Source organism: Eretmochelys imbricata, chromosome 4 (genome assembly GCF_965152235.1).
Source record: "Eretmochelys imbricata isolate rEreImb1 chromosome 4, rEreImb1.hap1, whole genome shotgun sequence".
Classification (NCBI taxonomy): domain Eukaryota; kingdom Metazoa; phylum Chordata; order Testudines; family Cheloniidae; genus Eretmochelys; species Eretmochelys imbricata.
Window position 1 is genome coordinate 89,108,235 of NC_135575.1, and position 576,716 is coordinate 89,684,950.

Sequence of the window (576,716 nt, forward strand, 5' to 3'; positions counted from 1 at the left end):
TCAATATGAAATTTCAAGTAATATTTTGGGGTCACACATTCTTATTGTTTGCGGGTTTTTTTAATTTAAAAAAAAAAAAACGGAGGTAGCTCTCTCCTTCCTAGTGGTTGCACCAGCTAGACAGAGCGTGCTCTATGAAAAAGAAAAGAAGTACTTGTGGCACCTTCGAGACTAACCAATTTATTTGAGCATAAGCTTTTGTGAGCTACAGCTAATGAAAGCTTATGCTCAAATAAATTGGTTAGTCTCTAAGGTGCCACAAGTACTTCTTTTCTTTTTGCGAATACAGACTAACATGGCTGCTACTCTGAAACCTGTCACTATGAAAAAGACTATTTATGACAGGGATGTCCTGGGAATCCTCCATAGAGACATTCAGGAAACTTTTATGAAGGTACTCTGCAATCCATTGTATAAGGTTTCTGGGGCTGGATGCCTCATTTCTTCCACCAGAGTAGGACACTATCCCATACCACTCCAGTATTAATTCAGCTGGCATCATCACTGTTCACAGCACAGCAGCATAAGGACCCAGTCTGTACTCAGACACTCGCACCAGCCGTCTCTTGCTGCCTCTGTTACTCTCAGTAGTGATATATCAGCTAGGCTGACCTATGGGAGGTTGGTGGTAGTTTTCATTTCAATTGCTCGAACTGCAAACAGTAATGTCTGTGAGCGCCCCCCCCCCCGGGTTTTGTGATTTTCCACCCCTTCCCCCATGCTTTACAAAACATGACCGCAGTTTGGGTGGCAGGGGTTAGCATTGACAACAGAAAGTACAAACCTTGGGTGCCAGAGAGCAGCAGTGGAGATGAGGGGGATGTGGGTGGTGGGAGAAAATGTTGCACCGCCCACCCCGCATTTGCAAAGGCTTGCAGTTTAGGAGTGTGTCCCCAAATGATGGTCCCCAACCTCCAGACTATGTCCATGTTACAAAGGAGAGGTGGCATGGTACCCTGGCCACTTCTGGTTCTGCTGCAGGTTGCCCACCAACGCTGCATATGGTCCCATGCGCCTTCCTCTAGGCCCATACTCACCACGGCTGGAACAGCAAACCAGTTCAATGAATACCTTGTATAAATGAAAATCTTCTGCTTTACACTGTGTGGATTCAGGAGAGTGATTTTATATAGCATCTTCAGCTCTTCCTCCACATGGGCAGATAGGCTCTCCCAGATAAGATGATCCACCAGTGCTTGCATCACCATAGAAAAGTATCACTTTCTGTTGGTGTACTCTTTGGCAAGGTGGTCTGGTGCCAAGATTGGTTGGGCAATAGATGGCACGCACATCCCTGTTAGGGAACCACACTGCAGGAAAACAATTCAGTATGTCCTGCACATTGCCCAGAGTCACAACTCTTCTGAGCAAAAGGCGATTAATGCCCCTGCATACTTGGATGACAGCAACCCCCACAGTGGATTTACCAACTCCAAATTTATTCCCCACTGACCAGTAGCAGTCTGGCATCGCAAATTTCCACACAGCAATTGCCACTCAGTTCTCTGCTTTCAGAGCAGGTCTCATGTTATTGTCGCTGCACTTCAGGGCTGGGGCAAGCATCACACGCAGTTCCTGACAAGTGGCCTTGTGGATACAAAATTCTGCAGCCACTGCTCATCATCCCATACATGCATAATGATGTGATCCCACCAGTCAGTACTTGTTTCTTGGGGCCAGAACCAGCACTCCACTATGGCAGTTGTGCAGCAGGTGAACAACAGCAACCAGGAATTGTTTTGTTCCATGGCTTCCAGCAGTGCAAATTGAAGGACATTGCAATGTTCCTTGTGGCGGTTCCTCTTGAGGTTCTGAAAATACTGTAGGATTAGGCATGTGCGTGTTTGCAATGCTCACCACAATAGTGCATTTGAGTGGGCTCCATGCTTCTCTGGAGATAGCATATGCATGGCTATACCAGCCTTTTGAACAAAGGCACAAAATTCTATGGCTGCAGATGAAGTCAGGGACATTAAACCATGTTCCCAGTCACCCCAGTGAGAATGTTTTGGTCCCTCGGGACATTGCAATGCCTTCCCATACCCCTCTGAGGGGAGTTGTACTGTGAGATATCTACCCACAGTGCTCTGCTCTCTGCATCAATGCAAGAGCTGCTAGTGGAGACACGCTGCACCAACACAAGGGGTGTGAGTGCACATGCACAGCTGACTTAATTACTGTGGTGGCCGGATGTCGACTAATATTTTAGTGTAGACATGCCCATTGTGATCATCTTGTCTGACCTTCTGTATAGAATAGACCATAGAACTTCCCCAAAACAATGTACAGAGATCTTTGAGAAGAGCATCCAATCTTGATTTAAAAAGTGTCTGTGACAGAGAATCCTCCATGACCCATGGTAAATTATTCAAATGGTTAATTACTCTCAGTTAAAAATCTGTGCCTTATTTCCAGTCTGAAAGGTTGCATGGTATTATATACAGAACTAATTGAGTTTTCAAATAAAACCTAAACTGCTTAGAGTTACAACTCCAGGTACTGTATGTCCTGTAGCAGCAGGAGATTATTATCCTGTGACAAATTCCATTCTAAATTAAATTCTCTTCAATATAGCAGCAGTAGGGGCCAAATTTCCACATGGAAAATGTGGTTGCATTGGGCATTTCTTCCCCATTAATTTGATTGATTGACTTGTTTACTTTTTGCCAAGCTTTAGGTAATAAATTTCTAATGTAACATCAGATGAAAAATAGGCTCAGCCACATATACTGCAATGCAAGATCTGTCAGGCATAGCTGAAAAGGAGGCAGTAGCTTAAATTTGCCTTTAATTTTTTTTTTAAAATGGTTGTTCAGATTTTGTAACATAGAAAATAAAGTTACAGGCTGGTGCACTTTAGAAGAGCATTGGGCCAATTTAAAAAAAAAAAAAAAGTTGGATACCAGGTTACGCTTCATGTACACATTGCGTTCTGGCTCATGAATCACTGCAAGGGAACACTGTCACAGTGTAAAGACCATTACAGCAGTGCTCAGCTCACCAAATTATCAACTCCAACAACAGCTACAGCTTTACACAATAAAAAAACAAACTACTAGTAAGTAGGAAGAAGCAAAGCAAAACTAAGGGATTTATTCTCTCCTGGAAGCCTGTTTATGACTCCTACTAACTTCAGTGAGTTTTGTGCCTACTCAATAAAGATCACACTATTGCTACCAGCTGCTTGGATGTGCTAGCAAGGGGAGAAGATAGTGTGGGGAACCATTCTCCACAGTGCATTCACCTATGCAGTGAATGGTTTTAGGGCCTGGAGCAATTTCCACTGAAAACAATTGAATGCAGCCCATTGGACTTCAGTGGGTTTGGATCAGGCTCTTAATGTGATTTCCTTTGCAAAGGGGTTGCGGGGGGGGGGGAGAAAACCATCAAGATGGTACCAACAGCATTGCTGACTAGTCCAGAATCAGTTGGGGGGGGGGGTGTGTGTGTGTGTGTGTGTGTGTCCTCATACCACATACAAGGTACAAATGGATTTAGCTGCACTTTATGGGAGTTAGCAAAGATGAAGTAAGAGCCACCTCTCACATTCCCCCCCACCCCGCCCCAGGTTTATGCAGGCACGGTCATTCCAGGCACCACCTATCTGGGTGTCTTGCCCTGTCCCCCAGCCCTAGGGTGGCTCAGACTATGCAATTAGTACTACACCCTTAAGTGTATACACAAATCTATAGGAGTTGGACAGATCATGGCTATGTACAAAGAGCAGTGATATGATTTCTGACAACATAAGTTAGTAATGAAGTAAAAAATAATTGATTTAGCAGGTGATTTGATTTGAAGGCAAGTGAAGATCATTAGATCATGTAGACTGAACTCCTCTGTATCACAGGACATTCAGTTTTACCCAGCTATCGCTATATTGAGCCCTTTGAGTTTAGGGAGACAAAAGCATCTTATGAGACTAATCTCCTATGTACCACACACATTTGCCAGTTTTGCTTGGATGTATTCCTGGAGGTTTCATCACATGACAATCTTTTAATTAAAGACTATAAAGACTGTGATTCTGGAAAGTTCTGACAAGATGCCATCATTTGTGGACAGTGGCATCTTTATGATGCCTGGTTCAGTGACTTTAAGTCTGTGCAGATCTGTAATTTGACTGGTGTCTTCTTTACCACCACCGTGCCTAGGCTGTACTGGCTTCTACAGGTGTTATCATACCGCTGCTCTATAGACTTTTGAGCTCCTTGCATAATCGATGATCCAGTGCCACTGGAATTTACCTTCCTGGTAAGCACACACATTCCATGGCGGAATCTACTTCCAGTTGCAGTGTTCCTTCAAGACACCCATTGTCTTTGGAAACACCCCCCTGTGCTTTGAAAATGGTGTCCATTGTCCTTGGGACTCCCCCTTTTGCTTCTTGCACTACAGCTACTTCATTCTGATGCTGAACCGTGCTTGGATCCATGAGTCGTATGGCAATATCCTCCAAGAGTGGTCTGTGGCGCTTACCACTTGCCACCTGCAACTTCAGTTGGTGCTGCCTATTATTTTTCAGGTTAGTTACTATGAGGTTACTATGGGCTGGATTATGCTTTCCTTGTGCATTAAAGTGTGTCTTCTTTTTATTGGGTGTGTTAGAATACAGTTCACCCCAAGGAATCACATTGCAGGAGGCCCTACTATCCAACTGAAATCACACAATATGATGATTGGAGTTAGCCAACACTCTGAGCACGGCATACATACCCAGTATTAGCGAGGGGGTGGGGGGGAGGAGATGTGCAACATGGTAATGGATTCATCCCTATTGTAAGCAGGGTCTGAATGAATTCTCCCCTGACAGCTAGCTGGGAGGGGGAGAGACTTCAGAAGAAAACTATATTTACATGAACACATCTACTCTACTTAGACATCCAACAGATAAAGTTGATTATTTTGAGCAACACTGCTGTGGATGGTGTTGGGTTACAAATCACTTTAGTACTGAATGCAGGAGTAGTGAAATGCTGTTATGAATGAAGGGAGCAGAACTGTGCTTAACCTGTCCAAAATGAGGGGTCACCCTCAGCTGAAGAGACCTCATTAAGCCAGGGGCTCAAATGCCAGGGCCCTGTGAAAGTAAGAGGGGCAGGGACAAGTGTCCCAGCCAGGATGTGTGAACTCTCCCTGGGGTCCTCAGACTGGTTTAACCTGTTCATCCTCACTATTCAAAGAAAGAGCTAAATAGGCTTAATGAGGAGCATCTGTTATTTTAAATGCTTAATCAGAGCTGAAATCACTCGTGGTGGGACCATGTGTCTGCCCAGTCTGCTAAGAGCTAAAAATAACTCAGAGAATGGCCGCCGGCACGGCCAGCAGAACAAGCGGGCAGCCAGTGCAAGTGCTCAAAGGGCAGAGCAAGCAAGGTGCCTTCTTCCCCGGGTGGGAGGTGAACTCACACAGATGTGCCTCGGAACCCTGAGTCCTCACTAATGAAGGACAACCACTCTGAGTGGAGTATGGTAAGGGAGGAGAGAGGGATACAGAAAAGGAACTTTTGGTTGTAGAACTTAAGAACATGAGGCAGAAGGTCACTCAGTTTTATGTTCATGAATCCTGCTCGTGGATTCATCTAATGTCAGGTGACCTCCCTCCTTTCATTAAAAGCTTCTTTTCTATACTCAGACTCTGTGTTTGCGAGAAGGGAAGTATTGCCCCTCAGAGGCACCTGGGGTGGTGTGTAATTTTCCCAGGTTACAGGATTGGGGCTCGAGCCTTTTCTGTGTTGTATCGATGGAAAGGAACCCCTAGAGACTGAACCCAGCCCTGGTTGCTGCTGGCTGCACCTGGCAGAGGTGTTGCACTATTAACATTACTACATGTATCGAGGCTGGTGTTGTCCCTTGTTTCTTCCTTGTCCCAACAGCCTGAACCTGGACTCAAGAAGAGAGTCATGTTGGTATCACAACTGTCTCATGTGTCCATTCCCCCTTCTGAACAAACCTAATTGTTTGTGGGACTTTCCCCTGCTCTTGCACATGCCGCTAAAATGGTTCAGCGTATAGTTTATTAGTGACCTATACCGACACAAGTGTAGCCCTCTTGGTCTTTATTCAGGGAAATTAACACAATCCATCTTTCCTCAATTATCTATTCGTTCCTTTAATTGTTGAGATTGTCAGTGTTCAGACTTCTTGTTAGAGATGGTCAGAACTTTTTTGTTAAGGTAATTAATTCTTTTTTTAAAAAATGGCATTTTTCAAACATTTAGAAAAAAAGGTAGATTGACAAAGACTCCCATGGAAAAAAGTATTTCAAAACAAAACAAGTTCTTTTAGGAAGCTTTGACATTTGGTTTTCGAATTTCCTTTCAGAGGTCGCACTTTCATATTTTTATTGTTTCATGACATTTCAGTGGTAGTGCACAACAGCAATACTACAGACATGCCATAAATATAATAGTTGAAATATTCTAATTTTTATCGTTAAGGGGAGCCGCTACTGATTGAAATCTCATCTCCTGTTTGTGTTGTGATTAAATCGTGAAACTGACATAGTATTTGCTACTGCTGACATACCATGAAATATAAAAATAGAACTAATGAGATGTACTGATGCCTTAAATTTTTGGTTTCAATTCAAAATAAAATGTCAAAATATAGAAGTTTCTCATGAACTGACAATTCCAAGTTGAGACCAGCTCTGCTAGTCTGTTTCTCTTTTTGCTTCTCACAGACTATGCCGAGTCATAAGTTCTAATGCCTGGCCTGCGGTCCCACCCCTTTGTTAGCATCACTGCCCCAACAACTCCTCAATCAGAATTTTCAAAGAATCCAGTGAACACACAAAAATCTAGGAACAGTCATCTTCCAGTGCTCACCTCTCTGATCTCACAATTCCTTGCTGCATCTTAAGTACAGTTTAGATCTCTCTTGCTGAAAACTTCTCTTTCCTGTTCATTCTATGCTCTACCCTGGGCTGACAGATCTGACAAAATAAGAGAAAGCTGAAACTAGCAGGGGAAACATACATAAAAGTGATAGGAGAATTGAGAGAGACAGGCTGTTATAAGCAGCTATGCAGTTATTAGGATTATAGTTAGTTAATGGGCAGGGAAGAAATGCAGGGAACATAATTAAGTTAGAGTTATGAAACTGGCTTGTTAGTACTTCATGAGGGAAATGGTTATATCCCCCAATGTTCTATCAGGCTCTTTCCAACAGTCTAAGTGATAGGTTAAGTTGAGTAGGACACAGGACTCTGCTACAAGTTTTAAAGAAATTATCTATATTTTGTCATATTATGCCCTATAGCAATTAAGGTCTGCTTTGCAGAAAAAGTCATTTTTAAAACGAAAACTTTCAGCCATTTTAATGAGACAACTACAGATCTATCAATATGTCCTTGGCAATTATTAAGGAACAGATATAAAACTAGAGTTGGGCCGTTTGTGTTGCTATTAAAAGCTGACTTTCATTAGCATTAGTGGCTCAGAAAGTGGACACGGCCAAGGGAATTAAAATACGAGAAACAAATCGCTAAAAACTATTACTCGAAATTAGATACATCCTGTAGATCTGAATGAAATATTGACGCATTCAACAGTCATTTGTAGGACCTGCTGATGGTTCTCATTTTCTAAATTTACGTGTTCTGTAACTTTAGAAACTTTTGCATACATACACAAATGAACAGTCTTAGGTCGACTGTCAGTTTACACAGGTCCCACAGTACCAGAAAATAGCCAGAGCCGAATAATGCTCAAACCATAACCCCACATCTTAGTTACACTCTTTGATATGCCTGTTATGCTGAGGGCAAAGAGAAGAGGTATGTAGCAGTCATGCCATCTGGGGAAGCCCCTTTTGTTAGGGTTATTTCATGGTGGAAGGATCTGCTCCATTTAAGACCCCTTTAGATCACCAAAGAGGGGCATAAAGAGGCCATACCGCAATGAAATATTGGCCCTAGAGAAGCCTATTCTATTTCTATATCATTGTAAATGAGCAGCATCTCCACTGAAGTCAAATAGAGTTACACAAGATTAAGGCTTGATTCTCTTATCACAGCAACTTTCATCTCAAAATGCTGTACCTGGGCCCTTCAGAATCCATCTACACAGGGTGACCAGACTCCTGTTTTTAAAGGGACAGTCCCATATTTAAGCCCCCCTGCAGGTGTCCTGATGTTTTCTTAAAAACAGGCAAATTGTCCCATATTTTCTGTCTCCCTCCCACCCATCAGTACTTGCAGGTCCTGCTGTTGGCCGGATCCTGACTCACCCGCTGCCCACCCACCAGCAGTGAGTGGTGTCCAGTGGCCGATAATGGGAGTGGGTGTGGTGGCAAGGCAACGCTGCAGTGCATGGGGGTGACTGCGCCCCATGCTGGTCCATCAGTGCAGCTCCTGCTGCGTGCTGGCTGTCGGCCAGCAGGGCCCCATCCCGTTTCCAGACAGCATGGGCTGCGAGCTGTGGTGGCTGGCGAGTGTGGGCGGGCACTAGGCAGGGGCTGGTTTCATGTTGCATCTGCTGCCCACACATTGGCCCTTTACGTTCTCACCCTCTTACTGTCCTCTCCCTGCTTTGCCCCTTCACACACACACCCAGCCCCACTGCTCTCCACATCCCCCCGCAGCAGGGTGCATCCTGATCCCAGCGCTTTGCAGAGAACCAACCCCCTGTCAGAGCATTCAGCTCACCAATAGCCTGGCTGGCAGGCTCCTTCCTTCCCCCACTCCTGGGGTGCTAGTCCAGCTAGAGGCAAAGCCCAAGACCCTCTGTCCTGGAGTGCGGGCCAGGAGGAACCAAGTCCTGTGTGTGCCAAATCCCTGCACAGCGCTGACACAGGAAAGACTCTCCACCCCTCAGCTAAACTCTGTAGTCGGCGGGGGGTGGGGTGGGAGAGAAAGCAATTTCCAGCCTGTTCGCATCCCAACGCTGCAGGCTCCACAGCAGTCCCCCGGCCAGGGACTTAGCTGAGCATCCTCTTTGCCCTCTCCGGGTTCTGTTTCCAGGGAGCGCAGGGCTTCTCCGTGCCCTAGGCACTCTCCCTTGCTGAGCCACTTCTCTGGCAGGGTTAAGCCTTAAGGATACACTTATCCCCCCTCCCACTTCCTGCCACCTGACTTCCCCCCTCAGAACTCCCGACCCATTCAACCCCCCCACAGCTCCTTGTCCCCTGACCGTCCCCTCTTGGGACCCCCCCCACCCATCCAACCCCCCCCGCTTCCTGTCCCCTGACTGCCCCAACCCCTATGAACACCCCCACCCCCTAACAAGCCCCCCAGAACCCCAACCCATTCAACCCCCCCACTCCTTGTCCCCTGACCACCCCCTCCCCAGATCCCCATCCCTAACTGCCCCCCCAGGACCCCACTCCCTATCTAACCCCCGTGCTCCCTGTCACCCCCTCCTGGGACCCCCCAGGACCTCACCGCCTATCCAACACCCCCTGCTCCCTGTCTCCTGACCACCTCTGCCCCATCCAACTGTAGGGTGACCAGATGTCCCGATTTTATAGGGACAATCCCAATTTTTGGTTGTTATTACCCCCTGCCCCACCTCCGTCTCGATTTTTCACATTTGCTGTCTGGTCACCCTATCCAAATGCCCCCTGTCTGCCCCCCGGGACCTGCTGCCCCTTATCCAACCCTCCCCCCACCATACTGCTCAAAGCGGCAGGACTGGCTTATTGGAAAGCCTGGGAGGTGGGTGGGCGCAAGCCGCACTGCCCGCACGGCAGCAGTACTGTGTGGGAGGGGCCAGGGACTAGTTCCCCTGCTGGGAGCTCAGGGGCTGGGCAGGACGGTCCTGTAGGCCAGATGTGGCCCACGGGCCGTAGTTTGCCCACCTCTGCGTTAAGAGGACATGCATGCCAATGGCCCATTCCTTTCATTCTGTTGCTTACTTCAGAAAGGGATAGCAAGAGGAAAAAAGTAATCATGTTTCACTTGTGCTTATGCTGTCAAAGTGTTTTTGCTTTTTAGTAGACATCACATTCTCTAGGAAGTGACTGATGACTGGGAAACAGAAGTTACTATGTTTAAACATTATACTATTACTATTAAAATTTGTAGTACAATTCTTTTGCATCCCACAATAGTCACTCATTACACTCTGTGAAGAAAATTTTGGGGAGTTTTCAGAAGTCAGAGTTTAAGGCCAGAAGGGACCACCAGATTATCTAGTCTGACCTCCTGCATAATCACAGGCCCCCCAAACCATCCAGAACCTGAATGCTAAACCCTATAACCAGAATATTACAGGTGACAGGACACTAAATTGCTACATGCCACAGGCAGAGAATAGGTGTGACTGACATGCACCAATGTCTCAAGGATCCTGCGATGATAGGGGAATGATTAAAGTGAGATATACCCAGATAATCCCAGCAAGTGACTGACCTGCACCCACATCCTGCACTGGAAAGGAAACTCCCCTTTCCCCCGCCACCCCATTAGTCTCACCAGGGATAAAGTTCCTTCCCTACCCACATATGGCAAATCAGATCCTGAGCACGTGAGCAAGAGCCAGCCAGCCAAGCACCTATGAGAGAAAGAATGTTTGGTGCCACCTTAGAGCCCTGGTTCACCCAGCCCTGGCTCGAGATGGGACATTGGGCAATCTGGCGCTTCAGAAGGAGGAAAAAAAAATGAAAAAAGCCATACCTCCACAACACACTTTTTGGGGGGAGGGGTCCAGACCCCTGCAAGTGAGCAACTAAAGCATGAGATTACGAACATGAAATCTAAATGAATTAGTAAATTCCATTTTCAGAAGTGGTCTCGACCTTTAAGAGGCTAAGGGCCAGGTTTTCAAGGGTATTTGGGCACCTAAAGAACAGATATAAAAATCTCACTATAAAAAAAGCACATAAATGCCTAAGTAGGTTAAGGCTCCTAATCGTCATAAAACTTAACAAGTTCAGGGTGAGATCCTCAGGAGGTATTTAGACACCAAACTCAAATGCCTAGCTCCCCTTAAAATCAATAGGAATCTCTGAGGTTTTGGGCCTAGGTACCTAACCTGCTCTAGGCAGGGTTGAAAATCCCATTAAATGCCTTTATGGAACTTTAGATACCTACAAACCGTTGAAAGCCTGGCCCTAAATCTCAATGAAATTAAAAAAGAGGAACTGCAAAAAGAAAGCAGGCATGGAACAAAGATGTTCTTGTACTTTGGCTCCTGGCCTACATGACTATCCTACATGAAAGAACAAAGAAGTTCAGCATGCCGTTGCTTAAAGGACAGCTTTGTGTCACAGTGATGTTGAATAGGACTGTCTTGATTGTATTGGTTACCCATATTATATAACTAAAAAAATATATATTTCTGTGAATACATCAGCATGTATAGAGCACAACTTTATAAACACAGGTAATCTACCCTCTCCTGCTTGGTACTGAGTTTCTTTAGGAATGCAGTTTTGAGATTTGTCAGTAAGGCATACAAAAATGTGACTCTCACAGCTAATTAAGCAGATATCTGATCTGTGTAATCAAGTATCATGGTTACCATCATCCTCCTCATTCTATTTTGTTGTTGTTTATACCCACTTGTTGAATCTCTCTTAACCAATTTGTAACCCCTTTGAGCTGGGGACATCTCTTATTGTGTTTGTAGATGGCCTATCTCAGAGGGGCACTAATTCTGTCTGATGTGACCAAAATACTGAATAGTAAAACAAGGGGATAAATACTGGGGAACAAGTTTAAGTCTCTGCCTATTGAACAGTTCAGCATGTTCTCACCGTAACAGCCACTAGATTATGAAATGAGAAACAGATCACCCCAAACAGAAACAAACACGTGGCCAAAGAGTTACTTCCAATAGGTTTCAGAGTAACAGCCGTGTTAGTCTGTATTCGCAAAAAGAAAAGGAGTCCTTGTGGCACCTTATTCGCAAAAAGAAAAGGAGTCCTTGTGAGCTGTAGCTCACGAAAGCTCATGCTCAAATAAATTGGTTAGTCTCTAAGGTGCCACAAGGACTCCTTTTCTTTTTACTTCCAATAGTCATTGACCTTTCACATTTTTTCTCTTGCCTGTAGCTATCACCCTCTGTAGGGGAAATTGGATAAAGATTTGATTTCCATTTGATATTGCACTGATTTACATAAAGTAACCTGCTCTTCTGGACTCTCTTTGAACCAATAAGCTATTTTCTGTGAACGTAAGAGGTATGAACAATCTTTTAAAGCAAAAAAGAGCCATGACTTCTTTAAAGAGGAGTAAGATTTGTTCTTTTTCAGGAAACCCCTGCAAACAGAACTAGACCATGGCAAACTTAAGGTGGGGGATTGTACATGAAAAAGTTTCTATTCAGAATACAAAAATGAGAGTGTGGCTATAATAAAACATGCTAAAGAGCCATTTATATTCATGTTCTCAGATAATGAGCAGAGCCTAAACTGCAGAGAGCAGCCAGCCAGAAATTTCAGCAGGTAGGAGCAGCTACAGAATCAGCTAAAGCAGGGACCTTTGCATATACAGAAAACTTTCTCCAGTTCTGACTAGACATGCCAGTTGTCTTTTTACTTCAAATATCCCCCTCCTTCAGAGTCCCTTCACCTCAGCTTCACTCTGCACCCATCCTTCTTATAGTCTTCTCCCCTGCCTTGGCCATCTCACTCCCCCCTCCCCCTTTACCTCAGTGACCCCTCTCCCTTACCTTTTCTTCCCGTTTAGCTGATCCCCTCCTAACTAGCCCCCGCCCCCCTCCAAAAAAGTAATGGAATTGACAGGAGTGTTTACAGACATGGTTAGCTATCACTATAGATTACCACAAGGAATCAATCCCTGCACCCCCTCTCCATTCTTAACATTACTACATCTGTGCAGAGGGAGTCAACATTTATCTTAAGAGCTTGTCTACATGGTGACTTGGCCTGTCCACAGCCTGCTGCAGGCTTTTACCATGGAGCTGCAGACCTCTTAATTTAATTGTGGTAAGGAAAGTTACCAACTGACACTTCATGGGATTCTCGCTTTTCTCTACATATCTGAGTTTTAACAGAGTATCAAAGGGATTGGAAACCTTCAGTGGAAGGAAATATGTAGAACTAAGTTACTTAAAGTACCTGATGAAGAGCAATAGAGGCTAGTTAAGTTTATAGTTAGGGCTCAATGGCTCAAAATAAGGTAATTTATAATCTAAGAAAAATCATTTAAGTATAAGTTGCAAGAGTGTTTTGATTTTCAAGAGAGCAAATTTGAAATAAGGCCATGATGAGATGAAGAAAAAGTAATGAAGAGAGCACAGAGAGAACAGGTGTTTGAAAAGAACTCAGTTTATGTATAAGACTTTGTCAAGAATATACTGCAGGAGTAAATTAAAAACAATTATATGATGCAATCAATGGCAAAAGTCACATGTACTATGATAATTATCAGAAGTCTGATTCTAGGGTTCCCTGTATCTTGTGTAATTTTGACACCAATGCAAACTGTATACAAAGTGTTACCATTCTGAGCTGGAATTGTTTTACACTGACTTTGTATGAACCTTGTATTGATGTAAGCTATACAGGTGCAAACAACAGAGAATCAAGACTCGTATGTAGAGGACTGGTGAGTAGAGAAGGATGCATCCTGAAATATCTAACTCACTGACAGCTTATGTATAGTATACAGATACCCATAGTACAGTACATATTTGACACACAACAGAAGCAGAGTTTTAGATATTTATTGGCCTCAATGTATATCCCCAGACACACACATTCAAAGTGAAATCCCCAACAGCAGTATTTCTTCTGGGTATGTCTATACTGCCTCAGAGGTGTGATTGCAGTATGGTTAGACATACCCACACTAGTATATCTAAACATAGTGTAGACATGGCAACACATGCTTCAGCACAGACTACCAACACAACTATGTACCCAGTGCCCTTCCTGTGGAAATTCATGCTGTTGCTTCTACATTGCTATTTTTAGACATGTGAGGGTAAAAGCTGATTGCAGTACAGACATCTTCCATATAAGCTAAGGTGAACAGCTGCTCAGTTCAATACAAGGAAAAACAGCACTTTTTCTTGCAGACAGCTGATGGTTAATGAAATTATATGATCAAAAAGATGATAAAAATACAAGAAAATGATAGGAAACTCATAAAATGGAGTTTAACTATTGATAAGAATCTTTTTCTGCTCCTCCAGCTTGCTATGTGCTTCACAGCCAACAGTAAGAAGTTCAAAAGTTATATTTTTAAAACTCCACTATTAAGAGACACTTCGGCAATGAGTATGCCTCTCCCACACTCTCAGTAGATTATATGTTGTGTTCATATGCTATTTATATTCCTAGATTAGATAGTCATTCTAAGAAGACTGCTGTGTTACTTGCTATCAGTCACATCACTATCAGTTGGTCTGATTATTTCTTTTCCACAAGTTTGCTTATAAATTTCTCAGAGGAAAAACATGCCCAGTTATGTTATCCCTTACGTTCTCCTGTAATGGAATTGTTTATCAGATTGTTCTCTTTATATGTCAGCATTAGTCACATTCCCGTCTCCTGTTCATATAAATCTCAGTTGATCAAGTTATAACTTTACATCTTACATAAGTGACGCTATCCAGAAACACAGTTCTTCCTGGTTTGGAGTACATTAGACAACTTGCAAGCTATGGACACTCTAAATACACTTGGTTTTTAAGTTAGCAATTCATATAGCAAATCAAAGTAACAGTCAGATGCTCAGCTACTGTAAATTAGCCTATCTCCCTGTAATTCTAGTTACTACAATGGGGCTTTGCTACTTTATGCCAGCTGAGGATCTGGATATAATTACAGAAGCCAGCTAGTTTCAGAGTAGCAGCTGTGTTAGTCTGTATCCACAAAAAGAAAAGGAGGACTCGTGGCACCTTAGAGACTAACCAATTTATTTGAGCATAAGCTTTCGTGAGCTACAGCTCACTGCATTTTGCAATAAGTACTTGGGATTTTCTTGCAATAGTGACTTCAATTGTCCTGAACAGCAGGTAAACCACTTTTTACTCCGAAGCCTAAAATGACAACAACGGAAAATCCCATTACAAGCAAGGCATTCCTCTGGGTGTGCAGCAGAATGAAGTTAGAGTGCATGTAGAACTCCAACCTAGATTACGTCATGTATTTTAAAATATTTTATTAATAAAATAACGCTGTGATTCATGAACCAGGAGCTTACTAAACCTTAAACAAATGCAACAACAAAAATAAGAACTTAATTCATTAGCAATATGGAACACAGGAATATTCACCTAGATACCAGTATATTTCAAAGTAATTACTTCATTAGGAAATAACATGAATTCATGCACAGAATTCAGGAATCAGCAGTTAAGAAATATCAGCCATAGTCCCATCGTGTGCTAGGTATGTACTTGAGGACAGCCAAGTCCAACTGGGTAAATCCCACCTTGAGGATATTCATTTGAATTTTACAGTAGCATGTTGAAAGAGTTAATGTGGTTAATTAGAGATGAGTTCCCAACAGTTAACTTCTTAATTAGAAGCATGGGCTAAATAGGACATTATTTTACTTTTTGCCATCATGGTAATATTATACTACAGTGTCAAGTGGTACTAGATCTTGCACCACTGGAGAAGATTACTGATCTCATTTAACCATTCAATAGACCTTGTTAAATTAAAGTATAGAAATGACTGTCTGCTTTTTCCAAGGACATTATGATACAACTACGGCCTACATGAAAGATAAAGAGTACATGACTGCCTGAAGAAACTTCTTCAAAGTTTTGTTGCTTGGATGAGATCAGCAACTATACAGATGATTAGACAATTGCTTGACTATGTGTTTGTCTTAACATGACTAATAAGTCCCCTAACAAAGCTAAACAATGTAATCTCTTTTTATTATTTACAAAACCCCATAGATGAACATAACACTTACAAAATAATGAGACATTACTTAGGGATCTGTTCCTGCCTGCATCACTAGTTAGTATCGTGGCCTTCACGAACTCTTACCAGCAGTGCCTTTATACCACACCACATTAGCTACTCTCTTTGTTCTAAAGACAATATACATATCACTGACTACCACAGGATTAACTCGTGGTGCCTCCTGCTAGCCATCCTAGGGATTAGCTCCACCAGCCTCCCTCCGATGGTGTTTCCCTCCTATCTTACCTCATTATTCTGCTCTGGTCACTCCCAGATCTGCAACTTCCTCTTCAGGGCTTGGCCCTCCAGCCAGGTCACTAAAGTCCTCCCTTCCAGGGAATTCAAGAGCTTTCCAGATCCTGCTGTCTGGGTGGCATCTCCAATGCCCTATGCCACTACCCAGTGACTGGTAGGGGAACCCAGCCCTGCTCTCTATATTGGGTTCCAGCCCAGGGACCTGGTAACATGCAACCTAGGCCTATATCATCTTAGTTCTTACTACTATTTTCCTGGGCTTCTTCCTATTTTACTAGGTTGTCCCATCTCTGGGTTTGTCCGCACCTTAATTCCCTCCACTCAAGGAGTGACTCCACTCTGCCTTCCTACAGCCCCTGCCTGTAGCAGGCTATTTAGCTGTATACTGGGCCTCACCTGTTCCTGAGCCTATTCCTAATTAGTGGTCAACTCTCTGGCTCCTCCTCCAGGTGCACCCAGGGAAGTTAATTGGCCTCCCTGGCCACCTTAACCCTTTCCAAGCCAGTGTAGGGTGGACATTTCATTATGCTGACACTTAAAGCATAAAGCTTTAAAAGCATGTTTTAAACACTTAAAGCATGTTTGATTAAAAATCATTTATTGATTTATCAAATAAATTCAAAATAGAACATTTAGATGACAACATTAGTATAAACTGTAACGTGTCTATTTCAAGAGAGCAATGACTATAAAACCTTAGCATTAAGGCTTGATCTCAAACACTTGGGAGCATAAGTAAGTGAGTAATCCTCACTGTATTCATGAGGCACAAGCGCAAAGTTGGTATGTCAGGACTTTTCTATAAATTCCAGAACAGTTACTCATATTGTAAATGCTTCTAAGATTAATTCAAAAAGAAAGAACAAAGTAAACTGAATTTGCACCCTTGGTAGCAGTCTCAGCAACAACAAAAGCTTACCTCCAGAAAGCAGGAAGGAAGGACAGAGGTTCTCTTGTGTTCACTTCAATAAATTTGAGATAGAGACCACTGAGAGGGTATGATAATGAATATGGATGTTCCTGACAACAATTGCTTGAGTCTGAATACAAGGAGTGTGAATCACCTCTTCACCTGGAAGTTAGTGCTGACTCTGGATCAGGTTCAGGACCAGGTGCACTTCCTTGATGTTGCCCTTTCTATACTAGTTTCCAGGAAATCACACTAACATCTTTAACAAGTTAACTCACTTTTAAATAATAAATCTGCATTTCAGTACAGACACAGTATGTCTAACTCTTGCATTTATTTAGCCCACTGCATTAAGTTTTTCTAGTCACAGTTCAGTGACCTAATTATCTCAAATGGGGAAAGTAAATTTCTACATAAAGAAACTGTTAATATCAGTTTTGAGAAGAGGGACATGTTTTTTATCTTTGGAAGACTACAAAAAATATTCACTTAAAGCCCTGACTGAAAACTAGGATTTTACTTTAGTCAGGGTATTTCTTGAATTTGGATTATTTTCTCCTGATTGTAAAAAAGGTTATTTTTCCAGCACCATCAATGGGCTTAATCTGTATAGAAGAGGAGAATTTTGGGATCTGCCCCAACAAGCTTAAGCAATAAATTTCTAGATCTGGGTGCCAAGTATTAAGGGTAAAACCTTGCCCCCTTGAAGTCAATGGGAGTTTTATCATTGACTTCCATGAGGCTCAGATTTCACAGTATTTAATGCCATATTTTGGTATGCAAATAAAATGGTTTGGTTTTCAAAGATGCCTCCTGCACCTACAGCTTCAGTAGCAATTGTGGGTGCTCAAAACCTCTGAAAACCATAATACATATTTAGCTAAGTGAATACAGTCATGTGAGCAGACCCCTGCATATGCCTGGAACTTAGGTTAATTAGATGGAAGCATTTCTTGGTCACACTTTGTATTAAGTGTGTGCATTTATAAGTAGTTTATAAAGACTAATACATTATTTGTGTTTTAATAAGTGATCAATCAAGTGTTACTGGTTATTTATGTAATTCAACAGATCAGTAAGTTGCTTATAACCATGGCTTATTCCTATCTATAAACCCTTTTACCCATATAGTTAAAACAACTTCTGGTCATGTATTAATCACTTATTAACCCTTTATAAATGGAACCTTAAGACTGATCCATTTATTTTAAAAGTGGTTTACCTGCATGAAATTATATGATTTTGCTAATGTTATCTCTTTGTTATTAGTACATTGGGCTGAAGTGTTCTATTGAGTACCCACATCACAAGATGGGCAGCTCTTCATTCCTTCTAAGGCTGATGTTTTAGCTGTTTCTTCTGCACAATTTTTCTTTCGACATTCAGGATTTTTTCCTTCTTTTTATTAAAATCCCAAACCTGCAGAATTACATAAATAGTGCTGTACCAAGACAGACTTTTTAATATAAAGGCTAACCTTCTATCAGACAAGTACAAGTAGATTCACAAGAGGATTTAGGCCCGTTAACTGCCACTTTAGGCACCTAAATTCCAGATTCAATTCCCTCCCCCCACTCAGCTGCTGCCAAACCCTGTAGGTGCCTAAACTCACACGGAGCCTAAGATTTTGCAGTGAGTTTTCTAGGCACTTAAGTTTCTGCCTGAATGCATGCACACTTCGGCCCCACAGCAATGCATGAACCAGGAAAATATAGGTGTTCTGCTGCCTAACTCCCTAGCAGGGCCTGATCCAGTAAGCATGCTCAGAGCTCACCTACCAGATTGGGTCCTCATAGGACAGCTCACACAAAATGACTCGGGGAGCTGGGGTCAGAGGGGGACCTCCCACAAACTTTTAGCCCACTGGTTAGCGTATTCACCTGGGATGTGGGAGGGGAAAAAGGGGATTTGAAGAGGATTCTGACACCTCTCAGGTAAGTGCCCAAGCCACTGGTTTATAGGATGTTCTGATGTGGGGACTCACTCAGTCTCTTTTGTTGAACCTGTTCCATTGTGCATAAATAATTTTTAAAAAGAGTCATTGAGCAGGTAAGCTGGATCCTGGGTCTTACGCATTCCAGGTGAGTGCTCCTACCACTGGATTACAGTCTCCATCTCCCCACCCCGCCCCATATCTGTCATTTATCCACAGTGCAACAGTTTCAACAAAAGAAACAGAAGCCCCCACATCAGAATACCCCATAGCCCAGCTGCCAAAATGAACAAGGTGATTGAGATCCAGTGCATATGCTAACAGGTGCCCCTGTCCTAACATCAGACCTGAATCTGGGAATTCCATTGATTTTTTTTTAATCCTGATTGAGACAGGAATGATGTGCAGATAAGAATAGTCTGAATGCTTACACAAACCACAAGGGCAATCAACTCTGCATATCTCACACAGGAGCAGTCCAGAAACGAGTAAAACCGTGTCAGACTTGAGGAGAGATTGCATATAGCAGATGACTGGCTTTTGCCAGCCTGAAGACTGAACCGGGGAACATTTGCCCTAAAAGGAAGAGAAGCTGAGAGAATGTTGCTGCCCTTAGGCTGGATTCAATACTTTTATCATTTTAGTTACAGTTGAGAGTATTCCAGCCAACACAGTGTATTTTATGGATGTAGCGAAAGAGCTGGAAGGGGAAGCTTTTGTCATTCCCATGAGGCTACAGAGCCTGTGAAAGTCACAATTAGATATTAGCTAGTTAAATATGAATGTTGAATCAGTTTTAGTTAATAAGGGAAAGAACAGAGGCAAAGCTCACTGACATGAAGTTACATAAATGCCTTAAAGTTCATGGTTTAGATAAGAGTCAGGCAAAAGACTGTAAATGGTCTTTTCAGAAGAGTAATACAGAGCTATGAATTGTGCTTCAGCCAAGAGTTAAAGCTTGAAGTGCATGAAGGGCAGTATAATATGAATAAGTAATAATTTTCTATGGTATCTTGGCTATTACTACTGATTATGTATTGTATTTCAGGAGTGCCTCAAGGCCCCAACAAATACCTTCTCACCCAGTAGAGGTCAACTCTCCAGAAAGGAGTCAAGTTATGCTGGTGGGCCAGTGTCAGGAGCACTATTATTGCTCATGCTATATTTCTGTGAATGAAAAGACCACAATTTCCAAGGCTGCTAATCTGGCACCTTTCAAGAGCACTACATTTAATTTTTAGATAGAAACAAAGGTTTGACAGTAACAGATCTTTGGATTAAGTCCCTACTCCAATGATACTGCAACCTAAAGTAAAAATGCTGAAATATGCAAAGATAATATGTGTTAGTCTGCTCATAAAATGTATAATCTGGGTTCATATTTTTTTCACTGTACAGTTTGGACTACAGATAACCTGATAGAGGCACCAAGGGCTGAATGGTCTCTGAACCGCTCTCACACCTAAAGTGGTGTAAAGTGGTTGTACCTGTCCATTGGATAACAGAAGACTTGATTCACTAGGGGTGTCAATCTGGCCCCAATTCAGCAATGTGTACATTCAGCTTAAGTCCATGATTAAGTCTGTCCTTATTCAGCAAAGCACTTAAACACATCCTTAATTGCAGCACATCTTTTGATCTGTATTACTCACCTGTCTCTTAGGGGTGGTAGAGGTTAAGAGTACTCAATGCTTGTAAAGTTCTTTGAAATCCTTGCATTAAAAAAAAATATTACACACCATAAACCTGATCCAAAGCCCACTAAAGTCAATCAAAAGTCAATAGAAGTCTTTTAATTATGCATCATATATGAAAAGCATTAATAATTGACGTGTGTCCATATTAAAGTTAACCAATTTATTTGAGCATAAGCTTTCGTGAGCTACAGCTCACTTCATCGGATGCATAAAGTGGAAAATGCAGTGAGGATGTTTTATACACACAGACCATGAAAAAATGGGTGTTTATCACTTCAAAAGGTTTTCTGTCCCCCCACCCCACTCTCCTGCTGGTAATAGCTTATCTAAAGTGATCACTCTCCTTACAATGTGTATATGATAATCAAGGTGGGCCATTTCCAGCACAAATCCAGGGTTTAACAAGAACGTCTGAGGAACGGGGTGGGGGGGGCCATGTTAAACCCTGGATTTGTGCTGGAAATGGCCCACCTTGATTATCATATACACTGTAAGGAGAGTGATCACTTTAGATAAACTATTACCAGCAGGAGAGTGGGGTGGGGGGACAGAAAACCTTTTGAAGTGATAAACACCCATTTTTTCATGGTCTGTGTGTATAAAACATCCTCACTGTATTTTCCACTTTATGCATCCGATGAAGTGAGCTGTAGCTCACGAAAGCTTATGCTCAAATAAATTGGTTAGTCTCTAAGGTGCCACAAGTACTCCTTTTCTTTTTGCGAATACAGACTAACACGGCTGCTACTCTGAGACCTGTCATATTAAAGTTATATATGGAATTTCCTAATTCACAGAGAGTTGGATGCAATGCAGAGGAAGTTCTGCATTAGACTTCATCTTCACAGTTAAATATAAATTGATCACAGAATTAAATACTAGTGGTTGCTTAGGTGCAAGTGCTCATAACCTAGTTATATCTATGCGCAAATAAAGATTCCAAGCTCATAATGAACATACTCTGATATATACTTGGTGCTTTTGATGGTCCAATTTCACAAAGCTGAAAACAATGAGCCAAATCAGTTGGGAGAAAGTTTAAACAGAAAAATGTGAGTTGATAATTGGGAACTATTTAAGAACATTTTGCTAGATACCCAAAAAGCCACAATCATGAACGGTCACACTGGTTCAAAGCCAATTTGGCTTAGAAGGGAAGTGAAAGCAGCTATAAAAAAAATCAAAACAATAACGGGTAGAAGCTGCTGGTATTAAATGAATCAGAAGCTAGGAATTGTATAAAAAACAGGAAACAGAAGAACACATGGTGAAATTTATGGCCAGCAGCATTAAGGACAAGACATTTTAGCATATTGGAAACAAAAGGAATCCCCCAAAGTGATATCAGTCCATTACTAGAAGAAAATGGTAGAATTGTCAATAATAACAGATGTGTTCAATAAATATTTGTTCTGTATTTGAAAAAGCCAAATGTAGGCATATCATATGAAGTACCTCCCATTCCAACAGTAACTAAAGAGGATGTTAAACAGCTAAACTAAACAACTACTAACCTAGACATTTAATAGCAAGTCCAGATAACTCAAACCCAAGAGCTTTAGAAGAGACATCCTGGATAATTATAGACCTGTCAGCCCAACATCTCTCCGGCAACATAAGGGAGCAGCTGATATAGGACTCAATAAAAAATAAAGGAGGGTAATATAATTAATGCCCATCAATATGGGTTTATGGAAACTGGATCCTGTTAGGCTAACTTGATAGCTTTTTTATGAGATTAGAAATTTGGTTGACAAAAGGTAACAGCATTGATACAATATACTTAGATTTCGGCAAGGCATTTGACTTGTGAGCTTTTGATTAAGAAATTAGAACAATACAAAGTCAACATGGTACACATACAATAGATTAAAAACTAGTTAATACATAGGCTTCAAAATGTAATGGTAAATGGGGAATCATTGAATGGGTGAGTTTCTAGTGGGGTCCTGCAGGGATGGGTACTTGGCCCTGTGCTATTCAACATTTTTTATCAGTGAGCTCAAAGAAAAAAAAATCATTGCTCATAAAGTCTACAGGTGACAAAAAAATTGAGGGAGACAAATTAAATCACAGGGGACAAGTCACTGATCTTGGTAAGCTAGGCATAAGCAAAACATAGGCAATTTAATACAGCCAAATGTAATATATGTCTGGATACAAAGAATGTAGGCCTTCCTTACAGTATGTGGGAGTATCCTGGAAAGCAACAACTCTCAGAAGGACTCAAGGGTCATGCTGGATAATCAGCCAAATATGAGATCCCAGTGTGATGCTGTGGCCAAAAGGGCTAATATAATCCTTGGATGTATAAACAGGGCAATATGAAGAAGGAGCAGGGAGGTTATATTTCATACTGGTGTGACCACTGCTGTAATACTGTGACAAGTTCTGGTGTCCACAATTCAAGAAAGACATTAATAAGTTAGAGATGGTTCAGAGAAGAGCCACAGGAACTATTAAAGGATTGGAAAACATGTGATAATGAAAGACTCAATCTGTTTAGTTTCACTAATGTAGCAAACAAAGGTATAACAAGATCAAATGGTGGGGATTTGAAGATAGACAAATTCAGGCTAGAAATAAGGTGGGTTTTTGTTTGTTTTTGTTTTTTACAAGACAGGGAGGGTAATTAACCACTGGAACAATTTAACAAGGGTTGCTATGGATTCTCCAACACTGGCAATTTTTAAAAACACTGGATGTTCTTCCACAAAATATCTTCTAGTTCAAACAGGAAATAATTCCAAGACATTCTATGGCCTGTGCTATACAAGAAGTCAGACAAGCTGATCACAACGATCCCTTTAGGCCCTGGAATCTAGAGGATATGGTTAGACTTCATCTTATAGACATACTTGCTTCACCTTTATTAAGTGATTGGTCATGTAGCCAGGATTTGTTTTAAAACAACATTTTCCATCTATTAGTTCTCTATGACCTTGACCATAAAAAAATACGAAAAAAAAATAGTAGTTACTAATGAAATTTCAACTGCTCCTTACAGTGACTGAGATACCACTGTGCTTCTCTAAGTGTTGAATAGGATAATAGTTTTATCTGTATGCCACTGCTGATTTTATTTAATGGAGATTGTCATCTATTATAGACCCTTTACTGCTGTGATCTCATATTTAGCATAATGTTTCCATTTCTAAAATTAATTGGCATTCTTTCAAACTTTTTAACAAGATTTTTATTCAAGCATTGAATTGTTTCCAGTATTCAGCTGAGAAGCTGGGTAACATTTTATGATTTATTACTGAAAAAGTGACATTGACTTTATCCTTTCAAGTGTAATCCTTTTAAGCCATCTTGGTTTTAATGGCAGCTGTTTGCTTAGATTTACAGAACAATTTGCAGAGACATGGAATATGTTAGCTGGAAAAAAGTGGTCTCAAATGACATGTTCAGGACCTTTACAGTAATGTGATATTATAGACTGTTGTAACATAATCAGTCCCTCAAGAATCTAGAGTTTTGTCCTAAATAATCATGTTTTCTGTCTCTATTAGATGGGCTAAGGAGATGGAGTTCAGATGCAGCCTAATTTATTGTAACGTTCAAGTCTAAGGTTAAGTCAGTACAAGCTTTGAGTGGCAAATTCTTGCAAGTTTGCAAATCTTGTGAGATTATCTCAGGGTGGATATTGTATGAGACTAGACTAAATTTTGGCTGCATTGAAGATGGAGTTGGAATCTAGGCATCAACTCCTTTTGGATACAACTTAAAGTAAAAACAGATTTAGCTTCAGAAATTATAAACTCATCTTCTACTTCACGCCTTCTTGACCCTATAGTCTAAAATTCAAAGGGGTTCAGAAGTGAAGCTCCAGTTTGTCCATATATAACAGGAACCTCATCTTAGAGAACTTGATAAAGAAGCTGTGTTGACATTGCTTAGTGATTTTTAGAAATCATAAATGCTATAGAGCACAGGTTCTCAAACTTCATTGCACCATGATCCTCTTCTGATAACAAAAAACAACTCCAGGAGGAGGGACCAGAGCCTAAGCTTGGCCAAATCCCCCTGCCCGGGGAGTGGCAGGCAAAGACAAAGCCCAAGCCCCACTGCCCTGGATGGGACCAAAGCCAAAGCCCAACGGCTTCAGCCCCAGGCAGGGGCCTGTAACCTGAGCTGCGCCACCCAGGACTGAAGCCCTCTGGTTTTGACCCTGGGCCCCAGCAAATGTACGCCAGTCCTGGCAACCCCATTAAAATGGGGTCGCAACCCACTTTGGGGTCCTGACCCACAGTTTGAGAACTAAATCCTTTAAAATTGTAGATTTTCCTCATTGATCATAATTTTCTGGATTAACTTTTGGAGCCTCTAAATAACAAGAAATACTTAACGTACAGTCTGGAGAAAAGTGATCAAATAAATAATGTGGATAGTGCTGTATTGAAACAACCTTTTGAGGTTTGTTATTATCTTTCTAAGTATTTTGGACCAACTGATATATTCACTTTATTCCATATTGTGTGAAAAATGATAGTATTTTTTCTTTAGCAATATGTTTACTATGAATGCTGTATAATGCTTTAATTGTTATATTAAAATTTAATATCTTTTCTTTATTATAGTACTATAGTGATAAGCCAAAGTCCTATATACAGACCACAACTGCAAAGAAACATGTAAGTTTGGTCATTAACTTCAGTGAGGCCAGATTTTCACCCTGCAACAGTAAAAATTTGACAAATTTATTTTAATCCTTAAAACTTAAAAGCACTTCAGCATAGTCAGGATACAGTTCTGTTGTTCAGACTTTCATTCTTAAAGGCTAGACTTTCTGATGCTTCATTTGGTTTTGGTGGTCACCACTGGCCAACATTTATCACATGGTAGTGTTGACATACCACAGTATTTCCCTGATATTAGCTCCTTCCTATTCTAATTATAGTATCTCAGGTGATGTTGTGTGACATCTTTATAGTGTTGCCATAGTAACGGTGACCACCGCTATCAGTGGTAACTGCCAAATATACTAGTTCCTTCTCTGCATGCACAGTGCTGTCAATATAGTCCCTAAATTAGATACTCTAATGGGAGCTTGAGCAAAAGATTTGCTCCTCCATGAACAAGAAACTGAAGGAGAGAAAAAAAGAGGGCACCTCAGTGTCCACTCCATTTTTATGCAATTGTAATGCCACTGACTTTAGTGGCCAGTAAGGGCCTGTGTAGAGAGGCGGAAGGGACTTGCCTTGTTATCAACATGGTCACCAAGTTATTGCCTGGTGAGCCAGGATGACCTGACCACCACAGAAATGGTGTGGGGAGGAAAACAGAGACTGTTACTGTTCTTAAAAAGGTGTATCAATATTTATTTACTTTATCAAAGTTTTACACACATTTTATTTTTAGTCTCAGAGTCTCTACATTCAGCGTGCTCAGTAGTTCTCAAGTGCAATTAAAGTCTTTTTTTTTTCCTTTCAAGAACACATACTTCAAAGTTTTTAAAAGGGGGCAGTCCCAGCCTCCTTATGTACCTTCCTTCTAAGGGTCTGGCATGTTCCCTGCTTATGTACCTTCCTTCTAAAGGTCTGGCATGTTCTCCAATACTCTGTTCCACTCTGCTCCTGGGCTCCACTCAAGCCTTCTCCACACTCCCAGCTTTCACCAGGCCATCTTTCAAGAGGAAACAGTACACCTTTCCAGGAGTTGGCTCCCTCCCTCTGGAATGAGTTGAATCTGCATTATACTGGTCCCAAATGCCTCTCACTCCCAGCAGTCTGAGGGGATTGTGGTTGATTAGTGCCAGCTGGACCATGTACAGCTGTTTGCTCACCCCCCTACCCCCATCTGACAGTTTGTTCTATTGCAAAAATATTAGCTTACAGTAGAGGTACACCAATACCAGTAATTTAGATATGAATTTCTCCGAAGTTTAAAGACAGTTGGAACTTTGGATTTCAAGCCACGCCCTATACTTTTTGCTCCAGGCTGGATCTCAAGCTGTAAGAGGTTAAATTTCACATTTCTGATCAACATTCAGAAAAAGTTACATGAGGTTTTTCCCCTCTGGTCCTTATTTTTAAAGTGTTCAATAGGCTAGGCTAGGATCTAAATACATCCTGGGGCCACCCTGAGCTCCAATATTCTCAGTGAATTGTGATTAAACACTTCATCTGACAGAACCTAGGGCAAAACTGAAAGGCTTTCTAGGAGGATGATCCCTCCAGTTAGATATTAGGCTGAGCCTGAAACCCAGGAAAGAATTCTCTGTAGTAACTCAGATCCCACCCCTCTAACATCCCATCATAGGCCATAGGGCTTCCCTTGAAAAGAAGGCTGCTGGACAGATTGCAGCATTTCATTCATAGTCAGCATCAAACAGAAAACAAAAACCCAAAATGAACCCTATAAAAAATTCTAGGGGGTCACATGATTCCAACCAGATTGAACTAATGCTTCCATTAAGTCTTGTATTTATCACCTAGCCATTAAGGCACTAGATAATTTAACATATCTATGAATTTCTAATGTAAGTTTAGATTAGAATCAATTATTTCAAATGAGTCCTTGAGGATTATAATTCCACATGTCTTTTACCAGACTTTGTGTTATTCAATGGAATTCATTGTACAAGGCTTGAAAGCCCCTGTAGGACAGATGGGATTTTAGGGTTCCAGGATTCAGGTCAGAGATTGGTTGGAAAGGACAGAACTACAATGGTCAAAACCTTACAAATACAAAGTCTGCAGAAAGTTCTTGAGAGCAGGTTTCAGAGTAACAGCCGTGTTAATCTGTATTCGCAAAAAGAAAAAGGAGTACTTGTGGCACCTTAGAGACTAACCAATTTATTTGAGCATGAGCTTTCGTGAGCTACAGCTCACTTCATCAGATGCATACCGTGGAAACTGCATCTGATGAAGTGAGCTGTAGCTCACGAAAGCTCATGCTCAAATAAATTGGTTAGTCTCTAAGGTGCCACAAGTACTCCTTTTCTTTTTTCTTGAGAGCAGCTGACATTGTACGGTTTCCACCACTAGAGGCCAAAATCTTATGAAAATTACATTTCTGTGCCGTTGAATCCCAACATTGATTTCCAATACCTAATTTAGAATTGAGCACCACCTGCATAATTTTACCCCTAGTTTATATCTGTGGATCCCACCTGCTAATATAGTGTGGTCCATTCCATGACTCCTTAGTTGAGGCCAGTATTTAGGGAGAGCCTGAGTGAGAGACAAGGCACAACAGGCTTAATTAGCTTCTTTGGGAGACAAAGAACTGCAGAATCTGCTCTGCATCCAGCAGCCTTCATAAAGGATCACTTTTCTATTCAGCACAATGTTCTGTCTTTTGTCTGTTGCACGAAAAGTCTATAGCCAAAGAAAGGAACCAGTTATAAAGGACTGGAAAGCCTTTCTGCACAAAACAGTTTTGCTCAGCTTTCAGAGTATGTTTCACAGATAACAGCATTACCAACCAGGAATGCCAACAGAGAATCTCCATTTAAGTGTCAGCTAATATTTCCATTCAGTTCAACATCTGGTAAGAGTAAATATAGTTTCTAGTCACAGGTAGGATTTTTTTTTAAATCAAGCAAGCCTAAAGCTTACACTAATGGGTTAGGTGGCAAGTCAGGCCCTCTGAAAGTTATACATTAGTAGTAGTTTTAAAATGAATTTAACCTTAATGGAAGAAGAGAGACTATTCATGGTCCATTTCTAATGTAAAAAAATCAATCATTTTCTCAAACTTGAAAGAAATACCATGTTTTCTTCTCAATAGTGCTAATCCTGACAGTTGCTCCTGGCCATGTTTCTCTCGGATGATTCTGAAAGGTACAAAGACATGAAAAAAATTTCTCATATGAAAGAGTACTCATGGGTATTACGATGACAGAGTATGAAGAGAAGAGTGTGGGTTTTGAAGAATGCTAGACAGTTTTCAAAGCGACCAACTTTTTCTTTTCTTAGAATTATTTTGTCAAAGATGCTTAGCTTGGCTGTCACTTCTGCTTTACTAATGCCATATGTTTCACTGCCTGAATCTACAGACCCATCTGTGATATTGGTGGTGAATTTAGGATGTCAAGTGCATACAGATCATTCCTTCTATGCAATTTTAATCCTGTTCAATAAAATAAGTTGTAGCTGTAAGATGTGAACTTTGAGTTAACTGATCTAGCAATTAGATTGGAGGGCAACCCTTTGCGATGGCAAGTGCATCTCTTTCAATCCAATTTGTGATTGTGAGAAGAAAAATGGATTTTTCATGTCATCATGAAAGCGTTTGATCTAATAGCTGCAATGGTTTCACAAGACCACAGAATTAGATCATTTAGTGCAGCCTACTAACTCTAATACATTTTCTTGTATTGGCCAAGTTTAGCCTTAAGTGCCGGTGGATAATCAAATTTCCATTGATTAATATAAACCAAAGTATATATTTGAGGATATCATTCAGTTAAGTGTTGTGTGGGCTGCATTTTGTGCAAGTTCAGACTACGTTAAAAAGCCCAGGTACAGAAACTGAAAGCCAGCCTATATTGACTCTGGAGGCTTTTCCTGTCCAACATTGTATTACCTTCAGATACTGTATTTTATCCCCAGTTGAAATAATTTAACAACTCTGTCAGATGTCACCAACAGGATTCAAAGTAGCAGCCTTCCTACAAACATCATCCTGGAGTAAACTTTCGAATATGGCATGATTCCTAGCAGTCTATCAGTGAAGACTGATCTAATAACCAGCAGCTCTCCCCCACCTCTCTAACATCTGGCACAGAATTGCTGTATGCAGAGATTCAAGATATTTGGATAGCTATGCAGCCATAGCCATCTGATTTCATCAGAATAAAAACTCTCTCTCTTGTAAGATCCTTCTGAATTGGCAGCACCTTCAAATACTGAAGACTATATTCAAGGAAAATAGAGTCTTAAAGGAGCAGTCCATTCCACCTGCAGAAAGCATGAATAATCAGGCTTTACCTGAGTTAAGGGTGTGAGAAGGTGGGATTGGAACAGTGAAATGTACCCTCAAGGCAAGGGCACAGACATAAGGCTGCAGCTCATCCCCCCATAATGGCAACTCTATCTTGTAGGTTAGAATAGTGGCCTTTGCTCACCTGGTGGTAGAGGACAGGTAATAGCATACAGGTAATAGTCTACCTGTGGATCTGGAGGCTCATCCAGATGTTTCCCTGAACTTGATATATGATTTATCCTGTTTCTTAAAATAAAGTTCTGTGGAAGGTTTGCTTTGTATCTCATTCTGTTAGTCTCAGAAAAACTCTTTCATTGGCATTATAGTAAGTTCTAAGAGGACATTGAATTGCTGTCCCTATACTGCACAAAAAAAGCATACATCGGCAAACAGTGTTTAAATGCAACAGATTTCTAGCAACTTGCCAGCCTTACTCTGAGTTAGTTTGAGATGAAACATTTTCACAGATGCTGATACAAATATGAGTCTAGTATTGGGAGAACTGAGTGCTTGTGGTGAACTTGAATGGCAACACCTGTACTGCACCAACTAAAAAAAAATAAAAACCAGGCCTTAGCAAATAGTTCTAAGTAGTGCAGTTTTTCCACGAACTTGCTGTGGCATGTTCAGGGGTACTGATCTGAAAAGAAATTGCTTTCCAAATAACTCAGAAGAAGTTACTACTAGTAGTTCAGTAGTAGAACCCTTGTTTCCCAGAAACACACCAAGGTTTGATTACTGGACAACAAACAGCCTTGCCATGGGGGAGACAGGGAAGCTACTCTCCTGATGGCAGTTTGCTTTTTTCCTTGCTTTTTTGTAACTATTAAAAACTTTAAAAAAACCCAACATAATAAAGTCTGCATATTTTTCCTATAGAACATTTATTCACCATATTCATTATCTCCAAATGCTATAATGGAGGTTGAGAAACCTATTCCACTGCCTAATGCTGGATTGTATTATAATTAAGAATATTTATTCTAGGAGATCTTTCTGTCAGCTCAGCTCTAAATTTTTATTAATAATTTAGGCAAGACTGGCACCAGAGATAAGGGAAAGTTGGGCCTAGTTTGCAAGAAGTTCATGCAAACCTTTTTTGTGTCTTGATTTGGACACTTTCCAAAATTCAAAGTGAAATTCATCAGGAATCATCACATCGTCTCTGATTTTGTGTCATACTATGTGAGGTCACTAAGTTCCATGTGGTTTCCATGCCATACTTGCTGGAGCCCTAGAAGACTCAGTCAGTTCACCCCCACATGACTGCTAATGTGGGGCTTGAACCTTAAAGAAACATGTAAGCTTATGATTTGGAAACCAAAAGCTGTTAGTCTTGGAACTTATCCATGCCCCACTGAAATCAATTCTACTTCAGTAGGAGAAGGGTTAAGCCCTTACACAGCGGTACTTGAAATACACTTTCTTTGGAAAGACCTTGAGATACAGGCAAACTTACCTTAAAAAACAGAAAGACTTTCATCCCAAATCTTGCTCCTAAGTAGAATACTAGCTAAATAACTGAAACACGTAAACTAGACCCCACACAGAAGGCTGTGTCATCAGGATGAAACAAGAGACAGGAAGATGGTTACTGCACATATTGATTATTACATATTTCACTTTAGAACAAAATAAAATTACTCAAGGGAGAAATCTAGTAAACAAGAATACAGGAGGAACATAGGAAATCAATTTCTCATAACTGGGGTTAAATCCTTCCTCAGGAAACTTTCAGGGAAACCTAATTAGAAACATGATTGAAGTAGCAGAGCCAGGATCCCAAAGATAAGCAATGATGTTTCCAGAATTCAAATCTGGATTCCTCGATTTGCATAAATCTGTTCCCCGAATAAGCACATTATAGGAACCCAAAGGGTAGATTTTTTTATCATCTTCAGATCTGGAACTACAAGTAGTTCTCACAACTTCACTTTAAAAAGTACTTAAAGGGCAATATTCTGCCATCAATTAACAGGAAAAATTCCCCATGGATTTCAAATTCTGCACATGGAATGATGAGGGATATGTCCCTTTGCTCATTGAGCCAACCATAATTAGAGATTTACTCTTACCCAAGTAGTCAGTAGTCTAGACACAGGAACAAACTTTTTCATAAGGTAGGTTATTATTAGTAATGGACTCAAATCACAAACCTCAGATCCAGAATCAGATCAATAATAATGCTAACAAACAGGCCCTGTGCCTTTGCTTAGTCTGTTCTGCAGTGATACATGTTGTTTTAAAATTGCTACTCTGACGGTTTTTCTCAGGGCTTCTGTGACTTTTAATTAAGCAAGTCTAATGAATTCAGTGAATTTCTTCCAAATTCAACATGCTTGGCACCCACTGATTTTGCCTAACTTTGCTCAAAATTAGTGCATCGGTGCTGGAACTAAGGGTACTAGGGGTGCTGCCGCACCCCTGGCTTGAAGTGGTTTCCATTTTATAAAGCATTTACAGTTTGGTTAAATAGTGCTCAGAACTCCCACTATACAAATTGCCCCAGCACCCTGCATTAGTGAAAAGAAATGTTTCTCATTCTCAGGCTGCCGTTTGTAGCTGGGTCCCTCACTAAGGTGTTTCTTACATCTGAGTTGAAGCTAAATCGTTGTTTCTTCCCGATTGGGCAAATGACATACAAACCAAAAGGACTATGGCCATACTTTCAGAAGTGTTAAATAATTTTGGGTCACCAGCTTGTGGGGGCCCAACTGGAGAGACACCTTGGGCCTGATTTTCAAAGGTGTTGAGCAGTAAAGGTAGGTGAATATTTTTTGGAAAATAGTTTATTGACCAAAAAAATGTATTTTGGGGTCAACTAAAACTGTTAATTGGGATCAAATTTTGCAATCAGTTTTCACAGTAAAAAAAAGGGTGGGAGGGTGATTTCCAAAAAATGTCACATTGTTTCATTATGACATTTTCAAGATGAAATGTTTTGACTTTTTATTTTGAAATGAGGTTTCATTTGAAATTTAGCTAAACTTAACACACACACATAAAGGTAAAACACATGTGAAAATGAATGAAACATTTTATTACATGTGAAACAAAATGTTTCCTTTCAGATCAAACACAATGTTTTGTTTGACCCAAAACATTTTTTTTTTTTGGTTTGGTTTTTCTTTTGGCAAGAAAAAAATTAAATTGTCGTTTTGGGTCAATCCAAAATGAAAACTTGGGGGGATTTTTCAGTTCAGAACCAAAAAAAAAAAATCAATTATATGACCAGATCTACTGAGTACCTCCTTCTACCATGGTCTTCAGTTGGAATGGTGAATGGTCAGAACTTCTGAATACCGAGCCAAACGGGTCTCAGGCTGGGCATCCCAAAAATCAAGGCATCTAAATTCAATGGCCACTTTGGAACATTTGGTTAAAATTATATTATTATGTTCAAATTGAAACACCAAATCTCTCTCTTTTTTTTAAACTTTATAGGTCAAATCTCGAAGTCCTTAACCTATGAGAAATTCTTCTCTGTTCAGGAGTGAACAAAAATTGTGTATATATTCTCTGATCCTAAATTTATAGAGTATTCTTGATCATTAAACCAGGAAGCAGAATGACTTCCTAACAATTATGAAGAACAGAATCCCTACTCCAGTAATACACCAGCTTCAGATCGGTCATGAGTGATCTATCTCTGCCATGCAAAACGTCACTCCATCTTCGATAGGTATAGGATCCTATATCTTCAAAGTCACTTTCTTAAACCAAACTTTTCAGCCTGCTCATTGACACCTTTTCTCACTTTATTTTCTTTCCCTTCACCTGTTCTTCTCCTTTCAATTTGAATTAAGGGAACTATCCGTAGTTCACTTGAGAACAAAAATAGATACAGGGAAGATAACATTTTTTTTTTTTTACACAAGTTTTGAAATGGCAAGTTAGTTAGTTTAGAAAAGGCCAGTTCATTTCTCCTTATCAGACAGCATGAGGGAAAATTTTAAAACATGGTTGACTTCGTGAACAACATTAAAATGGCTGGCAAATGCGAAATAGAAAAAGTAATGCGAAAAGGCTAACACAGAGCACAGTGAGCAATCTGCCCAAAATGAATGCAGCTCTTTTGACTGACTGATATCTACGGTACATTAGGCAAAAAACACGGTCTGTCACTTTATAGGTTTCTTGCCGAGCTATCTCTAAACTGTTGCCAGGTGTACTCAAGACATTGCTCAGTTGACAACACTTCTTCCTACACATTGCACAGTGTGCAGCCAACCCCAACCAATAACATTTTCCTCCAGTATATGACAAACATCCTCAGCAGAATGGATAAGCCATCTGAACTCAAATATTGGATAACATATTTGAATCCTCAGTGATGTCTGACTGTACAAGCCAACTTCCAAGTGATGCGTTCACATAATTTTAATGCTTTAACCTTACTATACAGCATCTCGACTCTGAGTTCCAGTAGTTCTGATTTTAGGTAGTTCATCATCTTTGTACCACAGAGAAACTTTGGAGTAGCATTATACACTATATTCATGTTATTACTGTTTACTGTGTCAAATCAATGTCAGTGTCACACACTTTCAAACCCTCATGAGGGAATCTCCACTCAAGTGTCAGTTTGTTTGAAAACTTGTCATTTCTGACTTATTTTGTTATTGTCCCATCAGCATTTCAACATTGAAAGAATGTAGCCTTATAAATATTGTGCTAGCTAAGGGCTCATGACCATAGTATCTTAAAGCCTCTTCTCCTGCCAACTTTTTCTTGATCACCAGGAATGCACAGTTTGTAATTTCAAACATGAAAAATAATTCTACTTACAACACTAGTCCTTTTGGGCATTTATTTATTTTACATAGGATAAGCACTGGGTATATAGATTCCTTGGTTTACTCCTAGAAGAGCTGATGTACAAATTGAGTTTAGCTGGAAAAATCAATGCATTGCATATTATCAGAGTAGTTTGAGAAACGAAGTATAAGAAGATTGCATAGATGGCTGAAAGGTAAGATGGGCTGTGATTGCAGACTCTGTTCAACTGTATGATGTTTAGATGTGCTAGGAAATAATTACTGTAAAAGTCATGACCATTTTTTAAAAAATGGGTCAACATTATACATGATCATCTCAGATTTTGGAACTGCGGGAGCTTTTCATGTTGTAGTAGGATAATTTCGGCCACTTACAACATCCAAAGGGGGCAAACCCTCTGTCCTGTCTGCAATTCAAATACACCAGCTTGGTATCAGGTGGCTCGATGAGGGCCTTACAGGAAGGAATCCTCCCTTCAGATCACAGCGTGGCCGCAGAGATATTCAGTGTCACTGCCTCAGGGATACAGTACTGCCTCTGTAGGAAAGATTTGCCAGTGGATTGACATCATCATAGGGCTGAAGTGTCCTGGAGGGACTCTCCTATAGAAATGATTCTGACTAAGCACATCCTGGTCCTCTGATTATAGTGACTTTCAACCAGGAAATCAGATGAATCCTATTCATCCCCCAACCCTAGTGCATGTAATTTCTTAAAGAAGTAAAAATTATGGGTGTGATTTTGCACCATGCCAGGATGCATAGCCTGCAGCGGGTGGGGTTAAGGTAGCTTAAAGTCACCTTTGTACCTTCCTGATCCTGGGCTGCTCAATTCTTGAATGGCCTCTGGAGTAACACAGACAGTTCTGTGCTAAGTTATAGCAGCCTCCCAGGCTGCCCTTTGGGCTGCAGCACTGCCAGCTATCTCCACAGCAGTGCATGATGCAGCCCTGTTCTGATGCACCCAGCCTGCTCCCAAGTCCTACATTCAACAAGCCCCCTATGACTAGCAATGGGATCCCCGGGGGGCAACCTCATGACTCACATCCCCACTGCCTGGAACAGAGGAATCCTACCCTGGCTGGAATTGGGGCTTTTAAATATTTACACCAGGTGGTCGCTTTTACCAGTCAGAAGGGGCAAGAGCGGGGGTGACAATCTCACCTCAGATATTACTATCCCCATGCTTTGACTGGCTGAGACAACTCTGTTTCAGTACAGTTTTAAAGTATGTCCTCCTAGTGTGTGATCCAACTTCCATTGCAATCAGTGGGAACATTCCCAATAAGAGCAGTAGCAGTCTCATAGGCTCTAGGCCTCATTGTTACACTGAATGTATTTTGTCTGATTTCCTAGTCAGGTAAACATGCTTTATCTAGTTAATCGTATCTCTTGTTGGAATGAAAATAGTCTCATGCACCTACAAACTCTTGTCCAGAATGCAAAGCTGTGGTATAGTGAAAATGAAATTGCAGCTTGTGTTAGTCTTTAATAACAGGCAGAGCCGGTTCTAAGGGTGGTCATCCTAAGCACAACCTTCTTTTGCTTCACTGATTGGCTGGCTGTGGGTTTGGATATCAGTTGGGGTGGGAGTGTGGCTGAGCCACAGCGGGAGGCTAGGAGTGCCAAAATCATTTTCCACCCTGGCCACCAAAAAGCTTGCTCCTGATAACAGGGTTTTAATGTTAGTTACATGCATACATCTTTCTTGAAAGTGGAGAAATTTACCTCAGATTTTTTTTAAATGGCTATAGTGTATTATCTGAAATAAAACTTTAGTGCAAAAATAAAAAATTAAAAATGTCTTTGATAACAGTCCTACCATTCTCCACTATCTTGAGAGGAATGGATTAAAAGCAGGGACCTGATTCTTCTCTGTGACACCAGTGCAAATCTATTTGAATTCCACTGGATTTTCATCTGAACGTGCATTCATAGAATATCAGGGTTGGAAGGGACCTCAGGAGGTCATCTAGTCCAACCCCCTACTCAAAGCAGGACCAATCCCCAATTAAATCATCCCAGCCAGGGCTTTGTCAAGCCTGACCTTAAAAACTTCCAAGGAAGGAGATTCCACCACCGCCCTAGGTAACGCATTCCAGTGTTTCACTACCCTCCTAGTGAAAAAGTTTTTCCTAATATCCAACCTAAATCTCCCCCACTGCAACCTAAGACCATTACTCCTTGTCCTGTCATCCGCTACCACTGAGAATAGTCTAGATCCATCCTCTTTGGAACTCCCTTTCAGGTAGTTTTAAGCAGATATCAAATCTCCCCTCATTCTTCTCTTCCGCAGACTAAACAATCCCAGTTCCCTCAGCCTCTCCTTGTAAGTCATGTGCTCCAGTCCCCTAATCATTTTTGTTGCCCTCCGCTGGACTCTCTCCAATTTTTCCACATCCTTCTTGTAGTGTGGGGCCCAAAACTGGACACAGTACTCCAGATGAGGCCTCACCAATGTCGAATAGAGGGGAATGATCACGTCCCTTGATCTGCTGGCAATGCCCCTACTTATACATCCCAAAATGCCACAGGCCTTCTTGGCAACAAGGGCACACTATTGGTTCATATCCAGCTTCTCGTCCACTGTAACCCCTAGGTCCTTTTCCACAGAACTGCTGCCTAGCCATTCGGTCCCTAGTCTGTAGTGGTGCATTGGATTCTTCCTTCCTAAGTGCAGGACTCTGCACTTGTCCTTGTTGAACCTCATCAGATTTCTTTTGGCCCAATCCTCCAATTTGTCTAGGTCCCTCTGTATCCTATCTCTACCCTCCAGCGTACTTACCACTCCTCCCAGTTTAGTGTCATCTGCAAACTTGCTGAGGGTGCAATCCACACCATCCTCCAGATTATTAATGAAGATATTGAACAAAACCGGCCCCAGGACCGACCCTTGGGGCACTCCGCTTAATACTGGCTACCAACTAGACATGGAGCCATTGATCACTACCCACTGAGCCTGACAATCTAGCCAATTTTCTACCCACCTTATAGTGCATTCATCCAGCCCATACTTCTTTAACTTGCTGACAAGAATACTCTGGGAGACCGTGTCAAAAGCTTCTTTTTGTATTTAAGATCAGCAAGGATTTCACTGTTAAGCCAAGCTGGCCGCCTGCCATATTTACTATTCTTTCTACACATCGGGATGGTTTGCCCCTGTAACGTCAATAAGGATCTTTAAAATACAGCCAGCTCTCCTGGACTCCTTTCCCCCTCATGTTATTCTCCCAGGGGATCCTGCCCATCAGTTCCCTGAGGGAGTCAAAGTCTGCTTTTCTGAAGTCCAGGGTCCGCATTCTGCTGCTTTCCTTTCCTCCTTGTGTCAGGATCCTGAACTCGACCATCTCATGGTCACTGCCTCCCAGGTTCCCATCCACTTTTGCTTCCCCTACTAATTCTTCCCAGGTTGTGAGCAGCAGGTCAAGAAGAGCTCTGCCCCTAGTTGGTTCCTCCAGCACCTGCACCAGGAAATTGTCCCCTACACTTTCCAAAAACTTCCTGGATTGTCTGTGCACCGCTGTATTGCTCTCCCAGCAGATATCAGGGTGATTGAAGTCTCCCATGAGAACCAGGGTGTGCGATCTAGTAGCTTCTACAAGTTGCCAGAAGAAAGCCTTGTCCACCTCATCCCCCGGTCCAGTGGTCTATAGTAGACTCCCACCACGACATCACCCTTGTTGCTCACACTTCTAAACTTAATCCAGAGACACTCAGGTTTTTCTGCAGTTTCATACTTGAGCTCTGAGCAGCCATACTGCTCTCTTACATACAGTGCAACTCCCCCACCTTTTCTGCCCTGCCTGTCCTTCCTGAACAGCTTATATCCATCCATGACAGTACTCCAGTCATGGGAGTTATCCCACCAAGTCTCTGTTATTCCAATCACATCATAATTCCTTCACTTTGCCAGGACTTCCAGTTCTCCCTGCTTGTTTCCCAGGCTTTGTGCATTTGTGTGTAGGCACTTGAGATAACCTGCTGATCGCCCCTCTTTCTCAGTATGAGGCAGGAGCCCTCCTCTCTCACACGCTCCTGCTCATGCTTCCTCCCGGTATCCCACGTACCTCAGGGCTTTGGTCTCCTACCCTCAGTGAACCTAGTTTAAAGCCCTCCTCACTAGGTTAGCCAGCCCGCTCGCAAAGATGCTCTTCCCTCGCTTCGTTAGGTGGAGCTCGTCTCTGCCTAGCACTCCTCCTTCTTGGAACACCATCCCATGGTCAAAGAATCCAAAGCCTTCTCTCCGACACCACCTGCGTAGCCATTCGTTGACTTCCACGATTCGACGGTCTCTACCCCGGCCTTTTCCTTCCATGAGGAGGACAGACAAGAACACCACTTGCACCTCAAACTCCTTTATTTTTCTTCCCAGAGCCATGGAGTCCGCAGTGATCCGCTCAAGGTCATTCTTGGCAGTATCATTGGTGCCCACGTGGAGAAGCAGGAAGGGGTAGCGATCCAAGGGCTTGATGAGTCTCGGCAGTCTCTCCGTCACATTGCGAATCTTAGCTCCTGGCAAGCAGCAGACTTCTCGGTTTTCCCGGTCGGGGCGGCAGATAGATGACTCAGTCCCTCTGAGGAGAAAGTCCCCAACCACCACCACCCGCCTCCTTCTCTTGGGAGTGGTGGTCGTGGAACCCCCAACCCCAGGACAGCGCATCTCATGCCTTCCAACTGGCGGAGTCTCCTTCTGCTCCCTTCCCTCAGACGTATCATCTGGTCCACTCTCCGAGTTGGTACCTGTGGAGAGAACATGAAAATGGTTACTTACCTTAACTCATTAGTGTAACTCAGAGCAGAACTTGGTCCAAAGACTTTATAAACTAAAATTATTTCCATGCCAGCATAAATTCACCTGCATCTTTTAAGCAAGCAATTTATAATGTAACCAATTAAACTACCGCCGCTCATTGGGGGTGGTTTAATTATCCTGGTGAGAGCTCTCTCCCACAGAGAGGCTAAACAGGAGACCTTACAGCAGTGCAGCTGCAGTGGTACAGCTGTACTGCTGTAAGGTCCATAGTGTAGACATAACCTAATACAAATGGAACCATCCCTTTTTGTAACAAAAAATAAAAAAAGTCTGGATAGCTCATGAGACAAATTCTAAATTCAGATGGGCCAGGAACCCCACTCCTGTAACATACACAGAAATGGACTACTGAGCGTATTTTAGCTCTGGTCCTTCCAATTCCAATTTCAGACCCAAATCAGGATGTCCGAGGCCTCAGGTAAAGTCATTTATGTCAAAATTTTCCACTAATAATGGGTGCACCTGTTTTGAGGTGTCAACTTGACATGCACAGTGCCTGACTTCAGTTGGAGCTGAAGGTGCTTAAACACCTCTGGGAAATCGAGTCCCCAGAAAACTGAAGTAACCCAAATGAGTGGACAAATTCTGAAGATTTTTACTCTCAACACATTGCCTCAATTCCCCCATTGTAAAATGGGGAGAATATTGACATATCTTACAAGGATGCTGTTGATTAGTTAATGATGCTACAGCATCTTAAAGATGAAAACCTCTAAGCAGTATTTCATTATTTTCATTACCAGCTCTCTTTTCTATACATTGCCATGGCTAGAAGTATTTGCTAACAGAGACAGATCCCAGCAATGAAGTTCACAGGTGGTTAGGGCCTTATTCTAGTTCTCTAGCTCTTAAGGGTACTTATTGTCTTCAAAGGTTTGGAATGGATTGATGATTGATTGATGTCACTAATGTTTATATAGATAAGAACAAATGTCCCTTCAGTTTATCTGCTGAAGAACTCTATTAGAATTCTTAATCAGCCCAGTATCTGAGGATTATCTTTAGCTTTGTTTTTTATGTTTGTTGTTTTTAAAAAGTTTTTTTTTTTGAGCATCTGAATTACTATGGTTTCAATCTCAGAAAAAGAACCTAAAAAAGAACAACCTATCATTCTTGACATCTTTGACTTAGAATGGTATTTGAAATGTGTGCATTATATAAAAGAAACATTTTATCCTTGTTGTGCTTTTTTTGCTTCATTATTCCTCAGACAATGATGGTACTTATTTGAATTATGATACTAGTTCTAATGGTAATCTCTAAGGTGCTGATACTTCACTGTATCTGACAAGGAATGAGATCAAATAATGTTGTAGAATGTCTCATCCCAACAGTGACAACAGAATTGTAATGTACTGAAAGGGTTAAAATATTCATTGGATTATAAATCTTTTTAACAGCGTGAAAGTAATGCTTGTGCCTTTTCCCCTAACTCTATATCATCTTTTCAAAGATTTACATTTGACAACTCATTTCCAATATAAATTTGTTTTTCAGTACACAGTCACATCACAGTACACAGAAAACTTGTGACATTTTCGAAGACCATTCCAAAATGGTAGTTGATTCAGTGAAATCAACTCAGTTTTACTGAGTGGGATTTCACCAACCTAGGCAAGCATGAATATATAATTTCAAAAAAAAGCTGCTCGTATCAAATACGTAGAAATCATAAGGCATTATTGATCCATTTTGGAATATTATTGCAGTACTAGTATTGAGAAAAGGGTCATTTTTGATATATCTGTTTTACTAAGAGCTTTTTTGTGTTCTACAAGTTCCAGTTTTTAAACTCATATTGTAACATTCTGTAAGTGGCCTCTTAATATTTTAAATGTCTATTGAGCTTCAGTCTTAGAACATGAATCACTAGAATGGCCAGGAGCTTCTTAAATACAACAGTAAACCACAACCTGTAGGTTGATAAAAGGTCTCATTTTTAATGTTGGTGCTACTTTTTAACTTAAAATTCTTTTTTATAACATGACCATATGCAGAGCTTCTATACAATTCTTTAATTCTATGCCATAAACCAAAGTTGCAGAGAAGGGTCAATAGGACCTTTCCCACTGACTTCAGTGGGAGGAAAAGCCTGTCAAAATTGCATTCCGAGACAATATACATGGTCAAGAGACATAGCATAAAAGAATACAATTTTGAGGAGTACCCTCTACCCTTGAAGATACATTTTATTCTCATTGTTTCAATGGCCATTTTTGCTTTCCAAGATTTGATTGGCTTTCACTTATCCATAAGAAAGAGATCATCTGTTTTATCATAAATGCAAAACATCATGGCTTTCACAACCAGTGTTATCACCAACACACACCGGTATAGACAGCATAAGCCAAGCTGACTGTATATACATTTGTGCATTATTCTGATTTTATATATAAGAAGCTTATGAACAGAAGTATTGTGGGGAGTTATCTAGAAGATCTAAAAACTTCCCTAGAGTATAGTTATATTAGGCCAGAGTATGACAGAAATACAACAAGCCTGTGCATACAGCCTGGCTTCTAGAATCACTTGATGAGGTTAGGCACTCAACTTTCATATGTACATTTCTAGTCCTTACAGCTAGGAAACTTTGGAAACTGTTTAATCATTGTATTGACTTCTGCCTGAGTGTTCGGAGAGCCTGGAACAACAACTCAGACAGTTCATCCGACTGGATTGTTAACTCTGAAACTTATTGCTCAGGAAAGACCACAACCACACTACCTGTTGTATGATGAGTGGAACTAGAGACAGAGGGTCAGGTTTCAGGTGCGACTTAGTTTGGTGATCACCAGAGATCCAGGAATGGAAACTGGGGGTAAGCTGACAACATAGAAACCCAGGCTTTTCAGCTTGTGACATTGGCCTCTCTATGAATTTTCAATGAAAGTCTGTTTCCTATAACATGGCCTGCCTGCCACTTATTGCTAATGAAACATCATCCTGTTATGATTCTACACAGCCCGCAACACTTGCAGCTCTCTATATAATTGGCTGCAGACTAAACGCTCCCATGTCCAAGACAGGCCCAGCGTGTCGAACAAGGAATGTTGGTGAACCCTCTCACCAGACTAGAAGACAGCTTGTCAAAGTGGCCCCTATTCACTGCCAAGGATGGGCAATCATGGCACAGGGGCAGGACCATGCTCCAGGGTGGATTGCCTTACAGGCCAAATTAAGTCTGTATTAAACTCATCTGTTAATTTTCTAATCCACCATTAGATTTCTATTTGCTGTACAAATGGGAGTTTCTTAATTATTGTAAAATCAAAACTGTTTGTGCAGAATACTCTCTTCTTAAGATATAGGACAAGTACCCCAGAGATCTTAATAAACATCAGTCTAAATGCACAAGTACCCTCCCCCTGCACACTTCTGCCTCAAGATATCAAGCTACCTCACACAGCTAATGAAACAGGTACACTCCTTCATTCTTACCAGTAGAGGAAAGTGTAGTGCTGACTTCCCCTGCATGTAGCCAGCATCAAACACCATTTAGTCTCTATCCATACTGGGTTCCTGTCTGTCCCCTCCTGACCATCTCACTGTGCAGGTATATGAGGAGAGGAGAAATGCTGCCAACTCACATGATTTCAATGCATGTCTCATGATATTTGGTGGTATTTTTTAAACAACCTGCTCCTTACATAGAATCTCAGCTTTCTTTAACCCCTTCCCCCAGTTTTCTAACACAGCATAGTTGCAGAGAAGAGTGTGAAAATGTGACCTGAGTAAATCCTAAAGGTTCAAAACTAAAAAGAAAATCAACCCCCCAACTTATTAAAAAAAAAAAAAACACAACAAAACTCATGATATTTAAGCTACTCTCATTATTTTGGGAGAGGAAGTGCAGAGAGGGCTGACCCATGATTTTTAGCATTGGCAATGGATGAAACACCAAAGACCATTGCCCCTAGCCTCACATAGTCCTCATCCCCTGCAATGGCAGGATCCTGCATGGAGTGAAGGATAAGAAAGAGACATGAATGACTGAGTGGGTTGTAAAGGAGATGAATGGCTGGGAGGGGATGGGGAGCTCAATGACAGAAGCATTAAGGAGCTATCCAGTTTGGGGACTGTAAGAGGGACTGTCAAGGTTCCTCCCCCACTCTGAACTCTAGGGTACAGATGTGGGGACCTGCATGAAAACCTCCTAAGCTTACTTTTACCAGCTTAGGTTAAAACTTCCCCAAGGCACAAATTAATTTTATCTTTTGTCCTTGGAATAACCACTGCCACCACCAAACTCTAACTGGGTTTACTGGGAAACATAGTTTGGACAAGTCTTTCCCCCCAAAATCCTCCCATCCCTTGCACCCCACTTCCTGGGAAAGGTTTGGTAAAAATCCTCACCAATTTGCATAGGTGACTACTGACCCAAACCTTTGGATCTGAGAACAATGAAAAAGCATTCCATTTTCTTACAAGAAGACTTTTAATAGAAATAGAAGTAGATAGAAGTAAAGGAATCACCCCTGTAAAATCAGGATGATAGATACCTTACAGGGTAATTAGATTCAAAATATAGAGAATCCCTCTAGGCAAAACCTTAAGTTACAAAAAAGACACACAGACAGAAATAGTCATTCTATTCAGCACAATTCTTTTCTCAGCCATTTAAAGAAATCATAATCTAATGCATACCTAGTTAGATTACTTACTAAAAGTTCTAAGACTCCATTCCTGTTCTATCCCTGGCAAAGCAGCATACCAACAGACACAGACCCTTTGTTTCTCTCCCTCCTCCCAGCTTTTGAAAGTATCTTGTCTCCACATTGGCCATTTTGGTCAGGTGCCAGCGAGGTTACCTTTAGCTTCTTAATCCTTCACAGGTGAGAGGATTTTTCTTCTGGCCAGGAGGGATTTTAAAGGGGTTTCCCCTTCCCTTTACATTTATGACAGGGACAAAAACCTTTTATGTGCTATAGGGAACTCGGGGATCCTGAAGTGAGGCAGGGAAGGTGGAGGTGCAGAAAAGCAGACAATAAGTTAATTATTATTATTTTACAGAAAGTTAGGGGAGCAAAATATTGACAAACACTATATGCAAGCATTCTTTGATGTTAAGGATCACCAGGAGACAGGAGTTTGCCTGATGCGGCTGGGGGTGGAGACACAGCAATAGAGGGGAGAGCCGGCAGAGCTAGTTGCACTTGGGAAGTAGGGCCAAGGAGACCAGCATTCCTGGATCTAGGGATGGGAATATATTACTTGATTTTGTGCTGTGGTTTGGTTTGTGGATTCTATCTATCTATACACACACACACACACACACACACACAAATGTATCTTGCGTCTGATCGGAGATGTTAGGGAGCTCTTGCAGGCAGCGTGGTTTAGGAATCAAATTCTCTTCTAGCCTCTAAGTCTCAGTTGACTTAATGGAGTTACACTAGCAGAGAATATGGCCTTTGGTGCATATTCTAACAGAACCTAGGTCATTATATACAGGCTATTCTAACACACATTCCACTTAAATACCAGAAGGGTATTTACTCTTAATTTTCTTTGTCAAAACATATTTGTTTTGCTTTTAAATACATGGAATTACACATGATATTTTACAATGTTGGGGAGAAGGACTAAAGGACTCCCCTTTTATTTCCCCCCACCAACACACCCATATGGCTACATGCAGATCCGTAGAGCCTCCTTACTCGTGTTTCAATGGCTATGGGCCTAGGCATAAGCGTCTCTCAGGAGAAATTCAAGTTAGTCCTACCTGATTATGATTATTTTTAGTTTATGTACCATGTACTGATTCTCATTTGAGATTTCTCATTAAAGTAAAGTTCATAGATGGGATCAATACAAATCAAATGATATCAAACAAGCCATTCTTTTCTTTAAACTGTGTGCATGGCATTCAGCTTAACTAAAAATGAAGTCTTTGGCAGTGGAAAGAATTACCATTTTAATTAAAATGGCTTCTCTGTTAGCAAAATGAAGGGGTGAACCTCAAAAGGTTAGATTCCATTTGCAAAGGCTCAGATCTGATCTCCCAGGCTCAGATTAAGTAAGAATAGAATAAACCTTGCACTATACTTGCAGAGCAATTTTCAAATAGGAAGCTATTCCTAGCCCCTGACTAGTACACAACCTTAGTGAATTCAATTCCAAATCACTGTAGAGAAGTTTCTTTTAAGCTTTTTATAAACTGTTGCTGTATAGTGGCAAGTTTTGTATAAGAACTGTTGTTATATTTACTGGGATCCTGAGAGAGGGTTGAAATCTTCCACATTCCTCATCCTCATTATTATGGCTCTAGAATAATCTGAGCAGAAGCAGCTAAAGTCATAATCATGAATTTGGTGATAGAGATCACTGTATATTTTTATCAGGTTATGATGTTGGGTGAAGGACAGGAGGTATGTTTTGAAGGTTACTTGATGTGAAAAGTTAACTGAGGTTTACAGTTTGCCTTATCAATAATGCATGTGCTGTGTGACCTCCATCTATTAAAAGTTTGCTCCACATTTTGTGAAACAGTAATTTCAGGTGTTTGTTAGTTGATGGGTTTCTAGGGCACATTTTACATATAAAAGAATCTCTTTCATTTTTTTCTTTCCACTCTTCAACATAATGAGGCAACACAGTTAGCAACCAAATTTAAACAGCTGAGAATTCATCTAACATTCCCCCCGCTCCCATTCTATAGTGTTTTGATTCTACTGCAGTGGTGTTGAATGATGATACAAAGAGCACAATGCAAAGGTTTCCACTTCAGATACTCCACTGTACTATGCTGTACATTAGATGCACTTCAGTTTTAATTATTTGATAAGGATAAAAAAATCCAAATGCCCCTAAAGAACGGAAGCCAATTCCCATTGACTTTCAGTACAAAATCAATGGGACTTAAGGCTATAACATTAACCATTACTTCATCAGTGCACAATGGTCTGTGAAGGGGAGGGTTTAATGTAGTTGATCATTCTAGATATATGTCCAAGTACCCCATCTGAATACAGCTTTACACCTCTAAAACAGCAGCATATATAACAAACTGATACAGAACCTAGTACCATATTATTCTGGTCAAAAAGACTGGTGTGCAGGAAATTCTATAATGTATCCCCATGTTCAAAGGATCACAAAGTTTTCTTAAGTAGGTTGGCTTGTTTCTAAATATAAAACTTTTTGGTTGGAAATTTTTATAGGCCCTTTATAAGCTACAGAGGGTGCAGTGGGAAAAGAAAGCTCTTCTGATCTACTGAATATAAATGAAATATTTCTACCCCTTCCTAGGGAGATGAATGTGTGGTTACGATCAGTCATATAAGATAGTTTAACCACTTTCTGGGGATATGACTGTGGGGCTTCTATAAGTCAGATGAGACACTGGTGGTCACGATGTTGTATTTATATTCCCTGGGTCAAAAGAGCTGTCTTTCTACAATCACTCTCATTCTGAACTCATCATCTGTCATATTTTTAAAAAATGCCTCAAAGTATTTCATAACTTCTGGGTTAGCACCAGTAGCCAGGCAAATCAAGTGTATTAGTTCTGTGTGACAGAAATTTAGGTGTCTCTAGCTGATCACTAAGCTGCTGTAATATATCATTTGCATAAAGGATGCTGTTGTAATTTCTGAGAGTTAATAGGTGAGAAAATGAGTAAAATCAAGTGGTTAATAGTGGGCTGCAGTTAAAATCTAGCCTGAGTATTTTATATAGTAGCTGAATATTTGCTTTTCTTAATTACCTTAGAATGGTATTTGGAATGTGTGCAACATATAAAAGAAAAAGAAATATTTTATCCCTGTTGTGCTTTATTTGCTTCATTATTCCTCAGACAATGATGGTAATTATTTGAATCATGATACTAGTTTTACTGGCAATCTCTAAGGTGCTGATATTTCACCAGATCTGATGAGGAATGAGATATAATCATGTTTTAGAATATCTCCTCCCAAAAGTGATAACAGAATTGTGATATACTGAAAGGGTTAAAAATATCCATTTGGATTATAAATCTTTTTAACAGCCCAGAAAGTAATGCTTGTGCCTTTTCCCCTAACCCTATGTCATCTTTTCAAAGATTTACATTTGACAACTCATTTCCAATATAGATTCGTTTTTCAGTACACTGTCACGTCACAAGTTTCCTGTGTACGGTGATATTTTCAAAGACCATTCCAAAATGGTAGTTGGTCAGTGAAACCAACTTAGTTTTATTGAGCGGGATTTCACCAACCTAGACAAGCATGAATATATAATACTTTCAAAGATACCTGCTCATATCAAATATATAAAAATCATAAGATATTATAGATACATTTTTGAACATTATTGCACTACTAGCATTAAGACAGGGTCATCTTTTTGATATATCTGTTTTACTAATAGCTTTTGTGTGTTCTACAAGTTCCAGTTTTTAAAAGCATACTATAACATTCTATAAGTGGCCTCTTAATATTTAAAATGTCTGTTGACTAGCTGATATGCCTGAACTGGTAGTCTTAGTCCACTTCCCCATGGACAATTATCCACATTACAAAAGTCGAGGTCACAATTTTCAGCAGATGGCAGCCTCATTGGAAATCTCAACACAAAAAACAAGCAACATATGGATTTAAAGTTTAAAATATTCTCCCCCAATCCCTAGTGTTTTCTTTCTGTAATACTTTTTGCCAACACACACCTTAAATTTTGCCTGCTACTTCCTCCATATTTTGATCAAATGCCAGGCTCTCAGGGAATATGATAAGCAAATGATTTTATGCATGCAACACAAGGGCGAATAAAGGGGCAAATCCTGGATGGAATTGGAATGAAAATGCAAAAGAACAAGAAAATCAAGCTCAGTGCCTCAGGATTCTGGTCTATTTTCTAACCAAATCATAAAAGAAAAATATCAACCCACAAGGAATTAACTTACCATGACAATGAAATTAAATGTGGTAAGGGCACCTGATTGTCAAGGAACAAAATAGTCGCCACAAATAGTGACTCTTAATCACTTAAAGAATTAAAAGTTTGGGAAATGCAGTCTCTCAGGTTGGAAAGAGGACATAAGTCAGCATGTTTTGAAATCTTTAAGACCAGGAAGCAGTCCAGATATAGGAGTCATTATACTCAAGACAGAGTTATGCTGCAGCTCAACAAATCCTAAATAGCCCAGAACTATTTATTTTCCTGCTCTCTGAGAGACTTTTGCAATACTCTATAAGAGTCTGTGCCAATTTGTTAGAGAAGGGAATCGTTTTGTTTATACGCCCTCAAGAAAAGGAGCTATTTTGTTCACTAAATATTTGCAGACTAGGGCTTGCTTTTATGGTGCATGAGTCCACAACAGAGGGGTGTAAATGTTAGTGCAAACTAACATGCTGATGTGAACCCTGCAGATGCACACACCAAAAGTTCCCTAGTGTGCATTAATTAGAACTGTTTGAAATGGGACTAGTTAGTGTGTAACGTTATAGCAGACACTAGAATTTACACTCATCTGGTGCAGACTAACGCACTATGTAGACAAGCTCTTATTGCAGTTTGGGACATGTTATTTCTGGTCTCCCAAATGGTAAGGTCCCAAAGTAGTAACAATCCCCATGCACATGGTTTCAGAAATGGAATCGCTATACTGTACCAGCCATAGAGCCTCACCACTCATTGTGGAGGACAATGAGAAAAAATGGCTGGTGACATCATAGAAATGTAGGTGGGGAAGGGACCTCAAGAGATTATCCACTTTATCCCCCTGCACTGAGATAGGATCAAATATACCTAGAACATCTCTGACAGGTGTTTTTCAACCTGTTCTTAAAAGCCTCCAATGATGGAGATTTCACAGTCTCCCCTGGTAAACTATTTCCAGTGCTTACCTAACCTATAGTTAGAAAGGTTTTCCTAATATTTAACCTAAATCTTCCTTGCTGCAGATTAAGCCACTACTTCTTGTCCTACCTTTACCAGACCTGGTAAACAACTGATCACCATCTTCTTTGTAACAACACTTAACATATTTGAAGACTGAAGGTCCCCGATAAGTCTTTTTTCCCCTCAAGACTAAATGTACTCAGGTTTTTTAACCTACCCACAAAGGTCAGGTTTTATCCCTTTTGTTGCTCTCATCTGGACTCTCTCCAATTCGTCACATCTTTCTTAAATTGTGGTTCCCAAAACTGGACACAATACTCCAACTGAGGCCTTACAATTACATCCCATGACTTACATACAATATTGCTGTTAATTACTCAAAATTATATTAGGCTTTTCGCAACTGCATCATAGTATTGGCTCATGTTCAATTTGTGATCCAGTATAACACCAAATCCTTTTCAGCGCTACTGCTGCCTAGCCAGTTATTACCCATTTTATATTTAAATGTTGATTTTTGATTCCTATGTATAGTACTTTGCACTTGTCTTTACTGAATTTTTCTTCTTGATTTCAGACCAATCTTCCAATTAATCAAAGTAATTTAGAATTCTAATCCCGTCCTCCAAATCCTTGAAATACCTCACAGCTTGGTGACAGGTTTCAGAGTAACAGCCGTGTTAGTCTGTATTCGCAAAAAGAAAAGGAGTACTTGTGGCACCTTAGAGACTAACCAATTTATTTGAGCATGAGCTTTCGTGAGCTACAGCTCACTTCATCAGATGCATACCGTGGAAACTGCAGCAGACTTTATATATACACAGAGAATATGAAACAATACCTCCTCCCACCCCACTGTCCTGCTGGTAATAGCTTATCTAAAGTAATCTTCAGGTTAGGCCATTTCCAGCACAAATCCAGGTTTTCTCACCCTCCACCCCCCCACACAAATTCACTCTCCTGCTGGTGATAGCCCATCCAAAGTGACAACTCTTTACACAATGTGCATGATAATGAAGTTAGGCCATTTCCTGCACAAATCCAGGTTCTCTCACTCCCTCACCCCCCTCCAAAAACCCACCCCCATACACACACAAACTCACTCTCCTGCTGGTAATAGCTCATCCAAAACTGACCACTCTCCAAGTTTAAATCCAAGTTAAACCAGAACATCTGGGGGGGGGGTAGGAAAAAACAAGAGGAAATAGGCTACCTTGCATAATGACTTAGCCACTCCCAGTCTCTATTTAAGCCTAAATTAATAGTATCCAATTTGCAAATGAATTCCAATTCAGCAGTTTCTCGCTGGAGTCTGGATTTGAAGTTTTTTTGTTTTAAGATAGCGACCTTCATGTCTGTGATTGCGTGACCAGAGAGATTGAAGTGTTCTCCGACTGGTTTATGAATGTTATAATTCTTGACATCTGATTTGTGTCCATTTATTCTTTTACGTAGAGACTGTCCAGTTTGACCAATGTACATGGCAGAGGGGCATTGCTGGCACATGATGGCATAAATCACATTGGTGGATGTGCAGGTGAACGAGCCTCTGATAGTGTGGCTGATGTTATTAGGCCCTGTGATGGTGTCCCCTGAATAGATATGTGGGCACAATTGGCAACGGGCTTTGTTGCAAGGATAAGTTCCTGGGTTAGTGGTTCTGTTGTGTGGTATGTGGTTGTTGGTGAGTATTTGCTTCAGGTTGCGGGGCTGTCTGTAGGCAAGGACTGGCCTGTCTCCCAAGATTTGTGAGAGTGTTGGGTCATCCTTTAGGATAGGTTGTAGATCCTTAATAATGCGTTGGAGGGGTTTTAGTTGGGGGCTGAAGGTGACGGCTAGTGGCGTTCTGTTATTTTCTTTGTTAGGCCTGTCCTGTAGTAGGTAACTTCTGGGAACGCTTCTGGCTCTATCAATCTGTTTCTTCACTTCCACAGGTGGGTATTGTAGTTGTAAGAAAGCTTGACAGAGATCTTGTAGGTGTTTGTCTCTGTCTGAGGGGTTGGAGCAAATGCGGTTGTATCGCAGAGCTTGGCTGTAGACGATGGATCGTGTGGTGTAGTCAGGGTGAAAGCTGGAGGCATGCAGGTAGGAATAGCGGTCAGTAGGTTTCCGGTATAGGGTGGTGTTTATGTGACCATTGTTTATTAGCACTGTAGTGTCCAGGAAGTGGATCTCTTGTGTGGACTGGACCAGGGTGAGGTTGGTGGTGGGATGGAAATTGTTGAAATCATGGTGGAATTCCTCAAGGGCTTCTTTTCCATGGGTCCAGATGATGAAGATGTCATCAATATAGCGCAAGTAGAGTAGGGGCTTTAGGGGACGAGAGCTGAGGAAGCGTTGTTCTAAATCAGCCATAAAAATGTTGGCATTCTGTGGGGCCATGCGGGTACCCATAGCAGTGCCGCTGATCTGAAGGTATACATTGTCCCCAAATGTGAAATAGTTATGGGTAAGGACAAAGTCACAAAGTTCAGCCACCAGGTTAGCCGTGACATTATCGGGGATAGTGTTCCTGATGGCTTGTAGTCCATCTTTGTGTGGAATGTTGGTGTAGAGGGCTTCTACATCCATAGTGGCCAGGATGGTGTTATCAGGAAGATCACCGATGGATTGAAGTTTCCTCAGGAAGTCAGTGGTGTCTCGAAGGTAGCTGTGAGTGCTGGTAGCATAGGGCCTGAGGAGGGAGTCTACATAGCCAGACAATCCTGCTGTCAGGGTGCCAATGCCTGAAATGATGGGGCGCCCAGGAGTTCCAGATTTATGGATCTTGGGTAGTAGATAGAATATCCCAGGTCGGGGTTCCAGGGGTGTGTCTGTGCGGATTTGATCTTGTGCTTTTCCAGGAAGTTTCTTGAGCAAATGCTATAGTTGCTTTTGGTAACTCTCAGTGGGATCATAGGGTAATGGCTTGTAGAAACTCGTGTTGGAGAGCTGCCGAGCAGCCTCTTGTTCATATTCCGACCTATTCATGATGACAACAGCACCTGATTTGTCTGATTTGGACACAAATCAGATGTCAAGAATTATAACATTCATAAACCAGTCGGAGAACACTTCAATCTTTCTGGTCACGCAATCACAGACATGAAGGTCGCTATCTTAAAACAAAAAAACTTCAAATCCAGACTCCAGCGAGAAACTGCTGAATTGGAATTCATTTGCAAATTGGATACTATTAATTTAGGCTTAAATAGAGACTGGGAGTGGCTAAGTCATTATGCAAGGTAGCCTATTTCCTCTTGTTTTTTCCTACCCCCCCCCCCCCAGATGTTCTGGTTTAACTTGGATTTAAACTTGGAGAGTGGTCAGTTTTGGATGAGCTATTACCAGCAGGAGAGTGAGTTTGTGTGTGTATGGGGGTGGGTTTTTGGAGGGGGTTGAGGGAGTGAGAGAACCTGGATTTGTGCAGGAAATGGCCTAACTTCATTATCATGCACATTGTGTAAAGAGTTGTCACTTTGGATGGGCTATCACCAGCAGGAGAGTGAATTTGTGTGGCGGGGTGGAGGGTGAGAAAACCTGGATTTGTGCTGGAAATGGCCTAACCTGAAGATTACTTTAGATAAGCTATTACCAGCAGGACAGTGGGGTGGGAGGAGGTATTGTTTCATATTCTCTGTGTATATATAAAGTCTGCTGCAGTTTCCACGGTATGCATCTGATGAAGTGAGCTGTAGCTCACGAAAGCTCATGCTCAAATAAATTGGTTAGTCTCTAAGGTGCCACAAGTACTCCTTTTCTTTTCACAGCTTGGTGTCACCCACAAATTTTATAAGCACACTCCTCACTCTATTATCCAAGCCTTTAATAAAAATATTGACTAGTACCAGAAACATGGCAGACCACCCTAGATATGTTATCCCAGTTTGACAGTGAACCATTCATAACTACAGTTTAGGTATGTTTCTTCAACCTGTTGTGCACTCACCTAACAATAATTTCATCTAGATCATGTTTTGCTAGTTTGCTTATGAGAATGTCATGTAGGACTGTGTCAAAAGCCTTACTAATAGCAAAATCCATCAAGTCTACTACTTGCTCCCTATCCATTAGGCCAGTAACATTGTCAAAGATGGAAATTAGGTTGGTTTGGCATGATTTATTCTTGAAAAATATTCATTGGCTATTATGTATCACCCTATTATCCTTTAGGTGCTTACAGATTGATACTTTTCTCCAGTATCTCCAGGTCCACTTTGTTCCCCTTTTTAAATGTAAGCAGTGTCAGGATGAGCTCCACCCTGAATTCTGGTGGTGAGGTGTGGCAAGTTGTGGAAAAGAACTTCAGGGGCCGATCTCATTTGAATAGGCACACCCACCCCGCCTAGAATGAGGCCATAGCTGCCCAGATGGTCACTTTGGCTGCTGTGGGATCCCCAGTGTCTCTGTTATTGGGGCAGGAAGAATAAATTGTTATTACGCTGATTATGGGAACTGTGCTTGGAACTGTACTTGGCCTTTTGTTATGATGGAGGGACTCACCATCAACTAAGTAGCACTCGCTAGGCAAGTCTCATGGGTTTTAAAACTCTGTGAATGGAGAGACGCTGGGGACAAGTATTAATACTTGGTGGCATGGGCTCCTGGGTGAGGGCCTTACATGCTAATTGCACTTTCTCCTCTCTCCACTGTGGAATATCAGAGCTAATTTTGATTCAATTAGGAGTCTAGTTACAGGCTGCTGAGCTTGCTTTGGGCTAATGGTGCACCAGCACTGAGGCTCCCCTACTACAAGCTGAATTCACCTAAGAGCTGAAATCACTGAGTGTTGTGTTAAGTAGCGGGGGAGCCTGAAGATATATTGTGGAGCAGTTTGCGGGATGGCTGGAGTGCCTTGTGGACAGGCTGGTGGAGCAGTGCGTGGGACGGCAGGAGCTGCTTGTGGGCTGCGGAGCAGAGCTGAGGGAAGGAGTTCGTGGGGCGGCTGGCGGAGCGGAGCGGAGTGGAGGCCTATGGGGCTGTGGGGCAGTCAGCTTCAGATCATGTAAGGTGCCTCTTACCCCCATCCCATCTCCACCCAGGTTGGGAGGTAAAGCTCCACAGATAAACTTTCGAACTCTGGGGCTGCCCTGACCAGGGACAGAGACTTTTGGGTCATTGGACTTTTGGGACTTTGGGTGATTTGGGGTTGCCGGACTCAAGAACCAAAGGGAAAGGGGCATGCCCCAATTTGCTTGGGGTGGGTTTTTTGCTCAAGGGTTGTGTTATGAATCCTGCTGGTGGTGTTTCCCCAACATAATGCCACATTGTTTCTCTCTGTTATTAAAAGGCTTTTTGCTACACTCAGACTATGTGCTTGCGAGAGGGGAAGTATTGCCTCTTGGAGGCGCCCAGCGGGGGTGGTATATATTTGTCCCAGGTCACTGGATGGGGGCTCAAGCCGGTTTGCATTGTGTTATTGGAATGGATCCCCTAGATATTGAACCCGGCCCTTGTTGCTGCCAACTCTGACGGGCAGAAGGGTTACATAAAGATAAGTACTATGTTTGTCCTTCTCCAGTACTCTGGGACCTCACCTGTCTTCCATGAGTTCTCAAAGATAATTGCTAATGTTTCCCAGATTGCTTCAGCTATTTCCTTAAATTCCTAGAATGAATGGCTGCTTTGTTACTGCCTGACTTGACTGCTAACCTGCTTTGCAACTCCCTGACCAGTAACCTGATTGGCCACGCAAAGTCTAGCTGCTTTATCCAGTGTTCTCTAATTGACCAACCTGGGGACTTGAAGACATCAAACTTATCTAAATAGTATATAACCTACTCTTTCCCTATTCTGGCTTGTGTTCTCCCCCACCCCCCTTTGTTAATATTAATTGTGTTAAACTTCAGGTCATAATTAACCTTGTTAGTGATGACTGAAGCAAAATAGGCTTTAAACATCTGACCTTTCTTAGTGTCATCTGTTATTAGCTCTCCTTGCCTTTTAAGTAGTGGATCTACACTTTCCTTTGTCTTTCTCTTACTCCTAATGTATTTATAGAATCTCTTCTTATTGCCTTTTATGTCCCTTGCTGCTAGGTGTAACTCATTTTGTGCCTTAGCCTTTCTGATTTTGTTCCTATATAGTAGTGCTATTCTTTTATACTTGTTCTTATTAATTTGTCCAAGTTTCCACTTTTTGTAGGATTCCTTTTTGATTTTCAAGTCATTAAAGAGCTCCTGATGCAACCACAGCGAGCTCTTGCTATTCTTCCTATCTTTCCTCCCATAAGGACAATTTACTGTTGTGTCTTTAATATTGCCTCTGAGAAACGGCCAGTGCTCCTGAACTTCTCTTTCCCTTAAATGTTCTTCCCAGGGGACCTTACCTACCAGTCCTCTGAGTTTGTGAAAGTCTGCTTTTTTGAATTCCATTGACCTTAATCTGCTGCTCGGACTCCTTCCTTTCCCCAGAATCATGAAATTGTACATTTCATGATCACTTTCACCCAAGTTGCCTTCTGCCTTGAAATTTGCAACCAATTCCTCTTTCAGAAACCCAGTTGCTGGAGCAGAAGCAACAGATTGCATCACAATGGTACCAGATGCTGCTGCTACTCCAAAACAGAATGGTTGCTTTGTTACCACCTGACTTGACTGCTAACCTGCTTTGTAACTCCCTGACCAGTAACCTGACTGGCCACGCAAAGTCTAGCTGCTTTATCCAGTGTTCTCTAGTTGACCAACCTGGGGTTAGATGATGACCCAGAGATATATGCTGCTATTCAAGAGGTGGCTATGGTTGACCTTTTCCCACATGATTACCATTGTGCTTCTCCTTTTGCGAAGTGGCCAAGTACATGAAACCTACAGAACAATGGATACCACTGCTTTGATAATCTAAATGCTGCTAAACTCTTCCACCATCCATGGATATAATAGGGGGTCAGGTTATCCACACAATATTTCTGGAGTGAAAAGAATTCAAACTCCATTATTTTAGTACATAGTGGCCCCATACCATACCCCACCAGAATAACTAGTACACGAACTGCATGTTGTCTTGAATAGGGAGTTAATGGGAGTTTTGGGGGAGCTTCGTCAGACAGAGCAGTTCATTGGCAGATACCTAAGAACCCAGAGATATTTAACACCCACTTTAGAACTTGGAAAAGAAGGAGTTACAGTACAATTGTAAACAGGAAAAGCCAGAAGACTTTGATTCCCAAGAGAATAAGTGGAGCAGAGGCTAAGATGGAGACTGAAACTCAACCTCAAACCTCTTTGGTCACTAAAAGCTAATTCCTCCTTAAGAAAACTAGGTGCTGTAGCAGAAGCAGCATATTGTATCACTATATAATCTATCCTAAACTATATATCCTGAGACATATTCCTTCCAAGAGCCTCAAGCATTGTAATGAAACAGAAATCTTCTTTATAGAGTTTAGTGAAGATGCTGGATAGGCAGGCCAGCTTCCCCCATTTTAAAATAGAACTGGCTTTAAAATTCTGAATAACTCAGAATAACCATATATGCTGGACAGTGGCAGGACCAATTACTGATATACTGAAAGATAATGAAGCAAGTCCATACCATTTCATTAGCTGGACATTTCTGAGAGAGGGAAAGGTCAGGACAGTGATCTTGTCTTTCAGCCAGATCTCCAAAATGAAGTGCTAAATCTAGACTGCAATGCTCAGGCCTGGAATGCCAGTTCAGTACCAAGAGCATAACACAAGCTCCTTTGGGACCATGCCTATTAGTGGTGACCCTGAAAGTGTAGAGTATTGGGCCTTTTGAGAAAAGTTAGTTTTCATTGTGTGTTAGTTGTTATAGTCTTTGGTACACTAGGTATCAAGAGACCAGAATGTATCCTTACATCCCATATCAGCCAGTATAGAGGCTTCAGAACTGCTCAAGGTTTTTGCTCACATTGTATCACTCCAAAAAGAATACAAGCTTTATCCAAATAGGTGGTTTGCTTTCTATGGAATATAAAATCAATTCAAACCTGCTAATGCAGGACATAGACTCATAGATTTTAAAGCTAGAAAGGACCATCATGATCATCTAGTCTGACCTCCTGCATGTTGCAGGTCTAAGAACCTCACCCACCCACTCCTATAATAAACTCTGTAATAGTAACTCTGGCTGGGTTACTGAAGTTCTCAAATCATTATTTAAAGACTTCAAGTTAAGAGAATCCACCATTTACACTAGTTTAAATCTTCAAGTGACTCATTCCCTATACTAGAGAAGAAGGGGAAAAAAACAAAACAAAACACCACACAATCCAGCGGAAAAATCTGACCCAGGGGAAAAATTCCCTTGAAAGCCTGGCCCTAAATCTCAATGAAAGAGGAATTGCAAACTTAATGAAAGAGAAACTTAACAAAGAGGAACTGCAAAAAGAAAGCAGGCATGGAACAGAGATGTTCTTTACTTTGGCTCCTAGCCCACATGACTATCCTACATAAAGGAACAAAGAAGTTTATTATGCTGTCATAAATATAAAGGGAAGGGTAAACACCTTTAAAATCCCTCCTGGCCAGAAGAAAAACCCTTTCACCTGTAAAGGGTTAAGAAGCTAGGATAACCTTGCCGGCACCTGAACAAAATGACCAATGAGGAGACAAGATACTTTCAAAGCTGGAGGGGGGGAGAAACAAAGGCTCTCTCGGTCTGTGTGATGCTTTTTCCGGGAACAGAAAAGGAATGGAGTCTTAGAACTTGGTAAGTAATCTAGTTAGATATGCTAGATTTTGTTATATTATGTTATATTTTGTTTAAATGGCTGATAAAATAAGCTGTGCTGAATGGAATGTATATTCCTCTTTTTGTGTCTTTTTGTAACTTAAGATTTTGCCTAGAGGGATTCTCTGTGTTTTGAATCTGATTACCTTGTAAGGTATTTACCATCCTGATTTTACAGAGGGGATTATTTTAATTTTTCTTCAATTAAAATTCTTCTTTTAAGAACCTGATTGCTTTTTCCATTGTTCTTAAGATCCAAGGGTTTGGGTCTGTGTTCACCTATGCAAATTGGTGAGGATTTTTATCAAACCTTCCCCAGGAAAGGGGGTATAGGGTTTGGGAGGATTTTTGGGGGAAAGACGTTTCCAAGCGGGCTCTTTCCCTGTTATATATTTGTTAGACGCTTGGTGGTGGCAGCAATAAATTGCAAGGGCAAAAGGTAAAATAGTTTGTACCTTGGGGAAGTTTTAAACCTAAGCTGGTAAAAATAAGCTTAGGGGGGTTTTCATGCAGGTCCCCACATCTGTACCCTAGAGTTCAGAGTGGGGAAGGAACCTTGACACATGCCGTTACTTAAAGGACAGCTTTGTGTCACAGTGACGTTGGAGCATGACTGTTTTGATTGTATCTGTTACCCATATTATATAATTATAGCACAACAAATATTTCTGTGAATACAGTAGCATGGACAGAGCACAACTTTATAAACACAGGTAATGTACCCCTCTCCTGCTTGATATCAAGTTTTTTTTAGGAATTGAGTTTTGAGGTTTGTCAGTAAGACATACAAAAATGTGACACACACAGCTAATTAAGCACATAGCTGACCCATGTAAGCAAGTATCATTTTTACCATCATCCTCCACATTCTGGTTTTTGTTGTTGTTCCCCCTTGCAGCTCCATAGCCTGATGGGGGAACAGGGAAGTAGCCACAGTGCACTGTATTCTAACTATTCAGGGACGTGAGGCTGGATCTTAAGGACCATTGGAGCTCTGGCATAAATTAGAGCTTCCTTGTGGCTATTCAATCTTATACAATAGGCTTCCTGACATCTCCAGAATCTTAGACATGCAAAGCTAACATGAAACCCTCCTCTTTCTTTTTCTTCAGCTGTAACTCCAGAGATGCGCTTGTTTTGCAAACAGGCACAGTGCCTCCAAAAGTCCTGTGGAGGGCAGTAGAAATTTCTCAGACAAGACATATATTTGCCAAAAAAGGCATATCTGGGTTTATTGAAACATTTTGTGAATATGGATGAAGTTAGCTAAATTGAATAAGGAAAAAAAAACCAACAACTAAAACATTCCAAAATAGTAAAAATGAAGCATGTTGACGTTTTAAAACTGAAGCATTTGACTTTTCAGTTCTAAATTACTTTGTTTTGAATTTTACTTCAGATTTATTAAAAAAAAACATTTAGAAAAAGGTAAAAAACCTCAAGCTTAAGCTGAATGTTTTGGTTTGAATAAAATGCTTCATTCTACCTCAAATGACTTTTTTGATTTACTGAAAAAATCTTGAAAATTCTGGATACAGGTTGACTCCGTTTATTTTTGAATTTTTGGTTCAGCCATGGACTGAAAAACACTGGTTATTTGCACAATTCTAGAGAACAAGTAATGCACCACCCTGGAAGAACACACTTTATGTGCATCATTCTACCGAATGCAAAGGCCTTTTCATTCTGTTTTGAGAGTACCCCACAGTAGGCACTAGTTAGGCAGGAGAGACCCTTACACTCCCTGAATGCAAGGATTGCACTGTGCCCAACTCTTGTTTTTGGGTGCAAGGTACAGGAGGATCCTTGCACTTCCAATTCCCCTACCCTACTTAACTGTGCGTGTGTGGGGGGAGGGGGTTACTGGATGGTTTTACATAATATTCTGGGAAACTGTATGTGTATCTTTGTATATATTTATTTACAATGGTACGTCATTGTTCTTCTGGACTTTTAGCATACACATATAAAGGGAGGGTTTTTTTCCCTGCTCATCAAAATTAATATACCTTGCAATACTATTGCTGTCTGAATAAGAGTTTAGGGCATACTTTATACTGAGACAAAATATATTCAAATAAAATTGATGTTATTTAGATTTTGAGTGGAATTTTGCAACTAACCACGACAACTTCCAGATCTTGAGTTGGAATCTGCTGCTATTGAATTGAATGGGAGTTTTTTACAGTTCATTGTGAGTAGGATCCAGTCCTTTTCCATTATAAATAAAGAGCATATCATGTATTGTGGGGGGAAGGGCATATTCATGCATGTTAATAAGCACATTAAACATTCGTAAGCTTTACAATTTAAATGTAGATGGAGGAGTTTATATATACAGTATAATCCACACACACATATATAGAATGTATATTATAGACACAAACACGGAAGGCTATTTGAAAAAAAACTGCTACATCTTTTTGACCTTCCTTGCATATTTTCCAAATGTGTATTCCTTAGTTGACAGGAGAAAAGTTATTATAATTTGAAATCTTAGTGAAAAATATTGTTTTAAAACTCAAAAGGAGACTCTCCCAGGAGCCAGACTAGATATTGTGAAGAATTTAGCTACAGGACAAATGTTTCCTATTTTCAATTTTTACAGCTCATACCTCTCCCAGGATGTTCTTAATACACTAATTTATAATCCAAATGATCTTTCTTATGGATGGTTTTACCCAAGATGTGCTTCTTAGACCTGAGAGGTCACAGAAGGGAATCTTGTCAGAAGTAAAGCTTGCCCAGAATTTTCAATTACTATTAAGCTCACTGCAGCATGGCAACGTTCTCAAGAATTTGTGGCCTTCATATCTAAGTCACCCTCTCCACTCCCATACAGTTAATGTTATAATATGCTTTGGGCTGATATTTAGCCTCAGAATAATACAGAACCAGCATATATGAAATCGCTTCAGATCTTGAATATGCTTCATATTTTAAAATTGATGGATCAAGAAGCAGCAAATATTGGGGTACAAAAATCTCAGGTTATGGGGAGATCCAAAGGCACACCAGCTCCCCACTGAATAATGGAAAAAGAGCCAAATGGTAGTGAGAGCATTTCAATGCATATTCAGACACCTCCAGCCAATTGCTAAAATCGGGCTAAATGGGACTATTTTGCTCTACTTTTCAGAGACAACATACCCAGGTATAACCAGTACAATAAATCCTTTATGCCAACAAAACATTCATTAAAGTCAATGGGTGCTTTGCCTACAAAAGGACTTCCCTGTTTGGGGAAAGTGACAGCCACACTGAAGCACTTTTGTAGTGTTTACTAAAGAGATTACAGTAATAAAGATTACAGAGGGATTCTGGAATCAGGTCCTTTTTGAGATAAATGTTTGTCTTCTGGGGAGGGGAATGGCCAAGCCTCAGGAGACCTTTGTAACACTCCCAGCTCTGCCACAAACTCCCTGAATGATCTTGAGCAAGTCGCTTAGGTTAAAATTTTCAAAAGCGCCTAAGTCCTCTTTGAGATGGGACTAATCAAAGCATGTTAACAGTTCATTAATGCACATCAGCAGGGTCCACATGGACAGTTATTGAGTGGCAGGCCAGTGTGGGCTAGATTTCCACCTCAGCTTGCCGCAAACTAAATGTTTGTGTAGACAAGCCCATAGTCTCCTAGATTTCTTAGGGAACAGGGAGCCACAAAGAGATACATTTAAGTGTATAATTTTCAAATGCACCTATCTGTAAAGTAAGGGGAATAAAATAATTCCCTGTTTCATAGGGGTACTTGAGAAGTTTGCATGCTACTGTGATGAGCACCATAGAAAAGTCCATATATAAAATTGCTGCCTACTGTATTTATGCTGTATTGACCAGATTTATAGGAGTGCTCAGCACTCACAAATAGAAACAATGGTAGATGTTAGGTATGATTAATTGGGGCTATGTCTGAACAACTTATGAAGTCTGGTATTATGAAATCATATAATGAAAAATGCTGTATTCTGAGTCCCTATGTGTATGTGGAGCCACCAGCACTGTCAGGAAGGTACGCACCACACAGGTGCAATATAAGGTGCTTAGGACTATCCAGGTGCAAACGTGTGGGTCAGTGGATGAACTGTGTCCTTAGAAGACCAGTTTATCTGACTTCTCTAAAGGTAGAAGTAGTGGAAAGTTCAACTCCAGGAGCAGAACAAACGAGGCCATGTGACCAGGAGGGGTTTAAATAAGGAAACACACAGAAATAGGGGGAGCCACTCATGAAGAAGAAGTTTTGGGCAGGAGAGATCAAGGATATAGAAGCAGTGTAAGGGAGAAAGACCAACCATCATGTAACAGATACCCTGCTTGCTTGCTTGCCTGCCTTCCTGGACCCATATGTTCCCCAAGCTCTCACCAGGGAAGGGTGAGGTATAAAGTGAAGACATTTCATTTTCAGATGTTTGTTTTGTATGATCTGTACAGGCCTGTGCTTTATACGATTAAGTATAAAGAGCATAAAGGTGTTAGACTGTGCAAAGTTGTGTATATACGTTTAGCGCTTCACAGCTACTGTGTGCTCCTGAGAGAGATAAACTGCAAACCAGAAGCTTCACACTTCTGGAGTGGAGTTCTGGGAAATAGGGCGTGTTTAGGTAATTGAGGTATATTGGGAATCAGCATGGGTCCTGGGACTTAGGGCAAGTGGCCTGAGGAGTCCCATTTCTGAGAAGGGGTAACAGACTGAGTGTGAGTGCCCAGGAAATGTGCCCAAGGAGCCAAGGAAAGAGCCAGTATTGCAGCCTGCCAAGGATCTAGAAGGTTAATACATCCCAGGGATTCCAGGGCACAGAGGCTTGGAGTCCCCTCACACCAGTCCTAGTGGCTGGCCAGCAGGGAGAGCTTACTAGGACCTGTGATGCTAGCCACTATTGCTTTTGAAAATCTGCCTACTTCATCTAGGTACCTAAATGGGTGTAAGTGCTGATTTCTTATGAAAATATGACTGTATGCTTCGCTTCTGCTATCCTGGAAATAGCATCCAGGAAAGTGAACCACGGATAAGTTTTTGGGAGAGAATTATCTAAAATAACTGATCTTTTTCAATTCCATTGATTATCCCAGTAATAATGTGAATGTGGGTGAAGGGGAGAGATCTCATCTATGAATGATCCTTGTGATTAGTGACTAACACTTGCAAGCCAAGAGCATGTCTTCTCAGCATCTCAGAACAATCACAGTGTTCAATCATTTGGGAAGGGGAGGATAGCATGGTCCCTATGGGTGACAGGGAAGTGTAACACAAACACATTCAGAGTGATGATAAAGTATGCACTTTTTCATCCTATTTTGTCTCTTGAGAAAAAGTCTAAGTAAATTCATAGCTACGAGAAATATGAAGTGCCCTCAGGCACTGGAGATACCAAGAGAGTCTCTCTCTCTCACACACACACACACAATCCAGCAGAACATTATTTTTTAAAATCCCTTTTCAGATTTTTTTTTCTGGACTCACCTTTTTGACTCTGGAGAGAAACCAAACTGCAGTTTTCTGGGATTAACTGTTTAGGAGAGATTCCACACAGTGGTCTAGTAGTTAGGTGTCTGTGGACAGCAGGACATCATTCTAAAAATCTCTCTCAGCTATTTTAGCTTTACTTTCTGTGCAAAACAAACAATGAGAAAATGAATGTTCTCCCCCCAAATCATAACAAGTAAAACATTTAAAAATTCACTTAATTGCTTGAGTCTCAAAAAGATAAGCTACGTCTCTTAAGTAGCTCTTCTGTAATTTTGTGGATATATACCATACAGTCATACATCATAGAGTCTAGAACCAACCAACACTCAGTGAGCATCCTCAGATAAAATGCTAGCATTTGAAGGAGTGGCAGAATTCTGGGGAAGTTTATAACTCTTCATGTTTAATGAATTTCCATTTGCACACCCAACCCCCAACAAAATCAACATATGTAGCAGCATTAAAGACCAAATCTTGTACCCTTCCACAAAAACTGAGTAAATGAGCTTGCTATAAGGGATCTCCATAAGGATTGAGTCCCTTCCAGGATGCAGATTACTAATTGAGCATTAGCTGTGATATTCATGAGTTAGATATATGTGAGGAGAGAAAGCACTCAGCTCATTTTGAGTCAACTCAGGTTTTTGGAAACATGTAGCTAACATGGAAATTAGGAACACAGGATTCAATTGTCTATTTTGGGTACAATGCTACCCCCCTAACCTCAACAACCTAATATGTCTCTCTCATAAATTTATATTTATAATATCAGGTATTACATTATTCTATCGTCATTTATTATGTTTCAATAATGCCTATTATATCAAGTTCTTCTCTTACTGACAGATTTTTTTTAGTTCAATTAGTTTTGCTTTTAAACTTTTTAACCATGTGCCTAATTTTATTCAATTATTTACTTCGAGACCCATTTCATTTAAAAACTGAGAGCATCCGCTGCTACAGTATAAAGGACAAACCTTTAATTACAGAAGAGATACAAATCCCCAATATTTAGAACCATCACTAACTGGCAGAAGTAGATTCTTCCAAAGCTCTTCCACTGACATTTACCCTTCCTCTGAAGCATTTGGCAGTGGTCTCAGACTAAGAGGCCACTGGTCTAGATGGTCTGATCAGGTTCTTTGTTTCTAATTTATGTTTTTGACAGGAGCTCAGATAATATTTGACCATGTTTTGTACTTTGAGATTCCTCTGAGACCAAAAATTAAAAGTGAATCCTATGTAAACAAAATGAAAAGACTCCCAAAAACCTCTGTGAAACAAAGTTATGCAGTTCCAATTTATAAAAACTGAGTGAGATGTATTGTTGTCATACTACATTATTGTCTTAAGTTATTGTACTATAGCAGGGATCAGGAACCTTTGGCACATGGCCCTCCACGGTAAGCCCCCTGGCAGGCCGGGCCGGTTTCTTTACCTGCCGCGTCCACAGGTTCGGCCAATCACGGCTCCCACTGGCCGTGGTTCGCCGCTCCAGGCCAATGGGGACTGCAGGAAGCGGCGCGGGCCTAGGGATGTTTAGACAATACAATTATTTAATATGACTCAATTTTCTAAAGACAATAATATGCCTGAAATAAGGGACCACAGTCAAAGTATAATTATTATCTCAGGAAGAAAGTTTCATAGACTCATCCTGTTTACTGGTCCATGCTTATTTTGTCACCTTACACTTACTGAATCTAAACACATCAATTTAAATTTCAAACAATTATTTTCATAAAACCATTTAAAAGTACATAATATTGACTAGAGCAGTGGTTCTCAAAGCTGGTCCGCCCCTTGTTCAGGGAAAGCCCCTGGCGGGCCGGACCGGTTTGTTTACCTGCCGCGTCTGCAGGTTCGGCCGATCGCGGCTCCCACTGGCCGCGGTTCACTGCTCCAGAACAATGGGGGCTACGGGAAGGGCGGCCAGCAAGTCCCTTGTCCCGAGCTGCTTCCTGCAGCCCCCATTGGCCTGGAGCGGTGAACCACGGCCAGTGGGAGCCGCGATCAGCTGAACCTGCGGATAGGACAGGTAAACAAACCAGTCCGGCCCGCCAGGGGCTTTCCCTGAACAAGCGGCAGACTGGCTTTGAGAAGCACTGGACTAGAGTACATGTACATATCATTATGTAGAATGACATTTCTGATATTGATTTTCACTAAGAAAACTGAAAAAGAGCCTCCCTGTAGCATTTCTAATTTGCATAAAAAGATATTTTTAGTCAGTTTCCAGTATTGCAAATAAGTAAATGTGAGCACTATTCTACCATTTATTTTTGAGGTAATCCAGGGTGTTCTGCACTGTTAAAATCAATATTTACTTTTCTTCATTTATAAGCTGATTCAGTTTAATACATAAATATAACTGATATACAGTCTTAATTATATGCCAATCTATAAATATGCTTTTAACTAGTATTGAACTAAACATAATGCATAAATTATTCTGGTATATAAAGGAAGATGATCTTTTCCCCACTAAAACAAGTATACCTGGTGGCTGGATTGTGAGAAAATGCAAAATAAGACTTCTATGTGCAATATATCTATATGCCTGTGTCTCCCTGCTGAGCTATCTGCAGAGCATTGCCAGTTGTCAGATTCATGATGAGGAAAATAACTGAGAAAAATACAAAGCAGTTTAAATGTTGTTTGTTTTTATAGAGTCCACATTAGATCACCTCAACTTTCACATTTTCTTCCCCCCTTTCAAAGTCTATCTAGCGTGTAGAACATCAGTGAGAAAAAACACCTGGTGTGACAATGAGTCACTTATTTGCTCATTAAATTGTGACCATTGGACCTACCTTTGTTTGGCAGTGAGGTGAGGGCTGATCTGGCCGAAGGTGCTTGAGATGCTGAAATTATCCTGGCCTGTACAAATGCAAGAGTGGTCACAGGGTGACCTGGGAAAAAGAGCTAGGTCACCGGGATTGGGGATAAGGAGTTGCACCACTCTACGACACAAAAGAACTGTAAAGCCTTGATCAACCAGCTGTGGAGTTGTGATAAATATAAAGGGAAGGGTAAACACCTTTAAATCCCTCCTGGCCAGAAGAAAAACCCTTTCACCTGTGAAGGGTTAAGAAGCTAACACAATCTCGCTGGCACCTGACCAAAATGACCAGTGAGGAGACAAGATACTTTCAAAGCTGGAGGGGGTGGGAAACAAAGGGTTCTCTCTGTCTGTGCATTGTTTTGCCAGGACCAGAGCAGGAATGCAGGTCAGAGCTCCTGTAAAAAGTCAGTAAGCAATCTAGTTAGAAATGCGTTAGATTCTGTTTTGTTTAAATGGCTGATAAAATAAGTTGTGCTGAATGGAATGTATAGTCCTGTCTTTGTGTCTTTTTGTAACTTAAGGTTTAGCCTAGAGGGATTCTCTGTGTTTTGAATCTGATTACCCTGTAAGGTATTTACCATCCTGATTTTACAGAGGGGATTCTTTTACTTTTTCTTTAATTAAAATTCTTCTTTTAAGAACCTGATTGCTTTTTCATTGTTCTTAAGATCCAAGGGTTTGTGTCTGTGTTCACCCATGCAAATTGGTGAGGATTTTTATCAAGCCTTCCCCAGGAAAAGGGGTGTAGGGCTTGGGGGGATTTTTCGGGGAAAGACGTTTCCAAGTGGGCTCTTTCCCCATTATATATTTGTTAGACGCTTGGTGGTGGCAGCAAAAAAGTCCAGGGACCAAAGGTAAAATAGTTTGTACCTTGGGGAAGTTTTAACCTAAGCTGGTAAAAATAAGCTTAGGGGGCTTTTCATGCAGGTTCCCACATCTGTACCCTGGAGTTCAGAGTCGGGAAGGAACCTTGACAGGAGTAAAGTCATCTACCTACTTGCCCTGACTGCCCCAACATGAGTGGTGCACTGAGGATGGAAAGGGGCATACCTAGAATGCACTGAGAGTGTAGCCTGAGGATCTTGGGAATTTAAGTAATAATACAATCACATTTTCCCCTCTGTAGCAAGAGCAACAACCGGTCCCAAAAATTGGGACCATAATGTTCCAGAAGATCACTAAGTACACAGTGCTAATGTGTGCACAGCATAATGTGGCTAAGTGCCAAGAACATTTCCTAAACTGTTTGACTTCCAAAGTTTTACTCTTCTTTGTTTTGTTTAAAATAAAGTTATAAATTAGTTTAATGTTGTAGAGGAACAACAAGAGCCTGCTTCCCATAAATTCAGAAAACATTTATTACCACTCATTAGTATGCAACATTTGGTGTTCCTGTGTTTTAGAACAAACAATAAGAATTTGACATTCAAACTCCTTGATATATTGGCATAAATGGTGAAGTCAACAGGAGCTGCAGGTGATCAACACTTCATAAACTCAGGTCCCTAAGGCTTCTCAGGTTGGGCATCCATAAACCAAGGCTCCCAAAATTAGTTGATCTTTTAGAAATATATGGCTAAGTAAAATGCATAAGGCTACTGGAAGTCAGATATGGAACCAGAGTACGTGCTCTCTCTGCTTAGGCAACCACATGTTCTCTCCCTTCCTTCACATGCTCTCTCTACCTCTCAAAAAAAGGCAAACACAATAGGATTTTATAAGTTGAAGGTATCACATGTAAACTAGGGACAGAATTATTTTAGGGGTAAATTTAGCCAGTCTTCTATATAATGAAAAACTAGAGTTGGTTTTACCCTTATATAACCTAAGGTAAATGAACAAATTTTAATCAATGTGTCCTAAAAAAACTCACCACCTCAAATCAAACATGGTAAAATTAAAAACAAAGGGGTTATAATGAAAGGCCTAATGAAATGTCAGACACGGTTACTATTAAGTAACTATTGTAATTCACCTTTGTGCATATGATCACTTACTGTTTGTCTTGTTTCATCAGCTAAAATCCTGGCTGCACATCTGTGCAGAGACAGAACATCTACAAGGTTTTCCTGTTCACAGGTTTGGGGAGAGTATATTAAGCTTCATTATAGCTTAAAAGTTTCATTGGCTTTGTGTTTCAGATTGTTCAGCAGATGATGCTCAAACACAAGATTTTTCTTTGGAGCTCAATAATCCTCCAATATTGATTTTGTTCACTTCCCCATTTTCCAATATGAATGTGTTATAAATCTCCTTGGCTTGTTGTCCACAGCACTGTAGTGTGATGGGTAACAGTGTTCTGCTTTAGTGTCTCTCACAGTTGCATTCATACGTATTTTCAACGGGTAGGACCACCACATTTATCTGTTTTCTGATTTTCACTTTATTGCTTAGAAAGGTACACTGAATCCATCTCCTGGAAATATCCTTAATCATGCTTCTGCCATTATGCAATATTGATTATGCAAACCCGGAAACTCCTTGTTAATCAGAAATCTTTATTCCATCTTCTTTTGTGTATCTCATGTTACTGGCAGTGTTGTGCTATAAAAGCCTATCCCTATTCTTGCAGAAGTGTATATCTATATTCTTTAATATAAGGGAAACATGTGGGTTAAACATTTCCATGATGATCTTAAAATATCAATAAGGATATTTTATTGTCTCCTTTCAAAAGATACTAAAGGGTAATTTTTACCTTTCTAAGATTAAACTCACTGTACTGTGACAGCCTCCCAGCTCATTACTGGGTGCCTCCCTCCACTCTGAATGAGCTAGAGTAGAAGGATTGAGCCAGTGGAGAGCACTGTGTTAGCTAGTTTAACATACATAGGCCACTGAGGACCATTACACCATCCTCCTTAGCACAGAGCCACCGTAATTCCTGGAATACAAGAAGAAGTAGTAACATGCGTGACCTCTCGAGCTCCCTTCAGGACCTCCATTTCTATGATTCTATGCTGAAAATAAAGAACATCTTGACTGAGAGATAGGGGCTGAATGTGAGCAATAGCAACAGTTTGGAGGCCAGAAATTCAGGAGTTAGCTCTGAGGAGAAAACTGAGCAACCAGCTGCCTGAGATTGGCTCTCAACTTTTATTCCCCATGTAGGAAGCCAGCCTGTTAGCAAGGAGTCAGCAGCTGCAGATAGCCATGTGGGATAACTACATTGATGAATGCACCCCTTTGTGACTACAGACAGAACTGAGTTGTGGCTGGTGTAGCACACAGGCCACATTGCTCTACACCCCTTTGGGAGAGGGAAGAAGGCAGCCAGGTAGTGGGCTGTACACAGTATGATTACTGTTACACCCCTGTACTAGACAACCCCGGGGTACCGAGTTAGGAATGCTTTGATCTTTTGTTGTATCTGGTGAAGGCCTTTTGCTGGGGAATTTGCATCCTTTATTTTCTGGCAGCCCTAGTAAAATAATGCTGTTACTTACTCAAAATGGGTGAGTGTTAACGGGGAGCTACCCACTAGAGCCTAGGGCTTTGAGCATCTACAGCACTTGCTTCCAAGCTCCTGTGTGTCAAAGTTTCTCAGACAAATGTTTACAGCAGATTTGCAGTATAGTGAAGGGTGCTGTTTGTTTTGAGACTAGAGAGTGCATGAAGCAGAAAACTGCAGTGCGCAAAAATCAGAAGGTTAATTTAAAGAAGAGTGTTTGGCTCAAGGGTGTATTAGGTAGTCTACTGAGGTCTCCATGTTTCTGACCCAAATTTCAGAAAAGGAAAAATGGCTCAGTATGCATGCTATTGATTTTATTAAATATTGCAAGCAAAAAAAAAATTCCTTATCAAATCAATTAAGGGTTAAACAAAATAATGTCAGTTAAAACAAGTTACAGCAATATTGGTGTTTAATTTTAGTTAAATAATTAAATTACCATATCAGATAATCACTTCAGAATCCTAAAGCAGGGAGTTCAAGGAGATAGCAGTCAATTTAGTTAAAACCAGCAAAGAACTTTTACTCACAGCGGTGACACAATCCTAGCTGAACAAATAGTTTCATATAGCAGCCAAAATGGCTCATGTCTATACTAGGATCTTTAAAAAGCCAATTGAAGGTTGAGAGGCACCTCACTACCACTTGCCCTTAGCATGAGGAAATCTTGTCTGTGGCTGGAGGAGTTGGGAAGCTGACCCGCAGCAGGCACAGACAACAGAAGGCTTCCAGCGAGGCCTTTCCGGTCCATTATCACTTGATAGGTTTGTGATTGGCACCTTCCAACCCTCAAGTCCTCCATCTCCTTGGAGCCTCCATCTCCTTGGTCCACTGGACACTCACAGTGTTCATTGCTTACAGTGACGCAATACACCCCAGCTTATCAGTTTCACTTCAGATAAATGCTCCACTTAGCACAAAGGTCTGAGATTTGTTTGTAATAAAAATCAAATACAAGTTTAACAAAAGCACAGAGACTCAAGTAGGAGCATTGGAAACAAATGTTACATATAAAATATCATAGCACAAATTCTAGAGCCCAGGCTTAAATAAAAATATATTCATGTCTAATAAAGTATTGTTCACCCAAAGTCTTTGCTGCATTAGTCAGGCTGGTTGTGACCCTTCTTTCATGAGACATGCATGCTGTCAGTTTCCCTCTTGGAACGCCAAGATATAACTGACCAAACATTTGTCTTTATTCACAAAGAAGGCAAGCCCCTGCTGTTTGTTTCATCCTGTAGTTTGTCTTATAGATTTTGTAAAACTCTTCAAACTTGGCTCAGTGTGCAAATAGATGTATATTGTATGCTTCTCACTTTATAAATGGCCAGACAGGGAGATAAATTATATCTAGCTCCTGTACCTCAGATATTCCTTTCAGACATCACCTCCTGGTGACTAGCCTTAACTCCAAGATCTCAAAAGTTTCATTTTCAGTCTAGGTACATAACTCCTTAAATATTATCTGTGCTTATATGTTGCAGGCATTATGACCACCAGTGAGCTAATGGTTCTCAGTAGAGATCTCACATGCCACACTTTGATGAGCTGTCATGCTTTTATCTGAGCCTCAGATCCCTATACAAACCAGCCCTTGTGGCCTCTGCCAGTTGTCATCAGATAGTCCTTGGGTCACAATATTTCCTCCTGGAGGTTTGCTGTAGTAGTTAGTTTCCTTCCCTCCCCCCCTCCGCCCCCACGTAAGCAAAAGTGTAAGCTTGACTAGGTACTTAGATAAGAAAGTCAGAGCTGCTTCTTCACTTAACACTGACAATTTTATTTATTATTTATGGAGAACTAGCACAAACACGTACAGAAACAAGGTAATAATTCTAAGGGAATTTCAGGTTAGTTGGGAATATTCTTAGGTGCCTTTCCTGGGTGATCTTAACAGGATCTCATACACTCTACAAGCATCCAACCACACACATACCAGAAATAGTAAGAATTAGAGATGTCTTCCCCCCACAAAAGGGGAAATACTTAAGGTTAAAAAAAAAAGTTCAGACTTCTTCAGTTCTTGTCATCTTCTGCTCACATGATATAAGGACCTGTGCTGCAGTCCTGAACCAGACACTGGCTTCTAGCACTTCATGCTTCTCGCCAGCAGGCTCTGACCAGCAGATTCTGGAACTGGGTCACTTGATTGCTCTGTTCTGATCATTCCCTTTGAGGCATCTTGCAATGGCCACTGTTGGAGGACAGGATATTGAGCTGGGTGGACCACTGATCTGACCCAGTATGGCTGTTCTTGTGTCTTCAGGTACAAGAAAGACTGTTCATGGCTAGGTAGCAGGTGTCATTTTTTCCTGTCCTAGGGTAATCAAGTCCAGGGCCTTGGAAGCTCAGTATTCTTTTGATGTTTGGTACCCTGAAGAGGTATTCTACTGGATGATTCTTCCTTACTCTGCCTTGCAACACTTCCTTTCAAGACCGTGGCCCAAACAGGAGCACTATATCCTGGCTAGACAGTGTAGTCCAGGCACATCAAAGTGGCCACATTCTGGCCTAGGGTTAGTTAGGAAAGTTCCTCTTTACCAGAGGTGTTCTGAAAATACCCATCACAAACAAAAGGTGCTCCTCAAAAAGAGTCAATATCTTGGAGAAGTTATACCAGTCTATACCTCTGGGAGAGATGATCGTATTGTGCAATACAATATAAGTATCCTGTGTAGACTGAACTAAATCCTCTTAAAATTAATTGCCCCATCAAGCCATCTCCTACCCCCACTTTTCCACACACATCCATTCTGAACAGAAAAAAAAATTAAATAAGTCTCAGGACAGCTCTCAAACAGGAATTAAGAAACTGACTGAATATGCATGAAAATTTATACACTTAAAAGAAGCTTTCTGGATGGAGGTTCACAAGGTCTTTACTGGGTAAGATTTCACAACCCAATTGTGTAAAAAGTCAGGGCTAGAGTTTTCACTGCTTCTCTTCAGAGGTGGGCAAACACGAAACTGACACATCAGTTTCACTTAGTAGGTGTCAGGGCTTCCAGGAGCATGCAGACTTCGCTAGACAGGGGACTGCAGGCTTTCCAGACTCTTGAGCCAGCCAGCTTCCCAGGATGCCCAGCTCGTACAACCTATCAAGTAGCTTCCCTAAGAGTCAGGCAGCCTGGGCAGCCAGCTGTCCTGGGAGCCTGGAAGCCCTGGGCAGTCTGAATGGCAGGGCTGCCTCAGAACTAGACCCAGAAAGTCTGTCCCAGGACTTCTAGGCTCCAAACCTGGAAGCCCTGGGGACGCCAGCAGCCTACAAGTTTAGCTGGCAGGAAACCAACAGGTTTCTGCTGGACCCAGCCTGTGGTTCAATGAAAATTCAAACCCAACACATTTCTGACAACTGGCATTTTTTCCAGTCAGAAAATTCCCTACCAGCTCATGTTATGGCTTCTTATCCCTTCTAGAAGCACAAAACTGTATTAAAACGTCAATATAAAATGGTTTGTTTAAACTTTAATTAAGTTTATTTGCATATTAGGCTATTTCTCTCTCTCAAGTACACAGAAATGAGGTGCCTGAGCTTTGGTAGCACTTCACAGCAATCCTCACATAACCCTCAGTAACTTCTTATTCTAGGAGGATGCAGTGTGTATGGCTGGTGCATTCCTGCTGCCAAAACCCCCTGCTGCTTCCACTTAAGTAGAAAAGTCCCAGCAACTACTCTGTGCTGAGAAATTTACATGAGAGTTGCTGCATAACCCCCTTCTAGCCAACTGTCTGATTACTGTATTTGAGACAATAGAAGATTCTGATCAAATCAAATCTGGGTTCAGAAAAAGTCAGTTCCTCAATTCTCAATCATTCTCTCCCTTCCCAAATCAAAATGAAATTGAAGGAAGAGGCTGCAAACATGAGGGAGGAATGCCAGCCAACAAAAAAAAAAATCTCTTTAATTGTAATAGTACATTCGTTAATTAACAATAGCAGTGTTTTTACAAGTTTGATCTTCCTCCCCCCTCATCATATTCGATTTTTTCCCTTTTTGTTTTAATTTGTCAAACCAAGCAATTAATCTGCTTGGTTTTGCACAGTAATACATTAACAATAAACTTTAAAGATTCAATTAAACTCAAACGAATTAACCCACACAAGGAAGCAGGAAGGAGGTAATTCTTCTGGATCTTACATACAGATTTAGGCTCTAGCTTTCATCTGATCTGACAATGTCAGGCCAGAGGCTTCTTTTCATTGAAATATTCGTGACCTTGCATTTTCCAGGAGTACCACCTAGCAGCCTACCAGGATGTACTGGGTAATGAGGAAAATCATTCCCACAATACAGTTGCATTAACTAATGTTGAATGCTTTCTACAGTTTGTAGAGTTACATTCCAGCTGTTATGTATATCCCTGTTGTAATTATAATACTTAACATTTATGTAATACTTTAACTAAAAAGAATAAAGTGATAATAGCAAATTCCAGTGAGCTAATGCCAATAATGTGATCTTCACTGGAAATTTGCACTTGACAATTTATCCCAGTATGCATAAGCATGAGATCCACTGAGAAATACTTGCATAAAACTCTACACACCATTCTTTCACCCAACAGCTAATCCAGCTCCCCCTCACTGTTTTTAAAATGTAAATATAATTTTGGCCTTTATTGTCCTCTCATAGAAGTGAGATTCCAGATTACAATAGAATGAAAATAAAATGATGCATCATGTACTTAACAGTATATTTATCCTTCATCACTGCCTTTCAATGGTAAAGCATCAACTACTGAAAGTTTATTTAAAAGATTAATTGATTACATGGCTTATCCCTCAGCCTGCATTGAAGGTTGATCTCACAGTGGACTTCATTAAAAACTCATTTTTCTTTAGTTTACTACACCCAATATATCTGAAGCGTTCTAGATATTTCCATGTTCCAAAGTGTTATAACCAGTAATAAAAGATGGGCACAATGTGTATATTTTGTACTCAGATACTGGGGGCGGGGGGGAACCCAACAAATAGTATCCATTTAAAAAAAATCATAATCTACCAGGATTCTTGAATTTGTTTTCAAAGTCTTCCCTATCTCTTCACCTGATGTTTTTGTTTTAGCACCAACTATAACAGAACACAAGGTGTTATGGAACAAATATCAATACCCTTGTGACAAGGTAAAAAAGCATGCCCCAGTGCATAAAGGATTGGCCCAAAACCCAGTCACAAGGGTAATCATGGTCAGGATATAAAGGTAGAGGGGATGTAGCCATAACAGGGCATCTTGCAACAGGTCTCTTACTGTTCTAAGGGACTTGTTTTATGGATCAATACAAGAAAGTCCAGACAAAAGGGATTGAGTCTATCACTGATAAGAGCATTATTCATCTTCCCCAACTGGGGGTTCTGCCCACTGGCATGCAAGCTTGTGTCAAAAACTACAGCCATACTTAGTAGTAACAAATGATAACTTACTTAAAGGCTATGTCTATTTGGCTTTTATGTTTCTGTTGCAGTCAATGGAAGTTTTACAATTGACATAAGTGGAATGAAGATTTGGCCCTGAGCAAAGAGAGCTTCTCTCATTAGGGTATCCCAGGGTTAGGTTTTAGGACCTCTTGTTTGTGATATAATAATAGCCTGGCACCCACCTCTCACAAGCACCCCTTCTACATGGGTGCATCTGTTGTATTTAAACAGTCCCAGCCCTGGTAGTGGGCCATACCCACAGGGCTTCCTCTCTGGAGGCAATGGTTTCACCCTTTCTGTGACCTTCTGGTCCCAGATGGACCAATAGGTAGTTTCAGATCCCCTTCTGGTGGTTTATCACTGTCCAGGCCCATCCACTACTTCAGGTCCCAACCCAGGGATCCTAAGAATAGCAGCCACACACCACTATGTCCCATTAACAAAACTGCTTTCAGTTCCCTGGGCCACTTCCCTGCAACAGCAGCCTTCACCAAAAAGCTTCACCCTTACCTCAGGACTCTTATGTTCAGTTCCAGCAGTCAGCTAGGAACTCTTCCTAACCCCTACCAGCCCTGAGCTGTCCATAGTGCTGCCGTTCCCTTTAGTCAGCCAGAAGCACCATCTGCACTCCTTTAACTCCAGCAGAAACTGACTCTGGTTTGCACTGCAGCTCCCTTTGTACTAGCCTGCAACCCTCTGATTGACTAGCCCGTTGCAGCTTCCTCCTGATTGGCTGCTTCCTGTGCAGTTTCTCTAGGCTGCTTGGAGGATTTAGCTGCACTGCTCCTTTCCTGGGATGGGTGTGGCAGAATCCTGAGGGCTATAGCAGGGGACCTCTGGGCCTAGTCCACCCCATCACATTGATGTAGAAATAATTTCAATCAGAAAGTCAATATAAGGCACACCCAGGGTTTTGATGCCAAAATTAGACATACAGCAATTCCATGTTATATTCATGGTGGGTGCAATTCCCTGTGTAGAGAGCCAGGACAAAACCTGTGCATCTCATGGCAGTGATCTGCATAAGGGCAAAAATTTTACCCCAAATGCACTAATCTTCAAAGAAACTTGATCCAACATAAGGGGAAAGGCAATAGAGGTCATTATTTAAACCCAGAAAAGGTAAAGATGAAAAGACATCTTATCTGTCTCTTTATTATTGTGGTATGGCCCCCTCTAGTATATATACAAGTATCTTGTCCAGTACATTTTTATGTTTAAAATTACGAGATTTCTCTTGGGACAGGTCATAGCTTTTACTGTTAGAAAATATTGACTGGTATATATAACAGAAAAAGAAGGCAAACTATACACACTGATGAGGAGCATCAATCTCCCTATCTCAAAAATGGAATCAGCTCCAAAAAGGAAGAACTGAGTCTGAGGAACAGAAAGAGAGAGAGAGAGAATTTTATTGCATATACACACATGTAACAAGATGTACACACCTCTCACTACCCTGATCACTTTGCATGCATATTGTGTTTTCCTTTCTCTTTTTCTTTTAGGAGAGAGATTTTCAAAGGCACAAAAGGCAGTTTTGAGCCTAGCTCCCAATGAAAAATCAGTAGGAATCGGGTGTTTAACTCCCATCAGTGCATTTGAATATTTTGCCTTTGGTTTCCAACCTCTTCAGGACAGGGACTATTTATTTCCTGAGTGTTTGGAAAGCACCTAGCACACTGTAGCTCTTACCACTATGACATCACCCATCACACACAATTATTTTATTCCATGTGTTGCATTTATATTCCTTTGCATCACATTAAAAACTCTGCCAACTCCTCACACCTTTGTTCTTGGAATCCATTATCTTATACTTATTTATTGATATCTGGCCAAGCTAAACATACATAATTCTTTTCATCTCTCCTTCAGCCTCTTCTCTCAGTCTGTTTATTTTTCTCCATATTCTGTTAAATATGTTGACATTAGTTGAGCACGAAATGGGAAGACTTCAAGTTGATCTAATGGATTATTCTAAATTGGGAATTGGTCTGACAAAGTAAGGTAAGATAAACTGCTTGGAGTGACATAGTTTTCCCATTGAGGCAAGTGGTAGAAATCATTTTAAGAGATGGCTAGACACTTTTATATAGAGCGAGAGGATTGAAGGAGACATTGACATATCAGAGGGGAAGGGCTAAGATAAACTTAAAAGAAACAGACATGTGGGACCAACTTGGCTTTTCCAGTACAAGCAATTATTTATGCTCTTATGACACCATTTACTTTAACCACATTCATGCCATATTTTATATGGAGGGAAAGAGGCTTGCTCATACAAATCAAATCCCATTTAAGTAAAAGCAGCATGGAACTGCATCCAGGGATCAGGGCAGGTTAAATAGGACATGTCTGAAATTTAATATTTGAAAAACAAGCTATGCTAGCCAGAGATACAGCAGTTTTAATGTGTTTGATAAATCACTGTCACTGCTACAATGGGACTGACATTGCAGGTGTAGTAATAGAAGCCCAAAGGAAACACAGGAAATTGAAGATGAATGATATCGAACAATACCTTTAATGGAAAACAACATGGGCAGAAATGCCCTATGTAGCTATAGTTCTTTATCACAACATCTTTTAAAATGTTGCATTCATTCAGTAGTAATTTTGAAACTGATCATAGATATGTGACTGCATTGTGATGACTCTCTGGAGTTTAAATACTACTGCATGTAAGATATAGTGTGTTTTATTAAAGTTATTTGTGTATTCTCTTTCCCAAACCTAACCAGAAAATAGACTAAATTAAAATGAAGTGGTACAAATTATTGAAGTCGTTATTGAGCCAGATGTGTGTCAGGATCTCTTCTCTGGTTCCATGAAGTGTTTTGTGCACCTATAGTTATGTGTAAATAATAAATGGTAATAGAGTTGTAATATGCTCTACAGACCAAATTTTCTAAAGTAGTTATCCAATTTACTAACTTATGTCTATTTCTCCATGCACATATGATAACCATATGTGAAAACGATAAGCATACAGTTATATTACAGTAGGACCTAGCGGTCCCCAACAACATCAGTGCCCCCTGGTACCACGTGCTGTATGCACATATGGTAAGATGCAGACTCTGCTTCAAAGAATTTACTATCTAGACACGTCAGACAAATAAAGTAGTATTATCACCATTTTGCAAAGTGAGAACTGGCACACAGAGTGATTAAGTGACTTGTTCAAGGTCCCACAGTAAGTCTGTGGTATCGTCAGAACTGAACACAGATCTCCTGAGTTGCAATCCAGTGCCTTGACCACAACTGATGCATATTTGCATACTACTGTTAGGCCAAAGGAAACTGCATTCAAATTTTTGTTCCTAAAAATGCTACATTGTACCCTTTCTCCAGGTCTTGCCTTTCATATCATATATTCATGCAATTATAGAAATATAGGGCTAGAAGGGATCTCAAGACATCATCTAATTATTTTATGATAAACCTAACTGACTCTACAATCTATAAATAACAATTGCCTGTCTGGTTTGTAGTGTACAGGGTGTTTTCCTTCAAGCTTTTATGCGGGTTTTTTTCCTCAAGTGTCATAGCATTTTAGTCTCACTTATATAATGGAATCTCAGTAAATGTGTAACCGATAACATAAAAAGGGTATCTAATTAAAACTCCATGTTTGGAAATGCATGTTCAGCTAAATTGTCTGTAATTTTTAACTATGTTCTATGTGTACACGTTTATATTCAAAACGATTATGTGTGCATATGCACACAGTCTTTCATTCCTTTTTTTGTGTTGGGATTGCAAAGGAGTACATTACTGTTAAGACTGCCTTCTCCTTTTCGCTAGGGCTACTTTTGATTTTGAAATGGCATAATGCCTGTGCTTCGAGATCAGGCCTTTTAAGTATTGGAAGCACACTGGGTGCTAATGGGCTTAGTTTCAGGTAACGCTAATTATCTTCCTTAATGGGTTACAGTGCTTTGCCTCTACTAAATTATTTTTAAGTTAAATGTGGTGCAACTCCCGGAAGACTACAGAAATAAAGGGAAAATAGAAGAAATAATATGGACTCTTCATCCCAGTCTTCATTGTAGCTTCTCTTCCACAATGGAATCACATCACTGTAGGGTATGATCCTGCCCATTAAAGTCAATATGAGAATGCCATTGACTACAATGGAGGCAGGGCTGGAACCTCAGTTGTTATTCTTGGTGTCTGGTCATGATATTAATTCATTAATGTTACAATATGGAAGTACCTTTTAGGATGAATTAAATATGACATTCACAGTAAACTGCAAAGGGCCAGTACAATCTTTATGCATCATTTAAGTTCCATTTTTACTCAAGTGACTTGAGAATTATGTGAAACGTAGCCCTGGCATTGGCCACTCTATACACTGGTAATTGTCACCCTTGTAACTTACTGTGACTCCTGTAATGCATTAACTCACCCTCAGGTGCTCTTTAACACCTGCAATATTAACGGATGTTGAAATAAGTTTGGTTTTAATCAAGAGAGTCTAAAATATACATTTCTAGAGTGAAGGTAAACAAATAAACAGGTTTCAAACAAATGGTAACAGCTTCCCCAAAAGACACTTTACATTTTGTTCTCTTTCTTTAAGAGAATTGGTGGATACAATTTTTAACATTTGACATTAGAATATGGTCATTCAAAAAAGTAAAAATACATACAGTCTCAAAGACTGTTATGCACCACTGCTCCAAAATAGAACCCAATTTTATATACTTGTATTTTAAGTGATTCGGAGAGTTAAATACACTACATTTTCCCCATCTCTTGAAGAACTTTGAGGCCATCATTGGCAAAAACATTCCACACAACAAGGTGAATATAATTTTTCCATACTAGGAACAGGCCACATTTATTGTGCATAATTTTAGGGAATACCCCTTTGTGTTGCATGTTCTACTGATCTTGAGAGTATATGCTAAGAGATGTTTAAATTTACCCAACAGAGTACATAAAAATTACCATCTTCACTACAGTTTTATACTATTGAGTGAAGTTTGAGTCAGCATTAGAACAAAATGTACTGACTTAGTAGACTTTAAAATAAAATCAATTCAAAAGAAAATTGCCTGGCAAATTCTGTGCTGGTGTAATTCCATTAAAGCCAGTCCTCTTGTAAATATGTGTCTTTCAGGGGAGCAGAGAATTTGGCTTAGAGCCTTAACAAGACATTCTTATAATGTCTAAGAGTTCAAGTCTAGGGGTTTGAAACAGCAGTTTCCAAGATGAGTTAATTAAAAAAAAATCTTATTCAACATATCAGGATTGTAAATTCTGGACACAGAACTACCATTGATTTGGATCCAACTCTCAAAAATATTTAGAAGCTTAAAAATATTAATTGCGCTATCCTGGATTGCTAAGAAACAGCTCTCAAATAGTCTAGATTTTTAACTACTAACGAGCACATGAACAATAAATCTGATACCAAATGCATGATTGTGATAGCTAATGCCAAACTGAGGAACAGCTTCATCTAATGGAAATGTAAACAGAAGATCTAATTGGTCCAAAGGTTCTCCTGGTGTCATTAAAGATGTAATAAAGAATGTATGCAATAATGACCTCACCAAGACTAAATCCAGGGCAGAATTGCATGCCCCAGTCCTAGATAAATATGCAATCACCATGTTCATATTATTGTCACTGGTTTTCTTCCCTTCAGTTTTTGTCATCAAGAATAGTATGAGCAAGTCTCAGCTGATGTTCATAACTGGTTGTATTTTTGACATTTCTAAATTTCTAAATTCTGAAGGTTGATAATATCAACAGATACAATGAAAATGGTTATTTTATGGAACAGGAAAACACCAGATGGTATTTGATATTATGTTACCTGGTTAATGTTTAAGCGATCTGAAAATATAACACACTGTATAAGAATCATAGAATCATAGAATATCAGAGTTGGAAGGGACCTCAGGAGGTCATCTAGTCCAACCCCCTGCTCAAAAGCAGGACCCATACCCAATTAAATCATCCCAGCCAGGGCTTTGTCAAGCCTGACCTTAAAAACTTCTAAGGAAGGAGATTCCACCACCTCCCTAGGCAACGCATTCCAGTGTTTCACCACCCTCCTAGTGAAAAAGTTTTTCCTAATATCCAACCTGAACCTCCCCCACTGCAACTTGAGACCATTACTCCTTGTCCTGTCCTCTTCCACCACTGAGAATAGTCTAGAACCATCCTCTCTGGAACTACCTCTCAGGTAGTTGAAAGCAGCTATCAAATCCCCCCTCATTCTTCTCTTCTGCAGACTAAACAATCCCAGTTCCCTCAGCCTCTCCTCATAAGTCATGTGTTCCAGACCCCTAATCATTTTTGTTGCCCTTCGCTGGACTCTCTCCAATTTATCCACATCCTTCTTGTAGTGTGGGGCCCAAAACTGGACACAGTACTCCAGATGAGGCCTCACCAATGTCGAATAGAGGGGGACGATCACGTCCCTCGATCTGCTCGCTATGCCCCTACTTATACATCCCAAAATGCCATTGGCCTTCTTGGCAACAAGGGCACACTGCTGGCTCATATCCAGCTTCTCGTCCACTGTCACCCCAGGTCCTTTTCCGCAGAACTGCTGCCTAGCCATTCGGTCCCTAGTCTGTAGCTGTGCATTGGGTTCTTCTGTCCTAAGTGCAGGACCCTGCACTTATCCTTATTGAACCTCATCAGATTTCTTTTGGCCCAATCCTCCAATTTGTCTAGGTCCCTCTGTATCCTATCCCTGCCCTCCAGCGTATCTACTATTCCTCCCAGTTTAGTATCATCCGCAAATTTGCTGAGAGTGCAATCCACACCATCCTCCAGATCATTTATGAAGATATTGAACAAAACCGACCCCAGGACCGACCCCTGGGGCACTCCACTTGACACCGGCTGCCAACTAGACATGGAGCCATTGATCACTACCCGTTGAGCCCGACAATCTAGCCAACTTTCTACCCACCTTACGGTGCATTCATCCAGCCCATACTTCCTTAACTTGCTGACAAGAATACTGTGGGAGACCGTGTCAAAAGCTTTGCTAAAGTCAAGATACAATACATCCACTGCTTTCCCTTCATCCACAGAACCAGTAATCTCATCATAGAAGGCGATTAGATTAGTCAGGCATGACCTTCCCTTGGTGAATCCATGCTGACTGTTCTGGATTACTTTCCTCTCATGTAAGTGCTTCAGGATTGATTCTTTGAGGACCTGCTCCATGATTTTTCCGGGGACTGAAGTGAGGCTTACTGGCCTGTAGTTCCCAGGATCCTCCTTCTTCCCTTTTTTAAAGATTGGCACTACATTAGCCTTTTTCCAGTCATCGGGGACTTCCCCCGTTCGCCACAAGTTTTCAAAGATAATGGCCAATGGCTCTGCAATCACAGCCGCCAGTTCCTTTAGCACTCTCGGATGCAACTCATCCGGCCCCATGGACTTGTGCACGTCCAGCTTTTCTAAATAGTCCCTAACCACCTCTTTCTCCACAGAGGGCTGGCCATCTATTCCCCATGTTCTGATGCCCAGCACAGCAGCCTGGGAGCTGACCTTGTTAGTGAAGACAGAGGCAAAAAAAGCATTGAGTACATTAGCTTTTTCCACATCCTCCATCACTAGAGATATAGGTTTATTAGTAAGGACCTCTTGGTTCTGTCAATTGGCTCAATTTATTACACCCTTCTTCAGTTAGTATAACTTATTCTTGTTATTTGTAATATATATTTTTTAATCTAGATTTGTTTGCAATTATAAATGAGTAAACAAAAGATTATATCTTCCCTTCTGTTTTTATCCATTTGGCTATCCATTGCCTGTCTTACCTCTAATGCTTTTAGATTTGAGTGCATGAAAATTTCACACTCTTCTCTCTCTCCTCCCAGGGAGTAGCTGGGGCTTTTATTCCTCATCCACTCTTCTCTTCTTCCTGCAATTTAGGGACTAGCTATAGCCATCACCTCCCTCTAAATCTCACAGTCTGATGTTGCTAGCTGGAGAATTTACTGTCCAAGAGCATTCATTCCCCCTTTCTTCTCTTCCCCAGAGGTGAGCTCCTTATCCTTACAGAAGGCCAGGGCCCTTCTCTTCTGGCGGCAAGGTCCCTATATACCTTCTCCTATGTACAATCCCTACTTCCATAAGGACAGGTTTCAGAGTAACAGCCGTGTTAGTCTGAAGGATGACCCAACACTCTCACAAATCTTGGGAGACAGGCCAGTGCTTGCCTACAGACAGCCCCCCAACCTGAAGCAAATACTCACCAGCAACCACATACCACACAACAGAACCACTAACCCAGGAACCTATCCTTGCAACAAAGCCCGTTGCCAACTGTGCCCACATATCTATTCAGGGGACACCATCACAGGGCCTAATAACATCAGCCACACTATCAGAGGCTCGTTCACCTGCACATCCACCAATGTGATATATGCCATCATGTGCCAGCAATGCCCCTCTGCCATGTACATTGGTCAAACTGGACAGTCTCTATGTAAAAGAATAAATGGACACAAATCAGATGTCAAGAATTATAACATTCATAAACCAGTCGGAGAACACTTCAATCTCTCTGGTCATGCGATTACAGACATGAAAGTTGCGATATTACAACAAAAAGACTTCAAAACCAGACTCCAGCGAGAGACTGTTGAATTGGAATTCATTTGCAAATTGGATACAATTAACTTAGGCTTGAATAGAGACTGGGAGTGGCTAAGTCATTATGCAAGGTAACCTATTTCCCCTTGTTTTTTCCTACCCCACCCCGCCCAGATGTTCTTGTTAAACCCTGAATTTGTGCTGGAAATGACCCACCTTGATTATCATACACATTGTAAGGAGAGTGGTCACTTTAGATAAGCTATTACCAACAGGAGAGTGGCTTTGTGTGCATGTGTGTGTGTGGGAGGAAACCTGGATTTGTGCTGGAAATGGCCCAACTTGATTATCATACACATTGTAAGGAGAATGAGCACTTTAGATAAGCTATTACTAGCAGGAGAGTGGGGTGAGGGGAGAGAAAACCTTTTGTAGTGGTAAACACCCATTTTTTCATGCTTTGTGTGTATAAAAATATCTTCTATACTTTCCACAGTATGCATCCGATGAAGTGAGCTGTAGCTCACGAAAGCTTATGCTCAAATTAATTGGTTAGTCTCTAAGGTGCCACAAGTACTCCTTTTCCTTTTACTTCCACAAGGCGTGAGGATCCATTACTCCTCCTGCTGGGAGAAGAAAAGCTGTATGGATGGGAAAAGTTAGCTGCTAGCTGCATTAGCTCTCCCCGTAGTGCCCACAGTGGTGAGATGGGAAGAGAAAGAAGTAGGAATTGACAGCTAGTTACATGCTGGGGTGAGCAAGCAGATAGACTGAGTTAGCCAAGGGAGCAGCTAGATCAAGAGGTCGGAGGAGGGACTACTTGGTGCATAAAGTTATTCATGTACTGAAGTTTTTGCAGGACTAGGGGTTGAATTGGCACTTCATATTTGCATGTGTTCACATGCCTCTGTGTATCTCATTCTCTTGCTGTGTCAAATCGGAGTGATTAAATGTACAAAAATATAGACTGGTTGATATTTGACATTTATTTTATCCATCATACCAAACCAAATGTTCAGTTAACAGTTTGCCTGCTCTGGAACTGCAATATCACTGGATCTTTGGCGCTCTTGCCCAATAAACTATACAACTCACCAAACATAGACATTTACATGCCTTTCTCTCCCTTCAAAATTGATCTTGAGGGTGGCTGTTCTAAGGATTGACTATCATTGCTTGGCTTTCTTGTGTATTACACAGTCTCTTGTCATTTAAACGGAATACTATTTCCTCTTTGGTTTAAACTTTGGAAAGCCAGGTATAGCACAGCTCTTAATAGTAAATATAAGAAAGAGCTTCTGATATTAGTGAAGTCTGAGGCCTCTTTATCCACAGATTCCAGCTAAGAAAGAGCTGCTCCCCTATGAGTACTAAAAGGCAGTTTTTATTTAAATGGTCCCTGATCCTGAAAACCATCAGGCTGGATTTTTATAGTTTACATAAAAAGTCCTTAACAGAGATGCTGCCAAAAGCTCAGTCTCTAGCCAAAGGCCATAAAACCAATTTAATCTATTGGATTTGTCACTTACAATGATTTTTAAATGCTCAGTCTATGATGCAAGAGAAATGTACAGCAACAGGTGGTCCTGATCACAACTAGGCTTTCCCCACTACCAGCCTCAGTCACTGCCACCAGTACAAAGTTCCCAGCTGTGGTGTAGCTTGTATGTTGTTCATTGACCAAAACAGGAAAAGTCAACTGTTAGTGAACTTTGAAGATACTCAGCTCAGAGGAATATTTCTTAAAGCAAAGAGAGCTCTCTTCTCTTGCACACGTATTCTCTCTCCTCAGATTAAATTCTTGAAGAAATATGAAAAGAAAGCATTCTGTACTAAGCAAAACAATTATTTAGGTAAGTGGAAGTTTTTCATCTGTTCTTTCCTTATAAAATGAAATTTAAAATATACCTCAGAGTGCGAGAGAACAAAGAGGGGCTGTACCCTAGGCATTTGGTAAGATGAGAAATAACCTTAAGGCTATATTGTGGCTTTTCCAACTACTGCTGTGTTGGAGGCATAGCGTGAGGGGCTATATTCCTTGAGTATCAGTTGCCAGAGGCATTCTGCCTGCAGAGAACAGAGTGTATGTGCAACCTTTTCTGTCTCTCCTGGACAATACTAAGTGTAAGAAATCTTTGAAAAGTTAAAGAAAATTCATACAAATCCCTGTGGCATCACCATTTGAAAATCGGAACGTTCTCTAAATCACTTAAATGCCAAGACTTAAAATAGGGCTACTGCAAACTTTATACCTGGAACAACATTGGCAATGTCCTGAAAACTATTTTTTCCTGATAGAAATCTAGTGTGCCAAGCTTGAGCTAGTAGTCCATTGTACGAACTCTGGTCAACCTTGAGTTCTTCGGGAGCTAAACTTTCATTTAACAGGTTCCAGTGTTTAGCATTTAAGGCTACGAAGAAAATATTCTGAATTTTGTTTTATTACAAATACTTCAGGATCAGGCCCTACTGTGGTAGCTGCTGTACACATTGAATCCAGAACTGTGACTGAATATAATGCTATCTGATCAAGTAACAAAACAACAGCTTTATTAAAAATGAACTAAATGTGACAAGAGATTCACAATGTGGCATGAACTGAATCCAAAGGATGACAATTTTAATGGCCTGTATTGTGCTGGCGGACAGACCATGTAATTATAACAGTCACTTCTGGCCTTAAAATATCGATCTATCTATATATCTATGAACTTAAGAAATGTCAAAATTGTCAATTATTTTATTGCTGATTATTTTAGCAGAAGTATTAAATACTCTGGAATTGTGTGGAGAACTTGAGTAGAACACCACTACATTTTGCTTTCCCCAATCTGACCTCTGGAAGAAAAGCCTGACATAAAATCATCTGTGGAAAAAACATACACAGCGTTAAAAACTCCCCACGAACATTCTCTTGGGAAATGCTGCCCATAGACATTTGAATGTGTGTGTAAGTATTCTGTTTGCTCTGAAAATCATAAGGGCTCAGATTCATTTTCCACAGCATTGTAAGAGCAGAGCAATGGGAAGCAGCTGCATTCTTGGCACAGAATATGTAATAAGAGAAAATAACTCCAATCTAGTGCTTAATACTCACCTGTCACTAATTGCCTGTTTGAGAATCATAACACTATCATAGTTTAGGTGAAGCACAGAAAATAAATAGTTATTTTATCTATTCTGTCAAAATTTAAAATAATCCTAAATGAGCTGTACTGAGAGATTACATTCCAAAATATCCACTGAAGCAAGAAATATAATTCTATGGAATTCTAATTGTTTCCTCAAGAGACTAAAAAAAAAAAAAGAAAGCTGAATGAGTATGTTTAGGCAAACCAAAGGCACTGAGACAAATAAAATTTGTTTGCTCTTCACTCACTAGAATCTGACCATCATTGTGTTTATGTTACATAAACTGAGACATGACATTAGAGAAGTTATTTCTGAAGACACCATTTTACACTAGATACCTGCCAAAAACAGGAGTCTGGTCATACAGCCAAACTCAGATTTAAATACTGCCACAATTAGGAGATAAATCTGCAATTTTCTGTTAAAGTTCAAAGCTCGGAACAAACAAGACACATTCCAATGACTCTGTGTCATTGCAAATGCCCCTTTAAGGAAAAAGCCTTCTAAAGATAACAGAGGAGAGTGGCGTGTATGGTGTACAGTGATTTATTATGGACAGTTGAGTCAGAGGTTGAGGAAGATAATAGTGAGCTTAGGTCCTTGTCTGGGACAAACATGTAATTGGGTACTAGTCAGTAAGATACCCATACTACAGTATGTTAGTTGCAAAGAGAACAGTATGTGAGTGAGAAGAGTGGGATCAGAGAGAAGGGATGTTGTACAGTTAGTGACCCATGAGCAACATAATCAAGAAATACAAGAGCTCTCCACACTCTGGCCAAGGGGTCCTTAATTTGCATAATGACTATACGGTTATCAGTAACTGTACAGTATGCAAATGCCTGTATTTTCAGTGGCTAAATTAGAGTAGTCAGAGCATAATCAGTATAAGCTTATTTCTTAACAAATGATGCACCAATGGTGTAAAGAGAAGATTGTACTGATATAACAGTGGAATAGCTTTTTTAACGAGAGCCTGTCTCCATATGGTCATCTCCATTTAAGTAGAAAGGGTGTCTACTTAAAGTTACTGGACCTCGCGAGGTTCAATTGGATTAAATAATTCCTGGCCAAGGGTTGGACTGCACATTTTGCTACTAGTGAAGAGCAGTCTAAATCTGATCACTTTCAGAATAGGCTTCACAACTCACTTTTTAAATAAAGTTTTCCCACCATAAGAAAGAAAATCAATTTATATATCTAAAGCAGAATATCCTAGAACCTACAAAGTGTGAAGAGCAGAAAATTCCATTACATCTACTCTGTACCTTGCTATGTGGTTCTAATTTACCTGTCCGCACTTAGATACTATGGTCACAGGCACTAAAGAAAGCCATAAAACAGAAGTAGACTACAAAAATAAGGATCTAATTCTGCTTCTATTATTTCATTTGGGATTAGTAGGTTTTGTCAGGATGAACAGTCTGCTCAAATATAACTACAGTTATGGTATTATATTGCACTAATAATTACTTCTGGAATCACTCTACATATGAAGAAACAAAACAACCCCGAATTACCACTACAAAGCTGTATACAATTCAAAGTTCTCTCTGCAAAATTTTCAGAATGAAAACAGGTTCCTTTCCCCATGCCCAGCATCAGATGAAGTGAGCTGTAGCTCACGAAAGCTTATGCTCTAATAAATTGGTTAGTCTCTAAGGTGCCACTAGTACTCCTTTTTTTTTTTTAGTATTGAGTGAGTAATTTATAGATTTGAAACACTGGATCTGTGACATTTTTCCTTTGTGAAAAATGGCAATATTTTCCATTTTCCTGGGAGAGTAGTGACACTTGGCCCACTACTTTTATTCAGCATGAAGATGGTTCCCAAGAAAACAGAAAAGCGAGAATGTTTTCCCCTTGGGATTATACACCGTACCATTTTACAATGCCTCTTCCCAACATGTATATAAAGAGGTAGATTTGCCTCTCTCCGTCACATGCACTGATTAAGGAATAAAGAGGGGCAACTTGAACATTCCATATCTGAGGGTTGTGGGGGTCAGTGTGGCCTCTTGTGCAGGCTAGGAAAATCCTCCAGGCTGTCTTAACTTGCACCTTTCTTCAAAGACTCCCTATACAGCTTTCAAAAAGTGCAGATCTGCCCTAGCTATAGACCTTTCCCATCCCCAAATTCGGCCACTTCCCTCCTTCTACCCACCCATGCTCTGTCCTCTGTGGCCTGGACTCCTGGAAAGGCCCCCTGTACTAGGGGAATTCCCAGAGGGACTTTATACCTACCTTTGGGCATGACCCATTTGCACCAGCCTAGGTGGTGTAAAGGGGCTATAATGTAATGATTATTTGGGCCCCTGGTTCTTTCTGAACAAAATATGCATGTCACTTCCAAAGCTAATGAGGTAAATTCAGCCTTAATATAAGCAGGTGCCATTCCTGCTGACTTCAGTGGGCGTTTGGTCCACTCACATTAGGCTGAATATGGTCCATTGTTTGGCATTCACCCCCACTTCAAAGGGGGAACTGTAATTTGGTGGCGGGGAGGGGAGAAGGAGAAAGTGTGCGAAAACAGAGCTAGTAACTTACCATGACATTCTGAAATAAGAAAATCAGTAAAACAGGAGCTTGAAAGGAGGAACTAAACTGACTCACTGCTATTTATTGAAAGAGAAATTAAGCTGAATGTTTTCTAACTGTCTGGTGAGATAGGGAATGTCGCTCAGCATCCCAGCGAATGGTCTCCCTGGTTCAGAGTTACAGTGCACTGAGACTCACAGCTCTACCATCCACCAGTAATCCTTGCAGACTAGGTAAATTTTACTGAACACTTATTTAATTAAAAAGTCCAGAAAGGAAGCATTCCAGTGACTGTGGTCCAGTGCACAATAGCAGTGTCTTTAGTAGACCACTAGCCAGGATCTCTTTCTGTTTCAAAGAGGAAGGACTCAAGGAGAAGGGCAATGCAAGCAATCCTCTGAGAACCTGTTTCTGAAAGTTTTCTCTAGCTCTGTACCATCAGAGCCTAAATGCCTAGATCTTGCACCGCTTTTTCACCAGCTGTAAAGAGATTTACTTATGGAAAAACTGCCTTGCATCATTAAAAAAACCCATCCATTTTCACTGGTATCATAAATTGTCTGAATTTTGCACCACTGTAAACTCCATTCTCTCTCTCAAACGACATTGCAAAAAATTATGTGAAATATTTTGTTAAATCCCAGACAAGTTATAACCATTTCTGAATCTGTGTTATGAGAAAAAGAAAACTAAAGCCGTAATTGGACCGACATTTTAATTGACTGATGGGCAGTATTTCCTCCTTCCCCGCTTTCTTTGGCTTGGTAATGTGTCGTGCTGCTTTCCCTTCACAGCTGTAAACTCAAAATACAAAATTATCTCATTTGCAACAATCTGCCTGAACTTTCATTTTCTACCTTATCGGTCAGTCAGAGGATACAGAAAGTGAAATATCTCCCTGGGGTTTAGATGGCCAGTTTTAATCACCTGTCAATGGCAGCAGCTGAACAAGGAACATGAGCAAAAACTTGGTTCAAAACATACAATCAAAAGATCTAAGAAAAGTCAGGTTTCTCTGATTTCAGGTATATTAAAGTTCAGCATGGATCCAAGAATGTTCAGGACAGAAGGCAGAAACCTAATCTGGTGGACCAGCCCTAGTTGTTGGAACCAGAGTGGGAGGCCAGGCGTAAGAGCAGAAGTCAGGAAACAAGCAAGGAAGGGGCAAGGCAGGAGAAGGCTGGAGCAAGGCTGGAAACAAGGCAGGCACAGGAATGATCATAGCTGCACTTGTAAGCATCGAGCATCTGCTGGCCTGGTGCTGCTGCTGGGCTTAAGAGCAGGCACGGTGACACCTTTCACCTAACCAGGGGTCTAATCAATCAGGGTGTTCAGCTATAATCCCCGGCTCAGCTGCGGGCCCAGATGCCTGACACCTAAGTGGTCACATACTTACAAACCTTTAAGCCCAAAACAGGATAGTTGGAGAAGACAGTCTACTGTCAAATGTACCTATCTGTAGAAGGTCCTCTTAAACAAAATTCACTTTGTGAATGGTTTTTCAATACGCACCTTAAATACAAGCAACACTATATATGGAATACAGGGTGATATAAGACTGAAATCCAGTAAAATGGAGGATACATTTTTATGTGTAACTAAGGCTTTGTCTCCACTACAAAATGCTTGGCTGGTATAGCTATACTGGCAGAGCCCCCTGGCATAGACTCAGCTTATGCCAACAGAAGTAGTTTCTGTCAGCATAGTAATGCCACCTCTCCAAACGACATTAGCTATGCTGCCAGAAACATTGTTCTGTTAACATAGCTGTGCCTACACTGAGGGTTTTTCCAGGATAGCTATGTCAGCTGGGGGTATAGTTTTTTCCACATGTCTGGCCAGCATAGCTATAGTGTAGGCATAGCCTCCTATTGACAATTCCAGGAAAATAGGGAGATCAAATACGTCAGGGCACGGGTTCAATACTCACTAAAGAAGGTGTGCCTCCTACTGAATCGTTATTACCACTTCCCAGAGCTCTAGTATTTTCCCTCCAAACCCATTCCATTTAGATTAATAATGGTATCAGCCAGATTTGTTGACAATATTTGGTTGATTATGTGAACAATTTTCCTGTGTTTTCTGAGTACAGACAACAGCAAGTCTCTACTCCGTGCAAGCACCTCTACCCTCCCCCTATGTCTGCCGCTCTCTTAGGGTCCAACCCTATAAACACATGAGCATTCCCACTGACTCCTATACAGATGCATTTGGAGAGTCAAACCCCTTTGCTGCCTGTGCACCTCTGAAAATGCAATTCTCATAGCTGAAGAAATCCAGAGATCCTTTCCTAGAGGAGCTATAACTTTACAAGCTTCCATTCAGGGCAGAAAATGAATTTCAACGTAAGAGCCACTTTAATGAATACCGACAATGCAATAAAAACCTTTTGTATGGCTGGTGTGTTCCAGGCAACTTGACAAGGAAACCAATAAAGGTTGTTCTGAATCATAGTTCTTATTTCTTTGCAGAATAAAGAGGATACAAATTAAGAGACTGAAGATTCATGGGTTAAACATCTCAATGTATCATCCTCAAGAAACTTCTCTTCTCTTCAAGTAGCAATTAGTATTTTCCCCTGTTTTAATGTCTCTGCATGAATCAGTAGAAATTATATTACTACTGCATTTTCTTCTTGTGATATGGAAGAAGTAAGCAGTGGTAAGAGAGTGATTGACAAAGCACCAAAAAGATTTTTCAGCATGGCTCAGATAAGCCCTCAATAACATCTTGTGTCAACGGATCTCAAGATAATTTATGAAGTGTACACAGAGGTTTTGCTTCATTTACCACTGAAGTGCAAACACCTCTGGGATAGAACACAGAAGTTGTTTAACAGTGCACAGCATGATGACTCCATGGACTGCAGACTGCAGACAAATATACTTAAGTCAGTGAGACTACTCACAAGCTTAAAGGCAAGCATGTGCTTAAGTATTTGCATGATCGGTATTTAAGTGCAATCATTGAGGATAACCCATAACGAATCATGCTCTAAAATTCTCCTACACTTCCACCCCTTCCCTGTTTTCAGATTCAGAGGGTGGGGGAGGGAATGAGCCTGAAATGTGACCTGAATGAAAGGCATCAGATTCAGGCTACTTTGCAAGGAGGAACTGAATGCCTGGATATATCTACACAGCACATTATGCCCAGGCTTTGACTCAGGTTTAAGCCCAAGGCCTCCTTCCATCCACACAGAAATTAGTTTGACTTGGGCCAGGAACCCGAAGGTTGGGTCAGAGCCAAGGTACTTTGCAGTGTGGCCACAGCTCAAGTCCAGGTCACCTTGGAGTGTGGAGTGTCTGCCAACGCTATCCCACAATCCCCTAGCGTGGTGCTTCCCAGACCTTCGGTTCCAAAATTTGCCACTCACTTTCCAGGAGCCAGAAGCAAGGCCCTAGTTCATAATGCAGCTATGTGGCATTTAACCCTTCATTTGCATCTCAACTGGAAACAAAACAATCACTGCTGATGTGTATTAACTATGCCCAGCATAAAGGAGAAGTCCTGCATCAAGCGCGCTGCTAGCTGGCCAGAGGAGCAGAGCCAGATCCCGGTTAACCTCTGATGCAAGGCAAGCAAGGCAGTCAGCTTCAGCAAGAGCATGAGAAATGATGTCTACAAAATGGTATCTGAGTGGCTGGCAGCACTGGGGATCTACCGAACAGCAGAACAATACAGAGAGTGGATCAAGCGGCCAAAGACACAGTACCATAGAGTCAAGGATGCTAAAGGCACCTATGGGAACTCCCCTGTCTACCAGCCTCTTTTATGAGGAATTTGGTTGTATACTGAGAACTGTAGTGAACACTGAGCCCGACAGTGGTGCATGACACCCTGATGAGTGGGGATGGCACCCTTATAACCCGCTTCCCTCCTCACATCAGAGGACAGCCATCTGCCAGATGAAGGGCAATTAGTAACCCTGGTGCTAAGCCTGGTCACTGAAGAGGCTATGCCACCGGAGCAGCTACAGTACATCCTGGTTCCATATTCAGACGACCTATCTGGGGACAGCCCTGGGGAGCAGCCTCATGAAGAAAAAGTGCAGGAGCCAGAGCCTAGTTAATTTCTACTGCAAAGTTTGTTATTAGCATATAGATGGGAGGGATTTCTGGCTTATCAGCCTATTAAGTTACTGTCACAAACCAGGATTTGTGAGTGCTTCCTTTCAGGGCAGAACTCATGCCATTGCTCCCCAGTGCCACATGGGATTCAAAATGGACACAGCAAAAGAGGAAAAAACGTTAAACAAGCAGTCATCATTACATTTTTACTAGTTACTCACTGATTGTTAGAAGTATGTTTTGGGGCTCCACAATTCATAGCTTCACATACCCCTCCCATGTAATACAACATCATGCCTGCCCTACCCTGGACTGCCTGCAAACTGAGTAAAAAAAAACCAGGCTGTTACTGTTCCATTGCTGGCTTTAATGTAGGAGTCCAAACTGCAGCTGAGGGCGTCACTTTGTCTGGGTTAGAAGTCCCAATGGCTGGCAATGAGTTGGGTTTATGCATGGATGCAGGGTGCTTGTAAGGAGGCTGGCTGCAATCTCCATGCTAATTCAGCGTCTTCTTGATTTTACCACAAATTTTCACCCATTGCTGACTGATGATGGGCTATTCGTGCGGTACTTCTCCTTAGGCTGCCACCTTGACATGGTGGAGAAGCTTGCATTTACTTAAGACCCTAAGAGTGATGCCGTCTGGAGTCCTGTACTCCTGGTAGGGTCACCCATGGCGGTAAGATCGAAAGTGAGGTGCCAGACAAAGAGTAGCACAGCACAGCATAGCACAACCCCGTATAAGACCTCAATCGCAGAACAAGCGGATGAAGCTACATCCATTCCAAAAACAGATAAGATAATCCTCTTAGGGGACTTTAACACAAGAGTTGGCCGAGATTCTAAAGTATGGAGTAGCGCCATTGGGAAGGAAGGAGTGGGCAAGACCAATTCCAATGGCATCCTTCTACTCAGCAAATGTGCAGAGCACGACTTTGTGATCACAAACACAATCTTCAGACAAACCAACAAGTACGAAACAACTTGGCAATCCCCCCTGCTCAAAACAGTGGCACCTCCTAGACTATGTCATTGTAAGAACACAGGATATAAGAGATACCCAAATCACCCATGTCATGAGAGGAGCCAATGATTGCTGGACTGACCACCGCCTGATAAGGTCAGTCATGTCCATCAGGATTGCACCGAAACATAGAAAGCAATCCAAATCAGGCAGATGGCAATACAGCATACAAAGACTTCAGTTCTCAGTGCATCAAGAGAACTTCCAAACACTTCTCAGTGAAAAACTGGCCATATGCACACCTGGAAATGACAACACAAGTGTCGAAGAAGACTGGGAAGCCCTAAAATAGACCATCCATGAGGTCTGCTAGGAATCCATTGGCCTTGCTACCCACCGCCATCAGGGCTTGTTTGACAACAACAACAACGAGATTACAGCCCTTTTGGACCAGAAGAGAAAAGTTTTCTGCGACCGGCAAAACCAACCACTATCCAGTCAGAAGCAGAGCCTTTCCATCAGCCCAGAGCTGAAGTTCAAAGGAGGATCTGAGAAATCAGAAACAAATGGTGGGAGGACAAAGCAAAAGAAATCCAAACATTCCCTGATAGACATGATATGCGAAGATTTTTTTGTGAGACCAAGACCCTGTATGGACCAAGCTCATATGGCCTCACACCTCTGAGATCCAGAAATGGTAGAACCCTTCTTAAAGATAACAAATCCATCAAATAGCACTGGAAGAAATGCTACCAAAAGCTTCTAAATCGAGAATTGACTGTAACTGATGACACCATTGACTCCATCCCTCAGCACCGAATCTGGGAAACTCTTGCCAACCCAACACCACCTGAGGAAGTCTGCAAACCAATTACACAAATGAAGAACAATAAAGCACAAGGTTCTGATGGCATACCAGCTGAAATACTAAAAGTGGGGGGAGAAACACTGACTAACAAGTTTCCCTTGCTGCTCCTTAAAAACTGGCACACCAAAGAAATCCCTGATGACTTACATAATGCTCATATTGTCACCATTTTCAAAAAGGGAGATAGGGCCGACTGTGGCAACTATCGAGGCATTGCCTTCCTCTCCATCGCTGCGAAGATGCTTGCTAGACTCTTACTGAATCGCGTGCTCCCTCTTGCAGAGGAAGTACTTCCAGAGGCCCAGTGCGGCTTCAGACCATCATGAGGCACAACTGGCATGATTTTCACAGCCAGGCAGATCCAGGAAAAGTGTTAAGAACACCAGCAGGAACTGTGTATGACCTTTATCGATCTCACCAAAGCCTTTGACTCTGTCAACCATGACGCTTTGTGGAAAGTCATGTCAAAGTCGGTCTGCCCAAGCAAATTTATCATGATTGTAAGACTCCTCCATGACCAGATGATTGCCTCCATCCTGTGCAGTGGCTCTACCTCTGAGCCCTTTGTCATCCTAACTGGTGTAAAACAAGGCTGTGCACTGGTGCCTCCATTTTCTCAGCAGCTATGAAAACACTAACCCAAGACCATCTACCACAGGGCATTGGCATCCAATATCAGATTGACGGCAACCTCTTCAACCTTTCTCATCTCCGTGCCAGAACTAAAGTAATATTGGCAACAATAACTGAACTCCAGTATGCAGATGATTGTGCTGTAGTTGCACACTCAAAGGAGGATCTTCAAATAGCCCTCAGTTGCTTCTGTGAAGCTCACAAAAGCCTAGGGCTAACTCTGAACAAGGGCAAAACAAAAGTTCTCCACCAGCCAGTCCCCAGTCAATCATCAAACCCAGCAAGGAAGATCTACATCGACAAAGAAGAACTGGAAAATATAGAATACTTTGCGTATCATGGCAGTCATCTCTCACAGAGGGCAGACAGACGTCGAGATTCAGCACAGAAATTCGCTGCGCCAGCCTTGCCTTGTTCAACAATCACAACATGAGAACACATACTAGACTTTTAGTTTATAAAGCGGCGGTAACCCCAACTCTCCTCTATAGCTGTGAGACTTGGGTGACCTATAGAAAACACCTGAAAAACCTGGAACGCCAGCACCAGCACTTTCTTCAGATGATCCTCAACACAAACCGGGAGGATCATCGCAGTAATGTCATTATCCTCACAGAGGCCAACATCTAAAGTGTTGAGGCCCTGATTATCCAGCACCAGCTGAGGTGGATAGGGGACGGTGTGCACATACCTGATGTACACTTTCCACAACAACTGCTGTATTCCCAACTCACCAAAGGAGAAAGGAAATAAGGAAGCCAAAAGAAATGCTTTAAAGACACCCTCAAGATAAACATCAAGAGATGTGGCATTGACACCACACGCTGGGAGATAGTGCCCCAGGATATGGCTAACTGGTGAAGACTTGTTAGAGAGGGAACGTCCACTTTTGAGGAAAATCACCTTGCCCTGGTTGCAGAAAAATGCCATGAAAGAAAGGAAAGACAACAATCACGTAGCAATCATGGCCCAACCCTGTCTTCCAACACCACCTGCAATGTCTGCCAATGAGCCTGTGGCTCAGGGATTGGACTCCTCAGTCACTGAAGAACCCATGAAAAATAAAACCTGTAAAAGAGATCATCTTTGACCGCGAGGGATCACCAATGAGCCATGCAGTAGGAATTCTGGATGACCTGTTATGTATCTGGGCATATTCAGGCCACTTCTGTAACTCACATGTGCCCTTCATTGCATGATGTGCTGGTTGATCACTAGATGACAAAAGTAGTTTCTCAACAAACACAGATAGCTGTCCTCTGTTAGCCTGGGACATAGAATCATAGAATCATAGAATATCAGGGTTGGAAGGGACCCCTGAAGGTCATCTAATCCAACCCCCTGCTCGAAGCAGGACCAATTCCCAGTTAAATCATCCCAGCCAGGGCTTTGTCAAGCCTGACGTTAAAAACCTCTAAGGAAGGAGATTCTACCACCTCCCTAGGTAACGCATTCCAGTGTTTCACTACCCTCTTAGTGAAAAAGTTTTTCCTAATATCCAATCTAAACCTCCCCCACTGCAACTTGAGACCATTACTCCTCGTTCTGTCATCTGCTACCATTGAGAACAGTCTAGAGCCATCCTCTTTGGAACCCCCTTTCAGGTAGTTGAAAGCAGCTATCAAATCCCCCCTCATTCTTCTCTTCTGCAGGCTAAACAATCCCAGCTCCCTCAGCCTCTCCTCATAAGTCATGTGTTCTAGACCCCTAATCATTTTTGTTGCCCTTCGCTGGACTCTCTCCAATTTATCCACATCCTTCTTGTAGTGTGGGGCCCAAAACTGGACACAGTACTCCAGATGAGGCCTCACCAATGTCGAATAGAAGACAGAAGATGATGCTTCCAAATTGGGCATCTCCAAAATACCAATGTTCTCCAGAGCTTGTCCTGAATGACAGGACTGAAAAAAAAAAACCCATAGGTGGTGACTAGACCACTCATGAGTTTCCTCTCCAAAAAGGAGAAGGGAGTATAGGCTATGTCTACACTAGCAGCTACATGTCCACATCTAAACCCCAGAATCACATGTCTGAAAATGAGTACAGGGTGAATAAGCTAGCATTTCTGAGAGGTGTGGGTAAGTACATTTCTTGGGCTGTGCCAGTGTGCAGGGGCGCAGCAAGCCACAATAGTGTGGACTGCATTAAGGACACTGGCACCCAATTAGTTTTGAGTGCAGTGCTAATGGGATTTTAAATGTACATTCCACCACTGCCAAATGCACATTCCACCACCATCCTATAGCTGCTGAGTGTGTAGTTTTCCAGATCCTCTGAAATCAGGGCATTGTTTCATAAGCCATGGCAACAGGGATTAAGTGGGCTCCCTTAGAATAACAACAGGGAGTGACTCCATTTATAACAATGTCATTCAGTAGGAATAATGTCCCAGATTGTTCATGAAGGTAAAGTCCTGATCTCTGGAACCCCCTGACATCCTGCCTCTGCATGCCATATTAGCATCCACATTTCTGCCCCTGGGGTTGACTGCAGCCTGCATAATGATGCAGTAGTATCCTTTACAGTTCAAGTACTCTTATGCTCTTTATAGAGGGCAAACTATAGGTGCAGAAGTTCCATCAATGGCACTGGTGGAGTTTGGGAACCAGCAGTTATTTTAGGAACATTTGTAATGCCCACCACCTTGGGTTCATCACCATCCTGATTACCTCACAAACCTCTGCAACAACCACCCATACAGCTGATTTGTCAACTCCGAACTGGTTAGACATGGACCTATAGCAATCTGGTGTAGCCAGCTTCCAGATGGCCATAGTGACCTGCTTCTAGACAGGTATGGATCCCTCATGTCGGTGTCCTAGAACTGGAGGTAGGGGAAAGTTGATCACAAACCTCCAGGAAGGGGTCTGCTTCTTCAAGCAAAAGTTCTGGACCTATGCTGGTCATCACATCGCATCACATCACAAAAGGTCTGCATGACAATGTGATCCTACCAGTCTGTGCTTGTAGCCTGCTCCAGAAGCAATGGTCTACACAGGGAAATCTGTAGCTAAGGCAAAAACAGGCATGAGTAGCATCAGCTGGGTTGCAGACATGTCAGTATCCTCCTCTGAGAGGTGCCTTCAGCAGTTCAAAAACTACCACCAAAATGTCCACCAGCATCTTATAGACTCGCTACCTGGGTCCCAAAATAGGACTGAGAGGATGAGGTAGAGAAGCTCTTCCTCCAGTTCTGACTTGGGTTTGCGTACTGTGGTATGGACATGCCAGCATAGTTGTGAAGCCACAGTTTTCATTGGCATCTGGATGCTCAAAATGTGGGTTTGGAAACCTGAGTCCACAAGCCCAGGTCCCATTGTGTACTGTGTAGACATACCCATACAAAGAACACCCTTTCAGCAAGTCTTCTGTGTTCATACCAAAATAAGCTCTAGCTCAAGCACTGCAGCCGATGTTAAGCGTAGAATGAGGAGAACCACAGTGCTCTCTTAGATTGCAACCATTTCAAACAACAAGCACGGATGAGCTTCCATTGACTTCAATTGGACCAGCATTTCACCCCATATCTTCATGTACTGGTACAATGCCTCACTCTGATCCTGACTGGACTCTAACTGAATATCAACAAATAATAAATGTAAAGTAAAGCACTAAGAGTGAGCAAAAAAATGAGCGATCAGTGTTATTTTATTATGTTACTAAGAAAACATCCCTTACCTGATGAAAGATAAATTGAGAAGTTGCTACTGTGCAGTCTGAATGTCCTTTATCAAAGGGAAGGAAGCTCAGAGAGTAAAGTATCCTGGTACCATGTCTTAATCTCTACAACAATTGCACAGGGGCAGGGATGCAAAATCATGCTCTGAAGTGTCCCTAGCCTCTATTTGCCAGAAGCTGGGAATAGGCGACAAAGGATGAATCACTTGATGATTATCTATTCTGTTCATTCCCTCTGAAGCATCTGGTATTGGGCATTGTTGCAAGACAGGATATTGGGCTAGATGAACCATTGGTCTGACCCAGTATGGCTGTTCTTACATTCTTAAGGTAGTACTTTAAGAACATGTGGATAAATTAGCTTATATAGGCTGAATTTAAAATGAAAAGGAGTACTTGTGGCACCTTAGAGACTAACAAATTTATTTGAGCATGAGCTTTCGTGAGAGCTTATGCTCAAATAAATTGGTTAGTCTCTAAGGTGCCACAAGTACTCCTTTTCTTTTTGTGAATACAGACTAACACAGCTGCTACTCTGAAACCTGAATTTAAAATGTTATCAAAATAAGCAGGTTTTTTAGAATCAGATTTGAGAACTGAAGCTTTTATGCTTTTTGAAGCTCTTCATGCACTGAATAACATTTTGTTTTGGAGAAGAAAAAGTTAAGTTTGTTTGGATATTTTTACTGTAAAGGATGTATAAATATACAAACTTGTTAGCCTGGAAAGTGATATTCCTGACCACCAGAATTCAATCAAGAATTTTTTTTAAGACTCCTATAACCAAAGGTCTGTCCAGAGGTTTGAATTAATTTTGCTGAGTGTTCCTGGAACCAAACAAATATTTATATGATCTGATTCTGTATTTTAGTAGAATTTTTCTAAGACATTCCCCCCCACCACCCTCCCCCCCCAAAAAATTGGGCATGATTTAATTTGGTGAAAGATTTTATCATTTTTAATGTTGTTTTGCAGCAGGTCTTATTCCATTCTGGGAAGCCAGAGACGACTTAGGAAGAGCGCCTACGAATAATGCTGTAGGTCTGGTAGCAATACTTCCATGCATAGACTCAAGTTTGAGTTAATTTCTCCCATTTCATTTATCATAGTAATAAGTTCCAGTGGGATCTGACTTCAATACATGAACCTCACATTTCTCCCAATCACATGACATCTTTCAGTTCCTGTATGCAAAGCCCATGCACATTCTTCTAAGACAAAGTTTCCTGCCTTTCATATGCTTTAAGTTGCCTTGCTGTGCACATTCAGCTTAGATTTACTTGAGGTATAATTCTTGGGAAAGGAATGATATCTGAGAAAATACAGGTGGATGAGGTTACTTTTAGGGCATATTAGCAATTTAGGTGTGAAATCCTTGTTAAATAATATAAACATCTTAGCAATGTTAATCTTGTTACAAGTGGAGCTAGTTGGAAAATAATGCCAATTCATCAAACCCCAACATTTCACATAACCACATCCATTATTTTTTGTCAAATGACAGGCAGCATTCAGATTCTGAAATTTGGCCAGCTCTAGTTACAAATTAGCATCTGCAGCATAAAGAAGGTCGGCCCGTTGGCCCTTAAAGGAATCAGGGAACGCTTTGCTCCTGCTGACTGTCATGTGATCGAAAAAAAATAACTGATTGTTGCAGAAATATTAACCTGTCCTCAGTGAGAACTAACTTAGAAAGGGGCTTTGAAAGTACTGGTAGAAAGGCTACTACTATTCATGACTTCTCTTATCACATACCGCTTTGTCCTTTCCTGTAGCCCAAGAACAGTCCCTTTGCTCTGCATTTTCCCTGACTTCTACAAGGTAAAAATCGAACTACTTCCTGTCTTGTCCTCTTGCCTCAAAACAAAAACATGACAATACAAAAAACTGAGAGTATATACTGTAGTCTACTGTACAGCGATGCAAAATTGACAGGGGTATTTCGAAATTATGTGCATTTGCTAACCAGAAAGCCATAAAATTTTAGAGGGTGTCATGGCTACAGGGCACACTGAGCCTTAGACCATGTAAGATGGTGGACACCTCCTGGGCACTCTCTTGTGGCCTCTGGGTGGCCCTGCAAGCAGCCCTTTGCTTCAACTTTCCTCTTCTGGATCCCAAGTAACGGCATGCAAGCTTTCTGAACATAAATACCCTATTGTGGGGTTAATTTATTACAAAAGTATCACAAGTGTAATCCAGAATTCCCTACTATAGTCCAAAGAGTGCAGTCAGTCTTTCACATCCTAACAGTCCATCAAAATACCCTCAGTATGGCTCCTATGTCTCTCACCACACATGAGAGGTCCTGAGGTGCTTCTCTGCCTGTTTACTTTTCTGGAATTTTCCCAGCTCTTGCCTGGAGACATCAATGGGCTCACCCCTCCATCATTTTCCAGCTTTCAGCCCTCTCTGGTCATCTCTCTCTGGCCTGAGGAAGTTTCTATGTGACTCCTCCCCCCACCCCCCTCCGGCCAACTGCCTTCTGCTTTCAGCAGACTGATCTGGCTCCACTACTCAAATAGGGAATGCTCACAACTCCTTCCTTCAAGAGCACCCCTCCACCCCCAAGCTCTCAGCCCAGTTCTTTTCTTCTCATAGAATCATAGAAGATTAGGGTTGGAAGAGACCTCAGGAGGTCATCTAGTCCAAAAACCTGCTCAAAGCAGGAGCAACACCAACTAAATCATCCCAGCCAGGGCTTTGTCAAGCCAGGCCTTAAAAACCTCTAAGGATGGAGATTCCACCACCTCCCTAGGTAACCCATTACTGTGCTTCATCACACTCCTAGTGAAATAGTGTTTCCTAATATCCAACCTAGACCGCCCCCACTGAAACTTGACACCATTGCTCCTTCTTCTGTCATCTGCCACCACTGAGAACAGCTGAGCTCCATCATCTTTGGAACCCCCCTTCAGGTAGTTGAAGGCTGCTATCAAATAGCACTCTTCTCTTCTGCAGACTAAATAAGCCAGTTCCCTCAGCCTCTCCTCATAAGTCATGTGTCCCAGCCACCTAATAATTTTTGTTGCCCTCCACTGGACTCCCTCCAATTTGTCCACATTCTTTCCGTAGTGGGGGGCCCAAAACTGGATGCAATACTCCAGATGTGGCCTCACCAGTACCTAATAGATGGGAATAATCACTTCCCTTAATCTGCTGGCAATGCTCCTACTAATGCAGCCCAATATGCCATTAACCTTCTTGGCAACAAGGGCACACTGTTGACTCATATCAAGCTTCTCATCCACTGTAACCCCTAAGTCCTTTTCTGCCGAACTGCCACTTAGCCAGTCGGTCCCCAGCCTGTAGCGGTGCATGGGATTCTCCTATCTTTCTGCACTTGTCCTTGTTGAACCTCATCAGAATTCTTTTGGCTCAGTCCCTACCCTCCAGCGTATCTACTTCTCCCCCCAGGTTAGTGTCATCCACAAACTTCCTGATAGTGCAATCCATTCCATCATCCAGATCATTAATAAAGATGTTGAACAAAACCGGCCCCAGGACCAACCCCTGGGACACTCCGCTTGATACTGGCTGCCAACGAGACATCGAGCTGTTGATCACTACCCGTTGAGTCCAACAATCTAGCCAGCTTTCTATCCACCTTATAATCCATTCATCCAATCCATACTTCTTTAACTTGCCGGCAAGAATACTGTGGGAGACCATATCAAAAGCTTTGCTAAAGTCAAGATATATCATGTCCACCACTTTCCCCATATCCACAGAGCCAGTTATCTCATCATAGAAGGCAATCAGGTTGGTCAGGCATGACTTGCCCTTGGTGAATCCATGTTGACTGTTCCTGATCACCTTCCTCTCCTCCTTCAAAATGGATTCCTTGAGGACCTACTCCATGATTTTTCCAGGAATTGAGGTGAGGCTGACTGGTCTGTAGTTCCCTGGATTCTCCTTCTTCCCTTTTTAAAAGATGGGCACTATATTTGTCTTTTTCCAGTCATCCGGGACCTCCCCTGATTGCCACATTTTCAAAGATAATGGCCAATGGCTCTGCAATCACATCAGCCAACTCCTTCAGTGTGCTTGGATGCATTAGATCTGGACCTATAGACTTGTGCACATCCAGCTTTTCTAAATAGTCCTTAACATGTTCTTTCACAACTGAGGGTTGCTCACCTCCTCCCCATACTGTGCTGCCCCATACTATACTGCCCAGTCTGGGAGCTGACCTTGTCTGTGAAGACTGAGGCAAAAAAAGCATTGAGTACTTCAACTTTTTCCACATTATCTGTCACTAGGTTGCTTCCCCCATTCAGTAAGGGTCCCACACTTTCCTCCACCTTGTTGTTGCTAAGATACCTGTAGAAACACTTCCTGTTACCCTTCACAACCTTGCTAGCTGCAACTCCAAATGTGCTTTGGCCTTCCTGATTATACTCCTGCATGCTCGAGCAATATTTTTATACTCCTCTCTTTTGACTCTGGACTCATAGAATATCAGGGTTGGAAAGGACCTCAGGAGGTCATCTAGTCCACCCCCCTGCTCAAAAGCAGGACCACTCCCCAATATTTGCCCCACATCCCTAAATGGCCCCTTCCAGGACTGAACTCACAACCCTGGGTTTAGCAGGCCAATGCTCAAACCACTGAGCTATCCCTCTCCCCTTTGCTTTTGATTGTCTATTATTTCTAAATCCCAGGGGAAGCCCTGCTCTCCTCATTATACCAAACTAGGATGCCCCTGGACTTGGACAGGAGAGCTGAGCCTGATTTTATTTAAGGGGCCAGCTACTCTGTTACAGACCCCTTTTAAAACCTCTCCAGAGCACCCAACTTGGTGACAGGCCTGACTGCCTGCACCTCACTCTGGGTGGAACCCCACAGTCCAAACACTCTCAGACAGGATCTTCTGGCCCTGAGGATTCCACCCCTGTTAACAACACAGGTCCAACTCATTTTTTGGTACCCGTAAGAATTTCCCTTTGGGAACCAGTGACAGCATAATTTTGCAATGATACAGAAACAGCATCTTCAAAACAAAGCATTATTTCTTCATTCCCCAAAGGTACAAAGCATTTAGGAAAATGGATTAACAGTGGAAGGCCTAGACACATTCTTCCTTATCTAAGCTTAACGTCTCTATCCCTAGCTCTGGGAGGTCCAGCTTATTCACATTTCTGAGTAGGAGGAGCCAGCCTGTTCCACTCAGAGCATGCACTGTGTGTTGGCAGCGTCCATTAGCTCACAGCACACTCAAACTCTCTTCCTTCCCAAAGCCAGCATTTTTTTAGGCTAAGAATTCCCTTTGATGCTAGGCTCAGCCTTGGGAAGACTAAACCATTCAAGCCTAGATGGAGCCAGATAGAAGATACTCCCCAATAAAATGTTGTTGTTTCCTCCAGGATTCCTATCTTTGTCATTGTTTCATTTACAATTGCTCCCTTAACAGCCTGCTTTGATTTAACTCGGGCAGTCAGGAAGGTTAATATCCAACAGATAATCTGAAGGGCATGTGATAGCTACAAAAATTATATACAATTCCTTTTTCCATATCTAGGATCTTTCAGAGTGACTATTGGATAGAGAGAGCATGGAACAGTCCAGATATTACAGGCCAAATCCAACTGTGTGTAACTATTTCCAAAAAAGGAACTATGCCAGGAATGAATATGGCCCAGCAAATACAAACCAAGTGAAATGACTAGCTACAGACTCTGAATTTAACCACTAGAGTGACTTTTACAGTACTTGGGACATATTCTGGACTCATCTTTTCGGGTGCACAGAACAAAATGCAATACGCCACAATAAAGAATTAAAATGTTCTCTGAGTCCCAAAGTCCTGGCATGTTGCGGTTCAAATACAAGACAGAACAAGGCTTTAAGCAAGCAAGCAGGCTGGTCTGCCGACGGCTGGTCTCCTGTCAGCTTTCCACCCTCTCTTTTATTCTTTCTCTCCCCCCGTGCATTACATACTCCAACAGATAAAAGGAATACACTGGCTTTGTTTAATATTCTTATTTACCAATATCTATCTACCGCATTCCTTGCTCTCGGGCCTTGAGCCCAGTCCTGGGAGGCTTCCCACGGTTCATGTCATCTGGGCGAGATTCCAAGGTTCATGCCCTTGAGAGGAGCCGTGTGTGCACTGCTCCTACACAACACTCCGGGTGTGCCCTGAATGTTGCCAAGTGCATGAACCCTGCATGAATGCTACACTGGCATTTGTAGAATTTCAATCCATGAAACATCTTTCCTTTATTTTAAGAAAAGGGCAAATTTGCTTGCAGAGTTGCATCCCATTTTGTGATTATGAGATGAGTGCCAAGCTATCCATATGCTCTATCATACTTCAATACAGTATGTGTTAGAGGTGCACCGTCTCAGAGTCCTCACTCTCCAGCAAACATATGTCACGCATTCAGAATTAAATCTCAGAATGTGTATTTCACTTACCTTCTAATACTCTTAATAACTCAGCCTTCACTTTCACACTGTACTCAAACTGCAGATCAAATTTTCTAGTCCCTCCTTGCCACTCGTAGAGGTAGGAGAGTTTGATGTCTTGAGTCATATGGGTGCGCTGTTACACTAACATTCTCAGTGCTCTATGGGTTCTCCTGGCAGTTCATTTAAAGGTAGAAGAGGAAACGGATTGGGTTGCAGGGGCTGTTCAATAGTGTAGCTACATTTCCCCTACTGGCAGCTAGCACTGATGCTACACACTTCTTCAAGAGCAGCTACTTTGATTAACTCTCCTCCCTGTGACATTGGAGAAGAGCAATAGTGGCAAAGATAGTAAGTCCATCTGGGTTGAAGACCTTGTCAGACCTGTCCCACGCAAGATGCTAAGGCTATTAACTTTCTCTTTTGTAATGTTTCTTGTTTCATTAGGTGAGCTTCATCTTAATTAAACACTAATGGTTAATGGCAGTGGTATAGCCCAAAGGGAATTACTGAGGTATGAAATACACATAGAAAAAATGATGGGGAGTTAAGTGATAGAGCTATGTAATATAATATTATATGTGCTTAACATGCCTGTGAAAATCTTTTGCTAAATACTTGTTTTATGGCAACAGTCATAAAAAAAATGAAAGCTTAAAAGTTTACCTATATTTAGACTCCTAAATAAGTGGCCTGATTTTCAGAAGACCTAAGCACTCAGCAACTTCTATTGTAATAATGAGTTACATGTAGAGCCAGTAACTCTCATATAAATATCATGTGATGGGGAAAGATATTATAAGGTGGAGCCTTTACTGGAACTAATCACTTTCAGGGCTTTCATAGATGAAGCGTCCAAACTACTGGCATTCAACCTATAAGTGGTGCTGCAGTGCAACAATAAAGGGAGAATAGTCTTATTCTTCCCACAAATAAGCAAGCATCTCCAGCTGTGGAGGCAATTGAACTCTAAAGTGATTAACCTCAACTCTACTCATCATTCTAAGGAGGATTTGACGGGGATGCAATTTTCTTTTGAGCTTGTCGCATTCAGTTTTGCACCTCACTAAAACAGAGCATTCACTTCACAGGCAGTAGCACACTGCACACCCACACTTTAAAATTTCATGAATGAACCCTTTTGCAAGGATTCTGGCAGTGTCTCTGACACATTAGTAATTTCAATGATGTCAGTCAAAAAAAGGAAATACAAGTGATGTCTTCCACTTTTATACTGAAATTGACAACTTGAAAAGCTGCTACCCATGTGTTTTGAATTTCAGGACCATGCCATATTTTACTTTGAAAAAATAACAACATGAATAAAAAGCAGCCAATAATTTCATTTTTAAATATAATTTTCAAAGCTGAGATCATGGTTCAAGTTTAAGATAGACAATATTCTTTTTCTCTTAATTAGTTCCATATTTAAAAAAAAAACACACAACACAGTTGTCATTTTCCAAATATGAAGTTACTACAGTGATTATTCTTTACATATCACTTCTTGGCTTTTTAGTAATCAACCATTTATTAAAGAGAATATGGCCCTGAAACTGTAAGTCGTCCACTTGGAAAAATTTGCCGCACTAATTTCCTATCAAATACCTCAGCAACACCCCTATGATCAGGGTCCTGAATGAGTTACTTTGCAAATTAACAGGGAAAAGCATTTGTCTTTTCATAAATATATTGTGGTAATTTATGATTTTCTTCATAAAACATCAGTATATTTGATGTTTTCAGCTCAAATGATACAAACAAATCTAGATATAATACTGAGAATCTGTAACTTGCATATATTTCCATGGCAATTGCACCTCATTTATCTGAACCAGGCCAGACTGTTTCATGCTGTTATTCTCATAGTGCTGTTGGTTCTGTACAGTAGTTGAAATAAGTGAAACAGGATCCATATCTCTAACAGCATAGAATAAATAAAAACTGGTATTCTGGAGGTCAAGAAGTAGCCTTATTACTATTTTGATCACCTTCTCCAGAAGGTCATAAACTTCTATGAACTCAGAACTTGTCTTGTCCGTGCCATACCACTCTAGAACAGGACTCTTGATTTAATTGTGTATTTGCTATAAAGAACCTATATCATGGACTCCATGGTGGACTCCATGGTGGATTCTCTGGAACTTAAAGTCTTTAAATCATGATTTGAGGACTTCAGTAACTCAGCCAGAGGCTATGGGTCTATTATAGGAGTGGGTGGATGAGGTTCCGTGGTCTGCAATGTGCAGGTGGTCCGACTAGATGATCTTCTAGTCTTAAAGTCTATGGGAGTTTGGGTGAGAAAAAAGTGCAGGTTATGTGCCCAGAGCTCTTCAGAACTTTACTAGAATGAGTAAATTACTAAAGAAACCATAGTCTATAGTAGACACACCAAATACTTTACTTTACATCTGAAAAGATTAATTTAAGATGTCATCATTGCTATAATAAGCCAGGGTTATTTATTATCACTACATTTGATAGGACTATACTCCCACATATGTAGGAGACATACATCAGATCTAAAAACCAAGTTAATTCATTTTCTTCTCTCCCAAAATGCTCAAACTTAGATCATTCCCACACAAAAGTGAATTAATGTCCCTTCTACAGACAGTAATCAGATTTGCTTCAATTTTCAGTTAGCATTGTGTTGAAGGTAAACAGAATTATTAACACTACAAAACATTTTTACATGAATATTAAAGAGAAAATGATGAATGCTAAAAGTAAGGAACACAATAGAGATGAGACAGTATCAGTTATGAATAACAGTTTCAGGATGCATTGTTTCTGTATCTAGTTATATCCATTATATTGGATTAGATCAGAGTGAATGCAATGCTCTGGCAACATATGAAGAAAAATGATACACAACAAACACAGAAAGAATTAGTATTTAATGGTTGGTCAAATCAGGAAAATAATCATAGGAACTAGTCCACAGATTTCCAATGTGTTGCTATTATGTTTTTGTAAAGAAGGCATAGACTGTTATGGATGCAAAGTAAAGTGAGGTCAAAGTTTTCCTTGAGTTTCTTAGGTATTGCAGATAAATAAGAAGAATCAACTTAGGAAATATTAATAATACTTTATTTGTACATAGTGCCTTTCATCTCAAAGTGCATAATAAAGTAGGTGTTATCTCTATTTTACAGATGAGGTACAATGACCTTTAATAGCTTCCAAAGTCATAAAGCAATCAGTAGCAGAGCTGGAAATACAACTCAGGTTTCTAAGAGACATTACCCTGATGTAAACCCTCATTCAGAAAGGTGCATCACTTAAAGCATATGAATGGTCCCACTGAAGTCAATGCAACAATTTGCTTAAAAATACTCACACACATAAATGTCTGTAGGATTAGGGCCTAGAACATCTGTATGCTTCCATGTTATATTAGAACTATTTTATCTTTGGAATTTAGTTTATTAGATGTTGTGACACATTTTATACTGAGTTTGAAAACCTATAATTACATTATTTTTGAGATAAAGAGAGATTTTTTTAAAAAAAAATGGTTTATTATAGGCCTAAATTACACATTTACTAGAAAAAACATTTTCCCATTCAACTCTATTGATGATTACATAGAATATGGCATATCCCTATAAAAAGGATGAGATGTCATTTGAATATTTCAATATTTTTGATGTTTTCATAGGAAATAATTGTTAATAGCAAAAAACAAACAAACAAACAAAAACCCCATAGGCTGTATGGATTTTTCTTTTTGTGCATACAGGATGACCAAAAAGCCACTGACATTGTCTGAAGATGTAGGCAATATATTCCTATTGCCAGTTGTGAGAGATTAAAAATACACCTCACTTCATCTTACTGCAGAAACTGTTTCCTGATGCCAGCAAATTGCTAACCACCACCACCACCACTACGCTTCCATATTTTGAGAATGAATAAAAAAGAACGAGGACTTTCTGGGAACCAGACACTTGTGCTGGGCTGAGATTCCTGAAAGAAGAACTTGCCCATATGCTGTTTAACCATCTCTGTTCTATGATTGGTGTATATATGTCAATAAAACAAAAGTTGTATTTAGGACATGTCTACACTACAAATTTTGGTCAATACAAGGTATGGCACCATATAGCTGCCGAAGTTAGTATATTGCTTAGGCACATGCATACTTGGCTGCTTACATCAGTGCTGCACATACTCACTAGGAGTGCTTGTGTCAATGTAAAGTGCAGTGCTCCCTTAGTAGATATCCCAGTGTACCCTGTGCCACCATCTAGTGCAATGTCTTTTGGGAAATTTTTGCAGCATGCTGCGGGGTAGATGAGTGTCACACAGGGATCTCTGGGACCGAGGGGGTCAAGTTCCCAGCATGCATCTTTCTCCATCCGATAATGACATCAATATCCCATAATGTTTGTATTTTTTTAATCCCACAAACCCATGTGGCACTTTTTGCTGCCATGATCTCTGACAGAAGCATGGAGCCTGTAGAGCACTGCATTCGTCTCATGTACATTGCAAATACATGATGCATGGTTCTCCAGTATTTGCAGAAACTGTGAGGGAAAAGCAACAATGAGGGACGTGATTCCTTCAAGGACAGTTTGCTGAGGGACATAGGGAAAACTAATTCAAGGTTGTTGGTGGCATTCACAGAGCAGCTGCAGATGGTGGAACGCCACTTCTGGGCCTGCGACATTAGCACTAACTGGCAGGATTGTCTTGTAACGCAGGTTTGGGATCAAGAGCCACGGCCGCAGAACTTTAAGGCGTGAAAGGCCACATTCCTAGATCTGTGTGCCAAGCTCACCCCAGGGACCGAGATACGCATTGATAGTGGGGAACCAAGTGGTGACAGAACTGTGGGAGCTTGCAACGGCAAATTGTTACCCGTCAATGGCACTGCCATGTTTTAGAGAGCATGGTGTAGGCCCCGATGAGTTCTTTGATATCTACTGAGTCCGATGAGTGAGCGACAGTCCCCTCCACATGTAGGGCACACCCATGCACTAACAGTGCTCTGAATCAGAGAGCAGATTCTTTCCTCCTCTGATTCCAGTCATCACAAACCTTGATCCAGTCTGTCTCGCAATGCCTCACTCCATCTACAGGTTGACTCCTCCAACCAGAGCAGCATTCTGCCCTCCTTTCCCAATCAGCCACAGAGATTGCAAAGGATACTAAGTCATCTTTACAAGCATCCTGAAATCTGTGCAATGATCTGCCTCTCTTTCTAGACTCTTCATGAGCTTCAGAGTACAGCACAGTCTTTGGGACCCTGTGATCCAGCATTCGTTTGACATATCCATATCAGACTTGGCTGAGTCTTTTCTAACTAATCAACACTCCCATGAATGACATACCAGTACAATTTAACACTTCCATATTGTCATCTTGTCTTGCCATCTTATTCAAAGAATTGTACGGAAGTATCTGATATGAAAGCACTTTAGTCTTTTGATATGTTTGGCATAAGTCATCCATGTTTCTGAGCCATATGGAAGAGTGGATGAAACACAAGTCTCATAAAGATGGGTTTTCACTTTAGTTGACAATTTGTTATTGTTCCAGGCTCTGTCTTGCAAAAGACCAAAGTTCCTGGCTGCTTTGCTGATTTTACTAGTGAGTTTAGCATCAAGATCTACATTGCTGGTAATAGTAGAGCCAAGGTAGCAAAATTGGTCAACAACATCCAGACAAATACCATCTAATGTGATATCTGCAACTGGTTCTGAAGAGCCCATGGTGCATAGTAATAGTCTTCTTCAAGCTTATTGCTAGCCCAAAGATTTTGCATGAATCAGATAATTTGGTAATAAGATGTTGTAGGGCATCATCATCATGCTTTAGATTGCTACCAGTCAGTGAGAAATCCCACAGTGGGGGCCATTGTCATGAGAATATGTAGGGCCATTAATCATCTCTTGCTACTCAGTACTGTGACTCCCAGCAAACTGCATAGATAGTGGATGGATTTGCAGCAATTAGATTCCCAAACTGTGAAGGAGCAATAGATGGCACACGTGTCTCTATTTTAGCACAAGCCCACCTTGCCACAGAGTACACCAACAGAAAGGGCTACTTTTCTATGATGATGCAAGTGTAGGTGGATTACCACGAACACTTCACTGATAGCAATGTGGGCTTGCCAGGTAACATGCATGATGCTCACATCTTTAAGAACACAGGACCATTCAGAAAGCTGCAAGGCAGGGTATTCTTTCCTGACTAGTGGTTACCATTGCCGCTATTGAAATGCTAACAGTGACTCCGTGGGACTTAGCCTACCTCTTGCTCTCCTGGCTTATGAAGCCATACACTGGCTATCTTGACAGCACCAAGGAGAGATTCATCTACCAGCTCAGCAGGCACAGAATGACAGCTGAATACATTTTTTGGCAGATTTAAAGAATGGATGTAGGTGAAAAAAATATCCCAATAGTTACAGCTGCCTGTTGAGTCCTGCATAACATCTGTGAGGCAAAAGGGGAAAAGCCGCCACAAGGGTGGAGGGCAGAGGTGGATTGTCTATCAGCAGACTTTGAACAGCCAGACACAAAGGACATTACAAGAGCTCAGCATGGAGCTATGTAGTTGAGGGAGGCTTTGAAAGAGCACCTTAATGGTCAGCTACATTATTGAACTGTTCTGGACTGCTGTTGTCTGGAAGGTTTGGGGGCTGTTAGAAATTGTGTAGTGCTTGCTGTATATTTATAAATATTACACAATGTCTTTTACTGAAGGTATGAATTATGCAGTGTTGGCTGAACATTTATAAATATTAGACTGTTTTACTGAAGCTATAAATTATGTAGCACTTGCTTTACATTTATACACATGACTGAAAGTTTTCTGGAATCTGTGAATTCTGTGGTGCTGTACATTTACAAATACTGGGTGCTTTTGTTTACTGTTAAGCATTTTGCAATGAGTTATGAACTAATACATAATTTTATTTTCAAAAAATAGAAATTGATTGAGTGGCAAAAACAATGCAGAGAAACCATTTGCAAAAAAAAAAGGCAATCCAATACAGATTTTCAACATAAATTAATGGGACAAAACTTTAAAATTGGAAAAGCAGCAATCTTTTCTGATCTCCTTTGGTGCAAAAATGTAGTATGTTTTGGCTACATATACATTAACTTATGAGAGCCAAGATTGCTGTATGTGAAACTGTGGTTTTCCTGGCTGTTCCTTGGCCAGGAGTAGTAGGGGGCAAGATGCAGCCCATGATGCCACATGGCATGTTAGGGGACATAGGGAGATGCAACCATGGAGCTCTCCAAAGGCTGGTAAGTCTGTGATTGTTTGACTTGTAGGTCAACCAGGGTCTGTAGCATTTATGTTGGTTGCCTGAGAAGCCCCATTATGTCCTGGTGCATCTCCCTCTTCCTATCCTTTTCCTGTTGGGATTCCTGGGCCTCTCTCCTCTTTGCTCTGTCTTTCTCCATGCCCCCAGCCATAGCGGTCCTTCTGCCCTTTTCTTCATGGTGCAGTGCAGCACTGGCTTGCAGGATCCCACTGAACATTCCTTAATCCTCTTCTTTCTCCTCCCCATCAGGGGCAGGCATTCTGTGGGAGTGGAGGAATCACACTCAGGGCTGCCAAGGCAGCAGTTCTTGATATAAAAAGACTGATGTACAATTGGATTTACAATCACAACAGATAGGGAAAGATACGTTTCAAGCTCCCTCCCCTTATTCCCATACAAACTTTTAGTCAGACATGCTTAGTTGCACTTCAGTTTTGGAGCACCTTTGCAGAAGACTGCTTTCCAGCCCCATAGTAAGCATAGTGCACCAGAGTTGAAGAAGAGAAAGGAATTTTTGTTTCACGAAACAGTAAAATGTTGGTCCCTAATCTATGGGTATGAGTATAGGGCAGTAGCACTGAATATTGGCACAATTTTCCACAGGAGGTGGTGATTTTAGCTGATAGCTTACTCCTGGCAACAAAGGCTCAAACAGCATAGCTGCTACTGGCATCATGAAGCTACCTGGTCTCCTATGGCTCTAGCCAGTTGACTGCGGTGTTGCCTGCTGAAGTCATTGCAGAGTGGTGTGGGAAATTGTCTTACTGGGGAGGAAGCACTAAGGCAGTCTGTGGAACTCTGTGCCTCAAAGAAGCACCCTGGCACCCCCATATTCACCATGGTGATATGATTATGATATGTTCAGAACAAAGTATGCCTCATGAGGTATCATTTTAAAAGTCTTAATCTGTTGGACATTAATGTCCTGTTGGATGGTATATGCTATCATTGTATGTGGAGTTATGAAGTTTTGCTATGTGTGTGTCACTGAAATATGTTGTGAGGTAGGGAACCCCCACAACAAGCCTTTCAGATACAACAACGGAGAAGCCAGACAGAGTTGATAGCCCATTAAGAAGAATCCATACTCCCAAGGACTATCACAGGATCTGTGTACAATGAAGACTTCTCAGGGGGAGCACATAGACAATGGACACTGCTCGACTCATGTCATAGTAAAAGATCTTTCCAGCAAGCTGGAAGCATCTATAAAAGAGGGGAAGTGGCATCATCACTTGGCCTCACTCCCCTCACAACTCAACACCTGGAAACACGTCTGGAGGACAAAGACTTTGAATGGGGGAGATGGTCCCAGGCTGGAAAGGAGAATCCCAGCCTGTGTATTGAGGAATGATATCATCAGGGTGAGACACTGCTAGGTTCAAATCCTGTTTAGTTTATGGAACTCAGATTGTGATTTTACTTTTATTTCTTAGATAACCAACTTTGATCTGTACGCTTATTACTGATAATCACTTAAAATCTATCTTTCTGTACTTAATAAAGCTGATTTATATTTTACCTAAAAACAGTGTGTTTTGCTTGAAGTACTTGGGGAATCTGCTCAGTGTGCAAAAGCTGGTGCATGTCCTCTCCACATTGAGGGAGAGGCAGACTGGGTAATAAGCTTACAGTGGTCAGGCTTCTGACCCGGGCAAGATGACATAGCTCTGGGTGTGACGGGGTTGACCCCCCCCCCTTTCTGGGGTGCCACCGGATGTGCTGGGGTCCCACTGAGCCCACCTGTCCTACCAGCCTGCCCCCTGAAACTACTGTGTCAGGCTCTCAAGCCCCCTTCCAGCACACACACAGGTATGGACACACCCAGCTGTAGAATCACACAGAATCTGCTATTAGCTCACTGTGGGAGGGCTCAGACAGGGGAATGCCAAGCTATCCTCTGGAGCGCAAACCCAATATTATATTGTCTTGCACTGTATAGAGAGATCTGTACCACGAAAGCTCATAAAAATCGCCCTCTCCCTCAATGTGGAGGGAGATATGCATAGCTTTTTGCTCCCCTCTTCCACCCCAGATATGAATTGCACAAACTGGGTTTTGGAATAAACAAAAAGTAAGTTTATTAACTATAAAAGGGAAATTTTAAGTGATTATAAGGGATAGCGATTATAAGTGATAATGGAACAAAGCAGATTACTGAGCAACAAAAACTCTAGAGACACCATCCTGGGACCGAATCACATCAGCCACCATTAGGGCTCATTCACCTGCACATCTACTAATGTGATATATGCCATCATGTGCCAGCAATGCCCCTCTGCCATGCACATTGGACAAACCAGACAGTCTACGTAAAAGAATAGATGGACACAAATCAGACATCAGGAATGGTAACATACAAAAGCCAGTAGGAGAACACTTCAATCTCCCTGGACATTCAATAACAGATTTAAAAGTAGCCAGTAGTAGACTTCAAAGAGAAACTGCAGAGCTACAATTCATTTGCAAACTTAACACCATTAATTTGGGCTTGAATAGGGACTGGGAGTGGCTGGCTCACTACAAAAGCAATTTTCCTTCTCTTGGTATTGACACCTACTCATCAATTATTGGGAGTGGACCACATCCACCCTGACTGAATTGGCCTTGATATCACTAGTTCTCCACTTGTAAGGTAACTCCCTTCTCTTCATGTGCCAGTATATCTATGCCTGTATCTGTAATTTTCACTCCATGCATCTGAAGTGGTTTTTTTTACTCATGAAAGCTTATGCCCATATAAATCTCTTAGTCTTTAAGGTGCCATCGGACTCCTCATTGTTTTTAAGGTTTATTTACAACATCCACAGGAAGGAACTCCAGGAAGATGAGAGATCAGCATCTTCAAAGACCCATTCTATTGTCTTTCCTAATGGCCGATTCAAACTGATTGCCTATTGTCTGGTGGGTGTTCCCCAAACACACACACAGTTGTAATTATTACATAGTCAATTTTCATAACTTCAGATACAGAACTGATACATGCATACAAATTGGATAATCACACTCATCAAATCCTAACTTTTCCAATGATACCTTATGTCATAAATATAAAGGGAAGGGTAACCACCTTTCTGTATACAAAACTATAAAATCCCTCCAGGCCAGAGGCAAAAGCCCTTCACCTGTAAAGGGTTAAGAAGCTAAGATAACCTCGCTGGAACCTGACCAAAATGACCAATGAGGAGACAAGATACTTTCAAAGCTGGAGGGGGTAGGAACAAAGGGTCTGTCTGTCTGTCTGTGTGATGCTTTTGCCGGGACCAGATCAGGAATGCTCTTCAGAACTTCTGTTAAGTTAGTAAGTAATCTAGCTAGAAAGGTGTTAGATTTCCTTTTGTTAAATGGCTGGTAAAATAGGTTGTGCTGAATGGAATGTATATTCCTGTTTTTGGGTCTTTTTGTAACTTAAGGTTTTGCCTAGAGGGATTCTCTATGTTTTGAATCTGATTACCCTGTAAGGTATTTACCATCCTGATTTTACAGAGGTGATTCTTTTACTTTTTCTTTAATTAAAAGTCTTCTTTTAAGAACCTGATTGCTTTTTCCTTGTTCTTAAGATCCAAGGGTTTGGGTCTGTGTTCACCTATGCAAATTGGTGAGGATTTTTATTAAGCCTTCCCCAGGAAAGGGGGTGTAGGGCTTGGGGGGATATTTTTGGGGGAAGATGTCGCCAAGGGGGTTCTGTGACCCCTGGGCAGTGAAGTTCACCACAGTGACCAGAGAGGTTACTGTCATAGTTAATGGGCATTGTGGGACAGCCTCTGGAGGACTGTTAGTGTTGACATAGGTCACACAAGTGTTTGCACTCACAGTGAATCAACTTTAGAAGGTTGATCATGGCTCACCACTGTTTAGGGAGGTGATTTTATTTAGTTGCTGTAACGGGGCACTTTGAGTATAGACACATGCACAAAAAGGTCAATGCAGCACTTATGTCAACATAACTTTGTAGTTTAGGCCAAGCGTCAGAGTATACCTAGAGTCCCTGTCACTGATTTATCTTCCCCTGTGAAGCTGACCTGTGAGGCCCAACACTTGCAACAGCTCATAAAAGGGGTGGGGCTGGTGTCAAAACAGGACACTGGTGTCAGAAGAACAACAGTATAAAACCAGAGTGATAGTATGGTACCAACTTGCACTCAGTTTGAAAAGAAACCATTGCACAGTGCAGCTGAATGAACACTAAATCTAGAGAGACAAACACGCTTAGCTGCGTAGGAATGTATGCAGCACAACCTGGAGAATCTTAGCTGTAACTAAGTGAAGTACTATTTGAATACTTCTGCCTTTCGACCCCGGTGCACTTTTAAGTGCACAAAATTTTCCCCACAAAATTCCCACAGAAGTTGAAGTGGAGCAGCTATGGGCAATGGCCCTGCAGCCATTTTGATATGCTGCAGTCTTCTTAGCATCGTTTTACAGAGACTGTATTCAGAAATGTTGCACTAGCCTGGCACACACGTACCACAGATAGGCAGGCTAGCAGCTGTGGCAGGTACTCCTGGGGATGGAGGTGCAGGGGCTATATATGGTAATGAGATTTAATTTTTTGTTCCCCTTTTTATGTGGATTTGCATTATGCATGTTAGGTGGTTTGTCCTCTGCAAGGCAAGTGGGCCCTGGGCCAGCCAACCCCTGTTCCAAGACATGCCCTTTCAGGGTAGGTGTTCCATGAAAAGATCAGCTGTCAAGCTGGGAATGGGGAGTGGATGTTTTACTCAGATGATTATAATGCTCAGAAGGTAAAAAGGCTGTGGAGATCAGTAGGAGGAGCTTAGAGTCTGGAGAGACTTGGTGGGAGACTCCCCGGAGCAGAACCTGAACCCTAGCAAGGGTGAGCTAGAGAAACTGGTAAGGATTACAACATAGGCCCAGGAAGGAAGGCTGAGTAGCCTTGTCCCAAAGGTAAAGAAGTTTGAGCCCAGGAAGGAGGGCAGCTAGTATAGGGAGAGGCACTGGGAAGGACAACCAGGACAGGTTGTGGCTATGGAGGACAGACAGCCCCATTATTACATAGGGCCAGGAACCCTAATAGAGGTTGCAGTAATGTCCTGCAGTTAAGGGGAGGAAGAAAGGACTAACTGGAGCCCAGGGGGACTGGAAGTTGAGGCTGCGAAGAGAAGGGCCAAAGGCTGCTGTGTGCCTGACATAGGTCCAGGTTGGAAATTTAATGTTTTCTTTGGACCCCAAATACCCGCAGAGCAGTGGACTTTTATGACTTCACCAGAGGGCCCAATTACCCCAGCAACTGAACTGTGCTGAAGGATGAGAGTCATTGAAAAGCCAGGATTTTTGTGTGTGTGTATGTATGTATATGTCATAGGGAAGGGGAAAATGACTCTAGCCAGAGCTAACTCAATAATATATTCTTAATTGTAGTCCCCAGTAGATCTTTCAGGACTATCAACTCAAAGAAAAACAACTTTAACAATCTCTATAAATTTACCCACACCCAAAGCACCTAACCTGTATGTTTCTTGCATTCCTGACTTAATAATAAATAACAATAACCATGTCTTCTTGCCACTCACCCCCTCCCTCTGAAATTTTTGCCAGCATGTGTCACTGATGTGTAATAACTCATCCTGAACTGTTCCATTCTCTTACTGCATGCCTTAAGGGAGGATCACATAATGGCAAAGAAAATGTGTCAAGTGCTGCGGCCACTGTGAGATCTAATCCAACAAACTCATTATGCCTTTTATAAAAAAAAATCATTCGCACAGGGTGTTATTCTGCATCCAAAAAAAAAAAAAAAAGGGGGGGGGGTGGCAGACAACACTCTTGGGTTAGTTATATGGCTATTTAACTATGAACACCACAGTGAAGAAAATGCAAGAAGCTGTTCTTCATCAGCTATCGCTAATCCTAAACAGACCCTCTATTAGCTCTGACAATTGTGAAAATATTCTCTGACAGGACTAGAAATGTTTTTATTTCCCCCATTGAGTGAAAATGCCAGTCAGACCCTTAAGTGCAAATATATATTAACACTATACTTTGCAGAGCTTAGAGTACTGGCTAGTACTCTAACTGCCAACCATCAAGCTTTCCTGTGAGTAAATATCATGCAGTTTAGGACATGATTTTTTTTGGAGACAAATGCTACAGGAAGGGTAACAAAAATATTTATGAATAGATTACAGAATGCATATAGTATAACCAGACTGAATTTTAGCTATTCCATTCAGCTATTCAGCTATTGCCTGAAGCTTTCCCCAGTAATGACTTACCTAGAAGCTTTTTTCCCCTCTAGAGCAAGATCCCTTAAACAGAATCTTAACTGTTAAAGCTTTTCAGATTGTGAACTTCTGAGAAACTTCTTCATTCTTGTTGTACATTTTGAAATCTATTTTCAAATGAAAGGGGAAAATGCAAAAGCCAATGTGGACCAGAGAAATGTTCCCTATTTAGTTCAGGTGATCTGAGCAGCAGCACCTTCAGAACAGACAGTATCTAGTAATTATTAAGGATACTAACCAGAAAAAAACCCACAAGTTTTATTTTTATACTATGTTATATAGTATACATATGCATGAACACATGTACACACACACACTTTATTTGTTATTATATACACACACATAAAATTGAAGAGAATAAGTGTAGTACAATAATTTTGAAAATATTAACATTATTTTAAATACACTTGCAGCAATGCACAAAGAAAAACCAACATATTTTTGGAGAAAGAAACTGTAATGACCCAACCTCCTTTTGAAATATTAACAATTAACTTTGTGCAAGTGGCCAGTCAGGGGTAAAGTGAGGACATGGACTTAATTTTCAGCATAGGTAGCCCCGAAATAAAACCACTCTTTGAAGGCTTGTTTACCTGTGGATATTGGTTTTAGTTTATCTCATAATGATCAAGGCAGGCAAAAGACAGAGCTAATTAGCATTTTTCCTGTGGATAATAATTTGTCATATCTAATTCTTCTCAGGGAAACGACAATCACTTCTGAGCCTGTATAGCTATCCCGCCACCCCACCCCAGCCGATCCCATCCCCCCCCAAAATGGAAAGCTAAAAGGAGAATTACCTACATGCAATTCTTCTCTGAAGGGTGTCAGCTGTAATAAATCACCCCTTTTGGAGCTGTGATCTTAGTGTGATACTGGCAGGAACCCCCAGAGCTCACAATTTTAAATTTGTTGGTAGAGCCTACAGCTGCCCCTGTTGCAGAACCATTGCAACCCCTACTGCTTCCAACTATCAGTTTCTTTGCTACAGAGAAAACCTATTTCCTTTAAGATGGAAAACATACATTGCTAAAAGAAAAAAAAAACAACAACCCTCAGCTCGCAGTGAACTGGGTGGGCAAGAGGTATAGCCTATAAAGATGAAGAATTACAGACAAGACAGTTTCTTTTCTCTAATGGGGCCAATTGTGAAAGATCACTCACTACTCATGGAGATTCAAAAACTACAGGAATGTCTTTATAAAAAACGATGAGGGAAAAACGACTCCAAAAGCCACAGGCACACTGCAAGATAGAAACTTGTGATATTTTAAAGTTTTTATAATGGCAAAGGCCCTGATTCTGTAACGGACTCTGGACAGACATCTGCAACCATCTGGAACTCCCATGAAATCCATCTAAGCCAAACCTGAATTCTTAATAAAAGGACGAGTCCAAGTAATAATGCTAGGAAAACTGAATATAAAATGCCATGTGGTTTTCCTGAAAATTTCTTTGGCAGGAACTAACTTGAAACAAACCTCTGTAGAAACCAACTTTCCTTGGAAACATGTCTCATGACTGTGAAATTGCAGACTTGCCAAAAGGAGGCAACAACAGAACCATTCACACATTTAGGTACTGATGGCTGGATTTTTAAAGGAATTTAGGTAACTAAAGATGCAGATAGGTACTTTTGAAAATCTCACAAGTTGCCTATCTGCATCTTTAGGCACCTCAATACTTTTAAAAAGCAAGCCATTAGTCTGCAAACACTTAAATGTTTGCCTAAACTTGAGTAGTCCCATTGACTTCAAGATCAGCATGATCTATTTACTACGTGGCTTTCCAGTAAGCCTGCTTAATCTGAGGCTTTTGACTGGAGTCTCAGATATAAGAGTTACTAAAAAATCTCAGAATGTTTACGAACATTATGGTCATGGTGGTGGGGACTGCAATTATTCCAGTTACGACAGTGGCATTTCCTTAAATAGAACAGGAATAGAGTGATGGAGCTTTTCCAGGTAGGCCACCAAAACGATTACTTTAGTCCCTCTGCTGTTATTTACTTAAAATGGATGATATTGAATATTATTTTATCTGTTTAAAATAGGTGTGTGTTTTTTTCCAGTGGCTGAGAGAAGCTCAAGATGGTAGTGGTGGCGTTAGCCATGAGCAAAAATGTCTTGTTATTCAATTTCTTATTGCAAGCAGGTAGGAGTCATAGTGGAAATAAGTAGGTGGTGGTATTCTTCCAACCTCCACCCACGAAGTAAACTGTACCCACAAGACATATGGCTCACAGTAGATTGTGCAGACATTTAAGACATTGTCATACATGCTCTCGCTGCTTGGTTCCCCCTCATCTGTGTACAAATAGATCTATAGGCTCCACTGAGCTCCTTATGCTTGGCTTCTCACCAGTAACACTTATATATCCAGCTTTGTTTCTTTGGTCCCTTTTTGAGGGCCTCATGCCCTAATGAGCGGTATTAGCCATCTTCTGTTTGACTCTTCCTTGACCTGGGCATGCGATGGAGAAGAGTGTTGGCATCTCACAAGCTTATGCTCTTGGGCTGCCAAAACAAGCTGGCATTCACCATTGATTGTGAAGATTTTCATAAAGTGATTCTCCTTCTCCTTTCCTGCATGCTTTGCTGAGCACTGAAATAAGTGTTGATGTTTAAAGTATTTATTATCACTTGTCTCCTGAATTAGCTTCCTCTGCAATGAATAGGGTAGCTCACACCTCTCTGTTTACTGTTTCAAATTTCTGCAGATGCAAACAGACATCACTGTATCATCAAGGCTCAAAAACGTGAGTCCAATGTATCTCAGAAACCATGACATCTAGGCCCAGATATTTAGATGCCTATACACGCCGACTACATGTGGTGTTCTCATCCAGTATACCAGATGCCCTGACCACAACTGTGTGTGTGAAAACAGACAATCTCTATGCTTTCAAATGAACGCAAACAGAAAATTGATAAAAGACAAAAATACACAATCACCTGTGGGAAAACACTTTTCACAGAGCAATCATTCCATATCAGACTCTTAGTCCCTCTCCTCAAAGGAAACCTGCACAACACCTTCAAGAGAGGAGCTTGGGAACTTAAATTAGTAACTCTGCGGTACATGAAAAATCATGGGCTTACTAGAGAAAATAATTTTATGGTTCATTATAATGATTTGTAATACACCCTACTGCCTGCTAATCTTAGTTATCCCCTTCATTTAAAGTTGTCTCCTACAGCATGTGTGAAACGCTTATGTTTAAACTGTCCCACTTTGTATTTAGCTCAGGCATTCTTGTTACCTTGACAAACCTTAAGAAGAGCTCTGTAAAATTCAAAAGCTTGTACCTTCCACCAACAGAAGTTGCTCTGATAAAAGCTACTCCCTCACCTATCCTGTCTCTCAGATAGTTAAAGATATGTAAACATTGTTGTGCTGAGCATTGCAACAGTTAACTGTTTGAAGAGTCTAAATCTCATTTTCAAAAGGGATTTAGTCATTTAGGAGTCAAAATTTGATTGACAGTCAATTTGCAGTGTTGTTTTAGCTATGTTGGTCTCAGGATATTAGGTGGGTGAGATAATATCTATTATTAGACCAACTCCTGTTGGCTTTTGAGCTACACAGAGCTCTTCTTCTGGTCTTGAGAGTCAATGGGATTTAGGCTCCTAAGGGCTAGATTAAAGAGAAACTTAGGCATGGCAAGGCTCAGCATCACATCCAACTTTTAGGCACCTTGAAAGTCACTGGGATTCACAAAGCCCGAGTTTGGTGCCCAGCCTCCCTATACAATAAATGGGGAGCGAGAAGTGCCTCAGAATGGCATTCACAAAAGCCAGTATGCTAGGCTGCTCCCCACCAAAGCATGCCAATGGGAGATGCCAAGATGAGGGGTTATTCTAAGCCCTGCCCTCTCTCACTGACATATGTGCCTAAGTCTGGGCTGAAGAGAGGTGCCTGTCTTTGGTTGGGTTTCTCAGCTGGAAACCCTTTATTGAGGTTAGACACCTGCACAGTTTTTACAAGAAGCTGGGTGAGGACGACCTCCTTCATAACTTGTAGCCCTGTGGGTACAAGGGAACTCACCTGTGATGTAGCAGACCCCTGGTTGAACCCTCTGCCCGAGAAAGAATCATGGGGCCAGAGAAAGCACACTTATGAGAATGACTTGGTAGCCTGGTGGTAAGAGCACTCCCGAGAGGTGGGAGACCCAGGATCCAGTCTTCCTGTTCCAATGACTTTTTAAAATTATTTAGCCACAGTGGTTCAGCTTCAACAGAGAGATAAGGGAGCCCCACATCAGAATATCCCATAACCAAGTGGCTACTGCATTTCCCTGAGAGACGGAGATACCTGTTCAAATCCCTTCTTTTCAGGTGGAGGGGGGACTTGAACTAGGGTGTTTCTCCCATCCCAACTGAGTACCCTAATCACTAGGCTAAAAAGGAGGTCATCCTCCCAGCAGCCACTTTGTGTAAGCTCACCAATAGGGGCCCAATCCAGTGGGTGAGTGCTGAGCATGCTTACCAGATCAGGTCTCCTGAATTAGGGGAGGGACATCTATCTTCCTGCAGTTTGTGCATTGCTCTGAGGCTTAGCCCTCCAGACACCTGGTGTGGGGTTGCAGTGCACATGTCCACAGGCAGAAGCCTAGGTACCTGGGGAATTTGAGTACAAAGGTTTGGGCACTGAAAGAGCTTGGGCATCTACAGTACTCGGCAGCAGTTCAGTGGGGCGGGGAGTTGTGATTCCCAGTGCGGCCTGATTCCACAATTTAGGTGCCTAAAGTGACATCTAGAGGCCTAATTTCTTTTGTGAATCCAGCCCAAAGTGCCTATGCCACTTTTGAAAAGGAGATTTAGGCTCCAAAATCAGTTCAGCATTCCAATGCTGAACACAACAATGCCTAAATACCTTTAAAAATCTGGGCCCTAGAAACTAAAATTATGTTTTGTTTTGAATGAAAGATTAGCTTCCATAGAATAAGAAGCCAGCATTTCAAGAGATGCAGGAATGCTATGCTGGCTACAAGCAAGTATGCTCTTTAGGTAAAGGAAGGAGACCTGCTGGAGTATGCATACTACAAACTTGTCCAGTTTATGCTCTTATCAATTACGGTACAGAATACAATGCTCACCAGTCTCTTACCTTAGGAGAGGAAATAGTTTCCAGTGTTTTAGGTCTCTTTTAGAATCAGGGTACAGGGGAAAAAAACAACACTCAGTGCTGAGAGAAGCCATCTTGAATCATTTGAGTGAACATCAGGGTGGCTGATTTATAGCCTTATATAGTACCACATGGTGGCAGCTATTAAGTACTGTATTACAATAACCTATTGTAATGGATAGAGAAAGTCAAATGTTAGTTTGAATATTTTTTTTTCAGTTATGCTTTCTCACCTTGTCTCTTTACAGGTGAATAGCGTCCTGCTTATTTCCAGAGTAGGTTAAGTGAGTATATTATTTTAACAGTTTGACAACAACAACAAAAAAAGAAGAAAAGAACAGCGGGGAGGGGGACTCATAAGAATTAACAGAGAAACACAGATAGGGCTGATTGGCTGAAACCAAAGGAAGGTAGCACCAGAACTCAAAGTTGGTTTCCAGTGCCAAGGTTAAAAGATATAGACTAGAATTTAGCAAGGGTGAAATCATCTATCAAAACCTAGGTTCTTGTGCAGGTGTAACTCAGTAGCAGTATCTTCAAATTGCAATTTGACAGAATTTAAAAAAAAAGGAATTTAAGAAAAAAATGCAATATTTTGTTATAGAGCACTATGCTGTTTCGGCTCTGACTTTTCTAACTGCAGCTCACATTGCCCATGCTACAGCCTCAGAAGCACAGTCCTATTTCATATTGGGGCACAGGGTCTTTTAAGAGCTGGCATGATACTGTAGGAAAAATATTGCTTGATTAGGGAAGAATTCTAACTATGGAAGAAATTTAGTATGCATCTCTAGCACCACCTTAATCTTAAAAGGCCATGATTCTCCATTGCCTTACACCTTGTGGTGCAATCATTTACACTTGGCCAAAGTGGTTGTAAAATTCTACATTCTGATTTGGTAGTCTTTTTACACTCGCTTATATTCTCCAAAGGGGTTTTAAGTTGGGTAAATGTAACTTACACCCACTTTAAGGCCCCTTTACAAGCAGATCTTCTGATCCCTTCCCAGGTGCTGTTTTATTATCTGTACAGGGGTGAAGATGTACTTCCATCCTTTGTAAATAAGCTACAATAGTCTGCAAGCATTTTGTAAAGATATGAATCAGATATCAGCTATAAAGGTGACATCTGAAGTTGTCAGTGCTGTACCTGTGTCAGAAGTCTAAGATACAAGGATGTGGGTATACATCCCAATCACCAGATTTGTCTAAGGTCCACAGCACATTCCTCAAGAACAGGGATTCTCAACCTGGGGAGCAGGAGTGTGAACAGGTGTCACAGGGTTGTGACCGTCCCCCAACCATTCCCACATTGCTAAAGGGAAGGAGAGGCCTGTTTATATGGGAAGAGAGTTTCCATATGGAAAAGGCTGAACACCACTGTGCCAGAACACAGGATGATTGTTACTAGAGACACAGTTTAAACTTTCATAAGATAGAAAATAAGATTTCCAAACTTGACAAGGAACTTTCTTCATTTTAAGATATCAGGACAGACCTAGAATAAAAATCTTTGCTCTTTCATGATGTGGGATTAATTTGATAGCTTTCTATAGCAAGAAAATTTGGAAGTCCTGCAACATCTTTTCCTCATTGTTGTTGATCTGTAAGCATTATCACTAACCAGGACATCTCTATTGATCAAAATCTGGAGCCTTACTTTACAGTCCTCAGGACCCATCTGAGGTGACAAGGGACCATTGTCTATCTCCTTCAGGAAGATCCTATGAGACAGAAACTGGCTGACCGGCTATTTGCTCTGGAGCCTCATAGATTATGGCTGTAACATTTGGGGGTTTAGGGCCTTTTGTTTCTGTCACAATGGTGGAGGACCTTGAATGTAGTGAGTACTGAGATTTACTGGTAATATTCCAATGGTTTGATCCTTCAGTCTGAACTGAATAGATGTAGCATCACTCTTAACCTTTTGGTCAAAATCCTCGCTGTTCTTGAGTAAACCAATTCCAGGAAACATGTCTCTTAGAAATTTCAGTGCACAAGGGGACAAAAAAGCCTACACAATTTAGAAACTTGTTCAACATTTATTTTCTTTATTGTACAAGTGGTATTAATAAATGATAATACACTCTATGTGATCAAATAACAGTTTGAACTGTTGGTTTCTCCAACAGCAGGGCTGTTGTTTTTTTGTGGGGTGGGAAGGTTCTAAAGTGCATCTCAGGACAACTTTATAACACTTTACCAAAAAAGACCCCAGCCATCTCCTTTTGGCTTTTTAATAAACTGTCAACAAGGTGGCAATACAACCACAAGATACAATATAATTAACGTTCTTTAAATTCTGTACCACTAAATATACTGTATGCATAACAGTTTGCCACATCTTCCGTTAAGATATTTAACATTTACTATAGAAGTTTCTATAAATTAAATGAAGCATTCTTTATGTAAGGTATAAAAACACCAATTCTTTTCTCTACAAGAATACTGTCACTTATCACAAAACAACAACAACAACAACAACAAAACAAACAAAAAACCCCCACAGATGAACCAACACAGGAATCTTGAATAAATGTAATATAGCTGAGGCGATAATATCAGTAATAGCTTATCTTCGTAGTAAACATTAGCCTTATGCGTATCCCTCTTGAATTCATTTAATTAAGAAGCTGAAAAGAAAAGGAAAATATGATTAAATGCTGAAAAATGCATAGGAAACGTGGTATCAAAAAATTATTTTAGAAGAATCAACAAGGACTTTAAAACTTAAATTCATTAATGGGGGCAGAGATAGCAAGGCCTCAAAATTACATAGGGTGAGAAGCATGAATATGATATGATAAGAACCTGGAAGACAATGAATACTTTTAAAGGGGATATGGTTAGAGCCATGGGAAGGAAAAGATGAATTTAGCAGTGACAGTTTGGACAGACTAGATGGGAAACAGGTGAGAACAAATTTCAGAGTAGCAGCCGTGTTAGTCTGTATTCACAAAAAGAAAAGGAGTACTTGTGGCACCTTAGAGACTAACAGCTCACAAAAGCTTATGCTCAGATAAATTTGTTAGTCTCTAAGGTACCACAAGCACTCCTTTTCTTTTAGGTGAGAACAAGTGGGTGAGGTGAGATAGGACAAGGTTACAGTAGCAAGACGAGAAATTATCCTAATTTTTGTGGGAGCGAAGCTCCATTGTTTCAGTGCTGACAGAGGAAGACACCTGCTATCCAGAACTTATCAACACTGAAAGAATGGAGCTTTGCTCCCACAAAATTTAGGAGCTTCACATGAAGGGAACGTATCTGCAATGAATTCCACTTCTGGGTGGCTTAGGAGCCCCAATGAGGCTGAGTTGTCTCTCAAGCAGTGATCTATCTATGCTGCTTCTTCCTGTACAGCAAATAAAATAATGATGGACAAGCTGAGGATTTGGATGGTGGCCGAAAAATGGCAGTTTGTATATTGAGTATTCCTGAGAGTTAGCCAGATTTGAGGTATGTAGCCTATTTTGCAGAATGACACAAGCTTGAACACGAATCTCAGTAAATATTATTTAGAAATAGATTTACCAGTTCATAAATTCCAAGTAAATCCATTTAATTGCGAAAAAAGTCAAGCTAGTAATAACTATTGACTAAAACCCCTGAACATAAAAGCATCTAGTCCGTCATAAACAGATTATACCCTTACTTTTAACCCTTTGTCCGTCTGAACAAATATTCCTTCTGTTAAGTACTGTCTTACAAAAAACATGTGACATAACATTGCCTGCCTTACTAACAGTTGATTATTTGACTCCCCCAAAATAATCCTACTTAACTTCCTTCAGCTTGTGTTGAGCTATTGAAACAACTGTGTGGAAATGTAGCGAGGGAGAGCATATAGGATTCATGTACTGAAATGAGCTTATGCAATGTCAAAGGACATTTTTAATTACCATAATGCTCATATTTTCTGAGTGTACTCAAGGAATTTTTCAGCTACATGGTATTTCACCATTTGTCTTTATTTTGGTTGCATGAACTGGTATTCTCCAAGCAATCACCAACAGTTCATGTTTGATTTTATTTCATAATATACATATTACAAATCTGAGGTGTGGTCTCTGGTATGACTTTTTTATATTTATAATGACATGCCGCAGATTAGTTCCTCTTGTCTGTTGCTCAGTGCTGATGGGGTTATCCTTCCCTTCTTAGTTTCTTTATCTTTTCTCCTAGGTTTACTTATTTTAATAGCACTTGAATATAATGGCTACTAAGGATAACACACTGACAATAAAACATTATTTTACAATAGTAACCACCATATAAAAACATAAATTAAAAGACAGTACTGACGGACGTCCAGAGACTTAAAAAAATATTTGTCACAATTTTTGCAGTTGTAGAAAACATCTAAAATCAAGCGATAAAAAGGAAAAGAAATCAGGAATCTCATGAAGAGTCTGAATTTGAAGGGACAGTTAAAGACTTCCAAGTGAAGGTTAATGGATTAGCTGTTTTTGAGCCTGAAGACCTTTATTTATGCCCCAAACAGGTAAAGTAAAGGAAGAGGCAGAGCCAGTTATTATATAAGGGCTTGATTCAAACCCCATACATATCAATGGGCTTTGGATCAGTACATTTTTGATCAGGCTTTCAATGTGCCTCAACCCTATCCTAAAGAAACCAGTGCTAGGATTGTTAAACCTCCTCACCTTCTGCAGCTGAGACTGCTCATGCAGGGGCTAATTAGAGCCAAGTGTCACAGTAATGCTTTGTGACCTGAACATCACAGTGCAATGGACTGTACCTCCTTCTAAAAATAATTAGCTGAATTGAACAACACATTAATCAATGCTTATCACCAAGTCACAGAGCTTACAAATTAGTTCTTCTGTTTCTTTTCTTGGGAAAAACTAAACTGTTGTCAGAAATGTTATTCTATAGGAACACTGAGTAAACATTTGCTTAATTGATTATCACAACTGTTTTATTAAGGAGCTACTGTCTCTTTGTTTATGTGGTTTTAGTAGTTTAAAGTGGCACTATCAACTTGAAATGTATTAATTATGGGAGTTTAAAATAGTTTCTGTTGGTATGTTTGCCCCTTCCAAATTTTTGTAAGTTTATAATTGCATTCTTCTCTTTATTTAAAAATGTATGTGCCCAGCCTGCTAATAGGTAACAGAACCTCCCAAATAAATGGGGAATGGGAGAAGAGTAGGTACTGACTTAAAAATGGTAGATGAAACAATTTCAGACAAGTGTAAACTTAATGTTCTAACTAATCTGTCATCTTGTTGTCAACTTTATTTACTCTCACAAAAATGCACAGGTGACAGTGATGATAAAAAATGGCAACTGTTTTCAAAGAAGTGGAATATAGTTGATTTCCGATGATGACGGTGAGGGATAGGCAGCTGAAGAGCCTGCTGACAGTGGATGGTATCTATCAGTTGATCAATCAGAGTACCAGCACTGGAATACCTTCATGGGGACTATGACAGAACTCCAGCATGTGTACTTGTGCAACCCTGGTTGGGAACATGCAGTCACATACATGTATATACAGTAACTCCTCACTTAATGTTGTAGTTATGTTCCTGAAAAATGGGACTTTAAGCGAAACGATGTGAAGCGAATCCAATTTCCCCATTAACACCCCCTATTTACATGAATTCTTATGGGGAAATTGGATTCGCTTCACATCGTTTCGCTTAAAGTCACATTTTACCCCAATATATATATATACACACACAGTATAAGTTTTAAACAAACAATTTTATACTGTACACAGCAATGATGATTGTGAAGCTTGGTTGAGGTGGTGAAGTCAGAGGGTGGGATATTTCCCAGGGAATGCCTTACTGCTAAATGATGAACTAGCACTCGGCTGAGCCCTCAAGGGTTAACTTGTTGTTAATGTAGCTTCACACTCTACAAGGCAGCACGAATGGAGGGAGGGGAGACAGCATGGCAGACAGAGACACACTCTGTGTGTGTGTGTGTGTTGCGCATTTCCCCTTTAAGTACGCTGACCCACTCTTAAGTACACTGCCTTGTTAAGTTAATTAGCAAGCTGAGACCACAGCTGCTGCCAGGAAGCCCCCTCCATCCTGAGCCCTGTCATGTGTCCCCCTGCTCTATGGAGACGGGGTAAGTGGGGTGCAGGAGCAAAGGGAAGGGGGACACCCTGACATTAGCCCACACCCCTCCCTTGCCCCTTCACCCCCCGCACAGGAAGCAGGAGGCTTGGGGAGCAGCTCCAAAGCAGAGGGCAGGAGCAGCACATGGCAGTGGGGGGAGGCTTAGCTGAACTGCCGGCAATTGATAGCCTGCTGGGCGGCTGCAGCACAGGGAACTTAGGGGAGCGCGGAGCTGATATGGGGGCTGCCGGTCCATCCTGGTTCCAAGCCCCCACCAGCGAGCTGCAATGGGCTGTTCTTCCTGCAAGCAGTGGACAAAGCAGGTGGGTGCCAAATGACCTTAGAAGGGAGCATTGCACAACTTTAAACGAGCATGTTCCCTAATTGATCAGCAATATAACAACAGAGCAACATTAACCGGGAAAACTTTAAGTGAGGAGTTAGCCGTGTTAGTCTGTATCCACAAAAACAACAAGGAGTCTGGTGGCACCTTAAAGACTAACAGATTTATTTGAGCATAAGCTTTCGTGGATAAAAACTCCATTTTTAATTGAGGAGTTACTGTACTCTGCTTCTGACTGTGGGTTTCATATCACAGCCCCCCCAAACTTATCCCTTCATCATCCAAACTCCTATTCTTCATTGCTCTTCTTGAAGACAAATATAAAAGAGATTTGCAGTTTCTCAGCCCTTGCTGAGTCACTAATTTAATCACTCTGCTTATTAAGGCCTAACTTTTACTCTAAGCCCCCTGCAAATACATAATTGTTCAAAGACCAGACCTGGCATTAAATTGCTCCCAAGGGGAGCGGAACTTAATGATAATGAGCCCCTATACCTGACAAAGATTACTTCCTCTGCCATGCTTGTTGGCATATTGGAGGGCAAAGGACCCACCACATGCACACTCATATATACAGTAGATTGATAGCAGCCACATGAAGGCTGCTTTTCTCTCTGTGCCTCTACTTACACCCTTCCTCCCCTAAGTTGCAGAGCTAGACTCATGGCAATTTAGCCATTATTCATTAATTTACTTTCTGTCTTGCATGTGTTTCTGCTCATACAGTGTCTCTCAAACTTTCCAGACTACTGTACCCCATTCAGGAGTCTGATTTGTCTTGCATACCCCAATTTGCACCTCACTTAAAAACTACTTGCTTACATAAGAACGGCCATACTGGGTCAGACCAAAGGTCCATCCGGCCCACTATCCTGTCTTCTGACAGTGGCCAATGCCAGGTGCCCCAGAGGGAATGAACAGAACAGGTAATCATCAAGTGATCCATCCCGTCGCCTAGTCCCAGCTTCTGGCAAACAGAGGCTAGGGCCACTATCCGTTCCCATCTTGGCTCATAGCCATTGATGGATGTATCCTCCATGAATTTATCTAGTTCTTTTTTTAACTCTGTTATAGTTCTGGCCTTCACAACATCCTCTGGCAAGGAGTTCCACAGGTTGACTGGGCGCTGTGTGAAAAAATACTTCCTTTTGTTTGTTTTAAACCTGCTGCCTATTAATTTCATTTGGTGGCCCCTAGTTCTTCTGTTATGAGGAGTAAATAACACTTCCTTATTTATTTTCTTCACACCAATCATGATTTTATAGACCTGTATCATATCCCCCCCCTTAGTCGTCTCTTTTCCAAGCTGAAAAGTCCCAGTCTTATTATGGCCATTCCATACCCCTAATCATTTTTGTTGCCCTTTTCTGAACCTTTTCCAATGCCAATATATCTTTTTTTAGATGGGGTGACTACATCTGCAGGCAGTATTAGAAAAATCAGACATAAAAATATAAGTGTCACACCACACTATTACTGAAAAATTGCTGACTTTATCATTTTTACCATATAATTATAAAATAAATCAACTGGAATATAAATATTGTACTTACATTTCAGTGTATAGTATATAGGGTGGTATAAACAAGTCATTTTCTGTATGAAATTTTAGTTTGTATTGACTTCGCTAGTGCTTTTTATGTAGCTTGTTGTAAAACTAGGCAAATATCTAGATGAGTTGATGTATCCCCTGTAAGACCACCATGTACCCTAGGGGTTCACATATCCCTGGTTGAGAACCATTGCTCAAATACACACATAAAAGCCTCTAGCATCTGCTCATGAGGACAAAGACTATGAAGAACACGAATGATCAGAGAGCAGAGGGAGGTCTTTTGGCTCAGTCTATGCCTTCATAGACTTTTTCTTTAATTAATTGGTGAATGTAGATCAGAAATATTGACAGAATTAGGCTAATAGTTCTGAACAAACAGCCATATTGAAGAATTGAGAAGGAAAAACAGTATGAAGAGGCTTAATTTTATGCTTTCTTCATAAAGTGGGGTAAAATAGGCTAGATATCTAAATACATGGCTTGAGAGGTGGTTTTAAAGGATTTAAAATTGTTGGACCCAAGAGCATTCTGAGGGACTGTATTGATGAAACCAAGTAGGGATATTGGTTTGATATCAACAAACCGAGGACTGGTAGTGTTAAAGAAAAAGGGAACTGTGAAGAATTTGTCTGCATGGAGAATGAGCAAGTAGACAATAGTCTCAAAAAAATTTGGTAGCTCATTTCGGGAAAGCACCCAACGGCTTTCGGAATCTTATCAAAACCTCTTGAGACTGAAAAATTGGGCAGGAGGTCTCACAAGAGAAAAAGACTCCTTCACAAGAATCTTGGGACTTCCTGCTTTTGGGTTTGACCAAAAATACTGTGAAAACAGCGGTTATCCATTCGGCTTCCAGCTTGATACAGGAAGTGCAAAGATGCACAAAAGCATTTAAAAATAGAGAAGCCAAACTTTGAACCAAAAATATGTTCATTAAGGTTCAATGTGACTTTGGGGTAAAGGGTGGTTTTGTCTGTATTGTAAGCAAACCTATTTGCTCATCTCCAGCCCATATGGAGAAAAGAGGGAATCATAATGTTTTGGTGGAGAGGCAGATGCATATGTACTGGTAATAGAGCTTAAACAGTGTAAAAGTGGAATTTATAGGAGTTACTCTAGGTCCACATTCATGAACAACATGTTATTTGACTACTTATGGACAACAACAAATAGCACTGCAAAGCAAAGTACAGCAGGAAGCCCATCCACAGGGTAAACTGGAAAACGGTTTATTTTGTGCTATATTGTGCATGTAACTGAAAGCTGACTGGTAAGTAGAAGTAAATTTGGAATTTCATTGCAAAGGAGAAGTCTTCTATAAGAGGGACTGTCAGGAATGGAAAGGAGGCAGCATTGGTGAAAGAGAATTCATCAGAAACAGAAGAGGGCATTTGGAGAGAAAATAACATCAAAAAAATCTGTATGGACCTTCAACAAGAAAACTTGCATTGAAGCTAGAGAGAGACCCACGGCAGTAACTGAAAGTACGTTCTTTAAATTGCATTGCCTTAAAGCATACGAGAAAATCACAGAATGCACTTGTCATCTTATTACTCTGTTTATTATTATTACCCATATTCTTTACTGTGCTTATTTTGCTCTGCACAGACTAAATGAATAATTCCCCATGTGACTGAAATACAGTAGCTCATATAGTTTCACTCTCTTGCAGTGGGAACATACCAGTTTAAATATTTTTGCAAGCAAGCTACAAAACAATGTTCTCACATAAGAGAGCAGCTTATAAATGCTTTCTGGGTAGGGCAGGAGGGAAAATGTTCAAGATCACTACAAAAGAAAATAACCCATTATTTCAACGTTAAATGCCAGCAATTCAAAAACTGTTATTTCAGCAAAATGGAGAAATCCCAACATTCTTCTGCTAGAACGGTGGACTTGCAAAGGCATGAGAAGTCCCCTCTGTGGAAAAATGACTGACGCTGGAAGAAGCCGTTCAGTACATATTTAAGCAAACTTTTGTTCTTCTTTTATTATTGTTATATTTAAGAAATCTTTATGTTAACCCCAATCATGAGCATATCTTGTGATTGGCATTTGGTCCCAGTTTGCCTATTGCCACATTATTTTTCATTGGGTAAAAATGTATTGAAAACAAGAGTAAAATTTTTTAAAAAATTCATTATGGCAGAGACTGGAGCAGCTTCAGAAGAGAACACTACGTACATTACTCTGTACTGTAAAGTCAGAAATTAATTTATCACACAAATAATGGAGCTCACAGAGGGTGAACAATATGCAAATGTGCTGTATCACTTATTTTTTCTGCGGTGAAAAGAAAACCAAACACACACACACACACACACACTCAGAGCTTCTGCCCTCCCGCCATTTTCATTCGTTCTATGCATTTATTTTTTGTCACCAAAGGGATCAACAGCTGAAGTAACAATGGCAGAGGCAATACAGGAGTGAGGGGGCAGCGAGCAGCAGCATTCCTACCATATTGTTTTATGTACTTTTATAAAAGGAAATAACCTCCTTTCTCCAGTCCTTGGCTCTTGATTTATCTTCATTTGATTTCATCTTGATAGATCTTCACCTCATTGAGGTCAGTGATGGCAGGAGAGAGGATGAATGCAAGGAGACATGTAATTTCTTAAATCCTTTATTGATGCACTCTTCTTCAGTAAAGATTTATATTATTGTTCAGTGACAAACAGCACACAAGTAATTTAGTATTTGTAACTTTCTCTGAAGAGGGAGGATGGTGGATTTGTGATGTTGCTTGTAGCTCTGTTTATACAGCATGAAAGTAATTTCAAACATTACTTTTTAAATGCATGCAAATATGAGCTGAAAAAGAAACCCAAACAGCCACCACCCTACTTTTTTTCAAGACTGTCCAATGTTATAATTAAAATATATCATTACTAGGTTTCATTTTTAGGGCCAAATTCTCAGCTGATGCAAACAGGCATAGCTCCCTCTGGCCCTTCATGTTCATGGCACAAGTGAGATTTACCAGCCCAAAGAAAACAAAAGGTAACAACCATTTACCATGTACCCACCAGCTGCACAATGTGAAGAACTCAAAGAAGTAATGGGATATTTTATTACTCAAATACAAACTGGAGATTATTCAACAGAAGTCAGGTTAGGTAAGGATTTCCTTCTACTGCATAACATGTACATCAATACAAAAAAGAAACGATATTCTATGTGATACTATACAAAGCAGAACAGAAGAAAGGATGAAAAGCAAAAGATAGGAAATGAGCACTGAGAACACTGAGAAAGAACACTGTAAAAAAGAATTACCTGGTACCACTGTGAATAACACATTTGGTATTTTTTATATATTTATCATCATGTGGATAAATTTGGAGGATTAGCGGTAAAAGGAAAACAATTTATAAGGCTACTAAAATACCAGGGGAGGGAGATAAAGAATACAGACCAACAAAAAAAAAAAAAAAGAAAAAAGAAAAGGGAGAGTAAATAAGTACTACAGAATTTTTTTCCTAAATACAGTATATAAATGAAATAAAGGTGGCTAACAAGGGAAATTAATTATTTAAATATAAAAGGATCTTTATGTTCTGTCCTTAGTGTTCTGTGAGTGCACACACACACAACCACTAATGAGAATTACATGCATGACTTGAGAAGAAAATTTAACCTTAAAATTTAACAAGACCCATGCAAACAGGGAAGCAAGATAGTATGACCACTGAGGATTACTGTAGAAGACAAGTTGATATCAATCACCTCTTTATTCACAAATGAGAAGGTAAGACTCCATTGGCTAGGGTCAAATTTCGCCAGTGGGGCAGAGAGAAATGTTAGAAAGGTTTGACATTGCATTGGAGCAGATAGGCAAAAAGTAAATAAACATTGACAGAGTAGCAAGCGAAATCTCAAGGTGCAAAAGGAGTAACAGACTTTAGAGATAATATTCATTAATTCTCCAATGTAAGGATCACACCAAAGGACTGAATGGTGACTAATTTGTTCCAGTTATCTGTAAAATAACACAGAAGAATCTAGACATACAAGTCTGTAAGCCTTGCTTCACTTCACCAGGAGGGGAGATATTAGAATGCTAATAAAAAAGAACTAAGTAGTTAGAATGGAATATTAGTAAGCACTGTCTAATTTAGTTGTGGCTTCATAAAAAAGAGCGTGCCTTGCGAATCTGCTTGAATTTTTAAAGAACATTACTGATTAGGTAGGAATCAAAGAGGTTGTAATGGTGTATCTTAAGGCAAAATCTGGTCCATGAGTCTACTGATTGCATTACGGTAATAACTTGCTGTAGCCATACCTCATGATGATGTGATAAACTTACACATTTCAATATTATACTTGATCCCCTATGATATCTTTGTTCTATTCCTATGTTAAAGTGTGGATGAAAAATAAATCTTTTCTTACATATGCTGTGTATGTCCATTTAAACTTCTCGGATTTTGAAAGAAAGGTCTGATGGATTATACAGTTTTCTTCTGTTTCTTAATGTTTTTATTCTCATCTTGGACAATGTACTGGTGAAGGGTGGGTCTGGAATCTTCACAGGCTTTTGATTTGTACCAAATAAAACTGGCTAGAAGAGATATGGAGTCTTCCTGAAAACCTGCTGAGTGGACAACTAGATATTTGGGAGCCATCTAGCACTGAGCACAAGTAGAAATCTTGTAAAGTAGAGAATCTGCTCCAGTGGCTATTCAGGTATTATTGAATGGGAAATAGATTAATGTGAAAGATGTTAACCAAAATATTTATACTATTTTCAGAAGAAAATGATAGTAAGCACAAAAAAGGAGGGAGAAGATGTGTTTCAGATTCTTTGTGCTGATTCAAAGGTATAGGAAGGCTGAATGGGATGAAACTGAGCAAATGAAAAATTAGGCTTAACACCAAGGAAAAAATTACTAAAAGTGAGGTGTACTTGGCTGTGAAATACTTTCAACATGATAAATGACAGATACCCCATGATTTGCATCAATGAAAATGAGGGTGGACTAAATAAGCAAGAATATTCTTACTATTAATTATATGAATTCCAATATGCATTAAGTTCATTTGTCAACAATGAATTCCATCTGCCATTATGCTGCCCTTTTACCTAGCTTTGTTAGTTCCCCATGAAGTTCTCACAATTTTCTCAGTCATCTGCAAACTTTACTACCATTATTCTCTTTTCTGAATCATTAATACTTTAAAAACAATCCTAATATCAAATCTTGAGCTTCTTACTTTCGCCATGCTGAAAAAACTGTTTATTTTCTTTTGCAGAAGTCTTCCTGGCTTATTCATGTCATTATGTTAATCTAGTTGTTTAGTAATTTCATTTTTAAATATAGTTTCAACCCGTTTTCCTGGTACTGAAATAAGGCTTGCCGGTCTGTAATTCCAAGGATTTACTCCTATGTCCTTTCAAAAGGTAGGTATTATATTTGCTACTCTCCAGCCCTCTGATATAATAGCCAATTTTCATGTTAGGCTGCTGAAAGAGTGATGCTATTGGATTTAAAATCTCCATATGAACTACTGAATAATTCTTTCATTAATTTATTTTTAATTTCTCTTCTAAAGTATCTGTCTAAACAATTTTCATTGCTTCGTAATAGTGTATTCCAATTCACAAACAGGGATAGAAGCTTTCTGAAATGGACTAAACTAGTTTTAAGAGGACACACTAAACTCTACGAATATGATTCACAGAATAACCTCAGCCAACAAGGCAATAATGCAAAAAATTAGTTTTACTGTTATCGCAAAACTATTAGAAAGTATTTTTTATTTCTCTCTGGCTGAAAACATCCATGTTAGGTGCTTTACCATAAGAAAGGATTTTATGGCTAGAATGGATTGTTAGAATAGTGTGACAGGCATAGTTTCACAACCATGAAGACCTTGCTGTGGTACATGTGTGTATATATATATAACAAATTAAACTGCAAAAGTAATTTGTGGAAAAAGTACAAATATTCCCTAAATCATCCAGTCACATGGTCTGTATATCATAAAGTGGCAGAAAAAAATTCTCTTGATTTGTAGCTGTCTTCCAAAAGAGATTGTAAAAAGGCTCTTAAGAACATCTAGAACTGTGATATTTCATCTTGCAAATTATTGTTTATATCTCACAAAAATTGTTCCAGGCACTTTAGAGACAAGTGAGTAAACAAGGTCCCTATGAAAAGGGCATACAATGTTAATAGACATAGATACAAGGATAGAATATACCACAAAGTAAATGATTCAGCAGTGATGTTCAGCACACACATTTTGTTAGTTCCAAGAGCTATTTAGATAGTATTTAATATTTTAGTAATATTTGTTCCACCACATTCACTGCCAGCAAGAAACTGAGCTACTGTCTCCTACCTAGCCTTTACTGAAGGGTTTCTTCTAGAGATACTGGATAAATACATGCACCCCACCAACAGAAGGTAGGGAGGGTGACAATACAAACAATGTCTACTCTCCCTTACAGAGGTGAATGCCCTCACTGGTTCAGCTGACCTGCTGGAGTTTGCAAGCTGTTCCTCTTCTGCTAGCAAAGGTGAATCAAGCAAGTTATTCGCAAACATTCTTAGAGGGGAGGAATAGGGCTTGTCGGTCTGTTGGGAACAGAGTGTTTTGGGGAAGAACTTAAAGATGCAGAAGGTAGAGAGAGGAACATCGTAAACTAGGAAAGGAAAGTAATATTTTACTAGTGGTCTACTTTGGATCTGATTATCGTAATTCTTTGAAGATCAAGGTACGGTCGTTTCAAAACAAATATAAACGAGCACACAAACATCACTTTTTAAAAATGTCATAGTGTATTAACTGTCAGGGTTTGTGGACAAATAAATTTAGATAAGGCTGCAGGTATAGCAGCACCAATGGATGAGCATTTTTAATTGTATTGCTGTGTAGCAGGAAAGATGCACGTGGTATCTAACTAAGGGCTTGTCTTCACTACTGGGAGATCAACGCTGCTGTAATCGATGCAGTGGGTGTGGATTTAGCAGGTCTCGTGAAGACCTGGTAAATCGACAGCAGAGCATTCTCCGGTCGACTCCAGTACTCCAGCTCCCCGAAAAGAGTAATGTAAGTTGACCAGAGCATCTCCCATCGACGCAGCACAGTGAAGACACTGTGGTAAGTCGACCTAACCTACATCGACTTCAGCTATGTTATTCACATAGCTAGAGTAGTGTAACTTAGGTTGATTTACCTGGGTAGTGTAGACAAGCCTAACTCAGCAGAAAGGAGGTATAAAAACAGGCAAGACCACAGGAAATACAAGGCTGCCAGAGTATCTTCTCATTTGGGGTTTATCTCATGACACGATCTATGATGTTCAAAACCCTGAATAGTATTGGCTCTAGCTATCTAAAAGATCACATCTCCTGTGATGATGACCGCACGACAGATTTGTTCCATTGCAAAAATAAAACTGTCAATAAACAAGGAAGGCTTGTATCTGTCAGATGTATCTTCCACAAGAGCTAACCCATGGCAGTGGAACTCACTGTTTGTTGCCATAAGAACTTTCACCACCATGACCATGTTCAGAAATAAATGAAAAACCATTTTTTTATTTTTCCCACAAAAATGGTCTCCATCACATCACCATCCTCATACTTTATTTTTAAAAATAACTAAGCTAGTTCCTGTTGGTAGGGCTGGAAAAGAGAGTGGGTTTTATTTTTTTCTTCTTGTGGAAGGAGCTAAGATATCCCAGTGATAGAAGACAACATAAAAAAAAAGCCAAGAGAGTGCTAGTTATATATAGTCACATAGAACACTAGATCCAAGTCTAACACACAAAATGCCATGCTTTTTTGCTTTTGCAAAATGTAGCCAGATTCTAGGACACGTTGCAGATGTTTTTGAGATGATGGCAGAGAAGAATTAAATCAAAAACATTGGAGAAGAGAACAAGCCAAGCTCTCGCCTCTGACTGTTCTTGAATCAGATTCCAGTTCCATTCAATATAATGTCTTGTTAAAGGATAGAATGGATGTAACATTATGGTCTACTGAAATATACTACAACAATGAGAAAACTCATCATCTCACTTGTGCTGAGGGAGTGAGCAAAAGTAAAATAAAATAAAAGGCATAATGTCAGAAGAGTTTCAACTTTTTTTCCTCTTGTTTCATGGAAATGTTGCTGATGAGATTTTAATCACATTTAACTTGCGGGAAGTTTACAAAGTAGGAAGAAGTCTTGTTCCTTCTATGTATCATTTATAGTGATTTGCCAATGAATGTGAAGAAAGAACAAATGTAATAAAATGAATTATCTTTACTGAAATACTACGTAGGCATGTTAATAAAACTTAAAATCTTTTAGATTGAGATACCAAACATATTTTACATTTGCCAATATACAGTAATCAACGATTTTAAGCATGTAATTTAGATTAGTATGCATCCTTCCATGTTCTGAAGGGGGGTTTGAAAGAGGATGGAGCTAGGCTCTTTTCAGTGGGGCAGATGACAGAACGAGCAATGGTCTCAACTTGCAGTGGGGGAAGTCTAGGTTGGACATTAGAAAAAACTATTTCACTTGGAGGGTGATGAAACATGGAATGGGTTAGCTAGGGAGGTGGTGGAATCTCCATCCTGAGAGGTTTTTAAGCCCTGGCTTGACAAAGCCCTGGCTGGGATGATTTAGTTGGGGTTAGTCCTGCTTTCAGCAGGGGTTGGACTAGATGACCTCCTGAGGTCTCTTCCAACCCTAATCTTCTATGATTCTATGTTTTGTGTAGCAGGTAACAGCAGTTTAGGCTGCTCTACTTCAGAGTATGGTCATCCCTGTCCATGTGCACCTCTGGTTGGTAGTGCCTGATTAGGGCTTCTGCTCAGGGTAACAAGTGAAGGCCAATGACAAACTCAGCAGATGAGGGCCAAGTTCCCCAAACGCAGTGAAGGTGAATGAGCCATGACTATGGATCACATAGTGTAGAAGAGCCAGATATTCAGAATGGTTTTTCGTGCTCCCAGGAACCAATGGCATCTGATGGACTAGTTCCTAGGAAGTGGGATGGTGTCCCCCACATATAAAATTCCTCTATGTCTCCCATGCCTCAAGAAGACAGTGTGAAATGAAGGGGGGGAAAGCCACAACAGACTGTGACAATAGCACCAATATTAAAGTCCCCGCTATTATTGACTGCAGGAGGAGAGGCATGCTCCGCATGCATAGGACAAGTGTAACCCAAACCTCTTATAGGGAAGGTGCAGCCCCAATGATCCCAACTTCCTGGAAGTCCAAACCAGATTTTAGAGACACGTTCTCTGTCACCACATGGAACATATTAACCCTGAATGGCATTGGGTACATGACAGTTCATCAAAGAATTTATCTGTTAAAAGACAGTAATCGTCAGAATCAAAGAGCCCTGTGTACCATAACGACATCAAGTTACTGTAGAAGGCGAAACCATCTTCCATGCTGGTTGTCCACACCTAGCTCAAGGTATGGCACTTATTATTAGACAGCAGCTAGTATAGACTTTAACCACATAGAACCCCATCTCTCTGGGCTTACTCTATGTTTGGCTCCAACATCTTTGTGGACATTTATCTGTCATTATGGCCTATAAGCCAACAGAAAATGCATCATCTGTGAAAAGAACACATTCTACCACCAGCTAGTAGCAAATATCCAGTTAATTCCACCACATGACAGACTACTAGTGCATAGAGTATATAATGCCATAAGTTGCTGTGATTGAGCTGGGGAAGTATGAAAGGCCTTCCAAAAGTTACGGAATGGACCACGCTGCTTGACCTGATGGCATTCCAATCCAGGTGCTCAGAGATGCCTTGGAACCCAGTGAGCATCAGCCTGCATCAACGGTTCTTAGAAGTGTGGCCATCACACAAAGTACCAGCAGAATGGAAAGATGGCATCTAGTGGCCTTGTACAAAGGCAAAGGATATCACTCTAAGTGTTGCAACTACAGGCCAATCTCATTGTTACTGGTCTCTGGAAAGGTCTTTTATCATGCTCTGCTTGGTAGGATGCAGCCACTCCTTAACAGACATCACCCACAACAATCAGGGTTCATTGCTGGGTGATTGGCAATGGATGCTGTCCTTACCCTCCGGCTTCTGGCTGAGCTTCACCAAAAATGTAAACACTCACTTGACATGATATACATCTACATCAGATTGACTTTTGATTTGGTTGACAGATCGGATTTTGGTTCACACTGAAAGGAGTTGGCATTCCAGATATTCTAATCTACTGCACAATCTTCACATTGGTACTAGCGAGAGAGTGTGTGTTGGTTCACAGATTCACCACATTTCTATACAATCTCAGCTGTGTGGCAGGAATGCATCTTTACCCTGCCTATTCTGTCATGCTATTGACAGGATCCTTGGACTTGCTGCACCACACACTGGAATCAAGATTGGTCAAGAAGTGTTCTCAGACCAAGTCTATGCGGACGATGCTGCCCTGCTTGTGGAAAAGTCAGAATTTCAGCACTGTCCTCCAAGGTCTCCAAGATGTTGTCCACATTGTGGGGTTGAATGTCTCATGGTGGAAGACCAAGGTACAGAACCTTGCAGATGGGCCACCAAAATCCCTGGTGCAAGTGGGGGTAAGTACCATGGGTAGTGCTGACAAGTTCCACTACCTAGGCTGCAAGAAGAGTTTAAACGGTCACAACAAACCAGACATTCATTGATTAATATTTCTCACTGCTTCCTGCATGAAGTCCATGCTTATGGAAGCAAAAATGTCTATGCTGAGACAAAGTTCAGGATCTATCAAACCTGTGTACTACCCATATTGCTATAAAGGTCAGAAACCTGGACCCTCTTACAAGCAAACTTCGAGCAGTTAGAGACATTCCATGTTCACTGTCAGTGCCAAATCCTGAGCATAAAATGTTTTGACTTTGTGCAAAATGTCATAATCCTCACAGAGCTCTGACCTTCATTCAGGTGCTCATTCTATTCAAAAGTGTTACTGCACACTATTCTGCCATGTCACCAGCATGGACAAAAAAACCCTGGCCCACCATGCTCTCAAACTTCCTATTCATGCACACCCCGACTCTACTTGATGCCTACTGCGATTCCTGGCTACACAGGACTGAGCCAGATCTGCGAACTTCACTACACTATGTCTGATGCCACCATCAACCATGGTCACTCTGTCTGGTGCAATGGTTCTCAGTAGACTATGCATGTTGACACAACTTTCATGTTATTAAAGTAAAAAAAAATTAATAATCTGAAAATCAATTGAGGTGATATGTACACATTGTCTATTGAAAAACAGTGACAGCTGTGCTATGTTCACATTTCAGTGAAGATTTCACAGCAAAAAAGTTGTTTCTACACTTATTTCTAGCATGTATGTTCTTAACCACCCACTCTTGTATATTTAGAAGCCTTCATATAAATGCAGCACTAGCTATATTTTCCTGTCCCAAAGGTGGGGAAAAATTCTAACCCATTTGAGTTTGTGTATTCAGATCTGAAGTATTTGTGGTTTTAGTTCATATGGTATGTGAAGTTTCTTATGGAATGTTTTGACAGGGTGATTTATCCATTATAATGAATAAGGGTATTGCTTCTCAGTGCAGTAGAGAGAGCTTGTTTGAGAGCTGGTCTGAGATGTGGAATGAACTTCCACGGCTACTACTGATCATCACAGAGCTCATCATCTTCTACTCCAGGTGCATTATCTTTCATGGGCCCACTACAAAGAAATTCAGTCACTCACAAACACATCCTTTGACCTGTAAAGTGCAGCACAGCCGCTAAGACAATGGGTCAGCTACTTTTTTACATGTATCCAAACATCACTCTCTTCTTACTCATAGCTTGCTCCTGCTCCCATAGATATCAATGGCAAAATCCTTATTAACATCAAGGACAGCAGGATCAAGCCAATCTTTTGAACTTTTAAAAATACCTGGTACCGATTACAATATATAAATGGATTTAATAACATAAAAGATTACCTGTATGGATAGCCATGGTATTTGGAGCGGAATATCGACAGCAGGAAGCTGAAGAAGAAAACCACGAGACCCAGTCCTACCAGGCATATTACTGGAAAAAATATTAACTGTGTTTACTATCATATAAAAACATGGAAAAGATTAACATCTAATGTCTATACTAAGATTATTATTTATGTCAATCACTTACAAAGAAATTTGGCATAGTTCAGTACTCAAGTTTTGATATATTGCCTTATGATGTCCAGTATCTTCTAACAGGGCATCAAAACACTCATGGAAATTATTTATTTGTGGTTATTAAAAAAACCCTACTTATCAGTATAAGTGTATTATTGAGGCAAAAAGAACAGTAGTTTGCAGCTTGTGGATACAAACAGCTTGCTGGAGACTGTGGATATAGAAATCTTTGTAAATTATACATTTCAGGCAATGTAATCTCAGGTACTTGTTTGCCCTTTCTGGAAAATAAATTACACTTAGAATATCCTTTGAGTAATAGTACCACGTTCACATCATAACCTAATGTTAAAGTAAGTAGTAATGAAGGCAGTACAGGAGTTGCCTCATTTAGTTCTTATGTGGTTGAGAAGACTTTTATAGTCTTAGACCTGGTTTACATTTAAAACTTAGGTCAACATGGCTACCCCATTCTGCGGTGTGAAAAATGTGTCCGTCTGCACTATGGTGTTATGGCAGCACAGATAAAGTGACATAGCTATACTGCTGTCATAAATACAAAGGGAAGGGTAAACCCCTTTGAAATCCCTCCTGGCCAGGGGAAAGCTCCTCTCATCTGTAAGAAGGTTTAAGAAGGGTTAAGAAGCTAAAGGTAACCTCACTGGCACCTGACCAAAATGACCAATGAGGAGACAAGATACTTTCAAAAGCTGGGAGGAGGGAGAGAAACAAAGGGTCTGTGTGTCTGTCTATATTCTGTCTTTGCCGGGAATAGACCAGGAATGGAGTCTTGGAACTTTTAGTAAGTAATCTAGCTAGGTACGTGTTAGATTATGATTTCTTTAAATGGCTGAGAAAAGAACTGTGCTGAATAGAATAACTATTTCTGTCTGTGTATCTTTTTTGTAACTTAAGGTTTTGCCTAGAGGGGTTCTCTATGTTTTGAATCTAATTACCCTGTAAGGTATCTACCATCCTGATTTTACAGGAGGGATTTCTTTATTTCTATTTACTTCTATTTTTATTAAAAGTCTTCTTGTAAGAAAACTGAATGCTTTTTCATTGTTCTCAGATCCAAGGGTTTGGGTCTGTGGTCACCTCTGCAAATTGGTGAAGCTTTTTACCAAACCTTGTCCAGGAAGTGGGGTGCAAGGTTTTGGGAAGTATTTTAGGGGGAAAGACGTATCCAAACAGCTCTTCCCCAGTAACCGGTATTAGTTTGGTGGTGGTAGCAGCCAATCCAAGGACAAAGGGTGGAATATTTTGTACCTTAGGGAAGTTTTGACCTAAGCTGGTAAAGATAAGCTTAGGAGGTTTTTCATGCAGGTCCCCACATCTGTACCCTAGAGTTCAGAGTGGGGGAGGAACCTTGACAGCTGCTATAGTACCTGTAGTGAAGATATGGTCTAAGTCAGGTTCACGCAGAAAGATTGGAGGATTTGTGTAAGCAACCACCAAAGAGATTCCATTAGTAATATAGGTTTTTAAAAAAATCTGAATGAACAGAGTTTTATAACCTCAGTATAAACCGCTGTGTTCTCTTAATAGCCAACGCAGCACACCCTTATTTATATCAAACAGTCATGTGCCACAATATCTATTAAATACATTGAAAATTACTTTCATTATCCCCCCCAAAAATCAGTTCAACTCATTCAATATTCCCTTGATATCTGGGATAATCAAGAATGTCCTGTGTAAATTGGAATCTGAACTATCAGGGTTGTGTGGAAAAAAATCACATTATTCCTATTGAAATAAATGGGAGAAACCAATTGTTTTAGTTCATCTGGAAGACAAGAGGCAGAGAAAGGAATAAAAGTGAGAGAGAATAAATACCTTACTAAACTCAGGACAGGTCTAAACTACAAATTTGCATTGGTGCAGCTGCACCGCTGTAGCGCGTATGGTGAAGCTGCTCTAAGCTGACGGGAGAGAGCTCTCCCATTGGCTTAATAACTCCACCTCTGCCAGAGGTTGTAGTTATGGTGCTGTCTACACAGAGAGTCACAGTAGGTATAACTATGTTGCTCAGAGGGGTGGATTTTTCACACCTCTGAGGGTTGTCATTGTACCGCAGTAAGTATGCAGTATAGACACCAAGCCACAGAGTCATAAGTAGAGCAGTTGGAGAAAAAAAATCATTTTAAAATAGTTTAAAGAAGAACAAAAACATTTAGCAATTCCTCTTTGAGCAAAAAGAAGTGGTTAAAGGTATCTCTCTCTGATAAGTTCTAAAACTCTGGTGGTCAGACTATCAATTTGATTGCAGCATATGTCTTTAAGTGTTGAAGAGAAATATGAAAAATAATCAGTTATTTAACTTGGATTATAAACATAATTTGCAACACTGCTACTGTAGAGACAGCATCATACCTTAACAATCATGTTAGTTGCCTAGAATATAGGTTCTGATCCAACTCCAGTTGAAGTCAATGTAAAGATTCCTATTGACTTCAACAAAAGTAGGATCAGATGCTTGGAGAGAAATAATTGGAGGAACACCAAGGGACTAATCTGGTACCACTGAAGTCAAAGGGCATTTTGCCAATGACTTCCATGGGAGTAGGATCAAGTTCTAAATGCTGTAAGTGGTCACATTGTGCGGGTCTGGCAAGGGGCCAACTCAGCCGCAGGAATTCCTGGAGAAATTCTTCCTGACTCAACATTTACATGAGAAACTGAAAAAAATGAGGGCCTGATATTGAAAGGTGGTGATCACCAAAAACTGAAGGCAGTGGGAGATGCAAACACTCAGCACTTCTCAGAGTCAAGCTCTAAACATGTAGAATTTCAGTATCTCAATTAAATTATGACTTAAGCTTATTGCCATATTATATGTATCATATTAGGCTGTGATACAGAAGAATCTCTTTTTGAAGGACATTGAAAGACATCTACCAATGTTGTCACCGATAAGAGCTGATGAAAGGACAGTATACCTGTCCCCTTCAAGTCCTCATGCCTGGGGTGGAGCTCTGTGAGAGTATTGGCATTTCCACAGTTCAGTAATTTTATAAAATTAAATCATTATCTGTTAATAATACACACATCACAGGATTGCATCACAAGATAATTAGCCTCCTTTTTTAATAAAAAAAAAAGGTTGGTAAGTGCCAGTTCAATAAATATGATGAGACTGTCAATTGAATGGACTTGACTAACCCTAATAGGAATTTTAACTTTTTCCAAAAAACAGTTTAGCAATTATGCTATAATAAATATATAGTTTGGTATGTTACAATTGACATGGCAGCTCTTTAAATGGCAGATGACAGCTGGCAACTTTCATTATTTCCTCATTTCCTTTTAAACCAGAAAACAACATGTTAGGACATTTTCAGACACTGCCTCTCCCTACCACGTAAGGGCCAGATTTTGCCATCCTTATCAGATTGAGTAAAACTTTGTTCTGTGAGCATTAACATTTATTTCAATGGAAATGCTTGTAAAGTAAGGTACTATTCATCATGAGTAAGAAAGGCAGAATCTGGCACTCGTGTAATACAGACTCACAAATCCAAGAAATAAGATCAGAGAGCTACAGTCAAATTTAAATCAAGCAACCGTCTATTTTGACACTGATGGTAAGTTAGGGACTGAGGATAAATTTTTCAAAATTATCTTAGCAGCCTATGTCCTATTGAAGGAGATCTGAGAATCACTGTAGACAGCTTGATGAAAAGGGAGGATAGTGCAAAGACCTCCCTTTATACTGGGGGATGAGGAAATACCTTCAATAAAACCCTCTTCCCCTTTCCTGTGAAGGAACACATAGAAGAGCTATGGAACCAAGAGCTCAGAGGGACTGAACCTTCTGGTATAGAGTGCTCTCATGAGATAGGTCCCTGAACAGGGATGAGGAGAGTTGGTGGGTGGGTGGGCAGGAGAGGAAGTCAAGTGTGTAGCCCATCTCTACAATGTTCAATACCTACTGGTCTGAGGTGACCAGAAATGACAGAAATGCCATACAGAGGAGATGATACAGGGCTGGGTAGCAAGTGGCATGCTGTCTCACAGACTCATAGACTTCAAGGTCAGAAGGGACCATTATGATCATCTAGTCTGACCTCCTGCACAATGTAGGCCACAGAATCTCACCCACCCACTCCTGTAACAAGACCCTGACCTATGTCTGAGCTATTGAAGTCCTCAACTCGTGGTTTAAAGACTTCAAGGTGCAGAGAATCCTCCAGCAAGTGACCTGGGCCCCATGCTGCAGAGGAAGGCGAAAAACCCCCATGACTTCTGCCAATCTGCCCTGGAGGAAAATTTTTTCCCAACCCGAAATATGGTGATCAGCTAAACCCTGAGCATGTGGGCAAGAATCACCAGCCAGACACCTAGGAAAGAATTCTCTGTAGTAACTCAGATCCCACCCTATCTAGTGTCCCATCACAGGCCATTGGGCATATTTACTGCTAATAGTCAAAGATCAATTAATTGCCAAAATTAGGCTATTCCATCATACCATCCCCTCCATAAACTTATCAAGCTTAGTCTTGAAGCCAGATATGTCTTTTGCCGCCACTGCTCCCCTTGGAAGACTATTCCAGAACTTCACTCCTCTGATGGTTAGAAACATTCGTCCTGATGGCCAGTTTATATCCATTTGTTCTTGTGTCCACATTGGTACTAAGCTTAAATAATTCCTTTCCCTCCCTGATATTTATCCCTCTGATATATTTATAGAGAGCAATCATATCACCCTCAGCCTTCTTTTGGTTAGGCTAAACAAGCAAAGCTCCTTGAGTCTCCTTTCATAAGACAGGTTTTCCATTCCTCGGATCATCCTAGTAGCTGTTCTCTGTACCCGTTCCAGTTTGAATTCATCTTTCTTAAACATGGGAGACCAGAACTGCACACAATATTCCAGATGAGGTCTCACCAGTGCCTTGTATAACGGTACTAAAACCTCCTTATCTCTACTGGAAATACCTCACCTGATGCATCCCAAGACCGCATTAGCTTTTTTCATGCCCATATCACACTGGCGGCTCATAATCATCCTGTGACCAACCAATACTCTGAGGACCTTCTCCTTCTCTGTTACTTCCAAGTGATCCACCCCCAGTTTATAACAAAAAATCTTGTTATTAATCCCTAAATACATGACCTTGAACTTTTCACTATTAAATTTCATCCTATTACTATTACTCCAGTTTACAAGGTCATCCAGATCTTCCTGTATGACATCCCGATCCCTCTCTGTATTGGCAATACCTCCTAGCTTCATGTCATCTGCAACATGTGTTATTTGCACATTTCCACTTTTTCTGCCAAAGTCAGTAATAAAAAGATTAAATAAGATTGGTCCCAAAACCGATCCCTGAGGAACTCCACTAGTAACCTCCTTCCAGCCTGACAGTTCACCTTTCAGTATGACCCGTTGTACTCTCCCCTTTAACCGGTTCCTTATCCACCTTTCAATTTTCATATTGATCCCCACCTTTTCCAATTTAGCTAATAATTCCCCATGTGGAACCATATCAAATGCCTTACTGAAATCAAGGTAAATTAGATCCACTGTCTTTGGGAGTGGAATCAAATCTGCTGCCTGGTTGTAGAGAATGAGGGACAGTGGGATGTAGTGGCCAATCCTGAGGGCCTTCTCCCTGAAGCCTTCCGCCCCTTTCTGGCATACTGGAGTGGTCTATATTGTGGTCTATAGTAGAGGGCCTGCTTATCTGCTGTGACAAAGTTCCTGCTCTACCTTGGTGGGTCTTGCGCTTATTGGCGGATCTGCTCGCCTTGGAGCTTCACGGCAGCTCTCAGCTTGGCCGTTTTTCTGAATTCACAGTCCAGACTGACTCCTCCTGTGTCTGACCAGGAGTTGGGAGGATTGGGGGGAACCCCGGGCCCGCCCTCTACTCCGGGTTCCAGCCCAGGGCCCTGTGGAATGCAGCTGTCTAGAGTCCCTCCTGGAACAGCTCTGCGACAGCTACAACTCCCTGGGCTACTTCCCCATGGCCTCCTCCCAACACCTTCTTTATCCTCACCATAGGTCCTTCCTCCTGGTGTCTGATAATGTTGTACACCTCAGTCCTCCAACAGTCCGCGTTCTCACTCTCAGCTCCTAGTGCCTCTTGCTCCCAACTCCTCACACGCACACCACAAACTGATGTGAGCTTCTTTTTAAAACCCAGGTGCTCTGATTAGTCTGCCTTAATTGATTCTAGCAGCTTCTTGATTGCCTGCAGGTGTTCTAATCAGCCTGTCTTAATTGTCTCCAGAAGGTTCCTGATTGTTCTGGAACCTTCCCTGTTACCTTATCCAGGGAAAAGGGACCTACTTAGCCTGGGGCTAATATATCTGCCTTCTATTACTCTCCTATAGCCACCTGGCCCGACCCTGTCACAATGCAGAGACCTGAAGTGCTGTCTGGGGTGATGGCTGATGGCTGTCTGGGGTGGGGCTGCAGAACCCCAAGGACTTGAGTGTGGCCTTACAGTCCTCCAGTGATTTCATGGCCTCATCCATCTAATCATGAAACAAAGAGGAACCTTCAAAGTGCAGATCCTTGACTGTGGTCAGCAGATCCTGGATGCTATGTGCACAGCATCTAAGGCCACCTGGAGGACTGTTTTAGACACCAGCTTCCCTTCAAACACCAAAGTCCAGAATTCACCCTTGAATTCTCATGGGGAACTATCCACAAAGCACCCCACGACACTCCATATTTTGCCAGGATGGCCTGGTTGTTGAATATCCTCATTTTGGGGCTTGAGGTGAGAATATGATTTCCATGCCCTTCTGCTCCTCATCCCTTGTCATCAATTTCTGTTGGCCCTGATGGGTTTTCACTTGCTGCTGTCACAACTAATTAGTCCAGTACTGGGTTTGAGAAAAATTGCTCGTAGCCCATAGTTCATATCTGGTACCACCTGTTGGACTGCTTTGAAGTTGGAGCTACAAATACAGAATTTGCCATAAGACCTTCACTGGCTCCAGCAGTCTCTCATTAATGCTTATCACTATGCAACCTGGTACCAATGAGTGCAATATATCAAGCAGCATATGAGGCACTTTTCTGCGCCTTTTCTATAGGGATCTCTAAATTTGCCACTACTGACAATATACATCCTGGAAGACCATATGGTCCTCCAGTACAGGTGATGCCTAGTGCAGCAACTGGAAGTTTTGTCTGGTACCTGCTGAGAGATTTCTGACTCCTGTGATTGCAGTTCCTACAGTTCCTCTTCTGGACCATGCAGAGGGGATGGTGCTCTCCCATCCACAGGGAAGTTGACCTGAACCTACAGTGTGCTAGGGACGGTAGGCCCAAGACAAACTGAGGCACCCATGGCATCCACACCTTAAAGTGAAATGGCACCAGAGGCCATGGAGGCTGGGTCATGGTTCTGGTATGGATCAGTACTGGCATCACAATCTTCTTGAAGCTGAGCTCCCCTACCCAGAGGAGGTGGTGTGTGTGTGTGTGAGAGAGAGAGAGAGATCCAGCTGAACCCCTGGGTATGGTTGGGGATGACTGTGGGCTGTCCCCCAAGTCCAAGGATGACAGGTATCACTCTTCCTGGGGCAGGGGAGCTCTCACTGACATTGGCGATACCAGCACCAAGCCTGTGGATGGCCTTCTGTGCCTCTTCTCTCCTGAGGACCTCTGTTCGGCATCCAGTCAATCCCAATGTTTTCTCCGCGCCAAGGCCAACTTAGAGAGTGCCTCATTTTGAAGATGCATGGGGCACAGACCTTGAGGCCTGGGAACTGGAGTCTGAGTTCAGTCACATGGACTTCTCCATAAGGGATGCCCTCAAGCAAGACTCCCTCAAACACTGGTTCCATTTTGAGAAATAACTTGCAGATCAAACATATACCCAGAATATGCCCCTCACCAAGGCAAAGTAGACACCTTGTTTGGCCATCATTGAGAGGCATGATGACCTTGCAAATGAGGCAGTGCTTGAAGCTTAGGGACTCGTGGTCTGCCATGCAGAACTGAAGGTGGTACTAGTCCTATTGATGACCTGTGGTCCCATTGGTCCTGAGGACGAGCTAGCTAAAGAGATAAGTAACTCTGAAAGGACCTGCTGCGACATACATCATGGCAGTAAGAAGGAACTGAGTGTGAGGCAGCTCTACCCTTTATACGCTCATTGAATGCATGAGGAAGCAAAGGATGCATACTCTGTCCCCAGTCACAGCTAACTAGAAAGTTCTCTGATGCATCTGCACTGGATGTTCACTCATCAGCAGCTGTGGAATTATATGGACTATCACTCGAACCACCACCAGAGTTATCATCATTAATGACTGTACATTTTTGAAGGGATGCTAAATCTTAGGCTTCAGGTCTTAAACAGTCTCTAACCTTAAGCGATTAGGATGAGAACTATTTTGGAAGATTATCCCACATCTGCTTACTGCAAAGCACTGAAACATCTGGTACTGGCCAATGTTGGAGACAGGTTATTATACTGAACTAGATGAGTCTGATCCAGTATAAAATTCCTATTTTCCAATGAAAGTAAATGGGGACTCAAGATTCTAAATGCCTAAATCATTTTTGAAAACAGGACTTAGGTGCTTTTGCAACTGCTACCTTAAGTCTCACTGACTTGCAATAGGACTTAGGCTCCTATATTAATTAGGTGCTTTTGAAAATGTTACCCTTTGGCTCCTAAGTCACTTACGACTTGTCTATACATAAAAATGTCACTGCTTTAACTATACCCTTATAGTTAGAGCAGTGCAACTCACGTAGTGTGGATGCAATTATATAAGTATATAAGTATAAAAATGTTTTATACTGGCATAGGTATTTCCATATGAGAAGATCATAAGGCTATATGGGTATAAAGTACCTTTATGCTGCTATAAATGTGTCCATACTAGGAGTCGGACTTGTATTATTTTCTAAAATAAATCACACCACTAACTGAAATAGTTATACTAGTACAAAAACTGCGTGCAGACCAGGCCTTAGGCACTTTTGAAAACTTTAACCTGCGTGGCAATTCTAACCTTTGTGTTTTCACAAAATGCCTACAATAAGTAAAATTCAGAGATCCTACAAATTATACTAAATGACTTACTTCTCCTTTTTCCAACATCCCCTTTGGAAGTAGCAGCTTCATTCAGAAGAACCATTCCCATGGTGATAGCAGCATCTATACAGTTGTTGTTAAGGAAACAGCAGAAATATGGATGCCTCAGAAATCCATAGTGCATCTGTAAACTAAGGTTTTCATTTTATATAAACCAAAAATATCAAAAATGCTCTATTCCATAAATAGATTGCAAATTTATTCAAAACTGTAGGGAGACAAATATTTAGATGTAGTGATCATTTCCATTGTGTAAGCTGCATTTAGTAATCTACTTTGTGTGTTATTAAAGTTAGCAACATGTAGCTTTACATAAAACTCATAAAACATTTTAGAACAGAAGTAAGATTTGAAAGATTTAAAAGGGATCAGGTTGGAGCAATGATGTTTTGTATTTATGTAATTATAAAAAAAACATAAGCCAAACTATGTGAAATTGAGAAAGCAAAGTAATTTTGCCAGTGCAGAATGAATACTGGCAGAAAACACATGCAGTGCACATACATATAATTCTGTTAATTCATTGATTAATTGATACAAACTGAAGCAGTTGACTACATGCAGCACACCCTCTTCAGTGCTTTCAGAGGTACAGGATCTCTATGCTGAAATACTGGTTAATATTTTGTTCATCTTAGAAAAATCTCAATCAAGAAAGTTTTTTGTCACTTGCATTTTTATTGTCTAATTACAAGCTTTACAAGTGCAAACAAGTGCATAATGATAAAACAATTTAACTAATTTAGTATGATCCTCAGCCATTCACTTAATTGTTTGAAACTATCAATGAAAAGGAATTACTACTGTACTTAACATCTGTTCTGAACGGGAGGCATGCATGAATGCTATATTGAAAGATGGAGTGCACAATACATTCTGGAAGTTGTATTTGTAATCAGCCATTTAAAGAAATAAGAAAGTCACTGGTACACTATGTACCTAAAGATATTTTTTGGCCAATATTATTTTTGCTGTAAAAAGCTTTGGTTAACTTACTTCAACAGTATATTAGTATGTTACAATCTCGTTTATGTTTTTATTCCAAATACAGTTGAGAGTATTTTAACATCTGTTGCCCACACAGTAGCATAACACGCCTCCATCCATCTCCAGCTCTCCTCTCCTCTGAGCCCTGGCTTGTCTTGGTGCTCTATAATTGCTTCTACAAGTACCTCTTATTGAAGAGATCACTTCTACAGAGGACTTCATTAGAATATCAGTGTTTTGCAATTCTATCCACTCACTTTTCAAAATAACCTCTTGTGCTGGTACTATGCTCCTGGGAATGACAGCGAGGAGCTTGCCATCACCTCTGAAGTTACTATACTGATTTGGATAGCAAAAAGCATAACTTGCTTACATGTGTCTGGAGGGGCAACCCAATGTTAAAAGATACTTACTTCTCTAATGAGCAAGAAACAGAATATAAAACCAAAGGTAACTCTCTAATACAGTTTGTAAAAAAACAATTTTATTAGTGTTACTATTCCAGGTTTAGATGTGGGAGAAGACAGACCAACTATAAAATTAAAGAGAGGAGAAATTGTTACAGACTTATGGGATAAATGTACAGCAGACATTTCAAACATGCCACATCTATGAACATCACCTGTATCTAATAACATACCATAAAGAGCTCTAAAAGACTCCCCGGAGCCATCTATCCCTTACTGCAGTGGGTCTCAACCAGAAGTATATGCACCTCTGGTGGTATGCAGAGGTCTTTCAGGGGGTAGCAACTCATCTAGATCAGTGTTTCTCAACGTGGAGGTTGCAGCCCTTAGGGGGTCCTGGGATGGGTTTAAGGAGATCGCAGGGCCAACATTACAGGGTAGCAAGCAAGGCAACTGCCCGTGGCCCCATGCCACAGGGAGCCCCACAAAGCTAAGTTACATAGTTCAGGCCTGAAGCCTGGGGTTGAGACTTCAGACAAGGCTCACTAGTGAAAAACAAGCTCAAGTATCACACTGAAATGTAAGCACAATATATATATTCCAATCAATGTATTTTATAATTATATGGTAAAAATGAGAAAGTAAGCAATTTTTCAGTAATAGTGTGCTGTGATACTTTTGTATTTTTATGTCTAATTTTGTAAGCAAGTAGTTTTTAAGGGAGGTGAAACTTGGGGCATGCGAGACAAATCAGACTCCTGAAAGTGATACAGTAATCTGGAAAGGTTAAGAACCACTGCCCTATTGATTCCATTGAATGCAGACCCTGGTATTCTTCATACTTGCCTAAGTTTTATTTCTCAAAAATAAACCATGTCTGAAGTTTTAGGTACAATACCCTATTTCAAGGGACTTAAGCACATTCTTAAGTACTTCACTGAATAAGCATGTGATTGTCTACATGCTTAAAGTGAAGCACATGCTTAAGTGTTTTGCAAAGTTCCAATTATCAACAATGGAAGAAGGGTTAATGGAAGTTGGAACTGAAAAATATTGTACGAGCCTCTACTGTATCTGTGATAATAAGCAGAAAGAACTGTAGAAATGCAAATAGCATCTGATGGGGAAAAAAAGAAATTCTAACAAACCATCAGGATTAATTCATGTCATATTTTATTATGACGACACTATATTGCTATTTGGAGATACAGCGATGGGATAAAACACTACATCTCACTTAGCTCTCTATTAAGTTTGCTCATATGAAGTGGTCAACTGCTTTCAGAAACAATCAGTAAAGTGGAATTAAATTTCTGTTAAGAAAAGAAATAATATTGCCAACACATAATCTCATTATGTAGATAAAGGAATTGTATTAAAGTATTAAAAGCTGCACATATTAAATACTGCAAAGTTTTCCAAATTTCAGCTTAACAAGCTTTCCCTAAGGGTGCAGAATCTGGGCTGTTTCAAAGTGAACCCTACTCGAATTATTGCTTAGCTTCTTATCTAATAACCATTACTCTATCTAAATACAAATAGCAAAAATTAAGTTGAATTCATGTTCCAGATTTGATTGAAGCTGGAAAAAGCAAGGATATTCACAGATAAGACTGTTCTGACCTTAACTCACCTCTTCGTGCACAAGAAACAGGCAAAGAGCTTGAAGTAGTGTGAAATCTTACATTCCATACAGGCTGCAACAGGAGTGTGATAAGTAGCTGCCATTATTCAGAATTCCTTACTGTTTAATATCAGACAGCGTTACGAAGTTTTCTTCCTATTTCTTAAAAGAACAGATGTGAAAATGTCAAAAAAAAGATCAAAATAAAACTCTTCTGATCTAGTCCTTGAGTCTTTTGGGCCCAGTGCTTCAGCTGCTGAAAGTTTTGATTTCTTATACTGATACTGAAACAGTTCTTTGGAAATGATGTAGTGTCAACTTTTAGCTCTAGTTTTGTGCATGTACTTGCTACTCACGTTCATCCATTTGCTGAAGGTGTGTGCATTAAAAGCAGTATAAGCCATACAGTTAGAAGTTTATTTTCCTCTCCATCACATTTTGGGACTGATCCTGCTTCACTGAAGTCTTGCTTACAACACTCCTGCTAATACATCCCAGAATGGTGTTCACTTTTTTTGCAACAGCATTACACTGTTGACTCATATCTAGCTTGTGGTCTACTATGACCACCAGATCCCTTTCTGCAGTACTCCTTCCTAGACAGTCATTTCCCAGTTTGTATGAGTGCAACTGATTGTTCCTTCCCAAATGGAGTACTTTGCATTTGTCCTTATTGAATTTCATCCTGTTTACTTCAGACCATTTCTCCATTTTGTCCAGATCATTTTGAATTTTGATCCTGCACTTGCAACCCTTCCCAGCTTGGCATCATCCACAAACTTTATAAGTGTACTTATTGCCATTTTCTAAATCATTGATTTGAAGATATTGAACAGAACTGGACCCAGAACTGATCCCTGCGGGACCCCACTTGTTATGCCCTTCCAGCATGACTCTGAACAATGGATAACTGCTCTCTGGGAATGGTTTTCCAACCAGTTCTGCACCCACCTTACAGTAGTTCCATCTAGACTGCATTTCCATAGTTTATTCATGAAAGGTCATGCGAGACAATATCAAAAGCTTTACTAAAATCAAGATATACCATGTCTACCGCTTCTCCCCATTCACAAGTCTTGTTACCTTGTTAAAGAAAGCTATCAGGTTGGTTTGACACGATTTGTTTTTGACAAATCTATGCTGACTGTTACATATCACCTTATTATCTTCTAGATGTTTGCAAACGGATTGCTTAATTATTTGCTCCATTATCTTTCTGGGTAAAGTAGTTAGACTGACTGGTCTGTAATTCCTGGGTTGTCCTTATTTCCCTTTTAATAGATGGGCACTATATTTGCCTTTTTCCAGTTTTCTGGAATCTCTCCCGTCTTCCCTGACTTTTCAAAGACAATTGCTAATGGCTCAGATATTTCTTCAGTCAGCTCCTTGAGTAATCTTGGATGCATTTCATCAGGCCCTGGTGACTTCAAGACATCTAATTTTTCCAAGTAATTTGTAACTTGTTCTTTCCCTATTTTAGCCTCTTCTCATCCTACCTCATTGTCACTGGCATTCGTTACGTCAGATGTCCAATCACTACCAACCTTCTTGGTGAAAACCAAAACAAAGAAGTCATTAAGCACATCTGCCATTTCCACATTTTTTGTTATTTCCCACCCCTCATTGAGTAACGGGCCTATCCTGTCCTTGGTCTTCCTCTTGCTTTAATATATTTGCAGAATGTTTTCTTGTTACCCTTTATGTCTCTAGCTAGGTTGATCTCATTTTGTGCCTTGGCCTTTCAAATTTTGTCCCTACATACTTACGTTATTTGTTTATATTCATCCTTTGTAATTTAATGTAGTTTCCACTTTTTGTAGGACTCTTTTTTGATTTTTAGATGGTTGAAAATATCCTGGTTAAGTTAGGGTGGTCTCTTGACATACTTCCTATCTTTCCTACGCAGTGGGATGGTTTCCTCTCGTGCCCCTAATAGTGTCTCTTTGAAAAACTGCCATCTTCACTTGTTTTTTCCCCTTAGACTTGTTTCCCATGGGATCTTACCTACCAACTCCCTGAATTTGCTAAAGTCTGCCTTCTTGAAATCCATTGTCTTTACTTTGCTGTTCTCCCTTCTACCATTACTGAGAATCATGAACTATATCATTTCATGATCACTTTCACCCAAGCTGCCTTCCACTTTCAAATTCTGAACCAGTTCCTCCATATTTCTAAAGCAGAGTATGGAATGAACCAAGAAAGATTAAACAAAAAGGGCTGGAGACAAAGATGCCACTGGTGTTTCTGCTCCAGTCTTCTTTTTACAAATGAAATGACTGGTGGTGTTTCTGTCCTTGTACTATTAGGTCTGTTAAGGGGTGATACCTGCTTAACCAAATACAGCGTACACTGAGAGACCCAGCAGTGCTTTTAGTATCTTTAACTTTAGCTTGGTCAGAAAAACAAATAAAGGGTTGAGGGGGGGACAATTTTTTCCAGGAGCCCCAAGGAGAGTCTGTCTAGGTTCCAGAAAGTTGGACCAGGGGATTCAGCCAATGAATAAATGAGTCATGGCCAAAACAAAAAAAATACTGTAGTTTTTTCATGTGGCCCACCAACCTCCCACCACAAAACAAAGTCTTACATAGTCACTACTAACAAACAAAAACTGAAAAAGAATTACAGTGCCCATCAGCAAGTACTCTTTCTAGAACAGAAGTTCCAGTTTCCTTGTCTCCTTTTACTTTTATTCCATTTTTCTACAGTTAGGAAAAACAGTTATTGATAGGAGAATCTCACTTTTGTGCAAAGCAGAATGCTCTTTGGGTGAGGTAATGTCAAGAGAGTTCTTTTGCTGTGGATCTTTAGCCAGCCTTATTTGTTGATTTTTTTCAGCCTCACATCATTGCTTTTTAAGCTTCACTTGCATTGTTACCTTTTTGCTTCAGCTGTTGCTTTTTAGCTGCAGTCAATATTGTTGAATTTAGGCTTCACATGGCTGGCTTTTAGCTTCAATGACAGTAGCTTCACATCATCACATTTTAGCATTGGGCACATCATTTACTTTAACTCCACGATGATGAGTGAAAAATTCAATCATACTGAATTGTGGTTTCAGTGATATCACTGGCTTCATAACACAGAATATTAGCTTCTGTCATTATTTTCAGCCCTTATTTCCAACATTATTTTCTAGGTCATCTTGCTTTTAAAAAAAAAAAATATGCCACAAAAGGAGAATGTCAATTCTAACTAGGAAAACACTTCTCTACAATATAATTTCCTTCTAACACAATAGAATTTAAGTTTTTGTAATCATTTATCGATCTCTTGGACAGTTTTCCATCACAAGCTGCTTAGATTTTCTTGGTTTTTTTAAAATCTTCTTTACAGTGCATCGCAGAAATGTAGCATTCAGCTAATTTTGCTAGAATATACAGACTGATATGCCTAGCAATAGTTCCAAATTCCAATTTTCACAGTTTGGGATAAATATACCTCTGCATAGTGTTTTGTTTTGTTGGGGGATTTTTTGGTGTAAAATCCAGTGTAATCTTTTCCTCTACACATTTCTAATTTAAAATGGTTTAAATTTTACATATTTTTAAAGATCCTGATACCCATTTTTCCCAGTGGATAGAATCTGCTCACAGCAACTAACAAGACATTGTTCAGTAAGTACAGTGAAAAATGGTACTGAAAAGTTTCATACTGGAGGAGAAATAGCTTTCTATTGGGATAACAATAATAAGCAGGTTCACCTACAAAATCCAGGGGAAAAAGATTAATTCAAATAGTAAGGGTTTGTATTTGAACAGACACCCCAAAATAAGGATGTCAAGTAAAAAATATCTGGAGTATAGAAATAATATGGGACAGCATCCACAAATGCCTTGGAGTGTACAGAGACCATTAACCTTTTTAGTAATAAGCTTTAGATAGTTTCTATCATCATGCTCTAATAGACAATGCCATAACCATTAATTTCACCCAAACTGCGCAAGAGAAGGAGAACAGGATGGGTCAGAGCAGTGGTTCCCAAACTTGTTCTGCCGCTCGTGCAGGGAAAGCCCCTGGCGGGCCGAGCTGGTTTGTTTACCTGCCCCGTCTGCAGGTTCTGCCAATCGCGGCTCCCAGTGGCCGCGGTTCGCCGCTCCAGGCCAATGGGAGCTGCTGGAAGCGTCGCGGGCCGAGGGACATACTGGCCGCCACTCCTGTTCTATTCCTGTTCTATCTCCTGTTCTATCCCCGGCAAAAGCAGCATACAGACAGAAACAGACCCTTTGTTTTTCTCCCTCCTCCCAGCTTTTGAAAGTGTCTTGTCTCCTCATTGGTCATTTTGGTCAGGTGCCAGCAAGGTTACCTTTAGCTTCTTAACCCTTTACAGGTGAGAGGATTTTTCCTCTGGCCAGGAGGGATTTTAAAGGGGTTTACCCTTCCCTTTATATTTATGACACATGGACACACAGGTAACTTACACCAAATGGCATTCTTAAATTTGTCACTCTTCAGAAAATTGTGAAAACAGGCATCTTTGCAAGCTTCTGTTACATGTATTTAGTGTTACTAAATGGTTACAATACTGAGTGACAGCATCCAAGAAACAGGAAGTGCTAAACAGAAAGCACACAAAGTGACTCACTAGGGCTAGTTTAAACTAAATCAACCAACATGTGGGTAACTACACAAAACAAGCAACTAGTTTGCTTGAACATAGCTGGTCTCTCCAAATACTTCTTGATAATCAAAGTTTTGTTGGGAAAGACAACTGAACAGTTATCATCAGGCTTAGATGGCTCCATGAATACCCGGTTTTATTCAGGTTTTAGAGTGGTAGCTGTGTTATTCTGTATCAGCAAAAACGGCAAGGAGTCCTTGTGGCACCTTAGAGACTAATACATTTATTTGGGCATAAGCTTTCGTGGGCTAAAACCCACTTCATCAGCAGCTAAAAGTTAACAACATTCTGAGATTCAAGTTCATTGTTTAAAATATTTTAGTCACCTGGAAAACCAAAGGTTTTTATTTTGAATAAGTATATAATAAAGAAAGAGGTTCTTGCAGTACATTGCTGTGGCAAATATTCTTATTTCAGGTTTCAGAGTAACAGCCGTGTTAGTCTGTATTCGCAAAAAGAAAAGGAGTACTTGTGGCACCTTAGAGACTAACCAATTTATTTGAGCATGAGCTTTCGTGAGCTACAGCTCACTTCATCAGATGCATCTGATGAAGTGAGCTGTAGCTCACGAAAGCTCATGCTCAAATAAATTGGTTAGTCTCTAAGGTGCCACAAGTACTCCTATTCTTATTTCAGTATGCGTGGGATTTTTGGTGGTAATAACAAATACCTTTTAACTGTTATTTTAATATGTTTTTTCTTTAAAAAAAACCCCCCAAAACCCAATATTAGAATGACTTCAAATGTAAGATTACAATATTTTAGGCACCATTACTGGTTTTGTAAAGGGCAATGTTTGTTTCACAATATTGAAAAGATTATTGCTAACAAATTGTGAAGAGCAATTAGCTTACAGTATTTATTATTGGATTTTGTAATTATAGAATACATTTAAGAAGTATTAAATGACAATTGAAGTGGCATAAGTCTACAAATCTGGAAGATAACCCCTTGTACACAGACAAACTACCAGCCACAAACCTCAGAAGACCTGGGTGATAAATCTGGTTATGGTCACAATCAAGTTAATTTGGCAGGTTCAGTAAGCCTGTTTCTCCACTTTGTCATACTCATTTTTAAACCTGTGTAATTCTATTGAAGTTAATTGAGTTACACAGGTGGAAGACCATGTAATGTGTTTGAGGGATTCACATGTAGTTCTTAGTGGACATAAATCTACATCACAAAATCACTGCCTCAATTATCAATAGTTCTTCCAGTACATAAATGTTGCATACTGGGATTGACGTGTATCAGCAGATTTTGTAGAGAATGCAAGAAGTGATCTTCTTGTAATATGACTATTATCTGTCTAGTATGCCTTACATCTGAAGAGATCTAGCCTCTTCCAATCCTTGTCATATGGGGTTGTCCTGGAATGATGCTGTTTTCCCTTCGCATTTACTGCATTAACCACGAGGGAATTTTGGACAAGGTGTGAGAGAAAAGTCCATATCTTTTGTAGGGACATAGTACTTCTTATCAGCCCACTTACATGTCAGAGGTATTGAGGCCGGGATCAGCCAGACCACCTTGGATGGGTCTAATATGGACGTGTTGACCAGGAATGCGATTTTAGACAATGTGGACGTATGCAATATGTCCAGAAGCTTGTGGTTCTCACACTTCCTCCAATGGGATCTGTAGAGACTGTTATTCTTCTAAACAGGTCTTGAAATTGTTTAAAGTCATTAGCAGACCTGGGTGGTGGTAGCATGATTGCCTCATCGGGTGAAGATGAGGAGATGTTGGTTGGTGGTTTGACTTCTTCCTCCGGACCTTCATCGTGTTCCTCAAAAGGTTCTACCTCAGATTTGGGAGGCCTGTTTACAGAGGAGGACTGAAAAAGTCTGAGTTCCTCTGAATAATGGGCAGTTTGGGAAACTGCTGCCTGTATGTGGCCCAGGATCTCAATAGGGTGAGTGTGGGGGCATAGACATAGGGTGGCATCCATGGGTGCCCTACCAAGGTCCTGGGTTTGTTCTGGTCTCCTGGTACTGAGGGTATGCCTAATGTTTATGTTGTGCAGCTCCTGGTATGGGGGGGGGTTGCTTGGTGTAACTGAGTAAGACTTTTTATCCTCTTCCTCCTCCTCACTTAAGAAGTGGTGGGGGGGAGGGGTAGATAGTGATGGGGAGTGGCGGAGTATCAGTTGCATCTGGGGAAAAGGCATGTACTGCTGGTAACTCAGTACGGAGGAGGTGCAACTCCAGGGTTTCAGAGACAAGCAGGTGTCTCAGAAACCTGAACTTCTGTGGTACCAGCATCATCTGTACCATGGGCAGCCCCTGCATTAGTGCCGTGAAAGGTCTAGGAATCAGTGCAGATGTTGTCAGCGTCGACTGTGCAGAGTTCAGTCTGCATTCTCCCGAATGGCCAGAAGCTGGCGCTGAAGTCTTCACTGGTGCTGAAGCCCTCAGTGCCATATGTTTAGTCAGAGCGGCAGGTGCTGATTTTTGAGGCTTTGGGGCTCTCTTTGCCAGTATTGTCTGACAGTACTGTCATATGTGGTCCTGCCCTCTTAGGGCCCCTGTGCTTACCAGTACAGTAGTGCTGGGGTACTGGAGGTCCCAGGGCAGTCACCAGAGCTAAAACTCATTGCAAAAGATGTGAAAGCTACAGACCTTGGGGGGAACCCTTTTCTCTCCTTGGTGGGTGAGCTCAGGATCCGTTTCTTCACATCTTTACAAAAGTCTTTGGCATTTTACAGCACGCAACAAGTCCAGGGCAGGAGATGACTGTGCCAGCAGTGACCGCTACCCAGGAGAGGCACTGGGGCCAGGGTTTGAGTCTGGCCATAGTGCACTCTCCATCATTAAAATTTTTAACTTCAGGTCACAGTGTTTGGATCTGTGCCTTTAAGTTGAAGCAACTGGCGCACTTCTGTGGTACATGCTCCTCTCCCATGCATCAAATGAATCATGAGTGACTGTCACTTACGGGGATGGCCTCACGGCAGGTGAGGCACCTCTTAAACCCAGGGGATCCAAGCATAACCTGCATAAGGGGAACTTCCATGTAGGGAAAAATGTAGAAAAATTACTATTCTAACCTAAGGAGTAACAGGGAGCAAAGAAAAAAAGAAGTTTCCAGGAGGGGAATGAAAATTAAAGAAATGGAAATGGCTATCAACTATATACTTTAAATGGAAATGCTTAGACTGCTAAGGGCACTAAGACTTTCCTATGAAGGGCTCTGCTAAAGATTCTGTCCCACACAAAGGGTGGCTGAGAAGGAACTCAGGGTGATTGGACCACACAGCGCTATATAGCTGTTGCTTGTGACATGAGACAGGGAGAAGCACATGTATGACTCAACGGGCACTGCTAGCAGAGATCTCCGATCCTAGATGCAGGGATGTAAGCACACCTGAAGTGGAGCACCCATAGGGGGGGCGCTACTCGAAGAATTTATTATTAAAACTTGAAAAGGCTCAGAAATTTAAAAAAAATTTGTGAATTTACATGATTTTATTACTTTCAACTTTCTAGCTATACTATTGCTACTGTCTCTGACATCAGGCACACAGGGACAGGATAGACAGATGATGACTGGAGTAAGAAATTGGAAAAGAACAAATTAAAAATTTGACCCTCTTGTAAAAAATATAGAAGGACAATTCTTTGGACTTAGAAGGTTTAGTGCAAGATTTGCAGAACCCATTAAATGAAAAGTTTTCTTCAGCTTTATTTTTGGTATTACAGTAATACTGGGTAAAATTGGATTTCTTTTAACATGGGTGTGTTATGATGGTTCCCTTTATTCTGAAGCCCCCCTTGTAATTGGTTAAAGGTTATATATATACACCCACCCTCCCACCCACCCACCCTTTATAAAGAAGATATGCACAACACTAACAAGAAATAACCTACAGTGCTGTTAACAATGGTGGAAACCCACACTAGGGTCTTGTAGTTCAAAGGCAAAAGAAACCTGGCAGAGCTGTTCATTTATTGTATGACTATGGGTAAGACACTTGACCTCCTTGTGCTTCAGTCAACTCAGCTGGAAAATTGAAAAAGCAGGATCTCAGTGAAAAGCAGATGCTACATCTGAGCCAAGATATTCGGAGGAAATACATTACAAATAATAAATATATAAAAAATCAGGTCAGTGTTTCACAATAATTAGTTACTCAACTATCCCTTTTAATTTTTTATAAGAACGGTTATTCGATGCACTCTTCCAAACTAGTTTGAGAAATTACAAAGAATCTATAAAAATGTCACTACTAATGCTGTTGAATGAAATCATTAATATGGTAATCATGAGTTTGCTGAGAGTGACTTATCCATTTTCTGTGCAGTCAGAGAATCTCCATTTCAGTGGCCCTAGTTAAAGAGTTTTCATTTATTTTTTATTTGTATTGCAGTACTGCCTAGAGGTCCTAAATAGAGGGCCATTGTGCTACATGCTGTACAAACATTCAGTAAGACACAGTCCCTGCCCTGAAGAGTTTGCACTCAAATTTAAGAATATTAAAAAAGGAGAATGTGGGGAAGGGAAATATGGGTAACAGTAATAAGATTGCACACAGCAATCTCTTTTAAGCATTCTGGTAGTGCTGGGATTTGAAGGAAGAGAAGGACAGTGACTTTACAGATCAGTTCAAGAACAGCATTTCAGGTGTAAGGTTATTATGGAAGAAAGCATGAAGAAGCTTGTTGGATAAGGGCCTAACCAGGCTACTTCAATTTAAATATGAAATAAAATGTAATTAATAAAGCTACCAGGAAAACCAAAACGAAAAAAAATATTTGAACTTTGTCCATTGTATACTCCCTTAAAAATGTAATTAAATTCAAATGATGCTGGAGAGAAAAAAGACAAAAGGAACTGTTAATTATATGACATAAGAAAGATTTAATCTAACAACCCAGAAAAATCAACTGTTACCTCTTTAAAGTGACATATTATTTATATGGAATATTTATATAAACAAACATACATGACCCTTTGTAGTTCACTGCAATATCTATTCCTGTGAGGCACTGAATGAAAAACAACAAAAGGATAATTTTACTGTAAAGTGCATGGTGGGTAAAAACTACTTCTCTCTGTAACCCTGTACAGCTTTTCTCAATTCCCAACTTCTCCCTCCCCAGTCTAACTCTTACTCTGTCATTCATTCCTTTACTGCCTCTCCTCCAGTTCCATACCAATTCACTCTTTGGTGAATGAGGGATTCAGCAGTTGATTCCATCATCCTAGCCTGTTCCCTCTCGGCTCAGAGCCCCCCAAAGCCCTATTACCTCATCCAATTCAACGCCTCCCCCAACCCTCAGAAACAACTCCCCCACACTTCTATTCAGCGAGATTGAGAACACTCTTTTTCCTACCTGATCTCTCTAGCTCAAAACAGCCCTGCCAGCTCTGAATCCTCTTCCGTGTAACAATCTCAGCCTCTGTACAACTCCTTCAGCTGACTGTGCAAGACCACTTTCACTTGTGAAAATTGCCAGTCAAGCTGAAAACAAATTTTGAAAAACCAGAAACTGTAAACCCTCCACCCCCCAAAAAAAGGTTGAGGACAGAGTGTTACCCGACATCATGCACAAGAAGTATGTAGGTAAGGTATTAATGCAATCTCTGATGAACGAAAATACTTTGGCAGCAGCAGAATGGGAGAGATTTTTCTCCAGTCTCATAGGTACATGGAAAAAAGCTTTAGTCAAACATAAAAAATCTATCCTATATTCCCAAATCTTTTCTCAGAGTGCGCTCTCTAGCAGTTTACATTCTGACAGAATATTGAATCATTGCAGAAACAGACTGATCCTAAACAATGAAGGCAGAATAGAGTTTTGGTGTTTTTAAATGAACTTGCCAAGTACTAACATTAAAAATACTGGTTGTTTAACTTTTAGAAGTTATACATTTTAATTATCCAAGCACTTATTTACTAACATTTAAGCCAGTTTGAAATATTCCAGTTTTACTGATTTAGATGGGATGGGAGTCATACTACTTATGATATGTATTGTCCAAAATTCATCTGAGTGTAGTTTCTTTGATGCACCTTTTAAAACAATTCTCCCTCAAATTTTGATATCGCCTCTGGATTTGTAAATGACAAATCAGTATCTTATAAATTTCAATACCCTTCCCTTACATTTTCTGGTTAGTGTAGCTTGTTATCATACCAACTATGAAATTATTGCTAACTCTCAGACTATTTTGTAATTCGCTCCTACAGCTTTCCTCCCCCTGCAGCATGCAAGTCACATAAACATACACATCCCTCTGAAAGAGGTGTTTGTGTGTCATTCCTATGGTTCCGTAAGCACTGAGCTGAAGAATTTTATTACTAGTTGTAATTTTTTAACTTTCAAATACAAAACTCAGACACATTGCCTGAAGCGAATGGTACTTAGGCTAGTTGTGACTAATGGTTTGTAATTCTATACTCACTAACTCCTACTTTTCGAACACGTTTCCTCATTTTCAGACTGGTGTATCATTCTACTAATTTCTTTTTTCCCCCAGTACAAAAATATTGATTTACAGCACACACACACTCTCTACCTCTCTTCAATGTCTATCTCCTTATCCCTTTTCTGTGCCCCCATTTGTACAACTTTATCTCTATAATGAATACATTATGAATAAATTAATGTTCACATTTTATCATCAAATGTGCGCACGAGTCCTGCTGAAGTCAATGGGAGCCAAGTGTGCATTCAAATGCAGCCTTTGACCGTAAGGTTTTTTGCCTTGTTTAGCCAATGCAGAACATTTTGCAACAATACTGAATCCTTTATCAGCACTGACTTTGGTTAAAAATGCTAACAATATATTGTCCTTTAAACTATAGTAGCCAGTGAAGTCATAAGGAGAGCACATGATATGGAGAAAAGTATTGCACCAAATATAGTATCAACCATCAAGCAGTTTAAATAATTAAATTGCATATTGTGATGATCAAATGCTCAGAATAAGGTTACAGAGCTACTGTGCATCTCAATGACTCCTAATGGTGCTCAGAATCCTTCTTGAAGGACAACACTATGAAATATTTTGAGACCCAAGTAGTGGGAAAGTGGAGAGATAGGAAGAGACATCATGAGAGAGACTCCTTTAACTAAATAGTTGGCAGAAAGACTGAAGAATCCACGTGGTACTTCATAAAATTTTGGTGGATAATTTGGCAACTAGACAGTTAGAGAATGTGCATTAATTTGTAATCATTGTACAAACTTGGGGCCATATCACACAATTGTTGAGCAGAAGTCTTTACTGAACTCAGTTAAGAGTTCCACCTAACAACTGATGCTATGATATAGCTTTGCGTTTTTAGTCCTATTTCGTCTCCATTACATTCTTTCCCTCTCATTCTCTTAGTACTATGGTGATGAGTGTAATATAAAAACCTATATTGAATACAATCAATCATACTACTACAAAAGTTCAACTTCATTATACTATTCCCACTCTCTGTGGTGGCCATATTCTGATACCCTTATTCATGTCAAATAGTACCTTACTCCACAAGCATGCAACTCAACATATATCAGAGTCTGGCCCTCAATGATTACATTTTCACTAGCTGTATGGACTCATAGAAAGGGGCCTTAAAATAATCCCTTTTGCAAGAAGAGTTCCCTCTCCCCAAAGAAGAACTCCATGCACTTCAATAGAATTAATTCTGCTGGAGCAGAAATGTCTTAAAAAGACTGATTTTTTTCCTTTCTATCCGATAAGCTTCCTTTTTCTTTTTTAATCATTTTGTCTAACATCCACCTACACAGCACTATGCTGTCACATTACATTCTGACTTGACATACCAAGTTACCAAATTAAAAAGACTTCTACTCCTCCTTAGTTGCATGTATTTAAACTTAAATGTATTTAAGTTTAGGATAAATAATGAAAAAAAAAAAGACTATCAGGTTCCTAGTTATTGCAAAATTCATATAATAGTGACCTTAAATTTATCTCTTGCTGTGCAACGAAGAAATTTGCTTAATATTGGAAAAACCTTTTGATAATGAAAATATGTTTGCATCTTTTAAAGACTTAATTTGCATTATGAGGATTATTATTGCACAAGCAAAGTATTAAAGTGACAAATTACCTTATCTTAAATGTTGCAGCTCCAAAAAACTGAAACAAGAAGTATTAAAAATATCTTCAGGTAAAAATGTGCTTTGATTTTTGACATAAAAGACAAAGCAGCACTTAGAAATATGTTTGTTTGTCACAGAGTGGAAATCCAACTGTTCTCTTGTTCACAAAGGACAATCCTGGCCTTCTCTTCCTCTCTCCTTATACAAGAGTTCAGTAAAATGTATATTAGAAGGCTGCTAAAGAGAGAAAGAAGGAAGAAAATGCTGGGTATCAGATGGATTTGCAGGGTTCCTAGGCACTGAGGAATGGGTTGATCTTCAAGCTGGGGAAGAGTATGAAACTTTTTGCTAGTATTACCTTGTTTTGATTTGTGCTCATAAAGATTCCTTCCTGCTGAACTGACATTACTGTGTTACTATATTTTGCAACCTTAATAATGTTCTTTGAACACATGTTTTTATAGAATTTAGATAAAATGAATATATGGTGTAGTATGATGCAGATATTTTACAAGCATGAGCTTGAGGTGGCCCTATTACTCACAAGTGGCAAAGCCACTCGTGAATTATGATTGTCATTATTATTGCAGTAGTGCTAAAAGAAGACATGGTCCCTTGCAATGAAAAGTTTGACCTCAGAGGACAGGGAAGAATAATCTGTCCATGAAAGCATGCATGTAGGAAACCAATGCCAAGTCTTTCTCCCTCAGGTATTTCTAGAATCCCCATTGCCATACTAGCTGCCTGCCAAATCAACAGGCAGAAGAGCATGACCATATAGAACATGGGTCCTGAGAACAGCCCTTAGCAATTCCTGTTCTGGAATGGCCCATCTGCAGCTTTTGGAAGCAGCTAGGTTAGGTACCACTAACATTTGCCAAATTCCTGATGTTGATTGTTGCTTTTTTATTCAGTTTTTATATTTTGGCACAATACATAATATTTAGTTCTCATTCCCTAAACCAGGGAGAAAAGGCTAAATCCATGCATTCTACTGACAACCTACAGTCTATTCCCACAGGATGGAGTTAGTCTCCTTGGATAGTGGGAATGGAGGACTGGTTTATGGCATATTTTTTGCTCCTGGCTTAAAACTAAAGTGTTATATGAACCATCACATTTGGAAAAGGATTATTATGGAATTCCATAAGTCTGAGGCTAGTCTTCACTACAGGAAGATCGGTGCTGCTGCAGTTGATGCAGGAGGGATTGATTTAGCAGGTCTAGTGAAGACCTGCTAAATAGATGGCAGAGTGCTCTCTGGTCAAACCCAGTACTTCAGCTCTCAGAGAAGAGTAAGGAAAGTCAACCAAAGAGCATCTCCCGTCAGTGCAATGCAGTGAAGACACTGTGGTACGTTGAATAACGTAGCTGGAGTAGTGTAACTTAGGTCAACCTACCCCAGTAGTGAAGACAAGCCCAGACATTCCTCACACCTTTCCTGCCCCCTACACAGTCTCTGTAAATAATCTGCAATGCCCATTCTCTTAAACCACTTTCATTTTAAGATCAATTAGAATAGTTTCTGGAAAGAGTTTAAATATGCCCTTTCCATGTGCAAATAAACAACTTTAACTAAATTATTTATTAACCATTTTTTCTAAATCTGTTTTAAATTCTCTTAAAGACTATTAAAAATAATAGTAGGGACAGGGCCATATAGACATTCATGGTGACAGACTGAAAAGATCTCAGCATAGGTGTCCTACTTTGATGGCTGACCTAGATAGACCACCACACCAAATCCTGTTTTGGTGAGCTACACCACCAGGTAGAAAGTAATTTTCGACTGTGTAAAGTGAGGCCCTATACTCAACAGCATTTCTTTGTTTGTCTGTAACACAATAATGTTGGAACGCTGCATCTGATGAATTCCAAAATTTCAGGATGTTCTAGGCATCAGTGGCCAAGGAATGTATGCATGCAATGCGTTTTGCCTACGGAAACAATGTAGAATGTGACAGTGACACCACAGCCCTTTGATTTAAACAAATAACTGTGATTAAGTTACATGAGCAATCAACAGAACCGGTTGCAACTATGAACAAAACAGAATTATCTTCAGCAATTCATATTTCACAGTTTTCTAACAGTCACATATGAAATATTGAATACAACCAAGTACAAAATTACCTACCCTACCCTGTGTTTAAAAACTATACCAAACTCCTCCTCATATCTATTCAACTAACTTTCTCTTCACTTCCCACATCAAATTTAAGATCCTTGTCCTGACCTTCAAGGTCCTGAATAACTTAGCTCCTGCCTAATTTTCTGAATGTCTCTATTCATTCACTGCTATCTGCCCACTTAGCTAATCATAAGGGTTGGGTTGAGTAATCCCTTAGGGATAGACCCAAACTCACCTTTGTGTCTTCTTTAATGCAATACTCTAAGGACTGGAATTGTCTTCCTGACCTGATCAATCATACCTGCTCTCTCTCCTCCTGTTAATCCTTCCTTAAAGTACACTTCTTCCAAAAGATCTATGAACTCTACTCCTCCCAACAGAGAAAAATAAATATTAGAAAACCTAAACAAACTATGGCATTAACATGGCACATGCTAAACTTAACTGATCAATCACATTGTACTTGGATTCATCCCATCACTTGTATATGCATTGTGCAATCAGTTCAATCTTAAAAACACTTACATGAAGTCAACAGGACTACACATGCGAGTCAAGTTATTCATGTGTAAATTTTGCAGGAATAAGCCCTTGGATTGAAAACTGTTCAAAGCAGGGACATTGTATTATGTCTGTAAATCATCTAGCAAACTGCTGGTTCCAAACAGATTACTTTAATATCTATTTATTAATAAATACAGGTTTCAGTCTAGATAAATCTATTTCATGTACATTGGTACTTAACAGTTTATCGTGTGGCATGTGTTCACTTTTCTGCAGGTACGTCTCAATTTCTCTGCTGATTTATTGATCACTGTTTTACTACTCAGGGAAGTCTAAATACATATATAATCCCACATAAAACAAACAATTATTTTTGTAAATTACATGCAGGAGCTTGCAGGAATGATCATCCAACTGATGATCATGACAAATATCTTTACATTATATAAAGCTTCGTTCTCAATTGTGCATGATAACAAGCTACTGTTGCTCCTGGGAAGGAAATCAGGATTTTGTCAATTTAATGAGAAGTGATGTTGAAAAAATATAGTATATTATCACAGAAGATTAAAAGTGATCTCAACCTAAAATTATTCTAACTCGCATTCAGCACTGATTTTCTTCTGCAAATATGTATCTTTAGATATTATGCATTAAAAGAAAGACAACTGTCGTTACCAGTCTACGGCAGGGAACGATCTCTAATCAAGTATGAATTTTGGCAAGTTTTTCCTTTCAGTTTTTCCCATGCAATAAAAAGAAAAAAAAATACACTGTGTCCAATTCTTCTCCCCCTTTTTATCAGCTTTACTCCACTGAATTCAGTAGAGTTACTCCTGGTTTACACTGATGAGAGAGGAGCATCAGGCTTATATTGTAGAGAAACCTGATAGTTTGAAATGCCACAATGAGTAGAAGGACAGGAGCTTGTAATCTTGCAGCAGCAAGCTTTGAAACTGTAGCTCATCCCAATACATTAACTGGGCGTATTCCAGCGTAAGGAAACGTTTTCAGACTCATACTTGTGCTAGTTATATGAAAATGTCTAGTTATATGAAAATGAAAATTCTTCAACAAAAATCTTCAAAAACAGACTCCAACGAGAGACTGCTGAATTGGAATTAATTTGCAAACTGGATACAATTAACTTAGGCTTGAATAAAGACAGGGAGTGGATGTGTCATTACACAAAGTAAAACTATTTCCCCATGTTTATTTCCCCCTCACACACTGTTCCTCACACGTTCTTGTCAACCGCTGGAAATGGCCCACCTTGATTATCACTACAAAAGGTTCCCCCCGCTCTCCTGCTGGTAATAGCGCACCTTACCTGATCACTCTTGTTACAGTGTGTATGGTAACACCCATTGTTTCATGTTGTCTGTGTATATAAAATCTCCCCACTGTATTTTCCACTACGTGCATCCGATGAAGTGAGCTGTAACTCACGAAAGCTTATGCTCAAATAAATTTGTTAGTCTCTAAGGTGCCACAAGTATTCCTTTTCTTTTTGTGGATACAGACTAACACAGCTGCTACTCTGAAACCAGCTATTTCCTTATCCTTCTATATCAGGGGTAGGCAACCATTGGCACTCACTGTGCCCTGGTCCTGGCCACTGGTCCGGGGGGCTCTGCATTTTAATTTAATTTTAAATGAAGCTTCTTAAACATTTTAAAAAAACCTAATTTACTTTACATACAACAATAGTTTAGTTATATATTATAGACTTATAGAAAGAGACCTTCTAAAAATGTTAAAATGTATTAATGGCACGTGAAACCTTAAATTAGAGTGAATAAATGAAGACTTGGGACACCACTTCTGAAAGGTTGCCAACCCCTGTTCTATATTATAAAGTAAAATATAGTGAAAAGAAGCAGCCAAGAGAGACATATATAGCATTAGCATAATACTTTCCTTTAAAATCTAATGCACCTTTTAAAGTTTTAATGATAAAGTGAATACATCACTGTTTATCAATCTAGCATATTTTTTTAAACTCATCTTTGCTATGAACACCTCCTGACTAAAAAAATAATAACGAAGCAATGGAGCAATTACTAAGTACTGCCAACATAAAGAGAAGGAAACATTGATTCTTTCATGTGTAACTGTTGAAGTCTTTATAAGAACCTAAGAACAGCCATACTGGGTCAGACCAAAGGTCCATCTAGCCCAGTATCCTGTCTTCCAACAGTGGCCAATGCCAGGTGCCCCAGAGGGAATGAACAGAGTAGGTAATCATCAACTGATCCATTCCCTGTTGCTCATTCCCAGCTTCTGGCAAACCAAGGCTCGGGACACCATCTCTGCCCATCCTGGCTAATAGCCACTGATGGACCTATCCTCCATGAATTTATCTAGTTCTATTTTGAACCCTGTTATACTCTTGGTCTTCACAACATCCTCTGGCAAAGAGTTCCACAGGTTGACTGTGCATTGTGTGAAGAAATACTTCCTTTTGTCTGTAAGACTTTATAGTATTTGTGAAATTTCTTTGCATCCAAATTCTCTGCTTGATAGTACTGAGCTGTGAAATGAAACCTTAGATAATTCTTGTTGCAAGAGACAATGAATAGTTTCACTGAAACTATTCATTCTGTCAGCCAGGTATAGTGACTTTCTATTTTATAGACTGTACCAGAAAACAGAAAGATATCACAGCTTGACTCATAAGACAGACAAGTGCATTATGACATGCAAACACAAGGTTCCTATTTATTGTGATGCATGTTGACTTTGCTAACACTTTTTCCCTTCCAAAACTCAGACACACATTGGAAATTTTTCATACTTGTATGAAGGATGTGGAATCTTCACAAAAAAAATACACCCAAACCTGCAGAAATTTTATTATATCAGATATAAAATCTGTTTTCTTTGTATATTTTTAATAGGTATTTACATAAATAGTAATGCAGTAGGAGGCAGGGGCTGGGTCTCTCTCTGTCTTCAAGAAGTACCTAGCACATTTAGGGTACTACCACAATCTAAATACAGAAAGCCAGAGAAGCTCTATTTCCATTACACTGCTGCCTGAGACAGGGCTCCACAGAAATAACAGGCTTCTCTGCATGCTGGGAGATGCTGTAATGTTAGGGAGGGGCAGTGAGCCTGATCTAGAGCACTATGAGTTTGTCTACACAGCAGCTGGGAGGTGTAATTTCCAGTGTGGGAGGACATACACATGCTAGCTCTGCTCAAGCCAGTACCTAAGAATAGTGTGGTTGCGGTGGCCTGGGCGGTACCTGCCCCAACACGTACCCAGGGGTTAGGTGGGACTGTACTCAGGCAGCTAGCCCAAACCACCCCCCATGACACTGCAGCCACACTGCTATTTTTAGGCACTAGCTTGAGCAGAGCTGTCTGTCTTCCCGCACTGGAAATTACACCTCCCAGCTGCACATCAATCTGACTGAAACCTTCATTCCCAGACAACGTGAGGGTCAGTGGTTCAGTATTGCCAACACCACAGTCAAAAATCATGAACATTCCTACAGCAGCCCTGACTGGCTGCTCTTCCCCAGGAGATGGGGAAATCAGAGGGGGATCTTCCTTGCACAGGGCTCAGTCATACAGGGACTGGAGTGTCTCGAGTCATTGTGAGACTGACTCCAGAAGGGGCCAAAATCACATAACTCACAATGAAAGAGTTGAGAATGCTGATGGCTTGTGGTTGCCGGGCATCACAAACCCTCTGAAACTCCATGCCCTGGCAGAACAAGGATAGGATGTTTTTCGCAACAGGGTATAGCTCCCTCTATGAGGCTCCTGAAATGCTACCTAGAACACTTACATTTGTCTTGTAGATTGCAGGGCTTCCTTATCACTGTTGTGGTGGCACAGGGAGCCTGCTAGAGCTGTGCTCTACTAGGGAGAGCAGAGGGAGAAACTCTTGCTGCTGCAGTAACTCAGCTCAGGAGAGGAAGAGGGGAGCTACAAGCTGAAATAAAGTAGATATTGAACAACAGCAACAACAACTTATGAAAAAGTGGTGAGAAGCAACTGAACTCAGTGCTTAAGTTGTGCCAGACTACTCTGGAATGCCAACATGGCATATCGGTACATCTGCTGGTCACAGGCCAGGCTCCTTTGCCTCCCTGGCTGCAGAGCATCCTCCAAGTTGGGAAGTTCCAGGCACTGGCACACGGTGCTCAGTGGCAGGTCAGTGAAGAGAAACTGGAGCCAGGAACAGGCTGGGGAACATGGAGGCAGGAACCACCAGGAGCTAAGGGCACAGCTAGAGACAGGTGATGTTAGGAGCCAGGTAATGGGGTCACCTGAATAGTATAGAGCCCCATGGGCAGCAGAAGCTGGACACAGACAGGGACGAGATGGAATCTGAGGGGAGTCACCACCTCATCTCCTGGTCCTCCCCCAGTACCCTATCTTTCGCTCAGCTCCTCCCATGATCCTCTGTTCCCTTCTGCTCCCTCCTGAGGCATTCCATTCCATTCCATTCCATTCCACACACTATTTTTAAGGACTCCAGCACTGCTGAACTTCCATCTTGTTCCATCACTAGAGACAGAATTTCTGGTGGCCTGAGTTGAAGGGCAAGGCTCAGTCCTGGAGCCTCCAACAACAACATTAGACCACCTCCAAATTCCACAGGTGAGAGGCATCACCTATTTGTTATGAATGAGGAGAGAAGCTGTGAAGCAGAAAAAACTTTTGATTTGATCTGCTGGGAGAGCAATACAGTAGTGCACAGACAATCCAGGAAGTTTTTGGAGAGTGTTGGGGACACCTTCCTGGTGCAACTACTGGAGGAACTAACCAGGGGCCATTCTCCTCTTGACCTGCTGCTTACAAACGGGGAAGAATTGGTAGGGGAAATAGAAGTGGGTGGCAACCTGGGCAGCAGTGACCATGAGATGGTTGAGTTCAGGATCATCACAAAAGGAAGAAAGGAGAGTAGCAAAATACGGACCCTGGACTTCAGAAAAGCTTACACAAAAAAGAAGCTTACAAGTAGTGGCAACTTGGACAGATGACCAGGGAGGAGTATAAAAATATTGCTCGAGCATGCAGGGGTGTAATTAGGAAGGCGAAAACACAACTGGAGTTGCAGCTAGCAAGGGATGTGGAAGGGTAACAAGAAAGGTTTCTAAAGGTATGTTAGCAACAAGAAGGTGGTCAGGGAAAGTGTGGGACCCTTACTGAATGGGGGAGGCAACCTAGTGACAGATGATGTGGAAAAAGCTGAAGTACTCAATGCTTTTTTTGTCTCAGTCTTTACAGACAAGGACAGCCCCCTCACTGCTGTCTTGGGCAACACAGTATGGGGAGTAGGTGAGCAGCCCTCAGCGGTGAAAGAACAGGTTAAGGACTATTTAGAAAAGCTGGACATGCACAAGTCCATGGGTCCAGAGCTAATGAATTCAAGGGTGCTGAGGGAATTGGCTGATGGGATTGCAGAACCATTGGCCATTATCTTTGAAAACTCGTGGCAATCGGGGGAGGTCCCTGACGATTGTAAAACAGCAAATATAGTGCCCATCTTTAAAAAAGGGAAGAAGGAGAACGCGGGGAACTACAGACCGGTCAGCCTCACCTTAGTCCCTGGAAAAATCATGGAGTAGGTCCTCAAGGAAACCATTTTGAAGCACTTGGAGGAGAGGAAGGTGATCAGGAACAGTCAACATGGATTCACCAAGGGCAAGTCATGCCTGACCAACCTGATTGCCTTCTATGATGAGATAACTGGCTCTGTGGATATGAGGGAAGCAATGGACGTGATATATCTTGACTTCAGAAAAGCTTTTGATATCGTCTCCCACAGTATTTTTGCCAGCAAGTTAAAAAAGTATGGATTGGATGAATGGACTATAAGGTGGATAGAAAGCTGGCTAGATTGTTGGGCTCAATGGGGAGTGATCAACGGCTCCATGTCTAGTTGGCAGCCGGTATCATGCGGAGTGCTCCAAGAGTCGGTCCTGGGGCCGGTTTTGTTTAACATCTTTATTAATGATCTGGATGATGGGATGGATTGCACCCTCAGCAAGTTTGCAGATGACACTAAGATGGAGGGAGAGGTAGATATGCTTGAGGATAGGGATAGGGTCCAGAGTGACCTAGGCAAATTGGAGGATTGGGCCAAAAGAAATCTGATGAGGTTCAACAAGGTCATGTGCAGAGTCCTGCACTTAGGACGGAAGAATCCGATGCACTGCTATAGGCTGGGGACCGAATGGCTAAGCGACAGTTCTGCAGAAAGGGACCTGGGGATTACAGCAGATGAGAAGCTGGATATGAGTGAGCAGTGTGCCCTTGTTGCCAAGAAGGAACATTGGGCTGTATTAGTAGGAGCTAATTAGTAGGAGTTTGAGGGAAGTGATTATTCCCCTCTATTCGGCAGTGGTGAGGCCAAATCTGGAGTACTGCGGCCAGTTTGGGGCCCCCACTACAGAAAGGATGTGGACAATTGGGAGAGAGTCCGGTGGAGGGCAACGAAAATGATCAGGGGGCTGGGGCATATGACTTATGAGGAGAGGCTGAGGGAACTGGCTTATTTAGTCTGCAGAAGAGAAGAGTGAGGGGGGATTTGATAGCAGCCTTCAACTACCTTAAGTGGGGGTTCCAAAGATGATGGAGCTCGGCTGTTCTCAGTGGTGGCAGATGACAGAAGGAGCAATGGTGTCAAGTTGCAGTGGGGGAGGTCTAGGTTGGATATTAGGAAACACTATTTCACTAGGAGGGTGGTGAAGCCCTGGAATGGGTTACCTAGGGAGGTGGTGGAATCTCCATCCTTAGAGGTTTTTAAGGCCTGGCTTGACAAAGCCCTGGCTGGGATGATTTAGTTGGGGTTGGTCCTGCTTTGAGCAGGGGGTTGGAGTAGATGACCTCCTGAGGTTTCTTCCAACACTAATCTTCAATGCGCACATTTCAAGTACATTTATCGATCTTTAAACCTTTTGAAAACCTTATATTAAAAACAAAAACGCCAAATTTAGAAATTAAGAACACATAAAAATACTTTCATCTATTCAAAAGTATATATTCTCAGCTTGATGCATACTTATCTGATGCAAAGACCAATGGAGTTCACTGGAAGTCTCCCATTGACTTCAGTGTGCATAAGATCAGGACCTGGGGGCTAAATCTGCCCTTGACCATCTGCTGGGCATATAAGACCTAATAGGCAGAAAAACTGATGTGGTTTCACTGCATGGAGTGGGGAGCCCAGACAGTGGATCACTATGTAGGGGCATGAAGTATGCTTGTGGGGGACCACCCATAGGTGCTGGAACTAGTGGTGCTGCCATACTCTCTGGTATGAAGCAGTAACAACAACCCAAATACATGATTTCCAATTTCAGCGCTATAAAAATTGTTCGAGCACCACTGAACAATCATGAAGAGGGCTTTGGAATCTGTAGGACAGGGCTATGGATCAACATCAGTGTGGATCCACTTACTGAACCCTCAAAATTTGGGAGGGAGAAAAGTGATTACCAAACCCTAAGGTTTTGGGCTGCTGTTCCACAGTCTGAGGAATATGATTTGTTTCTCTTGCACTTCCCCATGCGACCCAGGTGAGAAAGGTAACTGGTTAGTCATGTGTTATAGTTTTCATTGAGTGAGCATAATTTATTATCAGAAAAAGGGTTTAGAGAAATCACAAGTTTATCTTTACAGAAACTTTCACGCAGGTCTTCATCTAACTCCCACTCAAGTTCCTCAGAGTCTTCCCCTTGACATTAATGGGAACTGTAGTGGCCCATTTATCCATTGAAGAAGTCAGTGAAAACAAGGAACCATCTAGACAGGTGTGTCTTTTCCATAGAAAGAGCTCTGAAAGGATAATCTCTTTTCATAGATTTTTTTTCTATTTTTCCAAACTAGAAAATACATATATTCTTCTCAACATTTAACAGAGCTGAAAGCTGAGACAAAATAGTTTTAAAATTAAGAGACAACACAAAGAGAAAAGAAACGAAAAAATTCTGCTGATTTAAAGATTGAAAAGAAAGGAAAAATATAAAATAGTACTGTATCAGGCAGATTTTTAGAGTTGGCAGTTAAATAGATACATAGTAGGAGACAGCAGCTCCAGCATTCCCCAACAGTAAACAGCAACAACACTCACTAGGTATCTGCTTAATCATAAAGTAAATAAAGTGAAAATGCAATACCTGTTCAAAGCTTCAATGATATTCACTGTCACAGCAATTTCATATAATAGCATATTCTGATTTAGCTAGCCTTGTTCTAGCCATCGGTTTCTGAAGGATACTCAGTAGTAGTATAATATGTGATTCTGCAACAAATTGAGCCTGACTGCTCCCATGTATGTAACTCTGCAAAATGAGAGTAAGAAACAAAAATAAATCATCATTATTAAGGCTGCGAAAAATGTTGAAAATGACATGATTTAGTATGTGTATGTGAAAATTAAAATAAAACCTGTCTTGCAAACAGTGTATAAATAGTGTAGTGCCCGCAGAAGACATATACTTCTAAAGTTAAATTTTCATAAACCATTGTTAAAAGCAAACCATCTGAAAAGCACAGCTAATGCAAAGGTCCACCATATATAAAAACTGCTGTACTTGATTGGCCACCCATGAATCGGAAACCCCACATATTTTGAAATTTAATGTACAGGCTTCATCCACCTGAGCAATTCCAAGTTCTTCATTCCATTGCAATTTAAATGATGGGAGGGATGAGTAATAGACAGCACTTAGCAACTACTTGTTGACTGGGGAGGGGATGGGTTCAGGGATGTGTTTGAACATGGCTTTAACAGATATTCAAGTGTCAAGTGAAAAAACAGGAGGCTTGAGAAAGGAAGTTGAACTTTGCCAAAATGTGAACAGATGATCACACAATCACCATTTCATAGGCTACAAAATGCACAGAATCTGCAACCCACTGGAGATGCTGCCACTTCTATACCTCATCACAAGATATTTTAATTTTCCACATGACTGACCTCACGTACACAGCCATCTGCACTCACTTTTCAGAAGCACTGAAGTGCCGCACATCCCTTCAGTTAAACTATGTCTCCCAATATCATCTTCCCTGAAAACAATGTGTCCTCATACTCCTTAGCATATACAAAAGAATTGTACTGAACCATTGGAAAAAAAAATCTGCATCCTTTCCCAGACTGAGAGTGGGCATCGTATTTAGCATCTACTCTCACATTTGGAGGGTGAAGAAGAGGGGAGGGAAATCATCCTTGCTGAGAAAGGCAACTTGCACTTGTTCTCTCACGGCACAGCAACTGAATAACATTGACATGTGCTCCAATGTGGTCATGATATTCTCCCTTTGGATTTGGCTTATTTACTTTAGTTCCCCCACCCCGCAAAAAGAAAAGAAAAGAAAGAAAAGAAAAGAAACGAAACCTTGAATCAAACTTGGAAGGTTAAAGTTTTCCATCCATTTTTGTTTGTTCATATTGAGACAAGTTTCTCTGTATAGTGTTTGGGCTGTCTCTTTTCTCTATCTTGTATTTAAAATACTTACAATAAATAAAATAAGATACATATATTAGATATAGAAAGACATTTTAAAGAGCAAATCTACTCAAAATGTGATGTTTTTGATATTTAGTCCAATAATGACTTGAAAATAGCCTATTTTGTGGACGTATGTTTAAACAAAGTGACTCATTGAAAATGTTTAGTATATTTTCAGTACAAACTAGCCATTGTTACAAACTTGCATACAAAGCAAAAGTTGAGGGACAGTGAAAAACCACAAACTGCAAAACAAACAAACAAAAAAGTGCTATAGCCACAGCTTGTCATATTACTTTTTTGAAAGAATGACCCATAAAAAGTCAAACACACATTTTTAAAACACCAGGGTGAAATCCTGGCCCCACTGAAGATGCCAAGGGGAGCCAGGCTTACCCCTCATATTTTATAGTTTTCACTTAAAAAAAAATTTCTGAGTGTACACTATTGACGTTAGGGCCCAAAATGATTCGAACTCGAAAGAAAAATGAAAGATGCTGCTGCTTCAAGCCACAAAAAATGCCTTTATTCAAACTGACTAAATTTTGGCTGATTTTATTATCATAAAACTCACAGCCCATGTTACTCAGTGGATGGATACATGCTATTCTTTAAAATACATTATATATGTTCAAATACTCAATTTTGCTTTAGTTTGGTTAAGAAGTTAATATTTATCAGTGATTTCCCCCCACCCAAGTAAAAACCATTTTTTTCTAGCAATATAAAATGATTGATCTTAGAAAATTGGACTTCATGATTTTCTAATAAGGCATGACACAAGCCAATCTATATTCCATAGGTCTTTGACAAGCCAGCCAAGAAACTCTAACGAGCCAAGAAAGAGGATTGTCAAAGAAGGGAAGGCAATGCTAACATTTTTCAGTTAACTTGAGAATAGTTAATGATTAAGTTGAATTAAACTAAATTGATTCTTAAACCATCATTATTTGCTCTGCTGTGTTAAATAGCATAAAAGGGACATTTGTACTGCTCCTCACTTTGCTACTTACCTATGAGGCTGACTATAATTACAGATCCATGTTAACAGTTATTCCTGCTTAGCTATCCAGTGATAGTAGTGGCCTAACCTATAGCCCACATGACTGTATGCCGCCATGGGGACAAAGGGAGACTAGTTTGATCCCAGCTCTCTCTTCACTTGGGAAACCAAACACTGTCCCCAGGCACCTTCCAATAACAAAAAGGAAAACTAAAATGTAAAGTGCTTTTGAAAAATGGAGGAGAAAAGTAAGGTGTTCTGTGTGTATATGAATAAATCTCTGAGTTCTGACATTTGTGATTTTACAAACTTAGCAGACAAAAGTACACCAAATACATTCCTAATTTAGAAAGAAAATATCTGCAGTGGACTTTGATACACACAATTGTGGTCCCCTTCCTGCAGACAAACACTGAAGCACTTGTCATGACGGGACTGGACTAGATGACCTATCACTGTCCGTTCCAGTCCAACGATTCTAGTGCGCCTCTATTTACCTGAGCACTCTCCTGCAGCGGGATGTCTCCTCTGACGGCCTAACCATTCCCAATAAATGGTGAACGTCTCCTTCTTCTCATTAAAATTTTAGTAGAGTGTAGTAGACTAAGACTTAATTATGTTTACAAAATATACTATAGTATATTTACTAATACAGTATTCACTGTTTGTATCAAATCATTCAATCTAAACTACATCTCACAAATTAATATTTTTGGTTTCTTACACATAATAAAATCATTTTTATTTTAAGAAAAAGTGAAGATGGGCCAATTATATACCCTAAGTTTCACTTTAAAAAAAAAGAGAGAGAAAGAGAGTGTCCAGCAACACTTTTAATGTGAAGAAATGTACACATACCCTACTTTGACCCATCTCCAGGGTGAGCTAAATTTCAAGGAAAAAGGAACAGTGGGGATTCAAGGAAACAGTCTTCAAGAGATAGTGTTGTTAAACAATGGTGATGATGCTGATTTGTTGTCACATGAATACAAAGAAAACAAATCCCTTCTGTACATGTAAAATACTTGATATCAGAAGGGGTCAGTTTTACTGATATACTTTTAATTGTCCCTATTCCATTAATGCATTAAAATTGATTTTAACAAGTATGAGTAATGTGAAATGATCTTATCTTATGGAAGCAATCGGGCAGCTCATTTTTATCCTAAATAATACACTGCACTACTGACTTTTCCTCTTTCTGTATACCTATAGTAGCAGTTTAAATCCCCACAATACTATTTTATAGACTAAGACCTACAGTATATTTCCATATTTTTATTGTATGTTACTGAGACCCTATGATCAGAACCATTGTTTTGTCATGTCTAATTTGTTAATTCTAGCACTATATTTATTCTACCACCAGAACATATTTTAAATAAAAGAAAAAATATTATTCTCAAATCTTTCTGTTAATTTCCTACCAATGTGTCCTCTTATTTCATGTTCACATTTCTCTTCACATTTGACTGCACAATAGACAAAGCTATTTAATTTTTTTTTAACTTAATATGGTTACACGACCTTACAGTCTACTTATTGATGGGTTAGCACAGTCAGCCAGAGCCTTAGGAATAATGATGCAAGCATGAGCTCAATAAACAACAGAACTACATCTGTTTATTATTGCAATAGGGTAGAGAGGCAGCTCCCCGGCTGCTGCTGATTACAGTTACCAAACAGTTATGCTCTCTTCACAAGCAGGAAGCATACCCCCACCCTAATCTTCTCTATTGAGTTCCTTCCTAAAACAAGGTTCCTTTCCGTCCATGTGGGAAAAGCCACAGTCTTTAGGGGCTGTCTGTAGGAGCCAGCACAGTAAATATGTTACAAAGTACTGCTCAAATTACGTTGTGTGGTTTCTGATATCAGCAGGAAATATTAATTACAATTCTTCAGTATATTCAGTCAATGACATGGGATTATTTTACATGTAAATATCTAGACCTCAAACTTGCAAATTAACATTCATTTTTGTTAAGTGCCAACAAACATGTCTGGTGCTACAAAAGACTGAACACTGAGTTCCAAGCTCTGAAAATTTAGAGCCTGATTTTCCATTTTTTTTTTACACTCGGCAAACTGAGTGTAAAATTCTACTATTCTGATATAATAGAAGGTTTGAGTCCTTGACATTTACATCAATTTTGCACAGATGTGCAGACTACTTACAAGGCAGTAAAGAATCGGTTTCTTACAATCTAAACATAACAGACAAGATGCTGAAACGCTTATAGCAGCAAATGCGTAGAATTTTGGAGGGTTTTTTAAACCTGAACTTTTTAAAAAAACCTGAAAGGGTCTAGATAATTTAGGCCCAGTCTCCCTGAGAACTACCACCTCTCCAAATGATATAGCAGTGGTAGAGATCAGTTGAGGCATTGGAGCTGCTTGCCTACTGATATAATTGGGAGAGGGCTAGGGGGAAGTGCATTCTGAATTAGCTGCCCTTGGTTTTGGAACTGCCTTCCAACACTGGGTCATTAAGTCTCAAATGTGGTGACATTTAGGGCATGATGGAATATTTGCTTGTTATGACAGGTTTTCCTGGGGGAGGAGGAATGATTATGGATGGGAGGGAGGTAATGAGACAAGCCATGCTGCTTGTTGGGAAGGATTTAGAGCTCTGATTTTTAAAATATATTTATGTATTTTGTTAGAGTTTGTTGTTTACTGTATATAATATGCCTAGAACACAAAATACATGCAAATGACTTAATGACAAAAAACCAAACAAGTAAAATACCTGTGCTTAGATACCAAAGTGATGTGATTTAAAAAACACCTGAAATATATATTTTAGTTTATGACATCAACATAGATACAAATTATTAGCTATTTAATTTTAAATTAAGGATGATTATATGTCTGCAATAAACTCTACATATCATGGGTTTGATTAGTGATGGTGACAGAAGCCAGTATAATTACATATTGAGACTACAAATCCTTCCTACCCAGCTTGGCAGTCTTTTGGCCACTGTACAATTCTGACCTTTTCGTATTCAGTGCTCAGATACTACTTTAATTGGCATAGAAATGCCTAGAAAGATATTAGGGGCTAGATGAAATCCTGCTTGAATGAACAAGGAACTTGCTGTTTTCTTTTTTGTAGAAAGAACAGATTCTGGCTGCAATGGACAGAAGAAAACAGAAGACGAAGAATAGTAAGGAGAGTGGAGTGGATATAATAGTAGATGAGGAAGATTAAAAAGGGAAGCGTGAGTTTGCAATAGAAATAACTAGTTTGATTTTGGCTTTCAGGCAATGCATATATATAGGGGAAATGAATATTGTTTTGAAATAACTACAATTATTAGTCTTCTGATAGTCAAACTGAATGTGTCCTATGGGGGAAGTCTATTAAAAAGCCAGTCCAGATGCTAAAGCAACAGTTATCCTTGTATGGAATTTTGAAGTATATGTGGATAAGTTTTTATATTCACTGTGACTCTACGAATTTCTCTGTAAAGATAATAATGATATTATCAATAAAAGGTGATCAGGTTACATTTGTATGGGTAAAGTGGGATAATAAAATCAATACAAGTTACAAGAATGTGTAAGGTCAGGTGATGCAGGTGCGAAAGACCCAAGCTTGGTATATTGGTAGTGATTGTTAATTGTTTCACCAAGAACAGAACAGAACATGGCATCACATGAATTGGCCAGGAAACCAAATTGTGTATTCTGTAAATATAATGTAATATTGTTATATAATTAATTAATGCCTTAAGATGGAATGTTCCCAATTCATGCAAACAGATATACTGATATCTGGGTACAGTTTCATCAAATGCATACTGTATCTTAGAAGTTATATTTAATATGGGCAGCAAGGAAACACGTCACAAAAGAAGAGTATGTTTCAATATTTGTGTACACTTTCAGAGTATGAAAAAAATTCAGAGGCTAATCTCAATCTGAACTATGAAGGGGTAACCAATTCAAAGCTATTGCATGTGAAGCAATGGTGGTGGATACACAGCAATTTTAAAGGCCTAAAAATTGTACTTACAGAGTATGTCCCTAAAAAAGAAATTAAAAATTATGCATTAAAATAGGTAAGTGCCTTTTGCACACAAAAATGTTATTTCCTTTGCAGTTATATTTGTCTCTGTGCATGTTTTGAAGCCACAAATCATTTTATATTAAAAAAGTGCCAAGAACACTGAATTTATGTTTATTACTGTCAAACCAACAAAGAAAGGCCAATACTTTCACACATGGATGTCTAAAGTTATGTGCCAAACTCTATATTTAGGCACCTAGATTTTTTGCACGTTTTGACAACCCACATCCCATTTCAATAGAAGTTCTGGGTGCTCAATTCTTCTGAAAATCTAGCTACTTTGTTTTAGAAGACTACTTTTAGGCGCTCACTGAAAATTCTTACCTAAATAACTTAATTTACGTGGCTGTTTTTAAAATGTTGGTCTGAACAGAGTAGCACTAGTAGTATCTTTCAACAAATTATTAGGCAGTGCTGTGTTACTTTCATCCAATCAAGACAATATAATTTATTCCATAATGTTACATTATTCCATAACCTCACTGGTGTTTGCTGCACAGTGCTTCAAAGCTGAAAAGTATAAGCAGGTAAAATATAATGTGAGAACTTCAGCACCCTCAAATGTCAATGCAATAATGCAATAATTTTAAACAAGGACATTTTAGATAAACTCCAGGTACAAAAGTAAAAGATTGCATCCAGGGTCTTGCACTGATGTGTTCCTTTCCAAATCAAAGTTACTGTACAACAAGCAATAAGGGCCAGAGGCCCCCAGAGATGTCAGCAAAACTTAACTGAATATGAAAGGTCAATGCTTAAAAGTAGATCTCTTTCTTACAAATCCCTTCATCTTTTGCAGCATTGCCTCCTAAATGTTAACACTGATATGACTGGGGCAGAGCTTAAAGCCACCTTAGCCATGGTAACAAATAACTTACAAAATGAATCTGTTTTATTAGTCAGTTATCCAGAAGGTTTTGCACTTTAGCATTATCACCAAACTTGTACTTTTTATTTTCATGCATTACTAAAGTGATAGTTTAATACAAGTTAAATTAAGTTGTCACATTTTGTAAAAGAAATGTAATTTTTTTTATCTATAGCTATATACCTATATATAAACAGCACTATATTAGAGATAAATGCAAAGTCTTACTACTAATTATTCCTTTATAGATATGACCTATTATTCTATTTATTTTTTATCTTTTATATTTTATGTATAATTATGGTTTGTTTAAGGTGCAGTTCTACTCTGAAAAGTGCATCTAAAATGTTTACCTTTAGATTCTAAGTTTGTTTCAATTATTCTACATCAGATGTATTCAGTTTAAAAGAAAGTGTTTTATCTTCCTAATTTCCAACTCTGCAAACTAAATCTGAGAGTAAAGATAGAGTCTCTCTTTCTCACACATCAACACCAGTAAAGTATTCTGGAAGGTAAATCGTATCCTCAATTAATCTGTGCAAACTCTCTCTTCAAATTATGTCCTCAGTAACACCTGAGGGCTATAGGTTTGCACGGCTTTAACTGATTGCCTCTCTAACTGGAATTCAGTAAATAATAAAAAGCCAGCTTTTTCTGCTCTGCACCGCTTACCTAGATAAATTAGATAGATAATAGAACTTTCTTTTGCCATTTAAGTCAGACAACATTGCTCTGAACACATCTAAAGACAATATCTGATTAATAAAAAAGTTTTGTACATATTACTCAATTTTCAGACTACAACCGCACTTTGAAATGGTGGAAAGTGTCAGCATATGAGATTGGCCTATTACTTGGGGCAGGAATTATAATTACCAGTAGTATACCTATTGCCTAGACGTGACCAACCATTTTATCTATATTTGCATATAATCACAGTCAAGTCTCTCATCATCCCATAGGGGGAAATAAATTATAAGAACTTTCTTCACTAGAAGGCATAAATAGACCACTTAACATTTAATTTGAAAATATAACCAGATTCCTAAATTTCTAAAGGCAGTTTATAAAAATCACTGTATCAATATGCTGAAAATCTAGCATTCACAGTAGCAAGTGTGGTTTATTAAAGGCAATTTTTTAAATTCAGTAACAAAAATAGTTAATGTTTATTGCTTATGATGTATCAAGTAACAATATTATGATGGAATATCCTAAAAGATTGAATTGCCTTTCTTTTTGAGATTCACAATAGGTGCTTAAATGCATGGTATAAAATTCTTTATAGTCTTGAAGGAAATAGTCTTGAAGGAAGAGAAGAAACTTGTTCTCTGCTAGCAAACTATGGCCTAATTTTCCAGAAGAGAACATGTGAACCACCTGATTACTGCAAGAAAAACAGAGTTGTGTGTGCACACATTATTCATCTATAAATTGGGGTCAGGTGTTTGAACTGGCAACTTGAGCACACAAACTTACTGAAAGTTAGGCCTCTGTGCAGAACACAGGTGATATACTTGGCACTCGTGAAGAGAAGTGCCAGCTGTAGAATTCCATCTTTTCTTTTAATACAGCAGCACAGATTGCAGTATTTGGGGAGCGAATGGAATCTTTGAGGCAGCCTCAGAGATTACCAGAATTAATTTAGCAGAGTCTCTGACCACATACTGCTGTGGAGTCTCCCTGGATCCATCTCCTAAATCTGAATCTGAATAAAAAGGGGGCATTGGAAGCTTTGATACAGAACTGCCTCAGCCAGGGACTTTGACAGTAACAAATCAGAAAGCAGAGGGCTCTTAATCCATGTCTCCTGCCAACACTTTTACAGAAGAGGTAATGTCTTGTTTGAAGAACTAGAGTTTAGTACCACAGACTTCAGGCACCCAGAAAAGGAGATCCTCTATCTCTGGAGTCCTGACCTTTTCTGGGATGGAGCAGGGCTCTTCAATAGTGGAAATACCTGCTGAGTTTAGAAGGAAGCGGTGTCTATGCTGAAGTGGGTAGAGTTATGAAGAATTTAGTTTAAGGTACCTTTGTACTGCAGGCACAGGTGTCGCAGTATTTGATGTAAACCTAAATGTTAGGCTTCAGTTTTGGCCACAGAAATGATTGGTCTGACAAGAATATGGTTTTTGCCTGGCTCAGGTGACCTATCCAAAGGAGACTGTGGCATAGGCAAAAAGTATTGCGTGGTCTCAAATCTTCTGGGTTGGTGCAGTTAAGCATGAGGAAATGCTTTAAGGCTGAGGAAAAAGTAGCTAAAATATGCTACCTCATTTAAGGGAGGGTACCCACAGTGTTAAGTTAGATCTAATATAAAATATAGTTTGAAAAGCCATCAGATTATTGGTGGTAGGAGTGGCATTTTCCCTCTATTTGGTGAGAAGAATGCAACTTTGTATTATCTTTCTTTCTGTACCTTAGTCTTCTGAAGAGTGAGCTGCTCCAATGCACTCTACATGGTTCTATGCCTCAAGAGTACTTAAAATTTCAGCTGGTGCAGACTGTGGCTGCCTGCTTCTTAAAAATAGTACTTCTGACCTGCCACATATTATGCTTTTTTTTTCTGACATTTGTTCTGACTTTCAATTTGCTTCTGGAAAAAATGTAAAGTATAAGTGGCTTGGGCCTGTGTCCTTAGACTTCTCACTTAGGGCTGTCCTGAAAACAAGAAGTCCAGTTCATGAACAATTCTGAGGTTTTGGTATTTGTTTTTGATCCACATTGAGACAAAAACTGAGACCCTTTGAATTTTTTGTGAAAAGAGGCAGCACCAAAAACCCAACCCAGGTAAGCCAACTGGCACATAGCAGATCCCGGTTCAAGTCCCTGCTCTAGAATACAGACTTGAACCCGAGTATCCCATATCTCAAGCCTTGGCTCCACCTATTAGGATACAGAATCACTCTCTTAATTTTTCCTGTTAGAGCTAGACTACTTTGTATAAATAATTACAAGTTCATTGGACAGGAGAGACTAACTCTATAGACCAGTAATTACAGAACTCTGTAGGGGAGACCCAGAGCACAGACTTGAACCTGGCTCTTCCCTAGCACAGGTGAGTACGCTAATCAGTGGACTATTTACTATCTTATCTTTCACTCTTTTTCAATTGCATCCTGGACCTGAAAAAACTTCGAGAAGAAAGTTTAGTCAAAATTGACAGGTTTCAGAGTAACAGCCGTGTTAGTCTGTATTCGCAAAAAGAAAAGGAGTACGTGTGGCACCTTAGAGACTAACCAATTTATTTGAGCATGAGCTTTCGTGAGCTACAGCTCACTTCATCGGATGCATACCGTGGAAACTGCAGCAGACATTATATATACACAGAGGTCATGAAACAATACCTCCTCCCACCCCACTGTCCTGCTGGTAATAGCTTATCTAAAGTGATCATCAAGTTGGGCCATTTCCAGCACAAATCCAGGTTTTCTCACCCTCCACACCCCCCCACACAAACTCACTCTCCTGCTGGTAATAGCCCATCCAAAGTGACAACTCTCTTCACAATGTGCATGATAATCAAGGTGGGCCATTTCCTGCACAAATCCAGGTTCTCTCACCCCCTCACCCCCCTCCAAAAACCACACACACAAACTCACTCTCCTGCTGGTAATAGCTCATCCAAAGTGACCACTCTCCCTACAATGTGCATGGTAATCAAGGTGGGCCATGTCCAGCACAAATCCAGGCTTTCTCACTCCCCCCGCCTTATTTTTTTTTCCCTCCGGGGACACACACACACACACACAAACTCACTCTCCTGCTGGCAATAGCTCATCCAAAGTGGTCAGTTTGGATGAGCTATTGCCAGCAGGAGAGTGAGTTTGTGTGTGTGTGTGTGTGTGTCCCCAGGGGGGGGGGGGGAAAGGGGGGGTGTGAGAAAGCCTGGATTTGTGCTGGAAATGGCCCACCTTGATTTTTATGCACATTGTAGGGAGAGTGGTCACTTTGGATGAGCTATTACCAGCAGGATAGTGAGTTTGTGTGTGTGGTTTTTGGAGGGGGGTGAGGGGGTGAGAGAACCTGGATTTGTGCAGGTTTTCTCACCCCCTCACCCCCTCACCCCCCTCCAAAAACCACACACACAAACTCACTCTCCTGCTGGTAATAGCTCATCCAAAGTGACCACTCTCCCTACAATGTGCATGGTAATCAAGGTGGGCCATGTCCAGCACAAATCCAGGCTTTCTCACTCCCCCCGCCTTATTTTTTTTTCCCTCCGGGGACACACACACACACACACAAACTCACTCTCCTGCTGGCAATAGCTCATCCAAAGTGGTCAGTTTGGATGAGCTATTGCCAGCAGGAGAGTGAGTTTGTGTGTGTGTGTGTGTGTGTCCCCAGGGGGGGGGGGGAAAGGGGGGGTGTGAGAAAGCCTGGATTTGTGCTGGAAATGGCCCACCTTGATTTTTATGCACATTGTAGGGAGAGTGGTCACTTTGGATGAGCTATTACCAGCAGGATAGTGAGTTTGTGTGTGTGGTTTTTGGAGGGGGGTGAGGGGGTGAGAGAACCTGGATTTGTGCAGGAAATGGCCCACCTTGATTATCATGCACATTGTGAAGAGAGTTGTCACTTTGGATGGGCTATTACCAGCAGGAGAGTGAGTTTGTGTGTGGGGTGTGGAGGGTGAGAAAACCTGGATTTGTGCTGGAAATGGCCCAACTTGATGATCACTTTAGATAAGCTATTACCAGCAGGACAGTGGGGTGGGAGGAGATATTGTTTCATGATCTCTGTGTGTATATAATGTCTGCTGCAGTTTCCACGGTATGCATCCGATGAAGTGAGCTGTAGCTCACGAAAGCTCATGCTCAGATAAATTGGTTAGTCTCTAAGGTGCCACAAGTCCTCCTTTTCTTTTAGTCAAAATTGGTATGTTGCTGCAAAGAAAGTTTTGGTTTTGACAAACTGGCATTTTCCAAACAAAAATCATTGCATCAAAATATTCCTAACCTATTCTACCCTCACTCCTTATGACATTTCATAGCAGCTGCAATCTGGGGAAGTTCTCATACTTATTCCTTGCTGACTGAAAGAGGGGATTGGTGAAAAGTATTTTCAGTCAGGGGGCCTCAACTCTGTGATTTTCTTTCTCTCCCTTAAAAGCCCAATCAAACATTGCATGCTGCATATCTCCCCACCGCTCCACAAGCTCTCCTTGGGGATGTTGATTGATTGGGTGGATTGGCATATGGGGTGGATTGAGGAAAGAAGCTGTTATTTGCAGTCTCCTTTTGATGATACTGAACCAACTGAAATTTTTTTGGGGGGAGGGGTTGTTTTTAATCACGCACACGCAAAGTATTTAATGTGTCTGGAGTTCTAGACAAGTGATTTTAATAGGTAAATAGAAGTGAAAAATGAATCTTTGCCCCTCACCATAGTTTATGGAGGGAAGTGTGGCAGGCTGCGGGTGAAGACTGAATAAGGCCCACATCTGAACAGTTCTGAGCATTTTGGAGAACTGGTCCCTTTCAGATTTTAAAATTCTGCTATTCTGGGCATAAATCACTTTGAAATAATGGGAGCTGAGGATGTCAAGTGTCAGTGGCAAACATTTGTTCAGTGCATGTAAATTTCTACATAGCAGTGTTAAGTATTTATATGCTATTGCTAAACTTATTGAATATTTAGTAGTATTAGACTAGAGATGGCACATACATAGATGTCCTCAAAAGGATAATGAAGAATAGCCACAATGGAAAATATTTAGTTTCTCTAAATAATGCATATGCTTAAGATCTCTAGAGTGATAGTTGTCACGGTTCAGTAAAATACTTATATTAAATGTAGACTATGCTCCTTCCTTTCTCCCCATTAAACTATGTAAATAAAGAGAAACAATTTGAACCAAGGCCTCTAAGTTATATTTTAGTCCTTGAGGCAATTCAATTAGCAGCAAGGATAGCCCACATTAAAATTTAAACATGATTGCATATTTCAGTTGCCACAATTGTCTCCAGCATGGTTACCTGAATAAAGCAGCATGAAATTTATGCTTGAATTAGCCTGTGTGGGGGAATCAAACTATTCTAGGAGTGGGAGCACTAAATTCTACTCAACTTACTAACCTTTTATCATATGGGGTTATTTTAATGAATTACGTTCCAAATGATATTTCTCCTTTTAAAAAAAAAAGTGAGAAATATATTTGTTACAAATTTTACCATGCTGGAAACATTGAAATGGAGGAGACAAGGGAGGTGGGTAATATTTTTTACTGCAGCAACTTCTGTTGGTGAGAGAGACAAGCTTTCAAGCTACACAGAGCTCTTCTTCAGGTCAGACCTGAAAAACTCTGCATAGCTTGAAAGCTTGTCTCTCAGTATCCTGGGACCAACGTGGCTAGAACAACAAAGCTTTCAAATATGAAATGAAATCATATTTGAAAGCTACCAAAAGCAGAATATTGTAATATTATCAAGATTTTTATTTTCCATATTATACTGTATTTTCTTAATTACATTCTCAGCTATCAGAACTGATTATCTAATACTCAATTTATATGAAATTAAAAAAATGTACAGAATATTTAAAACAAATCTTGAATGCCAATGAGAAATTTTAAGCTACAAAGAGAAAGAAGGGCTAGGTTCTGTGAAAGTGGGGAAAGTCAACTATACACATGCTCAGATTTCTAGGAGCAAGAATTCTGGTGACTCTTCTTTTGGCAAAGCAGGCAGAGGGTTAGAATGGGAAGTTGTTTGGGTAGAGTGTCAATGGGGATAGCTTCTTAACCACAGACTAACCCATTTTTTGAAACAGTTTTTCAGTCTTAACTATACAGTTACTTTAGTGGAGGGTGTGACATTGTACCCCATAAGGCTTTATGGAAATATGCTTATGAATATATATATGACATAACTGGAATATGTTTAATGCTACGTATGCCATATAACATCTCTCTGCAAAAGTTATGATCTTCTGAATATATTCATCCTATTTGTATGCATGGATAATTTTTGTACTCGAGGTTATGAATATTGGTTGTGTATTTGCTTGATTTTAAGTAACCTTAGTAAAGCATTTGGTCAGCTTCTTGAGAAAGGAATGTGCAAATTAAGTGCCCAATCAAGAAACACTTAACAGACAAATTGGATACAATTAATTTAGGCTAGAATAAAGACTGGGAGTGGATGGGTCATTACACAAAGTAAAACTATTTCCCCATGTTTATTCCCAGCCCCCCCCCCCACTGTTCCTCAGACGTTCTTGTCATCTGCTGGAAATGACCCACCTTGATCATCACTACAAAAGGTTCCCCCCCGCCCTGCTCTCCTGCTGGTAATAGCTCACCTTACTTGATCACTCTCATTACAGTGTGTATGGTAACACCCATTGTTTCATGTTCTCTGTGTATATAAATCCCCCCACTGTATTTTCCACTGAATGCATCCGATGAAGTGAGCTGTACCTCACGAAAGCTTATGCTCTAATAAATTTGTTAGTCTCTAAGGTGCTACAAGTCCTCCTTTTCTTTCTGCAGATACAGACTAACACGACTGCTACTCTGAAACTTAACAGACAATGGATCTTGCAAGGCTCCAATCCACATAAGAAGTTTACTTGAGGATGTTCAAGGTAACGTGTGAACCATGGCGGCTACCTGTAAGTTCTGAGTCATGCATGTGACTCCAAAACTCCATCTTGTAGCTCGAATTCTACACAGGGGGAGGGAGGGGTATCTACCCACAAGAGAAAGTCTATTTAAACCCCTGGGAGACCCCTCCATTTTGTCTTCAGCTGGCTCAAGAGATAGCCTCTCCACCCCCAAAGGATACCTGAAAGAAACTGGAAAAAAGGACAGTAACCACAGGGGGTGTGAGTGATTGCTGGACCCAAACTAGAAGGAGACTAGTCTGTAAAAGGAAGCTTCCTGGAACACCTCTGAGGGTGAGGTTTTATCTGTATTCAGTTTTCTTACTACATTAGGCATAGACTTGCGTGTTCTCTTTTATTTTGCTAAGTAATTAACTTTGCTCTGTCTGTTACTACTTGGAACCACTTAAATCCTACTTTCTGTATTTAACAAAATCACTTTTTACTTATTATTTAGCCCAGAGTATGTATTAATACCCGGGGGGGGGGGAGAGAAGGAGAAACTAGCTGTGCATCTCTCTTTATCAGTGTTATAGAGGGTTGAACAATTTATGAGTTTACCCTGTATAAGCTTTATACAGGGTAAAATGGATTTATTTGGGGTTTGGACCCCACTGGGAGTTGGGCATCTGAGTGTTAAAGACAGGAACACTTCTTAAGCTGCTTTCAGTTAACCTTGCAGTTTATGGGACATGGTTCAGACCTGGATCTGTGTTTGTGGCTGGCAAGCGTGTCTGGCACAACCAGGCAGGGTTCTGGAGTCCCAAGCTGGCAGGGAAGGCAGGGGCAGAAGTAGTCTTGGCAGCCCAAGGGGGTTTCTGTGATCCAACCCGTCACAGAGGGGAAGAAAACGACTTTATGTGCTCAGCATAGAATTGCTTGAATTCAATGAGCTAAGGTCTGTCAGGCCTAACTTAGATTTTACACCACTGCCTTTATACAGTAACTCCTCACTTAAAGTCATCCCGGTTAACACTGTTTCATTATTAGGTTGCTGATCTATTAGAGAACATATTCATTTAAAGTCATGAAACATTCTGTTATAAGGTGTTTGGCTCGCCCTGCTCCACCTGCCGCCCGGTGTTCCTGCCAGAGAGTGGGGTCGGGGTGTGCGGGCTTGCCCTACTCCGCCCGCCTGGTGTTCCAGCCGGGGAATGGGGTCGGAGAGTGTGAGCTTGCCCCGTTCCACCCACCTGGCATTCCAGCTGGGGAGCAGGGTCGGGTTGTGGGGACTTATCCCACTCTGCCAGCCCGGCATTCCAGCCGGGCAGCAGGCAAGCCCCCAACCCGCCTCCCCGGCAAGAGCACCAGATGGGCAGAGTGGGGCAAGCCCCTGCAGCCTGACCCCACTCTGCCCACTTCAACCAAGCTTCACAATCATCATTGGTGAGTACAATATTAAATAGTTTGTTTAAAATTTATACTGTATATGTATATAATGTCTTTTGTCTGGTGAAAAAAAATTTTCCCTGGAACCTAACCCCCGCATTTACAGTAATTCTTATGGGGAAATCTTCATCATCTGGACCCATGAAAAAGAAGCCCTTAAGGGATTCCACCAGGATTTCAACGATTTTCATCCCACCATCGACCTCAGCCTGGACCAGTCCACACAAGAGATTCACTTCCTAGACACTACAGTGCAATTAAGTGATGGTCACATAAACACCACCCTATAACGGAAACCTACTGACCGCTATACTAACCTGTATGCCTCCAGCTTTCATCCAGACCACATCACACGATACACTGTCTACAGCCAAGCTCTACGATACAACCGCATTTGCGCCAATCCCTCAGACAGAGACAAACACTTATAGGATCTCTATCAAAAGTTCTTAAAACTACAATACCCACTTGGTGAAGTGAAGAAACAGATTGACAGAGCCGGAAAGGTACCCAGAAGTCACCTACTCTAGGACAGGCCCAACAAAGAAAATAACAGAATGCCACTAGCTGTCACCTACAGCCCCCAACTAAAATCTCTCCCAGTCCATCATCAAGGATCTACAACCTATCCTGAAGGACAATCCCTCACTCTCACAGACCTTGGGTGACAGGCCAGTCCTTGCTTACAGACAGCCCCCCAGCCTGAAGCAAATACTCACCAGCAACTACACACCGCACAACAAAAATACTAACCCAGGAACCAAACCCTGCAACAAATCCCGGTGCCAACTCCGTCCGCATATCTATTCAAGGGAATCCATAGTAAGGCCTAACCACATCAGACACACCATCAGGGGCTCGTTCACCTGCACATCTACCAATGTGATATATGCCATCATGTGCCAGCAATGTCCCTCTGCCATATACATTGGCCAAACCGGACAGTCTCTATGTAAAAGAATAAATGGACACAAATCTGACATCAAGAATTATAACATTCAAAAATGTAGGAGAACTCTTCAATCTCCCTGGACACTCAATAACAGACTGAAAAGTGGCAATTCTTCAACAAAAAACTTCAAAAACAGACTCCAATGATAAACTGCAGAACTGGAATTAATTTGCAAACTGGACACCATCAAATTAGGCCTGAATAAAGACTGGGGGTGGATGCGTCACTCCAAATCTAATTTTTTGCAGCTGATACTCACACCTTCTTGTTAACTGTTTGAAATGGGCCTCCTTGATTACATTGGCCTCATTAGTACTATAAAAGTGATTTCCACCTCTCCTTGTCAACTGTTGAGAAAAGCCCACTTCCACCTTAATTGAATTGGCTCATTAGCACAGACATCCCACTTGGTAAGGCAACTCCCATCTTTTCATATGCTGTGTATTTATACCTCTCCATGTATTTTCCACTCCATGCATCTGATCAAGTGGGTTTTAGCCCACAAAAGCTTATGCCCAAATAAAGGTATTAGTTTCTAAGGTGCCACAAGGACTCCTCGTTGTTTTTATTGTTGACTCATTCATTTTGTGATCTAAAATACGCCCCCAATTATTTTCAACAGTCCTATCACATAACCAGTTATTCCCCATTTTGTAGTTGTACATTTGATTTTTTTCCCTTCTTGAATGCAGTACTTTGCACTGGTCTTTATTGAATTTCATCTTGTTGAATTCAGACCAGTTCTCCAGTTCATCAAGGTCATTTTGAATTCCAATTCTGTCCTCCAAAGTGCTTGCAGCTTCTCCCAACTAGGTGTCAGCTGCAAATTTTATAAGCGTACTCTCTACTCCATTACACAAATCATGAATGAAAATATTGAGTGATACCAGACCCAGAACTGTCCCCTGAGGTTCTCCACAAGATACACCTCCCAGTCTGACAGCAAGCCATTGACCACTAATCTTTGGGTATGTTGGTGCACACCTGGGTAAAAAAGCCGTATAGTAATTTCATCTAGATCACATTTCCCTAGTTCGGTTATGAGAATGCCACAGGGGACTGGATCAAAAGATTTAGTAAAAGTCAAAATATATCACATCTACTGCTTCCCTCTTAGCCACTAGGCCAATAACTCTGTCAAAAAGAAATTAGGTTGGTTTGGCATTATTTGTTTTTAACAAATTCATGCTGGCTATTGCTTATAACCCAATTATCCTCTAAGTGCTTACAAATTAATTGTTTAATCATTTGTTCCAGTATCTTACCAGGTATCAAAGTTGGTTGATCACCCTATAATACCCTGGGTCTTCTTCATTCCCCTTTTTAAAGATTTCCTTTCTTCAGTGCACTGGTACCTCACCCATCCTCCATGAGTTTAAAATAATTGCTAATGGTTCCGAGATTGGTTCAGCTAGTTTCCTAAGTACTCCAGGATTAATTTAATCAGGCCATGCCAACTTGAACACATCTAATTTATCTAAAATAGTCCTTATTCTGTTTTCCCTATTTTGGTGTGCGTTCCTTCCCCCTTTTTGTTAATATTGTGTTGACCATAGTCTTTTTAGTGAAGACTAAAGCAAAATAACAGGTTTCAGAGTAACAGCCGTGTTAGTCTGTATTCGCAAAAAGAAAAGGAGTACTTGTGGCACCTTAGAGACTAACCAATTTATTTGAGCATGAGCTTTCGTGAGCTACAGCTCACTTCATCAGATGCATACCGTGGAAACTGCAGCAGACTTTATATATACACAGAGAATATGAAACAATACCTCCTCCCACCCCACTGTCCTGCTGGTAATAACTTATCTAAAGTAATCGTCAGGTTAGGCCATTTCCAGCACAAATCCAGGTTTTCTCACCCTCCACCCCCCCACACAAATTCACTCTCCTGCTGGTGATAGCCCATCCAAAGTGACAACTCTTTACACAATGTGCATGATAATGAAGTTAGGCCATTTCCTGCACAAATCCAGGTTCTCTCACTCCCTCACCCCCCTCCAAAAACCCACCCCCATACACACACAGACTCACTCTCCTGCTGGTAATAGCTCGTCCAAACTGACCACTCTCCAAGTTTAAATCCAAGTTAAACCAGAACATCTGGGGGGGGGGGTAGGAAAAAACAAGAGGAAATAGGCTACCTTGCATAATGACTTAGCCACTCCCAGTCTCTATTTAAGCCTAAATTAATAGTATCCAATTTGCAAATGAATTCCAATTCAGCAGTTTCTCGCTGGAGTCTGGATTTGAAGTTTTTTTGTTTTAAGATAGCGACCTTCATGTCTGTGATTGCGTGACCAGAGAGATTGAAGTGTTCTCCGACTGGTTTATGAATGTTATAATTCTTGACATCTGATTTGTGTCCATTTATTCTTTTACGTAGAGACTGTCCAGTTTGACCAATGTACATGGCAGAGGGGCATTGCTGGCACATGATGGCATAAATCACATTGGTGGATGTGCAGGTGAACGAGCCTCTGATAGTGTGGCTGATGTTATTAGGCCCTGTGATGGTGTCCCCTGAATAGATATGTGGGCACAATTGGCAACGGGCTTTGTTGCAAGGATAAGTTCCTGGGTTAGTGGTTCTGTTGTGTGGTATGTGGTTGTTGGTGAGTATTTGCTTCAGGTTGCGGGGCTGTCTGTAGGCAAGGACTGGCCTGTCTCCCAAGATTTGTGAGAGTGTTGGGTCATCCTTTAGGATAGGTTGTAGATCCTTAATAATGCGTTGGAGGGGTTTTAGTTGGGGGCTGAAGGTGACGGCTAGTGGCGTTCTGTTATTTTCTTTGTTAGGCCTGTCCTGTAGTAGGTAACTTCTGGGAACTCTTCTGGCTCTATCAATCTGTTTCTTTACTTCCGCAGGTGGGTATTGTAGTTGTAAGAAAGCTTGACAGAGATCTTGTAGGTGTTTGTCTCTGTCTGAGGGGTTGGAGCAAATGCGGTTGTTTCGCAGAGCTTGGCTGTAGACGATGGATCGTGTGGTGTGGTCAGGGTGAAAGCTGGAGGCATGCAGGTAGGAATAGCGGTCAGTAGGTTTCCGGTATAGGGTGGTGTTTATGTGACCATTGTTTATTAGCACTGTAGTGTCCAGGAAGTGGATCTCTTGTGTGGACTGGACCAGGCTGAGGTTGATGGTGGGATGGAAATTGTTGAAATCATGGTGGAATTCCTCAAGGGCTTCTTTTCCATGGGTCCAGATGATGAAGATGTCATCAATATAGCGCAAGTGGAGTAGGGGCTTTAGGGGACGAGAGCTGAGGAAGCGTTGTTCTAAATCAGCCATAAAAATGTTGGCATACTGTGGGGCCATGCGGGTACCCATGGCAGTGCCGCTGATCTGAAGGTATACATTGTCCCCAAATGTGAAATAGTTATGGGTAAGGACAAAGTCACAAAGTTCAGCCACCAGGTTAGCCGTGACATTATCGGGGATAGTGTTCCTGACGGCTTGTAGTCCATCTTTGTGTGGAATGTTGGTGTAGAGGGCTTCTACATCCATAGTGGCCAGGATGGTGTTGATCAGGAAGATCACCGATGGATTGAAGTTTCCTCAGGAAGTCAGTGGTGTCTCGAAGGTAGCTGGGAGTGCTGGTAGCGTAGGGCCTGAGGAGGGAGTCTACATAGAGGGCTTCTACATCCATAGTGGCCAGGATGGTGTTATCAGGAAGATCACCGATGGATTGAAGTTTCCTCAGGAAGTCAGTGGTGTCTCGAAGGTAGCTGGGAGTGCTGGTAGCGTAGGGCCTGAGGAGGGAGTCTACATAGCCAGACAATCCTGCTGTCAGGGTGCCAATGCCTGAAATGATGGGGCGCCCAGGAGTTCCAGGTTTATGGATCTTGGGTAGTAGATAGAATATCCCAGGTCGGGGTTCCAGGAGTGTGTCTGTGCGGATTTGATCTTGTGCTTTTTCAGGGAGTTTCTTGAGCATATGCTGTATTTGCTTTTGGTAACTCTCAGTGGGATCATAGGGTAATGGCTTGTAGAAACTCGTGTTGGAGAGCTGCCGAGCAGCCTCTTGTTCATATTCCGACCTATTCATGATGACAACAGCACCTCCTTTGTCTGCCTTTTTGATTATGATGTCAGAGTTGTTTCTGAGGCTGTGGATGGCATTGCGTTCCGCATGGCTGAGGTTATGGGGCAAGTGATGCTGCTTTTCCACAATTTCAGCCCGTGCACGTCGGCGGAAGCACTCTATGTAGAAGTCCAGTCTGCTGTTTTGACCTTCAGGAGGAGTCCACCTAGAATCCTTCTTTCTGTAGTGTTGGTAGGGAGACCTCTGTGGATTAGTATGTTGTTCAGAGGTATTTTGGAAATATTCCTTGAGACACACCCCTGGAACCCCGACCTGGGATATTCTATCTACTACCCAAGATCCATAAACCTGGAACTCCTGGGCGCCCCATCATTTCAGGCATTGGCACCCTGACAGCAGGATTGTCTGGCTATGTAGACTCCCTCCTCAGGCCCTACGCTACCAGCACTCCCAGCTACCTTCGAGACACCACTGACTTCCTGAGGAAACTTCAATCCATCGGTGATCTTCCTGATAACACCATCCTGGCCACTATGGATGTAGAAGCCCTCTACACCAACATTCCACACAAAGATGGACTACAAGCCGTCAGGAACACTATCCCCGATAATGTCACGGCTAACCTGGTGGCTGAACTTTGTGACTTTGTCCTTACCCATAACTATTTCACATTTGGGGACAATGTATACCTTCAGATCAGCGGCACTGCCATGGGTACCCGCATGGCCCCACAGTATGCCAACATTTTTATGGCTGATTTAGAACAACGCTTCCTCAGCTCTCGTCCCCTAAAGCCCCTACTCTACTTGCGCTATATTGATGACATCTTCATCATCTGGACCCATGGAAAAGAAGCCCTTGAGGAATTCCACCATGATTTCAACAATTTCCATCCCACCATCAACCTCAGCCTGGTCCAGTCCACACAAGAGATCCACTTCCTGGACACTACAGTGCTAATAAACAATGGTCACATAAACACCACCCTATACCTGAAACCTACTGACCGCTATTCCTACCTGCATGCCTCCAGCTTTCACCCTGACCACACCACACGATCCATCGTCTACAGCCAAGCTCTGCGATACAACCGCATTTGCTCCAACCCCTCAGACAGAGACAAACACCTACAAGATCTCTGTCAAGCTTTCTTACAACTACAATACCCACCTGCGGAAGTAAAGAAACAGATTGATAGAGCCAGAAGAGTTCCCAGAAGTTACCTACTACAGGACAGGCCTAACAAAGAAAATAACAGAACGCCACTAGCCGTCACCTTCAGCCCCCAACTAAAACCCCTCCAACGCATTATTAAGGATCTACAACCTATCCTAAAGGATGACCCAACACTCTCACAAATCTTGGGAGACAGGCCAGTCCTTGCCTACAGACAGCCCCGCAACCTGAAGCAAATACTCACCAACAACCACATACCACACAACAGAACCACTAACCCAGGAACTTATCCTTGCAACAAAGCCCGTTGCCAATTGTGCCCACATATCTATTCAGGGGACACCATCACAGGGCCTAATAACATCAGCCACACTATCAGAGACTCGTTCACCTGCACATCCACCAATGTGATTTATGCCATCATGTGCCAGCAATGCCCCTCTGCCATGTACATTGGTCAAACTGGACAGTCTCTACGTAAAAGAATAAATGGACACAAATCAGATGTCAAGAATTATAACATTCATAAACCAGTCGGAGAACACTTCAATCTCTCTGGTCACGCAATCACAGACATGAAGGTCGCTATCTTAAAACAAAAAAACTTCAAATCCAGACTCCAGCGAGAAACTGCTGAATTGGAATTCATTTGCAAATTGGATACTATTAATTTAGGCTTAAATAGAGACTGGGAGTGGCTAAGTCATTATGCAAGGTAGCCTATTTCCTCTTGTTTTTTCCTACCCCCCACCCCCAGATGTTCTGGTTTAACTTGGATTTAAACTTGGAGAGTGGTCAGTTTGGACGAGCTATTACCAGCAGGAGAGTGAGTCTGTGTGTGTATGGGGGTGGGTTTTTGGAGGGGGGTGAGGGAGTGAGAGAACCTGGATTTGTGCAGGAAATGGCCTAACTTCATTATCATGCACATTGTGTAAAGAGTTGTCACTTTGGATGGGCTATCACCAGCAGGAGAGTGAATTTGTGTGGGGGGGTGGAGGGTGAGAAAACCTGGATTTGTGCTGGAAATGGCCTAACCTGACGATTACTTTAGATAAGCTATTACCAGCAGGACAGTGGGGTGGGAGGAGGTATTGTTTCATATTCTCTGTGTATATATAAAGTCTGCTGCAGTTTCCACGGTATGCATCTGATGAAGTGAGCTGTAGCTCACGAAAGCTCATGCTCAAATAAATTGGTTAGTCTCTAAGGTGCCACAAGTACTCCTTTTCTTAAAGCAAAATAGGTATTAAACACCTCAGTCATCTTGCTGTTTTGTTTATCCAACTGGTTTAGGTGTCCCTAGAGACCTTCAGATAAATTTGATTCTACTGCAACGCTTTTAAAGTACCCAGGGCTAGGTCTTCACTCCTCCAGCTATAGTGGCACAGCTACAGCACTGCACTGCAGCTGTGGTGCTGTAGCGTAGATAAGTCCCACATAGACAGAAGGGGGTTTTCAGTCAATGTAATTAATCCACAGCACTAGCAGTCAAGCCGGCAAGATCAGATAAGCTGCAGTGATACTGCTGCAGAGCTGTGCTCGTGTGCTTCATCTTGTAATAATTTTATATTAAGCCATCTGATTAGTTTATCTGATGGACTGTGATGCACTGATTGTATTACTAACAGTTTAGAGCAGATCATGCAATATTCTGTCCAGCCGTCTGCTTTGCACATGGCTGTAGTGATTCATACATTCTGTAGATCTCACTATTAAGATGATATAATCAATAAGATGCCATTGGATCTTGGTGCATCCATGATGTTTTGTTTTTGTCTGGTAGGTAGAATAGGTATGTGATTTCTAATTGCTGCCTAATTCACTCAGCGAGTAGCAGAATTCCACTGCTAGTCTCCTTCCCAATCCCAGGCTATCCAGTGGTGTGCTGCTTGGTTACCACATTAATGCAGGGGTTGGAAATAAAGTCCCCCTGATTATCAGTTTATCTGACACCAGGGTGGATACAATGAGTTTGTCTAAGTCACTGTAGAACTTTTGTTTCTCGCTGTCAGCATTTGTCATGGAGGGAGTGTAAGCGATATGCTAGCATCGTCAGCGCTTGTGTGTCAATGGCAACAATAGAAACATAACATGAGCACTTGTTCCTTTAGGTAGACTTTTGAGTTTGGCAGCAATGGAGTCACTAATGGCAAAGCTAACACCACCAGATGGTTGTGGCTCTGTGGACTGGCAGCCTCACCAGTAGACCATGTACCTTTCACTGATCTCTGCGAGTTTCCCATTGTTGGTGAGTCTGGTTTCACTCAGTGAGGCAGTGTTGATCCTATACCTGGCCAGTACTTCTGCAACAAGTGCTGTGCCTCTCTCAGGTAGCCTGGTGGTAGGACTGTCACACAGAGTCCTAACATTCTCGCCTAACATTCTTAATTTATGGGATGAGCAGTTTAATGCTGACTAGGGCTGCTCGGATACCTAAGATGTTGCTGAATGGTGCTGCTACTTCCAAGTGACCAGTGTCATGAGCCACCTTCACGTAGGTCTGTGACTATGGTCACCAGCATCACCATGACTATTGCTTCACCACTCATCCATTACTGGAGGACCTTCCTCTATCATCAAAGCACATACATTGTTTGGTGGTGATGACCTGCACTGCAGTATTCATACACTCTCGCCTATTCTCTTGAACTCTGGGGACATGCATTCACAAGATGACTGGCATGGGTGAGGGTGAAGTCTGTAGATGTCGTTATGGAATCATTCTATGTATCTTCTATAGTAGTGGACAACTGCTGTGCCTACATCTGCTTATTATACCACTGTAGAAAGTAGCACTCATCTGCCACAAACTGCAGAGGTCTTTGCTACCATCCTGGTAGCTGGGGACATGGATAAATGAATGTCAAGGTGTATTCCACACACTGGTGCACCTTCTTATTGCACCTGTGGGGATCCATGCTAATCCAAGATCTCTTCCAGAATCAGCCTGGTCACAGGAGGGCCCAGTTACCAGGTGCTATCACTCAGAATGCTAAAGCAATTGCTTTATGGCAAAGTGAAAGTGGTCTTGCCAGTAGAGAGGCTATGCATCATCAGGAAGGACTTATGCACTCAACCTCCCTTTCACCTAAACATGGCTATCTGGCAGCCAGTGATGATAGTAGCAGAGTCACTCCATTTGTCACTGGTACTAGACACTTCACGCAGGTCTGTGCCATGGCACTAGCCAACCTACTGGCTTGAATACTAGTGCTAATGTAAATAGTGAGTGTGTGATTTTGTGATACTGTATATGAAGTTGCTTTCACCACCTTGGGTACAGCAAAGATCGCTGTATTTCTGGGTCATTCTTATAAAACCAGTTATGTTACTCACTAAAAAACAGGAGATGCACTGACAAATTCTTGCATTCCATGTAACTGTAGGCACAGTAACAACATAGAGGAATCTGTGGAATGACATTCAATCTAATTTTAGAGACATGCAGATCAATACTGGAATGCCAAGGCTGATAAAATCCAGGGCTAGACCAACTGTCATGACACCAAACACTTCTATGCTGCTTTGAAAGACGTATATGGTCCTACACACACCTACAATTACTTTGAAGAGTGCAGACAGTCTTACACTAAACACAGAGAGGAGAAACCCTTTAGAGGTGGTGACAGCATATCAGTGATTTTCTCAGCATATTGTCCAACATTGTAGACAAGGCACTAGTAAGAGTAATGGATCAGCCAATGTGCAATGACAACATGGACACAGCCCCATCCCTTGACAAAGTCAGCACTGTGATCAGTGCTATGAAGGAGTGTAGGGACCCGGGATCTGACGGTGTTTCTGTAGAAATAAAGTACGGAGGTGAAACCTTGCTGAAGTGACTGTATGGACTCAAATATGGAGTACTGAAGAATATGTACCACAAGATTTCAAAGATACCACCATTGTCACCATATACAAGAGGAGAGGGGAAGTCCTATTGTGGCAATTAATTGCGGTAGCTTATTTCTCCCCACCATTGGAAAGGTTCTGGCCAACGTACTCTTTGATCATCTGCTATGCAACATTATTAGTTGCATGTTATTGGAGTCACAATGTGATTTCAGGCCAACGCGAGGATCAGCAGATATCATATGTAGCTTGTCAGAAGCAGGTGAAATGCAGAGAACAGCAACATAACCTTAATACTGTCTTCATTGACCTGGTTAAAGCATTTGACACCATCAGTAGACTTGGTCTTCGGCAACTATTATGGAAGTTTGATTAACCAGAAAAATTCATCAGAACTGAGGTTATTTCGTAATGGAATGCTCAGATGAGTTTGTGTACATGATGTTCTGACGCATTTCCTATCATTAATGGTATTAAACAAGGCTGCATAATTTGTCCAATCCTGTTCAATCTCTTCTATGCAGTAATACTCAAAGATGCTACAAGAAACCTGAATGCCTGTATCAGGATACATTTCCTATTGTCTGTAAAATTATTTGGTTTGAATAGGTTGCGATCTTCCACAAAAGTCTTTTAGGCAACGAGTCATGACTTGCTGTATGCCAGTGCTGTGTGCCTCTAGACATACTCAAGTAGAGATACAGTTGACTAGGACAGATTCACAGAGTCTTCAGAAAGATATGGGATGACAATCTGAAAATGATAGAAGTCATGTATCAACCTGCACCAGAGAAACCCTACATGAAACCATCAGCAACACAAAGCTGAATGCTGCTACTCACTTCCGCTCTCTTGGCAATACATTGTCGAATGATGCTATTATAGACAAGGAGCTGACAAGTCACATCAACAAAGCCAGTTCATCATTTGGCAGACTATCAGTCAGAGTCTGGCAGCAACATGGTATTAAACTTCAAATGAAGCTAGGAGTCTATAAAGCGGTTGTGCTTTCCCATTTGTTGTATGGGTGCGAGACATGGACCTGCTACAGCCATCACATCAAGCTTTTAAATGAGTTCCTTTTATGACATCTGAATGCCATATTCCACATCAAATGGCAGGATACAATTACCAATAACGAGATTTGGAATGCAGTCACTCCATAGGAATTGAAGCCATGCTCTTTGGATACAGTTATATTAGGCTGGTCATGTGTTGAGGATGGAGAACACCAGAATGCTGAAGCAACTGCTTTATGGCGAAGTGAAAGTGGGTAACTGCATACTAGGCAGCCAGAAGAAGTGCTTCAAGGACACATTGAAGCATAACTTGAAGCATTGCGGCATTGATGACGACTACTGGTAGTGTCAGCAACAGACAGATCACATTGGTGAGCAGCAGTCAACGATGGGGTTACTCAGTTTGAGGTTAATCACTGTATGGATCTTGAGGCAGAGGACAAGATGTAAACAGCAGTAGATTTAGCAGGTACAGACTGTAATCTCTTCCTCAATATCAAGCTACATATGCATTCAATGTGGAAAGGACTGCCACTCATGCAGCAGCCTATTTAGCCACAGCTATACTCACAAGATGTAATACCACTCTCTGCATCATTTTCAGTTATGAAAGACAACAATTTAGGACAACAACTTTATAGTTAATCCATCTCTCCAAGAGGTGGTAGCTAGGTCAATGGAAAAATTATTCTGCCGATCTAGCTGTGTCTACAGGGGGTTTAGGGAGATCTAAATATGTTGTATGGGGTGCGAAAATTTTCACAGCCCTGAATGAATAGGTAGGTTGATCTATTTTTAAGTGTAGACCAAGTCTAAGATAGCAAGCAGTTTTTTACTAGAAGTGAAGTGATGGTTGTGGTGTTTGCCTACACAATTACACATTTAGTAAAATAGTAGCTCAAATACAGGTCCTGTGAATCAGAGTTTATTTTAATTAGATGTTTCTCTCACCTTGATTAATTACTGTGTAGTACTAAGAAAGAAAACACAATAAACTCTGAAAGAATCACCACTTTGTGAACTTAATTCCATTCAATACAAATGGACTCTGCAATCATTCATTAAGAACATAGCTCCGCCACCCATATTTATGTTGAGTAGTACCTTTCTCTACAAGTTGCTCCATTGCAACATGCTTACAACAATATCATTTTGTTGAATAAAGTATTAACAAGTATACAGTCATTAATCTGAAACACTTGAATAGCAGTGAAAAGACATTTACAATGTAGAATATACAGCCTAATGTTAGCAGCATTTGTTTAATATCAGAGGATTTTTGGTAGCTTTAAAATAAATGTCGCCATTTTTCCTTATACTTGGGAGAGGAAATAAGGGCCTGAACATAAGCCCATTTAAGCCAATGGCAGACTTTCAGTTGATTACAATAGGCTTTGGGTCAGGCATACCTGTAGAATTTCAAATGCCATTGGTAACAGCCAGCAAATGTCCATTTCTTAATGTTCACTATGACCAACTAAATCTCAACATTTACTACTACTAATTAGTTTATTACTTGAAATGGGAGAGATCAGGACAGATCTGTCATTTACCATGGGTAAAACAGGAATGACTAATTGTAGTCGGATCAGTCAACAATTATGAATTTGCAACATCTTTCCACCGAAAGACTGAGCACAACCCCTTTCTATTGGCGTAGTTCCAGCCAGTTCAGATTAAGTGCTTCTCTGTACATTGTGGCACTGAGGACTAGAGAGGTGTGAATTCTAAAACACACCAATGTATTGCACACTAATTAGCCTTTGTAGACCCTGCTGGACCGCACTACATTAACATGCACTAGGAAATGTTTAGTGCTTGCCAGGAGGGTCTATATGGGCTAGTTAGTGTGCAACATGGGGTGATTTAGAATTCACACCCGTCTAGTTTTCACTCCTGCACTGTACAGACAAGGCCTAAATGCCTACTTGAATTAAGGAGTAGGCTATTTGTGGGAGGGAGAAACAAAAAGAAAACGAAAACTAAGAAGGTTGAACAAAAATGTAGAAATTACGATGAATATCAATGTAACCAGGCTGTCTAGGGAGAGCCCCCTTGTGGCCCGTCAGGGCCTGAGTCACCTGTCTTACCCTTCACAGATTTGGTGATGTTGTGCAATAGACCTCTGACAATGGCACTACTGAGTCCCTACCCTTTCCAGGGTGGAAGAATCCAAAACAAACAAGGAAAACAATTTTGAAAATGGGGTCATCTGTAGATTTATTGGCAGGACCCTGCCCTTCTGCTTTGGACTTGTCTTCCTGTGGCTAGTCCCTTTTAGTCAGTCTTCCTGGGCCTCTTTGTCCCATCCTCCAAATAGCTCATCCAGATAGCAACCTGCCCCAGGCTCTTGACTAGAACCAGGCTTCCCTTGTTAAGGGAGTAGCAGAATTCTGATTGATCTGCCCTGCATTGTCCTAGTTTACCTCCCTTTAACCCCCCCTCTCCACACCTGTCATTGTGTAACCCTGCAGGTGTAACAGAGCAGGGTCAAGTGGGTCCACATGTTCTCCTTAGCCTCTACACTGGCAGTGAGGGGGCTATTCTGCCTCATTAACCCCCTCATTGCTAGTTTGGGGCCTATCCACCCCATCACAATCCTCTATAGAAATAAAAGGCCAAAAGTCAAATTAACATAGTAGCTTTTGTTAAAAAAGCTCACTATTTGATCTTCAGATCTGTATTTCCAGGATAAGCCCTCTTCTTTCTTCCTTCTCCCCCCAGAACTTTACAACTCAGTCATTAAAAAGCTTGTGATATATTGCCAGGAACAATTTTCTTTAAAAGGATATTAAATCTAGTCATTATAGAAGAGGAAATGTTCTGAGAGGATACTGAAATGAAACTGAATATAATGAGACCCTTAAAAGGAAAATTTGAGAATAAGGAACAGCATACTGACACCATGTTTTAGGACATAAGACTTGGAAATGCACACACTGCTATTCACAGAGTGTATTTCCTAATCATTTATGAAGGCAACTGTGGTGTAGTCACTTATTTAATTTCACTGTTTAAACACATTGGTTGATGCTTCCTAATGATTAGAGTATAAGAGATGGCATTTTCTCAAACATGCTGCATTACTAAACACTGTTGGCAATCTAACTACCAAATTTATAATAATGGCATTTCCAAAGTTCTTTTTGTCGTCGTAAGAATAAATTTAATGACCCACAAATGCTTATCTGTACAATTTTACAATACAAAACAGATCTGCATATGGTGCCAGGCACACCAAATATGTACAGACAGAAAAAAACCCACACCAGTGATTGTGTGTGTACACACACACCATGCGTTAGCAGGGCCAATTTCACAAAGCTGAAAACAGTTATAAGCCAAATTAGCTGGTTGGAAGAATTTAATCAGAAAAATGGGAATAATAATTGGGAGTTTTAGTAAAACATATTTAAACACATCTAGAAAGCCACAGTCCCACAACTGAGGAAGGAGGACATATTGATTAAAAAGTGGTGGAATTATCAATAATGCAGAAGTGTTCAATACATTTTTGTGTTCTATATTTGTGGGGAATAACAGATGTAGTCATATATATGATTGTGATAACATTCCCTCCATTCCACTAGTATCTCAGGAGAATGTTAAACAGCAGCTACTAAATTTAGAAATTTTCAAAGTCAGCAGGTTCAGATAACTTGCATCCAGGAGTTTTCGAAGAGCTGGCTGAGGAGCTTGCTGGATTGTTAATGGTGATTTTCGATATGTCTTGGAACACTGAGGAATTTCCAGAAGATTGATAGAAAGCTAGCATTGTGCTAATATTTAAAAAAGGTAAATCAGGATTACCTGGATAATTATAAGCCTATTACTCTGACATCAATTGTAGGCAAAATAGTACAGGATTTGATTAATAAAGAATTAAATGGAGGATAATATAATTAATGAGGGAGCCGTAAATAATGAAGAGGAAAGGTCACGGATACAGAGCAATCTGGATTGCTTGGAAAGCAAACAATATGTATTCTAATATGGCTAAATGTAAACATATGTATCCAAGAACAAAGAATTGCGGACATACTTACAGAATGATGGGCTCCACCCAGTGACTATGAAAGAGATGTGGAGGAAGTAGTGGATAATTTATTTAAACATGAGCTCCCAGTGTGACATTGTGGCCAAAGGGAATAATGTAATCTTTGGATGTAAAAATAGGGCAATCTCAAGGAAAAGTAGAGAGGTTATTTTATCTCTGCATTTGGCACTGGTGAGACTGCTACTAGAATACTATGGCCAGTTCTGGAGTCCACAGTTCAAGAAGGATGATGATAAATTAGAGCGGGTTTGGAGAAGAATCATGAGAGTGATTAAACAATTAGAAAGTGTGTTATAGTGATTGAGCTCTCTGAGTCTATCTATTTAGGTTAAAAAGAAGGTTAATGGGTGACTTGACTACAGTCAACAAGTATTTACATGGGAACACATTTAATAATAGGCTCTTCAATCAAGCACACAAAGTCAGAACATGATCTGGAAGTTGGAGCTAGGTAAATTCAGATTCTAAATAAGGCACACATGTTTAACAGAGAGTGTAGTTATTCATTGGAACTACTTGCCAAGGGTTGTGGTGGATTCTCTGTCACTGAGAACTTTTAAATCAAGATTGGATGTTTTTCTAAAAAGATATGCTCTAGGAAATATTTTGAGCAAGTTCTATGTCCTGTACTACACAGGAGGTCAGACTACATGATCACCATCGTCTCTTCTGGCCTTAGAATCTAAGAATCTGTTCCGGAACACACTACACACAACCCAGACATAATATTGCTATCAGCAAGACCATTTCCAGCCACATTTTAAGTTACCTGGGGGAAAAAAGAAAAAAAAAAACTTAAAGAAATCAGGACCATTAAACTGTCTCTCTTAAAAAAAAAAAAAAAATCCTATCCGTAATCAGCACTACCACCTATTTCCTCACATCCAGCTACTAGTTAAAGGCTGTCTAGAAATATTCAAAGTGCTAGTTCCATCACATCAGGAGGACCATAAAAATTACTGCCTAGGAGCTAACCTATAGAATATAGAAACATTTTTACATTTTGGAATAAAAATTGAATTTATCTGAAGCCAAATTAATTTGTTTTAAAGTTCTGTAGAGGTGTTAAGTATTCTCAACTGCTTCCTCATGTGAGAAACTTGACAGTTCTTACTATAGTACGTACAAGTTAAAAATTCATGGTTAACAGAATGAGAGAATTTATTCATCTACACATTATGGAACTGTAGTTCAGTGATAAGAAAGTCACGGACTAACATTTTAACTTCAACATTAGAAAGGCACGGGGGGGGGGGGGATCAGCTTGAACATATTTCACAGATACCAAAAGTCTCAAGATCCTGTATTAGTTCCTTCTGAGAAGTCTTATTTTGAGTTCTTTCTGGTCTGTTTTTACTGGGCAGTTTTCATTTCTGCCGGCACATAGCTATTTGTTCTGTTGATATTCAACAAGAATCCCAGTTCACAATTTAACTCCTCAAACCAGTGTTGTCTATTTGTCAAGCAGTGGAAGATTGTTGGGTCAGTTTTTCCTTTAGATAATAAATTGGACACAGATTTCTGGTATTTTCTAATGTATAATTTTTCAAAACATACACAAGTTCTATTTACCTTGAACAAAAAGTGGTCAAAACGGCACACAGGCATTTCAAGCCATTGGGTTCAGACCTCTTGCCAAGATCCTGCTCCTTTCTCTCTTACATTTGATCTCTGTCAGGTTATTCTGGAATTATAGTGTTTTCCCTAAAATATTTGCTAGTGTGATAGATTAATGTATCAGCATCAAATTCCACATCCTATGTTCATCAGGCAGTGCAGATTAGAATCACTGAAGAATAATGATGTTATGCTACTGGAAAGGGTTCGTTCCATATATTTCAGTATGTCTCAGTCTTATCCCTATCGTAATTCAACATTCATGACACCGGTTCATTGATTTCTATCTCTAGAATGTCTTTCAAATCAGATAAGTTACATTTGTTTTTGGCTTTTTTGTTAACAATTTAAATTTGCAACTGGAATTGGTCATGTAACCCATTTAAATGTACAACAATTTTATTTTAAGAAGGTGATTTGTAATTTATAAGTTAAAATATTACTACTGAAACTATATAGTCTTTTTGATGCAATATTTTGGATAAAGTTGATTTATCCTTTATGTGCTTCGAACTTTAATGAAGGTCTTCAATACATGACTTGCAAAAGATTGTTGTCTTCTATAATGGAAAAGCTTAATTGAACCACTGCTGTCTTAAATTATTGCCATGTTTGGCTGGCCTTAGAGAGTGTTTCAGGAAAGATTTTAAATCATGCTTACTTAAGATGAAGAACAGGAAGAGAAGCTGAATAATAGGTAAAATACTTATTCTTCAGTCTTAATTCTGCATTTCTGTAATTTCCATTGTGTGTTTAATTATTTTGATTGAGTAATTGCAATTTAAACTTTAAAATTTCCTAACTTCCCTAAAATCACAAAAATGTGTTCAGGTACTTTCCCCATAAGTTATTCATGAATTTAAGAGTGTAAACTGAAAGGAAATTTTAGACAATAAAATTGATTGTTTGTTTATTTATTTATTTAAATAAATCACTTGGCTTCCATGTGTACATTGGCTTAAAAATCTTGGCTATTTTTTTCCTAGGGTTGCCAGCTTTCAGCCAATGGGAGAAAAATGTAAATCCTGCAGCTATCCCTTCTCTGCTTACTCTCTGAAGTGACTCATGATCCCCTCCTCAACCTTGCTGGCCTCATCATATAATGGGATGCCAATGAGAGAAAGGGCAAAAAGGAAGCAAGGAATTTGCAGGAAGCCCTGGAGGAAGCTTCGGAAGACCAAGAGGAACAGGAGCATGTGATTCTACACCTCTACTTGGCAGACCCAGTTGAAGAAGCCTCCCAGGAGGAGGCTGAGGAGGAACCCAAACCACTGGAAGAAACAGAACCCAAGGCTGGTAAATTACAATACACCCCCATATTCTCTGGAAATATCCCCTCTTCCTCCAAAAATACATGCCTGACACCACCCTGCTCCACCCTGTTGTAGTCTCAGGAAAGACCTGGCTGTAAATCAATGATTTTATTAACATCCCATGAACAACTGTAAAGCATTTAGCAGAAGCCATAACAGATTACTAACTAGTAGTCACTGTGCCCCTGTGTGCATGCAGTTCTCAACCAGCACTCTGGCAGTGATAGTCCCTGGGCCGCACTGTGGACGGGGGAAAGGAAAGAAGGTTTCCGAAAGGGTGGAAAGAGAACGTTTTAATGACACTTGTACAAAGACCCAACATTACTCCTCTCCCTCCCCCCATATTTCCTTCCCCTTATGAATGTTTGCTGAGAGTAAGGGAGGTCAGGGTTCTTGGTTACTTGTGTACAGGCCTTCCTAGGTCTGGAAAGGGAATTGGGATGGCTGAGGAACGTCATAGCCATCCTTCCCCTCCATGACCATTTCAAATGTTCATTACCATTCCCAGACACGAGTGCCCTCTTCCCACACTGAGCCACTCAATAATGATTCATGAATTTCCCTTGCTTGCTTGGGACCAGGAGCTGTGTGCACATGGGTGGGATCTGGCTGCCTGTACAGGCTTTGAAAACCAGATCTGTCTTGTGCCCATTCATTCTGGAAGTATTTCCCCTTTAGCCTCACATATGTTGTGCAAGGCACAGCATGCCACAATAATGCAAACCATTTTGGCTACACTGGCATCCAGACATGTCTGCAAGCGTCGCCAATAAGCTTTCAGACAGCCCCATTTTTCAGCTACTAAGTCTATCATTGAATTCCCTTTTTCCTGAGTTGGTGATATCGGGGTACGGCTTCATGAGCCACAGTACGAGGGGGTATATGGGATTCCCAAAAATAACTGCGTACAGAAACACTGTACAGACCCACATCATGTCTTCCCCCTTGTAGTTTAATCCTGATCTTCTGAGTACCCTGGCATCATGGACCTTTCCTCAGTGTCCAGCGTTGGTGTTCATGAACAAATCTCTGTGGTCCACTAAACCTTGGAGAAAGAGTGAATAGTAACCTCATCGGTTTATTTATTCATTGCCCTTTTTCGATAGGCAAAATATTGGGATGTTTGTTCCAGCAATGGCCCCCACACAGTTTAGAAACCCCATCCTCTGAAATCCCACTATAATTTCAGGGATTTCAGTTTTGACAGCCAACAATGGGTAGACTACAGTACAGATAGCTTGACAAACTTACACAACCACTACCCTGACACTTGACTTCCGAAACCCAAACTGACCAGCAGCTATCAGGTGTTGCCAACTTCTAAAAGGAAATATCCACCCACTTCTGTACTGGTATGAGTTACAAAAACAAGTTTACTGGCACTGGGTGGTTGGTGCAAACAGCTCACACAATTCCATGAAGGTCCTCATTTGGAAATTCTTCAGTCACTGGTTGTCATTCCAGGTTTCCAAGACTATCTGGTGCCACTACACCAGGCTGGTTTTTTGGGCCAGAAGTGGCAGTCCATCCAGGGGCATACCATTTCAATCATGGCATTCAACACCTGGAACCTCAGTCAATTTTCAGTCATCCTCTCATTTGGAGTCTTGAATTTTTCCAGACCCATTCCATCTAGTAACCAGTAATGGACTGCATGAACATTTGTCCCGCGAGAGTACCAGGAGCAGAACCACATCATCATGGACTTGCTCCATGTCTTCAGTGCAGTTTGGCAGAAGGGAGAGATGACTGGGAGCGGTTGTCATGAAATGCATGAAGCAATATGCAGCAAGGCAGTTCCACGAGTGTCTCCTATGATGCAAAGGACTCTATGATACCATCAGTAGAATGACAGTGTTATCATCATATACCAAAAAGGGACAGTGTGGACATGGGTATACGCCTGTGTACAGAGTATATCTGTGCCCTGCACAGCATATATGGACACTTACTCTGGATACAAGGTACATGTGTTAGCAGTACACAGACAAATACCCGGGAAGCATGTAACTGTAGCTGTAGCCTTAGAGAAAATATCAAAAGCCCTGCCTGCATAACACTGGTATGAGACTAGCTTAACTGTGAGCCTACATAATTACAGAATAATTTATTTTATCTTCATTGACTATAATAAAATAAATAAAAACCATATGAACAGAACTACGGCCCTGATCCAAGAAAACATTTAAGCATCCATCCTAAATGGGGATGCTTTCTTCAATCAAGGAGAACAATCCATTTTCTTATCAGAATGAAAACATCAACATATTAATCAAATGCTATACTGGTCTTTTATGGGTAAATATTGTCCTATTCACTGCAAGGGCATGGGAATCTGAACGCAGCAAAACGAGTCTGATTTGGCCTGAACTCCTTACACGCTACAGAGCAGTGCTCCAGGAGGATTCCTTCCAAAACTGTTTGGGAGCAGAGAAGATGGATCCATAGTTTTGAAGAAGGCCATGAGGGCTGTCAAGGCTGAATCTCCACTCTGTCACTCTGAGTGCAGAAGGTGGGGACCTGCAAGGATTCTAAACATTAATACTTGCCACTCCAGGCTTGTATTACACTCCCAAGGTTACAGCTTTTCTCTGACCTTGAATTGGTAAATGCTGCCACCACCCAAATGCAAACAAACAAAAAAAACCCACCACCCTTTGAACCCAGGAAGGAGCACTTGGGAATTACTCCCTGTGGGGTATCCTCAGCCCTTTCACCCCCTTCCGGGGAAGAGCTGAGAAAGAAAACAAAGGAAATTAGCTGTGGCTACCAGCTAATCAAACAACATGCACAAACTTCTTAGGACACCAAAAATCCAATCCTGTTCTTAAAAAAGGTAAATTTTATTTGCTTTTGCTAGATTTTGAAAGAGCAATTCCAAAAATTAAGCACCCGAACTAGCTTTCTTGAGGGTTCATATTAAAGGTTACAAGCAAACAAAAGCATCTGGGGTTAGCACAGAGGAGATCCACAAGCCAAAATAAGAAATAAACCTGATAGCGTCTAACTAAACATTCCTTACCAAATTATTTCTTCTAGGTATGGAAAATACTATTTCATACCTGGTTCAAACCTTACACAGCATTCCTGCATATAGCATTGCTGCTCCGTCCCTGCAACCCAGAGAACAGACAGACAAAGCGAAAGTTTCTTTCCCAAATTTAAAAGTTCTAGCCTTCCTATTGGCTCTTTTGGTCAGGTGCACTTCTTTTCTTTTACCTGTGGGCTTATTAACTCCTTACAGGTAAAGCAATCAGAGAACAGACACCAAGAGGCATTTTACAGCTAACTGGCTGGCTGGGTGTTCATAAAAGGGGGCTACCCGCGCTCACTTCATTTATCACAAGGGCTTTTGAAACCCTGAGGATACAGTAATAGTAACAGAACAACCCCTGTGGGTTTTCTTCTGCTAATCCCATATAGTCATGCTAAGCATAGTGAATAGGATTGGGTATTTAATAGTCATGATAAATATGTCCAGGACTCAAACACTTAACTGATTTTAAATTAATCATGGTCTGTCTGTTCTCATTTAGTATTCAAAAATATTTTAAAGGCATTCTGAAATACTGCATGCATTATATGTGCCAAACCAAGAAATTAAAAGTACATTCTAGAAAAATAAAAAACAAACAAAGAAGATCTTATAGTCCAGTTTAAATGTGACCTATGCACATATAGTCAGCAATTAAATGATGAAGTTTGAATAGCTTACCTACAAAAGCTTAAAACTCATAGTACAATTATCATAAATCTTAGAATAACAGGGTAGGAAGGGACCTCAGGAGGTCATCTAGTCCAACCCCCTGCTCAAAGCAAGACCAATCCCCAATTTTTGCCCCAGATCTCTAAATGGCCCCCTCAAGGTTTGAACTCACAACCCTGGGTTTAGCAGGCCAATGCTCAAACCACTAAGCTATCCCTCCCCTCTAGTCTGCTTATTATTGTATTTTTATATTACACAGAAGAACTACATTGATTCCGTAAGCAAGTTTAAAATATAAACTACATTATATTTTACAGTACAACCTGGTAGAAGAAAGCTGACAGTTTAATACATTCTTCACCAAAACAAAGACACATTTAATGTTGATTTCTTTAAAAGAGTTAGAAATCTGTTTGAACAATGAAAGATTATTCATAAAAATATTTGTATATCATCAAAGTCGAAGTTCACACTTTACATGGACTGACAGCAACATTTGGGATTTATTTAGGACATATAAAATATTTATCTTTTTACTAAAAGCTGAACTGTATTAAAAACTACATTTCAGTATATGCAATGAGAAATTGGCTACACTATAAAAACACTGATAATAGTGTTATCTTTTCCGTTCCAGCAAATATAACCTCAAAGAGGAAGCTTCCTCTATTGACAATTCAAAGCCTTCTTGAGTATTCACATTATGACTCTGACATTTGCATGACTGATAAGAGACAAAGTCACAGAACAAGTTTGAAGGTTACTCTTTTAATTGCATCACTTGAAACCAGTATTTTTAATACAGTACTAGAGACCCTTGTCTGATTTTAATGGTCTGGGAAATAAACTCACTATTTTGGGGTAGAAATTAAAATGCATGTGCATGCAACCTCTGTTCCTATGAAACTGTTCTTTTCCTTTCTATAACTGACCTTATGATAATAAAACTATCAATAATAATAAGTCTGACCTTAAAAATCACATGGAAGCATTCTAATTAGGAAATATGTACACATTATTGTATTTGTGAAAGTTCTTTTAAAATATTAAACTTTATAAAAACTTATATATCTAATATCTTTAAAATGTAAAACTTCATTTTATTTTGTATTTTTACTAAACTTCCCAAAGAGTTTTACAAGATTTAAAAACAGTAGGAGTGAATGTGGAAAGCTGTAGGACATCATAACTAAATGAGCGGATAGTATTTTAAAACTACAGCAAAAATTACAGAAATGTAGGGCTGACAGGACCCTCTAGAGGTCATCTAGTCCACCTCTCCCCAACCCCAAGAGGTAGGAGCATGTATACCTAGATCATTCATGACAGGTGTTTATCTAATCTGTTCTTAAAACCTCCAATTACGGGGATTCCACAACTTCACTTGATTCTTAACCTGTTCCAGTACTTAACTATATCCTTATAATTAAAAACGTTTTCCTAATACTAAAACTAAGTCTCCCTCACTGCAGATTAACCCCATTACTTCTTATCCACCTTTGATCATTGTCCTCTTTATAACAGTCTTCAGCCTCTTTGAAGACTATTATCAGGACCCCACTAGGTCTTGTTTTCTCAAGACTAAAAATGCCCAGTTTTCCTCATAGGTCAGGTTTTCTAAACCTTTTATACTTTTTGGTGATCTCCTCTAGACTTTCTCAAATTTGTCCACATCTTTCCTTAAGTGTGGTGCCCAAAACTGGATACAATACTCCATCTGAAATCTTGCTAGTGCCAAGAAGAGCATAACAATTACCTCCCACGTCTTACATATGACATATTTAGGCACCTAGTGAGATTTTCAAATGCACTTAGAAGGTTAGGTGCTTTGTAAACTCCATTAGATGACTAGCTGCATCTTTGGGTGCCTAAAAACCTTTGAAACTCTGTCCTTAAAGTACTGGCTTGGGGTCAGAAAGAAAGTCCATGGGGGAAGTAGAACCCAGATCTTTCAGGGCTAGCACCCTATCCAGCAGACCACCTCTCTCTCTGCTGCATGCTGAAGGAAAAAAAAAAGAGGACTCATAGATGGGAGTAAAACCAAGGCAGTCAGTTCTCTGAGACTCCAGCAAATGGTCCTAGGATGGATGTCATAGTTGACAGCATGAAAAGCAGCACAGAGGTTAGAAAGGATGGAGGATGAGAGTCAGATGAGAGGAGATCACTTAATTCCCAAGGGGTGGCAGATTCAACGCTATGCTGGGTTGCAGAGCAATGGCTGTCATGCAGTTTTACATTTTAACTGAAAACCATTTTGTTCAGTCATTTTTTGTTCTGAGTTTGTGAAAGAAAGGACTGAGAAAGTGTTGTATGAGTATCAGATCTGTTTATGACTCAAATTCTTAGGGTATCAGCTGTATTCAGGCCAATTCCAGAACAAAGAATAGAAACTGCATCCACAGAGTCCATAAAGTCAACGATTATTGTCATGATTTGCATTATTCACTGGGCACCATTTGTGTGCTCAGCACTGTTCAGAATATGCCAGAAAATCCAGTCCCTGAGCCAATGCATATAAGATGTGTAACTCTGGATAAGATGGCTCAGATATTTAAGTATGATGTACACATTTTTTGACCAAACATGTTATCACATGTTTACTATAATGTTTATACCTGTGAGTGGAGGCACTGATGGCAATAGAAGTTTTAGTTGATTAAGGACGAGCAGATTTGTCCCTCCAACTTTCTTTCTAAAGGAAAAGCTGCCCAGAGCTCCTGTGTCTGTTTATTTTCCTTTCCTGCTTGTAGTGACCCTAATATACCTCAGAAGTCTCAGTCTTTTTCTCAACTTTAACATGTAGAATTATTGGGTTCTTAGTATTCTTGGTGTTTGGTTTTAAATATTCTCCTGTGAGAACTGCAACTCAGTCGCTGTAGTGTTGTGTTTAAGAGCCTTCTGGAAAGTAACTAGCCTTTAAACAGAAGTAAAAGCAGAGTTGCCAAATCTCATGATTTTGCCACGAGTCTCATGATAATAGTTTTGTTTAAAGCCCCAGCTCCTGGAGTCAAGTGGATAAGTGATGATTTCAGCCTTTGTTCTTAAAAGAAAAATGAAGTTTTTGTCCTAGTGGCTGTGGAGAAAGCTTCAAAATGTGAACCCAGTGCACCCTAAAGGCTCAAAAAGCAGAAGGCAAATAAAAAGAATTTCAAATCTGTTATTTTTACATAACCTAATGATTTTAAAGACAATCTCATGAATTTTTGTGACCCTGGCTCAGGATTTTTGAACATTTGGGATTGGCAACACTGTGAAAGTGACTTGAAAGTGTCAGTTTCACTCCTGTTTAAGGTTAGTTTCTAATCTATTATTTGTAGTGAGGAAACACCTCTAGAGCCCCAGGCAGGTGCAGTATAAACTCACGGGACCTTGCCCTAGTAGGATGTTTCCAAAATTAAATGATCTATTCCAAACTTGATGAACTGCAAAAAAGTGACAAAGTAATCTAGATTTTTCTACAATTGTTTCAATTGTTGTATTCAAAAGTTAGTAACAAAGAATATACATTAAAATTTTAAACCTAACCAGTGTTCTTAAGTGACTTGACACAAGCTGTGAGAACATGTTAGTGTTAGAGTTGAGTGGATCTAATATTTATTAAATCCTCTTTTTTATATATAGGAATTAGATATGGTGCTCCTGTCAGCTAATTTCTAAATTATTATATGCAAAAAAAACCTAGAGTTTTCAGGTGCCTAAATAGCCCTTGGAATCACAGTTAAAATTGCCCCCCCACCACCAAAATTTTAAATGGCACCCCTGTGCACTGGCCACTCTCAGGACAGACTCTGACCACAGAACCATGCCAGGCCCTGCAGACTCACCTTGCTACCACCATCTGGCTCTGGTGACTCTCCCTGCTCACCCTGCTTTTAGCCAGTGGTGAGCTGGTTCGCACCGGTTCGCTAGAACCTGTTGTTAAATTTAGAAGCCCTTTTAGAACCTGTTGTTCCACGAGGGACAAGCGGTTCTAAAAGGGCTTCTAAATTTAACCAGCCAAAGGTGGCGCCTTAGGCGCCGACTCCACAGGTGCTCCAGCCCTGGAGCACCCAAGGGGAAAATTTGGTGAGTGCAGAGCACCCACCGGCAGCTCCCAGCCCTGCCCCACCCCTGGCCCCAGCTCACCTCACCTCTGCTCCGCCTCCTCCCCTGAACGCGCCGCCCTGCTCTGCTTCTCCACCCCCCCAAGTGGCTTCCCGCTTAGGCTTCCCGCTTAGGCCCAGGGAGGCAGAGCGGAGGTGAGCTTGGGCGGGAGGGGCACAAGGAGGGCCACCCATGCTGCAGCAGGTAACCTGGCGGGGGGGGAGCACGCACGGGAAATGCTCCCCACCGCAGCTCACCTCCGCCACCCTCGGCCTGAGCGGAAAGCCGTGGCCTGCTTCTCAGCCCTCCCCCCGGCTTCCCGCCAAACAGCTGATTCACTGGAAGCTGGCGGGGGGAGCGGGCGGAGAAGCAGAGCGGGGCGGTGGGTTCAGGGGAGGAGGCGGAGTGGAGGTGAGCTGGGGCCGGGCAGGGAGCTGCCGTTGGGTGCTCTGAACCCACCAATTTTTCCCCATGGGTGCTCCAGCCCCGGAGCACCCAGGTAGTCGGTGCCTAAGGTGCCACTTTTGATGTGATCAGTGGGGGGAGCGGCCACTCCCCCTGCCCCCCCCAGCTACGCTCCCCCGCCCCTAGGAGCCAGAGAGACCTGCCGGATGCTTCCTGGGAGCTGCCCCAGGTAAGCATCACCGGGATGCCCCACCTCGCCCCCCAGCAGGTGCCTCTGGCTCTTAGGGGTGGGGTGGGCACCCACTACAGTGGCCCACGAGACCCTCCTGCCCGGCTCTGGGGGCAGTCGGGACAGCGGAGGGGGGTGGATGGGGCAGGAGTCCCGGGGGGTGGGGGTGGGCAACGACCCCCTCATGGGGTAAGGAGGGAACCCGTTGTTAAGACTTTGGCAGCTCATCACTGCTTCTAGCCCTAGCTACTCACCCACCTATGCCTCTCAGACCCTTCCCACCTGTAGTGTCTCCCAAGGCAACTGAACATCTGATATTTCAGAGAGTCGTGCAAGCCACGGAGGGAGAAGTTCTAAAATGCCAGGGCATTATTATATTCTGGATTTCAAGTGCTGAAGCAATGGTCTGGACCACTCAGACAGCTCTATACCCCTGCTTTAAAAGGGGTCGGGTTGCATAGTATTAAGCTGTACATGGTTGCTACTGACATTTTAAAGAAAGCCAAACCCATGACTAAGCACCTGGAACCAGAGTTTGTTGAAATTCTAAACTAGTTTACGACAGCAGTAGCTTTTACTGCAGATGTAGGGAGAATATATTATTCATTTCAGTTTATTCAACTAGTTCAGTTCAATGTTTAGTTCATTCAAAGTTAGGAAAGTGATTGGGAGCTGGAAAAGCAGAAAAGCTTGTTTTCCTCTTCCAATCAATGAATAAAAACTAGGTGCAAGGATAAGATCCACTACTTCAAAAATCTTGAAGGCCATGGTGACCAGAAACAATCAGCTCAATTTATTAACTACAGATTATATTTGATTTAATAAATCAGTTACATTTAATTGCAAAACATGTCTTTGATAAAGTTTTTTAGGTATTCAGCATATTTCAGGTAGTTTTGTGTAATAAAAGTACATGCTGGTTTATGCATTTTTAATTGAATTTGAATTTCCATCCAAACAGTGCTTGACAAAAATCACTTAAAAATTAATCATTTAGGAAATACGAAATGCATCATTCACTGATTTCTAACACAATAAAAAAGGTAAAATGTAAGAATCTCAATAAATGTAAGATATAAAATTCCTTAAATAAATGTGTATAGATATTATATAGTGCATCTTCCTGGTTAGAAAAAAAACCATCAAATATAGTATACAGGCTACATTTAGTTGCAAATCAACATTTTAATGATTAACAAGCAATGATAATTAACTTTTCTTTAGGAAAATAACTAAAAAGTAAAAATGCAAAATAAGATTAAAATCAATTATTTAAATTAGGATTTCCTGCTTTCTGTTTGAAATCATGATTAAAATCGGTAATGTAAACTGATCCACCCTGACAGGGAATACTTTATATTGAAAAGAGGAAAGTTTGCAAGGGGTTAATTATACTAATTGCAAAATATATCAATCAAGAGGGAGTATTTCAGATAAACTTACTGACTGAATTCCATTTATCTTTGGAATATTAATATTACTATTGCAGGTCCACAACTAATTTTGAAGGACAGTTCACCTATCTCTGCCTACATTTTAGGTTCACTTCCACTTTTTTTTTAATATCTACTATAATTTTATTATCTATTCTACAATCTAGGCAGGAATTAATCCTCTGTGGTTCAGATGTGCTTGGTAAGTTTGTCTGTGTAAGGTATTTGGCTGGCTGGTTTTTCCTTTGCTTTAAAGAGGTTTTGTATTTGTATTTTACTAAATGAAGTATAGATGCCTCTCAAAAGGGATTAAATAAAATAAAGAGAGGAAATACTAGAGTAAGATCTTGTAGGTTGATGTTTCAAAACTTTCAAAGTACTGATTTACTACTTTCCATAGCGATTCTCAGAAAAATGCTAGAGAGTTCAGATACTGAAATATTAAATGAGTTGCACAGCTTGAATTTAATTAAATTTTGTGCTGAAAATTTATGCTCAAACTGTGCAATTAATACTGGCAATGGCTGCATGATTTTCTTTTAACATAGAAGTTTTATAAAATTAGGTAAGTGCACATTCACAAGGTTTGATGGCTAAATCCGTACAATTCCCTATTGCACACCACAAAAGAAATTGGTGCACCAACTATAAAAAAAATGCCCAAATACTTCTGCTTATTCCCATAGCTAAATTTTCTACAATATGTTTACAAACAATTTAACTGCTGTGTTGCTAACTGTGTTCTGAGAACAAACTGTTTCACTTTCCCATTCCAGACACAAGCATCGATACTGTCTTAATAAAAGGAGGCATGGCACATAGACAAACACCTGTCAGGGATGTTCTAGATAATACTTAGTCTTGCCATGAGTGCAGGGGACTGGGCTAGATGACCTCTCAAGGTCCCTTCCAGTCCTACGATTCTATAGGTAATTGTGTGAGAACAAAATACAAACAAATAAGTTTCCATCTTGTCCCTATACCCTTCAAGTCCTTCCTTTGCCACACCAACTTGCTTCTAGGAAATACTGCTACTGTTATTTATACCACTGAGAGCTTTACAACAGAATTCATTCTCTAAGGGCACTTATTCTTTTACCTGACAGAGGTTACCGAGTCTTGGCCTATCAAGAACTATAGAATAGAGGTACCTTGGCTGACACTTTTGAAAGAAAAGAAAGAAAGAAGGAAAGAAGCAGTAGTTACCACAACTCCCCAGACAAAAATAAATATTTCTCTCCTATTCCATTAATCATGCTAATAATAGTCAAAGAGGTCTGGAGGATTAGTGAGTCCTAATTTCCTTTCATATATTAGAATTAGTTCCTCCCCATGAAGAGGGAGAAGAAACTGAATTGTTTGTTTTATCCACCTGGAATTTCATAGTCCTAGTCCTACATTTGTAACCTCTTTGGAGCAGGGACTCTCTGTTATGTGTTAGGTACTGTACAAACATAACGGTGTTCTAGCCCATAGGTGCTACTGTAATACAAATTAGTAGTGGTACTAAGAAAAGGGAAAATGAGTAGGTCAGCTTTTTGACTGAGTATATGCAAAGAATATACCACTTCTAACAACTGCGAAAGCCCTCATCAATACAAAAAGTTAACTTTGTGAGTGTTGCATAAGTAAGAAAATACTTAGTTTAATAAATATGATTCTGACTTTTGTTTGTTCATTTTTCCTGGAAGAGTTAACATAATTTAATTATCCTACACTAGTCCCACACAAATCCTGCATTCTTTGTGAATCCACAATTCCTAGTGCAATGATGATGGGTTTTGGGTATACAAGGGATGAGGAGTCAAATTTTCCCCTCACAGCAAGGTAAATTCAGAATAACTCTATTGTGGTCAACGGAGATATACCCAAGACATAAAGAGTAGTTGCTAAAATTAGCTCTAAATATCTTGTCACATTCTTAAAGAATCTTTTCCTCACAAAAGCAGAACAACTCATATGGAACCCTGTTTTGGATCTTTGGTATATTTGCCATTTCCAGCTAAAAACAAATACCTATAAAATATACAGCTTCAACATTTAACAAGCAAAAACTAATAGGACAGTTATTTTAAAAATGCTCACTTTTAACACAGGCATTGATAATGTTACAACTACATAATAATCTATACTGGCAAGTGAAGTCTCATTAACTATAACTCACAATGCAACTAATTTAACAATTTTCACTAACAGATGCGTAGCCATGTTTGCCTCTTTTACAGATCCAGACTAAGAGTCCTGTGGCACCTTATAGACTAACAGACGTATTGGAGCATAAGCTTTCCTGGGTGAATACCCACTTCGTCACATGCATCTGATGAAGTGGGTATTCACCCACGAAAGCTTATGCTCCAATACGTCTATAGGGTGCCACAGGACTCTTTGCCACTTTTAACTAGTCTCCTAATTTATCATATTAATGATCACAAACTAAGTATATTTTACAGAATTCCAATGGCTTAGGCTGAGTTTGTTTTAGAGACATAAACAAGCAGCAGAGTGTTTTAATAATAAAAAGAAAAGGAGTACTTGTGGCACCTTAGAGACTAACCAATTTATTTTAGCATGAGCTTTCGTGAGCTACAGCTCACTTCACGAAAGCTCATGCTAAAATAAATTGGTTAGTCTCTAAGGTGCCACAAGTACTCCTTTTCTTTTTGTGAATACAGACTAACACGGCTGTTACTCTGAAACCTGTTTTAATAATAAATGCCACACTGAGGTTATTAGACAAATGATTCAGTAAAATTTGTGTTCTTCCAACACTTCTGAAACAACATTAAATATATGCCAATAATGAACTTTACAATAACTATGATCTGAACAGCTTCTTATCCACTCCAGATTTCTAGCACACAACAAGCACTGTAATAAAGCAAAGCATCATTCTAATCAAAGGACCCTAGACATATATGACTTATATATACTTAAAATCTATTAGGAAAAGAAGAATCATAAAGAATCCAAAACCCAAGAAAATCAGGCTTTTTATTTATTCAGAGATTTTAATTATTAACATTAAATCTAGTCTCACCTTCATTTTTGCCAACAAAAAACATTAGAATCTGAAAAAAATATGAATATACATGTTCTGGATGTGATTTTCAAATGTTCTCATTGTTGGTCCCACTTTGCTCCCAATGAAACCAGATTAGATTTAAGCTAACACTAACGGTCTTTGAAAATCCAACTCTTACCTTTATAAAACTACAACACAGTATCTGCTGCTATAAAGTACTTATAACTGTAACAAGAAAAAAGTTACTTACCTGAACTGTAACTGTTGCTCTTTGAGATGTGGATGCAATGTATTCTACTCAAGTATGCTCACGCCCAGCATGCCAAAGACAGGGAACTTTCCTTAGCAGAACTTTCCATGCACCCTCATGCCTCCTTGTTGCCTCTCCCAGGGCTATTTAAGGGCAGCGCCATCCCAAACCCCCTTAGCTCCTTTGCATCAGAATCCAACATTGAAGAATCTGATGCAGAGGGAACAGATTGAGTTATGGAATACATATTTGCAACCACATCTGGAAGAAGAGTTACAGTTCAGGTAAGTAAGCATTTTTAATCCTCTGAGTGGTTGCAGATGTGTATTCCAACCCAGGCAACTCTCAAGCAGTCATGGAAGCAGGTAGGGAGCAGAGTCTACTTAAATGTGACTGCAAAATTGCCTTTTGAAAGTTTGCATCCCATGTAGACACCATCATAATAGCATAGTGTTTGGTAAGGATATGCATGGAAGACCAGGTAGCAGCCCTACAGATGTCCAACATGGAAATGTCACTGAGAAATGTGACTGAAACCACTTGAGCTTGTGTTGAATAAACCACCAGACTCTGTGGAGACATAGCCTGTACTACACCATATGCTGTCATAACACATCAAATAGTCCATCTGGAAATTTTCTGTGTGGAAACAGCCTGACCCCTTATCCATTCCAAACAGGAAACAAAAAGTCAAGGTGATTCACCAAATGTCTTAGTTCCTTCCAAAATAGAATGCCAAGAATCATCACACATCCAACATATGAAGGTGCTACTCATCTGCATTTGAGTGAGGCTTAGGGCTAAAGTGAAATTGTGAAAACACAAACAAAAATTTAGAGTGTTACCTTAAATCCAGATTGTCTTTGAAAAACTGTGTATATGAAAGCTCAGCAATTAGTGCCTACAGCTGACTTACTCTTCTTACAGGAGTTACTGCCATAAGAAAGGAGGGACAGAGAACAAAGTAGCAAATGGAGGTACCATGAGTGTACCCAGCACAGCGTTAAGGTCCCAGAAGGGAACAGCTTCTTTTACAGGTGGAAAGCGGACAGCACCTTTCAGAAATCTGACTGTGACATTGCACTCCATATGCTTTATGAAAATATGCTTATGAATGTGAATATGATGTAACTGGAATATGCTTTATGAAAAAGGTCTCTTGTAAGGTATCATTACAAAGCTTATAATCAACTAAGTGTGTTCATCCTATTTGTTTGCATGTATTATTTCTATATCTGAAGTTAAGATATAAACTTCTATTATTGATGTAAACATATTAAGTGGAAGCCATTAAGGAAGCTTCAGAATCAATGAACTGTAAATGGCTCTGTTTACTTGCAAACCTTCCTGTGTACCTGTGGGCCAGCCCAGGAAGAATGGAGGCTGGGGTCTCACTGGACATGTGACCATGTCACAGGATACTGGAATCCATCTTAAATCCGGTACTTGTCCATTTAGAAGGAGGGGTAGGGACCCAGAGAGACAAAAGATTCCCGCCTTGTGCCAAAGCTATAAAAGGGGGTGGAACAGAACAAAGGGGGCTGCCAGTCATGAGAAAACCCCTAGTTACCACCTGAGATGGCTGCTGGAGCTAACAAGGACTGTACCAGGGGAAAAGATTGGGCCCAAACTAAGAAGGAGTCTAGTCTGTGAAAGAAGCTTATTGGAACATCTCTGAGGGTGAGATATTACTTGTATTCAGTTTCTTAATGTATTAGGCTTAGACTTGTGTGTTTTTGCTTTATTTTGCTTGGTGACTTACTTTGTTCTGTCTGTTATTACTTGAAACCACTTAAATTCTACTTTTTATACTTAATAAAATCACTTTTATTTATTAATGAACCCAGAGTAAGTGATTAATACCTGGGGGAGCAAACAGCTGTGCATATCTCTCTATCAGTGTTATAGAGTGTGGACAATTTATGAGGTTTACTCTGTATAGAGCTTATACAAGGTAAACAGATTTATTTGAGGTTTGAATCCTGTTGGGAGCTGAGTGTCTGGGTGCTGGAGTCAGGAGTTCTTGCTGAGCTGTTTTCAATGAAAGCCTTCAGCTTTGGGGGCATGGCCCAGACCTTGGGTCTGTGTTGCAGCAGGCTAGCATATCTGGCTCAACAAGGCAGGGTTCTGGAGTCCCAAGCTGGCAGGGAAAACAGGCTGAGGTAATTTCAGCACATCAGGTGACAGTCTCAAGGGGGTCTCTGTGACTGAATCCATCACACTGACTACCACGGAGTCAGAAAAAATATATTTCCCTGGGATCAGAGAATGAAACACTGAGACCACCACTAAGTGGACCCTCTGTGAGCTGAGAGATGGTAATCTATAACAGGTAATCCAAAATGTCCTGAATGTGGGCTAGCTCCAGCTCAGTCCCCCAATCCAGTGACCAAACCGAAAAATGTTTCCACTTGACCAAATAGGTAGACGTTGTAGAGGTTTTCTATTGTTCATTATGACACATTGAACTCACTCTGACCATTGTTGTTCCTCCTCATTTAACCATGCAGCATCCAAACTGTGAGATGCAGACAGCTCAACACCAGATTCCATTTCTGACCATGGTGTTGTGTCAGGAAGGCAGCAAAGAGGGGAACAGGTTTGGGAGGCGGGACAGACAGACTGTGAAGTTCAGAGAACCAATATTGTCTCATCCATGCCAGCACAACAAGTATCGGTTTGGCCTGATCCAGCTTCAGTTTAAGAATAATCTGAGGGATAAGCAGGATGGGGAAAAGGCATATATTAGTGCTGAGTCCCAATTCAGATGGAAGGCTTCAACTGAAGAACCCAGACTGAAGCCTGCTTAAGAGCACAATTGACAGCACTTCTTGTCCTCTGCTGCAAACATGTCAGCAGTCAGAATATCCCATAGCCTGAAGATGGATCTCGGAATGCTGCTCTTCAAGGATCATTCGTAATTCTGTAAAAAATCCTGTTGAGGTGATCAGCCAGCTGATTCTGAGCACCCAGTAAGCAGGCAGTCTTGGGAATGATGCCTTTCTTGATGCCAAAAAATAACACAATTTTACTGTTTCCTGACAGACCTGATTGGAGCAGGCTCCTCCCAGCCTGTTCATATAGTACATTGCAGTGGTATTGTCAGTAAGTATGTGGACAGTTGTACCTTAGATCTGAGCCCCAAAGGCCTGGCATGTAAATTGCTCAAAGCTCCACAACATTGATATGTAACAAAGCTTCCTATTCTGCCCACAAGTCCTGAACTTTCAGTTTCTAGAGGAACTCCCCAACCTATTGTAGAGGCATCAGTAACTATAGTCCTGGATGGTGGAGAACGGGCTAAGGGAACATCCCTGGATACATTGTTTTGATCTGCCCACCACTCTAGCGACTCCAGGATTGCTGGGGCACGCAGACTAGGCAGTCCAAAGATCAACAATTCACAAGTTAGATCAATTTCAACCAACTTTGAAGAGGATAAATGTGTAATTTAGTATGCTGGACCACATAAATGTACACAGCCGTATGGCCTAGTAACTTCAGGCATATGCAAGCTGTAGTTGAATGGTAAGATTTGAAGGACAGATACAGGCAACAAATTGTTTGGTATTGCTCATGCAAGAGAATGGCCCTTGAACTCATAGATCCAATTAACTCAATTTTTAGTGTTGAAATTAATGCTGACTTTCTCTTGTTCAAAAATCAGACCCAGCTGATTGACAAGACCTAGCATGATCTGGATAGAGGACTTTGCCTTTGGATTCAGCCTTCACTAGGGAACCATCCAGGTAAGGTGGGACATGAATTCCCATTCTCCTGAAATATGCTGCCACTACAGTCATGCATTTGGTAAATACGTGTGAGGCTCAGGCGAGGCCAAAAGGGAGTCCTGTGTTCTGATGATGATGATCTGCCACTACAAATTTCAGAAACTTTGTGTGGCTTGGTAAAATTGCTATGTGGAAGCAATTACAATACAGATCAAATGCAGCAAACCAGTTGTTGTGATCCCATGAAGAGAATTGTATCTAGGGTCACCATGTGGAACCTCTCATATTTGATGTAGTTGTTCAAACCTCAGCAGTCAAGAATAGTTCTCTCTCTTCCCTTGGACTTGGAAAGTAAGAAAGTAGAGCAAGAATCTCTTCCCCAAAGCTGAAGGGGAACTTCGCCTATAGTTCCTGAAGCATGGATAGTCTGGATCTGCTGCAATAGTAGCGACTTGTGAGAGACGTCCCTGAAAAGGGATGGAGTAAGGGGTCAGGTGGACAGTAATTGAATTTTATAACCCAATCCCATAGTGCTTAGGATCTATTTGTCTGGATTATTGTTTTCCAAGTCCTGTAGAAGCAGGAGAGCCCGACCCCAAATGGCAGGCAAGTGGTCGGGAAGCTGATAACTGGTATGCTGTCCTTGAGTGGAAAGTCACCTTGCATGCTTACCAAAAGTGCATGGAGGCCAGGCTGGCTGGTTAAAGTTGGAATGAGAAGGCCTTCTCCTATGCAACCTCTGTCTCCTCCTGGAGAAGTCCTGCTGCTGTGATACAGCAGGGCCAGAGAGCAGCAGGAGAGTGGTCAATGCGAGGTATATAAACCCTAGGATGATCAAGGCCTTATTCCCTGTGGACTAGGGAAAGGTAATTGGAGGACATGGAGCCAATTAAGACTTAATAACACCCCCCTGCTTCACTCAGAAAGAGGGAGGGAAGGAGAGCTGACTAGAATTTGGAGGAGTATTGTTGTTAACCAGAGGACCAAAGTACCAGGGGAAGGGAAACCTTGCCCAAGCAGAGCAGAGGGACTCCCTGGCACAGAGGACTGAGGGAAACCCTACCCCAAGGGGAAAGAGGATAAGAAGCCACGAAGCTGAAGGGGCTGGGACCCGGAGTAAGGGGGCCGACCTGGGTCCCTTCCCCTTTCTCCTCCTCTCCCCCACTGGGGTACTACTGGAACCCTCGATGCCCAAGAATAGGAACAAGGGGTGGTACATCAAGGAAAAGTGTGGGACCCACTACAGGAGTGTCGGCCATTTGCACACTGCCTAGCAGTATAAGCTGTCTCTCTGGAATACTTGTTGACATTACAGTTGCTGCTGACTGCTGTAATGATGCCTCTTACCCATTGGGGTATTAACTCCTAATGAACATAAAGTGGCTTGAGCGTCCTTAAAAGAATGCAGTGTCTCATCAGATTTTTTAGAATACTGAAACTGACCATGAAAGGGCAAGTCTTCTGTAGTTTGTTGGATCTCAGGAGCTATGCTAAAGTTCTGTAACCAAAAAGATTTTCTCATTATTACAGCTGAGGCCATAATCCTGGAGAAAGCATCCACTACATCCAGTCCAGATTGCAGAGACATCTCACCTAATAGATGACCTTCCACCATGAATGCTCAAATTCTTTCCTAATGTCTTCTGAAAATGTATTAATAAATTCCGACATGACAATCCAATTTACAAAATTATATTTCAATAACAGCAACTGCTGATTAGCAATGCACATCTGTAGTGATGAGGGAGAAGAAGTTTTCCTTTTCATTACATCTAACCTCTTTGATTCTTTGTCTTCAGGCAAGATATCAACTTATATCTCCCTTGTCTCAACCTCTCATTTGTACCATTACTACATCAGCGTTAGGGACCAGATGTAAGTAGATGTACTTGAACCCTTGCGTAGGGACATAGTATCTGTAATGATCTTGGGGTTTATTAAATAAAAAAATAGTGAATGAAAAGGGAATAAAACTTTAAAAAAACAAACAAACTGGAGAGTGTCTCCGGTGAACTAACGCACACAGCCATGTGATGTTCCCAAACCCCCTCTACGGCACATTTCCAAATTCCTACACTCACAACACTATATATAAAAAAGTTGTTAACTATCTAATAACAAATACATTAAGTTCTCAACCCATCTAGTACATTTCTATAAACCCAATGTGTCAACTACCTAGAAAGGAGAGGTTATAAGCATATCACTCTGGAATGAGTCTTTACCAATCAGTTTCCTCAAATACCCCTTCTGGTGAATTCAGCTCTTTGGCTTGTGCTTTCAGAGTTTCTGCTGCCCTGCATATTTTGAGAGGTTTTTCTAAAGTTAAGTGTTAAGGGTCCTGTGAAATGAATTTCTTGAGCATTCTCTTTAGTGTCTGATTGAATATTTCCACTAGGCCATCCATCTGCAGATGGTACATGGATGTGCTTAATACTTTGGCTTTCAATATTTCCCAGACTTCTCTCATCAGCTGGGATGTAAAATTTGTTCCCTTGTTTGTGAGGATCTCTCTGGGAATCCCTATCTGCACAAAGACCTTCAGCAGCTCATTTGCGATAGTCATGGCATTTGTAGACCTGACTGGTATGGCTTCCAGGTAGCGGGTAGCATAGTTCTCAATAACAAGTGTATGTGGCTGGAGGCACTCTTCTCTGGGGGGACTATAAGGTTAAAATTCCTATTAATTCAAATTAGGTCTCCACCAAGGGAAAGGCTTCCAGTGGAGCTTGTGGGACTCTTTTAGGGGCCACTAATTGGCATTTGGGGCATGACTTCTTTAAGGATCGCTGGACAAAAGTATCGGGCCAGGATCCTTGTGCCTGTGTCTTGTCCTTCCTAAGATGTCCTCCACATCGGGTTGTGCATGCAACATATAGGAGTTTGCAACTATATACCTAGGGTACCAGTAGTTGCATCCATACTTCCTTTGTCTGCTTGTCCTGGTCTACGTGATACAAAAAGTGTGTCTTAAGGGCAAAATGGGGGTACTGCTGTGCCATCAGGGGATCTACCTCTTCATTGTCTATCACTGCTCTTTATTCAAAGGCCCTACTCAAAGTCTCATCATTTCTTTGCTCCATTTCGAGAATCCTGTTAGCTTCTCTGAGTCCAGTTGCATAAGGGGTATTTTGTTTGGGCCTGTGGAAGGCCCTTCTCTGGTGTCTTCTATATTGCCTATATTGACTACAGAATCTATGATCTGCATTGAGTCTATGCAGAGGATCAGCTCTCTCACCTCTCTCTCTGCTCTTTCCCTTCTATCAACTTTTCTCTCTGGGACTTTTTCCTTTTAGGCCAGGAGGTAAGTAGGTCAGGGTACTTAAAAGGAAACAGATCCCCTAATATTTCTCCTTGAGTGTCTTCCTCAAGCTCCTATGCTAAAGGAAGCTTCCATAAGAGTTCAGGGAAGTATGTCCAGTCTTTGCCTAATATCACAGAATAGGGGTGATTTGAAGATACATATTTTCATCTGAACTTGGTTCTCATCAACACTCAATTTTACTGTCATTCTGAGATACCATAAAATATCTCCATGAATGTATTTAATAGGTATTTCCCCTTTTGCAAGCTTCCCTGCCATTTCAATTATCTATTCCAAGATGCATGTCTTGTCATACCCAGAGTCAACAGGGGCTAGCATCTTTTGATTATTCACCTCTAATAGAACCATAAATTTCCTTGGACCTTTCTTTTGTGCCCTATTCTCTTCTGTCCAGACCTGCCTGAAATTACACTCCATGTTGCAAAACCTGGGTCCCTGTTGTCCATGGGAGAAAAAAGGAGACTGCAAGCCATAGAATTTAAGAGATGATGACTTCAAGGGAGTTTATAGCCTGGTCTAATTAGAGACTAATTGAAGGGGTCCAGTCAGAAGAAAGCTGGGACCCCTAGAGAGCCTGCACCAAGAGTAGCTGACAGGGCACCCGTCATGGGGTAGGTACACCTCATCACGGGGTATCAGATTGTGGGGGTTATCAAATGGGTATTTGATGGCCCAAGTGGCCTGGGTCTAGGTGACAGCCTGGTTGTGTTGCTATAATACATGGTTCATCAGCTGCTGGAAGTTGGCTGCGGCCCCATGCAGTCCGCACGGCATCATGAGAATTGGTATAAGCCAAAAGGGGTAGGGAAGGTCGTCTTCTCACGAGAGGCCAGTGTCAGGAGTATATGCCAGTACCCCTTGGTTAGATCTAATGTTGAGATGAACTCGGTACTACCCAGCAGCTTGAATTGGGAGATAGCGTTAACTTTTTTTGAAGTCAATACAAAATCTGATGGCCCCACTGGGCTTTGGGACCAGGACAATTGGACTCCCCCACTCCCTTTGAGATTCCTCTACCACTCCTAGGGCCAGTATCATTTCCAGTTCTTTCTGGACAGTTCTCTACGTCATCTTAGGGACTGGTCAGTGATTGTCTTATACCTTCTGACCTGGGATGGTGGCAAGATGATGGCTAATCTTGTTTGTCTGCCCCGGACAGGTCGACAACAAGGTATGGAAGGCCCGTATTAGCCACTGTACATGTTACCATTGCTCAGAGTTGAGCTCTTGTCCAGTCGCAACAGGCCTCGGATCAGAGGGCCCGTAGACTAGTGTCTCCAACTCAGATTCTGGTGGGTAAGTAGCAATCAGCAGGTTTTCCAGAGCTTTCCAGGCTTTCAGGAGATTCATGTATTAGGTTTGTACCTCTCTCTGCCGCCTGGGTAACTGGATCTCATAATCTAGGATCCTACCTGCGACATCATATCAAAGGGGTCTTGCTACTTGGCCAGTAAAGTGGATTCGGAGGAGAGCAACAGAAGTAGGATCTTGTCTCTGGGCTCAAAGTCCCTGTAGCTTAGTCCCTCGGTTGTACTGGAGCTCTTGCACTTGCTGTGCATGCAGCAGGTTGTCTAGGACAAATATCCTAAGCACCTGGAGGCGCTCCCACAGTAGTAATATGTAGCGGACTGACCTCATGACCCTAGTTCCTTGCTCCTCCCAGGTCTCCCTCAGGAGGTCTAGGATTCCCCTGGGCTACCTCCTGTAAAGAAGTTCAAATGGAGAGAAACCTGTAGACACTTGGGGGCCATTTCATACAGCGAAGAGCGGCATAGACAATAGTTTATTGCAGTGCTGTGGGTTGTCTTCCACTAATTCCACTGATGTCTTGAGGACATGAATGTGCAACAGGTGGCACAGCTTCACCATTAATTTTGATGAAACATTGGTCCCCTAGTTGGTTAGTATCTCCTGAGGTATTCCAAACCTGGCAAAGATCTTCAGGAGCTTGGTGGCAATGGTGGGGGCTGTGGCTGTTTGCAGAGGGATGGCCTTCGGGTATCGGGTCACATATTCTACAACCAAGAGAATATAACTGTATCCCGACCCATTTTTCTCCAAGGGCCCCACTAGGTTCATGCCAACACACTCAAAGGCACTCCAACCAAGTGGTATTGGGGTGCTCTAGGTATGCTTTGGTCCAACTCTCTGGCATTCTGGATAGTAGTCCTGGACTGCCCAGTGTATGCCAGGCCAAAAGAATCTTCGCAATACCCGTTGTGGACTTGTCTCCCTTCCTAGGTGTCCTGTGCAGGGCACTGAGTGGGCTAGGTGCAACAGGCTTCATCGAAACCTCTGCAGAACTAACAGTTGCCAGATGTCTTCTTGCATCTTGGGGCACTAGCTAGCCTGTAGAGGTGGTTGCCCCAGACCTTGAATCAAGTCCCCTTGGTAGCCACAGGCGGGTGCCCTCTGCTCAGTCCAGATCTACCACTTGCTCCCAAACCCAGCTTAGGGTCAGATCCTTCCTTGTTCCTTCAGGAAGTCCCCATTTATGTCCAGCCACTGCTGTCCATCCTCCTCCGGGCTCCCTGTTATGGGGCGGCTTCAAACCAGTGTCTCAGGCTAGTCAGAGGGACCTTCCCCTCAGTCACTGGGTCTTCAGTGGACCAGTAGCCCCTTCTTCTCTGGCTCCTTACATACTTACATTTATTGCTTCACTCTTGAAAGACCTCATGGAACCACCACCGGTCGTGCCCCAAGATCACAGGATAGGCCAGCTTTGGGGCCAGGCAGACTCAACATACTTCCTCACACCAGGCAGCCTCCAGCCATACCCTGGCAGTTGGGTATGGTTGCATATCCCCATATATGCATTGTAGGTGGACAGACGTTCCTGCCGGATCTGGAGATTCTACCAGGCCGGCTTGGACAAGTGTTTGGCTACATCCTGAGTCGACTGGGGCCATTACGGGGGTTCCATTCACTCGCACAGGGATCATGAGTTTATCTGGGCCCCGCTTCTTGGCCCGGTGTTACCCCAAGGCGGGTGGGGAGTGAGCGTGTGTGTGTGGAGAAAGAAGAAGCAGAAGGGGGGAAGAGGTGTCTGTGTGTGAAGAACAACTTAGAAAGGAAGAAACCAAAGCCAAGAAAAAACTTAAAGTGCAGGCAGCAACAACAAATTTAACAAACTAAAGAGAAGTGGAGCTTTGTGGGCCAAAGCATTTGGGAACCTGTACCCCTGATCCCTATTCTAGCTTTGAAAGGAGTGTGGGAGTTATTTGTTTTTGCAAATTAATATGGCTTTGGGCACCTTTATTTTTAGGAGGGATTTTTATTTAGATAGCATAAAAGTCCTACAAAATCTTCTGTGGTCACGCATTTTCTGATTAAGGCCTCCACAACTGCCATAGTGAGACCGAGGGTGCCAGCTATCCTTGCCAGCCATCCCAAGGCTGTGCTTGGTTTAACGGACCAACCGTTTTTCCTGAGGCTCTGACCTGGTCAGGGGAGAAGGGCCTGACTTCTGCCCATTCTTCCCCTCCTTGATTATCCTCTTCGGGACCAAACATTTTTTTACCATGGTGTTTATTACAGAGGCTATGGGTGGGGGATTTTGTAACTTTTTTAGTTTTTTAAGCAAGGGACCATATGGGGACTGCTTGGAAGGGCCCAACGGGAAAGGAAATTTATGGGATTTTTTTTTAATAAATATAATAAGTAGGATAATAATAGGGTGCTTTTTTGACCCATCTCTTTCCCCCCTCAAGCTACAATTTCCTCTAATCACAGCCACTATTCCCTTCTGCTCTCCCAGCATGGCTCTGAGAGCACAACTTGGTCTTTCAGAGTAACAGCCGTGTTAGTCTGTATTCGCAAAAAGAAAAGGAGTACTTGTGGCACCTTAGAGACTAACCAATTTATTTGAGCATAAGCTTTCGTGAGCTACAGCTCACTTCATCGGATGCATACTGTGGAAAGTACAGAAGATCTTTTTATACACACAAAGCATGAAAAAATGAGTGTTTACCACTACAAAAGGTTTTCTCTCCCCCCACCCCACTCTCCTGCTGGTAATAGCTTATCTAAAGTGATCACTCGCCTTGCAATGTGTATGATAATCAAGGTGGGCCATTTCCAGCACAAATCCAGGGTTTAACAAGAACGTCGGGGAGGGGGGGGTAGGAAAAAACAAGGGGAAATAGGTTACCTTGCATAATGACTTAGCCACTCCCAGTCTCTATTCAAGCCTAAGTTAATTGTATCCAATTTGCAAATGAATTCCAATTCACCAGTTTCTCGCTGGAGTCTGGATTTGAAGTTTTTTTGTTGTAATATAGCAACTTTCATGTCTGTAATCGTGTGACCAGAGAGATTGAAGTGTTCTCCGACTGGTTTATGAATGTTATAATTCTTGACATCTGATTTGTGTCCATTTATTCTTTTACGTAGAGACTGTCCAGTTTGACCAATGTACATGGCAGAGGGGCATTGCTGGCACATGATGGCATATATCACATTGGTGGATGTGCAGGTGAACGAGCCTCTGATAGTGTGGCTGATGTTATTAGGCCCTGTGATGGTGTCCCCTGAATAGATATGTGGGCACAGTTGGCAACGGGCTTTGTTGCAAGGATAAGTTCCTGGGTTAGTGGTTCTGTTGTGTGGTATGTGGTTGCTGGTGAGTATTTGCTTCAGGTTGGGGGGCTGTCTGTAGGAAAGGACTGGCCTGTCTCCCAGGATTTGTGAGAGTGTTGGGTCATCCTTCAGGATAGGTTGTAGATCCTTAATAATGCATTGGAGGGGTTTTAGTTGGGGGCTGAAGGTGACTGCTAGTGGTGTTCTGTTATTTTCTTTGTTAGGCCTGTCCTGTAGTAGATGACTTCTGGGAACTCTTCTGGCTCTATCAATCTGTTTCTTCACTTCCACAGGTGGGTATTGTAGTTGTAAGAATGCTTGATAGAGATCTTGTAGGTGTTTGTCTCTGTCTGAGGGGTTGGAGCAAATGCGGTTGTATCGCAGAGCTTGGCTGTAGACAATGGATCGTGTGGTGTGGTCAGGGTGAAAGCTGGAGGCATGTAGCTAGGAACAGCGGTCAGTAGGTTTCCAGTATAGGGTGGTGTTTATGTGACCATCGTTTATTAGCACTGTAGTGTCCAGGAAGTGGATCTCTTGTGTGGACTGGACCAGGCTGAGGTTGATGGTGGGATGGAAATTGTTGAAATCATGGTGGAATTCCTCAAGGGCTTCTTTTCCATGGGTCCAAATGATGAAGATGTCATCAATATAGCGCAAGTAGAGTAGGGGCGTTAGGGGACAAGAGCTGAGGAAGTGTTGTTCTAAGTCAGCCATAAAAATATTGGCATACTGTGGGGCCATGCGAGTACCCATAGCAGTGCCGCTGATTTGAAGGTATACATTGTCCCCAAATGTAAAATAGTTATGGGTAAGGACAAAGTCACAAAGTTCAGCCACCAACTTAGCCGTGACATTATTGGGGATAGTGTTCTTGATGGTTTGTAGTCCATCTTGTGTGGAATGTTGGTGTAGAGGGCTTCTACATCCATAGTGGCCAGGATGGTGTTATCAGAAAGATCACCAATGGACTGTAGTTTCCTCAGGAAGTCAGTGGTGTCTCGAAGGTAGCTGGGAGTGCTGGTAGCATAGGGACTGAGGAGGGAGTCTACATAGCCAGACAATCCTGCTGTCAGGGTGCCAATGCCTGAGATGATGGGGCGCCCAGGATTTCCAGATTTATGGATCTTAGGTAGTAGACAGAATATCCCAGGTCGAGGGTCCAGGGGTGTGTCTGTGCGGATTTGATCTTGTGCTTTTTCAGGGAGTTTCTTGAGCAAATGCTGTAGTTTCTTTTGGTAACTCTCAGTGGGATCAGAGGGTAATGGCTTGTAGAAAGTGGTGTTGGAGAGTTGCCGAGCAGCCTCTTGTTCATATTCCGACCTATTCATGATGACAACAGCACCTCCTTTGTCAGCCTTTTTTGATTATGATGTCAGAGGTGTTTCTGAGGCTGTGGATGGCATTGTGTTCTGCACGGCTGAGGTTTTGGGGCAAGGGATGCTGCTTTTCCACAATTTCAGCGCGTGCACGTCGGCAGAAGCACTCTATGTAGAAGTCCAGTCTGCTGTCTCGACCTTCAGGAGGAGTCCACCTAGAATCCTTCTTTTTGTAGTGTTGGTAGGGAGGTCTCTGTGGATTAGTATGTTGTTCAGAGGTGTGTTGGAAATATTCCTTGAGTTGGAGACGTCGAAAATAGGATTCTAGGTCACCACAGAACTGTATCATGTTCGTGGGGGTGGAGGGGCAGAAGGAGAGGCCCCGAGATAGGACAGCTGCTTCTGCTGGGCTAACAGTATAGTTGGATAGGTTAACAATATTGCTGGGTGGGTTGAGGGAACCACTGTTGTGGCCTCTTGTGGCATGTAGTAGTTTAGAAAGTTAGCGTCCTTTTTCTTTTGTAGAGAAGGTATTACCAGCAGGAGAGTGGGGTGGGGGGGAGAGAAAACCTTTTGTAGTGGTAAACACCCATTTTTTCATGCTTTGTGTGTATAAAAAGATCTTCTGTACTTTCCACAGTATGCATCTGAGTGAGCTGTAGCTCACGAAAGCTTATGCTCAAATAAATTGGTTAGTCTCTAAGGTGCCACAAGTACAACTTGGTCTTTGACATTCCCCATGATTTGCCTGGGTCTTATCCTGGGATTCCTTCAGCAAGGCTCTAACTTTCATCATCCCCAAACACAGTTACCCAAAGTCTGCGACAGTTTTGAGTCATTACCAGCTGGTTTTTCGGGGGTCCTCCTTCTGTCCAGCTGATGGGAAGTTTAGGTGTCAGCTTCTTTCCCTAAGAAAAGCTCCCTCGGACTGTTCCAAGGTGTTTACTTTTACTGAATTTTTATAGTTATTTTTTATAAAACATAACTTATAGTAACCCCTATTGGGTTACCAAATTTTAAATTGAAATAAATTGTTTATTTTTATTAGCAAAGAATTTTAGTTATAACAATAATAATAAATAAATAATAATAATAAAACATATATTGGAGCACTTGGAAGAAAAGTTGCTTTTTTATTTTTATGATTTCTTAATTTTTTTTATTAGCTAAGCTGAATTTGGATTTGCCTGTGAGAACCCTGACAATTATTTCTAGCCATGTGGCATTTTGCTTTTAATTAATTGTCGCTAAATACACCCAAAATGGCTACAGTTTAGTTTGGTCAAGTTCTAGTACATTGGAGGCCTGCCACCCACATTTGGCCATAGTTATAGTCCACGAAATGGCCATTTCATTGGAAATGGTCCTTCTGTATACTTGTAACATTGGTCCTCCAGCCTGTGGGTCTGACCTGGATAATGCTAGTCCACACAGTGGGCCTTCCCCCGCCCCTGCCTCAGAGTGGGGGGTGAATCAGCAGGGCACCTCCCACTGGGAGTTGTCGTGGTTGTGGATGGCCTCAGCTGGCTTCCGCGGTGCCCTACCTGAGTCTTGCATGGTCCCCACTCAGTTGGGCAACCCCTGTTTCCCAGGCTCCTCAGTTTACACGTCTGACCCCTCTGCAGTCAGATAATCTTCCATGAAGGAGACGGCTTCTGCAAGGGTTGCCAGGCAGTGCTGCTGCACCCTTTCCTTCCCTGCACTGGGTAGGATTTGAGTAAATTGCTCCAGCATCACCGTGTCTGCCACTTGGATGCAGGTCAGCATCTCTGGTTCCAGCCATCACCAACAGTAAGCCCGGAGTCACTGGGTTACTGCCCTAGGCCTGGTCCCAGGTGGGTACCGTTCATGGCAAAATTGTTGGTGGTACATCTCAGGACAGATGCCGGTCTAATCTAGAATGGCCACCTTCACTTTGTGGTATTCCAATGCCTCGGGGAGGTCTGGATTTCAGTAGGAAGTCTGCACTGGGTCAGTCAAATACAGGGTCGTGAGCATAGCCCAGTGTTCTGGCAGCCATTGGTGACCCATTTGAATGTCACAAAGAATGCCTCAGAGTCATCACTGGGCCGATCTTGGTGGGATGCACAGGGAGACATGCCAAAATGTTCTCTGCTTCTGGCTCTGTCGGGGTGCAGAAAGGTGGAGTGGTCAGCTGCTGCAGTGCCGCCATCTGCTGGACCAGGCGCTTTTGCTGCACCTGGTGATGGGCAACGAGTTCTTGCCCCATCTGCTGCTGCTGCTCATGCTATTTTGCCATTTGGAGCTGCTGCTGCATGTCTATCTGTTGTGGAAATTGGGTCTGGTGTTGCTGTTGCTGGTGGCTCTCCAACAGCCATTTCAAAATCCTTTCTGCCTCCATATCTGTCAGGCAGGAGGGTTGTTTTGTTGGCTGCTCTCCATTATCCAGACCCTGTTAGCAGGTCCCGGTTGATGCCCACATTCTCCTCCAGTTGTCGCAAACCCCATCATGGGGTGTCAGATTGTGGGGGGTTTCAAAAATGTGTTTTTGACAGCCGAAGTGGCCTGGGTCTAGGTGGCAGCCCTGCAGCTCAGGGCTGTATGGCCCAATGGCCAGAGTCAGTAAGGCTCTCCTTCTGCTCGGGGAAGCACAGCTTAGTGACCCAAGCCTCTGTAGTGGCCTTTCAGCTCAGATCAATACAGCCCAATGGACAGAGTCAGTAAGGCTGTCCTTCTGCAGTAAAGTTCACCCAACCAGGTGTTAGCTGTCCCTGATAGTGGGACAGCCAAGGTAGGGAGACCCGGCATCACCCTTCTCCACTGGGTATGGACCCAAAGCCCTAGGGAACTGGTGGTACTTCTATAATCAGCCTTGGTCAACCATTACAACTGTCCCATTCTCTGGGCTGCTTCCTACCCTTTCTTCAAATGCTAGTAGTCTTACGGCCTCTGCTGTCTCTCCTCCATCAGCCATTGGCTGGGATCCACTGGAGTCTCAACCCAGTTGGCTTCTGTGTCCTGGAGCTCCAGCAATGTCCTGGCAGAAGCCTGCGGCACACGTCTGCTCTCACCAGTGGCCAGCCCAGACTGAGCTGAGCTACTCCCTTTTGTACTCTGGTTCCAGTTGGAGCATACCCTGCAGGGGTGAAGGAACGTGGCTTTCTTGGCCTACAGAGTTTGATTAACTCCTGCTAAATCGGTGCAGGGTAGGCACACCCAATCACTGTGCCATATGGGGAGAAAGCTGCTACACTATGCCTGGCCACAAGGAGGTGTTCCTGTGGTGTATGAACCCCTTCACACGACTTTATATTGCAGTCCCATTATTGCTTTTTTGTTCAACAGTAGCTCTACCTCCAAATGAAATTGAATATGGTGTCTAGAGGCCTATCTTCACTCAACTTTTTTATTATCTTCTTGTCAGTGCTTGATGCTATTATTGGGTGATTTAAATTGGGTTACAATTGTTGTTACAGGTAGTAATTAAAATGTGGCCTTTTCCTTTGATTTAATAATGGCAGGTTACTTGTCTGAAATCAAGTCTTGGATGATATAGACTGTGCTTCATCTTCACCTGGCCAAAACTGCAATGCTCTTATTTCAAGAATACATCAGCATAGAGAAATAATAGTCCTGGCTTGTGCTTTTATGGCATATATCTTTTGACTGCTGATTGTTTTAAGAATGGAGGGATCATTTTGAACTATGAGCTCTCTTCATCCAGGCATATTTTTGTTACTGAAATCTTGGCTTTTTTCCTTTAAAATAGTATGGTGTATAAGATAAGGTGTTATTTCTCTGTGACTACAAGAATATTATTCAATCTTTCGTTACAAGTAGATTGTATTATTGAAATGCCCTTTACAATGACCACTTCTAGAAAATAAGAAAAAAGCAGCAGACTTCTTACACAGGTTAGTTTTACATTTTCTTCCTGTACTACATTACATATAATGGATGCCTATTTGTCAGTGTGCTGATTTCCTATATTAACCATTAAAACGTAGAGACATTGTTTTATGTTAGTTTAACATCTTACACACTGAATCTGATTTCTGAAGTTTTCTTGCTCCAGTCAGAATACAGGTTAAAACTGGAGTGTTGCAAAAGCTTTTACTAACAGTAACTTCATCATAAACTCACTACTTTGGTGGTCACTGAAAATTCATTTTATTGTACACAGACAGAACCAAAAATCCTCAACTTCTCATTTATAACAAAGCACAATATTTTATCACCAGTAAACTAATGTATATACCTGAACATATGCATTATTCCTGCAAGAAACTGTAATCCAAGAAAAACAGAAAAAGACCAACCAATTGCCAAAATCTAGGATTCAATGGGATCTGGAATTAAATAGACTACTCAGAGAGCATGACAATGGGAACTGATCCCTCTAGAAACTACTGGAATATAAATAATAATTGAACCTGAGCAAGGATTGCAAAATTGGATGCTAAATTTGCAAGTTAAGTTAACACCCTCTATAATCTTTATTTATGAATAAGGTAGCACAAGGCGTCCATATCAACCTAAAATTTATAACGTTACATTACAAACACTGTATGTGATGGGGTGTACCAGGTCCTTCAACACCCTCCAGAAGGCCCTGCGGTTCTACCACACCCTGCCCCCCAAAAAGGCAGTAGAGTGTGGTCCTCCAAGTGGCCTAGAGAGGCTGAAGAGGAGGCAGTCAATCAGGGGTTAGAAGGTCCATATAAAAGGAACTGCAGGGTTGGACAGCTTGGTTGCTGGCTGGAGTCAGAGGGGAAAGGATGTTGTTCCTGGCTAGGCAGAGCAGTCGCAGGCTGGGAGACTCCACAGGTACAGAGACTGGGGAGAAACTCTGCCTAAGCAGGGGAAGGACTGTGAAGCTCTCCAGGCACAGAGGCTAAGAGAGAGAGCCCTAACAAGAAGGGCCAGAGACTTGTTAGAAGTTCACCAGGTGAAGGCGCCTGTGAGAAAGAATCCTGAGCAAAAAGGGCAGGGATTGTTATGGACTAGCTGGGCAAGAATGTCTGGGAGAGACCCTGCTTAAACAGAGAACAGGCCAGGGACCCAAGAAGCTGTTGGGACAGAGTGGGAAGCAACGCAGGGAATGCTGTAATAGACAGTAGTGAAGGAAGCAGCAGATGGCTGCTGTCATAGGGTCCCTGGGTTGGGACCTGAAGTAGTGGGCGGGCGCGTGTCCTCCCACTAACCACAGGCACAGTGACCAAGGGCCAAGGAGGTGCTCGCGAGTTGCTCCTTGTTTACACTGCCAGAGGCAGGACTGATTTTATATTCTGATACTGTTATAATTAAATCTGGTGTACAGCTATGTGTTTAGAATGCAATGATGTTGAACTGTATTTTGTATGCTTCAAACATTTATCCACATATGTGGAAGGCAAAAAAGCAATATATTATAATTTACTTGGCTTGAAAGAAAAAGCCATTCTTTGAAATGGTTCAAAGAACCAGTTCAATTTATTTTAATTAGAATCCTATGAAAAAGCTATGTCACACAATACTTAAGAATACATTGTCACAAATAACATTTCACCCCTGCTTAGCTACCAATGAATGTAAGAGTCCGGATACTCTAAAAATATTGTGATGCATAGTACTTCATCCTTCATTGCCTAATAGTAAAAGTCTTCAAAAAACTGAATATTTTCACCTAATTTCAGGAACATACAGATTGCCAAATGCCATTGCTGGCATTCCTCTTTGAAAAGTGATAATTTAGATACTGTGCAAGAATAAAGATCAGTGGTTACAGAATTGTTGAAGATATACAGAAAGAAATGTTTGAATAAGGAACACTGTAGTTAAACATATATTTACATTTGATCCACTTTTGCAAGGGGTTATATTTTAGGGGTTTAATAAATGGATATAAATTGCAGCCCCAAGGCCAAATTTTATCCTAAGAACATAAGAACGGCCATAAAGGGTCAGACCAATGGTCCATCTAACCCAAATTCCCGTCTTCTGACAGAGGCTAGTATCTGGTGCTTCAGAGGGAATGACAAGAACAAGGAAATGTTATCCAGTCCCAGCTACTGGCAGCAGTAGGTTTAGGGACACCCAAAGCATGGGGTTGAATCCCTGACCACCTTGACAAATAGTCATAGATGAACCTATCCATGAACTCTTATGCTCTAAAAACTTTAACAAGCTTTTAAAATACATATGCCATACAGAATACCTACTGATAAACAATTCACAACAGCATCAACACATGTAAGAAAACTGCCACCTGACAATAAAATAAATCACTCGCTTTCCTTCCAGATCTCTCAATCCTCCCAACACATCCAAGGAAATTCATGGGCTTTACACTATGCTGTGAAGATCACAACTCCAGACTGATTCAGTACAAGGGTGGGCAGCCCAGTTCTGCACTACACTAAGGTTCCAAATAGTTTTAAGGTATAGTCTCATGTAGGGTATATTGAAGAAGACGAATTTTGAAGCAACAAGGATAATGGTATAAGTTGCTTCCAAACCAAAGAAAAGTCAAAATCTCCTGGACATATATAAATGAAATCAGTCCAGGCCATTCCTATTATCTGATTATCTAAAAGCAGCGTAAAATCTAAGATTGCCATGTTATAAAATCACATAATCACTGGCAAGTGCACACCCTTAATTGAGAGACCTGAAATAAACTCCACCATCTTTTACTGACCTTTAGACAGCTAATGCTCATCCATCGACCATTCTTAATCAGACACCAGTAAGACATGTGACGACACCATCTGATTCAGATAAAACAGTGACAGAACTGAAAGTCACACAGATCTGCATCCAATCCTAAAAAATATTATTGTGGCAAAAGTATAGAGGACTTTTGGAACACTGATGTAGAGAGCACTTGCCAAGATAAAAGACTAGAGTGAATGACCCCAAGGGACTCATTGGGAGTCTCTCAAAACAGAACTGAAAAGCACCACTGAAGGAAGTATCACAAAAAGACACCAAATCTATGGTTCTATTTTCTACAATAGACATTGCTGGTGAGGTTTCTCCACCCTCACATAAGACCAAATACTAGAATGAGCTGAAATTGGTGTGACTATTTAAAAAAAAAAAAAGGTACTACTCAACATGAGTAAGGGTCACACAAACAGGCCCTTAACATTTACTTTCATAAATATTCAGTAACACAACAGAAGTTTGAGAAAGTTTCTAATTACACATCACAACAATTAAGTGAGGGTAGTATTCTACATTATGATCACGGTCTTAAAGTCACTTAAAGTCCCTGAAAAATGTCATACAAAATAATGTGTACAGAATTAGAGTACTTTAGGGGAGGCAAGCTTAGTATTGTAAGGGTAATAGGTGAGCTAAAGACAGAGTTGTGATGATACTAAGGAAAGCTATTGGCAAGGTAAATAGTGTTTTTCACTGAAGCAGACGAAAGCTCTTTGTCTCTTTAAAGATAGGAATTTAAGAAGGAGAAATGAAGTTGTCATTTTAAATAATGACAAGTACAATGAATCTTCTGTGGTGACATGTGAGACAAGGAACAGATTACAAGTAGTTATGAACTGCAGTACTTTTCTCCAGTTCAGTTTGACATAACAGTAGCTGTCATGGACACCCATATTATACCATGCAGAGGAAGATATGAGAGTGCATTATAACTGACAAATATTCTAATTTATGCTACCTTCTGTTCTACAGAGAGAACCAATTGAATTAAAACCAGGGTGGATAAAAATCAATGATTTTTGTTTTAAAAAAAAATAAAAATCAGATTTTTTAAATTTAAATCAAATTTTTTTGTTAAAATGCTTTTTGAGGGGAAAAGAAAAATCTAAAGATAGTTTTAATTAAGATACATTATAGCTCAAAGATATCTCATCATGGAATAGGGATTATAAATTCTAATTCTATAGTATGAGACAATATATTCATGTAACGTTTAAGGAAACGTTTTAAAATGAGTTCCAATAGTTCATGGATTAGAGACCCAATCTTATGGGGTTCCACGGCTTCTGTATAGATTAGTTAGGTTAATCTTTCTATCTACCCAATGGGACTCAGAGCTCAGTCTAGAGGATACCATCAGAGATGCTTAGTTTTGCAGTTCTCAAACTGTGGATTTGTGTCTTCAAAGATAACATGCTTGTTAACAGCAAAAATGTTTTAAATAAATAAATAAATAAATAAATAATAGAGAGGGGAAAAAAAACAGACCTCAACTCTACTGTCCCTCTGCAAATTTGTGTACACAGAGTCAATCCCTTACCTCTCTCTAAAAGTGCAAAGTTTCAAAAAGTCCAATGAATAGAAGATTGTTGGGGGCGGAATAGATCTGGACAAGGAGAAGAAGTCTGGAGATAAATGTGAGAAGTGAGGGACATATGCTTGTTTTATTAAAATATTATATGTTTGCTGTTGAAGAAAAAAATCCAGAATACTTAATGTTGTTGTTGTAGTTAAATAAAACAATTCAAATGTCTGTTTTAGTTAAATAAAACAATTTAAATGGTCTTCTCCTAAAACAGCATAGCAAGAAAATCCTCCAAATATTAATGATTAACCTGTTGAATTGGAGATAGTTCACCTCCCAATGACTTCATAAATATCTGCTTGAATTACCTTTGGTAAATGAAATAACCAAACAATCATTCATTCTGATATAGCTCTAAAACTAATCTGAAAAGTTTTCAAAACAAATCACTGTTTTAAAATGTATAGTGTTTACCTTCTAAAAATGAAATCTACATCTATCTCTCAGTTGAAAGAATATGTATTAAGGTTATAACAACCAACAAGAATGCACTTTTATGTAGAAAACCATGTTTAAATAGAGTCTTTCTGACTAATGATTTAAATCACGATTTAAATCAATTTGATTTAAATCAAATCCACCCTGATTAAAACGGTTGGCAACATATGGAAATCAGAAGAGGGGTCTTTACAGTAAGCTACAGAAGATCCTCTTTGTTAACATCATGTCATCAGGGAACACATACTTTTGATTGCCAAGGTTCTGGAAAAGCTCAATTTTCCATTTACTTGCACATATCATATAAATAACAAATTTCTAATTAGATATTTAAATCAGTAAGATACAGTTATAAATTCTGTACATAATCTGACTCAGAGTCTGATGGTATTTAAAGAAAGTACATCCAGGACTCAGAAAACCATATTTTAATTTGAAGATTGTTAGAAGGCAGGTCACATGCAAAATATAAAATAGAGCGATTCTATGTAAGAAATGTACTGAAACAAGACTTCAAAAATATAATTTATAATGCTGTACACTTATTTCTCTGAGAAACAGCTTTGGTTTTGAAAACATAGGCCACAATCCTGCCACTCAAATAAGTAATAGTACAGTCTATTTTCATACCAAAATTTATTATTTGAATTATCTGATTCGCAGTAGCACCTAGGAGATGCAGTCATGCTTCCATTGCACTAGGCACTGTACAAATACATAATAAAAATTCATACCTGCCCTAAGATCTTACAATCAAAATATAAGACAAAAGACAACAAGTGGATACAAACAGATGGAGGAGCACAAGGAAGCAATGACATAATACTGGTCAGCATGACAGGAAGTGGTCTCAGCACACCAGCTGCCTACCCATTGTTCTTTGTAGGTGCCATGGCAAAGGAGAGAGTTTTAAGGATGGTGTCGTCATGCCTGGTCTGAATTACAGTTGAGAGGGCCTATCTCAGGTCAGACTGAAAAAACTGGGAAGACACCCCTATACTTGGTGGTATATTCTATAATTAGATTTAACCAGACAAATGTGCGCTCCTGGTCACTATGCTATCTTAAAAATGGAGCCACAGACAGTCCCCTTAGACACTCCAGTCTATATTGCCACCCAGACAAACCGGACTTCTGTGATGACAGGTTATTAAAACCAAAAATCACCACACATTAGGTTCTTCCAGTCCTAGGGGGCCAGTCACTTACCCAGGTCCATGGATGTTTAGGACCTTACTCCAAAGACAACACTGCAGTGAATCCTTTAGCAAACTAACTAAAGATGTATTAACTAAGAAAAAGAAATGAGAGTCACCAAAAAGTTAAAGCAAATACAATACATTACAGTTGGATCAAAGTATGTATTCCAAAATGATAGCAGGGATTTTAAATCTGCTAGCTTTATATACGTCTCTCTTGGTTGCCCAAATAGTTTCCAATGTCAGAATTCACCAGTCCAGAGATGGGGTAGGAAAGAGGTGATCAGTGGCCTTTGTTCTCCCTCTTTATATACTGACCCTTTTTGCAGGAAAAATCCTGTGTCATGGGGTCATGCAGTTCCATGGCACACATACGTTGCCATCAGTTCTTTATGCGAATTGCAAATTTGTGCTTGCACATTCTGTGTACGGGCCATTTGAGGGGTCTTTGTAGATGAGGCTCTTGTTTACAGTTCCTTTTTTATTCCTGAAGAGCTAACCTGTGGGCATTTCTGAGACTCACAACATGTTTGAGTAACAAACATATAGCAAAATCTTATAATTCCCCACACAATGTTGATACACACATTATAACCAGATACTAATACTCAGGAGATTATAACTTTCCCAATGAGACCTCACAATACATACTTTGTACAAGATTTACCACAGTTTTGTAACAGTGGTGACTGTTAGTGTAGATGGTCACCTTCCCCCTTAACATCAGAGAGAGATCTGAAGGACAATGAAGTAACTTTGTGGATGTTTAGTGGGCTTTTTACTTACAGCAGCTGTGCCAACACAGCTATGTTACAATCACAATGGAGAAATTATTTCTTCCCTCACTTTCCTTGCTTTTAAAACTCATGACAAATTTTGCTCAAAATCCCACCTCCACACCCTACTCTTTCCTGCCAAAGTCATCTTTGTCAGACAAGAAGCCTGGGAAATTTCAGCCTGAAAGGTGAAGATTCAGGAAGTTATGAAGGATTTAAAATGAGGTTAGAATGCAAGTGATTTTGTAAATTTATCTGATAACAGCTCTGTCTCTATCCCAAATCACATAGTTTTGGAAATATGAAATAAACATGGAAGTGATCAAACAAAGAATGAAACAGTCCTCATCAGCTGGACTCTTAAAGCAGCCTGCATTAAGAATTGCCTCAGCCAATGCTTACTCATGACAAAGGTAAAGTCTGAATATGCTTTCCCAGAGGTGTTTAAAGAAACAGGTAATTTGGTCCATCACAGATATTTTGCAATTTTTTAAAAATTGACTCTCATGGGCACCTATTAGTCATGGCTTAAAGTAATTCCAACTATCATGGAACCACATAAGTTAGATGGAGGGCTAGCCCAATGAAATGGCCCAGAGCCAGCAAACAATCCATGACTGAATCGATAAATATACAGAGAACTGCTGATCTGAAACAGCATGGAGTAAAGAAATATGTTTTTAAAAAGTTTTTATTCATTTGAATACTAACTACAAACTACACCATGCTACAATAATGAAATGGCAAATGGAAAACAAGAAGCAATGGTTCTCAGACCTGCTGCCTACAGGTACATACAAAGAAAGAGGCTGCTTGAGGCCACAGCCCTTCATATAAATCTGTCTCGGAATGATGGGATCTATAAGAAAACATGCTTGAAACAGAAACTGTCCTTGTCTTCCAATTGATTCTGAGGCACACACTCTCAACTATGAAGAGGGAATTGCATTTGAAGAGAGAATTATTGATGAGAAAGTCTGATTTTCTGTACATATACATTTTTGAGGTGGTATATATTATCCTTCCACCTAGGGGATTGTAATTTGCTAAACTACATACCACATCTAGGCCAGCCTATAATAATTAAAAATGATCACGTGATGTTGAAAGCTTTAGTTTGCACAAAGTAAAATGAAGTTGTCTATGTTAAAGGGTGTATCCTTGATAAATCTTTGGATTCAATGAATAAAATGAACAGGGCAAAATTGTTTCCATAACAAAAAATATTCATTTTATATCCCATGTCTTTGTGGTATTGTATACTCTTCTTAAGCAATCTGATAATGAGTGTTTTTTGATGTATTATACTGTTAAGTGGACCATTAGCACTTGACTGCCAGACTAGAGGACATCTAAATTGCGCCAAATAAACTTGCAAAACAATCCCAGCATCATACACCTCTAGTTATTGATTTTCCTTACATTATGTTGTACTATGTTAATATACATGTACATTTGATTTACTAAAACTTATTTAGTGTAAAAGTAAACAGAAGTCAGTTTTCAAAAATATATCAAACATTTGTATTTACAGCCTAGTAGGGTGCTAAGAAAGGGTAACTGTAGAAAAAGCTGTACAGATTCAAGAGGAGTTTGGTTGAATGAGGAAAGAAGGGCAGGAAAATGTATTCCATTATACTTATCTATAATGCAATCCTTGGGATTTAAAGCACCTATGTAGTAACTATCCCTTTTATCAGACCTAGACAAGTTTACAGCGAAGGGATGCCACTGATAATAATTTATGATGTAGTCTTCAAAATCCCGTATTTCATCTGGCAGCCTTTCCCATGAGTCAGAGTGAATACACGAGCACAGAAATCGAGCAGTTCCATCAAAATTGTAAAGGGGATAAACACCTATCATAGGTGGAAAGTAAAACGGGTGCCACTATTTACCATTGATAAGGACAGGCAAGTGAATGAAACAGAGAGATGGTTTTAAAACAGACTGTAACTTTATTAACTGAACTTGTACTCTCTGCCCCTCCATTTAATTGAGTCCAGCGGAGGGTTAAATGGCCTGCTACCATATAACCAGTAATTCAGGGTTGGTCCTCTTCAGCCTTGCCTCTAATACTCAGTTCATCTCTGAATCTGCTCACCCTTCCCCAACAAGGCGGTATGTGGGTACCTCAGTCTGCAAAGGCTTAAGATTTCCCCATTACTTCACAGGCAAAAAAAGGACCACTAGCCATATCCTTGGCCTCTTATACAGACTTCTCTCTGGAGCTGTCCCTTTCAGCCTTTATCTGCACAGAACATCAGATTCAAATTGAGATAAACCAAACATTTCTATATCTCTTTCTAACCTTAAAAATCACTATTCACACTCCTTTTCACCTGAAACTGTACCTCCATGATGCTGCAAGGAAGGAGAACAGCTTCCCCTCCCCCGACACCCTGCCAATTTGGCCCCAAGGGAAAAAAAGTCCCACCTGATCCCACAGATGGTCAGACCAACATCATCTGGGAAGTGCAGCTCAGCAATATCTCAGCCATCAGCAGTAAATATTTTTGGCTTCATAAACGTACAGTTGACATAAAGATAGAGCCCTGCAAATCCACGGATATCCATGTTTGCGGATTGTGGATCGGATGTGGATACTAATTTTGTATCCGTGCAGGGCTCTAAAGATAGAATGCTGTCTCTTTAAAAGTCTGGTGCAACTCAGGCTAAGCAGGACTTGTGAAAACATGCACTATGCATGAACCTGGATTCCAGCCACAAAAGCAGAGAATCCCTTCAATCATGTAGGGGATTTAAATCTCACATTAAAACTACTAACCCTTTATATGCCTTTTTAGGAGTGTGCATGCAACAACTGATACACACACACGCACACAGTTGGGTCATACTTATGCATCCAGTGTATTATACACACAAAAGTGAGAACAAATTTGGACACAACATTTAATAAATTTAGGATGTAACCTATCCATATCTCTCATGTGTCGAAGGATAATGTTGCTTACTCATTTTCGTAAACATAATCAAGATGTATAGATTAAAAATTGCAATAAAGTACCAAGTAGTGCTGTTATGAATTAACAAAGAGGCCACATAAATATCACAGGAAGCTACTGTATGTATTTGTTATGACTCCAAGTTAAAAAAGATATATAACTAAAGCCTTGAGGGTGTGACATTAAAAATGTATAATACCATTCTCTGAAAAAAAAACAGTAAAATATGCACAGGTATATCGAATATCACTAAACTTTTAGTTTAATATTTGATAAGTCCTATATCAGACTTCTGAAAATAATGATCTATCTATCTTATGCTCAAATAAATTGGTTAGTCTCTAAGGTGCCACAAGTACTCCTTTTCTTTTTGCGAATACAGACTAACACGGCTGTTACTCTGAAACCTATCTACCAGTTATGAACTGAAATTTGCTTTGACCTCTAATTACATTGGTCAATAGTTCACAAACTAGACCAGGAGTCTAGTAGCCTGTGTCCAAATCCTTCTTGACATCTCAGAAACTAAAATGTATGATTTGTGTTAAGCATTTTATAAAATCATAGTGAGACAGTCATGGCCTCAAAGAGCCTATAGTCTAAATAAAGAATATGGACAAAGGGTGAGAGGTGGGAGAGAGGCACAGAGAGATGAAGTGACTTGCCGAGGAGTAACACAACAGATCAACAACAGAGTTGGGAATAGAATCTAGGTCTCTTGACTCACATTCCAGCTTCCCAGATACTCAAGAAGGGACAGTCCCTGGTCTGAGGAGCTCACAGTATGAAGACAGTCAAAATGACAAAATTTATGGGAAGTGGAATAACATCGGCTTTTTTTTATACAAGTCAACTAGCTTTACTGTAGGAAGCACAGCAGAAATGAGTCTTTAAGAAGGGTTATATGCCCTCTTTCACCTTTCAATCACTCTGCAGGAAGACATTATACATTAAATACTTCAAGGCACTAATGAAAAATTCTAAGCCCTTCTAAACACAATGTTTTACTGACATTATTTATCACTTTATTGGATCTAGTTCTGCATAACAAAGCAGCAGACCGAATCACGTCATTTTATGTCATCAATCTCCTGCTATAATCCTGGTATTTTGTGGGTCAGTAATCAAATTCAAGCCATCACTTTCTGCTACTCCAATTAGGATATGAAGCATCAAAGGAAATAGAGAGGATTTATTCTTTTAGGCCTAAACAGGCAAGGTGAACTAGCAATGGGCAAACTTGAAAATGGTTAGAAGTTCCATTAAGTAGGAAAAAAGGTTGATGTTTGCCAAAGTTTTTGCAAGCCTTGTAAGCTTCTACTCCAATCACTTTTTGGCAGTGACAAATACTCAAAATGATGGAGAAAAACCTGGGCCATCTTTTCATCAACTGTTGGCACCTTCTCAAAGATGAAGTCAGGGGGCTTTGCTCCCCCTTCTCAGCAAATCACTGTGCATGTTGGGGAGTAGTTTGGAAATTTGTTTTCCCTCCCCTATGAGAAATTTTTTTCTGACAACAGTAACAGAGATACATAGCAGCAACAGTGGCAGCCCTCAGCTCATAAGAAGTTGACAGAGGAGCCCACCCCATAATGGGATACAATGAAAAGGCAAGTGTATGCGCAAAAAGGGGTTCTGTAAAGCCCTACTAAAGGGTTACAGGGATGTCGAGAAGCTGTAAAAAAAAAAAACGCAAACAAATTAGAACCTTGACAATCTCCTCTACTTTCTCCCTCTTGTTTTCAGCCTTCATGGTGGGGACAGAAGGTTTCTTGCCCAAATTCTTTAAAATTTAAATGGATTTCTCTGAGTTGAGCTTGCAGAAAAAGTGAAAATTCAGACTAGTTTACATTTTAATCTTATTACTTAGCACGTCCCTACAAAAAAGCGTAACATTTATTTATTTGTGATAAACAGGAGCTGCTTGGTGTTGAGTGCCTTTGAAAATCCTACCATTTTGCTTAGGTGCACAAATAGAAGCTCAGATGTTTTGAAGACAAGGCTATTTAGTTAGGTATCCAAATGGGAGCTGTTGGCTCCACAACAGGCAGTGTTCATGTTTCCTGAATTGTGATCCTGATCCATTTTCCCACTGCATTTTAGATTTTCAGAACTCTGTAGCAATCAAGTCAATTTAGATACTAATGCAAAAAATTCACTCACCACTTGTCCATTCTGAGGATTCTTATGAGCATATGGAGGTCCCCGGATATGATTCCACATTTGACCAGAAGTCATAGCAAACACAACACACTGAAAAATAGGAGAAAATATGAAATTTAGAAGACAAAGGTGTAAAGCCAGATAATTCTATATTTAATTCACTGGGCCTAATTTTCTTTTGGGCACTGAAACTGAATATGTTTGTTTCGCTGGGCATGTTAATTTTAAATTGATGACTCCTTACACGTCCAAACAAAACAGTTGCAACTATTAAAAGCTTAGGCTAGGATTTTCAGAAGTGTTCAGTGATGGCATAACTCTGCTTACAGTGAAGTCAATGGTAGAAACTCCCATTGACTCCAATGGGATCAGATTCAGACGAAAACCTAGAGCTTTAGAAAATTGCACATCTAATAGTTTTATACATATAATGTATAATATATATAATGATTGTACACAAAGAATGTGCATGTCGCTAGGAAAGCATCAGGTTCCTTGATCATGAGATGCTGTTCCAAGAAGGACTGCTGAGCAGAGATTGGGGCCAACTAGCCAGGAATGGGAAGAATCTCTCTGAAACAGACTGGCTAATCCAGTCAGGGAGGCATTAAATAAGTTTGATGGGAGCAGGAAAACAAAGCCCACAGGAAAGTCCAGACTATGGAGATCTGGGTGAAGAGTCAGAGTCTGGGGAAGGAACATGGACAATCCTAGTGGGAAAAGGAAAGACAATATGGAGGGGAATATTGTGGGGAAATCTAATGAACATCTTTGATGCTGTATACTAATGCAAGAAGTATGGGGAATAAACAGGAAGAACTAGAAATACTAGCAAATAATCAGAATTACAACATAATTGGCATCATAGATATTGGGTGGGATAATTCACATGGGTAAAATATTGGTATAGAAGGATATAACTTGTTCAGGAAGGACAGGCAGAGAATTAACGGAGGAGGTGTTGCCTTATATATCAAGGATATATACACCTGCACGAGATAGAAGTGGGAGGCAGACCTGTTGAAAGTCTCTGGGTAAGGAGAAAAGGGGTAAAAAACCAAGAGTGAGGTCATGTAGCGATCTACAATAGACCACCTAACCTAACGAAGACGAAGATGTAGATAAGGTTTTATTTAAACAACTAACAAAATCATCCAAAGCAGAGGACTTGGTGGTGATGGGGCAATTCAGCTACCCAGACATGTGTTGGGAAAATAAAATGGCAGGGCACAGATTATCTAACAAGTTCTTGGAATGTATTACAGACAACTTTTTATTACAGAAAGCGACTAGGTCACAGCCTGTCCTAGATTTGATTCTAACAAATAGGGAGACGACCCTGGCTTAACCAGGAGATTTTCAATCACTGAAACTCAAAAGAGAATCATATAAAAAGTGGAAACTAGGTCAAATTATGAAGGTTTGGTATTAAAAAAAAAACATGTGAATGTAGGAACAAAATTCGAAAAGTCAAGGCACAAAACAAGATTAAACTAACTAGAGGCATAACGGGTAACAAGAAAACATTTTACAAATACATTGGAAGCAAAAGGAAGACAGAGGAGGCCCATTACTCAATGAAAAAGGAAAGACAATAACAGAAAATGCAGCAATGGCCAAGTGTTAAATGCTCTTTTTGTGTCAGCTTTTCACCAAAAAGGTTAGCAGTGATCTGACTACTAAGGGTATATCTACAATACCCACCGGATCGGTGGGTCGTGATCGATCTATCGGTGATCGATTTATCGCATCTAGTGTAGACACAATAAATCGACCCCCGATCACTCTGCTGTCGAACCCTGTACTCCACCATGCCGAGAGGCAGAGCGGAGTCAATGGGGGAGCGGCGGCAGTCGATCTCACGCCGTGAGGACATTAGGTAAGTCAACCTAAGATACCCAACTTCAGCTACAAGAATAGCGTAGCTGAAATTGACGTATCTGAGGTTGATTCCCCCCCACCCCCCAGCCAGTGTAGACCAGGCCTAACATAGCGAACATCAGTGCAAATGGGGTAGGCTCTGAGACTAAACTAGGGAAAGAACAAGTTAAGAATTACTTGGACAACCTGGATGTCTTGAAGTCAGCAGGCCCTAATGAAATACACCCTAGAATACTTAAGCAACTGGATGAAGAGATCTCTTAGCCATTAGCGATTATCTTTGAAAACTTATGAAGGATGAGAGAGATCCCAGAGGGCTGGAAAGGGGCAAATATAGTATCTAGCTATAAGAGGGGAATAAGGATAACCCAGGGAATTACAGACAAGTCAAATTAACTTTGGTACCTGGAAAGATAATGGAGCAACTACTCAAACAATCAATTTGTAAGCACCTAGAAGATAATAAGGGGATAAGTAACAGTCAACATGGATTTGTCAAGAACAAATCATGTCAAACCAACCTAATATCCTTCTTTGACACCTAACAAGCCTTGTGGGTGGGGGGAATCAATACATGTGCTATATCTTGACTTTAGTAAGGCCTTTGATACTATCTCCCATGAGCAGTCTCATAAACAAACTTCGGAAATATAGCCTAGACAAACCTACTATAAAGCGAGTGCACAACTGGTTTGAAAACCACACTCCGAGAATAGTTATCAATGATTCACAGTCAACCTGAAGTGGCATAATGAGTGGAGTCCCACAGGGATCTGTCCTGGCTCTGGTTCTATTCAATATCTTCATAAATGCTTGGCATAATAGCAGAGAGTACACTTATAAAGTTTGTGGACAATACCAAGCTGGGAGGGGTTGCAAGCACTTTGGAGGACAGGATTAGACTTCAAAATGGTCATGACAAACTGGAGAAATGGTCCGAAATATATAGGATGAAATTCAATAAGGACAAATGCAAAGTACTCCACTTAGAAAGTAATAATTAATCACACAAATACAAAATGAGAAATAAATACATAGAAGGGAGTACTGCAGAAAAGGATCTGGGAGTTATTGTTGATCACAAACTAAATATGAGTCAATGATGTAATACTGCTGAAAAAAGTGCACATCATTCTCAGGTGTAGAAGCAGCAGGAGCAAGACACAAGTAGTAATTCTTCCACTCTACTCAGCACTGACAAGGCCTCAACTAGAGTATTGTATCCAGTTCTGGAAACCACACTTTGGGAAAGATGTGGACAAATAAAATGAAGTCCAGAGGAGAGCAACAAAAATGACTGAAGGTCTAGAAAACATGACCTTGAGGAAAGATTGAAAAAACCTGTGTTTGTTTAGTCTGGAGAAGAGAAGACTGAGTATGGACACGATAATAGTCTTCAAGTATGTAAAATATTGTTATAAAGAATAGAGTGATAAATTGTTCTCTTTAACCACTGAGGACAGGACAGAAGTAATGGGCTTAAATTTCAGCAAGAAAAATTTAGGTTAGATATTAGGACAAAATTCCTGACAGGGTAGTTAAGCGCTGTAACAAATTATCTAGGGAGGTTGTAGAATCTCCATCATTGGAGATTTTTAAGAACAGTTTAGACAAAACCCCAAGGGACTCGACTAGATGACTTATCAAGATCCCTTCCAATGCTACATTTCTATGATTCCATGTCAGCAGAAGGGGCTCATTGTAAATTTCTTAATACTCTTAGGCCCAGTCTACACTAAAAAATTATGTCAGTATAACTGTAGTGCTCAGGGTTGTGGAAATTCACACCTCTGAGCAAAGTAGTTATACTGTGTGACAGATTGTAACCTCTGGGGTAGTGTTTGGGAGCTGCGCCCCTTTAACCTCCGAGCTGGGCTGGCCTTTCCTACACTGCTCTTTTGGTGACTCACAGCCTCTTCAGGACCTGTAGTCACCCAACATGACAGCAGCTGGCATCGAACACCTAAACTGAGTGACCCAAGTGCCTTACTCAAAGACAGGCAGGAGACAACAGCCAATTTCCCAGCTCCTCTACCCTGCACCCTTGCTGGAGTAAAAAAAAAAATTATACTGTCTTACACTGCACAGGAATCTGTACAAAGTAAGCTCATTAATATATGGTTCACCTTCCCCTCAATGTGGGAAGGGTATGCAATAGCCTTTGCTCACAGAGCTGAGATTCTCCCCAGACACTTCACTTAAATGCACACTGTGTTGGATAAAACACAAAAACAAGTTTATTAACTACAAAAAAAAGACAGATTTTAAGTGATAAGTGATAGCAAACAGATCAAAGCAGATTGCCTAGTAAATAAACAAAAGAGCAAACTAAGCCTAAGATATTACGGAGACTGGATATGAATTAGCAATTTTTCACCCTGACTGACGATACAAGCAGGCTTGCACATTCTAAAAGCACAAGCTGTATTTGCTTTGCAGCTTGGGCTCCCCACCTCATTCCAAGTCCTTTTCTTTCAGAACTTCTCTCAGGTGTTGAGTTTTGGGGGAGTGAAGAACAACCAAAGATGTCCCTATATAAGCTGTTCCATATGGCGGGAACCCTTTGTTTCAAACTTGCTTCCCAGACCAGTTTATGGAAAAATACAGGTACCCAAAATGGAGTCCAGTGTCATGTAGTTGTTTACATGCCTTTGCAGAGTCATAGCAGCCATTACGTACAGGCTGTCTGAAGCATTCTTAGGAAGGCTTGCCAGGAAGGGATTAAGCTTCTTCTATGGCCTATTGGTTTTTTTTCCTAATGGCCCATTGCCCTGAATAGTCCTTCACAACCAGCCATCAAGGCTGGAAGCATTTTGCCTAGTGGGTGCCATGTTTGAAATACAGATACAACAGATACATAGTCAATATTTATAACTTCAGATACAAAAATGATACATGCATACATGTAGAATAGTCATATTCAGCAAATCATAACATTCCAATGGCACCTTACATGACTCATCTTGTACAAAATGCATCATAATTACGCCATAATCATATCATACTATTACTATGACGAATATGAGGTGTACTGTCACATACTGACCTAACTTCTAGTGTTGAAAGTGCTATGTCAATGGAAGGGCTTCTCCTGTTGACATAGCTGCTGCCTCTCAGGGAGATGGAGAACCTACACTGACAGGAGAAGCTCTCCCATCGGTGTGGGTACCGTCTTCACTAAGTGCTACAGCAGCACAGCTGCAACGTAATAGTGCTGTAAGTGTACATAAGCCCTTAGAAAAATATACAATTTTTCTTCAAGTCACCTCAGTCTCTTACCTAATACAACAGATTTTGAGGAAAGTGCTTAGCATACATGTTTGGTTCCTGGTTTATGCAATGCCATGAAAAGAGATACCACCACAAAAGTTCCTGAAAGAAAGCTCCATCCCTATTTTCAGAAATAATTAGTCTCCTATGGAACTTTGATTAACTTGCCTGTGACAAAGAACTATGGTGGAGTCTGCAGAAAAATGAAATCCCCCATAGGAAGGGACTTGTGAAGTTATGCTTGGAATCCAAGAAAAAAGTAATAACGTACATTACTTCTTGCTGAAGGCAATGCTTCAGAATCTACAGAATAAAAATCATTGTCATATCAGTAATCACTGACACTATATAAAAAGAGAAAAAGAAGATAATCCAAGGTGCAGTTCTGGACTACCAAGAAAACAGAGCAATAGAAAGGGAAAAATTCTAGTCTAAACATGTCTCCTATGTTCTCAGTATGGACATTCCACGCAGGACCTAAATATTGTGATAGACCCAGACCAGTTGAGTACAACAGAGTAACAGAAGGCAGATATACTGGCCACTGGATTAGCAGTTTTCTGTTCCCTGACTGACCAGAACAGGGGCTGCTCCAGTCTAATGAGAACACCTGACTCCAATTAACTTGCAAAGAGTCAGGTGAGGCCATTAAGTTAATGTGAACACCTGACTCTAATTAAGGTCCTTCTGATACTATAAAAGGGCTCACTCCAGTCAGGCTGAGGAGAGCCAGGGGAAAGGAAGTGCAGCTGAAGGGCTGAGTAATGAAGACACCCTCAAGCCATCGGTAAGGGTGAAGAAGAGAGAAGCAGGAGAGCTGTGGGCAAGTGGCCCAGGGAAACGTAGCAACTCTGGCAGTGAAAGGTCAGCTGCCAACAGCTGCAGCCATTAGGGTCCCTGGGCCGGAACACCACAACCCGCCACTACAGAAACACCTCCTGGGAGGGGAAGATAGGCCCCTGTCAGGACAGGAGGCTAAACTATTATGGAATGAGCCCGTAGGGACAACAAAGACTGAGGGAGTTCTCTCACCAACCTCCTTGCTGGCTTATGATGAAAAGGGCTCAGTAGACTGTAATCCTGGCTCTAGAGGAGAGAAGGGCTATGTGGAGGGTCACAGTGAGCCTCTGAGGCTAGCATGAAGCGCGGGACTCACAGGGACAAGTTTGGAGCTCTGCCACAATAGGTATAGCTTGGCTGAATGACAATGATTAAATAAGAGGACATAATAACATTCTACGAGAATTAAAGCAGCAAGCTCAACAAGGAATTCGATCCCCCCCCACTGACTTCAGTGGTGCTACTCACAGTACTTAAAGTTAAAAACATGCAGGATCAGGGCCTTAAAATAAAAGACTGGTTTAGGGGAGTCACACCAGAACATAATAGGTTCCTACGACACACATTAAGAATGTTTAGCAAAAATTTGGCTCTTACTTATTTTGGCTGAGTAATCTTAGGTATGTGAAAGACTTTTTCATATATTTTATCAAAATGTAGATATACATTGATATCAAATGAAAGTTTTTGGCCATTAGTGTAGAAAGAGATAAAGTCCTAACAGGACTTAATCCAGTTGCCGATGCTCAGCACCTCTCTATATCAGATGTTGAAGTAATGGGGGTAATATGCTTCTATGGCTGGAGAAAGAGAATCAACAGTTATTTTCATGTCTTGCTAATGCAACCTGCCAAGGGATTTCTATTGTGATTCCGCTGATGAGTCATGCAGGAGCTAGCAGATGTTTTTAAGCCATGAAGATAACAAGGAAGTTGAGATTGAAGATAAGAGCACAAAAGGGAGGCAAGAAAGACATAGGAGGACAGAATAATTAAATTTATATAGAGTAAAATAGTTTTATATTTTACATTTTTCTGAACAAATCTCTCAACTGAAAGCTATACCACAGATCTCTAGTGCTTATTAACTCTGTTATATAAATACAGACATATACCTCCTAACCATGTAGTAATTTCCAACAGAAAGAAGTCCATAAAGTAGTTTGTTCTTCAAGTGTAGACCAACTTATTCCCAGTAACTGAACTAAAATTTATTAATATTAATAAAATGCTGGTTCCTCCAAAAGGCCCCTCTCAATAATGAAATCTACATTTCAATGCACTATGATCTGGATCAACCATTCCCATGGCCGTCCTCCTAGCCTGCCCACTTTTCCCCTGGTATGCCCAGTTTCCACCCCCTCCCTCAGGGTATGTCTACACTATGAAATTAGGTCGAATTTATAGAAGTCGTTTTTTTAGAAATCGGTTTTATATATTCAAGTGTGTGTCCCCACAGAAAATGCTCTAAGTGCAGTAAGTGCATTAACTCAGCGGAGTGCTTCCACAGTACCGAGGCAAGTGTTGACTTCCGGAGTGTTGCACTGTGGGTAGCTATCCCACAGTTCCCGCAATCTCCGCTGCCCATTGGAATTCTGGGTTGAGATCCCAATGCCTGATGGGGCTAAAACATTGTCGCGGGTGGTTCTGGGTACCTATCGTCAGGACCCCGTTCCCTCCCTCCCTCCGTGAAAGCAGCAACAGACAATCGTTTCATGCCTTTTTTCCTTGAGTTACCTGTGAAGATGCCATACCACGGCAAGCATGGAGCCCGCTCAGGTAACCATCACCGTATATCTCCTGGGTGCTGGCAGACGTGGTACTGCATTGCTACACAGCAGCAGCAACCCCTTGCCTTGTGGCAGCAGATGGTGCAGTAGAACTGGTAGCCGTCATCGTCATGTCCGAGATGCTCCTGGCCAGGTCGGCCAGGAGCGCCTGGGCAGATATGGGTGCAGGGACTACATTAGAAGTGACTTGACCAGGTCATTCTCTTTAGTCCTGCAGTCAGTCCTATTGAACCATCTTATGGTGAGCAGGCGGGCGATACAGATTGCTAGCAGTCCTACTGTACCATCTTCTGCCAGGCAGGCAAGAGATGAGGATGGGTAGCAGTCCTACTGCACCACCTTCTGCCGAGCAGCCATGAGATGTGGATGGCTTGCAGTCCTTCTGCACCGTCTGCTGCCAGCCAAAGATGTAAAAGATAGATGGAGTGGATCAAAACAAGAAATAGACCAGATTTGTTTTGTACTCATTTGCTTCCCCACCTCCCCCGTCTAGGGGACTCATTCCTCTAGGTCACACTGCAGTCACTCACAGAGAAGGTGCAGTGAGGTAAATCTAGCCATGTATCAATCAAAGGCCAGACCAACCTGCTTGTTCCAATAAGAACAATTACTTAGGTGCACCAATTCTTATTGGAACCCTCCGTGAAGTCCTGCCTGAAATACTCATTGATGTAAAGCCACCCCCTTTGTTGATTTTAATTCCCTGTAAGCCAACCCTGTAAGCCATGTTATCAGTCGCCCCTCCCTCGGTCAGAGCAACGGCAGACAATCGTTCCGCGCCTTTTTTCTGTGCTGACGCCATACCAAGGCAAGCATGGAGGCCGCTCAGCTCATTTTGGCAATTAGGAGCACATTAAACACCACACGCATTATCCAGCAGTATATGCAGCACCAAAACCTGGCAGAGTGATACCGGGTGAGGAGGCGATGTCAGCACGGTCACGTGAGTGATCAGGACATGGACACAGATTTCTCTCAAAGCACGGGCCCTGCCAATGCATGCATCATGGTGCTAATGGGGCAGGTTCATGCTGTGGAACGCCGATTCTGGGCTCGGGAAACAAGCACAGACTGGTGGGACTGCATAGTGTTGCAGGTCTGGGACGATTCCCAGTGGCTGCGAAACTTTCGCATGCGTAAGGGCACTTTCATGGAACTTTGTGACTTGCTTTCCCCTGCCCTGAAGCGCATGAATACCAAGATGAGAGCAGCCCTCACAGTTGAGAAGCAAGTGGCGACAGCCCTGTGGAAGCTTGCAATGCCAGACAGCTACCAGTCAGTCGGGAATCAATTTGGAGTGGGCAAATCTACTGTGGGGGCTGCTGTGATGCAAGTAGCCCACGCAATCAAAGATCTGCTGATATCAAGGGTAGTGACCCTGGGAAATGTGCAGGTCATAGTGGATGGCTTTGCTGCAATGGGATTCCCTAACTGTGGTGGGGCCATAGACGGAATCCATATCCCTATCTTGGCACCAGAGCACCAAGCTGGCGAGTACATAAACCACAAGGGGTACTTTTCAATTGTGCTGCAAGCTCTGTTGGATCACAAGGGACGTTTCACCAGCATCAACGTGGGATGGCCGGGAAAGGTACATGACGCTCGCATCTTCAGGAACTCTGGTCTCTTTCAAATGCTGCAGGAAGGGACTTTATTTCCAGACCAGAAAATAGCTGTTGGGGATGTTGAAATGCCTATAGTTATCCTTGGGGACCCAGACTACCCCTTAATGCCATGGCTCATGAAGCCGTACACAGGCAGTTTGGACAGTAGTCAGGAGCTGTTCAACTACAGGTTGAGCAAGTGCAGAATGGTGGTAGAATGTGCATTTGGATGTTTAAAGGCGCGCTGGCGCAGTTTACTGACTCGCTTAGACCTAGGTGAAACCAATATTCCCACTGTTATTACTGCTTGCTGTGCGCTCCCAATATCTGTGAGAGTAAGGGGGAGACGTTTATGGCGGGGTGGGAGGTTGAGGCAAATCGCCTGGCTGCTGGTTACGTGCAGCCAGACACCAGGGCGGTTAGAAGAGCACAGGAGGGCGCAGTACGCATCAGAGAAGCTTTGAAAACCAGTTTCATGACTGGACAGGCTACGGTGTGAAAGTTCTGTTTGTTTCTCCTTGATTAACCCCCCCCCCCGCATCCCTTGGTTCACTCTACTTCCCTGTAAGCTAACCACCCTCCCCTCCTCCCTTCGATGACCGCTTGCAGAGGCAATAAAGTCATTGTTGCTTCACATTCATGCATTCTTTATTCATTCATCACACAAATAGGGGGATGACTACAAAGGTAGCCCAGGAGGGGTGATGGAGGACGGAAGGAAAATGCCACACAGCACTTCAAAAGTTTACAACTTTAAAATTTATTGAATGCCAGCCTTCTGTTTTTTGGGCAATCCTCTGTGGTGGAGTGGCTGGTTGGCCAGAGGCCCCCCCACTGCGTTCTTGGGCGTCTGGGTGAGGAGGCTATGGAACTTGGGGAGGAGGGCGGTTGGTTACACAGGGGCTATAGTGGCAGTCTGCGCTTCAGCTGCCTTTGCTGCAGCTCAACCATAGACTGGAGCATACTGGTTTGATCCTCCAGCAGCCTCAGCATTGAATCCTGCCTCCTCTCGTCACGCTGCCACCACATTTGACCTTCAGCCCTGTCTTCAGCCCGCCACTTACTCTCTTCAGCCCGCCACCTCTCCTTCCGGTCATTTTGTGCTTTCCTGCACTCTGACATTATTTGCCTCCACGCATTCGTCTGTGCTCTGTCACTGTGGGAGGACAGCATGAGCTCAGAGAACATTTCATCACGAGTGCGTTTTTTTTTCTTTCTAATCTTCACTAGCCTCTGGGAAGGAGAAGATCCTGTGATCATTGAAACACATGCAGCTGGTGGAGAAAGAAAAGGGACAGCGGTATTTAAAAAGACACATTTTATAAAACAGTGGCTACACTCTTTCAGGGTAAACCTTGCTGTTAACATTACATACATAGCACATGTGCTTTCGTTACAAGGTTGCATTTTGCCTCCCCCCACCGCGTGGCTACCCCCTCAACCCTCCCCCCTCCCCGTGGCTAACAACGGGGAACATTTCTGTTCAGCCACAGGCAAACAGCCAGCAGGAACGGGCACCTCTGAGTGTCCCCTGAAGAAAAGCACCCTATTTCAACCAGGTGACCATGAATGATATCTCACTCTCCTGAGGATAACACAGAGAGATAAAGAACGGATGTTGTTTGAACGCCAGCAAACATACACTGCAATGCTTTGTTGTACAATGATTCCCAAGTACGTGTTACTGGCATGGGGTGGTAAAGTGTCCTACCATGGAGGACTCAATAAGGCTGCCCTCCCCAGAAACCTTTTGCAAAGGCTTTGGGAGTACATCCAGGAGAGCCGCGAATGCCAGGGCAAATTAATCCTTTCACATGCTTGCTTTTAAACCATGTATAGTATTTTAAAAGGTACACTCACCGGAGGTCCCTTCTCTGCCTGCCAGGTCCAGGAGGCAGCCTTGGGTGGGTTCGGGGGTACTGGCTCCAGGTCCAGGGTGAGAAACAGTTCCTGGCTGTCGGGAAAACCGGTTTCTCCACTTGCATGCTGTGAGCTATCTACAACCTCCTCCTCCTCCTCCTCCTCATCTTCGTCCCCAAAACCTGCTTCCGTGTTCCCTCCATCTCCATTGAAGGAGTCAAACAACATGGCTGGGGTAGTGGTGGCTGAACCCCCTAAAATGGCATGCAGCTCATCATAGAAGCGGCATGTTTGGGGCTCTGACCCGGAGCGGCCGTTCGCCTCTCTGGTTTTCTGGTAGGCTTGCCTCAGCTCCTTAAGTTTCACGCGGCACTGCTTCGGGTCCCTGTTATGGCCTCTGTCCTTCATGCCCTGGGAGATTTTGACAAAGGTTTTGGCATTTCGAAAACTGGAACGGAGTTCTGATAGCACGGATTCCTCTCCCCATACAGTGATCGGATCCCGTACCTCCCGTTCAGTCCATGCTGGAGCTCTTTTGCGATTCTGGGACTCCATCATGGTCACCTCTGCTGATGAGCTCTGCATGGTCACCTACAGATTGCCACGCTGGCCAAACAGGAAATGAGATTCAAAAGTTCGCGGTTCTTTTCCTGTCTACCTGGCCAGCACATCTGAGTTGAGAGTGCTGTCCAGAGCGGTCACAATGGAGCACTTTGGGATAGCTCCTGGAGGCAAATACCGTCGAATTGTGTCCACAGTACCCCAAATTCGACCTAAAGTCCTAGTGTAGACCAGGGCTTAGTGTGTATCCAGGCCTTTAGAATACCCTCTATGGGGTCCAAATGAGGAAGAAGGTGGTGCATGCAGGATGGAGAAGAGTCACTCAAGGGGGATCCACTCCCTGAAGATTCCAATGGCAGAATGTGCATGTTTTGTTTCTTTTCACCTGTTTTATTTCCAGTTAAAATTAAAATTTATTCTTTCTTAATAAAAACTAATTTGACACAGTACTGGGTTTCATTTGAGACTGAATGATTCAAAATGTTTCTTTGTTACCCAGCAAGGACCGAATCTGACAAATAACCAGGTAAGATGACCCACAGTCTGGTACAGACTACGTAAAGTCTCACTTTACAGACAATTTCTCGTGAAAAAAGGATGCAAAGTCTACAAATATAAATCTTGGCAAAAAGCATTATTGAGTGGTCAAATCCAGAATTTTGAAATAATTAAGTCTTGTAGCCTTGAAATATGTACACAAAAATTAGGCAGCATGGGGCTATTATACAACATCAGAAACAATGCAATAAGGGTCATGAATCTCAGGAGCACATCTAGTAGAATTCTGTACAAGACTACCAGCTCTTCTTTCTGTATAGAATAAAATATCACTTTTCCTTCACATATAAATAGGAGCCACCTTTTGTCTTTCCAAGCAGGGAATTTTGGCTTGCACAGGAAAGCCATGGCAACTTAAAATTTGACTCCAGTGTTAGCATGTCTAGAATACTTGACAACACCCAGGATGCTTAATGTGCTTATCCTATTGAATAAGTAGTTTTAATCATTCATCTATAAATCTGAAGAAATGAGTGAAAAATCTGATAAACATAAAAGTAAGCATAAAATGAGATTTCACTGTGAAACTGCATCATAGAAATTTGAGATGGAAAAGACATTTAGATCATCTGGTCCCTTATCAATGTAGCTTTGTTTTCTACAGGATATTTTCTAGGGCTTTTTGTCCAGTCTAAAGATTTAAATGTCCCAAAAGTCAGGACTTCCACCACTTCCCTTAACTGACCATTCAATATTCGTATGGATCTCACTTTCAGTATTTTTTTCCTTGATATTCAAGCTCATTTTGCCCTTTATATTCATTTCATTACTGCCATAACCAATGTGTCACTAAATTCTCTTTATCATTGGCATTTATATGCTTCAAAACTTTGTAATATATACAAACAGAATACTATATTCCAAGCACACTCTTAATGTTTATACATATTATACATTTATATTTTATACTTCTGATTATGTAGCTCCAAATCACATTGGCCTCTTTTTGTTTCTATATGTCTGTACAATCTGGCAGATAGGTTTGTTTGAAAATCCTAAGGGTTTATCTAATTTGCTCCCACTATCATCTCTAGGTCTGTGCCAGAATTATAGCTTTCCAGGTTTCTCCCTCCCACTAAATAACACAGAAGTTTGTGATTTGTCTTACACATTTATATTTGTATTCTCGTCCATCTGTGGAACAATTTGTATGCAAAATGTCTGCCTCCTGTGCATCTTAGGAGCTCTGTCAAAATGGAATCATGACAGTTTGGCAAGAGGAGAAGGAGAACTCGTCAGGGTGGGCTGTTTTTCCCTTGAGTGCTATAAGAGCTGGTCAGCTGGTAATGTACCTACACTAAGCTCCAACAGACCTGGAACTCTGCTTTGGAAAATGTTTCCCAGGTGCAGCCTTAGGCCTAGCCCTACCCATTTTGGACTCTCAGGAGCCTCTCCTCCCCTACTTCTTTTCACTTACTGCTTGCTACATGACACTTAAGGAAGAAAAGAAGCTTAGACCCTAGTTGTGGCAGCAGACAGCTGAGACACTGGGGAGCTTTGCAGGCTGAGCTAGTTTGGTCTGTGATAGGAAGAAGGTTTGTAGCAGAAGCAGGCTGTTAGGGATTGTAAGGAGAGTTTCTCTTCTATTCTTGCCCCCCCCACACACATATTTTTGGGGTTTTGCCATATAATTTAGGCCTGATGTGACACTTTGTACAAGAGGCGTCGGCTACGTTTAACAAGTAGCACTGTAAAAAGTACCAGCTATCTATGAGGTTATTAAAAACTGCCATAGGCTTGAAAGACCAATTTCTGTGCCTTTTGAAGTTAATTAAAATTCTTGTGTGCTTACACAATGCAAAGTAAGTCACTAGAATCCCCTAGAAGGTTAAGAACAAACAGAATACTGGAGATATTGGTGCCATCAGTAGCACAGGAATAATAAAAATTAATGATGCATTCATGAACTTTGAGAAATACAAGTTTTAATAACATTTGTCTATTTTTAAAAGGTAATAATTTAAATCAAGGGGTGACTCAGATGCATCAAGGTATTATCTAATTTCTTCTATATTCAGTAATTTAGCAACTCATTTTACAACTATTCTTTTCCCAGAAAAGCCATCAGTTCTATTCAGCTCAAATTTGCCTCTGTGGCTTATGGAAGCTATAAAAGCTATACCGTTGCAAGGGCTGTACTCAATTTCTAAGTAGTAGTTAACCACTCATAAGTGGCCTAAGCAGAGGACAGACAGTTCAAGGCCAGAGAGCTGTGGTGCACAAGCAAAGGGCAGCTCATTTACAGTGTATGAGCTCTTCTACCAGCACTTCATAAGGTATGTCTACACTGCAATGTAAGATCGGGCTCACACTCAGGCTCAAGCTTTACCCCCCTTCCATCCACACACAAATCATGCTAACCCAGGGTTGGACCCAGGGTCCCAAGAACCCTGCAGGCAAGCAAGGTATATGCCCAGGTCAAGTCCTGCCCCAAGGTTCGAGCCCTATCACTGTGCAGCGAAGACAGCCCTGCTTGACTCAGTTCCTGGGAGTCCTGCAAAATGTATCCTACAATCCCATGGGCCAACTTCCTTTGTCCTCTTTATCCCCAGAATCTTAAATCTACTCTGTTGAAAAAGGAAGCAACCACTCTTAGTGTACTGCAGCCGCTCAGTGAGTCAGCATTAACCCCTCCATTGTCTTCTGACCACTGAGCTACAAACGCCATCAGAGAGCCTTCTGTGTTTGCAATGGAGATTGAACAGAAAAAGCCTTTTGCAAATTGTGCTGCTTCATGGTCATGAGAGCACAGCCCGATCTCTAGTGCAAGGCCAGCAAAACTGTGGACTTTACTAGGAGTACTAGAAATGACCATGCATACTAGCAACTAATGAAGCTGGAAGTTTTGCAAATTTACTGGACCGGTGACCAGTGTAGGGAGCAGATTAAGGGGCTCAAAACTGAGTACCAGAAAACCAGCAGAGGAACTGACGTGAGCCAGCAGCAGAGGATTCTGGGTCCATACCCGGAGGAGCTGATCTAACACCCCCCTCCCCAAGGAAAGACACAGATTTTTGCTAGGGTCATTGTAGTTTCTTAAACAACATGATATTATTATTCCTGTAGATAGATGCCTCTGTAACCACTTACAGTATATTGAGCTTCCTGGAAACAGTGAACTCTGTGAGTGTGTTTGGGGAAATGTGTTGCTTCATAAATCTAGTCCATTTCAGTTACAGATAGTCCATGCAGTCAAGAGGTGACAAAATCATTTGTTCCAAATATGAGTATGGTTTGAAATTTTGTCCAGCAATGTGCTGAGGGCGAGGAGGAGGAAGTCTTTGGATTTCAACATGTTTACATGTAGTCATAACAGGGTAAGCCATGTAGAAGCTAACACATCATCCTGTTGAATCCCTCATGACTTCTGACCCAATCCTGGGTGCTGACAGCTGAGTGCTGATAACTTTTGCTAAAGCAGGAACTCTAGATAGACAGTCATATTTTGGGGAAGGGCATATTTCCATGGGCCACCTTGGTAGCTGACCATACCACACCACTCATAGTTATGCTGTTTGGTCACTATACGTTTGAATTCTTCACCTGCATACCCTGCAGGTTTCCCACCAGCAGCTTCGAATAACATCTCCCTTTGCCAGTTGGGCATCACAAGCACCGTGATGTCCTCCAAAATGTGGAAGGCTTGAAATTGTACAAAAAGCTTTTGTAGCAGTGCCACGGACAGAAGTTTCTCCCAGCTCTGTTCCCCAAACCTAAGTAGTTTTGCAGTCTTCTAAAATAAAAAAAAGCAGCTTTGCATTTTTTAAACTTACCATTGTGCCTGCAATTCTTTCATTGCGATTAACCAGGCTGTGTCCAGGGAGCATCTGTGTTCTGTGGCATCCTTCTTACAATATATTAAAGTTCAGTTTGTAAAAGTATCATTTTATGTCCTTGAAATTCCACAAATATTTTTTTCTGTGTTGCTGAAGTAAGCTATTTGAGACAATAACCCTCTGTGTTTTGTCCTGTTCCAGGCCCCTCAACCTTTGCTGGCTGCAGTACCTCCTCAGCTTGCCCACTCTGTAGCAGAAATGGGCCATTGTAGCTTCATGGACTGTTCCAAGAGGAAGTGTTTCCATGATGAATTTATGGTTGAAGTTTTGGAGAGGGCCAACAAGCAGATCCAGTACCAAAGACAGAGGGACAGCATGCTGCAAGGCAACAGGAAAGCTCAGGTTGGCTGCACAGCGTGAGGACAGGGTTTCAGCATGGGAGCAGAAATTTACCTCATAGTTCTGGAAACAGGAATGGTGCGTAAGAGAGGGGGACAGAGCTCAGCAGAAAGACCTGTTTGAGTGGCTCAGATCACTAATGACTACACCAGTAACAGCTCCTGCTGCATCTCTCACAACACAGCTTGACTCCCCTGTGTGCTACCCTGTGTGGCAGTCCAGAAGCAGCTTGGAAGGCTCAATGGCTGGGTGGCCCATGCAATTGGGCCCCATGAGTGGCTGGGCAGGGCAGCTTTGCTCCCCATGCAGCCCTCCATATTGACCTCCCTCCTGCAGTGCCACATACATGGCAAATGGGGAAAAGAAGGGAAAGGAAAACAGGCAGAGCCAAGCGGTGCCTCCCCATATTGGGGTGTCACAAGCTAAAGGGGAGGATTCGTGACCTCCACACATGTCTCCTCTCTGCCCCGTCCTGGGCCTGCTGCTGGGGGGCACTTGACCCTGCATGCCTCCCTGACGCATTGTCTCTGAGAACAGTTGGCCTGGGGACATGCCATGGTAGGGGGCATGTGTCTTGTCCATGGTTTCACTGTTTTCACTTGTTCATGCACTTTGGGTTTTTATTTATTTATGTTTTTATTTTCTGTAAGGTTCCATTGTTACTGGGGTTTTGGTGTGGTAATGGCCTGCCTGGGAATGGGCGAACATTGTACTTTTCTCATACATATTTATAAATGAAGTTCTTTATTTAATCAAGAAAATGTATTTCTCTGACTGCTTCACATCATATGATGTGTATTCAAAATAATAAAGGTAAACACATGATCAGGAACAATTAGGAATCCTTACACAAAGCCTATCCCTCAATATATTTACCTATAGCAATTCATACTTTATTCACAGTAAGTATTGATGTAAGGAAGTGATTAACTTCCCAACCCTTATTTCGTAAGTGGCCATGCCATTCTTAAGTACATTGCATGGCACAAAAACTGCCACACACATCCCCAAGCACCCTACTCCTCCCCACAGTCACTGAGTTCCCAGACCCCCATAAACACATTCATAAAAGGTACTATTTCCCTTCTTCCATTGAGCCATGCAAGTCCATAATGAGGGAGCACAAAGCATCCCTGTCTCCTGTTGCTTGGGCGCATCCAGCTCCAGGTGTGTAGGTGCACTTTGTGGCTGAGCGTGTCCATTCAGAGGCCACTCACTGTCATAGGTCCATTCAGGGGGGAAATGGCTCACCTCTGGCTTCACAAACATTGTGAAGAACACAGCAAGCCATAGTGATTCAGACAGCACTGATGACACTGGCATCCAAATAGGTCTGTAAACATCTCAAATGGGATTTCAATCTGCCAAAAGCACATTCAACAATAATTCTGCACCTGTTGAGAGTGTAATTAAAACATCTTATGCCAGGGCCTCTAAAATCAGGGCACGGCTTTAAAACAAAGGCAAAAGGCGGAATGTGGGGTCCCCCAGAATAATGGTGGGGACAGTAACTTCATTTATGACAATGTCATTTGGTGGGAACAGTATCCCAGCTTGTCCATGTATGAAGACTCTTGATCAGAGGAAAACCCTGGCATTATGAACTTTTTCAGTGCAACCTACGGAGATGTTAATAAATTACACTCTGTGGTCCTCGAGGGCCTGCATAACAATGGAGTAGCACCCTTGCAGTTTCTGTGCTCCTTGAGGAGGGCAAACTATGGGCACACAAGTTCCATCAATGGTCCCAGAGCAGTTTGGAAACCCCATTCTCTCAAAGCCAGCAATTACTTCAGGCATATCTTTTATGTCTGCCACCTTGAGACACACCACACCTCCATGACCACTTTATCCACAGTTGACTTTCCAACACCAAACTGATCTGCAACAGCTTCCAGATGGCTATAGCATGGCTTATGGACTGGAAGGGGTGGCCTCATGCTTGTGTCTTTATGCTGAAGGGTCAGGACAAGCTGTTCAAAAATCTCCAGAAATTTAACTTTCTTCATGCAAAAGTTCTAGACACACTGTTGGTCATTCCAGGTGTGCGTGATGCTGGATCCCACCAGTCTATGTTTGTGGCCCTGCTCCAGAGCATGGTCTACATAAGGGGCATCGGAGACTGTACCAAGTATATTGAGAAGCATCATCCAGTTTCTGTATTTCTCTTCCTCTGCCTTCTCCTCCTCCTGCTCCCTCATAAGCTATGCCTGGTGGATCAGAAAATGCTGCTGAACTGTCCATCAGCATCTCGCAGAAGCTCTACCCATTCCCTGAGACAGGAAAGAACACACAAGCAAGATAATTCCAGAAAGTGCCTTCTCCATGTTTCCGGCTCTGGTAGCTGTCATTGCCAAAAAATGACTGCTCGACAGAATGTGTTGGAAGGCTGTTGAAATTTCCTGTAATGTGCAGAGTGGACACTCTGGTTTTCCCGCACTGCACCACAGTCAAAGGGATAGAGTGAACACATTTCAGGTGGGCGCTAGGGAGTCTGGGATATGACTCAGCTCTGAGTATTGCAGTGTGGATGCCAGAGCCCCAGGTTCAAGTTCAGGTTAGAAAATTCTTAATTTAGGGTTAAAACTCAGTGTAAACACTCAAGCCCTGGATTCTCATACCCAAGGTAAGTTGACTCAAGTTCCTCTGACCAATGGCTTACATTGCACTATAGACAACCTTAGTGGCTCTGAAAGTCCTTCAGTGTGCCAGGCAATGTTTTATTAAAAACTATGGTCATGTTTTATTTTTTGGCATTTGCTGGTTGTCACTGGAATTACTAATTTCTGTGTTGTTGTTTCCCCCACTCTCCCCTAACTGAAATGTTAAGGAAAAATCCTACTTATTTGTCCTTCTCCAATTAAAACAAAAAGATGTGAGAAAGAAAAGCAAAACATGGAGTGGTTGTAGGTGTATACAGTGATTAACAACAAACAAATCAAATCAAATATAATTGAGACTTCTGATAACAAGCCACTCAACTTCTACTGAGCCAGAACGTGCAAACACTATGTGCTAATAAACAAAATAAGGCACATATAATTATGTTCTACTGTTATTCTAAAATGATAGTGCTTCTTAAATTAAGACAAGACAAAGATTTTAGGCCAAATTCTGCTCCGATACACAAAGTGAAAATCCAGATGACCTTTGTAAGTGACAACAGAACATGTCCCTATGTCCTTCCATTATGAAGGATAATCCAGCACAGATGTAAAACAAAAATATGTATTTTTTCCTCTTTTTAGTTTTATACACTGGTGATCTGGATAACTCTGAATAGGCAAAGCCAGCATCTCAGACTACCTCCCTACTTACTGTTAGAAACCATACAAACCAGGAGATCACTTTCACACATCCCACCCCCTCCAGAGTAGGTTAAGAAAAAAGTTTAACTCCTTTAATGCAATTTTTCACACTGGAAAGATCTAACTAATGCAATACTTTTAAGTCTGTGTAGTATAAAAACGGCTTCAAAGAAGGATATGATTTGGTGTGAAGAATAATTTAAATGTTCTTAAAAAAAACCTCACACGCATCACAACAAAAGACCCAACAAATCACAAATTCACATGTCTCCTCTTTGAAGATACTACTGGATTGGAGAAAGCATTTTCAAAAGGCAGTATGAAAAACTATTAGCTATTTTTTTTATTTGAGCATAGTTGCAAAAACTAAGGTTTGAAATTAGCTCCATTCCTTCTTCAGCTCTGCATCAGTTTCAAAAAGGGCTGCCAATGGTGACTAGGCATAACTGTCAAATTTCCCATCTCAAGTGAGAGCCTTCTGCAGATGTTATATCTGTTGCCAGGTTGCCCCAAATAAATTAGCTTTTAAATGTCCTAAAGAGAAAAATGTGCACGAGACAGACTACTTTTGAAAGTGTTTACTAATTATTTATATGCTTCATAACTGCTTCAGCAGTTCTCTAAGGATGATTTAGGCATGACTCACCACATTTATCTAGACACTGTCTATTGCCATCTTAACATTCCCTTTTCAAGGCCTTTTATGAAAAAGTAGTTGACTATTTTAATATTAAGCACCAATTAAAAATACCAGGATGCATAACTACAATGCACTTTAAGATGTAGATATATCATTAGTATTTATATAGAACCTAAAGTGTGCTAGGCATTTACAGAACATAGACAAGAACTTGTACCTGCCCTAGAGAGCTTGCAACCCAAGGTCTTAGTCCTGCAAAAGGATCTGCTAATGTAGAAACTTATGTTCATGTGGAGTTCTATTGAAGTCAAAGGGATCCCAGGCAACTGTATGTATCTGTGCTGAAAGATCCCATTGCAGGATGGAGATTTATGTTTAGATACAGCATAGAACAAACAAACAAAACCAGTAAAAAGTAATTTGAATGGGATAAGGAAGAAGAGACTGAGCTGTCACCTCAATCATTTTTGTCTTCATCAATGTGTTAGCTACACATGTAAAACTGATTGTCATTAGATACAGTATTAGTGGTGTGCATTACTCAACTATATCCTGTCATATGTTGTTGCTTATATGTACGTAATTACATACTTGGCTTGACAAATTCACTCACCCAGGCAAGTCATAAGCCACGATGTTTTTCATGTTTGACTATCAAAATATGATTAAGAAAAATAAAATTTACAGTTCTTATGATTGCAAAGTTTACTTTGTAAGGCTGCTGTAAGGGGGGGAAGTGGTCCCCTTTACTCTTTTCCCCCCCTCAAGCCTATTCTACAAGGACTATGGGGAGGAGAGGGGTTTCTGGTACTCTTTCACATGCCTGGTATCCATCTTTGGTCCTCCTCTTCTGTGAATATATCCAATATTTGACTCTGCTACTGATCATAGCTTTGCCAAGCAGCAGCTGGATAAAATTAACCAGATTCTTGTCAGAGTCATGGCTGCCAAAAGGATTAGGAATATCAATAATAAAATTTAGAAAAGTCTTGTTCAATTCACTTTTTACTACTTAGCAAAGCTATCAATGGAAGGAGAATCATGGTAACTGTCTTTCTACAAAAAGAAAAGGAGTACTTGTGGCACCTTAGAGACTAACATATTTATTTGAGCATAAGCTTTTGTGAGCTACAGCTCACTTCATCGGAGCTGTAGCTCACGAAAGCTTATGCTCAAATAAATTTGTTAGTCTCTAAGGTGCCACAAATACTCCTTTTCTTTTTGTGAATAGAGACTAACACGGCTGCTACTCTGAAACCTGTCTTTCTACAGACTCAGGAAGATTGCAATGTTTACCATTTCACATTTGGATTTGATCCTGTCTCATGGGACTGAAATGACAAAAGCCCTTAGGGTTAAGCACAACTAGGAACCTGTCTATGATATAATTTATACCCATGTGAGTGAAGACTACTAAATCAGGATCAGAATTTAAGTGTGGACAATCACTAGTAGGATTACCATGTAGCCATTTCAAGAAACATTTTTTTCTTTAGACTTTTAAACTTCCTTAATCTTGTCCATTCTCTAAGAGCACCCAGGTTAAAAAATGGATTTTATTTATGTTTTGAAATACTAGCTTTCCATGGTACTGGACTAACTCTCTGTTTCAACTACAGACTTTCAACCATAATGACACAATAACTGCACATTTATGGAGTAAAACAAAACAAAAATTCAAGCTGGTGGTGTGTGTGTACAGAACACTGGCATAGGAAATTAGAATTAAATATATCACTGACTCCAGAAAGAGACTGTCTGACACAGTAAATTTAACATGGAAGCTGCCAAGCTGTCCTGCAATGGCTCAAGAGCATGCGTATCAACCTCAGGGAAGACTATTAAGAAGCAGAGCAAAAACCCCAAATTGGTTGTTAGTTTTATACTTATATTTCACCAACCAAATACCAAGTGTAAGGCCACTATAACGGCCTTAACGTGGAGTCACAGACAGCCCTCTTGGGTACTCCTATCTGTCTTGCCACCCAGGTAAGCCTACTTCTGTGACTTCGTAATAGATGGTCCCTTACACCACAAATCACAGCAATATTGAGGTTACTTCCAGTCCTAAGAGACTAGTCGCTTACCCCAGGTCAATTGCACCTTAGATCTCAGACCAAAGATAATGCTTGTAGCCAATCAAGTAGGAAAAGGAGTCAAGAGAGATAGTCACAGGGTTAAAGCAGGTAAACATATATACACAAATGAGTTACGATCTTAAGTTTCAAAAACTAATTGTAGCTTCTATAATAAGCAAACACTATATGTCCTTTAGGGCTAAACCAGCTTAGCAACTGAGGATCCCTTGTTTATGCCTAAAAACCTTCTTATTAGGGGTTTTTATTCCCTTCCCACCCCTCATCCCCACCCCCATGTGCTCTCAACTGTGAACTCTGCCGATGGGAGGAATTCACTTGTATGACTTCTCTTCATGGGGGAAAAAGAGCCAAACAACAAAGTCTTTTATTCTCTTTAATGTTTCACAGTAGTCTGTCTGGGTTGATAGGCCTTCCTCATTGGCCAGGACATAAAACCTTCTGTTGGAGACCAACTCTTTACACTAGTTAATATCTTTCTCTGATCTGGTGATTTACAGTCGCAGAGGCTTACAATACAGATGCTTAAATATTACCTTACAACGTGGATCACATATTTTATAAGTGAGATTAATGCATGCGGCAACTCACAAACATCCCATAAAGTTTAAACACTAAACACATTCTTATAATTTTAATACCTGCTTTAACAATACTAACATACATGTGAGCCAGACTGATTCCAGCTATGTATTTGTCCATGTTCAGTTGAGACATGAGAGATTTGGCATGAGCTGGTGCTTTGTCTGACAGTGTCACAGAAGCATTTAGTCCATTAAAAAGATTGCACATGCTTATGGTTCAAGTTCTAAACCGAAAAATAGTTATTGCATATTGCTGTCTTGTAAAACTTTCTGCCACGGTGTGAATTAGAATCTACTTTCTTAAAGACCTATTTTTGTTGTGCTGTTACAGTAGGCCAATAATTCAAGTACTCCTTGTTGAGGAATTTAATTAACTGCGATTGCAATTCGGCTGCAGTGCCTCAGAAATTTAGGCTCCCTGATTAGCATACCTAAAATAATTATTTTAATAAAAATGGTGGCAATATAGAAATAGCACACATGAAATTAGTACAAAATACAGTAAGCCCAATTTTCTTTGGTAGAAAAGGAGTTAGAATTGGGGACTGGAGCTTAGGATGCCTCAGATGAAATTCTGGCCCCACAGAAGTGAGCTGGAGTTTTGCCATTAACTTCAATGGAACCAGAATTTTACCCCTAGATTCTGTTCCCATTTCAGCCATTATCTCTCTTTACAATGAAGCACAAAGGGTTGTCCCGAGTTGAAAACGAGACCCCTTCAGTTACTACACCCTATTCCTTGCTAAAATATGTGGGGAGGGCTATAATCACTTTTTCCTTTTTAAGAATGTATGTATGTACATATTTATGGTTTTCTGTCCCCTGTTTCAGTAAAACAGACCTGTCTGGAAAGGGAACTTGAAGTTACTTATCAGCAACCATAATTCAAGGATGAGGCCTCTGTATATTCATACTTCTGGGATCGAGGAATTTGCACTGAGAATTTGCTTTAAGACCTTGCTACATCATCTCTATATAAATGAATACTACAAAGGTCCTCTAGTGACCTAATGTTCCAGAGATGCTGCGCAACTTCAGCTCCCATTTTTGACTGATTCAATGGAAGCTGCTGATGCTTAGTGACTCTGAAAATTAAGCAATAGGTGTCTGCCTCTCAAATTTTTCCCCTGCCAATATTTGTGCCACTGTTTGGGAAGGAAAGAAGTTAGACTTTTGGGAGAGCAGTTACCAACATGCTCTACTTATTGTTTTCCATCCTCACTTGCTGGGTCATAACTAAAATTGAGATTATAAACTATTTGTGGCAGAGACTCTTTTCTGCCAAGCCTCCTATAGCCTTTTGGGCACTATCAAATTATAAATCAATGAACCATAATAAAGCGTGAGAGGTAAAACAAAATTGTTTGTTAATTTCCTTGATGTCTTAGAATACGGTAATCTAAATCAGCTCACTGGTTCTGTTTCAGTTTTCTCTCAAAAGCTAATTTTATCTAAGCATCTAATTTTCTACTCTTTCTTATGTTGAAAACAGATTTTTTAAAGTAAGGAGTTATTCAGCTATTTGTAAACATAATTTTAGCCCTTTCTTCATTTATTAAGAGATCTTCTTTCTTTGGATCATTTTCTCATTCATATATTTATAAAAACCTTTTTATTCCCCTTAGCCTTATTATAAAGTTACTCATTCCATCTCCACATTAACTGCTAAAGCTTACCACCACGGCCTTGACATTTTTTTTTTAAAAGTTGCTGCAATACAATGGCAATAATGGCCACTTGAAACCTTTGCAATATTTTCGCTTAAAATATAACTCTACTAACCCAAGTTAAGAACATAAGAGCTGCTATACTGGGTCAAACCATGGTTCATCTTGCCCAGTATCTTGCCCATACAAGAGCTTAAGGGAAGCATACAAAACAGAGCATGAGGTACACAGGCTGATTTCAGAGATGGGTTACATACTACAATTAGTAGCTCTGCAATTTCAAATTGGAGTTCCTCCAGAACTCTTGGGTGAATACCATCTGGACACTGTGACTTATTAAAGTTTAATTTATCCATTTGTTCTAAAACCTCTTCTATTGACGCATCAATTTAGGACAGTACTTTAGATTTTTTGCCCAAAAAGAAATGCTCTAATGTGGGTGTCTCCCCCACACCCTCTGCAGTGAAGACCAATGCAAGTAATTCATTTAGCTGGTCTGTAATGACTTGCCTTCCTTGGGACCTCCTTTGTCATTAGTGGCCCCACTTCTTGCTTAACAGGCTTCCTGCTTCTGATATACTTTAAATATTTTTTGTTAGGTTTTGTTTCTTTAATAAGTTGCTTCTCATATTCTTTCTTGGCCTACCTTATTATACTTAACCTGCCAAAGTTTTTGCTCCTTCCTATTTTCGGCATTAGGATTTGACTTCCAAATTTTAAGGGACTCCTTTTTACCTCTAGCAGCCTCTATTTCTCTGCTGTTTAACTATTGTGACATTATTTTGGTACCCCTACTTGTTTCTGTAATTTAGTCTGGGTCACTGTTATGTTTTTTCAAGTGGTCTCCATACTGCCTGCAGGCATTTTACTCTTGTGACTGCTCCTTTTAATACCCGTGTAACTAGTGTCCTCATTTTTGTGTCATTTCCCTTTTTTTGAAGTTAAATGTTACTGTGCTGGGCAGGGTTTTGGTGTGTGTTTTACTCCCTCCAAAGACACTAAATTTAATTTGATTATGGTCACTATTACCAGACAGTTCAGCTATAGTTACATCATGTACCAGTTCCTGTGCTCCATTTACAACTAAATCATGAATTGCCTCTCTCCCCTTGGGGGTTCCAAGACTAGCAACTCCAAGAAGCAGTCGTTTATGGTGTCTAGAAATTTCTCTGTACCACACCCTAAGGTGACATATATTCAGTTAATATGAGGATCGTTGAAATCACCCATTATCATTGAGTTTTCTGGTTTTGTAGCCTATCTAACCTCCCTTAACATTTCACAATCATTGTCACCATCGTTGTCAGGTGATCAGTAGCATATTTCACCAACAACACTGGAGTTAATTATTATTAGCTAATGAATTTGTAAATATATACCTCCCAATTAACAATGTTTGCCACCCATCAGACTTAGCCCAGCTATTCATATTATCAGTCTATATTTAATATTGTCTCATTCTGACAAACATATTACTGTCATACTTTCTCAATTACTATGCAAGTGGCATTTACACCTTGTCATTGCATAAAAAAAATTTAAAACTAGTACAATAGTACTGAAATGTTAAAAAATATCAGTATTAAATGTTGGCATACCAGAGCCGCCATTGCCCAGCCAGTCTTGTTGTAGATGAACTCCAAGTTATTTCTTCGCAAGTACAGCAAGCCACCAACAAGTGACACTAAAAGAGCCAGTGCAATAGTGCCTGAATAGTTCGGAGGCCTGAATACCCTAATCTGCGGGGGGGGGAGAAAACGAAAGCATCAATTATTCTTCCACTTTGTGACAAACAGAAGTGATGCATTACACACACACACACACACAGTAGTAATCCGTCTACTACTGAATGCACAGTATTCTCTATGTACTTGTACAGAGAGTATGTATTGATGATAGGCAATATTGCTAACACTGTCACACAACTGGGACTCAATATATGACAGATTTGGGAGAACTCATCTCCTTTCCTTTTTCCAGCCCCCACTTAGCCCTCAGATGAGTGGAGGGCACTCGGGTCTCAGTAACTGCCTGGATCCAAGCTGGGAAGGGGAAGCACTGATGGCAGCCTTCCGAAATAGGTGGAAGTGATTAAGGGGAAAAAAGATCACCTGCACTGCATGAGTTATTGACGGGTATTCCCAGATTTAAGTGAATAAAGCTGTGGCCTAATTAAACCACATCCACTGCATCTTGTCTGTCTTCCTGCATGATAGGGACACAAGTATAGATGATAAGTAATATTGCTAGCACAAGATAAGATTTTATTTCTGAATATATTTTAAAATCTGAGAATAGTCCCTTTGCATATGACTGGACTGGGAACTTAAGCAGTATGTTTCTTTATTATTTTAGAAAGTTTTTGATTTCACCTTTAAGGAACAATTGTATATAATATTCAACTATATAAAAATAATTAAGTAAGTTTCCTCAACTTATTTGCAGATTATTATGTCTGTGCCAATATTTTGGCATAAAACACTTTTGAAACTTCAGACTTAAAAAACAAAGTAACATTGCAAATACACTTACATTTATCAACTAATTGTCACAATATTATCACTCATTTTGTGCTAGAATAAGACTGGATAAAAATGTAACTACCAAACCAAGACTGCAATGCAACATTCAAATTGCTGAAGTTACCACAGTGCGCTCAATATCACAGCTCATATTTGTATTTTAACCTATTTTTGTGGATTTCATTTGATAAATAAACATACATGAGGGGAAAAAACAGTTCTTGGTATCAGTTCCTCATAGAATAGACAGATAAGTTTGGATCTGTCTTAACTTTGTCAAATGACTTACATGAACATCCGTTCTGTCAGCTATCCATTTAGCTAGCTGCTCTGCTGCAAATCCTATTCTCTGCAGGTCGAAGGTGTCAGCTCTCTTGGGTTTACCTTTCGGAGGAAAATGCATGAATGTCGGAGCAGAGTTCATATTGAGCTACAAAAAACAGAAGGCACCACAATATTAAATAACTCAAACATGCTTTGTGCAACTGTTTGCCTTCTTCCTACCATAGACACTGGCAAGATACCATTAGTCAGAAAAATATTAGTGGCTTTCCAAAGTTTGAAATAACTATTTTCAAACATTTAAATATATTTTTCTATTACTGAAAAAGTGCTCAGAGCTAACATTCCTTCAGTTTCTTTGCTAGGGGTTTTTAGGGCACAGTAGTCATTTCATAAACCATATTTCAATTTTAAGCATTCCTTTGTTGGGTATTTTTCCTAATATGCTCATTTATGCTGTTATATAACTAGCAAAGCAGCATCTTTAAAAATATTGTTTGTATTACACAAAGTCACAAGACAAACTACATCCCAACCTTGAAAAAAACTTAAGCACATACTTAAGCACATACTTAAATGCTATGTGGATGTTAATGTGACTACTCACAGTGTGTGAAGTTATGCATACATGCAAATCTTTAGAGCACTGGGGTCTTAAATATTAATTCATCCTGTAAATGTTCCCAATATTGTCAATTTGAAAACAAACAGAAAATAGTGACAGGCCCCCCTGCTGGGCATTCTAAGTGAAAAAATGATTCCCAGCAAGATGAACAAATGCAATTTGCATTGCTTATTTGAACATGTGGTGCATGGACAGGGAAATATATTTTATTATATGAAACATCTCACAATATTTGGATTTCAGAAAATAATGCAATACATTTATCAAGTGATTTGAAATTAATTATAAAATCATTGAAAAAAATGGAAATGATTAAATATGAATGAAATTATTTGAGTTCTCTAATGACACAAGGGCAGTGACATTTTATTTACCTGCTGTGCTTGCTGCTCTCCAACAAAATCAATGTTATTAAATCACATAAATGCTTTAGTTAAACATCAAGTACAAGTTCAATGTATAATTTATGAAAAATAAACTAGATACTAAAATATTATTTTCTTCTAAATACAATATGCCCCATCCTTTAATGAACAACTGTTGAAAGAAAAATATTTGTGTGAACCGTGTTAAGAAGAATGTTGTAAAACTATTGAATTTAGTGGGATACTCAGATACAGAAATCTTCTGTCTGGTATTGTGGTAAACCCATGACAAACAGCTACAAAATGGGGGGGGAGGTAGTAATTAGTCCCAGGGGATTAAAAGGCCCCTCCCTATCCACTGAAGAGAGAGAATCAGGGGGCAATAAGGTTCAGCTGGAAAAGGGGTTGCTAGGGAACCAATTAGGGTCAGCTGACTCCATCTACTTGGGACCTTTTTAAACCCTCCCCTGGGTGGTAGGAGGGGAAGAGTGAGAGGAGTAGAGAAGTTACCAGTAGGGTGTTTACAGCAAGACACCAGACCCTTCCAGTAGGGAGGCTGCACTTGCTCCCCAGAAGAGAAGGAAAACAAGCACAAGGGACTGACTGAGGAGAGGAGTAGCAGGACCCTGTGCCACCTATAAGGATTTGCCTTGCCCTAAACCTGAGTCTCCAAGGCTAAAAAGAACTGAGCCTACTGAGGCGAATAAGGTATTTTGCCACAGTATATATTTTTTAGATTGCTGACAGCCTGGTTGCACCAGACTGTTTCTATATAATCAGAATGAAAGGTGAAATCAAATCAACTGACGTGCTTTTATGTCCTCTCTGAACCAGTACACAGCAACAGCTTAGCTATGAGTATTACAGTCAAGAATTAAATCTCCTGTGCTATTATAATTAGTTCAGATGTCCACTGTCTTGTTAATTTGCCTATATAAACTCTGATAAAACAAATAAAACCTACATGACAATATGCTCACTTGTTACTCTTGTTTTCACAGATATCCAAAATAGCTGGAGTTTTCAAAGACCATGAACAAAACACAATGTGGATATAAGCAAGTGTAAGTCCACTGATGTAAATGGAGTTTTATCTCTTTACACCAGAATGAACTGGGCCAAATGCATCTACTGAATATAAGTTGCTCCATGTGTGTGCAAAAATGCATATTTGAACTAAAAATAAAGTGCAAAATTTAGAGCATGTTATTTATATACAATGTGGTCCAACAGTTCTGTTGGAAAACCATCTAAGTTTACTGTGTATTGTTTTAAACACTGTAGATGTGCTTTTTTTGCTTCATAGTTTAATATCTCACAATTAACCAAAAGGGAGTAAAAATGGTGAGTAACTTCTGCTGCTTCTTGCTTTTATTAATTCATCTTCTAGTGCCAAGCAGGGGGCTAAGCTTCAAAGAGAAGAAAATATTTTTCTTTCTCAAATTATGATTCAAGTTGAACTTGAGCTGAGTACCCCAACCAAAAAGAAATTGCGGGACTAGCATATTTGCTAATAATTGGTTCTCCACACTGTAAAGTAACCATAGGTATTTACAACAATTCCCAAGAGTTCCAAGACTGATATTCTACAAAGATAAAAAGGGTATTAAATATTTAAAGTCTTCATGAAAGGTGATATTTGTTAAGTGCTTTTTTATGTCAGACTTCCCCATAGGTTCTCTTAACTACAAATGTGATTTTTCACTGCACTTCACATCATTTTGGAGTCCATTTGTTTTACAATGCCCAATGGAAGCAACTAATACATTAACAATGGCTTGATAAACTTGATATTACCATATTTGTTTTCGGTTGACTACATATGACATAGCAAAATTGGCCATTTTGCATTTTTGGTGTTTCTTGCTATAGCTATCTTGGGTGCATTATAGAAATTCCTGTGACTAACAGTATTCCAGACTCTCTCCCCACCAACCCCTGTAATTCTTTATTATCAAACAAAAAAAAATCACAGTACTTAAAATATGTGATATATATTAAACAATCTTAAAGACATCATTCAACACCTTTTACCTGTTGAAAAACATCTGCTCCTTCATCATAATCCACTATAGTGAAGAATAGTTTATTAGAAAAAGCAGATGAGTAGCGCCATGAGTTGGCCAGCACTTGATATTCTTCATTAGCTTGCCTGTAAGGGAAGAAGGCATAGATACCTATAATTTTTATCTGTATGTAATTGACTCCCAGTAACAATTCCATAACGAATTGTAACAACTGCAAACCAAACAGAGGGATTAACTAAAACTCCAGCAAACACATTCTCAATTCTCTACCAAAAAAGGTTTTGGCCAGTATGGCAAGGTGCTAGGGGGTTCTTGTTGTTGTTTTTGTTTTTCCAGAATTACAATTAATTTATAATGGGTGAGGTAATATTTTATTGGATCAGCTTCTTCTAGTGAGAGAAAAGCTTTCAAGCCACACCGAGCTGTTCTTCAGTTCTGGGAAAGGTACTCTGAGCGTCACAGCAAAATGGCTCAATAAAAGATGTTACATCACCCACATTGTCTCGCTAATATCCCGAGACCGACAGTTACAACTACATTGCATGCAGTTAATTTATAATAGCTATCTAAGCAACAAAACCCACATTCAAAATACGAATGAAAATGTGTTTTAACATTTTTAACATAAAAAGCTTTACAAACAGTGTCAGTTAAATGCTCCTATAGTTTATGCTGGAAAATATGGGCCCAAACCTGCAAACTGATTCTTGTAGAGACATCCTTGTGGCAATGCAGATCTAGTATCAGGATTTATATGCTCAAAACTGCTCCAAATAAGCATCAGTTCAGACTAGTAGAACACGGAGCAATATACCAAGGGTGCCCAAACTGTGGGGCGTGAGCCACATGCAGCTCTTTTACTGTTGCAGTGTGGCTCGCGTAGCTCCCTCCCCCACGCTCCACCTACCAGACTGGGGTGGGGAAGCTCAGGACTTCTGCCTTGCAGAGGGGTGGTGGGGTAGGGGCTTCTGCACAGTGGGGAGGGAGGTCTTGGGACTTCAGCTCTGTAGGGCACACCTGCGCCTCAGGGCTTCAGCACAAGTAAGGCTGAATCCCCGAGCCCCATGGGGCACCTCCAGCGGGGATGAAGCCCTGAGTCCTGGCAGGTGTGCCCCGGCTTTTGAATTTGTGAAGATTGTCATATGCAGCTTGGAGGGTCACTAAGTCTGGCCACCCCTGCTATATACCAATGCAACATTCCTCCCAGAACAAAGGATACATGGAAAGAGCTCTGCCAATACTACACTGAAAATTGTTGTGCCACGAAAGGAGTGGTTGTGTCAGATCTAAAGGGGGTGGGGTTGCCAATAACATCCTTGTTCAACATTTTTTCCTACAAAAAATATTTTAAAACCAACACACAAAGTACAGTTTTTGCAGTCTGTAGTAATTTCTGTCAGCATTAGAAAGTCACATTTTCCCTCCAGCAGGCTCCCTGCCCCCAAACCTCAAGGAAGAGCCAGAGGGAAAAATAATGCAGCATGACACTACATTAACTTTTGCATTCGCCCTCTTGGTACTCAGAAAATCACTTTAAAAGCAAGATTTGGGGGGAGAGGAGTTGAGGGGATGAGAGAGCAGCATTACCAGTGAAGAAGTTATCTGCATAGCCCTGAAGCCACACAGACTTGGGGGCAAAACAACTGTACAGTTTATTAGGGGGCATCTCAAAGTTACCGAGGGGATCTTTGTGGCAATTTCCACCCCACAGAGCTCCTTCTGTGGCTATTTATTTATATTACAGAGCCCCGTCCTTTATCTACCTGTCTTTTCAGATGGAGGGATACAGAAATAGTATGAACATATTTGTTTTTAAAACTTCTGTCTGAAGGTTGTTTTTGTAAAGCATGTTGCATGCACATTATGGCGTGGTATACAGGTATTAAAAGCAACTATTTGGCTACCCTTGCAACACTTGTCTACTTAGCACACAGCACTTCTGGAGCTGTGTGTACCAAGAGAAACAACATGCATGGTCAAATGCACCACTATAAAAATAAAAAGTGAAACTTGATCATCACTTTAAGTCAATCTCAGATGCAGTACAATGAAAACCTAACTTTTACCCTTGTCAACTATTTTTTAAAAAAGTATCTCATTTGGTAAACTAGATTTGAAAGTACAGAAAATGGTATTTCATACTGAAATAGGCTAACATGTTCATCGGCATCCTGAAGAGGGCAGTCAAGCAGCATCAAATGAATGCTGCAAATGCTTAAGTAATAACTGTAGGGCACTGTTGTGTTAAACCTGTTATATTAAAACCTTACCATTTTTATGATCAGAACAAGATGATGACAGCATTTCATCTTGATGCTATCATTCTCTTTATTCTATCCTTTCATATTTTTACAGATATTCATGTAAAATCATAATTACAAATTATAGTTATGCCCCTACTAGTTAATAATAGTTTCTTAATTTTTCCCCATCTTTGCATACTTTGCATCTTCAAATTAAACCATTTTCCAATTTATTTAATGGACATCTGTCTTTTCAGAAGAGAGCTTAGCTTCTGAGTTTTTGTTTGTTTTTATGTGTCTACTTGCATGTTTTGCAACAAAGTGGTTTTGGAATACAATTTTTAGAACTTACTGAAGGTAACTTAGCAAAGTATTCTGTAGGACTTCTCAAGAACAGCTTTTATAAAGACACTGAAAAGAGCATTCTATAAAGAGCAAAAGTGGGTAAAATTCAAATATTTGCACTTTAATATTGAAGCTAGCTCTTAATTCAAGTGGTGAGCAGGTGGCTGAAAAGATATACCTGTCTCTCTTTTGAAATCAATGGGACTACTCAGTATATGAAGTTACACATGCATGCAAGTCCTTGCAGGATCGGAGCCTAATTAAAGACAACACAGAAGTGGGCATAAAAAATAACTGAAAGGTCTGGAGAAGGAAGGATGAGACTAACAGTGATAGGTTCACACAATGTGTTACGTGGTCTAGCTATGTTCACAACCAGATATTATGTATTGTAATAAGAATGATATGATACTATCTCCATAATCCATCATGTCTCTCTACCTACTTGGATAGAAGTGATGCAATAAATTACATCTAACAGCCTTCTGAAGTGATTGGGAACTCCTATCTGGACTCTGATAAATACTAGGCAACACTGTTCCAGAAATGGTAGTTCTCTAGGGGATTGCATCTCAGGTGCAAAAAAAAAAAAAAAAAAAGAAATTTTTTTTTTTAATTGGAGTCCTACAACCGAAAAGGCTATAGATATAGTGCCATCATCTTCCAGCTAGCTGTGTGAGCTGCTATGAAGAGGTATGGGAGGAACTGTATTTGACTCTAATTGGAGACTTACTACCGAAAAGGCTATATAGTGCCATCATCTTCCAACTAGCTGTGTGAGCTGCTATGAAGAGGTATAGGAGGAACTGTATTTGATCTTGGCATGAAAGGACTGCATGATCAGACTAGAAATAGACCCTAATGCTGCTAGTTTGGCATTACTTTTTCATCAGGCTGAGCCAGAAAGGAGCATAGAGTATCTAAGAGCAGAAATAGTGTTACTGTTATTACCACCATTTAAGAGTTTAGGCAGAGGTGGTTGCACTGCAGTCCCAGCAATGACAGCAGTATTATCTACCAGTAAGAGAGGCAGAGACCAGGTTAGATGACATACTGCCATCTAAACATTCTTTACCTAGGATATTCGTATTTTGACAATAGTTATTGTTGGCAGCAGGTCGTACGAGCTGTTTCCTTTCCTGCATGACACATATTTATCATATATTAAATTATGGGTTTGATATTTCCAGAAAACCAGATTGACTAAATAAGCCAGCATCTATGCTTGGTTTTCTCTTCAGAGCCTATGAACAGCTGTAATTGCCAGCAGTTACAAGATACCATACAGCTCTTTATAAGAAGGCACATTTATTCTTAAGGTAAAAACACTACAGAGAAAATCTTACAAGCAATAATAAAAAAAAAAAAACTACACCCAAGCAAAAAGCTTACCCCCTTACAATACCCACAAGGCCTTAGCAGGGGTCAGTCTTTCAAACCCCACAAAGGCTTTTTCCCCCCTGTGGTTGCAAGTTTGTAACAACCTTAGCTCAGAACTAGCACAACCATGAATAACTCAGTCTTTCCTTTATGCAGATTGGGCCTTTTATCTTGGCCTCACATAACAAATGATCAGCAAAGGCCCGCTCCTCAGTGCATAGCTTCAAAAGGATTTTTTTTGTAACTGGAGGTGGGGAATTTGCATTCATCTCCTCCTACATATTTCCCAGGAAATCTACTTCATACATATCATCCCAAAAGTACATTCTTGTCTGGCACATTGTTCAATACTGTTTTGATCATGTAGGCCTTACATTACATTTCCCTCTTGGACAGGTTACATACAGTCCCAGCCCACAATAATACATAATATTTGCATTTAATACAATGAATTCCAAAATATATTTAAACCTAATAAGTTTTCTCAAGGATATTGCAGGAAATTGCCATATCTGTCACAAAGGGTTTTTATTAAACAGAATCAATTCAGCAAAGAATCACATTTGTATAGCTTGAGCACTATTTGGTTTTCTGAAGGTGAAAATAGGAGCAGAACTAGAGAAAATTAGGTTAGTATAATGCTCGAGTAAGGACTTGTCTCCAGTTAAGACACTACAGCAACATACCTGTAGTTCTTTGGGTTCTCCACCTCCCCAAGAGGCGATAGCTAGGTCAACAGAAGAGTTCTTCCATCAACCTAGCTCTGTCTACATAGGGATTTAGGTCATCTTAACTATGCCCCTCAGGGGATGTAGATTTTTAACGCCCTGACTGGCATAGATAAACCAATCTAATTTTCAACTGTAGAGCAAACCAAATGGAATAAAATTAAGAGAGCAAATGTACGCAGAACATTAGAAAAAAATCAGTAAGATCTATTAAGATGTGAAATGATCTGCCTAGGAAAGTGATGAAAGCATTATCACGTGGTACATTAAGTAGATTAAACAAAATACTAATAACTATACAATAGGCAACAACTTGCATTGGCAGGGGAATGGACTAACAGAAGGTCTAGAAGGTCTTTTCCATCTCTTTGTAATAAGATTTGTTCATTGCTACTCTTTACCAGTACAATTAGTTTGCTGTTTGTTACTTGAAATAATAATTTTCCTAATAATAAAAAGAAAAAAGTGTTTAAATATTTTAACTTCCTGCTTGCAACACAACAACAATTTATAACTAAGTTCTTTGGCCATGAGTCTGGGAAGATCAATAAACATATATGTAGACCCACACCTATCTTAACCAAATATGGTTAAGATGCATTGAAGTTTCTGCAACTCCATGTAGAAAATTTATCACATATATAATAAAAATACTACAAAGTGTAGAAAATTCAAACTCCATAATAGAATTTCCATACTCTTTCTACAGACTAGTCTTTGATCATCAGTGAAAGTCTGAACTCTGTCAGGTGTACTGGAATACTTAAAGCTGTCCAGTCCAGTCTAGATTTTGGTTTTCTGCCTTGAAGGGTTCCTCCTATGTAGCAAATGTTTCTTCAAGTGATTGCTCATATCAATTCTAATTAGGTGTGCGCGCGCCATGTGCACAGTCGTCGGAAAGTTTTCCCTTAGCAGCTCCTGTCGGGTCAGCTGTGGAGCCCCCCGGAGTGGCGCCTTCGTGGCGCTGCATATATGCCCCTGCTGACCCGGCCCCTCCTCAGTTCCTTCTTACCACCAGTGACTGTCGTTGGAACTGCAGTCGCTTGCTTAGCAAGTTGTAGTTTAGTTCTTAGTTAGTAGTAATAGTTAGTGTATATAGTGAGATAAGGGTTGGGAGTGGGGGCTTTTCCCCAATACCTAACCCCTGCACCTCGGCTTCTGGGCCATGCCACGAGCCCAAGGGTTCAAACACCATTTTCTGAAGGTGGAGATTTCCCCAGGTCAATCTGTTTGCCACCCAGGGCAACAGAAAGTGCCCGATGTTCTGCTCCTTTCAGAAGCATAGCACAGGCTCAACCACAGATGCATTCCTGCTACCCTGGGAAGGCCACCTGCTCTATGCCTTTCCCCTGATCCCTCTCATGCACAAGGTCCTACTCAAGGTCCATAGGAATGGGGCGGAGATAATTCTGGAAGCTCCAGCGTGGCCACTGCAACACTGTACACCGCCCTTCTGGAACTGTCGGTGGTCACCCCAATCACATTGCCACTCTTCCCTGACCTGATCACTCAGGACCACGGTCGTCTTTATCACCCCGACCTCCAATCCCTCCACCTCATGGCCTGGAAGCTTTACGGCTGAACCCCATAGAGCTTATGTGCTCGGAACAGGTAAGGAGGTCTTACTTGGCAGGAAAAAGCCCTCCACTAGAGCCACATATCTGGCAAAGTGGAAAAGGTTTAACTGCTGGTGTGACCAGCGTCATACACCCCCACTTCAGATGCCTATCCCTCTCATCCTAGAGTACCTTCTGCACCTGAAACAGCAAGGCCTGGAAGTATCATCCATAAAGGTACACCTCGCTGCTCTCTTGGCTTTCCACCTAGGAGCGTCTGGAAGCCTGTTCCTGCCTGGGACCTTAACGTGGTCCTCTCCAGACTAATGGGGCCCTCATTTGACCCACCGGTGACTTGCTCTACCTGTCATGGAAGGTAGCCTTCCTGGTCGCCATTACATCAGCAAGGAGGGTGTCTGACTTAAAGACCCTTACCTCAGACCCACCTTATACATTTTTCCACAAGGATAAGGTGCAACTCAGACCTCACCCCGCCTTTCTTCCTAAGGCCATGTCACGTTTCCATGCTGGCCAAGACATATTCCTGCCTGTTTTTTATCCTAAGGCTCATGCCAGTAGCCATGAGCAGAGGCTACACTCTGAATGTTCAGTGGGCGCTAGCATTCTACAGCGAGTGCACTAAGCTGTTCAGGAAGTCGAACCAGTTGTCCGTAGCAGAATGGATGAAAGGACTCCCAGTCTCATCTCAAAGAATATCTTCCTGGATCACGTCCTACACCCGCACGTGCTACGAGCTGGCCAACATACCAGCCCTAGCACTCTTGGCACTCCACAATGGCACAGGACTCATCGGCGGCGCTCCTGGCCCAGGTCCCGATACAAGAAATCTGCAGGGCAGCAACTTGGTCCTCGGTGCATACATTCACTTCTCATTACGCCATTATCCAGCATGACAGGGATGATGCAGCGTTCAGCATCCACCACCTAGGTAAGGCTTGGGAGTCTCCCAATTAATTGGAATCAATACGAGCAATCAATCAAAGAAGAAAAAAACGGTTACTCACCTTCTCATAACTATTGTTCTTCGAGATGTCTTGCTCATATCCATCCCAATACCCACCCTCCTATCCCTCTGTCGGAGTAGCCGACAAGAAGGAACTGAGGAGGGGCTGGGTCAGTAGGGGCATATATGCAGCGCCATGAAGGCGCCACTCCAGGGGGCTCCACAGTCAACCTGATGGGAGCTGCTAAGGGAAAACTTGCCGACCACTGTGCACGCAGTGCACACACATCTAATTGGAATCTATATGAGCAATCACTCGAAGAAGAAACATTAGCTACATATAGGAGGAACCCTTCAAGGCAGATAAGCAAAATCTAGACTGGACTGGACGGCTTTAAGCATTCCAGTACACCTGACAGAGTTCAGACTTTCACTCATGATGAAACACTAGAAGACTTTAAAAATATGAGAGTCAACTCCTACCACACAGACCTGTGACAATCATAGCCAGCAGAAGTATACCAGTTTCCTCTGCTAATGGAAATAATCCATACCTCCTTCAGAGAAGAAAAACTGACAATCTCTTTTTTAAAATGCATTAGCCTGCCCAATCCTGAAAAAGCCAGTACTTGATGCAGAAATCTCTCTTAAAACCATTCTATCTCAGACCTCCCAGTCCAAGACAAAATCTTGAGGAAAGTAGTGACAGCAAGCTTCAGTACATAGCATTTGCAAACATCCCTCCTGTATTCCATGCATTTGTCACCTCCAGACTGGATTGCTGTTACACACTATATCTGCATGTGAAGCAAGGCAGAGTCTCCAGCTCCTGTACTATGTTATAGTCCGCTTCCTCAGTGGGATGGGCTTCCACAATCACATTATCCCTCTGCTCTAATCCCTTCATTTTCTTCCAATCATTTATGGTGCCAGTTCAAAGTTTTAATCCTGCTTTTCAAGAATTTAAATAGATCAGGGTCCAGCCACACCATTAAAAAAAATTATTACAGTAGGGTCTATATATTGGGGCCCACTGCGTTAGGCACACATAGCAAGAAGTCTTATGCCCCAAAGAGCTTACAGTTTATATAGACACAGATGAAAGGTGAAGTGATTTGCCCAACATCACTCAGCAGATCAGTGAGTAGAGCCAGGACGAGAACCCAGGTATTTGGACTCCAAGGCTAGGCCTAGCCACTATACCACAGCAGCTCACCCTCACACTCTGTTGCCCCTGACCAGCACTACTCTATCTAGGGCGCTTCTTCAGTCAGCCCTCCTCCCATGCCTTCCAGGGAGAGACTCTCCTCTGCTCTGCTGAGCAGCCCTTTATATATGGCCCTCAGAGCCCTGACTGGTTGCTCCAGCGAGCCTTCCCCCTATTGGTGGGCTCAATAAGCCCTTTCCTAATTAGTGGGTTCTGCGCAGCATCCACGGTGCTCTTTTAACCCCTTCTTCTCCCTGTGTGGGGCAGCCACCCCACCACAGGCAGACTAAGGAAGAACTTTTGCTTCATGCAACAATCAATGACATTTAATGATTGTTCACCTATCAAAGTGTCATACACACAGCACAGGCAGGGGAGGACTATAAAATGTGCTTCATCAGCCGAAAGAAGTGTGGTATCACTCTGGCAATGAAATCCTCTTTGTTCTCTGCCATTTTCTTCTTTTCTCAGGTAGTGCATTTCCGCAGAACCTGGTAGAAACTGGTGAGCTAGGTCATGAGTTACTAGGGAGGGTTAACACTGCCCAGTCACACTCTTAGTCAAATCCCTAAGCATCTGCAAAAGGGGGCAGACTGTAGTCTGAGGAATTAATGTCTAAAAACAACTTTTTCCTTACTGCTTTTCTGAAGTGATTTGAGTGAGCAAAATGAATTTGAGGAATGAGACAATCAGTGTTCGGGCACAATGGAATTAGTGATTTGAAAGTTACACCTGAATAAATTGTGCACCACTGTGTGTATACAGAATTCTGCACATTTTGTTGTTTCCCTGCAGAAAAATGACTTTCTAACAGGAAAGCAAAGGGAAGCCACAAGAGCGATCACGCGCCCCTCCCCAGCAGCATGGGTGCATTATTTTGGGTGCCCCAAGCAGCTAGCAGAGAAGTAAATCATTGCCGGGGGGCAGGGCTTGGGATGCCCTGGCCCATGGTTCCTATCCTGTGTTGGGCTCAGCTGCTAGTCCTAGCAGGGCTGGGGCAAGGAGTGGCTGGGGCCGGGGCCAGGTCAGATCCACCCCCAGAAACTACCCCTAGCTGCAGGAAGCTCCGCACCCCACCCCACTTCCTGCCCCCATTGATCTTCAGCCGGGGTGGGAGAGGTTAGTGTACAGGGAGCTTCTCCTCCATCCACACAAACCCTGTGCATTTGGACCCTCCCATGCCCAGAGCTCCACGCCGAGCCTCACTCCCACGCATCCAGAACCCCACACTGAGCCCATCCACCCACCCAAAGGCCCAACCTGCTGAGCTACACCCCTGTATCCGGAGCCCCCCTTGCACCCAGACCTCCCCACCAAGACTCACCCCCTGCACCTGGAACCCCACTGATCCCCTCGCCCATCCATCTGCACCCTCACCCCTGCACCCAGCCCATACCCCACTGATCCCACACTCCCTACGTCCATGCAACCCCCATGCTACTCTCACACCCACCCCGACGAGCCCCACCCTCCCTGCACTTGGGCCACCCCAACAAGCCCCCTGCACCTGGACCCCCACCCCACTGACCCCCCCCAACCAGCTGCACCCAGATCCTCACCCCACCAAGACCTTCTCTCCCAGCACCCGAACCTCCCCACTGATCCCCCCCACACCCAGACTGCTCCTACTGAGCCTGACCCCCAGACCTCCCGCCGCTGAGCCCCAACCACCTTCACCTGGACGTCCTTGCAGAGTCCCATTCCCCCTGCATCCAGACCCCTCACTGAGCCGCCTGCACACAGATAGCCCCACACAGAAACCTCTCACCCCACACCTTGATCCCCGCACACTAAGCCCCTCCACACTTGGATCCTGCTGGGCTGAGCCTGCCTGCCCGCCCCATACCTGGATCAGGAACTAGGGCTGGATGTGCATGCAAAACTCAGTCCCTTTCACTTGCTATCTTGGTGTGCCTAGCACAGAGGGGCAGGGCCCCGGGGTGTTTCTGGGGTAGGGCCTGTCCTGCGCTCTGTCAGGGTCAGGTGCAATCTCACCACCGAGTCCATATCCTGAAGAGGATGGGGGCTGAAGGGTGATCTCTCACCTCTGTGCAGCCAGTGGCCTGTGCTCCCCACTGCCATGATGGAGCTTCCACATTTCTATATTGACAAATAAAGTATGTAGAATTTTGAAATATTGTGCACAGAATTTTTTTTTTGGCACAGAATTCCTTTAGGAACAGAAATTGCAGGGTACACTGGATTGCATACGTGTTCTTCAAGTTGTATCAAAGAGGACTGATCAGCCTGAGGATATGCTTTGATGAACTTGTGTGCCCAGATGTAGCAATTACATAAGTTAGTACAAATTGACAATTAGGAAATGCCTATAATTGATAAGGAAATCTTAAAGGTATCAGTGAAAAATCTATGGTGAGTAAGATTAAGGACAAGAAGAAGGAATTCTTTAAATATATCAGGAAAAAAGAAAGATCTAGCAATGGTATAGGTTCAATACTAAAAGAGTCTAGTAAAGTTGTCAATCATGATGTAGATAAGACAGAAGTATTAAAAGAAATCTGTTCAGTATTTGGAAAGAAGCAGGATGATGTATTCAAATATTACAGAGACAAGAAAATACATCCTATTCCCTCAGGAACTAGGGAGGATATTAAATAGCAACTATTAAACATAAGCATTTTTACACTGATAGAACCAGATGACGTGCACAGAAGAGCTATAAAAAGAATTGGAAGTCATGGAAGACGGAAGACATTCCAGAAGACTGGAAAAGGGCAAATATAATGCCAATCTATAACAAGGGAAATAAGGTCCATTCAGCCAAGTATCCTGTCTACCAACAGCGGCCAATGCCAGGTGTCCCAGAGGGAGTGGACTTAACAGGTAATCATCAAGTGATCTCTCTCCTGCCATCCATCTCCACTCTCTGACAAACAGAGGCTAGGGACACCATTCCTTGTCCACCCTGGCTAATAGCCATTAATGGACTTAACCTCCATGAATTTATCCAGTTCTCTTTTAAACCCTGTTATAGTTCTAGCCTTCACAACCTCCTCAGGCAAGGAGCTCCACAGGTTGACTGTGTGCTGAGTGAAGAAGAACTTGCTTTTATTTGTTTTCAACCTGCTGCCCATTAATTTCATTTGGTGGCCCCTAGTTCTTCTATTATGGGAACAAGTAAATAACTTTTCCTTATTCACTTTCTCCACACCACACATGATTTTATATACCTCTATCGTATCCCCCCTTAGTCTCCTCTTTTCCAAGCTGACAAGTCCTAGCCCCTTTAATCTCTCCTCATATGGGACCTGTTCCAAACCCCTAAACATTTTAGTTGCCCATTTCTGAACCTTTTCTAATGCCAGCCTATCTTTTTTGAGATGAGGGGACAGTATTCAAGATGTGGATGTACCATGGATTTATATAAGGGCAATAACATATTCTTCTTAAGCCATCAATTTGCAAACCTCTAGAAGATAATAAAGTGAAAGATAACAGTCAGCATGGATTTGTCAAGAACAAATCATGCCAAACCAACCTGATAGCTTTCTTTGACAGGGTAATAAGCCTTGTGGATGGGGGCAAAATCTTAGATGTGGTATATCTTGACTTTAGTAAAGCTTTTCATACTGTCTGCCTCACATGACCTTCTCATAAAGAGACTAGAGAAATGCAACCTAAATGGAGCTACTATAAAGTGGGTGCAAAACTAGTTGGAAAACCATTCCCAGAGTAGTTATCAGTGGGTCACAGTCATGCTGGAAGGGCATAATGAGTGGAGTCCCACAGGGATCAGTTCTCGGTCTGGTTCTGTTCAAATCTTCACAAAGATTTAGATAATAGCATAGAGAGTACACTTATAAAGTTTGCAGATGATACCAAGCTGGGAAGGGTTGGACGTGCTTTGGAGGATAGGTTTAAAATTCCAAATGATCTGAAAAAACTGGAGAAATGGTCTGAAGTAAATAGGATGAAACTCAATAAGGACAAATGCAAAGCACTCCATTTAGGAAGGAGCAATCAGTTGCACACATACAAAATGGGAAATGACTGCTTAAGAAGGAGTACTGTGGAAAGGGATCTGGGGGTCATAGTGGACCACAAGCTAAATATGAGTTAACAGTGTAACACCATTGCAAAAAGACTGAACATCATTCTGGGATGTATTAGCAGGAGTGTTGTAAGCAAGACACGAGAAGTAATTCTTCCACTCTACTCCGTGCTGGTTAGGCCTCAACAGGAGAATTTCCATTTTTGAGAGCTCATTCTTAATCTTTCCCTGTTTGCTGTAGAGGATGTTGATCAGGTGATTCCACAGTTTCTTTGAGAGTGTGTGGCACAAGCTGTCAGCATAGTCTGTGTGGTATGTAGATTGTAATGGATTTTTTACCTTCAGTCCTTTTGGTACAATGTCCATCTGTTTGCATTTGGAAAGGAAGATGATGTCTGTCTGTATCTGTACAAGTTTTTTCATGCAGTTGATAGATGTCCACTCCATACGACTAAATGCAGTGCCTTGCATAATGACAGGTTTCAGAGTAACAGCCGTGTTAGTCTGTATTCGCAAAAAGAAAAGGAGTACTTGTGGCACCTTGGAGACTAACCAATTTATTTGAGCATAAGCTTTCGTGAGCTACGGATGCATCCGATGAAGTGAGCTGTAGCGAGTAACACGGCTGTTACTCTGAAACAGGAGAATTGTGTCAGGTTCTGAGTGCTACATTTCAGGAAAGATGTGGACAAATTGGAGAAAGTCCAGAGAAGAGCAACAAAAATTATTAAAGATCTAAACAACATGACCGATGAGGGAAGATTGAAAAAACTGGGTTTCTTTAGTATGGAAAAGAGAAGACTAAGAGGGGACATGATAACCATTTTCAAGTACATAAAAGGTTGCCACAAGGAGGAGGGAGAAGAATTTTTCTTCTTAACCCTTGAGGATAGGACAAGAAGCAATGGGCTTAAATTGCAACAAGAGAGGTTTAGGTTGGACATTAGGAAAAACTTCCTAACTGTCAGGATGGTAAAGCACTGGAATAAATTGCATAGGAAGGTTGTGGAATCTCCATCATTGGAGATTTTAAAGAGCAGATTAGACAAACACCTGTCAGGAGTGGTCTAGATCAGTGTTTCCCAAACTTGGGATGCCACTTGTTCAGGGAAAGCCCCTGGTGGGCCGGGCCGGATTGTTTACCTGCCGTGTCCGCAGGTTCAGCTGATTGGAGCTCCCACTGGCTTTGGGAGGTACAGGCTGAGGGACGTACTGGCCGCCGCTTCCTGCAGCCCCCCGTGGTGAACCGCGGCCAGTGGGAGCCACGATTGGCCGAACCTGCGGAAGCAGCAAGTAAACAAGCTGGCCCAGCCCATCAGGGGCTTTCCCTGAACAAGCGGCATCCCAAGTTTGGGAAACACTGGTCTAGATAATAGATAGTCCTGCAATGGCAACATGATAATTTTTAAACTGTTTTTAAGATTTTAAATAGAAAACAGAGAAAAACTAGGGCTGGTCTATACTACTAAGTTAGATCAACTTAGCTATGTCACTCAGGGATGTGAAAAATTCACACCTCAGGAGAAATAGTAAAGCCAAACTAAGCCCAGGTGTAGACACCACTCCATAGAATTCTTCCATTGATGCAGCTACTACCTCTCAGAGAGGTGTATTTACTACAGCACCTGAAGACCCCTTTCAGTCGCTGTAGTAAGTGTCTATAGTATAGTACTGCATTTCTAGCGCTGACATATCTTTAGATGCCTTAATACTATGGTAGACATGATTGAGCAGATAGAGAAAAATACGGAGACACAGTAGATAAATCTAATGAGCACAAAGAGTGGACAGAAACAGCTTTATAATACCATAGTTTATGTGATGCAGAGAGTAGCCAATGCTACTTTTTAGAAAAAAAGAATGAATGTATAACTTTGCTAGAGATTATTAGTCATAATAGTAAAAAGTTAAATATTTCAGCATTGGTGCTACTTTATACTTGAAATATCACATTGATTTTTGGTGTGCATTCATTTTGAAAATGTTTTGATGAGTGACAGTTAACTTAAATCCTAGATAGAAGAGTATCTACAGAACATTACACATTAAGTTGCTTGAAGCAAAAATAGATTCTTCACAAAGTGTATACTGAGTAGCTAACAAAAAAGTAATTCATGCATTCAAATTCTGCACATACTTACAGTTCTCCTGCCCATTAATTAACCATTGATTTGAGAAATTTCAATTTTCTGATAATAGTTTTATGTGCCATATGATCAACTTCATTAAATTCATATTATTCCATGTGGCAGGACTGGATCTCAATTTTACACCTGCTTAAAACAATTTAACTAAAAGCAATATGTTGATTTTTTTCCTTCCAGGATTATTTTAAAGATTTACAATTGGTATATACTTAAATGCCTCGAGTGGCATATTGCAGGATGAAGTTTATAAGCATTTTTCCACCTCAGTAAACAATATAAAGTTGTAAATGAGATTATGTTTCTTAATAATGACAATGTTTATATTATTTTAAAGGCAGTACAAAAAGGCTCATACATGTACACAAAAAATAACATGAAGGAGTTAATTCCCTGCTATTTCATGTAATGAGGACTACACTGACCCTTTTAAGAGAGAACTTTGTACTTCTGCTATACCAGTGGTTCTCAAACTTTTGTACTGGTGACCCCTTTCACAAAGCAAGCCTCTGAGTGTGACCCCCCCTTATAAATTAAAAACACATTTTTATATATTTAACATAATTATAAATGCTGGAGGAAAAGCGGGGTTTGGGGTGGAGGCTGACAGCTCACGACCCCTCATGTAATAACCTCATGACCCCCTGAGGAGTCCCGACCCCCAGTTTAAGAACCCCTGTGCTATACCTTTGCCAATATTGGGGAGGAAACAAATATCACCAGATGGATTCTGATGTCCATCCCACACAAGACCTGAAGGAGTTAACGAGTCTAGGTGGGCCAATTAACCACCTAGGTTGCACCTGGAGGAGGAGCCAGGGAGTAATGAGGGCTAATTAAAGAGGAAGTTCAGCTATACAGGCTCTGGAGGTAGCTGAGAGTAAAAGAAGGGCTGCAGTCACCCTCAGAGTGAGAAAACACAAGGTACGAAGTAGCTCAGGGATACAGAAGGAAAGTTCAGGACTGTGCAAACCTTGACTGCTTATTGTAGGGTCCTGGGCTGGAACCCAGTGCAGAGGGTGGGCTTAGGGTTCCCCTACCAGTCACTGGAGAAATGGTACTGTTAAGGGGACAGTGAAAGAGAAGACTGCCTGGGACAGTGGGTCCAGAGAGACTTAGATGCACATGAAGGGGAAAGGAGTCCAGGAGAGCTGGCTGTATTTCAAGGAATCCCTGTTGAGGTTACAGGGACAAACCATCCCGATGTGTTGAAAGAATAGTAAATATGGCAGGCGACCAGCTTGGCTTAACGGGGAAATCCTAGCGGATCTTAAGCATAAAAAAGAAGCTTACAAGAAGTGGAAGGTTGGACATATGACCAGGGAAGAGTATAAAAATATTGCTCGGGCATTTAGGAATGAAATTAGGAGGGCCAAATCGCAACTGGAGCTGCAGCTAGCGAGAGGTGTTAAGAGTAACAAGAAGGGTTTCTTCAGGAATGTTGGCAACAAGAAGAAAGCCAAGGAAAGTGTGGGCCCCTTAATGAATGAGGGAGGCAACCTAGTGACAGAGGATGTGGAAAAAGCTAATGTACTCAATGCTTTTTTTGCCTCTGTCTTCACGAACAAGGTCAGCTCCCAGACTGCTGCGCTGGGCATCACAACATGGGGAATAGATGGCCAGCCCTCTGTGGAGAAAGAGGTGGTGAGGGACCATTTAGAAAAACTGGACGTGCACAAGTCCATGGGGGAGGACGAGTTGCATCCGAGAGTGCTAAAGGAACTGGCGGCTGTGATTGCAGAGCCATTGGCCATCATCTTTGAAAACTCGTGGCGAATGGGGGAAGTCCCAGATGACTGGAAAAAGGCTAATGTAGTGCCAATCTTTAAAAAAGGGAAGAAGGAGGATCCTGGGAACTACAGGCCAGTGAGCCTCACTTCAGTCCCCGGAAAAATCATGGAGCAGGTCCTCAAAGAATCAATCCTGAAGCACTTACATGAGAGGAAAATGATCAGGAACAGTCAGCATGGATTCACCAAGGGAAGGTCATGCCTGACTAATCTAATCGCCTTCTATGATGAGATTACTGGTTCTGTGGATGAAGGGAAAGCAGTGGATGTATTGTATCTTGACTTTAGCAAAGCTTTTGACACAGTCTCCCACAGTATTCTTGTCAGCAAGTTAAAGAAGTATGGGCTGGATGAATGCACTATAAGGTGGGTAGAAAGTTGGCTAGATTGTCGGGCTCAACGGGTAGTGATCAATGGCTCCATGTCTAGTTGGCAGCCGGTGTCAAGTGGAGTGCCCCAGGGGTCGGTCCTGGGGCCGGTTTTGATCAATATCTTCATAAATGATCTGGAGGATGGTGTGGATTGCATTCTCAGCAAATTTGCGGATGATACTAAACTGGGAGGAGTGGTAGATACGCTGGAGGGCAGGGATAGGATACAGAGGGACCTAGACAAATTGGAGGATTGGGCCAAAAGAAATCTGATGAGGTTCAATAAGGATAAGTGCAGGGTCCTGCACTTAGGACGGAAGAACCCAATGCACAGCTACAGACTAGGGATCGAATGGCTAGGCAGCAGTTCTGCGGAAAAGGACCTAGGTATTACAGTGGACGAGAAGCTGGATATGAGTCAACAGTGTGCCCTTGTTGTCAAGAAGGCCAATGGCATTTTGGGCTGTATAAGTAGGGGCATAGCGAGCAGATCGAGGGACGTGATCGTCCCCATTTATTTGACATTGGTGAGGCCTCATCTGGAGTACTGTGTCCAGTTTTGGGCCGCACACTACAAGAAGGATGTGGATAAATTGGAGAGAGTCCAGCGGAGGGCAACAAAAATGATTAGGGGTCTGGAACACATGACTTATGAGGAGAGGCTGAGGGAACTGGGATTGTTTAGTCTGCGGAAGAGAAGAATGAGGGGGGATTTGATATCTGCTTTCAACTACTTGAGAGGTAGTTCCAGAGGGGATGGTTCTAGACTATTCTCAGTGGTGGAAGAGGACAGGACAAGGAGTAATGGTCTCAAGTTGCAGTGGGGGAGGTTCAGGTTGGATATTAGGAAAAACTTTTTCACTAGGAGGGTGGTGAAACACTGGAATGCGTTGCCTAGGGAGGTGGTGGAATCTCCTTCCTTAGAAGTTTTTAAGGTCAGGCTTGGCAAAGCCCTGGCTGGGATGATTTAATTGGGGATGGGTCCTGCTTTTGAGCAGGGGGTTGGACTAGATGACCTCCTGAAGTCCCTTCCAACCCTGATATTCTATGATGCTATGATTCTATGATTTTCCAAGAAGGGGAAAGCCACAGTGACCTGGCCAGACGGCCAAGCCATGAAGCAGGTGCAGTTGAATCCCGAGAAAGAGAATGAGAGAGTGATGGAGTGCAACTGCATGAAGGGATGTCGGCTTGGCAGAGGTAATCCCCAGACCTGGCCAGAAGGAGGCGCTCCAGCAGTGAGTAGAGCACCCCAGGACATATAAGTAGAGTCCAAAACCCATATTAATGGATCCACTCTGGAGCTATTGGAATAAGGTGAAGGAGCCTTCCTTGACTTTGGACAAGACCTTGGGCAGGAGTGGAACTGCAGGGAAGGCGTACAACAGTCCTTTTGATGAGATTTGGTGGAAAGCATCTGTAGGAGAACCCAGGTTGTGGCCTGCTCAGGAACAAAAGAGGCAACATTTTCCGTTTGCTGTTTTTGCAAACAGGTCCACTTGGGGAGTTCCCCACTACTGGAAAATGGACTAGAAATGTCCAGGCAAAGACACCACTCATGGTGACCTGCGAACGACCTGCGAAGGCAGTCCACCAGAGTGTTTTGAACTCCCAGAATGTAAGCCACTTTCAGGGTGATGAAACTGGCAATCCAGAAATTCCAGAGGAGGATTGCATCCTGGCATTATTTTTCACTTGTCCCCGCCCCCTGTCTTGCTTGTTTAAACAGAATATGGCTGTTGTATTGTCTCTGAGCACCAACCAATTCCACTGCACTATGCAGAAGGAACGCCATGTAAGCTAAATGGATGGCCCGAAGCTAGACAGATAGATCCTGGGGTGACCAAAGTCATTGAGTCTGGTGGGAACCGAAGTGAGCTCCCAAATCTAAATCTGATGCCTCTGCAAATAGACTGAGTGATTGTTGTGGAGGGGCAAAGGGAATTCCCTCACAAATATTTTTAGATTCTATGCACCAGTCCAGGGAGGACAGGGCCTGAGATGGTACTTGAACCACCATGTCTGTTTGATGACAGGCTGGTGAATACACTGAGGCTAGCCATCCCTGTAGCTTTCTCAGGTGCAGTCTGGCATGCTGCACGATGTAAGTGCACACCACCATGTCTCTTAGATGCTTGAGGCAGTTCTGAACCATAATGACAGAGTGGACCTTCGGATCTAAAGCAATGAGTCACATTGTTTGGAACCGCCGCTCTGGCAAAAAAGCCCTGCCCTTTGTAGGGTCCAGGACTGCCCCAATGAATTCTATGACTTGAACAGGAGTCACAGTAGAGTTTTCTGTATTTAATAGAAGCCCCAGAACATCAAAAGTGGACAGAATAGTGGCTACGCTGGAAAGTACCTAGTACCTGGACAACCCTCTCACTAGCTAGTCAACCAGATAAGGGAACACATGGATTCCTGACATTCAAAGCAATGCTGCTAATACATTCATGCATTTAATGAATACGCAAGGAGCAGCTGACAGACCAAAAAGCAATACTGTGAATTCGTAGTGGGATCCATTGACCATGAATTTGAGAAAATTTCGGTGGATCTAGTCAATCACCATGTCAAAATAACAGGTTTCAGAGGAGCAGCCATGTTAGTCTGTATCCGCAAAAAGAAAAGGAGTACTTGTGGCACCTTAGAGACTAACAAATTTATTTGAGCATAAGCTTTCGTGAGCTACAGCTCACTTCATCAGATCCATGCATTGGAAAATACAGTGGGGAGATTTTATATACACAGAGAACATGAAACAATGGGTTACCATACACACTATAACGAGAGTGATCAGATAAGGTGCGCTATTACCATCAGGAGAGAAAAAAAAAACCCTTTTGTAGTGATAATCAAGGTGGGCCATTTCCAGCTGTTGACAAGAACGTGTGAGGTACAGTGGGGGGTGGGAAATAAACATGGGGAAATAGTTTAACTTTGTGTAATGACACTTCCACTCCCAGTCTTTATTCAAGCCTAATGTAATGGTGTCCAGTTTGCAAATTAATTCCAATTCAGCAGTCTCTCATTGGAGTCTGTTTTTGAAATTTTTTTGTTGAAGAACTGCCACTATTAGGTCTGTAATCGAGAGACCAGAGAGATTGAAGTGTTCTCCGACTGGTTTTTGAATGTTATAATTCTTGACGTCTGATTTGTGTCCATTTATTCAGTTATGTAGAGACTGTCCGGTTTGGCCAATGTACATGGCAGAGGGGCATTGCTGGCACATGATGGCATATATCACATTGGTAGATGTGCAGGTGAATGAGCCTCTGATAGTGTGGCTGATGTGATTAGGCCCTGTGATGGTGTCCCCTGAATAGATATGTGGACACAATTGGCAACGGGCTTTGTTGCAAGGACAGGTTCCTGGGTTAGTGGTTTTGTTGTGTGGTGTGTGGTTGCTGGTGAGTATTTGCTTCAGGTTGGGGGGCTGTCTGTAAGCAAGGACTGGCCTGTCTCCCAAGATCTGTGAGAGTGATGGATGATCCTTCAGGATAGGTTGTAAATCCTTGATGATGCGCTGGAGAGGTTTTAGTTGGGGGCTGAAGGTGATGGCTAGTGGCGTTCTGTTATTTTCTTTGTTGGGCCTGTCCTGTAGTAGGTAACTTCTGGGTAATCTTCTGGCTCTGTCAATCTGTTTCTTCACTTCAGCAGGCGAGTATTGTAGTTGTAAGAACGCTTGATAGAGATCTTGTAGGTGTTTGTCTCTGTCTGAGGGGTTGGAGCAAATGCGGTTGTATCGTAGAGCTTGGCTGTAGACAATGGATCGTGTGGTGTGGTCTGGATGAAAGCTGGATGCATGTAGGTAAGTATAGTGGTCAGTGGGTTTCTGGTATAGGGTGGTGTTTATGTGACCATTGCTTATTAGCACCGTAGTGTCCAGGAAGTGGATCTCTTGTGCAGACTGGTCCAGGCTGAGGTTGATGGTGGGATGGAAATTGTTGAAATCATGGTGGAATTCCTCAAGAGCTCCTATTCCATGGGTCCAGATGATGAAGATGTCATCAATGTAGCACAAGTAGAGTAGGGGCATTAGGGGACGAGAGCTGAGAAAGCGTTGTTCTAAGTCAGCCATAAAAATGTTGGCATTCTGTGGGGCCATGCGGGTACCCATAGCAGTGCCGCTGATTTGAAGGTATACATTCTCCCCAAATGTGAAATAGTTATGGGTGAGGACAAAGTCACAATGTTCAGCCACCAGGTTTGCCCTGACATTATTGGGGGTACTGTTCCTGACGGCTTCTAGTCCATCTTTGTGTGGACTGTTGATGTAGAGGGCTTCTACATCCATAGTGGCTAGGATGGTGTTTTCAGGAAGATCACCAATGGATTGTAGTTTCCTCAGGAAGTCACTGGTGTTTCGAAGATAGCTAGGAGTGCTTGTAACATAACTAGCTGTCAGCAAAAGGCCCCTGTTATTTGCAAACAATTTTCACCTGGGAGATGACTAACTCAATGCAACAAACACATGCTTTACAGGATATTTATTCATAAACAGTAACTCGTAAGGTATCTACAGAAAGCTCTCAATTTGTCAAGATTCTTAACCATTGTGAGATATATGTATGGGTAATATTTAATGTATTTATACTGAAAATATGCTTTATGGCCTTGGAGAAGAAATTAGTCACCAGGAGGTAATGTGCCTCGGAGATGACTCATTCAAGCAAGAGGGAACTGTCACCTCTCTCTAAATCCTCCAGTGAGGTAATGCAAGGTCCTATTGTCTACCCTTGCCACATCTCAGAACAGTCAATGGGAAACCATCAAAGACAACTGCAAATTATCTGAACCACTTGGCAAGAAAAATGGACATTATAGCTGGCAAGAGATTGCCCTGGCTATGAATAGAGACAAAATTCTGTTTCAGAATAACAAATGGTAGGTATCAGAGTGGTAGCCATGTTAGTCTGTATCAGCAAAAAGAACGAGGAGTACTTGTGGCACCTTAGAGACTAACAAATTTGTTTGGGCATAAGCTTTCGTGGACTAAAACCCACTTCATCGGATGCATGCAGTGGAAAATGCAGTCGGAAGATATATATAAACACAGAGAACATGAAAAAATGGGTGTTGCCATACCCACTATAACAACAGTGATCAGTTAAGGTGAGCTATTATCAGCAGGAGAAAAAAAACCTTTTGTAGTGATAAATCAGGATGGCCCAACAGTTGACAAGAAGGTGAGAGTAACAGTAGGGGGGGAATAAGCCTGGGGAAAAAGTTTTACTTTGTGTAATGACACATCCACTCCCAGTCTTTATTCAAGTCTAATTTAATGGTGTCCAGTTTGCAAATTAATTCCAATTCAGCAGTTTCTCATTAGAGTCTGTTTCTGAAGTTTTTTTGTTGAAGAATTGCCACTTTTAGGTCTGTAATCGAGTGACCAGGGAGGTCAAAGTGTTCTCTGACTGGTTTTTGAATGTTATAATTCTTGACATCTGATTTGTGTCCATTTAAATTTAAATCAGATGTCAAGAATTATAACATTCAAAAATGAGTCGGAGAAGTTTAGACGTATGAGCAACATGGGTGATGTCATGGTGGGAGACTGCTATAGACCACCAGACCAAGGGGATGAGGTGGATGAAACTTTCTTCTGACAACTAACAGAAGTTACTAGATCACAGACCCTGGTTCTCATGGGAGACTTCAATCACCCTGATATCTGCCGGGAGAGCAATAAAGCAGTGCACAGACAATCCAAGAAGTTTTTGGAAAGTGTAGGGAACAATTTCCTGGTGCAGGTGCTGGAGGAACCAACTAGGGGCAGAGCTCTTCTCAACCTCCTGCTCACAAACAGGGAAGAATTAGTAGGGGAAGCAAAAGTGGATGGGAACCTGGGAGGGAGTGACCATGAGATGGTCGAGTTCAGGACCCTGACACAAGGAAGAAAGGAGAGCAGCAGAATATGGACCCTGGACTTCAGGAAAGCAGACTTTGACTCCCTCAGGGAACTGATGGGCAGGATCCCCTGGGAGAATAACATGAGGGGGAAAGTAGTCCAGGAGAGCTGGCTGTATTTTAAAGAATCCGTATTGAAGTTACAGGGACAAACCATCCGATGTGTAGAAAGAATAGTAAATATGGCAGGCGACCAGCTTGGCTTAACAGTGAAATCCTTGCTGATCTTAAACACAAAAAAGAAGCTTACAAGAAGTGGAAGATTGGACAAATGACCAGGGAGGAGTACAAAAATATTACTCAGACATGCAGGAGTGAAATCAGGAAGGCCAAAGCACACTTGAAGTTGCAGCTAGCAAGAGATGTTAAGAGGAACAAGAAGAGTTTCTTCAGGTATGTTAGCAACAAGAAGAAAGTCAAGGAAAGTGTGGGCCCCTTACTGAATGAGGGAGGCAACCTAGTGAGAGAGGATGTGGAAAAAGCTCATGTACTCAATGATTTTTTTTTCCTCTGTCTTCATGAACAAGGTCAGCTCCCAGACTACTGCACTGGGCAGCACAGCATGGGGAGGAGGTGACTATCCCTCTGTGGAGAAAGAAGTGGTTTGGGACTATTTAGAAAAGCTGGATAAGCACAAGTCCATGGGGCCAGATGCGCTGCATCCGAGAGTGCTAAAGGAGTTGGCGGATGTGATTGCAGAGCCACTGGCCATTATCTCTGAAAACTCATGGTGACCGGGGGAAGTCCCAGACAACTGGAAAAAGGCTAATGTAGTGCCCATCTTTAAAAAAGGGAAGGAGGAGGATCCAAGGAACTACAGGCCAATCAGCCTCACCTCAGTCCCTGGAAAAATCATGGAGCAGGTCCTCAAGGAAACAATTTTAAAGCACTTGGAGGAGAGGAAGTTGATCAGGAAGAGTCAGCATGGATTCACCAAGGGCAAGTCATGCCTGACCAACCTAATTGCCTTCTTTAATGAGATAACTGGCTCTGTGGATATGAGGGAAGCAGTGGACGTGATATATCTTGACTTTAGAAAAGCTTTTGATACGGTCTCCCACAGTACTCTTGCCAGCAAGTTAAAGAAGTATGGGATGGATGAATGCACTAAAAGGTGGATAGAAAGCTGGCTACATTGTCGGGCTCAACGGGTAGTGATCAATAGCTCCATGTCTAGTTGGCAGCCGGTATCAAGTGGAGTGCCCCAAGGGTCGGTCCTCGGGCCGGTTTTGTTCAATATCTTCATTAATGATCTGGAGGATGGTGTGGATTGCACCCTCAGCAAGCTTACACATGACACTAAACTGGGAGGAGTGGTAGATACGCTGTAGGGTAGTGATAAGCTACAGAGGGACCTAGACAAATTAGAGGATTGGGCCAAAAGAAATCTGATGAGGTTCAACAAGGACAAGTGCAGAGTTCTGCACTTAGGACGGAAGAATCCCATGCTCCACTACAGATTAGGGACCGAATGGCTAGGCAGCAGTTCTGCAGAAAAGGACTTAGGGGTTACAGTGGACGAGAAGCTGAATATGAGTCAACAGTGTGCCCTTGTTGCCAAGAAGGCTAACGGCATTTTGGGATGTATAAGTAGGGACATTGCCAGCAGATCGAGGGACGTGATCATTCCCCTCTATTCGACATTGGTGAGGCCTCATCTGGAGTACTGTGTCCAGTTTTGGGCCCCACACTACAAGAAGGATGTGGATAAATTGGAGAGAGTCCAGCGGAGGGCAACAAAAATGATTAGGGGACTGGAACACATGACTTATGAGGAGAGGCTGAGGGAACTGGGATTGTTTAGTCTGCGGAAGAGAAGAATGAGGGGGGATTTGATAGCTGCTTTCAACTACCTGAAAGGGGGTTCCAAAGAGGATGGATCTAGACTGTTCTCGGTGGTAGCTGATGACAGAACAAGGAGTAATGGTCTCAAGTTGCAGTGGGGGAGGTTTAGGTTGGATATTCGGAAAAATGTTTTCACTAGGAGGGTGGTGAAGCACTGTAATGCGTTACCTAGGGACGTGGTGGAATCTCCTGCCTTTGAGGTTTTTAAGGTCAGGGTTGACAAAGCCCTGGCTGGGATGATTTAGTTGGGGACTGGTCCTGCTTTGAGCAGGGGGTTGGACTAGTTGACCTCCTGAGGTCCCTTGCAACCCTGATATTCTATGATTCTATGAACACTTTAATCTCCCTGGTCACTCAATTTCAGACCTAAAAGTCGCAATTCTTCAACAAAAAAACTTCAAAAACAGACTCCAACAAGAAACTGCTGAATTGGAATTAATTTACAAACTGGGCACCATTAAATTATGCTTGAATAAAGACTGGGAGTGGATGGGTCATTACACAAAGTAAAACTATTTCCCCAGGCTTATTTTTCCCCCTATTGTTACTCACACCTTCTTGTCAACTGTTGGAAATGGGCCATTCTGATTATCACTACAAAAGGTGTTTTTTCTCCTGCTGATAATAGCTCATCTTACCTGATCACGCTCGTTATAGTGGGTATGGCAACACCCATTTTTTCATGTTCTGTGTGTGTGTGTATATATATTCCTACTGCATTTTCCACTGCATGCATCCGATGAAGTGGGTTTTAGCCCAGGAAAGCTTATTCTCAAATAAATTTGTTAGTCTCTAAGGTGCCACAAGTACTCCTCATTCTTTTTAAAGGGTAGGTAGATGCAGTCTTAATCCATTCACTGAGGAAACCCCTAAAGGAGTGTGGGGCTTTCATTAATGTTTCCTGGCTCTTGTGAAACCAGCCAGCCCTGCAATAGACCGAACTTGGAGAGGGGGGCGGAATCTACTTTATTACATAGGAAAAGTAACTACTGGGAAGTGTAGACCCAGATTCATGTTTTGTGATTTTGTTTTGTATTGCAACCTGTTGTTTCCACTGCTCTCTCTTGTTTCTACTTTAATATTTATTCTTTCTTAAATAAACCTACTTTTGTTTTATCATTAGTGCTCACAAGTGCTGCACGGTTTACAGGAGTGGGGGTTTAAGGTAAAACTGGTAAATGAGGCTACCCTGCCCTTTTGGAGGCAGAGGATCTGGAATTTATCTGAGTAGCCAGTGTTAGGGGCTTGATATCACGGGGTAACGATTCAAAGGGATTTAGAAATGGGGGTGTATCTACTGTTAAACTGCAAGGCAAAGTTAGTGATGGCATAGCCCAGAGGAGAGCACTTGAGAGGCTGAAAGGCTGGTGGTGTTAGGGAGCTGACACCTCGCTATCACAAGAAAGACTCCCTCACGCTGAAGGCAGGGGGAAGCAAGGTGACTCACAGTCCTGGGTGCTCAAGAACCATCACAAAGGCTAACTGGCAACAGAAACTTACTGAGAATAAAAAAGATTGTTTTAAAGAAGGAAAAGAGAGCCTTACATCAATTATTAATTTAAGTAGAAGCTCTTAAATTGTGAAAATTAATAAAATAATTGACAAAATTCATAAGATATATCAGAGGTAGAAAATGTATCACAGGTAGAAATTATAAGATGTACCACAGAAGGAAGATACTATGGAAAGCACCCACAGGACAGAGAGGTATTTACCTATCTAAGCTAGAACAACAACACTTATACCGGACGTCAATTAAAACATAGTTAATTGAGCATTGTGGGGAAGAAGGGGGAAAGAAGAGCAGAAGAATTTGTTTCATAGGGTATAAATTACCTGCAAACAGAACATTGTCTCTGTGGCTGGAGAGCTGTGAACATTACAATCACAGAGTAGTTACGAGGTGGGGCCTTCACAAATCTTCTGAATTTGTCTCCATTCATGCGGATGACTGAGCGCCTTGAGCTCCATTCCATAAGCTGTTCCACCTTTTCCGCTAACAGATTCTGTAATCAAATACAAGGAGGAGGCATGTTAAATACAAGCACCATGGGGCTAAATTCTGCCCTTGTTTGAACATACCCAATAGAAGAATTTGACCCTCATTCGATCTATCTTTAACAGCAATTGAGTTAAAGATTTTTTACAAACATAATTTAATTTGGTTGAAAAAAATTAAACTGATTAAAGTAGACTTGTAAGTTACTACTTAAGGAAAACATTTTATTTCAAATTCTGGTGAGTACAACACTATTGTACAGGTATCTGTAGAGGAAGAGACACTTGTATGGCCTTCTTAGCATACAACACATGTCATCAATTTCCATTACAAGTAAGATTGTTTCACACAACTGCACAAAGAAAAAACTCATAGAGTATAGTATTATGTTATATTTGTTATGTAACAGTCAAGTCATAGCAGGGCAATCACGGTCATTCATATCTCAAATTAAAAGAAAAATGGAGCTGGAAGGGCCAGAAAAGCAGCTATATCTTTTCATAACACAATAATTAGTTTAAGTAAAAGCGTAAGAAAAAAAAAGAGAGGATTTCCTTACAAGTGTCTACAATATTTCCACTTCACTTAAGTTATACTTACTAATAAGCATTGGTATTTTATTGTAGACAGGATTGGTACTGTTGTAATAATTGGTCTTAAAAATTTACCCTAATTGTGAGCTCAACTGTAAAAAAGTATGTGAAAGTTCATGAGATGTTACAATAACCTACAATAACAAATGTTGACCGGAAAAGGTACAAAAAGGAGACAAAAAAGCTCAATTAATCAAACCACAAAGCCTAATGAGCTCATTTAAGAACTGTGTAAAGATCATACTTGGTAAACAACAAAAATGTGGAACCAGAAATCAGTGAACCAGAATTGGTCTGTCGGAAACTAGGCCTAATTGGTGGACAAAGTAATGAAGGGACGGGTTATTTCACCCATCGTTCCTTTGTGACTCCTTAAAAAAATACTTTGGGGAGAAAAACAGGCTATTGGAGCAAGCTTCGCCATCATAGCTACCACCCTCACAATCTCCTGAGACTCCAGGCCTTCATCATCCTGATCCTGAGAGATGTCCTATCCAGAACAGGCCAGAAAGGCATCCAGATGACATCACCACCTCCACTGGCTCCAGCTGAATCCCAAACATCACCTGGGAGGAAATGGGATCGGACTTTATCAACAACAGCTCCAGGCCATTGCAACTAACTTCTCTTTTCCCCCAAAAGGACAGTTATTGAGTTATTGCCATCTTTGAAACCACCTAAGAGACTGTCAAACAAGGGTTTTGTCCTATTAAAAACTCTCTCCAGCTAAAGGGAAAGGGAACAAGAAATACTGTTAAAATGAAAGCCTTATTTAATACTTTACATTTCAAATGCTTTAACTGTTTGTCCTCCTTTTCTTTATCTTTAATAAAAGGTTAAAACGATTTTAATGGTGTTTCCCATTGTACTAAGCAGGCTGAGGTTTCTGTACACTAAACCCTGAACCTTATTTAACACTATTTAATGTTGGACAGTGAGTAACTGGGTTATGCCATCTTTGGGACTCTATGTTCCATCTAAATTAATACAACAGTATCACAGCCTATTATTAAGTTTGCCCAACATTTCCTATAAGACCCCGTTTTCAGTTGCTTATAACTTTTCTAAACTTCACCATTCAGGCTGAAATTTCCCATTGCATGTGTCTGTCTCAGGCTGATGTCTTGGAAAAATTAGCCAAAACAGTTCAGCCGCTTCTGAGAATGAGCCTATGAACAAAACACATTTTCCCCCCATGTTGAAAAATTCTGGTGATCTCTTTTGAGAAGCTCTAGCATCTCCATGCTTTGGAGAAGGGATGTGAAATTTGGCAGGCAGTGACCTTTATGTCAAGAATGTGCATTTTACCAATCCTGTGAATAATTCACCTAAATTTAGCCAAATTATAAGCCTCTGAAAAATTAGAGTTTTCACATGCTCATTAGATTTATTAAAGATTTGCAGCTATACTCCCTGAAGAATCAGTTGGCATTGAGCTTGCTCCAGAACCTGACTGAGCATGATTTTCCCTGCAATTGCAGAGCTGTTGAAGAGTGGGCTGAGGCTGGGTATCAGAACTGAGTGAAGGCAGTCTGTCTCTCTCGTGTTCTCAATTTGCCTGTGCTGGCAGTGTGGAAGGGGAAACTTACCTAATTCAGAAGCAGAGGGGACAAGTGGCAGACCGAAAAGGCAGAGGCATAGATTAGGATAAGGATCCTGAGGCAAGACTAGGAGTGGAGGTTGGCAGGGGTGGGGAGAGAGAAATTAGGACTAGGAGATGGCGTGGTGGTGGGGCAACTGGGAGCCAGGATAGAGTGCAAAGATTGGGACTGCCAGGGCAAGGAGACAGGAAGGAGAACTGCATGGGGAGAGCAAGACTGAGATAAGATGAGGAGCTGAGGAAGTGGGGGAGACAGACTGGGAACCACTAGAGTGTGGGTGGGGAGGAAGAAATAGGGGAAGGGACAACAGATAAGATAAGAGCTGTAGTGTAGGAGGAGAACTTGGATTGGCTGATCAAAATATTGGACAAGAAATTCAGCGAAGGAGACTGACTAGGATTGGGAGCCAACGAGGAAGGGGGAATGTGGGGGGCAGGTGTGAGGGAGTATGACTGGAGATAGGAGCAGGGAGAAAAGCAGATCAGGTGAGAAGTGAGGAGAGTCAGTGAACTGGGCTTGAGATGGGAATTCTGAGGAGTGCAGACCGAGACTGGCTAGATGAGAAGAATAGAACAGAGTTGAGAACCCAAAGGATGGGGAAGAGGCAAGACGGGGACAGGAACAGATTGGAAAGGATGGAGCAAAAGAAGTCAAGCTTGGGGCAAATGATCAAAAAAGTCTGTGCCCAGTAGAGCACACTCCCCTCCAGAACCTGAAACAGAACCTAAATTCCCGAGTTTCACCATTCAGTAAATATTTGTGAAACCCACTAGTGAAGTATCTCATCTTGCATTATTGCTCCACGTAGAGGATGACAACCTACTATTGCCGTCAGTTACTCTGTTAGCTAAAGTGGCAATGTCTGTGCAGTGGATCTAAACATTCTAATCCTGCTGCTGAACCATGTTGGTGTCTATTTGATACCACATGGATTTATTTTTCTGTTTGTTTTTTTTTAAAAAAATCTAGGAAATTACACAAAAAGCTATGCTAAAAGTACATTATTAAGGTCCCAAAGTCAAGCACTCAAAAGTTAGGAAATGCCAGAAATAAGGATGTCTGTGAACCTTAATTCAGTCCCTGGTGTGAATGCATTATGAAACAATCTATTAAATTACATGATCACATACTAGTTTTTTCACAGAACCCCAACCTCTTTCAGTGTACAGGAAGGACCTGCTCTGGGGATCAGACACAATTGTGTAGTAAAGAAGGATGTTCATAGGACCCCTGCCTCATTTGTGGCATAAGTTGGAAGATGCGTAGTGAATGAGACAGGCAACACACTTCTCAGTGCACGAAGAGAAAAGATGGTCTAATGGTTAAGGAAGCTGAATGCTTTTCTGGGGAATTTGATTCTATCGCTGCCTCTGGCCACAGAGTTGCTGTGTGATGCTGGACAAATCACTTAACTCAATCTTTTCACAGTTGATCACTACTTGTGTGTTCCTCATTTTATGAGCACCTGACTTGATGCCTTAGTGTCTGATCTGCAGAAGTTCTGAACCCTGCAATTGAAGTCAATTGTTACTGTGCTTTGAACATGTAAAAGGTTACATAATGCTAAGTACTCTGAAAAATCAGGTCCTAAGTGTCTCAAATTAGGCACCCAAAATTAGTGGATACTTTTAAACAATCACTCTGTGCCTCATCCCCCACTGTAAAACAGAGATAACACCATCCCCTCATCTCACAGTGGTGTTGAAGATAAGTGAAGATTTGTGAAGCACTCAGATGCTACACAGATGAGCACCACAGAAAAGCCCATGAAGTACTTAATACTTAAAACCGTTCCAAAGTAGGGTTTGAATAGCGTGTTGTAAATAATGCCTTGGCCGATACACTGAACAAAGAGAAAACAAAATATTGAATAATTGCTCATTAATTGAGCACCATCCATCCTGTAAACTGATGGATAGAGGCCTGCGCAGATACACATTTATATCCGCGGATATAAATTGGTATCCATGGAACCGCAGTGGCAAAAGGAGTTAAACGTGGGGCCACCACTCCCAGGAGACAGCACCCCGCACCGGCAGTTCCTCTAGCATGGCTGTACCGCTCACAACCCTGCCCCCGTCCCTTCCATGCAGCTGTCTGTGTCTCCTGCTTGGGGGCAGTACGGCCATGCCAGAGGAGCTGCCGGCGCGGGGCGCTGCCTCCTGGGCATGGCAGCCCTAAGTTCCGCTCCTTTAGCCACTGAGGTTCCCGGAAAGCCCTGCGGTTTTGTGGATACTGATTTATATCCCTGCAAGGCTCTACTGATGGAGACAGTGGTCCTTATGTAAAAAAATATTATGTGATTTTGTAATTAAAGACTGTATAATAATGCATGTGCATTCACAAGGTGGGTGAATGAAGACTGCATATGCAACTTTAATTCTGGCATTTTCTAACTTTTAAGTGCTTGACTTTGCATCTTTAATGTCCTTTTTAATGTAGTTTTGTATTTGTAATATGCATTTATTTTCATTGAGCATGTGTGGTAATTAACAGTCATTACAAATGAGCATTCCTTCAAAAGACGTACAACAGCAGTCAAATAATTCTGCCCATACAAGTCTGTTTATTAGGTAGTGCTCTTAGTGACAACTACAATCAGCGCCCACCTGTTCTTCAACTCCATGTCTGTAGTTTGCTATGGCATCCATGCTATTCTGCATAATAGTGTTCCAGAATTTGAACTTTCATTAAAAAAAGCATTGCTAGCAGTTGTGGAAATAAATGTTTTCAAGACTGAGTGTGAACTGATGCAGTGTCACTTGCCTAGGGCTATGTCTACTCTTCAAATGTTGTAGTTAATCCACCTTCCCAGGAGGCAGTAGCTAAGTTGACAGAAGAATTCTTCCCATCTACCTAGTGCTCTCTGTACCGGGGGTTAGGTCAGCATAGTTATGTATCTAAGGGGTGAGAATTTCCCTGGAGAGATGTAGCTATGCTGATGTAAATTTCCAGTGTAGAGCAGCCCTAAGTCTGCAAAGAGCTTAAAGCAATAGCTCAGATGTGAATATCCAACTGATCCCACTCAAGCCCACTTAAGAGACAGAGTCCATGACCATAGTATTTGGCAGTTTTTAAAGATGTCATGAAATTCTGTATTTCTGCCAGCATCCAGTATTTTGTTTTCTTTCTCCCAGCCCCATTGGGACCTGCCTGCAGCTCCTCATGCTCTCTAGTTTTCTTCATAGGGAAGTTAATTGGATTACAGTGTGCACTGTCTGCACTGTTCCGTGGACCTGAGCTCACTCCTCCAGAATTTACAGAATGTGCCCTTGACAGTTTAAAGGAGCTCAGTCCCTGTCTTTTTCAGCCAACATAATGCAGTGCAGAGGGCACAAGACTGAAGTCAGAAGATATGGATTCTATTCCGGACTCTGCCACTGACCTGACCTGCTATGTGACCTTGGGTAAGTCTTAGTTTCCCCATCCCTAAAACGGAGAAGATATTGGCTTTCCTTTGTAAAGTGCTTTGAGATGTATGAACAAATAGTATTAATACTGTCACTCCCAATTCAGCAGTTTAGGAGTGTGGTATTTCCACCATTATTTAACTAACAGGGCTCCTCAGCTCTCCCCATTTAGAAGCAGACTGTTAGCTGATTTTCATCAGTGGGATTCTATGGAGGTGTACTAATGAAGGCATAAAAGGGGTTACCTATCTTTCAGAACTCCAGTTCTCCAAATAGGCTTACCTTCATAAAGCCATATTGATCACCCCAACTTCCCCACTATCACTTGGCTTTTCAAGGTAGAGATGAACTGCCGAATGTTAGGTGGGGCAGAGCTGTTTATATTCTCAGTCAAAAGGCTGATGGAAGCACACACCTGTGCCCCCAAATGGTATGCTGTAATAAAGATTCTATGGCCTCAGGTACACTTCAACAACAGGGCTCTATGGAGGCACACTCATGAAGGAGAGCTTATATTCTAGCTTTCTTTAGCCATACTTCCAAGAATAATGTCCCAGAACAGAGGCCTCTGGCTGTCTGGCCTTTTCCAGCAGTGTAAATAAATAGGGTAGCCACTTATCCAGTCTATGCTGAAATTCATCTAGGTTCTATAGTCTGGGAAAGAAGAAAGTACACAGCCCTAATTCAAAATACCTCTGTTAATTTTCCTTACATTTTTATTTGCCAAACAAAAATATTTGGGCTTTATTACTGCCAATCAATAACAGCCAAAATCCTGCACTGATCTACATCCAGTGTAACTCCATCAGCTTCAACCTCTACAATAAGGGAAGTTGCATGAGGTGTAAATTAGCACAGAATTTAGCCCTGGATATACAGTAGTTGGGATCTGGAGTCTTTTACTTTGCATGGGTGGGGAATAAAGTTTACAGCTAGTAATTTTGAAGAGTAAATACTGAAAGATGTTTCTACCACCACAAATCCTGAATCAGTAATTTAAAATATCAAATTTATTTTCACCCTATTAAGTCCTGAAAACAAAAGGAAATGTTCATGCCTACAAAACAGTGTTCTGTGATTTAGAGCCACCAGTCTTAAGGATACAGATTTACAATTCTGTTCATCACAAGCATGCAGATGAACAAATCAATAAAAATAATTTTCCTGCCAAAATAAATATTTGCTGTTTTGCTTACATGGGGGAACTACTGGAGTTCTTTCCTAAGAGAAACAAACAGAACAGATTAAAAAGAAACCTACCCTTTGCCACATTTACTCAAAACAGGGCATCGTTCAAATTGTAAGATCTGAATTAAAAAGTTTACAGGTAGGAAATATCTTATTTCTATTTCAAAAGATATACCAGTTTTGGATGATGTGCTCTAGCTAGTAATGTTCAATAAAAATGCAAGAGCTGAACTAACAGCAGCATAGAAAATATGATTTCCCTGTGCTACATTCATTGAAGCTAAAAGATGAAGTCTGTAGAAACTAATGAAAGGATAGAAAGATTTTCAAGTTTTCACCTTGCAACCATAGATTCCTTTTTGCCCTTTATGGCTCCCAGAGACATAAAGGAATTTGTTTCCAGCAAAATGGGGTAGAGACCCCTTACTGATATGTTACAGATCTCTGAGAGCACTAGCAGAGGACTGTAGGCTGCTTGACTACCAGAAACATGAGAAACAAGTATCATATGCACAGATCCTAGGAACTATTCCTGCCAAAGTATAAATGACCTAACAAAGGCACAGCTTCCTTGATATTTTCAAATCTGCCCAGATACAAAACCACAGTATCAAGTAGGACATATATAATGGTGTAGTCTCTGAAACTCGCTCAGACGTTAGTGAGTTTATTTTTAAAACCACCAGAAAATGTACTGCAAGTACAGTATTCTAAAAACCAGAAACAACTATAACTTTGCAATCTGCTTCAATGACACTGAAGAATTCCAACTCTCCTAAAAAATAAGACTTTCATTCAGTACATAGAGTGATAACCTGCTCCACTGAAATCAGTGAAAACCGCTTTGATTTCAAGGGGGCCAGGATTTCACCCAGGCTTCTGAGAAACTGCTTATTAATAATATCCTGGCACTTTCTGGTTTCTTGCTATCCCAGGATGTCTCTTTTCATAACATCACTGATACCAAAGATCTTCCTGTAACTCAGGATATCTGATCTCAGAAGCAAACTAGGAAGTGCTAGGAGGATTTCAAAAACTGAAGAAGGCTTTTTTTAGTTATCTAAAAACCTATTTACAGTATGTGCTTAACTGAGTTTTTATTTTAACTTTATATTTTAAAATCTGACCACTTGAGCTCTGGAAGTCAGACATATTTCAGGTTATGCTTATAGCTTTGACTTCAGATCATGTGCTGAAAGTAACATCTACTTTTCTGTCACTGTGCTCAGACAATTAAACATTTCCACTTAAGGAAAAATAAGTGTTTTGACACATGCTGCTTCTGTTGGGACCCACTTCAGTGATTTCATGCTTCAGGAAATCTGTATAATTTCCATGAAACATTCAAAGAATTGTTTTGTGCTATGACAAGGCCAAACTGTCAGGACTTTCTCTTATTTAGTATGTAAGGAGAACACCTTAATCGGTTTAGGTTCTTTCCAGTTGGAAACAATTACTCATAAGCAAAGAGGTTTTAGAGAATTAATATTTCATGGATTAAAAATGTCCTGTGTGAGTTGTATCTCTCATGAATAAATTCCTCTTCCTGAAAAGTGGCTGTGTCCTGTATGGGAAAGGATAGTGAGGTAATTGCTGACAGAAAGCACTAACAGGAAATGCCCTGCTGATTTTTTTTTTAAAATAATCTGATTCTAACACTTGGCAAGGGCACTGTTTGAAAAGGCAGCAGTCTAGCTCAAAGTATCCCTCCTGTGGGCTGTTCTGACTCAGATTAAACAATAAGAACAGGAGTACTTGTGGCACCTAAGAGACTAACAAATTTATTAGAGCATAAGCTTTCGTGGGCTACAGCTCACTTCATCAGGTGCACAGAATAGAATGTATAGTAAGAAGATATATATAGTAAGAAGATATATATATATGTGTGAGGATACTTAACATGGGGAAATAGATTCAATATGTGTAATCACCTAGCCACTCCCAGTCTCTATTCAAACCCAAGTTAATGGTATCTAGTTTGCATATTACTTCAGGCACAGCAGTTTCTCCTTGGAGTCTGTTTTTAAAGCTTTTCTGTTGCAGAATTGCCACCCTTAAGTCTTTTACTGAGTGGCCAGAGCAGTTGAAGTGTTCTCCTACTGGTTTTTGAATGTTATGATTCCTGATGTGTTGTTGTACCCAACTGGTCCCAGGATGTAAGAGATCCAAAAAGGGTCAGGTAATATGTTTTATTGGACCAAATTCTGTTGGTGAAAGAGACAAGCTTTCAACCACCACAGAGCTCTTCTTCTGGTCTGGGAAAGGTATTCAGGGAATGTCACAGCTAAATACAAGGTAGAACAGGTTGTGAAGCATAAAGAGTTAACACATGTTGCAAGAAACCATTCAAATAAAGGCTGTGAGCAATTAACACCTCTGCAGTCACAGGACAAAGGAGAATTAGTGGGTTACAGATAACTATAACAAGACATAAAACCAATATCTCTATTAATTCTATTATTTTTCATGTCTAGCAGAGTTAGGCTTTTCTTTTGAAAATATTGTGCAGGTTTCCTTTGCAGATGAGTACAGAGAAGTCAAATATGGAATGATCATTATGCGAAAAGTATATGCCGCTGGATAGTGCTTAATTTGTGCCAGGGCTTGCCAGGACTGAGACCCGGCACCTCTAGACTTGGTGGTTCATAGTCCTGGCACCTCTGGGCTTGCTGCATCAGTTATCAATATAAGCTCCCTTCTTGTCTACTGTTGGGAATGGGCCACTTCCATCCTGACTGATTTGGCCTCGTTAGCACTGACCCCTCACTTGGTAAGGCAACTCCCAACTTTTCATATACTTTATTTTTATACCTGCCTATGTATTTTCCACTCCATTCATCTGATGAAGTGGGTTATAGCCCATGAAAGTTTATGCCCAAATAGATTTGTTAGTCTCTAAGGTGCCACAAGGATTCCTCACTGTTTTTCCCCATGGAGCGTCCTTGTTTGGTGAAGGTGGTTTTAAGCTTGTGAAGACCAAGACTATAACAGGGTTCAAAAAAAGCATTAGGCAAGTTCATGAAGGATAGGTCCATCAATGGCTATTAGCCAGGATGGACAGGGATGGTGTCAGTAGCCTCTGTTTGCCAGAAGTTGGGAATGGGCAACAGGGGGATGGATCACTTGATTACCTGTTCTGGTCATTCCCTCTGGGGAACCTGGCATTGGCCACTGTCAGAAGACAGAATACTGGGCTAGATGGACCTTTGGTCTGACCAGTATGGCCACTCTTATGTTCTTAAGGTGCGTATCCTAGACTTTCTCCTTGAAGCACATTCTGTGGTATCTGAGTGCCTGGTTTGGCAAGGACCTGGACACACCAACACAAGGTGGCACCAGATCCTACCATAACAGATGCAAAACCTGCAGCTATAATTCCACTGCTATGAATAAATGCACCCTTTAAACTACAAAATGAGCATTTCCTGCCTTTTTTTCCTTTGTTTATCCATTATTTGTAAGTGTATTCAGAGGCCCAAGAAACAAAATATCAACCTGCCTCCTGCTGTAGTGCAGCAATAGAAGTGCCTCCTGGTGAGAACGTATTACCAGTATATTAATTGGTTTAGCAATCTACCTGTAACTAGAGAGAGCAAGTCAAATCACTGAAGCCTGAGATGAAGTACCACTTTACTAATAAAATGAAAATGTTGTTACATAATCCATGCATTCAAACTATACTATGGACAGAAATTCTGAAAGTGCATTTAAAATAATCTTTATGTGTCTTCTACCCATCTTTATGTTTAGGTTACATGTTTTAAATAATAGTTCTATATAGAGACATTAGTCAGGATTCTGGGCTTCACAGAGAATCCTCTTGGGCTAGCTGCTCCCCACCCATATTCCAGACTAGGAAAAATCCCAAGCATCTGAAGAAACACTGCAGACTACCAGCAATGCTTACATCTATTCTATACAGGTTCACATACTGCGATCACCAACATAGTGTCTGAGGGCCTTCCAACAGTACATTAAGCAATGTGATCTGTCATGTACTGTTTGTTCTCTTGTCTTCTCCTCAGAGGAAGGCGTATGTGCAGTGGAATGTATTGTTGTGATAGCATGCATACTTTGTGTTAGTTTATTTTATACAAATATTGTTAGGGACCAGGACATGGCTGGTCATGCCTAATGGTCAGAGCAGGATTCAGGTGCCAGGAAGCTTAGATGAGGATCAAAACCAGAATCATAGGCCAGATACCTGAGCCAAGGGGCAAGACAGAGTCAGAGTCTGGAATGGGAGCCAAAGATCAGAACTGGAGTCAGAGGCCAAAGTCAGGGCCAAGAATCAGAGCCAGAATCAGAGTCAGAGAATTGAACCAGGGTCAGAAGTTAGGCAAGAAGGCAGGGTCCAATGAAGCAGACATCCAGAAGCTCACTCAGCTGCATGGACAACTTCCTGTGCCTCTTTACAGCTTAAATAGCACAGCCGGAGTAATCAGTGGGGCTGGGTGTTCCTCCAGGCAGGATTCTTGTGGACAGTGCCTCTGGTGGGGCTATGGTTCCATTAATCCTCAGCCCACCAGGTAGTAGCAAGCTGACAGATGGCAGCTGGAATAGGAGGGTTGCCTGGAGACCTATCGATCCTCACAAAGATATCCATTGCTATGTGTGTGTTAGAGAAAGCAAGACCAAAGAAATGTGCCTTGACTTGGAGCAGAAAGGTAAGGTTTGTGATGGTCTTTTAGTTCCTGGGGACAGTTAATTCCACAGTCTCAACTGCCCGCATGCACCCCTGCCTCCCACAGTAGTTCTGTCTCCTGGCACAGGCTAGCTTTCCCCTTATTGTAGAAAGTTCAAGTGTGTCAGAATAGCATAATTGTGGGCAGCAGTCTTTGTCCATTGAGCTTGAGCAGTCTTTGTCCTTTGAGGTTTAAACAATCTTTTGGATATCATGAGCCTATCACTTTGAAGATAAGTACCAAGTACTTAAGTACTTGATATGAAATTCTATGGGAAGCCTCTGTAGAGAGCAGAGGACAGATTGGATGTGTCTGCAGTGGCCTGTTCTGCCAAGGAGACAAATTCCAGCATTCTGTACTAGTTAGAGTTCCCTAAATGCTGAAATCTTCATGCCCAGGTATACTGAATTGCTGTAATCAAGCTGAGAAGCGACAAAGGCATGAATAAATGAATCCAGGTCTTCGTCCACAAGGATGGGACAGAGTCTTCTAGCCAAGCGGAGATGGTAGAAAGTGTTACTCATGGATGCTGATGTGCAAAAGCTCAGTGTCAGCTAGGAATCCAAGAGCACTCCTTCAGTATGGACTGAACTGATCAGTGGCGGGTGGGTATCTTCAGCCACTGGAGAATTCAACATGGCTGCAAGCTCTTCAAAGTATCTTCCTCTGCCCACCAGCATCACCTTTGTCTTCCTTGGGTTCAGCTTCAGCAAGCTGTGGATACAGTCTTTTTCTTCCACCCCTTCTTGTTTGGAATAAGAGAGGGCATCTGTTGTTTTGACCCATTGAAGTGTCTGTATCTTGTTTCACTGATTGAGAGATATAAACAGTTGATCTCTCTCTTTATAAAAGACTGATGGGAGGACTTCAGTGGAATATGCTATTCACGTATAAGACTTAGGCCTTATTTAAATCAATTTATTGATTTATAGAATTCTGTTGTGCACTTGCTAGCTGTATATCCATAACTCAGTGAGATTATTTTCGATGAATTATTAAAAGTCATGATACACATCTGAGGAAGGGCAACCCTTTAAAAAAAACAACACTTTGGTGGTGCCAAAACCTGAGTCTTCTATAAAAGGGTTAATGGCTATAGTACAGTGGTCTGAGGTTAAAGCCACTGAGAATGTGGAATTCAATAGTGTGTTGTATTGGGTAATGAATATAAATGGGGAGGGAGCATGAAGGGTGTGCAAGACTTTGTAGATGAAGGAACAGCATGAATGCCAACTTCTGTACCCAAAAAAGGAAACAAGTTCAATATTTCTGTCAGTGCTACAATCATAACAGTGTTACAATGTTAAAGATATAGATTAATATATATTTCTCTAACAATAAAGCATCCTTTTCTAAACAAACAAAAAAATCACGCAAATCAGCATCTGATCAAGGTTCTCTGATACACTTCAGGAGGAAAATAGTTCTATATTTCAGACATGAATTTCTCCACAAATGGAACACCTGTGAAACTGGCTTTTAATGAGATTAGGGTTCAATCCTGCAAGTTACTTAGCACTCTGGCCTCAATCCTCCAAAGTAGTTGAATAGTCCCCACTGAAGTATAACTCTCTGTCCAACAAGTCTAAACAAGTCTGTCCTAGTCTTTATGGGTGGCAAAAACTTCATTCATCACCACAACCACCACATCAATGAACCAGGGACAATCTGAGAATAAGTCTCCCCCACCACACACTTCACATTCCACTGGAGGGATCCAATAGGGAATATTCACTCTCTTCCGGCTTGGAAGAACTGATTCGGATATCAACCAAAACGTCCTCAACATGGTTCTAGGATACGTGTTTATCAGGGTTATAATTCACCTCCATAACTGTTGCCTGGCAATGTCAACATACAGATGTTGCCTATTCCCACATCACTGATAACTCTCGCCTCAGGTAACCCCCTAAGAGGGGAGGAAAAGGAAGTTACAATCCAACAGTGTTAGCTTCAAGCAACTTCTGTAGCACTGTGAGGAACAAGGAAAAGGGCTTTAGAGTCACTAATTAGCTAACAATTGTGTACCAAATTTCCTAACAAGGTGGGAAGGAAACCCAACTAAAGAGGCGATACCACTGGAGGAATCAAGCCTGCTACATTGTCACTCAAAAAATTGAGAAGTGGTTGGAACTGCACCCTTCTTTTATATAGTTCATATCAGGGGCTGTCAGCATGGATCCAAAAGACACAGCTAGCTATAGATTGTAGTTTACACACTGAGATTGGTCACGTCTACCAAGAATTATGATTCATGTAGACAATTATTGAAGTAGTAAATATACTGTAAAGAACAATGGCTCATTGGCTAAGGATGCCAAGATGGTCCAATAGGCCTTTCGTCACCCACAGTATATGTAATTCATACTATAACTTAGCATTTTCACCTTTTTTATGTTTAAAATGAATGACAGTTTAGATAGTATCTGACTGCACTGTATAAATGTATTTCAGCAGTATGGTTGCAAAAACAAATACTGCCTCCACAAACATGGCCAACAAGAGTAAATATTAAGTGAAACTGAAGAGATCCACTTCCTGGACACTCCAGTACTAATAAGCAATGGTCACATAGACACCACCCTATACCGAAAACCTACTGACCGCTATACTTACGTACATGCCTCCAGCTTTCATCCAGACCACATCACACGATCCATTATCTACAGCCAAGCTCTGAGATACAACTGCATTTGCTCCAATCCCTCAGACAGAGACACCCACAAGATCTCTATCAAGCATTCTTAAAACTACAATACCCACCTGCTGAAGTGAAGAAACAAAAAAACTTCAAAAACAGACCCCCAACGAGAAACTGCTGAATTGGAATTAATTTGCAAACTGGACACCATTAAATTAGGCTTGAATAAAGACTGGAAGTGGATGGGTCATTACGCAAAGTAAAAACTATTTCCCCATGCTAATTTTTCCCCTACTGTTACTGACACCTTCTTGTCAACTGTTGGAAATAGGCCATCCTGATTAGCAGTACAAAAAGGTTTTTTTTTCTCCTGCTGATAATAGCCCACCTTAATTGATTAGTCTCGTTATAGTTGGTATGGCAACACTCATTTTTTCATGTTCTCTGTGTATATATTATCTTCCTACTGTATTTTCCACTGCATACATCCAATGCAGTGGGTATTAGTCCATGAAAGCTTATGCCCAAATAAATTTGTTAGTCTCTAAGGTGCCACAAGTACTCCTCGTTCTTTTTGTATTATATTAATAAATCAATTATGAGGCAAAATGGACAAAATGGGATGAATAATTTTTTTTATTTAACTATACTTACAGTAATGCATATTGCCTCAGCTTTTCTGCCTTTGCTTGTTTATCTGGTAACAGTAACAATACTACCATTATCTACAATAGAAATAGTACAGTAGGTCCCCAGTATATGTCAGGGTTGTGTTCTTGAAAAGGACCACAGATACCAAAACGATGTATACTGGAGACCCACTGGTACAGCAGTGGCGTAGGCAAGAGGGGACACTTGGGGTGGGGGTGGGGCAATGACAGGAAGCGGAGGGGTAGGAGATGTCATAAATATAAAGGGAAGGGTAAATACCTTTAAATCCCTCCTGGCCAGAGGAAAAACCCTTTCACCTGTAAAGGGTTAAGAAGCTAAGATAACCTCGCTGGCACCTGACCAAAATAACCAATGAGGAGACAAGATACTTTCAAAGCTGGTGTGGGGGAGAAACAAAGGTTCTCTTTGTCTGTATGATGCTTTTGCCAGGACCAGAGCCGGAATGCAGGTCAGAACTCCTGTAAAGAGTTAGTAAGCAATCTAGTTAGATATGTGTTAGATTCTGTTTTGTTTAAATGGCTGACAAAATAAGTTGTGCTGAATGGAATGTATATTCCTGTTTTTGGGTCTTTTTGTAACTTAAGGTTTAGCCTAGAGGGATTCTCTATGTTTTGAATCTGATTACCCTGTAAGGTATTTACCATTCTGATTTTACAGAGGTGATTCTTTTACTTTTTCTTTAATTAAAAGTCTTCTTTTAATAACCTGATTGCTTTTTCATTGTTCTTAAGATCCAAGGGTTTGGGTCTGTGTTCACCTATGCAAATTGGTGAGGATTTTTATAAAGCCTTCCCCAGGAAAGGGGGTGTAGGGCTTGGGGGGATATTTTTTGGGGGGAAAGTTTCCAAGTGGGCACTTCCCCTGTTATTCTTTGTGTAACACTTTGGTGGTGGCAGCTTTTAAACTAAGCTGGTAAGAATAAGCTTAGAGGGTCTTTCATGCAGGTCCCCACATCTGTACCCTAGAGTTCAGAGTGGGGAAGGAACCTTGACATGAGCAATCTGGGCCCCCCTTCCAGGTGGCCTTGCGGCGGGGAGGAGGGAAATAGATGCTCTGGCCAGACGCCCCCAGAAAAATGGAGGGCCCCAAAAAATGTGCACCCCTAGACCCCTGCCCCTCCCGTGTTGCTCCCCTGCCTGGTGCTTGGGGCTTGCCCCGCTCCACCCAGAGCTCCTGCCAGGGAGCAGGACGCGGGGTTGGGGTATGGGGGCTTGTCCAGCTCCAGCGGTCAGGGGCTTAGAAGCCCCCATGCCCCAACCCCACTCCACTGCAGGAGGGCCAAGTGAGCACAGCGAAGCAAACCCCTGACCCCGCTCCATGGCTGGAATGCCAGAGCTGGGCAAGCCCCTGCTACTGCCTAAAGCAGCTTCCTCTCGTTTTTACAAGTCTGCACTAGACAACAACGCAAAAGGCAAATAAGCCTGAAATTACTCTTAAAGGAGTACTTTTCTTCATCGCTCTCTCTTCTTTCTGAACACACACTTTTTAAAGTCTATTACTGCTAAAGGAAAGAATTTTGGAACTTTACAGACAAAAACCTTATATATTTCTGTACAAGGTTATTCTTCGCAAAAAATACAGTCTGTCACCGGTATTATCTGAACTGACTTTTTGTTCCCTATCACAGAATTGTCTGTGATCCAGGATTGAAATAGTTTGCCACATCAACCCCAGTACTAAAATATGTTTGCTGACTTCATAGGTATTGTAACTAGATTGGCACCAAAAAAATCAAAGTCTAATATGAGACTTCTAGGATTACACTTCTGTTCCTCCAAACAGCAACTGCCATCGTGCAGCAGAAAGTAACAGCTTTTGTGTCAACCTCTATAACCAATATTAGCAGAATACAATCTGTTATATGTATAAGTTAATTTTATGTTTTGAGAGCAGCTGTATCAGTACTGCAAATGCTTCTCTCCCCCTCAAGAACTGCTTCAAAGTAAAGAATTAGGTCTTAGTACTTTAGACATGAGTGAATACATACATAAAATTACTCATAAACTTGCAAACAAGTCAGTAAGAACTCTTCATTCCCTTTCTAGAAATTCCTTATTTTGAACATGGTTTTGGTTAGAAGTATCAGTTGACTTGCAATCACGATTGAAGATCTGGGTATAGATTCTCAGCTAGTATCAATTGTCATTAGCCCAATGTCTTGAAGTCAATGGAGTTGTCACAATATTCAACAGGTGAGGATCTGCTTCTTTGAATTCAAGTAGTGAATTTCATCTTCATGAAGAAGCAGAATTTTCAGATACTAAATCTAAAGTTTCAGAGTAACAGCCGTGTTAGTCTGTATTCGCAAAAAGAAAAGGAGTACTTGTGACACCTTAGAGACTAACCAATTTATTTGAGCATAAGCTTTCGATGAAGTGAGCTGTAGCTCATGAAAGCTTATGCTCAAATAAATTGGTTAGTCTCTAAGGTGCCACAAGTACTCCTTTTCTTTTTGTAAATCTAAAGTGTTCTTTTAAGTTTGAAAAGACAGGAGCTAGGACGTTAGTGAGTACTGATTTTCTTTCCTTCTTTACTTCTATTTTAGCCTATATGCTTGTCTATTAGCAAGAAAGACAAATCTGACTAACTGAATTCCTAGTTACAATAGTTGCCACCTTGAGACCAGTTTATAAAAAGAGTAATAGTATTTCTTCTAACTTTCATTGTCGAAGAAGCACACTATGAAGAAAATAAGTCTGATTTAGACAACATTTTACATTTGCAGAATTCTTGATATCTATTTCAGGGATTAATATCACCACGGTATCTAAGCACTTCCCCAGTAAAATAGATTTGCATGAAAAGATCTAAGTCAACTTGATGGAGTCTAATGTGAGAAAGGAAAGAACTCAGTGTGAATTCTAGAGGTTGGGGTTTTTTTTTTTTTTTTTTTTTTTGCATTTATTGTTCCTTTAATGTTATATAGATTTGTCAGAAAAATTACACTTTTAGTGATCAAAACATCTTTCTATACAGATTCAAAACTACAGACTGAATTAACCAATTATGGGTGTGTACCTCTGTCATAAATATAAAGAGAAGGGTAAACCCCTTTAAAATCCCTCCTGGCCAGAGGAAAAATCCTCTCACCTGTAAAGGGTTAAGAACCTAAAGGTAACCTCGCTGGCACCTGACCAAAATGACCAATGAGGAGACAAGATACTTTCAAAAGCTGGGAGGAGGGAGAGAAACAAAGGGTTTGTGTCTGTCTGTATGCTGCTTTTGCCGGGGATAGAACAGGAATGGAGTCTTAGAACTTTTAGTAAGTAATCTAGCTAGGTATGTGTTAGATTATGATTTCTTTACATGGCTGAGAAAAGAACTGTGCTGAATAGAATGACTATCCCTGTTTGTGTGTCTTTTTTGTAACTTAAGGTTTTGCCTAGAGGGATTCTCTATGTTTTGAATCTAATTACCCTGTAAGGTATCTACCATCCTGATTTTACAGAGGTGATTCCTTTACTTCTATTAAAAGTCTTCTTGTAAGGAACCTGAATGCTTTTTCATTGTTCTCAGATCCAAGGGTTTGGGTCTGTGGTCACCTATGCAAATTGGTGAGGATTTTTACCAACCGTGCACCCCACTTCAACCAAAGCAAACTTTCCCACAGCTGTGAACTCTTCAAGATGCCCACCAGCATCCCTTTAGGAAGGACTCAAATCAAACCATTTTAGCACATTACCTTGCACACCCACCACTTTCTCAGGTGAGACAGTCACATCTCATGATCAACTGTCTCAAATGCACAGAGAAGACCAGGAGAAAGATAATGATTATTAATTCTCTATCCATTAATAGGAGGATATTATCCATCAGCGTCACTGTCATTTTCAGTTCCATATCCTGGCCTGAATCCAGATTATGTCAGGTTTAAAACATTAAATTTCAAAGAGATCACCGATAAATTCCCACCGATATTAAAATAAGTTTTCACAATGTAGACAGGGTACTAACGTACACAAATGCTGCTGCTTACGGAATAAGGCCTAAATATTGCAAACACGTAGGGCATATCTATACTACAAATTTAAGTCAACTTCATTTAAGTTGACATCCAGCAGCCACAGTAATTAAGTCAGTAGTGCGTGTCCACATCACACAACTTGTATTGGATGAGCATGTCCTCACTAGCAGCACTTGCATCAATGCAGAGAGCACTGCACTAGCCATGCGTATTCTATATCCTGAGAAGCACGGACCCCACTCAGATATGCATGATTGTTTTCCAGATCCACGAGAAGAGCCACCATGCAGAACATTGCAATGTCCTTCAAGCATCCCTGCTGGAAGCCATAGAACAAAACAATTCCCGGTTGCTGCTGGCAGTCATGCAGCAGCTGAACACAGTGAAGCACTGTTTCTGGTCCCAAGAAACAAGCACCGACTGGTGGGATCGCATTGTTATGCAGGTATGGGATGACGAGCAGTGGCTGCAGAACTTCCATATCCACAAGGCCACTTTCCACGAACTGTGCGTGGAGCACTCCCCAGCCCTGCAGTGCAGCAACAATAAAATGAGACCTACTCTGACAGTGGAGAGGCGAGTGGCGATCGCTGTGTGGAAGCTTGCAATTCCAGACGGCTACTAGTCAGTGGGGAATCAATTTGGAATTGGTAAATTCACTGTGGGGGTCATTGTGACCCAATTATGCAGGACCATTAATTGCCTTTTGCTAAGAAGGTTTGTGAATTTGGGCAATGTGCAGGAGATATTGAATGGTTTTGCCACAGTGGGGTTCTCTAGCTGCGGTGGGGCAATAGATGGCACATATATTCCCATCCTGGCACCAGACCACCTTGCCAAAAAGTACATCAACAGAAAGGGGTACTTCTTAATGGTGTTGAAAGCGCTGGTGGATCACAGGGGCCGTTTCACTGACATCAGTGTGGGATGGTTGGGAGAGGTGCATGACGCGCACATCTTTAGGAACTCCGCTCTGTGCAGAAAGCTGCAAGCAGGGACTTTCTTTCCAGAATGAACAATCACCATTGGTGACATTGAAATGCCAGTAATGATCCTGGGAGACTCAGCCCCTATCCCTTATTTCCATGGCTCATGAAGCTGGACACCGGACACCTGGACAGGAGCAAGGATTGGTTCAAAAAGTGCAGAATGGTGGTGGAATGTGCATTTGACCATTTAAAGGGTCACTGGTGCAGTGTGCTTACTAGGTTAGACCTCAGTGAAAGCAATATCCCCCTTGTTATAGCTGCCTGCTGTATGCTTCTAATATCTATGAGGCAAAAGGGAGAGAAGTTTCCACAGGGGTGGAGGGGCATAGGCTGTCTGCTAATTTTGAGCAGCCAGATATGAGGACTATAAGAAGAGCTCAATGTGGAGCACTGCATCTCAGGGAGGCTTTGAAAACCCATTTCAGTAATGACCTACAGTAATGTGCACTGCTTCTCTGTATTTTGCCTTCTCAGAGTGAACCTTGCTGTTACTGCCGAGTTTTTGTCTCCAGCACATCCCCTCCATTTACTCAGTTTACCTGTCTCTCTCCTTTCTCCTTCCCCCATTTTTAAATGAATAAAGATTAATTCATTCTCAAGACATGGACTTTCATTGAAGAAACATACTGAAACTTAAAGATCACCAACAGAATTTAACCTTGGATACATGGTGGAATAAAATTGGAGGGGAAAACCACAGTCCGCTTATCTTTAAAAGCACAGTGGCCTTGCCTGCCACACATCATTGTATGTGCAGTTTTTATTCTTAGGACCTTCCCACGGGGGTGAGTGGAAGGGATATTGCTGTTCCCCCCATCGCCTCCTGGAATGTTTTGGGGAGAGGGAGAGAGAATACCATGAAGTTGGAATGCCAATATGCAGAGGGAGTCTAGCCTGAAGGTGCTTCTCCTGAAGGTCAACCAGATGCCTCAACATGTCTGTCTGTTCCTTCACAATCCCCAGCATCTCCTGCTGAGTGCCACACTCACTCTCCTGCTCACTATGTCCATGTCCAGTTTTCCACAGAGAGAAATCCTCCACGTTCTCTGCTCGGTGTCCGCTGTCCCAGAGGCATTAATAATCTTGTTAAACATGTCATCACACGTTCTCTTTCCCCTTTGTCTTATCTGGAAGAGCCTCTCCACTGGTGTGGAGGAAAAGCTGAAGGCCGCACTTTCAGCTGTAAGCTATGGAAAGAACAAAGCAACCGCTGTCAGTACAGACCCAGTGTCTAGTGCAGAGTTGCTATATAAAAATCTCTCCCCTTATTTAATGCAAGTTTAAGGCCAAACATTTTCATTTACACCAGGCATTCACTGTACCAATTTGCTGTCCCAGCCATGGTGAGTATGGCACTGAGGCATGGGCACCGGATCATCATCAGCATTGGGTGGGCAACATGCAGTGGGACCAGAGCTGAGCAGGGGACGTGCGGTGGGACCAGAGGTGAGCCACTTCCTCTTTAAAACATGGACATTGTCTGGAGATCAGGGACCAGCATTCACCCTCCCAAACTGCAATCCTTCACAGAGGTTGTGCCAGGGAGGTGATTGCAGTGGCGAGTGGGAACCACAAAACTTCTCTTCTCTCCAGTCCACACCTGCTGCTAGCTATGGCCCCAAACTCTCAGTTTCTAAAGGTCAATATTGACCCTGCAACCCAAACTACAGCCATGCTTTGGAAACTGTGGATATAGGGGTGCAAAAATCACAAGGGGCGGGACGGGGACACAGGCACTATTGTTTGCACAGACACCATCATTTGTGGTACCAGTAGTTGAAATGAAAACTACCATTGTCTCCCTTAAGTGACCCTAGCTGATATCACTCTCCTGAGGGTAACAGAGGCAGCAAGGGAACAGATGCTACTACCATCTGGGTACAGACCGGGTCTTTATGCTGCTATGCTGTGTACTGCAATGATGCCAGCCTAATTAATACTGGCGTGGTGGGAAAGTGTCCTACAACAGTGGAAGAAATAAGGCAGCCCTCCCCAGAAACCTTCTGCAATGAATTGCAGAGTACCTCCATGAAAGTTTCTTGGAGATCTCTAGGGAGGATTCCTGGGCCATCCCTGTGCACATAAACAGTATTTTTTGTGAGGGACCCTCTACCTAGCTGGTGCGGCCACTGGGAAGCAGATAGCCATTCTACCTCACCTTGTTAATTTTAATAAAAAATAGAATATAAGAACATGTGACCCCAAAATATTACTTGAAATTCCATACTCACCAGGGGTTCCTTCCCTGGCACCACAGTCGGCCATGATGCTGTTCTGCAAGTGGCTGGACTACAAACAGCTTCTGGATCTCTGGGAGAATGGATCCCCTGCTTGCCCGTCTCCCATTCTCCTCCTCCTCATCCAAGATCCTCTCCTTCGTGTTGCCTTTGCTGGCCCGGGTCTCTGACTCCTCAGAAGTATCCACTCTGCCCTTGGGTGTCATGGTAGGGTTGTCACTGAGAATCGCATGCAGCTCCTTGTAGAAGCGACATGTCTGCAGTGCTGCACAAGAGCGACTGTTTGCCTCCCTTGCCTTCTGGTATGCTCACCGCAGTTCCTTGATTTTCATGCGGCACTGCTGTGTGTCCCTGGTGCAGCCCTTCTCGCCCAGGCCCCGCAATATCTGCTCATAGACGTCTAAGTTTCTATGACTGGATCACAGCTGTGCCTGCACAGCCTCTTCTCCCCACAAACCAAGAAGATCCATCATTTCCTGTGTACTCCAGCTGTGACATTCCCCTCTGCTGTTATCTGGACTGCTGATCTGCTAGGTCACTCCAGTCCTTGACTCTGGCAGCCAGCCTTACCCTGCTCTGCTGTGAGAACCCGCACTTCTGGGCTGTTCACGCACAGCCTCTGGCATGTAAGCTGTTCCTTGGATTGTGCAACTGAATGACACCAGCCAATACTTCCAGTCCCAGACACAACCCTAGGAACCTTCATCTTGCAGTATCCAGTTATGTCCACTGGACGCTGCAAGATTATGTGAGTTCATCAATTTAACAAAGAAATTTATATATACCAGGCTTGTTCTCCCAAGGGAAGTCTCTGACATGCTTCAAACCAAACGCACTGCTTTCGGTAGAATAAATAAACAGATTTTTTTTTAACTTTAAAGATAGATTTTAAGTGATTATAAGTCAAAGCATAACAAGTCAGATTTGGTCAAATGAAAGAAAAGCAAAACGCATTCTGAACTGATCTTAATATTTCCAATGCCCTTACAAACTTAGATGCTTCTCATCACAGGCTGGCTGGTTGCCCTTCAGCCAGGCTCTCCCCTTTGATCATCACTTCAGTGGCTTGGTGGAGATGTCTGTAGATGGAGGTGGAAGAGAGAGAGCATGGCAAATGTCTCTCCCTTTTATCATGTTCTTTCTTCCCTCTTGACTTTGCCCCCCTTTCAGAGTCAGGTGAGCATTACCTCATCACAGTCCCAAACTGGCCAAAGGAAGCGGGGTTACTCACTTGAGAGTCCAACAGATCCTTTTCTTGCTGCCTAGGCCAGCGTCCTTTGTTACTGTGAGGGTGGGCTCGATGAGGTGTGAATGGCCTCTCTGTTCTTGGAGAGTTTTTGCCTGGGCTTATTTTAAGCCATGAAGACACATTTTCAGCCTCATAACTATATACATGAAATTATAACCTATAACATCACCAATATTACTGTAACAACAATGCTCAGTGCATCATGAGCTTTCCGAAGACCCCCAACATGACAAACTTTGCATTGGATACCACACAATCATTTTACAAGGATAAACGTGGAGATGCTGGGTGCTCCCCTGAGGTACAGAGCATCACACCAGGCTAGAGAGTGTTTGGAGCATGGAACCGTCATGATCAGCTGGGCAGGCGAGCTATGCACACCGAAACTTAAATTCAAAAGTTCTCGGTCCTTTAATGGGGAGGGGGCTGTTTCCTCTTTACCTGGATGCTGTACAGCAGAATTGAAAACTTTTACCAGAGTAGTCACAGGAGAGCATTGTGGGACACCTCCTGGATGCCAGTTAGATTGACTTAAGCAATGCAGTATCTACATTGCCACTACGTTGACCTAACTACATTGAATTAAGAGCTATGCCTCTCGTGGAAGTGAGTAATTAAGTCAACGTAGCCGGCAAGTTATGCTGGCGGAAGGTTAGTGTAGTGGCAAGATAGGGTAGTGGCAGGGTAATGGCAGAAGGGTAGTGTAGACACATTTGTTATTAAGTTTATGTAAGGCAGTTCACATTGACCTAACTGAGTAGTGTAGACCAGGCCTTAGACTCATCCTTAACTTCACACATGACTGGTCCCAATGTATTGAATAAAATTAATTTAATAAAATAAAATAAATTAGTTTCTGTCAAGGTTCCTCCCCCACTCTGAACTCTAGGGTACAGATGTGGGGACCTGCATGAAAAACCTCCTAAGCTTATCTTTACCAGCTTAGGTCAAAACTTCCCCAAGGTACAAAATATTCCACCCGTCGTCCTTGGATTGGCCGCTACCACCACCAAACTAATACTGGTTACTGGGGAAGAGCTGTTTGGACGCGTCTTTCCCCCCAAAATACTTCCCAAAACCTTGCACCCCACTTCCTGGACAAGGTTTGGTAAAAAGCCTCACCAATTTGCCTAGGTGACTACAGACCCAGACCCTTGGATTTTAAGAACAATGAACAATCCTCCCAACACTTGCACCCCCCATTTCCTGGGAAATGTTGGATAAAAAGCCTCACCAATTTGCATAGGTGACCACAGATCCAAACCCTTGGATCTGAGAACAATGAAAAAGCATTCAGTTTCTTACAAGAAGACTTTTAAGAAAAATAGAAGTAAATAGAAATAAAGAAATACCCCCCCCCCCCGTAAAATCAGGATGGTAGATATCTTCCAGGGTAATTAGATTCAAAAACAGAGAACCCCTCTAGGCAAAACCTTAAGTTACAAAAAAGATACACAGACAGGGATAGTCATTCTATTCAGCACAATTCTTTTCTCAGCCATTTAAAGAAATCATAATCTAACACATGCCTAGCTAGATTACTTACTAAAAGTTCTAAGACTCCATTCCTGGTCTATCCCCGGCAGAAAACAGCATATAGACAGACACACAGACCCTTTGTTTCTCTCCCTCCTCCCAGCTTTTGAAAGTATCTTGTCTCCTCATTGGTCATTTTGGTCAGGTGCCAGCGAGGTTACCTTTAGCTTCTTAACCCTTTACAGGTGAGAGGAGCTTTCCCCTGGCCAGGAGGGATTTCAAAGGGGTTTACCCTTCCCTTTATATTTATGACACGCCCCCCAAATCTCAGCTAGGGTGAAACACTGGCTGGGATTTCTTCCTGGAGCTCTAGAAAAACAGAGTTAATAAGACACATGCATCTCTAAATATACTACCAAGTACATAAAGACTAACAATATTTTCCACATCTCAAGGACGATTTTAACCAGTTGATTCTGAGAAACTTTCACGGGAGAGTGCATCAGCCACTTTGTTAGAAGCTCCTGAGATGTGTTGGATGTCGAAATCAAAATCTTGGAGAGCTAAACTCCACCGAAGAAGTTTTTTGTTAGTTTCCTTGACGGTGTGAAGCCACTTCAGTGCAGCATGGTCGGTTTGCAGGTGGAAACGCCGTCCCCAAACATATGGGCGTAGCTTTTCCAGAGCGTAGACAATGGCGTAACATTCTTTTTCAGTGACTGACCAGTTGCTTTCCCTCGCAGACAGTTTTTTGCTGAGAAACACTACAGGGTGGAATTCTTGATCAGGTGCTTTCTGCATTAAAACTGCTCCCACACTACGCTCGGACACATCTGTGGTTACTAGGAACGGTCTGTCAAAGTCTGGGGCCCTTAGTACAGGGTCAGACATGAGTGTCACTTTAAGCTTGTTAAAGGCCTTCTGACACTTTTCAGTCCACTGAACAGCATTTGGCTGTTTCTTTTTGGTTAGGTCTGTCAGTGGGGCAGCGATCTGGCTGTAGTGCGGTACAAATCGTCTGTAATAACCGGCCAAGCCTAAGAAGGATTGAACCTGTTTCTTTGACTTTGGGACAGGCCACTTTTGGATAGCATCCACTTTGGCCTGTAGGGGGCTGATAGTTCCTTGACCCACCTGGTGTCCAAGGTAAGTCACTCTGTTTAGGCCTATTTGATACTTCTTAGCCTTAACAGTTAGTCCTGCCTCCCTTATGCGCTCAAGGACTTTGTGTAGATGTTCCAGGTGGTCTGCCCAGGAATCCGAAAATATGGCCACATCGTCAAGGTAGGCGACTGCATATTCTCCTAATCCCGCTAGGAGACCATCTACAAGTCTTTGGAAAGTGGCGGGTGCATTTCGCAGCCCGAAAGGGAGTACATTAAATTCATACAGCCCGAGATGTGTGATGAAGGCTGACCTTTCCTTGGCAGATTCATCTAGCGGTACCTGCCAGTACCCCTTGGTTTAGTCCAAGGTAGAGATGAACTGGGCCCGTCCCAGTTTCTCTAATAGTTCATCTGTGCGTGGCATTGGATAGTTGTCTGGGCGAGTTACAGCATTTAGCTTACGGTAGTCCACGCAGAAACGTATTTCCCCATCTGATTTGGGAACTAAACCACTGGAGATGCCCATGCACTTTCAGAGGGGTGGATTATACCCATCTGTAACATATCCTGGATCTCCCGTTCTATAGCAGTTTTAGCTTGAGGAGACACCCGGTAAGGTTGGACCCTAATTGGGTGAGCATTACCTGTGTCAATGGAGTGGTATGCCCGTTCAGTCAGTCCTGGGGTGGCTGAGAACGTTGGCGCGTAGCTAGTGCACAGCTCCTGGATCTGCTGTCGCTGCATACGCCCAAGGGTCATGGAGAGGTTCACCTCTTCCACACCACCACCACATTTCCCTTCGTAGTAGACACCTTCGGGCCACTCAGCGTCATCTCCTCCGTGGGCTGTAAACTGACAAACCTTTAATTCTCTGGAATAAAAGGGCTTTAGAGAATTAATATGGTACACATTAGGCTTTCGGTTGGAGGTGGGGAATGCTATGAGATAATTAACAGCTCCCAGGCGCTCCTGGACCGTGAATGGCCCTTCCCACGATGCTTCCATTTTATGGGCCTGGAGCGCCTTTAAGACCATGACCTGGTCTCCTACTTTGAAGGAACGCTCTCTGGCATGTTTATCATACCAGGCTTTTTGCTCTTTTTGAGCATCCTGTAAGTTTTCTCTAGCAAGGGCTAAAGAGGTTCGGAGGGTGTTTTGTAGGTTGGTTACAAAGTCCAGAACGTTAGTTCCTGGAGAAGGTGTAAATCCCTCCCATTGCTGCTTCACCAACTGCAATGGCCCCTTAACCTCACGGCCATATACAAGTTCAAATGGGGAAAACCCTAAACTGGGATGTGGTACAGCTCTGTAGGCAAAGAGCAACTGCTGCAACACTAGGTCCCAATCATTGGAGTGCTCATTTACGAATTTATGTATCATGGCCCCCAAAGTTCCATTAAACTTCTCCACCATGCCATTTGTTTGATGGTGGTAAGGAGTGGCAACCAAGTGATTTACCCCATGAGCTTCCCAAAGGTTTTTCATAGTTCCTGCCAGGAAATTAGTCCCTGCATCTGTGAGGATGTCGAAGGGCCAACCTACCCTGGCAAAAATGTCTGCTAGTGCCTGGCACACACTTTTAGCCCTGGTGTTGCTTAGAGCTACTGCTTCCGGCCATCGGGTGGCCAAATCCATGAAAGTCAGTATGTACTGCTTTCCTCTGGGTGCCTTTTTCGGAAAAGGACCCAGAATATCCACAGCTACTCGCTGAAATGGAACTTCAATGATGGGGAGTGGCTGGAGAGGGGCTTTGACCTGGTCTTGTGAGGTGTGCCAAAGAGTGGGAAAACCCCAAGACTGGACATAGGTAGAAACATCCTTGCCCATTCCCTCCCAGTGGAATGACCCCCCCAAACGGTCTTTGGTCCTGTTCACCCCAGCATGGCCACTAGGGTGATCATGGGCTAAGCTCAAGAGCTTGGCCCGGTATTTAGTTGGAACTACCAACTGTCTCTGAGGATGCCAGTCTTCCTGGTGTCCACCAGAAAGAGTTTCCTTGTATAAAAGTCCTCTTTCTACAACAAACCTGGATCAATTAGAAGAGCTGAGAGGCGGTGGGTTGCTCCGTGCCGCCGTCCAAGCTCTCTGGAGGCTTTCATCTGCTTCCTGTTTGGTCTGGAACTGTTCCCTTGATGCTGGAGACATCAGTCCCTCATTGGATTGTGGACCTAGGCTTGGTCCCTCTGGAAGCGATATAGGGGATGGAGCTGTTTCTGTTGACTGTGAACCGCTCTCCGCTGGTGCACTATGTTGGGATTCAGGCTCCGGCTGAGCCTCTTGTGTCGGGTTATCGGCTGCTGCCAGTTCAGGGTCGGTGGGGCCCTCTGGTGTTGAGGTTGCAAGTACTGGATTCAGTGCTGACACTGGGTCTGGTGTTGGTTGTTCGGCTGGTTCCGGTTCTGGGACTGGTTCCGTCTGGGTCTCTGGGACTGGATCCACTACTGCTGTTGCAGACATTGGCCTGGGGTCCGGGTCCATCACCTCTGACCGGGTCCTGATAGAAGTTTCCGGAACAGAGCTAGGCCTCACGGCTTGTTTAGCCTGGCTGCGGGTGACCGTTCCCACCCTCTTGGCCTGCTTCACATGATTGGCCAAGTCTTCCCCCAACAGCATGGGGATGGGATAATCATCATAGACTGCAAAAGTCCACATTCCTGACCAGCCCTTGTACTGGACAGGCAACTTGGCTGTAGGCAAATTGAAAGAGTTGGACTTGAAGGGTTGAATCGTCACTTGGATCTCTGGGTTGATTAAATTGGGGTCCACTAAGAAAGCATGGATAGCTGACACTTGTGCTCCGGTGTCCCTCCACGCGGTGACCTTCTTCCCACCCACACTCAGTTTCCCTCCGCCCCAAGGGTATCTGGGAGGTATCTGGGCCTGTGGACCTCTGGTGTGATTCCGGTGCAATGAACTGTAATCTGTTGGGGTTCTTGGGGCAGTTGGCCTTTACATGCCCCAGCTCGTTACATTTAAAACATCGTCCAGCTGACAGGTCACTGGGGCGAGGAGGGTTGCTGGAGAATGGGGTGGTGGGACGATAAGGGGTCTGGAGGGTTCTTTGGGAGGTAGGTGGGGCTTTGGGCGGCCCCCGGTAATAGGGTGTGGTCTGGGGTGGTCCCTTCTGGTCTCCGCTCCAACTGCGACCAGTTTTCTTCTTCTCTGCCACCTCCACCCATCTGGCTCCAATCTCTCCTGCCTCGATTACAATTTTGGGTTTCCCATCTAGGATGTATCTTTCTATTTCCTCAGGAATACCCTCTAAGAATTCGCAAAAAGAAAAGGAGTACTTGTGGCACCTTAGAGACTAACCAATTTATTTGAGCATGAGCTTTCGTGAGCTACCTGTCATTATGCAAGGCACTGCATTTAGCCGTATGATGCATCTGATGAAGTGAGCTGTAGCTCACGAAAGCTCATGCTCAAATAAATTGGTTAGTCTCTAAGGTGCCACAAGTACTCCTTTTCTTTTTGCGAATACAGACTAACACGGCTGTTACTCTGAAACCTCTAAGAATTGTTCCATTTGCATTAGGAAGGGCAAATTTACTGGAGATTCAACACTTGCTCCTGATATCCAGGCATCCCAATGTTTCACAATGTGGTAGGCATGTCGGGTAAATGACATGTCTGGTTTCCACCTTAGGGCTCTGAACCTCCGACGAGACTGCTCGGGTGTTATCCCCATTCTGACTCTCGCCTTGGATTTAAACAGTTCATACTTGTTCATGTGTTCTTTAGGCATTTCAGCTGTCACCTCAGCTAAGGGCCCACTGAGCTGCGGCCTCAGCTCTACCATGTATTGGTCAGTAGAGATGTTGTACCCAAGGCAAGCCCTTTCGAAATTTTCTAAGAAGGCCTCAGTATCATCACCTGCCTTGTAGGTGGGGAACTTTCTGGGATGGGAAGTGGTACCTGGAGAAGGATTGCTAGGGTTTGTTGGTATATTCTGTTGGGCCTTTATCCTCTCCACCTCCTCCACATGCTTCCTCTCTTTTTCCTTCTCCTCCTCCACATGCTTCCTTGCTTCCATTTCCCTCTTGTGGGCAGCCTCCTGTACCTCCTTCTCCAGCCGCATGAGTTCTATCTGTCTTTCATGTTCCCTTTGTTTTTCCTCAGCCTGAAATTTGGCTAATTCCAGCTGTAGTCGAGCTGCGGATTTGGTCATTCTAACCCTCTGTTTTTAACTAACTTTACACCCGAGGTTTAGAAATAAACAAACAAAACTTGGCTGTAAAATTTTGCTGTGCTGGAATAGAATACTTATTCTCTGATAGTGATTGTCAGCCTACAGAAAAAGACAATTCCCTTGTCTCTGCTCTGGGCCCAAATTAAAGCAAAAAACCTCCAACTACTTGGAAACCTGCTTACCCAGCCCAAAGAAAAAGCAAATGGGTAGAACACACACCCCCTATTTACTTTTAGGAAGAAAAGAAAAAAAAAACCTCTGGGTTGGAAGACTGTGAATTTCCCTGCAGGAGTTAAGTACCCTGCCTCCAGGCAAAGAAAACCTGCAATTCACAAAGATAATCCCCTTTTGTCTCTGCTTGGCCACAAAGCAGAGGAAAAACAAGCTGCTTTCAGTTTCAGCTGCTTTCCGGACTTCCTTTCCAAAGGAAAAAAAAATTTCCTTTTTAAAATCTGTATTTCTAGTTCAAAAAATCTCAGCTGGATCTCAAAATGATTTCAGATTAATCCCACCACTATGCACCATGTCAAGGTTCCTCCCCCACTCTGAACTCTAGGGTACAGATGTGGGGACCTGCATGAAAAACCTCCTAAGCTTATCTTTACCAGCTTAGGTCAAAACTTCCCCAAGGTACAAAATATTCCACCCGTCGTCCTTGGATTGGCCGCTACCACCACCAAACTAATACTGGTTACTGGGGAAGAGCTGTTTGGACGCGTCTTTCCCCCCAAAATACTTCCCAAAACCTTGCACCCCACTTCCTGGACAAGGTTTGGTAAAAAGCCTCACCAATTTGCCTAGGTGACTACAGACCCAGACCCTTGGATCTTAAGAACAATGAACAATCCTCCCAACACTTGCACCCCCCCTTTCCTGGGAAATGTTGGATAAAAAGCCTCACCAATTTGCATAGGTGACCACAGACCCAAACCCTTGGATCTGAGAACAATGAAAAAGCATTCAGTTTTCTTACAAGAAGACTTTTAATAAAAATAGAAGTAAATAGAAATAAAGAAATACCCGCCCCCCCCGTAAAATCAGGATGGTAGATATCTTACAGGGTAATTAGATTCAAAAACATAGAGAACCCCTCTAGGCAAAACCTTAATTTACAAAAAAGATACACAGACAGGGATAGTCATTCTATTCAGCACAATTCTTTTCTCAGCCATTTAAAGAAATCATAATCTAACACATGCCTAGCTAGATTACTTACTAAAAGTTCTAAGACTCCATTCCTGGTCTATCCCCGGCAGAAAACAGCATATAGACAGACACACAGACCCTTTGTTTCTCTCCCTCCTCCCAGCTTTTGAAAGTATCTTGTCTCCTCATTGGTCATTTTGGTCAGGTGCCAGCGAGGTTACCTTTAGCTTCTTAACCCTTTACAGGTGAGAGGAGCTTTCCCCTGGCCAGGAGGGATTTCAAAGGGGTTTACCCTTCCCTTTATATTTATGACAGTTTAACAGTGTAAGTGTTTGCTGAACTGCAGCCTACCAATGAAATTTAAACGTCATTGTAGGATTTTTTTTTTAATTACTGGCCAAGAACTTGGAAGCAGCTAAAAGAATGGGGAAGGGGATATCAGATGACTGAATTATAAATTGAAGGGTTACTACAATAAAATCACTAGTTAAATCTCAAAAAATATTCTGTTTAGGTCACCTTACACTGAAAGTATATTGCTCTGGGATAAGTATTATATAGGACAACTAGGAAGTTTCCAAATACAGTTTTTATATAGAAAAGCTAAAGAGGTTCAACTTACTCTCACTGCAAAATACATCAGGGTAATCCAGAAGAAGTATTATGAAGGAGTTTGATTAAAAGGGAACACAAATAAATAAAGGGAAATAATCCTTTAAAATTAGGGAACTCCAGCAAAACTATTTCAGTCAAGGAATACTAAGATTAGAACAAGTTGTCAAAACTACCAATAAAAATAATAAATGTGAAAAACCCTGTTATTGCAATCTTTAGAATGCCCAAGACAAATCCAAAGTAAAGAAATGCTGATGTTAACTTGGCGGTGTTGCACTTTTTTATATTTAATGGTTTACATTTCAGAAGGAAAATTCATACAAAATAAGAATAAATGTGTAATAAAAATGAAATGTTCCTTGCTAATACAACTGTGAAGAAAGAGAGTTCTAGAACGAGCACATACAAGTGAGACTAAAATGTCAATATGAGTACTCGTTCTTCAGTTTGACAGTGTGGTCGTAATTCAACAGCTAATCCCAACCAATGCAACATCAGAGAGCACATCCTATGTGATATACCTCTTTCCTTCTGAAAAACGAAAGAAGAAAGTGAGAGAATCACAATACTAAGAATGTCCAGAAAGGAAGGCTAGAGGCACAGAAGGATGTTGAAATGAATAGTCTAAGGAAAAACCTGATACTTACTAGTCTGTTAAAAACCACATATACTTTGGCTCCTAATTTAGGAAAACCTTTAAACATGTGCCAACAGGACTTAAGCACATACTTGACTGAAATCTCATTGACTATAACTTTTAAGACTTACTAAAGTGTATTCCTGAATAGGGAAGCACTCCTAAATCCGCAGAAATCATCTCACATCTACAAATCATTACGACATGCTGCAAGTTTCTTCTACACAAATTGAACATACTATCTTCAAATATTAGTAAGTATTAGCTAAGACTGTGTGTTTATTGTAACCCTTACCTCTGTGACTTTTAGGATTTATTTTAATGAACTTAGACTTTATCATCTTAATCCTTAATGAGGACTTCTCTTCCATGAATAACATTTTCAAACTTAGCTAAATCCATTGTAATGGATTATGGTTTAATAGTTTAAAGCCATCTAAAAATGTTGAATGGTTTTATATAATTGTTACTTAAAATAAAGGATATTGACTTCTCAGAATTTCCATGACAAATTAAAATATTGTGTGGCACAAGTGTTTAAAGTAAACTGTTGTATTTTTTGCCATGACAAACAGCCAGCCTTAATTACAATGTGCTACCTGGACTACATGAAACATACGTTCATTTATTTCCAGGGGAGAGGGGGGCAACAGAACAGAAAGTAGATATAACATTCTTTTCCATACTCCTTGACATAATTATCTTCTATTGTTTTTTGAACTGGGAGCTCAAAGTGCCTTTAAAGGTGTAAAAAATTAACTATTTCCCTAAATTATGTTCCAGTTTGAAAATCTCTCTCAAACACTCTCTGTGAAGGTAATCTAAATATTCCACTGAACAACGCTATGTGATTAACTTTTATTTGTAAACTTCATTGTAAACTGTTGCCCTTTCTTAAACTTTCCTTAAGAAAAAACGCCTTTAGTCTACAATTACTGTTACAGAAAAAAATAATGTAGTTCAAGTAGTCCATGTGACAAAATACTTCCCACCAGATTACAGCTACTTTACATTAAACCACAACCGCTGCTTTCCATGCTATCACCCCATGAAAGCTGAATAGAAAAAGGAACAAAGAATTTCCCAACAACCAACAATTTCATGGATTTTTATGATAAAAATAAATGAATAAAAATAATTTTTATGATAAAAAATAAGTTCTAATCTCACAAGAGAGCTTGCAGCTTCTTGCACAGTGTGACTTTCTTCTTTAAAAAAAAATAAAGCTTTTCCAGAAAAACTGTTCAACATTATTTGTCCTGATATTTTCTGCAGCCAGCAGAGAAAGATAGAAAGAAAAGTCAAGTCAATGTTAATTTGAATAGGAGGGTTATTTTCATTAGAGCACAAGTCTAGGAGTCAGGATATTGGTTTATACTCTCAATTTATGCCACAGACTTCCTGTGTGACTATGATGAAGATATTTAGTTCCTCTGTGCCTCAGTTTTATCCTCTGCAATATCAGGCTAACACTGCCAGGTTTCTCTGGGGTGTCAGAAATTTAAATTAATATTTGAAGTCATTAGATGGAAGGCACAATATAAATGTGAAGTATTATCAAAATAATTTTGGTGTGCTGAAAAAATAGGCCTAAAATCTACTAGTGGCAGAGAGTGGCTCCCTCATATAATCGGACTCTCCATAACAAGGCTCGTGCCCTCTTTTACTTCGAGACAAATCAATATAATGCTTTTGTACTTCATAATCTGTGTGGTTGTATTAATTGTACAAAGGAATGGCAAACTATAAATGTTTAAGGAACCATTTCCTATGGAGTATCCAGTCTCAGTAAAATGTCCAGCATGACTCTAACACTGTTTACTAGCTCAGGTGCCAGAGGCCTGAGGTTCCTGAAGCATTGCAAGGCAGCATGGCTCACCAGTTCATCAAAATATTTCTCTCTCAACTTTTACAACTTCAGCTTTTCAAGACTAGACCAAAAAAAAAACCACCCCCCAATAATTATGGCATACTACCTAAGAATATATAATACATGATATTGGCTGGTACAAACTGGAGAGCAACAAAGATATCATATTGCACTGTTTTTCATGTCCCTATACTCTGAGAAATTCAGACAGGTCACTTTGAATGTCCTTTTTATTAAAAAAAAATCAAAATATTCAAGAGTTTGGAACTATTAAATGTTTGCAAGACATTGCCAGACTGAGGTCTTTCCATTGCATTCACCAAGAACTACAAGATGAGTGGAATGAGTGTTCAGTGAAGCAAACAGCATTTGAAGTGAAGAGAAACTAAATGAGCATAGACATTAAAAAAGCTGTATGGCTCAAAAGCATTACTCTCTTACCATCAAATGTTGGTCAAATAAAAGATATTACCTGACCCACCTTGTCTCATTAAAAAAAGCTGTCATTTTGCTTAAACTGAATATTGGTAACACTTGTTCAGTGTTTCATGACAAAGTCATTCAAAATTTTTAATTACTAGAAAAAGTCTTACTCGCCAAAATATGAAGGCATTGTTGTTGAGTCATAAGCTGACACCAGCACACATTTTAAACAGTATGTTTTTGTATGCATATTTTGTGGCCCTAAAAAAATGCTGGCACAAAAGCATCTTTAGGATTTTTAAAATATGGTCCTCTCAGCAGAAATTCATTTAAGAGGGAACAACTTGATGGGTGAAGTGGCACTTTTCTCTTCAGCAATTCCTTAAGTCATTACAGTACTCTGGAGGAAAGTTTGAATTTGATGATCACAGTGGAAGTTCTATTCAGGTTTGAAGCTGTAACTCCTTCACTAGAGTATCAGTAACAAAATCACTATTTGAGGGTGACACATATGTGACTTTTGTGCGGACGCTATTTCACAGCTGAACTCCCTTCACTATGGATGCACCACTCCAGAATTATGAGCTATTGCTAACTAAGAATTGAGAAGAATTACCCAGGAATCAGACTTTGCTGAAAAGACAAAACAAAGGCCCAAGAGCGGGGAAGCTCAAAGCCCAACAGCAGAGTTTCCTCTGACTTTCACAAGAGTATATAATGCCACCCAGCGCAGACAAGCCAGGAAGCCTGTTAACTACATCATTAGTGTATGTGAAAATAAACATCCCTTTCCTCACTTTCTCTAATTTACTTAGAATGAATTTAAATAAATACTATGTATTAAAATACTATAAGACCTTGCCAGATACAAAGTTAGGGATAAATACAAGGACCTAGACTGAAAAAAATTAATTTGATGAAAGGGTAATGTTACATGTAAAAATGGAAGTCAACTAAAACTTGATACAGCTTTGGGAAAGACAGTGGTAGTAATCCTGTTAGGAAAGACAGGGGTTGTACTCATAATGATTTCTTTTAAATTAGTGATGAAATCAAGTTGTAAGGATGTTTGCAATCAAGCATGCTTTTATTACCACAAGTACCGGTAAGTAAAATATACATATGCTGGAAGAGGCAGTAACAAAAAGGATTGAAAATAAATAATGTCTTATAAGCACTTGATCACAGAGTGAAATAATCAGAAATGTAACTGATCAATAATGCTCAGGCACAACTCAGCCATATATACAGAGGTCCTACCATTATTGTTAAAATAAGGAGAAAAGTCATGAAAGATTTATACAGCTATTCCCACCTGCTGCAGAACAACAGTTCTTTAGATTAATTTGTGTTACTGCACAGCAGATTGTTAAAGTTTAAAGAGCATTAAAGAATGTTGAGAGACTCCACATGACACAAATTTAAACTAGATATTTCTGCAGTCAGCAGAGCGCTGATGGAGAAACTGGAACTTGGACAAGGACAGCCATGCAAAGTCAGTGAGCGGATGCACCAGAAGAGGGGTCTACAGAAAGCAACTTTCTGAAGTAGGTTGCTGACTAAAGCTCAGCCAGCAGATGTTCAGTGTATGTCCCAAGATGGTTGTACAAATGGCAGTGGCCTAACTTTTCTCACACAAACTGGTATGGCACAAGATGTTCTGCATAAAAAGACTTTTCCAGACACAGTTGCAAGAATTCAAAAGCAATGGCTTGTTTTCTGATTGGATGGTGAAAGGGAACATCTAATTTTGGCTGGTCATTTCAAGTGTTCATCACAAGTATGGGTCACTGTTTGATTGGTCCAAGCCAGCTTCTATAAAAAGAGGAACCAAACTGTACCACCCAGCAGAAATGGAATAAAATGGCCTGTCTTCTTCAGCACATTGCTTCCCAAAAGCTGATGGTACCTGCTAGAGAGCAGACTGGCCACCTGGGAATCCTCCGGCAATCAAGTACCTATGTTGGATAGGCACTTTTGTGTCCTTCTCTTTCTTTTCCAGCAAATTTAGGTTGCCTACTAGCACATCAGGAAAAGAACATAGATTGTCCCTCATCTGCTCCACCTGTGTTTGCACTATCAACTCCTGCTGTGAATAGTAACTGAGCATAAAGCTGATGGCTTAGCAAACTTCTTAACCCATTTCCCTGGGGTGACTACCCAAACCAGTCAGTTGACTATTTCCTGAAACTGGTTACCTAATTAATGAGGAACTGTACATGCTTATATAAGTGTTTTAATGCTTATCACAGAGCTCAAGCTCTGTCAGATTTGTGTCCATTTATTATTTTGCGTAGGTAAATGGACACAAATCTGACATCAGGAATTATAACATTCAAAAACCAGTAGGAAAACACTTCAGTCTCCCTGGTCGCTCAATAACAGATCTAAAAGTGGCAATTCTTCAACAAAAAGACTTCAAAAACAGACTCCAACATAAAACTGCAGAACTGGAATTAATTTGCAAACTGGACACCATCAAATTAAGCATGAATAAAGACTGGGGGCGGTTGGGTCATTACAAAACCTAATTTCCCCCATACTGATTTCCCCCTACTGTTACTCACACCTTCTTCTCAACTGTTTGAAATGGGCCACTCTCATTACTACTACAAAAGTGATTTTTCCTCCCTTGGTATACTACTGTTAATTGAATTGTCTCATTAGACTGACCTCCCACTTGGTAAGACAACTCCCATCCTTTCATGTGCTGTGTATTTATACCTTCTACTGTATTTTCCACGCCATGTATCTGATGAAGTGGGTACTAGCCCATGAAAGCTTATGCCCAAATAAATTTGTTAGTCTCCAAGGTGCCACAAGGACTCCTCGTTGTCTTTGCTGATAAAGACTAACACGGCTACCCTCTGAAACCTGTTATGGTTGTGTTATGTGATTTTTTTAAATAGCCTGGATGCTTTTAATGTTCACCAGTTTTTCCAATTTATGTTAGCCTAAATCATAATTCAATGGTGTTTGCATTTTTGTAACCTATACTAATCATTGCTCTTGTTAAGGACAGCTAAAAAACCCTCTGTAAAGTCAAATATAACTCTTGAGTCCTTTCCTTTAGTTAAGCAATCAACAGCCAAATAATTCTAATAAAGATCGTTCAGGTAATCAGTTGAGCATTTTTGCTTAACTAAGGTTTATTTTATATCCTTTCTTTACAACCACCTACTCCTTTCAATCCTGAAGTTTATCCTGCACAGGTGGACTCCTAGGCATGTGTGGAGTCCCACTAGATCAGGGCAAAGCCTTGTGTTTCATCATAACAGACTTTTGCATCTGAATTGAAGATTCTGAAGACAAATAACAGTTATGGCCATTCATCTATTTTTTTTTCAGTTTCTAAGCTTATATTTTATTAATGTTAATTACTGCTACTCTTGCTGATTTTTTAATACTTTTTCAAGCCTTAGAAGAATTGGATAGAAACGGTCCTTAACAAATCAGAACAGCATTCTTGGGAGGACAACTATTAGACATACTAATTAGTTTAACTTTGTGTACCTTTTTGTTTACCTTAATTTGAGACAATGCCATTACAAAAGATATATGCACTTTAGTACCTACTGTATAGTAATCCCACAATATCTCCAGTGCTATAAATCTTTCATTAAATGAGATAACTACACAAATTTAGGTACACCACATTAGGTACTTATTGACAGCACAATTTATGTACAGTAAAAACAACTCTCATTCAGCACATTTTGGGGGGTGGGGGGAACTAACATTGCAACCTGGAACTAAACTACAGATAGATTTGGCTGGGTATCAAATTAAATAATAATAGTTTCTCTCATCCAGATTGTCACATTTAAAAAGACGAAAGTGAATGGTAATGCCTCATGTTTCCATAAGACATCAACATTCCACTCCTGGGGATCTGGTAAACTGAAACTAGAGAACCTTTCCTCAAAATTCCAAAAGATATGTTTACTTTCAACAGAAGAACTGAATGCACTGGAAGTAAGTGTTCTGTATCCATTAGATCTTTATCAATCCTTAAGGAAAGTAGAGCCAGTTTTCAATTGTTCTGGTCTTGTCTTCCAGCAGTGACAACAGGAATGTAGTTTAACTAAGTCATTAACACATCTATCCAGCAATAATCTGGTCATCTTTACTCTGTAATCTGTGCCACCTGCTGGATGACTGCTATCAGCCCCCTACCTCATTAACCTAGGCCCAGCACTGTCACTGAAACACCACCACCATCCCTCATCTGACAGCTAAGGAACTGAAGCGGAGGTCGTCTCCTTGCTGCAACTGTCATTAGATGTTCCAGCCCCATTCCCAACCTTCTTTAGGAGATTTATTCTAATCTGCTTCCAAATCCAGTTGATCAGGGAACACGGCCCCCACTGATCAATTACCTGCACTACACACCTTCCAACTTGAGATGAAAATTTTTACAACCTAACATATTATAAATGGCAATTATAGATGATAATTGCTTAACTCAAAAAATGTTGAAGGAGACTTGCCATAAAATATCACTTGCAAGGTGAACTCAAGAGCCACCAACAGAAGCAGCTAACAGGAGAGTTTCGGAGGGCGAAGCTGCAGACCATGCTTGAAGGAAGTGCAACTTGATGAGTGGTGCATTTGGTCCATCTGTTAAGCTTGTTTGACTGTATGTTTGTTTGTTCTCTGTGTTTGGGCTGCATATTTGGGTTGGGGGCCCCTGAGGAGTAAGCAACTGAGACAGGTCTGTTTGTTGGTGCTGTTAGCTAATATAATATTTCTAGACTGCTTTGTACTTATGCTAAATTGTATAACTATGAACTGTATTCACAGAGTGCCGTGTCTCATATAAGCTTTGTAGTGGAAATTTACTAGAAGTTAAACTGTGTATAACCTCTGTTCCTTGTATGTGAAGACTGTCAGAGACAAGATGTATGCTCTGTTGAGGCTTGCCAAATATGAACAGTGAGCTAGGTACAGCTGTTACAATATGCTACAGATAATTGGTGCAGGTGTCCTTTTACCCTGACAACACATATAAAACTAAATAAGAAAAGGGGAGTCTACTCATACAGTGGAATTTTCTATCTGTTGTAAACAGTGGTCTTATAAATACAGGCAGAAGTGAGCTCACATTTTTGAACAGAGTGAAGATGATTTAAGTGCTGAAAGCCCGCTCTCCAGAGTTGGTAATATACGAACCTTTGTTTGTGCTGATTTATCTATGTTTAATAAACTGATTGAGCCTGGTTATCTGACATCTTTAACAGTGCCATTGTAAAGACTATGTGGCTCTGAACCTTGAAGATTTTAATCAGCCCCACTGTTTGAATTCTGAGTAGTTAATCTCTCCCTGATGATGAGGGGCAGAGCTGAGGTGAATAGAGAGACTCGGTATAAAAAGCCATTTGCTAGATGAACTTGAGTGTCGTGAACAAACACAAATAACAGGAGAGTTTTGGAGGGAGTTTATAGAGAGGAAGTGTGAGGGGCTTTCCTTCCAGGTTCAACTTTACATGCTTTTTCAAGATAGACAATGATGGAACAGTGGTGGTGACCTGCAAATGATGTGCCATGTTTCTTTCTTGCTTGAAACCAGAAGGGACTTGGTGGGTATGAAGTGCAAGTGGGTGGCTGTGCTGGAAGGAAAGACTCTTGGATTGGAAGGGCAAGTAAAGATGGTAATGAGAATCAGAGAAGCTGATGGCCACCAGAGAGAAGATGACCAGGAGGAATTCTACACAGCTTGAAGTATCCAATCAATACCAGGTCCTCAATATGGAATCTGTGGAAAATATCTCTCAAGATCCAGCTGGTCTGAGGGAAGAGAGAGATTTACAGTGCCAACTGTGGAAGGCACTTTGGCCGAACCTCTAAGAAGAAAAAAAAATAAGCTTAACCATAAAGATCTACAACCATCCAAGGAAGACAGATGATCTTTATTGTGGTTTCAATATTCAGAAAAATCAAAGGAACATTTTAATCTGAAAGGAACAGCCTAACAACAGGATGGTGTGCTGTCTTCCCAGAGCCAAAGCACAGGACGTCACTTTAAGATTGGATGGACTGAACTCAATGTGCAAGGAACCATTAGCAATATCAACTAAGCTAGGGGTGGGCAAACTTTTTGGCCTGAGGGCCATATCAGGGGTGTGAAACTGTATGGAGGGCCGGGTGGGGAAGGCTGTGCCTCCCCAAATAGCCTGGCCCCTACCCTCTATCCACCCCCTCCCACTTCCCACCTCGACTGCCCCGCTCAGAACCCCTGACCCATCCAATCCCCTCCCCCCCGCCTCCTTGTCCCCGACCACCCCTTACCAGGACCCCCCACCTCTAACTGCCCCCTCCAGGATCCCATCCCCTATCCAATTCCCCCTGCTCCCTGTCCCCTGACTACCCCGACCCCTATCCACACTCTTCCCCCGACAGGCCCCCTGGGACTCTCATGCCTATCAAACCGCCCCCTGCTCCCCGTCCCCTGACTGCCCCCGCCCAGAACCTCGGCCCCATCCAACCTCCCCCTGCTCCCTGCCCCTTTACCATGCTCCTCAGAGCAGCAGGAGTTTGCAGCCCCACCGGAGCCAGCCACACCACTGCACTGCCTGACAGGAGTAGCAGGGCCAGAGCGCTGGTGGCACGCGAGCTGAGGCTGCAGGGTAGGGACCGGTGGCTAGCCTCCCCAGCCGGGAGCTCAAGGGCTGGGCAGGACGGGCCCGTTGGCTGGATGTGGCCCACGGGCCCTAGTTTGCCCACCTCTGAAATAAGTGCTATGACACTAGTTCATATCAGCACTAATAACACTGTTGCAGAATATTTTACAGAAAATAAATAACTTCAGCACTTCTCAGAGTTCCCTGAAGAAGAAGAAGAATGTCCAAGTGATCTTCCTGGCAATCCTTCCTGTCTCAGGAGCAAAAGAAGACAGTAGGCAGAAGATTCTGGAAGTGAACCACTGGCTAAGTTAGTAGTACAGGGTGGAGCATTTGGTTTTGTGAAACATTGGTACACCTTCTGTGGGGAGAGTGGGCTGCATAGGTGTGGTCGCCTCCACCTCAGCTGAAGAGTAGCCAATTTAATCAGGGACTGGCTTTCTAGAGTAGTCAGGCAGGGATTAAACTAACAAGAAAAGGGGAAGGTAAAAAGAGGGAAGATATGAGCACTTATTTAACACAAAATCAAGATGCTGAGCACAACATTAATCAAGGAGCCAAAGGACATGAAGAGAAGACTACCTTTAATCACCTATACACCACTGCTAGGAGCCACGATACCAAACCAGAGGATCTGGTATCATAAATTTGAACTAGTTGCTATTACTGAAACATGGTGGGATGATGTGGATGACTGGAATGTTAAATCAAAGGTTATAACCTATTTAGGAATGCTTGAGTGAGCAAAACAAGGGGTGAGGATAGGGAGTGGAGCTATATCTAAAATGGTGTTAACAGCTTCCAAGTTACTGACAACTCAGAAGAAAATTTTCTTGCATGCTTATGGATCAATGTCCTAACAGATAAAGCATAAGATGGGGTGTTATTATCTGCTACAGACCACCAAATCACACTAGGGAACAGAATAACTGGCTCCATTCTCACCTATCTATAATGGGGGGGGGCAGCTATGTGATCATGAGGGACTTTAATTTGAGTGACATATGTTGTGGGTCTCATGCTACCAGTAATAAAACATCCTCGGAATTTCTGAATATTATTGCAAACTCAAAAGGTTTTGCATCTGTCAAGGTTCCTCCCCCACTCTGAACGCTAGGGTACAGATGTGGGGACCTGCATGAAAACCTCCTAAGCTTAGCTTTACCAGCTTAGGTCAAAAAGTTCCCCAAGGTACAAAATATTCCACCCTTTGCCCTTGGATTGGCCGCTACCACCACCAAACAAATACTGGTTACTGGGGAAGAGCTGTTTGGAAACGTCTTTCCCCCCAAATACTTCCCAAAACCTTGCACCCCACTTCCTGGACAAGGTTGGGTAAAAAGCCTCACCAATTTGCCTAGGTGACTACAGACCCAGACCCTTGGATCTTAAGAACAATGAACAATCCTCCCAACACTTGCACCCTCCCCTTTCCTGGAAATGTTGGATAAAAAGCCTCACCAATTTGCATAGGTGACCACAGACCCAAACCCTTGGATATGAGAACAATGAAAAAGCATTCAGTTTTCTTACAAGAAGACTTTTAATAAAAATAGGAGTAAATAGAAGTAAAGAAATCCCCTCTGTAAAATCAGGATAGTAGATACCTTACAGGGTAATTAGATTCAAAACATAGAGAATCCCTCTAGGCAAAACTTTAAGTTACAAAAAAGATAGACAGAAATAGTTATTCTATTCAGCACAATTCTTTTCTCAGCCATTTAAAGAAATCATAATCTAACGCGTACCTAGCTAGATTACTTACTAAAAGTTCTAAGACTCCATTCCTGGTCTATCCCAGGCAAAGGCAGCATCAAGACAGACCCTTTGTTTCTCTCCCTCCTCCCAGCTTTTCAAAGTATCTTGTCTCCTCATTGGTCATTTTGGTCAGGTGCCAGCGAGGTTACCTTTAGCTTCTTAACCCTTTACAGGTGAGAGGAGATTTCCTCTGGCCAGGAGGGATTTTAAAGGGGTTTACCCTTCCCTTTATATTTATGACAGCATACAATATGGGGGAATTCTTTATTAGGTCAATTATTGGCAGATAAAGATGAACTGATCACAGAACTAAAAATTAATGATAATTTAGGTACAAGTGGTCATGACTTGACCACATTTGTAATATGCAAACAGAATAAAAGTCCAAATCAGTCATTTTATGTTTTTATACATGTGTGTGCACACACACACATGGTGCTTTCAAAGAGATAATTTCACAAAGCTGAAAACAAATTATGAGCCAAATCAGCTGGAAGGGAAAACAAAATCAGAAAAATGGGAATGATAACTGGGAATTGTTTAAGAACACTTTACCAGATGCCCAAAAAGCCACAATCTCACCTTTCGAGGAAGAAAGCCATACTGGTTAAAAAAACCTGACCTGGTTCAGAGGGGATATGAAGGCAGCTATAAAAAAAATGGAAGGAAGAGCAAGTCCATAGTAATGAATTTATATCAGAATCTCAGAATTGTAGAAAATTGATAAGAGAAGCAAAGCAATACAAGGAAAAAATCTATGACTGGCAATATTAAGGATAATAAGAAGGAGTTTTTAAGTATATTAGGAACAAAAAGAATCCTAAAAATGTTATTGGTCAATTACTAGATGGAAATAGTAGAATTATCAATAATAATACAGAAAATGCATAAGTGTTCAATAACTGGGAAAAAACAGAAAATGCAGTCATATCATATGCTAACACTCTTTCCTTTCCACTACTATCTCATGAGGATTTTAAAAGTTATTAAAAGTTATTAAAGTTAGACATTTTTAAATCAGCTGGTTCAGATAATTTGCAACCCATTGTTTCAAAAGAACTGGCTGAGAAGCTTGCTGGACTGTTAATGTTGAGTTTCATTAAGTCTTGGAACACTAGGAAAGTTCTAGAAGACTAGAAGAAAGCTAATATTGTGCCAATATTTAAAAGGGGTAAAAAGGATGACCTAGTAAGCTATAGGCCCTTCAGTCTGACATAAATCCCAGGCAAGATAATGGAGTAGCTGACATAGCAGAACAATATAATTAATGCAAATTAACTTGGGTTTATGGAAAATAGATCCTGTCAAACTTACCTGATTTTTTTTTAAATGAGATTATCAGTTTGGTTAATAAAGGAAATAGTGTTGATGTAAAGCACTTAGACTTCTATAAAGCATTTGACCTGGTGCCTCGTTATATTTTGATTCAAAAACCTGAACAATATAAAATTAATATGGCACATTTTAAATTGATTAAAATGTGGCAAACTGTCATAAATATAAAGAGAAGGGTAAACCTCTTTGAAATCCCTCCTGGCCAGGGGAAAACTCCTCTCACCTGTAAAGGGTTAAGAAGCTAAAGGTAACCTCGCTGGTACCTGACCAAAATGACCAATGAGGAGACAAGATACTTTCAAAAGCTAGGAGGAGGGAGAGAAACAAAGGGTCTCTGTCTGTCTTTATGCTGTTTCTGCCGGGGATAGACCAGGAATGGAGCCTTAGAACTTTTAGTAAGTAGTCTAGCTAGGTATGCGTTAGATTATGATTTCTTTAAATGGCTGAGAAAAGAATTGTGCTGAATAGAATAACTATTTCTGTAACTTAAGGTTTTGCCTAGAGGGGTTCTCTATGTTTTGAATCTAATTACCCTGTAAGGTATCTACCATCCTGATTTTACAGAGGTGATTTCTTTACTTCTATTTCTATTAAAAGTCTTCTTGTAAGAAAACTGAATGCTTTTTCATTGTTCTCAGATCCAAGGGTTTGGGCCTGTAGTCACCTATGCAAATTGGTGAGGCTTTTTATCCAACATTTCCCAGGAAAGGGGGGGTGCAAGTGTTGGGAGGATTGTTCATTGTTCTTAAGATCCAAGGGTCTGCGTCTGTAGTCACCTAGGCAAATTGGTGAGGCTTTTTACCCAACCTTGTCCAGGAAGTGGGGTGCAAGGTTTTGGGAAGTATTTTGGGGGGAAAGACATTTCCAAACAGTTCTTCCCCAGTAACCAGTATTAGTTTGGTGGTGGTAGCGGCCAATCCAAGGACAAAGGGTGGAATATTTTGTACCTTGGGGAAGTTTTGACCTAAGCTGGTAAAGCTAAGCTTAGGAGGTTTTTCATGCAGGTCCCCACATCTGTACCCTAGCGTTCAGAGTGGGGAAGAACCTTGACACAAACTGATAGGTCTCAAAATGTAATTGTAAAATGGAAATCGTTATTGCATGGTTGTGCTTTTAAGTGGGGTCCTACAGGGAAGGGTTCTTGACCCTACACTATTTAACATTTTTATCATTGACTAGAAGACAACATAAAATCACCACTGATAAAGTTTGCAGACAACACAAAAATTGGGGGGAGTGGTAAATAAAGAAACAACTCACTGATACAGTTTGGATAATTGGATCACTTGGCAAGATGGATGCAAGCAAAAATATTCATTTTAATAACACTAATGTATATATCTAAGAACAAAGAAACCAGTGGGGAGACTCTATTTTGATTTTGAAAAAGATTTGCAGGATTGTGGTGGATAATAAGCCTAACATGAGATCCCAAAGTGACTCTGTGGTCAAAAGGGCTAATGCAATCCTTAGATGCACACACACGGGAATCTTGAATAGGAGTAGAGAGGTTATTTTACCTCTGTACTGGGTGTGACTACTGTTAGAATACTGGGTCCAGTTCTGGAAGGATGTTGATCAATTGGAGAAGTTTCAGAAAAGAACCATGAGAATGATTCAAGGATTGAAAAACATGCATTACAGGGATAGCTAAATAGATTGAGCTCCTTGAGTCTAACAAAGAGAAGGTTTATGGTCAACTTGATTATAGGTAGTTATTGACTATATGGGAAACAAATATTTGATAATTGGCTCTTCTGTCTAGCAGACAAAGGTAAATATAATGTGATCCAATGGCCAGAAGTCAAAACTAGACAAATTCAGACTCAATATAAGGAAAAAAATAACAGTGAGGGTAATTAATCATTGGAACAATTTAGCATGGGTCGTGGTGGATTCTCCGTCACTGGCAATTTTAAATCAAGATTGGATTTTTTTTTAAAGATCTGCTCTCATTCAAAAATACTTTTGGGGAGGTTTTATAGTCTGAGTTATACAGGAGATCAGACTTGATGATCACAGTGGTCCCTTCTGGCCTTGGAATCTATGATTCTACCTACCAGTTCCTTGGGCTGCTGAAAGGAAGGTGAAAAAACGCACACTGCTCTGACCAATCTGGCACGAAGGGAACAATTCCTTCCTCATCCCAAAAAGCAAATAGCATGATGCTGTCAAGGGGTATTCACCCCACACTTGCCCTTAAAGGGTTAATGCAAACTGAGAAGGGGACTAATTAACCCAACAGGCCACAGCGAAGAGGAATCAGGTGGCCAAGATATTGCCTGTTTGAATGAGGAATCCCAGCTGAGCAGGACAAAGCTGGGCTGGAATTATAAAAGCAGGAAATTGGCAGCAGAGGCGGGCTGCTGAGAAAGTCTGCAGAAGGAGGCCAGGAAGGTAGGAGAAGGCTCAGGGAAAGACAGTAAGGTCTAGAAGGGAACAGAACTTGACTACTAGCTAGAGGGTCCCTCAGCCAGAACCCACAGTAGAGGGTTCACCTCCCAGCCACTGACGGAGTGGCACTACAAGGCAGTGAATGAGAAGACTGCCTAGGACTGCTGAAGGAAGACACTGGTAGCCCAGAAGTGGGAAACACGTAGAATGACCTAGCCAGAGGTCAAAGTCATGAGGAGGCAGCAGCATCTCGTGGAGAAGCAGCATCTCGTGGAGCGAGAGAGTGGTTGTAGACCAGAGACAAAGAGATATGGAGTGACAGCGTGCAGCTACAGGAAGGGGCGTTGACCTTGTGAGCAATTCTTTGGCCTTGACAAATGCAATGTTGCACCATTCATATCCATTTAGAAAGCTGCTGCAAAGATCACCACTTTGACCAGGTCTCCACTATTGCACTCCCTCCATTGACTTCCCCTTCTCTATCATAAGACTGCTTGTATTCTCTTTCAGAACACTTCACAGTCAGTTCCTGTCTATCACCTTTCATTCACTACTGAGCTCTCCATGCTCCCCTCCAGTTGGCCCACGGTGCCAGCTTCCACTGCCTACTTGTTAAATTTCCTAACGAGCACTCATGCTTTCTCCCATGCTACCTCATATGCTTGGGAGGTACTCCACATAAACATCCACAAAGCTACCTCATTATCTGCCTTCAAATCCCTTCTCACTCTGATTTGCTGTGATACCTACAAAAACTAAACAACAAAACTTGACAGCAGTTAGACTATTGCCGTACCCAGATCACTGCCTACCATGCTGACCAATATTGTCTCATTCTTTACTTGTACTCCCCACCTGTCTATACCCATCTGGTGTCTCTTATCTTATAATTAGATTGCAAGTCCCTCAGGACAAGGACTAGCTTTTTGCTCTGTGTTTGTACAACATCTAGCACAATGAAGGCCAGGTCCATGACAGGGCTCCTAGGTGCTACAGTAATACAAATAATAATAATAATAATATTCTAATCCAAAGGAGGATCCTTTCTTATTCCACAGAATGAGCCTCAGAGCTGGTGAAGGGTTTGAAATCCCCCCATTAAGTGCACAGGAGCCAATAGGCATTGCTATGGCTTTGTGTCCTGCCAATCAGCCCCAGAGCCCTCATCCTCAAGACCACAAACGGGCTGAATATCTATATGGTGGGGATCAGAGGAGCAGCCGTGTGAGTCTGTATCCCCAAAAAGAAAAGGAGTACTTGTGGCACCTTAGAGACTAACAAATTTATTTGAGCATAAGCTTTTGTGAGCTACAGCTCACTTCATCAGATGCATGCAGTGGAAAATACAGTGGGGAGATTTTACGTAGAGATATACATAGAGAACATGAAACAATGGGTGTTACCATACACACTGTAACGAGAGTGATCAGGTAAGGTGAGCTATTACCAGCAGGAGAGAAAAAAAAACCTTTTGTAGTGATAATCAAGGTGGGCCATTTCCAGCAGTTGACAACAACGTGTGAGGAACAGTGGTGGTGGTGGGGGGAATAAACATGGGGAAATAGTTTTACTTTGTGTAATGACACATCCACTCCCAGTCTTCATTCAAGCCTAATGTAATGGTATCCAGTTTGCAGATTAATTCCAATTCAGCAGTCTCTCGTTGGAGTCCGTTTTTGAAATTTTTTCGTTGAAGAATTGCCACTTTTAGGTCTGTAATCAAGTGACCAGAGAGATTGAAGTGTTCTCCGACTGGTTTTTGAATGTTATAATTCTTGACGTCTGATTTGTGTCCATTTATTCTTTTACGTAGAGACTGTCTGGTTTGGCCAATGTACATGGCAGAGGGGCATTGCTGGCACATGATGGCATATATCACATTGGTAGATGTGCAGGTGAAAGAGCCTCTGATAGTGTGACTGATGTGATTAGGCCCTATGATGGTGTCCCCTGAATAGATATGTGGACACAGTTGGCAACGGGCTTTGTTGCAAGGATAGGTTCCTGGGTTAGTGGTTTTGTTGTGTGGTGTGTGGCTGCTGGTGAGTATTTGCTTCAGGTTGGCAGACTGTCTGTAAGCAAGGACTCTTCCAAGAGTCTGAAAGGACTCTTCCCAGAGTGATGGGTCATCCTTCAGGATAGGTTGTAAATCCTTGATGATGCGCTGGAGAGGTTTTAGTTGGGGGCTGAAGGTGATGGCTAGTGGCGTTCTGTTATTTTCTTTGTTGGGCTTGTCCTGTAGTAGGTAACTTCTGGGTACTCTTCTGGCTCTGTCAATCTGTTTCTTCACTTCAGCAGGTGGGTATTGTAGTTGTAAGAATGCTTGATAGATATCTTGTAGGTATTTGTCTCTGTCTGAGGGGTTGGAGAAAATGCGGTTGTATCGTAGAGCCTGGCTGTAGACAATGGATTGTTTGGTGTGGTTTGGATGAAAGCTGGAGGCATGTAGGTAAGTATAGCGGTCAGTAGGTTTCCAGTATAGGGTGGTGTTTATGTGACCATTGCTTATTAGCACTGTAGTTTCCAGGAAGTGGATCTCTTGTGAGGATTGGTCCAGGCTGAGCTCTCGCTCAGCTCTCATCCCCTAATGCCCCCACTCTACTTGCGCTACATTGATGACATCTTCATCATCTGGACCCATGGAAAAGAAGCCCTTGAGGAATTCCATCATGATTTCAACAATTTCCATCCCACCATCAGCCTCAGCCTGGACCAGTCCACACAAGAGATCCACTTCCTGGACACTACAGTGCTAGAAGATTGGGCAGGAAAAAGGGAATTTAGTTGCTGAGGAACAAGCCAGTTTCTGAAATGGTCATTCCACTGCAGATAATTGTTTTACTGTTTCTTTCTGATCCACAAATATGTGCCTCCTAAGTGAGAAAAACTGTATGTAGCTTTTGTTGATCTAAAATTGGCCTTTGATTCTATGATAGGGACCATCTGTGGGCAAGCTGGAAATTGCTTGACTAGATCTCCAGTTACTTTTTCCTTCAAAATTTCTTCACAGACAAACAGCAGCCAAAATTAGAATAAACCTGGATGCAGAATTAACTGATTCCATCTTAATTACAAAACGGGGTTCAGCCCTTTTTTAATCAATCAGTGATGTTGCTTTAGCATTAAAAGGGGCTCAGCATATTTAGGTAATAAAAGAGAAGGTCTCAAGTACAGTGCAAACTGTGTTATGTTTTACCTGGACTCATGGTGGCAATTTAATTGCACCAGCCCTTACAGTGTTTGAGTCTAAGTTATGTGTTAAAATTTTCTATGGTGCAAAAAAAAAAAAAATGGGATTGAATGATCCCACAGGACTGGAAGGGATTCAGAACAAATTTATTAAAAAGATTCGTGATCTCCCAAATGATTGCCCAGCTTCTCTTCTCAGAGCTGAGGCAGGTATGAATTCTATTCTGTTCAAAGTGCAACAGCGTAATTTTTTTTTTGCTTCATATTTATAATATGCACCCACAGCATTTACCAAGGTTATGTTTAGAGGAACAGCTCAGCAGGACTTTCCTCGCATAAATTTCCCTGGTTAGAATATATTCAAAATTTGTTGCATTGTCTAGGTTTCTCAGAATCGTAAATGATCACATTTAAGTTTTAAAATGTGAAATCCCTAGTCAAGTCAAGAACAGAGGATATTAACAGGCAACTGGATATAGTAATTGTTTCTATTTCAAATATGTCACCTTGGTTTCCCCTTGTTAAAAAGACTCATGAGTATGCCAGATATTTAGACAGTAATAATATTCTAAAGAGGGACTTCACAGCTCTCTGTTGTCAATCCATGCAGACAGCTTACTTAGAAGGTCGATATTCTGGAATAGAGAAATGTAATCGCTTCTGCCCATGTGGTTTAGGGCAAGTGGAAGATACAATGTAATAAATAATGGAGTGTAATTTTTATTGCCATTTGAGGTCAAAATAGTTTTCTGTGTTTTGTTCCAGATGCCTTTTTCTACAACCTCTCAGAAAACAGAATCTTTGTTAGGAACTGACACCGTATCTATGATCTGAGAGGTTGCCCTATTTGTACAGACTGCAGCTAAAATAAGGAAAAGGGAAATGATTCAGTGATCATATACAGAATAATGGTGCATGTCTCTTTTAGTGTATGTATGTAGTATTTAATATTTTATAACTTTGGATTTAGTTTGTACATTTTATTGTAATACTTCCTGTTTTCTGCACATTGGCCCAATGCTAAGTCACTATTAATAAACTATTACAATTTGTAATATACTGTAACTATTGTACAAGAATCTAATAATGATACATGAGGACAACTGGGCTTTCTTGCCAGTTCTCTTCAGCCTTCCTGTGTGATCCTGAATAATTCATTTAACACCCACCAGTTTACTCCTCTGTAAAATAATAATACCCTATTCTGAGGCAGAATTCATTAATATTTCTGAGATACTCAGGTACTAAATTGAGTGCCACAAAAAAGCCTATAAATAAAACATACTTGACCACACACACTAAGCCCAAACAAGTTATTCCAACTCCTCTAGTTGCAAAGCATGGATTTAGGACTGTAATAAATATCAGTCATTATGCTACTTGGCAGTGGGGATGCAGCTGCATATATTCATGAAAACAAACCAGGTACATTGCTGATGCTGATCCATTCAGATGAACTACACTTTGACTGGACCACTGCTCCCATCTAACTAATGCACGACTGTATATAGTTTTCTCAGTTTTACAGAGGTTACAAAATACCATCGATTATCAGACATTATCTGAAATTGTAGCAGATAAATTCCTAATGTTTAAGTGTATGTAATGAATTTCCCTCTTTTTCCTTTTTTATTTTATTAGCTGGTATTTTTCTAGTATTATTAAATATAGAGACAATAAAATGTTTGTTGTACTACTGGAAACTGTACCTGCTCCGATCATGATAGACTCGGAGACTAAATGCATCTCAATATTCCTACCATGTTACAATAAGTATTAAATTTAAGATGTAACTATATATTAAGAACATGTAAATACTTTAAACTAATAGATGAAATGTGCCGCTATATCCTGGCCAAAGTAAATATCCTGTTAATGCCAATATTCTACACTTCCAGTAAAAAAATTCTGTTTTGTCCTAAATAAAGTAAGCACACAGCATATGGAACCATACTGAGAGAAGGGCAATTTATGTATTAACTGAACAGTCTGATTAAAAAACCAACTACCTCAAGCAGCAATGCTTGAAAGAACATGTGAGGTTACGTCAGTCTGTTCTCCTTCTGGAAATAAGAACTTCAGTTTTTAAAATTAAAGCCAAAGGTACCCTTTCACTTACAATAATGCTTATCTTTTTAAAAATGAAGTCATCTGAAGGGAGGGACCTACTATACTTAAAATGTGCAATGAGATATTTAAAGTAATTTGTTTTTCAAGTTTATATGATGAGAGAATTAACACATAGTATAAAGGTTTATTTCCACATATTTGGGATGGCTGTGTTATTCACAAGTAAGTTTGTAAGCTGCTGGCCTCTCTCGCTCAGTCTAGGAAGTACTAATACCACACCCAAAGACAGTTTAGGCCACTCCTTCACAGCACAGTTTTATTCTTCAAACTCACAAAGCAAAGTTATTTCCCTGACCAAAGCAGGCTGTAAGCACACAGAGGCCTTTCCTGGTGGATCTCTCCCTGAGGCTCCAGAGCCAGCCACAAAAACCCATCTGCTTTCTGCAGATCCTCTCCTCAACTAAGCCATTATAATTGTTCAAATTGTCTCAGCTGAAAGATGGCTGATCAGTCACAGGGGAGGCTGAGCGCAACTCCATTTAAATGGCCAGCTACCCTATGACATAGGGTCATCCCAAAAAGAGTTCTGTTAATGAAACCTTTTATATCACATACCCAAACACATTCTACATATGCCACAGAACAATTAATTAAGGCCTACTCCAGCTCCCGAACAGCACTGTTCCTAGAACTCCTCCTTTGTGGGAGTCAATGAAAAAAATTAATATAACTTCCATCTGCATTATCTTTAGTGATAATGTTCACAGGTTAGGTGTGGGACATGAATCAAACTCACACAGTTTCCTGCCCCTACTCTGGGTTGAGAGTGTTGAGAAAGAAACACATGGCCCTGGATTCAGCTTACTTTTTGGTCACTAAACCCTGAGTTTAATTCTTCTAATTTCGAACTCAAGATTCTTTGCAAATCAATAGTCATAAACTATTATTAACAGATTCCCAAGATGGGAGGTTGGGGAGACCTCTCTCAACTTTATGGCTTTACCACAGCTAGAAACTCTAGAAAAACAATAAGCTGCTTTCCTAAGCACATATTCTCCCAGATGACGTCATAAAAGTTCACTTTCTTGGTTCCCCCAGATGCGCTTTACCACAGACCACTGATAGCAAGCTTTATAAAATAATAAAACAACAAACAGAAGATGTGCAAGTTAACATACTTTGTAACAAAATATAACTCAAGATGCTGAGAAAATGGAAAAATCCAGGGGATATTGCTATCACAAGTCAAAAAATCACAAGACAGTCATTATTCCTTACGGTTTTCTAGTAGCGTATGTGCTAGGCTCTGTATAAATAAGACAACAGTCCCTGCCCTAAATACTTCACATTATTTTTTTAAAAAATACATGACAATAAGAATGAAGCACAGCCATCTGAAAATGAAATTACAGAGGCCCTGAGTGCCAAGCAATAATAATCAGATTTCACCTTTGTTTTAGATAAACAGAAAATACAGACTGAAATAATTCTACAGTCTGTCACCAAAGATGGTAAGGGTATTTATTGGACATTCAAGAACATCAAGCTGAGTTAATTTCACTACAAGGAAAAATGCCAGCCAGGAACATTTGCTACTCATTGGCTCAAACACTAACTCTAAACATCATCAGTTACGGATGTATTCATCTCCAAAAGTGCCTGAGCTGTTCTTACAGTCTTAAAAATATCTCTGAAAAATGAAGAAAAGATATTGCTCGTTAGCTTGTTCCAGTTTTAATCTGGCATGTCATACTCAGAAAATCTTTTCAGAAATGCCAAGGTTTCAAATTTAATCAATGCGAAACAAATTCCTCTCTCTCATGCTCCCAGATCCAAACACAGCACTATTTTATTATTCTCTGCAACATAAGCTTTTTTTTTCTTATTATGTGCAAGAGTCTACCATATTTTCCTTATGTACACACACAAACAATAACCCCAAGTTAAAGTTGTTTAGCACAAACAGTTATGAGTAGTATTTTTTTCTGCATTTGGTGAGATGGAAACTATGGAATTTGCCTACACATACTGACCACTCAAGAGACAAAACCTAAAAAAATAAAAGCTATGGTTTTATTTAAATAAGAAATCCATTCCAATAACTTCATATTCAACTCCACAGTACATATTCCAGACTCACAAGATGACAGCCTCATCCCATTTGAAAGAGCACATTTATCTATATCTACAGAGAAGAAAAGCATCTTTCAAACTCAGAAGGAACCACTATCCTAAGCCAGGCACACAAAGGACACCACTATATGCGTTTGGTCATTAAACAAGATCCTGTCCTTCCATATGTACAATACATCATTCACTATATAAATTAAGGGGCGAATCATATTTTATTGACAATGCAAGGTACTGTTTTTCAATACCCTATCCTGGTTAATATTTTTCTCTCAGCATGTCCCACCCGAAGAACTCAGTTTTGTATTCAATGGAATTCACCATATAGGACAGTCCCCATATTAAAAAATAACATTGTGTCAAGCAAACTCTACTGAGGAAATATTTTATAAAATGCACAGAAGGCACAATAAATAATGAATTACTTAGAGGAACAACATCTATTATGTTTGATGCTGTTTTTGATTTACACAAGCAGCAGTATCACTTCTAAGCCAGAAATTGTATGAATGTTAACTCATCCAAGCCAGCAGTTTGCCTAAAAAGGAACACATTTATATCCACTATTCCTAATCTTCTCTGAATATGTTAGTGATGTATTATCAATAGCTACACCCCAGCAACCACTGGTACAAGGTGACATTTAATATTTTCAAAGCATTAATTTGCCTAAAGTATATGAACATATGGTTCAGGAGATCAATAAGCCTATAAGAATACAAGTATTTAAAGATGCCATTAAATTTGTCATCAGACAAAGTTCCTGGGTCAGATGGCATCATACCAGATCTTTATAAATATGTCAGTTGTAGAGTGACTAAGTCACTACTTTGCATGTACAAATTTCTACCTTCAGGGCAAGTTACCAGAATCTATAAGAATGATGTAAACAGCTTCATTCAGAGAAAGAGACACCCAAATTGAAATACAAAATATAGATTAATTTAATTTCAAGAAAAGTTGACTTTCATACAGCATTTTGAATAGACTGGTAGATGGCAAATGATAACCAATGCAAGAACAAGAGTTTTAGCAATGAGGACTGTCAGCAGAGAACACATTTTAGAGATATCATAGTACGTAGCAGAAAATTGGGTGCAGGCAGAAGAGAGCACCTAAATTTGCACAGAGGTTATGGGTCTAAAAGATACAGAAGGTAGTACAGTTGTAAATGGAAAAAGAAAGGTGGGGAGGCAGGAAAAGAAGAGAGATTTGGAATGCTAAAAAGCTAATTTTTTAAAACTAGAGTTGCAGAAGGTCTCTGCATACCCAAGAAGTGATGCAAGACAGGCAAGACTAGACGAAGGAAGATAAGAAGATTTGAGAACCACCACCAGAGAGAAGTTAATACAAAGGTAGTATTTTGGCCCTAATTCAGCAAAGCAGTTAAGCACATGCTGAAATAAGCAAGTGGGCAGTGCCATTGACTTACACATGGGCTCTAAATGACTCCATAACAATGTGTTCAATCCAAGATATTTGTACAAAGATATTTTTCAACTGCAAGGTCAAGACATATTCGTTCCTTCTCTTATTACAAGTGATAAAAGTTCCACAGGCGAGATTAGGTCCACTGGAACACTTATGCACCAGCACTGTCTTCAGATTGTTCTCTCAGGCTATGACTATATTATGAGCTAGGAGTGTTATTCCCAGCTCACACAGACATACTCACTGTGGCTCTCATCTGAGCTAGTACACTAAAAATAGTAGTATAGCCAAGGTAGCATAGGCAGAAGCAGCATGGGCTAGCCGCCCTGAGTACATACCCATGGGGATCAGGCAAGTTAGTATTCAGGGCCACTATTGCAGCTACACTACTTTTTAGTGCACTAGCTCAGATGAGAGCTAGCGTGAGTTGGGAATCAGACCCTAGCTCATAGTATAGAAATAGCCTGAAGTGGCATCTATACACTCCCATAAACTTTCAGTTGGTTGCGCAGACAAAGTTAACTGGAAGTTAGCAGCAATTCAGTTGGTAGATTAAGGGAATATAATTCACCTCACTATCCTAGCTGTGTTGACTGTGCAGGGCACGCAGAAGAAAAATGGTAAAAACCTTGTTTATCACTAACGTTAACAGATGAGATTCTGAATAAATGGGGGACAGACCTGTAAGAAGGCGTCATTTTTATAGAGTCCATTTTCAGAGCAAAAGCCTCACTTTAAACGTATATTAAACCTATAAAGGCCAATTAGTTTGTCCCTGAAGTCTTAATTATTGTGATTCCAGTACCACCCACACTTTTGTTACAAGAACATCTCCTCTTCTCTTTTAGGAGACTTAATTATATCCGTAATAAGACAGTATAAATGTAAAGGATACAGAACATACAAGTTTCAGAGTAACAGCCGTGTTAGTCTGTATCCCCAAAAAGAAAAGGAGTACTTGTGGCACCTTAGAGACTAACCAATTTATTTGAGCATAAGCTTTCGTGAGCTACAGCTCACTTCATCGGATGCATACTGTGGAAACTGCAGAAGACATTATATAAAGAGACCATGAAACAATACCTCCTCCCAACCCACTCTCCTGCTGGTAATAGCTTATCTAAAGTGATCACTCTCCTTACAATGTGTATGATAATCAAGTTGGGCCATTTCCAGCACAAATCAAGGTTTTCTCACCCTCCGCCCCCCCCCCCCCCCCCACACACACAAACTCACTCTCCTGCTGGTAATAGCCCATCCAAAGTGACCACTCTCTTTACAATGTGTATGATAATCAAGGTGGGCCATTTCCAGCACATTAAATTCTTACAAACGCTAAAGCATCTCTCCCCAAATTAATGATATGGAAAAACTGATTTAGCTAACCGGCTAAATAGTTTGCAGGTGCTTATGATGGGGATCTAGTCTCTTAGAATTGTTTGGAGGCAGCTTCCAAACCTTTGGTATTATCCCTGCAGTCTAAACCATATCCCCACTTTCAGATGATTATTTCCAGAGATAACCCATTACAGCTTTACTATTGTAATCATTATGTGAAAATAACTTTGAAATCTACCTCACTCTCACTAAATGGGCAGTTCCCTTTTCTTGTTCAAATTCCCCATTTTATAAAAATAATCCAACAAAGAAGGGATTAGATGGCAAGACAGGACTTTTCTGCAGACAAGCAATTCTCAGTAGGAGTCTGGAACCTAACTGCCCTCTGTTTCTTTGAGAGCCCCGAAAGCCAAAACAATATTCTTTGGTGCAAACTCACCTGCCAATCCACATAAAGGAAACTTTCCCAACAGGCAGTAAGAATAAGAACTTGTTTATTTCACTGCAAGATAGACCTAAATTCTTCATGAAGGCACCCATCCTAGTTTCTGCTGCATACTGAAGTTCTATAGTAATTTCAACATATTTTTAAAATTGAGCTTTTTGTTTAAAGAAATGTGGAAAATATGTTCTGTTTGTTTTGTTTTTCTTTGTGCCTCTGTGAGAACTTCTGACTGGGGCTCTTTGGCTTTTTCATAAAAGCAGATGTTTGAAATCTGAGTGATTAATCCTCTCCTATAAACAAGGAGGATTGCTGAGCAGGGAGGCTAGATATGGAAGCTAGATCTTGCATACCAAGGTGAACTCCTGAACAGGCAAACAGAAGAGGCTAACAAAGGTGTTTCTGATGGAGTTTGTAGGAAGGAGGTGTGACTAAAAGCACCCCTGTAGTCACACCCTACATACTATTTATTATAATCAAAATATGCTTTGTGAGGTGTCAAGGTTCCTCCCCCACGCTGAACTCTAGGGTACAGATGTGGGGACCTGCATGAAAAACCTCCTAAGCTTATCTTTACCAGCTTAGGTCAAAACTTCCCCAAGGTACAAAATATTCCACCCTTTGTCCTTGGATTGGCCGCTACCACCACCAAACAAATACTGGTTACTGGGGAAGAGCTGTTTGGAAATGTCTTTCCCCCCAAAATACTTCCCAAAACCTTGCACCCCACTTCCTGGACAAGGTTGGGTAAAAAGCCTCACCAATTTGCCTAGGTGACTACAGACCCAGACCCTTGGATCTTAAGAACAATGAACAATCCTCCCAACACTTGCACCCCCCATTTCCTGGGAAATGTTGGATAAAAAGCCTCACCAATTTGCATAGGTGACCACAGACCCAAACCCTTGGATCTGAGAACAATGAAAAAGCATTCAGTTTTCTTACAAGGAGACTTTTAATAAAAATGGAAGTAAATAGAAGTAAAGAAATCACCTCTGTAAAATCAGGATGGTAGATACCTTACAGGGTAATTAGATTCAAAACATAGACAACCCCTCTAGGCAAAACCTTAAGTTACAAAAAAGATACACAGACAGAAATAGTTATTCTATTCAGCACAGTTCTTTTCTCAGCCATTTAAAGAAATCATAATCTAACACGTACCTAGCTAGATTACTTACTAAAAGTTCTAAGACTCCATTCCTAGTCTATCCCTGGCAAAGACAGAATATAGACAGACACACAGATCCTTGGTTTCTCTCCCTCCTCCCAGCTTTTGAAAGTATCTTGTCTCCTCATTGGTCATTTTGGTCAGGTGCCAGCGAAGTTACCTTTAGCTTCTTAACCCTTTACAGGTGAGAGGAGCTTTCCCCTGGCCAGGAGGGATTTCAAAGGGGTTTACCCTTCCCTTTATATTTATGACATGAGGTATCACTATAAAATTAATAACTCACTGGTCAATAATATCATGGTGAAATATATGTAGCAATATTATGTGTGAAGTTATGAAATCCCCCTGTATGAAGTTATTAGCTCATGTTCAAAACCATTCAGCCCTGCCCAGGTCTTTCCTGAATGAAGGAATACATGTTTACTTTAATTTACACATAAGTAGCAAACAGGGTCCTCCAGACAGCAGAGAGAGGAGATGGCAGGAGACAAAGCAAATTTGCATTTCAGCATACACAGGTGAGAAGATAGAGCATGGAGCTTCCTTTACCACCAGACTCCAGATCGCCTTCTTTACTGTTTGTACAAACTTTGCTTGAGGAATAATATTCGGAAGAATCCACTTAAAAGGTTCCCTGGACTGTAAGAGAGATGGGCAGAGAACGCCAATGTATCTCTCCCTCTCTCTTTCATGTAAGGAGACAAAGGCACCAGCACCTTTGGGCCTCAGGGAGAAATCCTAACCAAGGAAATCCTAACCATCTTGCTGGAAGACTGTGAGTGAGAAAGGCCATCTTAAACAAAGCCTTGAATCAAAACTTACTAATTAAAGTTTTAGACTTTTAGATGCATGTTTTGACTTTTATTTGCTTGTAACCATTTCTAACTTTATCTCTTATACTTGAATTCACTTTAAATCCTATATTCTTTTGTTAATAAACTTGTTTTATTTTTTAATCTAAACCAACCCAGTGCTATGTTTAAACTGAACTGTTTGGTAACTCCAGTTAAAGTAGCAAACTGTTGAATATTGACTCTTTACAGGAGCAACAAACCTTTAAATATCTGAACTGTCCAGGAGAGGGCTGGATACTGCAGAATACATGATTTGCAGAAAATTCAGGACTGGGAGTGTGGTGGGATCACCCTGCAAATAGTAACCAAAACTACTGGAAGCCGGAGTTTGATCGGAGTGTGATTGACAGGCTGCTGGGGTCAGAGCTGCTGGACCAGGGATGTGGCTGCACACAGACAGTGAATCTGCAACCTGCATGCTAGTAGGCTGTTTGTGAGAGGCCCAGTTTGGGAGCTACAACAGAAAAGCATTTGTGAGGCACCTAACTTTGTGGGGGCAAGGAGTAGCACAACCCCTCACTTACCTCACTTGTCTTGATTGCACCCCAGAATGTGACAAGAGAATAGGAGCATTTTCTTCAGGTACAGTTCTTCTCAACCAACTACAGCTGCCTGTAATGGTACAAATTGTGAATGGCAAGAGATTTGTCATGTTCTCTTTCCTTTATGAAGGAAAACACTACCTCTACATGAGATGCAGCTTCTGATTTTTATACTGGAAAAAAAAAAAGATTTATGGGTTTAAGAGGTCAGTTATTGACCCTGCATACCATCAGAGAGACAAAATGGTCCTTGGACAGCCAGATTCAGAAAGCACCGTTGCTGATCCAACTGAAAAATTAATTGGTTTCAAGGGACCAATAGAATGTGGAAAATAGAGAGGAAGATTGGCAGTTTGTGACAGTGAGGAAAGAGAACCAGCAGAAATTTAACACATATACAATATCTACTTTCCATTCAAGCATAGCACTCACAGAAAATGTCTTGAAGATTCAAGTGAAGGAAAGGAACAAGGCTCTCCATGGGACACACCTGAAGATGCATGCTCAGCCCAAACTAAGAGGATGTTGAGCATGCCCAGAAGACCACAGACATACAAAGGAGACAGATAACCTTCATCACAGACTTGATGCTAAGCAAACAGACAAAACATTCTGCAGGAGACAAAAAAGGACAGCAGGACTGTGTACTGTCAGCCTGCAGTGAAAACAAGACACATTACTTACAGTTTAGATGGGATTTGGAAAATTGTGGGGAAAGACAGAGAACAATGGAAGCAAACACTTGGCTAGCCAAGTGCAAAAGTAGAGGGTTTGGTTTTGTGGAACATTGGCTCCTTTGCTACCGAGATGGAGGCAGTCCACATCATATATCCTCCCCTTCCCATATACAGAGGGCCACTCTTTTGGGTGATAAACTAGCAACTAAAAGGGAGGATAATAAGAGGGCAAATACAGTCAGACATAACAGACTCAAACTAGCTTGAACGTAAAGAGAAGAAATTTTTCAGTTGCCAAAATACCAGTGTTAAAAGCCTGGTAAAGAAACAACAGAAGTTAGAAATACTCACTTATGACATTTTATATAATTGGAGATACTGAAATCTGATGGAATGAGTCACATCATTAGAATACTAAAATCACTGGATGCACCCTATTCACAAAAGATAGAATGGACAGAATGGAAAGGGGCTGGGGTAGCACTCTCTAGATACCATTACCTGCTTTTGTTATTGACAATTCAGAAGAACAGACTCTGGAATGTTTATTGATCATATTTTAACTAATAAATCCCAAGAGATACTGATGGGGGAATCTATTATAGACTACCAAATCGGACCAGGGAACAAGATAAACAGTTCCTTACACATCTATCGGAAATGGGGGATTTCAATCTGGGGGACATATGATAGAGAGCTCAGGCTGTGACTAGTAAAACATCCTTAGAGTTTTAAAAAATAGAGACAGTTTTCTAAGACAAAATATTACAACTAACTCAGGGTTGTATAGGTGCCATTGATCTCTAAGCCTAAGTTTGTTATGTGCAAATTTAATACAGTCCAGATCAGTAACATATTCACTTGGTACTTTAAAAAGGTGTAAGCAGTCATGAACAAATTTCAGCAAGAGGAATTTTTTTCATAAAAATGTGAATGATAATTGGGAATTCAAGAATGTTCTGTTAGATACCCAAAAAAGCAAAACTCCACAATCATGATATAGAAATGGCAGAAATACTCAACATTTTCAGTTCTGTAGTTGGAAAAAAGTAAGATTATATGCTTATCATATGGGATAAAGAAATACTTTCTACACTAGAAGTGACAAGGAAGGATACTAAACAGCAACTATTAGATATAAATTGTGAAAATCAGCAAGGAACAGATAATTTGTACTCAAAAATATTAAAAGAATTGGACGAGCAGCTCTGAACCATTAACATTGACTTGACTTAAATCTTGGAACATTGAGAAAGTTCAAGAGGACTGGAAAAAGCTACATTGTACCATTATTTTAAAAAGGTAAGTAGGGTGACTTGGGTAACTACAGATCTGTTAGCCTCACAATGATCCCGGCAACATCATGGAAAGGCTGATATGAACATCACCAGTAAAGACCTAAAATATGGTATTCGTTATTCTACCAGTTAGTTTGGTTTTAAGGAAGATAGGCTTTTCAAACAAACGTAATATAGTTTGAGATTGTAAGTTTAGTTGGATAAAGGTAATGGATATAAAATGCTTAGGTTTCTGTAAGGCATTTGAATTAGTCCCAAACGATATTCTGAAGAAAAAAATCCTGACACAAAAATCACTAACCCATTTAATATGGACTACAAACTGATTAACTGGTAGATCTCAAAGTAATTGTAAATGTAGAATCATCATCATCATCATCATATGGGGTTGTTTCTAGTGGGCTCTTGCATGAATACATTCTTAATTCACTACTATTTAATATTTTTATTAAATTAATATTTTTAGTCATAATATGAAATCATGCTTCTAAAATTTGAAGCTGACACAAATTGGTGTTGGGGTAAGTAGTAATAGGCATAGTTCAGTTATACAGGTCTCTTGATAAGGTGGGTTCATTAAAATCATGTTCAAACACAACCAAATGCAAGGTGCAGGTAGGAACAAAGTAAGTGTTACCTACATGCAAGATGGCACACAGCATCATTGAATGCAGTGACTGAAGAGGACTTGGGACTTCCAGCTCACTGCTGTAGCTAAGAAGACAAATGTGATACTTGGAGGAATAATCAGGGGAATATCAAGAAGAAATAGAAATATATTAATTTGGGATACGGAATAGTGGGACCATTATTTTCACATTGTGTCCAGTTCTGCTATAAACATTTCAAAAGGGATGTTGACAAATTGTAAAAGATTCAGAAAAGAACTACAACATTGATTTGAGATCTGGAAAACCAGCTTTGTAGAGAGACTGACAGACAAATTTAAGAGGTGACCTGATCTGTCTACAAATATCTACACTGGGAGGAGATTTCTGATAATGGATAGCTCTTTAATTTAGTAGAAAAATGCATAATGAGATCTAATGGTTGGAAGCTGAAGTTGGATAAAGTCAGACTAGAAATAATGCACAATTTTTTAAACAACAAGGATAATTACCCATTGAAACAACTTACCTAGGGATGTGGACTATTCTCTATCATTTGAAATCTTTAAATCAGAACTGGATTTTTTTTCTAAAAGATATGCTATAGTTGTGGGCTTGATACAGAAGTTACTGGTGAGATTTTATGCTTTGTGGTATGCAAATTGTCAGACTAGATGATCTTAATGGTCCATTCTGTCCTGAAACTATGAAAATTAGTGACACAGTCAACACAGTTCCCGTTGTATTTTTCCAATTCAATTAATTTCACACCATCTCTAAGTTTTCAATGTTTAGCATGCCAGAGATTTTGTGCCAACAATGCATAAATGTTTAACTGCATTGCACAAATGACATGAGCAAAAACTGGAAGTTTTGGTACCCAGTTATTGAACAGTTGCGGCTTATGGTATTTGAACAATAGTGGGAGGCACTCAGGGATTTTGAAAAATACTAGTTGGATATTTCTTCTAAAATGTTCAGTGAAGTTACCAGAGACTCTTTAGAAGTCATCGGCCCATTAAGCTAAATAATGCCATTCATGCCTTCAAAGCTATTGTCTGAAAATGTCTACAAACTCCAGAAACCAACGTCAGTTTACAATCAAATCAGTTATCTGTTTGTCGGTTTTCATCATAAGCAGCTCAAATTGTTTTTTAAATGAAAAATTCTGGAACACAATTTTAAAGCACATAGCAGATGTTTGAATTTCTGAGTCTTAAATGTGGGAAATGGATAGTAAAATAATAATTTGAAACAAATCACTATTCCTAGGGGGAATACCGAATGCCCCTTCTGCTGAAAGCAGTCCCTGATGAAAAAAAGTGCCATCATGTATAATTTATAGTCACTGTAATTGTGAAATGTTGACCAGCTAGCCACTGTGACTATTTCTTATGAAAATGCTTGAGTTCTTTTCACTAAGACACTGACAAAATGCTTAGTTGTGTGTGCTGTGAACTCATCCAATACAGCTTTCTTGCTAATGCTATGTGATTCTTTGATGCACACTTTATCCATCTCCCAGTGGTGGCTTTAGTTACTCTCTCTTGAATTCCCTGGTAGCACTGAACAGATAGAGCCATACAGTCTTTCTAAAACTTTTTGGAAATGTTGAATGTATTCCAAGTGCTGCTTATTGTATCTAGTTACTCCAAGGCTTTTCCTTTAGATCAGTGGGGAAAGGCGGACAGCACATCCCTTGGCCTGTGCCGCTTCCCGCAGCCCACATTGGTCTGGAGTGGCGAACCGCAGCCAGTGGGAGCCGCAATCGGCCAAACCTGTGGACGCAGCAGGTAAACAAACAGTCTGGCCCGGCAGGGACTTTCCCTGAACAAGTGATGGACCAGCTTTGAGAACCATTGCTTTAGATGACTAGGATTAGGACAAAATAAGGAAAGAGTTATTTCCTGCAAATGATGAAATATGTTGGAGTTCAAGAAAGTTCTGGGTTTAACACTACTTTGGGAAAAGAAACTCTGATCTTTGACTGAAAACATGTTCAACTTTGGAATTCTTAAAGGAAAAAATTGTTGGTAATGAATATTATCTTGATCAGAAAAATAAAAGGAGGCCAAATGTAAGGGCTAGGGTGGTCTTTGGCCAGAGCATTTAACATTAAATTAAGGTTTCAGAGTGGACATCTATACTTCAGCAAGGAAGCTAGTTTCTCTGAAGCCTTGAGAAAAATCTCATGAGGACTGGAAGCCTTTCCCCCAATTTTAGCCTCTAATTAAAGACAGCTGGCAATTGTACTTTCAAGCCTAGGTTAAGATCATCCCAAAGGTAAGTTAATTTCATCTCTTAGGATTTTCTATAGACTCTATCGTGGCAGTTTACAAATACTTCTCAGGAAATTATATCTACAGAAAACTGCCTAGGAGATTTTGTGGACTATTCTTCTCCTTCCCTTGGTTATAAAAAAGACCCTATTGAGTTATTCACATAATATTTTACATTTACTAAATTACATAAAACTATAAAACATTGTTCATGTGTTATTCTCATCACTTCAGCTATAGAAGACAGTTTTGATACATGACCTAAGGGTGGTTAGATTTTGGATTAAGTACTTCTAACCATTTGCCTTAGTTCCCAGCCAGCGGGAGCTGTGGAGTTGGTACTCAGGGCGGGGGCACCACGCAGAGACTCCCTGGCTGCCCCCACGCCTAGAAGCCAGAGGGATGAGTCAGTTGCTTCCGGGAGCCATGTGGAGCCCACTGCGCCACCAATCGGACTTTTAGTGGCCTATTAAAATTGCTTTCAAAAGCCACTGGGAGATCAAGGCCAATTCCGGGAGACTCCCAGCCAACCCAGGAGGGTTGGCAATCCTACATGTGAGTGGCTGGGTGGCAGGGAGTGGCAGAAAACTGTGGCAGAAAATAAACAACAGCATCCAGGAGCTTGGGAACAATAAAAGTACTATGTGTGGAAGTGTCAGGTTTCATACCCATTAGACAAAGGAAACAGGGTAGGATGTATACCCTTAGACACAGCAGTCATGAACTGCAAGTAAGAGGAGATGGTGGACAGAATTTCAGAAGGATTGGAGCCAAGAGAACTCAGATGCCTGAAATGAAGTGGGTAGAGCAGGGGCTAAGCAGAAGAACAGTATTAAGCTGTAGTAAAATGATCCTAAATGATATCAGACACAGATATAATGCTTTGGTAGAAAGGAATGGAACTTGGTAGAAGGAAGAAGTGCACTGCCATGTATTTCTGAGACTGAATCTCAGGTGGAATGTGTTCTTTTACTACTGTGATCTGAGAGTCAAGATAATTAGGGAGAGAAAATATTCAGTACAAGCATTCCAGATCAAATCAAGCAGTTCAGAGGCCATCTTTGCCAGAAAAGCAAAAAGTTTATTTTCCCACAAAATCAGAATACACTGTGTAGCAACTTGTAGAACTTTTTAAAATGCATCCCCTGCAACCTCAGAGGCAGTAATCTTTGTCTGGACTGGCAGGAAGAAGGGGTAGGGCTCCTTTTAAGCACCTCCGCGCCATTAGGGGTTGGCAGTTGAAAGGTGTTAGGCAATATCTGAGCTGATGGGTTGGCTGGTGAGTCTCAGATAAGCCATTGGCCCCTGTGCACCATACAAAGAGTATATAAACCTGGTCCTTCCATCGTGAGTCCTCTCATGCCTGGATTAGATGTCTCATTGAGACAGGTATCCCATGCAGGTAATTGTTGCATAGGGGGCCCAGTTCCCTTTTAAATTGAAATTTTAAGTAGACTTAGGGGAAAGGCATCCCTGAAGAAGTTTGTGAACAGGTTTGGGGTTTCTAATGTCCAATATAATAAGGAGACAACACCTTTTTTCAGCCCCTTAATCTTCATGCATGGGGAAGGTAATCGGTTCCCAGCAACGGAATAAGCACAAGATGCGGAGGGCTGACAGAAGACCTTCAGTAGGCAGGAACAATTAAGGAAGGCATGATGAGATGTACTGTGCAAGTTATTTCTGGATAGTTCCCAGATTGGTTAAATGAATAAAACTGTGGCTTAATTAAACCATACCCCTTGCATCTTGTCTTTCTTTTCACGTCTCCATGACAATTTGCAGCAGCAACTGCTGCTGCAACATACCATTTGTTTTGATTTTACAAGAGAAAATGGGACTGGCAAGCACTAGCCACAGTAGGAGAGCTGAAAGACAGTAATCCACCCCCAACAAGGCAAGCAACTTTTTAAAATTTGCCAACCAAGGGATAGTAGATTTTGCAGTAAAATTCTACAATTTGATTACTTGCTGCTGCAAAACCCAAACTGATTTTGTGAGAAGATCGCCTCTTTATAAACCTGTTTTACAGCCTCACAATTGCAACCTTAGCCACTGCTGTCAGCATCAGGATGTTTAATTTGCATTTCAATCCCTGGTTTACACACCATTTTAAACATACTTCTACAAATATCACATACAAACATAACCTGATTTTAAAATATTACAAACCTATCTGGAACACACTGAACTGCTCTATTAGGGTTTTATGGGTAAAAAGCATCTGACTCAACCAGCAGAGCATAATGTAGATGATCTTAGGTCATATTTACATAAAGCAATTGGCACTAAAAGACACTGGTATGCTAAGGAACATGGGGAACTACAATATAAAGACACTTTCCAGAATTCATAGAACACTAAATATTTCCTTTTAAACTTTTCAAAATGTGTGTACTTATCACTTTAAATCAATATTTTACCCAGCTATTCAGCCAAAATCCAATCCTACAAAGCTAAATTATATCCAGAAATTAAGTTAATTAATACTCCAGAAAAATGTCAGAACTGCAGCCACTTGAAGCAGCAGGAGGCCATGCCTGTGGACTGCCAACGTAAACAAAATGTTTTGAGGCCCACTAGCGGATTACCTGGATGGGCCGTGTGCCAAACATTGCCAACCCCTGATCTAGACCATCCCTGAGAGGTGTTTGTCTAACCTGCTCTTAAAAATCTCCAATGATGGAGATTCCTAGGAACCTCCTAGGCAATTTATTCCAGTGCTGAATCACCCTGACAGTTAGGAAGTCTTTCCTAAAGTCCACCCTAAACCTCCCTTGCTGCAATTTAAGCCCATTGCTGCTTCTCCTATCCTCAGAGGTTAAGAACAATTTTTCTCCCTCCTCCTTGTGACAACCTTTTATGTAATTGAAAATGGTTATCATGTCCCCTCTCAGTCTTCTCTTTCCAGATGAAACAAACCCAATTTTTTCCAATCTTCCCTCATAGGTCACGTTTTCTAGACCTTTAATCATTTTTGTTGCTCTTCTCTGGACTCAGTCCAATTTGTCCACATCTTTCTTGAAATGTAGCACCCTGAACTGGACACAATACTCCAATTGAGACCTAATCAGTGCGGAGTAGAGCAGAAGAATTACGTCTGGGGTCTTACTTACAACAATTCTAATACATCCCAGAATGAGGTTTGCTTTTTTTTGCAATAGTGGTACATTGTTGACTCATATTTAGCTTGTGGCTCACTATGACCCACAGATCTCTTTCCTCAGTACTCCTTCCTAAGCAGTCATTTCCCATTTTGTATGTGTGGAACTGATTGTTCCTTCCTACGTGGAGTACTTTGCATTTGTCCTTATTGAATTTCATCCTATTTACTTCAGACTATTTTTCCAGTTTGCACAAATCCTCTTACACAATGGAGTTTCACAAACAATAAAAATTTGTTTATATAAAACCATAAAACAAGTTTATTAACTACAGAACGATAGATTTTTAAGTAAATACAAGTTATGAGGGAAAAGATTCAGAATAGGTTTCAAGAAAAATAAAAGTGAAAACTCATCTAAAGCCTAACTTAACAAGCTAGGTAATTTCAAAGCAAAGTTCCCTCACCACATGTTTCGGCAGCCCTAGTGGCTGAATTTCTTTCAGTCAGGGTCCCTCCCCCAGGCCAATACAGCTTTCTTTGTTCTTCAGGTGTTGGGAATGCCGTGGGTAGAAAGAAAGGGCGAGATACTTTGCTGTGTCTGTTCTCCCTTCTTATAGTTCTTTCTCTTCTTCCAGCTGAGATTCAGGATACAGAACATCTGTGTGGATGGGAACCTCAAGCTGTTTCTTTGTCAAGATATAGATTTTTTTCCCACACCCTCTTTCCTGCTGAAAAGTGGCCACTTACCCAGGTGATGGTCCATTTGATTTTGTGGACACGTGGCTCAGGCATCAGCTTGACTTTTGTCTGTGAGGAACTGGTTTGTGGCAGCTCCCCAGACTTGGAACACGTCTCAGTAATACCATTCAGAGGAATCTTATAATTTTACCAGGACAATAATGATCAGCAAATTAGGAGTTTTCAAATAATAACTCACAAGGCATACTTTATACTAAATTTATCATAGTCCTATAAAAGGGGTGAACACAGGGGCACAGACTATCACAATGTTACCATTTGATTATCTTCATAATGATGAATTGTCTTTCTGTGGAAGCTTACTTTGTACAGACACTAACAACAGGAGTTCCAAATGAATGTACTCTAGGACTCCAGTTATAGCAGAGTACTAGACATGATTTGCTATAGTTAAGATTGTACAATATTTTCCATTATAATTGTCTGTTTTCAGTTGTTTATAACTTTCTGAAACTTGACTCCTCTTTTGGGTGAAATTTCTATGCTTGGACTTCATTTAAAGATGACTAAAGTTCAGGAAAAATGTCTTTTTCATTAGTCATTCTTGTCATAAAAGATTGGAAAACATGCCTTATAATGAAAAAACTCAAGAGCTCAATCTATTCATTTTAACAAAGAAAGGTTACTTGATCACGGTCCATAAACACCTACATGAGGAACAGAAAGCTGATAATAGAGGGCTCCTTTATCTAGCAGACAAAGGCACAACAACATCCAATGGCTGGAAGTTGAGGTTAGACAAATTCAGACTAGATATAAGGAGCAATTTTTAACAATGAGATTAAACACTGGACAACTTGCCAAAGAGTGTGGCAGATTCTCCATCACTGGAAATATTAAAATAAAGAATGCAAGTTTTTCTAAGATACATGCTCTAGTCCAAACAGGATTTAATTCAGGGAAGTCCTATGGACAGTGTTATATAGGAGGTCAAACAAACGATCACAGTGGTCCCTTCTGGCCTCATCTATGTATATTGGTCACGATGGACAGAAGTCTCAGCACATCAGAAACTTTACTACTGTCAAATGTTCTGTAGGCATCACAGCAAAAGAAGAGTTTTAAGGAGTGACTTGAAGAAGGATAAAAAGGTAGCTTTGTGAATGTTCATGGAAAGCTCCTTCCAAGCATGAGGGGCAGAATGGCAGAAAGCATGAATGTGCTTTTATGAAAATTTAACAAGTGAGCAATGGAGGCTGGCAGCATGGGCCAATTGGATACAGTAGCTGACATCTTGACAATAAATGAGAGATGGGAAGTAGGGTGTGAATATGTCACAAAAGGCCTTGAAAGTAGGGGAAAATGAGCTTCTATTTGATGCAATTGAGAAGGGGGAGCTAGCTGAGCGATACAAAGACAGTGACAGGCTATGAAAATTATCTTTGCTGCAACATTCTGAATGGACATGAGTTGGGCAAGACTGCATTTGTCAAGGCCAGAGAGGAGAATGTAGCAGAAATAGAGATATGAGATGAGAGCCTGGACAACAGTTTTAGCTTTGTGGATTGATAGGAAAAGCTATATCTTAGGCCCGTTATGCAGAAAGATTAGGAGCTCAGTTTTAGCCATAGAATCATAGAAATGTAGGGCTGGAACCGACCTTGAGAAGTGATCAAGTCCAGCCCCCTGCCCTATGGCAGGATCAAATATACCTAAACCATCACTGACAGGTGTTTGTTCAACTTGTTTTTAAAAGCTTCCAATGACATGGACTCCACAATCTCCCTTGGAAGCATATTCCAGAGTTTAACTACACTTATAGTTAGCAGGTTTTTCCTAATATCTAACCTAAATCACTCTTGCTGCAGATTAAGCCCATTACTTCCTGTTCTACCTTCAGTGGACATTGAGAACAATTGATCATGTCTGCTTTATAAAAGCCCTTAACATATGGTTCTTCTCAGCCTTCTTTTATCAAGACTAAACATGCACAATTTTTTCAACCTTTCCTCATTGGTCAGGTTTTCCAAAACTTTTATCATTTTTGTTGATCTCCTGTGGACTCTTTTCAATTTGTCCACATCCTTCATAAACTGTGGTGCCCAGAATTGGATATGTTTAACTTGAGTTGACAACTACACATCCATGAGGTGATATCACTGACAGGCAGAGCAGATATTTTAGTTTGGACAAAAGATAAGTCTGGAGTAGAGAGGTAGATCTGTGAGTCATTAGCATAGAGATGCTAGTTAAATTTGCATTTGCAGATTAGATCACCCAGAGAAAGAGTGTAGAGGAAGAAGTGAAAGGAACCTAGGGCCGAGCCCTGTGTAACCCCCAAAGAAAGTTGGAGGATGAGGAGGATCCTCCAAAGAACACACTGACAGTACAATCAGAGTAGGAAGAGAACCAGAAGAGGTCAGAGTCATGGAAGCCAGAGGAGGACAAGATTTCAAGGGTATGCTCAGTTGTGTCAAAGATCAAGGAGGATGGAGATGGAGTACTGATTTTGAGATTTAGCTAGGAAGCATTAATTCAAGACTTTGGCAAGACTAGTTTCAGTGCAGTGCAAGGGACAGAAGTCAAATTGAAGAGCATCTGAGATGAAACTGAAGGAGAAGAACTCCCGACAGCAACTGTAAACAGCATGGTCAATAAGCTTAGAGAAGGAAGAGAGATGGGGCGATAGTTGGAGAAGCAAGTGGGGTCAAAGATAAGATGCGAGAGACTGAAACATATTTTATATTGTGAGGGAAGAATCGGGAGAGTGTGAGGTTAAGGAGAGGAGTAAAGGATGGGATGAAAATGAGTAGAAGAGAGATCAAAAGATGGGATGGGGTCCCTGCTGCATGTGGAGGGGACAGAGGACAAAAGACAAACTTATTTGTTGTGATAGAGCACAAAGAAAGGTGAAGGGAAGTGGGAAGGCAGCTGAGGTGGATTTTGTCCATTTGTATTTTGTCCATTTTCTCTTGGAACAAGTCACTGAGAACCTGCAAGAAGAGAAGGAGAGACAGGCGGTGGGGAAGGTTTGAGGAATGAATCAAAGGTGGCAAAAGCAGCTGGGATTGCAGGTGTGGGATTCAGTTAAGTTGGAGATGCAGAATTGCTCAGTTAGGAAGATGGCAAAACTGAAGGAGGAGGAGAGAGAATGAATCTGTAGAGAAGGAGGTTAACCTGGTCTTGGGATTTCTGCCAGAGACACTCCGCAGTGCCAGAGCAGGAACAGTGGAAGTGGATGTTTGGAGTAAGCAAGGGTGGCAACACAATGGGAGAGAGGGCTTCAGGTTAAATAAGGAGATGACAACAAGGAAATGTGCAGCTAAAGTTTTGGATGGATCATCAACATGTAACCTGAGTCACAGAAAATGAGCGTGGGAGATTGAGGCATGGAAGAACGAGAACCAGAGTTTTAAAGATTTTGAAATAATTTGCAGCTTGCATGTCTACACAAAAATTTTGAATTGATGTCTAATACACTAGCAAACTATATTAAATGCCCATGGAGTGAAAACCTTTAGAAAAGCAATGTGAAAATCTCTTAAGAAAGCAACTAAAAATGCATTCAAAAAGCTAGATTTGTTACTGTGCTGATTGGAGGATCAAATGACAGATCTGTAGCTGAGCAAGAGGTGAAGCACATCAGATTTATGCAGGATCGGAAAACCTCTGCAATTTCTTGAAATACTGGAATCTGAGGCAGCTGATGTATTACACTGGGGATTAAAAACGGGTTTGGGAGTTGTGCAGTTCAAAAGAGATCAAATTAGAGTGGGCTGGCCTGAATTTAGATGGTGCATCAATGAAAATGGATTATTTTAAAATCACAAAAGAAGAACTCTGTACCTTCTGAGCCACTTAAGGCAATATGTAATTTGATTGTTGCTCTTTTGGCACTTACAAAAGAAAGTGAATCTGTGCTGATGTACCCAAAGATAAGGACAATTTTAAAGAAAAGAAATGTGGCCACACTGTATTTCATGACATTAATAAGCACTGTGACTTAGTCTCACTTATTTTCAGGGAGATAAGCTCTTATTTTGAAGCTTTGTAAAAGGTAGGAAAAGCTGTGCTGTAAATGGCAGCAATGAATGACATGTTGGACCTTATGTCCATAAATGCATACCTAAGGTTTGCAGATTTGAAAGATAAACATTTCTAGATGTCTACAGGCAAAGATTAAAAAATGTTTGCTTGAAGCTGCCAGACTTACATAAGAATGGCCATTCTGGGCAAGACCAATGGTCCATCTATCCCAGGATCCTGTTTTCTGACAGTGGCCAATACCAGGTGCTTCAGAGGAAATGAGCAGAATGGACAATCTTCGAGTAACCCATCCCCTGTCACCCACATTCAGCTTCTGGCAATCAGAGGCTAAGGATACCAAAAGCTGCTGACCCGGAGCTGCTCGAGATAAGCAGGGCCATGGGGTTCCGTGCACTGCCCCCTCCGCATGCTGCTCCCAGAAGTGGCCAGCACGTCCCTGAGGCCCCTGGTGGGGGGGCTCCAGGCACCGTCCCTGCAGCTCCCACTGACCGCAGTTCCCGGCCAATGGGAGCTGCAGAGTCAGCGCTCGGACAGCGCGCAGAGACCTCTGCCCCTCCCACCAGTGGCAGCAGGGATGTATCGGCCGCTTTGAGGAGTGGCACAGGGTCAGGGCAAGCAGGGAGCCGGCCTTAGCCCCACTGTGCCATCAGACTTTTACCAGCCTAAAATCTCCTGATTTGGCTTCAATAGCCTCCAGGAGGTAAAGCCCAATTTCAGGAGACTCCCAGCAAAACTGGGAAGGTTGGCAACTGTATCAGAGGCCCACCAACAGCAATTTCTCAAAACCCATTATGCTGTTGTAGGATCATTGGAAGGACTGTAGACTCACCCCCACCCTTCCTGTAGGGCCAGAGGGAGGGAGTATTCTCAAATACGTTGGGATTTCTGATTTTCATTCTGATTCTACATCTGGAGAGACTTAAGCTGACCCACAAAGGTCAGGACTCCCTTGTAAATAGTAAGGAAGTGGGACATATTCTGGAACAGCCAGTGTAGATAACTGGGCATGGTGAGGTTCTCTCACCCTCTGAGTGAGGAATCTCTGAGTTTTCTGTTACACACTGCTAAAGGCAGTACAGAGGTACTCTCAGGGCACATGCCTGACCCTAACAGAAGCTTCAGGCTAAAAAGACTCCAACCTCAAGCACATGGAGTGGAATACATATTTAAATTTATAGAGAGAGACATACAGACATGGACAAGCACCTGAAGAATATATATTTAGGAAAGATGAAGTATGGAATTCTAGAAGGAGCATTGCTCAGAGCCAGTTATATACAGAGAGGCTCTATAATGCTTGTATCCAAAGCTGCTGATTTCCAACACAACAGCAATCTCAATGTCACGGGTGAGCCTCTCCAGCACGTCCCCTTGTGGTCATGCAGGTACACTGCACTCAGCACCCCATTAGGGTTCTTTCAAAAAATTACCAGACTTAGGTTGGTTCAGAAACATACACCTCTGTACAGGGTCTAATTTATTACTTTTCCCCTCTCTTTCCCCCACAAATGGTGACTTACTTTGTTAGTTGCCGCAGGTCACACTGCTCTGGGTCCCTACAAGAGTCCTGGTCAGATCTTAGTCCCAGTTCAGGTGACCCCCTCATCGCCCAGCCTCCCTCCTGGAGCTCGGATGGTGCTTCAAAAGGCCACTTCCTCAAAATGGAAGTCCCTTTGCAGCTCTCCTCCTTGGAGCAGGGTCATGAGTTAACCAGTCAGTCTGACTCTTCTTATGGCAAGAGCCCACAGCTTTCCTCATGGAGGAAGGTAATCCAGGCAGTTACCATATATATTAGTTGGACCTTTCAAAACTTAAAGGGCCAAGCCACGATATAGCATGGGCTGACCACTAGGCACCACTACAGGCCATGCTGTCACACTCAAATACGAAGTTAGACTTATTCAATATATAACAAATGAATTCATAAGTCCTTTCTATCTGAAATGTTGTGCTTACAGTTGTTAACATATAACACTTAAGTTACGCTGAATGAAAGCTATTAAAATGTTTCTTTACAGTTATTTGGTTTGTGCGTTTGACAGCACTTTGTGTATGGTCAGTTTTGCTGTTACCCCTTCATAGTCAGTTTCCTCACTTGCTAATACAATGCATACAGTTTTAGAGTATAATTATTGCATTTACGTGATCCCCTCCTAAATAAGTGTACCCCCTCACTCCAAAAATTGTGGAACTACAATGACATTTGCTGCCATCACATTGTTAATTCTGCTTAGGTGTGGTCTACACCTTCTCTCACCTTGTGTCTATTTAGACAATGTTGTCTCATTGTTTCCTTGTGCTCCTTCATCTGTTGTCTCTTCTATTACACTTAAATTGTAAACTCTTTGGGGGAGGAACCATCTTTTTGTTCTATCATTGTGCAGCACCTCAGTGATATGGTAATACAAATACATAATGAATAGTAATAAAAAAGAATTAATAATAAATGAGTCCAACAGAACCTTTCTGCTACTGAGATTCCACTTAGATTAGCAAGAGTAAGCAAATCCTATGTGTAGTCTTTGAGGGCTATGAAAAACAGTTAGAAAGTAATTGTCATTAGTAGATTGAACTCTTACTGTGTGCATTTCATCATCTGCAAAACATAACTGACTTCCTCCCATCCCCAAAGGTAAGTGTAATTGCTTCATTCCATATGCACATTATTATCAGAGACCTAATGCTAAAGAGATTTTCACTCCCTAATTTCAAGGATTTCTTCATCCTAAAAATGAACTTTACACCTCAAGTACTATGCTATTTTCTTTTTTGTAATTTGTTTACACATTTAGAGTTTGAGTCCTCTATTGATGACAATAGCACACCTGACATCAGCTTCAACAGATGTAAGATTAAACATACAATGAACAACAAAAGCCAAGACACAAGCAAAACCAAAATCCTCATCCCATTGATTATGACTATCTACATTTTGATTGTCCAAAGCTCCATTAAGAACTCCAGTTTTAGGGTTTTGTAACCACCAAAATTTGGCTGTAAACTCACACTTGCAATGCAGCCCATGTACAGATTTATGTTTCCCCTAAAACTAAAAAATAAGATGTTGACAGAAGAATAATTTGACATGCTCCTTGTAATACAAGAGCAAGAGAGAATGTCAGCATTAATTTTCCCTTGTCTAATTTTAATATTTTCCAATATAAAATAAGCTTTGAGAGACTTTATTCTCTCTCAAAACAAAGTACCAGTTTCTTTGATTAGGATAACATAAATGCCTGTAAAAAGTCTTACACAAATTATAAATGGAAACGCCCTGCAGGGTACTCTGAGACGGAAGCCAAAAGCAAGATACACCAGCTCTCTAACTTTGAAGAGAACCAGAAGGAGGATGACATTGGTAAGGGAAAACAATTCTCTTATCTTTGGAGGTGCTTTTCTGCATTTATTAAGAAATCAAAAGTAACCAGAAGTTTAAACAAATGATAATCAGAACTTTCTAAAGGAATTAGCTGACAGTCACTAAGATTAAACTAAAACAACCTGTTTCTCAACCTGGGGGGTCACAGGATGGGCTTGCGGGGGCGGGGGGGGGTCACAAGTGTAGGGCCGGCATTAGGGGATAGCAAGCAGGGCAACTACCCGGGGCCCCATGCCACAGAGGTCCCCGTTACACTTACATACTTCATACTTCAGTTACATACTTCAGCCCCTCAGGTGGCAGGGCTCAGGCTTCGGCCCCACCACCTGTGGCTCAAGCCCAAGCCCAAGCCCCACCATCCAGGGCTCAAGCAAGAACCTTAGCTTCGTGGGGCCCCCTGAGCAACTTCCCTGCTTGCCAACCCTTAGCACTGGCCCTGACTATTATTCATACTTTACTTAATGATATTTAAAGTCTTAGTATGCAGGTCACAATTTTTTTTTTAAGTCCAAAGGGGGTTGCCAGCACAAAAAGGTTGAGAAACACCACACTAAAATATAAATCTAAATGCAAACACAAAATTACATCAAAAAGAAACCTAGTAAAGGTGCAGCAAAACTATATTCAGTATATTTTGGGATTCTTTGAAGTAACTCAAGAAGGGACCTAGTCAGAGCAGTCTCCTGCATATTTCACTCCTTTTTTGACATACAACAAGTTCTTCACTTCTTCCTTTTCCCTCTCTCCTATGTATATGATCTATTAAATAGTTCAAACAAGTCTTATGAAACTATCCCAAATTGCAGTTATGTCAATTAGATCATAATCTCTTTTTTATGGTGACATTTTCCCTTGCATTTGCTTATGCACACGTTAGCACATTAATGCTCCTTTTATTCTTCATCTTTTGTTTCAGAACTTCATAATCTTCTGAATTACTTTGTAATTTAGAAGTAAAGATCAGAGCACTGGAGTTCTATTAATCCCCCCCTCTTCCCTCATTTAAACACAGCCTAACAAGACCTGCCAGTTTTGGATCTTAGAGCTTGGTAACCCTTTTGTTTAAATGAAAAGCATCTAACCCAAACAGGTTCTCATCAGAGAAGGCAAAAACCTATTAAACTAACAGAGATAAAAAAAACTACACTATTAAAAATGTATAGATTTCTTTGCTTTTAAACCACCAGCTTTTATAATAAATGCCGACTACAGCCTTCATTTCTACATTTATAATTTCTGTAATGCCATAGGGATTGTATGACAATGACTATGAATGATTCTTACCCAATCCCTTTTTAAAATTAGGCTTTAGAATATGAATTATATATCTGTCCTAACACTTTATAGTACTATAATTTCTTTATTGAATTTAGTCATGATTTTTCTATTTACTATTATAGTGGAAATGATTGATAATATTGTATGAATATGCTCACCTGAAAAGTATGTTATGGCACTTTCAAAGATACGATATTGTTCACTTCTTTAAGACTAAAACCTTAGTTTCTTTGAGATGAGGGCTACAGGCTCACAGATTTTGGGGGGCATGAGAGGAAGAATGTATAGGAAACACCTATCAGTGTTCTGGGTTGGTTTGTTTGTTTAAACGCTCTTCTATAATTAGGGTGCAACATGAAAGAGAAAACTATATAAGATTTCTTCAAACTATGCACACTATCCAAAATTTCTTTAGGTGTGTAATGAGGCCTTCGCTTGCCTTTGCACAAATCACCCAGAGACCTCCTCTAAGTGCAATCACCAGTGCTTTTTTATTAACAGTATCAGCTCCCACCACCTTCTATTTACAGACAGTTGTAAACCAGCAACCTGGGGGACAGCTAGCTTTTCCAGCCAGCAGGGATGCACAGTCTGGGGTCCTCTCCTCTCCCTTCATTTCCTTCGTGCCAGCTTTATATATCCCCCGGCCAATAAGGCCCGCAGGTGCTTCTCTTCCACCAATTAGGCATTGTATACTCAGTGAGCCCCAATTAATACTTCTTAATTGGAGCTGGGCTAACAGGGGCCTGGCTTTGGACCTCCTGGCCAGCACCCTGTTACAGGGTGCCACAGTAAAAGTCATACGACTTTCTAGGGTAATGAGCAACGGGAGCTGCAAGAGTTTTGCACCTTAAAGTCACTCTTGTTCTACTTATTTAAACACCTAAATATTGTGACGGGTCAAGGCCAGATGGCTATAGTAAAGTAGAGAGGAACAGGTATGTTAGCTCCAGGCTAAACAAAACCCTGGTACCATGGTAACCAAATGGCAGTTGCTCCAGGTTAATCAAGACACCTGGGGCCAATTAAGATCCTTCTAGAAAGCAGTGGAGATAGCTAGGTTGATTGGGACACCTGAAGCCAATCAAGGGCTGGCTGGAACTAGTTAAAAGCCTCCCAGCTCCTCAGTGAGGTGTGCATGTCAGCAGCTGTAGGAGGAAACTGTGCTGTTGGAGGAACTAAGCAGCATAAATCCATATCAGGTACAAGAAAGAAGGCCCTGAAGTAATGGTGAAGGAAATACTGAGAGGGAGCTATGGTGGGGGAAGTGGCCCAGGGAATTGTACACGTTCTATTTCCAAAAAGTCAGCTCCCATAGCTGCTACTATTAGGGTCCCTGGGCTGAAGCGGGCCTGGAGTAGAGAGTGGGCCAGGCTCTCCTCTCCCTTCCCAGATTAATCACTGAGACTGGGAGACAAAAGAGACTGCGCAAGGGAGGGTTGCTTCTCCTCACTTCCCTTACTGGCTTATGATGAAAATAGCGGAGTAAGCTGTGACTCTTGCCTCTAGAGAGAGAAGGGCTATGTGGAGGGTCACAGTGAGCCCCTGAGGCTAGCGAAATCTGCCAGGAAATGCAGGACCCATGGAGACAACGACAGAGCTTTATCACAACTGGTTTTAGAGGTGGGATTATCATTCACAGCACAGTGGAAGAAAGAGGTTAAAAAAAAGTGTACTGGGGTTTTGGATTTGTTTGTTTTATTTGTTTGCTTTGTACCACAATGGAGGAGATGGTAAGAGCTCTGGTACAAGCCACTACAGCACAGCAGGAGGCCACCTGGGTTCAGGCAATGGTACAACAGGAATCTATGCGGCTACAGCAGGAAACCAACCAATTATTAATGGGCCAGGCGACCCAAGATCACGCCCTCTTCTGAGAGGTAGTAGACCAGCTGAAGATCCTCACCACCCAGACCCAGGGTCTGACGGGACACAAACCCAGAGGTCCTCTGGTTGTCTGCCAAAGATGATGTCAGAAGATGACGTAGAGGCATATCTCCTCTCATTCAAAAGGACTGCTCAGCGTGAGACGTGGCCCCAAGAGCAGTGGACCAGCATTCTTGCCCCTTTTTTGTACGGAGAGACCCAGAAGGCCTACTTCAACTTGCTTGCCACGGACACCGCTCACTATACCCGGCTGAAGGCAGAGATCCTAGCACAATTGGGGTGACGGCAGCGGTACGGGCCCAGAGGTTCAATGAACGGAAGTACCAGGAGAACAAACCCCCGAGATCCCAGCTATTCGACCTCATACACCTCGCGCTGAAGTGGTTACAACCCACAGTGTGCAGCCCAGAGGAGATTTTGGAGACCTTGGTCATGGACCATTACATGTAAAGACTGCCACCAGATCTCCGCGAATGGGTAGGCCAGAATGATCAGTCCACGTATGATGAGATCATGCTGGTAGAAAGACGCATGACAGCCAGGGAATTGACCCAACTACCAAAGGAAGGCCCTTTTCGAAGCAAGCACCCGATCCCAACCCTGGAAGGTTGGGCAGCCGAACCCCTGGGGAGTCCTAGGTGGAAGAAGGGGGGGGGGTTGAAAACCAGTGGGGATCCCAGAAGGAAGGGATTGGCCTGAGTGGGGGGAACCCTGGGACTAAACCCCCTAACTCCCCCTAACTCCCATGATAAGGGAGTGATTAGAAGCAATTATAGATGTTATGCACGTGGGGAGTGGGGAAACATAGCAGCACAGTGTGCCAGCACCGAGGCGCCTATGCAATGTAACTTGGGGGACTGGGAGGTCCCGTGATCCCTTATCCACCTTGCAGGCATCGCATTAGCCCCCATAACTACACCAGGCCGGTCAAGATAAATGGAGCAGAGACTACAGCGCTTGTGGACTCTGGGAGTGCTATCTCCCTTATATCGGGTAAGCTGGTAAAAAGTAGCCACCTGCTATAAGCCAAATGCATAGCAGTGACGTGTGTGCATGGTGCCGTAAGCCATTACCCCACCATCCCGGTGGAGACAGAGGTTCAGGGGAACCCCACTGAAGTGATAGTGGGTGTAGTTCCTAAATGCCCATATCCTGTAGTCATTGGGAGGGACTATCCAGGGTTTGATAATTTACTCCCCTTGGAGAGGCTGGAGGGAAGTGGGGAGACTGATGGCAGCAACTCATCGCCGGGGGAATGTCAACCCATGATGTTCACTGAGATTTCTCAGGATCTGTTCTCAGCCCCCCAAAAGACCCAGAAGACAAAAAAAGAGAGGAAGGCTGCAAAAGTCTTGGGAACCAGGATCCTGACCCAGGGCCAAAAGACCACCCTAGCAGGCAGATGGACACAAGCAACCATCAGAGAAACTACCACCACGGAAGGTGAGCTGACGGCTGGTCCCAGCCGTGATGGCGGCGAGACATTGGAAGAAGCCCTGGGAGCTCTGGCAAGTTAGTCCAGGGAGAGAGACTTTCGGGAGTGGGCCAGGTGGAGGACCCTAGATATGATAACATCAGGAAAGAGGTGGCCCAGATAGATGGGATACCCATGGATGGGACGGTCCAGGTCCTTACTTTATAGTGAAGAAAGATCTCCTGTACCACGTGGTGCAAATGCAGGAGCAAGAGATACATCAACTTCTGGTGCCACAAAAACATCAAAAAGCCATTCTGAGCCTCGCCCAGTCACCTATTTGGAGGACACCTAGGAGTAGAGAAAACCCAGGCACTGATCCTGCAGAGGTTCCTCTGGCCAGGAGTACCCAAAGATGTCTGGCGATACTGCACCTCTTGTCCAGAGTGTCAGCTACATAGCCCTCGCCCACACTTGCGGGCCCCTTTCATACCTCTTCCCATAATAGAGGTACCATTTGAAAGCACAGCCATGGATCTGGTTGAGCCCCTAAAGAAGACAGCTAGAGGCCACCAACATGTGCTTGTTGTACTAGACTATGCAACCCGATACCCAAAAGCCATCCCCCTACGCAACACAGGTTCCAAGACAATAGCTGAGGAGCTAGTACAGGTCTTTGCCCGGGTTGGGCTACCCAAGGAGATATTGACTGATCAAGGGACACCTTTCGTGTCCAAGTTGATGAAAGATCTCTGTTCATTGCTCCATGTACAAGCCCTACGGACCTCTGTATACCACCCGCAAACAGATGGCCTTGTGGAAAGATTCAATAGGACCCTCACGGCCATGATCAGGAAAGTGGTGAGCCGGGATGGGAAAGACTGGGATACCCTATTGCCTTTCCTCATGTTCACCATCCGGGAGGTTCCACAAGCCTCCATGGGTTTCTCTCCATTTGAACTACTGTACGGGCTCCACCCCCGAGGCATATTGGATATAGCCAGAGAAGCCTGGGAAGAAGAGCCAAATCCCAGAAGGAACATAGTCGAGCATGTACTGCAGATGAGGGATCGGATAGCCTGAGTTACGCCCATTGTACGGGAACACTTGGGTTTCCTGTGCTTTCTCCAATGAACCCATTATCACTGCAAAGCTTCGATTCCAACCAGGGGATCAAGTGAAGGACTACATGGAGGGTCACAGTGAGCCCCTGAGACTAGCAAAATCCACCAGGAAACGCAGGACCCACGGAGACAAGGACAGAGCTTTGTCACAATATGCATTTAGAATCTTAACCTTAGGAACCTAAGGTTTCAGATTTTTTTTTCATCCTCACTGCTCCTGTTTCCCTTACTCTTTCTTATGTTTTAGAATTGCTCCTTTCTCAGATATTGTATCAAATATGTCACCTAGTATACTGCATACTATAAATCTGCATGAACATTTAAGGTTCTGATGACAGCATTTCAACATTAAATTGCATGTTTGAAAAAGAACTATCCAATTGGAAAAAAAACTTTTGAATAGTATGGTTTTGACTCACGTGTTTGTGTATAAAAAGAATATTTTTGGTATTGGTGTTGTAAATTAGGAAATTGGGAGTGTTTACTATATATTGGACAGATCCCCAGAAAGAGTGAAAGATCTAGAGGATAATTATACTCATTAACTTTAATTATAAAAAGTTAGCCAAAGTTGCTGGCTAAACACTTTAAAGGTTGTTCATCATCAGTTTACCGTAATCAGCTTTATTTAAGTTGCAGCTAGCAAAAACTGGCAGTGGAAATGGCCAAGAGCTAATCTAGACAGCAATTGTTTTAGAGCTTTTATTAAGTACTTTGTCAGGTAAACCAAAAAGGTAGTTGAAAGCAATTGTTTTCAATCTTCTTTAGAAAATTAGAGCTTTAAAAGCAATCCACAGGTTAGTATTTAACACATTAAGGGCAAGATTGTTACAGAACCTTGTACAAAGGCTAGAGGAGAAGAGCGCAAAGATCCTCCCTTCAGTCCCTATCCGTAAAAGGGCACAGAAATTGTTCTTTCCATTCACATGTACACATAAGAAAGAAAAGCAGGACTCAGGGACATGGCACCTAACCCCACCCCACAGCGTAAGATGGCCACCACACCCTGCAGAGTTCCCTTGGCAGAAAGATTCAGAAAGGAATGCGCTCAGAACATAAGAACAGCCATACTTGCTCAGACTAGTCCATCTAGACTAGAATCCTGTCTTCTGAGTGGCCAGTGCCAAGTGCTTCCGAAGGAATGAACAGAACAAGGCCATTTTGAGTGATCCATCCCGTCATCCAGTCCCAGCTTCTAGCAGTTGGAGGTTTAGGGATACCCAGAACATGGGTATGCTTCCCTGACCATCTTGACTAATACTCATTGATGGACCTATCTTCCAGAACTTATCTTACTATTTTTAACCCAGTTATACTTTAGTTTGAGCCTCTATTATGGTGTTTTTAGTTTCCAGGCAGTTTGCAGGCATGTCACTCTTGTGACTGTTCCTTTCAATTTCCATTTAGCTAGCTTCCTCATTTTTATGTAGTGTCCATTCTTGAAGTTAAATGCTATTACGGTGGGTTTCTTTGGCAGTTTTACCCCTATGAGAATGTTAAATTTAATTACATTATGGTTGCTATTACCAAGCGGTTCAGCTATAGTCACTTCCTAGACCAGATCTTGTGTTCCACTAGAGACTAAATCAAGAATTCTCTCCCTGGTGGATTCCAGGACAAGCTGCTCCAAGAAGCAAATCATTTATGGTGCCTAGAAATTTTATCTCTGCATCCCCTCCTGAGATGACACATACCCATTCAATATGAGTATAGTTGAAATCCCCCATTATTAGTGCACTTTCTGCTTCTCAAAAGGTATGTCTACACTGTGCACCACTAGTGGTGGCATGCAGGGTGGCCATATACTGCTGTGAAAGGCCGGCTGCATCAATGCTGTGGGGTGTAGCTACATGCAGCAGTGAAAAGCTCAGGCACTTCCCCACAGCGGATCCTTTCACTGCAGTGAGGAAAGGCTCTGGTAGCGGGGAGACAGTAGGAAAAAGCTCCAGAAACTTTACACTGCCAGAATTTTTCCCTATGGCAGTAGGACACAACGCTGCTAAAAACAACAGTAATAGAGAGGGGAGGCATTCACCCACCTGGGGCACGTAGAGAGTTGTGTAGGGTATATATCTTAGGGTTCTGGTGTGTCTGTACTTTAGAGGGTGAGGCACTGCTTAGGCAAATACACTACTATTTAAACCCATGCAAGGAAACATACATAGCTGCCATTCTGAAACCTGTATGTTCTCTGTACACCACCATAAGATTTGTGCAGTGTAAATCTACCCTAAAGGTACAATTTCCATCCGAACTTCTCATGGAACAAGATGGCTCCACACTGCACCCATGAGGGCAAAATTTGATCCTAAAGAGTCTTGCTTCCACTCAAAGGGAAATTCACAAATGATGTTTAAAATACAAACTTTTTGAAATCCATCAATTCTGGAATTTTCACTAAGGCCCCAATCCACACAGATATTTAGGTACCTAAGCACCACACTTAGATGCCTAAACCCAGACTTAGGCACCTAAGTCCCAGTGTTAGTTTCCACTGAAATCCACAAGAATCTCACTGAATCTTGGAGGTGCCTACATTCACTTGATGTCTAATTTTTCAGGGTAAAAGTTTGCTAGATGCCTAAGTTTCTGCTTCTTGGCATGTGCACTACTGCTTCACACCAGGCCTCTGGACACCTATCTCCCAACTAAGTCCCAAAATAAACCATAAGCTGTGGGAAGATAGGTGGGTGAATGCCTCTCTCACGTTCAGGGCCCAAACCAGAATGTCTGCTCAGAGGTTACCTACCAGATCAGGTCCCATTCAAAATCTGGCTGAGGAGCAGATAGTTTTGCCCACCTTATAACTTTTAGCACCTTATAACTTTTTCGTGGTCAGAGCTCTTGCCTGGGATGTTGGAGATCCAGTTTAATTCCCCACTCTGTCTAACTATTTATCCATAGTGGAACAGTCATTGGGCAAGAGACAGCGTGCATGCAGAAGAGTGAGAATGACTCTGCAGCCCAGTGGGTAGGGCACCAACATGGGAGGAGGAGGAGGACCCAGGACCAATCCCACTGGTGCAATCACCCTTTCATTATTTATACACAGTGGACCAGCTTCAACAGGAAATACTGAGGTAGCCCCACATCAGAATATCCCATAGTGCAGTGGTTTGAACACTCTCCTGATAAGGGGGAAGACCCCTATTCAAATCCTTTCTCCCCATCAGAGGGGAGAATTGAACCTCTGTCTCAGAAAAGACAGACACCTCTCTGTAGACTGGACTTAGATGCCTATATTCGCTAGAGGGATGGGGCTTAGGACATACCCCTTTTGAAGGCATGTCCTATTGACTAGCATAGCAGGCTCCCTGCCTAAAGTACTGCTTTTTGTGAATCACATTCTTGGGCACCTATTTCTCCTCAGTCATTGTATAAGGTACCTAACTCAGGCTTTGTGGATGGCAGTGTTGTTCCTGGGATTTTCTAAGCATCTAAAAGTTAAGTGCTGTGACACTGAAGATTGCAACCCCCAGTTCTTTTGTGGATCCAGGTCTAAGAGCTATTTCACAGAACTTCCTCATTGAAATAATGTAGTTCCACCTCCTTCCACTCATTCCAAAAATGGAAAGATTAGATAATACATTGAGCAGTTAGTGAAAAATGTTGCATTAACTTGATCATCCATTATTGACAACACATTAAAAGATGCTGTTTAGCTACTGTTTTTATATAATTCGTGTATACTGGGAAGAAAAAAAAAAACTGACAATACTTTAGCTTCCATTACTGCAATTAGTTACAGAATACCACATGTGGTGTAATTAGTCTTGCACGCCAAGAGGAGCAATTTGATTAGGTGATAAATTTAAATACGGAAACTCTGTTTTAAATGTTTAAGTCTGACACGGTCATACTTTCATTTTTTTGAAATAGTTCTGAAATATAAAAGTCAGTTCCGTAACCAACTACCAGATATGGGGTTTTTTTGCCAGTGAATTAGACATCGGGGTCCACAATATTTTTTAAAAAGGATGAAAAACTGTAGTAAGATCCTTAGTTATAGGTGGTGCAGCTACAGAACAAAAAGGAACCGGGGAATTATAGATCAGTCAGCCTAAGTTTGATACTTGGAAACACACTGGAAAAAATTATTAATCAAGTTGAAAGCACCTACAGAATAATTGGATAAGGAATAGACAACATGGATGTGGCTAGAACAAATCATACCAAACCTAACTAAATTTCCATCTTTCACAGGGGAAACTGGCCTAGTGTGTAGGGAGAAGCAGTAGATGTGATATATATATATTGATTTTAATAAGGCTTTTGACACAGTCTCACATGACGATTCTCATAAGAAAACTAGGAAATTGGGGTAGAGAATACATTAGTATAAGGTGGGTGCAAAAGTGGTTGAAAAAAACCATACTAAAAGGGAAATGATCAATGGTTCACTATTAAACTGGGAAGAAGTCTCTAGTGAGCTCTTGCAGGAGTCAGCCGTCGGTCTAGTACTAGTCAATATTTTCATTAATGACTTAGGTAATAGAATGGAGAGTGTGTTTATTAAATTTGCAGATGACACCAAGCTGAGAGGGGTTTCTAGCACTTGAAGGAGAGGATTAGAATTCAAAAGGACCTTGATAAATTAGATAATTGTTCTGATATCAACAAGATAAAATTAAATAAAGACAAGTGCAAAGTACTTCATTTAAGAAGAAACATCAAGTGCATGACTCCAAAATGGGGAACAACTGGCTAGGCAATAGTACTACAGAAAAGATCTGGGGATTATAATGGATCACAAATTGAACATGAGCCAACAATATAACAGTCACAAAAAAGGCTAATATTCTGGGGTGTGTTAACAGAAGTATCATAAGCAAGACATGAGAGAGAACAGTTCTCTACTCAGCTCTGGTGAAGCCTCAACTGGAGTACCATGTCCAGTTTGGGTACCACATTTTAACGAAGATATAGATAAATTGGAGAGAGTCAATCCAATGGAGAGCAACAAAAATGATAAAAGGTGTAGAAAACCTGACATGCGAGGAAAGGATCTGGGGGTTAGAGTGGATCACAAATTGAATGAGTCACCAATGTGATGCAGGTGCAAAAAAGGTAAATGGCATTCAGGGATGTATTAACAAGAGTGTTTTATGTATGACAAGGGAGGTAATTGTCCCACTCTACTCCAAGCTGGTGAAGCCTCAGCTGGATTACTGTGTTCCATTCTAGAAACCACACTTTAGGAAAGATATGAACAAACTAGAGAGAGTCAAAAGGACAGCAACAAAAATGACAAAGTTTAAAAAACATGACCTATGAGGAAAGGTTAAAAAACTGTGCATTTTTTATTCCTGGATCCTGGGGGAATTCTGCACCATAAAATTAAAAATTCTGCACGCAATATTTTAGAATTCTGCATATCTTATTTCTTAAAACAACAATATAATCACACCAGTTTCAATTATTTTTATAATTTTATTTCAAATACCTGTCAGCAAGTATGTCTAACAAACAAAAAAGATTCAGGAAATGTTTTTTTGACAAATAGATTCCTTATTAGGCATAATAATACAGAACTTTGAGTAATAGTTTAAATGGATTACAATACAGAAACATGTTTCCTGCACCCTACATAAGCAGTGCAAAGGCTTGGGAGTCTGGGATAATGGAGGATCTGAGGGAGAGGGAAGTAACTGCTGGGAAGGAGCCTGCGAGTGAATCTGGAGGATTGTTGGGTGTGGGTGGGAGAAATATTTTGTTGCGGGGGGGAGGAGGGTGTTATGGAGTTGGGGAGCCTCCCCTATGCAGACCCTGGCTGACCTCCTAACCTCTCCCATTCAGTCTTCCCCTGTCCTCATACGTCCCTGCACCTTGGCTCAATGCTGTTACCCCGCTAGCTCCTGTGCCCCCTGCACCAATCTGTCCACCCCACTAGCTCTTCTGAATCCTAGTCTATGACCCCTGTGTTTTCCATCCCCTGCCCCCATATCCTATGCCTCCTCACCTGGCCTCGTGGATAGGGTGCTATGAGAAAGGCAGCTTCTCCTGCTGGGCAAAAGGTATAATTTCAGCACCTCCCAGGCAGAGTGTATTATTCTGTAGGGAAAAATTCTGCAAGGACATGAATTTTGCACGTGCAAAGTGGTGCAAAATTCCCCGAGGAGTAACATTTAGTCTTGACAAAAGAAAAGACTGAGGGATGATCTAATTCTAGTCTTCAAATATGTTAAGGGCTGTTATAAAGAGGACATTGATCAATTGTTCTCTATGCCAACTGAAGGTAGGACAAGTAATAATGGACTTCATCTGCAGCAAGGGAGATTTAGGTTAGATATTAGGAAAAACATTCTAACTTTAAGGACAGTTAAGTACTGGAATCCTCATCACTGGAGGTTCTTAAGAACTGGTTTGACAAACACTTTATCAGAGATGGTCTACGTATAGGGGGCTGGACTTGATGGCTTCTCAAGTTTCCTTCAAGCCCTACATTTCTATGATTCTATTATTACTGGAACAGAAAACAATGTTTCTCTTGTATAATTTAGATTGTGTAATTTATGCAACTACATTCCCAACTTATTAATATTCCCTGTTTGCATGGGCTTTCATACAATAATAAATGCAACTGTAAAATGACAGGGAAGTCAGGAGCATTTTACAGCACCTGAGAGTTTGGGGGCACAAAAGAGGTGTTTGTTTTTAAATTAAGGTGACTAGATTTCAAATTGATAGTGTCACATTAAGGAAGGTCTGAAAGCACCAAAATTTGTTGGATGTGTTAGACTTAAAGCTGGCTTTTGAAACGTATTGACTTCTAAATGAATGGAAAGCTTTTAAACTAAAAAAAAGTTATACAAAAAGTATTATATTACCGAACAGCAGATATTTGGCTCTTAACCAGAGACTGATTGTTTATCCAGCGAAAAAAATGGTAAGAATCCACCATCACGGCAAGACAGTCAGCCTATTTCTTTGATTAATTATGACAGTCTAATCTGAAAGCACTGTGCTATTTGCTCTGGAAAAGGTTTCAAAATACTAAACACTGCAGATCAAATTCTTTTAAAAAAGTTGTTGTAATTTAGTTTATTGGGTTCAAAAGTTCCTCTGTGTAAACAGCAACCTCTCCACAAATGAAACATTTGATCTAATTCCAGAGGTTCACTTACTTTATGTCCTTAAATCCCTCTGCCTAGATATTTGAAAGTAGAACCAGGAACATCTGAAAATACTCACCATCAATATTCACTCCCTAGGAGAAAGCAATAGCAAGTCCTAATTACTTTGAAAAACAAAGCTGCTGTATCAGCTAATGAACTTACATTGTACTCTTACAGCCAAGTAAGCATGAGTTCTGCATGACAGAACATTACCATCACTGCTTAAAAAAAATTGCTAAACTGATGTGTTGCTATAACGGAACAGCTTCAGTTTGACAAATTAAAATAATAAGTTTTCTGAAACACCTTAAGTAGATGCCAATAGTCTAATACAGTAACTTAGTATATGTATACTACTTGAACTAGATGGGGCAAGATAATTTCAGTTACAGTTGAAAATATTTGCTTTGTTTTATTTTTCTTATAAATTCCAATGTGCTTCAAATAGTGCACTGAAAGACAGACTGTATTTCAGCTGAAAAAGTATTCATATTGTAAGCAAAGATGTGTGATTATGAACTGTAAGTGTATTTTCGCACATCCCTTTCACTGTAGCTTTCATTTGACCCAAGCTCTTCAGCACTACAGGTGCTTTTATGCAGATTATTTAGCAGTAAAGTAAATTAATCTACTGTATAGTTGAAGATGGTGGAAGTAAAAATACACTGATTCACATATTATGCTGGCCTCAGACTGCACCACAACAACTGTTAATATGGCTTAACTAATCTGCATTAAACTAGTGTGGATGCTCTCATTCAGAATTAAAGTTCTTTTAATTGTGTCTAATGTAATTCACTTTGGAAGCAATTTACACAAAACCAAACTAAGGTGACCTTAATTTTCAATGAATGTACGCCTATAGGGGTTTAATGCAGACTAGTTAACAGTTAAATTCATGTTAATTTTCCTGAGTGTCTTGGTGAAGGAAAGCCCTTAGAAGTAGATGATTTTGGAATTTTATTTTTATTCTGTAGCCAGTCAGCACTGTAGCGAGATCTACTGGTGTTCTAGTTTCTGTTCATATATACATAAGTTATTCACTTATAACCAAAGTTCTTCCAGATGAACTTCTGCACATTCATAAACTTGGAATGCGCTGACAGTGAAGCTTAGCCAAGTAGAACCTTCTAGCAGCAGTGTCTGTTAGAGCTCTCTTGTGTGCCCTGCCTCTCTCCATCTGTTTGGAGAGTGGAGCTATGATCCACCAACCACCTCCTCAGGTTCAAAGTTGTAATTATGACTCAAAGAGGGGAAGGTGGTTGAGGAAAGTGAACACACAGATCTTCTCTCTGGTTACAAGAGAGTATCCTGCATTTCCTTGAGTGGCCTCTGCACGTGCTCAGGTCATGTTTACACTACAAAGTTATGTCAACACAAATTACATCAACATAAAGCTACCACAATTAGTACAATTGCTTGTGTGTGTGCATACTTGGCTCCCTGTGTCACTGGTGCATGTATTCACCAGGAATGCTTGTATCAATGCAAAGTGTGGTGCAGTGAGGGTAGTCATGCCATTGTGCAACTCGCCACCATACAGCACCTTCCATTGGGAAGTTTTGGCAATGTGTGATGGGCCTGAAATAAGTCATGGGAGCGAGTAGCAGCACTGGCTCAGCTTCCCAGTTTTCAACTGCCTCCATCCATAATGCCACGTGTAGCCAATAATTTTTGTACCTTCTTTCAAAATACCATAAACCCGTGTAGCCCTCCTCACTGTCCACCATCTCTGAAAGAAGCATGGAGCCTGCACAACTCTTCACTATTGTTATGAGCATTGAAAGCAAAGGACTCATGATCCCCTAATATCTGCAGAGCTGAAAAAAGAACCAAATCAGTGGCGAGCGTGATGATTTATTGGAGAACAAATTACTGTAGGACATAGCAAGAACCAATTGTAGGTTGTTGGTGGTGGTCATGAGGTGCTGCTTTTGGGACCTGAATGGTGAGATTACATCATGAAGCATGCTTTGAATAACTACCAGTGTCTGCAGAACTGTCAGATGTGGAAGGCCACATTCCTGGATCTGCACACCAAGTTTGTCCCATCCCTGGGGCACAGGGATAGCAAAATGAGAGCCACACAGACAGTGGAGACGCAAATGGCAATAACACCATGGAAGCTTGCAATGCCAGATTGCTACATGTCAATTTGGGATACCCACTGCAAGGGCCATCGTCATGCAAGTGTGAGGGCTATGAATCCCTTCCTGCTAAAGGACTGTGACTCTCAGCAACATGCAGGACCTAATGGATGGACTCACTGCAAAGGGATTCCCAAACTGTGGTGGAGAAATAGATGGCACGCATATCCCTATTTTGGCACCAGACCACCTTGCCCCAGAGTACATCAACAGAAAGGGCTACTTTTCTATGGTTATGCATGTATTGATGAATCACCAGGGATGGATCACTGATATCAATGTGGGCTGGTCCAGGCCCTTCACATCTTTAAGAACACAGGATTTTCAAAAACTTGCAAGCAGGGACTTTCTTTCCCATCCAACAGATTACCACTGGGAATATTGAAATGCCAATAGTGATCCTGGGCAACCCTACCTAGCCCCTAATGCCTTGGCTCATGAAGCCGAACAGTGGTCATTTTGACGGCAACGAGGAACTACTCAACTACCAACTCAGCAGGTGCAGCTGGCGTTTGAATGTGCTTTTGGTCAACTGAAGGGATGATGGCATTGTTTACTCACACAACGGAATATTTTTTTCACTGAGGTCCAGATGGTTAGAGCTGCTTGCTGTGCTCTGCGTGAAGCAAAGGTAGGAGGGCAGAGTTGGAGTTTGAACAGCCAGACACAAGAGCTCAATGTGGAACTATATGACTCTGAGGGTATGAAAGAGCACTTTAACAGTGAGCCACTGCAATGTGTTTTGTTATATTGTGCTCTACCTGGCCCTGCTCTTTTGTAGCGTGTTAGGAATTGGGTGGCAATTACTGTACGTGTAAGAATACACCACTGTAAATATCAATTTTGTTTGTGGCTTATCCCATGAGTTTTTTCCTAGGGCTGTCAAGTGATTAAAAATTAATGATTAATCACACAATTAAAAACATTAATCGTGATTAATGGTGTGATTAATTGCACTGTTAAACAATAGAACACCATTTAAATATTTTTGGATGTTTTCTACGTTTTCAAATTGATTTCAATTACAACACAGAATACAAAATGTACAGTGCTCATTTTATTTGATTAAATTTTTCACTGTAAAAAATTTGTAATTCACCTAAAAACATAGTACAATCTCTATCATAAAAGTTGAACTGACAAATGTAGAATTATGTACACAAAACCTCTGCATTCAAAAACAAACAGTGTAAAACTTTAGAGTCTACAAGTCCCCACTCAGTCCTACTTCTTGTTCAGCCAAACGCTCAGAAAAACAAGTTTGTTTACTTTTGCAGGAGATAGTGGTGCCCGCTTCTTCTTTACAGTGTCACCTGAAAGTGAGAACAGGCATTTGCATGGCACTATCATAGCCAGTGTCACAAGATATGTCAGAGATGTGACAAAGATTCATATCCATTCATGCTTCAACTGCCATTCCAGAGGCCATGCTGATAAAGGGTTCTGCTCACTACCTATTCAAAACAGTGTAGACAAAAGCATGTTCATTTTCATCATCCGAGTCAGATGCCACCAGCAGAAGATTGATTTTCTTTTTCGGTGGTTTGGGTACTGTAGTTTCCAGATCAGTGTGTTGCTCTTTTAAAGCATCTGAAAGTATGTTCCACACCTTGTCCTTCTCAGATTTAGGAAGGCATTTCAGATTCTTAAACCTTGGATCGAGTGCTGTAGAAATCTCTTATCCTTAGAAATCTCTCATTCGTACCTTCTTTGTGTTTTGTCAAATCTGCTGTGAAAGTGTTCTTAAAATGAACACTTTTTCCAGTCCCGGATGACTGGAAAAAGGCTAATGTAGTGCCAATCTTTTAAAAAAGGGAAGGAGGAGGATCCGGGAACTACAGGCCAGTCAGCCTCACCTCAGTCCCCGGAAAAATCATGGAGCAGGTCCTCAAAGAATCAATCCTGAAGCACTTACATGAGAGGAAAGTGATTAGGAACAGTCAGCATGGATTCACCAAGGGAAGGTCATGCCTGACTAATCTAATCATCTTCTATGATGAGATTACTGGTTCTGTGGATGAAGGGAAAGCAGTGGATGTATTGTTTCTTGACTTTAGCAAAGCTTTTGACACGGTCTCCCACAGTATTCTTGTCAGCAAGTTAAAGAAGTATGGGCTGGATGAATGCACTATAAGGTGGATAGAAAGTTGGCTAGATTGTCGGGCTCAACGGGTAGTGACCAATGGCTCCATGTCTAGTTGGCAGCCGGTGTCAAGTGGAGTGCCCCAGGGGTCGCTCCTGGGGCCGGTTTTGTTCAATATCTTCATAAATGATCTGGAGGATGGTGTGGTTTGCACTCTCAGCAAATTTGCGGATGATAGTAAACTGGGAGGAGTGGTAGATACGCTGGAGGGCAGGGATAGGATACAGAGGGACCTAGACAAATTGGAGGATTGGGCCAAAAGAAATCTGATGAGGTTCAATAAGGATAAGTGCAGGGTCCTGCACTTAGGATGGAAGAACCCAATGCACAGCTACAGACTAGGGACTGAATGGCTAGGCAGCAGTTCTGCGGAAAAGGACCTAGGGGTGACAGTGGACGAGAAGCTGGATATGAGTCAACAGTGTGCCCTTGTTGCCAAGAAGGCCAATGGCATTTTGGGATGTATAGGTAGGGCAATTGCCAGCAGATCGAGGGACGTGAGCGTTCCCTTCCATTCGACACTGGTGAGGCCCCATCTGGAGTACTGTGTCCAGTTTTGGGCCCCACACTACAAGAAGGATGTGGAAAAATTGGAGAGAGTCCAGCGGACTCTCAAACAAAAATGATTAGGGGACTGGAACACATGACTTATGAGGAGAGGCTGAGGGAACTGGGATTGTTTAGTCTGCGGAAGAGAAGAATGAGGGGGGATTTGATAGCTGCTTTCAACTACCTGAAAGGGGGTTCCAAAGAGGATGGATCTAGACTGTTCTCAGTGGTAGCTGATGACAGAACAAGGAGTAATGGTCTCAAGTTGCAGTGGGGGAGATTTAGGTTGGATATTAGGAAAAACTTTTTCACTAGGAGGGTGGTGAAACACTGGAATGCGTTACCTAGAAAGGTGGTGGAATCTCCATCCTTAAATATTTTTAAGGCCAGGCTTGACAAAGCCCTGGCTGGGATGATTTAGTTGGGGATTGGTCCTGCTTTGAGCAGTGGGTTGGACTAGATGACCTCCTGAGGTCCCTTCCAACCTTGATATTCTATGATTCTATGATTCCAGAGAACAAATCTGACTTCCCTACTGAGTCTGTCAGTTCAGTATTGCAGGGAGACAAAGAAACCTATGGCTATAGTAGATCTGATTGCCAATCTTGTCTCACCCAAACTGGGGTAACTGAATTATACTTAGCTTTTTCTTGTTTGATTTTCTTGAGAAATCCCTGGATTAGTGGAACTAGATGGAATGCATAGGAGACCTACATCCCAGACTAGAACACACACCAGAGATGGACTGGCTGTGTTCTACTCTGGAGCAAAACCTGATAGAGCTATTTGCAGCAAGACACAACTCCAACTATCTCCAGATATCTACACAGGGAGATGCTATTTGCTGCATAGTTCTTGAGTGACCACTCCTACAAATCTTGGGTCAGACGGTCATCCAGTATTGTGCTTGCCCACAAAGGTGGAGAATTACAGGATAATTTTTTTGTACTATACATCATTCCCACAAAGCCACCACCACTTTGTACAGCTGGCTGTAATGTGTTCCCCTTCTTGTTCATGTGAAATATCATGGTCATATTGACAGTAAACTACTTTAACCATTCTGTCCTGTAGATGAGAGAAAAAGGACTTGAGAGCGTAAAGTATCACTCTGAACCCTGGGAAGTCTATATGGAGATATTTTAGACATTCCATTGACCATGAATTGTCATTCTTGCAATGAGCTTAAGGGTTTAATACAACTCCTTTGAAAAACAGGAAGAAAAATTTAGGCAGTGCTGATTTCATAAATGTGCTGTCTATATTTGTTATACAGCATATTGGTATCCAGTGTTACAGAAGTCCCAATTTTAGTTCTGCATACAAGAATACTGATTGGTTGTCAAAGCCTTAAGGACCATCAGTTTGAAGAAGACAATTACTGTTTAACACTTGTTTTCCTGTAGTACTTCCATAAAAAGGTATTTCAAAATTCTTAACTATAGAATCCAGAACTGCCCCAATAAAACTGGTATTAACTTGGATGGAGCTGTGATTTCTTCCAGTTTTTCTTGAACTTCAATGTTTGGAACAGCATACATGCTTGTGACACAGCTTTTGCTAAATCTTACTGCGAGGACACACTGCAAAAAAGAAAATTAATTCTGGCATGTATTAATATAAATTATGGTCTGGCTTGACAAAGCCCTGGCCGGGATGATTTAGTTGGGTTTGGTCCTGTGAGCAGGGGGTTGGACTAGATATCCTCCTGAGGTCTCTTCCAACCCTAATCTTCTATGATTCTAACAGGAATATCCTATGTAAGACATGGGGCTAATTGTTCCTCTCTACTTGGCATTGGTGAGGCCTTAACTGGAATACTGTGTCCAGTTTTGAACAGCACGCTTTAAGAAAGATGTGAACAAATTAGAGGGTGTCCCAGAAGAAAGCAACAAACATTATAAAAGCTTTAGAAAACCTAACAAACAAGAGCATGAAAGAACTGATCGTATTTAGTCTTGAGAAAAAGATGACCGGGCGGAGGGGGGAGGGAGAAAGAGGAGGCTTGGAGGGACTCACAACAGTCTTCATTTTATAAGAGCCCTTAATACAAGGACCGTGATCAATTGTTCTCCTCATCCACCAAGGGCAGAATAAGAAGTGAATTAGCTTAGTCTGCAGCATGGGCGATTTAGGTTAGATATTAGGAAAAGCTTTCTAAACATAAGGGTAGTTAAGTTCTCTTATAGGCTTCCAAGGGAGATTGTCTAACCTGTTCTTAGAAACCTCCAATGATGGGGATTCCACAAACAAACACCTGTCAAGAATGGCCTCAGAACATGGGGTTGGACAAGATCACCTTTTGAGGTTGCTTCATTTCTGTGAATTGTCCAAATAAGGATAGTCACGGATACTCTAACATCTCAATGTGAAAGACACTTTGAACTAGATTCACAGAGATACTTAGGTGCCTCGACATTCCCAAAGCCACAGCTCAGCTGCCACATAACTCTGCAGGTGGCAAAGTTTCCACCAATAGGCTTGTGCAAAGCTGCCTAAGATCTTATGCTGCCGCACAACTAATGAGCTGCTCAGAGCCCTTGTGCAAGCTAAAGCTCCAGATTCATTTTCAAAGTAGGCATTCTCCCACCTTGTCCCCTGCAGGGCTCTGGCCATACTTGTAGAATCAGGCCTACAAAAGACAGCATGTGAGCACTGTCTTTTCACTCAGCTTTACAACACCTAGGTACTTTTATGTATCCTCAAGGTGCCACAGACAGTCCAAATGGAAAGACTAGTCATTATTTCCTCCCACAATAAGCCACAGTTATTTTCAATGTGAAGACCTCACTAAGATGTGAAAATACACATTCTGTAAGTTGAATCAAACCAGCCTTAGGTGGATGAGGATATGGTTGAGACTAGAGTAAGCATATGGAATTTGAAGTTTCTGATTAAATTGATGAGCTGTTGAAGGTCTGGAATGGTTCACAGGCCTCTCTCTCTTTGGGATCAGAAAATAAATACAATGAAATAAAATCCCTTCCCTCAAAACTCTTAAGGAGTTCCACTATGGCACCCAACTAATATTGAACAAACTTCTAATTCTATCAAGTTCTCATGAAAAGGATCCCTAATGAGGGTTGGGGAAAGGTTACAATGCAAGACTGAAGATTGTCTGGTGGATGAACTACTACCAATTGAAAATGGAAATATTTAGAGAAGTGTCCTCTGTTCTTCAAGAGAAAGAAAGAAAGAAGGAACAGAAACAATTAATATGGACACAGCTCTTTGGATGGAGTTATACATATATCTCAACAACATACAATCTAGGTACATCTGATGAAGATACCACTTACAGACATGAAAGTGATCTAAAGTTAAGCCACACCAGTCTTAGCACTGATGTCTGGAGTACTCCATTTTCTTTCCAGTGCATCCTAAGTAAGGAAAAGTTATCTGATGACCTTTAGGTGGAATTCTGAAAAGCCTCTAAGTGACTCAGAAGCACAAGTTTCATTAACATTCAATAGTATTTATGCCCCTAAATCACTTAGATGCTTCTGAAAATTCCACCCTCAAAATGTAATTGTTTTCCCTCCTAAATCTGAAGATTTAAATCTAGTAGAAAAATAGAGCAAGATAATTTTACATTTCTTAAAGAAAAGGTTACTACTGTATAGTTCTTTCAAAATGATATCCCTTAAAAAAAGTTTAATTCTAAATGAATGCCTTGATCTAGCACAAATATTTTGAAGTTGGTAATGCTACTAAATGAGTCTATATTTAATGCAATTAGAGTAATGCAATATAAAAACATTTTTAAAGCTATTCATTTCCTGTTATGTTGGTTTTGTCCCTTTTTAATGGCACTCTGCTTTGTTAATTTACCTGCACAATCAAGGTCACAAGTCAACCCATTGCAAAACTCCTTTAGTCTTTGCCCCCAAACTCAAATCAGCACCTTGCAGAAAGACCAGGAGTCCTGTGTGGATTTTTGTAGGGCCAGATTCTACAACTCTTACTCCAAAATGGACTTCAGTGAAACTACTCATGGAATAAGCTACTATTCAGCACGAGGGTGGCAAAATCTGGTCCCTAATGAGCATGGAAGAGGGGAGGTGCAGTAGAAAGTTGTTTATAATGGAGTTTATACACGTTTATATGTCAGTAACAGAAGTTCTCTTTAAGACACATGGTTGTTTGCAGATAAGAAGCTATCTTATCAACATTAGTCATCCATCACCAAGAAAATCAATCTGCTTTGCACTGATTTTTCGCAATGCCCTACGACTTGATCCATAGATAACATGAAAGCATTCTGAAGGTTCAATGGCAGTATAAATAGGGGCTGAAAATCCTTTTTAGCATCTTTTGGAAATAAAGTCAGAAAGGTACAACAGATCTGCCTCTAATTAAAGTTCTAACTATTGTGACAAACGTGGAAAAAGTAAAACATTGCAGTTACTGTCATATTATCCAATTAATGCCTTCCCCAAATTCTCCTGAAATCTGATTGCTGGGAGTACAAAGAAAACAATTTTATAGATAGATTAGATAGCTATGTGTGAGATTCTGGGGTGCAGTTTGCAAGGGAATACCCTCATTTTGCCTAACCAATGAAAACTAGTCTAAATGAGGGTCCCTGAAAAATCCTTATGTCTTCATCCCCAAAGTCCATTTTTTTAATAGTTTTCTCTATCCCCCTTTACTTATTTCACCTCTCAGGAACAAATTGATTCTTCAAAGTAGTCACCAGTGCTACTCCATGTTCATAGGTGTAGTCTGACTTCTATATTTGGGAGGGCAAAGGGATGGGGTCGTGAGGTGAAGCAGGTGAATCCATATGTGGGAGGATGGGGCTCTGGATGCAGGGGGTGAGGCTCGGCAGAGTAGGGATTCAAGTGCAGGGGTGGGGGCTTGCTGAGGGAAGTCTGAATGCACAGGGCTCAGTGGAAGAGGTTCTGGGTGTGGAATGGGCTCCAAATGCAAGGAGGTTGGGTGGACGGGGGGTGGGGGGAAGTTGCCCATGCAGTGACACTCCCACCAGAGGCTGAGGAGTGATGGGGGCAGGAAGTGGGGAAGGGGTACAGAGCTTCCTGCAGCCAGGGAGGTTCCTGGGTCTGGGTCTGACCCGACCCCAGCTGCTCCAGGGGAAGAGGAAGTCCTATTCTTCTCCCCCCAACAACTGAACCAGAATTCTAATTCAAATTCCCCCAGGACTAAATCACTCACTCACCTGGGCTGTACAATGCACAGACTCTTGGAAAGCAGCTCTGCCACCTGGCTCTGCTGGGTCCCTGCTTTCCTACCCTCCCCTTACACAAACCATGAGGGGGAAACCAAAAAGCTAGCAGGGAACACCTGACTGGCTCCCTGCACCAAGCTTCCGTCATGCCCCCCAAGGGGTCTGATGGGGAGGTGGGCAAGCAGCAACACCAGATGCTGTGTGTCTGCTGGTCAGTTTACCCACATAGTCTGTGCAGTGAGCCAACAGAAGCTGCTCCCTGCCCTCCCCTTACACAGCCCACATGGGCAAACTGACCAGCAGACACAGAGTGCCCTCCTCCGCACAACATTACTGCACAGGGAGGAAGCAGGGCTAAGGGAGAAATCTGAGCACTCCCCCCATGCATTGCGTCTGTGACATATCCAGTTTTGGGGAAAATGCCCTCATCTTCCCCCAAGTCCATGTTCTGTTTTACCAAGTGGCTGTCAAGCTGTTCTTCAAAAGTTCCTCTTGTCCAGGGAAGAAGCAGTCGGAATCCACATTTAAATCACCAGACCAAATGTTGCATTAGAATGTGGAGAATCTTAGAGGATGCTGTTTTTTGTAGCCAGATCCACAGATATAAGGCTTATACTAATCACAACACTCTGCAACTAGAGCTGTTAACAGAATATTATGCTAAGTTCTAGATCTTTTAGGATGCATAGACAGGAGTATACACTGTCTATTTCAATAAAAAGAAGATGTCACTGCACATATTCAAGCACTTAATTTGAGGGTAAATGGCCTTTGAGCAATTTTCTGAAGACTCACAATTCGTACATCACAACACCCACCTCCTCAATGTAGTTTAGCCATTGTCTCTTCTTCCTCCCCACAGCTTCCTCCAACACTGTATGGCATGTAATCTCCCTTGAAGCAACCAATTTTCTCGATCAGCATCTCCCAAACTTTACTAATTTATAAACCACCTTCTAAAATATATATATATTTTTATGTGAACTGATGGAACATCCGTCTCCTGTACCAGAGTTTGGGGAACTTCTTCTCCATAGTCTGTTACAGATTTATAAGAAACCTTCATCAGAAATATGCAAAAAATACCCCCAAACCCAGAAACAAAATAAAACAGAACAGCAGTCATAACAGAGATTCCTTAAATATTTATGTTTAAATATGAATCTGTACCGGAACTAGAAGTATATTCAGATTTAGTTACAGTTTACAAGGAAGAGATAATGGGAGAAAAGGAGAACCACAATGAGTTTGTGCTAGCCAAAGAGATGAAAAGGAATAAGAAAGGATTCCACAAATATTTTGGCAGTCTTAGGCAGGAGGGAGGCAATAGGAGAGAGAAAGAAGGCCTATTAGTAACTATGAAGGAAGATGTATGGTGACCAAAGTAGCTAAGTACTGAACAACTGCTTAAAGATCCAATTTTCTTTTTTTAAAAAAAGACCTGACAAAAAGAGAAACAAGGACATCCTGGCACTAGTAGATAGCTATTGATTAGCTCAAGCCAAATACCAGGAAATGCCTCTTCTTTGAAAGCTCAGCTCTGGATTCAGATCCTAATTTTAGGTTTAGGCCCCTTCCTATTGATAGGAAACAGGTAAAAAAATATTTGAAGAGACTATATACGTAAGTCAGTACCTTATGAGATGCAGTGTTAAGGGAACTACCTAATGAATTTACTGAGCAGCTATCAATTATTTTTGCATAGTCATGAAAAAGAGGGAAGGGATTTTGTAAAAACTACGAAAAAGCAAAAATGAGTAGGCTTGGAAGGATTAATTTTTTTAATTGGTAAATGTCAGCAAACATTGATTTCTCTGTACATACTGTGATGGGGCAAGGCCAGATGGCTATGGAAAAGTAGTGGGAGATAGATATATTAGCTCCAGGCTAAACATATCCCTGGTACCAGGTTAAGTGAAATGGAAGCTGCTCCAGGTCAATTAAGACACCTGGGGCCAATTAAGAACTTTCCAGAAGGCAGGTAGAAGGCTAGGTTGATTGGGACACCTGAAGCCAATCAGGAGCTGGCTTAAACTAGTTAAAAGCCTCCCAGTTAGTCAGGTGGGTGTGCAGGTCAGGAGCTGTGGGAGGAAGTTGCACTGTTAGAGAGGCTGAGTAGTACACACCATATCAGGCACAAGGAAGGAGGCCCTGAGGTAAGGGTGAAGTGGAGCTTGAGGAATTGAGGGCTGCTGTGGGGGAAGTAGCCCAGGGAATTGTACATGTCATGTTTCTAAAAGGTCAACTACCATAGCTGATACTATTAGGGTCCCTGGGCTGGAGCCTAGAGTAGAGGGTGGGCCCGGGCTCCACGCCCCCCACCTTTGTCCCCTGATTAATCCCTGAGACTGGGAGACAACAGAGATTGTGCAAGGAAGGATAACTTCTCCTCACCTCCCTCGCTGGCTTATGATGAAAATGGCTCAGTAAACTGTGACCCTTGTCTCTAGAGAGAGAAGGGTTACGTGGAGGGTCACAGTGAGCCTCTGAGGCTAGCAAAATCCACCAGGAAACGCGGGACCCACGGAGGCAAGGACAGAGCTTTGTCACAACATACACAAACAGATAAAAATATTTTCATCCATAATAATTGAAATGTATAGATAGGTAAAGTAAGAAAGATGCTGCTTGATAGCTTAGTTTGATTTAAGGTTATTTACTTTGTATATTGACATGTGATGTTGACAATTTGTGATGTTATGGTTATGAAGCTTTAACTTTTTGAATCTCAACATCTGTCATTAAATTATTGTCTGAACCTTGTATAACTTCCTGCAACTGAAAATTTAAAACAGAAAAATTAAGTTATTAAAAAAATAAAACATTGATATTGTCCAAACATAAGTAAAAATAGAATTCTGCTAAGCCTACAAAGGTGTTACCAACATTTTTAGAAGTTTTTAAAGAGTGATCTAGCAATTATATAGTAACCAAATTACAATCCCTAGAAAGATCATTCAATTTTAAGACAACAATATATGTCAGGATTTGCAAAAATAATACATCCCAAAGGAACAGCCATGGAAAAGATTGTGAATGCCACAATCAGGCCAAATAAACTGGGCACTTTTCCCCTACAAAGCTATTAGAAGGGAAAGTAGTTGATGAAATATCTCCAGCCATCAGTGAAATTTTTTGCTATATTCATTAAAAAAAAATCTCACTTTGTAAGTACAATCACGTTGGCTTGGATCAGAGCACTCATTTATTAAAACTTGCAGAGAGAAGAAAAAAAAACCTTAAGTGCAGGGACTGGCACTAAATTCAGTTTTATTGAACACCTTCATTAGTTATCTAGAAGAATGAACAAACCACACTACTATCAACTTAGGAGTTTTGCAGATACCACTGGGGGACATTAATTAAACAGCAACTTTGAGATTAGAAACAAAGGTGGAAGATAAAGCTCAACTTCCTGTTCCTGGGACACTTGCTTCTATGGCCTCTCCCTATGCGAGCCTGACTTCCTGTATTTGTGAAGGAGAGATGGGGTCTTCTATACTCTCTTATAGCAACATATAATCAGATAAACTAGTATGATTATGAATTGCATATACACATGTATTAGGTCATAAAATAAGGAAGTAATATTGCATTTCTGTAGCATGAGTGAGATCACACCAAATATTACTGGGTTCAGTTTTCAGCCCCTCTGTACTACAAAGATGGTAATACATTGTATGAGAATTTGAAGAAAAAGACTAAGAAAAGTGATGGGCTAGGGAAATTGCAAGGTTAAGAACCACAACCATTTAAACAAAGGAAGCAGATTTCAAGGTATTCCAAAATGGTGTTAATGGGCAAGAAAAATAAAGTCCCACTAGTAAGTTCTAAAGATTGGAGAAGAGCCCACCTGAGAATGATGGAAGCCTCATCACTTCAGCAATCATAAAACAGACTACACAAGACACTAGAGAAAATAAATGTTCCGAACAAGTCTGCATTGGGAGGGAAGTCAGACTTCTCCATCTCTACTTTATAGGATTCCTTAATGTGACCTAAGTATTGCCAGTTAGTATTCTAGCTCTTCCATACAAGAACTAATTAATTCAGCATGATAGAAGTACTAATGTATTTGTTTGGGTATAGCAGACTTGCTGTATGGTGATAATAACATGCAAAAATAGGACTTCATCCACTTCAAATTCTGCTTTGAGGACCACTGTACACAGAGTTAGTCCAAATGTAGTTTAATACTTAACTTCATCATGTCACCACATCATTGTAAAATTTCACCATGAAAAAAACAAAGATTAAATTCACGAGAGGCTACAGAAGGCAGAAAACCAATGAACTGTACATAAAGAAAAGTCTAATCCCCTCATGCCTACCTAAATTATCTTAGGTCTCAGTAAAGGGGTCCAGAAAGCATAGAGTCAAACTAGTTACCAAAATAAAAATGTAACTTTACCCAATGAAATGCAACTTTCATACTAATAAATAGTTCTGTTCAAATGATATTAAATCCTGAAGCCTCTAAGCAGTAAGTCATCCAATAAACATACACTTTTTCCCTATGGCTATGCAGTTTAATCCATCTAAATAAGATTTATCCATAGCATTTAGTACTGGAGCAGATACAATCCGTATTTTTCATACATGTACATAGGAAGTGCTGCATAAATGGTTGTAGAGCAGAGTGGTAGGAAAGATCAATTAAGTTGCTCATCTGTCTATGGCAGTAATGCTGCCAAATGGAGACATCTGGAGCAGAAACAAAGTTTCAGCAATCTAATTACATGAGTGCTGCCAGGCTGCTCTAAGCATTCTTTACTTCATATCCTGTACTCAAATAAGAAGGCAAAAAGCAGCAAGGTTGGGCTGATCTTTTATAAGCTCCAGATGCAAAAGGGTGAGAAGGGATGATGTGATGGTAAAAATAACAAAACTCATAAGTTGAGGGAAGGAGGCTTGAAAAGGTATGTACCCAGGAGCTGGAGAAGCTGAGTGCGCTCTTCACAGAGTGAAGGGGGAACAAGAGCCCAGGGTGCTGAACCAAACTTGTTCCGAGAGTTGTCCCAATAAGCCTGCTAGTCTACCACAGCTGGGACTGAGATTTTATGTTTTTTATAATTTTATGTTCAGGGCTGCTTATTAAGTACACAACAGGAAGGTTCTTCCTTGCAGAAGTACCATATTTTAACTGCCTGCCTTAAAACAAAAGCTTCAGTTGCTACTATTTTAACTAAATACTGCATCTTACATGTAGAACTTGAAGGATTTTCGGACAGAGCCGGGGATAGCATTACTTTAATCCACTTACTCCAAAAGTATCCTGGCAAAATAATGTATGCAGGATGGGCTAATTTAGAAATCAGACTATCAACCACATCCTTAGGAATGGCAATATTTTCTATGGACAATGACAAGCAAAAATAACCTTTAGGAAAACAGCCTACAGTGACGCTTCATCAAATAGCAATATTCGTACCTTCCACAGTACAAAGGAACTGGCAGGCGACCAGCTTGGCTTAACGGTGAAATCCTAGCGGATCTTAAACATAAAAAAGAAGCTTACAAGAAGTGGAAGGTTGGACATATGACCAGGGAAGAGTATAAAAATATAGCTCGGGCATGTAGGAATGAAATCAGGAGGGCCAAATCGCACCTGGAGCAGCAGCTAGCGAGAGATGTCAAGAGTAACAAGAAGGGTTTCTTCAGGTATGTTGGCAACAAGAAGAAAGCCAAGGAAAGCGTGGGCCCCTTACTGAATGAGGGAGGCAACCTAGTGACAGAGGATGTGGAAAAAGCTAATGTACTCAATACTTTTTTTGCCTCTGTTTTCACTAACAAGGTCAGCTCCCAGACTGCTGCGCTGGGCATCACAAAATGGGGAAGAGATGGCCAGCCCTCTGTGGAGATAGAGGTGGTTAGGGACTATTTAGAAAAGCTGGACGTGCACAAGTCCATGGGGACGGACGAGTTGCATCCAAGAGTGCTGAAGGAATTGGCGGCTGTGATTGCAGAGCCATTGGCCATTATCTTTGAAAACTCGTGGCGAACCGGGGAAGTCCCGGATGACTGGAAAAAGGCTAATGTAGTGCCAATCTTTAAAAGAGGGAAGAAGGAGGATCCTGGGAACTACAGGCCAGTCAGCCTCACCTCAGTCCCTGGAAAAATCATGGAGCAGGTCCTCAAAGAATCAATCCTGAAGTACTTGCATGAGAGGAAAGTGATCAGGAACAGCCAGCATGGATTCACCAAGGGAAGGTCATGCCTGACTAATCTAATCACCTTCTATGATGAGATTACTGGTTCTGTGGATGAAGGGAAAGCAGTGGATGTATTGTTTCTTGACTTTAGCAAAGCTTTTGACACGGTCTCCCACAGTATTCTTGTAAGCAAGTTAAGGAAGTATGGGCTGGATGAATGCACTATAAGGTGGGTAGAAAGCTGGCTAGATTGTCGGGCTCAACGGGTAGTGATCAATGGCTCCATGTCTAGTTGGCAGCCGGTGTCAAGTGGAGTGCCCCAGGGGTCGCTCCTGGGGCCGGTTTTGTTCAATATCTTCATAAATGATCTGGAGGATGGTGTGGATTGCAATCTCAGCAAATTTGCGGACGATACTAAACTGGGAGGAGTGGTAGATACGCTGGAGGGGAGGGATAGGATACAGAAGGACCTAGACAAATTGGAGGATTGGGCCAAAAGAAATCTGATGAGGTTCAATAAGGATAAGTGCAGGGTCCTGCACTTAGGACGGAAGAATCCAATGCACCGCTACAGACTAGGGAACGAATGGCTAGGCAGCAGTTCTGCGGAAAAGGACCTGGGGTGACAGTGGACGAGAAGCTGGATATGAGTCAGCAGTGTGCCCTTGTTGCCAAGAAGGCCAATGGCATTTTGGGATGTATAAGTAGGGGCATAGCGAGCAGATCGAGGGACGTGATCGTCCCCCTCTATTAGACATAGAATCATAGAATATCAGGGTTGGAAGGGACCCCTGAAGGTCATCTAGTCCAACCCCCTGCTCGAAGCAGGACCAATTCCCAGTTAAATCATCCCAGCCAGGGCTTTGTCAAGCCTGACCTTAAAAACTTCCAAGGAAGGAGATTCCACCACCTCCCTAGGCAACGCATTCCAGTGTTTCACCACCCTCTTAGTGAAAAAGTTTTTCCTAATATCTAATCTAAACCTCCCCCACTGCAACTTGAGGCCATTACTCCTCGTTCTGTCATCTGCTACCATTGAGAACAGTCTAGAGCCATCCTCTTTGGAACCCCCTTTCAGGTAGTTGAAAGCAGCTATCAAATCCCCCCTCATTCTTCTCTTCTGCAGGCTAAACAATCCCAGCTCCCTCAGCCTCTCCTCATAAGTCATGTGTTCCAGACCCCTAATCATTTTTGTTGCCCTTCGCTGGACTCTCTCCAATTTATCCACATCCTTCTTGTAGTGTGGGGCCCAAAACTGGACACAGTACTCCAGATGAGGCCTCTGGTGAGACTGATTCCCTCCCACCCATCCCTCCGAAAGAAAAGGAATATCCATCTTAAAACAAAAATCCTTTTTCCCTCTGCTCTTGTACTGGACAGAAGATCGCTTAAGCTATCTACAGGTTTCAGAGTAACAGCCGTGTTAGTCTGTATTCGCAAAAAGAAAAGGAGTACTTGTGGCACCTTAGAGACTAACCAATTTATTTGAGCATGAGCTTTCGTGAGCTACAGCTCACTTCATCAGATGCATACCGTGGAAACTGCAGCAGACTTTATATATACACAGAGAATATGAAACAATACCTCCTCCCACCCCACTGTCCTGCTGGTAATAGCTTATCTAAAGTAATCATCAGGTTAGGCCATTTCCAGCACAAATCCAGGTTCTCTGGAGTGAGAGAACCTGGATTTGTGCAGGAAATGGCCTAACTTGATTATCATGCACATTGTGTAAAGAGTTGTCACTTTGGATGGGCTATCACTAGCAGGAGAGTGAATTTGTGTGGGGGGGTGGAGGGTGAGAAAACCTGGATTTGTGCTGGAAATGGCCTAACCTGATGATTACTTTAGATAAGCTATTACCAGCAGGACAGTGGGGTGGGAGGAGGTATTGTTTCATATTCTCTGTGTATATATAAAGTCTGCTGCAGTTTCCACAGTATGCATCTGATGAAGTGAGCTGTAGCTCACGAAAGCTCATGCTCAAATAAATTGGTTAGTCTCTAAGGTGCCACAAGTACTCCTTTTCTTTAAGCTATCTACTGCACCCAATACCTCAAACTGCAAGTACTGGGATGAAACAAAGGACATGGTTTAAAGGTATTTTTCTTTGGGGCTAGGCAACACAGAGAACCATAAATATTTTTCCTGGAGGAAGCACTAGGAGATGAAGGACCCCAGCTAAGACTCACATGATTATTTTCATTCAGGATTAAAAATAGAGCAAAGTCAATATTTGTTCAGTAGAAGTGCAAGCACAATTACTCATCTGGTTTCTGTATAAGGAGATACCCAGATCCTGCAAACTTTTGTGCTTTACTCAAACAATTTAAAGAAGGGGGCCTTAAGCTTTTTAAGCTTACTGCGATTCATTCAGCCTCCTGCACTGGTGCCCTGACCAACAGTAAACAACAGTAATCTGTAGTACAATTAAGTGAGTTGGATAGGAGAGATGGGGGGTGAGAGGAAAGAGATATTGAACCTGCAATGACTGACTTTAATAGTGTTATGCACATGCTGTATTTTGGACCAGATTCCCTGTTTTTTTTTTAAAATGCAATGCACTGCTACATGATGTATACTAGCTATAACGGAGAACGAGGAGATAGGGAGCATGTATCTGTATGTAAGTCTCACAATATTTGTTGTTGTTCTTAAAGCCCCAGCTCCTGGATTTTTGCAATTAGAGAATCTTAGTTTCCATTTATTTTAAAAAAAAAAATCTAGCTCTCAAGAGAAAAATCTGGAGACAAGCAAGAAAACATAACTCAAGTGTACTCTAAAGGCTCAAAGGTAAATAAAAGCCAAATCAAGCAATCAATAAATAAAACCTCATAATTTAACCCAATCATTTGATTTTTCAGGGACCCATTTGAGCATCTGGGGTTGGTAGAACTGGATTCCCCCCCACCCCACCTGCTGGGTTAATAAAGCCATATCAAATCAAAAAAGTTCCACAAATGTTAAAGCTAGATTCAAATGCTGAACAGAAAGTTGGGTGGAGGGGACTTACACACTGAATAGAGCCCTCCCTCATCACGTTTTCAACAGCAATTTATATCCTGTACTTAAAATGGCAACTCTGTCCATAAAAATATGTAAACAGCTCTCCATATTCATCATACTCCTCCTTCCTATCTCACTTATCTTCCATCTTATCCACAGCTTTAGCTCTCCACTGTTCGTAGTCCATTTCCACAGATGGTTGCTACCAGAAGAGAAGGGACAGATACTGCAGTTACCACACTTGTATACCCTCATATGCTTCATACACCATTTTCAGACTACTTGTTCTTTTTACCTCCTAGTACTTACCTTTAATTTTTCATATAAGCCTATAGAGCGTTCCACTGAAAAGCTTGACAAACACAAGCAAAGTCCATTAATTCACACCATGCACTCCACAAAGCACTCAAATTATCTCTGCAGTTGTAAAGAAAATACATAATAGCCAATGCCAGGGCTTCCAATATTGTCTAGCTACAGGAATCCAACACAGCAACTTATGATATTGTAAACACCACTCACAGAACAAGAATGCAATACTTGATGACCCAAACTTTTATAGAAAAGTCTTCTATTTCCAAAGCTTGCAGTTACACTGATATACAGGAGAGATCTTTCAAGGTCAGTAATACCCAACAGCAACAGAAAAGTGGTAGTAACATTATGGTGAAAAAGGAAGAAGTTCCACATGCTTTTCTGAAGACAAAGCAACAACAATCTGAGCAATGACTGAATCTGAGCTAATGACTACACTTGGATCTAAGAGCAGTTCCCAGCTCGAGCAGGCATAGTCAAGCTAGCACGCTAAAAATATTAGTGTAGCCTCAGTAGCACAGGCAGCAGCATGCAGCAGCCCTGAATATGTACTTATGAGGTCTGGGCAGTGCTTAATTTGTGCCAGGGCTGAGCCCCAGCACCTCTACGCTTGGCTGTTCATAGCCCCGGCACCTTTGGGTTTGCTGCATCAGTTATGTAAGTAAAGAAAATTGCTTGAGCCTCAGCACCTTTTCCATTACAAATTAAGCACTAGGTCTGGGCGAGTTTGTACTCAGAGCAGCTAGCCTGTGCCACTGCTCACGCTACTGCGGATACACTACTATATTTAGTGCACTAAAACAAGTATTTCTACTCAAGCTGGGAATCACACTCCTAGCTCCATGTGTAGATGTAGTATTAGTGTACTAATTGATGCAAAAAGAAAAGATTGCATGATGGTATTCTATAGTTTAGCAGTGATTCTTATGTAAAAGTGAAGTGTCTTTATTAGGAGCAAAGATACTGCTTTTCAAATGGAGAGTCTGAATTTGATCATCATTAATACTACTTCACACTAAGTGGTAGTATTACAATACTGCCGAGAGCCCTTAGTATACATTATGGCCTTATTGTGGTGGGCACTATATGACCACATTAAGAGACAATCCCACCCCTGAAAAGTCTATACTCTAAACAGACAAGATAGGGTCTACAAAAGAAACTAGATGATTAGGAACAGGACTGGAGGCACAGAGAGTCTAAGTGACTTGTCATCCAGGAAATCAATGGATGATCTGAAAACAAAAACTAAACTCTTGACTACCAGTCTAGTTCTTTACCCACAAGATCATTTTTGGTGGCAGTTGGAAAATGCCAATTCATCAAAGGCTAAATCAGTGGTTTTCAAACTTTTGTTCTGGTGACCCCTTTCACATAGAAAGCCTCTGAATGCAAACCCCCTCTCCCTCCGCTTATGAATTAAAATCACTTTTTATATATTTAACACCATTATAAATGCTGGAGGCAAAGTGGGGTTTGCGATGGAGACTGACAGCCTGCGACCCCCCCATGTAAGAATCTTGTGACCCCCAGTGGGTCCCAACCCCCAGTTTGAGAAGCCCTGGGCTAAATGTTTGTCTAAATTTGTCCATTTCAAGCAAAGATTTTTGAAAGAAAGATTGAAAGAAAAATAAAAGCATTCTGATAAGCTTAAAATGGAATGTCTTGACTTTGGAAACATTTCAGTTATCTCTGTCAAATTTCATTAAATATTTTAAATATACAGTATAAAATAAAATCAGATTAAAACATTTAGATTGATCAGAAATGACAGGTTTTGTTTGTTTGTTTTTTAAATCTCATTTCAGTTCTTGCTTTTGTTCCATTTCAGAACAGAAGGAAAAATCAGATTCACAACATTCTCCTTGAAATGAAAAATTCAGTTTCCACCTAGCTCTAATATAGCTATTTAGATTAACGTACATGACAGTAAAAGTAGTATACAGTAAGCAATTCTCAACTATAATAAAAGTTACCATCATGGGAACAGTAATGCTAACGTATCTAGTTCATGGTGTCTAGTAGCAAGAAGAGTTGAGCAGCAGTGACAAAACCCAGAGATTCTGTCATGAGCTGTATAATAGCTCTACAGCTGCAAAGAGAAGTAGGCTCCAAATATGAACACCCAGTCCTGAAGTAAAAATATAAACAATCAAAGATAAACACACAGTTTGAGAACACAGCTCACGTACCACTTTTAATCAGAAGTTCCTTGGCTGCAACAGAGATGTGTTGAAGTAAATTACTGCATTCCCATAGCAGTTCTGCAAATAACTTAGATTTAAATGATTGCAATAAGGACCAATCCCCCTGCTTCTAGCACAAGAGAATACGTAGTGAATAGAAAAGCATGTTCCCCAACAGAATATTAAAGTAATAGCCTCCCTATAGAGGCTAATGAGTTACTACCCCTTGGGCAGGCGTAACCTGCATGAAGCACAATATGGCTCTCAAAAACTAAATGTATGCTTACTGAGTAGTGATGACTGAAGCAAAGGAGAACATAGTCAAAAAGCACTTGGAAAATGATACTACTTATTTCAATACCTGAATAAGGATGTGGTTGCCTAAAGTTCATGTATTCTCAAATTTAGGTCTATAGTCCTTAACCATAGTTCCTGCACAGGATTTGACAAAAATACTATCTATAACCTTCTCTCCCCCATCAGCTTCCTTTTCTCCTACAATTTTCTCCAATCAGATGCAGATTCTCTAGTTCCTCCACCTGCCCTAGTGACATCCATCTCCCTCATGCCCACTTTCACTCCCTCCCTCATTTTTCTCTTTAGCCTCTCATTCTCCTCTGGACCTTTCTACTCAAAATATATACCATGAACTAGATTTTAGTTTCAGTTACACCAAGGTAAACAAGGTGTATCCTTATTGTCTACAATAGAAGTAACCCAGATTTATACTAGTGTAAAGAGAACAGCATCTGGCTTCATATGTGTACAATACAGAATCAGAGAAATTTCTTTCTACTTACTAGTGTAAACACGATTTCCATTAGGATTGAGAGCTCTGTAAAGAGCTCATATGATTACATGAAAAAGCAGAATGTTACCAAATATGCCATGTAAGAAAGTAAGAGATGAGAGAGAAATTGTTTTTTTGTGGAATTGATGTTTAGCACTCAAGAAACATCCTGTGGTAATCCCTTGAGCAGGAGGAGGGAGAAAAACTTTTCTTGAGGCTTCTCCCATTTGTTTGAGCAAATAATTCAAACAACTGATTTGTTAACAAAACTGGATTTTCAAAACAAAGTCATGAGTTTTTTGGTAGCAGTCAAACAAACCAACAAAAAAAGCAAGGCACCCTTTGAGTTCCATAATTAAAACCATAAATCTCAAAGAGTAAAGCTAAAATGTCACAGTAGGTCATGATTACTTAAGGCAGAATTACCATTTGTTTGTTTTGAAATTTAAATGGAAACTTTAACGCAAAAAATTCTTCCAGTGTTTTCACTCTACTAGTGAGTGAGAAGACCTAAACTGAATTTGACCACAAGCTAACAAGGAAAAATTAAACTGAATGTTTTAAATTTTCCTAACTGAAAGACAGACAGCAAACAAATATCATGAGTAATGTGACATGCATTTAATTTGAATAATCTAAATTGTTAAATTGATTTTGGTTTTACTATTTTGTTTTTTAATCTCCTACCTCTCCCCCTCTCCAAGTCTTTAATAAGTTTACAAGTATTTCTTTGATCTTTAGAACTGAGATTCAGGGTACACACAGGCACACTGTGATTGTTTCTATGTTTGTCTGTTGGCATTACTTTCAGTTGAACAACAATCATATACCATTCAATTTCATTGTTCATACAGTTAGGCCTAGTTAATTTCACATTAGAGTCTCCTGCAATAGCCCAAACAAACAGTGTAAAGCCAGACCTCCTCTGCTGTTTTTAAAGGTGTTTTAATTGGGAAAAATGCATATAGAACCATGCCCATTGACTTTAAATTATTTATTCAAAAACTACATTTAGGGCCAAATTCAAATGGACAGGACTTCTTTTGAGGCAAACACAGGGTGAAATGGTGTAACAAGATAAAACTTCAATATTGTGAATGTAAAGTAAAATCAAAATTATCCAACATTCTACTGCAATTAATCCGGATATGTGTCAGCTATCGATTTACACGTAATTAAGTCTTTTGAGAGAGGCCTGTTTTGCCACTATATTAACAGGCAAGTTTAAGGTGGCATTGCCACAGCTAGAATGAGTGTGGTGGATCAGCAATTTGCATGTCCCTACAGCGGGGGGAGAGGAAGCCATCCAGGCGATGGATAGCAGGCGGGGGAGCAATCCACGCCCTGGTGTCAGCGCCCCCAGCAAGGTGGGAAGGAGCGGGGGGCTCACCCACGCAAGTGCTTCCGGGCTGCGGACCCTGGCGGCAATGGGGCACGAACGGCAGCGTGCAGAGACCCCGGCGCTGTGGGGGAAGGAAGGTGGCGGGGCAGAGGGAACCCCCAGAGCCCAGGGGAGGGAACAGCCCATCCTGCAACGCAAGGGGAGAGCCCGGGAGGGGAGAGCACGGCTGAGTCACGTGAACGAGTCCCCTCCCCGACCCCCATTCCCCAGCTGGGCCGCGCCTGGTCATGGGGCTCATAGGGCCGGGGCGGGAGGTGGGGGGCAGCGCTGCAGGACATCCCCAGCCTGCTCCCCACCCGGGTCGGAGCTCGCCGGAGAGGAACGAACGGTTCTACCTCCTTCTTCTTCTGTCCGCCCCCGAGCTGCACGCAGAGCAGCAGCAGGAGGAGGAGGAGGCAACTCCCGGCCGGCAGGTGCAGCAGCCACCGCGATGCCCTGGTACCCAGCGCCATGTTCCCTCCCCCCGCAGCCCAGCCTCCTTCGGAGAGCACCTGCCGCACCGTTATCCACCTCTTCCTCGCTGATTGGACGAGGACCCCAGCCAATCACAAGCGGCCTGCAGCACAATGGCGACTGGGAAATGTAGTTCTTTCTCCCCCTTGTGCTTCCCCTGCTTGGGGCACGTCTCCGGCGCTTTTGAGGGTGTCGCACATAATTCTTCGAGGCCACCCCCGAAGGTTATACTGAATTAGAGCCTGATCCTGCCAAATGCTGGGCACCTTCAAGTCCCATTCATTGTGCAAACACTCAGCTCCAGCCAGAGGCAGCAGAGGATGAAGCTTAATATAGGGGTGCTGGAACAATTTGTATAGTGGAGGTGCCGAGAACCATAGAACCAAACTGTAAAATCTGTATATAATGGAAATCACTTCAAGCCAGGGGTTGCGGCAGCACCCCAAACACCCCTAGTTCCAGCACCTGTGGCTTAATATATGATTAATGTCACACCGGTCAAAGGTCAGGCATTGCACTTGACACTCAGGCAACCTCCTGACCAAGCCAAGAGGGTAAAAACCGACCTGGTTACTACTTTAATATGGTCATCTAACAGCTCTGGGGTCTAAAGTTGCAAACTCTGGTGACTAAATGGCTGATGCACTCCCACAGTAAAAAGAACTAATATTATTTCTGCTATCTCCTCCAACTTATTCTCTCAGCTCATCTTCATCACCTTAGTCTTGTCTGGTTTAACGTACAAGCAGCTCTCTCTCATCCATGGACAGCCCATTTACATTGTCTGAGGCAATGGATGACTTTGTTGTACAAATCAGACAAGACAAATATACAATTTGGTGTCATGGGCATATAGAAAATGCCATACTACCCAAGCTCCCCTTTTTAACCTTCCTCATGGCCCCATGTACACATTGAACAGGCGGGATGACACAATGCCACCCTGGTTCACACCACACTTAAGGGTCCTTCAAGAAGAGGAGTAATTGCCCATGACTATCCACTGAGATCTCTCGGAGAAAAGAACAAAGCCACTGACGGGGAGCCTCACCATTCCAGAGGCAAGTCAGCAACACCCCATGATCAACAATATTGAAGACAATTAGTGAAGATAATTAGATCTTATAATATCAGAATGGAAGAGATAACTGACTACTGTAACAAATGCTGTTTTTGAGCCAAAGTCATGTCTTTACCCAACTTGGGTCAAGATGATCAAAAGAATCCAGATACTGTGAAAGTGTCTCACTACAACTTTATCCATAATCTTACTAAAAATAAGTAAGAGGAGTTACTAGATGATAGTTGGCCATACTGTATATGTCAAGGATAGCTTCTTGAGCAGAGGCTCAATGCTTCCTTTCAAAGCAAGAGGCAGTTTGCCCTCTCTGAGAGGACTGACAATTTCTACAAGCAAAGGACTCAGTACTATTAACAATGGATCCAGTATTTAGTACTATTTGTTAGTGTAATTTATGTTCTTTTTACTTCTTCAACCACATCATTTATGGACAAATTAAGTAAAACCAAGTTTAACACAAATCTCCCTAAGGAGAGTTGTAAGGGACTGTTCCTTACAACTCAACATTTTGCTAACTATCTTTACTTTTTCTTTTTTAAAAACAACTTTTTTTCAGGTAGGTTTAAGTCTGGGTGTCAGTGTTGCATCAGAGCCCATTTCAATGAATTGCACCTATGTTTTCATGAAGTGTTGTATAAAATGTTGCTAAATGTGATTGAGGAACCAAAGAATTTACATCTACACCATTATGCAGTACATTAAACCCTGTTTTGTGCTCAAATAATAATTTTGCTTTGTTCAGAAATTAACATTTTACTGTTATGTTGAATATGCTGTGTTATATTAGACAGACAGCATTAAACATATTTGTATCTGTAATCCATGTATCTGGGATGACTAGGAAAGCACCTGGTATAACCAAGAATTCTCTTTTTTACATTAGCTATGTGGTTCTCTATATTTGAGAGGGGTACTAACTTAGGCTCTCCGACGTGTCTGATTCTGCAATGATATTGATAAGATAGGAGTGCCTCTTCTCAGGGAGATCCCAGGATTTTGTAGTCTTGTGGACAACTTTCAGTCTATTATAAACAGAGCTACGAAAAAGAGAGACAAGGACATGAGTAGTGTAGAGAGGGATTACTTCAAGCAGCTGGTGTGAGTTTTGTGAAATAGGGAGTGTTCAAGAGTATCAGGGGAGCATCCAGTTGTGCTGCACAGATATCCCAGAAACTGGAAATAATATTTTGAGTGTGAAGGGGAAACACAATGGAGGGAACTAGAAGAAAAGCTAGGAGAGTCTGCTGAACTGCACACACCACTTCACTATTCTGATTAGTATAATAAGGGATCAGTGATGAAACAAAGTTTGTCTTAGCAAGAAAGTATTATCATTGCACTGTGGTGTGCACAGGGGAGAATGAAAAAGCCGGACAAAATTGTAATTATAAAAATGTATAATCAATTTCCTATCTTTATTCATATTTAACGGGGTGCTTGTTTAGCTGTGTTCTTTCCCCTTAATGTTATATTAAAGCATTAAAAGCATTATATTAAAGCATACTTTGTCAGTAATTCAACAGCATACCATCTTGTTATGGGGCAAACTCACTACCCAAGCACCCCTTCATGCCAGGATGTGACATTGCACTTTGTTTGGGAGCAAAATGCAATAAGACCTGATTCTCTGGGCAAGTAAATAATAGAAAGGTAAGGGAGGGGTCATTTGATTCATAAAAATCGACAGAATCATAATTTCAATGTTATCACCTTCAGCTGTATGGCAGGAGAGACTTGCTGCCCCACCCTGGCTCCCAGCTGTAGCTCCTGCAGTTGTGGAAATTTTGATAACACAGTGCTGTAGGAAATGCTGAGTTAGGGTATCATTCAAAAGCTCTTTCTCCTATGAATACATGTCAAACCTAGAACAATTATGCAGATATACAGGCAAGAAAATATTTTTAACAGTTGATTTTAATTATACTTTAACATAGGGAAGCATCACTTACATTAAAAAAAAAGACATTGACCTTTAGTAATCCTAGGGAAGTTAGCCTTGACATGTAGGGGTGAAAAAAATATTCATCAAAGTCATTGCAGGTGTCATCTCCATCTAGGGCACCACTGCTAGACATTTTGTCACACTGATCCTCATCCATACTGTACTCACACATCAGTATGAGGAAGCCAGCTGGCCAAATATCTGTAGGGTGGTGAGCATCTGATCTTTATAGATGAGCATTTGATTAGGTGAAGGATTGATTTGGGAGTGCATGGTATTTCATGCATAATTGGTATGATCAGTCCATCTTCTAAGACCCACCAATACCTGATAGGGGGATGGTAGTTCAGGATGTACTCGATCATCCCAGAGCCATTTGATTGCTTGATAATTTGCCCTCTTAATAGCAGCCATACATTCACCCTTTCAATTCTTCTCCATTTGCCTGCTTCTTGGAAAACATACATGGAGGTAGTTCTTCACGTGTTGTTGGTCTTAAATGGTTAACTTGGCATATGAATGTCTCCAGAGCATTTATGACCTCATCAGTCAGTGTCTCATTCCTTCTAAGCACCTTCAGAGCAAGAAGAGAGTCTTCAGAGGCTGAATCAAATTTTTTCAGCCTATCTTCCAACCGTGTCACAGTCTGAAAGGGTGTGGAGACCTGGCAGTACAGTGGCACAAAAACAGAATCTTGCAGAAGTCTTGGGTAGTGTCTCACAAAGAGCACTAGAACATCCATATCTTGTGCTAAAAACCTGAGTTTAGTAGCACCTCTCTCTCTCTGGCTTTGATGGCATGCAAGATAATTTTAGTATCAGCTTCCTCACAGGAAGTACAAACTAACTCCACCAAACAGTACGAGGCAGCAGGTTCATTACAATATGTGACGACAAAATTCTTCAAGCTTTTCTTTACATTCTGGAACATTTTTCCTGTAAGGTAGTCAATTAACTGATCCCTCATGCGAATATGAGACAGCATTTTCTTCATTGTGACATTTGAGATGTTCATGGAGTCAATGATTTTGTATTGGACAGGAGCAAATAACATGAAGTCTTTTCTTTCTTAAGTCTAATTCCTTTGCATATGTGTCAAACAAGGTGGACTTCATAATAGGTCCAGTGAAGTGTTTAGCCAACTCTCAGAAGGTTAATGGTTTCTAGTTTGTTGAGAGTATGTACCTCAGTTACTCAATTTATGATTACTACACTGAAAGGCCTCTGCTGGTATAAGGCACCGATCACTTTCTCAGTGGGTGCTGGCTTAGGAAGACAGTGCAAGATGTGCATTAGTCTGCTTTTTCGCCTGACAAATATGCATTGCTCCATCACATTAGACCATTGAGCTGGTACCATGGAGAACTCATACTGTCCCATAGTCTTATGTAGTTCAACATCATGCTGAGAACTAGACACAATCAGGAGAAAAGCAAACAATGACTTGTCTGCGGTTATCTCTGTAATAGTCACTGCCCCGTCACTCTGACTTTCTTTGCATATGAGCACAGCTTTAGTCTCTTCTTGATTGAAGCCCATGGATAATTCTTTGGTTTTTGAAGTCTTCATACAATTAATGACCTAAAGTAGATAAAGAAGTCAGTCAAATAGATATCTTGTCACTGAAGACTACTTTTGTCATGATATTAATGCGCTCCTGTCTACCATACACGAATGGATTGCCAGTGAGAGTAAGCTCATCTTATAGTTTGAAAATTGCCCTTTCTTGGCATTTAACTGCACTTAATGAGTTTAAATGGTGTTTAGTTACTTCTGGTGAAGTCATCTGAGCCATGTTTAATGTTTAGTTTGAAATTTGATGGCATTCTGGGGTTGTCCAGTAAAACCAGGAAAGAGCATTTGGATGCTGTATTATGTCCACAAACTCCCCAATGACTTTCATTGCTCTGTTTTTGTGTTCTAGGGCCTCATCTGAACCAAATGCACAAAAGAGAACTTTTGCCAACCCAATGTCCTTTATGAAATTCCTCTGATGTGTCAGGTTCAGACTTTTCTACACCTCTTATTTCAGCAAGGTACCAGGCAGACATTGCAGAATAATTAGTTTAATCTAAAGCATTTTTTTAAAAAAAGTTTCACAAAGTCTTCCAGTGCTGTGAGGTGCACATTCATGACATTTAAGGTGCCAGTGAGCTTTTTGTTTAATCTGGTCCTCCACAGTTGTACTCTCCAAAGATTCAGCTACTAGTCGGTACCCTTTGTCTCCCCACTGATGTCTAAAAATGATTAAAAAGCTCAGTAAAGACAAGGATTTGTTATACTAATTTATATTATGTAACTATGTGCATATAATTTGCAGATGTATTCCAGCAATTTCGGGCAGGATGTCGCTTCTCTTTGCCAATGATGGCAAGTTAAGTTGAAGCACACCTTCCATTTATTGTGATGTGTAACATTAAAAAAATTCAACAGGTATCATGTTCTGAGTATTAATCAATAACCGTACTGTCAGGGGAGGGCCACAATTTAACTCTGTGAGGGCTGCATGCTTGAGATGCCCATATTAAAGTATAATTAAAAACATTGATTTTTAAGTATTTTCTCAAATATATATTTACATACTTGTTCTTGTCTCATCACGTTTGGTACTATTGTGTTTGTGGGAGAAAGAGCTATTGAATGATATCCAACTCCACCCATTTCCAATGACATGGTATCAAATTTTGCACCAACCAGAGGACATGGAAAGGAGAGTTGGGGGAGGCAGGCAGCAAGTCCCCCCTGCCATGATGCAGAGGGTTACACCATTGAAGTTATGATTCTACAGATTTTTATGAATCAAATGACCCCTTCCTTACCTTTCTATCATGAACTTGCCCATGGAATTGCACATGCTCCCAGACTAAGGGGTTCTTCTGCTGTAGTGCCCCCTGTTGTCTGTCATCTAGTGCTCTGGTAGTCTGTAGCTTATGTGGCTTGGCCCTCTGGCCAGCTCACTTTTCAGTGCCGTCTCCTTCCAGGATAACAGAAAAGTCCAAACAGAAAGAACTAAAGTCCAATGGTCTTTGTCCGAGACTTTCTAACTGCATCTGAGACCTGTCTCCTCCTCTTTTAGTCCTCAGGATCTATATTAGGCACCTAAGGATTGTCCCTTACAATTCTGTGCTACTTCCCTGGCCTGCTCCCTGTTTGTCAGCCTCTTTCCCAGGGATACAGACTCCACTTTGGAGTTCCACCCTGGACTTTTCTTCTTGTACAGCTTCTTCCCCACCAGCTACTGAGGAGCTTCCTCAAGGCCACTCTCAGCACCTCTGGCAGCAGCCCTTCTCTGCCTGAGCTGCAGACTTTTATTCCAGCTATTGCTAACTGAACACTTAGTCACAGCTAGAGGAGTAATTAGCCCAACTATTAACTCTTTTCTGTCTATATATCCTAACAAACATGTATAATGTATAAAATTGAAGTTGCGGTCACACATCAGTATTTCCGGCATATATTAGCATACAAGAACATTGGAATTAAAGAAAAAAATTGAATTCCAAAATTCAAAGTTGTAATTCCACAATGAGCCACAGAGTCACAGTTTAATTCTGCCTGAGATTATACAATTGTCAGATTAGTTTAGAAGTATTTTACAGTTGGTTTTCAGGAGGTCTGTGTGCGCAGTTGGACATTTTTCTATGAGAGAAGTTAGTTAAAAGAATGATGATGAAGCTGTTGACCTGATTTATGGACTAACTGTCTAACCCTTTTTACTGAACATCTGGCCTTGAAGGCTGACATTTTTTTTTCTGTTGGTAAATAACAGCATAATAAAAGTGACAGCATATGACTCTGGACATCTGTCATTTTTAAAATGTAGCATTCAGAGGAATGGAACTATAATCCATTTCCATCCTGATGTATGAGTTTGCCACACATTTATATAGCTAAACATTGTGTTTCCAAACTGACTTTACTAATGTAGAAAATCTTAAGAAAATACACAATTTGTAAGAATGCACAATTGCTTTCACATTTTAAATTACAACTCTAAAAAAAGGAGTAAAGCAAAAGTCTGCTTTGAATTTGAAAGTGACCTTCCCTGTGTTCATGTTAACACAATGTATAAAGTTAGTATTTTGGATGTGTGCATGCAAATTGAGTCTGCAATGGGATGCATTTTGAAGTATATTTATTATAGCTATTCTTCAGGAAGCCCTGTAGTATTACCACTTTACTTGCACTTCCTGCTAACTGGTTAGTGTAGTGGAATGCTGTTTTCTTTTCCCAAGTATGAATTTTGGCTTTTCTTGTCTGCAGAGGCAGAGTTAAACTTGTGGTGGTTATGGTAGAGGTGGGGCAGAAAGGGCTGTTTTAAGGTGTTGAGTGCCAAGTAGTTTAACCCCCCCCCAAAAAAAACCCCACCCATTAAAATGTATAGCCTAGAAAAATGAGAAATAGTAGGCCAAATCTTGATAACTGTCACTCATAGGCAAATCTGTGGATGTCACCCTCAACTATTTTAGTTACCTGATTGTTCTGACCAGGCCTGGTCACAACGATTAAAGAAAAGAAAATACTCTAATTATTAATTATGAATATTGTATTAAGAAATAAAAAGAAAAATAACAAAAACAAGAAAGCAATAAATGATGGCTACTTCAGTCACCATCTCTTCTATCTCTTGGTAGAGCACTTTCAACAAAGATTACATCTTTGAGAGTGGGTCCTCTCTGGTGGAGACACTTTGTTAGGTAAGAGAAGAAAAAAGATATTTTTCCCCATCAGTAGTGAGTCCTGCCTGAGTTTATCATAGATAACTAAAATCGTTTACAGAGAGGCAAAGGAATTTCACTTAAGAGTCAGTGAATCTTGTTTGGTTTATCATGGATAAAGAGTTTATAAATGGCAGAGGTAAGTGATTTTAACGTTTGAAGAAGGTATTTAACTCAGTTACTTAAAAACAAGCCATTCAAGTGTTACTCAATAGCAATTGTTTGTTTTTATAAACTCACCAGCTCACTCAGTGGTTCTGAGACAGGCAGATTAATGATTATTGCAAATCTGACATTCAAATTAAATTCCACGATTTCTCGGTTTATAATGGTTTGCTTATGTCCCCTTTCCAAGAGTACACCATCTGAACAATCTGTTGATTAAGATAAGTTGTTAATTAGAATAGCATTTCAATATTCTATTAAAATTACCGGACCACTTTAAACCTAATCTCTTGGCAGAAGCAGTGCTGGACTGGAAGGTTACTTCTTTTGAATGCTCTGTTGTGGCTTCTTTGTCTTCTTACTGTACTTTATTTGTTTGAAAGATGAGATTAACAGACTAGGTTGAGATGAGAGTACTGAGAGCTGGTATCTCAGTTGAGAGAAATTTATACCCATCTCATCCTCTGTTCTCGGTGAAGATGAAAGACACCTTTTTCAAGGTCTTTGCTGGATCCAAATATCAGCCAATGTCACCTTTTCATTGGCTCAGCACCTTTATGGATTGGTCTTTGTTGCATTTTCAGCTCAAGAATATGCTAGCCGATAATACATACACAGCTGGATTGTAAACCTTCAGCTGTATGGTTATTGTTTTTTGTCTTTGTGGCAGGAAAATCTTAAAACATCTTTAGACTTCTAACTTTTCCTTTATTGAGTTCCTTTTTTGATAACCCTGATAAAACGAAAAGGCTACAAAATAGATTAGATTTTGTTTTAAATGAGTCCAAATATGCCATTTTTATACAAAAGTCTTTCTGTTTTAAAAATAGACTTTTTAACCTAAATGGTTCTTAAAGAGACTCTTTAAAATTAAGTGGTCAAAGATTATATTTCTTTCCTTCTTATCATTCCTTGTAGAGGTGCTTCTTCTTTTCTTTCTGAGTTTAGTAAGGAAGCTGATTAAGCACTGACAGATTGCATTCCCCAGCTAGTATAAATACTTTATACTTAAATGGTTTCTTATGTTGCTAGCATGTTATAGCAAAATCATTTGATTCCACACTGGAACCTCTTAACTTCATGATACAGTGAACAGTATTACATTAGATGTTTGCATTTAGATACAAAATATTTGAAAATGGACATCACAAAAGAAGCCTATACCCTCTGTGATAGTGTGTTCATCCCAGACTGTAAAGGAGGGGGTTAAAAGCACTGAGGGAGGCAGCGCAGGGAGCCAATTGGAGAGTGGCTGCATGGAGCATCCAGTCATGGCCCAGTGACTACCTAAAAGGAGCTGCAGGAAGCCCAAGGAGAGAGGACTGTTCTTAGTGGGCTAGAGAAAGCTAGCACCTTGGACAGCACAGGTGCTGTCAGGGACTGGAAGAGCAAAAGGGAGGGTGCTGGGATTGCGGAAAGTGGCCCAGGGAATTGAAGCAGCAGTGGCGGAGAAGTTGAGAGGCAGCAGGAGGCTGCTATCTACAGGGTCCCTGGGCTGGAACCTGGTGTAGTGGGTGGGCCTGGGTTTCCTCCACTTGCCACTGGGGAAGTGGCTGGACTATAAACCTGGAAGGGGAAAACATGGATGTTGGCATGACCAGAGGGCTGAGTCATGAAGAGGATGCTGTGATTCCTGAACTGAGGCAGGTCTGCACGTGCAGAAGGCAGCAGGAGAAGCACAACCAGGGGAGGGTATGCTGGCTGAGAGAGCTAATCCCCAAGATGGCCAGCAGGAGGGCGCTGCTCAGTGAGTGAACTCCATCACACCCTCTTAATCATTTAAGGAATAAAATGAAAGTTTTCACCTTTAAGTGGAAACATAGGATTAGAAGTAATCAAAATATTTCCCAACTACATTTTTCCTTAAAGCTAAAGGAATCAAGTCTTTAGAGTGTTTATCAAAAAACTATTTTTTGCTAGAAATGTTCTAGATTTCTTTTTGTAAAACTGAAGTTTTAAAGAGGAGATGGGGTTCTGGCCCTGACTCAGCTTTTGTGGCATTGGTAGGCTCCTGGCTTTTCAACATTTCTCTCTGATGTCCTAGAAAAGACTATCTTGGCATCCCTTGGCAAAGTGGAGGTGTCCTACTCTTTGAGAAGACACTCCTATTGGTTGTTTGCCTTTTTAACCAAAAAGTTCCAAATATTATAATCTACAGTACCTTCACCTAAATCTTACAATTAAAGTTTCATCCCAAATACTATAAGGGCATGTCTACCCTCCCCTAAAGTTTGAACTACAAGGGTGGAATAGCAATGTATACCAGAGTGCTGTGCTGTAACTCCTGGGTGCAGGCTGTGGGTATGAACTAAAAGATGGCATTAACATAGCCCTCTTCAAACAGGATTACATTAAATGAGAAGTAGGAACTTTTTAGTTTGTGCACATGGCATCCACATGAGGGAGTTATAGTGCAGCACTTTGGTAAGCATTGCCATTCCACCCCCATACTCAGAACTGCTGGGCAATGTAGACATGGTCTAAGCAAGACAATAACTACAATCACATCTGGATCTAATTTTCAAACATGATATAAACAGAACAATATTAAATCCAAATATAAGTTATAAAGCTGCATTCCAGAGTCTGCACAATCAGGCCTGGAAGTGTTAAGTACAGTTTTATGGCCTAGGAGGAGATTTTCTCCTTGAAGCTTTCCATGCCTATTACTTACTGGGAGAAAATAGATTTCCCAGGAGTTTTAGCCAGCCTGAACATTTCATTTAATAAAACAAGCAACCAAAACATAAGCATGTGAATTATAATATTCTCCAAGCCTCATGCACGTGAAAGTAATTGTGAACTTCTCCTAAAATTCAGTAAGGGTAAAGGAAAACATGTAATAACTTAAAATTTCCATAGTAGATTACTATACTTTTATTAATATTCATTTTTCTATCAATATTAAAGCTTATAGCCCACAAACAGTAATTCTAGCTTATTATAGAAGTGTAGCTTAACACAGAATTTCCTGGATTTTAACTTTTTGTATAATTTTAATGTTAACATCTTCAAAATACTGAGATGTGTGAAATTTTAACTTTAGTGTAGCAAAGGTTTTTTGTTGGAATTTACTTACTTTTAAAAGCAATTCTAAGGTCCACCAGAGATAGGCCCTGGTCCTGCTCTAGAAGCCCCTCAAGAGAGGATCTCCAAACCATATTAAAGAGATTATATGGACAGAACATCAGCTTCATTTGAAAACTTTAGAAGTCTCCTGCTAACCACACTCCAGATTCAATATCCTGTAAGGGGCAATCCTGATGCTGCAAGCCACTTAAGGTCCACACATGTAAATGTGTGCCTCATAAGCTGGGCATCTGTCATGAAAAGTATAGGAGATGTGTAAAAATGCAACATTTCTCCTGTCTATGTTCTAATGTCTGCAGCCAGGGCTGTCCTCCATAGCTCTGCAGAAAGAGAAGATATGTAGCTGTCAGGAGGCTTTCAACTTAATAGAGCTAGTGGAAGAAATCTCCTTTCCCTTTCTCCTGCTCTCCAGTACACATAGAGGCTACAGAATGATGAATGCCTTCCCTTTTGCTACCTCCTTCTGCTCCCTTTTTCCTGAGTATCCTAGGAAGTAAAGGTTATAAGGTTATAGCTACCACTACCACCACTACCCTGATCTATCCTGACAGCCTTAGAAAACTCTTCAGCCATTGAGACCCTCCAGTCTGCATCTCTGTGAGCTTTATGAGCCTTGTCAAGGGCCCACCTCCCCTTGCAACTTTTAGGAGGCCATTTGTGTCTTAGGAAGCTCCTCGGCCCATACTGTCAGCTGAATTAGGCTCTTGGGGGAGCCCTACTGCTTCAGCTTTAGGAGGGGCAGGTCAGTGCTCCACCATCACCACACAACCTCAGAAGGTCCTCTGAGCCTCTAGCTAAGCAAATCTTGAATCATCCATAATACGGAAGACCCTGACACAATTAACTTCATATCTGGTATGAAAATGCTACCTTTGCTCCAAATATAATCCTCCAATGCCGTGGCCAATACAGTATTTTTGTGAATTTTAGAAGACAGCCAAAATTGGGTTAAGATACTAGGACCATATATAAGTGAATGAATAGTTAGGGTATATAATAGAAAATCAGTTGAACCTTAGCTATTGAGCAGCTACTGCCACTCCATAGGACCAGTTTGATCATATGAGATGAAATCCTGGCTGCACTGAAGTGAATGGGAGTTTTCTCATCCATTTTAGTGAGGTCATGATTTCACCCAAGATTTATTTTATCTCTTGTTTCCAAAACAAGTCCATGACAGTAAAATAGTAATGTACATATTCACTTAAGTAAAATGGGTTTTAAAACAGTCAAATGAAAGTTTATACATCTAGGAACAAAGAATGTAGGTCACACAAGATTGGGGACTATGTTGTGGAAAGCAGTGATTCTGAAAGGGATTTTGGGGTCATGCTAGTAAACAGTCGAACATAAGCTCCCAGAGTAATGCAGTGGCTAAGAGAACTAACACGGATGTAGGAATAGGAAGGTGTTATTGCTGCGGTATATGTAATTAGTGGGACTATTATTGTAATACTGTGTGCAGTTATGGTGTCCGCACTTCAAACAAAGTGTTGAAACATTGGAAAGGTTTCAGAAAAGAGCTACAAGAATAATTTGAAGTCTCAAAAACCGGCTTTAGAGTGAGAGATTAAAGAATCTTAGTGTTTACCCAAGAGAATGTTACAAAGTGACTTGCTGATGATCTACAAGTATCCATATGGGGAAGGAGATTTCTTATAGAAAGCTCTTTAATTTACAAGACAAAGGCATAACAAAGCCAATCGGTGGAAGGGGAAGCTAGACAAATTCAGTTTAGAAATAAGGGGCATTTTTTTTTAACAAAGAGCGTAATCATCTAGGATGTGATGAATTCTCCATCACTTGAAGTCTTTAATTAAAATTGAATGTCTTGATGATATAGCTTAGCCATAAATTAACAGTGTAATGCAGGAATAACTGGGTGACATTCCATTGCCTGTGCTAGGCAGGTGGTCAGAGTTGATGCTCATAATGGTCCCTTCTGGCCTTAAAAAAAAATCTATGAATATTAAGACTGCTAAGGCATAATATGTTAACATGTATTTTTACATAACTGGGTACCTATAACCTGTTTATTCTCAAAGCATTCAGCCTCCAGTCATTGAAAACACAAAAGTTTCAATAAAAGCAAGAAGTGGAGAACCTGAAAGGACTTTAGATTATTTTTTATTGAAATTAAACTAATTAGGTTTTATTTGCAAAAACTGTCTGAAATATTATGACGAATCAAATATTTTTGAGGCAGAATTTCATGTGCACTTTCACATATTGCTAATTAAGAAAGATGTCAGTTGTTTCCTGTTCCTTTGCACTGTATCACTACTTGATAAAAATTAGGCTCAATGTATGACATTTTGCTTTTTGGTATACACATGTACAGTGGCACCATATATAAATTGTCCACATAGGGCATGTCTATACAACAAAACAGAAGTATACAAAGTGCAATACGCAACTTTTAGTGCACAGCAGCAGGATCCACATGGACAGTTAGCACACAGCACACTGGAACACTGCTGATTTACACCCCAGTGTGCCACTGACTAACTCGTCATATAGACAAGCTCTTAGCTACTGCAGTTTGTACGTCACTCTGGTAGCAGTGCAACAGTACTTCCCACTCTAAGTTTAAGAAATATTATGGTAAAGGAAAATACTACAATGTATGTTCCATTATAAATAGTGATTGAAAAGTAATATATAGCACACAGAAGCTAGTGTGCAGCCCCGTGGATAAAACCTTAGAATAGAAGAATAAAATGAGGAAGGAAATATATCTGCTGATAAGATGCCTGATCCAAAGCCCATTGAAGTCACTGAAAAGACTCCCATTGATTTAAATGGATCAGACCCTAGGATCTGCATAATTCTGCAAACAATTATGCATGTGCTTAACTTCATGAGGTCAATGGGGATTATTCACATACGTAAAGTTTAGCACGGCAAAAGTGCAGAAATGAACAGATATTGTGTAGTCTGATTAATTTAATTGACTTTAATACACATTATCAAATAGCTAGAATGGGATAATTAGGCCTGACAGTGTTTGCGGGATTGTGCCCAAGCAAGCATGTCTTGTAGTTGTTCATTTCCATCTATATGTAAAAAATAAGTGCAGGGTTTGGTGGCCATCTAACAAAAAAGAAAAATCTGATTATGCACAAAAAAAGAGTTCTGGGATTAAAACCAGAAGAGATATTACATTAAAAGTAACTTCATAGGATTCAAATCAGGTTTTATCTCCAAGTAGTTTGTAAAGTAGATTAAAATTAGTAAAATAAAAGGATTAAAATACAATCAGTATTCTCACAATCAAGGGTCCTCCATCATGCTTCAACAATTTAATTAAAGGACGGCAATGAATCTTATGTCAGCAGAAGTGTGTATCTCTGTAAGCTGTGAGCCAAATCAATGAGCAAAAATACAGCATTGCAGGATAGTGTTGCAATAAACGTCTGTTGTATAAGCAAATACCATATTCAGAGTTATTTTCAAACAAATGGAAAACATTTCATTTCTTGACTGATGTTCGCATTAGATTTGTGGTGTTGTGTTCATAGTCCAATAAGAATTTCCAAGTAACAAATAAAAAAAAATTTACATGGAATCTTTGCTAGGTGCCTTAAAAGTGAGTGCAAAATTGAATTGTCCCCCCCCACATTGGGGAAATTTGAAAAACATAACTTCTGATTTATCTTCAGACGTATGAAATGAGACACAAGTGACATTGCAGCATACTGTAAGCCCCCAGAAGCAAGTACAATTTGGAAATGAAGCCCAGGACCCCAATAATTGAATCACCTTATATTATATTTTCCCCAACTGTAAACATTTTTCCACTGCTTACGAGGAAGCACAAAAGGAATCAGTCATCCTTTCCCACCATCCCCCATCTCAAAGAGCTAGTCTGCTCACCAAATTAAGAAAAACGGAGATCCACAATACTCCCTTGTTGCAAGACCTGGTACTATGGCATATATTGGCAGAAATTATTATCTGTATGTGTATGTCTGCAAAAGGTTTTTTGGTCAGATTGTCCTTAAAATGTGCTGATGTCACAGTTCCTATTATCCCAAATCACAGGCCCAATGGGAGGTTTGCTTAAGTAATTGAGGCCTGTGACTTGGAATAGTCAAGGCTATTACTCTGAGGTAAGCACATTTCAAGCCAATACAACTGAGGAAAAAATCTTTTGCAGAGACATAGATGTACATTAGTCAGTGAGAGCTTTGCCTGAGGGAGGAATGAATAAGGACTTCAGTGATAGGCCTAATAGCTTTATAAAATATATACTAAGTCCCACTATGTTTTCAAGACTTACAAAAATATTTCTTCACATCACCATGCTTACTATTCATATATTACAGCGTTACTGGATCATAATAAAGTTATGACAATATGGAAGACCAAAATAATAATAATTTAGGGGAAATGCTAAACACATCACCAACATTTCTAATCATCAAAAAATTCACAAAAAAGTAGCATTAGGAGTCTCTGTTTTATAGTTTTCACCCTCCTTTGGATAACCTTAACTACAAATAATAACTGGTGACAATCACCAGCCTGAATCTTGTTGTCCAAATAGCATCCTTGGGCACAGTCCTTACATTTGGCCAACTTAGACTTAAATGCAGAGTGCGGTAGGGTTACCAACATTGATTGCATGAATTCCTGGAGGTGTCCTCACATGACATTATCTTTAATTAAAGATTAATCTTTAATTCCTGGAGACTCCAGGACAATCCTGGAGGCTTGGCAACCCTAACGGGCAATGAGGGTGAAAGAGTCTGCCTTCAAACCTCGTTTGCGGTCCTCTGATCCCAGGGTATGGATGGGAGCAGTTCTTCCCACAAAGTACATTAAATCAGGCCAAAAGGCTGTTAAGGTTGCTGGGGTCACTTGAGCACAGCAATGTCCTTGCTATGCCCCTGTGGCAGGGCCTGCTGAAGTCCACAAGCTGCTCAGAGATCTTTTTGCTGGTAAAACACACAGTGCAGTTTATTTACAATGTTGGTTCCCAACACCCTTGTATGCTATAGAGCCTTATACTTACAGCCTTGGGGAGCCCTCCACTCTTGAGGCAAGCAGAGAAGAGCAAGCAGTCAGTCAGTCATACATACCTTCTTTCCTGTGCCCTTTCTACCCTCAGCCCATCAGTTAGGCACAGTTCTTCTCAATAAGGTCTGCTCTGGTGTAACTAGAGCTGCAGTAACCTGAGGGCTAGTTCCACTGCCATTGCTCAGGGAGTCACAGCCCAACCAGGCTAGGACCACTCTTGCCGCCTCGTTGGCTGCTGCTGCCTAGGAGCCTGCTGGCCTTCCTCCCAGAGGGAGCGTGGGACACCACCACCATGATTGGGCTCTCTTCTGGCTGGGTATCTGTTGCTGTCAGAGGAGTTGCTGTTGCTGGAGGAGGCAGTCGTGGAGGTATTGCTGTTGCTGCTGTGACGGGGACTACTGCTGTGACCTGGACTGAGTTTTTGTTTCCGTTGGTGTCTCTGCCAGTACTGAAGTGGTTGTCGTTGCCGCTGTGGATGGGGAATAGGAGGGGCGTGGAACCCTCCCTCATCATTACCATCATCCCCTCCATGACGCCTACAGACCACCTGGAACTGCCTCCACTCACCAGCCCAGCCATTTGCTTCCACCCCGGATTGCCCCCTGGGGCCCTGACAGTGGCTGGACATTGCTTACAAGCACACATAGGTGCATGTGTTCTCCCTCTCCCTTTGGGCTTGCCCTTTCCCACAGCTGCACTAGGCTAGTGAGCCACCTACCTGCTGCTTGTCCACCAGCCCCCTGCAGTGGTTTGCCCCCTTCCCTTTTTTGTTACCCCCCCCGTCCCACTGCCGCCAATTTCATCTGTCCCCTGCTATCAGGCCCTAGCCCTTGCAGGGTTTTTTCTGGTAGTTTGCCTGCCCCACCCCTAGTGCATGGGAGTTTTTGTTTGTTTGCCTTTCGTGCCCTGCACCAGGTCTGTTCTCAGAAAGTTCCTTCCCTTTCCTCCCTGATGGCTCCTGACCCTTGCCTAGCCCCATGCTCCTTCCATGCTTGTGAATCTCCCCTTCTTCTGTTTGATCACCCATTCACTACATCCTAAATGTACTCACTTTACAAGTGTTTTCGGAGCAGCTGATACCCCACCCCACGCTGGTTATTGTGCCCCTCCCCCTTCTTGCCTTGTTTGGCGCACCTTTGACCTCTTCCTGTCAGCATCCCCCCTGCATGCAGCCTAGCGGGGAAGTGTGGTTAGCTGCCCCCCCTTTCCCCTCCTTTCCATTCCCTTCCCACCCTCTGGTGTTTGATCCCGACCCCTTTCTGGGGGAGGCTGAGGGAGGGGGCACCTGGTAGCTCTTGTCGCTCCCCCGGGCTCACTACTCCACTCTTCCCCTGTGCTACTGGTTTTACTGCCAATGGCCCCACTGGGGCACAGGCAGGGATTTCACCACTGCCATGGCTTCCACCTCTGTTTCCTTCGGAGGAGACCCCTCAGCTGGCAGGAAGGGCCAGGGGAAAAAGAAGAGCAAGAACCCCCCCTGAAAGGAGATTCCTCCCACAGTGGTTATTGTGCCAACCACCATGACCCAACCATTGGCTGCAACTTCCCTTTCCCCGCTGTTCCCTCTACCAGCTCTGGGGGTGCTCATCTCTTGGCCAGCAGAGAGTACACTCAGATGGCTGTAGCTCCTCCACTTGCCGCTCTGCCATCTGCCCCTGCCACCTCCTTTTGTACCCTCTCTAGTGGCCAGGGCCCCTTCCCCATCCTGACCAGGAAGCATTGAGTGCATTGCCTCCTGGTGTCTACCTTGCCCTGCGTCAAGACCTACATGCAGATATTGGTGTGGCATGGTCATTTTGGCAGCCTCCAAGATGTATGAGAAGGTTGTTGTCTTCCTGGCATTGGAGGCCACCGCCCAACAGGCAGTAGAGAGAGCGTTGGTGTGTGGGGGGCTTTACATCCCCTTCGAGCCACTGGAGGACCTGGGTGTATGGGTGGTCTTTATTTCCATCTCGCCCTTCCTCCCCAACGCTGTCCTCCTGCCTCTCTTCTACACCCTGGGGACTCCCATCTCTGTCATCAGTCCTCTCCAGTTGGGCTACAATGACACCACCCTCTGCCACCATGCTCTCATTTCAGTCCCTGCTAGGCAGAGCAGGCAGCAGGCCCCTTCCTGCTGATAACTTGCAGAAGAACAAGTTGTCAGCATATAAAACCTAATTCTGATCATACTTTCACCTGCACTAGTGTTGCTCCTCTGATTTCAGTGGTGTTACTTTGGGATTACTCAGGTGTAACCCACATCAGAATCAAGACCATAGGAAATAGTGATATCACAATTCTAATTCTATTTTATGAAATGGTAATGCTGTTCTGTCATTTTAACAAGCAGCTCTTTCCACACACTTAACCTGTGATAAAGCCTGTGTTCCAAAAAGAGTGTGTGTTTGGGCAGAAGGGGGTGTAAAATAATCAGAGGAGGTTGGGAAATGTATTCATTTTTCTTTCAATTTAAACAAAAAGAAAATACCATACCCAAAGAAGGAGGCAAAATTCACATTAAGCTGCACTTTGATTCTAATGATGGGAACTTAAAAAGTAGTTTGGGGAGAGAGTGCATCTTTTTAAGGTTTACCCCTTAAAAGAGAACAGATCATACAAAGTAATGATTATGCTGTCATCAATATACTCAGTATATTTTCTTCAGGCACAAAGTATAGACATTTTTTGCAACCTAGGCCATTCTAATGGCAAAATATTTGCTCTTCAGAAGTGTGAGTTTTGTTTGTTTGTTATAAACCATTCCTGTCAGGGGGGATGCATTAGAAATCACACCATCTTTTTACTGGGAAGCAGAATTTAGCCCCCTTCAGCACATCCATGTGAAGACAATCCTTCAGTAAGGTTATTAGTTCCAGTTATCCCCAAGTGCAGTGGGTAAATCTCAGCAAAAAATCATCTTGAAGCCCAATGAATAGTAATATTTGAGTGGCCTCAAACCCTAAGAAAAGCTACAAAATCAATAGGGGAAAAATATAAAATAATTGAGAGAGAGAGGTGAAGACAGAAATACTCTGATTTGGTGCCAGATCCTGTAGTCCTTCTCTAGCAACACTCCCATTGGCCTGATGATGGTGCCTATGCACTCTAACTTCAGTTAGTCAATAACATGATTTAATCGTTTTTTTCCTTCAAAACCCTATGAGTTGGCCTTAATTATATCTTACCTGAGATAGCCATTTAAACAGCTAACCTTCTTCAGATATGGTGGTTATGGTAGATATGATATCTTTACCTACTTCATTTAAATCATAGTCTTTGAGGGTAGAAGGGACCACCAGATCATCCTGTAGTGTAGCTGAATTGCTCTTTTTCTAAATAGTCTTTTTTGCACATTAAATATTTTGGATGCAGTCATACGTTTTACCTATGCCTCGTACCTCAAAAAAGTAAGGCTGGGAGTCTGATTCCCCATAGTCCTGCACCTTCTGTTGTCACTTAAACCTGTACCAAGCGTAAATCTCTCCCATTCGTAGTTGGTCAAGTTATGCCACATTGGACTGGTGTCAATATTTCTTTGAAACTATATAGTCTCACCTTTAGTTGGAATGCTACATTGATTACATTTTCTAATTCACTTACATGGACATAACATAAGTCACAAGCATTACACACTGCTCCACATTCTCAACCCATTTGGGAGTGAAGGCAACATAATTACTGCTCCTGCATTAAGAAGAAAGGTTTGTTTATAATGGCAAGCTTGCACTGTGAAGGTTAATGAGGACAAGGCACTGTTTGCTAGATAAATCTATCTGCCTGCCACATTTACAAGTGGCTAACCTGTCACAGACTAGTGTGCTTTAAAATTTTGCTTGGACATTCTCTCATATGCTTATTGTAAGTCACCCACAGAGAACAGTATTTGTAACTGTTGACTTACACTTTTACAAAGATTCCATTGGGAAAATAAAACTGTTGACTAGAAATAAATCAGGGATTTCCAAAAGTAGCCCAAGGGAGTGAGGAGCCTAATTCCTAATGAACTTCAATGGGATCTGGGCACCTAACTCCTTGGGGTTCCATTGAAAATCCCAGCCTAAATCTTTCTCCAAGAAGATCTGTTAAAGTATAATTTCAGACTAATGGCAGGTGTTTCCCAATGATTAGAGTACCCATTTATCTACAGCTCTGATGTATCCACTCTATAATATACCATAACCATACAATTTAACTTTGGTTTTGAGTTTTTTGACAATAGAAAGCAGCAGGTACTAGCTTTGGAGTTATTTAAGAGAAATTTCAAGACTCATTTTTTTTATTCCCTTGGCATACAATGAGTGAAGGAAAGAGATTATATTTTCAATATTTGAGATTATTTTATGAAGTGCTGGATGCCCTCATCTTCCACTGCTTGGCATGTTGCAGTATTGGACTTTCATTGCTTGAAGCCTTCCGCTCTGTCTTGGAGTGGAGTCCATGACTGAGCCCAACATGTGCTGCAAATGATCTGTCTACCGAAGTATTTTTACTACATTCAACATCATGGTGTCTCAAGAAGATCATGCCATAACATGAAGATATACCGTAGCTAGTTAAGATGACATACTAGTCTTTGCATATGTGTATTGCTCCCTTGATTTCTGGGGGGCAGTTGGATTCCCAGGCAGCCATGAGGGAATTGTAAAGTAGAATACACCCCATATGGATAAGGTTTCTTTTTGACAGCAGTCAGCTAGAAAATACAATAGGGTTGTATTGGGCTGAATATCTCAATCTTGCAGAGCAGGTGTGGCTTCCCTCCTCCTAAATTAGGTCCACCATCTTGAGGATGGGTCAGACCACTACAGAATGAGTATATGCAGCAGTAAGGGGATTTCACTACTGATTAAACATGACCTAGAATATGGCCCAAAGAATTACTGAGAAATCACAATTTGAGGACAGGCATACATCTTTGACGCAGTCCCACCTGACATTCTCATAAGCAGATGAGGGAAATGTGGCTGAGATGAAGTTATTGTAAGGTAGCTGCATAACTCGTTGAAAGACTGTACTCAAAGAGTAGTTATCAGTGGTTTGCTGTCAAGCTGAGAGGATGTATCCAGTAGGATCTCACCAGGGTCAATTCTGAGACCAGTACTATCCATTATTTTCATTAGTGACTTGGCCAATAGAGTGGAAATGTGCTAATAAAAGTCTGCAGATGATACCAAATTGAGAGGGGTAACAGGCACTCTGGAGGGCAAGATTAGATTTCAAAATGACCTTGACAAATTGGAGAATAGGTCTGAATTCAACACGATGAAATTTAATAAAGACAAATGCTAAGTACCTCACTTAGGAAGGAAAAGATCAAATGCACATATACAAAATGGGGAATAAGCGGCTCGACTGTAGTACTGCTGAAAAGGATCTGGTGGTTACAGTGTATCACAAACTGAATACGTCAGCAATGTGATGCAATTGGGAAAAAGGCTAATATGATTCTGGGGTGTATTAACAGAAGTGTTGTATGTATGAAGAAAGGGTAAAAAAAACTGGGCATGTTTAGTCAAGAGAAAAGACGACTGAAGGGGGGACCTGATAATCTTCAAATATGTTAAGGACTATTATCAAGAAGTAATGGTCTTATTCTGCAGCAAGGGAGATTTAGATTAGATATTAGGAAAAAAAAGTCTAATCATAAGGGGTAAACTCCAGAATGGGGATTCCACAACGGCTTTTCACAGAAAACTTCCACTTTGAATCATATCTGCACTTTGCCTTCTCCATAAATTAAGAATGAGACACAATCCTACTTGTGACTGTGGAAACAAACTTCAAACTACAGAACATCTCATCAATGTCCCAAGTGATATTATATCCTGGTAGTATCTCTGCCATCCACTATCACTTGCAGCAATTAATTGGATTGCCAACCCAGACTTGGACACCTAATATTGCTGATTCTAAACCACAGAAAAGAACACTGCTGACAATACTTTCAACTGTGAAATCAACAGCACTGTGTCACTGGTGTTTGGTAGGGAAAAATCCACTGAAAGCTAAAGCTGATGAAAATTTTTGATTAAACTTTTGTTTTTAAAAAAAAAAAAAAGATGCAGTTTTGGCAAGGAAGCTTCTCAGGTCCAGGATGAAATTTTTGGTCGAAACCAGAGACATCCCCTGCAGAATAGCCAAGAGCCCAGTGGTTAATATACTTACATAGGAGCCCAGGTTCAGATCCCTGCTCTGAATCAGGCACAGGGGTGACTTGCACATGGTTTCTCAAATCCCAGGTGGGTGCCCAAACTACTAGGCAATCACCTACTCTAGGGTTCTTATCTTTTTCTCATGAAAAGATTTGAAAAAAGTCTTTAGTTCATTCCAATGATGAATGAAAAATTTCAAAATCTCAATCTTCTCCCACAAAACAGAATACTTGTTTTCTAGCCAGACTTCCTGAAAATGGGAAGAACCATAAACAACTCCCCCAAACCACGTAGAAAATGAGAGATTTGAATATGCAAAATGTCTGCGTCCTTCACTGCAGACCCTGATTCGTTTGCTGTCAATCTGCACACCAAATCAGACAGGTTTCAGAAAGGGTGTCTTTGATCATTTCTTGTTAGTGTTTCCTGACCTTTGCATGCTTCTCTTTGCAGCATGAATGTTCATTTGACATATTTTGACTGACTAAATTATAGGAAAATAAATAAATATGGAAGGATTTCCAGTTACTTTCTAAAACTCTAGACAGCTGTTTCTTGAAGGGATGGCTCACTGAAAAAAGTTATAGTTTTATATATACACACACATTTTGTTTTAGTGAGGGTCCTCTCCTCCCTCTTTTTCTGAGACTACTGGGCTTTGAGCTTTTCTGATTTCATCTAAAGTGAATATTGCAGCAAATAGAATAGCACAACAGAAACAGAGTAGTGTTGTGTATATTACTGTGCCCTGTGTGTGTAGATAGTGCTGAGCATAACAAAGAAGAATAGATAGTTTTCATCCCATAGCAAAATATGGGATGATAACCGTAAAATCAAATGTGTCCTAGTGAAATTGGGACAGGTGGCAACCACAGCTGTGTCAAAGCCCATCAGAATGTGTATACATTTTGGATTACATTACATACAATATATTTGGATTATATTCATTCTTTGAGGTTACAAATTTGGTTGGTAAAGCTAACTGCGTAGAAGTAATATACCTACTTTTGTGCTGGCCTCTTCCCCCACTCCAGGTATGGCCCAAGCTTCCTCCCTTTTCTTTCTCTGGTGTTTGCTATCACCAGGGCTGGCTCTACAGTTTTTGCTGCTCCAAGCAGTGAAAAAAACTGCCTCCGTGGATGGCAAAAGGAAGAAGCTGCCGCAGCGGTGGACAGAACAGAGAAGGAACTGCCGCCCCTTTCTAACTGCTGCCCCAAGCATCTGCTTGGAACGCTGGTGCCTGGAGCTGGCCCTGGCTATCACCAATATTAGGAGCAGCTTCTCCCCTCTCCTCACATGCATCTGGTTCCAGTTTCTTTTCTGGCATCTGATGCCTCTACCCAAGGTGACTCTTCTCTATGCCATACATACAGGAGTATCACCCCTTGAAAACAGTAATAACTCTTTTAGCTGGCAAGGAGCATAAAATTTAGTGCACAAGGGACAATAAAATAATCCCAGCAAAGAAATGACATTTCCATTTGTTATATTGGTATTTTGGGTAGTTTATTGGGTACACGAAAATAGGATCTGGGGAAGAAAAGGGTTAAGCTTAATTTATGATTAACTAACACTAACAAATAAGCACACTCCTCCAAACCAAGGGTGATCACCCATCTCTAATTGACCAGGACAGTCCCAAAATGTGCATTTGAAGTCCTGAATAACTGCAGGACAGCATTTGTCCCAGCTTTCGTGCAGCGCCGCTCCGCACCTGCCTGAGGCTCAGGGATGGTGCCAGCCTCTTCCCAGTGGTAGGCCTCAGCCCCCCCATTGCCATGCAAACTCACTTCCTGCTCCTCCTCTTCCCCCAAGGTACCATCACTGGCCAGGCCAGAAGCTGGAGCTAGGCAATAGTAAGGACCGCGCAGGGAGCCTGGGCCACTTTGGGGAGCCCTGGACCCTCTATCTGCCCTGGCCAGCATGACGTGTCCTGGAGGGTTAGAGTCACAGGCCAGGGCTGCTCTTGGGCCCATTTTTGCATTTTGAAAAGGTGGTCACTCATTCCAAACCCCCAGCTCCCTCCATGTCACCTTCCTAAGGCAGATAGTAGGCTGAGATTGGGTGTCCAGAGATGGTGTGGTGCAGCACTATGATAGTGCCTGGTTTAAATAAAAGTCACCTACTTTTCCCCTCAACACCCTAGGTGAGGCAAGGTCCCCTCCTGCCTCCAAACATGCTCCCTGGTCTGAAATCCTCCTATGATTATGGGTGACTCTTGGTAGCTGGTGCCAGGTCAGATCTCTATTGGAGGCTGATCACTGCCAGATCCATGTAGCTAAGGTCTCACAGCAGTGCAAGAACTCTTTGTGGGGGGCAGGGATGTGAGTTTAGAAGGAACTCCCTCAGCTGTGCTGTTTCTCTCTCAGCTTCTAAGCCAAAATGTGAAATTAAATCTGTCTCTGCATAAGGTCATGATGTCCCCTCATTGGAAGCTAAGCAGCCCTGGCTTGTCACCGGTACAGTGACTGCTTGTTTAGATTATCCAAAACAAAAAGCTCTGTATTTGCTCCAGCAATTCCTTCTTTCACCACCCCCAACTTCAAGTAGGCTGAGAAATGGGGCAGAGAGCTCCAGTAGCCATAATAATTGAGTACTTTGGTAGGCTTAGTCTGCAGCTGCAGGAGCTAGCAAACTCAAGTGGGAGCTACTAACTCACCACAGGTGATGCCTCCTGCGGGCTGCTCCAGGGAATAACTCTCTTCAGGTCCAATGCCTCTCCATGCAGTCTCCCTGTCCCAATGTCCTCTCTCTGACTCTGTGGCACCTCTCTCATTCCAGGAGCTGCTGCTTCCTTTTCGTGACTCAGACCTCCGGCCAGGTCATTATCTGGTTTCCCCTTCTGGTGTATAGAGTGTCACTGAACCCAATGTCCAGACAATGCCACTCCATCAGTGGCTGCTAGGGAAACCCAGGTCCACCCACTACTCCAAGTTCCATCCCGGGGACCATACAACACAGCCAATGTCTGTTCAGTCCCCAACCTTGCTGCTCACTCCTACAGACTTACTTCTCCACTCTTCTGGGTATGCCCTTCTGTCAGGGCCAAGGTTCTACTCTTTCCATAGGGTTCCCTCACTAATGCACAGAAGGTGGGTACAGAATTCCTCATTGCATCCCTTCCTGGCTTTATACTAGCCCAACCCACACCTGCTCAGGTGAGCTTCAACCCCCAATCAGGGAGTGATCCTCCAGCCTAATCCCCTTGTGGGCCTTATCACACTACTTGACCCTTTCTAAGCTTCCTTAACCCTTTCAGGGTTGGTTGGGGTGAATACCCCATCACATGCTGTATGACATTCTGATTTTAAAAATAGTATTATGCAATATTAGCAAATGCATTAATAATTGGCTACATGACAGATCTCAAAAAGTAATTAGTAATTAGTAAAAGTGGGGAATCATCATTAAAATGGTCATGTTTCTAGTCAGGTTCTGCAGGTATTGTACTAGGCTTGACACCATTGAGCATTTTCATCAATGATTTGGAAGTATAATATCACTGCTGATAAAACTTTCAGATGACTCAAATATTAGGGGAGTGGTAAATAATGATGAGGTTAGGGCACTCATACAAAGTGATCTGGTTCACTTGATAAACTAGAAGCATTAAAAGAAGATGTGTTTTATACATCTTGGAACAAGGACTGCAGGCCACTCCAACAGAATGAGGGGCTGTATCCTGGGAGCCAGTGACTCTGACAAGGATTTAGGTCAGAGAAGATAAGTAATTGATTTGAACGTAAGTTCCCAGTGTGATTTTGTGGGGAAAAGGGCTTATGGAATCCTTGAATGTATAAAGCAGAGGAAGCAGAGAGCATGCAAAGGGAGGTGATTAGGATTTACCTGTGTATACAGCACTGGTGAGACCAATACTGGAATAGCGTGTACATTCTGTATTCACATTTTAAAAGAATATTGACAAATTGTAGTAGTGCAGAAAAGAGCTAGAGAAATTATCTGTTTACATTATCAAAAAGAAGATTGAGAGGTAACTTGATTACAGTGTATAAGTACTTTCATGGAGAGAAAATAGCAGGTACTAAATTTCTCTTTAATTTAGCAGAGAAAGGCATAACAAGAACCAATTGGCTGAAAGCTGAAGCCAGACAAATTCAAATTAGAAATTAGGCACATATTTTGAACAGTGAGGGTGAGTCACTCTTGGAACAAACTACCAGCTGCAGTGGTGGATTTCCCATCTCTTGGAGTTTTCAATCCAAGACTTGGGTCCAGAAGTTAAAATGTATTTAGGGACCTAAATCCCATTGATTTAATGGGAGTATACATGAGCTCAGACTAGATGATCTAATGGTCCCTTATGGGGTTACCTTCTATGAATATCAAGCTTAAGTTAACTGATGTCTAAATCACCCTGGATTATTTATTGATGCTATACATTTACCTCCCTGTGTTCTGAACTGTACATCCAAAAAGTTGGTTAGCATAACATAGCTAACACAAAGCAGAGCTTACTCTAGTGTAATTAACTCTAAATAGTGTGTGTTTATATATCCTATATTATAATACTTCTTGTGTATTGACCAGAGCAAGTCATTTTTGTGCTGCTTCAAGTGAGCTACTAGACAGCAGATCAGTAATCACACCTATTGTACTGGCTTGCACATGACTTGCTGATTCTCCGCTATGCAGTCCTCACCTATTATATGCTGCAGAGTGGAAAGAGGTTTGAAGCAGAGGGCCTGGATATTCTCTACATGATGCACTTTCAAACTCACTTTTATACAGCCATGTGAGAATCCAGCAGTTACTTCACAAACCAGCAATAACGATACTGTATGTACAAGTACATGACATTTCTTACATCAGGAGGTTTGCACCAATAAATCCATAGTTCCCATCTAATCCATTAGACTGTGTTCCATGGTGCCACATAACTGGCAGGTGGGGAATGATAAAGAAATAGACATTTATCTATCCCATGCAATCTAGTTATTTTAAGCTTCCCTTTTCAATTTTTGTTCATTACAGTTGGCCCCTAGAGGCCTTTAAATTTTCAAAAAAGTTTAAACAAACCCGAGTACTTTTGTTGCTCGCCGTCAGCATCAAAGGGAGGCCTCTCTGCCTCACTACAATGTTGTAGCAGCAATTGCTAAATGTAGCAGCATAGCAAAACACAGAATTGCAATGTGATATTTGTCATTATCTGTGTCTTTGTAATTTACTGTAATCCATATATTTGAGACAACCAACAAAATGAACTAAACTTCTGGAGATGAAGATAAAGAATAAGGATTGTGGATAACAATGTAAGCTTATGCAAAGACGAAGGGGAAGAAGTGATGGAGTATTTTCATCACAGGATGGCACTACTGCTTAAAACTCATTTATTAAGAAAATAATCTTATATCAGACAGGATGGATGAAAGTGTAGTTAAGGCAATTGACTGGAACTCAGGAGAACTGGGTTCAGTTCCTGACACTCCCACAGATTATTGCATGATCTTGGGCAAGTCAATCAGTTACATTGTGGAACAGTTCCTCACATCTAAAATGGGGATAATAATTCCTTGTCTCTCCCCCCATTTTGTTTATTTATATGCTCTTCAGGGCATGTGTTTACACAATGGGTAGATGGTACTGTAATACAAATAATAAGAAAAAAATTCTTTGTATCAAAACAGAGAAAAAAAGTGATTGTAAATTCAGCTCCCAAATTCAGTCTATTTTCTTCTAATGGAAATTAGCTACAAAGAAGAAAAAAAGATTCTGTGGAACCTGAAGTGGAGTCACTCTGCTGAAGTTGGCAAACTTGGGGCCAAATACTGTGAAGTGCTAAGCATCTTACTGTCTTAGACATAATGGAAAGGGCTCAGAAGTCAAGAATGAGTTGGAAAACATAAAGGAAGACATATATAGATAGAGCTTGAGATTTAAATCTATGTAAAGCACAATTTGAAAAAACAAAAACAAAGATAATCCTGCTCCTTTTTGTTTTTATGAATCTCCTGTGAGAGAGATTATTCAAGAAGCCGTGCACTACTGAGCTCTAAACGCTCATCATGCTGAGTTGTCCTTGTTAGAACAATTTAATTAGAGAACGTCTTATTCTGGAATAATTTGTAATCTACTAGGGGATGGGAATAAATGCAACTATATTATCTCAATGTTCAAAAAACATGCATCCCTATTAATGCTAATTCCATTTATAAAATGCAAATAACTTACTTTTCTTTACCCTGTGCATTTATGTTAATGTGCACAGTTTCAATGAAGGGGGAAAGACATGCGTAAGCAGATAATCTTCATATGTAGCTAAAAATAATTAGTTATAAAAATGATCTTTTGTAAAAGTCTAGGAAACATACCAGTACTATGGTATCTTTAACTATCCACTTAGCCTAAACATGTATATTAAGTAATAATACTTAGCACTTATAAAGTGTTTTTTCATCCATAGATATCAAAACACTTAATAAATTTAGCATGGAATAATGAAGTAGTTTCCCCAAGGTTAGGTTGGGTCTGATCCAAAGCCCTTTGAAGTCATTAGGAATCTATCAATTGGCTTCAAATTGTCATTGGATAAAGATTATGGTGAGTCAGGAACAGAACTAAAACTAGAAACCAAGTCTTCTTAAGAAGAGGATAAAGTAGAACTTTAATTTTGCAGGTTGTTTCCTTTTGAAAATTAAGCTACATATAAAACCTACATAATATTTCTATATAAGAATGGGCATAGGTGTTCAGACTAATGGTCCTTCTAGCCCAGTATCCTATCTTCCAACATTGGCAGTACAAGATGCTTCAGAAAGAGTGAACAGGACAGGGCACTTAAGTTATCCATCCCCTGTCATCCGGTCCCAGCTTCTAGCAGTCAGAGGTTTAGGGACATCCAGAGCAGGGGGCTGCATCCCTGACCATTTGGTGGACCTATCTTCCAGGAACTTATCTAATTCTTTTTTGAACCCAGTTATATATTTGGCTTTCACAACATCCCCTGGCAACAACTTCCACAGATTGACTGTGCATTGTGTGAAGAAGTATTTCCTTATGTTTGTTTTAAACCTTCTGCCTATTAATTTCCTTGTGTGACCCCTAGTTTGTATGTTATCTGAACGGGTAAATAACACTTTCCTATTCACTTTCTCCACACCGTAATTTTATATACCTCTAGCATGTCTTCTTTATTCCTTTCTTTTCCAAGCTGAATAGTCCCAGTCTTTTTAATCTCTCCTCATAGGGAAGCTGTTCCATACCCCTAATTATTTTTGTTGCCCTTCTCTGTACTTTTCCCAGGTCTAATATATCTTCTTTGAGATGGGGCATGCAAAAACTGCATGCAGTAGACAAGGTGTGGGTGTACAATGGATTTCTATAGTGGCATTATGCTATTTTCTGTCTTTTTATCTATCCTTTTCCTAATGGTCCCTAACATTCTGATAGCTTTTTTAACTGTTGCTGCACATTGAGCCTATGTTTTCAGAGAACTATTCATGATGACTCGCTTTCTTGAGTGGTAACCCCATCATTAGACCCAATCATTTTGTATGTATAGTTGAGATTATGTTTTCCAATGTGTATGACTTGCTGTTATCAATGGCAGTTTTGTGAGCTCCTTTTGTAAGTCTTCACATTTTGCTTTGGATCTAACTATCTTCAGTAATTTAGTATTGTCTGCAAAGTTTGCCACCTCACTGTTCACCCCATTTTCCAGATCATTTATGTTTATGTTGAACAGCACAGGTAGGTCCCAGTAGAGTTCCTTGGGGAACCTCATTGTTCACCCCTATCCATTCTGAAAACGGACCATTTCCCACCCCCCACCCCCGCCTTTGTTTCTTCTTTTAACCAGTTACTTATCCATGAGAGGATCTTTCCTCTTATCCCATGACTCCTTACTTTGCTTACAAGTCTTTGGTGAGGGACTTTGTCACAGGCTTTCTGACAGTCCAAGTACACTATGTCCACTGAACCACCCTTGTCCACATTTGTTAACTCCCCTCAGATAATTCTAATAAATCGGTGAGGCATGATTTCCCTTTACAAAAACCATACTGACTCTTCTCCAATATATTATGTACATCTATGTGTCTGATCATTCTGTTCTTTACTATAGTTTCAACCAGTTTCCCTGGTACTGAAGTTAGGCTTACTGGCCTGTAATTGCAAAGATTGCCTCTGAAGACTTTTTAAAAAAATTGCTGTCATATTAGCTATGCACCAGTCATCTGGTACAGAGGCTGATTTAAGGAATAGGTTACACACCACAGTTAGCAGTTCTGCAATTTCATATTTGAATTCCTTCAGAAGTCTTGGGTGAATACTAACTGGTTCTGGTGATTTACTGTTTAAATTTATAATTTGACCCAAAACGTCCTCTAATGGCATGCCAATCTGGGACAGTTCTTCAGATTTGTCACCAAAAAGAATGTGTGGAAAACTTCTTCACATCCTCTTCAGTGAAGATCAGTGTAAAGCATTCCTTTAGCTTCTCTGCAATTGCCTTGTCTTTCTTGAGTGCTCCTTTAATACCTTGATCATCCAGTGGCTCCACTGATTGGCAGGGTTGCTGCTTCTGATGCACTTAAAAATGTTTGCTGTTAGTTTTTGTGTCGTTTGCTAGTTGCTCTTCAAATTCATTTTTGGCCTGCCTAATTACACTTTATGCTTGACTTGCCAGAGTTAATGCTCGTTTCTATTTTCCCCAGCAGGATTTGATTTCAACATTTTAAAATATGTCTTTTTGTCTCTAACCATATCTTTTACTCTGTTTATTCATGGCGGCATTATTTTTGCTCCTTTCACTGTTTTTTTTTTTATTTGGGAGCATACATTTAATTTGCATCTCTATTATGGTGTTTTAAAAAAGTTTCTATGTAGCTTACAAGCATTTCACTCTTGTGACTGTTCCTTTTAATTTCCATTTAACTAGCCTCCTCATTTTTGGGTAGTTCCCCTTTTTGACATTAAATGTTGCCATGGTGTGCTTATCTGGTATTGTTTCCCCTACAAAGATATTAAATTTAAATACATTATGATTGCCATCTATATTCATCTATATTCACCTCTTAGATTCGGTCCTGTGAGCCATTTAGGACTAAATCAAGAATTGCCTCACCTTTTGTGGGTTTCAGGACTAGCTGCTCATTAAAGGTGTCTAGAAATTTAATATTTTCATCCAATCCTGAGGAGACATGTTCCCAGTTAATATGAGCATAGTTGAAATCCCCCATTATTATTGGGGTTTTGTAGCCTCTCCAATCTCCCTGGCCATTTCACATCCTGATCAGGTCAGTAGTATATTCCCACTTCTATACTCTTATTTTTCAAGTATGGAATTGCTATCCATAGAGATTCTATGGTACTGTTTTATTCATTTAAGAGTTTTACTATATTTGACTTTGTTTTCTTTCACATATATTGCCACTCCCTCATCAGCATGGCCTACTCTGTTGATCCTATATATTTTGTACCCTATTATTAAAATGTCCTATTGATTATAATTGCTCCACCAAATTTCTGTGATGCCTATTACACCAATATTGTCATTTAATAGCACATTTTTGTATTACATGGTATTTTGATAAATTGGGAATTCCTTTACTGGATTTTGAAATATTTTAATTATTTGATTGATCTAAAAATTTTTTGTTGTTGTTTTTATAAGGGTTACAAGTTAAAATATATGTCTGTCTGTCTTGCTTAGTTTTCAGTATTAAATAATATATCCACTGATTATTAATAAAATGTACAATTAGCTAAAGTGTTACAAAGCATAATCTTTGTACTTAATATTTTGGAATAATTGATTTTCATACCAACTTGGGTCCCATCCAACTCCTATGGAGTCAATAGAAAAACTCTGACTTTCCAAGGAAACACAAAATAAAGAAATTAAATAAGTCTTAGACAAGAAACATTGTAACTAACAAACCTTTGTCAGTTATTTACCATAGTGTTTGTCAGCCTTTTCAGGTTGGCAACTCCTTATTCAGCATCAAACATTTTCATGAACCACTTACACTTTTTTACTCTTGCCTTTATTGTAAATGTATCAATACTAACCATGATAAGCCTAGATAATTTTTCCGTGTGGTTCAACAGGTTGACAAAGAATACCTGAATTTGAAGGATTCGGGTTACAGGGAGCTGGGGTATGAGATTATTTTTTCTTTAGATTGTAATGAGGTTTCAATGCCTGACAACCTCCCTGATTGCCTTTTCTGACCCCCTTTTGGGTCACAACCCACCAGTTTAGAAACATTGCTTACCATATTCATTTCTATGTCACATCCCAGTCTCTTATACTTCATCTCTTTTGTCTTTATGAGTTTAAATCCTCCTGGTAGGGTTATCCCTTATGTCCTGGGACAATAGGGCCCCAATTCCAGCTGGGGCCTTTGGATGCTACCATATTTACTAATGTAAGAAGAGTCTGAATGAACTCTCCCCTGACATCTAGTAGTGAGCTGTGGAAAAGGACTTCAGGAGCTGATCTCATTTGCGTGGACACACCCACACTGCGTAGGAGCTCAGCATGCTGGGATTGCTTGCCCAAATGATTATTTGTGGCTGGAGTTGGATCCCCAGTCTCCTTGTTATTGGGGCAGGATTAATAAAAAGTTGTTATCCTTGTTGTGGGAACCAAGGGCAGCAGAACTGTACCTGGCATACTCTGATAGGACTCACCCTCAACTGAATGGCACTCACTAGGCAGGGGACATGGGTTCCAAAGCCTAATGAGTTGAGAGAGGGTAGGGATATGTGCTTGTTTTTTGTGGTGTGGTCCCTGTTTAAGGGTCCTAGGTACCATTTGACCCTTTCTCTCTACACTGTATAATAAAAGAGCTAATTTAGATTCAATTGAAAGTCTTGTTATGTGCTGCAGAGCTGAAATTGCTAATATCTAGGTCTAAATATTAAACCTACTTTGGGACAGTGTTTCTGTTGCAAGAGACTGCCCCCGCTACTGGCTGAGATTACTGAGAGTTGTGTTAAGTGTGTGGGGGGGGCTGAAGATATCTTGGTGAGTGCCTAGCCAGGTGGCTGGTAGAGAGGCACGGCCAGCAGGATGACTGGTGGAGGGGTGTGGCAAGTGGCCAGCAGGCCTGCTGATGGAGAGGGACAGAGCAAAGCCCCGCAGAAAGGCAATTGGTCTTTTAGGCAATGAGAGAGTGCCTGAGCAGCGGAGCGTGTAAGGTGCCTCCTTACCCCCACTCTCTTCCACCGAGGGTGGGAGGTGAACTCTGTGGATGAAACTCTGAACTCTGGGGCTGCACTGGCCAAAGACAGCAACTGTGAGTGGGGTGCAGAGAAGGGATGGGCATGTTAAAGGGACTTTTGGGTTGCTGGACTTAAGAACCTGAGGGGAAAAGGACACTGCCCAATTTACTTGGGGGTGGGTCTTTTGCTCATGGTTTATGTTTATGATCTCCAGTTGTGGTGTTTTCCCAAATTAATGCTGAGTTACTTCCCTCCTTTTATTAAAAAGTTTTTGCTACACTCAGACTCTGTGCTTGCAAGAGGGGAAGTATTGCCTCTTAGGGGCTTCAGGGAGTGGTGTGCAATTGTCCCAGGCCAGTGGGTGGGGGCTCAAGATGGTTTTGTGTTGTATTGTTGAAAAGGAACTCCTAGATACTGAACCCAGCCCTTGTTGCTGCTGGCTGCACCTGGCAGAAGGGTTACACTAACAAACACAAGTTGTCAGAAAGATTGAGAACAGATTTTTAAATATGCAGTGAATCCAAGTATAAAAATTATTGATATAAGACTTCAGTGCAGCTTTCGTGAAGTTACATTCAAAAGATGTAAATAAAATTTTAGACAAATTTCTGATTCAACAGTGTTATCTATAAACAAATGCACCAGCTAGCAAGGATGAGAGAGAGAGACCTTCATAAGACAAAGTCAGTCAAAGGCACACACTTATCTACTTTATTTGCATGTGAAATACTGCAAGAATGTGTGCAGTCAGTACAATGAGTTATTGCTCACGTAAGTCCACCCAAAAATGTGTACTTCAGAGAAATCAGTGAAAGACAGATACAATAAGAGTTTCTTGCATCTGCAGACTGAACTGCAGCTGTCATCCATCAGCATTCTCCAACTACTGAAGGAGGTGTCTTATTGAAGCTCATACATCAACTTCAGTGAGTAACTAGCCCTGGTGAAACAAGGGATTCAAAGTCTAGAGCTAAATTGTGTTAATCATTTTAAAGGGCTGAATATAAAGCTGCAACTGTGCCTGGATCTACACAGGCTACACAAGCTGGGACAAAGAGCGGGAAAGAATCCTTGGGCACCCTCTGCACATTCATCTGCATATAGTCTAGGCACAATCTGGCTCATTGTGATATAACATACATACATCTATACTGTAAGAAAAGCAACTATTCTGGCACTGCAAAATCTGCCGTGGTAATTAGTGTCAAATATGTTTGTACCTCCTGAGGAATGGCCACCTAAATTACCAAAAAGCATAAACATGCCAGAGTCCTAGACAGATTGATTTATTCTCATTAATTGCCAAATCCTTACTTTAAGGTTTCATAAAACCTCTGACAGATTAATGGAGATATTGTTGAGTCCAGCTTGTGCAACACTGCAAAGCAAAACAAACTGCACAGGTTTAATCTTTGCCCTGCCATAGGGATACAGTTATTAGAACTTTATTTTTCCTCTCTGTCACCAGCAGACTAACTGCTTCCAAAAATAGAGTTCGAATTGTCAGAGAAAAAATATCTTTTTACCATAAATCCTCTGCAAAGTCATTTAAAAATATATTTCTTTTCCTTCAGAGAATTCTGATACTTTCAAGAGTGTCTGATCTTTAATATTGCAGTGAATGTCCTCATTATAGTGACATAACAAAAATAATTGTTTGTAAGTGTAGCCTAATAAAAAAGGAAATAGTCTCCATGAAATTAAATAAGTCTTTGTGCAGCTCCTTGCTTTTACGGTTACTGTGGAAGACTCTGGTAATTGCATTATGATGAACAAAAAGAACCCCAAAACGCCATTTTCTAGCAACGATCACTAATAAAGGATTTCAACTTTTGGGGTTTACTGTTCACATAGCTATTTTGCTAATTTGAACTTCAGATATTTTCAGCCTCATTCATGAAGGCTTGTCTAGTTTTCTACAACAGCCTAAAAGATATATTCAGCTCACAACTCTAAGTAGATGATGCCAGCTCTCTCAGAAATACATGAATACATTTACTACTGCAAGAAGTAGCTGTTGAACTTTCAGCATTTTTCATTACTTACTAACAGATTTTCAGAGTACCTTTGTTTTGAGGAGAGACAAACAAATATTTCCACATATGAGCTCTAGGGAGTAAGTGCCCTATAGACAGTATCCAGGATAACCAGAAATGTAGGCTTTCAGTCAGGGCCGGCTCCAGGCACCAGCGAATCAAGCAGGTGCCTGGGGTGGCAAATGTAAAGGGGCGGCAGGACATCGGGCTCTGGGGCGGCAATCCGCCCTTGGCAGCGGGGGGAATTCGGCGGCCACTCAGTCACAGCGCATTTCACGCTCTGCGGCAATTCGGCGGCAGGGACTCAACTCTTCTTTGGTCGCCAGCAGCAATTCGGCGGCCGCACCATCATTCCGCCTCCGGGTTTGGCGGGCAGGATTCCGCCTCCCCGTTCGGCGGCAAGTTGGTTTTTTTGCCGCTTGAGGCAGCAAAAACGCTGGAGCCAGCCCTGCTTTCAATGGGGAAGGGTATGAAAACTGTTTTTTACAGGTATTATTTGGACAGGTTACTTTGACAACTTCTCTAAGCAGTCTTCAGTATGTTTCAATAGCTCCATGGAGCCTTCACATTCTTGTTGGCAATTTTATCAAGAGCCTCTCTATAGCTCTGACAATTCTTGCCCCAGGGACTGAACATAAAACCGGCCGTACTGGGTCAGACCAAAGGTCCATCTAGCCCAGTATCCTGTCTTCTGACAGTGGCCAATGCCCCAGAGGGAATGAACACAACAGGTAATCAATCATCAAGTGATCCATACTCTCTCGCCCATTCTCAACTTCTGGCAAACAAAGGCAAGGGACACCATCCCTGTTCATCCTGGCTAATAGCCATTGATGGACCTATCCTCCATGAACTTATCTAGTTCGTTTTAGAATCCTGTTACAGTCTTGGCCTTCACAACATCCTCTGGCAAGGAGTTCCACAGGTTGACTGTGTGTTGTGTGAAAAAATACTTCCTAGTTCTTGTGTTAAGAGGAGTAGATAACACTTCCTTATTTACTTTCTCCATACCAATCATGATTTTATAGACCTCTATCAGATCCCCACTTAGTAGTCATCTCTTTTCCAAGCTAAAAAGTCACAGTCTTATTAATCTCTCCTCATATGGCAGCTGTTCCATATCCCTAATAATTTTTGTTGCACTTTTCTGAACGTTTTCCAATTCCAATATATCTTTTTGGAGATGGGATGACCACAACTGCATGCAGTATTTAAGATGTGGGCATACCATGGATTTATATACAGGCAATATGATATTTTCTGTCTTATTATCTATCCCTTTCTTATTGATTCCCAGCATTCTGTTTGCTTTTTTGACTGCTGCTGCATGTTGACAGGATGTTTTCAGAGAACTATCCACGATGACTCCAAGATCTCTTTCTTGAATGGCAACAGCTAATTTAGACCCCCATCATTTTATATATGTAGTTGGGATTATGTATTCCAATGTGCATGACTTTGCATTTATGAACATTGGACCCTTTTCCACCTAAAGGAGGCTGTTTGGGTTTCTCTACCAGAAGGCAAGCAAAAATATTAGCTGTGTGTTTCTTCATCTCTCTCCTCACTCTCTGGTTGTGGCTTCTATTCTTCACCCCGAGCAGGACTGGGTTTGTTGTATCAATGAGAAAGGGTCTTCATACGCAAATTATTACAGGACTTCTGTCTGTGATCCATGTATCTGGATGGTGTCTATTGTTCCATTCCTGCTGTCATAAATATAAAGGGAACGGTAAACACCTTTAAATCCCTCCTGGCCAGAGGAAAAACCCTTTCACCTGTAAAGGGTTAAGAAGCTAAGATAACCTCGCTGGCACCTGACCAAAATGACCAATGAGGAGACAAGATGCTTTCAAAGCTGGAGGGGGGGAACAAGGGGTCCTCTCTGTCTGTGTGATGCTTTTGCCAGGAACAGAGGAGGAATGCAGGTGATAACTCCTGTAAAGAGTTGGTAAGCAATCTAGTTAGATATGCGTTAGATTCTGTTTTGTTTAAATGGCTGATAAACTAAGTTGTGCTGAATGGAATATATATTCCTGTTTTTGTATCCTTTTGTAACTTAAGGTTTTGCCTGGAGGGATTCTCTATGTTTTGAATCTGATTACCCTGTAAGGTATTTACCATCCTGATTTTACAGAGGTGATTCTTTTACTTTTTCTTTAATTAAAAGTCTTTTTTTAAGAACCTGATTGCTTTTCATTGTTCTTAAGATCGAAGGGTTTGGGTCTGTGTTCACCTATGCAAATTGGTGAGGATTTTTATCAAGCCTTCCCCAGGAAAGGGGGTGTAGTGCTTGGGGGAATATTTTGGGGGGGAGACGTTTCCAAGTGGGCACTTCCCCTGTTATTTTTGTTCGACACTTTGGTGGTGGCAGCATAAGGTCCAACATAAGGTCCAAGGACAAAAGATAAAACAGTTTGTACCTTGGGGAAGTTTTAACCTAAGCTGGTAAAAATAAGCTTAGGGGGTCTTTCATGCAGGTCTCCACATCTGTACCCTAGAGTTCGGAATGGGGAAGGAACCTTGATACCTGCTTACAATGTGAAGTTGAAAAGTTTGAGATTTTTTCTCTCATCTGACCCTGGCTCTACCACCCCAGATTTCTCATCATATCATGGTTTTTGTTTTGTTTTGTTTTAAATTAGGAAATATACCGTATCTTCTATTTTAGCTGAATCACATGATTGGTGGGACTCAAGGACTAACTTCTTTATGCCCTCCCTGGATAGAACCCATTTCACTATTCCCCTTCTGTTGTAAGTAGTTGTCAGTTCACTTTGTAGCCACAGTGCCAGTGACCATTAATTATTATTGTTTACTGTTCATTAGAACTGGTTGAAATTTTCTGGAAATTTTTTTTGTCAAAACAAGAAATCCTCTTAAAAATATATTTTTTAAAGATTGCTACCTGTATCACCCTGTGGCAAGGTTAACCACCTTCTGAGTACATTCCTTATGGGCAGAGGTCATTCTGCAGCATCCTGTCTCTATTTCCCCTCTTCATAGCGCCTTAAGAATTGCACACAGGCTTCTCTGTGTTAACACCACAACTATCTGGGGCTAGTTTAATAACAGAAACAGTTCAAAACAATAGTCAGGGACTCAAAATAATCTCCACCACCAAAACAAGAATGTTCATACTTCATGTTCTGGTATCTTCTATCCAACCACAGCTCTTTATCCCAGGCTGTTCTCCCAGCCAGACCACCCAGCTCTTCCTAGCTGGAGCTCAGCCTTCTGGCTCTAGCCTCCAGGCCCAATCCCAGTCAGATTTCCCACAGGAGCCTCTTGCTTTCTGGGCTCTGGCCTTCAAACTCTCCTGATGTCAGTGTCTTTCCTATAGAAGCCTTTGTCATTCCCTACAGTTTCCAGATCTTCCCTGCAGTTTCCTGCTGCTTGTTGTAGGCAATCACGTCAACTTTCTCAGGTATGGATAGCGCCAAGCCCTCCAGTTGTTGGGGGTGGGGGCAAGCCACCCTGTGACAGGCCCAAAGACATGTAGGCTTTTTAATTTTATGGGTACACTTTTAAATGTGTTCTGCATTCCCCAGGTTGTAAGTCTTTGGTATTCTTTTCCCTTTTATAATCATTGTAGTGATAAAAGAATGCAACAAATGTTTACAGGATTCCAAGGATAAATGGTTTATATCCCCTGTGTGGTTAGAATCACATTTATTTAGATACTCAGTTAAATATGTTGCTAACCTCTTCCTTTAGTGATTCATTTCTCATTCAAATTTAAAATGTAACAAAAATGAATATTACTTTATATGAGATCTAAACCTATATAATATCAAAGAACTAAGAAAATGTGATCTAGATGAAATTAGAACATAAGAACATAAGAATGGCCATACTGGGTCAGACCAAAGGTCCATCCAGCCCAGTATCCTGTCTTCTGACAGTAGCCAATGCCAGGAGCCCCAGAGGGAGTAAACCTAACAGGTAATAATCAAGTGATCTCTCTCCTGCCATCCATCTCTACCCTCTGATAAACAGAGGCTAGGGACACCATTCCTTACCCATTCTGGCTAATAGCCATTAATGGACTAAACCTCCATGAATGTATCCAGTTCTCTTTTAAACCCTGTTATAGTCCTAGCCTTCACAACCTCCTCAGGCAAGGAGTTCCACAGGTTGACTGTGCGCTGAGTGAAGAACTTCCTTTTATTTGTTTTAAACCTGCTACCCATTAATTTCATTTGGTGACCGCTAGTTCTTATATTATGGCAACAAATAAATAACTTTTCCTAATTCACTTTCTCCACACCACTCATGATTTTATATACCTCTATCATATCCCCCCTTAGTCTCCTCTTTTCCAAGCTGAAAAGTCCTAGCCTCTTTAATCTCTCTTCATATGGGACCTATTCCAAACCCCTAATCATTTTAGTTGCCCTTTTCTGAACCTTTTCTAATGCTAGTATATCTTTTTTGAGATGGGGGAACCACATCTGTACACAGTATTCAAGATGTGGGCGTACCATGGATTTAGATAAGGGCAATAAGATATTCTCTGTCTTATTCTCTATCCCTCTTTTTAATGATTCCTAATATCCCATTTCCTTTTTTGACTGCCACTGCACACTGCGTGGACGTCTTCAGAGAACTATCCATGATGTCTCCAAGAACTTTCTCCTGATTAGTTGTAGCTAAATTAGCCCCCATCATATTGTACATATAGTTGGGGTTATTTTTTCCAGTGTGCATTACTTTACATTTATCCGCATGAAATTTAATTTGCCATTTTGTTGCCCAATCTCACTTAGTTTTGTGAGATCTTTTTGAAGTTCTTCACAGTCTGCCTGGGACTTAACTATCTTGAGCAGTTTAGTATCTTCTGCAAACTTTACTACCTCACTGTTTACCCCTTTCTCCAGATCATTTATGAATAAGGTGAATAGGATTGGTCCTAGGACTGACCCTTGGGGAACACCACTAGTTTCCCCTCTCCATTCTGATAATTTACCATTTATTCCTACCCTTTGTTTCCTGTCTTTTAACCAGTTCTCGGTCTATGAAAGGACCTTCCCTCTTATCCCATGACAACTTAATTTACATAAGAGCCTTTGGTGAGGGATCTTGTCAAATGCTTTCTGGAAATCTAAATATACTATGTCCACTGGATCCCCCTTGTCCACATGTTTGTTGACCCCCTCAAAGAACTCTAATAGATTAGTAAGACATGATCTCCCTTTACAGAAACCATGCTGAGTTTTTTGCGCAACAATTTATGTTCTTCTGTGTGTCTGACAATTTTATTCTTTACTATTGTTTCAACTAATTTCCCTGGTACTGACATTAGACTTACTGGTCTGTAATTGTCAGGATCACCTCTAGAGCCCTTTTAATATTGGCATTACATTAGCTATCTTCCAGTCATTGGGTACAGTAGCTGATTTAAAGGACAGGTTACAAACCATAGTTAATAGTTCCGCAATTTCACATTTGAGTTCTTTCAGAACTCTTGGGTGAATGCCATCTGGTCCCAGTGACTTGTTAGTGTTAAGTTTCTCAATTAATTCCAAGACCTCCTCTAGTGACACTTCAATCTGTGACAATTCCTCAGATTTGTCACCTACAAAAGACGGCTCAGGTTTGGGAATCTCCGTAACATTCTAAACCATGAAGACTGAAGCAAAGAATCCATCTTGTTTCTCCATGATGACTTTATCATCTTTAAGAGCTCCTTTTGTATCTCGATCGTCCGGGGGCCCACTGGTTGTTTAGCAGACTTCCTGCTTCTGATGTACTTAAAAAACATTTTATTACCTTTTGAGTTTTTGGCTAGCTATTCTTCTTTTTGGCTTTTCTTTTTACATTTTTACATTTAATTTGGCAGTGTTTATGCTCCTTTCTATTTACCTCTCTAGGATTTGACTTCCACTTTTTAAAAGATGCCTTTTTGTCTATCACTGCTTCTTTTACATGGTTGTTAAACCATAGTGGCTCTTTTTTAGCTCTTTTACTGTGTTTTTGAATTTGGGGTATACATTTAAGTTGACCCTCTATTATGGTGTCTTTAAAAAGTGTTCATGCAGCTTGCAGGAATTTCACTCTAGTCACTGTACCTTTTAATTTCTGTTTAACTAACCTCATTTTTACATAGTTCCCCTTTCTGAAATTAAATGCCACAGTGTAGGGCTGTTGAGGTGTTCTTTCCACCACAGGAATGTTAAATGTTGTTATATTATGGTCACTATTTCCAAGCGGTCCTGTTATCTCTTAGACCAGATCCTGCGCTCCACTCAGGACTAGATCGAGAGTTGCCTCTCCCCTTGTGGGTTCCTGTACCAGCTGCTCCAAGAAGCAGTCATTTAAAGTATTGAGAAATTACTGTTAGATGGGTGCACAATTTGTTGAAAGACTGTAATTAAAGGGTAGTTATCAGTGGTTCATGCCCAAATTAGGAGGGTGTATCTACTGGGATCCCACAGGGGTCAGTCCTGGGTCTAGAACTATTTAGGATTTTCATTAATGACTTGGATACTGTAGTAGAGAGTATGCATATAAAATTTGCAGATGACACCCAGCTGGGAGGGGTTGCAAGCATGTTGGAGGGCAGAATTAGAATTCAAAACCACCTTAACAAATTGGAGAATTGGTCCGAATGCAACACGACGAAATTCAATGAAGATACGTGAAAAGTGCTACATTTAGAAAGGAAAAATCAAATGCACAAATACAAAATGGGGAATGACTGTCTAGATTGCAGTACTGCTGAAAAGGTTATAGTGGATTACAAACTGAATATTATTCATCTGCGTGATGCCGTTGAGAAGAAGACTAATACAATTCTGGGGTATATTAACAGGAGAGTCATATGCAAGACATGGAGAGGTAATTGTCGCTCTCTACATGGCCCTGGTGGAGCCTCAGCTAGAGTACCGTGTCCAATTCTGGATGCTACACTTTTGGAAAGATGTGAAGAAATTGGAGAGTTGAGAGAAAAGCAATAAAAAAAGGTTGGGCAAACACCTGTCAAGGACTGTCTAAGTTTATTTGGTACTGCCACAGTGCAGGCAGCTTGGATTGATGATTTCTCGAGGTCCCTTCCAGCCCTATATTTCTATGATTTTAAGACTGTGTAAAAATTACTGTTGAACAGATAAATCACTGGTTTTCTCTGAGGTTTCAACTTGCTACCAGTTTTAGGGTACTTTTCAAACTCCCATCCTAAACCCTTCAAGCTATCCTGGCGAGCATGAGGAAGAGACTATAAATAAAGACATCAAACCTTTTTGCTAAAGTAGAATTTCTTTAGGTAAAATCCCTATAATTATAAATCACTCAGTACACTTCACTTTTCAAAGAACAATTTAATTCTGGATCTATAAGGATATGCATCAATATAATTTTCAACTCTTATACAGGCTACTTAAAATGAACTTATCAAAATGTTCAGTTAACCAAATAACCCATGTCACATTCGTCCCCCTTTTCATGTGATAGCAAGTACTTAACTCATTATGCTTTTTCTAAGGGGTTAAATACTGAATTCATCATGTTACTGTGGTCCTTGCAGCAGACATCTATGCCATATCTTTTTCAGCTATAGCTAGATAACATCCAGTGCTAAGCTTGGAGACCACCCAGAAGCTTCTGCTACTACCAAAGGTAGTTTATCCCTTTTTAAAGTAATGTGAATTGCTAAAGCAATATTTCATTGTGCTCAGCTCTCTAGACTGGCTTACTATTCATTCTGAGTGAAATCCAAGATGTTGGTTATAATTTTTAAGGCTCTGATTGGTCTTGTAGGGAGTTATCTGAGAGATCACCTCTAATTAAGTACCCCACTGTGACATTTCTCAGGGTGCAATGTGGACTGCTGAACAGATGTGTCCCCCTCAATTCTCCAACCTGGGGTGCCTTTTACAGTGCTTTGCTTTGAGAACCATCACTCCTGGCCCGCTTACACACAGCTACTAGCATGTAAATTACTCCCAGCTGAGCTATATGAGTGCTCTTTAGCCAGCCACTCCTGAATTACATTACAGAGTGACAGTAGCAAACTCCCAGTCCCAGACTTGTCCCTAGCAATGTGCATCTTGTACTGCCCAGCACCCTTTTGGGCAATACAAGCTCATAGAAAGTCTGCCTTTTCTTTAAACATTATGCACAAATCCTGTTATCCCATATACAAAACGGAGGTTCCCAAACACTTCGATCAAACATACACTGGTTTAGATAAAACAAGTGTTATTAACTACAGAAAGATAGATTTTAAGTGATTGCAAATAATGAGGCATAAAAGTCAGAATTAGTTACAAAGAAACAGAAGAAAACACAAACTAATGCCTAACTAATTAAGCTAAATGAATTCAAAGATTTCATTCACCAAATGCTTGTAGCAGTCTGGCTGGATCTATCAGGCAGGACCACTCCCCAATAATGCTTTCTTTCTTTGTCTTTCAAACTTTGCTGATGCAGTGAGTAGAGATAAGGGGAGAGAGGTGATTTGTGTCCTCCGTTCTCCCTTCTTATAGCATTTTTCTTCTTTGAAAATCATCTCCAGCTGGGGTTCAGGCAACAGCAAGTCTGTTTGCCAAGATGGAAATTTCTCACTCACACTCCTCTTTCTGCCAAAGATATGGCTGTATACCTAGGTGATTGTCCATTTGATTTTGTTGACACTTGGCTGAGACATCCATTTGCCTTTTTTTCCTCTGAGGAACTGGTTTGGACTGTTTCCCCATATTTGGAATATGCCTTAGTAACATCATACAGTAGAAAGCTTATAACTTTAAATGCAATGTTGCCACACATATTTTACTGGGACAGTAATGATCAGCAAATTATAAGTTTTCAAATGATACCTCACAAGGTATACTTTGTATAAGATTTAGCATAGTCCTGTAAAAATGGTGAACATAGGGTACAGTCTGTCATATCTAGCACAGTAGTTGAGTGGCTGGGATGCCTGGAATTGAATTTCCAGGACTAGCAGCTAAACTTTATTAGCAGAGAGAACTAACTTTTAGCATTTGTCACCACTGACAGTCAACTAAATCCTGAATTTAGCAACCTCCAGAGCACAATACAATGTTTTGTTTTTTGCTTGATGGGTTCTTCCCACCCCCCCTTTTGCGGTTTTAGTCTATTTTTGTCCTGACAACAATGCTGCTGACATCCCTGGAAGCAACAATAATAGGTCTTAAATGCTTCCAACTGTGGTTAATTTTATGTCATTTGTGTTTCCCTTTTGTTCACAAGCACCAATCTGTCATTACAACAAACATTTTATAAACTATCCTCCATCTAAGCTTTGGGGGAAATTGTTTTTTTATGAATAAGAATGAACAGTATTGTCGACAAGAAACTTTTGATCCTGGTGTCACCTTTTGAACTCTGTGGCCATTTTAAGTGGCATTAATCTTAAAATAATACAGGAAAGATGTGAAGAAAACAGTTGTAGTAGCTAAGTTCCCCTGTGATGTAACTCCATCAGTGCAGTCACACCAATAGAGAATTTTAGCCCTTATGAAAACAATGCAATGTACAAATAATGTACATCATCTTGTGTGTTTGTGTGTGTAAATCTCATCAATCCACATTAAGGGTCAGTTATGTGTCATGCACTCATCTCATGCACATTCTGTCATTGTTACATGACCTGAACTTGCAATGACAACCTTATTTTCAAGTTCAAGCTCTTTGTTGACAAAAAATAAATAAATAAAAATCCATTTTACTTTGCACTCCCCAATTACCTAAAGGTTGCTAACTATTGGTGGATTTTCTGATGATTTCCATATGCAATACACTTCTCATAGCGACTGATTATGACAAAGCTTTTGACACGGTCTCCCACAGTATTCTTGTCAGCAAGTTAAAGAAGTATGGGCTGGATGAATGCACTATAAGGTGGGTAGAAAGTTGACTAGATTGTTGGGCTCAACGGGTAGTGATCAATGGCTCCATGTCTAGTTGGCAGCCAGTATCAAGCGGAGTGCCCCAAGGGTCAGTTTTGTTCAATATCTTCATAAATGATCTGGAGGATGGTGTGGATTGCACCCTCAGCAAGTTTGCAGACGACACTAAACTGGGAGGAGTGGTAGATACGCTAGAGGGTAGGGATAGGATACAGAGGGACCTAGACAAATTGGAGGGTTGGGACAAAAGAAATCTGATGAGGTTCAACAAGGACAAGTGCAGTGTCCTGCACTTAGGACGGAAGAATCCAATGCACCGCTACAGACTAGGGACCGAATGGCTAGGCAGCAGTTCTGCAGAAAAGGACCTAGGGGTTACAGTGGACGAGAAGCTGGATATGAGTTAACAGTGTGCCCTTGTTGCCAAGAAGGCCAATGGCATTTTGGGATGTATAAGTAGGGGCATTGCCAGCAGATCGAGGGACATGATCGTTCCCCTCTATTCGACATTGGTGAGGCCTCATCTGGAGTACTGTGTCCAGTTTTGGGCCCCACACCACAAGAAAGATGTGGAAAAATTGGAGAGAGTCCAGCGGAGGGCAACAAAAATGATTAGGAGATTGGAACACATGACTTACGAGGAGAGGCTGAGGGAACTGGGATTGTTTAGTCTACAGAAGTGAAGAATGAGGGGGCTGCTTTCAACTACCTGAAAGAGGGTTCCAAAGAGGATGGATCTAGACTATTCTCAGTGGTAGCAGATGACAGGACAAGGAGTAATGGTCTCAAGTTCTAGTGGGGGAGATTTAGGATGGATATTAGGAAAAACTTTTTCACTAGGAGGGTGGTGAAACACTGGAATGCATTACCTAGGGAGGTGGTGGAATCTCCTTCCGTAGAAGTTTTTAAGGTTAGGCTTGACGAAGCCCTGCCTGGGATGATTTAATTGGGGATCTGTCCTGCTTTGACCAGGGGGTTGGACTGGATGACCTCCTGAGGTCCCTTCCAACCCTGATATTCTATGATAGTCATTTTCACTAAGGCCACTTTACATCACTTTGGCCATGTAAAAGGGTCGTAAAGTGGGAGTATTTTTTTTTTTTTTTTGCTAGAGAAGTGTAAATTGGCCTTAGCATAAAAGGGAATCAGATCCTTATGGAGATCTATATTACACCTTGTGGAGAAACAATATCTAAGTCTTTCGATGCCTTGTTTGATGACCTGTTAGAGGAGAGGTAACTAGAGATTTTTACATCATTACTTTCCTAAGCAGCGATTCTTAGCCATGCTCTGGAGTAAGGAACTGATATAACAAGCATCTTCAGATGTGGTAGCTACTGCTCATATTTGAGGGGAGGGAAGAACAAGGAGGCCGATGCTTCTAGCATTGATGAATCACAGCCTCGGCACTAATGTTAGGCTTCTGAACCCCGCCTCCTCTTTTGATGTTTTACAGGAACCTAATTTGGAACTCCTGGTTTGAATTCATAAACTGGCTCCCAGTGGGTTGTTTTAGGTGATGTTGCTACTGTCCTAATGAAGCTCAAGATGTTGTTCCTGCTACTATTAGATCTGAGGAAATATTGCCGTTCTAAATATAAAATCAATTCTATGTATGTGTAAAACTGATCTATAAATACTGTAGTGCTTACTGCTTTATAGAAGAAAACTGGACTGAGCAGCGAAAGACTACTGGACTAGAGTCAGTGCATGTATGGCTGATAGTTCCTGCCTAGAATTTAAAGTAGTGGATGAAGACTGGCTGAAGGTTTTAGGTGAGGAGCTGGCCAAGCAACAGGGCTAGGGAAAGTAGCCAGCTAGTAAAACAATCATATCTGCTCGGTTTAAAATTTTACACTTTATTGGCATCCATGGAGCTGTAACAATTATACCAGCTGAAGAGCTGCTCCTATAACACAACATTCACATCACTCAACACAACAACATCAGTCTTTAGAAAGCTTCAACTGATGCTCAAGCTTTCTTGCCCAGCCCTCCAAAAATTTCAGACTGCCAGGTTCCTGCTGCTTCACATGAAACATCTTAAGTGGCAGATGAGGAAGCTGGAGTATTGATTTAAACTTTCTCCTCAGGTGTGAAAAGTCTTAAATGAAGGAGATAAGAGCATTTGTCTGGATCCAGCAATCCAAATTAGTCCCTTTCTTCAGCCCCCACCTGCCCGCAGCAATCTCCAGCTCTGGGCCTTGGCTTCTCCCTATAAAACTAGGACATTTTCACAAAAACTTAGTTATCTTCGAGTTAAGGATGCTTAAGTGTATTTTCTGACAGAAGTGAAAACACTAAAACACAAGGGGAAAATCCTATGGTTACTGTAAATTGGCATCAATGGTATTACAATTTGCACCAGTGGAGGATCTGCTTCCCTGTGTTAAAGCAACGCTCATACCCCAAGTAATATCAGTCTCCAAAATGTGCATCCTTACCAGCGCGATACTTATCCACACAAACACATGAATAATCTCTTCAAAAAACACTTTCAGTTTAATAATATGATCCCCTTCAATACACATATCAAAGAACTGAAAGTCAAAAAGCTCTCTCCTCATCCTTTATGGTGAAAAATTGAATATATAAGGACTGCTTGTTTAAAGAGGAGGTGAACAAGATAAGGGGAAATGAGAAAAAACATAATACAAATACCTTCTCTGGAAGGTAAAGTGGATGCTTCTATTTAATACAAGAACAAAGTGAGAACAGTCACCTGCCTTTAACCCAGACCCCCATACAATGGCCAGGTCACAACCACCACCCAGCAGCTCACTTGAATACTCAGGGAAAGGTCCAGTGGAAGGTCACCGGATGTTGTCTCTGGCTTTGACCCTTGGCTCTGACTGCTAGGGCTGACCACCCATTCTCTGGTCATTGCAAAGAGCACCATCCAATTAAACTCAAAGTGAAAATATTTAAAATAAATAAAAGGAAATACTTGCTTTAAACAATGTATAGTTAACTTGTAGAACCCACATGTATAAATGAATTCAGGATTCACAAAAAGATTCCCATTTATTTGGATAATGGGAACTTCCATAGTTACATTAGGTATGGTAAAATTATGGATACACATTTTCTTGCTTTAGGGAATAAGCAACCACTAGCTGTCTGGGAGTAGGAAGAAACTTCCTCTGAGTAGGCTATTCCCCAATTCTTTCATTTTTCTCTGAAGCATCTGGTAAGGATCACTGTCAGAGATGGGACACCAGATTACATTGACCAATAGTCTTGTGTAGTATGGCCATTCCTGTACATAATACTGCTTTATACTGAATGGAGTCAGAACCACTCAGTTATGTAATAGGCCCAATGCTATAAACGACGAATAGAGATTCCTCATAGAGTAAAAGAAAAATGAGTACTTGTGGCACCTTAGAGACTAACACATTTAGTCAGTCTCTAAGGTGCCACAAGTACTCATTTTCTTTCTGTGAATACAGACTAACACGGCTGCTACTCTGAAACCTGTCCATAGTGTAAGTGGTATAAAAGTGTCTGTGTTATAGTACTGAATCAGAAATCTAGCTCCGCACCACTGAATTTCTGATGATGGGCAATTTATCATTGACACTTAGGGTCCAATTCAACTCCAACTGACTTCACTGACTGTTTTCAAGGATTCCAATATGAACTGGCAGTAACTGATCATGGATTTGTTACAGTAAGTTGGAAGATTTCTTCTGCACTTTATTTATTATTGTTTAAAAACCATGGCTCATTCTCTCAATTTTGGCTTGAGGTTGGGAGCATTATAAATATCAAGAAAGTCTGAAGGAGTTTGCAAGGAGACATGTCATTTGGTTGGTTTCTATAGCCTATCTTGGATTATCTTTGGGATTGGCAAAATTTGATTTTTTTCTTTTATAATTAAGAGATATCCATATTTATTTTTAAGCAGTCTTTTTTTAAAAGACCATCTATGTAAATTTTAACAGTTGCAAGATTGGTGGGGGGAGGGTCAGACAATCATTTAATGACAGTAAATATTGAAATTCAAAAAGTTAAAGCTTGATAACCATTAAAACACAAATTGCCAATATTACATATACAAATATACAAAGCAAAGATCTTTAAATCAAATTCTAATAAGTTCTCAAGCAGCATTTTTCTTATTTTGTCTATCCGTACATTTCAATTTTCATCTATGGAATATATTTTAATTGGTTTGCATGTATATGGTGAAATCAACATTTACCATTAAAAATTTAATCCTTACAAGCCCAATTATATTTAAAAATGCATGTAGAGTAATACTGCAGAGGTTGGAATTATAATGTGTACAGGTTGGCACTGTTTTATGAACTTGTACCCATCATTGTGACCTCTACTATCACCTTAATTGGCCATTTGTCTTCAAGGAAATGCAGCAACATTGGTTTACCATGTTGTAGAAATGTGTTTAAAATTTGGCACCAGCATGTTTAATTCCACTTTAATCCACAGATGACTGCAAATATGCCTTGTGTTTAACTCAGTCTGTTAATTTTATATTGCCTGAAGCCAAAACTGACTAGGAGAGGAAGGACATGGGGTCCTCACTCCCCAAAAGCTATCTATTTCAATAAAAGCAGCAACTAGAGATTGTTTTAAGAATGTTTCTTCTTTTATTTAAAGAAATTGTGGCCATATGAGAAGAATTGAAATTGGCTGTGCAATGTTGTCTCCTATTTTATATTTGTCTTATACCCCATATTAGGGGATAGGGAAGTATCATGCAGTCATATGACCCCTGTCCTATTAGGACCTTCCTCAAAAGAAGGAGATAGATCCATAAAAAAACAATCCCATTTAGCAGCAATTTGAAATAAATAAATAAAAGCCTGGAACGAGCTTCCATAGCACATTTATTTGTATTTAGTAATTTAACAAAAGGACCTTTAAGCAATGTTTTTAAAGCAAAAGCATAATACAATGAATATGTACATGCATACTAATAAAGGAAGACCATAGAAAATCAAAGCAGAAACAAAACTGATAAGAGATTGATACCAAATGAGATAAGCAGCAAAAATGTTTATAAAAGAATTATTAAGAGGTGAGCTAATAGAAGAGATTTGAAATAAGGTTTGAATTATATAAAGAATCACATTTGATTCTAACTACATGTGAACACAATCTGCACTTTTTCCACCAAATCACACTGATCAATCAATGAGGGCATTCATTCATTCAGAGTGGACATGCTAAAAACCAAATACTCCACACCATAAGTCTGTGCAAAGTCTAATGTTCTATGGGAGATTTCCAAAGAGTCAGACAATGTCTCTTAAAAAAAAAAAAAAACTCACCACACTTCAGATGAGCCTTCATAAGTAATAGCATTGGCTCCAACCTGGTAGACCATTATGCTGGGACCCCACAGACATCTATGAGGATCTATAGAGGAGCAGAGATCTGCTTGCATGGAACAGATTGTCAAATTGGGAGTTTAGAATTGTTTGTTGTCATAGTGTCAGGATAACATGTTAACATATATATGAGAAAATACAGTAAGTTAATAAATTCCCTTGCTATGAAAATATCCTAGATCCTCTACACAGACATATTGGGGGGGGGGGGAAGGTTCTTGAATGTAGAATAATTTAGGCAGCAGTTGAAGTAGTACTCCTTTTGGTATTTGAGCTTTGAACTCTAAATAACTGAAGTGGTTTGCAAAAGAAGCCTATTTTGTAAAGCGGGATATCTAATATTTTGCATATCGTATTGTCTACGGGGGTTTCACTGAACTTTAGAGATTCTGGGTGATGTCCTTTTCTTGGGTAAAATTATCTGGAGGGTCTTTGAAATCTTCTGGGTTTTATTTGGTTAGAAATAGAAATCTATGACCTAGACCATCTGCAGCATGAGAAATCAGAAACATGCATTACCAACAGCCCTTGGCAGGAGTTCCCAAAGGAAAGAGACATTCCAATGAACTAGGTTGATGCTTAGGTCTTGTTAAGGAAGACACTGACAGCACTGCACTAAACTTTAGTTCTGAAAAAGTGAAGATTCAGTTTCTGATGTTTTTAACTTTGAATAAGAAGCATAGTTATGTTGAATTCTGACGTAACAGTCACGGATGAAACTGGTAGATTGGTGTGCTTTGGCAAAATGTTGGCACCAATTATAATAAAGGCCAGACAGAGCCCCAGGCACATAAAATTGCTATCAAAGATGCATGGCAGGAGCTAAAAATGAAATAGAGCTGACAGTTAGATTTGCTGGAGCAAGCGGAGAAAACTGAATTATTTTTTTTAGTGGTCTTGTTTGGTGGTTGTTTTTTTGCCATGAATAGCATGGTTTGAATGTCCTTCACCATTTCTCTTTCAGTAATTCTCAGAATTTTTCAGAATGAGAGAGAGGGGAAAGATGAATACACATCTTAAAGCTTGAGTATTTTAGTTATAGAAGCTATGCATTCTAAGTTTACATTTTCCCTTCTCCTCATTTCCATTTTTTGTATCAGGTGTTTGAACATGCAGCATAACTTCTGTAAAGGAAATCCTTCCTACTTAGCATACTAGAATTCCTGGATTATATCAACAAAATAGTTGATAAGGAGAACTAGTTCACAACTTATTTGGACTTTTGAGAAAGTTCCCCACAAGGGACTTCAGTAGGATGAGAGATTGGAAAGATTAGGACCAGTTAGTTTATAAATGAAAAAAAAAAGAGGGCACATACTGTCAGGATTGGGCCCCTTCACCTAGGGACTTGCCAGTCCAGCTTCCAGATAGATTAATGAGCTCACATGGGTTGTGGTCAGGCTGCTTGATTGGCTGATGAGACCCAGCACACCTGCTTTTAAGCTCAGCAGCAGGTTGCTGGTTGCTCAGTGGTTTAGTCCACAGTTGTGATTGCACGTGCGTAAGTCTTTGGGAATGGACAATATAACTACCATAGGTAGATAGGTATGGGCTTGATTCTCTGCTGACTGAAGTCATACTAACGCTTCCATTGACTTTAATCCTGCAGAAACATGGCCTAAGCACTTTGCCGAAGTGAGGCCAAGAACCTCTATATTCAAGACATAAGGAACCATTCATTGATAGGGGTTTGGAAGAAACTTCCCCTTTGGGAAGGTTATTCCATAACAGGTGATTATGGGGTTTATTGAACATTACTCTGAAGTATCTTTTACAGGTCGGTGTCAGAGAGAGGGTATTGCACCAGACGGACCAAAGGTCTCATTGGTAGACCTGTTCCTAGTGGATTTGTGAAAAGAAATCTATTACAATAGAGAGCTAGGGCAAAATGATGTATCCATTAGCAATATATAGGCTAAGAAACTCTGATGTCAATAGTTATTCCCAATTAATGTAATTGTGACCAATGCCCTTTAAAAAAAGCAAATATATTTCTCACATTTACTATAATTCCATCGTTATATGATCATACATTAATACTATAAAAATTCAAAGGAACTGCAGTTTTCTATATTCACTTTTGCACATATGTAGCATTATAAAGTACTTTCTGATGTGGTAAACATTTACCCACAGTAATATATAAGACATTGTATACTTAGTTGTAATTATTTCCTATTTTAAGTGTAGAAGAATACTGTGGTGTCCCTGATAGCAATGCATGATCACTGTGAGTAAATGTTATCCTCCTTAACGGCAATAATGGTTTATGTTGTGTGTTATATAGAAAGACCCTACCAAATGCATATAAGTAAAGGTATTAAGGTAACACTTTGGTAAGACACTGTCAGACCCAGGCTCTCTAAGAGGTTGCACAAGAGGAATGAGCAAAAAGAAAAGGAGTATTAGAGGCATCTTAGAGACTAACCAATTTATCTGAGCATAAGCTTTCGTGAGCTACAGGTCACTTCATCGGATGCATTCAGTGGAAAATACAGTGAGGAGATTTATATACACAGAACATGAAAAAATGGGTGTTATCATACACACTGTAAGGAGAGTGATCACTTAAGATGAGCTATTACCAGCAGGAGAGTGGGAGGGATAAACATGGATCACTTTTGTAGTGATAATCAAGGTGGGCCATTTCCAGCAGTTAACAGGAGCATCTGAGCAACAGTGGGGCGGGGGGGGGAAGAAATAAACATGAGAAAACAGTTTGACTTTGTGTAATGACCCATCCACTCCCAGTCTCTATTCAAGCCTAAGTTAATTGTATCCAGTTTGCAAATTAATTCCAATTCAGCAGTCTCTCGTTGAAGTCTGTTTTTGAAGAATGAGATAACGCAGGTTCACCTAGGAGTAGTTAATCAGGCATGGAACCACTTGAGCACGATAAAAAGCTGAGAAGAAAGGATGCTCCACAGCAGGAGAGCCTGAGCTAAATAGAATCTATGTTCTCAAGACAGGAAGTCTGGATTAAACAGGAAGCAAGCTCCTAGGGAAGAGATCCTAAAAAGCGGGTTCCTGAAAAAAAATGCATGGAAGACAGGCTTCTGGAAAGAGGACACTCCTGGTGGGCAGACAGCCTGGAAGGTGCTGCCTAGTATTTGGGGTGGCCATTAAAAGACCTCCATAGACCTTGACATCAGAGGAGGACTCCACACACAGACAGCATCAGGAGATCGGAGATATGAGCAAACAGATGAGGTACCTGGACAGACATGAATCATGAACTCAAGGCAGGTGACAGACTGAGATTGACTGAGTCCCTTAGCCAAGAAGCTGAGATAGAAAAGTACCATTTCTAGGGAGGGTGCTCTTTAATATCCCAAACCACTCTAGATTTGTTACTACTCCAGGAGAAAGGAAGTCAAAGCAGGACTTGGCTGCAGTGCTCTGCCTGACCACAGCAGGGGCATGCTGGGTTGGACCCCATGCCTTCACAGATCCTTGCTTTCATTTTTTATTGACTTTCAAACAAATAAAATATGAAGTTTAATATCACATCAAGAAACTTTCCACATAGCAAAAGCCTCAGTGCATTGTTGCTAGATTAAAAAAAAGTTATATTGCAGAAGTGCCTAAATAGCGTAAGGTGCCTTTCAGACAGGGGAAGAGATGGTCCATGTTTTGAAGAGCACACAATCTAACAAATGTAACATTTTTAGCATTGTGTTTAAACTTTTCAGAATGGAATTGTTTATTTTGGATTGATTTTGCTGTGTGAAGTTGAGATTCCTACCTTGGAAAGACTTAAGCACATAATGAACTTTACACAGTTTTGAGTAGTCCCATTGAAGTCTCACATATAAGTATCTCACATCCATGAGTGTGATGCTCTGCCTTCCTCTACTCGTGGCTAGGCCACATATAGAGATTGACCTTGGTACAACCTTGGTTAACAGAGCAAGGGCTTTTAGTTTGTGCTCTAGATCCAGATGTTCCAATCTCTGCTGCTGACAATCTGCCAGGGCATGGTATTACACAAATCTGGGCAGGATCAGGGTATATTCACATTATTCTGAACAGATGGTATAGTATATCCTGCAGCCTTCCTAGTGATATAATCCTGAACATTTAGAATCATAGAATATCAGGGTTGGAAGGGACCTCAGGAGGTCATCTAGTCCAACCCCCTGCTCAAAGCAGGACCAATCCCCAATTTTTGCCCCAGATCCCTAAATGACCCCCTCAAGGATTGAACTCACAACCCAGGGTTTAGCAGGCCAATGCTCAAACCACTGAGCTATTTATCACCTCCCTGCCCCCCAGGCTACATTTTGGAGCATTGGTTCTACAACGTGAGAACCATTTCTCTTATTCAGGTTTACTTTTCAGACAAAAAGAATTAGTGCACATTTCACAATCAATATTTGTAATAAAAATGGTTATTAAAATCTTAATTGTATTAATGACATTGTACAATCTAGCACAAACTAATTTTAGGAGTTTAAAAACCTGTACTCTTATTTCAGCTCTCTTATCAGTTAAAAGATAGAAGCAAAAATCATGAAAGCATCTAGCAAACATTTCAGGCAGCTACACTGACTAGCAGAGACATGTGAATGGTTCTCTACATCCTTAAACGTCTTATTTTCTCAGGTCCAACTAGGTTGATTGGAAATTTGCTGTAACTGATGTCATCCTAAAATAGGTAAGTCCTGACTATAGAAAAAACTCTTAATTGTACACAAGCTTGGCATGTATTTTTGCTCTGGCCATTGCAAGTTTATAGAGTGCAACTACCTAGTTTTCTTTTTTAAAGTATGTTACAATAAGATGGGATTCCCTATGTTTAATACACTTTTAGAATTACAGAGTACCAAGAAAATACAGTGACAATGAAGTACACTAAAATTGTTGAGCCAGATTTGCTTGTATGCTCTAGCATATTTACACTGATACCATCATGCAAAGCATCCATAACTAGCTGATTAAACTGGGTTTATGGCTACGTTGTCTCACCGATGTATTAGTCAATCTGGCACTGTATATTAAAATCTATAGGTTATGTATGTTAAAGATTTAATGAAATAATGCATATTTGATATGTATATAATGACTAATTCTGTAGGATTCCAAACCAATTGGGATATACATAAAACAATACTGAAAGCTCAGGGCTGGGGAGTACATCAAACTAAGAGCCTAAGTCTTTACATCAAACTCATACCGATACCTGTAGACGTTCTTGAAGTGAAAGTAGGATATGGCCCTGAATATCTTTTTTTGAATGATCTCTAGTGGTCTTATAAGTAGGAGTTAATTCTAATGCCAAAGCTACAAATGATATATTTAGAAGAATATTTCTCTTGAAAAAAAAAATCAGCAGTACCAGTACTGAAGGGCAGATTCTCAGCTGGTGTATATCAATGTAGTTCCACTGAAGTCAATGGAGGTACACAAACTTACATCAGCAGAGAATCTGGCCCTGAACTTGCAAACCTCTCTCACCTGACCCCTATTCAAACCCGACCTCCATCCTTCCAACTTCATTTAATTTGGAAAGGTATTTACAGTCTCTAGCCTTTTACCAATACTAATATCATAGATCAACCAGTGATAGAGCCTACATCCAGTATTAATCAAGGAGTATTCAGTACTAACATCCAATATTAGCCTTTTCCAATCTAAAGAAATGTTGCTTTAATGGAACTTTAAAACCTGACTTAAGGAACCAACAGGATTTTCTGCCATCCCTTCGCCTTATTGACAGGCATAAGCAATTATGCAGTAGTCCCTGAGAGATCAGTTGTTGCCTATAATGAATTGGCATGCTACTTCACCTATTAAGGCAAAGCCAAAGGCAGTTAAAGCTTTAACTAAACAGTTTTGAGGCAATGATTCTAATTCCTGTTATTCCTACTACTAACCCATCATAAAATGTTTTCTGAATGAAACAGTTCTAAGTGAATGTCATCATAACTGACAGCTAATATAAAAATACACTTTATATTGCAAAGCATCTTCCATACCAACTGTACCTTCAAATACTTTAGATTTGAAATTATGTTATCAAGTAAAACTTTTATAATAAAAAAATCAACCACCATCCAGGATTATTAAATTGAAAGAATGTTCAAATAAAGCTTACTCTTCTGCATTTATATTGCTTACTTTTTGGACTTCACTTATCTTGGAAGGGGAAGCTAGACATCTCTTTATTTCCATTCTCATGCACTTGTTCACTACTATGACATTTCAGTTGCAAACATTTCAATGGCTGTTTAAAATTAAAACAAATATATCAGTGAAATTTAGAAGTATGAAAAGAATTATTGTAATATTAAAATATCAAACATGTATTTGAATCTGTTGCTTCTTCTGCATGTAATCCAGGTCCCAGATTTAAGTTTTGCAAGTGTCCCTCTAAGCAACTGAGGAAGACTCAAAGTAAACAGTGCAAGTGAAACTATAGAGTACAGGTTCTTGTGTTAGTACATTATTGGGGCTACTACAGTAGTTTCTGAAATGAGTATTTAGAACTGCATGTGACTCTTTGGCAGTAAAAAGTCAGGAATCTTGATCTCTAAAGTTTCCTTTGCTATGAAAGCTCACTCACTAATAAGACTGAACAATAGGCAGTCAATTTATAACATGCAATAAAAAACAAAATTTTTCAAGTTCCATGATGGGTTAAGTGCAGCACATTCTATTTGTGAGGCTATTCTTAAAACCAAGGATTTTGCACATTGGAATAAAGCACAAGGTATTTTGAGTTTAATACTCATATTCAGCACTAGTATAGCAATTTTCATCTTCAAAAACAGATCCACATAACATTCCTGTGAGGAAGGCCTGCATTTCTACATGGTCCGTTTCAGTTTTCCGGTACTGACCTGGTATCCTGGATGGCTTTAGCAAAACTCAGATTGTAGAACTGCCTTCTGGTTCCAATGGGCCCAGCATTGACTGTGGGGACCAAGACAGCAGCTAGACTAGCAGGAACCTTAACTCCGCCTTAACAAAATTCATTGTAAGTGAATACATATATGTAAAAATCACATGGAATTAATGTAACTTTGGCCAGTGTTCCCCCGATTGCTCTTCTTGTATGTTGCAAACTTCTCCCATCCTTTTTCTGTCATGTCCCTTTAGGCCCAAACTCTACAATGAATTCCACAGAAAGCATCCTTTGTGATCTCCTGGAACCACAATGACTTAAGTGAGATTACAGATAGGCACAGGGATCCAACTGCACAAATCTCATTGCAGGATCAGCACATTGTAACTTAAGATGTTCAGGGCAGCGAATGTGGTTTTGCTGTGTGTGAGCCTAGCACAACAGGACCAGATCCTAATCAGGACTCCAAGGTGCTATTGCAACATAAATATATAATAAAGTAGGCTGATATCATGCAAGTTGGCAATAAGACACAGTCCGGCTAAAACATACATATTTTTCAATTACACTTTTGTTTTCTTCATCTTAAAAAAAATTGGAAATACTATAAGACAGGTCACAGATTCTCGTTCTCACTATAAAGGCATGTTATATATTTATCACCAAATGTTCTTACTGTATGTATTTTAATTCCATCCAGTGTGATCAAGTAGTCTAAGTCTTAGACAGGTAGCAGCAAATTTGCACAGCAGGAATTCTATTCTGTGTTCAACTCACTGGTTTTATAATATCTATATGAATACAAGGATAACATAATTATGCAAAATGTAATAATAATAATAAATAATGTGGGAAAGAAATTAGCACTCTGAGATGCTGAGAAATGCTTCTCTGTGTTTTCAGATTTAGGTCACTGAGCTCTGAAATTTCTCTTACTGTAGCAGCTCTTAACTTCGCACTGTCTTGCCCAGTATGTTTTCAGTAATGGGTAGTCTGACTGCAGTGGCAGATTTTCCTTTTAACACGCACCTCCTTTGAAGAGTTCAGTTTGTTTGAAGGGTTTGACTTTGGAGGCTGTGTGACTCAGTTTCACAGTTTAGTTATTACAAGTTACTGCCAATTACATTGGGATTGCACGGTGCAGTTTCAAAAAGTTAGGTCACATTCTTTAGTATTTCATGCAATTCAGATACAGTTATGGCTTTGTTCTTTGATTTTTTTTTTTTTTTTAAGGATAAAGAAAAGGCTTGACTCACTGTCTTAAACAGAGTGGTTGACTCATACAAGTATTAAATAGTAGCCTGATTGCTTTCTAAGCCCTGATGATCCTAGATATGCTTATGTACATACTTAACTTTAAACACATCCCATTGACTACTACTCACATGAGTAAAGTTGTGCGTGTGCTAGGTGTTTGCAGGCCTATGGGCCAAAGAGTCTATTCATACCAAGTTCTGAGCACCCAAGCAAAGTGCTTAACATCTTCAACTCCCTCTGATTTAAAGTGGAGGTTGCTCAGATCCAAGCTGGAGGTGCTGAGCGTCTTTCCAGTTCTAATCCTGCTATGGTCTTAAATACATTTTTCTAGGACATGAAAGTCTTGACACTCAGAGCCCCACCTAGGAGTAGCAGGCTATATCTACACTAATCTTTCTTCTGAAAAATTTGCCCAGTTTTTACCCCGGATGGCACTCCACAGTAGTAGCCATGTTCTGCATACTCAGGTAGATGGTGTTGTAGGCAGACACTAACTTTTCAGCACCGTGTTGTCTAAATCTGTTCACAGAAGGTCTACAAAAATCTGGTAAAATTATTGGTCATTGGCTCCTTGCCTGCACACATACTCCCACTGCTGCTACCCCAGTGGAGCTGAACCAATGTTAGCAACAGTATACCCTAGTATACCCTAGACTCTAGATGAATAAGAACCTTACATAGGGCTTCAAAGATACAATTGTGTTATTTGTATTTTCTTTCATCTACAATTAAATAATGTGTCCTGTAAAAGGAATTCTTTTCAGTCACTGAAAAGTCTCAGAGCTCAGTAGACTAGCAGCAATAATGTGCTCTGTCAAGAAGTTCTCTTCTTGGTATCATAATTAAATTTCTCTGTGCCAAACAAGTTGAAAAGGAAAAAAGACTCCTTTACCTTGGTAAGATGGCAGAACCATAGATCTATTAATGAATTGCTTGTCTCAATCCAGATCCTTATGACGGCAGTGTAGCAAGCACTACACGCGGCAGTAATTAGCATTCCTGTAACCACAATTGCATGAGCAAAGAGACTGAACCAAATTTTTACCCCTAGACATGGTCCTTGCAAAACAGGATTAATATAGATGGGTGAGACACGTGTACTGCTGCTGGCCATGCTCCATCTATTCTCTGTAAACAGAGTACATTCCTAATCAAAATAAAATAATGCTGTCTCCATCGTAATAGTCTTATCTGGGTTTATTTCCTGTTGGAGTAATCCAGGGTATCCATCTTTTTCTGGGAATCTTGTGAGATACCATCTTGCTGCTGAAATGGAATTATTTTCCACCATTTGGAAAGCTAGAGAATGACACTGGCATTTAATGAATTACTGGTAAGAGCGTCCCAAATAGATTACTGAAAGTGTAACATCTAGAAAGCACTGATTATTACAAAGAGCCTCTCAAAAGGAATGGATAGTTTCTAGGTCCTGTGGAATGTGTTAGAATATCCTTTGAACCCCATAATAAACATCAGCAGTTATTGGAGTGGTTTACCACAAGAGTATGAAATATCCTGAAACCAGCTTGGCACTATCCCACCACATTGATGTTTCTACCTCCAAGGTTTGCTATTTCCCAAGTTAAGGCAGCATAGCTTCAAAAAGTCAACACCAAAGCTCTAGGTTTGTGAGGCAGCAATTAAAAACATATGTTTAATATGTTCTGTGCAGTATGCAAGCTATCAGATCATCGCTGAACATGTATCTCTAGCACTAGCATGGTGTGTTTCAATAGATAATACACACTGAAGTTATTTTATATTCCTAGTCTAATATAGACAGAGGAAAGATGTTGATCCCTTGTTATGCCATGTTGAGAACTTCCCTTTCAAATATCTCACTTACCATTCCTTTTCTCAACCAATGCCAGCCTTGACTACTCATTCATTCACTTGTCTACAGCAGTCTCTATTTTTTTTCCATGCTGCTCCTTACACAAGGAATGCTCTTCCAGGGAAGATACACCAATTTACTACCCTCTCTTCATACAAATCCAGCCTTAGGAAACACTTCTGCCATGACACTTGAGAAATTTACAAATAACTATTGACAATAGAACTGATAAAACATGTCCCTATCACCACTTTGTCTGCTGTATTCCTTGTCATTCCACTCACCACTACTTCTCCCCACCCACACTCTCTTTCATATGGGTTTCTTTTGTCTTTTCAGACTGTAAATTATTCAGGAACTCTTCCTATAGGTGAATACAGTGATTAGCATGTTTGGGGTACATGTTCTGTTACAACTGTCACAGACAATAAAACAGTGCTAGTGACTTTTCATTAGTATCTCAAGGTGGAAAACAGTCACATGGCCATTTGGGAGAAACAAGAACAATGAAAAGAAAATGTATCCTTTAAACATGTTTATTACTTGGAAAGATTTTTGTACAAGGCAGATCTTGTCTCACCATCAAATGTTTTGTTTAATTTGATTTGATTTCCCCATATATATTCTAGACTCACAAGGACTGATTTGCACTTTCCCATGCTGAAAAAATTCTTAAAGTTTGGTTGTATTGAAAACCGTGACCCCAAAGTGTTAGGCCTTCAGAGTCTCCTGTAGCACTGGATTGTCTTTTAAAGGGTTAAAGTACCTTCTGTGTCTGATTTCTTTCTATAATGTGTCTGCATTAACAGTTTCTACTTCAGTCTGCTAACTGGCAATAAGTGGAGAAAAAGGGGGTAGGCCTGAGAAACCCATAAGGAGCTCAGCAGTTACAAGGGAGTCTGGCGAGATGGTTTAAATTGCTGTTGTGTTTCAGTAGCTGGGAGAAGGTCCGATTACTGTTCTTAGATGGATTTACAGCTTAGCCTCCTGTGTGGTACTTCCTACAGAACAGGTGGGAGGGAATCCAGCTGCAGGGAGCAAGTTAGGGTTGCCAGGCATCCGGTATTCAACTGGAATGCCTGGTCCAAAAGGAATCTGGGTGGCTTGGGTCAACCCAGCTGACCAGGCCATTAAAAGTCTGGTCAGCGGGTGCAGGGCTAAGGCAGGCTCCCTGCCTGCCCTGGCTCCACATGGCTCCTGGAAGTGGTTGGCATTTTCCTCTGGCTCCTAGCACAGGTGCAGCCCCAGGGGCTCTGTGTGCTGCCCCCACCCTGAGTGCCTGCTCTGCAGCTCCCATTGGCTGGGAACCTTTTCTCCTCACCTACGACCGGCAGGAAATGCCAGCCACTTCCAGGAGCCACCTGAGGTAAGTGCCACTTGGATCCTGCACCCCTCCCATACCTCCTGCTCCTGCCCTGAGCCCTCTCCTTCACCCAAACTCCCTCCCAGAGCCCACACCCCATCCCGCACTCCAAACCCCTCAGCCTCACACTGGAGCCCACACCCCCCAGCCCAGAGCTCGTTTCCCCTCCCACAGCCTATCCTCCTGCCCCAGCCTGTAGCCCACTCCCACACTCCGAACGCCTTCATTTCTGGCCCCATCCCAGAGCTTGCACCCCCAGCCAGAACCTTGACCCCCTTCCACACCCCAACTCCCTGGCCAACCTGGTGAAAATGAGCGAGTGAGCAAGGGTGGGGGGGGGAGAGTGATTGAGAGAGGGAGGAGGGTGGACTGAGCAGGGGTGGGGCCTTGGAGAAGGGGTGGGGAAAGGGTGCTCAGTTTTCCGAAATCAGAAAGTTGGCAGCCCTAGAGCAAGTGGAACATAGGACAGCTATTTTTCTCTTCCTGCTCCAGTTTTCACTACAAAAAAAAAAGTCTCTCGCTCATTTTTCTAGCCTGTTTTCACTAGCTGAACACCACAGAGTACCTCCCAGCCTCTTGACAAGTAGTGCACAGAAGAAATACATTGCATTTCCCCTGCCTCCCATTTTCAGTCAGGAAGGCAAGAAGAATGAAAGGAATCCCCCCCCCAAACTTTATTTTTTGCTCGTTTCCTCCTCATAGTAATATTTTAATATTAAACTTTTCCTTTAAACCCAGGGATAATAGTGCATTGGGAGCACAGTGTTCTGTATAGGGAGCCCATTTCTGCTCTAAATGACATGGGATTTGCATCTGTGTAGCAGAGAATAATTATGTCCATGGTTTTCTGTGATTTTCTAAGACCAAAGACCAACAGGCAATCATGGAGATCAAATACTAAACTTTCAGAGTGGTTCATGGAAAGTTAGATTGGAACATACTTTCTGCACATAATTCCTCCCCCATATGTTTTAAACATATAGCCATTGTTCTTTGTGCTGGTCCTTTAATCACAGCTCTTAATACAGAATTCACTCTTCCCCAGGAATAACAATGAGGTTTATTCTATACTCTCCTCTGTTCAGACTCTTTTACCACTCTCATCACTGTAGTATCTGAGCATCTAGAATACCTTAGATACTCAGAACTGAGTATTTGAGGCCCTGAACATCAGTTGTGGCAGACTATTTAATTGATTTCAGAATAGACTCCAATTCCCCTGAATTGGACAGTCTATATGTAGCCCCAAAAGTAGGTATGGCAAGCTACTATGGAAACAGATGTTCATCTCATAGTGAGAAGAAATGAAATGAGTCAGGCAGCTGTTTCTGCTAGTGGACATAACAGACACCATCCTCCCTCGTGTACCCAGCAAAAATTGAGGAGGGGAAGTAATTAAAAACTGGTCTGAGCTAGTTTTTCCACAGTAGCAGAGGAAAAACCAAGCCAGAAGACCCAATTAGTTCCCTTTCTTTGACAGGCTAGCTGAAAGCGTAGCTTCTAGATAGAGGGTGACTACTTTGTTGACTTAAATCAGGCCAGATATTTAGATCCCAGCCCTGTCAAAAAGGCTTGTTTCCTCTTAGCATTATTCTCTGGCTCCCAGCACTGCTAGGTCATTTCAGGGATATGATCCTCCAACTAAATCCAAAAATCCATCCCTTCCAGGGTTCAACTCAAAGTTCAGCGAACACCAACACCCAACCTTTCCACCTGTGATGGGATGGGACTCACCATGCTAGCAGCTTCTGATGGTCATCTTGCAGATCAGCTCCACAGATTGGTATGCCAACTCTCGATGGTGTCTCACTTTCCATCACTTCTGCTCCTGGAAGCATATTGCTCCCAGGACTGTGGCAATCTCTTCAGGACACAGTCCTCCATCTGTGCCACACTCTGTGCTCTCCCTTCCAGGGGACAGTACCACAGTCAGTTCCTCAGTGGACCTGGGACTGCCACTATTCTGGTTCCTGCTCCAGGATCCCTATAGATGGCAGCCATGTGCTGCATCGCCTCCAACCTCTCAGTCTATTTCCCTGGGCCACTTCCCTGCAGCCCCAGTACCTTCTTCGTCCTTCTCTCAAGACCTCAGCCTGCAACTCCCAGTCAGGAGCTCTTCCCTAGGTCCCCTGGTCCCTGCTAGCAGAACTGCTCTGTCCAGGGTGCTGACTTTCTTCCACCTGCAAGGCAGCCAGTCCTCCCTCCTTAAGCTTAGGGAGCAACTCAACCTGTTCTTCCCTGAACTACTTCTTATATTGGTCTGCCCAGCCTGGTTTGGATACTTCTTGCAGCCTCTCCCCTATTGGCTGCTTTCTGTGCAGCTTCCCTAGGGCTTCATTAACCACTTACAGACCAGTGTGCAGTGGACACCCCATCACACACCCAGAATCTTCTACTAGGCACAACTCTCCCCCTGTTCTTTTTCTACATATCTTCAGCTCCATTCTCCTGGGATCTCATCAGTCTCTTCTGCTACTGGTATACAGGAGTCATTACATTCCCTCAGAGGGCAGGCAGTAGAGGGGAAACCACTCCCACCCTCTATAGATTCCAAACTTCAAGAAGCCTAAACCATCAGATTGTCTGTCCCATAATTTCCCTGCCTTCACTTCCCCAGGGCCTCTTCCTATACTCTCCCAGGTCAGTCTCCTCACTGGCCCTTTCCTGGATGGACTTCTCTTAATAGAATATTGACTCTCAGGCCTACTCTCCACTTTGTCTTTCACATATTTGCCTTCCCATGCTGAGTCACAAGCTGCTTCTATCTCCCACCAGGCTTGGTTTAGTCACATGACCTTTGTCACATGACTACCTATAATTCTGTTCAATTTAGGAAGCAAGGTGAGCCTGACATAGGTGCAGCTGAGACCTAGCCACCTTAAAGGGCCTTCTTGTATACTAATAAAAACATATGATAATATGCCAGAATTTCCCCAAATGGAAAATGTGACAACAACAAGAGACGAGATTACTTAGAGATTAGAAAGTATCCAAAGAGTTGTGCTTCTTTTTTATACTACAGAGAGAGCATATCATGATGTGAAATAAAATCTTTAGAAGACTGGATTGCTGTTGCTTTAAATTGAAATTAACACTTCTTCATATGGTGGGTAGTCAGCATGTGCAAATCAAACCTCATTACATTTGTTCTATCATTTTCATAGGGTACATGTCAGATGGGTTTGAGATAGATTATCAGTTCTTCATTGGTTAGTATTTGGTACATGCTCAGATACCATGGTGATTAAAAGTGCTGTATAAAAACAGATATCCAAATAGTCAGAATATATTTCTTAAGAACATAAGAACGGCCATACTGGGTCAGACCAAAGGTCCATCTTGCCCAGTATCCTGTCTTCCGATAGTGGCAAGTGCCAGATGCCCCAGAGGGCATGAACAGAACAGGTAGTCTTCAAGTGATCTATCCCCTGTTGCCCATTCCCAGCTTCTGACAAACATAGGCTAGGGAACCATGCCTGCCCATCCTGGCTAATAGCCAGTGATGGACCTATCCGCCATGAATTTATCTAGTTATTTTTTGAACCCTGTTAAAATAAGTCTTGGCCTTCACAACATCCTCTGGCAAGGAGTTCCATAGGTTGACTGTGCGTTGTGTGAAAAATATGTCCTTTTGTTTGTTTTAAATCTGCTGCCTATTAATTTCATTTGGTGGCCCCTAGTTCTTCTGTTATAAGGAGTAAAAAACACTTCCTTATTTATTTTCTCCACAACAGTTATGACTCTATAGACCTCAGTCATATCCTCCCTTAGTCATCTTGTTTTCAAGCTGAAAAGTCCCAGTCTTATTAATCTCTCCTCATATGGCAGCCATTCCGTACCCCTAATCATTTTTGTTGCCCTTTTCTGAACCTTTTCCAATTCCAGTATATCTTTTTGGAGATAGGGGGACCACATCTTCACACACTATTCAAGATTTGGGCATACCAAAGATTTATATACAGGCAATATGAGATTTTCTGTCTTATTATCTATCCCTTTCTTAATGATTCCCAGCATTCTATTCACTTTTTTGACTGCTGCTGCACATTGACAGGATGTTTTCAGAGAACTATTCACAAGGACTTGAAGATCTCTTTCCTGAGTATTAACAGCTAATTTAGACCCCATCATTTTATATGTATGGGATTATGATTTTCAATGTGCGTTACTTTGCATTTATCAATACTGAATTTCATCTGCCATTTTGTTGCCCAGTCACCCAGTTTTGAGAGCTCCTTTTGTAGATCTTTGCAGTCTGCCTGAGGCGTAACTATCTTGACTAGTTTTGTATCATCTGCAAATTTTGCCACCTCACTGTTTACCCCTTTTCCAGATCATTTATGAATATGTTGAATAGGACTGGGCCCTGTACAGACCCCTGGGGGACACCACTATTTAGCTCTCTCCATTCTGAGAGCTGACCATTTATTCCTACCCTTTGTTTCCTATCTCGTAACTAGTTACCAATCCATGAGAGGACCTTCCCTCTTATCCCAGGATTACTTACTTTGCTTATTTTTCTTGACAATTAAACAAAAAGTATGAGCTACTACCAGATCCCTCTTGTGCCAAACCTTATTACATTCGATACCCATCACACATGAGGGAGGAACTGAGTAGTTGCACGGGAAATAGCATGGTATTTTCAGTAATTAGTAGACAAAATTTATGAATTTGAGGCCCAAAATCATGTAAAAGTCTTTGGGAATTCATTAGAGAATAAAAACCATCCTATAGGTTTTCTGAAACATTCTGTATAATTTAATAGAGAACTATATCACTACTATATAGATCTGTACTATGATTTTAAAAAGAGCTGAGAAAGGATACAATTCTCCACTCAAGTCTATAGTTCTTTAGAAAAATTTCTATAGAATCCTTTTGGTAAAATTTCTGTTCTCTAGGACTTTTTCCTATGTGGAGAAATCTTCAAAAACAGTGAAGAATGTTCCTTTAGGAGAATGACAATTGGAAAATTTTGGGGAGAACTCCATTCAGTTTTTATTTTCAGTATTGGCAGATAATAAAGTGTATGTAATGTGCAGTACTGATATCAGGATGCTTTGTTGCACATTTAGAGATTTTAAAAACTAACCAGAGCAGCGGTCCTATGATTTTCTGCAGTTTCCAATCCCATTCATGTACACTAATGTGCTATTTGTCACCAAAAATTGACCACAGGAAAAATCAGAATTCATTGTTATTATTCTTCCATATATGGTTGTTGAAAGGACAGTAGAGTGCTGATGTAGCAAAGCAATGACTCACCAGAGCAGCACCTCCTGCTGGTCATCTTGGGAATTAGCTCTCCAGCATATGGCATGCCACTTACTGGCCAGTGTCTCACCTGCCTCAAGCCCCATGTCCCTCCCAGACCCCAGTGCCCTTTATCTCAGAGTTATGTCCTCTGCAGTACCCCCCACTCTGGGTCTCCCCTCCCAGGGGAACCCCCAACCCTCTATCCCCACCTTGCCTCAGTGGCTACTGCCAGTCATCATCTAGCCCCCACTCACTGGGGCAGACTGCAGTCCATAAACCACTCATCACTGGCAAGGGGAGGTTTGGACCAGCTGCCTCTGCCTAACCCCAGACTGTACCTCTGCAGCTCCAGTACCTTCTTTAGGCCTTGCACAAGGCCTGCAGCCTGGGGAGTTACCAGGCTAGAGCTCCTCTTGCCTTTCTCCAGCACTACGCTATCTCAGGTACCCTTCTCTCCCAGGCAGCCAGGTCCTTCTTTCTCCAGAGCTAGAGAGAGACTGACAGCTCCTTGCTCACAGCCCTTTCATAGGGCCCGCTGAGGCCTGATTGAGGCATGGCCGCAGCTGTGGCTGCTTCCCCAATCAGCCTAGCCTTTCACAGGAGCTGGGAAACTGCCCTGCTACAGCTGGTTAGCACTTAATGTACATAGAAAATATCATGCAATTGAAGAAAAAATGTCAGCAATCAAGAGTTTATATTTAAATTATTCAAAGTTGTCTTTGAAGCAACCTGCTATTATTTGGAGCACTTTGACTGTTCACTCTCTGAAGTATGTGTGGCCTCAGGATTATTTCATCTTGGGTCACACTGCTTCTGGGTTTTTTTGTATCACCATGTGCCAAATTATTTTAGGAATGCATGGCTCAAAAGATTGATACAAATGGATACAGAGCCTTTCATACAAAATGGAGGCACATATGGATGACAATGTTGGAGAGCATGCACAGCTATTCTGAGTGCAGTCTACCTGGCCTGTGGATGACAGATGACTTCAGTCTGTAGGGCTGTAAGTCTGGCACTTTTCTCTAGCACTCTGAAATATTTTTTTAAAAAATCAATTACTGACTAATTTCTGCAAAGGCCAGAGGCATTGGGAAGGAACAATATCTATATTTTCTCATATATGATACAAACATTAAAATACACAGTAGGTCATTCTGAGCATGTATCATTGGGGGAAACTATATTCATCAGTGCATCATCCTCATAGCTATTCACATCAAAACTGCGGCCAAGACTTGATGTTGTCACTTACCTAAAATAGTTCCTCAGGAGAACTGGATGTTGATTGGGGGCAGTGCATCAGGCAATGTTCAAGTGTTAGGTGTCTACATTGTCTCCATACAAGCATTAACAAAGTCAAGCAACCACTTCTGTACTCTGGACCTCAAATGTAGTAATAGTACATTAGCTATACCATGGAGTCCAGCTACTTTTCCACATTTTAGGAGTTTTGTGGCTGTTGTCAGCTCCTTGCTGTCCCTGAGGAGAGAGTAAAATTCCTGCTGCACTTTGCTTTGTGGGCTGGTTTACTGTTTAGGAAGAATTGGTGTGCAATGTGGTTGGGAGAGACTGCAGTGATGTGCTTTGGTGATTGTTCATCAGGGTTCAGCTTATGAATGGTGGTCCATGCTTCTTATGGCAGGGGTTTGTTGTTTCAATCAGTTGTCCCCAGCAGTCATGCTGTTCTGTTCTAATCTCTCTCATAAGCATTTCCCCAAGCCCAGTGGTTTCTTCACCAAAGAGATCCAAGTCACATACTTCTTAACACTTATATTGTTGGCTTGTCTGTTCTGAAAGCCCAAGTACAAATAGTGCCTGAAATTCCCTGGGGATGTGCTTTTGGGCAGCCTTCTACACCAGGGAGATCAATTCTCCAGAGCGCTAATATGCCAGAGTAATATTACATATGGATTCGTCCAATTCAGAGGTAAAGCCTTCTCAGTCAGCCTTTCTGAGCTTGAATCTTGGTAGATACTTTGTTTTCCTGGGTTGTAGTGCAGCCTCTATTGTCACTTGCACTGCTCTATTCTGCAATCTTGAGATTGTTGCCATGACCTCCCTTTTGAAGCTTCCTGGATAGTCAGAGGTGACAAAGCCTAGATCAGGGTTACACCCCTTGTTCCATCCTGTGCTTTGGAAGGTACATTTACCCTTGAAGTCACAGAGCAAGGTCACGTTTTTTGTTTCTGGCCACTCCTTAACTTCTTCCTTGTCATTGCTGGAGTATCCCTAAAAGATGCTGAGACTGCTGAAGTTGCCGATGACAAGGCATGGTTTTTCCGGCAAGGAAAAGTTGGTTGGCCATAGAAACTATGTGTAAGGGGACTGTTGCCCCCTTAATAACATTCAGTGGGGGTGGTTTAGTTGCTAGCTCCCAGTAATAAAAGGGAGAAGGGTCGATGGGGAATCAAGACCCTGAGACTAACAGCCCACAGGTACAATGGGGAGAGGCCAATACTCCAGGTCAGCCTGAATGACAGGGTGAGCAGGCTAATCAGGGAGTCAGGAGGCCAGGGAGGTCCCATCCTCCATGTGAGCTGGATTTGCCTGGGTCAGACAGAGTGGGGCCGAGCTAAGGAGAAGGCAGGGGCCCAAGCTAAGCTGGGGACCAGAGCTGTGCCAGATCCAGAGGGACCAGAAAAGCAGCCCAGAGAGAGCAGACCCTGTCCTGGGAGCAGAGCTGCAGCCCAAAGCCAGAGGCACAGCCCAGAGAGAGCAGACTTGCCCTGGGAGCAGAGCTGCAGCAACCAGAGCCAGAGGGGCCAGAAAAGCAGCCCACGAAGCAGGTCAGTGCTGGGAGCAGAGTAACAGAAGCAGCCTGCAGAACAGACCTGTCCTGGGAGCAGAGGAGCTGTAGCAACCAGAGGCAGAGGGGCCAAAGAAGCAGCCCAGGGAGCTGGAGGCAGAGCAGCAGCAGCAAAAGCCGCCATGCTGAGACAGAGTGGTGGAGCTGGGGCTGGAGCAGTCTGGAGCTGGGTGCGGTGAGCAGCTGGGGAGACCGAGGGGGACTCTGGGCAGCGGGCCCAGCACAGGGAGACGCCTCAGCCAAGGGGCTCTGCAGGCCAGGCTTGGATCGTAACCCCGACAGGGCGGGGGTGACACTGGGAAGAAGGGTCCTACCACTGAGAGTCTGAGAGCGTGTGGCCACCACCAGAGCAAGTGTCCAAACCGTAGCATCCCTGCAGCACAGCCAGGGCCTGAGAAGAAGGCCTGGGACTTACAGAGAACAGACTGTGAACTGTCCTGACATTCCAGAGACACTGTTTGTGATGTTCCCTGCCACAGAGTGGGTTCATGTGTTTCCTTTAACCTTTCCCATTTTTCCTTATTCTTTTTAAAATTAATTGTTGATTAAATAACTTGCATTTGCTTTAACTTGTATGTAATGGTCAGTGGGTCAGAGAAGTGCCCAGTGCAGAGAGAGTACCCTGGAGTGGGGACACCCTAGCCCCTGTCCTAGGTGACCGCAGCAGGATTGGGGGTCGAGCCCCCCAGGAATCCTGGGCCCAGCCTTGTTGGGGTTACGAGGACTCTGCCAGACAGGAGAGTGGAAGGGGAGTCCTCAAGGGCAGGGAGGTCACTGGGTAAAGGAAGTGGGAGCAAGGACTCAGATCCTTTTGCTAGCCCACTTCACCGGGGTAGTGCAGAAGCCAGGAAAGTTCCCCACAATAGCGGGACTATTCCCCCGCTTACATATGCGGCTGGTGGTTTGCAAACAGAAACTACTGCTATCAGATGAAGTTCAACCATGATAAGTTCTATTGTACCATAATGTTTCACAACAGTATTTTTCACCAGTCTTTTGCCGTGTACAAGTATCACGATGCCATAGATGTGACTTTTGATGTTCACAGCACTATGCATTCCAGAGATGTGTGGTGCTGTTTTCTCTTCATGTATCTCTTGCAAGCACATGATGTCTGCTTCTATGCGAGATAGAATGTCAGCCTTCTCTGCAGAGAATCCCTACACATTGAAATTGGTGATTTATGAGTGCTTTCTTTGGCTGAGGCACCGAAAGGGTCCATTTTTGTCAATATCTATATGTACTGTTATTGCAGTCTCTGTTACATTGTCAGATTTGGTCTCTACCAAGGCTAGTTGCAATGAGAGATTTAACAGGGATCATGATGTGAACATACCTGACACAACCCCTTATCTATGCAGTATTTACACTGTATCAGATTAACTGGACTTTCTATTACAGTAAGTGATGAAAGTATAATACACTAGAAACTTCCTTAAGGAGGCTTGTATGGTATTCGTTTAGAACACCCCTTTTAGCATTATATTAAGTAACAGAAAAGCCATTCCTGCGAGTTCCAGCTCATTTTCCCCTTCCTTTGAGGCACAAAACATGGCATACATCTTCATCACTAATCATATGAGGAAATAATACTTGGGAAAACATGCAGAGTGAATCACATTACAGTAAGCTCCATGCTGTCCATTATAATATGAAGCAATGGGGAAAGCCTCCAGAACACTGATAAAAATCCAGTCACTATTCTGCTGCATTCCCTCTACCTGACAGACACTGTGGAGTTTGCCTGTCAGGTCTCTGCTACACTGCTCAGAGGGTGGGGGTGCAACAGGGGAGAAGAGCAGCTGCTCTCTGCAGGTTTCTCCTCTTTGCTCTGAGTGGCTTTTGAAGCACAAATCTGCACAAGAGTTATGACTAGTTTGACCAGGAGGGATTCCTTATTCACAACTACATCCTTCCTTCACCCTAGCTACCAGGGATGATTTTAGAACAGCCCCTGGAAGGTTCCTGACTTTTTATGGGCATCCTAAGATCTGTGTGGATCTCAGAACATTCAGGGATTTAAGCCCCTAAATCACCCTGATATGAGGACTATGAGTAGAAACTCAGAATTGTAGATCCTACATGCAAAAATCCAGTAAAAGGGTTAAGGTGGACTCTGATGCCAACAGATGCCAACACCTATTTATTTCCCCTTTTAGAATGGCAAGAATGCCAAGATTTAATTTTCCCAAATTAGATAGTGAAATACTTTTTGATTCTTTTAGGTTGTAGTTTTAGAGAACCCATGTAACATAACTTTACTTATTTTGTTTGTAAAGTACTAATTATTAGTAGCATAATACCTGTCAGCCTAACTAGTCATCTCATGAATTTTGCACATTTTGTCAGAGTAACAGACTCAGTAACTCAGTTTCTCTGCTTGCTCCAGGCCTTATAGCTTCTTGTTGAAGAATTTATAAATAACAAGAATGTCATCTGATCCACTCAGCTATTTTGTTTTTAGAAATAGTCTAAATATCTTAGGTATTTTAAGACACTGTATCCTTCCTGATAAGCAAACAGCAATTATAGTGTCATCAGCATTACTTAATGAAAATCAACAATGTGGTTGTCTTGTGATCTCAGCAGATATGTTAGCAAATGTTAAGAAACACCTATCGGTGGACAGATGCATTTCTAGGCATCATTAATCCAAGAATTGTTTCATACTGATGCAAAGACATCTAGAGGACCCTAGGGGTTTTCTCATTTAAAATAAAAATTAGAGAAATAGAGCATGATGGTTTATAATCCCTGATGTGCAAAAGCAGCAATATTATTCTGGGTGATGAACAAACAGTGGGTGATTTACTGAAAAGTAACAGAGGCACAAATGAATGAAAGGAAATGTCAGCAGCAGCAGTAGCTATGGTTGCAGCTGAGTGAGTAGAGGCTAATACTGCAATAGCTTGCTCAGCTTGCTTCCTTCAGCTTTAATGATGACTGAGCCTTACAGTTTCTTAACCAGAAGCAAAATTCTGTTAAAGTAACACAAGAATGTTTGCAGGGACTGGACACAACTTAATCAGAATCTTTTTCTTCCTCTTGATTTTCACATCTGTTTGATTTATAACATAAGGAGTTGATGATATAAATCCTATTTGCTACATTTTAATGTGCTTTCTGAAATGTTGGAGAACTCCCAAGGACTGACACAAGACCGCTTTGGGATTTAATACCTTTTTAATTAGGAAAACTGGTCTTGTAAGAACAGAGAAGTATAAGCCTGAAAGGGAGCTAAATATAAATGCCCTGCCCAGACATAACAATAATGTTCTGAAATGACATCTTTCTACATGTTGCTTCTCTGCTCGTCACCATAAAACCTAGGTGCCAAATTCAACAATTAAAATTCCATCAACGGTGGACCATCCACTCTGCACCTTCCAGGGTTAGGTTGTATTTCTACGGATCATTTTAAAAGGATTATATCTAAAAGAGAAAAATCCTTCACAGACATTTTGTATCCTCCCTTAGTGACAGAAAATCTGCCCCTTGATGAATGCACATTGCATGAATAAATCTAATACTATCTAAAGTTTTATGTACAACTTATTTTTATACTAACTCTAAAAGCTACATCAGCAAAAGGCACATTCAGGTACAGCCAGCAGTTATGTTGTGTAACAAGTTAATACACTGCCTTGGTCCATCAAAAAATATTACCTTACCCATCTTGGTCCCTTGGGTTCTTTAAAATCCCGAAATTTACTTTGATGCTGCCATCTCACAGTTGTTTATAGTAAAAACACTGTTACTAGGTAATGTTCTTAACTCAAGTGAACAAATAAAATTGTAATTCTCCCTCTCAGTATTAGAGTGGATGGCTCTCAGCCTTTGATTATCATTTTTGCATTACATATATGTTATCTTCACATCATACAAACAGAAAAGTTAGATAAAAACACAGGTACTCTTGCTTGAATGTTGCAATGTAACATTACTTTATTTCTTAAAATTCAGAATAACACACAAGAACCCAAAAAACAGAGAGACAAAACATGCTGCTCCCTAAAACATAGAGGTACCTTACTCTAGGTTGTCTGTCTGCTGACTGACTCAGACTGAATGCTTTCCTACAAATCCCCCTAGCCTGCAAGTAGGATCAGGAAACTCCTTATAATTTAAAGTGACAGCCTACAATTCCATCAAGTTTTCATATGCACCATGCTAAACTTCTCACCCGCTTGAATTTATGATGCTTAAGCAGCAGGAGGAATCAAAGAAAATGTCCACACTAACATGAAGCTGTAACATAGGACAATAATTTCAGCACTTCCCTCCTCATTTTGTGACTTTATGGTTCACAAAATGACTAGATTATTCCTACCAGTATGAAACATGTTTAAATCAAGAAGTTTTGTTTCTCAAATGAAGGCTAAACACATTCCCAAACATCATGTCCCTCTATGACAACTTTTTTCTTGATTGTTATCCATAGGATGACTTTCACCTGAACCCAGCACTGACGATTGCTGATGTGTGGACAAGTCTGCCTTTGGTTCACTGTCATGCAGCTCCTTGTGCTTTGTTTAGTTGGTCCCATTTCAGCTAATCCTCTAAGAAGTCTTCCATGAAGTCTTATGCTTCAGTGTCCAGTTCCTCTAAAAAATTACTTTTGTTCTCTGCTGTACAGTACAGTTTCTCTTCAGTTTGTTCTTTTGGTTCCATTTCTGTATGGAAATGACTGTATCTCTAAAACATGCCCTAGCAAGGGATACACATGTTTAGGTTTCTGTAAAATAAAATTAAACTTACATGAAGTTACAAGAGTGCTGTGTCTTCAGTATTGCCAAACATTAAAAAATCACGAGATTTTAAAAATAAACTTTGGGTGCTTTTTATTTACTTTCAGGTTCTTGAGCCTTTGGAGTTCACATTTAAAAGCTTTTCTCTGCATCCAAGAGAGCTAGAATCTCATCTCACTATTTTTAAAAATAAAAATAAAAATTCTCATGTAATCACAGGAATCCAGAAACGGGGACTTCAAGAAAAACACGTAATATTACAAGACTTGCAGTAACATTGCAGGAGTTGCCAACACTGTATTCCACACTGAGTCCCTGTAATACTATTCTTGCAGCTTCATAGAGAATATTATATTACTGCTAGGCTGCTTACAAATATGTTCCTTCTATATAACTTTTAAGCTGAATTTTCTAGCAAAGGTTGAATGTTTACTAACAAAGAATTACCCAGGTTTCACAGAACTCATTTTTCTTGTAATTCAGCAGATAAGTATTCCTCCTCCTCCCTCCAAAACTCCAACACCTTCAGCAATTATTTATTTTCCTTCTTTGTAGAATTTTTGATAATGAACAAATTATCTTACTTCTATTATAGTTTCTTCTTTCATGGCAGCAGAGCAGTCTCTTCAGCTCTCCATGTTCTACAGCTATGTTCTAAGATTGCAGCCTATGCTCAGTCCCCTACTTCAGTGGTAGGTTTGCAATTATCCCCACTCTCAGAAAAGAATACGTAAAGTGGCAGTTCGTTCGGCTAGCCAATCATAAAATGATGATTCAATATCCCTTATGGTCGGGGCACAATGAGGGGGAGGGAGACAACAGTGATTCTAGCCCCACTTTCTCTCCTTGGCCATAGATATTAGTAGAAATCCTTGCAAATGTCCTTGCCGAGCCACCATCTCTTCTTCCAGAGTGGGCCTGGTTGCGGAGGAGGTGGTGGAGGCAGAGTGAGAAGATGGTGGCCCAGGGTTGTAGGAAGTGGGGAGCTGCGTATGGAGGAGCCTGGGGTCTGGAGCCCCAAGAGGAGCTGCTGCCCCTCTTCTGGTCAGTCACTAGGGCTTCAAGCACCACTTCTTTCCCTATCCAAGTGTAGGCCATGCCTGATTGGTGTGGCACTCTGTCCCCCACTAGTGGTGGCTAGGCCAGCTAGAGATTGAGGAGCCTGCTACAGCACTGGCTAAAGGAGATGCTTCATTTAGATCAGGCATAAGAGGCTCATTCATTAAGCTCAAGAGGTCCCAGGTTTGATCCCCACTGCCAATGACCCAACAAGGTGGTGTTACACAAGGGACTGGTCAAGGGTAAGAGAAATTGGCTGGGACATCTTTCCCTCCTCCTCTTTTCTTCCCTCCCACCAGAGAGACCAGGACTGCCTGTGACCTTTCCCCACCACAAAAACCATTAGACCATTCTCCTCAATTCCCAAAACCCTGGGCCCTCATCTTCTCATGCTGTCTCCTCCACCATTTTTATGCATCCAGCCTATTCCAGAAGGAGAGAGAGCAGCTTAATGAGGAATAAGCATGCTATGTGACAACGCAAAGCAGGGGAACTCCCATCCACATATGCGTCTCGGAACATGACCTCTGCTACTTGATAGGTAACCTGAGCTGCCTCTTTAGAAAAATTCTGGTTGCATCTCTGCTTATGGTGTAGTAGTTCAGATGTATGACCTGGGTTCATGATTCACTACTTAGAACCTTCAGTAGACAAGGACAGTGCATACTTGCTGGTCAGGGAAACTCATGGGGTTATTATATGTTGCAGTGAAAACCCTAGTTGGGCTACTATGCTTTAAGCACCATTATCTTTGCTTTAGATGCTAAGTGATGTCTAAAAAACATGTTAAATGAAATATGCAAGTTAATATGAGAGTAGAACACTACTCATTTTGCAAATGTAGACCAAATCATACAAGAAAAGTTACAGATCTTTGATATCTTTTACTGTATCTTGGGACTAGATTAATTTCACTATATTTACAACACATTTAATAAATATATACAATATAAAAGGATATTTCTGCTATATAACAAAACAAGGCGGCAAAGTTCAGGTTGAAGGAGTGGTATAAGTCAGCTGTTGGAATAGTGAAGAATGAATATATATCAGGGGATATTGGCTGGATCACTTATCTAGTCAATTTCAGACTTTCTAATGTTTGGGGTATTTCAAGGGCATAGAATGTTTCTAACCAAAGTGAGTTTTAATTTGGGTTCAGGAGGCTTTAGATGGAGTCTGTTGAAACACACTTTCATCCTAAATATTTTTTTTTAAGTAGGACTATTGTTTGGATATTTACATTGTCAATGACTAACAATGAAGATGGCACTGGGTTGTATACAATGAGTGGCAAACAAAGGAGAAACTAGTTTGGGCCTCTGCTGAAGAACACCAGAAATATAAGAGAATAAGAATTAAAAATTCCTGGACAAGTTCTCAAAGGAAACAAAGTTGCTGGATATTTGTTGAGTAACAAATACAGATACACATGCACCAAAGGGGTTTCTGTGTTACACTCAGAACTTTATAATCCAGCTAGCTGACAATGTAGCTAGAGATGTGATCATAAATACATATATTCCATTCAAAATTATTAAAATAACATTAAGGATGCATAATTGAGCAGTTCCTTCAGGAAATAACAAAGTTGAGGGTGCATGTATAAACTCAACTCTGTCCCTTGGTGCTTATTATATATTATAATATGTAGTTTCTGCCTTGTTTGTCATTCTTTGCTGCAAAAACTGGGTTTTTCTGGCACAGCTAAAATTAGGGCCAGATTTTGTGATTAAGGCAAATGCCTGTGTTAGAGGCTGTGCAGAGTGCCACAGGAGAGCTTTAGAAGGCATAATTCCTCCTGAGTCTTCTTGATATGTAGGGGGAATATGTTAATCATACTAGTTCTTAGAAGGGCATAGAATGTAATGCTCTCTGTGGCCAGCTAAATCTACTTTACTGGCCTTGACTTTTCCTTCCTATTGGGCATGGCTAATGCCCCAGGAAATGCCAGCAAACAGTCCCTGCACCCGAGAGTTCAGATGGTTTGGGGACCTGTATAGCAGGGGAGCAAAAAGGGTAGGAAAATTTTATATGGGAAACACAGGTGTCAGTCCAGATGGTTGAAAATTTTCCATCTGATTCCAATGGAAAATAGCTTTACAACAAAAATGGAGATTCTATTTGTACAAATTTCTGTTTTTGTTGAAAATATTTATTTTAAAAAATCACATTTTTTTATAATTAGGCTTGGGGAGGTTTTTTTTTTTTTTTGAAGAAAACAAACAAAAAAAATCCCTATAAAAAACCCCCAATACATCCTTTTGACAAAATTTTTCATTAGAAAAGATTTAAATTCCCAACCAACTCTCAATGTCAGTCTTACAGTAGCATTAATTTTGACAACTGTGGCAGGAGCTGCTTGTGAAAATAGCGTCTCTGGGGTAACCGTGGCTCCTGGTGCCCTTCCCTGTCAGACTCCTGCAGTGAAGTGGCAAGTTTCCATCAAACTTTTAAATGTTATCAACATTTTCTGGATTGATTCTGTTCCTATGCTGCATTTAGCAAATCATTCTTTTTGTATCTGCTTGCAATTTCATTAACGATGACTGCTACTGTTTTCACATGCATAAATGTATGGACTTCTTTGAATAGCCCAGAACTAGGAGAGACAGCGCAAAGAGATATGCATACTGAGTTCTGCTTGTGGGTGTTCACTTGGAACCACATACAAATTGCACTGAGATGAAACAGAAAAAAGAACAAGTTTGTTTACAACTTACTAGAAAGTAATATAGAGAGGGAGACTTTGCCTAACTTTTAGGCTCCCTTCCATCAAGTGGAATTCAGAGCACCTTGTGAGGTGCCAACGTTCCCTATAGAATGCATGTGGAGAGTTAGACACCTGAAAAGGAATTCATGCAAGCTAGCACACTGATTGGGAATCACCTAAGCAAGCTAGGCAATTCAGGGAGGGATGTGGCCTAAGGCTTGCTCCAAAAGAGATTTAGGTGCCTAGGTCCAGGCCACAGGGAGGGCCTCCCTACTTGTGATTTACAACCATAAACCTTATCTTTGAGTTAGGCACCTTTTGATACTCTGTCATCCTTCATCACTCTTCCCTGTGATGGGGGCAGGTCTGACCTAGGAAAGAAGGTCCTAAAAGCCAGATGCTAAGTAGCAAGGGAGCTAGTGAACAGGGGAGCAGCAAACAGGGGAGATTTCGAGTGAGATTGTAGGAGGGAGAGACTAAAGTCAGCATGCTTCAAAAAGGCTGCCTCACCAGTGCCAACACCACTCGCAGATCTTCCATCTGTACCTGCGTCGACACAGAGAACCTGACTATGGATGCATCTACCCAGGTCCTGAGGTGGATTTGCAGACTGTGGCCTGCATTTCCCCATCTTGGAAAGCCAAGCTGGGGAGACCATCAAATGTGAGCAGTGCCTACTGGTAGAATCTCTCAGGAAGCAGGTGGGAGAGCTACAAGAGGAGGTGGCCAGGCTGAGGAGCACCAATGCACATAAAGAATTCATTGCAAATATGCATATGGAGACCTCCAAGGTTGAGGAGGCAATTCAGCTGGAGAAAATTGAAGTCACATCCCCAGTGGGAGGAGGAGAAAGCTCCTTCATAGGGAGGAAGCTGATTATTGGCATATTCTGGCAGCAGGCAATGCTCTACCCCTGTTCCCAACCCACAGTCTAGCTAGATAATAAAAGAGTGTGTACCCTGGAAATGAGGGATGAGGAATTTTCCTCAAAGGTAGAAGACTAGAGGCCATGTACCCCCATGGCTGGGAGGATCATCGCCATTACTCCTGACAGTAAACAAAGGGTTCTGGTGGTCAGTGACTCCCTTCTAAGGGGGACAGAGGAAACCATCTGCTGGCCTGATCTGCATCCCGGGCAGTGGTCTGGCAGTGGCAGTATCTGGGATATTACAGTAGGATTGCTGAGGGTCATCTGGCCCTCTGACTACTACCCCTTGCTGCTTACCAATGTGGGCACCAATGATACTACAAGTTCTGACCCTGAGCACATCAGAAGTGACTGTAGGACTCAGAAAGTGAGGGTGAGGGTGCTGGTGGGGGAGGGGGGCAGGTGGTGTTCTCATAGATCCTTCCAGGCAAAGGTAGGGCCCACAGCAGAGACAGACACCTGGAAGATGAATGCCTGGCTGCACGGATGGTGTTGCCAGCAGATCGTCAGCTTCCTCAACCATGGGATGCTGTTCCGAGAAGGACTACTTAGCAGAGATGGGGTCTACCTATCAAGGAAGCAGAAGAATATCTTCAGATACAGGCTGGCTAACCTACTGAAGTGGATTTTAAATTAGGTTCAAGAGGGGAAGGATACAAAAATCCACACAATCCAGAAAATGGAGACCTGGGTGAAGGGTTGAAATCTGGGGGGAACCTGGGCGATTAAAGGAGGGACAAAAGAGAGACAAGAGGGAATATAGAGGGGCAATCTAATGAATATCTCTGATGTCTGTGTACTAATGCAAGAAATATGGGGAATAAACAGGTAGAACTGGAAATACTAGTGAATATTCACAATTATGACATAAATTGGAATTACAGAGGCTTGGTGGGATAATTCACGAGTGGAATATTGGTGTAGAAAGGTACAACGTGTTCAGTAAGGACAAGCAGGGGAGAAAGTTGGGGAGGTGTTGCATTGCTTATCAAAGATGTATACACTTGTACTGAGGTTGAGATAGAAGTGGGAGACAGATCTGTTGAAAGTCTCTGGGTAAGGATAAAAGGAGTTAAAAAACAAGGGTGATTTCATGGTAGTGGTCTACTATAGATTACCTAGCCAGCAAGAGTAGGTAGATGAGGCTTTTTAAACAACTAACAAAATCATCTAAAGCACAGGACTTGGTAGTGATGGGGGATGTCACTTACCTAGACACCTGCTGGGAAAATAATACAGATTATCCAACAAGTTCTTGGAATGCGCTGAAGACAACTTTTTATTACTGAAGGTTGAGAAAACGAGTAGGGGAGAGTCTGTCCTAGATTTGATTCTGACAAATAGGGAGCAACTGCTTAAGAATTTGAAAATGGAAGGAAGCTTGGGTGAAAGTGATCATGAAACCATAGAGTCCATGATTCTAAGCAATAGTATGAGGACAAACAAAAGAATAAAGACAATGAATTTCAAGAAAGTAGACTTTAGCAAACTCAGAGAATTGAGTAGGTTATAGGTATTTGCTATATAAGGTGCTGGTATAAATTAAGGCAGTAAAGTAATGAGTCTATGCGGCCTCTAAAACAATAGTTTAGATAAACAAGGCATAAGGCCCAAAAGCCTTATTATAAGCAGCTAAGCAGAAGTAACCTAGAACCTAGATCATAAGATATTACAAGAGAGAATGCAGTAAGGACTAAACTGCTGACAGGTAATCACAAGATTCTAGTTTATAACCAGTTTGGGATATTTTAAGTTAGGAACTTCAGCAGATAGCTGACCACAAGAGTGCCATGGTAACTAATTGACATATAAGCAGGGCACCCCAACATTAGTAGGGTAAGGAAATACAGAAAGGAAAAGGGGATGAAACACTTCCTGAATGTGAATTAGACATAATAGCATCAGTATAACCCGTTATAAAGTTGTATCCCAACCAAAGTACCTTGAGAGATTTAACTCTTGGGATATGCCAGGATGACGACAACTGGTGGTGATGATGATGAGGATGACTAATGGATGGTGGCAGTATATGGATACTCAGATGCAGATTTTCTTTTACTTCTATCTACCTTGCTGGGTTGGAGTGCTTGTAATTTTGCAATCTGTACTAATAAAACTAGTACAAATACACAAGATTGTTTCTAAGTGTGAGTGTTGCAACTGTGCACATTGGGGCTCCCAACTAAACTTTAATTTTAATATTTCTGGGCTTGATCTTGGAACAAGTACCTACTAAACCTCAGAGTGTTAATTGTGAAATCCTAAGTAATCAATGTAATTAACACATATTCAATAGATCAGGTGACAATTGTAGATAAGAGCCCATGGGAAGCAAGTCTAAAGGAAAAAAGAGTTCAGGAGAGTTGGCATTTTTTAAAGAGGCATTAATAAGGGCACAAGAGTAAGCTATTGCAAAGCATCGGAAAGATAGGAAATATGGGAAGAGACCACTTTGGCTTAGCCAGGAGATCTTCAACAACCTGAAACTCAAAAGAGTGTCATGCAAAAAATGTAAAGTAGGTCAAATTATGAAAGATCAATATAAAAAAAACAACATATGTATGTAGGGACAAAACTAGAAAGGCCAAGGCACAAAACAAGATTAAACTAGCAAGGGGCATAAAGGGTAAAGAGAAAACATTTTATAAATACATTAGAATCAAGAGTAAGACCAAAGGCAGAGTTGGCATGTTACTCAATGATAAAGGAAAGACAACAATAGAAAACACAGAAATGGATAGAATTTTATATGCCTTTCTTGTTTGTTTTCACCAGAAAGGTTAGCAGTGATCAGATGACTAACATAGTGAACATCAGTGTAAATGGAGTAGGATCTGAGGCTAAAATAGGGAAAGAAAAAGTTTAGAATTATTTAGACAAGCTAGATGTCTTCTGTGTCCTAGACTACTTTAGGAACTGGCTGAAAAGATCTCTGAGCCATTAGCAGTTACCTTTGAGACTTCACAGAGGACAGGAAAGATCCCAGAGGACCGGAAAAGGGAAAATGTAGTACCTATCTGTAAAAAGTGGATTAAGGACAACCGAGGGAATTACACCAGTCACCTTAATTTAGGTACCCAGAAAGATAATAGAGCAAATAATCAATTTGTAAGCAACTAGAAAATAATGAGGTGATAACAGTCAACATGGATTTGTCAATTTGATTCTGACCTGCACATGGGGTCTTCCTCCCACCCCACCATCCTCCTTCACCTCTCCCTACCTTATAACAAACTCTTTTCCTTGCTTATACTTTCCCCAATGCAGCTTTGTGGCAGTGGTACCTGTTTCCTAGGAAATAATGGCTTAGGCCTTGCTCTTGTAATAAACTCCCTGTAAGCAGACCCCTGCAGCCATGCAAAGCTTCAATGAAGTCCTGGGGCCTCTGTGTGGGCATAAATGTCTGCAAGTGTGGAGCTTTTTAGAACATTAGGGCCATATTCTGAATGGATTGAACAACTGAAGCTTTCTTGTTAAGGTGCACGCCCAATGTCTAGACTTAAATTAGGTAAAATGTGTGTGGTTAGGATTCATGGGAGGTTAAATGAACTGAAAACAACCCTGCATTGTTTAGTTCATGAGTGACATTTTGAGCTTGGTATACAAACTTTGCTGTGCATATAAATAAAAAATAAATGAAGATGTTTTGTGCTGAGCTGACTAGAAGTCTCCAGAGTGACAATGTAGGATTATGTTAATACAAGGTGTTCTATAAAGCTTTAGTTTCCTTGAGAAAATAGTAATTTTTTCATGGTGATTTCTTTTTTGCTGAACAAGTAGCTGTGTTTCCTCAAAGGTAAAATAAACCAGATGGGGTTTTAATGTAAGGAGTAACTCAGAACTGCAAAATACCGTGCATGCAAAAATATTTGCAGTTTAACTCAGAGGTCAAAAGACATGTTTCTTCAAATGATATTGAAGAAATAGCTTGCAGTAATTCCCCTTTATTAATCCTGAGCAGTAAAGAACAGACAAATTAAAGTGTCAGCATATAGAATTGAAAACTATTTTATGATAAGACACTTGAGCCAACAACCAACTTTCCAAATACCACCTGGTAGTAGATTTACAATTCTTGATAGAATGACTAGTCCTATTTTTCAGCTTTCACCATATCAGTGAGGCAATGGTAGAATTCAATGCAGTATTAAAATACCACACTTCCTTTGAAAGCTAAACAACATAAATCAAGCTGTAGTTACACTGCAATAACTTTCAGACAACAGGGTCCATTTTAATTGGAGTAACCAGCTGGATTACCAATTATTTAGGAATTGTTTTAGCTCATTACAATCGTTGCTATTTGGAGCTTCACCAACTGAAATATAAATTAACGCCATATCAGTTTATACAACACATAAGTAAATTAGTCCCATTTAGAAAGCAAACTGTGATACCCTGAAATCAAAGAGGCACAACCTTCTTCCTGGCATAAAATGATGATGAAACAAATAACAGTATTTCACTAATCCTGCTGCAAATTTATAAATCCAGTAGCTATATATGCCAGTAGCCAAGAGTTCAGGAAGCTCTTTGCTAAATACCAGGTGATTCTGAAGTATATCTGGAGTGTAAAATCTAAAAGTGATGCCTCAGTCAATATATTCTTTGGCTAAAATCACTATCTCATTCTTAATGTTACCTCCTACTTCCTGGGACAAACTTTTTTATCTCAAGAGAGTGCTTGAGTAGTAAGGTGATGGGATAAAAATAACTTGACCCAAAGAGAAACAGTGGGTGAGGTAATATTTTTGTATTGGACCAAATTCTGTTGGTGGAAGAGACAAGGTTTCATACTTACACAAAGCTTGTCTTTCTCAGCAACAGAAATTGGTACAATCAAAGATATTATCGCACCCACTTTGTCTATCTAATATCCTGGGACCAACATGAGTACAACAACACTGCATTTATGCAAAGACTAAATTAAATCTTGCAAATGATTCTTAACTTTCTTTGTAAGTGCAAGCAGTTGGAGTTCCCATCCTGTTCCAAATGAGCATATGTACCCATTTCTGGGGTTTAGCTTTATCAACCATTCAAATAACCAAACATAAACACAAACTACACAAACTGCGAGGGGAGAAGACTTCTGAAAGTAGAAGGCTCTCTAATTTAGTAGACAAAGATATAAAAAGATCCAGTGACTACAAAATATAACTAGACAAATTCAGACAAGAAATAGGGTGCAAATTTGTAATGATGAGACAAATTAACCCTTGGAATAATTTATTTATAGACATGGTGAAGTCTCTGTCACTTGAAAACTTTACATCAAAATTGGATGTCTTTCTAAGAGATATGCTTCAGTTCAACCAGAAGTTATTGTCTTGATGAAGGAATTATTGGGTGAAATTCTCTGGCTTGTGCTATGGAGGTGTTCAGACCAGATGATTGTAATGGTCCAATCTGGTTTTAAAATCTATGAGAGAATCACCATGTGAAGAGTGGAGTGATCTATAAAGTTTGAATCTAAAACTGGTCTTTGCAAAAGCATGGTGGTTCTCAGATGCAGGATTTTGGTTCTGGCCTGCCTGTAGTAAAGAGCTAAGGGTTACCAGGTCCAGACACACACACTGATCATCAGAGCATTAGGCACATGGGACCCCACTAACAAGTGAATGCTGAGAGAATGCAGAATCGGTCAATGCTACGTTCAGCTGATGAGACAACTCATGGTGTCAGACGCCATCAGATGATCAAAGGACATCTACATAGAACACATCACTGGACATCAGCAAGACCAGGAGGGATGAGCTGGAATGCCAATGAGAAGTGCGGTGAGGAAACTAACTGAAATACTTTCCTCATGGATTGTATTTTCTAAATGGACAACCTACCTAATACTCAATTACTGAGGGACAGTCTCCACTCATTGATATATTTTGCTTTCCACAACCAAATCTCTGTACAACTGTTCATGAGTGATGTACCGAGTATTCGGATTCTAATATCTAAACTGTATTGTTAGATCTATTCACCTAAATGTGGGTTATTGCTGATTATGTACTCTATGTATCATATGACTATTAAAAACAAACTTTGTATTTGTGGATAATCTAAGCACTATACCCAGATGTACAGCCACTCTTTTCTCAACCTATGTATTCTATAATTTTTTTAACATTAGCTTTAATAAAATTTTTAAAGTGGTATAGGTTTTACTGTTGGACTCCCTAGACCTCAACTGACAGAGACAATGTTGAAAAAGGGTACTATAACACTAGGTAATTTGATAAGACAAAATGTCTTAGACCAGCCCAGATGTGTGTTTGACGAACGTGGTACTGGCTTTTTAAAAGTAGGTATATTTTACAGTGTGTAGGTCTGGTTTAGGAAATAACATTACAGCTTTTTATTGACATTGTTGAATGCATATGGCTTAATCCTTGTGAAGATAGTCTTGAAATGGAAACTGATATCATCTCATGTAATAAGATTTCTACAGACTATTCAGGGTTCCCTACAGCTTCCCAGGGTCCTGGCATTTACATACTCCATGGACAATAAGTCTCTCAATTTTTAGGAGGAGCCCAAAGCAATACATGAATGGGTGTGGGGAGGGATGGCATTGATGCTCAGGCTACAAGCCTTGCACTCAAATTTCTTCAAGCTGCCTCCCAGCTAGTTGCCTGCAGAACAGTCAGCGTGACCCCTGACCAAAAGGAGATGTAGAATAGCCCTGTGACAAAGTTCCTCCTCTACCTTGGTGGGTCTTGCGCTTATTGGCGGATTTGCTCGCCTTGGAGCTTCACGGCAGCCCTCAGTTTGGCCGTTTTTGTGAACCCACAGTCAAGGTCAACTCCTCCTGTGTGAGGTGTGGGGGGAACCCAGGCCCGTTCCTCTACTCCTGGTTCCAGCCCAGGGCCCTGTGGAATGCAGCTGTCTAGAGTGCCTCCTGGAACAGCTGTGCAACAGCTACAACTCCCTGGGTTACTTCCCCATGGCCTCCTCCCAACACCTTCTTTATTCTAACCATGGGACCTTCCTCCTGGTATCTGATAATGCTTGTACTCCTCAGTCCTCCAACAGTATGTGTTCTCACTCTCAGCTCCTAGCGCCTCTTGCTCCCCGCTCCTTATTCGCGCACCACAAACTGAAGTGAGCTCCTTTTTAAAACCCAGGTGCCTGATTAGCCTGCCTTAATTGATTCTAGCAGCTTCTTGATTGGCTGCAGGTGTTCTAATCAGCCTGTCTGTCTTAATTGTCTCCAGAAGGTCCCTGATTGTTCTGGAACCTTTTTACCTTATCCAGGGAAAAGGGACCTACTTAACTTGGGGCTAATATATCTGCCTTCTATTACTCTCCTGTAGCCATCCGTCCCGACCCTGTCACACCCTGTAGACTCAGAGCATGAAACAGAGAATAAAAGACATTCTGATCTCAGTTGACATGGATTCCCTTGGAGGCTTTGATCAATGGGTTCTCTTAATTTCCCTCTTCTGTAAAAGTGAGCTAATAAGTTATCTTACATGAGGGGAGGGAAGTGTGACAATTTACTGGACTAAAATTCACCAGACGACACATACAATGCCCCCGCAACTATTTGGAAACATGTCCTGTGCAAAACTATATTGACAACGATGGACAAATCCACTTCTACAATCATTTCATATCACAATTTGTATAAAATGACTCAGTGAGGGTTCGAGGTATGTCCCCCAGAATTAGTGTGCAAACCCTCCTCAAAATCCTGAGCTGAGTGTCCTGTGCACAGTGGAATGATGACAGTGAACAGAAATTGTTTACACTCATGGTAAAAGCAGTTGCACACTTTTTGCAAACTCACTGGAAAATGCTAAGGACTGCATTTTAGGGAGGATTAACCCTCTTTGGCTAGGGCTAGTATAGGAGAATTCAGAAAATAAAGCTTTCCCTATTTTTATTCCAAAATCAGTTTTTCACTAGTCTGTACAAGAAAGTTTTCAAAAAGAGATTCTTCAGCTCAGTTCTTTTAACCTGAACTGAAATATTTGAGTATTGTAAGGCATCTGATTAGTATTCTGTCTCCCAATCTCTAAATCCCTACATCTCTAAAGTCTCCCAGTCAGGACTGGGGCTCCATGAGTGCCCTAACAATACATAGTCCCTGCCTTGAGGAGCTTACAGTCTAAGTTAAATCTATGGGGTGAGGCCCCTGTGTCCTTGCAGATCTGCATGTAGGATAAAGCCAAACATAAAACAAGGTGCAAGGAGTGTGTTAACAAACAAATAGACAAACGGGGGAACGAAAATAAGGTTAGCAGGGCAGCGTGGTTACATGGACTAACAATGAGTACAAATTGATGGTTCCTAGTCAATTATAGATCATGGGCCAGACCCTTAGCTAGTATAAATCAGTGTAGCTTCATTGAAATCAGTGGATTTAAACAGCTATCTGGACGTTTATATTTAATTGTAAAATGTAAATAAATAAAATAGATATAAATAATCCCTGCTGATGAAAATGTTTGATTTCCCTTGGATTAGAATTGGAAATAATTGTAGCATCTCAGATATTTCTCTTTGGAAACTGTTGGCAATTGCTGACTTTAATAGCAACCACAGCACCTGCAATTGGGTCAGCTATTTGTGGGGTCCCCCCGGGAATATTGGCCAATCAGGTGTTTCACTATCTTATCTTATCTGTTACCCACTCAGAATGATTTATCTGTGCTATAGAATACTATGTCATTTAAGTTTTTTTTGTTTCCCTCTGTCTGTTCTACAATTCCTCATGGTAGTTTTCTGCCTAGCTAAATGCTAATATAGTCTTTGGTTCAATCCCTCAGTGACTCTATATGTGTGGGGAAGGTAGAGGCAGGGATGTTTTCAAAGTTATAAAAATTCGTAACTGTCTTCATACATAATAATTGACAGATGTTCCAAGGCTAGGAAGGTAACTATCACCCCAAATGTGTAAGGCTCCCTTTAGATACTCTTGACAGTATAGGTTACTATACAAATTTTTCTTCCATTTGTAACATGCTTGTGTTCTACTGGGGAAATAGCATTAGGTGGTACATACAAATTACTAAATGTAGTTTGTATTAATTAATGTTCTTTTCCACTGGGTCTATGTTTAAATATGTTTTAATGGAGCTTTTGGTACAGGGACAATATTAGCTCCCTTTAGCAAGTGACTTCCACCATTCTTTGACATTTCAAGAAAGTGACACAATAGTCTAACATCTTGTTTCAAATCCCTGCTCAGCGCAAGAGGCATACCATTAGAACCATCTGATTCTCCAGAGTCCGAAACTTGTTGTTTAATCATTGTCAGTTTCATAGGTTATATTTTGCTTTCTAAAAGTATTGTGTTAAAGACCAGGGTGATGTGATTTGTACTTTTCTCCTTTTTGTAAAATAACTTGCAAATGCCACATCGTGTAGCACTTTTCTAGCATTAGTTGCTTTTACTCTTAGACCATAACATTTGCATTGTAAAGTTCCTTACTCTTTGTTTTTCCTTCATAGAAAGAAATTTCTGATGTGAAAACTATGGTGCACACAGGTTCTTCATTGTGAATTAGCTGTGGTATATTTTCTTGTGCCTTGGAGTTAGAAATGAAGCAAAGGTGCAAAGTTGGAATCCAGTTCTAAATATTTATAGAATTCAGGGATACCCAGATCTGGGTTTTAGTTCATATCTTTACTTAGAGCAGAATAAATCTTTCTTTTCAACATCCTCTTTGTAGAGATATGCGTGTCAAAGATTATAATTTAGAGATGGTCCCTCACAGGGTACAGTATTATGAACATAGGAATTTGGAGATGGGCCCTGGAGGCAGAAGTTCGGAACATTGCAGGACTGTGTCCAACAGTTCATCAGAGATACTCTCCAGTTTGTTTTATTCCTTTCTCATTCACTGGTTTGTTATTTAATAAACCCCAAGATCATTACACACTTACCATGGTGTCCTTAGAAAGGGGAGAACTCCAAAATCTTGCTTTGTGGTTACCAAGCAACACTGGATGTATCACTATTTCAATTAAATTCAGTAAAAGTAATAGAACATTTTTAAGTAACAAAAATAATTAAAAAAAAAAACTACCAGGAATTCTGGAAAAAAGCTGGAAAAAAACTAGGGATGGGCTATTTGGGAACCAAGCCAAATCTACATGTCACCCCACTACCCATAACAAACAAAAAGCAAAAAACAAAACAACTCCCCCGCCCCTTTACTGGGGTTTGAAAAAAAAATCAGATCTTTCATTTTCTCACATTTTTTCACAATAATAGTGGTGAGAGGGAGAGAGGGGGTGTGACACATGGCTAGAAAGTGTTAAACATCCTGCAAAATAAATAACCCTCAAAAGACATGTGGGGAGATAATGTTTGTGGTTTTTTTGTATTTACTTATGTATAAGTAGGGTCCACAATGTAATTAACAGTCCCTGTCTATGCTGTATTCTGATAGTTCAGAGATCAAAAGAACATCCTAGCATTTAAATGAATTGTAAACACAGGATATCCCTGTATTTATCTCTCTTTGAAATGTACTGTGAATGGTGGAGGAACAAGCAAATGGCCTTACTTTAATTCATATAGCTAAGTATTGGTGGTGGACCTCCTTCAAAGTTATCCTAATTACCTTTTGTTCCCTGAGGAACTCCAACTTGTCAAAAGACATGATTGTATAAAAGATCCTTGGGTCCTGATTCTGTCATCTCAGATCTGCTTAGGCTTCATCAGGGGAAGTTTGAGTTGCAAGACTGAAGTCCCAGTTATGCTGGTATGCCCTGAATATGATATTTGGACATTGGACTATAACCTATGAACTATTTCTGAAAGACCTCTTTGCAACTACAAAGCTCACCATCTCTGATATGAATCAGAATCTCACTGAATTGAACTCATGTCTGTATGTATATTGATCTTTTAACCATACTCTCTCTCTCTTTTGTTTTTTAATAAATTTTAGTTTAATAAGAATTGGCTGTAGCACGTACTTGGGTAAGATCTGGGAGGTAATGTGTCCGATCCTTTGGGATTGGTAGAACCTTTTCTTTTATATTATGAAATAAGATTTACAGAAATTTTCATCATATTTGATGTGGGTACCTGGATGGAGGCCTGAGGCTAGATCACTTTAAGGGAACTGTGTTGTTTGGACTTCTGAGTAAGGTAATAAAGAAGCTGTTTTATGCTGGCTTGGTGAATCTAAGTATTGTAATATCCACCAGCTTTATGGGATGGGGATTATCTGCCCCATTCTTTGTAGTTCACCTAATTCAGTGACCAGAAATGGCTCCCCACTAGGACCCTGGTCACAGGGGGATTTAAGAAGAAGGACTTAGTGGACAAATGAAAATAAGGCTGGGCAATAACATGGGCTAGTGTGGGAGAAAACTGAAGCACTTGGAGGGGCAGGTGGGCACTGGGGTGTGGAGGCCTATGAACAAATCCTGGGAGATACTGCTGCCCTCTTTCTTAATCTCAATAACCACAAGCCACACCCTCACTATGCTTCCTTTCCTCCCCTACCCTAAAATTCCCCCAACTCAACTGTCCTTTCATATTCCTTTTAGTGTCTCTCAAGACACTTTCACACCTTTCTCACACTCTCCACAGTTTCCTTGTTGATCTGGTGTGGAAAGGCCTGCATCTTTAGGTACCTAAAAACCTTTAAAAATCTGGCCCTCAGTGACTTATCTGTGGTCACACAGCCTATGATGTGTGTGACTGAGAATAGAACTTGAGCCCTCCTCTTCCAGTCTTGTATGCTGTCTGCAATATTGCTGTACTCGATGAAGTAAGAATTTGAGAACCTTATTATGTTTCCTGTACATCTCTCTATGTAATATGCTACATTCTTTCAAGATAAATTTATTATTCAGTTAGGGGTTGTTAGAGAGCTTATTCCTTCACTCTCCCACTTCCCTGGTCCTTCTTACATGAACAGAGAGCAACAATACCCGAAGTCCAAAGGTGCAAACAATTCGATGTTTATTGGGGTGAACTTCCAGCAAGCTTAAATACAAGTTCCTTTTCCTTATTTCTGAATCCCCACTTACTTCCTGTTTGCCCCTAATTTATATAGTAATATTCTTAGCTATACCTTAACCAATCATTCTACTAAAATTTAACTAACCAATCCTAACATATTGTAACATGATTATGTAACCAATTATATCCCACCACCTTAATTAGTTTACACCCAGCAAAATTAATTATACAGCAGACAGGAACAATCACAGAACCAGACAGAGATTATACAGACAAACAATAGCAAAGTGGGAACTATAATGGCAAGACAATACAGAAGTGAGGATTTCACATCCCAGCTATTGATAAGTGAGTTCTTGCCAGACAGGATGCTATCAAACTAAGTTTTCTTTTACATTTTCTAGGCACTTCCCTTTCTCTGGAGATGATAGGCATACAATCCTGTCCTGATAGTGCCTAACAGCCCAATAGCACCTTTTTTCAATGTGACTAGGTTGGAATGTGAGGATGTGACCGTTCGCTTCCCAGCTTATGGCTGCCTCTGCTGCTTAGCCAAAGGCCTTAGCCTAAGAACAGGGCCCCAGACTGTCACAGTAAGAGAAGGACCTTACATTGGCAGACAGTGATTTTGATTCTTTCTTTTATACCTCTAACTAGCCAAGTGATAAGAATACACCTAAATTCTTAAAGTACAGGCCTTTACAGGCAGGCCTGAATATCTATATCCTAACACTCCACCCCTTTTTTTTCTTTTTCTTTTGGGATCCTCCTGCCCAGGTATCCCTGGAAAAGCATAGGACATATGGCGACACATTTCCTGATAGGGCCAGGCATCAAGGTGGAAGGTGTCGATGCTCCATCTGTCCCACTGCCCCTTGTGTAGTACCATGCCCTGCACCTTCTCTCGTACGGGCATACTACACCTATTCCAATTAGTGTTCCAGACTTCCCAGTATAGTGGGCCTGAGAAGGTTGGGTCCGGGTTGTCTAGTACACATAGGTGGGGGGGGAGGGGCTTACTACATTACTTATAGGTTATAATTAGTGGCTGTTCTCTAGGGGGTTGTGCCCCCCTTGATCGTTTCCATATGCAATGTAACACACATATAGTTAACAATACACTAGCTGCTATGATAATCCACAGAAACACCGAGAGTCCTGACCACTGCAGTATGGTCCAACATCCTGGCCACCACCAAAAACACTGCTTCTCCTCCTTTGATAAGGTTAAAATTTTGTCAGCGCCATCCTGTAGTGTGTATTGTAAGTGTGTCCAACTGTTGGCGCTTGCAGCAAGTTGCTCTTGTAATCTTTGTGTACTTTTGTCCATATTGTGTGTCCATTGAATATCCACAGTGAAATTTGGTATTGTCCAAACCAATTCAACTACTTGGTACGGCATGGGGTAGTAGGTGCCGGTTCGATTGTTTACAACGATGAAGTCCACTGATCCATTGGTACACCATAGTCCAGGTGGCAGTGTATAGAAGTTTATAATTTGGTCATACACTGGAAGGATTTTGCATACATCCTCCTAGTGTTATGTTGCAGGATTGCATACATTCCCAACAGAATACACCGTACCCCATATACATTACCCCTAAATGCCCCCCCTTTGCAATAGGCCATTGATCCTGTTCCTCCATAGTCATAGGAGAGGGGCACATCCATATTCCTCCTCTGGATATACAACTGCTTAATGTGATGACAGTCCAATTTACACCATTCCAGCCCCCCCACCTATTCCCTAGTGGCTCCCAACGTGCTCCCCCTTCCCTACTAACTCCCATAGGGTTCAAGGGAACCACCTTATTTGCATTTCCTTCCCATGGTATCATAGTAACAATTACACAAGAACTGTCCCCACAGGTCGGGGATGTTATTTTCCAGGTAGATGGGTATGTTTTTGCAATTGTGGATAGATATGGGCTAGCCTCCCGATTTAATACTGAAGGCCATTGTTCTGACCAAACATCTCTCATAATATCCATTAACATTATTAACTGAGCATTTTGAATACCTACGCACACTTCTCCCCATGTTAGTCTTCTGAATCCATCCTCTACCCATGTCAACAGGTCCCCTGCCCAATGAGTTAACTGCAAGTTTACCTCTACTGCTGTCCTCCACCCTGTGGCAACTGCTGATAGTTGCTGTGCCATTAATTTGTTGTTGAAATTTCACATTTTGGCTTACTAATTGTTTGGTTACCCACTCGTCCCCCAGATTCCATGTACCCAGCATAGTGTTCCCCGCTGCCCACAACCCCCTTTTCCGACGACGATTCCAGGTGTGTCCCCTCACCCATGCATTGAATTGTTGTTTCAATCCTTTTATGTACATACTACAATTAGGATGGATTTGGTCCACCCACCATTCCTTGGGGCGTACCACCCATGTAATAGAGTGAAAGGACACGTTAAAAAGTGCTGGCTGCACCTGCTCCCACAATGGCTCCCAGACATTTGCTCGTCGGGGAATATTCTTGGCTCCAGGCTGTGGCCACTTTAAATTTGGATTCTTCCAACTTGGCATCCATATCACCTGTAGAGTTACATTCTGTAAAATGGTTAACTCATCATACACCCAGCGTCCCAAAGGGGATTTTACGCCTAATGTAATATGTACATAACAATCACACCTTCGGGGATTATCTTCCATGGAAGTACCATTGTGGTTACATATGGTAACATCACACCCTAAATGTGGGGCCCTATTTTCCCAAGAGGGTTCATTTGCTCCAGGAGACCAGAGGGTTATATTCTTTGGACCCTCTGTAACAAACCACATAGCTGGGTAACTGTGTTTTCCACTATCGTTAATCATGGCAGCACCCAGGGAGTACCATGCGATATTTCCTGATAAATTTGATATTCTCCACCTGGTTGGGATTCCCCCATCTAATCCATAAACCATATACCGACACTGCCAAATTCCTGTTGGAGTATTAGTGGTACATCTTTCTATGGGGAGATTCTCATAGTCTTCATTAGCTTTATTACCACAGGTTGCATGTGTAGCCGTCCATGTGTTTCCTCCTTTTGACACTTCACACCGTGGGATCTGAATAGAATTTGTAAATGTGACAATTGTGATTAGCACTAGTAATTGTTCCATCCAGGGCCAGGGAATTTTCATCCTTTTCTCCTTTTTGAATTAACCTGTAATACACACATAACAAAATTTACACGTCCCCTTTCCCAATCCCCTGTTTGTACCTTTTTATTTGCGTGCAGTGGACCCACTCCCGTCCTCCATTCTCTGTACCCAGTAATAGCAGACTGGGCCCTAATTGGTCAAGGACAAGATAGGGACCCTTCCATTTAGGAGCTGGGAATGGATGGTGTTGACCTGGAATCTTGTACATCACTAGATCTCCCACCATGGGTAGATTACGCTCCCCAGGCAGGTCATACCATGCTTTAACTCTTGCTGCTCCTTGCTCGTCTCGCCAGGCCACCGCCTGCTGTACTTGTTTTACATGGTCAATTAAAGTTAAAATCCATTCTTGTGTTAAGCCATGTGTAGTGACTTCCCCAGGTACTGGGGTAAGTAGATTTTCCCACCGTTCCATAGGCCTTCCCATGAGAGCTTCATATGGAGAAAATCCTGTGCCCTTTGATTCTCGGGCCCTTATTCTCATTAAGGGGCGGATTTCTGCCTGTTCTACTACTTGTGGGGCATGGTCCCCCCACCCTGCAACCGGGGCCACTATTCCTGCCTCCTGCAGTTCCTCCCGGGTAGCCTCTCTCGCAGGGGCTGTAACTGTGGATCGCCGGCTTACAACATCCACCGGCAGTGGTGGGTACAGTGTTTTTTCAGGGTAGGGTGGTGGAGGTGTCTCCTTCAGTTCCATTAGTGGGGCGGATGGTTTGGGGTCCCTAAGTCCATTGCCCCCATGTTTACAATGATACAATTCCTCCTCTAAGTCTCCTACTCTCCCCAGCAGTTCATCCCTCTCTCTCCGGATTGCCTCACAAGACTCCTCTGTCCATGCAGCATCCCTTGCCTTCAAATCCGCTACCTCTACTGCTAACACAGATTTTTCTGTTAAAATCCGTTGCTGATCCACAATCCCCTCCAAATCCTTAATGTGTTGGAGGAGATCAGCTTCCCTTTTTACCCAGTATGCCATCCCAGCACACAAACCTTGTAATACCATTCCCTTTTTCCTACACTCCTTTCCCTTGGGGTCTCCCAAAACCTCTCCCATCTCCTTCTCAATCTCGTCCCAGGTGAGCCCCTGCACCTGGTATGGGCCCTGATTCTTCCTTATCCATTTGTTCAAAAAATCCGTTACCCCAGCTTGCCAGAACCCGCAACTACCATCATTAGAGTTCGCCATACCCCCTCCAAGCAGCTGCGCGGACTGTTGGGGAGGGGGACTTACAGGCTGCCACTTACCTATCCAATGTGATGTATCCGAGTCACGGCACCAAGATGTTAGAGAGCTTATTCCTTCACTCTCCCACTTCCCTGGTCCTTCTCACATGAACAGAGAGCAACAATACCCGAAGTCCAAAGGTGCAAACAATTCGATGTTTATTGGGGTGAACTTCCAGCAAGCTTAAATACAAGTTCCTTTTCCTTATTTCTGAATCCCCACTTACTTCCTGTTTGCCCCTAATTTATATAGTAATATTCTTAGCTATACCTTAACCAATCATTCTACTAAAATTTAACTAACCAATCCTAACATATTGTAACATGATTATGTAACCAATTATATCCCACCACCTTAATTAGTTTACACCCAGCAAAATTAATTATACAGCAGACAGGAACAATCACAGAACCAGACAGAGATTATACAGACAAACAATAGCAAAGTGGGAACTATAATGGCAAGACAATACAGAAGTGAGGATTTCACATCCCAGCTATTGATAAGTGAGTTCTTGCCAGACAGGATGCTATCAAACTAAGTTTTCTTTTACATTTTCTAGGCACTTCCCTTTCTCTGGAGATGATAGGCATACAATCCTGTCCTGATAGTGCCTAACAGCCCAATAGCACCTTTTTTCAATGTGACTAGGTTGGAATGTGAGGATGTGACCGTTCGCTTCCCAGCTTATGGCTGCCTCTGCTGCTTAGCCAAAGGCCTTAGCCTAAGAACAGGGCCCCAGACTGTCACAGTAAGAGAAGGACCTTACATTGGCAGACAGTGATTTTGATTCTTTCTTTTATACCTCTAACTAGCCAAGTGATAAGAATACACCTAAATTCTTAAAGTACAGGCCTTTACAGGCAGGCCTGAATATCTATATCCTAACAGGGGTACACACATAGAACCTCTTTTTTCTTCTTCTTCTATGACATCGTCATTACTGGAGGTCTGCAACCGTGGTAGCCCATTCTGTACAGTCCTCTGCTAACTTCTTGGTGGATCATTAGTCCTTTTGATCCACTCAGAATACCACATCATCCACTCAAGATTTTTTTCTGACTCAAGTTCTTCTGCCATCAACTTTTACTTGCAGTGCCCAGACACATACGTCACTTGCTGACCCTCTTAAAATATGCCTTGCAAATCAACTCTTTCTTTTTATAGGATGTCATAAGAACCATTTTAAACAAGGGCATATAAATAAGGGATGAAATGCTACTAAATCAAAGTATGGTGATCCAAAGGTAGCCCTTGCACAGGTCATCTTTAAAAAGCCAACATTTACAATACAGGCATAGCAGAGATTTCATAGTTACATGCTGTTCTAGGAAATAACTATTTACCCAATATATAAAACACTTGGAGAGTTTCACATGGCAGATGCTATAGAAGTGGAAAGAATTATAACTTATTTTTAAGTGTTATACCTTCCCTAACTACCACTATGTTTTTTTCCTAAACTATTATTCCATTTTTTTAAAAAGATTGCAGAGGCGTATTACTGCTATATGGCAATTGATTTTCCTTGCTGAATAACAACAACAATATGATTAATATATTCACATTACTTCACTTTTCTTTGTTAAAGGTTTTTTCTCAATTCTGTCTTCCAGTACAACTCTCTTATTCCTGAATAGCTATAGAAAGAAGATTCCAGTCATGTGAATTTTTCTATAAACATCTATCTGAATGTTTTATCTTGGGTGCTAATGTTGTGGGTGCTTGGATGCTTGATTAAGAACCAGTCGGACAAGGGGATATTAGCCCCATGCCTGCAGATGTAGGACCCCCATATCTCCTATGGAATTCTGTTGATACCAGTGGGATGCCAAATGGGCACAGTGGGTTCATATATGTGATTCAGTTTGTAGGATGATGGACATCTTCTGCTTCTAGTGATCCACAAACCCCTCATCCCTACTCTCATTTCCTATCTTTTATGGTAGTAATAGTGTACAGATTTGCCCACATCATTGGCACTGTATTCCAGAGTTCCTGTAAAGAGAGATCTAGTTCTCTTAGAGCGTAATCCTACAAGGTGTTGAGTGTGCTCAATTCCCATTAAAGGCAAGTTGAGGTCTCTTAGCACCTTGCAGGATCAGCCCTTATGCTCTCCAAGCTATTTATTGCATGGTAGAGCAGATCTGAATCTGGAATTGTTTTCTGTGGGAAATTCTAACGTTTTGAAATTTTTTTGTCGCTAAATAGGAAGGAAAAGCAAAAATGTTGAAGTCTCCTGTGAAGTTTCATTTTGATAAGGTACAAAGCATTTTGTTTTGACTTTCTTCCTTCAGTTTGTTTTGTTTATACATTCCTTTTTAAAATATTAAATATAATACAGTATATACATTGTTACAATATTGATATTTTAAAGTAAGACAAAATGAATTGAATGATAAAGTCAAAATGAAATGTATGTACCTGATCAACATTTAATGTTTTGACACAAATTAAACTAATGAGTCAGAATGATTCATCTCGACTTTTCCCATTGGAAGGGCCATAGAAATCAATACAATCTTGGCAAACATTTACGTTTGGATGAAACTGCATTTTTCGACCAAAAACTGTTCTACTCATTTTTTTTGACCATCTCTATTGTACAGCTACCATCAAAGATGGTCCCACTACTCGTCATGATGTAGCAATATAGGTATAGTAAAAGCTAAAGGCTCATAAAGGAATAAAAGTTTTAACTGCTGTTAGCAGCTCGTGTTAGAGTAAAAAAAACAATATTTTATTTCTATATTCTGTTATGGTAAGGAGGCTGTTTGTGGAATGCTGTGTTTATTCTTGGGGTTTTTTTTATTATTATTCGTGAAGGATCTAAAGTCCAAAATGGAACAGTATAGCTTTGTCCTAGAACTGGAATCTGGATATTGTTGGGAATGCCGTCGGCTGTTAAAAAAGTGTTATATCTCACCATATGAAAGGAGTGGGCAGTAACTTTGGTTGCTGATTGAGAGCATTCCATGATGAGGATTTCACCAAATGACTCTAGTTTGGAGCAGACGCTCTTCCCGAATCAGTTCCCTTTGCATCAGTTTGTGGAAACGTCCTGTATTTCCCCTGCTGAGGATATCCACAGCAGATGTACAGCTGGAAGATCTGGCTACTGAAACACCCTCCTTCCTGCCTCTGGTGCAGAGGGTGTGTCAGGGGCAGGGATAGGGAGGGGCCAGAGCACTGCACTTCATCCAGTTCCCTATGGGACCAGAAACCATCTGGCACAAGTTAAAATTTTTCCCTACTTGGGCCAGAGCAGAGAATCAGAGAACCAGAATAGACTTCCTGACAACTTCCCTGATCTGCTGTATGCAGCTTACGGAGGGTTGGAAAGGAAAGGGATTTCTATTTGCAGAAAGAGTTGTGTGTTAACAATGGCCAAATCCTGAAGCCCTTTCACGGACAAAACTCTCAGTGAAGTCAATAGGAGTCTTTCCTGAATAAAAGCTGAGGAAGGAGTTCACTCCTTACTAAAACAGTAAATATGAAGTAAGTACATTGTAATTAAGCTTGTCTTTTACATTGTTTTAACTTGCCAATTTATTTAATAATTTGGACAATTCATACAGTGATTATACCAGGGGTGGCCAACCTGTGGCTCCGGAGCCACATGCAGCTCTTCAGAAGTTAATATGCGGTTCCTTGTATAGGCACCGACTCTGTGGCTGGAGGTACAGTCGCCAACTTTCAATGTGCTGGGGGGTGCTCACAGCTCAACTCCTCCCTCCTCCTCCCTGGAGCCTCCTGCACACCATGAAACAGCTGATTGGGAGGTGTGGGGAGGGAGGGGGAGGTGCTGATTGGCAGGGCTGCTGGTGGGTGGGGAGCTGATAGAGGGCTACTGACGTATTACTGTGGCTCTTTAGCAATGTACATTGGTAAATTCTGACTCCTTCTCAGGCTCAGGTGGGCTACCCCTGGATTATACCAAAAATGTTCCATTTTTGTCTTCATATCTGGTATTCATAGTATTCACTCTACTTCCCTGTACTTTAGTATACAAAATACTGTAGCAATATTATTTAGTAACACCCGCAGAAGCCCTCTCTCCTCCCCCAATAGACAAACACAATAACAAAAAACATGCTAAGGGTGACAAAAGTATTTTATGACCTTTAAAGTGAATACGACCTCACTTTCATGTGGTTTCTGTGTTTGGAATTTTATGACGGGGTGGGCAAACATTTTGGCCTCAGGGCCACATTGGCATTATGAAACTGTATGAAGGGCCAGGTAGGGAAGACTGTGCCTCCCCCAACAGGCTGGCCCCAACCTCCTCCCACTTTCTGCTTCCTGACTGCCCCCCTCAGAACCCCTAACCCATCCAACCCCCCCTTCTCCTTGTCCCCTGACCGCCCCTTCCCGGGACCCCCGCCCCAACTGCCCCCTGGGACTCCACCCCCTATTCAACCCCCCGCTCCCTGTTCCCTGACTGCCTCGACCCCTATCCACATCCCCGCCTGTAACTGTCCCCTGGGACCACACCCCCTTATGCAACCCTCCCGCTCCCTGTCCTCTGACTGCCCTGCAGGAGCAGTGGCCCAGAGTGCTGGCAGCATGCGCGCTGAGGCTGCAGGGGAGGGGCCAGGGGCTAGCCTCCCTGGCCGGGAGCTCAGGGACCGGGCGCGATGGTCCCGAGGGCCATAGTTTGCCCACCTCTGTCTTAGGAAAAGGTATGTACTGACTTTTAGAAAAAAAAATCCATTTTGGTTGAAATTTCTTCTCATTCCTTTCTCTCAGCAGATTGCAGTGATGGAGCTATGAAAAATATATCATTTCTAAGGTAGCAGTCCATGGTGCTCAAACAGCCCTTCTCCAAGGTCCTGTCACACTGAATTGTACTACAGTTGGCAGAAATAGTCCACTTAACAAGAGATTAGAGTTCTGTACTGTACCTACGGAAGTTATTCATCTGCATTAGGGATCATGTTTAAAGTCAAAACCATTTAAAGTTTAAAAAATTAAATGCTAGCTGCAAATATCATTACAATGACTTCATAATCAATAATATATTAAATATAGACATTGAGTCATATACTGTGACAGACTACATCCCTGTATTCACACCCTACATACTATTGTAATAATCTTTGTATAAAGTATGCCTTGTAACGTATCATTTGAAAACTCATAATTTGCTGGTCAGTATTGTTCTGATAAAATATGTGTAGCAACGTTGCATGTGAAGTTATAAGATTCCCCTGGTGTTATTAACACATGTTCCAAACCCCACAGCTCTGCCCAAGAAGGAAGGAATGTGTGCTTGCCTTAATTTGCATTTAAGCAGTAAACAGAATCATCAAGCAGGAAGGTGAGACAAAGGAAGTTCAAACAGGTGAAAAAACTCAGCAGGAAATATCCTTCCACATAGACTCTTTGCCTCCTGGGTCTCAGCTAGAAATGTTTTTCAAGAGGGGGACTGAAGCAGTCCAGGTGGGAGCTACTATAGCAAGGCATTGTAAGGCACCCAAGGTCATAGGGCAGGGGTGACATAACCCCCACCCCAGTCTGGATTGTGACCTAATATATCTCACATACATTATATTATAGTTTTATATACTGATATTGTATTGGAGCAGTAGAACAGAGGGCCTCATACTATTCTCACTTAAATTGTTGTAAATCCAGAGTAGCTCCATTGGCTTCCAGAGTTATTCTGCCTTTACACCAGTGTAAGTGAAAGGAGAATTTCGGCACAGAATCTCTTCTATTTTAGTTGGGGGGGTGGTTAGCTTAGTCATTTACTGGGAATGGCTAATGGACAGCTAGGTACAGGTTCTCATTTGGCAAGAATCTGATAATCCTCCACTCTTTCCTTTATGCTAGAGCCAAATCCAAGTGTTTATGGACATCAGTGGGAATTTGGTTGACTAAAGAGTGAGTAAAAACTGAGTACATTTGATCTGGCTCTTAATGATGATGTTCTTTTTCTGCAGTGACAAGAGATCTGTCCTAACTGGCAAGATTGCACTGGACCAGGGATGAGGTGCCATCTGCTGTGCAGAGATGACAGAAGCTCAATGATCACTAACAACAAAACTCACCTGCGACCCTTTCCCCACAGAGGTTTGGGAGGTAGTACCATTTTTCCAATATGGTACTTAGAATAGGTTCTTTTTTGGTAACTTTGTGCTAAGGTTTGGAAAATGGTGGATTTGTAACATTCTGCAGAATGTGAATCTATAAATGCTTGAGAATGGCTGATTCACTGGTGTGAGGGTACGTGGGTTGTTATGTTGCCAGTCTTAGGAAGGGAGGTATTTTGTGTTAGAGTAGCATTGGAATTAGTGATATGATGCTGGAGATTACCCCTTGCCAAAAAAATGAAGACCAATCTCTTACCAGCTGAATTATTTCTTTAATATGCTTCGGGGAGTGTAAATGTGTACTATGGGGACTCATAATGTAGCAGGAAAGTATATATAATGCCCTATTTCTGGTTTCTCTTCTGTCGTGGCTTTCCAGAAGCAATAGTTACAGTGGCAGTCATTAAATCAACATCTATTTATAGGTACCACAAAATCTCTATTCAGAGATTAGGAAATAAACAGTCTCTCTCATATAGCACACACTGTCCAGACTTAATAGTGGTCCTATGTGTACGGAAGCCTGGTTGCTGTGAAAGTTATTTTATTTGTTAATTAGAAATTACATTCTTCTTTGTTTTGCAAAGGTTATGCCTGAGTCAATACAGATTTTTCAGGTTTTTGGTTGTACTCCTTCGGTAAGTTCTTCTGTCTGTTGACAGAGTGAAACCAGGTGTTGATCAAGGATATCTTTATCACCTCATTTTCAATGCGATGTGATTGAACTAGCATCCCCCAGTGTTTGTGGATAAGCACTTCACACATTAGTTCTAAGACAGCTTTTTCTACTTGTGCTGTAACATTTTTTTCTTGTTATACCCCTTCCCCAAAGCCTGAGAGTCACCTTGTAAACTCATTTTCTTACTACTAACTGAAGGTGAACATGTGGCCTTCTGGGGTCCTTGTCCTATGCACACCTCTCGCAGTCCTGTTAGCTAGCATTTCTTAAAGAGCTTTCTGACTTGTTTAGTAGGAAAACCAATCTGATTGTTATATATATTTACATACACAGTATATGCGGTAACTGAAATCTCTCACAACCACTCAAGAAGCATACAGTGCCATTTGTTTTGAATCAGTAGGTTTTCTGGAACAATTCTGGCCAAATAAACTTTGGCAAGTTAAAAAATCAGAGTGTGCGATTAATTTAAGTGACACAAATTCACCTCTGCAATCTCTACAAGTGAACTCTGAATTTCCTCATTAAGTTGATGGTAAGCCCAATGCTCTGCTTATCCCTGCATTGTATTTCTTCAGTAACTTGGCACACTTTCATTTTGTTGGGTAAAAACTGAAAAGATAAGCAAACAAGTTCCATGCTACGAAGGACAGTTTTAGTGCCTTGTACACCCCTTTCTAGAAACCAGAAGAATGTCTTTATCTTTGAGGGGAAGGAGAAGCCGTCTTCACTATAGCTCTGAATGTGACAATAGCCCATCAGACACAGTTGCTAGGCCCAAACTGCTCTCAGTTCCACTACAATTACTTTAGATTTACAGATGTGGATATAAAAGCAGCATTTCGCCAACTGCACATAGCTATGACAATCTGTCCTTTTATGCTCAGTTCGAGACTTGTTTAGACTTTTGACTAGATCCTCTCCAAACTGCTGAAACCCACTTTGTACAAACTTTGCATGGATATGTTCTGAAGCATATAAATAGGGTTAAGATTTGCTGGAAGATACTTGACCAAGATAGCTACATGTCTGGTTATGAATAATGAGAGAAAGAGGAATCCTACTCTGAGTCATCATTGCTAAAAAAATTGAGGAAAATCCAAATAACCAGTGCCAGCCTTTTGAAACAACTCTTCTAACCCATATAAGACAAATTAGTGAACAGAGCTCTGGGGAAATGCACAAGGTGAACTCATGCAGAAGAACAGCTCAGCATTTCCTATTTTTCAGTTGTCTGTTTTTCATGAAGTCATTAAAATTGAAATAAAAACAATCAGCAAAATAACCATAATATAGCTGGATACCCATTGAAAATGTTCAACAGGAGTGACTTTCCAAAAGCTGGGAATGGGTGACAGGGGATGGATCATTTGACGATTACCTGTTCTGTTCATTCCCTCTTGGGCACCAGGCATTGGCCACTGTCAGAAGATAGGATACTGGGCTAGATTGGCCTTTGGTCTGACCCACTACGTCCGTTCTTATGTTCTTGCGACACTGAATTGAGTTCCAAGAAATGGCATGGGGAAGCATCCTGGGGTAATCTTCCACTGAGGATAAGAGACTCTAAGGGTGTAGAACTATTAAAAGGTGTATTATGGAAAGGGATTGTGTCTTTACTCCTTACACAATACTATGAGTATGAGGAAACCACACAGACACAGGTTCCAAGTAATCTGAGTTTTCTTACTGTACACAAGCATACAGGCCAACTACCTACACACACACACAGCTGCTCACCAGAGGGCTCTCCAGTACCTACAGGGATGTGTCCCAATTCCTGTACACTACAAAAAGTATCCACATTTTACTAAAACCCTTCAAATAAAACATATTTGAAGACACCCAAACCCTCATTTGGAGGCATACTGAGAAACTGGTTTCTTCCTTTCTCATGCCCTTTATATTCCAAAACAAAAACAAAAACTGGGTTCCCTTTTTAGATAAAAAAAATACTCTATTTCTTTTTACAATCCTGGGATTCCTCAGGATTTCAGAAGACAGGGGTACTTGCTGGTAGGCACCATTCGAGAGCATAAGCTGCTGATTTATTGCCTGACCTATGAAGGCAACTTGGCACTTTCCTACTTAGCTGAGTGAGAAAACAGTGAAATAGGAGTCTGTTCTGTTTTACTGTTTGTTCCCTCAGTTGTTGCTCTTGTCCTCGTCTTTCATGTGTGGCTGGGGCCCCTTATTGCCTCCTGGCCAAGGTGGGAAACTATTTTTAGTAGTTAAAAAAAGGAAGCTTTTGAGGGTTGGGATTATCTTTTCATGGTGCATATGGAAAAATGGGGCCTTAACTGACGTCTCTAAGTGCTGCTTCAATAATAATAATTGTGTGCGGGGGGTGGGGGGGAACGCCCTTGCAGGAAAGGTGGAAAGGAGCTGACTGGCTGCAACTCAAAGTGGGGGGAAGCAATAGCACTATAAATTGGTTCCCACATCCCAGGCAAATCATTTTAGGTTAAGGCTAAATTCAGGTCAGCTCTCAGGCAGAAAGGTGGATCAACCTGGCACACTCAATTGGCTGTTACAAGTTAAATACTGGCTTCAGACTGACAAAAAGGTGAGAGAGGTCCTATTTATAGTTAAAACATTTATTCTAAAAATGAGCCCAAGATGCAAAACTCAGATAGTGGAGGCTGTATGTCAGGAGCCTGGGCCTGCAGCAAAACCAATCTCTGAGCCAACTCATGAGGGCAGCTATACCTCCTGATTGGATTGGGGTGGGGGGAATCACCTTCCTCCTTTCTCAAATACAATTAAACTAACAAGACACTGACTAGAAGAAAAAGGCCACAACTTTATTTATATGTACAACAATAAGACAACACACATCAAGAATAATCATCCTCCTTCCTTAGAAGTTTTTAAGGTCAGGCTTGACAAAGCCCTGGCTGGGATGATTTAGTTGGGGATTGGTCCTGCTTTGAGCAGGGGGTTGGACTAGATGACCTCCTGAGGTCCCTTCCAACCCTGATATTCTATGATTTATTAGTGTTGGCCTTACCAAAGGGTACCTTGTTGAGTGAGAATAGTATCTTATTCAAGTAAGAGGGAACAATCTAACGGAATAGGGTTTCATGCACTCCACTCAATACATGATGAAAATGTTGCCAATTTCTTCTTACCGCTCTCCCCTGTGGCAGTTTCCTCAGGACCCTCTCTTGTATCTGGAATCCAGCCCACTTTGTTATTATTAGTAGTAAAATCTTCCATTTACATGGTGCCTGTCATCCACAAAGATCCCAAATACCTGTTGATATGCATTTTATATTTAAGATGTAAAAATATGGTGTGCTTACACACACACACAGAAAAATTGGCTTATAAAAGCCAGAGCTGGTTGATTAGCTAAATATGTCTAGAATGAGATGGAAAGGCATTGTTGTTTTTCCAGCTGTTAAAACAGGTGGCTGCATAATGCAGTGCAATTAACAGGGAGGAGCGGTTGTGAGGACTGACATTTTATTGGATGGTAATACAAGTAACTGTGGTTAACAGGTGACCATTAGCACAACTTTCAGTGTAAACTGTATTTATATGAAACACATACACCAGTAGGTTGGAATGTAGCAGATGTGCCACAAAGCTAGTTTGTGGTGAGCAAAAATAACACTGTAGTTTGATAAAACTGAAGGGGGAATTATCATTTCAACAGGAAGCTAGAACTAACTCCTTCCTCTCACAGGTTATAGGGGAGCCTTAATGACCTCAAGTTATTATAGCCTATATTCTGTACCCATCTGACAGATTCCTGCTCCTTCCTAGCTCACTGGTCATCCAAAACATCTATATAGCCAAGAAGCTCTTTGAGCTACTCAAATTAATTGTTAGGAAGTAAAATAATGCATGCCAAGTCATAGGAATTGCTGTAGATATTTTCTACTGGGCTGATCAGAGGATTGTGCCTATTTGGGTAAATGGTGTGCTTATATGAAAAGAGTACAGTAATATTTGAATAGGCCACAGTTGGTTTGTGAAGTTAGATCATGCTTTCCTTGTTTCCTTTAATTTGTCAGGTGCAAATAAGGTGAAAAATAGAGTTTGTAGCTAATATACTGTTAGTCATTGTTATAGGTAAGAAAAAGAATACTAAAAACAAGGCAATATTTTGGATAACTCATTAGCCCAAATAAAATATTTCTTGAGAAAGAAATAAACAAGGCTATCTCAATAAAAAAAAATGTAATCCATAACCTGCAGATTGGTTGTGATATGCAATATATAAAGGTAGGGTTATTTTGTATAATATAACATAGCAAGAAATTCAAAGGGTATCTATTGTTCAGTAATGATGGTATGTTGAGCAAAGTACTGTTTTTAAATTATTAAGAATTATTCTAACCAAATTTAGAGCTGTGTTACGAAAAACAACCCTTAAAGTTTAATGCTTTGTATGATTAGAGTATGATTGGCTGAGCACACACCTGTTTATTTTATTCCCACATGTGTCTGTTTCTTGCCCTTATTGAATGACAAACCCTCACTGAGAAGAAGCCAGAGCTGGTGGTGGTGGTGATGGAGTAAAATTGTATATTAATGAGGAGGTAGACTAAGGAAATTAGAAGTGATGTACTGAATAAAATAGAATCTCTGAGTCAAAATCACTTTGGGAAAGAAAGTTGAGCAGAGGCTCCACTTGGATAGTGCTTGGGGTATGCTATAGACCACAAAGATCCTATTTGGATATGGGTGGAGAAGTCTAATATTTTTAATGAAATAAATACTGCTGGGAATTGTCCGATAATGGGAGGACCTCATAGAAGAGCTGTTTGTAGAGAACAACTCTGGTTCAGGTAATCATGAGCTAATTCAGTTTAAACTAAATGGAAAGATAAAAGAGGTCTGCAACTAGGGTCCTTGATTTCAAAAGGACAAACGTTCCAAAATGAAGAGAAATAGTTGAGGAAGTGGACTGGATTGAAGAACTCAAGGATCTGAAGGTGACGGAGGCTTGAAATTATTTTAAATCAAAGTTGCAGAAAAAATCTGAAGCCTGCATTCCAAGCAAGGAGAAAAATTGTAAGGAAGGGTTGCAGACCAAACTGGATGAACAGGCATCTCAAATAGGTTATTAAAAGAAAGCAGAAAGCCTATAAAGGATGGATCAGCAAGGAAAGCTACCTCTTTGAGGTCAAAAAGTGTAGAGGAAAAAGTGAGAACTGCCAAAAGCCAAGCAGAGTTTGACCTTGCAAAGGAAATTAAAACCAATAGTAAAATGTTCTTTAGCCATATACAATTAAAAAAAACCACACAACAAGAAAAGAAGTGAGACCGCTAAATGCTGTGGATAGGGTGGAGACTAAAAATAATCTAGGCATGGCCCAATACCTAAATAGACATTTGACTTCAGTTTTTAAAAAGGATAATGAAGAACTTAGGGGTAGTGGCAGGGTGGCTAACAGCAATGAGAATATGGAAGTAGAAATTACAATATCCAAAGTGGAAGTCAAACTCAAACATCTTAATAGGAGCAAATTGGGGACCCCAGATAATCTCAAACCAATAACAAGGATTTTTAATGAATCCATAAACTCAGGTGTCATAGCCCAAGATTGGAGAATTGCTAATATGGTCCCTATTTTTAAGAAAGGGAGAAAATTATCTAGGAAACAGACCCATTAGTTTGACCTCAATTGTATGCAAGGTCTTGGAACAAATTTTGAAAGAGAAAGTAGTTACGGACATAGAGATAAATGGTAATTGGGATAAAAATACAATATGTATTTTGCAAAATGTAGATCTTGCCAGACCAGACAAATCTCTTTCTTTGAGAAGATAACAGATATTTTAGACAAAGGAAATCTAATTAGTAGATCAAATACATTTGGATTTCAATAAGGTATTTGATACAGTGCCATATGGGAAATTATTAATTACATTGGAGAAGACGGGGATTAATATGAGAATCAAAAGGTGGGTAAGAAACTGGTTAAAGGGGACCACTACAATGGGTCATATTGAAGGTGAACTGTGAGACTGGAGGGGGGATAGTAGTGGTGTTTCTTAGAGGGCTTATTCCTTCACCCGCTTACTTCCCTGATCCTTCTCACGTGAACAGAGAGCAATAATACCCGAATTCCAAAGGTGCAAACAATTTGGTGTTTATTGGGGTGAACTTCCAGCAAGCAAGGATTCCCATTTCCTTCCTTAGTGTCCCCCTTCCCAGCTCTGACACCACAGAGCCTTGCTTGTGTCCCTGTTCCCATTCCCCCCCTTAGCAAAATATGATTCCAATTCCCCCACCCCTGTTACCATTCCCTCCTTTCTTCCTGACTGACTGCAGACTATATAGTAAAACTTGAGTTCTGCTTAGCTATACCTTAACCAATCATTTTACTGAAATTTAACTAACCAATCTTAACCAATTGTATCCCACCACTTTAGTTTACACCCAACAAAATTAATTATATAGCAGACAGAATCAATCACAGAACCAGACAGAGATTATACAGACAAACAATAGGGAAATGGGGACTACAGTGATAGAACAACAAAGAAATTAGGATTTCACATCCCAGCTATTGATAAGTGAGTTCTTGCCGTACAGGATGCTATTAAACTAAGTTTCCTTTTACATTTTCTAGGTTCTTCCCTTTCTCTGGAGGGGATAGGCATTATCAGGACAGAATGGTATTCCTAACAGCCCAATAGCACCTTATTTCAATGTGACTAGTTTGGAATGTAAGGATGTGACCGTTCGCTTCCCAGCTTATGGCTGCCCCTGCTGCTTAGCCAGAGGCCTTAACCTAAGATCAGGGCCTCAGACTGTTGCAGTAAGAGAAGGCCCTTACACTGGCAGACAGTGATTCTGATTCTTTTATACCTCTATAACTAGCTAAGTGATAAACATATACCTAAATTCTTAAAGCATAGGCCTTTGCAGACAGGCCTGAATATCTATATCATAACAGTGTTACTCGGGGATCAGTCTTGGGACGAATCTTATTTAACACTTTCATTACTGACCCTGGCACAAAAAGAGTGCGCTAATAAAATTTGTGGATGGCACAAAGTTGGGAGGTATTGCTAATATAGAGAAGGGCTGCAATATCCTACAAGAAGATCTGGATGACCTTGAAAACTGGAGTAATAGAAATGGGATGAAATTTAATAGTGCAAGCTCATGCACTTAGTGACTAACAAGAAGAATTTTTGCTATAAGATTGGGACATATCTCCTCCTCTGTCGCTTCAGTTGGAAGCAACAGAGGGGGAGAAAGACCTGGGTGTATTGGTTGATCACAGGACTACGATGAAACACAAATGGGATGCGGTGGTGAAAAAGGCTAATGCAATCCTAGGATGCATCACACAAGGTATTTTCAGTAGAGATTGGCAAGTATTAGTACTATTATACAAAGCACTGGTGAGACCTCACCTGGAACATGGAGTGCAATTCTGGTTCCAGTTAGAATTCATCTTTCTTAAACATGGGAGACAGGTGTAGAGAAGGGTTATTAGGATGATCAGAGGAATGGAGAACCTACCTTACCAGAAGAAACTTAAGGAGCTTGGCTTAGTTTAGCCTAACCAAATGGAGTTTGAAGGGAGATAGGATTTCTCTCTATAAATACATCAGAAGGATAAACACCAGGGGAGGGGAGTTATTTAACTTAAAGGGCAGTATTGACACAAGAACAAATGGCTAGAAAATGGCCATCAAGCTTAGGCTTGAAATGTAATAAAGGTTTCTAACCATCAGAGGAGTGAAGTTCTGGAACAGCCTCCTGAGGAGAGCAGTGGGGACAGAAAACCTAACTAGTTTCAAGATTGAGCTTGATAAATTTATGGAATGGATGGTATGAGGAGATGGGCCACATGCCATTGTAGTCAATCTGTGACAGCTCATAGCAAAATATCACCAATGGCTTGAGATGGAACACTAAAAGGGGAGCTACTTTCTCAATGAGAATGAGAAATGTTGAACAGTTGGATGAATAAGTGATATTTTGGAGTGGTGGCCATTCCAAAAAAAAAAGAAAAAAAAATGGTTCAAGCCAAACAATATCCTGAAAACTTTCAGGATTTTTCGGTGACTCAAAAAAAGTTCATTTGGGGTCTGTTCCAGAGCAGGGATTTCATCTTGGGTCTTCCACATCCCAGCTGAGTGTCCTAATGACTGGGCTGAAGATTACACAGAGCAGGAGGGACGGGGGAGAGGCACCACAGCCACCATCTCCTCCTTCTTCAGGCATTTTGTAACCAGCCAAAACTATTCATGTCAAGTTCATGAATAGTTGCAGATTGACCAAAACTGTAGTTTTCATTGAATAAGTTCAGTCTAAAAATTTTTACTGAGCCCTAGCTATGCATGACTGAAACAGGATTATAAAGTTGCCACTCAAATTTCATTAACTATAGCTTTCTTTACTGTGAAAAAAGAAATAGCAGTAAATTGTTTTTATAGAGTTTGTTTTTTTCACAGAATCCCAGGGAGCTTTACATCTCAAACAAGTAAAAACAATATTGAACTGGACAATTCTGCCTTAAAAGCCAACCCCAGTTCCAGCTTTCCAAACATAAATAGGAAGTTGATTTCAGAACCGTGAGATACGCACTCTTAAAGTTTGAACACCCTCAGTTTCCAAATTACATTGAGGACAAACCAATTACTTAGCAGACTCTGACCTAATTTTTTTTATATATAAACTAAGAAAGCAAGAAAAGAAAAAAATCAAAGCTATTATTAGCCAACATTACTGATGACCTTGCAGGTAAGCAGAAGTATTCTAAAAATCAATAAAGTAATTCAGAAGAATAAAGAAAGCAGTGATGTATTTTAATGTGGTAATGTATTTTCCTCTTTGTATAAATATAGAAAAAACCCTAATACTTCAGACTCTGCAACTGACTTGCAACAGTGAGATAACAGAAGACAAATATAGCATTAAGTCATTTGCCAGTAAAAACTGCTGATCTGCTACTGTACAATCGTGTCCAACTGGTGGTCCTCAAGGCTCTAAGATCTGAGCATGTTAAGAAACATTTCATATAATTTAGAATTTAACATGTATTCCCTGAACTGCACCCTCTGCTTTCTAAACTGAAATATTTGAAACATCCCCTCACAACAGAGAAGAGGGGGAGGGCACCAGTTCCCCTTCAGCCTCAGGAGCAGCTCTGATGTGAGCATGTAGTGCACTGAGCGACCCGTGTCCCTTCCCTGCTATAGCTGCTCAGCAACTCCGCCATAGGCCACTTTCTACATTTCAGAGGAGTAAGGGGAAAATAGCTCAGACTGTGAGAGGAGTAGAAGAGATACTACCCAGAGCCCAGGACATTACTTAACAAAAGATGGCTTGACAGCACCACATAGCCTCCAGGCCAGCCTGCAAGAGGGATAAAAAGAAGCAGAGAACCTACAGCATGCTACACCTTTAGGATTCTCTGCTCCAGCCTCAGGAACCATATGCCAGCAGGATCTGGCTTAGTGCCCTCCATCCACCCTCCTACCATGGCATGGGACACATAGTCCCTAAATAGCATCTGTAGAGAGGGAGGTATAAGACTCAGCTATGCCAGCTTTATGTCTGCTGTGTAATCCCTCGTACAGAGGGAACCCTTATTAGCGTTATAACAACTAATACTAGGATTACTGTGGTCCTAGTGGCCAGGGCCACATCCAAGGGACTTGTGAATGGTTCTCACTTCTTTGTGCCACCTCAATAGTCCAAAGGGAGCAGAATAGAGCAGCACATCAGTCCCTAAATATTGACTTTGCCCCATATTTTGCTCCTCAGTCTGAAAAGGCTGGACACCACTGGTACAGACCGACATCAGCAATTGACAATGACAGACTTCCAGCATTTGGCCAAACAGAATTCTACTGTGATGTGAAATGAGGCCATACTAAACCAGGAAGGGAAACAACAATTTGAGTAGACACCGCGATCTAAAATAGTTTTTGGAGTCTCTGTACTGGGCAGTTTAAAATGCAAATCTTCAAGACTGTGTCATCACAAGGGGGATGTCTACACTGAAGCTGGGACCACAGACTAAGACTACAGTATCTACATACCCTAAAGATGATAGATATTACTCAGCTGTGTCATTGGGATTTTGGAATAGGAGCCCTGTGTATGCTTTGAATGTGTGAGGAAGAGTAGGGCAAAGGTAGCTTCCTTGAAGTAAACAATTATGAAGAGGTAGATGACAGAAGGTGGAGAAAGAATTTTGCTTTAAGTAAATTCTAAACAAATAAACAAGGCATCGGGGAGCATGCCATGTAGTGAGCAAGCAGGCAGGCCAGCAGGAGGAGATTACTACTTGCTATTACACTTCAGATTAATTACACCTGTTTATTAAAAGAAACTATGGTGCTCATATCTTTAAATTCCATTTGATATTTACATATTTAGATGTTTCAGTAAGAGGTGGCTTGTTATACTAATGAGAGAATTCTAATTTTCACTTCAGCAGTAGGCATCAAGTAGGTAAAAAACAAACCCTTCCAGACTTGATGTCTAAAAGAAGATTGTATGCTATCCTTCTGGAATACATCTCATAGCTTATTTTATGCAAAAACACCCTCAGCATTAATGAAATAATGAGAAGAAACCAAATACAGCCCAAGGAGTGAAGGAGCATCAGAAACCTCACCACCTTCCACTCCAGCTGGAAGGCACGTTTCTTTGATCCTCGCTAACATACACAGCAACATGTATATTGCATTAAAAAAAGCAAAACCACTAAAACCCTATTGAAACAAGACACTCCATTGCACACATCTCTCCCTGGGGAGAGAAAAAACACATGACAGATGTGTGGTCATTTGGCTTAATGCACTACTGCAGAGCACTAGATACTACCATGCTGAGCACAGTATAAGAACCTATAGAGAAGAGAAAGCCAAATGGCAAAGGTTAAAGTCAACCATTCTTAGCTAGGGCCATTATGCATATTATAGCCATTCTGTCGCAGAGATCCATTATATAGGTTGTAGCAGCTTGTCTGTAATGAACAATGTGTGAAAAAAAAGAAAAGAAAAAAAAAGAAAAAGATTCAACCTCACCTTACTGCAGGATCCCAGACCTTTACAACAATAGTGTCAGCATCTGTCATGTCTATTGACTTATCCTGTTATGAATAATTATTTTCTCAGCTCGTTCTTTGGGTCACTAAGATTTAATCAATGCCCATTCACCGTCCCTCTGGAAAAAAAATCCACTTTTTCTCATGTGCCACTTAAAGCCTCCCTTTAACAAACTCAAAGCTTTGTCTAGATGTACTGACTAAAAGTACAGCTCTTCACTCACTGCAGTTGTTTCCTGCTTCTGGAAGAAAAAGGGTGCAACATCAGAGTGCCATTATTTTGGTGATCTGCAATGCTGATGCTATATTTTAGCTTATGAAGGGACACATTCTCAGAGCACTGGCACTTAGTAACATAACATCTACCTGGAGAATGGCAGCACTACCTGGATGATGTAGTGAAGAAAGGCCCATTGTTCTTGGGGCTTGGACCAGAGGTATGATGTAGTGAGAAGACACTTACTGACTTCAGTTAGCTAGGATCAAACCTGTAATTAACTGACAAAAGAAAAGGACTGTGTGCTATAAAGGGTTACAATTCATCAGGCAGTTGCCACACATCCTCCAGGACACTCTGCAGTGCTACAGGTCCTGCTGACTTATGAAGAGCTGCTCACAAGAAGCCATTTGCTGTAAGTTTTATTGTATCTGCCATACTCAGGAACAATGCTGCATATTCTTTAGTGGCAGCTACTTGTACCTTAGTTATCTACCTATTTACATATATATATCAACATCTCTTATTGCGCAGCCCTGTAACAACTCACTCTCTATCACACAGAGACTGAGAATGCAGCCAGGTGAGATTGCCGCACCATCTGCACTGTCTTTACATTAATTTATTTCTTGCTGTTAGTTAAATAAATAAGCAGTTAAATTAATAAACTATCCTAAAATCTGCCTCAATCCTCACCAAAATATTACAGAGCTGTCTGCCTTCTCCAACTCAAAAAGACATTTTTTCTTATGTGCTTCAAGAAAGTAGGATGAGGCTTACACTAATTAATTTATGTTACAATTAATAAAACAGCTCTTTTAATTAAGTAATACTTTCACAGCTGGAAATGTGAAATGCTTATGAGAATGAAAGAAAGAAGAAATTGTGTCTATTTCATAATTATGAAAATAACTGAACAAGGCATTGAGGCTGTAAAGAAAAGGAAAGAAGTTGAATAAAACTTGCAAATTACCCTTCTTTTATTTAGGTAAAAATCAAACCACTGACACTCACTGTTGGAAGCCAGTATATTGCACTCTGTGTTTCAGAGTGCTGTCAAGGTTGGTTGCCAATGTGCAAATTCCAAACCACATTCAAATTACGCTAAAGGACAATTAGAAAGAGTCATTGCTAGAGATATAGTCAGAAATGGCACAGGTAGTAACAAGCCCACCGTGTCCATGTGTTAATGGTGATTTCTACTTCCAAGACAGCACAGCTGTTCATTTCTACATCTATGTCTTCACCTGAATAATGGGCAAAATGTCCACTGACCATTATCTATAGTTTTCTGCATGCAGTTGTGGAACTGAGATCACATTGTATTGCATTCTATGTTGCAGAGTGCTATCAAGGTTGGCTGCCAATGTACAAATCCCAAACCACATTAAAAGCATCTATTTTAAAACTCCAGAAACACTGCTTTATCTGATTAGGCTCTTTTGAAACACTACAAAAGTGCTCACAAGGTGAATAACGGGTGGTTTTATTCCAGTAATGGCACTGTTCCATGAACTGCTGAACTCATGTACAAAATGTTCTCCACACACTTCATTGATATAGTACATTTGATTTCAAATGCACTCTCTGGTATTAATCAGTAGATCATTAATCTTTACAACAAAGTGTTGTCACTGTGCATTTCAAGTCAGTGAACAATAGGATAGTGAAGAGCACTTTGTACACAAAATATGTCAATAGTCATGCACTATTGATTTCACATAAGTGTTATATTGTAACAAATTTAGATAAGAATCTGTATATATGACAGTAACATGACTGACTTCACATAGCAGCAAACAGAGGACAGGGAAACCAAGGGAGTTTGCCTGGGAGTTCACACAGTGTGTTTCTGCCTTTCAGGCTCCTGTGAGCAGTACATACAACATCTGAGGAGCCTCTTGGAAGGAAGACATGGATAGTGAGCGATCAGCTGTTGTGACCTGCTCAGAATGTGCCATGTTTCTCTCTTTTTCCCAGAGGACAGAAGCGACTTAGTCTATACGAAGTGCAAGCTTGTCTGCATATTAGAAGAGAAGGTTAGAGGACTAGAGAACCAGGTATCAACCTTGCGTTGCAAAAGAGAAAATGAAGATTTTCTGGATAGAGTCAGTGCTTGGTTCTGGAAGCACAACACACTGAAAAATCAGAGTGTGGTGCAGAAAGGGGAAGAGTATTGGCAGCAGGTGACCTTCAGAAGAAGAAAGAGGAGAACCTACGTACCTCCAATGCAGTGAGAGGTGTGAAACTGTTTTGAGGCTCTCTCCACAGGTACTACAGTGGAGAAGGATTTGGAAGAGCCCTTTGAAGGAAGATATCAGAAGGAGACCCCATCGGCCAGAAAGCATGGGATGCATTGTTCTAGGGATTGGGGGTTCCATGACCACCTCTCCCAAAAGGAGGAGACGGGTGGTGGCGGTCGGGGACTCCCTCTTAAGGGGGACGGAGTCATCCATCAGCTGACCAGACCAGGAGACTTGAGAAGTGTGCTGCTTGCCAGGAGCTAGAATCCAGGATGTGACAGAGTGTATACCGAGACTGATCAAGACCTCGGACCGCTACCCCTTCCTACTTCTCCAGGTGGGCACCAATGATACAGGCAAGAATGACCTTGAGCGAATCACTGCAGACTATGTCTTCTGCAGATTAAGTCTGCAGAAGAGAAGAATGAGGGGGGATTTGATAGCTGCTTTCAACTACCAGAAAGGGAGTTCCAAAGAGGATGGATCTAGACTGTTCTCAGTGGTACCAGATGACAGAAAAAGGAGTAATGGTCTCAAGTTGCAGTTAGTGGGAAAGGTTTAGTTTGGATATTAGGAAAAACTTTTTCACTAGGAGGGTGGTGAAGCACTGAAATGGGTTACCTGGGGAGGTGGTGGAATCTCCTTCCTTAGAGGTTTTTAAGGTCAGGCTTGACAAAGCCGGGACTGGGTTGATTTAGTGGGGGATTGGTCCTGCTTTGAGCAGGGGGTTGGACTAGATGACCTCCTGAGGTTCCTTCCAACCCTGATATTCTATGATTCTATTCCACGCACTCAATGACTCATTTTATTCTATTGTTCTTGTTACACTAAGAAAATAGTAATCTTATTAGCCTGATTTTAAGCTGACAGACTAAACTATCAAAATTTGATATTCCCAGACAAAAAAAAAATCTTTAAATACAAAACGTGGGGAAAAAAAAAAACTTACCAAAATTTTGTAACTGTTGTTCTTCCAGATGTGTTGCTCATGTCTATTCCAATCTAGGTGTGTGCACGACCATGTGTGCAGTTGAACATGTGGACATGTGACCAGGTAGCAGCCCTAGAGATCTCTTTGATTGGTACCTGTGCCAGCAAGGCTGCTGCTGATGCTTGTGCCCTAGTCTAACGTGCAGTCACGATTGCCAGGGGAGGCACCTTTAGAAGCTCATAGCAGTGGTGGATGCAGGCCATGAGCGAGCACAAAATCCTCTGAGCAGACACTGGGCAACCTTTTATTCTGTCCGCCAGCTCAACGAACAACTGTGTTGATTTACTAAACGGCTTTGTTCTATCTATGTAGAAGGTCAGAACCCTCCTGACATCCAGGGTGTGTAGCTTGTGCTCCTAATCTGATGCATGAGGCTTTGGAAAGAGGACAGGTAAGTATATATCCTGGTGAGTATGCAACTGGGAAATTACCTTGGGCAGAAATACTGGGTCCGGTTGCAGCTGGACCTTATCCTTGTTAGCGCCCTGATCTCAGACACCCTGCGGGCTGACATTATCATGACCAGGAACAAAAGAGAAGCAAGAGAGAGCAGGAAGCCAGAGGCTCAAAGGGAGGCCCCATAAGCCTCGAGAACACGAGATTCAGGTCCGGAGGGGAAGGGAACAGGATCCCAGACGTGAGGGTAGAGATGTTCCAGACCTTTCAAAAAGCATGCCATCATGTTCTGAGTGAAAATTGACCTGCCTTGGAATGGAGGATGGAAAGCCGAGATAGCAACCAGATGGACCTTGATCAATGACAGGGACAAACCTTGGAGTTTGAGGTGCAGCAGATAATCCAGGATCACCTGCAGGGGCACTGACTTGGCCTGAATACACCGTTCTGAGGCTCAGCATATGAACCTTTTCCCTTTACCCAGGTAAATTTCCCAGAAAGACCTGCTGAATACGGGCAAAGCATGCCCATTTGTCTGTGCTTAGCCATGTAGTATCCAAGCAGTCAAGTGCAGCACCTCCAGGTTTGGGTGCAGAAGGCTGCCCATGGTTCTGGGATAGCAGATCCGGCCAGAGGGGCAGCTGCAGCTGGGAGCTTCCAAAAGGCTCAGCAATGTGCCAAACTAGTGCTGGCAAGGCCACATGGGGGCTATTAGGATAATTCTCGCCCTGTGTTGCTTGTTCTTCACAAGAGCCCTGTGAATCAAACAGCACTGGCAGGAAGCCATACATCAGCACCCCTGACCAAGGAATGAGAAAGGCATCTGACAGAAAGGCGTCCAGATTGAACAGAACACGTGGCATTTTCAGTTCTGCCCGTATGTGAACAGGTCCACCTGGGGAATCCCCCACCCCTGGGGGATTGTACTGGCCACCTCCGGATGGAGTGAGATGAGAAGGACCTGCTGAGGTGATCCACCAAATGTTCTTGCTTCCAGGCAGGTGTATGGCATGCCATTCATCCGATAGCCACACACAAAAATCTCAAAAGGCGGAGAGCTTCTTGACAAAGGGCTGAAGACCTGGCACTGCCCTGCCTGTTGATGTAATGCATTGCGGTGGTATTGTCCGTCAGTACCTGCACCACCTTGCCCTTCAGGTGGGGCAAGAAAGCCTGGCAGGCTAGGTGAACTGCTTGGAGCTCCCTGATGTTGATGTGGACGGCCAGACGGTCTTGCAACCAGTGGCCCTAGGTGCTCAGCTTGCCCAGGTGAGCTCCCCAGCCCAGGTCCGAAACATCAGAGAGCAGGGTTGGTGACAGGGATAGGGTTGTGAAGGGGATTCCCTCCAAAATCAACCTAGGGTCCAACCACCAATCCAGGGATGACCTGATGTGATCCGGCAGCCTGACTACCCAGCCTAGGTTGTGCCTGTGGGGATGTAGACCAATGCCAGCCACACTTGAAGAGGCTGGAGATGGAGCCGAGCATGGCTGACAATATACGTACACACATACATACGTACACCTGCAGGCAGGTGTGAGCTGTGGTGAGCGGGTGGCTCTTTACATGGCAGATCAGGTCCAACATGGCTTGAAAATGCACTTCCAGATGGAAGGCTCTGGCTCACGTTGAGTCGAGAACCACCCCAATAAACTCTATTCGCTGGATAGGTGTTAAGGAGAATTTTCTCTCATTTATTAAGGAATGCACCAGATCAAGGTTCCTCTGCACTTGCTCCCAAGACTTGCCCTCGAGGAGCCAATTGTCAAGGTACAGGAAGACCCGGACCCCTTGACATCTCAGGTAAGAAGCCACTGGCACCAAAGATTTCGTGAACACCTTTGGGGCCAATTAGAGGCCAAAGGGAAGCGCCATGAATTGAAAAGGGCATCCGCCCACTATGAAATGGAGAAAATGTTTATGACCTTGGAATATGAAAATATGGAAAAAGCATCCTTCAAGTTGAGGGTGGTGTATCAATCTCCTGGATCCAGGGACGGGAAGATGGAGATCAGGGAGACCCCAGGAAACTTCAGCTTTCTGAGAGACTTGTTGAGGAGACAGGTCCAGAATGAGTCTGAGGCCCCATTTTGTTTTTGGAATTAGAAAGTAGTGGGAATAGAACCCTTTTCCCTGTCATGTCCCAAGGCACCTCCTCCACCGCCCCCCAGGTGCAGGATATTCTTGACCTCTCACGAGCAACTCCTTGTCCAAGAAGGGTCCCTGAAGAGGTAGGGTGGGAGGGACAGCCGAAAGTTACAGGGTATAACCCTGAGATACTATATCCAGCACCCAGTGGTCTGAGATGACCCGCGATCAGGCCAAATGGTAGGGATGAAGACAGTCAAGGAAAGAACAAGGTGGATCCGGAGAATCGACTAGGGCATTGCTCTCAAGTGTGCCTTCAAAATGAGTGCCTCTGGCCCCTGGATGCTTTGCCAGGGCAAGTTGCATGGTTGAGCAGGAGGAGGAAGGGCAGTGATGACTAAAGCTCATGCCTATCCCTTCTCCTTGCAGGCACTTGACAAGGCTGACAAAGCTTTGGTGATGGGAACAGCCCGAACTGCTTCTAAGCAAACTGTGGTGTATGATGCCCATCGAGCGAAGGGTGGGCTAAGTGTCCTTTAAGCCATGCAGCCTCTCATCAGTCTGCTCCGAAAAGAGACCGTTTCCATCGAATGGAAGTTCCTGGATAGAGGTCTGCATCTCTTGGGACAGGCCAGTGGTCTAAAGCCAGGAGCTGTGCTTCATGACCACCACTGATGCAACCACCCTAAACGCTGAGTCCACCACGTCCCAACATCATCTGGAGAGAGCACCTAGCCACCACGGTGACCTCCTCCAACAGGATGCTGAATTCTGGGGCCGGACCCTGAGGGAGGCAGTCCCATAAGTTAAAATTGTACCTGCCCAGGAGGGACTAATGCTTCATCACCCAGCATTGCAGGCTGGTTGTTGAATAAGTTTTTCTCCCAAAAAGGTCCAGTCTTTGGACTCTCTATTTTTGGGAATTGAACTCGTGTGCCCCTGCTTGCCGAGACAGCCAGCGACACCGGAGGTGGGTGGGCATAAAGGTACTGAAACCCTTTGGCCAGGACAAAGTACTTTTTTTCGACCCTTTTGGAGGTGGGAGGGATGGACGAAAGGGTTTGCCAGAGGGCATTGACAATTTTCAGGATCCCATCATGCACTGGTAGTGCAACATATGTCAGAGTAGAGGCTGACAGAAAATTGAACAAAGTATCCACCTGCTTGGCCATCTCCTCCACCTCTTGGCCCAAGTTCTCGGCCACCCGTTGAAGCAGCAGAGCATGGAATTCCTTTAAATTGTCTGGTGGACTAGCCCTCAAGGGTCCTGTGACCATCTCATCCAGGGATGAGAATGATGACTGTATCATTGAGGGAGGCTCCAGGGCATCACCCCCGTGTGGATGGTTTTGGGGTTGATGCTGTCTCCTTTACCCTGACCTCCAAGTGGGTTTCAAGCACTTAGCCCAGTGCCACCAGCTGTTGCTCCAAGGCAGCGGCAGATGAGTGATGTGAAGGGGGCATCGTCATCACCAGCATGCCCCATGCACTCCAATAAGGCCAATGTGCTGGCCACTGGCTATGCTGCCAAGGCAGCACTATAGACATAGATGTGGCCTCATGTGCTCATTCGTGCTGGTGGGGTCTTGGTGAGAGGCTGAATTGCCCTTCCATGCTGGAGGAATTCCCTTCCAGTGATCACGGCGGGGCCATCAACATCTGTGTCCGACTGTCACCATGGGAGATGCGTGTTTGGAGTGGGAGGATTGGTGCCAGTATTGAGGGGACCGGTGCTGGGGGAACCGGAATCGCGACAGGGAGCACTCCCATGGGGCAGGCGACTCAGATCTGTGCCAAGAGGATGACCAGCGGGAGTGTGAACAGTGCTGATGGAATGGAGACCGGCACCTCCCACAAGGTGATCTGTGTCAAGATGGTGGGGACTGCGATCACAGTGCTGGTGACTGAGGATGAGCCCTTGAGGAACTCTGTTGCAATGCCAGAGATCTGTGGTACAGAGATGGAGAGGGCTGCCTTGTCTCAGGGGATAAGCAGCGCTCCACTGCCCTCTGAGGGTTCTTAGTGGCTGGCTTGCCCTCTTAGGGAGTGTTTGCCACTCCCTTTGGGGGGAGAGGGATAGCTCAGTGGTTTGAGCATTGGCCTGCTAAACCCAGGGCTGTGAGTTCAATCCTTGAGGGAGCCGTTTACGGATCTGGGGAAAAAATTGAGGATTGGTCCTGCTTTGAGCAGGGTGTTGGACAAGATGATCTTCTGAGGTCCCTTCCAACTCTATGATTCTATGAAAGCTAGCTCTAGTTTTTTTTTCTATGACATGTGGTGCCGGCAGCATGGGTGGAGGCCTTAGTTCTCTCAGCGCTGAGGGAGCTTGGGAAGGTGTCGATGCCATCAGAAGTTTGGGTCCCCTATTGTTCCTGGGAGTCGGTGGTGAATCCTGTAAGGTGCTAAGATCCCCAACTGGGGAGGCATGTCCACGTGGCTCTGGAGTGGCAGAGTGGCCCAAACTGGGTCCTTTGCCTGATGCGCCATGGCCTTTCTTGCCCGGTTCTGGGGAGCTGTGCTTCTTCATTTTCTTTTTAGGCACTGGTGACGGGGAGCGGTGCTGAATGGAGCCCAGTGCCCTGTGCACCAAGACCAAGGCACTAGGTGAGTCTTGGTGGGATGGGGTCAGAAGCTGGACAAAGGGCAGCCTTCATGAAGAGGGCCCTCAGACAGATGTGCTCTTTCTGACTCTTGGGTCAAAATTTTTTTTATAAACAGAACACTTGTCCTTCACATGTGATTCCCCCAAGCACTTGAAGCAGTTGCTGTGGGGGGTCACTTACAGGAAAAGGCCTGTTTCAGTCCATGCAGGGCTTAAACCCCAGCAACCGGGGTATGCCCTGCCTGCGGTCAAGTCCTCACTGGAACTCTTAACTCCTAACTACCCTTAACAGCTACTTAACATTAACTACTATAAACAAATATTTAAAAGGCCCCTAAGGCTCGAAATCAGAAGAGATGAAACGGCTAGCCCTTGCTATCCAAGGAAAGGTTCTCCTACTAGCCACCCCAGAAAGTAAGAAGGAACTGAGGGGGCTTATGGCAGGCAGCACCTGATATACCCACACATGAGCACGGCGCTCAAGGGGGCACCACTGCTGGCCATACAGCAACTGCTATGGCAAATATCTCCGACGACAACACACATGGGTGTGCACACACCTAAAGTGGAATGGACATGAGCAAGTGCTCGAAGAAGAAAATGTGTTTCACTGGCATCCAGCTAACACCAGACCAAAATGTCACACTTTCCCTACTAAAATTACACAACTGTGAAATGTCTGGAAACAAAACAGTTAAAAGGTACTGCCACTTCATCCTTCCTCACTAACACCCCACTTGACTTACACTGTGTAAAGTTTTATCTACGAAATATTAAGCATTTAAAGTTTAATATGGATAAAAGACGGCTTTTACTGGTCCATCTCTGTACTCTCTCCATACTTCCCTTGGCTCCTGTATCTCACTTCTGCCTTCTTCCATACCCCATCCCCTCTCCATGACCCTCCTGTGTCTCAGGTCTTCTACATCTGAATACCTTGCCATTTCCTACTCCATGTCCAGAAGCCCCTCCAATCTCCGGCTTTGCTCAGAAGCCACTCATTCCAAAATCAGACCACAACCAGTGCCCCCAAGACAGTGTCCCTCCACATCCCCAGACCTCCTCAGTCCCCCTTCTTCTACCCTCTCCCAAATGTCTTTCCCTCCTCAATTGTCTCTCTCTCTCCCCCTCCCTCCCTCCATGTTCCAGATTTATAAGACAATCACTTGAGATTATTTTCATTTGTCTTCTGGTATCAGAGAGGTCACATTTTCAAGCCTTCCCCCATAACCATCGTAAAGACTAGCAACTTGCTCTTTTTGTAAATGCAAGTTGAGATTCTTATATAATCACATCCAGGAATTGAGGTTTTAAGTAAATACCAAAAATCTTGAGAGCTGGCAACACTGTAGAATTTAGGCCTAGGTCCTCAAAGGTAATTTGGGTAATTCCCACTGAAATTAATCAAAGCCTTAGAGTCAGAGCTCTGAGATACCGAGCTGAAACAGCGGAGCTCCTCATGACAATCTGCTGGTCCTCTAGCCAACAGTCTCTTCCTGTGGAGGAGAAGGTAAAGGAAGAGGATAAACAACTTCTGCTGGCTGGTTTTCTATCAGTATAGCTCCACTGGTGTGGTAGGTGATTTACAAATAGGTATGATCATGACCACACATACAAATGCATAGCTGTGGGTTTCAGGACCTTAAAGGCTAGCCTTAAACAACATTGACAGGACATTCATGAATTGATCCCTGCTTTGGAAAAAAGAAATACTGACAGATTTTCAGCCCTGGTGATTGGTTTAGATCAGTTTGCATTTTCAAGGTTATTTTTTACAGAAAAAGGACTAGAAATTGATTCATTAAAATAAGAAAATTGAGTTTGTTCTGCCCCGTATAGGGCAGGATATTTCTCAGTCCACAGGAGGGTATGTGTGGAAATCAGTGAAAATTTTAATTCCCCCTAACCATTCAGTTTCCTTCTTAAAGAAACCCTTGGGTTTGAACTGTTGGTGACTTTACTTTCAAAATGCATTTTTATCCTACTTTGAGCTATATTTCTAAAAGTATCTTCATTTTCTGTTCACCTGATTTGTATTGCTAAAAGGTCAAGTGTTCTCATTTGATGTCACTGTAATGTTTGTTTTTATCTGAGCCCTGACTGGATTACAAAAGTCTTGAACAAAAGTCTTTTGATGTGCCTGTCCTTAGTAACACACATACATGCATTTTCTTTATCTTCTACTAGTCAACACTTCTGTCCTTTAATAGTGTTGTCAATGCCAAAAAGGATATTCTGTTTTTTGACTCTGCTCTTTTGCATGCATGCTACAGATGTCTGTGTAGAGAAGTTTTTTTACACAATCTGCCGTATGTTCTGCTGTGCATCTTGGTGTGCTAACATGTTTTACTGTGTTGTTTAAATATTTAATGTTTATAGTTTTGTTTAAGAATAAATTTATTCAGTAGGGTCATAGAGCCAGAAAAATATAGCGTACATTCAAAGACATTGTGCTCTTTCAAAATTAATTTGTTGCAACTATCTTGCATGTCTACGCGATGTTTCAGTCCCTTCACACACATTTTAACTTCCACTGTAAATCTGACTAACAATGAGCGTTACACTCTCATATAGCAGTCTGCACTCTGTAGGACTTGTGTATTTTTTTCCTTTAAACATGTGAGTTAATTTAGCATCTGGGAGAAGAGAAACAAATTGAATGGCTTTAGCCAGTGCTCAGGGCAAGCGCACACAGTGTAAACTTTTGCCCATAAATTGTGAATGCACTTTGCTCCAAAGCTGAGGCTTTTGTATTGTTCATTGGTGTTTGATTCCTATTAAATTTGAATGGAGAGCTATGTTTAATATCAAGAAAGAGGAACATGTAAGCACTCTAATAGCTTGAAACCATTTATATCTTTAAAAATAAAGTTATGCTTTTTACATTTAATAGAATTATTGGGGTGTGAACCTTAAAAGCATATTTTTAAGGAAATGGAAGCATTTTATACATTTCTCTGAAAGTAACAAATGGCCAATTATGACAATGGTGAATTGGCCCCTGTCAAGGCTGAATCCCCACTCTGGCACTTCGAGTGCAGAAGGTGGAGGCCTGCAAGGATTTTAAAAATTAATACTCGCCACTCCAGGCTTGTATTACACTCCCAAGGTTATAGCTTTTCTCTGACCTTGGATTGGTAAATGCTGCCACCACCCAAATGCAAAAATACCCCTTTGAAGCCCAGGAGGAGCACTTGGGAATTCCTCCCTGTGGGGTACCCCCCTCTGGGGAAGAGCTGAGAAAGAAAATAAAGGAAATTAGCTGTTGCTACCTGCTAATCAAACATTCACAAACTTCTTAGGACACCAAAAATCCTATCTTAGTCTTAAAAAAAGGTAAATTTTATGAGAAACAAGAAGAAAGAAAATACATCTGGAACTTAGGCTTTTGCTAGATTTTAAAAGAGCAATTCCAAAAATTAAGTACCAATAATAGCTTTCTTGGGATCCAGTTTAAAAGTTACAAGCAAACAAAGGCACAAAGGCACCTTAGGTTTAGCACAGAGGAGATCCACAAGCCAAAATAAAGAAATAAACCAGATTGCATCGAATTTAAACATTCCCTGTCCAATGATTTCTTCTAGGTGTGGAAGATGAATTTTCATACCTGGTTTAAGCCTTACACAATATTCCTGTTCTCCTTCTCCAGAGAACAGACAAAGAGGAAGTTTCCCCTGTCCTCCCCAATTTAAAAAGTTCTAGTCTTCTCATTGGCTTTTTTGGTCAGGTGCCCACTCTTTTTCTTTTACCTGTGGGCTTGTTAACCTTTTACAGGTAAAGCAAGCAGAGAACAGACACCAAGAGGGATTTTACATCTAACTGGCTGTCCATAAAAGGGAGTTACACCCGTCCCCCCAGCCTTCATTTATCATAGCCCCTAGGTCCAATCCATTATAAATTATTTGGATATTCAACTCAGTACATTTTGTTTTGATTATAAATAAAATCAATTGGTCACTGTTACATCACTTTATTCTTTAGTTATAAAATATTTCTACAAGAAAGCAGAAGGCACAGTAATGAGATGGGGAGTGGATCAGTCCCTGACAGAATAGTATTGAAGACTTTATTATGAAGTCACACAATTTGCCAAGTGCAGGTAAATGGGATTAGGGAATTTGGTTTTTCTGTTTTAATTCTATTTATATTAAGTTGATATACTAAATCATCCATTAAATAACCATTTCAATGACTCTGTGATGAAGCATATTACCTATCTGGGACCCGCAACGGTTAGGAATCCCAGGGTTCTGGGCTAGCATTCTGTAACAGGAGGAAAGGGTTTTATAATCAGGATTCAGAATCAACTGGAACCCATTAGCCTCCCAGTGAACCCAGATGGAAGAAGAAGATTATGTCAGAGGAACTGGAGAGTTGGACTGCAGCAGAATATCTCAGGTGGGAATGTTTCCATAGGACTACAGGGATGTGGTGGTGTTGCCAGCTTCCATGAGTCTGGAAATATTTTGTGTTTTAGTTTAAGTCCTAGCTTCTGGAATCAATTGATGGTGTGAGAATCTCAGCTCTCTCTCCTTTTAAATGAAGTTTTGAGCCCTCATGGTTGTGGAGAAAAGCTTGAAAATTTGACCTGAGTGTACCCTAGAGCTTGAAAACCAGAAAGTAAATAAAAACAAAACAAAAAAATGCAATATTCACTAGTGGTTATTTTAAAAAAAAAAAATCTCATAATATTTAAGATGGTCTGTCAGGGTTCCTTCCCCACTCTGAACTCTAGAGTACAGATGTGAGGACCCGCATGAAAGACCCCCTAAGCTAATTCTTACCAGCTTAGTTAAAAACTTCCCCAAGGTACAAACTTTGCCTTGTCCTTAAACAGTATGCTGCCACCACCAAGTGTTTTAAACAAAGAACAGGGAAAGAGCCCACTTGGAGACGTCTTTCCCCAAAATATCCCCCCCCCCCCAAGCTCTACACCCCCTTTCCTGGGGAAGGCTTGATAATAATCCTCACCAATTTGTACAGGTGAACACAGACCCAAACCCTTGGTTCTTAAGAACAATGAAAAATCAATCAGGTTCTTAAAAGAAGAATTTTAATTAAAGAAAAGGTTAAAGAATCATCTCTGTAAAATCAGGATGATAAATACTTTACAGGGTATTCAGATTCAAATCACAGAGGATCCCCCTCTGGGCAAAACCTTAAAGTTAAAGAAAACAGGAATAAACCTCCCTCTTAACACAGGGAAAATTCACATAAAAAAAAAAGATAAACTAATCCGCCTTGCCTGGCTTACCTATACTGGTTGCAATATTGGAGACTTGGATTAGGATGGATTGGAGAAGATGGATTTCTGTCTGGCCTCTCTCAGTCCCAAGAGAGAACAAAAAACAAACAAAGAGCACAAAACAAAAGCCTTCCTTCCCCCAAGATTTGAAAGTATCTTGTCCCCTTATTGGTCCTTTGGGTCAAGTGCCAACCAGGTTAGCTGAGCTTCTTAACCCTTCACAGATAACAGGATGTTGCCTCTGGCCAGGAGGAATTTTATATCACTGTGTACAGAAAGATGTTTACCCTTGCCTTTATATTTATGACACGGCCTCATGATTTTTGGAGGTCTGATACATGAGTTTTGAACATGTGCAACTCTGAGTATGTGCTAACCAATGTAAGGGTCTTTGGGCTGTCTGGATTTGGAACACACCCTCACAAGCAAACCAAAACACTACATATTGTGTCAGAAGTATTGTACGTGCAGAAATAGCCAAAAATAGCCTGCTAAGGGTGAACTGGGAAAGAATGAACTGTCTCAGGGAGTAGAAGGAACTCCACGAGCACACAGTACTCACTCCTCTTCATGGGACTCCTGAAATCCAAACAGGTGCAAGGGAAATGTTACCTGCTCAATGGGGTGAGCAAAAAGGCAGAGATTTTTTTAGTACTTGGATAGTTACATCCAGCTGGGAAGATAAAAGATGAGAAGATACATTATTGGTTTAATGAATGTCATCCCAAAAGATGTATGCACATTATAATCAAGATCTAAGTGAACTTACAGAACAGTTTGTTAGAGAATTAAACTTGTCAGCCAAGGAGTCTGCATTTACTGACATAGATGAAATGATTTAGGACAGGATAGTATTTGGGACAAATTCACCAAAAGTCCCGAGACAAGCTCATAAATCAACTCTGAGCTTCATTTAAATAAAGCACATAGATGTTGCTAGAACACAGGAAATGGCACAAGCCCAGTTATAATCCGTTTCTATACCAACGTTTTCAGACAAACACAAAAGCAACTCCACTGCCACATCAACAGGCAGACTATAATTATGTAAGTAAAAGGGTTGAAAGTATGGGATAACATGCAAACTAGATGAGTGTCCAGCAAAAGGTCAGAGGGGTAAACGTATTTTAAAAGAAATTATTATGCAAAACAAATGCCATTTCAAAAGAATGCTTGGGGAGATGAGAAGCTACAATAGAGAACAGATGTTTATGTGAAAGAAGTCACTTAGGCAAGGGCAGCAGTAGCAAAAGAGTTCAAGCTTACAGCAGTTCAATCAGGTCACAACCAAGCATTTATAGAGATTACAATTGTGGAGAAATGCCACTGGGTTAAATTTAAACTAGAGACAATTCAGTATAATATTCATAAAACTGGATGAACGGTTAGATCTCTCAAAAACTTCTCACCTGCAACTAAGAAATTGTTTGGCAATGGAACTGAGAGAATGGACTGCAAGGTACATGCAGTGCAATGTGTAAGCACAATGAGGACTCAAAATGTGTAACGCATTACACTGCAAACACAGCAACACCACTGCCAATCTGAGAACATGCCTAGCTGATTAATTGATCCACTGTCATTACCAATTTGAAAACATACCAGTTCCAGTGCCACAAAGACTTGATAGGGCAGATGATTATTGAAGAAAAAAAATACAGAGATGTATTTTATGGATTAAAGCAGCTTTCTGAGAAACATAAACCTAAAGTGATACCATTATAGATCCTGTAGCACATGCTTCACACACAAACAAATTCTAGTTACATTGTGTTTGGTGAAATCAGACTTTCACGTAGGAAAACAGATGAGTAATTCTTAAGTAAATGATAGTACCATGGAGATTACCAACTCCTGTAGTGAAGAAGTCCTATACAGAAGGGCTGACACTTCATAAATTCACAAATCAATAAACTAGACCATTACCAGGTGATTATATTTGATGATGTAAGTAGTAAAACTGGCTCATGTCCAATTTTGAAGTCTCTTGGATTCCAGATCTGGGCACTGGCAGACAAAAGTTCAAATGGTCCCTAGCTGCATTGCAGGTCAGGGACGCATAAGGCTGGGCATCTGGGACGCTATGTCAAGTGCTGCTCAGCCCGACCTGGGAATAGGAATCTACATTTTTGTTAAACAGAAACGTAATAAATTTTTCTCCCCCGCCCTCCGAAGGGTGATGTAACATTACTGGGAATTAGCAGACAGTCTTATACATTCTGAATGTATAGGAAGCTGGGTCTTGGAGAAATGCTTATCATAGAATGGTAGGACTGGAAGGGACCTCGAGAGGTCATCTAGTCCAGTCCCCTGCACTCATGGCAGAACTAAGTATTACCTACACCATTCCTGACAGGTGTTTCTCTAACCCGCTCTTAAAAATATCCAATGATCGAGATTCCACAACCCCTCTAGGCAATTTATTGCAGTGCTTAAGCACCCTGACAGTTAGGAAATTTTTCCTAATGTGCAACCTAAACCTCCCTTGTTGCAATTTAAGCCCATTACTTCTTGGCTTAGCCTCAGAAGTTAAGAAAATTTTTTTTCTCCCTCCTCCTTGTAACAACCTTTTTACATACTTGAAAACTATTATCATGTCCCCTGTCACTCTTCTCCAGACTCAACAAACCCAATTTTTTCCAATCTTCCCTCATGGGTCATGTTTTCTAGACCTTTAACCATTTTTGTCGCTCTTCTCTGCCTCTCTCCAATTTGTCCACATCCTTCCTGAAAGGTGGTGCCCAACACTGGACGCAATATTACAGTTGAGGCCTAATCAGCACAGAGTAGAGTGGAAGAATTACTTCTCATGTCTTGCTTACAACACTCCTGCTAATACATCTCAGAATGATGTTTGCTTTTTTGGCAACAGTGTTATACTGTTGACTCATATTTAACTTATGGTCCACTATGACTCCCAGATCTTTTTCTGCAGTACTCCTTCCTAGGCAGTAATTTCCCATTTTGTATATGTGCAACTGATTGTTCCTTCCTAAGTGAAGTGCTTTGCATTTGTCCTTTTTACTTCAGACCATTTCTACAGTTTGTCCAGATCATTTTGAATTTTTAATCCTATCCTCTAAAGCACTTGCAACCCCTCCCAGCTTGGCATTGTCTGCAAACTTTATAGGTGTACTCTCTATGCCATTATCTAAAATCACTGATGAATATATTGAACAGAACCGGACCCAGAACTGATCCCTGCGTGACCCCACTTGTTATACCCTTCCAGCATGACTGTGAACCACTGATAACTACTCTCTGGGAGCAGTTTTCCAACCAGTTATGCACCCTTGCTTTTTTATGAGAAGGTCATGTGAGACAGCATCAAAAGCTTTACTAACGTCAAGATACCACGTCTACTGCTTCCCCCCAAGCACAAGGCTTGTTACCCTGTCAGTAGTTGTGTTTTTAAAAATACTTTTCCTTTCTTTTCCACAAGATAGACTATTATACTTAGTTGTATTCACAGACCCTAGATTTAAAAATATAGGGTCTGTGAATGGTCCTTAGTCAGGAAGGAACCAAAGTAAATGTCACGTTCACATGCTGTCCTAGTTGTGAAAAGCGTGATCACATATCAGTGTCCATCTCATTTGATTAATTTCCTCATTACCAGGCCTCTGGGCAGAATTATGGGAAGTTGCCATGTTAAGTGATCCCTTATAGAACTTCTGGAAACTAATTTCCCCTCCTTAGATATCTAGTTATCCTGCAACTGCCTTGCTCTACATTCTGGCTATAGAACATATGCAAAATGCCTTCATGAAAGGGGCATTGCTCTTCCCTATCCCCTCACTACTGCTCAGCTATACTGATTTTAAAACAACACACATTTTCTAGCTTCTCTACTTCCTAACACTGTCAACTTCCAAACCCACAATGCCAAATTATAAAAGTGTTCTCTGGTGACTGGTTCTGGCATGAATCCACATACTAGTGCATGCTTTTCAGGATTCTCTTGTGTAAAAGATCTTCCCCAAGCAAAACCTATTCACTCATGTGAAAGCCAAGGAAACAATGTTATGTCTGTAGGTGAATCAAATTAGGATTAATAAATTCACAACCAAGGGTATATCTACACTACGAAATTAGGTCAATCTTATAGAAGTCGATTTTTAGAAATCCATTTTATACAGTCGATTGCATATGTCCACACTAAGCGCATTAAGTCAGTGGAGTGCGTACTCGCTAATGTGGCTAGCATCAACTTATGGAGCGGTGCACTGTGGGTAGCTATCCCACAGTTCCCGCAGTCTCTCTCCCCCCCCACCCATTGGAATTCTGAGTTAAACTCCCAATGCCTGATCGGGCAAACACATTATCATGGGTGGTTTTGGGTACATGTTGTCAGTCATCCCTCCCTCCATGAAAGCAACATCAGACAATTGTTTCCTGCCTTTTTTCTGTGCAGACACCATACCCCGGCAAGCATGGAGCCCGCTCAGCTCACTGTCACTACTGCTGTTGTGTCTTGGGTGCTGCTGTCAGCAGACAGTGCAGTAGGACTGCTAACCATCATCATCCACCGCTTCTGCTGCAACTCTGCTCTCCTGCACATGCCATACCATGGCAAGCATGGAGCCCACTCAGCTCACCGTCACCACTGCTGTTGTGAGCATTGTAAACACCTTGTGCGTTATCCTAGAGTCTATGCAGAACTGGGCTAAGAGATGCCAGAACAAGGAGGATTTTGATGAGGACATCGACACAGATGTTCCTGAAAGCACAGGATGTGGCAATTGGGACATCATGGCAGCAGTGCATCTGGTTGACACACTGGAATGCTGATTCTGGGCCCGGCAAACAAGCACAGACTGATGGGACCGCATAGTTTTGCGAGTATGGGATGATTCCCAGTGGCTGCGAAACTTTTGCCTGCGTAAGGCTACTTTCCTGGAACTCTGTGAGTTGCTTTCCCCCACCTTAAGCACAGTAATACCAAGATGAGAGCTGCCCTGACAGTTGAGAAGTGAGTGGCGATAGCCCTGTGGAAGCTTGCAATGCCTGACTGCTACTGGTCAGTTGGGAATCAATTTGGAGTGGGCAAGTCTACTGTGGGGGCTGCTGTGATCCAAGTAGCCAATGCAATCATTGGCATTCTGTTATCAAAAGTAGTGACTCTGGGAAATGTACAGGTCATACTAGATGGCTTTGCTGCAATGGGGTTCCCTAACTGTGGTGGGGTGATAGACGGAACCCATATCCCTATCTTGGCACTGGACCACCTTGCCAACCTGCAAGGGGTACTTCTCAAGGGTGCTACAAGTACCAGTGGATCACAAGGGAATTTCACTGACATCAACATGGAATGGCCGCGAAAGGTGCATGACGCTCGCATATTTAGGAACTCCAGGCTGCTTGAGCAGCTGCAAGAAGGGATTTACATCCCAGACCAGAAAATTACCATTGGGGATGTTGAAACGTCAATAGTTATCCTTGGGGACCCAGCTTACCTCTTGCTCCCGTGGCTCATGAAGCCTTACACAGGCAGCCTGGACAGTAGTAAGGAACAGTTCAACTATAGGCTGAGCAAGTGCCGAATGGTGATAGAATGCGCCTTTGGACATTTAAAAGCTCGCTGGCATTGTTTGCTGACTAGGTCAGACCTCAGTGCAAACAACATTCCCATTGTTATTGCTGCTTGCTGTGTGCTCCATAATATCTGTGAGAGTAAGGGGGAGTCGTTTATGGAGGGGTGGGAGGTGGAAGCAAATCGCTTGGCGTCCGATTTTGAGCCACCAGATACCAGGGCAATTAGAAAAGCACAGCTAGGCATGCTGCACATCAGAGAGGCTTTGAAAACCAGTTTCATGACTGGCCAGGCTTTGGGGTGACAGTTGTGTTTTTTCTTGATGCAAACCCGCCCTCTTTGTTGATTTTAATTCCCTGCAAGCCAACCACCCTCCCCACTTTGAAATAAAGTAGCTATTGTTTTGAAGCCATGCATTCTTTCTTTATTAATTAAAAAAAATAGATAACGGACAAGGTAGCCCAGGTGGGGTGGGGGAGAAGGAAAGGACAAGGCCACATTAACCAAACAAACTGTTTGAATGACAGCCCTCTGTTGCTTTGGCCATCCTCTGGGGTGGAGTGGCTGGGTGCCTGGAGCCTCTCCCCCCGCATTCTTGGGCATCTGGGTGAGGAGGCTATGGAACATGGGGAGGAGGGTAGGCGGTTATACAGTGGATGCAGCAGGGGTCTGCACTCGTTGGGTTTCCTGAAGCTCTAACAGATGCTTCATCATGTCCGTTCGCTTCCCCATTAGCCTCAGCATTGCATCCTGCTTCTGCTCTTTGTGCTCATTCAATTCTTTCCTGGCCTCTGCCACTGAATGCCTCCATGCATTAAGCTGTGCCCTATCAGTGCAGGAGGACTGCATGAGCTTGGAAAACATGTCATCTCGAGTATTTTTTTTGGCCTTCTAATCTGCGATAACTGCTGTCAAGGTTCCTCCCCCACTCTGAACTCTAGGGTACAGATGTGGGGACCTGCATGAAAACCTCCTAAGCTTACTTTTACCAGCTTAGGTTAAAACTTCCCTAAGGTACAAATTAATTTTACCCTTTGCCCTTGGAATATCCACTGCCACCACCAAACTCTAACTGGGTTTACTGGGAAATGTAGTTTGGACACGTCTTACCCCCCAAAATCCTCCCAACCCTTGCACCCCACTTCCTGGGAAAGGTTTGGTAAAAATCCTCACCAATTTGCATAGGTGACCACAGACCCAAACCCTTGGATCTGAGAACAATGAAAAAGCATTCAGTTTTCTTATAAGAAGACTTTTAATAGAAATAGAAGTAAAGGAATCCCCCCTGTAAAATCAGGATGGTAGATACCTTACAGGGTAATTAGATTCAAAACAAAGAGAATCCCTCTAGGCAAAACCTTAAGTTACAAAAAAGACACACAGACAGAAATAGTCATTCTATTCAGCACAATTCTTTTCTCAGCCATTTAAAGAAATCATAATCTAACGCATACCTAGTTAGATTACTTACTAAAAGTTCTAAGACTCCATTCCTGGTCTATCCCCGGCAAAAGCAGCATATAGACAGACCCAGACCCTTTGTTTCTCTCCCTCCTCCCAGCTTTTGAAAGTATCTTGTCTCCTCACTGGTCATTTTGGTCAGGTGCCAGCGAGGTTATCTTTAGCTTCTTGACCCTTTACAGGTGAGAGGATTTTTCCTCTGGCCAGGAGGGATTTTAAAGGGGTTTACCCTTCCCTTTATATTTATGACAACCGCAGAGATGGAGATGATTGAGGGAGCGTAGAAACATTTGCACCTGGGGCGGAGGGGAGGGTTGGGGGGGATAAAAGGGAGAGTAAAATTGGGTTGGCTTCTTACGCCTTCATAGCATGTGGGAACATTTTCAAACATCGTCAGCACCCTGCTTTCCCAGAGCAAGCAATGGGTTGGGTTTCACATTTAAAAGGAGGGGCTGCTGTATTCAGGTAGATGTGCAGCACACACCTACCCCGACCCCACCACGTGGCTATTCTGCGGGATGATCCCTTTGAGCCAAATGCAAACAGCTCAGCATGAACGGGGTCCTTTTACTGTTTCCTTACAAAAATTCCCCTATTTCAAGCAGGTGACTATGAACACTATTGCTTTTAAACCCTGTACTGTAGTTACAAAGGTGCACTCACCAGAGGTGCCTTTTCTGGCTTCAGGGTTGGGGATCCTGCCTTGGGAGGGTATTGGCTCCAGGGTGATGAAAAGGTCCTGGTTGCTGGGGAGAAAGGATTCACCGCTTGCCTGCTGCACATCCTCCTCCTCTTCCCCATCCACAAAATCCTCCATGTGGCGAGAGACTCCCCACTTTCAGGTGTCCATGGATAGTGGTGGGATAGTAGTAGGCTCCTCCCCTAGAATGCCATGCAGCTGTTCATAGAAGCAGTATGTATGGGACTCTGACCTGGAGCGACCATTTGCCTCTTTTGTCTTTTGGTAGGCTTGCCTCAGCTCCTTAACTTTCACATTGCACCGCTGTGTGTCCCTGTTGTAGCCTCTGTCCAACATGCTCTGTGAAATTTTGGCAAATATATTTGCCTTTCTTCTTTTGGATAGGAGTTCTGCCTGCACAAATTCTTCTCCCCATACAGCAATCAGATCCAGTGTCTCCCTTTCAGTCCATGCCGGAGGTAGTTTGTAATTCTGGGACTGCATGATCACCTGCGCTGCTGAGCTTCCCACGCTGACCAAACAGGAAATGAAATTCAAAAGTTCCAGGGGCTTTTTCCTGTGTACCTGGCTAGTGCATCGGAGTTGAAAGTGCTATCCAGAGCAGTCACAATGGAGCACTCTGGGATAGCTCCTGGAGGCCAATACCGTCTATTTGCATCCACCACTACCCCAAATTCGAAGCAGGGTTGATTTTAGCTCTACTCCCCTCATTGGGGAGGAGTACAGAAGTCGATTTTAAGAGCCCTTTAGGTCAATGGAACTGGGTTGGTTATGTGGATGCGGTCATTTTTAAATTGACCTAATGTGGCTAAATTCGACCTAATCCCGTAGTGTAGACCAGACCTAAATTTGCAAATAATTTCTCCCATTCTTCAGCACAGACTAGTTATGAACTGGAAAAAAAAATCTATGGGAACTCACAAACAATATTTTCTGCAGTATTCTAACTTTAATAAATTTGTATTTTACATTTTATAGCAGTTATGCATATAAAGCCAGCGATTGGGGAAAAAAAAAAACAATCAAACCAAAAATCCAAACAAACCTACAACAGAACAGCCTCTGTTTTGCAATAAAAGGGTGTGCGAGAGTGAGAGATACTTCACAGAATTATGTTTTATAATGATGGAACACTGATAAAAATTCTACAGAAGGATTGCCAGAGGAAATTTGCTCAATAGAGTAGAAAGAAAAAAAAATTATGCTTAATGCATTGCTATACTTAGTATTTTGTTAGCATTTGCAAAAAAAACATTTTTCATATTATTCAGTCCTCAGCTCAAGAACTTTTGGAAACAGGTTCTGCCAGGCATATTGCCAGTTTGATAATGATATTGCCAAACAGGGGAAATACGTTAACTGTTGAATTTTCCAATGAGTGAACATCAGCTTTAAAAAAGGATCACTTTCCAGGCACACTTGGAAAGGAGCTTTATGCTGTTTCTGTAGTAGCACGAAGGTGAAGGGAATACATGGATGAGATTAGCACATATCTTTTTCCTTTGGCTTACAAACACGGTGCCATTTCCTTTCTTACTTGCTATGTTAGAAGTGGAAATCTTCTCACACCTCAGGGACTTCTTTTATAAAACCGGTATCTTCATTTAGAAGCAGATAGCAGACAAAGCTGTTACTTGCATAGGTGAGAATTTAAAACCGCACCAAAAGAAAGGCCAAATCTACTGTAGTGATAACCTATATGTGGGGGGGGAAATATATAGAACCACATGGTCATACACATCCTTGATCTCTGTGTGGTGCACTCCATCCTACCAGTTAGAAAGGTCCCTTTTATTTTTTCGGCAGCCTATAGCGTCTCTGAGAACTAATAGGCTCCTTGCTAACAACGTTGGGCAAGATTTTGGTCCCTGAAAAAGCTTCTTTGTGCAGCTGGAGCAGTGCAAAGCAGACCTAGACCCAGTTATGTGAGGATTCCCTTTGGTGTCGAGGCCCAATGTTTATGACACCATATGCACCTGCCCTCAGGGAAATGGAGGCCCTTGGTATGGGGTTGGGTCCTGCCCTCAGAGGGTAGGTGGGAAGCCCATGGTATTGGAAGGTGAGCCCTGCCCCTAGGAAGCGTGGGAGACCCTGTGGGAGATGCAGAGCCCATCCCACACCAGCAGCTCTTATGAGTCCTTTACCAGAGGGCTGGCTGGGCTCAGCTCCTTGCTTTGGGTTTTGTGACCTCTGGAGTCTTCGCACTGCTCAGGTTTGGTTCAGCTGGGCCAAATTTATGTAAGTGGCATTGCAATCTGGCCAAATTTGGCTCACCAGCTCCCCATCATCATGATGGAGGGGTGGCCAGGCCAAACCTGAGCAGCACTGCAATCCAGCGTGCCAGGCCTGGAATGGAGAGCAGAGTCCTGTGGGACTGAAGCTGCAGGAACCAGCACACAACGCTTTGAAACAGTCTGGCAACCCAATTTTGAGTCATGAGCCATGAGTTGAGAAACGTAAAGCATCACTGAGGCTACTCTAAATCGTGTTAGGAACTGTATCCCATAGAGCTAGCTTTAGCATTCGTTTTATTTAGTAATAACATAAAGGAACCCAGAAGCTGAATCCAGTAAGACATTGGCTTCAGCAGTTAGCATAAGGCTTGAGGCCTATGAACTTTGGCACAGATAGGGGTGACCATGGTCACCGCTAAGTTTTGGGGAACTGGGAATAGAGTGTTTAAGGGGGAAGTTTGTCCATAATGATACCAGCCAGCCACAAGAACATGAACACACACCAGCTTTTGGATATTTTAGGATAGGAACATCTGCAGATGTCTGACAACAAGAGGGCCATGGCAATGAACTGACGTGTATGGTAATAAGTTGAAATCATGAATACACTAACCTATAAGAGAAAAGCACCCTGACATTAGTAGGGTGAGGAAATACAAATAAGGAAGAGGGGAGAGCACCCCTACTGAATATGCATTAGGCATAGTGGTATTAGTGTAACGGATTATAAAAATTGTAAACCAGCCTGTGGGGAAAGAGAGAGAGCATGCCAGCCCTTGGAAGTACCAGGACAATGGCCACTGATTAGGATGGTGATGAGGAAGATAATGACTTAGCATTTCAGGTTGTTCTGCAAGGGATGGTGTGAGTAGATAGATGTACATTCTGTGTTCTCTATATACCTTGCTGGATTAGAGTGTTTGTGACTTTACTAAATGTATTAAATCAAATACTAGAAATACAGAAGGGTTCCTAAAGTGTGATTATATTACAACTGTGCATACCAGGATTCTCAACTGAACAGTAATTTTAATTCTGAGCCTGATCTTGGGACAAGAACCTTTCAAACTTCAGAGTGATAACTTGGAATTCTTAAGTAATCAATACAATTAAGTACAGAATTCATAGATCAGGCTACAAACCAGCCCTTGGCAATCCCAGGAATAAACGCTAGAACAATGGTAGCTTAAAGACATGTATCTGTCCCCCCCCCCACCCCATCCATACCAAGACAACAAGGATCTGGCCCATTGAGTTTCAGATGAAACCTACAATATGTTGTTAACTAATTTTTTTTATTTCTTTTCACTCTGTTGTATTCCATCTCAACACAATTGAGAAATGATGAAATCGTGTTCCACTCTTCATAGTGTGTATGCATTGGACTTTCAAAGTATTTTACATAGAATGTATTTACATTTGCCATAAGGTAAGATACAACTCAGTCTCTAAGAAGCAGGTCTCAAAATCATTAGAGACCAAGCGTCACAAGCTTCTCCATGTATTTTACAGCTGATAGGACATTACTAATACCTCCAGCTCTTTAACTGTTTCATTTATAGCTACAGAAAATATACGTAAAATTAATGAATGGCAATTAAAAAAAAAAAAGATCATGTAAAGTTGTAGGAAAGGGCAATGCTCACCACTGTGCCTCCTTAGAAGCTCTATTCACATCAAAGGATTGTTGTGGTTTCTGTGCTATAAGTGGCCACCCTATCTTCTGAAATTAGATCCCATGTTGTCTGTTGATTCAGACAAGAAATCAGTGTGGTCCTTGAAAGCCTTTTTTAACATGTTATTTTTGTGCCAAGCTATGGTGATGTGCTGAGCTGAGGGGGAAGTGAATGAAGAGATCGGACAAATTAATGAGTCTTGAAATGTATAACTTCTGCCTTGACAACACACAGATTCTTTCAAGAGGTGATATTGATCTCCAGAGTTATCTACTCCCTGTCCCATAAGGAGTCATATAATGTGTTTGGACAAGCTGCATGACTAAATTCTGCTTTCTTTACCCCCCTCTCCCCAATCACACAGAAGTCAAGGACTCACCATTTTAAAATATCAGCCTGAATATTTTGAGGCTTTCAGGGTAGGTCTCTGACTTTTCCCATCCTCTGTCTAAACTCTTCCTTGGAAAGGTCAACACCTAGCATGGAAATCTCTATGCCAAGCAGACTGCATCCCTTTCACACATCCCATATTATAGTGGAGATTAAAATAGAGGAGTTTTACCCATTTGCTGATATACAGGGCTCTACTAAATCTGGTCATAATTTGGACCAAAGTTGTTGCCATTGAAGAATTCCATTTGATTATAAAAGGAATCACAGGTCCAGGATATATATGAATGGCCTGGTGGTTAGGTCACTTACCTGGAATGTGAAAGACCCAAGTTCAAAGTAATTTCTCACAATCAGGCAGAATAGTGACTTGTATCTGGGTTTCCCACATCCCAAGTGTGTTCCCTAATTACCAGGCTATTCCTCCTGGGATAGGGGCTCTTTTTTTGTGAGCAATTTAGAAAGGGCTCATTTTTTGTTCCAATGTGGAACAAAAGCAGATTGACATCTTGACATTTTCTGCAAATGAGGATGGTTGTTTTCCCCGCCATCTCCAGCCTTTACCCTCTGTATTCTGAGAGCAAGGCTATAGGTATGAGATCAATATCTAGTACCCTATGATATTCAAGGGACTAGTTACACTAATGACATGAACTGCACAATGCCATGGACTTCACCAAGGTTGTCCTCAGATATGCCAGCACATGGATCTAACCCTATGTGTGTCTGTCTGATGGTAATAGCAGAAGTGTCCATCTCTATCTTATGAGATCAGGAAGAGGCTAATCAGCTGTGCTAGCTAGAACTACAGTCTTTATGCTAACTGTCTAGTCCTGGCTTTTGCAGTCTAACGTAGAAAGTAATTCTTCCCGCAATTTGCATTGCAAACCAAACAGTTTCTGAAGAGAACACAGAGGAAATGTACATAAATGTGAAGTCCTTGCAGACAATAAAACCTGCATAATGAAAGTTTACTGCCAGAACCACCAATGATGAGGTTTCTCGGTTTGACTGATAACCATATGGGTTCAGCACGGTATCTATCATTAAAGTGTCAAAGCTTAGAGGGTAGCTTTTCATCTATCAGTACAAAGGCATTTAAAGACCTTCTCTCATTAGTACAGCTTGCCCAGATAGGAAAATCATGCTGTGTATATTTGTTCTCTGCTTGGACTTTATAAAGATAGTTATCAGTACACACATGAACTCCAGTACATATGCACGTGTGGTTAATAGTGAGTGTAACATATACCTATTTTGAGGGTGGGAACAGTGGAGAAATACTGCAGGGAGCTTAGTTAAAGTGGCTGAAATCAGTAGAGCTGCCCCACTCATTCTTTATTTCTGAAATGTGGGAACAACACTACGTACGTCATGAATTTGCTGTATAACATGCAGATGGGGTCATTTTACCTTGAGAGGGGTAGAAGATGTAGTATGAGGAAATGAACTCCCTGAGCTAGATGTCCTTCTGTTTATTAAGCTCCCCCTGCAAAACATGCAGGTTCTCTCTAACTGTGGAGAGCCAGGCTGCACTCTGTGATCACACTACAGGAAAAGTTAAATATATTTCTTCCAAGCAGAAACATATAGCTAGATTCCCAACTGGTGTAAATCAATGTAGCTTCATTGACTTCAATGGAGCTATGATGATTTTAGTCTTTGAGGGTCTGGCTCAGAGTTTTAGGATCAATCTTCTAGGGGAAAACAGGCAAAGATGTATATAATAATACTTGAGGTGCGCAAAAAAAACCCTAAACAACCCCTCCCCCCGACATGCACTAATAGCATGGCATTGTTTGTACCATATCACCTGACTGCACAGCACTAAAATGTAGGCACAGTTATTTACCAATATATTACTACAGCTGTAGCCCTTTTTGCAAAAGGGAATTAGTGGGCAAAGGTGTCAAATGTCTGTTTCCCTATATCCAGTGTGACAAAGTTCCTGCTCTACTTTGGTGGGTCTTGCGCTTATTGGTGGGATTTGCTCACTTCAGAGATTCACAGCAGCCCTCAGTTTGGCCGTTTTTGTGAACCCACAGTCCAGGTCAACTCCTCCTGTGTTGAATCAAGGGTTGGGAGGTTTTGGGGGAACCCTGGCCCGCCCTCTACTCTGGGTTCCAGCCCAGGGCCCTGTGGATTGCAGCTATCTACAGTGGCTCCTGTAACAGCTGTGTGACAGCTAAAACTCCCTGGGCTACTTCCCCATGGCCTCCTTCCAACACCTTCTTTATTCTCACCACAGGACCTCCCTCCTGATGTCTGATAATGCTTCTACTTCTCAGTCTTCCAGTAGTATGCCTTTTCACTCTCAGCTTCTTGTGCCTCTTGCTCCCAGCTCCTCGCACACACCACAAACTGAAGTGAGCTCCTTTTAAAACCCAGGTGCCCTGATTGATGCTAGCAGCTTCTTGATTGGCTGCAGGTGTTCTAATCAGCCTGTCTGCCTTAATTGTTTCCAGAAAGTTCTGGAATATTCCCTGTTACCTTACTCAGGGAAAAGGGACCTTCTTAACCTGGAGCTAATATATCTGCCTTCTATCACTCTCCTGTCACACCAGCTATTTGTCATTTTAATGCTATTATTTTAACAGTTAACCTTGTTTTGAGGAATTCTGGGGAGAAATCAGTCAGGAAGGATCTAATGTAAATTGGCATAGCTACACTGACTTCAGTAGAGCTGCACCAGTTCACGGAAGCAGATGATCTGCCCCAGGGAGTCAAATTACGTGCTTGATTATTGCTGTTTGAATCTGGAGTCACTCCATTTAAATCTATGAAGTGAGTCCAGATTGGCATTCTTGGGAGAGCAGAACTAGATCCAGTATGGTTTAGGGTAATGGTTTTCATCTTTAGTTTTACCTGCCATGGAAAAAAAAAAACCCAATAGTCAGTCTTCTGTTGACCTGGCTTTTTGAGATTAGAAAGTTACTTTTAAAATGTGTTCATGGATAAAGATAGAATGAAAATGGCTTTGCTTGAGGTATATGACTACTGACACTGCATTGGAGTGGAGGGGTGATAACCAGAGATGGCCTTTGTGCATATGTTGTTTTCATCTATAGAGACTATTAGTATGGTGGTGTCAGCACCTGCTTTCCCCTGCCGATGAGACTTCTATTGGACTAAAATCTGCAGTTTCCCTGGAAACAAAATTACATGCCATTCAAATCCTTGAAGTTAAAACAGATTCTTCCTCTCTCATTTACCCTGCATATTGACTCAGAGTCAAACATGCATCTCTGGGATCTGACATAAAAGGTTTAAATGAGAAAAGACGTCAAAACAGAAATATGATTTGCTAAAGGTCTAAGGAGTCTTAATTAAGAGAAAATAGTAATTTCAGAGAATCATAAAAATAATTTTCTACTTGTAGGACACATTTTCAAATCCATGAATGGATAGAAATACTCTTATCCGTAGAGGAAATCTGGACCTGTGGTTAAAGGATTGCATGGGGCTCCAAGAGATCCAGCTTCAATATCTGACTCTGCCACACACTTCCTGTATGACCTTAGGCAAGTCACATGCTCTCTGTGCCTCAGCTGTCCATCTGTAAAATGGACATAATACTTCATTTCTCCTGTCCTTGGTCAGACTTTTCTAATAAGTTATTAAATTCTTGGAGGCAGGGAATATTCTCATTTCAGTATGTGAATGTATAGCACCTTATCTTAGCTGGGGCCACTAGATGTTACAACAAATGCAAAGGGAATTACAAAATTCAAGGGGATGATCGGTTGCACCTACAGTAGGTGTGTATTGAAGGGCCATTGTTTGCAAGTTGGTGAGATTCTGGGAGTGTAGCTCATTTGTGTGTTTGGAGGTCTGTGTTTTTTGGTTTCTATACTGTTTTTCAACCCATTTTCTTACCTTTTCTCTTGCAGAGAGCTGGCTTATTCCTCTATAGGGGCCTGCCAAAGTACAATGATGGAGTGCTTAATGAATACTAAAAGTGTTTAAAATGAATTGTTCAATGACTTTCCTTTATTTGGTTAGCAAGAATGGAAGCCAAGGCTGTTTTTGTTGGGGTTTTTTTGGTTTTCACTGTTGTTGTTGGCTGTTTCTGGTAAGTGTTAAACTTTGTAATTAAATGCATTTTTGTCAGTGTACTGTGTTCAGCTGGTTATTTGTGGCGTGTTCCAGTAGAGCACTCAAATGCTCTCAGGCTTGCAAGGACATGGATAGTGGGGCAGTTGTAGAGGTTTGAAGACAGACAGCAGTTAGCTTGGATTCTCCATTTCAAATGCCCTTTTGCAGGTGCATATTCACACTCTGTGCTCAGAGCCTAGGGGTGCCCTTCTCTGAATTTTCAGACAGCCTTTGAGCCCTCCAAGGGCTGTTGAAAATAGGCCTATGTACAACTGCTTCTTTAAAAATTTGGTATCATAGGTATGCCTGAAGGGATGGAAATGATATATTCAAATGTAAGTTTGAATCTGCATTCCCTATCTATTTTGGAGCAGAAATTAAACATTTGGCTCACATTTATGACATTTTTAGTAATTGTGCACATCCTAAGTCCAGCAGACCTCACAACCGATGGTGGTGATGTTTAGTACAATTGAAGTAGCTAGTCTTGTATTATTATAGCTGCAGCAATTAATCTGTATGTATGTGTTGTTCATATGTGCATTCCCAGATTCCCTTTCTACAAGGCAGTACAAATAGCTACAAGGAAACAGAATGAATACTGAGAAAATACAAAACAGAACAAGGTGGTAGGGGAGAACCATAGAGGAATCTCTACCAAGGGGCACGTCCAACACATTTTTCAAGAGAATAAGCTCCTCCCAACTGTGGGGATAACGTGGTGGGGGGAGAAAACATGCACCTCTTAATATTCTTCCCCTTATTAGTAAGATAAAAGGTTTTCTTACCAAGCTGTAGATTTGCCCAACTAGCAGACCAGAGGTACAATGGCCCTCTTTGCTCAGGGCAAATGAAACAGACAAGAAAATTGTGGCACCAGTTTGTTGTAAGCAAGAAGAATAGACTTTAGGAATAAAGGGGAGGGGGAGAATCAAAATTCATCCAGTAACAGAAGTAGAGGACTAAGCAAGATGAAAGCATGTTTAACGTAGGTGAAAGTCTGAAAGGAAATACAAAGTCATAAGGCAAAATAATTACAAAAACAGCCTGGTATTTGCATTGCTTATATTTGTAGCATTTATTGTCTGTGATGATGGGCAGTTCCTCAGAGACAGAAGATATGAAGAGATTCAGAAATCTGCTGGAGTCAGAATCCAAAATGACAAGTGGCACATCTGGCATACTGTGTAGGTGAAGAGATAAATTACATTATAATTCACTGCCAAAACTACACTACACCAGGCAGAAATGAAGAGCCTTGAACTAGCTTAGTGTTCACTACTTCTCTCCAAAAAGAGATGTGGTAATGAGGTATTTGTCATCACAGCTAGCCTTTAGGCAAGCACTACCATTTGCAGGTGGGATACAGACCAATTTCTGTGCCAGATCAAAACCACCACCACCATCACCACATGAGTTGACTCACTTAGCTTGTGAGATCAAAATAGGTAACAGCATCAATCAAGTAAGCTCCAGGGAACAGTTTTCAGTGAGTCAGAGCTTATATTGGACATTGGACAAGACATGAGTGGCCAAGTCACAGGATCTAAGCATAGAAAGCAATGCAGAACCTCTGTGTAAGATTAAAGAACACCAGGCCGCAGTCTCAGCAAGCCAATTCTCCAGAAATAAGTCCGGCTTTTAAAACTCTTCCAAAATGTCTGATAGGTTGCATGTCTACCAGTGTTTGGAAAGGAATATCACAAATGTGGCAAAAAACAACACTTCATCACATGCCACAATGGTTATTCTAAATGTCCTATCCCAAATTTACAGGATTCACACTCAAGACAGGAAAAAAGGGAATATTATCCCATGTGAATAAGGCAGATGTCTGTCCAGAGCATGCTAATCCCAGTGGCTGATTCACCTTCCTGATGCGTGCACACTCAGCCAGCACACCTACTAAACCAAAGAGGCAGGCATGAACACATCACACCAGTACATTGTGAACTCAAGTCTGCCTGGCCATTTCCAGAATGTAAACTGACCCTGACAAAGTGAATGGGATTAGGACATAAATAAGCCCCTTGTGTGTCCCACCATTATTACAGATCCTAGTTGTGAGACACCTTTCCAGACGAAAAATCAGGAGTTTAACTTTGACCATGTTCAGATCTAAATGCAAGATTCAAGTCCTTAACAGATGCTTTTGCCCAGTAGTGATATAGTTCCAGTACTAGAGAGCGGAGGAGATGAGAAACCAACAAATAAATAAATAAAAAATAACAAAACAAAAATCCAGACATGCACATTAAAAACAAGGAAGACTATACAAATATTGTCTTTTTAATGGCAAGAGTACTTTCTGCTATTTTTAAATTGTTGCATGGTGCTTTTGTTACCTTTGAGTTGGCCTGATAGAATTCACTTATTGCCCTTCTCCAGTGCCTAAAAAAACAACAAAAACCCCAACTCCCACAGAAAAAGCAGCTGGAGACCCAGAATTCAGTCTCTAAAGATGTTCATGCAAGGATTGCATGGGGTCAATCTCCCCATATCAAGTCCCAAAAAGGATATAAAGGAATAAATGTAATTAAGTAACAACTTCATAAAATTTCATACTAAAGAAAAACATAACATGGGTATTTTATAATCCACATAAATTATGTTGAGTTACACAAAGAAAACAAATTAAACCTAAACAGGTCAGTCCCCACAAACTCAGAGTTCCCAAAAGCTTCAGTTGAATTCACCTGACTTTTTGATCACCAAATACACACAGTTGGCTCCATCAAAACCAATATCTTCCCTCCACTTACTTGTAGGAATCTTCAGTGGGAATCAGTGCAGACTCTTCATCCTCCTCTGCTGAAATCATGGTTAGCCAGTCAGCTAACCGATTAACTAGCCAGGCAGTTAAGTATATTGATTTAAAAAAAACAAACAAAAAAAACCCCCACACATCACGACAACCCCACACCTGTTACAAGAAAATACAAAACAGAGAATAACAAGATATAAATGACTCTTTCCCCCATTATCACAATTTTTAAAAAATAGAGACACTTTAACTAAAGCAATTTGGGAAGGCAAAAATTTGTCTATTTTAATTCTATACTTTGAATATTGTTTGATTTTAGCCAATTTCCCCTTTCTATAGTTAACATTGCCCAGGCTTCCCTGTTGGAGGATAACAATATCACTAACCTGCTGCAACATTAGGGTTGCCAACTCTGACTGATGCTATTCCAGGAGCTCCGCCCATGTCATTTTCTTAAAATAGCCTATTAAAATCTCCCAGATTGCTTTCAATAGCAACAAGGAACTCAATGCCAATCCTAGAGGATTGGCAACCATACTTCAGAGTTAGGGCAAACAGCCTGCTTTCTGTTCCTGGGCTCAGCTTCTCCTAACTCACACATAACCCTTTGTAAAGCAGCTGCCCAAGCTAGTTACCTTATAGAGTCTGACCCCAGGAACAGGGAATTTATACCCCAAATTACCACACCCAATTCCAGAAGCTTCTGGATGTGGAGTGCTAAATCTGCCAAGGAACAATGAACCCAGACACAACTCATCTTACCCCCAATGGGTCTTTTAAAGACATATCTCCCTATTAGGCACATGGATTACGTTTTGATACTAAGGTGTTGGGCTTATCAAAATACCTAGCTTTTAACTTTCAACAAGCACAACAGTTTCCAGGTGGGACACTGACCTATACCAATATGTTGGTCAACCATTGACTATGGGAGCTGATGATATTGACTTAGTGAAAGCAACTCACATCTATCTGATTGGAAGGCAGTTTATGGTCTGCCATGACTACAGCATCCAGAAAACTGAAGTGAAAGAGAAAAGAACTTTCTCAAGATACAGCGGCAGCAGTATCTGGAAGATACTTGTGTGTGAGCGGAATGCACACAAAGTGAAGCTGTGAAGAAGAAATCAAAAGACAAAGTGAAGCAGCTGGATGATGCTGAGATAAATCAGAATCAAGACTTCAAGCAAATGCAGACTGAAAATCAAGTGCTTGAAAAATAAGTCAGAGAAGCACAGAAAAAATGATGACTTTCCAAAAGAAGAGTAAAGAGATGTTAAAACATTTAGAGACTCTGAGAGTGAATGCAGACCAGGTTGCAAACACAGAAAAAAGAAAAAAAAAAAAAAACAGCCTTTGGAGGAACTCTTGATGTGCAACAGAAAGAAAGACAGAACCAGAAAGATAACTACATCATCTTGCCTTTCACTCAGGGTTTTTCAAGGACACCAGAAAAAAAAAACATGGAAGTTCTTGATGGAAGAAAAAAAGTATACAGAACTGCTGAAAATCCAGCATGTGTGATGATAAAAGGACTTTAAACCACTTCATAGCAGTCAGCTAGAAATCTTTAAAAGTCAGTCTTTCCTTAGTGTCAAGGACAAGGAAGCTCTTGAATGGGACCACAATAAGAAAAACAAGATCACTGAAGAAGGCCTTGCAGGACTAATGGTAACAATGCTTTATAGATGACAGTGACCAAAGTTAAAACCTGTATATTTTTCATTAACCCTTAGTAAGTCGGTAAAGGATTTGGTGAGTAATGTAAGCTTGTGTCTCTTTAAGACCACTACACATTTGTAAGCTATTATGGGAATCTCAGCACTGCTGGTAGCAGAGTTTAAAGCAAGAGCCTTTTGCTTGCACAGACTGTTAGCAGCTGCAGCTCTGCTAATAAAAGAGTAAAAGCCTGAACCTATGTGCTCCTGAATTTACCTTCTACAAGATAGTACATGTTTCAGGATTCCCAATAGAAATTAAAATCAGGGGAATGCTGCAAAGGTTTTACCTGCTGGGAAATCTATAGCTAGCTGAACTTTAATAGTTACTCTTGAATGTTCATAGGGTAAAGGTAGAGTGAAGTGAAGTTTGGGGGGAAAAAATGAATCCATTTATCAAGGTTATTGCAGACATGTATTTTCCAGCTTGACTTTGATGGACCTCATTATCCTCACTTGATTTATTACTCGAAAATCTGCTCTGTTTAATGTAGGGCTAGTTGTTAACAATACTTCTTCTGACAAATTTGGAAGTTTGTAATGTAAAGAAATCAAAACTTTATCTGGAAGTGAGGGAAGGGGAGATATGAAAGAGTCAGAGAAGTCTATTTGTAAATTCATTTATCTGTGAACTCAGAGGGCCTGATTCTCATTTACCCTAAGTCCCAATGTGTTTCACACAAACTTGAGACCTCTTTTCACTAGTAAGGGCAGGAGTGTAAATGAGAATCGGGCCCTGAATCTGTGCTTGTCATCCTATTTTGTCTCTGGGAATAAATTTGTGATAATTACCAAAGCCTTAAGCCCTAGAACTCACACGAAACCCCCTGAAGTCCAATAGGCTCTGTTCACAAAAAGCTCATTGCCGGTTCAGAGCATAATAGGGTAGAAAGACAATTAAAGCACAATTTGATTGTTTCTCCTATCATCTTCTTAGTTAGGACTTTTTAAGTGACTGTGATATACTTTAGAATTTTTCAGTTTGGCAGATGACTGATGTATGAAGTTATTTCTTAATGTGTAACTATGCTGTTTCTTTTCTACGGTCTTGAGTTGGCAAGATACTTAAAAATGTACCAAACTTTTAGCATGTGATAGGGCTGCTCAAATATTTAAAGTTACTCCCCTGATTAAGTTTCTTGTTGAATTGGGGTCTAGTTTTGTAGCTTGATTCTGCAATGTTTATTCCCAAAAGAAAGGGCTACCTGATTAGGTCCCATGTTTATATATTGAACTACTTGAAAACATTTAAAACAAGCATTATTGTTGATGTTCAGCTAATAGAAATAACTTAAATTATTAAACAATAACACATTTAAATTTTAAAAGAGTACAGAACCCTTGTAGTTGGAACTTCACCCAAATCATGTCTGAAACATTGTATGCCCTGCACAGGATACTATTCAATTTTACAATATTTGCTCATGCACTGATTTGCTCCAACTGTGGAAAATGACACTTTGACAGATATCAGTGACAGACTGAATATGACTTAGGAAGTACAGTGGCTCCTGTTAAATACCCATTCAGATCTAAATAGAGAAAATTCAATGGTTAGGCATGTTACAAGTAGTCTTCATATGATAACTGTATTTTGAAATAGTTGTTTAAAGATTCATTCCTTCAAAACTTATTTCAGTGTGACTACTCATAAGGTGTAAAGTTAAGCACATGCATAAGTCTTTCCAGGATAGGATCCTAAGAAATTAAATAAATGTTGTACTGCAGTTATCCAGAGGGTGGATCCAAGAAGTACATTACTGTTTTAATGGAGAATATCAACCAATCGTTTAAGCTAAAAAAATCAATGTAAGGCATTTTCTTCTGAAAGGGATGTTGAATAGCTGAGGCCAAGACCGAAAAGGGTGAAAGCCAGCATTTATTAAAACAACAGTCATGCAGCTGTAGAAGGAGTAGGTGCGGCACCCTGGCCCTGACACACACACACTTACACTCCTTGCTTTCTGTTAGTTTTTCTAAACTCAAAGACTACAACTCCCAGCATGCAATACTGGGTCTAGCAACACCCCATTTCCCCCTCTTAAGAACAAACCTAATCTTACAACAGTAATAGTAACACGATAACTTGTTGCTATATGAATAAACACTTAGTAATTATCAAATAAATTAACAATAACAGGAAATGATTATGTAACTATAATTAGAATTCCAATTATAACTGAAGACTAAACCCTTTTCTTTAATAATTACATAACATAGTCACTAGTCCATAAAGGCAGCTGGCTGACTCTGA

At 41.2% G+C, this 576,716-nt stretch overlaps 1 protein-coding gene across 2 annotated transcripts; it reads right to left on the bottom strand.

Annotated features, from left to right (window-relative positions):
* Nucleotides 1-144,302: 144,302 nt before the first annotated feature.
* On the bottom strand, nucleotides 144,303-426,561 carry TUSC3 (tumor suppressor candidate 3). 2 transcript variants are annotated; one of them, XM_077814571.1, is made up of 9 exons: nucleotides 426,406-426,561; nucleotides 313,193-313,362; nucleotides 286,869-286,986; nucleotides 283,852-283,992; nucleotides 282,639-282,779; nucleotides 256,208-256,297; nucleotides 180,131-180,194; nucleotides 153,540-153,614; nucleotides 144,303-144,397 (listed from the first exon to the last, which is right to left on the bottom strand). In XM_077814571.1, exons 1-9 carry the CDS (start codon nucleotides 426,559-426,561, stop codon nucleotides 144,303-144,305), a joined length of 1,050 nt encoding a protein of 349 aa, XP_077670697.1. The 2 variants fall into 2 exon arrangements, with proteins under 2 accessions (XP_077670697.1, XP_077670698.1); XM_077814572.1 differs by having other exon boundaries at nucleotides 426,445-426,519.
* Between the last annotated feature and the right edge of the window lie 150,155 nt (nucleotides 426,562-576,716).

Excerpts from the sequence above, each read along its gene's own strand:
- TUSC3 (XM_077814571.1), bottom strand. The coding sequence starts at position 426,561 with ATGGCGCTGGGTACCAGGGCATCGCGGTGGCTGCTGCACCTGCCGGCC. Across the intron at positions 313,363-426,405 it reads TCCGGCGAGCTCCGACCCGG|AATCTGTTAGCGGAAAAGGT; the intron begins GTGGGGAGCAGG and ends ATTTGATTACAG. Across the intron at positions 286,987-313,192 it reads AGACAATGTTCTGTTTGCAG|GCAAGCTAATGAAGAATATC; the intron begins GTAATTTATACC and ends CTTCCCTTACAG.